Genomic DNA, 576,716 nt, shown 5'->3' with positions numbered 1-576,716 from the left:
CAATTTGTGAGGAACGGTATCAAAAGCCTTCTGGAAATCTAAGAATATGGAATAGATCTGAGATCCCTTGTCGACAGCACTCATTACTTCATGGGAATAAAGAGCTAGCTGTGTTGCACAGGAACGGTAGGTTATAAGGAAATGTATAATGTCTAGGCTACAGGGTACTATGCAGTACAATGCAGTGCACGACATCTGGCCTCTAGACAACATATCTGAAGTGGCCGCGATGGGTCTCTAAAAATGAGCGAAAACGATGCGTCAGTGACTGACGCACACGTCTCAATGAGCCATCCTGGAACCGAATGGCGTCACAGGCAGCATCAATGCGTTATTACTGTGTATGCAGTTGCAGGATGGGCTCAGCATACACCCCTCAGTTGCCCCCACAGGTAGAAATATACGAGTTAGCGCCGCACATAAATTTGGAAGTGAGTGAGCTCAAGCATCGCCATTCAGTAACCACATTAGCTTTCATACCATTTTAGCATACGTCTTCCAGCACATGGGGGTGGGGGGGGGGGGGGAAGTGGCAGGTTAGATTCCTGCCCCGGGCATGGATGTGTGTGATACGTCCTTAGGTTAGTTAGGTTTAAGTAGTTCTAAGTTCTAGGGGACTGATGACATTAGAAGTTAAGTCCCATAGTGCTCAGAGCCATTTGAACCATTTTTGAACTGGTCGCACGAAGCGTTCGCCATTAATCCCCGTCCACATTACTGCCGTCTTGAGTGTGTAGTTAAAACACTCTTACAGACTTAACACCCCCCTTACCTTAGATGTTCCCATGTGTGCTTTCAGTCATTGAAGTATACACGGCCAAAGTTCTTTTCTCTCCACCGTCAAGTCGGTGTTTCTCCCTTGGAACACATTTTTGGTTACAGCACCGTAAGACTGTTGCTCCTCATCATTTAGGGGATACTTTTCTCCAGTTTGACCCTATTTGGAAAAATCGCTCTGAATATAAAACTAGCTGACAAACCCGGGATTCCCAGCTACTCATTTGGCCAACTTTCTATTAGAAGCGAAAAGAAGAAGTAAACTATGTTTGTAGCGTAATATCGAAAAAAATTCAGTTCCATATATTCGTGAAAACATCTTCGAAATTGTAGAACAATCGTACAAAGAAATATGGATAATGTACAAATGTATAATTACTGTATCTAGATTAAGAAACGAGGCACGCGAAATACAAAAACAGTGTAAAGTTTACTTAACTCAGAATTTGATTATAAACTCTAATTCTGTGCTGGCTTGTGCCTTCGCCAGCACACCGGTCGTCACTGGGAAACATTGTACAGCAGACGCCGAACTAAGCGCACCTCTGTCAAGAGAACACCAAGACACGCCCCCAGGCTACATGCCGATAACGCCGCATTGGCAGCGTACATATAGACCGCCGCCGCATACCGTGCTGTCTCAGTCTAAGTACCTCAGTAGTCAGTACCTCAATAAGTCGCATCGGGACTCAGTTCGCATTACGTCACACTGTGCTGTAGTCTTTCTCAGTGATAGTCGTCGCCTCGCACCTTAGCTAGCTATGAGGGAACGTTAGTCATTGTATACAGCTGTGATATGGACACGGACAAGATTCAAGAATTAGTACATGTTATCTGATTGCTGTTAACCACAGAACTTCAGACTGGACATCGTTGAAGTTAAGTATTCAACTGGTTCCTGTAGTAAAATGTACTTCAATCACGTGTGCATTTTGTGTTGTAGTGAGAGGAAACCGGACACCCAACTATCATACCACACGTTCCTCATCCAGCCAGGAACGACTAAACACTACAAGAGGGCACAGCCACGACAAATCCTTGTTGCATGTCCAGAAAACTGGACGCAGCTCCTTCGCGTGTCTACAACGGGATTTTGTAAACGTGCCTACAGCAATGTCTATTCATAGCTCTATAGACGACTATTGTTTTCGACTACACTGGTTTGCACATCGCGTTTCACAGCTGTCAGAGGCGCTGCCAGGTGTCACAGATTTCCTTGACTCGACTGTAGGAGTCTCCTAGTAATAAAGAATAAATGTACTCGAACTTAATGCACGATTTGGCATTTTTTCACGCATCTCAGTGTTTATGACGTCATATCTCTTGAATTATGTGTCGAATAATATGTTTATGTAGATATATTCAATGGCATACTTGGATATTGCCTGTGAGTTTTGTTGCGAACAAAGTTTGTAGCAAAGTAGAAATGAATTTCAACGTCTTGCACAATACGGCAGTTTTTCACTCACCTTGTTGCTTGTGACGTCATATTTCCTGAACTCTATTAGGTAGGTTGTTGTTACCCCCACATCGAGTGTTGCCTGACATTAAGGAATACGTGTACCAAGTTTGGCTGAAATTAGTGCGGTGGTTTAGGAGATGTGGAACACACACACACACACACACACACACACACACACACACACACACACACACACACACCACATACATATGTATACCACTCTCCACTAGTCACTCGTTTCTGTGCCTGCTGTTACACTTAGTTCCCGTATAGTGAACAACTGTGACTGTATGAGTATGTGAAGTTATCGTCATCGCCTTTCGCCTCAATATATTTTTCAAGGGAGCAAAGTGCAAATTATTTTATAACGTTGTCGATTGTTTGTAAATGAGCTCCAGAATGAACAAATGTTCTTGGATGTTCCAGAACATGTTCGAATGCTCTAAAGCAAAACTGGGAAACGTCAAATAGCACTCTGAGGCACGCTCTGGCAACGTAGTGAGGAGATAAGAACAACTCACAGAGAACTCCTATCCGCTTAAACCGAGAAACTACTAATAGCAAGAATAGCTGTGTGAGCGAACAACATTAACAACAAAGAAATGGAGTAACTCAACAAACGAATATGATACTGGGGAATATGATACTGATGAATTATCACAAAGATAAATAAGGGAAATCATAGCTCTTACGGAAAGATACAGGTGTTCATTCTTTCCGTGCGCTGTACTAGGATGGAATAATAGAGAATTGTGAAGGTGGTTCGATGAACCCTCTGCTAGGCACTCAAATGTGATTTGCAGGGTATCCATGTAGATGTAGATGTAGATGTAGATGTAGACGCCTTTGCGACTGGAATGACATCTGATCTGATGACAAACTGCTTACTCGGAACCTATAAAACCACAAAGAAATTAGTGTCGTAACAGTGAAACAATGAATTAACCTTCACTTCCTAACAGTATTTCGAAATTCGGGTACGTCTTTAGCACGATCTTTCTAAAATGCGTTTCAGAAACATCAACGAAGCAGAAATGTCAATCTGAACAGAGAAATGCAAGTCAGTTTTCTTAGCACGAATTCCGCTCATTTGAACTACCTTACCATGAGCTTTAAATGCTACAGTTTCCGGCAAAAACAGCGGACAGTCTGACTATCAATAACGCAAAAGGACAAAAAGTCCAACGTGGCGAAGTGAATTCAAAAGAGTCGTGTTTCTCGCACGGACAGCTGTACGTAGTTTGTTAGTGTGCTGGACAACCACAAAATTTGCTCCACTTTGCACCCGAAAGCAAAAGACGACATGTAGTTCATAAGAATATACCATAGATTAATTAGATGTACACAAATGAGATGATCAACTGCACATTTTTTCCCAATTCAGAAGACAAATGGGGGTAAAAGAATAAGAGAGGCGAGTCCTTTTCAATTGGTAAATAAATAAAATAATACAAAAGCCATGCAGTGTTACAAAGTGAAGTTTTCTTCGCCTTCTTACTCCCATCATGAGTACACAAAATAGTGACTGAATGTCGTATGCAAACGTGATCAGAAGTTAAAGATGACTTTGTTCTGTAAGAAGAGTAATAGTGGAGATAATATTCTTCCGTCTGGATATTTGTAATTTTAGCAAGTGTTACGGAGCTAAAAATTGTGACGACGCCTACATCCGATTACATTCAACGAAGAGCCATAAAAATACCTTTCAACTGTTGGGCCATTACTCTGAAATAGTGGGCGCGCTGCCCGCTCGTGTGTCCCCGTTGTGTTTCCGGCATCGACTCGCTGTATCGTAGAACGACCGCCGCACATGCGGAATAACCGGCAGCGCGGAAGCAATCGGTCCGAAAATTTTTATCGCGCTGAAAAGTTTTATAACTGCATTAGGGCGCTTCGGCGTTAATGAAGAGGACGGTAGATGGGTTCGCTGCGTGCCACGGGACAATCGAATGCTAAAAGTATGTAACAGGCGGGAAATAAAAGCGGCGGCATAGGCACTTTGTCCCGCCTAGTGACACGTTTATCGGCGCGCCGCTGCACTCGACACAAATTTCGCACGTGTGTTACCAGACACTCGGCGGGCTAAATTCGCTTCGGCATTGCGCTTCGATCCCGGAGATAATAGTTCATTATGTGCCGGGAAATGGCGGGCGGGCAGATATTCCCGGCGCTGATTGGAGGGGCGATGGTGTGGCCTTTCGCTGCGCACGCGTCATTTGCTCACGAAACAGTCGACGATCATTGTGTTACTGCACTTAATCTGTACACTCTTAGACGACACGGAACGGTCTCCTAAGACATCTGTGACACTATTATGCAGTGGTCAATGCCTGTCGTGATTACTAAAACCACAAACAAGACAGTTCACTCCAGGAAGGAAGCAATTTTTCTGGCCACAGTGGCCGAGCGGTTCTAGACGCTACAGTCTGGAACCGCACGACTGCTACGGTCGCAGGTTCGAATCCTGCCTCGGGCATGGATGTGTGTGATGTCCTTAGGTTAGTTAGGTTTAAGTAGTTCTAAGTTCTAGGGGACTGATGACCTCAGCAGTTAAGTCCCATAGTGCTCAGAGCCATTTGAACCATTTGAAGCATTATTGGATTTTTAACGACCCGTCGAAATCGAGGTCATTAGAGACCGAATACTAGCTCGCCTTGTGTTAAGGGTGAGCAAGGAAATCAGCCATTTTCAAAAGAGCCATCCCGGCATTTGCCAGGCGCAGTTTAGGGAAATCACGAGAAACCTAAATATGGATGCCCGCTTTTGAACCGTCGTCCTCCAGATCGCGAGTCCAGTGTGCGAACCACTTGACTCCAAATGCACTCATCAGAACCATCTAAACGAAAACAGGAAGACAGCTATTACGAAAGCTGTTGAAATAGCGTCAGTTGCTAAGGCAAATGCCAAACTGTGAGCCATGAGAAAACAAGGGCCAGATAGCAATCGCGCACTGAGGCTTCCGTACAAACTTAGTTATGTAATTGTTTATATATACAATTAAACCTTTTCAGGACTCGAGAACCTCTACATTTTTTTTTCTTCTTATCAACACTCATAGAGGTAAGATATCGATTCCAGGCGATCTAAGATTTTCGAGCATGTCTTAATTTCAATAATATAAAAGTGACAAAGTCATGCAGGAGACATGAGACCATTATTAAAATAGTTAGTAGTTCTCCATTCATGCTGAGTGGGTCGCAATTCTATAAAAGTTGAGCATCAGGCTAAGAATGATTTAATTGTTAATGTGATATGTTCCGGAATTTATCTATCGTCAGATATCCAGGAGCGAAGGATAAATTCGGAAAGACGTCATATGAGTAGTAATGGTATTCCTTCCCCGATCTTTGATTTCTGTAATTGTGACCAAGTCATCCTGAATGCAGAACTACGCATTGTTTTAATTTCAACTTTGACGTCGGGTAACAAATGACGAAAGAAATATTTTTTCCAGCAATAGAATTACAAATTAAACTTTTTCGAGTTTTTTCCTTTACTTGTGCTGTCAAATCTTGCTTCTTGTCAAATTCCACTATTCTAGGTCAACAGAAAGTGCCCTACAGGTTTTGATGAGTGAATCTGTTAGTATTAAAATATATTACATAAATGGCCGTATGATTCGACTACATCGACTTAGAAGCTTATATTTATTACACTGTCAAGAGCCTATAGATCTTAATATGCCACACAAATTTCATCTTGGTAGGTCTAACCGTCCCTGAGATAGAGGGGTCTTAACAGACTGACGAACGGCCAGAGAGCCAGATAAGAAATGACATAACCGTTTTTTCGTGTGTTTCATTTACAGATTTACAGTTTCGGATTTTTTATTTAGTTTTACTGTGAAACCTTCCTTACTGCCAAATTTCGTGATTCTAGGCCAACAGAAAGTATCCTGTAGGTTTTATTGACTGAGGTTGAGAGCATCAGAATATGTCGCATAAATGACAGTACACTCTAGTTGCATTGACCTTGAAGCTTACATTTATTACACCATCAAGGGACCATAGGCCTTAGTACGTGACACAAATTTCAATTTGAGACGTCTACCCATATATGATGTAAGACGTCGCCGTCTCCTGACCTTCATTGCTTACATGTTCCGCCCTCACAATCATGTTCCACACATCAAGACGCTTCATTGGAACCCAAACTCGATAAGATAAAGTAAATGTTGTATGAATTCATGTAAACGATATGCATTTGACAAGTGAGCGCACCGTGGTTCAAACACTCGAGGCTGGCGTGCACACATACATTCCAGACACGACGGTCACAGAGGCTTTTAGTTCGGGAGAGATGCCGCACAACGGGACGCCGGTCCCTTCAGAGGACGACCCAGCCCATGTCGGCCGGTGACCGCCCGTAACGGACAGCGTGGGTCCGAGTGGAAAGGGGGAACAACCCCGTGTTCGGCTTAAAAGCAAATTCCGCTACATTGTGTGGGAGCGGGCAACCTACGCATTCTTTACACATAACACGCAGTTTCAGAGATTTTCACAGGGAGACAGCAAACGCCAAAGCTACAAGTTTCCGGATTGGTCGCCTTAAACGAAACGTCATTCTCCCGTTTTAGAAGAGCAATGCTGATTGGCAGACGATATCTCTGACACTTTGAGCTGAAGGAATAATGGAAGAGACCAAAAGATACACCCTTTCACGTCTGGCGTGGAGAGGGGCTGTTCCGTTGTCGCTCCTGGAGCGAGAACACGTAACGAGAGCGTGCGCGCTCGTACGTGGATTCGAAAGAGCGAGGAACAAGTCTCTCCTCAGTACTTCATTGGAAGAGCACCTCTGTCGAGGGTGAATCAAAGGGCGACTCTATATTGAGTCCTTGCGTTTAAGCGTTGTTCACTGTGTTGGCCGACACACTTATTGTGCGGTGTGAACGGACAGAGTTACAGTTAAACGCCTGCGAGCGAATGTTGAATGGCATCGCGGTGGACTGGTTATCTGACCGGTGTTCCACGCCAATAGTTAGACTAGGGGTGAATAGGAATCCTTGACTTCATCAAGGCGTAGGGAGAGTGTGATTGGTGAAGGTCAATCCAGATAGCACGAGAGTTATCTTATTTGTCAGCAGCGAGCGGCGCAGACAGCAGTCATCGCAGCTTACGGTATTGTGCGCTACAGCTATTGCGAGCCCCATATTTTCTCCACAACAGTACACTTCACTGCATTTCACACGCGACAGCCTCGACCGTACCTAGCAACATTCTAAAGGATAATTATTCAAGTTGAGTAGGCGCGCCTCTCAGCCATTCTGCCGAGGCAACAAGCATCTTAAACTTTGTACAGAAATTTCATTAGCGAATCCTATCCTTGAAAGGTAACTTCACATTCGGAAAAGAACCAGGATATAACTTTTCAATTCATAACTAAAAGTGTCATTGTGATTTCTCAGAATTTTTGCAAAGTAAATAATAACTTTCTTTAGTTCCATGTTTTTCTTACACTAACTAGCACTACTCCAGTACCCAAGTATCCCACTAGTTACGTAAGAAATTTTGTGAATTTTTGTGTCATTTCCTTTACAGCGGACGACTCCAGAAGATATTTGTTGCTGAAAGTTTTTCAGGAATTTCTCTTTAGAACGTTAGGAGCGTCTGTCTGGCTTCTGTAGTAGTGTGGGGGTGGAAATTGCATCTTGCAGGAGCCACAGGGTAAAGGGTACATCTCAGATTAATCCGTTACGCAGAAGAACAGGATAATAGATCAACCCCACACACCTCAGACTGATAAAAGGGAGTATTGGTAGATGGAAAACAGTGAGTCAAATAAGAAATGAAACAAAACTTTTTTCTTGTGTTATATAAAGTTTTACAGTTTTCGAATTTTTACCTTTGATTGTACTAAGAAACCTCCCTTTTTGCCGAATTCCATTATTCTAGGTGAACGGGAAGTAACCTATAGGTTTTGACGACTCATTTGGCCAGTATTAAAATATGTGACATAAACAGCCGTATCTTTTAATTGCTTTGACTTAGAAGCTGGAATGCCTTACGCCGCCTACGGAACATAGATCTCAGTATGTGATATGAATTTCAACTTGATAGTTTTACCCGTTTATGAGAAAAAAGGTCTTTAATAGTCGAACAGACAGAGAGACAAACAGACAGGCAGACAGACGGAAGACAACAAAGTAATCCTATTTCGGTTCTATTTCTATCGACTGAGACATGGAACCCAAAAAGGAATAAAAATTAATGAGACGTCACAAATCCGTTGTTAACAGCAGTACCATAGATGCTGACCAACTTTGTACCAAACAAGGGGTTGTGTCACAAAAGAGTTGTTGCGACAGATGTAATTATTTTCGTAGCGTTTGGTTAACTGTACGTGTCAATATAATTTTAGAATTGCCACGATGTGAAACGTCATTGATTCATTTGTTCTTGATATCAAAATAAATGTGTCACTATGCCAAAAAAGTTACATCCTAAACGTCGATACCAAAGTGATAGGAAAGTAGCTATGGGCAACCACGTGTGTCTAATATCAAAACTACCCAGCAAATATCCCAGAAGGATTTGCGAACGTTTTTCGGTGGTGAACAAATCAAATCCGAACGCCGTGATTCAGCACAAGGGACGAAGTGTTGTTTGTCAGTTTCAGAATCATTGCGAAGTGGGTACATATTTCAAATGAAACTGTTTGTATGAAGTCGTTAAAATTTGAAATGTCAATAATTGCGTTATTAAAAGACGGAGATTCGAATATAGCGTATATAGCTTTATTGTAAGAAAAAGCGATATAATTCAACTGCAGATAATTTCGGCACCTGTAAAAAGTGATCGCCCAAAAGCACTTCCTTGTATCTATGTTCTTACCACGTTTGAAGGACGGACCCTAAAATTTTTCATGAAATTTTCTTCTAAGTTGTCGGAGGTAATTTATTCAGTTACTGTAGAAACTCGTAATCAGTTTTACGTTCGTTTACTTTTCAGTAATGGTGATGATGGTATAAAAATTTTCTATTAGGGATACTGAAAATATGTTTATAGGCAAAGTAGTTCAACACTAGTAAATTGGTGGGACTACTCAAGAGAAATAAACAATACCTTCACAAAAATACAACGAAAGCTATTGAGTGTTGTCTCAGTATATCGTCTAGATATGGGATTGAAACGCTAGTACCCACAAACCAACAGCAAAGAGTAATGTGAAGCGTAATTACTCATGAACAAATGGTGAGAAAGCAATATAAACGCGTCTGTAGGTCGTTCTTAGGTGCAACCCATTTGAGCCTATCGAGTTCCATTCCAACACGGTTCCAATTAGCCCAGAAACTGCCTATAGAAACGTAGAAATAAGTGAAATCGTTTGTATGGAGTTCCTATGTGACCACATTCTGCTCGTTAGGTACGCACACTGCTGGCGGTAGCCTGAGAAAATGAACATCTGATTTCGAAAATACATTATTATACAGTCCGACAGTTGTTTGATACTTTGTTGACCCATTGTGGAATCGGAGCAGCGGCCGGTTAAACATTTACCAAGGAAAATCAACAAACAGTCGTATGTTTTGGGAGGTTAGTTTTAGACAACTAAAATTAAAATTTAAAACAGTCTTGATCGCAACATTTTTTATTTATTGGAGTGAGTGACCGGTTTCGACTCTTTCATAGAGTCATCTTCAGACTCCACAGCGGTGGATGGACGCTGCCAGACGAGTTTCGTCGACCCTCGACGCTCGTGTAACTGAAAAAAAAGATTCAAATATTTTAGACAACTAGTTTCGGAATCTCAATAATGCCATCTACAGGAACATACTGGAGCTATCAATATGTGGATTCCATGATTTTTTTTTTGTTGAGGTTTTACTTTGACGACTTGACAACAACCAAATTCAAGGAATCGATATACTGAGGGCTCCAGTACTGGCCTGAAGGTGCCGAAATTAGTTATCTAAATTATATAACTTGCCAAAACATACGGCTGTTTGGTGATTTCCCATGGTTATTGGATACGCGTAGATTAAAACTGAAGAAACTGCAAAAAGGTAGGAATTTAAGGAGATGGGACCTGGATAAACTGAAAGAACCAGAATTTGTACAGAGTTTTAGGGAGAGCATAAGGGAACAATTGACAGGAATGGGGGAAAGAAATACAGTAGAAGAAGAATGGGTAGCTTTGAGGGATGAAGTAGTGAAGGCAGCAGAGGATCAAGTAGGTAAAAAGACCAGGGCTCTTAGAAATCCTTGGGTAACAGAAGAAATATTGAATTTAATTGATGAAAGGAGAAAATATAAAAATGCAGTTAATGAAGCAGGCAAAAAGGAATACAAACGTCTCAAAAATGAAATCGACAGGAAGTGCAAAATGGCTAAGCAGGGATGGCTAGAGGACAAATGTAAGGATGTAGAGGCTTATCTCACTAGGGGTAAGATAGATACTGCCTACAGGAAAATTAAAGAGACCTTTGGAGATAAGAGAACCACTTGTATGAACATCAAGAGCTCAGATGGAAACCCAGTTCTAAGCAAAGAAGGGAAAGCAGAAAGGTGGAAGGAGTATATAGAGGGTCTATACAAGGGCGATGTACTTGAGGACAATATTATGGAAATGGAAGAGGATATAGATGAAGATGAAATGGGAGATACGATACTGCGTGAAGAGTTTGACAGAGCACTGAAAGACCTGAGTCGAAACAAGGCCCCCGGAGTAGACAACATTCCATTGGAACTACTGACGGCCTTGGGAGAGCCAGTCCTGACAAAACTCTACCATCTGGTGAGCAAGATGTATGAGACAGGCGAAATACCCTCAGACTTCAAGAAGAATATAATAATTCCAATCCCAAAGAAAGCAGGTGTTGACAGATGTGAAAATTACCGAACAATCAGTTTAATAAGCCACAGCTGCAAAATACTAACACGAATTCTTTACAGACGAATGGAAAAACTAGTAGAAGCCGACCTCGGGGAAGATCAGTTTGGATTCCGTAGAAATACTGGAACACGTGAGGCAATACTGACCTTACGACTTATCTTAGAAGAAAGATTAAGGAAAGGCAAACCTACGTTTCTAGCATTTGTAGACTTAGAGAAAGCTTTTGACAATGTTGACTGGAATACTCTCTTTCAAATTCTAAAGGTGGCAGGGGTAAAATACAGGGAGCGAAAGGCTATTTACAATTTGTACGGAAACCAGATGGCAGTTATAAGAGTCGAGGGACATGAAAGGGAAGCAGTGGTTGGGAAGGGAGTGAGACAGGGTTGTAGCCTCTCCCCGATGTTATTCAATCTGTATATTGAGCAAGCAGTAAAGGAAACAAAAGAAAAATTCGGAGTAGGTATTAAAATCCATGGAGAAGAAATAAAAACCTTGAGGTTTGCCGATGACATTGTAATTCTGTCAGAGAAAGCAAAGGACCTGGAAGAGCAGTTGAACGGAATGGACAGTGTCTTGAAAGGAGGATATAAGATGAACATCAACAAAAGCAAAACGAGGATAATGGAATGTAGTCGAATTAAGTCGGGTGATGCTGAGGGAATTAGATTAGGAAATGAGAAACTTAAAGTAGTAAAGGAGTTTTGCTATTTGGGGAGCAAAATAACTGATGATGGTCGAAGTAGAGAGGATATAAAATGTAGACTGGCAATAGCAAGGAAAGCGTTTCTGAAGAAGAGAAATTTGTTAACATCGAGTATAGATTTAAGTGTCAGGAAGTCATTTCTGAAAGTATCTGTATGGAGTGTAGCCATGTATGGAAGTGAAACATGGATGATAAATACTTTGGACAAGAAGAGAATAGAAGCTTTCGAAATGTGGTGCTACAGAAGAATGCTGAAGATTAGATGGGTAGATCACATAACTAATGAGGAAGTATTGAATAGGATTGGGGAGAAGAGAAGTTTGTGGCACAACTTGACCAGAAGAAGGGATCGGTTGGTAGGACATGTTCTGAGGCATCAAGGGATCACCAATTTAATATTGGAGGGCAGCGTGGAGGGTAAAATCGTAGGGGGAGACCAAGAGATGAATACACTAAGCAGATTCAGAAGGATGTAGGTTGCAGTAGGTACTGGGAGATGAAGAAGCTTGCACAGGATAGAGTAGCATGGAGAGCTACATCAAGCCAGTCTCAGGACTGAAGACCACAACAACAACAACAACAATTGGATACGCTCTAAAATGTATGCGTACGCTAGAGATACATTCGAAGCAATGGTTTTCGGAAGAATTGTTAGAAGAATAAGTACAGTACGTTTAGTGCTTTAGTAATCCTCTGAAGTATTAAATAAGATATAGATAAAAAGGCTTATGATACAGGAAAGAAGATGTTATCGAACTCATACTGGAAAATTTCAACTACAGTTCTTAGAAGAGTAAAAATACTTAAAACTAAGAATGATAATTCAGGCTGCGTTTATGTGGTTTTTGGATGTCAAAATAAGATGTAACGAGATAAACTTGGACATATACTAGCAGCGTTTCACCTGGAGCTTAGAAATTTTTTTTATTATTTTAATTTGGGTTTTTACTAGTCCTTCTCAATACATCTTCTTTTCTTACTCCTTCTGTCCTGTTTCTTCAAAGCCCTCCAAACTTTTTTATATTTGTAATTGTCCAAGATTCTGCACCGTAAAAAATCACAATCCACACAAACCATTCAACCAGTAGTTTATCAGCCGTGAAATTCACAAAGCTGCATACATTTCACCATAGTTGCTTTCCCATGTGTTCCTCTCGTAAGAGCACATCGAAATCATCATAGTAAGTGAACAAGTAAGGTTAACTTTACTTCAGTTTCGAGCTTCTTGTAACTTTTGCGCTCCTGCGAGGCATAAAACATCAAGGAATGCCCACTGTTCTTCAAAATCTGTCTGTGGGCGGCCTCGAGCACTCAGTGAATGAGCTGCTGCCATTTTCTCCACTTCCAATTCCGTGCATTTTATGATGCGACCAACTACACTATCTGGAAACAATTGTAACCTAGAACCTTTTTAGAATTTTTTACTTTCCTCTTTACACTCAGAAATTGTAGTTCATTTTACTGATGAGTAGTTTTTTTCTGGTGGGGATTTGCGCTTGAACGCTTTTTTTTTCTCCTCCCTACCTTGTGACATATTACGATTTGCAGAAATTGGCGTTACTATAGACGAAGTTTCAGAATCGGTGTCAGACAGCTCTGTTGGTGTATCGATCTCCTCATTCTCAGACGGTGCGTCGGTTCAAATGGCTCTGAGCACTATGCGACTTAACTTCTGAGGTCATCAGTCGCGTGGAACTTAGAACTAATTAAACCTAACTAACCTAAGGACATCACACACATCCATGCCCGAGGCAGGATTCGAACCTGCGACCATAGCGGTCACGCGGTTCCAGACTGAAGCGCCTAGAACCGCACGGCCACACCGGCTGGCTGGTGCGTCGGTATCTGAAGCCATGTCCACTACGTGAATATTGTCTTCTAGCGGTACCTCTGGCCACATCAGCACTTATTCGTCTGTTTTCTAGTTTAACAGAGCTTGTCGTGTACTCGATGTACGCATCTGATTCACTCGTTACGTAAAACCCAATAAAAATACTTATTTTGTTCATAAAACACGTAATATACACTGAAGCGCCAATGAAAGAGGTATAAGCATTCGTACTCAAATGCAGAGATATGTAAATAGGCACAATACGGCGCTGCGGTCGACAACGCCTATATAAGACAACAAGTGTCTGGCTCAGTTCTTAGATCGGTTACTGCTGCTACAAAGGCAGCTTATCAAGACCTATGCGAGTTTGAACGTGGTGTTATAGTCAGCGCACGAGCTATGGAACACAGCACTTCCGAGAAAGCGGTGAAGTGGGGATTTTACCGTGCGACCATTCACGAGTTTACCATGAATATCACGATTCCGATAAAATATCAGAACTTCTACATGGCTGCGGCCGGAAAAAGGAGGTGCTGCAAGAACGGGACGAACGACGACTGAAGAGAATCGTTCAACGTGACAGTAATGGAGCCCTTCCGCAAATTGCTGCAGATTTTAATGCTGGGCTATCCACAAGTGTCAGCGTGCGAATCATTCAACGGAAGATCATCGGTATGGGCTTTCGGAGCCGCAGGCTCACTTGTGTACCCTTGATGTATGAACAACACAAAGCTATAAAGCTCTCCTGGGCCCGTCAGTATCGACATTGGGAATTTGACTGGAAACATGTTGCTGGTCGGACGAGTCTCATTTCAAATTTTATCGAGCGGATGGACGTGTACGGGTATGGAGACAGCCTCATTAATCCATGGACCCTGCACGTCATCAGGGGAGTGTTCAAGCGGGTGGAGGCTCTGTAATGGTGTGGGGCGCTTGCAGTTGGCGTGATGTGGGATCCCTGACACGTGTACATACGACTGAGACAGGTGACACGTAAGCATTCTGTCTAATCACCTGCATTCATTCATGTCCATTGTGCCTATTGACACTCTTGAGCAATTCCGGGAGGACAGTGCGACACTCCACACGTCCAGAGCCGGCCGGAGTGGCCGAGCGGTTCTAGGCGCTACAGTCTGGAGCCGCGCGACCGCTACGGTCGCAGGTTCGAATCCTGCCTCGGGCATGGATGTGTGTGATGTCGTTAGGTTAGTTAGGTTTAAGTAGTTCTAAGTTCTGGGGGACTGATGACCTCAGAAGTTAAGTCCCATAGTGCTCAGAGCCATTTGAACCATTTTGAACACGTCCAGAATTGCTACAGAGTGGCTCCGGGAATACTCTACTGAGTTCAAACGCTTCGGCTGATCACCAAACTCCACAGACATAAACATTATTGAGTATATCTGGGATGCCTCGTACCGTGATCTTCGGTAGAGATCTTCACCCCTTGTACCCTTACGGATTTATGGTCAGCCCTGCAGGAGTCAGTTCCGTCCAGCACTACTTCATGCATTAGTCGAGTCTATACCACGTTGTGTTGCGGCACGTACGCTTGCTCGCGGGGGGGTCTGCACGATATTAGGCAGCTGTTCAACTATCTTTGGCTCTTCAGTGTACGTATAATATGTCCAGGAGAAATAATTAACCTGGTCGCAAGCTACTAGCACAAAGAAAGACGCCGAAAGAGAACCAAGGCTTTGTATCAGGCATACACAAGAAGCTGTTACATGCGGGAGAAAATCTAACAGTGCACCCTGCTTCAAACAAAGCTGCTACTAGCAGGCTTCACTTGTGATACAGAAATTGGCGCTACTATAGACGAAGTTTCAGAATCGGTGTCAGACAGCTCTGTTGGTGTACCGATCTCCTCATTCTCAGACGGTGCGTCGGTTCAAATGGCTCTGAGCACTATGCGACTTAACTTCTGAGGTCATCAGTCGCGTAGAACTTAGAACTAATTAAACCTAACCAGCCGACGAAAGGAGCGTTGACAGCAGGTGGAGACACCAAAGAGAGTGCAACACTTCATTATCATTTTAATTTATTGAGACATTTCAGGAAAATCATGAACGTTAGATTTTTTCTCAAGCACGGGCGGTCACTTCCCCATACTGATTTCTTCTGCTTACATCTGTTACGGTGTCGCGTCGAACCGCCTGGAATGTATCGCCCTCTGCTGTCTTATTTGGGCTGCAGTACTCTTGCTGGATGCGCAATGCGTCGGCAGCAGTTGTCTGTCGTCCCGGGGTTGGGAAGTCGCTGACCACGCAGTCCCCTCGCCGGCTGCGACCGACCTGGTGGCCTAATTTCGACATGGCTTTGTTCTGCTGGTTCCAGGTCTCATTTTGAATCCTTATCCCTATACAATGTGTCCTATAGGAATGCAGTTATCGCTGAAACAATCGGTTTTCGGTTGCTCCGGTGCTTTTCGTCTCCTGTTTACTTTGACTGTTAAAAGCGTTTAGAAATAATTTTCTGTTTTTTCCATTGCTGTTACTTCCAGGAATAAACACAGACTTTAAAAAATTACTGAAAAATTCCAATGAAGGTGAAGCAGTAGTGATAGCTGAAGACACGGATTTAGTGGGGAAATGGAGCTGACTGGTTGTATACTGAATGTCGAACACGTTGTGATAACAAGAGTTTATTAATTTTCAGTAGCCCAGAAACCTTTCTTTATATATTGGCTGACACCGTGCACTATAACTTATTTTGTTAAAGGCAGGTGATAGCCTCTCCCTTTATTTAAGTCCAACAATCAAAGTTAATTTTTTTTTGTTTTTAACATTCAGTTACAAGAGCTTATGCAAAGCCATAACCCAAAAAATTTAAACAACCATATTAAAACAGTTTTCTAAAAGAACCTCTTTCCTCTTCGATTACCGAAGTTAAGCGCTGTCGGCGTTGGCTAGCACTTGAATGGGTGACCATCCGGTCTGCCGAGCGCTGTTGGCAAGCGAGCTGCACTCAGCCCTTGTGAGACAGACTGAGGAGCTACTTGATTGAGAGGTAGCGGCTGCGGTCTCGGAAACTGACATATGGCCGGGAGAGCGGTGTGCTGACCACATGCTCCTCCATATCCGCAGCCTATAGGCTGAGGATGACACGGCGGCCGAACGGTCCCGTTGGGCTTCCATGGCCTGTTCTAGAGGAGCTTAAAATAACCTCTACTGAACAAAATAGCATTTCAGACCCTCAACTTGAAATTCAAAAAAGCGCAGACAAACCAGAAACAAACACAACTCAGTGTCACGAGGGCTCTTTTGACTATTAAGAATTAGGCCACAGAAGTTGTAGTGTGTCGGCTACTTTAATGAAGACAGTACTCTTACAAGAACATATTAACTATCAAATCCAGAGGAAATTTGACATTAAATTTTCACAAGTTATATCAGTCTACCCAAACCATTTAAGGGAGCGCTTGACAACAAATATTTTAACCAAAGCTCATGCAGAAAATGATCATCTTCTCAAGCTATCATTTGCAGCTAGTTAACCAATGTTTCTTTGAGTTGGTTGTTTTCGCTAATGGTTTCGGTATAGCAGCTCGTCCGTGAATGTTCGCTATATGGAGTTTTCGGCATCATATTTAAAGTACCAGGGAAGCAGGTTGCTAGCCTTACTTGCCCCGAGGTGAAAATGCGATCAGTAATGTTTCAGATTTCGAGGTAGAATGGGATAGGAATGATGATGGAAATAGGATCACATTTGAGGAAGTGGAAAAAATGGTCAATAGACTGCAGTGCAATAAAGCGGCTGGAGTGGATGAAATTAAGTGGGAACTCATCAAATACAGTGGAATGTCAGGTCTTAAATGGCTACACAGGATAGTTGAAATGGCCTGGGAGTCGGGACAGGTTCCATCAGACTGGACAAAAGCAGTAATCACACCAATCTTTAAACATGGAAACAGAAAAGATTGTAACAACTACAGAGGTATCTCTTTAATCAGCGTTGTGGGTAAAATCTTCTCAGGTATTGTTGAAAGGAAAGTGCGAGTATTAGTTGAGGACCTATTGGATGAAAATCAGTGTGGGTTTAGGCCTCTTAGAGGTTGTCAGGACCAGATCTTTAGCTTACGGCAAATAATGGAGAAGTGTTATGAGTGGAACAGGGAATTGTATCTATGCTTTATAGATCTAGAAAAGGCATATGACCGGGTTCCTAGGAGGAAGTTATTGTCTGTTCTACAAGATTATGGAATACGAGGCAAAATTTTGCAAGCAATTAAATGTCTTTACATGGATAGTCAGGCAGCAGTTAGAGTTGACTGTAAATTGAGTTCATGGTTCAGAGTAGTTTCAGGGGTAAGACAAGGCTGCAACCTGTCTCCACTGTTGATCATATTATTTATGGATCATATGTTGAAAACAATAGACTGGCTGGGTGAGATTAAGATATGTGAACACAAAGTAAGCAGTCTTGCATATGCGGATGACTTAGTTGTGATGGCAGATTCGATTGAAAGTTTGCAAAGTAATATTTCAGAGCTAGATCAAAAATGTAAGGACTATGGTATGAAGATTAGCATCTCCAAAACGAAAGTAATGTCAGTGGGAAAGAAATACACTCCTGGAAATGGAAAAAAGAACACATTGACACCGGTGTGTCAGACCCACCATACTTGCTCCGGACACTGCGAGAGGGCTGTACAAGCAATGATCACACGCACGGCACAGCGGACACACCAGGAACCGCGGTGTTGGCCGACGAATGGCGCTAGCTGCGCAGCATTTGTGCACCGCCGCCGTCAGTGTCAGCCAGTTTGCCGTGGCATACGGAGCTCCATCGCAGTCTTTAACACTGGTAGCATGCCGCGACAGCGTGGACGTGAACCGTATGTGCAGTTGACGGACTTTGAGCGAGGGCGTATAGTGGGCATGCGGGAGGCCGGGTGGACGTACCACCGAATTGCTCAACACGTGGGGCGTGAGGTATCCACAGTACATCGATGTTGTCGCCAGTGGTCGGCGGAAGGTGCACGTGCCCGTCGACCTGGGACCGGACCGCACCGACGCACGGATGCACGCCAAGACCGTAGGATCCTACGCAGCGCCGTAGGGGACCGCACCGCCACTTCCCAGCAAATTAGGGACACTGTTGCTCCTGGGGTATCGGCGAGGACCATTCGCAACCGTCTCCATGAAGCTGGGCTACAGTCCCGCACACCGTTAGGCCGTCTTCCGCTCACGCCCCAACATCGTGCAGCCCGCCTCCAGTGGTGTCGCGACAGGCGTGAATGGAGGGACGAATGGAGACGTGTCGTCTTCAGCGATGAGAGTCGCTTCTGCCTTGGTGCCAATGATGCTTGTATGCGTGTTTGGCGCCGTGCAGGTGAGCGCCACAATCAGGACTGCATACGACCGAGGCACACAGGGCCAACACCCGGCATCATGGTGTGGGGAGCGATCTCCTACACTGGCCGTACACCACTGGTGATCGTCGAGGGGACACTGAATAGTGCACGGTACATCCAAACCGTCATCGAACCCATCGTTCTACCATTCCTAGACCGGCAAGGGAACTTGCTGTTCCAACAGGACAATGCACGTCCGCATGTATCCCGTGCCACCCAACGTGCTCTAGAAGGTGTAAGTCAACTACCCTGGCCAGCAAGATCTCCGGATCTGTCCCCCATTGGGCATGTTTGGGACTGGATGAAGCGTCGTCTCACGCGGTCTGCACGTCCAGTACGAACGCTGGTCCAACTGAGGCGCCAGGTGGAAATGGCATGGCAAGCCGTTCCACAGGACTACATCCAGCATCTCTACGATCGTCTCCATGGGAGAATAGCAGCCTGCATTGCTGCGACAGGTGGATATACACTGTACTAATGCCGACATTGTGCATCCTCTGTTGCCTGTGTCTATGTGCCTGTGGTTCTGTCAGTGTGATCATGTGATGTATCTGACCCCAGGAATGTGTCAATAAAGTTTCCCCTTCCTGGGACAATGAATTCACGGTGTTCTTATTTCAATTTCCAGGAGTGTATAAACGGATTGAGTGCCAAATATGAGGAACAAAGTTAGAACAGGTGGACGGTTTCAAGTACTTATGATGCATATTCTCACAGGATGGCAACATAGTGAAAGAACTGGAAGCGAGGTGTAGCAAAGCTAATGTAGTGAGCGCTCAGCTACGATCTACTCTCTTCTGCAAGAAGGAAGTCAGTACCAAGACTAAGTTATCTGTGCACCGTTCAATCTTTCGACCAACTTTGTTGTATGGGAACGAAAGCTGGGTGGATTCAGGTTACCTTATCAACAAGGTTGAGGTTACGGATATGAAAGTAGCTAGGATGATTGCAGGTACTAGTAGATGGGAACAATGGCAGGAGGGTGTCCACAATGAGGAAATCAAAGAAAAACTGGGAATGAACTCTATAGATGTAGCAGTCAGGGCGAACAGGCTTAGATGGTGGGGTCATGTTACACGCATGGGAGAAGCAAGGTTACCCAAGAGACTCATGTATTCAGCAGTAGAGGGTAGGAGGAGTCGGGGCAGACCGAGGAGAAGGTACCTGGATTCTGTTAAGAATGATTTTGAAGTAATAGGTTTAACATCAGAAGAGGCATCAATGTTAGCACTGAATAGGGGATCATGGAGGAACTGTATAATGGGGGGCTATGCTCCAGACTGAACGCTGAAAGGCATAATCAGTCTTATATGATGATGATGATGATGATGATGGAGTTTTCGGCGGACTGTGTCGATAGATACGTGGTCTCGAAGATGGCTACTGAGCTCTGCAGTCACTTTAGCCGCTGTAGTTTTCAGTTGTCTTGACACAATTCGTGTTAGCGTACGACCATCTCTGCCATTTAGTTTTAATTTGCACCCACTGTAACGTTTACACGATGATGTCTTTTCCATGTTTTGTGTAGGCTGTTATGACTGTTGAAACACTTGCTCTTGAAACATTCAATAATATGGCTGTCTTGGTTACTGATGCTCCAGCTAATCGGGACCCCACAATCTGCCCACTTAGGAACTCTGTTAGGTCTTTCACTGCACGTCGACCTCGGCCTCTGAATGCAAATACGAAGTGTGCACTACTCGTAAACAACCTGCAGTGATACCTAGTCCTTACTGGACACGCACAGTCCAGCGCGACAGCTTCCTCACCTGCGTTTGCGAGGTGCCGAGGATAGCAGTGTATTTAACACTAAATTCTTCTAGAATCTACATATGTAAATGATGCTCTAAGCCCCCCTATTCTAACTCCGACTTTTGCTGTTGCACAAGGATTAAAAAAAATGCGCGAACTGACTCTAATCAACCCTGCCAATGGAGTAGAAGAGAGTTTGGCACCTGCAATAATTTAATTTGATAAATAAGTTAAATAAACGAAGGTTTCATTAACATAGTGAGGAATGATAGGGTTGCTCTACCGATTAACAGAATGAAAGTTCTGTCCAAAATAACAATATGATTTATTAAGACTAAACACAAAATAATAAACAAAAACACATGAAACATTTACAATACATCAAATTGGCTCAAATTGGATACTCAAACAAACGCTGTGAATGTGAAGTTGTCCGTAAACTAGATTGTGAGGATTATGACGAAGTGGTATGTGCAGCCAATTCCTTGCAACTCAAATCTTAGAGAAAAACACATAGCCAACCCAACATTAATTGCTGCTACCCAAGACAGAACAAAGTTAGAAAAAGACGAACAGGCGCGCTCTGCTGAGCTCTGATTATCACCTAGGAAAATCCCTGTCAGCCGGTGTTGCAGACATACCTTACCAATCTGTCTTCTTAACTGCAAGAACACGATTTGGCGTACCGGAGGCGATGGCTGGTTCCTTCGACGTCCTCGACCGAAAGGCGAGAGCCGACTACCCCGAGCACCCGTACAGGCCGAACACACAACATTCCCGCCCCCACGACAGTGGCCGTGGTTAAACGTTCCAATCAGCTACTCGGAAACCGGCGCAAAATTCCACTCTATTGCCAGAGCACTACCATTCCACCAATGGAGATTCTTGGCGCCAATTCCTGCGCTGATTTTGCTACGTCATGGAGCTATGCCCCTGAGGAAGCCAATCACAGTTACTATTTTGCAGAAAGCGCGGGAATTTTCCCACCACAACTGCCTGGGCACACAAGTCCTTCCCACGCCTCGCTGGTAGCCCGCCAGAAAGTGTTTTCGCTAAGTTTCTGCGAAGTAACGGAACCTCTAGCCCAGCCGCTACTTCAGACCCCTCCGGGCGTGTGTTTTGACAATGTCGTCGTCTGCAAAGCATTCACTCGACTTCCTCACACCCGTCGGCTTAAACCTTTCCAGATCAGCAGAGCCCGACTGTCACCGGACCACCCGGGTGACGAGAGACGCTGCGTGGGAAGTCCGCGTGTGAAGGAATAGCGACTTTTCACTGCATGCAATTAGAGAGGAAAATCGTAAGATAGAAAATGAGAGGGGGCTCATGCTACCTCTCACGTTGTTGACCGTCAAACACAACCTTCACGTTTCTGTCACTGTCCACATTAATTTGCCTATCCCTAGCACAATAATTCTACAGAAGATAGCTACCACAGACTAACGAAAGTCTGTACATGTTCCTTCTTTCATCCTTCACGCACGAACGCTCCTCTGCTCGCAGCAACTTCACCAAAGCCCGCTCACCCGCTAGCCGTTACACTCGCGAACTCTTCCTAGCGCGCGCAGGCACTTGACATCCTTCTCTACGAGCGCTCTCGTAGGAGATGGCGATCGATATGGGGTTGAATCTATAGCAGAAATCGGTCTCAATGTCTCCAGAAAAGACTGCGAAGGTGAAGGGGAGAGACGCGGCGACAGCGAGAGCGTAACATGATTTCAGAGCATCGTCACTTTTAAACGATGTCAAGCACTCGCAAAAATATATTATTCCAAGTATATAGGGCACCAATAAAATCATAGGCATAACAATTAAAATTACCTTCTCTTTAATAAAAATTATAAAAGTTTTCTTCTTATGTGGTGTCGCTAGTTAGTTGTCTCTCCTCCCGCTTTTAACCTTTTGACGTAAATGGAGTATTGTACTTTATTGCTAACAAACTAGGGGTGGTAACATTCTCCAGTACAACTATTATCGGAGGACGCCAGCGAGAAACTGCCGTATAGAGCTGGTGGGGTCAAGTTTGGACACGGTACGTACACGTGTACCGTGTAACAGGCTACGCCACATTGCAGCAGGTATATTATTGTCTCCGCAGTTCTTTACCGTTTCTTACGTCACATGTTTGTTGGTAGCGCTGATCGATTTTCCTAATTTCTATAATAATTCAGTACTACAAATCAATGGATAATTCACGAATATACGTTATTCGTTTTAAAAAAAAAGTTTAATTTAGATGCCAAGAATTTTAACACTATTAGCTTGGCAACCTGATGCACTGGTTCTTTTTACCCGATTATCAGTAAAAAATAGAAAACTTCTTATAACGGAGACCAAACAAATACCGAAAAATTCCGGTTATTCAGAACTAAAATAGCGGTGCCGATTTTAACCGGTCGATTTTTCCCATCACTAGTATTCTACCTACTATACCATATACACTTTAAAAGTAAAATTTCATGCTTTGTCGTCCTTCAAGCTGCTGCAAATTTAATGGTCAGCAGTGTAGAAAGTGTGACAGGTGCAGAATTAAAATTTTCATTTGTGTGGGATATTGACCGTAGTTACTTTACAGTTCCTGCAACTACAAGAAGATGATAGTTTTTTTTAATTTTTTTTTTTACTTGGCATGTTTTGCGTTATTGTGTTAAAGCACCGTCAGTGGTCTGTAATGAAAGATATTGACAATTTGATTTGGTTGATGGTAGTGACAGCGGCATTAGACTGTTTGCCGATGATGCTGTAGTCTACAGGAAAGCAGTATCACACGAAAGTTGTTATCATATCAATGAGGATTTGCAGAAAATATATACGTGGTGTAATGACTGGCAGTTATCTCTCAATATTAGTAAGTATAACCTGCTGCATATAACAAGGCGAAAATCCTCATTAATGTACGAGTACAAAATAAATGCCCAGCCTTTGGAAGCGGTAACATCCGTCAAGAATCTGGGTGTGACTATTCGAAATGATCTCAAATGGAATGATCAGATTACACAAGTAATGGGCAAGGCGAACTCTAGATTTCAGTTTATTGGTAGAATCCTGAAGCGATGCAGTCCTTCAACAAAGGAAATTGCTTACAATACGTTAGTTCCCCCAGTCTTATAGTATTGTTCGTCTGTATGAGATCCTTACCAGTTGGATCTGATTCAAGAGATTGAGAAGGTCCAGACGCGTATGATGTCCTTAGGTTAGTTAGGTTTAAGTAGTTCTAAGTCTAGGGGACTGATGACCTCAGATGTTAAATCCCGTAGTGCTTAGAGCTATTTCCAAAGATAAGGAAAATTAGAGCTCGTACTCTGGCGTTCGGACAGTCGTTTTTCCCTCGCGCGATCCGCGAGTGGAACAGAGGGGGAATATGACTTTCGTGCGGATTGTGCCCTCCGACACGTACCACTTGGTGGATAGTGGTGTAATATGTAGATGTAGATTACTTTTCAAGATCGAGAAACAGTTCGTTAACAATTAAAAAACCTCTCGATCACTATTAACGCAGTATTATTAGACAGTATATAAATACACAGCAACATAATCAAACAGAATTACACACATATAATTAACTAACATAAAAAACAGAATAGGTCAAAGACAAACTAGTGACAATGTTATGTTGGCAACACTACAAAACACAAACTACAATACACACTGAGAAGTATCAAAATAAAGTGGTGTGCGAAAAAGTGTTCTGTGTAAAACCTAACAAACGCACAGTTCTGCAGAGTAACTAATAATTAAATTACAAGTATCTACATCTACATTTATACTCCGCAAGCCACCCAACGGTGTGTGGCGGAGGGCACTTTACGTGCCACTGTCATTACCTCCCTTTCCTGTCCCAGTCGCGTATCAGTGCCTAATGAAGAAAAACACCAAAGATGTGCTAGCAGACGTCATTTTCTGATGTAGGAGAGTAACCGAGTGGAAATTACCGTAAGTAAAAAGTAACGTACTGTTAATCAACTGTTTTTTGATGTAAAAAAATCAAATTTAAAATATCTTTAATTACAGACCACTAACGATGCTTTACCTCAATAAAGAGAAATGCGTCTGGTGAAAAAAAACAACACGTGATTTCTTGTAGTTGCAAGTGACAGCGAAAATAACCTCAGCAGAATTGAAAATCTGTCATTAGATGGAAGAAAAAGCAGAAGGGACAGAAGAAGCAGAAGGTAGAAAAGAGGAAGAAAGCAATAGGATCTGGTAATTATAAAGTTCGCGCGCCTGAAGGCAGTTATCGGTGTGGTGTCTCATTTGTCCCACACAACGTCTGTGGTTGGCCATAACCGCTTCGCCTCCCGTAATTGGACTATGGAAACGGAGAAAGAAGTGAGATCAATACGTAATAGCGTTTTACGGGATATGAGGGAGGGGGGATGGGTCCTTTCAGTGGCACGAGAGACGTCCTTAAAAGTCCTGCCCGGGGCGCTGTGCGCAGTGAATCAGACTTGTCAGGGGCGCTAACAGGATTTAAAGTCAGCGGGGCGGCCAGGCCGCCCTGGCTAATTCGCGGTTGCGCGCGGACTGATTGTGTCGCATTGTCGCGTAACTGCGGCGCATTGTCACCGGCGCCGGCGCGACAATGGCGGCCACGGGATTATTGTTATTATTGACCGGCGGTCGGTTTGCCCGCCCGATTGTGGTCCCCGACGGTGGCAGCGGCGGCGTCGGCGGCTGCGGCGGACTTAATTTTCGACTCGGCTGCGCAGCTGTTGGTATTTTGGCGCGTCGGACCGTGAGCGATCCGCGCTGATGAACTGAGGCCCGGCTGTCAGCGCCAGTCAGAGATGGCGTCGTCCAGATAAGCGGGCCAGCCACGCCCGTCCCCGCTCTAAACCCTAGTCGCCTTAGCGCTTGTCGCAAACTAAAGCACACATGCACCCAGAGGTCTGCCTGGCACATCATTTGCCATTGCAAAGGAAGACTGTTCTAGTGTTTTTTAAGCATTTTGTGAGAAGGCTATAATTTTGCTCATTATAAGCACTCATCCACATACTTTGCGTGAACTACAACCACAATTTGGTATAATTTGATAGGTTGTGCATCGTTTATATGAAGATTTAATGAAGACTTACATTATCAAGTACGGCCTGTGAGTAACTGTTAAAGCTTGTTGCATGAAAGGTGACGGAGTGTCTTTATTATCAGGACGGCGTAATGAATAATGCATATACTAGTAGAGGTTGGAACGCCAGTGGAGATGAAACGGCAGGCAGAATTCAAGCTCTGGTCCTGCTCTTGGTCCTACTTAAACACAGGAAGTAGCTAGACGAACGTCGTGGCAACTGAGCTCTGGAGCACAATAGGGTGACGGCCGGCCGGCCGCTATTGTAGCAGGACCAAAAGGATAACCGGGAACTCTGCAAATCTTGGATGCAGGTGAGAGGAACGAAGAAGCGGCGCCACGGAAACCACGCAGGCTGGTTTATTTCCTAGGATTTTTACTCAGAAGCGTACCATTGTACGAGTATAGGTTTTTCCTCGTAAACTTTCCGCGCTGGACGACAAAAGACTAAAATATGGTTGGTCGGCTTTCGGAAGAATCTGTAGAGGGGGAGAATACTCCGTGATTTCGGGAATATGATTCGTTTTCGGAATTACGAGGGTGGGGAGCCGAGCCTAGCTGGGAAGCCAGCGGTGGAGAGACGAGGTCTTCTGTTTTGAGCGCCTGTGTGTGACGATTGTTCAGTATCAACTTTGTTGGTAGAGACGGACTTGCTGTCTTTGCTCTCAGTAGAGTTTATAGTTCGCACTGTACTGTTGCAAACCTATACTATTCTGCATTTCACCTCCGAGTTTGAAGTCGTCGTTGAGTACGCAACATCCAGCAATTGAGAGCACTTCCTTTGCCTATACTTACGTTGAGACGTTATCTGAACTCCGTCCTTGTGACTGGGAGTTCGCGTTTCTCGTCTGAAGAACGCAGAGAGGAGAAGACAGAATATTAGTTGCCTTCTGCGTCTTAGTGTTTGAAAGAGTTTATTTCTGTCTGGAGTTCTTCCATCGTCGCAGACGAGTACGAGAACCATCACTTTGAGCAGAGGACGCAGTACATGCCGTTATATCGCAAATTGCTTCGGCTTATCAGGGCTATAAAGCTTAGCAGCCGTGATCACGTTAGTTTATTTTCACTGTGGTTCCACACCAACGTAGATCACCTTTGAAAGTATTGTCTTCTAGTGTTTGGTACGTAGATGATGTCAGTCATTTCGCGTTAGTGATATTAGACTGTGAAGTCATAATAAGGGCAGAGTTGGGCAACTGATTAATAATTTTAGTTAGGAAATATAGACAATTGTACTTAAAGGGTTGATTTTAATCTATAATAAATATATATTGAACAACAACGTTTAACATTTATTAGTATTAGTAGCCTTCATCATTCATTTATGTTTAGATTGTAATTTATATGCTCTTTTTAGAGCATTAAGAGATCCTAAGATCTGCTTCAGGGGGTAGTCAGACAGGACCAAATCATAATTATAGCGATTATTATTTTCCGTTGCGCACATTCATTTTTACACCCGCCTGGAGTAGCATCTTGGAATTTATTTATTTATTTATTTATTTATTTATTTATTTATGCATTTATTTTTCCTGGCAAGATTAGGGCCTTCAGGTCCTCTCTTACACCTAACCAGGCATACTCGGATTCAACAAATTTCAGGTTCTACAGAACAGTAAGGACATATAACATGTTATACAGTATTAATGTTAAAGAAAAAAATAGAGATTATAAAAGTAGTACAATGATAATTATAACAATCAAAAAATAATTATAACAATCAAGAATAATAATAATAATAATAATAATAATAATAGTAATGACTATGTATATGAAAGTAAACATATTTTTCTTTTATGAATGCCAGTCCTATTGCTAGTTGGGAATTTTCTCGTTATATTCTTGCAGCTTGTGAGTTATTCTCATCAAGCAGAGACATAAGACGATAGAATGGGGTGAAAGAGATATAGAAGAGGTAGATAGGTTAGAGGAAAAGAAATAGAATGGTAAAATTCGAAGCTGTGATGGAGAGGAGAAAGAAAAAGATGAGAGGGGCACAACAATGGTGGCTATACCGTCCCTAATATGTAAGTCTTGAGTTCCCTCTTGAATGTTGAGTGGTTCTGGATGAGACGCAGATCACAGGGGAGCGCGTTCCATTGTCGTATGGCTGAGATGGAGAATGACACGGAGAAAGATTTTGTGTTATGTAAAGGTACAGCCAAGATGCTAGACGTATCCGATCTGGTATTGCGGTTGTGGTATGATGATAGGTGTTTAATGTGAGAAGATAAGTATTGGGGGCACCAGTGGCTAAGAAATCGATGAAGTAAGCACATCGTGTGGAGATCGCGTGCCTTATGTGGGCGTATCCAACCTAGCTGGGAGTATGACGGACTGATATGATCATACAACCGTATATTGCATACGTATCTAACGCAAGCATTCATCACTAGCTCGAGGCATCTCGAATTTTCACTATTTAATTGCCTGAATGTAGTGAGAGGGGACTGCGAACTCTCACAGCGTATTTACTAAGTTAGTTAAGAGTGGTCACTACTTAGAGATATTCTTTTACTGCGAAAATCTGTTGTAATTTTACAGGGAGAGAGGATAAAAGTATTTCACATCGCACTGAGGCGACAAAAGTAATGGGAAAGCGATATCCACATAAACGGATTGCTATAGTACCGCGTACTCAATGTATAAAAGGGCAGTGCATCGGCGGTGTGTCATTTATACTCGCGTGATTCAAGGGAAAAGGACTGCGACGTGATTATGTGCGCACGACGGGAATTAACACTTTGAACGCGGAATAAGTAGTTCAAGATAGACGGACGGACCATTCCGTTTCGTAAATCATTAGGAAATTCAATATTCCGAGATCCACAGCGTCAAGAGTGTGCCGAGAATTCCATATTTCATGCGCTACCTCTCACCACGGACAACGCAGTGGTCGACGGCCTATGCTTAACGACCGAGAGCAACGGTGTTTGCTTAGAGTTGCCATTGCTGCCAGACAAGCAACACTGCGTGAAATAACCGCAGAAATCAGTGTTGCGCGTACAAAGAACGTATCCGTTAGCACAGAGCGGTGAAATTTGGCGTTAATAGGCTACGGCAGCAGACGACCGACCAGAGTGTCTTTGCCAATAGCACAACATCGCCTGCATCACTTCTCCTGGGCTCGTGGACATATCGGTTGGACCCAAGACGACTGGAAAAGTGCGACCCGGTCAGATGAGTCCAGATTTGAGTCGCTAAGGGCTCATGGTATGTTTGAATGTGATACAGACCTCACGAAGTCATGGACCCAAGTTGTCAACAAGCCACAGTGTAAGCTGATAGTGGCTAATAATGGTGTGTACTGTGTTTACATGGACTAGACTGGACCCTATGTCCAACAGAACCGATCATTGATTGCCAATGGTTATGTTCGGATACTTTTGCAGCTATTCATCGACTTCATGCTCTCAAACAACGATTGTACTTTTTTGGATGAAATTGCTTCATGCCACCGGGCTCTAACTGTACGAGATTGGTTCGATGAACGTTCGGGACAATTCTAGCGAATGGTGTAGCCATCCAAATCGCCCGACATGAATCCCACAGAACATTTATCTGACATAATTGAGATGTACCGGCAACACTTTCGCAGTCGTGAACGGCTACAGACGCAGCACGGGTCAATATTACTGCGGGGGACTTCCAACGACTTGTTGAGTCCGTTCCACTTCGAGCTACTTCAGTGCGCTGGTATCCCTTGACTTTTGTCACCTCAGTGGTAGAGGGACTGTAGTACGGAACACAAGAAAAATATTTCCAATAAACATGGGCTCTAAAACGCATACCTTAAAAGAGCTATGAGAATTTGTTAATCTTCGCTACTGTGGAAGTCATCCCTTGCACTGGAAGCTACTGTACAGGATGGCGGGCATGGGCAGGCGGTGGGCGTTGTGGAATAATAGACTAATTTTTAGAGAAAGGCCATTTATTGGCTAAAGCATGTTGAACGGGGCTACATAGGCCTAGGGAGGTGAGGGTGAGCCAGAGCTTACAATTTGGCGAACATTGTTCGCGAAGCTACCGAAAGTGGTTGTCTGCCACAACTAAGTCCACAGTGCCGCAGCACCGGGAGAAGCGGGAGATGTTCAATGTTACAGGGCGCGCATCCGACTCGCGGGCCATACCTTCGCCTGCCCATGTTAGGCAAAATATTCTGTCTGACTCATGTAGCGCCCCACCGCCATACCCTCACCCGCCCATGTTAGGCAAAATATTCTGCCTGACTCATGTAGCACCATCACCGCCAGAGGGTGGTACGGGAGACCACAAGCCCCACCACACCTCCAAAGTGAATTGCAAAATTATAAAACAAATAATTTAACTTGTACGATGGCGCGCCTTGGCTGCAGGCGCTGTGGACTGGAACTGTGTGACCGCTACGATGGCACGCTCGAATTCTTCTTCGGGCATGGATGTGTTGTTGTTGTTGTCTTCAGTCCTGAGCCTGGTTTGATGCGCGGCTTCCTCCGCCCTGATTGGTCAGGACCGAGAAAACCGTGCGGGCGGCATGGAACTTTCCAGAGCGTTGCCTGCTAAGCGACGCCTGGGGCGGCGTTACCTCGTCAGCACACGAGAGAGGCGCGTGAACAAGGTGCCCTTCATCGGTGCTGACTTCCTGTTACTAAACCGTGGGACGAAAGAATTTACAGGCAGCTAACACTGCCGGCCGTGGCTTGACCGCAATGGAAAAATGAAGTTACCGGTTGGCGGCTCGTATAATAAAGTAAAATCTCTTACTGTCTGGCTCATCCTTTACACTACATTCTATTACGCACCGCGCGGGGTGGCCGCGCGGTCTCGGGCGCCTTCTCACGATCCGCGCAGCTTCCCCTGACGGAGGTTCGAGTCCTCCCTCGGGGATGGGTGTATGTGTTGCCCTCAGCGTAAGTTACTTTAAGTTACATTAAGCAGTGAGTAAGGTTAGGGACCGATGACCTCAGCAGTTCGGTCCCATAAGACCTTACCACAAATTTCCAAATTTCGCTATTACGAACAACCTACCCAATGCAGTAAAAAAGTGAGGACACATTATTCTGATTATTTTTTCACGGGTTCACAATGCAGTAAATATCTGGTAGTTGGGAAAGGTGAACTTCTTAGCTGAGATGGCTTCTGAACAAACCTTATTGTCGACTTCCGGTTTCGCTTAGCAGGGGCACCATCTTCAGGCCTGCTGTGAATACAGCCATAAAATGTTAAATTGTACAGAGACAAAATTAACTGTAATAGCAGATGCACTGTGATAACAATACCGTGAAACAACACACCTCGATCAAAGTTTACTGCATGTCTCCTATACCAGCTGCATAAGCATTCTTTCTAAAACACTGCCAGGAATGTGGGGGATCAGATGAACAATGTATCGGCAAGTCAAGGTTGAAAGCACAATAAACAGAGTGATTCGCCAAATGCAAATGCTCGTGTCACGTACCACACCTGCAGTGTACCTCACTGCAGCCAGGGTACCACTCGACTGGCAGATGGTGGACGGTGCGGGCTGGAAATCTGGCAACTGACACCGACAGGTCGCTAGTCTGTTCATGTACTACTTACTTAAAGTTATTTGTATATTTTAGTTACAGCGTGATCCCTCTTAAGCACCGGCATATCACTCCTAAACTCTATTTTAAAAATTATTGTAAAATAGTTATTAAAACAGAAGCTGAAAGTTATTACATTCATTTGCACAAGTGTGCCTGTGTAGAAGCTGCTTTACAACTTGGTGCAGTTCCCGTAAACTGATATACAATAAATTGCTGAATGACGATATTTTGTAATTTATAAATATGAGAAGGCATTACTGTAAACTTATTAAAATTATAAAAGTATACAGAAGTTAAGATGCAAGGTGGGATTGCGCTCTACCATTAAGACAGTAATCTACGCTTCGGGTGACAGCCAAAGGAATTACAACGTATGCAAACAGCAAAATAATTACAATGATAGGGAACAACACACTTCATTCACGTAGCAACAACAGCTAGACAGTGTGGCCACCCATATCAGTGTCACTAACTGTGGCTACATTGTGTTTCCGAGTTCTGCTTCTTAAAAAATATAGACTGAGCACAGGATATTAATGGATAGGCTGAAGCCAGTGGGTTAACAACACGTAACAGAAATGAGAAAAACATAAAAGCTTTAGATAGCGAACAAATTAAAATCTCGTTAAGACGCGTGACAACCCCCACAAATTGCTCGTTTTCTATGGTCTGTTAAGGTTATCTAACCGTGAGATGTATTTAACTTCATTGACAGCAATTCCTATCATCATTTGTTGGTACAAAAGAAAATGCTATGTACGAAAAATGTAGAGTGTGGAAATATGTGACACCCGGTAACAACGTACGTATGGGTACCACCGCACCTTATGAGGGCACATTATCTTGATAGGCCAACAAATGACTTGAAATCAGTAGCCGTAGGATCATGTAACTAAACTGCAAAGGTCGCAGTCTGTAGACACTGCCTGTTGATACTGCAAACCGTATATATGGTTATGTATAAATACGGTGCGTACGTAAGTTGTAACAGAACCAGTTTGTCGTTTGATAAGATCGTGAAATGCTTTTACATTGAAGTTTCAGCTTTGCGCTTACCAGAGTAATGGAAGCCTATTATTTAAAAAAAAATGGCTGTGAGCACTATGGGACTTAACATTTTTGGTCATCAGTCCCCTAGAACTTAGAACTACTTAAACCTAACTAACCTAAGGACATCACACAACACCCAGTCATCACGAGGCAGAGAAAATCCCTGACCCCGCCGGGAATGCCTATTATTCGAATTGGGAAATGGCAGACCTGAACTTCTGTAATGGTCTAGCAAACGGAAGCCTGTGTCCTTTATGCTGAAGCTATGCAAAATGCAGAGTATCAAATGCAGTTTTTCAGAGACGGTATGATTCCCAAAGACGAGTTTCCTTAAGACTTCGAACAAAAATATGCGGTACTATGAATGATCACCAGTGTGAGCATCCGCCTTAGTGATGTCTGACAAGTGCAGGTCGTATGAAATAGTAAGCAATAGGAAGACGGAATCTACTTCTACAAGTTTCATATTGAATAGTGAATTCGTAGAGAAGAACTGAAATCATCACCAAGTCTCACTGTCGTAGCTTGACTTTTCAGAGATGACACTCAAAAATTGATGACTACGTCTGACAGTTTCATGGTAACGAATAATAGCGAATATGTTACCAAGTCACATATGCCAAATCAAGGGAGGGTTCCTTCAATAACGCAGAATTTTGTTACGGTGCAAGTTTACTTTTGCTGACAACCTAGCTCCGTAGATCTTGACTTAGACGTTAAATTTCAGGTTTAACATTTCCCCTTTGCCAAGTAAATGATATTCTACACGTATCTAATCTCTCACAAGTCCCAAACAACTGGTAGCAGAGGCCTGAAGTGGTATCTTTTCTGGCGCGAAAACTAAGTAAACATCCCGGGCATGGAGCATTGCAACAGAGAAGAGGTCTAGGAGAACGCTAAACGACTGTTTCTATATCTGTCCACACGTATACTCTGCAAACCATTGTAAAATGCTTCGCAAAAGGTACTATCTACCGTCGGATTGTAATATCGCGTTAAATTTTATCTCAGTCTTTAGTTTTTTACAGGTTCAGGTAGCAGGGCATTGTTAATATAAATCAACATCAACTTCTTCATAGATACTCTACAAATCGCACTTAACTACCAGCAATAAATTAACGGTAATAAATTTGTCATAAGAAACGTAGGTAAAGAATTTACACATTAATATATCTCCCACGATGTAATCTTAAGCACTTAGAAAATGTCATATACCCTCTACAAGAAATTTTGTATAAATACTGTATCCAGATGAGGTCCCTCTAAATTACTCCTCCGTAACATATACTTCAGTGTAAATACGTTGATGTTTTGTTCCACTGTATTATCTGTATTTGCTTAACAACCTTTCTTTCCTAACGTTTATCCCGAATTGCAGGGTCCGCTGTTTCTCATGTTTTCAGAAGTAAATATTTATTTTAACTTTTGGTCGGTTGCCCTTCCAGTCACCACGTTCGTTAGGTAACCTAGAAGACGAAAGTCAATTGCGCCATCTATCTGAGAATTGTGTATACTTTAGACTGTATGTTACCATGTTGTAACTGTTTATGTATCATTTTCTGAGACGGAAATTGGGTACCAGCCCAACATTTGTCCAAACAAACATTGAAAACCACCTAAAAACCACACTCAAGCTGGCCAGCGTACCAGGCCATTGGTCCCTAATCCGTGTGTGGATTGGACCCTGATCTGGCTCGCTCACTCCCCTATCTTCTCTCCTTGTCACTTAAGCTAGTCCGCTTCGACTTAAGCTATATCAGATGAGCATCCGGTTATTAATGATTTAAAATATCAGACTACATGTCATTTGTAGAGGAAAGCAATTTTCCGGTGATTATTAAGCGTTCAGCGCTTCCAAAGTGTCCGGAAGCGGCAGATTCCACAAATTACGTAAATGAGTAGTGAAATTACCGAAGGTAATGTGCTTATATATAGAAAACACAAAATAGGAGTTATCTTTGATCTTTGTTCATACCAGGAGTCCTAAAAAGTAGGTTAACATTATTGTCGTAAGCAACGTAACTTTTTATGAACCCTACAAGGTGACGTAGACACATGACGCTTTTCTTCTACATAGTTACCAAGTCTCTGCAAACAGCGTCCGAAATGTTCTACCAATTGTTCAATTCCCCGACCATAGATATCCGATCCTCGGTCACGGAGCCATTCAGAAACGGCGTATGATCGTTCTTATCACCGAAATATCTCTTTACCCCAGATATTCGTACAGATTTCCGAAAACATGGGATTCGCATGGTACAAGAATTTCCTCCCTTCCCGATCAGTATCGGCCGAGTCCGTGCGGCCTCGGTCAAAATATTGATACCACTTCATTACACTGAACGCGACATTGCGTTTCGTTCTACACCGCTAGAATTTCACGGTGAAACTGTGTGTAATGTATACGTTTTCGCTACAAGAATCGTACTGTTCCGTGTACCTTCACTTTGATGTACGTTTCCATTTGTCGCACCGTTTCATTCCCAGGCTGCGCTACACCTGTTATCTGTACCGAGGAAGAACCAAGTCTGCAGGAAACTAGGAACGTGTATCCTCTATTGACAATTCGCCATTCTTACTACGCAATGGTGTTAGCCTGCGACGACATATGTAACTTACTTTTTGAAGGCCACTCGTACGTCACAGCCTGCGATTATCTATGTCATCAGGTGCTAGATCCTATTGAAAACTCCCGGATATGACGTAACGAAGCTGAACCTCTAGTAACACCGGTGCTGAGACGCAATAAAAGTCTCTCAACTGCCGACTGTACGAGGAGCTTTCATTACGACAATAGGAAGCTAGCAAATGGAAAATGTGCGTGACTGGAGGCTTTCACGGCTACTACTGCTTAGGAAACATTACTGGCAATTTCACGGTTGCCGCTGGCAATTTTCGGTCTACGTTGCATGTCAACGTTTCGGTAATTTTTTACGGCACTGTTTGGACTAATGAAGAAACCAGCTGAAAAGCTATAACGTCAAAGTAATTTAGTCGCTCACCCAACAATACTGCGAAGATCCCTTACTACGTCACTGTCTTCCGCAAATATTGTACTCTGTACTATGACGTAAGTGATGAAACTAAAGAATAAGTATCTGCACCTAATTCAGAATCTCAGGATTTCGTTGGCTCAATACTTCGTCGATTCCTCCGATCTGTTATATACAAAACATACTTCTATATCTATATTCTACTAGTACCTGTAAAACGTATATGACGGTAGGTAGTCAATATGTATTTGTGGTCCGCAGACCATAATACTGCATTGATTCAGTCATCTTTTCTTCATAATCTAACAATGATTACCATTGCCGATTTTCCCTCCCGTCTCACCCTCTCCATTACCAAAGTGACTATTCTTTGATGATCCGGGATACGCCTTATCAATCGATCAGTACTTTCACCCAAGTGGTGTAATAAGTTTATTTTTCCCAGACTACATTCAGTACTTCACTAGTTGTTGAAGGTACTCAACTAATCTTCCCCATTCTTCGGCAGCACCACGTTCCATATGTTTCTTTTCTCTTACTGTCTGCGTCACTTAGGTAAAAGGCTTTCAGAGACGGGTCTCTAACGCTTATGTTTACATCATTACTCAGAAAACCTTTCTTGTACTTGCTAGTCTTTATTGTATATCGATTTCATTTCTGCCGTCGTCAGTCATTTTGCTCTCAAAATAGCAAAACTTGTCAACTACTTTCAGTGTCTCATTTTCTGATCTAATTTCCTCAACATCGCCCATTTTAATTAGATTGCAAGTAATTACTTTTGTTTTATTTCGGTTGCCTCATTTCAAGACAAAATCCATTCCTTTCAGTAAATGCTCCGAGCTCTTCGCAAGCTCACAATCTCATCAAAAACCAATTTTATACTCATTCTCCTTAATCTTTAATTCTCTTCTCAGATTTCTCTTCCGTTTCCTTAACTGCTTGCTCAACGTACAGATCGGAAACAGTGGGAGACAGGCTACAATCCTGTCTCACTTCCTTATCGACTACTATGTCCATCCGAAGACCTTAAACTCTTATGTCTCCATGTAAAATCTGTAGATCGAACATTTTTACTCCCGCTACATCCAGAATTAAAGTAGTAGATAGAATTTCTCTACCTGTATTTTATTCCCACCACTTCCAGAATTTTAAGGAGAGTATGTGAAGCAATATTGTCAAAAGCTTCATCCAATTCTACAAATGCTGAGACAGCTATCTTTTCTATTCTATCTTCTAAAATAAGTCGTAGAGTCGATATTGCGTATTCCTGGAACCCAAACTGATCTTCCCGGGGATTGGCGTCTACCAGTCTTCCAATTCTTCTGTGACTCAATCGCGTCAGTATTTCGTTACCATGACTTATTAAGCTTAGGGCTCAGTAACGCTCATACGTGTCGGGACTTACCTTCTTTGGAACTGGGATTACTTCTTGTGTCTCATACATCTAGCATGCCAGGTGAAATACTTTTGTCATCCAAAGATGTTAATAATTCAGAGGGAACATAGACTACTCCATGTGTATTCTTTCAGCTTAGGTAATTCAACGGTCTGTCAAGCGTTATCAGGCTTATTCCCTACCTACTCTCCCCTTTTTTAAAATACATTTGTCGGGTGGTAGACGATAAGAAGAATCTTCGGTATACTTATGCGTGAGTTCTATTTTTGCTAACGATACTATCGTGGTCAACACGTGAAATCTATACTGTAGGTAGCAAACTGGTTCTGTACTCGGTTCTCGAACGTGGGGTCACAGTATTATGAATACAGACAAACCATCTAATTTTTGTAACAGTGACAGAAAGCAAAAATATTGTTCTGGATGTATTCAGGCGAGTAAAAAAAGGGGAAAAAAAGAATATTCCTTTCATACAGCAACGCAATACGATGTTCCAGTACAGAGTTTAGATTTAAAGTGAGAACATATTTAATACGTTGTGTATGTCACAAAAGAAATGCATTGCTTACTGCTAAACCAGTTTCAGGACAAGTCCGGGTGGCTTAAATATTTGTATACATATGCAGATGTAACTTGGACATTACTTGCACATTTCCGAGTAATATACACAACATTAATCATGTTAACATGGCCATAGAAACAAAAATTTCTTATTTTGTAAGAAGTATAGTCTTGTTTTAGTATGACAGTGAAATAAAAGAAAACTGGCTTTAGTAAAGATCGTGTAGAGCGTTTGGAATCCATATTAAAAGGTTTGTCAGATCGCATAGACAATACTAAAGTGCTGAAAATTTTTTTTAGAAAACTGATATTGTAGTCTTACAGACAGTGGGAACGATGTACTAGTGAAACTTTCTTGGGAAGATTTGGGCACCGATATTCGAGATAGACTGTGAAATAATCTTGCCTTCTTCATCGCTTGTCCCGCAAAGGAATTATGAGGATAAGGAAGGTTACTGCTTCTTCTGATGTTTACAGTGTTTTTTGCTTCACTATGCGCTAGTTAGTCACGGTATGCACAGAATACACAAACCTGCCATCTCTGTCAGCGACAACTGCTTTAAACCAGGTGGGCATCGAGAAGATCTTAGCTTGGATGACAGATAAAGATTCCACACCCCACGTCGCTTCTGCCATATGCCAAACCTCATCAATCGTCGTGGTTGACGAGTGGTGGCGTCTGCAACCTGTGACCAGACATTTTCAAACGTGGGAGTGTGGGAATTATGAAGAAGGTACCGACCACGGCAACAGCAGAACGCCCTCTGTTTCGTGGTAGTTCCGGTACGTACCCGCAACTTACGTTCTTGCGTTGTCTTCTTGGAAGGTAACGTCACGGAGACTTCAAGGATAGGGCAGACTGCAGGCAATGAGTAGCAGAGAAAATCGGGCTGTGCACACAGTGACACGGTATACTATCATTCTAGGTGCTAGGACCGTACGACGATGACAAATGCAAACTGACAATGTTCGTTGACCTTGGAACATTCACACTTGGATACATTCATCCTGACACTGTACGTGAATCGAGACACGTCTGGAAAGGAGACGTGGAGCCCCTCCAGTAGCTCGTACTGTTATTGGGAGCACTATCGTCGGTACTCCCCTTTCCACTGCCACTTCTATCTACAAACTATGTCGCCGCGCTTAGATTCCCTGATGCTCTAGATGTCGCAGCACTTTCTGTGTGAATACTTGCCTCGCTCCAAACAAGTCGTTTTCCTTTCTCGGGTTACCTGACGTGTCTGGCGTTAGTCGCATGGACCACTGAGATCGCGCTTGGCGTTGACTGCCGCCGTCCCAAGCCCATCGATTCTATACTCGCATGACAGCCATGGAATCTCGACCAAGGCGAGCAGCAATATGGCGCAATGTTGTCGATAGGCTACGATCCTGCCAATATCGAATTCCATCATGAGACATATAACGCTGTTTTTACAAACAAACAATACTGAAATACGTTTTCTGAAAGAGCAACTCTCTGTGTAATCTTTCGTTACATCAGGGTGACTCAAAAGTCCGTTAACGTTTGAAAATACAATACTTCAGGAGTAATGTACGTAGGGTGGTAAAAATTGACTCACATGCTTTGTATGACATTGGGTTTTATTTAAACCACATGAAATGCACAATGACTAACAGATGGCGCTTAATATGATACAAATCAATAATTGGCATAGCAATTAATGTTCTTTCTAACAAACCCTCAAATGTCGGACATCATTCATCGGCAACACCTGTGGTCGAGGGTGAATGTTGTGAACAAGACCCAATAGCATATCAGTACGTAAGAGGAGAAATTGCCGTCGGATGTTGTTTTTTAGCATCCCTAATGAGGCTGGTCGATTGCTGTAGACTAGGGACTTCAGGTCATCCCACAACCACTGATCACACGGATTGAGCTCTCGGGAGATGAGAGGCCAAACAAGTTGCGATTCTCACCAAACGACGTGAGCAAGAGATGTTTTGCACGTGTAGCTATATTGGTTGGAGTGCCACTCTTCATAAAAGTCGTACCTTCCAGCAGGTGTTTATCAGCCAAGATAGGGATAATCTGAATCTCTGTCTCACTACAGCTCATTTTATAACCGAGTCTCATGCGGCGTCACTGACGTGTTGCTGTCCAGCTCCATCTGTTGGTCTGTTTGTACACTTGTTTTGGCTTCAGTAGAGTCCCCTGTCACTTAAGGTATGTGTGTCAATGTTTACCTCTCTACCTACATTATTCCATGAATTAGTGATTTCCCCATATCAATTAACTTTAGGTGTTGCTCTCTCTATAGATGTAGCAGTCAGGGCGAACAGGCTTAGATGGTGGGGTCATGTTACACGCATGGGAGAAGCAAGGTTACCCAAGAGACTCATGGATTCAGCAGTAGAGGTAGGAGGAGTCGGGGCAGACCGAGGAGAAGGTACCTGGATTCGGTTAAGAATGATTTTGAAGTAATAGGTTTAACATCAGAAGAGGCACCAATGTTAGCACTGAATAGGGGATCATGGAGGAACTGTATAAGGGGGGCTATGCTCCAGACTGAACGCTGAAAGGCTTATTCAGTCTTAAATGATGATGATGATGATGATGATGTTGCTCTTACCTACACCGTCCAACTGCGTGGAAATACGGAGTATTCGCCCATCTAATCATGTGGTAAAGCACGTGCGAATCGTTTCTTGCCTGCCCCTTTCGTGGTGATACAATTTTAACTGCTTCCCTTGTATCTGACATAGTAAAAAGTGATGTGATTTAGTTATGAAAGGAAGTACAGAAGATTTCTATTTAGTTGCTTAACTTTCTTAGGGTAGGTAGTGCAACACGTGTACGACTATTCCTCCCTGGCTCAAATGCATGGTGGCCCAAAAAGCATAGGCGGTCGGAGTGGCCGAGCGACTCTAGGCGCTGCAGTCTGGAACCTCGCGACCGCTACGGTCGCAGGTTCGAATCCTGCCTCGGGCATGGATCTGTGTGATGGCCTTAGGTTGGTTAGGTTTAAGTAGTTCTAAGTTCTAGGGGACTGATGCCCACAGCAGTTAAGTCCCATAGTGCTCAGAGCCATTTGAACCCAAAAAGCATACCATTTAACTGGGATGTTTTAGTTTTTCGAATCAACCATTGTACGTAATGTTGTAGTTCCTACCACGACCGAGAAAGGTCAGAGGTAGCATTGCTCCATTTAGATCGTTTGTGCCAATTGTTATTTACCACAGTGTGCACAGTTTTGCCGATCTTCGCCCACTGCGACCCAGTGCGTAATAGTTTCTGTCTCGTGCGATTTGTTGTTGATTAAATTTTTTATTAGTGGTAAGATAATGACTTATATACATTTAGAATCACTGTAGAATCCACTGCTTTTAGATATATTCCGCAGAAGACGAATATTTCATGAATAAATCAGAGATCAAAATATGTACCACCAGGCATCAACGTCCCTTCACTATGTCAGGTACTGCGTGGAACATCGATTAGTTTTACACATTTGATGTAGTGTTTGTGCTGTCAAATTACATGAGAAGTTAAAAGAACTTCATATATATATTTCGAGACACTATTTTCAATTTTAATTTGTAACGAATAGCTGTAGGGAAGTACTGAAAGGCGAGTTAACGGCAATACTCTATTATAAACTACCTTTAGGTCAGTTTTCATCAAACGAAGATGCAGCTTGTAGTGGTGATTACGTACCAGATGTATACCAAAGCAAGGGGAGGAGAGTTGCGATAAGCTATACAAGTTACGACCGTTTTTCTGTACCGTGGGTGACAATTTCGGAAGTCCGTATCATCCAACTGGATATTGTGCTGACCAGGTACCTCTATGCTTAGGGAAAAACCACTCTTGCTTCAGAAACTACCACTACCACCAACAACCACACCACCACCACCACCACCACCCACCACCACCACCACCCACAACCACCGCCACCCATCGCCATCACCACCACCACCACCACCACCACGCTGCTTGAAGTGTTACGTGTGGTAGCTTCCTCTACTACTGCAATAATAAATCTTTTGTTCAATACTACCACATAACTTTAAGATAGGTGATACACATAACGTACCACCACTGTTTCTGAAAACCGTTAACAGACTTTAAGATGTTTTTCAAAACAGTTTTTTGAAAATAAAGTTACGTCGCAGAAATAGAGGAACCTGCCACGTATAACACCTCAAGTAACGTGGTAGTCCTGGAAGCGTGAGTAGTTCTCTCCTAAGCAGAGAGGTACTTGGTACGCAAAACATCCACTTGGATGGTAGGGACTTCCGACATTGTCACCCACCATAGACGAAAATGATTGTAACTTGTATAGCTTATCGTAACTCTTCTCACTCTACTTTGGTACGCTCTGACATGTAATCAACACTACGAGCTGCATCTTCGTATCATGAACACTGACCTGGAGGTATTTCAGAATTGCGCATTACTACTGTCTTATCTTACAGTTCTTCCCTACAGTGATAAATTATGAGTTAATTATTCTAATGTAATTGCATAACTTTCAAGTTTTTTTATAAAATTGTTCAACAAATAAAGGTATTGACCGATAAAGGTCGAAATTTGTGTAATGCCCCTGCGCCTGAAGGAGTGAACCATGATGAAGTAACGGGTCATCAGATTCATTCACAGCCGAGGGAGAGACAGTCCATTTATGGGCTGCGACATGAATACGAGTTTGGCGAGCAGCTGGGTCTGTCGCCTCGGCGGCCCCTCCGCCGGAGGAAATCTGCCGCCTTCTTCTCCTCCGGGCGCCCTCCGGCGACGCCATCATGCAAATGAGGCGCCGGCTCCCGAAGGAAGCGCCGGCCGGCCGCCACCAATCAAAGGGCCGCGAGCGCGTCGGCGGCGCTCGTCCGCGCTCGGCCAATCCCCTGGCGGCGTCGGCGTCGGCGTCGGCGTCGGCGGCGCCCCGACGCCAGCGCCGTGTTTACCGCCCCCACCCCACCCCGGCGCAGCCGCGGCGCGTAGCCATGGCAACGCCGCATCGTGTTGTCGCCATGGCGACCGTTTGATTCGATTACAGCGAGCGGGCGGGCTGCCAGCGCAGCGCGGCGCTGCGAGGCCCGGGCTCTCCAGTTTGCAGCGAAGCGCGCCGCCGCGCTAGGGACGCCGTTACGGCATTCCCTCGCCAACTGGTACGGCTGCTGCGGGACCCCTTGTTCCAGTGGCGGCTACAGCTTCAACGTTTAAGCTGCAGCTCCTGTAACCCTGCAACAGTTGTTCTTCGTTCATGCTGAACCAACAGACCTCTTTGCATAACGTTAGGCAGCCGTCTGCGTGGCCAAGAACTGGCAACCAATACGAAAATCTTTTGCTCGAGTCCCAATGAGCTCATCAAACTTCTTTTTGTGGCGGAGAGGGCCTCGTGAGGTCAGCGGAGAAGGGAAAGAGAAGAGGGAGTCTGCATGGGGGCTTAATTATAGTGCAATAATTTTAGTAGCTGTGTGTCCGGTTACGAAGTCTCGTAACCGGTTGGCCCTGACTAGTATTAGTACGCAATCTGTCTGCAAAAAAAAATAACAATAAAGAATGAAAGGAAATTTCCGTTAGCACAGTTGAATAATTAAGTCCCAAGCAACTATAAAAGCTACGAAACAACAAAGCACAAGTGTATCTGTTCTGCGTGTGGTAGTGTGATTCAACGTACATGTATCTGGCACGGTTCTTCCTCAATACGACAAAAACACTATAATTGCATATAGAAACCAAAATTACAAGTCTAATACATGAACACGAGCCAGATGCTTTGTTGACTGAACCTGTGACCAAGAGGCATTGTCATTAAGAAAATGTGAAATAAAAACTTTCTTTTTTTTACCTCCATATATATTGACGAAAAATACACTGTGATCATTGCAACATCTTCCATCTATACATTACACCAACCGAACAGCATCTACTGTCTCGCCCAACAGAACAACAAATGCACACGACATGCTCTCAACTAGTACTGCCCACGGCAACCTCTAAACTACAACTGCCCCAGTGGAGGCGGCGGAATAATAATCTTTGGCGCAATCTCTGGCGCTGTCACTCAGTGTAGCCACCTTTCAAGTATCGTTAACAAAAGATCGATCGCTTCAATATCGTTTACTAGATGACCGGTTTCAGCAATCTGAAGGTGCCATCATCGGGTTCGTGAAGGTATAACATAGCAGGTTTGAGGGAGGACTTACAAGATTTATCTATATACATTACAATTATTACAGAACCACATACCTAAAACGTGGATTAACAATTACAGAACCATATGGACATCATGGCACAACCGCTAGAATCACAGCAGATAAGCCTGCGCGGAATAGGGCAGTGATTATGCCGACCGGTGTTAGGCGAGCAGTGGTAGTTTTATCTGGCGACTTCAGTTTTATATTTTATGGAAAGAACGACCATGAGAACAGTTTTTTATTATTTTTGTATTGGTTGTGACTGATTTTTATCAGCTGGTCTGCCTCATGTGTCATGGTGTCCATATGGTTTTATAAATGTTAATCCACGTTTCAGGTATGTGGTTCTGTAATAATTTTAATGTATATAGTTAACTCACGTAAGCCCTCCCTCAAACCCGTTATGTTATACCTTCACAGATCCGATGATGGCACCTTGAGAGTGCTGAAACCGGTCACCTAGTAAACGATATTGAAGCGTTCGTGGCTTTTCAATTACTTAAAGACAGAGTGATCGCCCCACTATACACCATGTGCTCACTGCAAAAAAGATCCTTTTATCCCTCTGGGGAGAAACCGAGCATGTTCTATGATGTGTCTCTCGCGGCCGCGGCATGGATCCACACTCGGCGATACGCGACAGCGAGATAAGTTACAGCAGGTACGGCTTCGCTGGTTTACTCGGAAACTGACATTAGCGAATCCGAATTAATTTTCCGCAGTGCTGCGCTATAAAATCAGTTTCAACAAGGGTCGCCAGCCTCGTTTTGACCCTCAGGATAGATTTCTCACTACTCCAAAATCAATAGTTAGAGGCCTGTAGCTATCAAAATGCACTGACGGAAAGAAATATCGCATCACCGAAAAATAATTAATGCAGATGAATGATATTTCGGGAATGTATTTGTCTAGGTAAAATATTTAAGTAATTAGCATTGCCAGATCACAGCTGAGTGTAAGCGTGAGATAAGCCATCGAAAATGTGAAATGCTTTTACATCAAAGACAAGTGTAACTGCCAAAACGAATGCGAGCATGCAAATGTGCATACATTATACTGTACAGCTGCCGGGTGTCAGTTTGTGATATGGAGTTCCGTGCCTGTTGCACTTGGCCGGTTAATACAGAGACCGTTAATGCGGTTCGTGGATAACGCTGGATTTGTCATCCGATGGTGTCCAATATGTGCTCGACTGTAGATAGATCTCACGACAGAGCAGGCGAAGGCAATACGTCGACACTCTCTATAGCATGTTGGTATGTGGGCGAGCGTTATCGTGTTGGATAACACTCCTGGAATGCAGTTCATGAATGGCAGTGAAACAGGTCGAATCACCAGATTGACGCACTTTTTTGTAGTCAGAGTGCATGGGAAACTACGAGAGTGCTCCTGCTGTCATACGAAATCGTTCCTCCGACCATAGGTGCGGGTCCAATGCCAGTGTACTACTTACGCAGACAGGTTGGTTGTAGACCATCAACTGATATCCTAGCCAACACACGGCCGTCACTGGCATCAAGGCAGAACCGTCTTTTATCAGAAAACACAACAGACCTCTAGCCAGCTCTCCAATGAGCTCTGGCTTGACACCACTGAAGTCGCAAATGGCGGTGGTTCGGGGTCAGCAAAATGCACGCTACAGGTCGTCTGGCTCATACCTGTCCTTGAAGTAACCGATTTTTTACAGTTGGTTGTGTCAGTGTGGTACCAACTGCTACTCAGATTGCTGCTGCAGATGCAGTGCGATTCATCAGAGCCATAGGCCTCAAACGCCAAACAAGATGGTCTTCCCTACTGATAGTGCATCATGGCCGTCCGCAGCCCGGAGAGAGCGTACGTTCCCGTGATTACCGCTGCCACAAGTCATTTACAGTGGCTACATTCCTGCCAAGTCTTTCTCCATTATCGTACAAGGAACATTCAGCTTCTGGTAACCCAATTACACGACCTCGTTCAAACTCAATGAGGTGTTGATAACGGCATCTCTGTCGACTTGAAGGCATTGTTGACGAAGGTCAACTCACCACGTCCAGTCTAAAAGGTAACTAACGTATACGACCGTTACAGTGTTTATTTAGAGTAAACCTGTATTGTATTCTGATAGTGGCGCAACAAACGCCACTCTTATGCGACTGTTTACTAATGTGAATACAAATCACCTTCCAGATGTAGAAACGCGCCTATGAACTTTCGGTTATGTCGCACAACTCCTTCTTCGTGATGCGGTCTATTTTCGGTCAGTATAATTTCGGAGAAATTCTGAGATTCGGCCACTGGACTGGTAAAAGCCACAGCTAACATGTAAAACACCGTCTCCACTTGGCTCCTACCGACTTTCACGATAATCTCTACAACAACAAGAGCAGTAATACAGTTCACAGACAACCACTGAGAAGTTATGCAAAAAGACTATACTTCATGTTTCCAAAGAAAGAAATGGAATATACGGATTACAATTTGACCTGCTCAGGTGCGTTACATTTACCAAACACCACCTCCAGCTAGTCATTGCCTCCACGCTCCACAGTAAGGCCTCTCACTGAACACGTTCACCCTCGCTAAACTCAAAAGCTTACCTAGGTAAACGGGAAAAATGAGTTTACAGAATTCCACACTCGTACAAGGGAGCGCAGTTTCGAATCTAGCAGGCTCCCTGTGTTTTACAAATAGCTTTGTTGGTCAGGGGAAACCATTTCCTCCTCACTACGTCCCGGTGGCGCACGACTTATATACCGCACCAGAAATGTCAGTCGAGCTTCAAATGGCTACGCATAGTTCTTTTACATTCATTCTCTTCTGCATAGGTGCATGGTCAGTGCGGTTAACTGCCATGCGGAGAAGACGTGAAGGACTAGGACGGATTACACCCTGCATCGGTAAGTTACCTGAGGAGATGCGATTCCAAGGTCAAGAAACAATACAATGTCTGCGAGAGCGGTGTGCTGAACACATGCTCCTCCGTACCGCATCCAATACCGAGCTCGGCAGAGGACGACACGGCGGTCGGTCGGAAATGACTGGTCCGCCTGCGGTCAGAACGAGGAGCCTTATCTCTTTTCTAGTTTCCTAAAAATCAGCTTCACTAGCTGAGTGGAGGTATTTCAACGGGTCATTTCCTGCTCCCATCAATAGTGGTCTTCGGCCGAGGTGAGGCTTTTGGAAGTTTATTTCCAACAGGTGCTGGGAGGCACTTGCCATTATAAGAAAAGCACACGACATCTAATTGATATAGTCGACCCGGTCCGGTAATCCTTTAGAAAGTTTAGGGAAATGTGTACCCACCATCTCCAGGCTGGATATGAAATCTGTCCGCAGTTACTAGAAACAGGGCATTTCGTTCACAGTAACGAACAGGACGAACATCTACCACCGCCTAAGCACATTCCACCAACGTAAGCTCGTTACAGACGGAGCGTTGATGAAGGACAAGGGACAAATCGACTGTATTACTGTCCAGTAAACCACTCCGACATTGCCGCAAGAGATGTTACAGTGGAACTACACATCTTGACTATAAATTTGAAGTGCCTAGAATGGAAGGAGAATAACCGTTAAAATCTAATCCTTGATTCTTCTTCTGGCTTTACTTCTTCTATCGTATTTTTCTTAACCGACAAGGTGGGTAATTTACAACGATATTTCCTGACGTAAGCTGCTTAAAACATCAAATAAAGCTCTTGACCAAAAGAGAACATACAAAATTCATGTGTTACAGTATTAGACAATCGATTAGTTTCATTTTTATTTTTTATTGCTTCAGGTAACACATTTTCATTGCGAAACGGTAGCGAGACGAATCGTCTCCGGCGTTTGTAGACGATAACAATTTCCCGTCTATATAAAAAGCGTCGTGTTATTTGGGTAAAGATGTCGCCAATGGTCTTTCGGTACAACGTGTTAATAAAATGTACACAACGACGTCATGAATCTACATCAATGTGGACCTGACACAGATGATTTTTTTGTTGCAGGAGGAGGACTACATAATATACAACTTTACTTTCCTGCAAATGTCTGTCTGCTTGTAGACGCGTATGTTTGCTTTTTCTCATAAAAGTGTCGTAATTGTTTTGCAGCGAGAATAACTGATGCTGAATCCGATATAGCGAGCGATAAAACTCTCCCCACCCCCATTCCTCCCACACCAACCCTCCCTCTTCCTCCTTCCCTCCCCCTCCCCTCTCTCTTCCCTCCCCCGCTCTCACACTCACTCTTTGTGCGTGCGTGCGTGTGTATATGTGTGTGTGTGTGTGTGTGTGTGTGTATGTGTGTCTGTGTGTGTGTGTGTATCTCCCCAATTCTCGCCACGGAAGCTCCTCCCATGTTTGCTGTTGCTGTTAACTCACGTGATGTTTGTTCATTTATTTGGGGAAGCGGAATGTTAGCTCGCAAACGACAGCAGTTTTTGATACGCAACGAACGTCATGGCAGGTCTCTGATGATCATAAATGGCCACAGGGGACTCTTCAACTGTTTGGGGGCGCATGCGTCGTTTATCGACTGCAAGTAGTTCGACATCCTTATTATTATAATTACAAGAATTAGATGTCCTCGCCAGAAAGCACCAATTCTGCAATCATATTTTTCACCCCTGCTGAACGAAAGTCCCATTCAGATTCAGATGTCTTTTTTTCCATACAAGACCCAAGGAACTCCCCTTCAGAAACGTAGTGACGCAGTACAGAGCCAAGTTTCTTACACGAGTGTTAATGACGAGTTACAATAAAAGTAGAACGTAGACAGGGATAAAATGTACAGAGCTGTTTGTATAACGTAACTTAGGAAGGTGAGCCAGACCAGGATGGAATCCGCCCTGCGGATTAACGATCGGGCTGGGGCACCAATCAGCCTGCACGTGGATTTTAAGCGATTTCGCACTCTCGTTTAGGCAAATGCTTAGTTGAGTCCCACTTCCCCCGTCAAAAAATGCGATCACCAACAGTTAAAATACGACCACACACAGAACAACGCTTACACGAGTTGCTGACAGGGGAGCCACACGACTTCACCCCCTTGGGTTTCCTTGACGGCCGGCCGGAGTGGCCGTGCGGTTCTTATTGCTACAGTCTGGAGCCGAGCGACCGCTACGGTCGCAGGTTCGAATCCTGCCTCGGATGTGTGTGATGTCCTTAGGTTAGTTAGGTTTAAGTAGTTCTAAGTTCTAGGCGACTGATGACCTCAGAAGTTAAGTCGCATAGTGCTCAGAGCCATTTTAACCATTTTTCTTGACGACTGCGGCTACAGGAAGGACTTCCGGCAGAAAAGGTAAGCAAAACAGACGCGTCATAAGCTGAGCACAATGGAATCCGCACTTAAATTTTAGTTACACTCTAACTAAAATTAGAAGAAAGAAAAAATGTGCAGAGTTAGAGTTTGCATTGATAATCTGAATTTGTGCGACAACTGATTTGTGATAAGAGAACTTTTGAGATGTTAACACAACAATATTTTCGCTTTTTCTACATCTACACCTAAAGATACATCTACATCTATATTTCGCAAGCCACCTTGCGGAGTGTGGCGGAGGATACTTTCTGCACCTCTGTAACTTTCTCCTTTCCTGTTCCAGTCGCAAATATTCAGCGGGAAGAACGATTCTTGGTAATCCTCCTTTGGGTTCGAATCTCTCTAATTTTATTTTCATGGCATTTTTGTGAGATATGCGTAAGAGGAAGCAATACACATGTTGAGTCTTCTAGGTATGTACGCTCTCAGAAAATTATCAATAAACCTTACCGTGATACAGAACGCATCATTTGCAGTGTCTGCAACTGAAATTGGTCTGTCACCTCTGTGATGCTTTTGTGCTGATCAAATGAACCTGTAAAAAAGTGCCTCTCTTCTTTGGATCTTCTCTATTTCCTCTATCAGTCCTATCTGGTACGGATCCCATACTGAAGAGCCGTATTCAAGTATTGGTCGAATGAGTGTTTTTTAAGCTACTTCGTTAGCTGATGGACTGCAATTCCTGGGTTTTCTTCCAATAAATCTGCCCTATTCGCGTTTCATTTTATGTGGCTGTTCCATTCCAGGTTGGTCCGTACTCATACCCCTCGGTACTTTATGAAAGTAACTGCTTCCAGTGACTGTTCTACACTTATGTAAGTATGCAACGATGGGTTTTTCTATGTATTCGGGAAACTTTACATTCATTTATGTTGAGGGTCAATTGGCACTCCCTTCACCAAGCGTTGTTACACTGCAGGCCTTCCTGTATTTCTCTATGATTTTCTACCGTCGTGACCCATCTCAGTACGACAGTATCATCACCAAAATACCTAATGGAACTTCGGACGTTATCTACTGGGTCATTCATATGTATATATTGTGAAAAGTAATGGCCCTATAGCACTGCTCCGGGACACGCCCGAAGTTACTTTTGCGCCTGAAGATTTGTCCCCGATCAGAGTGACATGCTCTGTTCTGTTTGCTGGAAACTTTCCAATTCAGTCACACAGCTGGTCTCATATTCTGTACTCTCGTATTTTGTGCAGTAGTCAGCTGTGCGGAACTGTATCGAATGCCTTTCGGGAACAAAGGAACACGGCATCTACCTGTCCGCCTGTATCGACTGCTTTCTGGCTCTCGTAGGCGAACAGAGTGAGCTGATTTTCAAATGCTGGCAGTTTTCAAACCCTATGTTCACTCCTACAAAGGAGATTTTCGGCCTCTATAAATGTTACAATACGCAAGCATGAAACATGTTCCAAAATTCAACAACTGATCGACGTCAGAGATATAGGCCTATAGTTCTGTGCGTCTGTTCGACGACACTTCCTGAAGATGGTAATGACCAGTGCTTTTTCCAATCATCAGGAAGCCTGCCGCTGTGGTCGAGCGGCTCTAGGCGGTTCAGTCCGGAAGCGCGCTGCTGCTACGGTCGCAGGTTCGAATCCTGCCTCGGGCATGGATGTGTGTGATGTCCTTACGTTAGTTAGGTTTAAGTAGTTCTAAGTCTAGGGGGCTGATGACCTCAGATGTTAAGTCTCATGGTGCTGAGAGCGAGCTGAACCGTTTTGATTTGAATCATCAGGAATAGTTCGCTCATCCTCAGCTCTACGACAGACTTCTACTTGAAGAGGGGCAAGTTCCTTCGCGTACTCTCTATAGAATCGTACTGGTACCCAGTCAGCTCCAGCCTTCCTTCTGAAGAGCGATTTCAGTTGCTTTTTTATCCCATGGTCATTTGTTTTGATATCATCCATTTTGTCGTCTGAGCAACGATTCAAAAGAGGTACTACACTTCCACCTCCGTCTGAGAAATAGTTTTGGAGAAAGACATGTAGTATTTCACTCTCTTCTGTGACGTCTTCCGTTTCACTGTCGTTATGGTCACAGAGTGCCTGGACAGATAGCTTTCATCCGTTTACTAATTTAAAGGAAGATCAAAATTTCTTAGAATTTTCTGTCAAGTCGGTGGCCACAATTTTGCTAACGAATTCGTTGAAAGCTTTACACCTGGCTCTCCTTAGGCTATTTTGGCCTCATCTGACTTTTTTTCTGTTTGAAACCATGGCGGTTTTTTTCCACCCTTCACAACTTTACCTAGCACATATCTATCTAAAGAATATTGTACAACGCTGTGAAACTTTGCTCGCAGATACTCAACGTTATTAGTGCTAGAGATGAAATTTTCGTGCTGATCGCTAGGGTAACCTGAAATCCTGTCGCTCTTGTTAAGCAGGAAGCTCTTCTTGCCTTTCTTTGTATTGATATTTACTGCTGTAACGGCCTTGTGATGACTGATTCCCGGTTCTACGCTAACCGAGTCGAAAAGTTTGTTAATTAGTCTAATACGTTACCTTCGAGAGTGGGTTCTCTGATTAACTGCTGAAGGAAATTTTCGGATGAAGCGCTCACTTCATTCTCTGCTCCTACCACCCGTCCGGATCACTTCGGTCTCCCAGTCTACAGCTGGTAAGTTAAAATCTCCACCTAAAACTACAACGTTACCACTATATTTACGCGAAATATACTTCAGATTTGCCCTCGGCTGTCCCGCCACTATTGCTGATGAGGCAGGGGGTTTATAAAAGCTTCCAGAGGGAATGTTTGATCCAGCTATCGAAAATGATCTATCACTCATAGCATTAAATGAGGACTATGTACCTATCCCTCTTTCTCAGCCATTCCTTACGGTGCGAAGTAGCAGAGTAGTTAAGGTACTGGACTGACATTCAGGAGGAGAGAGGATTCAGCTGTCCAGATTTAATCCTCAGTTGCTTGCATAAACTGATGAAGGCAAAGGACGCAGTTATTCCTTTGAACAGCACATGGCCCATTTCCTTATTCATCCTTGTCTATTCCGAGCTTCAGATAGGTCTTTAACAACCAGGTAGTCGACAGCACGTTAAACTCGAAACTTCCTTTTCTACCATCTACCTTACTGCAGATAAAGTACAGCTGAAAAATGCTGTTAATAAAAAGTAGTAAATGATTTACATCAGAGTGTTAATGTATTTTTTTTCTTGGGTCGCAAACTCATTTTAATTTCGTGGGAAGAAGGAAAATCTTAACCACCAGCTAGTACCATTTAGTGAACAGTATGTGCAGCAAATTGAAAGTATTTGGACACTTCTGTAACATAAGATACAGTTCCACGTAGCTTTACTTTTATCCTGAGCTTAGACATTACAGTATCGTATTCCTTAATGCACTACTCAGAATACATGACCGCGATCCGAAAGAGACAGCTCCGAAAAGTGAAACTGAAGGACTGAAAGATTATTAAGATAGTCTCAGTGCCCATTAAGGAAGGAGATACATACAGAATTACGTGGTCAAGTCACATTAATATGATCACCTCCTAATATCGACGTCAGCGTTCAATGACTTCTCATAGACGGCCGATGGCAGCACCAGCAGTGTCGGGGGAACTGGGGAACAGCGTGGTCGATGTCGTAATGCGGAAACGGAGAGACTTATTTGACATCCAAACGGCCATAATCATTGTGATTTTGACCGGGGGTGGAAGCATTTCCGAAACGGCTCAGTTTGGAAACAAGTCCCGTGTTGCCGTGGTTAAAGTTGAAACGTCCCCTTAGAAAAATTATATATGACTGTGCTTAAACTGACACACAATATTTTTTTTTAGCGCAACGCAATCTGACTTTCAATAATCCCTACAAAAGAATGGCCCTGACTAACATTAACCTACACCTTTCACAAATCACTTACCTTACAAAAATCTTCATTACTCGAACTACTGCAATACAGCGAGCGCCACTACTGCCAGCTAAATAAAAGATTCAAACTACGGAAGGCACTAACTACTGATAGCCATAGTTAGCAAATGAAAGATTTTAATAGAGAACAAACAATGTATTTACCTTAATAGTCATAATATACATAGCAGTTCATGACATCCATTCTTACAAATGTACTGTTTCTGATGGACATACCTCCAGATTATCCATTCTCAAAAATCCGCCATCGCACTTCCCCACATCCACCACTGCTGGCGGCTCACCTCCAACTGCGCAACGCTATGCGCTGTTAACAGCCAACTGCCCAACACTATAATAGCCAACAACAATGCAAACTAGCCACAGACTGCACACAGCACAGCGCTACGTCGCGCTACCAATAAGAAAACCTAAACAGCCTACTTACATAGCCCCCATGCTCCCCACAAAAAAATTTACAAATTGTTTTGGGCACTGGCCAATACATATTTGTTAAAATTTTTTCACAATTACAATAACAAAGAAATCAAATGCACACACCTATTGATACAATGTTGGTCAAAAGCTAAAATTTTCTCACAGTCCATAAAGACAGTCCTGATCATTCATTACAGTAAAATTGCAGTTTTTTTTTTTTCAAAGTCTGAGCAGTAAAAGACAATGCACACAGAAGTAGTGGATTTCAATGCAGTCTTGTAGAAGTAGTGTACTCCTTCCAACAGAAAGACAGTGCTGACTCTTGACATGCAGACAGGTAATGGGCCACAACAGAGCAAACCCACAGCGGATTCAGTCGAAGTTTTGAAGAATATTGGTAGGTAGGTCGTCACAGAGTAGACCCACTGTAGTCCTGGTAGAGATTATGGTATTGGTGGGCCACCAGAGGTGCAGACCCACTGCAGTTCTTGTAGAAATAATGGTGTTGGTGAGTCATCAAAGGTGTAGACCCACTGTAGTCCTTGTAGAGATGGCTAGCAGCCATCCGTCGCGACTATGCAGGTGCACAATCACCATAGAAGAGTCTTGTGGACAATAAAACAAGTTCATGAACCACCACTTGTGCACTCACAATTTTTTTTTTTGAAATGTCCTTAGGACCAGCAATGCTGTTATCCAGTCCCTTGCTGAATTATTAACACACGTGCAAACACTATCAGTCCCTACTTCTCACATATTGTCAATATACTATGACCAATAGAAACGTGTGCAGTGAAATGTAACTTACAAGTTACTTAATTTGATGAACTGGTGCCAATTATAATTTTATAACATGGGAATACAATTACAGAGATACAGAAAACATCATTAAAAACATAATAATACAGATAACATTTGTAGTAATACAGGCTTTACAAAAGAATAGAAATAAACATATACATCAGTGTTACAGGAATTGTGACATAAGTAAATATATAAAATAATGAGAATAGTTTTCGAAACATTAATTTCACATATGAGCATTGAAACAGAACAGAATTAATAATGTCTATAAACATCTTTACAAAGTAAATAACATATTATTAACGCAAATTATATTTGAGGATAACAGTATTCCTCATCATAGTGAATGTAGCTTAGTACTAGAAAAATTTGACAACATAAATCTTAGTAGCTAAACACATAAAGACAGGAAAAACACAAATTCACATAGTGTAATAACACAAAAATACAAGACAGGGTTTGTTTTCAGTGTAACATTTGGTACTGCAGTCCAACCCAAAACTTCATTCCATAGATCTTTCGTCTTATTTCAATATTCGTTTCCACAAAAAAAAAAAAAAAAAAAAAAATCCTATCCAAGCATGCTTTCTTTATTTATATGTTCACATATTTCTTACCTCATTATTTATTTTCCATTATCTTACCCCATCATTTATTTCCAAGAAAATCCTACCTAAACCTGTTGTCCCTAAACCCTACTTTTTCCGTTCATATCCTCTTTCAAAATACCTTTTTTTGGCCAAACCATTTTCTTATAGCTTCTCAACGCACTTCTTTCCACTCATCACAACTCGTTCTCTTATATAGCCTACCCCATCTTAAGCTTACTTAAATCTACAGAGCTCAGATGCTAAACTAAGGGACGAGGTAATGCAGCAGCGCAAAACAATTAACACAAACAGCAGTGATCAAAATATGCAAATTGGCAAAGCAAGCTGCATAAATTAGCCAAGCAAATGCAATATTACAACTAATATAAGGCAATGTGCAGCAAACAAGAAAAATAAATCCTTAGTAAAACTGGCTTAACAGAGTAATACAAAGTCAAATTCAGTAACACTATGCCTGGCAAACAGCAGCAGCAAATGCAATAACTTATACCTAATCATGACAAAGCTCAAGCAGAAAAAATATTACGGTAAAAATGCCCATGTTTAATACCTATGTCACATCTTAACACTAGAGTGATGCATCACGATAACTTACTCTACCAAAAAAATTAACAAGTAGTTGAAAAGAAAATTATGTATGCAGTTGCTGTTATTAATTGCTTCTTACTGTTCTTTCCATTCCAAGTGCTCCTTTTTCGACGAATGTGGATCATAAAATTATTGTTTAATAGATCAGTTGGCAGAAAGTGTCCACATTAGCAAATGCATTTAATTTTATTTTATAAAAGCAATGTTGCAGCACAGCTGGATATCATATGAAATAAGCAACACTGTACAAATTAAAGCATAAAAACATCATTCAATAGTCATGTGGCATTTCATAAGTTAGTAGAAATTCTCTCAACTCTTGTAGAAAGACGCTTGTCTTAATAAGGTGTGTAGACGTAAGTATCTTTCCAAGTAATGAGCGTGTCGTATTTGCGATGCTTTCTAGAAAGGAATCTCAATAGCGAGGTTAATGGTCTCCTTTTTTTTCACCTGTCCCTCTGAAAGTCACACACTAATGGCTTTTTTTCCAGGCGACTGTCGCACAGCTGGGTGCTTACAGTGACCTACCTTCCTTACCGAAATATTTATGACACCAGTTTCCTCTACAGTGACAGTCTCATATAAGAAATTTCACAGGTCGAGAATTTGCGTTGCAAATGTGTAGAAACAAAATCCTATGAATATAACAGTGTGAAAAAAATTTTTGCCTGCATTGTCATACATTCACGCATTTACACACATTTCATAAATCTTAAAGTACGATTCTCAGCTTATTGATCATAAACATACCTCAACAGCAAAATACACATCGTCGTCCTAATAATAATATCATAACATCTCAGTCAAATCTCAGTTTGGAAACATGTCCCGTGTTGCCGTGGTTAAAGTTGAAACGTCCCCTTAGAAAAATTATATATGACTGTGCTTAAACTGATACACAATATTTTTTTGAGCGCAACGCAATCTGACTTTCAATAATCCCTACAAAAGAATGGCCCTGACTAACATTAACCTATACCTTTCACAAATCACTTACCTCACAAAAATATTCGTTACTCGAACTACTGCAATACAGCGAACGCCACTACTGCCAGCTAAATAAAAGATTCAAACTACGGAAGGCACTAACTACTGATAGCCATAGTTAGCAAATGAAAGATTTTAATAGAGAACAAACAATGTATTTACCTTAATAGTCATAATATATATATAGCAGTTCATGACATCCATTCTTACAAATGTACTGTTTCTGATGGACATACCTCCAGATTATCCATTCTCAAAAATCCGCCATCGCACTTCCCCACATCCACCACTGCTGGCGGCTCACCTCCAACTGCGCAACGCTGCGTGCTGTTAACAGCCAACTGCCCAACACTATAATAGCCAACAACAATGCAAACTAGCCACAGACTGCACACAGCACAGCCAGTGATTTTCATACAGAGCGCTAAGTGACGTTACCAATAAGAAAACCTAAACAGCCTACTTACAAAGTGTACCGTGAATGGAAAAATTCAGTCATCCAAAACTGCCGCAGAGGCAACTGCGGTGCAACAGAGGTCATTGATTACAGGGGTAAACGACAGCTGCGGAGATGCATATGGGGGAATAGACGTGAAGCTGTTGAGCAACTTACCGCCCCGGTGAACCAACAGGCTACCAACAGTGTCACCTCAACCACCGTTCAGTGAACGTTGTTGTGCATGAGCCTCACTAACCTAAGAATATCACACACATCCATGCCTGAGGCAGGATACGAGCCTGCAACCGTAGCGGTCGCGTGGCAGGGGACCAATGATGACTACTTTAATCGGTGACGGAGGCTTTGATTTGTACGACAATACCGCCAACTGGATATCCACTGCGTAGGGATAGGTGGCCTTTTCAATTGAATCAGTTTTGTGCCCTGCAGTCCGAGAATCTGTGAGACCACCTCTATCGGGCTGTTCGGGCCATGAATCCTCAACCGAGAGACCTAGTGCATCTGTCGACGGCACTCCAGTAATGAGTGTGGAGTCATGTCGATTCCAATCGACATGACTCCACACTCATTACTGTACCTTCCAGAACCTCTCTCTTCGTGCACATCTCGCAGTGGTCCTTGACGCTAAAGGTGGATATTCAGGCTTGCCACAGGTGGTCACATTAATGTGACTGGGCACGGTGGACACACCAAAGGAAGCTAGAGTTAAAGAAGGAGTACTAATATCCTACGGTCTCTCAGTCAGCATGTCCAGGATATTCGAGTGGAGCCTGTAGAGAGAAAACAGCGAAAATTTAATGTACCGAATGTAGATATTTATACTGGTGACTGAGAACAATATACTGAGCATAATTACATCTGTATTTACTTCACTTGCAGACTAACGACTACAGCTATTAGGAGTAGTATGTTTTTAGGTTGGCTAGTACCTCCAGCTAATTGTGGCAAGAGCAAGCGATTAATGATTGTTTTCTCTTGAGTGGCACCTCATGTGTGTGCCGTATGGATGCAAAACGGTTTGTCTATACTGCACGCATAGTCTCCTTCGTAGTTCAGTTATAACCATACAGAAAATATCAGGTAGTAAATTATGTGATGTGTCTGCAGAACACTGATTGATGCTGAGAAAAAATAACTCTTATGTGTGTACACGTTAAGATACCTCATTTAAAAATATCTGGTCTGTTACTCATTATACGCTGTATAAAAGTAAGTTGGAAAACCGATAGTACTTAAAGAGCTAAAATACAGTTAGTTTTTAAGTCATTAGTATTTTAACTTATTTAATGCACTCCTCTGTCTTTTACTACCCTCTGCTGATCTTATCATCTTTATGTAACTACTATACCTATAACAACGCTGTCCCAGTATCTCGACGTCTGTACCAGAATCCTCGTGCGGTCATTTTGTTAAACGCCTTGATAGCTTCAGGTTGGATGAGTCAGATATCATGGTGAGTTTTGATGTCGTTTCCTTGTTTACGAGGGTACCCCTGCGAGAGTCACTAGAATTGATTAGTCAGAAGTTTGATGAGAAGACCACTGAACTTTTTAGGCATGTCTTGACTTCCACGTATTTTCTTTTTAATGGAGAATACTACGAGCAAACGGAGGGAGTCGCCATGGGTAGCCCACTCTCACCGGTGGTAGCGAATTTGTACATGGAGAACTTCGAGGAGGAAGCCCTGTCGTCATCCGTATGGAAACCTACTTGCTTTTTCCGTTACGTGGACGACACGTTCGTCATCTGGCCACATGGTATGGATAAACTCCTTGACTTCCTTACACATCTAAACTCCATACACCCCAACATCAAATTCACTATGGAGACTGAAACGGAGGGTAAATTACCTTTCCTTGACGTTTTGGTCAAGAGAAGGGCTGACGGCACCCTACGTCATGGGGTGTATCGGAAGGCTACGCACACTGATCTGTATTTGCATGCAGACAGCTGCCACCACCCTTCACAGAGGAATGGGGTACTTAAAACTCTTGTACATAGGGCGCGCACTATCTCTGACGCAGAGAGTCTACCCCAGGAATTGGAACATCTGAGAACTGTATTTCGAAAAAATGGGTACTCAGAGTGGCAGATTCAACGTGCTCTCCGCCCAACCACTGCAGCACAACCTGTTGAGATGGATGAAGTCACGAGGCAGGAGGTAGGCACTGCATTTATTCCATACACAGGCGCACTCTCGGGGAAAATTGCCCGCATTCTGAAGAAACACCGGGTCGGAACTGTGTTTTGTCCTCCAAATAAAACTCGTGCACTAGTGGGGAGCGCCAAAGATGACCTCGGTTTGAGGAAGGCCGGCGTGTACCAGATTCCGTGTCAATGTGGCAAGTCGTATATTGGTCAGACGATGCGTACCGTCGAGGATCGATGCCGTGAACACCAGAGGCACACTCGACTGATGTATCCGAGCAAGTCGGCGGTCGCTGAACATTGTTTGTCGGAAAATCACGCCATGGAGTATGACCGCACGAGGATTCTGGTACAGACGTCGAGATACTGGGACAGCGTTGTTAGAGAGGCCATCGAAATTCGCACCAATGACGACCTCATAAACCGGGACTGTGGCTATAATCTTAGCAAGGCTTGGGAACCAGCGATCGGGTTAATCAAGAGTAAATCGAGCAGACGTATAGTTGTGACGACCACGGCGGATAGAGCCATCACACCGACGTCATCTCAGACGCCGTCGCAATCTGTTCCACCGCGCGACCGTGGCGCTGGGCGCGGACGGCGGAGGGAGCGCGCCGCGGCCGGAGGGTATTTAAATCGGCCGCCGCCGCGACCGAACCCAGTTCCCTCTGAGCAGCCATAGCGTACGGATCTCCGTGCCGGCACGTTCACAGGAGCTCAGTCCGTCAGTTCACCTGATGATGGCGACATGTTTGATCGCCGAAATATTGTGCCCGTTGGACACTATAGACCGGCAGCATACCCGTGGATATTTTGATTATCAAATACGCCGGGAGAAACTCAAGAATCACATCATACACCTTTACGGGGAGGAGATGTATCGCAGCATGAAGAAATTTGAAAAGTTGCGCCACCGTAGATGTCGTTTGCTAAGTACTCTTGCCTTTCTAAAGAGATGTCGTTCCGAGAATGTTGTTCCAAATTTTGCTAAGGTTATGCATCACATCGATTCTGCAGCAGCTAAAAGAATCAAGAAACGAGCCAGCCTCGCATTGGTACGTGAGAGAGTGCAATTCACCCGCCGGAGCCTTGAGTTTATCTCACAGGAATTACTCAAACTACATTTGCAACTGGCTAGTAAGTTCACTTCTTGTTCCTGGGATTGGATTGATGGTGTCACCTGGGTGTCAGCTGATTCCGCCCATAAGAAGGCTACAGGACGTCAAACAGCTAAGTTCTCAAATGACGATTCCTACCGGAAGATCAGCGTTGACCCTACAAAGAAGGTGGAGAACAAGACGAGGGCGCTTCTCAAAGACGCAGATTTACCGGAGGGTGACGCTAAGAAATTGTTACCCCAAGGTCCGGTACCGCCTAGACTATTTGGACGCCCGAAGGTTCACAAAGAGGGGGTACCATTACGCCCCATTGTCAGCAACATCAGGGCACCTACATATTTGTTGGCCAAATACCTGACGGGAATATTAAGTCCTTATGTGGGTAAATGCCCTCATCACATCCGTAATTCCGTGGATTTTGTTAAACGCCTTGATAGCTTCAGGTTGGATGAGTCAGATATCATGGTGAGTTTTGATGTCGTTTCCTTGTTTACGAGGGTACCCCTGCGAGAGTCACTAGAATTGATTAGTCAGAAGTTTGATGAGAAGACCACTGAACTTTTTAGGCATGTCTTGACTTCCACGTATTTTCTTTTTAATGGAGAATACTACGAGCAAACGGAGGGAGTCGCCATGGGTAGCCCACTCTCACCGGTGGTAGCGAATTTGTACATGGAGAACTTCGAGGAGGAAGCCCTGTCGTCATCCGTATGGAAACCTACTTGCTTTTTCCGTTACGTGGACGACACGTTCGTCATCTGGCCACATGGTATGGATAAACTCCTTGACTTCCTTACACATCTAAACTCCATACACCCCAACATCAAATTCACTATGGAGACTGAAACGGAGGGTAAATTACCTTTCCTTGACGTCTTGGTCAAGAGAAGGGCTGACGGCACCCTACGTCATGGGGTGTATCGGAAGGCTACGCACACTGATCTGTATTTGCATGCAGACAGCTGCCACCACCCTTCACAGAGGAATGGGGTACTTAAAACTCTAGTACATAGGGCGCGCACTATCTCTGACGCAGAGAGTCTACCCCAGGAATTGGAACATCTGAGAACTGTATTTCGAAAAAATGGGTACTCAGAGTGGCAGATTCAACGTGCTCTCCGCCCATCCACTGCAGCACAACCTGTTGAGATGGATGAAGTCACGAGGGAGGAGGTAGGCACTGCATTTATTCCATACACAGGCGCACTCTCGGGGAAAATCGCCCGCATTCTGAAGAAACACCGGGTCGGAACTGTGTTTTGTCCTCCAAATAAAACTCGTGCACTAGTGGGGAGCGCCAAAGATGACCTCGGTTTGAGGAAGGCCGGCGTGTACCAGATTCCGTGTCAATGTGGCAAGTCGTATATTGGTCAGACGATGCGTACCGTCGAGGATCGATGCCGTGAACACCAGAGGCACACTCGACTGATGTATCCGAGCAAGTCGGCGGTCGCTGAACATTGTTTGTCGGAAAATCACGCCATGGAGTATGACCGCACGAGGATTCTGGTACAGACGTCGAGATACTGGGACAGCGTTGTTAGAGAGGCCATCGAAATTCGCACCAATGACGACCTCATAAACCGGGACTGTGGCTATAATCTTAGCAAGGCTTGGGAACCAGCGATCGGGTTAATCAAGAGTAAATCGAGCAGACGTATAGTTGTGACGACCACGGCGGATAGAGCCATCACACCGACGTCATCTCAGACGCCGTCGCAATCTGTTCCACCGCGCGACCGTGGCGCTGGGCGCGGACGGCGGAGGGAGCGCGCCGCGGCCGGAGGGTATTTAAATCGGCCGCCGCCGCGACCGAACCCAGTTCCCTCTGAGCAGCCATAGCGTACGGATCTCCGTGCCGGCACGTTCACAGGAGCTCAGTCCGTCAGTTCACCTGATGATGGCTACATGTTTGATCGCCGAAATATTGTGCCCGTTGGACACTATAGACCGGCAGCATACCCGTGGATATTTCGATTATCAAATACGCCGGGAGAAACTCAAGAATCATACTATACCTATGTTCTCTATAATCACATTCGTAAATAATAGGTCTAGCTTCCGTCTGTACGACTACTATCCCGCTTTACTACATGTCATACCTATGTGCTTACTTAATCTGTTGCTTCTTGTAGTAAATGAGTTCTGTAGACCTATCTCTTCTGCTGTTCTTCTTGGTGCTTCTTCGTTCCGTATACTCAATTTCTTCATCTGCGTGTCAGGGTATCAGTGCAGATATTGTGCACATGGGTACATTAATATGTACCGTCTACCCCTATTCATTTTAACAGTCCACAAGCACGTCAGATAATTTACTAACTGACGTTTTCGGCACAGTCGTAATTGCACCACTAAACGGACCTTGTCCGTCAGTATATATTACCCGTTTTACGTCCACGCATCCACATTTTGACACCTAACCTGCTGATGGGTGAAAATAAGAATTTTAATGGCTTGCTCTTGCCACATGTACTTGGAGATACTAACCAACCTAACAACATACTACTCTTAATTACAGGTCTTGATCACTAAATGAAGTAAATAATGATGTCTTATAGTTCATTACACTGTCCTCTGTCACCAGTAAAAACATCTGCATTTGTACCCCTAACACTCTTTATTTTTCGATAGCACAACATTTTAAATGCTTTTCACTTTTCGTAGATCAAATAAGAGATATTTTATCATAACACTCGCCTGTCCCCAGTGATTAACAGTAGCAAATATATAAATGAAAGGAAGTAAACATATTCATAGCACCACGATCATGGCATACTGGGCAAAGAAGAAAGCTTTCCAGAATGGGGAAACAATTCATCCACTGTAGACTAAACTGAATTTAATTATATTTACCCTTATACTAATAACAGCAATATTATGATTGTTTATCTTTTTATTGATGCCGGCCGGGGTGGCCGAGGGTTCTAGACGCTACAGTATGGAACCGCGCGACCGCTGCGGTCGCAGGTTCGAATCCTGCCTCGGGCATGGATGTCTGTGATGTCCTTAGGTTAGTTAGGTTTAAGTAGTTCTAAGTTCTAGGGGACTGATGACATCAGAAGTTATGTCCCATAGTGCTCAGAGCCATTTGAACCATTTTTTATTGATTAACTGAGGCTGTGTAATAACTTCAGTTCCTCTTCTTTGTTTGTTGTTTCAGTCGTTTTCTAGTACTCCTTCATCTCATCCTCAATTTTTCCCCTCTTCTGTACATGTTGATAATTTTTTATTTTGAAAGTTTCCCAAATTTAGTGTTGTTATTGGAAACGTGTCTTTCTGTTATTTCCGATTCTTGATGTTGTTGCTTTCCAGTTCTTTTTCTTAGGTTCTGTTATCCATGCCACTTATGAATTTTTTTCTAGAGGAACAAGTGTTACGCTGTTGCCATTCATTCGGTAGAGGTGTCCAACGACGATTAATTTTCGTTTTGCCAGTACTTCTGATTATTATTGTTACTAATGTTCGAGAAGAAATGGTTCAAATAGTTCTGAGCACTATGGGACTTAACTGCTGAGGTCATCAGTCTCCTAGAACTTAGAACTACTTAAACCTAACTAACCTAAGGACGTCACACACATACATGCCGGAGGCGGGATTCGAACCTGCGACCGTAGCGTATTAATGTTAGAAATGAAGAAGTCATAGATTTACCGTCTGTCAACGACGGACGTCGACTGCGAGACCAGTCAAAAGATACAAATACGTAGTAATGTGTAGCGCTGCTGTAGCTTGCTATCGACAGATTGGTCAGTTTCGGCGATAATTCACAAACATCTCTTGCTGATAACTCAGAGACAGCGGACACAGAGTGCAGATGCGTGTATTCCCAGGGAGGACGCCGTCACCTCACTGAGTGACACACACGGCCTCCCCGATCACGGCCGGAGCTGTCACTGTGCCGCAGGTGCTACGTCAGCGTGCCGCCCTACCCATCTGATGGCGGCGTGTGATGTACACTACCCCGTACCAGGTCCTCCAAACGTGGCGTCTCCTGTGCATTTAGAGAAAAAAAATGCCGAAGGGGCGCATGTGTTAAAATAGCGCAAAAAATCAGCTGCGTTTCATTTTTAGTGTTAACTAAATATTTGAATGCTGCACCAGTGAAAGTCGTCTCATGGTAACCAGCCCCTCAGAATCGCTTCAAGACATAAAGCACACAACCCTTTGTAATATACACGCTTTTGTTTTATTCAATATAACATCCACAACAACATTGTATGTGGAATGTGGATGATCTTTTATCCTATTCTCGTAACACTAATAAATGTAAATGCCGTGTCGCTAGAGCCTCCCGTCGGGTAGACCGTTCGCGTGGTGCAAGTCTTTCGAGTTGACGCCACTTTGGCGACTTGCGTGTCGACGGGGATGAAATGATGATTATAAGGACAACACAACACCCATTCCCTGAGCGGAGAAAATCTCCGACCCAGCCGGGAATCGAACCAGCGCCGTTAGGTATGACATTCCGTCGCGCTGACCACTCAGCTACTAGGGGCGGACAATACTAATTAAAAGGACTTCATCGCTAATAAAATAATAAATAATTATTGTCAACGACAGAATTTAATATTTTGTAAAAATATCGTATCTCAGACAATACCCATGTAAAAAGACAATGAAAATCTCAGTCTTTTGTTATCTACGATTTTTGTAGAAAAATCCTTCTTCTTGTTCGAACTGTTGTACTGATAGGACGTGATCGACTTCTCGTAACACAGACGTCAGTATAAAACGGTATTGTGTTGCTAACCAATACTTTCTTCGGAGCTTTATTTCGTTGTGATTCTCTTCCTATATAGATGTTAAGTTTTCTGCTCAGCTACAAAACATCGCAGCTATTAGCGTTATTGAGCTACAGCGCAGTTTATCAATAAATGGTGAATATTAAGCCATTAACATTCAGAAATATTTTCAAATGTTAACACATGTAGTGAAGGTGCAAAAAGATTTAATATGTATATTATTTATTAGGACTAAAATACAACCTGAACCAGAACCGATAAGTGACTGTCTTATGTTAGCCGCCATCTTAGTGAAATATTGCAGTTTCAGTTTTAAACCGATTTTCTATCCAGATATAAATGTTGTTGGTCATAATTGAGATAATAATTGTGTATTTGTGGCCGAGGAACCACTCTGAGGCAATAAATTCCAGTTATGCTGTGAGTACATTGAACTTCTATGAATGCAAACAGCATCTTACATATAAATTCTTATCTGCTGATGTATGGAGCCTGTTTATTTCGTAATAACTTTTATGAAATATGTTGACAGGAAAATACATTAGTGTTGTGTAGGTGTGGTACTGTGTGACAAAACTGTTCATTTTGCTTAAAGAAAAATGTTCCCACCTCGAACAACGGTAGCGTGAAATTCGATAAACGATCTGCAACTAGCAAAGAGTTTTTTAAACAACAGCACTGAAATTACTAAAAATCATTACTCTTGTTTAGTTCAGATTACTTATCATACATTTAGCTAGTTTGCTGGCTATAAATGATTACTTTTGTGAATGAACTTAGTGACATTTACACTGCTTGACAGACAACATTACTATACGTTCCGAGGCGGAGATTTCCTTAACAAAATTCGATCATTAGCCGGGAAAAGCAATGATTAAATAAAACCTCATGTTACATTAATAATAAGTAACTAGTTTTATTGTAATCTTGCTGAACTTGTATAACACAACACACGCAATTACACCACATGCCACACCTTTTTACACTGTAAATAGAGGGAAAAGTACCCTTTCGCCACTTACTACAGAATCATTCAACAGCACTAACAAAGACAAGTTCCAAACACAAGTAATTTGAATCTGTGAAGTACGTAGAAAACATGTCTGCCAAATTTATTGGTTTGTCAATAAATTAAAAATGTAGCCAAAATTTCGCTACAGTTGTCCGTTACTGTGATTACTTGCAACGAATAATCAGGTACGTATTCCGTTTCAACGGTTAAGAGAAACGGAAAGAAAAGATACCACCTTGCATCGACCGACGAGTACTGACTACAATCGTGATACAAGCAATGATTAGTTGTTGTTGTGGTCTCCAGTCCGTAGATTGGTATCATGCAGCTGTCCACTCAAGTGCACACTGTGCAAGCCTTCTCATATAGGCATAACTTCTGCAACCTATGTTCACATGGATCTGTATACTGCAGCCAAGCCTTGGTCCTCTCTGCAATCAACAGTTTACCAAACACCCGCCGCCCCACCCCGACCACCACCTCCACCATTACCACCACCACCACCATCACCACTACCAAAACCCACACACACACACACACACACACACACACACACACACACACACACACACACTTTTGCACTTTACACATATTCCCTGCACAACCACACTGACAATTCCTTAATCAGGTTCTCCATCAAATGTCTTTTTCATCATTTCGAATCAGTATCTCCTCATATCTCCTCATTCATTAACCGATCGAAATGTGGATGTCGTCTCCTGCTTCTACTTAAACACAGATTAAATATCGTCATAGTAAGTCCTAGGACTAATATCGCTGCAACGAGTGCCTTGTGTGAGAGCTGTATGTCTCCGACGTTAGTCAGTTCGACCTATCGCCGTTGTAATAAACGAAGTACTTATATTTTAAAATTAAACAGCAATGCGAAATGAGAAATTAGTTTTACTTCACACCGACTTGTTCTACTAATCATATGAGTTCTCATTAACGATAATTGTATACAATTTCTCATTTTGTGTGTGAGGGAGGGGGAGGGGGGCTTTGTCAGAACTGCTACAGCTCCTCGTGGCTGAATTTCCTGGATCCAGCTGAAATTGCAAACTACAACCTTATGATACTAGAGTGTTCACGCTATGTCAGACAACGCATCAAGTTTCTTAAGACGTCAGTCTACATCTGTTTCGACAGCTGAGCACAACGGACTATGTCAGTGTTACCCAGTTTCTGCAAGAAGTTGGTATCCGGTTGTATCTTAGACACCGAGGTTCCAGCGTAAGCAGTTGTGGTATACTGACTGTGTTGAGTGTGCGCATATACAGAGCGTACCATACAATTTACCTGACATTAATGTAATATGCAATGCCTAAACTGTGTACAGGATATTGTATACAAAAACTTTAGTTACTCACTTCTCTGGCTAGACGGTTAATGCCGAAGATCAATAAATTATAGCCGGCCGGTGTGGCCGAGCGGTTCTAGGGGCTTGAGTCTGGAACCATGCGACCACTACGGTCGCAGATTAGGATCCTGCCTCGGGCATGGATGTGTGTGATGTCAGGTTAGTTAGGTTTCAGTAGTTCTAAGTTTTAGGGGACTGATGACCTCAGATGTTAAGTCCCATAGTGCTCAGAGCCATTTTTGAGCCAATAAATTATACACACGTAAAAACAGTTTTGCGCCACCACGGTTCCCACAACTCCTGAAGATAGACGTTGACCGTGGATATTGTATCACAGGCATAGTCCCTTTGACTGATCAGAGATATCACTAAACCCGCCCAGAGAAGTAAACAACCATGCATGAGCAGCGCGTATTAGACGGAGGGGGTCCGACAGCCGATCAGTTCCATTCATTCCACCAGGAAGGAGCTTCACGGCTAGTGTTGACTGTAGTTCAACCATGCCTAGACGGTCAATACCGCGGTTCGATCGCGCCCGTATTGTTAGTTTGTGCCAGGAAGGGCTCTCAACAAGGGAAGTGTCCAGGCGTATCGGAGTGAACCAAAGCGATGGAGGAGATACAGGGCGACAGGAACTGTCGATGACATGCATCGCTCATGCTGCCCAAGGGCTGCTACTGCAGTGGGTGACCGCTACCTACGGATTACGGCTCGGAAGAACCCTGACAGCCACGCCACAATGTTGAATAATGCTTTTCGTGTAGCTACAGGACGTCGTGTTACGACTCAAACTGTGACAGGCTCCATGATGCGCAACATTACTCCCGACGTCCATAGCGAGGCCCATCTCAGCGCAGTACAGGTGTGCCCAGCAACAAGCCGAATGGGCCGCTCAAGATTCTCTTCACCGATGAGTGTCGCATACGACTTCAACCAGAAAATCCTCGGAGACGTGTTTGGAGGTAAACCGGTCAGGCTGAACACCTTAAACACACTGTCCAGCGAGTGCAGCAAGGTGGAGGTTCCCCGCTGTTTTAGGGTGGCATTATGTGGGGCCGACGTACGCCGCTGATGGTCGTGGAAGGCGCCGTAACGGCTGTACGAAACGTGAATGGCATCCTGCGATCGATAGTGTGACCATATCGGCAGCGTATGGGCAAGGAATTCGTCTTCATGGTTGACAATTCGCGCCCCCATCATGCACATCTTGTGAATGACTTCCTTCAGGATGATGACATCTCTCGCCTAGAGTGGCCAGCATGTCCTCCAGACACGAACCCTATAAAACATGCCTGGGATAGATATAAAAGGGCAGTTTATGGACGACGTGACCCACCAATCACTCTGAGGGATCTACGCTGAATCGCCGTTGAGGAGTGGGACAATCTGGATCAACAGTGCCTTGATGAACTTATGGATAATGTGCCACGACGAATACAGGCATGTATCAATGCGAAAGGACGTGCTACTGGGTATTAGAATTTCCGCCGTGTACAGCAGTCTGGACCACCACCTCTGAATGTCTCGCTGTATGGTAGTACAACATGCTAAATGTGATTTTCATGAGCAATAAAAAGGACATAAATGATGTTTATGTTGATCTCTATTCCAATTTTCTGTACAGGTTCCGGAACTCTCGGAACCGATGCGATGCAAAACTTTTTTTGATGTGTATATCAAATAACCTTCCTGGATGTGGTGGACTAAAGGGTACTTCTCCCTCTATTTGCAGCGTAAGAAGGTCTTTGGGCTTAATGTCCTTAAACGCTTCTGAGGTGGTAATTTCTTAGGTTATGACGTTTATTAGAGTGCCTCGATAATTGCCGAATTTTCCTTACGTGATGCCAATGTGCAGGTCCGACAGATCTCCAAGTAGTCTACGTATCTAGACGCAGGCCGAAGAGTTCCATTGGTGTCGACGACCTTTCATGTTGTAGTTCTGATGGTTTCCGAGGTGGCTGAGACGTCGAGTTTTGGGTAAAGGTCTCGCATTCGTGCCCATCTGGGTCCGATAGTATCAGCCGTTCTGTAACAGTTGCAGTGTTACTAGTGGTTCCCAATGAGGAGCAACCATAAACGATAGGTGGTAGGATCGTTGCTTTGTAAAGTCTAAGCTTAGTGCGGATATTCACATCTGAGCTGCCCAGCAGCGGGTAGAGTTGGTGTTTAAGTCCCAGGATTTTCTCATAAATGTGATTCTTGAATAGCAGCTTGTTGTCGATAGTAGCTCCTAAGTATTTGACGCAGTCGGTCCGAGGTATTTCGACGTTTCCAATGATTAATCTGTGCCTAGTGAACATGCTGGCCTTTGTCTTTGCGGCGTTTATCTTGATGTGGTTAGTTGGCGCGCTCTGTTCCGTAAGAGTTATCTCCCTCTGGAGACGCCGGACCGCTGCATTTACTCGTCGGTTGGTTCAGAGTCACGTCGTGTCATCTGCGAACTGTCCCAAAACCACTTGAGGGAGTGCTGCACATCGCTTTTCGCTGATGTGCAATATGAACACTAACGGTGAAAGGATCGTTCCCGGGAGATTCCTGCTGATACCTCCTGTGTGCTGTATCGTTGGTCCTCGATTGCCACACAGTATCGGCGGTGTTGAAGAAAGCTATCTATTATTTTTGCACAGTAGTCTGGAACAGTCCTTAATCCGTCACGTTTGATTAGAAGTTTATTTTTTTACAGGCGGTCATATGCGTTTTTACCCACAAAATAAGCCGCGGGGTAGTTGGTGTTGTTAATGTTAAAAGTGACGTATTCAGTTAAGTTTTTTATCGCATATTGATATACAGGGTGTTACAAAAATGCACGGCCAAACTTTCAGGAAACATTCCCCACACACAAAGAAAGAAAATATGTTACGTCGACATGTGTCCGGAAACGCTTACTTTCCATGTTAGAGCTCATTTTATTACTTCTCTTCAAAGCACATTAATCATGGAATGGAAACACACAGCAACAGAACGTACCAGCGTGACTTCGAACACTTTGTTACAGGAAATGTTCAAAATGTCCTCCGTTAGCGAGGATACATGCATCCACCATCCGTCGCATGGAATCTCTGATGCGCTGATGCAGCCCTGGAGAATGGCGTATTGTATCACAGCCGTCCACAATACGAGCACGAAGAGTCTCTACATTTGGTACCGGGGTTGCATACACAAGAGCTTTCAAATGCCCCCATAAATGAAAGTCAAAAGGGTTGAGGTCAGGAGAGCGTAGAGGCCATGGAATTGGTCCGCCTCTAGCAATCCATCGGTCACCGAATCTGTTGTTGAGAAGCGTACGAACACTTCGACTGAAATGTGCAGGAGCTCCATCGTGCATGAACCACATGTTGTGTCGTACTTGTAAAGGCACATGTTCTAGCAGCACAGGTAGAGTATCCCGTATGAAATCATGATAACGTGCTCCATTGAGCGTAGGTGGAAGAACATGGGGCCCAATCAAGACATCACCAACAATGCCAGCCCAAACGTTCACAGAAAATCTGTGTTGATGACGTGATTGCACAATTGCGTACGGATTCTCGTCCGCCCACACATGTTGATTGTGAATTGAGGAAGTACAGTACATACTGACGAAACTAAAATGAGCTCTAACGTGGAAATTAAGCGTTTCCGGACACATGTCCACATAACATATTTTCTTTATTTGTGTGTGAGGAATGTTTCCTGAAAGTTTGGCCATACCTTTTTGTAACACCCTGTATAAATAGAAGTTCTCAGCTGCGTTTTCTGTCTGTATGTTCGGATTAATCTCAGGAACTACTGTAGGGACTTTGATACGTTTTTTACTGATAGGTAGACTCATTCAGGAGGAGTATTTACAAAAATTTCCAGATAATTGGCTGAAATAAAGTGAATTAAAATCCTGCGTTGCTGTGAATACAGTAACATTGGCATCTATCTGGTAATGACACAACTCCTAGGAATCATCCGCACACAGAATTGTTCCCTGGTAGAGGGTGCTTCGTATCAGGGTGTTGCTTGGTAGTGTGTGCTCCGTACTTATGATACGCTGCAGAGGGTGCTTCGTATCAGTGTTACTTGGTGGAGCGTGCTCTGTACCGACATTACGTGGTAAAAGATGTTTCGTAACAGTATTGTGTGTGAGAGGGTGTTTCATAGCAGTCTTACATCGCGGAGAGTGCTCTACACTGATGCTACATGGTGAAAGGTGCTGCGTAACGATGTTGTGTGGCACAGTGTGTTTCGCAGCAATGTTGCGTGGTACAAAGTGCTTCTCACCAATTGGCAGTGTGTGCTTCATACCAAAGTACCGTGGCACAGGGTGCTTCGTACTGATGTCATGTGGAAGAGATTGCCTCCTGACGGTGTTGCGTGGCAGGAGGTGCTTTTTACCAATGTTGCACCTCAGGGTCTGTTACATACCGATGTTGCGTGGTGAAGGACGCTTCATACCATCTTGTCAGATGGAGGGTGCTCAGTGACAATTGTGCATGGAAATGAAAATGAGCGTTTGGCGTCATCGGCCGAGAGGCTCCTTACGGGGCAGGTCCGGCCGCCTTGGTGCAGATCTTACTACATTCGACGCCACATTGGGCCGGATGAGAATGAAATGATGATGAAGACAACACAACACTTAGTCCCTGAGCGAAGAAAATCCCCGACCTAGACGGGAATCGAACCCGGGCCCCTAAGGACGGCCGTCTGTCACGTTGACCATTCAGCTATCTGACCGGACACAATTGTGCGTGGCAGAGGGTGATTCAAGCCGACGTTGCGTGGCAGGGAGTACTTGGTACTGATGTTTCACTCGGCGTCCCCAATCTGCGGCGGGCTGCGCACTTACTTGATGCCGTGTACCCAGTATGGTACTGGTTGACTAAAATAACAACCTTCTGCTGGCTTAGCCGCACGGGATCTCACATGAGACTTGATTCCTTTATATATATATATATATATATATATATATATATATATATATATATATATATATATATACTCCTGGAAATGGAAAAAAGAACACATTGACACCGGTGTGTCAGACCTACCATACTTGCTCTGGACACTGCGAGAGGGCTGTACAAGCAATGATCACACGCACGGCACAGCGGACACACCAGGAATCGCGGTGTTGGCCGTCGAATGGCGCTAGCTGCGCAGCATTTGTGCACCGCCGCCGTCAGTGTCAGCCAGTTTGCCGTGGCATACGGAGTTCCAACGCAGTCTTTAACACTGGTAGCATGCCGCGACAGCGTGGACGTGAACCGTATGTGCAGTTGACGGACTTTGAGCGAGGGCGTATAGTGGGCATGCGGGAGGCCGGGTGGACGTACCGCCGAATTGCTCAACACGTGGGGCGTGAGGTCTCCACAGTACATCGATGTTGTCGCCAGTGGTCGGCGGAAGGTGCACGTGCCCGTCGACCTGGGACCGGACCGCAGCGACGCACGGATGCACGCCAAGACCGTAGGATCCTACGCAGTGCCGTAGGGGACCGCACCGCCACTTCCCAGCAAATTAGGGACACTGTTGCTCCTGGGGTATCGGCGAGGACCATTCGCAACCGTCTCCATGAAGCTGGGCTACGGTCCCGCACACCGTTAGGCCGTCTTCCGCTCACGCCCCAACATCGTGCAGCCCGCCTCCAGTGGTGTCGCGACAGGCGTGAATGGAGGGACGAATGGAGACGTGTCGTCTTCAGCGATGAGAGTCGCTTCTGCCTTGGTGCCAATGATGGTCGTATGCGTGTTTGGCGCCGTGCAGGTGAGCGCCACAATCAGGACTGCATACGACCGAGGCACACAGGGCCAACACCCGGCTTCATGGTTTGGGGAGCGATCTCCTACACTGGCTGTACACCACTGGTGATCGTCGAGGGGACACTGAATAGTGCACGGTACATCCAAACCGTCATCGAACCCATCGTTCTACCATTCCTAGACCGGCAAGGGAACTTGCTGTTCCAACAGGACAGTGCACGTCCGCATGTATCCCGTGCCACCCAACGTGCTCTAGAAGGTGTAAGTCAACTACCCTGTCCAGCAAGATCTCCGGATCTGTCCCCCATTGAGCATGTTTTGGACTGGATGAAGCGTTGTCTCACGCGGTCTGCACGTCCAGCACGAACGCTGGTCCAACTGAGGCGCCAGGTGGAAATGGCATGGCAAGCCGTTCCACAGGACTACATCCAGCATCTCTACGATCGTCTCCATGGGAGAATAGCAGCCTGCATTGCTGCGAAAGGTGTATATACACTGTACTAGTGCCGACATTGTGCATGCTCTGTTGCTTGTGTCTATGTGCCTGTGGTTCTGTCAGTGTGATCATGTGATGTATCTGACCCCAGGAATGTGTCAATAAAGTTTCCCCTTCCTGGGACAATGAATTCACGGTGTTCTTATTTCAATTTCCAGGAGTGTATATATATATATATATGACTAGCACGATAGCACGATTCTTTCGTACGCAGCCAAGCGTCTGAAGATGAAATTTACATTACGAAACTTGGGTAATGTGTACGATTTTATCCAAATAAAGGATTTTTAAGTACAACTGGGGAGCGGACTTATTCATAATGACAAAGTTTTTTTTTTCATTCCGGGGAAAATTCAGAAAATAAATCAAAGTGTAAATTATGTCGGTTATGATACACAGTTAGAGGAATGTCCAACACAAAGTTAAAAAAATTACATAATGATATTCAGTGACCTATTTAGCTCGTAATGAATTAATAATAAATGAAAAGCACCAGTTTGCTTCTGTTCTACAATATTACTTTTATTGCTAACCGGTTTTCGGCTTACAAGGCCATCTTCAGACATTTAAATGTCTGAAGATGGCCTTGTAAGCCGAAAACCGGTTAGCAATAAAAGTAATATTGTAGAACAGAAGCAAACTGGTGCTTTTCAATGATTATTATAATGTTGTTCTACCAAGAACCGACGGAAGATTCTGTTAATATCGTAATGAATTCTTTGAACTGAACGTGTGTCTCGACAGTACCGAATACAAGCGGTAAAAAATTTGGTTGTTACGTTTCTAGCCGTAAGTGCGACAAATATAATCGCCATATGGCGCTCATGACAGTAGTGCAAACTGAAAAACACACAAGGGGATCTTGTAGCTACGACGTCCTGGAATCACGCCCTGAAATTTAGGTGGTGCATGAACGGTGCGCGCACGCTGCTCTTCCGACGCAGAGCAGTGACAGCAGCCGAATGGTGTTCGACCTACAGTGGAGGCTGTCGCCACGGGCGCCCTCAAAGGAAGGAAATCTCATATACGGCGACACCCCAGCCGACTGCCTCATTAGGGGTCGCGCTGCCTCTTACTCCGCTCCGCCCGTTATCGCGGCGCACCCTAAGCGTTTGATCTGCCCGACGTTTTCCCCCACATCCATCTATCTCGTTCTGAAATAATAATAAGACTCGTCTGATAGTACTGCGGATTAGCTAGAAAGCGCACGTTACTGCACCCTTCAATTTACGCACTAATCGGATAAAATAGTTGTTTTGCACCGATACCTTTCGAAAATGACAATGTCATTCGATTTGAATAGTTTGCAACGTACGTTCCTAACTAAATGAAAAAAACAATTGCCTGGTGACTAATTCCCCTTTTCCTGTTGTTACCAAGGTGATTTAACAGAACTGGCTAATAGGTCGAAAGTTTGTAGCTGGAGGCTCCTGAAAAGAACCATCTGAGTCCAAGTCTTGTGACAAATTCAGTTTAGTCAGGGGGTATTTGAGACTATCTGGCAACCACTGCTTCTCACCTTCAGATATATGCCTTAAAGTGACTGCTCTTTGGCCCACCAAGAGACACATGTGACTTAAATAAAACAGGAGTCCAATAGACTGGCACACAGAGCCCTTGACGGCTGTTTTGAGGGAGACAAACTTCATAACAAGCATCCATAATGGTTCAAATGGCTCTAAGCACTATGGGACTTAACACCTGAGGTCATCGCTCCCCTAGACTTAGAACTACTTAAACCTAACTAACCTAAGGACATCACACACATCCATGCCCGAGGCAGGATTCGAACCTGCGGCCGTAGCAGCAGCGCGGTTCCGGACTGAAGCGTCTAGAACCACTCGGCCACAGCGACCGACCATGCATCCACAATATCTTGGTGTCACATTAGATAGAAAACTTTCTTTTAAGGAATCTTGGCAAGAATATCTACTAAACTAAGAACGCGATATAACATTCTTCGTAAGCTCTTTGGCACTTGATGGGGATCGACACCATACTCTCTTCAAATATCAGCACTCGGACTGGTACACCCGACTTTTGAGAACTGTGCTTCTCTCTAGCTAAACAGTCCATATGTGAAAAAGATGGACATAAAACTTAACGAATCCATGAACACTGGTAGAGGGTCAACACAATATACTCTTACGTACCGTTTACCCATCTTGGGCCACATTCCACTTCCTGATACCAGACTGAAGAAAGCGCTACTGCTAGAATACCCCAAGACTGTTTATAATCCCGACCTTCCAGTACTGAACGATATACTCCCTGTGGAGAGAAAAATTTTAAGATCAAAACATCCCACCCTCATCACAGCCAGGATTATTACCGAAAACGAATTCACTGTCAACAAGGAATGAAAACGCCATTGGCAAGAAAACTGTCCTTGACAGTGCCAGAAATTACCCTAAATCCAGGAGAAACCGTCTGGATGTAATCAACCTCCGGCAATTTGATCTAACCTGAACTGCATCCGAACTCCATAAGATGGGCAAATCTTCATCATCATCTTTCGATTGTGATGTAGAACAACAGACAGTTGCTCATCTACCAAAATGTCCCGTACATGTTTCCTAGGATCCTTTCAAAGATTTTTTGACCTTGAGGAGTGGTGTGGTAAACTACACAAAAGACCTTGATATTCGTCTACAGCTGTTGTAGTTTGTGTTATATTACTCTGGTGAGCTGTTTTGAAATGCTGATATGCTGTAGTTTATAATCTTTGTATGTGTAAAGCTATACTTGTTATTCAAAAACTGTTAATGAATGCCACACGATAAATAAACTATAAATTACCAACCCAACATAACGAATTTATGTCCTTGCTGTGAAGGTGTGATTGCAGGCTCTCTAGCCATGGTAACTCAAGTGGTCCTGTAAAGCGAACTAAATGTGCCACTGTCGACGAAGGATCTGTTAACTAGCAGACATGCATTAACTCTGTCGATTACATTAATAATGGATCAAGTTTTTATAATTGTCGCCAGCCTCGCTTCAGCTCCTGGTAACTGTCTTGCACTTAAATAAAATCCAAAATCCGATCTCTAGACTGCAAATATTAGTTCACAGTCAGTATTGCTTACTCACATTGTTACCATAGACACTCAAATCCTTGTATACTATCTGTCATATCGTTATTTTTTACGTAAGTACGATGAAAAAGAGTACTGATGTGTGTCAGGGACTGTGCGGCTGATCCCGGTGGCGGTTCGAGTCCTCCCTCGGGCATGGGTGTGTGTGTGTGTATTTGTTCTTAGGATAATTTAGGTTAAGTTGTGTGTAAGCTTAGGGACTGATGACCTTAGCAGTTAAGTCCCATAAGATTTCACATACATTATGAAGTACTGATGTGTGAAACCCTGATCTAATGTAAAAGAGAGCTTGCTGTCTCAAATCAGAACACGTTAAGTAAATAAATACTACTGTTTTCTCGAGGTATTTCTGTGCAATCGATTTTAATTAGCCTTCGAATCACTTTACGACTGTAGTTCCTGAATCTCGAGTTCCATAGAAACAACCAGTTATTAAACTTAGCCCACTGACCTCGGTTACTATATTCCACATATTAGTTTCATTTTTTACTTGGTTAACGTTGCTGATTGTTGCCATAAACACTCCTTTTGCTGGAGAGTTAAATCTATATTTTCCAAATACGTTACAAGTGTTGCTGAAAGTTTCTCTACTCTCTACTTCAGCCAACTCTCAGTTGTGCTGACGGCTGCTTTCAATGGGAGATTTGATCTCTGGAACACTGCTGCGAATTCTTCAGCAGTTAACAACTTATATTTTAATATTCTCACCCATAGGGTTGCTTATACGGTCTACTGAAGCAGCTGCTTGGTATGATGCTGTTTTTCATACTGGAAGTCTCAGAGTTTCACCTAATCTAACAAATCCTCATGCGCTCTCCACACCTACTGCGGACTCGAGTGACAGTTTCAGTGTACAGTGCATACATGACGCATTCAGGGTGTCGTCAAAAGACTCTAGCGTGTAGCGTATATCGAGGAATCTACGCCTCTCGCTTAGACACTTTTCAGCTGAAGACCGTCGAGCACCGAGCAGTCCTGGGAACGATGTTGCAGATACATACATACGGAGAGACATAGCGAGTGACGCTAACTGTCTTCATCTGCGGAAGGAACTGAGAATGGTCTCAGAATTCAAACGACAGACTTCGTAGTGCCTACATGAGTGGGATCTGCAGCTAACTGCAACCTGTGATCTCAACTGTTCCCGGGATGAAGCTCTTCCACAAGAAAAATATTACTCCAGGATACTCACCGAGAGCACGATTCATTCATTCCATTCCCTTGTCATTATTTCTTGCTTCTGCCACAGCGAAGAAGAGTACATAGTATTACCGCCTACACCGAAACTCTGATGGAATAAGAAGTTTTCTGAAAGCTCGTCGTTTCGGCATGTAAGAGATACACTTTATGTGGAGGAACATCTTGTCGTTTATGGCACACACTTGTTTCGTGCCGTCCTGTGTGAAGAAAACTAAGTGATGCTTCCGTAAGTTAAGATTATAAACGGTCCAGTTACTGGCAGAACAACATTTTTTCCGATCTCTGGACCAATGAAAACATTTGTTAGCTAAAGAAATGAGATCATTTTGAGACGTGGAGACTTTCACTGGACACTGTAGTGGTAGTGACTGGGCGCCCCATGTACCTAGCCGGAAAGGAAGGCCAGTGACCAGTGTATCTGTTATGGCTATTTAGTTTATTCATGCTGTTCCCTTCGGCAGAATGGTTGCAAGGCCAAAATATTCAATTTACCACTACGGGTGTTCTCTCCACAGAGGCAGACAGATAAATCGCGAAGTTCGCTCTTTCAGAAATATTGCACCTCCTCTCCCGCCCCATTTGGTCGTGGTCTTGGATTTCTGCAACTGTTAACAACGCTTCCGTTACTGATGACAGTGGTGGGATATAAGCACAGGCGTTCGGTCAGATGTTAAAACAGGAGTCTTATGCTGCTGCAGATTGGTGTTTGCAACATTCCTGTTCTTTTTCTAGATCTTGGTAAGGATCATTTGATTGTATTTTTCTTCAGTTAGGCATTCTGTTAATTTCTCTATTTATACGTAGCTAGCGAACATCATCCGTCATACGTCATTAGCTAGTGAACATCACACGTCACCCGTCATTAGTTAGGAGCTGCATAGGTCACACGCAGGAGGGCGCCATTTAATGTCCATTATTTGGTAGGAGATGTTACAGGAACGAGTAAAAGTTTCAGTTACTCTCCCTTGATACTGTCAGATGGGAGAATGATAATCAAACCAGTTAATTAATGTCGTAAACAAAAAAGACAATGTTATAATGAATTCAAACGCTAAGGCACCAGTGAACGTACTGAAACCACATGGTACATTATACACTCTGTGCCTCTTCTTCCACAGATGGCCGGTAACCCATTCCACTACGGCATATATTATAGGTGTTGTTATCACAGCAAAATGATACAAATGTAATATGACGTGAATCACACAAAACAGATGTCGACCTTTCCGCCAGATCTGGTGGGAGAGAAGAGAACGTAGTTTCTGTAGCAGGGAAACTTTTTCTTGCCGGGCGCAAGTTCTTACCTACGTTATTATCAACCTCTCTAAAGCCGAATGTAGGAGCGCCCTGTTGTTACATATAACTTTTATTGCAACACTACGCCTACGAAATACTGAATTACAGACGTCTACCTCTTAACACGTAGCAATCCCCTTTCTCTCTGGTGACTGTGAAGAAGTAAAGCGTCGTACAATGCATGTGACACTGAAGACGTTAGTTACCAATCCTTGAGTGTACAGTCTGCACCCAGGACTCACAGAGATAGATCAGAAACGTATTTCAAGACACACAAATGGTGTATCAGGTATGCTAAACAGGCTTATGGTCAGGTAACGTGACGGACAGAAGCATACTCAAGTTAATGTCCATGAAACTATTCTGAAAGAACTCGGCAGCGGTGGGGTGGTGTATTCTTCAGTTAAAGGTGGAGAATGCCTGCTGTGTACTACGTGTATGTATATACAGAGTGGACAGAAACAGTCTGAAAACTTATACCAAAGAAAAATCTAAAACAGCCGCATATTTTCAGAAGTTATTTTCTTTAAAAGACCAGTTTCAACATCTCATTAATTCCATCTTCAGGACCAATGCACTCCATGTATAAACAGTCAGATGCACCGGTATATGCTTGCATAACTGGAGCCATCAGTATCTGGGTTCCGTGAATTCGTTTTTGGAGTGTTAGGTGAAGACTGGACAGCAACAGCCTCCATGGAAATATATTTGCGGTTGCCTACACAGCCATAACTGTACACAGTTGTGCTCCGCTTCTTCCGAAACATATCGACAGCACGAATATCTAACTTCTGGACACCAGAAATCGTAGGGGGGAAGCTCGGGACTGTATGGAGGATGTGCAAGAACTTCCCAGAGAAACGTCTGCAGCTTAGTTGAAGCAACCTTGGAAACAAGTGGAACTGCCAAGTAGGTGGCAAAATATCCACGAGGAAAGATATCCATCGCATTGTCAACATGTTTTGGAGAAATAGAGGTTATTTATCTTCCATTTTAGTATTTTTGAACTACAATTGTTAAGAACATGCTATAACGTGCAAGGATGTCCTAAGCTATGATAGTTTACTTCATCACTACAATAAAATGGTTCAATTGGCTCTGAGCACTATGGGACTTAAATTCTGAGGTCATCAGTCCCCTAGAACTTAGAACTACTTAAACCTAACTAACCCAAGGAAATCACACACATCCATGCCCGAGGCAGGATTCGAACCTGCGACCGTAGCGGTCTCGCGGTTTCAGACTGAAATGCCTAGAACCGATCGGCCACAATGGCCGGCCACCACTACAATAGAGGGATATATTTTATTCGTATGGCACTGGGTCTGCATTCAGCAACGATTTATATTTTCACATTAGGTGAGTACCCATCATTGCTGGGTATGTGTTTATTCGAATTCTATTAGTCCATTTCCTCCTTCCCGCTCTCTCCATCCATTTCATTGACCCTCCCTATCCGACTGTCTTCTCCTGCCCCAACTCCTCTCTCTATCTATCTGCTCCTCCCCACTCTCTCTGTCCACCTCCTCCTGCTCTCTTTATCTCCACTCCCCCCTCTGTTTTCTCCTACCCCTCTCTCTGTCTCGTCCTCCTCCTCTCTCTGTCCACCTACCCACTCTCTCTCTCTGTCCATTTCTCTTCCCTGTCTCCCTGTCTGTCTCTTCCTCTCACCCTCTTTCAGTTTATCTCCTCTCACTCTCTCTGTCCATCTGCTCCTTCCCCAGTTGTTAAGCTCATCCTTTCGTGCTCTCTACCTCCTCATCACACCCTCTATTTCCTTCTCAACACTCTCTTTGTCCATCTACTACTTCCCCTCTCTCTGTCCATCTACTCCTCCCCAATCTTTCTGTCCATATTCTCGTTCCCCCTCTATCCATACCCTTCTCTTCCCTCTAAGTCCATCCCCTCCAGTTCCCTCTGCCTCTTCCTCACACCCTCAATTTTCTCCTCACCCATTCTCTGTCCATCACCTCATCCCTCTCTCAGTCAACCTCCATTTCACATCTCTATCTGCCCATCTTCTGTGCCCTGTCTTTTTATCCATCTCCTCCTCTTTGTCTCTCTCAGTTCATCTCCTGCTCCTCACTTTCTCTGTCCATCTGCTCCTTCCCCCTCCTCCTCTCTCTCCGTCTCGTTCTCACCTATATCTGTGTCCATCTCCTTCTTCCCTTTCTCTGTCTGCCCAACTCTTCCTCTCCTCTCTACAAACTATCCCTCCCTGACAGAAGGTTGCTCATTCTTACCCCCACAGTTTTTCTTTCCAGATAGAAAGTAATGTATACTTTGTTTGGTTGAAATCGATCCAAGGGTTTAGGAGGAGCTTTTTACTCACAGATATTCCTGCAAATACTTGTCACATTTATTTCACATATATTTAATATGTTTCACACATATTTGAACACATATTCACCTGTTTTTTACCTATTTTGCAACACACATTCGTTTTCATGCCGCTCAATGATTGTGGTGTCATATCTCCTTAACTATGTGATGTGCAATTATATAATTTTGATGAAACGCTCAGTGATATATGTGAATTCTGTCTACAAACAGTGCCGCTAAATAGAGTTAGTAGTAAAGAAGTAATTAACTGAAACGTCATGTACGATGCTGCAGTTCTACTGCATGAACAGCGAAAATGTAGTAAGCGATGCACTTCTTCCCTTTCATTATTCTGCTGGGATTGTCAGCGAGATAAAGTTTCGTAAAGGTTTGAAATTGTGTGTAAAGTTTCCTGCTAGTTAGTAAGTGCTCTCATTCTCAAATAATGGATGAATAAACTAAGGGTATTCACGCATCATGGGCTAAACAGCTGTTTCACACCCACCCTCGCCCCTTTGATACGTGGTTCTTATCTCCACAGAGATTTTTTTCCCCAGATGATGACATGTAACTGAAATCAGTCCACTGGTTTTTGAGGAGATGTGAAACATTTACACACATGTATAATATATGTATGAGTTCCAGTAACATTGTTTTCACAGTTTTTAGGAGTTTAGTACTGAGTTTTTAAAGTATTGCGTACTTTTCAGCCTTTTCTAACATAAACAGGACACCCTTGGACATGCCCCAAAAATTTTTTGAACCACACTATTTGTTTAAATTTGATATTTTCACCTTGTTTTGTCCCACAACACTGCATTTACTACCGATATAATATTCTGGTTAGTTAGACACAGTCCTATGACTCAGCTGCGTAGAACTCCGTCTCTACTGGCCATTAAAATTGCTACTCCACGAAGATGACGTGCTACAGACGCGAAATTTAAACGACAGGAAGAAGATGCTGTGATATGCAAATGATTAGCTTTTCAGAGCATTCGCACAAGGTTGGCGCCGGTGGCGACATCTACAACGTGCTGACATGAGGGAAGTTACGAACCGATTTCTGATACACAAAAAGCGGTTGACCGGCGTCGCCTGGTGAAACGTTGTTGTGATGCCTCGTGTAAGGAGGAGAAATGCGTACCATCACGTTTCCAACTTTGATAAAGGTCGGATTGTAGCCTATCACAATTGCGGTTAATCGTATCGCGACATTGCTGCTCACGTTGGTCGAGATCCAATAACTGTTAGCAGAATATGGAATCGATGGGTTCAGGATGGTAATACGGAACGCCGTGCTGGATCCAAACGGCCTCGTATCACTAGCAGTCGAGATGACAGGCATCGTATCCACAAGGCTGTAACGGATCGTGCAGCCACGTCTCGATCCCTGAGTCAACAGATGGGGACGTTTGCAAGACAACAACCATCTGCACGAACAGGTCGACGACGTTTGCAGCAGCATGGACTATGAGCTCGGAGACTATGGCTGCGGTTACCCTTGACGCTGCATTACAGACAGGAGCGCCTGCGATGGTGTACTCAACGACGAACCTGGGTGCACGAATGGTAAAACGTCATTTTTTCGGATGAATCCAGGTTCTGTTTACAGCTTCATGATGCTTGCATCCGTGTTTGGCGACATCACGGTGAACGCACACTGGAAGCGTGTATTCGTCATCGCCATACTGGCGTATCACCCGGCGTGATGGTATGGGGTGCCATTGGTTACACGTCTCGGTCACATTGAACAGTGGACTTTACATTTCAGATGTGTTACGACCCGTGGCTCTACCCTTCATTCGATCCCTGCGAAACCCTACATTTCAGGAGGATAATGCTCGACCGCATGTTGCAGGTCCTGTACGGGCCTTCCTGGATACAGAAAATGTTCGACTGCTGCCTGGCCAGCACATTCACCAGATCTCTCACCAATTGAGAACGTCTGGTCAATGGTGGCCGAGCAACTGGCTCGTCACAATACGCGAATGACTACTCTTGATAAACTGTGGTATAGTGTTGAAGCTGCATGGGCAGCTGTACCTGTACACGCCATCCAAGCTCTGTTTGACTCAATGTCCAGGCGTATCAACGCCGTTATTAGGGCCAGAGATGATTGTTCTGGGTACTGATTTGTCAGGATCTATGGACCCAAATTGCGTGAAAATGTAATCACATGTCAGTTCTAGTATAATATATTTGTCCAATGAATACCAGTTTATCATCTGCAATTCTTCTTGGTGTAGCAATTTTAATGGCCAGTAGTGTAAATCGTTATTGTATCGACGCTAACAGTATGGATAAGTCTTAGTTTTTGATGTCTTCTCCGGTTTAAGGAGGTAAAAGATAAAATGGAACGCATGGAGACGAACAGACACGTCGTTCACCATTCGCTACAGGTGACAAATATAGGCCACCTTTAAACCAGGGTGCATCCTCCGCTGTTCGGGTTCATTCAGTGTCAAAACACGGCACTAAACAGCGGGTGCAAAAGCGAAGGAGGGAAATCCGGATTGTCAGACCCGGTTTCGCCAGGCGAACAGCCGTGGAATTCAAATTGGCGACGCGGCGCGGTGCGGCGTTACGCCGCGAGCGGGTTAGTGTGGCAGTGAGGGAAGCGCGGAGGGGTGCAGCGCCGGTGGCGACTGACGATGTTTTCGAGAAAGGCTGGCCGCTCCGCGCCCGTTAGGGCCGCACATCTCCGCGCTGATAAATTAAGTGGGTGGCGAGCGAGCGCCGGTCCGGCGGCTGCAAAGGGGTGCGGGGGTGGGCAAGTGCCGCTGATGATATTACGGCTTGCAACTATGTATGCCGATTGATTTTGCATGTTGATGGTGATTCATCATTAATTCAGTATTCAAATATGCGCAGAGGCTGGCGGGGCCGGGGACCGGCATCTACATAAAAATAGTCCCTCTGGGAGCGGCGGGGATTTTTTTTCGCCGCGCCAGGGTGTGGCGCGGTCGCGGTGCGGTATCGTGCGTGGGCGGAGGGTGGTGGTGTGGGGGAGGCGTGGTGGCAGAGGGAACGCACGTACACACACTCACACACGCACGCACACAGACACACACACACACACACACACACACACACACACACACACACAGGCCGCGACACGGCGCCCCTGTTCCGAGCCCCACCATTTGCATGTACCCACAGAATTAACTAAAGCATAGTTATTTTTCCATAGGCTGGAGTCAAGCGCGTCGAGGGTTCGCCAAAATAGGACTTTAAATGACATTTAAATGTCGTCGCGAACCGCGAGAGACCGCTGTTACCTGGCCCCTATACAGACGACCGTTATTAATACGACAAATTAACTTCTGATTCTTTTATTTTTTATTATTTTTTTTCTTTCTACCCCTGAGGTGTCCTGTACTTTGTGTATATGCGGTATAGGAGCTAGTGCGTGGATATGTGCGATGGGGCGCGTCTACGTGTGCGTTAGTAATCTGTACCTTCGGCGTATTTTTTAAACCGAGTATTACATCCTTTAATTAAATAAGTCAGGTCGATGGAGCGGCTCTTCGGATTCCGCGTATAAAACGTAAATGCTGAATAACACTTTGATTTACGCCGTTTTGATTTACCGCCGAAAATCCATTATCTGTATAACCTTTACCGCTGGTAAACGTAAAAATGTGATGTAAAGAGTTCAAAAGAGTCTACTGGCGACTATCCGTGAGCTTAAAAAATTACTGCAATTTCCGACTGAGAACACGTTACGTTGGACCTAGCCTGCCAACGCCGAGCCGGTACAATGTAGCTCTGAAATCGAAACAGCAATCGAATAAAAATGGAGAATGAGCACATAAATGTCAAGAAGTGAATATTTACCTTCTGCCTTTAGCTACTAGATGTTAGCGACTGCAGTAGGTATAGAGTACACGTACAATTATGAGCCAAAACATTATGAGGACGTTTCGAAGGAGAGACCGATTCCAGTCGCTATCTGACATACAAATAATGGTGAAAGTTGAAACTTTATGTCGGACTGGGATGCGAACTCGTGCATCCCGCTCAACGCGAGCGCTTGCCATAACCACCTCTTTTTTTTTTAATCTCATTTTGTTCGCTTTTTTTTACTGCATCTGCTCCGGGTGGGCGTCGCAAGACATCCATTTAAGTTCGTTGTTGATCGATTAACACAGTTTTTTTATTACAGAGGACAGCTAACCCTCTGACCGAACACGCTGAGCTCCCGTGCCGTCGTCTCGGCTGTCCGGACACGCTTCCAGAATTCTCGTCTTATCCACTGTTCAAAATATTCCAGATCGTTCGTAATTTCGCGACAATGATGTGCTGGAGTGAAAAGCGGTTGGCATTCCTGCACACGCCTGCATTTAGTGTGCATCTGCCAGATATTTCATTGTTGTATGTTTATTATTTATTGACTAGGACGTTGTGTCGCACAGTTTGCGGATTTCGAGATAACAGAGTTAGAGGAGCAAGGCGTCTGCATTAAATTTTGCGTGAAACTCAAGAAAGCCTTTACAGAGACACAAAACGACACAGGAAGCCTACGGTGGTGAGCGCTTAAGTCGTACTCGGTGTTACGAATGGTAAAAACAGTTTAGAAATGGCCAGACCGAAGTTAGAGATGATCCTCGTTCAGGATGCTCTTCGGCGTCTACCAACGACGCTCATGTCAGCAACGTAAAACAAAATTGTGCTGGTCAGTCGAAGACTGACTGTGCGAGAGATTGCAGAAGAATGTAACTTTTCAATTGAATCATGTCATGAAATCCTGACACAGCATCTTGGAATGCATCGTGTTGTCACAAAGTCATGAGTCAAGACCACGAAGACCTTCGCCTCGCAGTGTGTGAAGTGCTTTTGGATCGCTCAAATGAGAACGAGATGATCCTTAAGTGAATCATAGCTGGTGATGAGACTTTGGTCTACGGCTACGATGTGGAGACCAAGATTGAGTCTTCACAATGGTTTGGGAAAGATTCCCCCAGACCAAAAAATAGCTCGTCGGATCAGGTCAAATGTGATAGCCATATTGACGGTTTTATTTGAGTCTGCCTTTTTAATCGATGGTATTATCAGGACGTGTTGCGACGCCTGAAATGTGGCGAGTCAATTCTTGGCTCTTGAATTACAATAACTCACCCCCCCCTCCCCCACATTCATCCCTGTTGTGCGTGACTGTTGCACAAATAACGAAATCCCTGTGCTTCCTCATCCTCCGTTCCAAGATTGCTTCAGGAAGTGGAAACTGTGTTGGCAACGGTGTATGAACTTTGAAAGAGAGTATTTAGAAGCCGGCCGATGTGGCCGAGTGGTTCTAGGCGCTTCAGTCCGGAACCGCACTGCTGCTACGGTCGCAAGTTCGAATCCTGCCTCGGGCATGGATGTGTGTGATGTCCTTAGGTTAGTTAGGTTTAAGTAGTTCTAAGTCCAGGGGACTGATGACCTCAGATGTTAAGTCCCATAGTGCTTAGAGCCAAATGAACCATTTTTAAATTTTGGAACTCCAGAGGGGAGCACAGTTTGTTCAATATCGTGGTCAGTCACCAGCCAATAGATTTGACGCGTGCAGCAGTTGGAGTATTCAAGAACACAATTCAGAATGACAGCTTTGCTCTCTGTGGCGAGCATTAGCACCCTCTGTTTTTGGCAGCTTTCGGCAGTTCAGTATACCCGTGAGAGACTACATATTCTTTCCCCAATAACCTACAGTGATAGAAAAGTGCCCATCAAATCATTCGAATTAAAAGAAAACAAGGCTCTGCAATGGATGTATTATCCACTGAATCAAGGATCAAATGGGTCAAATGGCTCTGAGCACTTTGGGACTTAACATCTGAGGTCATCAGTCCCCTAGAACTTACAACTACTTAAACCTAACTAAACTAAGGACATCACACACATCCATGCCCGAGGCAGGATTCGAACCTGCGACGACCGTAGTGGTCGCGCGGGTCCAGACTGAAGCGCCTAGAACCGCTCGGCCAAACCGACCGGCATCAAGGATCAATCAGTTACAAAGAAAATAATGGATTGAAAACATGTACAATAGCCTTGGCGTAGTGGGGTGGATACTTGATAGAAACGGTATAAAGCTGTGTCGCTAATATGACCAGTGATTGAGGATAAAGTAAATGAGTTAAAGAAGGGTCCCATAAAAGCGTGAACAAAGTCCAGTGCTCTTGCTAAAGCACGTGATGGGGTGCAACTAGCTGGCTATGATAATTAGATCACCTAACTGAAACCCTGATGGAGGATAAATGACTTGGCAGTTACCTCATCTAAGTGGATGGAAATACGGTCCATGCTTACCAGTCTAATGCTGTATGACAGCAGAAGACGGCCACTGTAGTCGCTGAGAATCCTAAGTTCAGGCCCAGTTCTAAGTTATCTCGCTCAACTGACAAAGCGTACTACTTCAGGTCCCGTGGATAGGTGCCTTCTACGATGCCCTAGATCAAGTGTGTTCTTACTCTCCTCTACAAAACTTAGCTGGTACTGCCAGCATTGTATCCCGGTGGCCAACTGCAACAGATCTTGCGAGTTATGACCAATGACAATATAATAAATGTGTTGGATCCATAGCCGGCCGTGGTGGCCGAGCTGTTCTAGGCGCTACAATCTGGAACCGCGCGACCGCTGCGGTCGCAGGTTCGAATCCTGCCTCGTGCATGGATGTGTGTGATGTCATTAGGTTAGTTAGGTTTAAGTAGTTCTAAGTTCTAGGGGACTGATGACCTCAGAAGTTAAGTCCCATAGTGCTCAGAGCCATTTGAACCATTTTTGAACAGATCTTTGTGCAGAATTCTGAACAAACATTCCGATGGCCTCCTCCAGGCCAAAGGGCTGATTCCATACTCTTGTGTCATCTTATTCTGCTGACGTTCAGTCGGTCCTGCTGCGCTTGGTTGGCAGACCACACTTTCCCCTGCGTTACATCTACATCTACATCTACATCTGCATCTACATCTACATCCATACTCCGCAAGCCACCAGACGGTGCGTGACGGAGGTTACCCTGAGTACCTCTATCGGTTCTCCCTTCTGTTACAGTCTCTTATTGTTCGTGGAAACAAGTATTGTCGGTATGCTTCTGTGTGGGCTCTAATCTCTCTGATTTTATCCTCATGGTCTCTTTGCGAGATATACGTAGGAGGGAGCAATATACTACTTGACTCTTCGGTGAAGGTATGTTCTCGAAACTTTAACAAAAGCCCGTACCGAGCTACTGAGCGTTTCTCCTGCAGAGTCTTCCACTGGAGTTTATCTATCATCTCCGTAACGCTTTCGCGATTACTAAATGATCCTGTAACGAAGTGCGCTGCTCTCCGTTGGACCTTCTCTATCTCTTCTATCAACCCTATCTGGTACGGATCCCACACTGCTGAGTAGTATTCAAGCAGTGGGCGAACAAGCGTACTGTAACCTACTTCCTTTGTTTTCGGATTGCATTTCCTTAGGATTCTTCCAATGAATCTCAGTCTGGCATCTGCTTTACCGACGATCAACTTCATATGATCATTCCATTTTAAATCACTCCTAATGCGTACTCCCAGATAATTTATGGAATTAACTGCTTCCAGTTGCTGACCTGCTATTTTGTAGCTAAATGATAAGGGATCTATCTTTCTATGTATTCGCAGCACATTACACTTGTCTATATTGAGATTCAGTTGCCATTCCCTGCACCATGCGTCAATTCGCTGCAGATCCTCCTGGATTTCAGTACAATTTTCCATTGTTACAACTTCTCGATATACCACAGCACCTGCACGAGACTGTGACTTTCAACAGAAACATCTTCATGAACCATGTCGTTCCCCATAGCGAATCTTGCCTTTCGCCAACCAGCTAAAATCACCATACGAAAACGTAAAGAAATAGAGCTAATTAGAATTGAAATCACTGGCAGTCGTTATTATTGATTGCAGTTTTCATGCAATGTTATTAAACTGATTTGATTTGCTAGTCATATCTGCACATTGGATTACTAAACAGGTCATTGAGTAGTTGTGGAAAACACAGCCATGTACCACATGGACCGGGATGAGGGGTCACTTAAGAGGAGAAATGTATCCCATGCCAATTCAAATCCCGAAGGACCAAGCTCAGGCCATCCCGTCTTGACTGGTGAAATAATGTTTCGAAAAAATGATTCGGTGACCATGGTGTCAGTAACCTCCTACACCGTCAAAGAAAAATAAACCAATGAGTGCTCCAAGGAATCGTCCAAAGCGAAAACGGGAGCCTCCTGTCGATTGAACTAGGAATCTGATCTTTCTGACAACTGCTGTAGTGCATCTGCGTTAGCATGCTGGACGGTGTCCTGGTACCGAATGTCACAGTAGCAGTTACTGAGAATCTCTGTAATCGGTGTGCTATCCTATCCAGTAGCTTGAAAAGAGGGGTGATGAGAAAGAACTTCGCGCTGTATAAGAAACCATGAACATTTTTAATGCGCAAAATGATAGCCAGTGCCTTCTAAACCACGTGTGAATAATTATGTTGCAACTCTAAAAGCATATTCAACGCATGAGCGACAGATTGCTGGGTACCATCCGGGTTACAGTGTGAGAGGAGTACCATACTGGGATGTGTTGGCAGCCAGGATTAACGTTTTTATTTTTTTTATTTTGTCTTTTCTGACTGGTTTGACGTGGCCAACCACGACTTCCTCTCCTGTGCCAATCTTTTCATCTTAGAGTAGCATTTGCAATCTGCGTTCTCAGTTATTTGCTAGATGCATTCCAGTCTCAGTCTTACTCTAGTTTTCTCCTTCTACGACTCCCTCTAGTACCATGGGAAGTCATTCCCTGATGTCTTAACAGATATCCTATCATTCTGTCCCTTCTACTTGTCAGTGTTTTCCAAACATTTCTTTCCTCTCCGATTCTGTGCAGGACCTCCTCATTCCTTACGTTATCTGTCCACTCAATTTTCAACATTCGTCTGTAGCACTACATATCATATGCTTCGATTCTCCTCGGTTCCGGTTTTCCCACAGTCCATGTTTTCCTACCATAAAATGCTGCGCTTCAAAGGCACATTGCCTAAAGTTTCTTCCTCAGATTAAGGTCCATGTTTGATGCTGATGGTTTACGTAGTGCAAAAGAAGTGAAACAGGGAGCGGAGCACAAACTCTACTTAAGGGACTAAAACGTCCATTTACAGTCCGCAGACTCTACGAATCTGATCCCCTTTCGGCGCAGCCGACTACGAGGATGGCAAATGTGCATGCCTGGGGGATGAACTTAGCATGATAAGCAATCTTCCCCGAAAAGGACTATAGCTTCTTATGGTTCACGGGCACCGGCAGGTTGACAATGGCTTTGACGCGGTTTTCCATAGGGACGGGGTCAACTCTTATAAGCATATGAATAAAAAATGCACATTTTCGAAACAAACTCCATTTTCCCATTTTGCAAGAAAGGCTTTTCTCCAGAAGGCGTTGGAAAACTCCTTGCACATCTCATAAACGCTCCTCTGATAAGGAGCCTGTGACTCACATGTCATCGAGGTAGCTGATACAACAGAAAAGGTCCTGAATCAACTGCCCCAAATATCTACTGATAAATTCTTGGCACAGACAAAAGTCGAATGGACAAACGACAGAAATGGTAGAGCCCAATTGCGATATTGAGTACTAAGAGACTCTGAGAAGCAGCATCCAGTGGCAACTGGAAGTTCACATTACGCAGCTGGATGCATGAATAGTACCGGCCACCTGACAACTTTGCCAACATTTCTTCTGGTTGCGGAATTGGACATGAGTCCTCGATGTATAGCGCATTGAAGATTTGTTTGAAATCGGTGCAAAGGTGCACGGCGCCGTGTGGCTCTTGAACCACCACCAAATGTGTGCACTTTACGAAACAGGACTAAGCTGAGAACCTGCCAACGTTGCAACTTGGTCTTTATATTGTCGCACTTGGAAAAGAGTATAGGGTGGCAGTGGCAAAAATTAGACATTGCGGAAGGTTTAATGGAGACATGTGCATCGAAATTTTCTGCCCTATCGAAGGTTTTAAGAAACAGCTGGTCGTACAACCGTAGCAAAGAGTTAAAATCTTGAAAGCGGACCAGTTAAGGCACTAAATGTAGTTTGTCCATTATCTGGAAGACAAAAACAAAAAAAAGCATGTAAACCAAAAACGAATTGCAGCAAATCAGAATTAACCACTAGCAAAGTAAGTTGACTTTCCGCAGTCTTATAACGTGCTGAAATGGAAATTCACCCGTCAAAGAATACACTGTGTACTACACTGAAGAGCCAAAGAAACTGGTATAGGTGTGCTTATTCAAATACAGAGATAAGTGAACAGGCAGAATACGGCACTGCGGTCAGCAACGCCTGTATAAGACAACACGTGTCTGACGCAGTTGTCAGATCGCTTACTGCTGCTACAATGGCAGGTTCCCAAGTTTTGAGTTTGAACGTGGTATTATAGTCGGCGCACGAGCGATGGGACAGAGCATCTCCGACGTAGCGATGAAGAGGTGAGTTTCCCGTACGACCATTTCACGAGTGTACCGTAATATCAGGAATCAGGTAAAACATCAAATCTCCGACATCGCTGAGTCCGGAAAAACGATCAACGACGACTGAAGAGAATCCTTATACTTGACAGAAGTGCAACCCATCCGAAAATTGCAGCGGATTTCAATGCCGAGCCACCAACAAATGTCTGTGTGCGAACCGCTCAACGAAACATCATCGATATGGGCTTTCGGAGCCGAAGGCCCACTCGTGTAACCTTGACGACTGCACGACACGAAGCTTTAGTCTCGCCTGGGCCCATCAACACCGATATTGGACTGTTGATGACTGGAAACGTGTTGCCTGGTCGGTCGAGTCACGTTTCAAATTGTATCGAGAACATGAACGTGTACAGGTATGTAGATAACCTCATGAATCCATGGACCCTGCATGCCAGCAAGCGGCTGTTCAAGCTTGTAGAGGTTCGGTAATGGTGTGGGGCGTCTGCAGTTTGCAGTGATATGGGACCCCTGATACGTCTAGATTCGACCCTGACAGGTGACACATACGTAAGCATCTTGTCTGATCACCTACATCCATTCTTGTCTATTGTGCATTTCGACGTACTTAGGCTATTCCAGCAGGACAACGCGACACCTAACACTTCCAGAATTGCTACAGAGTGGCTCCAGTACACTCTTCTTAGTTTAAACACTTCCGCTGGCCATCAAATTCCCCAGTCAAGAGCATTATGGAGCGTATCTGGGATGCCTTGCAACGTGCTGTTCAGAAGAGATCTCCCCCCCCCCTCCCCCTTCCGTACTCTTACGGACTTATGTCCAGCCTTGCAAGATTCATAGTATCATTTCCCTTCAGTCCAACTTCAGGCATTCGTCGAGTCCATGCCACGTCACATGGCGGCCCTTCTGTGTGCTCGTGGTGGCCCTACTCGATATTAGGTAGGTGCACCAGTTACTTCGGCTCTTCAGTGTGTAAGACACAACATGACGAAGTAGCCGTTGCAACGCAGGGCCTCCTGTATCTAGCTGAAACTCAATCGCTCGCCCATCCACGACAAACAATAGCAGAATATCCTGGGGCGATGCTCATGGGTCGTTCGAGAAAGCCTCCGAGCGCACAGAAACAATTGGGGATTACGACAGCTGCATTTAGCTTGCCGACTGTGAAAAACCGATGCCACACATGGTCTTTATTCCACATGCCAGTTGGGGCAGAACCGCCGACTTACCCACTGAGCAGAAGTAATTGCGGAAGGAGAGGGACGCCGAGCGCCCGAAGAACGTCGTTACCAATGACCATGAACCTTTGGGTTATTTACACCCGTCGGACTCGTTTGGACAAAGGCGGGGAGAACCATGGCGTCAGTGCAGTCGAATCGTGAAAGACGTCATCACACACGGCAGCTCAGCGGTCCTCACGGTCGCTTGGCCAAGCCTACCGGGCACCGGAGCCTTTTCCCAACAACTAACGTAAACAACAACAAATACATCATAAGTGTGAAAAGCCGTTGGTTTCGAACCGGCGAGGGCGCTATTTGTGTAAATAACAGGTTCAAAAAATGGCTCTGTGCACTATGGGACTTAACATCTGAGGTCATCAGTCCCCTGGAACTTAAAACTACTTAAACCTAACTAACCTAATGACATCATACACATCCATGCCCGAGGCAGGATTCGAACCTGTGACCGTAGCAGTCGTGCTGTAAATAACAGGATTGTTAACATTGGCTAGTTGCTGTTCCTTTCTTTTCGGTAATCAACTTGAATTTTATATACGACCATGGTCTCAAAAATGTCAGTTTTCGACAATATAGTGAGAGGAAAGGTTTTGTTCCATGTTACATTAATACTGATTCACTACGTTTTGTTTGTGATAATAGAAATACAAAAATTTAGCATTATAAAATGAACAAAATCTTGACCACAGGAAACATTTATGTTTGAGGTTACCAGTCTCGGTCAGTTCCTGATCATCTTCAGACCTCATACCATGATGTTAGGTGGTGGCGGTGAACGGAGCAGCAGTTACGAACTCATCGAACGTCAACTGCGGTCGGTGGTGCTGCCCCGACTGTCATGTGGAATAAAGACGACTATCTACACTCCTGGAAATGGAAAAAAGAACACATTGACACCGGTGTGTCAGACCCACCATACTTGCTCCGGACACTGCGAGAGGGCTGTACAAGCAATGATCACACGCACGGCACAGCGGACACACCAGGAACCGCGCTGTTGGCCGTCGAATGGCGCTAGCTGCGCAGCATTTGTGCACCGCCGCCGTCAGTGTCAGCCAGTTTGCCGTGGCATACGGAGCTCCATCGCAGTCTTTAACACTGGTAGCATGCCGCGACAGCGTGGACGTGAACCGTATGTGCAGTTGACGGACTTTGAGCGAGGGCGTATAGTGGGCATGCGGGAGGCCGGGTGGAGAATAGCAGCCTGCATTGCTGCGAAAGGTGTATATACACTGTACTAGTGCCGACATTGTGCATGCTCTGTTGCCTGTGTCTATGTGCCTGTGGTTCTGTCAGTGTGATCATGTGATGTATCTGACCCCAGGAATGTGTCAATAAAGTTTCCCCTTCCTGGGACAATGAATTCACGGTGTTCTTATTTCAATTTCCAGGAGTATATATATAGACAGAATGCGTGGCACCTGTTTATGACAGTCGGTGAGAATGTGAGGATTGTGGAGTTCATAGCGGCTGCTCCGTTTACCACCACAGCCTACCATCATGGTATGATGTCAGATGATATTCAAAAATTTACCCAAACCTGTAAACGCAAAAATAAAGGTTTCTGGCTATCGATATTATTTACGTTCATTTTAAAATACTTGCTGGGACATCTAAGGTGTAGAGATCGGGAGACGGCTGTCAGGGTCTCAGGAAGTCCTTCCTGGTCCTCCCCAAAACTCGTCTCCTCACAGTGTCCAGAAGATTGTTGTAGGTGGGTGTCTCGTTCTCATGATGTATGGCCTCCTCTTGGTTGTCCCTCAACCTTGTAGGCCTGCAATTCATAAGCTGATATCTTAGCTGTAAGCGAGTTCAGCTTATGCCACTTTTTCTAATTCCTTGTTATACTGCAGATTGTTGCATTTCCAGATGCGTTCCTGTCCTGACCTGTAACGTCTTGTACAACGGCACGCTGCCAGTCGATGTGATCCGGGGTATCGATTGGTCCACATTCACGAGTGTCTGTAGTGCGCTGTCTTATTTTTAGTGAGTAGCTAGGAGTAGGTAAGACAGAACGAGTCGTCGAGTAGGATGCGGAGGCTGCGCCACCTTTCTCAGTCTCGTCAAACTCGCGGAATTACAGCAGAATGGGAGGAAGCCATTATAGTACTAACCTGGCAGTGGCGTTTTGATTTCTGATGTATGCAACTCTCAACATTAGACTTACTCTCGCTATTTTACTGATCTCTACTGGTCGTGGACCTACTGCTACAAAAAATGACAGCAACGGCAAATGTAACTGGCTGTGCAGCTTGTCCAGAGGATGTGCTAATCGCGACTGGACGGTCTAGATCACAGTCAGAAGGACAGGGAAAAGCTGCAGTAGAAATATTAAGTAAACGGGATCTAGAAAATAAATTCAAAACTCCTACTCAAGAAACGGTATTTGTACTAATGAAAGGGCAACGATCTGTGACCAGAGACTCTACAATTAAAATCCGACGAGAGAGCATTTGAAGAGTAGAAAAATACAGATAGGCTTCATATTAGACGAAATGCGAAACTTCCTACCTTGCGTTAAACATGTCAGCACCAGAGACTCAGCTATATTACAGAAAGACGTGAATATAGCCCAAAATAGATTTAGACTGCCTTTACAGCTAATCAGAGCTATCGGGAGTGCTTTCTCGATCGCATCGTGGTATAGAAAGTTGTGCCTCGCATGTATTGCCCATTCCAGATCTCGTACGGATGGAAATTTTGACTTTCGACCGTTATCTCTCAATCTAAAAACGCTGTCTGGGGTTTTCCACCCTCCATAACTTAACTCCTCATGGTTTTTGACCACCTGTAAGTAAGATATAAAGATAAAGACAGGCATTGAAAAAAAGACTAACAAATCTTTTAAATTTCCTTTACAACAAAAAAATAGTTAATAATAATCATTTTCCCTTTAGGTGCTAACAGTCTTCTAAGGACCACAAATGTAGAAGTAACAACAGTAAATATTACATCTTAATAGAAATACGAAATACAATTAACAACTACCAAATTATTTAAAAAGGCATATACAGACCCAATTAGCTAATTGGACAAACGTTTCTACTTTGTGTACTGTTCTCCGTTCTACATGCACATTTATAACCAACTTACTTGATTTACTAAAATATCATCTTTAGAAATTGCACATTTTAACAGTAAAACACACACTCGACAGACATGGGTCATGTGACGACACTTCTGACTCTCTCTTCTATCCTTCGTGGTTCCCATTTGTCTACTGAAAACCGATTAGTATTCATCCTTAGAGAATGAACTGTTAAATGCAGGAAGATGAAGAGAGGTGATGCTTTTCGTGCACGTGATTTCTTAATTTCGCCGTCTTTAGTTGACTGGAAAACTTATTGTTTAGTGGCAGTAGTTTTGAATGTACTTTCCCCATCCAAGCACGACCTCATTGTCGTAACTGCCGAAGAGACGCGAAATTTGTTATCAAGCGAAAGTAGTTGACTGTTATAATTTTTTTGTGGGAGAGGGGCGGGTATTCAAGTATTTTTTCTTTCTAATTATCACCGTAACAGTTGGATAAGTTTCCTCTCGACTCCTGTTAATACTACTGTATTGAGATCACAAGCTATGCAATCCCTACTCAACAATTATAGCCATGTACATGTGCCGTGAAATAGTAAAATTAGTAAAATCAATTGTACAATTGGATTTGATGGTAAACTAAAGGTGCCACTAAGTAAATATGCAGTAAGGCAAAAAGTAAAGACACTGGGAAATGGTATTTTCATTTCGAACTTCAGTGATATCATTGAAATGGACTACTTTTGTCGCATGAGGAGACCGGACTTTACACCACAGCGGTTCCCACTACCGGACACAGATAAAAATGTGACATTATCACCCACAAGAAATTTTCGCCTTTGATAACGGCTCTCGATACGGCCACGCACGGATGTCAGTAGAGTAGAGGGAGTCCTGTTGACATTCGTCAAAGAATGAGAGGCACTATAGACATACGTCTTTAGTCCTTGGTCTGTTACCAGCAACTACCAAGTTCTGATGCATAAATTAGCAAAAGTTCATGCTGCTAAAGATAGATGTCGACAACGTATGTGGTGGAAGACGTGTGGCCATGAGAAAACTGTTGAGGAGTTAAGGAATATTTAATGTGCTAACCAACACATGCTAACACAAGGGAAAAGAAACGAACATAAGCGATTTCTCACTCATTACTATTAAATGATACTGAAAATTGATGATAAGTTAAAACTGTGTCCAGAAGATACTTTCTTGTGGTCGAGTTTACCGCCTCAGAGGTTCAGATTACCGCTTCATATACTGATCCATTTCAGTTGCGTTGTACGAAGATGCAAGGGGGGAAGAGACGTACAAAATTATTGAAGTTGTGGGAAAGAAGGTACTGATGAACCGAATGCTTTTTCCGTACATTAACTGTTATTTGGTAATTAAAAATTAGTTCTGCTTGATAAAAAGAATCCGAACAAGGAAATGAATTTGATAGCAGCGAATGAAAGAGAAGGAAAAATAGTAGGAGAACGTGTGCAAGGTGGAAAGAGGAAGGCCTTTGGTAGAATTTTGCACAGAGTATACTTTAATCATCGCTGAGACTTGGTTTGAGAGTCATGTAGGCACGTTGTATAGGTGTAAGAAAAATGGAGACATTGATAGTTGTTAGACTGATTACATAATAGCAAGACAAAGCTTTCGAACCATATTTATGACTGTAAGACATTACCACGGACAGATGTGTATCCTGACCATAATATACTGGTAATAAACTGGAGGTTAAAACTAAAGAATTTGCAAAAAGGTAGGAAGGCATAAAGATGTAAACGGGATAAAGGAAAAAAAGAGATAGTTGAGAGATTCAGAGGGAGTATTAGGTCACGATTGACTGAAACAGCGGAAAAAATATAATATAGGGTGTCCTTGAAATGGCGAGGAAAGCAGACTCAAAAGGGAGAGGAGACAAACCCTATTACAAATCTTTGGATAACACAGGATATAATGAATTGAAGTTACTAAACGCGAAAATGTAAAAATGCAGCAAATGCAGCAGGTGAATGGGTATTCAGACGCATGAGACATGAGACTGACAAAACATTACCACGTCGAATACGGTGTGGGAAAACCGTTCGCATACAAAACACATCCACCGGGTAAGGCAAAAGTCCCGAGTTCGAGTCTCGGTACGGCAAGCAGTTTTAATCTGCCAGGGAGTTTCATATCAGCGCACACTCCGCTGCAGAGTGAAAATCTCATTCTCTAAACACATTCCAGTCGTCTCTAAATGGACAAATACAGTCCTGCATGATTTTAAGCGAATCTTCCAGCAAAATAGTGGCTAGTTGAGGTAACGGGGATGCAGGTAGATGGCGACCACGCACAATCCTCTCCAAAGTAGACCATAGAGACTTAGTAATATTGAGATCTGGTGACTGCGATGGTCATTGGGAATGCGACGGTTCATCCTCGTGCTTACGAAACCAGTACTGGACATTGCGAACTGTGTCAAAAAGGGGCTCTTGTCTTGGCATCTCAACTGAAGAACAAACATTGTACCATCGGATGGCTGGCCGGACTGGCCGAGCGGTTCTAGGCGCTACAGTCTGGAACCGCGCGACCGCTACGGTCGCAGGTTCGAATCCTGCCTCGGGCATGGATGTGTGTGATGTCCTTAGGTTAGTTAGGTTTGTTCTAAGTTTTAGGGGACTGATGACCTCAGAAGTTAAGTCTTATAGTGCTCAGAACCATTTGAACCATTTACTATCGGATGGACCAGATCATCGAAAATAATCGCATAGTCCATGGCAGTATTGCGATCTTGCAGAGGAACCCAGAGGGCATGGTATATACCACGATAAGGCTACGCAAATCATCACCAGCTCATCCTCCTCCTCCTTCCCCAGCCCCCACCCCCCGATTCACTCTAGGGACGCAAACACGGCCAGAAAATGGAAACAGTGTCAAACAACATTCATCTGACCAAGTGATATTCTTCCATTGCTCCACACCTCAAGTTTTATGGCTTTGTCACCACGTTTTACTGTTAAAGTGTTCGTATCTCTGAGGCGTGGTTTTGGAACTGCAAATCGCCCCACAATTCCCTGCTTTTGGAGCTCCCTTTCTGTTGTTTTGGTAAGCGCGACATTCAGTTCTGCTGTGACTTTTGCTGCTGTCGTCCTCGTCGCAGTTCCTATTAATAACCACCCGTCACGATCAATTAACATACACCTTCGTCCGAGTTGATGTTTTCCACTTCTCCTACACGGAGAGTAAATCTCGACACGGTACCTCTTGAAACACCGAAGACTTCGGCAACCCTTGTTTTCTAAAGCATCCAGCATAAGAGCACCATCGATTTACTGAGGTTCGCATTCACTTAACTCCGATAAAATGCACTCACAACTTCACAGAACGCTGTTATGACCTCGAAGAACACTTGCAAGTAACCGAGGACACTGTTCTTGGTCAAATACAACAGCGCAACCCGCAGTCTGGCTAATATCCGCATTTATGTTTAAGCATACATTTCTATATTTTTGTCAAACCCCTGTCGAAGCTTCTGTAACTAGCTACCACCAATAGTAAAATTTGAGATGCCTTTTCAGAAAAGAGAACTACCTGTAAATCGCAAGCTCAAATGGAAAACCAGTGCTAAGTAAAGAAGGGAGAGCTGAAAGGTGGAAGAAAGGTACTGAACTGCTATAAAAGGAAAATGGATTTGAACTCAATATTGTAGAAAAGGAAGAAGAAGGCAATATTACAGGAAAGGGAAAGGAAGCAGATGTCGATGGACTGAAAGAGACGATCTGTGAGAAGAATTTGAGAGAGCACTGAGAGAAAGATCGAATCGAAGCAAGGCTCTCAGGTAGGCGGCGTTCCCTCAGAATTCTCGAGTTCCTTAGGAGAGAGAACCGTCACAAAATCATTCCACCTGGTGCACAAGATTTATGAAACAAGTGAAATACCCTCAGAAGGGTGGAGCTGACAGATCCTCGAGTCTTGCTTTCAAAACATATATTTATTCGCAGAAAAATTACAAACTTTGTAGAAGCAGAGCTTGAGGCAGACCACTTTGGATTTCGGAGAAATGCAAGTACACACGAAGCAATACTGACCAAACGATTTATCGCAGAAGACAAGTTGAAGAAATACAGGGAGCGAATAGTTATTTACAAATTTTGCAGAAAATAGACCGCATTTACATAAGTCGAGGTATAGCAGTAGTCGACAGGGGAGTGAGACAGGGTTGTTGTTTGCCCCCTTCCTCTCCCCAGTTATTCAGGCTCGATACTGGGAAAGCAGTAAAGGAAAGAAAAGAGTAATTTGGAAAGAGAATTAACGTCGAGTAAGCCGAAATAAAAACTTTGAGCTGTGACGATGATATTTTCATTCAGTCAGAGACGTCAGGGGACTTGGAAGAGCTATAGAACATAGTGGACAACGTCTTGAAAAGAGAGTGTAAGATGAACATCTAAGGAAGCATAATTGAATTTAGTCGAATTAAATCAGGCTCTGCTGAGGGAATAAGATTAAGAAATGAGATAGTGAAAGTAATCTACATTCACATCATCCTGCGCAAGCAACCTAGTGGTGTGTGACGGAAGGTACTTTTGTATCACTAACTTAGCTCTCCAATTTTATTCCTCTCGCGGGAAGCCTCTGTATTGGCTCCAACTTTTTCCTCGTGGTCATTACGCGAGATGTATGTGTGTGTGGGGGGGGGGGGGGAGAAGTAATATGTTGTCCGACTCTTCCCGGAAAAGGTCTAATTTGCTAATTCGTCAGGAAGATAACTGATTATGATCTAATCTGGAAGGATATAGAATGCATACTGGCTATAGCGTAAAAAAAATATAAATCTGAATATTAAAAAGTCGTTCCTGAAGGTATTTGTGTGGAGTGTAGCCTTTGTATGTGGGTGAAACGTGGGCGATAAGCAGTACAGACAAGAGGGCAACTGAATCTTTTGAAATACAGTACTATGGAGCAAAGCTAAAGAATACATGGGCAGATCGAGTAAGTGATGAGGAGGTACTGAACTGAACTAAAGGAAACAGGTAATTTATGGCACAACTTGACTAAAACGAGGGTTGGATGGTAGGACACATCTGAAAGATGATGGGATCGTCACTCTGGTAATCTTAGGAAGTGGGGTAAGGGAGACTAAACTGTAGGGGTATCCCGAGGAGTGCATATTGTGAAATGGTTCAAAGGGATGTATGATGAAGTTGTTATGCGACCGAGGGAGGTGGCCCAGTGGTTAGAAAACTGGACTTGCATTCGGGAGGACGACGATTCAAACCTGCGTCCGGCTATCCTGATTTAGGTTTTCCGTGATTTTCCAAAATCGCTTCAGGTAAATTCTGGGAAAGTTCCTTTGAAAGGGCACGGCCAATTTCCTTCCCCATCCTTCGCTAATCTGATAGGACCAATGACCTCGCTGTTTGGTCCCCTCCCCAGAAATCAACCAACCAGTTATTCGAAGACGAAGGTTCAAACACATGACAGAGCAGCCTGGAGAGATGCATCAAACCAGTTGTAAGTAGACTGTTTAGGTTTTTTCGTTGGAAACGCTACGTAGCGCTCTGTATGAAAATCACTGACTGTGCTGTGTGCAGTCTGTGGCTGGTTGGCATTGTTGGAATATTCGCTATTGTAGTGTTGGGCTGTTGGATGTGAACAGCGTGTAGCGTTGTGCAGTTGGAGGTGAGCCGCCAGCAGTGGTCCATGTGGGCTAGAGAGATGCCAGAGTTTTAAGAGCGGACGATCTGGACGTGTGTCCGTCAGAAAAAAGAAATTTGTATCACTGGATGTCATGAACTGATATATATATATATATATATATATATATATATATATATATATATATATATATATATAATGACTTTTGAAGACTATTAAGGTAAATACATTATTTGTTCTCTATCAAAATCTTTCATTTGCTATGCCTATCAGTAGTTAGTGCCTTCAGAATCCTTTATTTAGCCGGCAGTATTGGCGCTCGCTGCATTGCAGTAGTTCGAGTAACGAAGGTTTTGGTGAGGTAAGTGATTAATGAAAGGTATAGGTTATTGTCAGTCAGGGCCATTCTTGTGTAGGGATTATTGAAAGTCAAATTGCGCTGCGCTAAAAATATTGTGTGTCAGTTTAGTGATGATCAGAATAAGTAAAGAGAGAAATGTCCGAGTACGTTTAGTTTTGCTCAGCTGTTTTAAAATCAAATAACGTAAGAGGTTTACCAGCACAGTAATTCATATTTTTCAAAAGGGGACGTTTCATATTTCATAATTTTTCTAAGGGGACGTCACACAGTCTTCGGACTCAAGTTCTCATCAAATACAACCACCTCACACTGAATGCCGGCCGGAGTGGCCGGGCGGTTCTAGGCGCTACAGTCTGGAACCGCACGACCGCTACGGTCGAAGGTTCGAATTCTGCCTCGGGCATGGATGTGTGTGATGTACTTAGGTTAGTTAGGTTTAAGTAGTTCTAAGTTCTAGGGGACTGATGACCACAGCAGTTAAGTCCCATAGTGCTCAGAGCCATTTTTCGAACCGCACTGAATGTAACTGGTATGAAAGCCCACATGAATGGGATAAAATTTGTGAGCACGAGCCTCTGAGCGAACTTGACACACACTGAGCACTGTAATTTAATGTGTTTCATGTTAAAAAATTTATTTTTAATTTTTAAATTATAATTATTGTTTTCCTACTACAGTTGTTATTGTTTCCTTCTTTGCCTAGCCACGAGAAAGTAGCGTAGTTTACTGAGGATAGCACAATTATGTGCAACTGGGCGGTACGTCTAAGAAGAGAACAATCCTCTCGAGAACACGAATACTAGTCTAAATGACTAATCGAATTTCAGAGCTAACGAAGACGAAATGCTGCGAGAAAGGAAACGCTGTTTATACGCAGGATATTCCATAAATCGCTTACTGTAAACATCGCGACGAATCCTTTTAAAGCAAATACGATTTATTATTTCCTTCGCAATCGTACTCATTACTGAGTTTGAGCTGTGCCTCTCCCTCGTAGATATGACATTAAACCTCCCCCCCCCCCCCCCCGTCGTCGTCCAAGTGGCATTGAACCCTGATCTTCCTACCTGTATGTTTGTACAGTGAGAATTCTGATATACAGCATATGACTGTAGTAATTATTAAGCGTAGTCGGTACTGTTGACTGGTGGAGGCGCCTGATCCTAGAGACGCAGAGTGGCGGACTCCTTGTGGGACACAATGGGGTTACGCAGGCAGCCACTGTGCGTCACTGGGGGACAGCCGTAATACGGGCCCGCTATGCGTGTCCGCGCCCTGCTGAGAGCACTGCGGCCGTATTAAGGAATTAATAAAGGGGGCGGCGGGCTGACACGCAACCCCGCTCCAGCGCCCGCACGGCAATTACTGCCCGCCGAGGAAATTGCGAGCTCCTCGCCTCTAATTAGTCTTATTGGATTTTTGCCCGCGTCGCCGATTGTTGTGCGACTCCCGAGAGGAAGGCGCCGAGCGCGCGCGTGGCGGTGAATCGGCGGCGCGGCAAATGAACAGCTGGTCCGCTCGTTCCACTGTAGACTCGCGGAGGGCTTTCCTCTCCCCCGGCACCGTCTGCTTCCTCAGTACCGGTTAGGTAATGCTCCTAGTTCTCATTGACTACTCCTTACTGACTGACCTACTTCTCTTCCACCTCTTCACCAGTAGGGCAATCATTCGTTAAGGACGTCGGCTGAACCACTTGTGATTATTGCGTAATGCATCTTTTTGTACCGATAGGGAACAAACTTTCACAATGCTAATTCCAGCCAATTTTTAGTTCTGTGACAGATTTCACTTGTACGATGTTGGCTCGTGGAACCACTTCGTATCTAATACCGAAACTCTTTTGAAAGCACACACAACAATACAAACACAAAGTCGGCTACAGACAACTTGAGCTGTCTGCCCGAGAGCAGACCCAACAAAGTACGCCATTAAAACCGATACCAGTGTTTAGCTCTGATTTCGGTATTTGTTTAGTCTCGGTTATAACAGGTGCTTTTTATTTGTTTAATAATAAGTGAGTAAAAAAAACCGAAATATCAGTTAGCCTTAACAGAGAGTTAAAATTTTTAATTTGTAAATAAACTTTTTTTTGACGAGTTACGTTTTTTCGTAAAATTTCCATTGCTTTGAAATATCGTGTTATAATAGAAAATGGGAAAAGCGGTCAGATATACACTCCTGGAAATGGAAAAAAGAACACATTGACACCGGTGTGTCAGACCCACCATACTTGCTCCGGACACTGCGAGAGGGCTGTACAAGCAATGATCACACGCACGGCACAGCGGACACACCAGAAACCGCGGTGTTGGCCGTCGAATGGCGCTAGCTGCGCAGCATTTGTGCACCGCCGCCGTCAGTGTCAGCCAGTTTGCCGTGGCATACGGAGCTCCATCGCAGTCTTTAACACTGGTAGCATGTCGCGACAGCGTGGACGTGAACCGTATGTGCAGTTGACGGACTTTGAGCGAGGGCGTATAGTGGGCATGCGGGAGGCCGGGTGGACGTACCGCCGAATTGCTCAACACGTGGGGCGTGAGGTCTCCACAGTACATCGATGTTGTCGCCAGTGGTCGGCGGAAGGTGCACGTGCCCGTCGACCTGGGACCGGACCGCAGCGACGCACGGATGCACGCCAAGACCGTAGGATCCTACGCAGTGCCATAGGGGACCGCACCGCCACTTCCCAGCAAATTAGGGACACTGTTGCTCCTGGGGTATCGGCGAGGACCATTCGCAACCGTCTCCATGAAGCTGGGCTACGGTCCCGCACACCGTTAGGCCGTCTTCCGCTCACGCCCCAACATCGTGCAGCCCGCCTCCAGTGGTGTCGCGACAGGCGTGAATGGAGGGACGAATGGAGACGTGTCGTCTTCAGCGATGAGAGTCGCTTCTGCCTCGGTGCCAATGATGGTCGTATGCGTGTTTGGCGCCGTGCAGGTGAGCGCCACAATCAGGACTGCATACGACCGAGGCACACAGGGCCAACACCCGGCATCATGGTGTGGGGAGCGATCTCCTACACTGGCCGTACACCACTGGTGATCGTCGAGGGGACACTGAATAGTGCACGGTACATCCAAACCGTCATCGAACCCATCGTTCTACCATTCCTAGACCGGCAAGGGAACTTGCTGTTCCAACAGGACAATGCACGTCCGCATGTATCCCGTGCCACCCAACGTACTCTAGAAGGAGTAAGTCAACTACCCTGGCCAGCAAGATCTCCGGATCTGTCCCCCATTGAGCATATTTGGGACTGGATGAAGCGTCGTCTCACGCGGTCTGCACGTCCAGCACGAACGCTGGTCCAACTGAGGCGCCAGGTGGAAATGGCATGGCAAGCCGTTCCACAGGACTACATCCAGCATCTCTACGATCGTCTCCATGGGAGAATAGCAGCCTGCATTGCTGCGAAAGGTGGATATACACTGTACTAGTGCCGACATTGTGCATGCTCTGTTGCCTGTGTCTATGTGCCTGTGGTTCTGTCAGTGTGATCATGTGATGTATCTGACCCCAGGAATGTGTCAATAAAGTTTCCCCGTCCTGGGACAGTGAATTCACGGTGTTCTTATTTCAATTTCCAGGAGTGTATAAGAAACTATCAGCCTCGATTGCGGTAATGAAACCAACCTTTACCTAGGATTCAGCCCAAATTATTGAGCCTTCTTCAGAAGATATACCTGAATCTATAATTTGTCTAAGTAGGTATGGTCTAGAAATAAAAATAAAACTGCCTGAATAGGCGTAGTCATATTTTTAAAATGTGACTACGCCTTTTCATGCTGTTTTAGTGTTATTTGTAGACCATGCCTACTTAGACAAATTATAGATTTAGGTATATCTTCTGAAGAATGCTCAATTTTAAATAGATCATCACGATTGCTTACTGTGCTGCAATGTTGAAAGTACAAAAAGCGATGAGTGTTATTTTAACAAAAATGCCGACAGAGACGAGCAGCAAACACATAGCATAAGAGCTGCTACAGCGTTGCTCAGACGATAATAAACGATGTGGATTGGCCTATCAGAGGAACGCAAGGAAGTGCACCGTGCAAGATCTGGACCTTCCTGGTATATTCGGTTGCTGCTCACTGTCGTCATCGATCAGTTGCACTACAGAATGGTGCCATCTCTAGTCTGTAAGTATTTTACGAAGTGTGATGTCAGTGAAGTACAATGCTCCATTTGCTTTTCAAGATTAAAAACTGGAGGAGGCGCAAGAAAACGTAAGAGTTAGCAGTCCATTCACAGTTCAAAATGGGAATAGAAAGCAGCTGATCTACTGCCTGTGTCTATATAGCATACCTTTATCTGCTTGTAGCCCTTGAAAAGAGACAAACTAACAAGATTAATTGAGTTCTTCAGCCTCAGTTTTTCATTTTTTAGCACTAATTATTCCAAATGTCCAGATCCTCGTTTGAGCAGAGTTCCCAAAATTTAGAATCAAAACGAGAATACTGCTGATTTTTCTTGTAGCTGTCAAACACTTAGTACGTTTTGAGAAAAGCAGCGAAAGGTGGATGGACTTAGGTTTCTTTTATTCGCCTGTCTAATTGAATGTTTTGAAGTTATGTAACTAAGAGAGATAAAAATTTATCAGTTTTGTTCAATTTCTAGTTTATTACAGGAAGTAATGAGAAAAAAAACCGAACATTGATTATTACGGAAACCGGTTGTTTTGATCGGTTATAACAATTCGGTTAAAGTGGCGATGAAAAAAAAAACGTTATAACAGAAAACCGGTTGGTTGTTTCAATGATAACCGCCATCCTTCTAATATGGCAGTCATCCATTAAAGATGCTAGATGTCCTGCAATATAGGAGTATGTTACGACATAAACTCAGTTACTTGAAAATGGCACAAAAGGACGAAACCTGGGTCGTAATTAAATAATCAAAAACTATTCATTAAAGACGTCGCCTAAACCATTCATGATTACTGTGTAACGCATGCTTTTGCACCGGCAGGGAGACAACTTTTATGGTAATTCGAGTCTAGTTTTCTGTGGTGAATTTTACATGTACGAAGTGTGCCATGTGAAACCTCCTTTGACAGAACCATGTTTTTAATATGGACGCTTTTTCGAAAGCACCTACGTCAGTAGAAACGTAAAGGCGGCTACAGACTACGTGATCCGTTGTCCCGACAGCGCACACGAGAAAGTCTGGTGCGGTATCCGTACCGCCAGACGTGACGCCTGGTTTGGCGTCGACTCTTTGCTTGTGGTCAAGAACATGCTTCTTGATCTATCGAAACGAAAGAAAGTCGGCATTGCTCTGTCAGCATTAGTAGATACTCCTCGCATAACACAGAACGATGAGAGCCAACGAAAACAATTTAGTTACATGCCATTACGGAGAGAACTACATTGTGACGATTTTTGCAATTATCTGACAATGGACTACAACAGTTTCATTACGCTGCTGTGTTCGGGTACTCCATTGTTTTCGTAGCAGAACAGTATAATGAGAGAACAGTTTCTAAAAAAGAAACACTTATTGCCACTTTTAGATTTTAGGGTGCTGGATGGGACTATGTAAATCTTAAATGCAGTACTTCTATCTCTCAACACTTACTTTCAGAAACAATCCCTGAAACGGGAAATACGCAAATCAGTATGCAGAGTTCTGAGGAACTGCTAATATGTCAAGAAAATATCTCCTGTGAATGTAGGTAATTTATTGAGTATTTATTTCACGTAAAAAGCCGTTTTATTGCGTACCAGTATTCTTAAATAAACTGATCGTTCTCAGTGTAAGCAATGTTTACGGATTCTTGTTCTTTTGTTTCACACTGTGCAACAGAATGGCGTACATTTGATGTAAGTGGGGAAACTAGTAAACTGCACACTCTGCTGGAACGACTTAACTGATGATGATGATGACGGCAATTGTGTGGGCACGGGACGGTATCACTTAAATTCGCTATTAACGACTGTACGGTGAGCGTTCATAATTTTCCATGAAAATATAACATCAAATATTAATCTTTCTACAACATATTGTTGAATATCATTCATTTCTCGTTATTATACGCCAACAGCCTGCGGTTGTTAGATCGGTTACTGCTGTTACACTGGCAGGTTATCAAGATTTAAGTGTGTCCGAACGTGGTGCTATAGTTTTTTTTATTTTTTTTATTGGGTACATGGGCGATGGGTCACAGCATCTCCGAGGTAGCGATGAAGTGGGGGCTTAACAGTACGACCATTTCACAAGCATGCCGTGAATATTAGGAATCCATTAAAAATCAAATTTCGGACATCGCTGCGCCCGGAAAAAGATCCTGCAAGTGCAACCCTTCCACGAATTGCTGCAGGTTTAGATGCTGGGCCATCAAGAAGTGTCAGCGGTCGAACCATTCAGCGAAAAATCGTCGTTGTGGGGTTTTGAAGGCCCATTAGTGTGCCCTAGATAACTGCACGACACAAAGTTTTACGCCTCACCTGGGACCGTCAGCACCTACATAGGACTGTTGATGATTGTAAACATGCTGCCTGGTCGGACGGGTCTCGTTTCAAACTGTATCGAGCGGATAGATGTGTACGGGTATGGCCACAATCTCATGAATCCATGGACCCTGCATGTCATCAGGGGACTGCTCAAGCTGGTGGAGGTTCTGCAATGGTGTGGGGAGTGTGCGGTCGAAGTGATATGGGACCCCTGACACGTCTCCATACGAGTGTGAACCGTGGCACGTAAGTAATCATCTTGTCTGATCAAATTCATCCATTCATTTTCAGTGTCCATAAAGTTCATCAACAGCTGTATACTTTAAGATATTTTATTTTATTCTGAAACCAAACAGTTTCGGCATTTCATTTTGTCATCTTCAGGCCCCGTACGCTTCCATCCAAATGAACGAACGTGTATAGCGCCATAAATCACTGGATACCATGAATTCCAATCGTTATAAAATTGCATCATACAAAGACAGAGTAGCGGTCACGTCTTCGTATGAAGTAATTCTGTAATGATGGGAATTCACGATGTCCAATGATTTATGGTGCTATGCCCTAGATGACTGCACAACAAAGCTTTACGCCTCACCTGGAACCGTTCAATTTGATATAAGCTTTTGGGGCCTGAAGAAGGCAAAATGAAATGCCGAAACTCGTTGCTTTCAGAATAAAGTAAACTATCTTAAAGTATAGGGCTGTTGGTGAATTTTATTGTCATTGAAAACTACTTACCAGCCGATGTCCCCTGGCCATGATGGACGAACAGAGATTGCGCCCATTCATTTCCTTTCTGCATTCCGACGGACTTAGGCAACTGCAGCACGACAATGCAACACCCCACACGCCCAGAATTGCTACAGAGTGGCTTCAGGAACAGTCTTCTGAGTTCAAACTTTTCTGCTGGCCACCAAACGCCCCAGACATGAATATTATTGGACATATCTGGGATTCCTTGCAACTTGCTGCGTAGGATTCATTGTGTCATTTCCCTTGAGCACTACTTCAGAAATTCATCGAATCCATGCCATGTCTTGCTGCGGCACTTCTGCGTGCTCGCCGGGGCCCTACACGATATTAGACAGGTGTGCAAGTTTCTTTAGTCCTTCAGTGTATTTCACAGCTTTTTATAGTTGAAAGTAATCTCTGGATCAATGTTTCCTATTTTCTTGTGATAACAGTAGCCCGCCTTTTCCTGTCTGTAATACGCCATGTTTCCTTCATCTGTGTTTGAAAGACCTGCATCCGTTTATAGTTTCTCTGCATGTGCAGTTCCTGATTTCTCTCATCCTTGTTGCGACACTACTTGCCGGAAGCACCCCTCAACCACCTGAAGTCCTTTATAGAGTTCCAAGAACTCCACAATGACTTGTCGCTTGATGGAAATGGTGGTCATTGTGAAGCACGTACGCACGATCTTCGCGCAGTGAAGTTGAAAGGACAGCTCAGGAGCGTTATCATAGAACAACGCTACAGGCTGTCTGACGCGGTCAGGTATTCGGACTGTCGGATGAAGCGGCCAACTGACGGGGAGCCGGTAAGAGATTTGTCAGCCGATGCTGCTCCACCCTGACAACTTGTCTGATATGACCAAATCCGCCCTACCGTCTGACCAATTCAAATCATCTAGAGACCGCTTAATACTGCTCTAGCCGCGCGCTGAAGCCGCGCGGACTGAGGCGCCTTGCCTCGGCTCGTGGTGTTTCCCCCGTCGGAAATTCGAGTCCTCCATCGGGCATGGTTGTGTATGATGTCCTTAGTGTAAGTTAGCTTAAGTTACGTTAAGTAGTGTGTAAGCCTAGAGAATAAATAGGAACTTACCCCAAATTTCCAAATACTGCACTCCAAAAGCTCGCGTCACGGTTGTCCACAAGACTCTCGGTGAAGTCTTCATACCTCTCTAGAAAATGACGCAGAACCGTACCTAATAAAGTCTGCATGTCCTAAGAAAATCGATATCAGTACAGTGTTCCGACTCGGGTTAACTGATCGAACAAACACGTGCGCGTAATGGAATAGACGTATCCCACATACCAAGTTTGCAGACTTAACTTCCTGGCACATTACAATTGTGAGGATGGGTCGTGAGACATGATTGGATATCTCAGACGGTAAAGCACTATCCTGCAAAAAGAAACGGTTGCTGGTTCGAGTCCTCTTTCGGAGCACAGTATTACACTCAGGAAGTTAAAATCAGTACACACTCCGCTGCAGACTGAAAAATCATTCTGTAGTCGTAATTGCAAATGTCGTGGTATGTTAGCTGGAGTTTTCATCACTGAAAAAAATATATTCTCTTGCGTCTTCGCGTTGACGATCAATGACTAAAATTAATAATAGAAAAGAATAATAAAGATAACAGTAGTTATTGGGAACGAAAAGGCCAAATTACTGCGGGACTTTCTACTTAGACAGATAGTATGTTGGAATACAATACACCACCGGATATCACAATCGCGAGGAAAAGAAAGTGAGGATAATCGAAAATGGTATTCAACGTAGTAGCAGAATCGACGACAAACAACTGGAAAATCTTTCCTGATACAAGGAACTGAAAATCTAAGTACGACGATTGTGCCGTAAAACAGTGAAACTCGTCCCAGTGGTTCTCGGCATCGTGGGAGCAGAGCCCAAAGATCTTAATGGGCAGTTTTAAACCATTCGCACTGATAAAATATCAATATCTCAACTAGAAAGAGCCATTCTAATGGAATCTGCACGAATTATCTGTCGATGCACTACGCAGTCCTAGAAGCTTGGGAAGTTACCGACTGCCGGGGGTTGTGGTTGAGCGGTTCTAGGCGCTTCAGTCCTGAACCGCGCTGCTGCTACGGTCGCAGGTTCGAATCCTGCCTCGGGCATGGATGTGTGTGATGTCCTTAGGTTAGCTTGGTTTAAGTAGTTCTAAGTCTAGGGAACTGATGACATCAGATGTTAAGTCCCACAGTGGTTAGAGCCATCTGAACCATTTTTTACTTAGCCTAATCTTAAGTACTCCTGCATGCTAGTGAAGTAGTTCGGAAAGTGAAAAGAGTTCGCCTCAGGCTTGTCATTTATATGCTTCAAATCTGGTTCATGGGTATTGAAAATGTTTGTTACAGGGTGCCGTACACTTTTTAGCAGTACATTCTGATGAGCTAGCTACATAAACATAGTTCTCTTTCTTTCTATTCGATTGGATCTTTGTGTCAGTGGCACAAACACATGGAAAACAGCAGTAATTTTCCACCTTATCATAAGAGAAAAAAGTATATTAATAAAATACTGAACTTTTAAATTCCAAAATTGAAATTACGATAATAATAATAATAAACAACCATCACTCGACATTTTTAGCAACGTTGGAGAAAAGGGTAGGGAATGCGCCAAGTCTATTACAGCAACAATTCAAGTATGTGAATATGTTTTTTGAATAACGCTACTAATCAGAAAATTTGTTCACTATTTAAATTATTTGATGAAGCAACGCATTTTGAGGTATAAACATTGTCTTCAGGCAACACTGGCAATACACAAACATTTAATAGTTTGCACACTAGTATTTAAGATGATTTCCGGGGTGTGGGCATATGGAGAAAGAAGAGGACGACCTAATATGAGGGAATATACACATCGTATTGTCGTTTGTTGTTGACGTGAAAACCCACTGAATAATCACTCATTGTGTGCGTAAGGCTGTCTTCTTGTGGTGTGTTCAGTTACCTCCATTCTTATGCCCCCTTGGATCTTGTCAACCACTGTTCACTAACTTGCAGTGGTTATTTAGAACACGACGTCACAATCGGCTCTTCTCTACAGTAGAAACAGGATGGCAGTCAAAATAAATCTGGTTTCGGTATAACTATCGGTATGTCGATCCTGGAGTTGTTAGTCAGTAGCAGTGTATTCTGCACGTCTTACTGTCGCGTCTGTGATGTTGGTACACGAAATATAATAAGAGAGACCGTGAAAATTTTATTTTAAACTTGACAGTATAAAAATTATTTTAAAGAATTACTCTTTGTGACTGTGTCCTAACAAGTAAAACATTTACAAACTAAATTGTGTCTATGTGAAATTTTGGCAGTGCAAGTAATTTTTACCGATATTTGACAGTTTAAACATTTATTTAACATTCGACACATAAATCAGTGACTGTCCTTGCAGCTCTTACTTAACTGGGAGGATTGGATACTCCTGACGAGAATCCATCAGTAATGGAATTAATTTCTTTTGGGTCACTGTCCCTGACAAAATCACTTTCACCTTGATATTATCCAGTGAGGAACATAAATATTCAGAGGTGACGACTCACTCATCCGGGCGCTAATGTATCTGTCTCCGACACGAGAGGACGATGTTAAGCCGAGCACTGTGTGTGCCAGTAGCTTGCTGAACATTGCAGCGCTTACTCTGAATTTCCTGGAAAGCTGGGACACTGCCGTGTGCTGGAGGTCGATATATTAATGAGAGCGCTCCGCGAGGACGTAAGTTCCGGTGCCGCTACTGTCCGTGCTGCACACATTCGCCACAGGTTGTGCTATACGAAACTAGCTACTGATGGGCCCCCCTGAGGGTCTGTTTTACTATTTTCCATCTCTTTCGACTGCCGGCTATTTGTTGAGCGTTGCGATCTGCCTACAGCAGGGCAAAAAACTTGAAAAATCGGAATAATGTCTAAACTGGAATACTAGCATCAGTTTCAATACAGCAATGTATGCGTAAATTAACGTCTAGGAGAGAGTAATGTGAATTTTATCCTTCATCAGTAAAAGCTAATTTTGCTTTTTTGTGAAAAAAGTACTATCGTTTAATGCTAAAAGGACAATCAAATACTAATTTCCGGTTTTTTGTTACATTAGAATAAGTTTCTATCTCATTTTGTACACCATCAGGTACTAGGTAAATGAAAATGCCTGCAATAAATTTTACAACTGATACTCCAGTGAAGAGCATGATTTAGATATTTTTTCATGGAGCTGTGAATCAGAGTAGAAAAGTAAAAGATTGAATTTCCCGTGTCGTGGCCGGAGTATGAGTCATGTACTGAGAATGAATGCATCAAGACCATAATCAGTTTGTTTGATTTTCTGAAACGTTGTCAGGGGTTATGAGCACCACACTAGATTGTGAACGTTGTAGACATGTCAATGTGGCCGCGACGATCATAGTTAAGTGTTCTTTTCCAATAACTGTTGAGGCTGGATGCGCGTTTTGAGGAGCTGTTCAGTTTATTGAACGTGAGGTGTCGGTTGTGTGTATGTTAGGTGCATGAGATTGTTGTCCTGGTTCAGGTTGGAGCGGCCAACTGGCTCAGCCCAAAGACAAAAGCCGGCCAGTGTGGCCGAGTGGTTCTAGGCGCTTCAGTCTGGAACCGCGCGACTGCTACGGTCGCAGGTTCGAATCCTGCCTCGGGCATGGATGTGTGTGATGTCCTTAGGTTAGTTAGGTTTAATTAGTTCTAAGTTCTAGGCGACTGATGACCTCAGAAGTTAAGTCGCATAGTGCTCAGAGCCATTTTGAACCAAAGACGAAAACATCAAAAGAGTAGTCCTAGCTGATAGGTGGCCCTGCAGCACAGTCTAGGACCAACAGTTACCTCAACGTACCTGCCACGATAATGCTGGGTTCCGGACACTGATACGGTCTCTGTTGACTTGGGTACCTCTCCCATCTCACCATGGTGCTGGTCCAGTTCAGACTTACAGAAAAATACACCCACGTTCAGAAGAAACAGAACACTTTGAACTATTGGTGATAGGACGTTCATATTCACAGGGCATGTACATTAGCATGTTCTGCAGAAATGATTAGCATTTCAGTCACCTCAGTTCAGCGTGGTTCCTGTTGACTTGTACGCACAGGGTCCGCCATGGGCCCTGATAACTTGTTCCATTATTGATGTCATCGACGCCTATGAGGCGTGAATGGCGTCCTGTAGTATAGTCATCCATGCTGCATTCAGCTGGTTCCAAAGTTCATTTGTGATTGTTGGCATTGGGTCACAGCACTGCACCTGTCGTTTCACTATATCCCACACATTGTTGATTGCCAACAAGTGTGGTGATCTAGTGGTCCAGGAGAAAGACCAACATACTGCGACACCAAGAAGGCAAGTGTTCGTGCAGCAACATGTGGTCGTGCATTGTCTTGCTGAAATATGGTGTCTGGGGTTTTGAGCATAAAGATGTGCCTATGGATCGCAGGCTGTCATTCACGTAGATCACAGTGGTCACAGTGCTCTGGACACGCACGAACGGGATTTGTGGTTTTACCCCCATAGTACCCCATTCCATAAGGCAGTTGCCGCAGTATGCCTTGTGCGAATGTAGCCACTATGATACCGCTCCCTCTGTCTGCCGCGAACAAAAATGTGGCCATGATTTTCAAACAAGCAGAAGCCGGATTCGTCCGAAAACACTATCTGATGCCATTCCTGTCCACAGTAAAGTACGGGGTTTGCCCAGAAGGTAATGCGCCGCATTTTTTTTCTCAACCGAAAACAATGCTACGAATACGAAACGTTACATACGTATTATTTGAAGTCTCCTGAGTGAGCGCGCCAAGTTTCCCTCACTTTCGACAGATAGCGTAGCTGCAGGACAGTTTCAAAATGGCGTCTGTAGCTGATGTACGTTACAAGCAACGTGCCGTCATTGAATTTATCACTGGGGAGAAAGAAACAGTGGCGAATATTCACAAACGCTTGTGCAACGTCTATGGAGCATCTGCTGTTGACAGAAGTACAGTTAGTCGCTGGGTACGGAGGATGAGGTCATCAGAAGGCGGTTGGGCGGAGCCCCACGATTTGCAGCGGTCGGGGAGACCATCCACGGCTCTCACACCTGACAGGTTGCAGCCGTCTTCCACTTGTTTGGGCCATTCTTGGAAGACATTTTAAGGACGATGTGGAGGTGATTCACACAGCGAAGCACTGGCTCCGCCACCAGGGCAAGGATTGGTACCGACAGGGCATACTCACCCTTGTTTCGCGCTGCAGGAAGGTCACACAATGGATGGAGATTACGTGGAAAAATTGGGTGTATAGATAAAACACCATTCTTTCGTGTGTGTAATTCTCATTATGTTCAATAAAGAATTGTTGAAGAAAGAAATGCGGTGCATTCGTTTTTGGGTAATCCTCGTAGTTAAATACACCATTTCCATCTAGCATGTTTGTGCACATTTGTCACAGGTAGGCAGAGAAGTGGACGTCGCGCAAGTAACCCATTCCGTAATAAACGGCGACGGACTGTTACATCTGATAGTGTGCGATGTGTTAGCGTGTTCTCCTGTTGCAAAAGAGCCGAGGAGGAAGTAGGTCTGTCCTTTAATGTCATTCGGATGAGGTGTCGATCTTCTCGGGACACAGTCTGGGTGGTGCCACCTGACCCATCGCGTTTTGCTCTGTGGCCTTCCGTGAACCATTCTGCACACACCCGTTGTACTGCCAAAACACTTCGTCCCTCCCGAGGAGGAGTTTCCCACTGGAAACGCGTCGACGTATGAGGTATCAGCATGATGGTGCACCTGCACATTTCGCAATTAACACTACACTGACCCTTGACAGGATGTTCGACGGGCGTTTCATAGGACGTGGAGGACGCATAAATTGGCCAGCCCGTTCTCCTGATCTTACACCTCTGGACTTCTTTCTGTGGGGTACGTTAAAGGAGAATGTGTACCATGATGTGCCTACAACCCCAGAGGATATGAAACAACGTATTGTGGCAGCCTGCGGCGACATTACACCAGATGTACTGCGGCGTGTACGAATTTAATTACGCCAGAGATTGCAATTGTGTGCAGCAAATGATGGCCACCACATTGAACATCTATTGGCCTGACATGTCGGGACACACTCTATTTCACTCCGTAATTGAAAACGGAAACCACGTGTGTACGTGTACCTCACCCCTCATGGTAATGTACATGTGCGTGAGTGAAAAAGACCAATAAAAAGGTGTTAGCATGTGGACGTAATGTGCTGTTCCAGTCTCTTCTGTACCCAAGGACCATCACCGTTCCCTTTGGATCCCTACGTAATTTTTGTGCTCTCCGATACACACGACCGAACAGCGGAGGAGTGGTACCCTAGCATCAACTTTAGGTTACAATATCTACGGATGTAATTAACATTTTACAATGCAACAAACGGCACTGATTACGTATTTGTTTATATGTTCAGATGTGCTAACAAAACTAACGGGGTTCCATTTAAAAAAACATAGGTTTGTGTTAAAAAACATACTTCCGTGCATTTTTTTATGGTTTGTAGTAACCAATTACACTAGCCCCTCTCCTCACGTTCGGTCTGTGGAATCGATTCGTCAGTATTTGATGTGGTTTACGAAATATATCCAGCGGTAATGTTAGGTGACTCACCCTGTACATACATTTGAATCTGGCTGCTCATAAACGAAAAGGCTGCTCAAGTAACTGAGAATACTCCTGGGCTTGTTAAACGACTGCGTAGACGACGGAGGCATTAAAAAGAAAACATTTAGTCAGTCTGTAGAAACGCGATGTATGTTGCACCTGTTTGGGCCCTTGCAATGAAGTGAGGACAATGTTTCAAGCGTCAACTTTAGGTCTCCGGATGTAATTAACATTTTACAATACCACAAACGGCACTGATTACGTATTTGTTTATATGTTCAGATGTGCTAACAAAACTAACGGGGTTCCAATTAAAAAAAACATAGGTTTGTGTTAAAAAACATACTTCCGTGCATTTTTGTATGGTTTGTATTAAACAATTACACTAGCCCCTCTCCTCACGTTCGGTCTGTGGAATCGGTTGGTCAGTATTTGATGTGGTTTGCGAAATATATCCAGCGGTAACGTTAGGTGACTCACCCTGTATATAGAATTCTATTATGACTGATTCTATTTCAGTATGGACATAACATACTCCCGTGAGTCAAAACATTATGGTCACCGCCCACCTCACGGTAGAATGTCTCCTGCTGGCGTTGGGGTCATGTAGATAAAGGATAGAAGCTCAACATGAGTAAGGCATCATTCTAGGAACGGTAACGGAGAAATGCATTAACATAGCCGACTTTGAAAACGGACTGTTTGATATCGTCTGGCACCTGGGAACGATAATCAGTCTTGGAAATGGCGAGGCTGATCGACTGGTCGCCTTCTTTTTCCGAGGTATCTGTGGAAAGAGCTTTAAGGACGGTAAACCACGAGTAGGCGACACGACACCTCATCGCAGAACGAGTTGACTGGAAGTTTGCTCGTCGAATGAAGTAGGATAGACAGCGATTCGAGGTATCTGACGACAGAGTACAATGCTGGTGCAGATAAGCGTTTCGGAGCACTCGCTGGAGAGCTCGTTGTTGAGCATGGAGCTCTGCAGCCCGCGACGCCAAGGTGTTCCCATGTAGAACCGACGACTCCGTCAATTACAACTGCACTGCAAACAGGATTAAAGCACTACAATAAATATGGTGATACTGGTAATTTATTATTACAACTACCTGCTAGGACCCAACGTAATCGTCGTTACAACGGACAAATAGCAACGAGAAAGTGTAAATGCCTCAATCACATGCAGACAGAGGCAATACGCAATCAGTTTAAACCACGGGCGCCTGGTTCCGGCTTCATAAGCAGCAGGATCGCCTTGTTTCTGTGGCGTACACTACTCCGGTTGATCCTTGGTTTATTTGAAAGATGAGTCGTCCCATTGTAGCAGATAGGTTGCCGCTGTATGCATTGTTAACTTAGTACTCGTACAGAAGTAATACTGTTAGCTGCATAGCTTTCGAGACTGTTACTTACAAAGAATGCACGTGTCTACTCAGAATACTCTTTCATCACCGAGAATAGGACATAAGCGTCGACATTTGAGAAATACTACCCCACCTTGTTCTTCTTGTTCCCAAACTCCTTTTGGAAACTTAGTACACCGCTCATTTTGTGTTGTATTCAACAATTTTACTTCAACAATTTTACATGCACCCAACGTAAATAGGCGGTACGAAGAGAATCCCCTACCATAGAAAGTAGTGACTTGCAAGTAGTAACTATGCTGCCTTTTCACGGCGTGAAATAAGTTTAGGCTTAGTACAGCAGAAATATAGCAACACAGATTATCAACAATTTGCGGTAATTTATTGCAAGAACTTCTACATTACGCATCTTGAGTGTGTTCAGCATGCCTGGCAATGAAGTTCAATGTTCAGTTGCAGTTACCTATCTGTGAAGACTGGTCTAGTCCTGAATCCAGTGAAAGATGACAAGCGTAGCTACTAGAATATCGAGTTCGGCTCTTCTGGTCAGCGAATGTAGATAGTTTTGGTGCTGTCTTGAAGTACAGTGTTGATACTGCCGAGCTAAGAGTTGAACACTCTGAGCGCACCCATGTGCCCGTTTACATCCGCGGTTGGCTGATAGGTGTTCACTTGGGAAGTACTTAAGTAACGCCCTCTCTGGCGTCCGCCCGGGTTCCCGGGTTCGATTCCCGGCGGGGTCAGGGATTTTCTCTGCCTCGTGATGGCTGGGTGTTGTGTGCTGTCCTTAGGTTAGTTAGGTTTAAGTAGTTCTAAGTCCTATGGGCCTGATGACCATAGATGTTAAGTCCCATAGTGCTCAGAGCCATTTGAACCATTTGATCTCTGGCGTCTGACGATAACTGTTTTTGCCTCGCCGGAGACTGGTCTTGCCGTGTGAGCCCTCTCTGTCTACAGCTGTGTCTGTGTCTTCTGTCAGACTCTACAGCTCCTGTTACTCTTTAGAAGGGGACAGACTGCCTGTCAGTCCACTGAGAATCTATATCGCCTTAAAACTCGTGACATGGCGTACGCCTACATCCCAGGCTCTCAGGGGTAGTACTACAGTTTTGAATTGTCATATCGGCTTTTTTTCTTCTTCTTCAAGAACGTCTCTGCAGTCCTGGTACACATTGAAATCCCAGTCCCCGCGCCACGATACTACAGCACGACGATCTACTACCTAAGAAACAACAGGCTGTGCAATTTTGAATTGGCTCTCGTGTACTGTAATGCAAGGATTTCAGTGCTTACTAGGAATGCAGAAGTGTATCAGACAAATAAAAATTATTTATGTAACTTGTAACATAGCTAGTACAGACGTTTCTCGATTCTGTACCATTTCAGTTATATTTTATTTCGTATACAAAGGGGGTAGTTTTGGCTGTTGGGTGGTGGCTGAAAGATCCTCATCCAGAGTTGCTGGTTCCAAGACATCCAGTGTCTTCTGTGTAGTTGCAGCAAGAAGGCTTTGCTCAAGGTGGATGGGAATTCTGAGGTGGTTCCCAGGGCGTGCTCGGCGTATTCTGATATTGCGCTTTCCACGAGTCAATTCCCGATGCGCGGCCGTTACGATGCCTGAGCCACCAAGTGACTACTTTAGTGTCTGTTCAGAATGAATGCCAACAAGAATGTCGCCTTTTTATTTCTACGAAACGTGAGAAATTTAGCTACACCGCAACAGTATCTCTATTCGGCCGACCCTGTGCATTGCCTCCTCATCTCGACACTGTGTGTCCTTCGTCGTCCTATAGAGAAAGATCATTCAAACTCAGTACCAAAACAGTAAATAGCTTATTCGTACATGTGCTTCAGTTCAGGGAAACGTTTGCAGCGTTGTCTTCTATTTTCGTGCTTCGAGCCACATTTACGTTTGCCACATTGGCTGCCACCTTGCTGCCATCCCTGCAAAGGGAAATCGGATTGAGAACGGAGAACACCGAGTTCTTATCGTTCGTTTCTTGGAGTCGTCACGTGCTGTACATCACTTTCTTCCTAGCAGCAATCCGGTACGGACTATGAGGTGTGAAGATGTAAGTGTTGCTTTCCACCGTAGTATGACACCTCAGAGTCCATACACTGAGAAGCTCGCATTTATCTGATTGTTTGTGCTTCTTGTATGCAGATTTCATTCGATTATTTCGCTTGTTAATTTGTAACTGAGAATTATGCAACTGAAGAAAGCTGATTTGTTCTTCTTTCAGTTTTCCTAACGATGTCAAAGTCCTAAATTATTAGTTGAGCTTTTCTTGTTAATTTTCTTCAAGAGTAACATTGTAGTATTATTCCGTGTGGTTTTTGAATAAAATTTTTCTTTTTATGAAATCGACCTCTACTTACGAACCTTACTTTCAATAACTTCTACCAGTATTAGGCGAACATTATTTAACATGTATAATCAAGAATACACTAAGGGGTTAACGCAATTGAAATTCCGAAATTAGCTGCAATCGGGCTTTGGAATAAATTCACTAACGACAAGCGAAATTTTTTGCCAGACTGCAGTTTGCACCTAGATTTTCCACCTTAGGTGAGCTTTCATCTTAACCACTTCGGCTGTCCGAGTGCACTTCCCCTCCTATCGAAATTCGCAACTTTTCGCACACTACACACATAACATCCCCTGACCATTACCCTCATTGCTCCCTGATTCATGCTGATCCCCGCAAGAGGACGGACGAAGAGTGAATCTGCACTGAATGATCATTAATCGCTGTTAAGGCGCATGTACTTAATATGGGTGATGTCTTTATTCTCGGACATGTCCGAAAGAAGAAACACCATTTGTTTTTGATCCCACAGCTGTTTTATATACATGACGAAATAGAAAGCCACATATAACGAAATGAATGTAATAGCAAAAAGCGAAAATTTGTGGCCGACGGGGACTCGAACCCGAATTTCCCTCTTTACGATCGGCCGGGGTGGCCGAGCGGTTCTAGGCGCTTCAGTCTGGAACCACGCAACCGCTACTGTCGCAGGTTCGAATCCTGCCTCGGGCATGGATGTGTGTTATGTCCTTAGGTTAGTTAGGTTTAAGTAGTTCTAAGTTCTAGGGGACCGATGACCTAGGAAGTTAAGTCCCATAGTGCTCATCTCGTGGTCGTGCGGTAGCGTTCTCGCTTCCCACGCCCGGGTTCGCGGGTTCGATTCCCGACGGGGTCAGGGATTTTCTCTGCCTCGTGATGGCTGGGTGTTGTGTGCTGTCCGTAGGTTGGTTAGGTTTAAGTAGTTCTAAGTTCTAGGGGACTTATGACCACAGCAGTTGAGTCCCATAGTGCTCAGAGCCATTTGAACCAGCCATAGTGCTCAGAGCCATTTGGACCAACCCTCTTTACGTCAGCGGTCGACTTAACCGCTTCGGCTATCCGACCGGAATTCCCACCTTGTCGTACACTGCATAAGTAGCGTCTCCTACCTATTACCATCATTGCTCGCGGCTTCACGCTGATTACCACAAGATGTCAGACTAAGAGTGCATCTGCACTGAATGACCATCAATTGCCATCAAGGTGCGTATATTTATATTTATGATGTCTGTTCTTTTGGACATGTTGCGAAAGAACAGACGCCATTTGTTTTTGAAGCGCAGTCGTATGTAGAAATGACGAAATTGGAATTCAGACACTAGCCGGAGTCAGGCACTGAAATGGATTCAGTGGCAGCAAAGGAAATTTGGTGCTGAACCGGAGCTCGAACTCGGATTTCCTTCCTCACGTGAGCGGTTCAAATGGCTCTGAGCACTATGGGACTTAACTTCTGAGGTCATCAGTCACCTAGAACTTAGAACTACTTAAACCTAACTAACCTAAGAACATCATACACACCCATGCCCGAGGCAGGATTCGAACCTGCGACCGTAGCGGTCGCGCGGTTCCTGACTGTAGCGCCTAGAACCGCTCGGCCACTCCGGCCGGCGATGTTTCAACTCTTCCGAATTTCGCTGTTCTGCGGTTTCCATAAATCGCTTAAGGCGAATACCGTCATGGTTCTTGCAAAAAGGATCACAGTCATTTTCTTGACAAGTTATGGTGATTATGAGCTTTGTCTGCGACTCTGCTTGCCTCTACGTCGACCGAGCGTTAAAGAGTAACCTTTCTTCTTGTTCGACTGTGTGCAGTAGGATCAGAACTGTGAAAGGCACGCGAAGGTGAAACTGCGACGTTCTCGAGGCGTCTTGCGTCTGGATGGGGTCAAGGTCGGATGCTGGGGCATCGACGACGCGACCGTGAACGGCGAGCGCGCCTCCTCCGCCTTCTCCCTGACCTAGGCCGCGGCGAGCAGTCTGTCCCCTTTAGTGGCACACATGGGCCATTACTATGCAGACAATGTTGTTGTTGCTCGAGGTGGGTCAATGTTTTCGGCGGGCGTAGTAACTCATTACAATTGCTAATGCCGCGCCTGGGCCGGGCTCGGCGCGCGCTCCGCCGGGTTGGCCGTCGCCGCCGCCGCCGCCGCCGCCGCCGTAGCAGCCGGGCCCCGGCTCGGCTCGGCGCGGCGCGGCGCGGCGTCCCGTATCTCATTCATACTTTTGCATAGTGATCAGGCTGGCTGCGCCGGCGAGGTGGGAGACGCGCCCGGCGGCCGCTGCAGTGCGCCGCGTGGCTTTAGCATGCAAAGACCGTCGTCGCCCGTGGCTCCGCCAGAACCGGCGACGCCGCCGTCCGGACCGACGCCGACGCCGCCCCCGTAGTGACGTCGCTCGCCGCCCGCCTCACGTGAGTCCTAGTCACGCCGCCCCCGTCACACGTGCGCGGCGCCGTTCATCTCTCTCTGTCTCTCTCTCTCTCTCTCTCCCTCTCTCTCTAACTCCCGCATGCGCAGTAGCTAGACTTATCAGCTTTGCTGCAAGTACATTAGCATAGTAGCGATTACGCCTTCATTCAGCATTACCGCACGCACTTGTCATATACCAATAGGCTGCTTTCTTGGCGTATCACATTATTACTTGTACCGCCACTGTCAAAGAGTAGTGCCCGGGCCGGCCTTTTGATCTTAGTGACAGTTTGCAAGATGTCTCGCAAGTGGATTAGCGACGTAATGATTACGCAGCTGTACTCCACCTACCCTCTGACAGCAACGTGTTGTTGAGTTCGAGTATCCATATAAGCCTGTACACTTTCCATGAGTAGTAGCAAATGGTTCAAATGGCTCTGAGCACTATGGGACTTAACGTCTGAGGTCATCAGTCCCCTAGAACTTAGAACTACTTAAACTTAACTAACATAAGACACCACACACATCCATGCCCGAGGCAGGATTCGAACCTGCGACCGTAGCAGCAGCGCAGATCCGGACTGAAGCGCCTAGAACCGCTCGATCACAGCGGCCGGCATGAGTAGTAACCTTGCCGGTATTTTGAACTTCGTGACGGTTTACATGATCCATTATGACTTGTACCGCCACTGTCCAAGTGTACTGCCCGGGCCGGCCTTTTGATCTTAGTGACGGTTTACAAGAAGTCTCGCAAGTGGATTAGCGACATAATGATTAGCTCTGTACTCAGCTGTACTCCACCTACCTTCAGCCACCAACGTGTTGTTCTGAGTATCCATACAGACCTGTATGTCAACTTTCAAAGAGTAGTAACCTTGGCGGTATTTTGAACTTCTCGGCTGTTTACATGATGCTTCAAACGTCACCAGTGTGCTTTAGAATATAGACCCGTTCGACACGAAACGGCTGTTAATGAATCAGTGTTGTCATTGATGCCATGACACTTCAGTTTCCAATGAGTTCCACGTTTCTCAGTAGGTCACGTGGGCGTGTCCTCAGTGTGCGTCAACCACTCCCCCTTCCGTTCCTTTAGAAAGCAAGGAAAGATGGAGCTTAATGTCAGATCGAGGTGAGCAGGAAATATTAGGCAGCACGGTCGGACTGGCATTTTAAACCCGTTCCTTCAGTATCCCTTTGATAGGAAACGAAGGGTGTCAGTAGCAAAGAGATCTGTATTTTAGTATTCAGTCATCAGCCAATTGGAAACTGATGACACTGATTACCGACAACCTTACATCTTCGGACCCTCACTTTTGCTATTTGTATTACTGAGTAGCATTTTATCAGTATCATTAACAGATGCCGAACTTGTTTTGTTTGATTCTTCCGTTAGTCACTCTTTTACTGTTTTGGGCAAATTTCAGTTAATAATTCGTAAAGTGGCGTCCTTTGTTATCACTCTGACAGCTTAAGAGATAGGAATGCGTGCCACAAAACCACAAGAAAAAAATACCATACATCTTACAGATTCTCAACTGGGAATAATGTAGAAGGTAATTTTTAGTTCACAAAAATTCTTGTCTATGATCGGAGATAATGAGAGATCTGATGAAAGTTTTCTTTCACTTTGGTGTTCCGACATTCTGCCGCAGAGCATAGAGCGGGCTATATTTAACAAGTTTATCTGCGAGGTCGTCCTTCGCTGCAAGTATAGAAACATTTGTTTTGTAAATAAAAACCGCCTTTTCTTGCTGCAGCCAGCTAGTTTTCACGGGTATTTTGCCTTTTGTAGTTACGTAATTTGTCTAAGTTATTACTATTGGCAGATAAACTAAGGTTTCTATTCAGTGCGTCACTATCACTTAAACTTGGTATCACTTACTGGCTACATATGTAGCCAAATAGGAACAAAACATAATTTCGTGCTTGAGATAGCTAATCAGATTAGTTGTAACATTAGTTGGTTGTTTTGGGGAAGGAGACCATACAGCGTGGTCATCGGTCTCATCAGATTAGGGAAGGATGGGGAAGGAAGTCGGCCGTGCCCTTTCGGAGGAACCATCCCGGCGTTTGCCTGGAGTGATTTAGGGAAATCACGGAAAACCTAAATCAGGATGGCCGGACGCGGGATTGAACCGTCGTCCTCCCGAATTGTAACTTAAGTCCAGCAATTTGCATGGACCATTGTATGTAATGCTTAACAACATATGTCCTGTGGCCTTGGTAGACGTCTCGTGGTCTGTGGACACTAGACGGGGGCGTGGTTTCTGCCGTCATATTTCCCGCCTTGCCGTGCCTCTTACGTCACGCAGATAGCTACAGGCAGCCGCTCGTGATAGGACGTCAGTGTTGAGTTCGCTACCGGTGTGGCCTAACCAGAATGGCACTTCCAGGAAAGTGTGACGTTTTTAATACTGTTATAAAACGCAATACTGTTCCCATGTTCCTTTACACATGGTAACAGCGTGGAAGCTTGCAACAAGGCGTCAAGTACTACAGTCGTTAATTAACCTTGGTTTTGTTTTGGTCATAAGCTACTACTAAATTTAAGGCAGATCAGAAAGAGAAAAAAATCATGAATCAGAAAACCGAGAAAAGCCTGAACCGTGGTGATAGGATAGGGGTTTTAAGCCGACTGTTCTCAAATGTAATAAAACTAGCTCACTCAAGGTCATCATTAGTTTACCTTTACAGCGAGATACATGTAGTCTTGGTCATAATGGTGCCGTAAATATTTCCAAATTGCTCCAATGGCACTTTTTTTAAGCATTCGATACTAGACTATTTGCATAAAAATTCGACGGAGGTACCAAAACTGTTTCTGTCTTTTGCTAAACTGCAAAGAGGGGAAAAAAATAGTTACACTCTTTTGTTTTGATGTATAAAGAATATTTTCAAATTTATCGGCAGTGCTGAAACTCCCCAGCAACTGATAGTGATAAGCAACTGAATTGTAAACAACTCAAAAGTGGCGTGTAGAACACCCTTCCTCGGTGGAACCAGTGGTGACAAGTGGCGTGGCCACGAAACACAAGCAACGACCTGCAACCGTGCTGGTCGATTACTCTTCGACGACTCATGGAGATTTAGTGGAGCAAATTCCGAGGTGGTCACATCCTTCCCTAGGGTGAACCAGATTTCGTCAATTTCAAAGGACCTCACGGCTCAGAAAAGCACTTTCTTTTCTGGTCATGAAGGATTAACAGAACGACTCTCATGGTGCTCGAGAGCGATGTTGTAAGCGAACAAACGGGTATACGTTGTCCGTAAGGAGGCCCTTTTCTCGTTCTGCACTGAGGGCAGTTGCAAGATAAATCATGGTTCCCATTGGAGTCCACATAAATTTTTGGTATTGTCCTGAATTGTGCTCCACCAGGAAGGAACGAAGAGGTTGGGATAAGTCACCGCGCGAATACTCAAATGTAGTCGCTTCGTTGATGTTCACTATTCGTTTGAATTAGGTTTTCTGTGGAGGTATGGTTCAAATGGCTCTGAGCACTGTGGGACTTAATATCTGAGAGATCATCAGTCCCCTAGAACTTAGAACTACTTAAACCTAACTAGCCTAAAGACAGCACACACAACCATGCCCGATGCAGGATTCGAACCTGCGACCGTAGCTGTCGCGCGGTTCCAGACTGAAGCGCCTAGAACCGCTCGGCCACATCAACCAGCTCTGTGGAGGTATCCTGTCCCTTTGCTGACCTCAATGCCTCCTGACGACGCACTGTATGCTGGTGCCCTTCGTGTGAATCCTGAGCATCAAATCCAGGAGACAGGGGATGTCTCTGTATTGTATGATGGTTCACAATATGTTTCCATTGTTATCCGATATCAACATACGCCTCTCCCGGCTGTTGTCAGTTTTTGTGACTGGAACCGCTACTTCTTGATCGAGTAACTCCTTAGTTAGATTCACAAGGACTGTGTACACCCTGCATGCCGCAATACTCGGCACACTCAAAAGGTCACGTATCCAAACGCTAGCCAAGCCCGGCCATCGTTTAACGTCGTTGATCTGACGGAAACCGGTGTTACCACTCCGGCAAGGCCGCTGGCACTGTAGACACTGCCTGACGGAATAAGTGATGCACCCAGAAGGGGAGGACGAACGAAATGGAACTTCACTGGTTGAGAGGGCGTGTGACACACCCACGAGCCAAAGAAACTTGTACACCTGCCTAACATCGTGTAGGGTCCCTGCGAGTACGCCGATGTGCCTAAACATGATGTGCCATGGACTCGACTAATGTCTGAAGTAGTGCTCAAGGGAATTGACACCGTAAATCCTGCAGCACTGCCCATAAATCCTACGAATACGAGGGCGTGGAGATCTCTTCTGAACAACACGTTGTAGCATCCCAGATATGCTCAACAATGTTCATCTATGGGGAGTATGGTGGCCAGCGGAAGTGTTTAAACTCAGATGAGTGTTACTGGAGCCACTCTGTAGCAATTCTGGACGTGTGGGGTGTCGCATTATCCTGCTGGAATTGCCCAAGACCGTCGGAATGCACAATGGACATAAATGGGTGCATGTGATCAGACAGGGTGCTTACGTGCGTGCCGCCGGTCGAGTCTTATCTAGACGTGTCAGGGGTCCCATATCACTCCCCACACCATTACAGAGCCGCCACCAGTTTGAACAATCCCCTGCTGTCATGCGAGGTTCATGATTTCATGAGGTTGTATCCATACCCGTACACGCCCATCCGCTGACAAGTTGAAACGAGACTCGTCCGACCAGGCAACATGTTCCCAGTCATCAACAGCCCAATGTCGGCGTTGACGGGCTCAGGCGAGGCGTAAAGCCTAGTGTCGTGCAGTCATCAAGGGTACACGCGTGGGCCGCCGAAAGCCCATATCGTTGAATGGTTCGCAAGCTGACACTTGTTGATGGTGCAGCATTGAAATCTGCAGCGATTTCCGGAGGGGTTGTACTTCTTTCAAATGTGTGTGAATTCTTAAGAGATCAAACTGCTGAGGTCATTGGTCCCTAGTCTTACTCACTACTGAAACTAATTCAGTTTAACTTAAAACGACACAAATACCCATGCCTGAGGGAGGACTCGAACCTCCGGTGGGAGGGGCCACGCAATGCGTGACATGGCGCCTCAAACAGCGTGGCCACTGACGCGGCTGCACTTCCTTCACGTTGAACGATTCTCATCAGTCGCGGTTGGTCCAGTTCTTGCAGGGTCCTTCTCCGGCCAAGCGATGTCGGAGATTTGTTTGTTTTACCGGCTTCCTAATATTCACGACACATTCGTGAAATGGTCGTAGGGTAAAATGCTCACTTTAACGCTACCTCGTAGATGCTGTGCCTCACAGCTCGTGCACCGACTATAACATCACTATCAAACTCACTTAAATCTTGACAACCTGCCATTGTAGCAGCGGTAACCGAGCTAACAACTGCGCCAGACACTTGTTGTCTTATGTAGGCGTTGCTGACCGTAGCACCGTATTCTGCCTGTTTACGTATCTCTGTACTTAAATATGCCTATACCGATTTCCTAGGCGTTTTTTTTATTTCAGTGATTACAATACTGAGTCACATTTACAAAGAACTTGGCAGTTCAGGCCCTCCCGACACTATGACTTTACACCTACTGAAGGCAGGATGCATACACTGAAGGGGGCATTCATATCCTCTCGAAGACAAGCTAAGCTGCAACTTCTACATCCTGTCCTTGATATCCTGGATAACAGCACTGAGGCGGAGCTGACTCCCAGATGGTACCAAACATGTTCTAAGCCAGCAGATCTGTTAATCGTACTGGCTACGGGAGTACCTGAACATCACGAAGACAATCCATTGAGACACTTGCCACGTGCGGAGGACTATTGTTTCATTGAAAAAGGGCAGAAAAATACCTTTGCATGAGGGGTAACACATGAGGTCGCTGGACGACCGTGGCATATCTCTGTGCTGTCAGAGTTCCCTCAACCAATATCAGCGCTGACCGGAAGTCACACACGGCTCCTGGTGCGGCAGCGCTGCTCTTCTCAAGAATGGAATCCAGGGCGCCGACGTACTGGCTGACGATGGGCATGAAGAGAAGTACCGATCTGTGTTTCATCGCGGAACACAATGCGACGCCATTCATCAGCAGTTCATGCTTCCCAATTACGGAACCATTCTGAACACAGCTGTCTGTACCGTATCGTTAACATCAGCCTATGCTTTGGTCGGTAATACACTGTTCTGGCTGCTGCTAGCCTCTGGCCAATGGTACGGGATGAGTCACAATGTTCCAAGAAGTGTATTGCTATTTAGAGAATGAGATTTTCACTCTGCAGCGGAGTGTGCGCTGATGTGAAACTTCCTGCCAGATTAAAACTGAGTACCGAACCGAGACTCGAACTAGGGACCTTCGCCTTTCACGGGCAAGTGCTCTACCATCTGAGCTACCAAAGCACGACTCACGCCCCGTCCTCGCAGCTTTACTTCTGCCAGTACCTCGTCTCCTACCTTCCAAACGTTACAGAAGCTCTCCTGCGAATCTAGCAGAACTAGCACTCCTGAAAGAAAGGATATTGCGGAGACATGGCGTAGCCACAGCCTGGGGGATGTTTTCAGAATGAGATTTTCACTCTGCGGCGGAGTTTGCGCTGATATGGAACTTCCTGGCAGATTAAAACTGTGTGCCGGACTGAGACTCGAACTCGGGACTTTTGCCTTTCGCGGGCTAGTGCTCTACCAACTGAGCTACCCAAGCACGACTCACGCCCCGTCCTCACAGCTTTACTTCTGCCAGTACCTCGTCTCCTACCTTCCAAACGTTACAGAAGCTCTCCTGCAAACCTTGCAGAACTAGCACCCCCGAAAGAAAGGCTATTGCGGATTCCTGGCGTAGCCGCAGCCTGGGGGATGTTTTCAGAATGAGATTTTTCACTCTGCAGCGGAGTTTGCGCTAATGTGAAACTGTATTGCTATTTATCCGCTAGCAGGTGCAGATGTGAAGGGATTACAGTGTACTTGGAGTACAATATGGCGACCCTTCCCTTGTGGTCGTCAGACGTAGGCCACCGGAATGTTTACGCTTAGTATGCCTGCTTTCACGTACCCGAACAGTCCAATATCCATTAACAGTCAGATTCGAACGCACCACAAATTTGCGTATTGCGCGATTGGACCAACCAGCGAAATTGAGACTCATAGTGACGCCGCTTTCAAACTCTTCTGGTCGCTGAATTGTGTACTCACAAGAGTACTATGAGGTACACGTGTAAGAAGTTAAATCGACATCGACCACGTTTTCTGGGTGCGTCACTTTTTCTCTCAGGCAGTTTAGTAGCTAGTGATCTGCTGTATGGCGGCCCTTCTGTCAGATGTGACAGTCCGAACTAGCTGAACACTACACCTGGTGCCGCTGGTACGTTATCTGTATCAACAATATTGTGCCACTGGCTTTACCAGAATCTAAGTGACCAGGGTAGTTTTCTGTTAGAATGGAGCTCAGGGTATTTAGTACGTAGGTGTTGGTGGTCCTTCGTAGATCTTCCATTTGTGACTTATCGCAGTCTGTAGGCGACCCATAGCTCACATTTTTATCTTCGTCTCGTCGCAATCTGCAATACGGAGGATCGCCTGTCCTATCAAGTTGTCATTCCGATACTACTAATTGTTTACATTTCGATCGGTAGATCTCGCTAACATCAGTTGAGGAGCTACTTGGATACCTGAACACAAGATTCTTGGTACTCTGACCACACTTAAAGGTTCCACGTGGGATAGACATATACACATGTCAAACATGATGTAGCTACATAAAGTGTCGGTGTACATGACCTTAAGAATAATCATTAAAATATTCTGTCCTTATCAGAAAATTTTAGCAATCACTAATTTTTATCAATGCCTGTAACGGACCTGAAAATGTCGACGATTCGGAGGGAGACAACAGATTGTGATCAGTACAGCTAGTGAAATGCTTCCTGTTGTCTGCGGTTAACCTGTTTGATTTCTATAAGCAATTTACTATGCAAGGAAGTCTTCATTAACTTCTAGTTGTTACCAGTTAATTGCAGCTTCAAAAAAGCACAGTGAAAACGGACTTACGGAAACGAGTACAGCATCTGTAGTAGTCGTCTTGTTTCTCTGCGAGGACTAGTTCCGTACACGTTTATCAAGCTCTCTCTACAACTTTTAGGGTCTTTGTTTCACACATGGTCGCTTTAATGGAGAAATTGAACTTCAGATTTCTCTTTCAAGGAATATAAGAAAGCAATGACATTTACTCTGTAGTGAATTTCGCGATGAATTTAAACTGTGTGTTAGACTGGAATCCGAACTCTGCACTTGCTTTTCATTCTGAAAATAACGCATAAATTATAGCGAAGCTCATATCCATGTGTCGTCTTTTTCAGAGGTGAGAGTGTATTTGTCTTAGGTAGGTGCAATGGAGAAACTTTGTCGAGTTGGGGAATTGTCAGAAAGATACAGGGCTATTCTAACCGCCGGTAAAATTTCAAATATCACATCCTTAGGTATTGTTTGCGTTGTCTATCAGCACTGCAGTTTTTTCTGGAAATCGTAGGGACTACGGACGGAAAAGGTCCTGTAGCGGCATTTTTGTGCTCCGCTCATCAATGTTATTGTAATAAAATGTTACAGTCTCTCCAAATGCAGCCAGTGTTATTGTGATAAAATGGTAACAATCTTTCCAAGTGTACCCTGTATTTACGTGGTCTCTTAAGAAAATGTGGCACGTTGCCCGAGCCGCAAAGGAAGGTCCGCCGTTTAGGACGTGTTTTGCAGTGTAAAACCGCCATCCTTCTTCGTGGGTCCCGGTAATCGTCCACATTTCCGAACCATTTGGGGCCATTACGTTGTGGTGCTAAAACGCTCGCCGAAGAAGTAAAGTGGTGGAAGAAACGGTGCCAGCTGCGCCCCAAATTACGACTGGTCCGTCCGGAGCTGGTCAAATTGCCCACCGTTCGTTCCTGTCTCCCAATTTCGTCGGATGCCGTAATGAGGGCCCGCTCGCGGGGCCCGGCTGCTACCCCTTTGCGGGACGGCCGGTTCGGTCGGTCGGCCGGCCGGCCGGTCCGGGTTCGGGGATTCCCCCCGCGGCAGCGCGCGGCCCGCCAAGGATTGAACTGTCACTGGCGCCAGTCCGTCTGCGCGCCGCCAGCGCCGCCGCACCCTGTAATTTGAGACCAACCCTCTGCCGCCGCCGCCGACGCCGCCATCCACGTAGACCGCCTTGTTGTGGTATTAAACGCCGCGTGCCCCCAGCTAAAATATTTCCCCGGCCCGACAAGGGCCCCTCGCCACGGCCAAATTGCGGTTATAAAACTGATGTCGAGGCCCGCTTAATTAAAGTGGGCGTTGCGTGCTGCTCGCGGTGGCTCGTATCACCGCAGGCGGCACCGCGACCGGGGGTGCAAGCGCGCTGAGGCGGCGGTGCTGGAGGCGGAGGCGGGGGCGGGGGCAGCGCCAGGCACGCACGGTGCGCGGCGGAGGGTGGCTGGCACGCGGAGGCGGACCGTCCGCCTCCGGCGGGACCTCTTGATGTGGCCTCGACGCCTTCCGCCTCACCCTCAGCACAACAATGGTCGCCAGCTATCTTTTGTCACTGTAGAAAGGAACAAAGGACACTTCCTATACAGGGTGTTACAAAAAGGTACGGCCAAACTTTCAGGAAATATTCCTCACACAAATAAAGGAGGAGGAGGAGATTAGTGTTTAACGTCCCGTCGACAACGAGGTCATTAGAGACGGAGCGCAAGCTCGGGTGAGGGAAGGATGGGGAAGGAAATCGGCCGTGCCCTTTCAAAGGAACCATCCCGGCATTTGCCTGAAGCGATTTAGGGAAATCACGGAAAACCTAAATCAGGATGGCCGGAGACGGGATTGAACCGTCGTCCTCCCGAATGCGAGTCCAGTGTGCTAACCACTGCGTCACCTCGCTCGGTCACAAATAAAGAAAAGATGTTATGTGGACATGTATCCGGAAACGCTTAATTTCCATGTTAGAGCTCATTTTAGTTTCTTTCATCTACGCTCAATGGAGCACGTTATCATGATTTTATACGGGATACTCTACCTGTGCTGCTAGAACATGTGCCTTTACAAGTACGACAAAACATGTGGTTCATGCGCGATGGAGCTCCTGCACATTTCAGTCGAAGTGTTCGTACGCTTCTCAACAACAGATTCGGTGACCGATGGATTGGTAGAGGCGGACCAATTCCATGGCCTCCACGATCTCCTGACCTCAACCCCCTTGACTTTCATTTATGGAGTCATTTGAAAGCTCTTGTCTACGCAACCCCGGTACCAAATGTAGAGACTCTTGGTGCTCGTATTGTGGACGGCTGTGATACAATACGCGATTCTCCAGGGCTGCATCAGCGCATCAGGGATTCCATGCGACGGAGGGTGGATGCATGTATCCTCGCTAACGGAGGACATTTTGAACATTTCCTGTAACAAAGTGTTTGAAGTCGCAAGCTCTTGTCTACGCAACCCCGGTACCAAATGTAGAGACTCTTCGTGCTCGTATTGTGGACGGCTGTGATACAATACGCCATTCTCCAGGGCTGCACCAGCGCATCAGGGATTCCATGCGACGGACGGTGTATGCATGTATCCTCGCTAACGGAGGACATTTTGAACATTTCCTGTAACAAAGTGTTCGAAGTCACGCTGGTACGTTCTGTTGCTGTGTGTTTCCATTCCATGATTAATGTGATTTGAAGAGAAGTAACAAAATGAGCTCTAACGTGGAATGTAAGCGTTTCCGGACACATGTCCACGTAACATATTTTCTTTCTTTGTGTGTGAGGAATGTTTCCTGAAAGTTTGGCCGTACCTTTTTGTAACACCCTGTATACTCAGTGTGTCTCAGTCCCGTTGGGTCTGTGGCTATGAAAAATAAAAGTCGTAGATTATGTTCACAAAATCGCTATATTTATTCGAAATAGTCTCTCCCTGAATCATTACACACCTAAAATCGTTTTAAAAGCGTTTTGAAACAGAGGGTTTACTAATTTTTTGGAACTGTATTTAGTACTGCAGTACAATTTTTCTGGCTGTCGTCAGCTGCATCGAATTTGTGTCCTTCCATCTGCAACTTCAGTTTGGGGAACAAGAAATCGGCTGGACCCAAATCCGGAGAATACGGCTGCCGATCCAACACTGATTTATTTGCTGGTCAGAAACGCACACACAGTCTTCACGTTGTCGTGGAGGAGCGATCAGGAACCTGCCTATCGGTATTCTGATGGAATTCGATGAATTCTCGCACACAAACGATGGAGAATTCAAAAAACTTGATGTTGGCTCGCTGCAACACAGCCATCTTCCGACAAGTGTCAGACACGTACTATTACATATGCTGTCATGACGCCCGCTGCAGTGAAGTTAGCACTTTGACATTCTAAATGGATATTGATGAAACATCTAGGACCATAACGCCACAACTTGCCATGAGGTAACATTGCAGTTTGGAATTTCACAGAAGCAGTCCTATCGGAACTGAGACACACTGTGTATGCCATCTCATCGGAAGTATCCGAACACCCCCGTGTAACGCGAGAATGACAACCCGACGTCATGAGAGGCGGTCCCACGAGTATAAAAAAAAGGTGCGGGCTCTTTGTGTTGCCAGTATAAAAGCAATAACATAGAAAGGGTCAGAGAGCTCAGGGAGTTCTTACGTGAACTAGTCATTGGGTGCCGGCCGCTGTGACCGAGTGGTTCTAGGAGCTTCAGTCCCGAACCGCACTGCTGCAACGGTCGCAGGTTAGAATCCTGCCTCGGGCATGTAAGTGTAAGTGTGTGATGTCCTTAGGTTAGTTACGTTTAATTAGTTCTAAGTCTAGGGGACTGATGACCTCAGATGTTAAGTCCCATAGTGCTTAGAGCCATTTGAACCATTTGACTCATTGGGTGTCGCTTCAGTAACAAATACTTTAGAGATATTTCAACACTCCTGAAGTAGTCCAAGTCGGCTGTTGGTGAGGCGACTGTGAAGTGGACACGTGAAGGAACAACCATAACTAATTTTTAGCTGTGACATAAAGTGATGTAAGATTCACTCGGTCATTTGATAACTTTGAGATTTTTATTGATAAACTGCTGTTATGGATGTTCAACAACTACACATTATTTACGCGTTTCGAGTAAACTCATTTTGTGAATGTCAAAGGAGGTAAAGGGCCTCATACAAACGGCATGGCATCATTTACCTCCTTTGATATTCTGAAGATGAGTTTACCTGATATGCGTAAATAAAGTTTCGTTGCTGAACATGTAGTCACTAAAAGTTTTTTCTCAAGCAAGCATAACAGCAGAGTTTAAACAAAAATTTCAAAGTGCAGCTAAATAAAGATCACGCACAGCTCATGTAATGACGGACAGGGATCGTTGAGTATTGCGGAAGGTGGTTGCAAAGAGATACTTGATATAAGCGAAAGGAATCACTCGCTAGCTGCGAAGTCCTATCAGCAGTCCAGTTAGCACAATGACTCTGCATAGGAAGCACTGCTCTTCATAAGTCGCACATTTCTGCGGTCAACGCTAAGTGACGCTCGGGGTGGTGTAAACAGAGACACTACTGGACAGTAGATGACTGGACACGCGTGGCAATCCGATGGAATGATTTGGGTATCGTGTACGCCCGCAGAATTTTAACTGTCAGCCTGTGTAATGCAAACAGTCAAGTATGGGGTGGAGGTGTTAAGGTACGGAGGCGTTTTTCGCGGTTACGGTGCGCTCTCCTTATTGAGCTTAAGAAATCGCCAACCACGGAAGGACATGAACACTTTTGACAGCATTGTGTACTGTGTACGGTAGAGTAACTGTTCGAAGGCGATGACTCTTTATATGTGCATCCTCTCACAAAGCAGCATTTCTCAGGCAATTGTTTGAGGAGAATAACATACCTGAAATATACTGGCTTTCCCAGAGTTCTGATAAGAACTCATTGGACTGCCTACGGGATGTGTTAGAACGTCGAATTCGCTCCAGATCCCAGTGTCCAACAACTCTATCTTCTTTGGCTTCGGATCTTGTGGAAGGATGTAATGTTGTTCTCCACAGACACTCAGACATCTCATTGAAAGTGTCTGCAGCTGAGTTCAACCCAAGGCAAGGGGTGGAGACTCCCTATAATAGCATCCACCAATAGGACCAATAAGTGTCAATTTTGTACAGATAAGGTACAGCAGACTAGGACTTACCATAGCAGAAGCGCCAATTCATGTGGAAAACTAATTTAGAATATTGATGAATCTAAGGGCAAAAACCCCATTCTGTGAAGTCTAAGTAGGGAAGAATCTATTTAGCACTGATGGCAGATAGCTCATTTTGAGGAAGAGAGGCTTAAACACAAAAGAGTTTATGCTGTGACATATTTTCCCGAGGGCCATAGATTTGTATCGTGAAATTAAGTACTGAAATCACGGAGTTTACATAGTGGAAGGCAGTTGTAAGGGCTGCAACTGGAAATACTCTTAAATTTGTTCCGTGGAAACAGTCGTAGGCTGGAAACAGGGTATACTGAAAAGTCCCCTTAGAAAAATTAATGAATTACTATGCTGATAAACCTCTTACATTATTTGATTTTGAAACAGGTGATCAAAACTGAACGTACTCAGACATTAATCTCTTTACTTATTCTGATCAACACTAAACTGACACAATATTTTTAGCGCAACGCAATGTGACTTTCAAAGATCCCTACAAAAGAATAGCCCTGACTAACAATAACCTATACCTTTCATGAATCTCTTACGTCACAAAAATCTTCATTACTCGAACTACTGCAATATCGCGAGCGCCACTACTGCCAGCTAAATAAAAGATTCTAACTACTGAAGGCACTAACTACTGACAGGCATAGTTAGCAAATGAAAGATTTTTCATAGAGGACAAACAATGTATTAATCTTAATAGTGTTATATATCAGTTCATGATATCCAGTATTACAAATTTACTCTTTCTGGCGGACACATGTCCAGATCGTCCGCTCTTATCTCTCTCCCCACATCCACCATTGCTGGCGGCTCACCTCCAACTGCGCAACGCTATGCGCTGTTCACATCCAGCTGCCCAACACTACAATAGCGAGTATTTCAACAATGCCAACCAGCCACAGGCTGCACACAGCACAGTCAGTGAGTTTCATACAGAGCGCTACGTGATGTTACCGACATGGTTCAAATGGCTCTGAGTACTATGGGACTTAACTTCTGAGGTCATCAGTCCCCTAGAACTTAGAACTACTTAAACCTAACTAACCTAAGGACATCACACACATCCATGTCCGAGTCAGGATTCGAACCTGCGACCGTAGCGGTCGCGCGGTTCCAGACTGAAGCGCTTAGAACCGCTCGGCCACTCTGGCCGGCCACACAGAAACACTTAAGTCGAAATGAGGCATCTGGAATAGACGATATTCCATCAATATTGCTGAGATCCTTGAAAGAACTAGAATTTTACAAGCAGTACTTTACATGTAAGGCCCAGATGAAATATCCGTAGACTGGAAGAACAATGTAGTTACCTCAAATATAATAACGAATGTGATGACAGATGTAATAGAGATCCTCCAGTTTAATAAGTCTTGGTTGCAAAATACTGACATCAGTTACATTATATATATACATTAAAAAAAGAAAAAACAAGTGAAACATGAAGAAGGGGAAGAGGAAACAAATTAAACTGAAATCCCTGGGCTAACAGGACAGAGCGGATGAGGTTATATTTCGGGAGAGGGGCTAAAATAAGTCACTGTCAGTTGCACTCAAGATACAACTTTATTTCTTAAAACAGACAATCACACAAGCAAGAATCAAAAACTCTCAAAGTTTTAACGAAAGATCTCCTTTGATTTAATTTAGATCGGCTGAAGACCACATCGAAAATCCAAGGCACAACGCCAAAGTAAGTAATTGATGTACAGGAGTTCTGGAGATTCCACTTCTTTAGAAAAACATTTTTTTGTCTTCAATATAAATAGGCTGAAATCCTTAGCTTAAATTTTTCCCATAGAACTCGGCTGAAGGCCTCACATTAATCAAGAACAGTGTTACGGCTTAAGACCGAGACAAAGATTTTTAAGGTTTAATCTAAATAGGCTGAAAACTCGGCTGAAGGCCGCATATTAACAAAACAATTTAACGGCTTAAGGCCTAGGAAGAAGAGCTTTCAATTTGAAAAAGCTGAAGGCCTTATCTTACAATATTTCGTGTAAAACTTGGCCGGCCGGAGTGGCCGAGCGGTTCTAGACGCTACAGTCTGGAACCGCGCGACCGCTACGGTCGCAGGTTCGAATCCTGCCTCGGGCATGGATGTGTGTGATGTCCTTAGGTTAGTTAGGTTTAAGTAGTTCTAAGTTCTAGGGGACTGATGATCTAAGAAGTTATGTCCCCTAGTGCTCAGAGCCATTTGAACCATTTTTTTGTAAAACTCGGCTGAAGGCCTCATACTAAAGAATAAGAATCTCATAACTTAAGGGCAAGACAAGTATTTTTAATTTTTAATTTAAGAGAGATTAAAACTCGGCTGAAGGCCACACGCCACGCAGAAAACAATATTAGGCTTAAGGCCTAAAGGGAAGAACTTCTAAATTTCAACTAAAATAGGCTAAAGGCCTTATTCTAAAATGCTCCACATAATACTCGGTTGAAGGCCACATACGAAACCCAATCAATCTCACGGCTTAAAGCCCAGAGAAAGAAATTTCCAATTTTTAATTTAAGCTGGAAAACTCGGCTGAAGACCACATAAAAACTAGAAAATATTTCTTATGGCTTAAGGCCTAGATAAAATTTTCAACTTTTGATTTGAAAAGGCTGAAAACTCGGTTGAAGTCCACATACCAGCTTGAAACCAATTTACAGCTTAAGGCCTAGGCACAAGGAATTTTCAATTTTAATTCTGAAAGACTGAAAACTCGGCTGAATGCCACGTACCAACTTGAAACCAGTGTATGGCTTAAGGCCTAGGCACAAGGAATTTTGAATTTTAATTTTGAAAGGCTGAAACTCGGCTGAAGGCCACATACCGAGCAAGAAACATTTTATTTTATTTTGTTTTATTTTACGGCTTAAGGCCTAAGAAGAGGTTTAATAATCCAAAACTCGGCTGAAGGCCACAGAGAGTACTTAAGACTAAAAAGGAAATCACTATGTAAAACGAAAGGAGCGGCACTCAGAAGCTTCGGCCTGCGAAGGTAACATAAGCGCACTTTTACATGAGACAGGCAGCCAGACCGACAGCCTCTTAATCAGAAGGCAACCCAACCGGCAGCCAACCGACAAACCAACCAACAAGATTAGTTCAGCTCCACTCGACCATCTAAATGACGACAAGATATCGATAGCACAATGTTCTGAATATTGGTGCCAAATCCAGTCAAGTCAGAATAAACACCCAAAACTACCAACAACCTCTCAGCTGTCAAACTACGTGCCTTGGAGGTCAGCATCAACACTACCAGGAAAATACGCTGTCGAAAACTACGTCAACGACCAGGGCAGGAAACCGAAAAGTCAACAGCCACAAGGCAGAAGATACCGCTGGTACACTTCATGAATTAAATTAAGTTCAACACCACACAGGCAGGACAGCTGCAATTCTAGCTGACTTCAATGTGCACACGTTGTTGCTCACGGGAATCTCCCAGGAAGCGACAACCAGTATCAAACGAAGAGATGTGATAGCAGTTGAGGCTTGATAGTAGGTTAAGTGAGCACTCAGCTTTAGAGTCCAGGATCGGTGAGCGACGAACTTCGTAACGCTCCCAAGAGGAGCCTCACAACTCCAACCGCACACGCACGCCGCCAGCGGCTCCGCCCTGACCACGCGCCACAGAGGCTACCTCGCTGCTCTGCCCCAACCGAACGACTGCCACACCCACACGGAAACGGTCGATGAGACGACCGACCGTACGACCAACCAACGGTCGTTCCTGCTCCAGTCTTCTTCCGTCGGACACTGCATGCGTGTCCCCAGCGATCGGCAAGTACTGTCTGGCAGCACCTCACTGGCGCTCCATCCCCGACGCTGCTCCGTGCCCGACTGCCCTCCTGGTCCGTCTCCAACTGACTTCCAGACCGACGACGACCCAGATATACTTTCGGTCACTCCAGAAATCGTACGACAGTGCACTTATCGATAAGCGCTGCCGCGCGGGATTAGCCAAGCGGTCTGAGGCGCTGCAGTCATGGACTGTGCGGCTGGTCCCGGCGGAGGTTCGAGTCCTCCCTCGGGCATGAGTGTGTGTGTTTGTTCTTAGGATAATTTAGGTTAAGTAGTGTGTAAGCTTAGGGAATGATGACCTTAGCAGTTAAGTCCCATAAGATTTCACACACATTTGAACATTTTTTTGATAAGCGTTGCTGCTGCCACTCACGGGAAAGTAAGGCAGAAGTTAGTGACTCCACTAAATGGAATAAGAAAACGAGGCGGCTGTACCGTGAAAGAAGATGACAAACAATAAATGGCATGAACACGAGCAGCTCACGGCTCAGAAACTTCAGTTGTTGAAATGGTATAGGATACTATTTCAGCGATTACAAAATCAAATAAAATTTACAAAGAACTTGGCGGTATGATCTTACATCTCAATATGACGTTGCACACCATCGGGTCTGGAGGCGTGCACTGAGGCAAGTTGGCCCACGACTGTTGTAACTGATACTGATCCTTAATGTTCTGGATAATGATATTAGGATGGAGTTGACGACTGAGCTAGTCCCACGTATCTCCTACTGGGAACTGACCTGGGGATCTTGCTAGACGTGAGAGGACCTCAGCACTACACAGACAACTTCTAGAGATATAGACCAAGTTTGGACGAGTATTTTCCTAATGTTAAGTGGCACCATGATACTTTCGCATGAAAAGGTAATGTTGTGTTGGCAGAAGAGCCAACACCGTGTTACTAATAGAGGCCGAAATGCACGCGTTTTAGCCCACGCAGGCTGGCGTGAGGAGGGAAGGACTCTACTGACGTGAGGTCTGGAACATGATAATGCATTAGAATTCAGAAAGCGGACGTCATTAGTTTGATACGTAACTTTAATCCATTAATGACGAACGTCGCTCTTGACGCTACATGAGTCACAATATTATCTGTTCAGGATACATAGTAACTGAATATGGCGCCTGGCTAGGTCGTAGCAAATGACGTAGCTGAAGGCTATGCTAAACTGTCGTCTCTGCAAATGAGAGCGTATGTAGGCAGTGAACCATCGCTAGCAAAGTCGGCTGTACAACTGCGGCGAGTGCTAGAGAGTCTCTCTAGACTAGACCTGCCGTGTGGCGGCGCTCGGTCTGCAATCACTGATAGTGGCGACACGCAGGTCCGACGTATACTGACGTACCGCGGCCGATTTAAAGGCTACCACCTAGCAAGTGTGGTGTCTGGCGGTGACACCACAGGTAACACGTTAGGAGGCGGGATTTTCGTAACGTAATGTTGTATCGTCAGAACTGCTTTAATCACTACTAGCCGTGACCTGAAGTCAAAGTCTGCAGCTCGTGGTCTGGTGGTCAGCGTTGCTGCCTCTTGATTACGGGATCGTGGGTTTGATTCCCGGGCAGGATCGGGGATTTTCTCCGCCTGGGGACTGACTGTTTGTGTTGTCCTCATCATTTCATTATCATTAGGGAAAAGTGGCGAGTTTGGACATTGAAATGATTGCGAATTTGTACAGGCGCTGATATCCATGCTGCTGAGCGCCCCGCAAACCAAACACCATCATCATTGCCATCTGAAGTGATACCTTCGGCATCCCACACCGTTACGCAAGGAATAACAACGCTTTGCCTCTCAAAAATTTTTGAAATTGAGTCATTTTCCCAGGTCGAGGCTATACTCGCCGACTATAGCCATCTGGGGCTATGCAGAACCGCAGTTAATTGCTGAACAGCATCGATCAGCAACCCAGCAGTCCCAGTAATGTCACCATCACAAACACAACCGTTTTTTCTGCGGTATTAACGGCACCCTATGCCTGGGATGATGATTCTCTAGTCTGACTGCTGCAAGTCTCCGAGTAATAGTGCGAGATGTTGAAACGCGTACGCAGCGATGGTGAGGCATTGCACAATCTCTGACAAGAGAGCATAGAGTTCAGTACAGTTGCGAGAGAGTAATAGCGCGCGAGAGTTCAGTTTGTTGCGAGATGCAGTAGTAGTTAGTAGCGAGCCGCGAGTGTATGCAGTTTGTTGCGAGTTAGCAGGGCAGTTGCATGTAAGTCGGTCGGTGGTCGTAGTACGCGAGTTAGCAGTTGTGTGTGAGGAGTCGGCGGGCGTCGACATGGCATTCTGGTCGAGATTCAGGACGAGGTATATTGTTAAATAAGGTAATGAAGCAGCTTTGCGCTCAGCTAATAATGTATTGTAATGGATCTTAAGTGTAATTAATTTGTTCAAGAATCGCCCCAATAATAATTTTGTTATTTTTAACAAACAATCCTTTTTTGAAATAACATTTCCCTTGGATTTCCTTAAATAAAAGATTTTACTTAATTTCAAAGAATTTTTACGAAGCATTTCCTCCAAGCTATGGCGAAAAATAAGAGCAGATGCAGTATTATTGAGGTAAGAATTTGAGTTTAATCAGGGCCTAAAGATCGACGTTTCGGTCTATTTGCATTTTCAGTGTCAATGAGATTTCATTTCTTATTAAATTGACTTTCATTTTGGGGAGATTACACTTAGCACGATTATAATTGTCATTTCAAATTATTGCCATTGTAAGAAAGTTTCTCTGGGAGGTTATACTATTGTCTTTCATCTCTTACATTTTTGTGGGGAGGTTACACTTGGCGACATCCGGTCCAGGATCGTATTTCGTTGAGAATCTTCTGAAAAGTAGTCAGAAATCTGCTCTTATTTGCTTTAATATAATCAGCATTTGGCGCAACGCTTTTATTAATTTTGTGACTTTCTTTCCTCTGATCATCGGCAATTCGTTGCTCTGTTGTATTTTGTTTGTTGCTTTTTTATTGTGCTTATTTATTTTGTGGATAATTTTGACTATTGTAAGAATGCCGCGAAAGACTGTGAATAGTGTATTGCGAGGTATAATGAATGAAACTACCGAATTAAACAGCTTGACCGATAGTAATTTCGATACACAGTGTAATGATGACAATTCACCGTTTACTGACAATCATCCTAATGATGAACGGACGAACTCAATTGTCTCCTCTGTTAATTTGACGCCAATTGATGACGCGGGGCACACTATTGTAATGAGCGCTGCCCAGCTTAACACACCCGGTTTGAAAAATTCAAGTAACGTACAGAGAAATTTTTCTAATGAAAATGGACAGTGTACTGAAAGTACGACTGATTTCTTTAATTCCGAAATAGTGTCTGACAGTGTAACCTCCCCACAAAAATGTAAGAGATGAAAGACAATAGTATAACCTCCCAGAGAAACTTTCTTACAATGGCAATAATTTGAAATGACAATTATAATCGTGCTAAGTGTAATCTCCCCAAAATGAAAGTCAATTTAATAAGAAATGAAATCTCATTGACACTGAAAATGCAAATAGACCGAAACGTCGATCTTTAGGCCCTGATTAAACTCAAATTCTTACCTCAATAATACTGCATCTGCTCTTATTTTTCGCCATAGCTTGGAGGAAATGCTTCGTAAAAATTCTTTGAAATTAAGTAAAATCTTTTATTTAAGGAAATCCAAGGGAAATGTTATTTCAAAAAAGGATTGTTTGTTAAAAATAACAAAATTATTATTGGAGCGATTCTTGAACAAATTAATTACACTTAAGATCCATTACAATACATTATTAGCTGAGCGCAAAGCTGCTTCATTACCTTATTTAACAATATACCTCATCCTGAATCTCGACCAGAATGCCATGTCGACGCCCGCCGACTCCTCACACACAACTGCTAACTCGCGTACTACTACCACCGACCGACTTACATGCAACTGCCCTGCTAACTCGCAACAAACTGCATACACTCGCGGCTCGCTACTAACTACTACTGCATCTCGCAACAAACTGAACTCTCGCGCGCTATTACTCTCTCGCAACTGTACTGATCTCTATGCTCTCTGGTCAGAGATTGTGCAATGTCTCACCATCGCTGCGTACGCGTTTCAATGTTACAGTGTGTTGCGTTGGAGTCGACTACTTGCTCTCGGATGACAAACTATGATGTGAAATGGATTACGATGCGCTTGGTGCATACTACCTCCCTTGTGGTGGTCAGATGTGGCCGACTGGACCCCTGGTGACGAGCATACCTGCCCTCACGTTACAATGCAATTCAACGTCAGGCGACTGTCAACTCCGCATGCTCCTCAAATTCGGATACCTTTACACGAAGAGGCGCCGGGGCTGTTCCTCAGCTTAGTAACGTAGCTTGACATGATACCAGGGTACTTTAGCTTTTTTTGTTTGACCGTGCCTTATTCTGGCATGTATTAGTTTATTTTATGCTTCTGAAGAAGACTAGATTACTCTAGCTGATACCTGGGTAAAGACCAGTAACGTTTCGCAACTGGGGCGGATTTTTGACATACCACTGTGTTGACATTAACTCACACCTCACATGAGCTTCCGAGTTCTTGCCTTTCTCTCACATTTATCGACATCATCTTGCTGTTGTGTTGTCGAGTCTGAGGGTGACGTCACAGGACGCCACGCTTTTGCACCATTATACAATGTGGGGCAGATAAAAGTGCCCGGAAAACAGACTTCCAAGGTACAAAGAAACACAGCAGAGGATAGGAACTAGAGTACTATCCTGACTACAGTACATGTTTAAAGTGACCACCATTCATCTCTTGGCACGTTTCAGAATGTTTTTTGAGTTGTTCAAAACAGATCGTATCTGACGCCATTTTCGATTTTGCGTTGCATGGCACTCTTTGGTGGCACTTTAATATGTTAAACTTATCAGAAAACAAATTACCACACCGTTTCCACGGCCGGCCGATGTGGCCGTGCGGTTCTAGGCGCTGCAGTCTGGAACCGCGAGACCGTTACGGTCGCAGGTTCGAATCCTGCCTCGGGCATGGATGTGTGTGATTTCCTTAGGTTAGTTAGGTTTAACTAGTTCTAAGTTCTATGAGACTAATGACCTCAGTAGTTGAGTCCGATAGTTCTCAGAGCCATTAGAACCATTTTTTCGTTTCCACCACTTCGTTGTCACGTAACGTTCCGCGAACGAACATCGACTCCTCCACTGTGAGTAGCATCGTCCCCTTTGCGCTGCTCCACTCACACTGAAACACCCGCACTACACTCTGAACTGGTTTGGATCACGTGGTGGGCGTACACCCGGTTTGCGTGTCACGGGGTGTGGTTATGTGCATACATACATGTTGTAACATCGTAGATTAAGGGTCGACCTGCGACAGCAATCGCACAACTTGCGTACGGGCCGCTAGGCGCCTCTGCGAGCGCTAAGAGTGCATTGCGATCGCAGGCTCGCGTGTTGCGTACGGGCCGCGAGGTGGCGCCACGAGCGCAACCGTATATAAGTGCCGACGGATTTCGGCCAGGCTCATTTGTTGGCATCTCATTTTTGCCTATTCTCTTATTTGCTTAGTTGCTTAGCTCTTATTCGTTTATGGCTCATGTTATTGTGCTCTCTATCAGCCACTCTGATTCTTTTGATTTACTCCCAATTGAGAAGTGGTCGTTTTGGCATTTAACTTTTGCATATTTCTCATTTTGCTAATAATATGCTCCTTAGCTTTTTACAGTTGAATTGATTAACATAGTCTCATGTACTGTTTGTTCATTTCAGCCAGTTCATATTTTGATGTTCTTTAAATACTGTAATAATTATCGGAATCTTTTCTTCCCTTAAACTTGTGTAAAGTATTCTCGTTGTAGGATTTGTTCTGTGACACAGGTGTAAGGTTTTGAATATAAATTATATACGGAACTGTGCTTTAAAAGGAATTTATTATTTCAGTTTGTACTACATCAGACGACAATTTTGTGATATGAGGGAGAAATTTGAGGGGCGAACCCATGGAAATAGTCTTAAGTTATCTTCTTTAAAAATAAAAATATGTGTGACACTGAAAGACGTGGCACTGTAGGCACCGAAAATTTATATATATGAAACATATACGTCACAATGTCCAGTTGTATCCACTCATTTGGGACACTTTTATTTGCCTCACCTCGTAGAAAAGGCTGTAGCCTCCTTCAAGCCAAATTTCTCACATTTGCGTCGTAATGGGGGTGGTTGGAGGGGGGGGGGGAGGGAGGGAGGAAGGAGGAGAGGAGAATGACGGGATTTCAAAAACGTAACCCGTTATTTCGTTTGGGCGAAGAAGATTTCCGATTACGAGCGACATTTATGTGATGACTGATCGGAAATTTATGACGTAACGGTTGGAAACTGCTGGCTGGTGGAGGCCTCTGCAGCTATCGCTGTGTAACTGCATACACAGCAACGAAACAAGTGGACCTGTACGTTTTTGGGTCATCCGAATCGGTGTCTGTAGAGTTCTTCATTGTCACTACGGTAGCTGCTCTCCACAACGCAGCCACTGTATTCTGGAGAACCAGACACTGCTGTGAGTGCCTCCCCCTCGCTAGAGAGCCAAGTCGGCGCGTCCGCACAGATCGGCGCGCAGAATCTTCGTGACGGCGCGCCGCCGTCGCGGGCCCGGCGCTCTTTTGTGCAGGTCGCGGCTCGGCGTGCGTGGCGACGCGTGTATTCGCCACGCAACGCCCCGGAGAGCCGGCGCGTTAGTCTCGGTCGTGTGGACCCGCGGTCGCACGCGCTGCGCAGGCGCATGCGCGGCGAGGCTGGGCCGGCCATTCATCACGGGGCCGGACTGGGGCCGGGGGTTCCCCGGAGCCGCGAAAGGAAATTAATTTAATGCGGGGCCGTGGCGGCGCTCGTGACGCCCGCGGGCCACGGCCACAACCGCTCCGCCGCCACACCTGCCCACAGCCGGACGCCAGTCCCGCCGACCATACCTTACCTTGCCTTACCTCGTGCCCCAACACGCACGCTTCCCATCGGCCAAAAACTACTTCCATTGTGCGACGAGGAACTGTATCTCCAAAGATCTGTGGTAGTTGCTATAACTACCGCTAACAACATTAGACTATGGTCTTATGTGAATCGACTGACCTCTCTTGCTAAAACGCAATTAACGTTACTCCTGTTCGAAAGAACTACAAAGGCCCAATATTTACGGTAAGTCACTTTGTCCTGTTTACGTCACACTCCCCTAATATTTCTAATATCATGTGTGTCCAGTAAAAATTGGCACCCTCCCCAGGATCAGCTGCTGAGCGAGGGTAGTCACACAATATTAATCATTAGCTCGAAAAAATAGTTTCTTAATAAATATCTTGTCTCTTTTCCGATACATGTCTGCTGTCCTGGTACCAGTACTGCTGCGGGACGTTAGGCCCAGTCACAGATCAGACAGAGATACTGATGACTGGAGTTTAAAATACTGCCTGCGAGTTTAGCCAGGAGTTAGACAAAAGTATCTGCAGTGACAAAGAGCAGCTCAAGTAAAGGACATTTGGTTCAAATGGCTCTGAGCACTATGGGATTTAACATCTACGGTCATCAGTGCCCTAGAGCTTAGAACCACTTAAACCTAACTAACCTAAGGACAGCACACAACACCCAGTGATCACGAGGCAGAGCAAATCCCTGACCCGGCCGGGAATCGAACCCGGGAAACCATGCGTGGGAAGCGAGAGCGCTACCGAACATCCACGAGCTGCGGACAAGTAAAGGACATTCTTCGGTTTACTGTACACAAGGGTGTTGTGTCGTTCCGGTGGTTTTTGGAAATGTGTTCGAAAATGGCTGTTGCACTACGAGCAAACAAAGAACCTGTCAGCCAGTCAGGTCTACTTTTTTTCAATTAAGTTGTTGCCAGCTCAGATTAGTCAAGAGCTCTCAAGTCTGAGAGCGGCCGTCAGAATGGAAGGCAGCACCTGGAGTGGACGCTAGTACTCCCCTCCCCCCTCCCCCTCCCTCTCCACCACCACCTCCATCACTACCACCACCATCACAACCAGAGACGTCATTCTCTTCCTCAGGAACACGACTGTTCTGTCTAATAGCCGCTCAGCATAGGAGGCTGTGGTCCACTATCTATAAAGCATAACTTTCCAGCACTGCGCCTGAAGATGACGTGAAGGAAACTCGTTGATACGTTGCTCCTACACTGAATTGTCACTCGGTTGATATCACGAAAAGTTTCCATCACAGAAATCTGTCAAGAATGTCAGCATTTTTGTATACTGCAGATTGGTTGAAAATGTACCAAAATTCGTGATGAATAAATTAATTTATAGTGGGCGCAACCTCAACGTGCTGAGGACACTATCTATACCATGCTTGCCATTTGTTCTTTCTCAGCCTTCGTACTTCATGGTCTTCCCAGCCTCCCCCGACCTTTCCTCCAACCAACCCCCCCCCCCCCCTTGTCATGGATATTTTGACAGTCCAGAACTTCCTTTAAGACTGTCACTTATCACTTATCCTCTAGGCCATCACCTTCTTCTCCTTTTTTGCACTGGCATCTAACTCCATATCCTTCTTATTCATTTATTATCATTCATGCTATGGTGACCTCATGCTTTCAGTAGCTTTCATTACGTCCTGTCCTACTTCCGTAGTTTTTCTAACTTCTTCAATTCTTTCTACTCTTTTTTTCTGTTTTATCTTTCTAGTTACTTTGTAATCTTATGAATCCAAGGGATTGATTTTAACTGCCGCATAATATGTTTCCACTATCCAGTTTTATTTCTAATGCCTCCTACACTCCTTCTGTTTGCTGCTGTAGTTACACTCGTAGATGTTTGAACGAAGAGCAACATTTAATACTAAAATTACCAGTACCTAAACGATTCATTACATCAAATCCCATTTAGATTTTCTTTTTTTGTACTGAAACGGTGTTTCGGTTTTTATTTATACATTTTCACGCAATCAGCGATTACGTAATGTTAGGGGAAATTTACGTTAGGATAGCACTCAATGCGAGATTTCATTTGTCGTGGTGCGCCCCAATGGTAGCCAGGCCGTTCACTCTGTGTGCAATGGCTTGACTGAATTATGATTGATTCAAATTGAGACACAGCGCTCCACATTTCTCTCTTACATCTGAGTGATGCATGCAACAAAAACTTTGAGACCCACAGCTGCCATGCGGTAACGAATTTCGCTCAGTGTGCAGTTTCCCTGACAATTGCCTTTAGCGGTTACCTATTCCGTGCTGGAGAGGAATATGGAATTACCTATAGTGACAATTAACTTCGTGTTCAATTGACTAACCGTTTATTACAAAAATCCATCATAATTTGCTTCACTTATTGAATATCAGTTAGCTACTACAGTCTCTTATGCACTGCACAAGGGGACATGTTTTGCATGTGAGTAATCAGCGTGGGATAGTCTCATGACACTCTGGGGAGTTGATTTGATTTGCGATAGGAAAATGAACGTCGAGAAAGGGAACATCGACACAACAAAAGGGATCGGCATAAACGGAAGCTAAGAGGGCAAATTGTCTCATCATTAAGTCCGACTGTCTACAATGCAACCGTGAATTAACTATGTGGCGTAGAGGAATTCGGCATTCTTCAAACTGACAACCCAAAGCATACTTTATCATCGCGGATTACTGCCGATATAACAATATCCCTTGACCACATGGCGATCGACTGAATCTTACAGCACGTGCAGAATCACTGGACTTCTATTCCAGAAATATTAAAGAGCGAGTGCTTTGAGAAATCAAAGAAAAGAGTGTGTACCAGACGCTCCACTGGCTTCTTTATGTGACTACATGTGTTGTACGTGGCTAACACGAGACCCACATGCTCGATCGACAACTTCGCACAAAATGATTGTACTAGAGGGTATCTGTAAATGTTTACCCTGGTAACAAAACAATGTATTTCTTTACTGCATACAATAAATGAAACATGTGATATACCACATATATCTCTATTTCTTAAGTTTCGAACCTTTTATACAGGTGAAACACTTCAACACTTAACTCAATTCAACATGTGCACACCTGCTTACACCCAAAATACACTCCTGGAAATTGAAATAAGAACACCGTGAATTCATTGTCCCAGGAAGGGGAAACTTTATTGACACATTCCAGGGGTCAGATACATCACATGATCACACTGACAGAACCACAGGCACATAGACACAGGCAACAGAGCATGCACAATGTCGGCACTAGTACAGTGTATATCCACCTTTCGCAGCAATGCAGGCTGCTATTCTCCCATGGAGACGATCGTAGAGATGCTGGATGTAGTCCTGTGGAACGGCTTGCCATGCCATTTCCACCTGGCGCCTCAGTTGGACCAGCGTTCGTGCTGGACGTGCAGACCGCGTGAGACGACGCTTCATCCAGTCCCAAACATGCTCAATGGGGGACAGATCCGGAGATCTTGCTGGCCAGGGTAGTTGACTTACACCTTCTAGAGCACGTTGGGTGGCACGGGATACATGCGGACGTGCATTGTCCTGTTGGAACAGCAAGTTCCCTTGCCGGTCTAGGAATGGTAGAACGATGGGTTCGATGACGGTTTGGATGTACCGTGCACTATTCAGTGTCCCCTCCACGATTACCAGTGGTGTACGGCCAGTGTAGGAGATCGCTCCCCACACCATGATGCCGGGTGTTGGCCCTGTGTGCCTCGGTCGTATGCAGTCCTGATTGTGGCGCTCACCTGCACGGCGCCAAATACGCATACGACCATCATTGGCACCAAGGCAGAAGCGACTCTCATCGCTGAAGACGACACGTCTCCATTCGTCCCTCCATTCACGCCTGTCGCGACACCACTGGAGGCGGGCTGCACGATGTTGGGGCGTGAGCGGAAGACGGCCTAACGGTGTGCGGGACCGTAGCCCAGCTTCATGGAGACGGTTGCGAATGGTCCTCGCCGATACCCCAGGAGCAACAGTGTCCCTAATTTGCTGGGAAGTGGCGGTGCGGTCCCCTACGGCACTGCGTAGGATCCTACGGTCTTGGCGTGCATCCGTGCGTCGCTGCGGTCCGGTCCCAGGTCGACGGGCACGTGCACCTTCCGCCGACCACTGGCGACAACATCGATGTATTGTGGAGACCTCACGCCCCACGTGTTGAGCAATTCGGCGGTACGTCCACCCGGCCTCCCGCATGCCCACTATACGCCCTCGCTCAAAGTCCGTCAACTGCACATACGGTTCAAGTCCACTCTGTCGCGGCATGCTACCAGTGTTAAAGACTGCGATGGAGCTCCGTATGCCACGTCAAACTGGCTGACACTGACGGCGGCGGTGCACAAATGCTGCGCAGCTAGCGCCATTCGACGACCAACACCGCGGTTCCTGGTGTGTCCGCTGTGCCGTGCGTGTGATCATTGCTTGTACAGCCCTCTCGCAGTGTCCGGAGCAAGTATGGTGGGCCTGACACACCGGTGTCAATGTGTTCTTTTTTCCATTTCCAGGAGTGTATCAAGCCGGTGTTCAGTCTCCTGCCACACATTTTGCAACATGCGTGGTGTGATTTTGCCAATGGCGACTCTGATGCGTTCTTGTAATATCAAAATATCGGGAACTGCTGTTTCGTACACAGTATCTTTAAAATGCCCCCAAAGAAAGAAATCTAAGCTGGTAATGTCACGTGATCGAGGGTGCCATAAAACTAGACTGTCTCCCGCAATCCACTTGTTGGGTAAGGTTTCATTAAGAAAATAGTGGACTTCTAGCATCCAATGTGGGGAGCACCATCTTGCTGAAAGACGATAGTATCTTCCGTATCCTTTAGCTGGAGACTAGCATTATCACCAACATGTCTGGGTAAGCATATCCACTTACATTGCTTTCAAGGAAGAAAAATTGGCTAATCGCTCGATCACACATTATCCCACACCACACATTAACCTTTGGACTGTCCAGAAAGTTTTCTCGTACTGCATAAGAATTTTCTGATCCCCAGATCCGGACATTATGGCGGTTAACTGAACCACAAACATGACTTGTAGCCTCATCTGAAAAACTAAACGCTTCAAGAAATCATTGTCTTCATCCAAACGGTTCAGCATGTCCATTGCAAATTTTTCACGTTTTGGGCGATCGTCTTATTGAAGTGCCCGAAAGATTAGGACCCTGTACGCATACAATTTAAGACGTTTGCGAACAACTTTATGTACTGTACTCTTTGGCACTTGAAGCTTCCGCGAAGGTACAGTAGGTTAATCGATTTTTGTAGAGACCTCGTGAACGCGGCTTAAATTGCCTGCACAGTCTCCTCCGGAGCAGATGGGTCTGCTGCTGCTTGTCCGTTTCTAAATCGGCTCCTTTGCGAAAAAAGTTTGCATCCGTGTTCTGATTAACTTGACATTAGGTGGTTTCTTTCCATAACTACACAAACATCGCTGTGCAGTAATCGGTGATATGGTCTGCTAGCTACACAACACCCTGGGGGGAGCCATTTTCATGATACAGCTCACACGGCGCTCATTGTAACGAAAGTGTTGAATGACACACAGCTGTACAGAAACTTCATGGGTTCCCTGGTAGATCTGTACAAAGAAAAAAAACACATGTTACTAACAGAAATATATAATTAATGTTTAACCTTGAAATCACTTAAATATTTATGGACAGCTTGTACATTACTGATAAGCAGCACGAATATAGCGACCCATTCCATACACCTCCCGGCGCTGATGTCAACAAGTTTGAAGGCAACATAACTTATAAATAACATTCCGAACGTCCACTTAGAATCACGTTATAGCAGAACCGTCTGTGTCCATCGAAGCATGGATCAGCAGTATCTTGCTCCCGTACTTAACATCCCCCGGTGGACGCTGAGCCCAGAGCAAAACTCTTATAGTGGGCCCGGTCCAGCGTCCCATTAAGCCAATCAGAGTGGCTACAAAAAGCAGGGAATTCTAACAGCGTCAGACTTGAGGACAGAGGACTTTCTAATATAGTCTGAAAGCTTCTTCACGCGATCTTCCCCGCCAAATCGAAAGACTAGGTTTTGAAAACGCTGCAAAGTGCATTGCCGCCTTTGTGGCTCTCTCCTGCCGGTCAAGTTTGAGGAACGCCAACGAATTTGTCTTGTCCTCTGTATGGAGGAAAAGAAGGTGGGAATCGCCTCAAGTTCACCAAAGGACGCAATGCTACTGTTTTCATGGCAAGAATTAGAATGTGAAACGGAATGAAGCTGCTGATCTCAGTTGTCACATGAGGAATTGAAATAAGATAAATTGGTTATTAGATATCGTTCTGCATGCGTCGACATGTGTCAGTAGAACGTGGATTTTGTACAGATTAAATAGAAAATGAAATTATGAAAGATGCACTGTAGTAATATGTAGTATCACCAGTATGATATGTACAAACTAATAACATCCACATTATCCCACAAGTAACATCTACCTTTCAGTATTTCCCAATTGTTATATTCTACAGGCAGTTTTCACAGCATGTACCTAGTCATAAATATTTTCGGCTGGTACCACTTGGTCATCATCAAATACGAGTGAGTATTACTCTGCGTAATAAGACTTGCAGGGCAAGACGATTTCATCTGTTTAATTCTCCAAGAGATACTTATTTCTTATGCGACGTTGTCAGTTTGGATCGTACAAAAGAGCAATATTAAAAAGTTTAGGTTACACTGCTTAGGAGTCATTAGGCCATTTCAGGAGAGGATTACGACTTCTCTGCTCTTGTAGCAACAACAAGCCTCGACAGTTGGTTGCAACAAAGTGACAGTACACGTGATGGCTGTAGCTGAAAATGTACATCAGGTACACCTCCCAATGTTTGTTTATTTTTATTTTTTTTCCTTTATTGTATTTCAGTGGCCCGTCTGGGGTGGTCTGGCAGCAGCATATGCGCTGCTCTTGAGCCGAAAGACATGAATTATACAAAGGAAGATATTTGAAAGAACAGAAAAATGTGGTGTACATATACATAAAAATTGGGGACAGTACGAAAGAGAACAGACAGAAAGGAGGCGACTGTAAAATGCAGATGAAAACAGTAAGAAATTAGCACACACAAACAAAACCAAACACTGGATCATAAAAGTATCGACGGACGGCGTAGCTCATAACAACCACTGACAATAACACTATGCACAAGTCCAGCACACAATTAAAATCTCAGCTTTGACGCACGGGAGAACAGCACCAAACACAACTCTGACACAGTACACTGATGACGATGGGATAACAGAGAGGATCTGCTAGAGGCATACAGACAGGGGAGGAGGGGAGGGAGGGGAGGAGAGGGGGGAGGAGGGAAGAAGGGTAGGAGAGGGGGAGAAGAGAAGAAGGAAGGGAGGGAAGGAGAGGGGGAGACCGGCTGGGGAGGGGAAGGACATGGGAGGGAAGCAGTCGAGGAGGGGGTGCAGGGACTCAGGGAGGGAAGGAGAAAACTCCACTCTGGGAGAAGGAGAGGAAAAAGGGGGCCCTTGGGAGGGGGGAAACAAGGCCAGGTTACAGATGGAAGGTTGCGTAGATGTCACAACAAAGTTCAACATCTGGGAGGGGGCTGGAAATTGCCTTGATGAAGGAGATGGAATGTGTGGAGGTGGAGAGAGGGAGGGATACAGCGATAGATGAGCGGCAACAGGTGGGGGGGGGGGGGTTGAGAGGAAGAAGGAAACCAGGAGGTGGTGGGATCAAGCATGCAGACACTGTAAAGGATGCAGAGATGTTGGAGGAAAAGGAAAGGTAGGGGAAGGAGATGAGGTCATACACAAGCTGTGTGGGGGAAGGAAGACACATATGGAAGGCAAGGCGGAGCACTTAGTGTTTGAGGATTTGGAGGGTCTTGTAAAAGCGGGTGGGGACAGAGATAGAGGCAATGATGTCATAACAGAGGATAGGACAGATAGGTGTGGAGAATGGTAGAAGGATCCATTCGCCTAGTCCGGCCAGACAGGATTTTCAGGAGGTGTAGGCGGGATGGGCTTTCTGCTGGCTGGTCAGGAGGCGAGGGGTCCAGGTGAGGTGATGATTGAGAGTGAGGCCAAGGTATCTCAGGGTGGGGGTGAGTTGGATGGGGCAACCGTAAATCATGAAGTAGAAATCATGGAGACGGAAGGAGTGGGTGGTGTGGCCTATGATGATTGCCTGGGTTTTGGAGGGGTTGAGACAAAGGAACCACTAGTTACACCAAGTGATGAACTGGTCAGGGTGGGTTTGGAGGGTCCGCTGGGACCATTGAAGGGTAGGATAGAGAGCCAGAAGGCGGTGTCATCAGAATATTGGAGAAGGTGGACAGGTCGAGATGGCTTGGGCATATCGGCAGAATAAAGGAGATAGAGCAGAGGGGAGAGGAGGGGGCCCTGGGGGACGCCAGCAGTGGGATAAAAGATACGGGAGTTGGTGTAGTGGATTGTCTCATAGGAAGTACGGCGTGAGAGGAAGTAAGCGACCAGATGGACAGAACTGATAGGAAGGGTGTAGGTTTGGAGTTTAAAGAGGAGACTGGGAGGGTCGGAAGCCACACTGGGTAAGTGGGAGGAGGTGGTGTTGATTCATGTGCTGATGGATACCATGGGAGAGAATGGATTCGAAGACCTTACTAAAGACGGACTTGAGGCAGGTGAGACGATAGGAAGAGGCGACGGAAGGGGGTTTGTAGGATTTGAGGGATAAGAGAACGCGGGAGGTCTTCCACAGGTCGGGGGAGGATCCAGTACAGAGGATGACGTTATAGCGATTGGTAAGGACAGTCAGGAAGGAGAAGGGGCTTTCTCTAATGTGGCGGTACGTGACACAGACATGACCAGGGGCTGTGTTGCGTTTAGACTGGAGGATAAGTTTAATGTCTTGTGCTATGATTGGAGAGTTGATGTCAGAGGGGGGCATCTGCCCCAGGTACTGGAGATTAGGAGCAAGTGGAGAGACGGAGGTATCGGATGTTTGTTGAACTCACTTCGCGTCTTGTAAATGTGTGAACGTCCGATTCACTCGGTCGCGGCTTCGAATATGATGTTTAGCTGATGGCTTAAGATTATAGGAAAATGAGGAGCTACAGGGTGACACAAAGTCCTTCAACATTTCAAAATGCAAAAATTCACGGAGCAATGGAGAGAGCGAGGTAAAACTTGACACGCGTGCCTGAAGTGATGTGGGGTTTCTGCGAGACCAAAAATGAGTGCAAAAAGCGGCCAACAGATGGCACTAGACAGCATCAAGTCAGTGACGCCGCGTGGGAATCGTGTGTGAAATGTAGGTGTGACGTGCGCCAGGTACACCGGTATGGCTGACAAACACTTGCTGGAAAGTACGACTTTAGTGCTGGGTGCCGCTCCACCTGATATTACTACATTTGTGAACGAGCTCTTGCGCACATCATTTGGTGAGGATCGCATGCTGAGCTTCCGAAATGCTTGGCCTCACAAGTCCCAAGACCTCGGTGCGTATTATTGGTTTTGGGGTTAATTGATGTTGCAAGTCTACCAAAATCGTCCGATCTCATTAGGGATGCTAACAGACAATGCTTGGCCTCACAGGTCCCAAGACCTCGGTGCGTATTATTGGTTTTGGGGTTAATTGAAGTTGCAAGTCTACCAAAATCGTCCGATCTCATTAGGGATGCTAACAGACAACATTCGATGGTAGTTTCTCACGATATCTGTTGATATGCTGTACAGTACTGTTCACAACATTGACGCTCCACTACAGGTATTGTTGATGAATGACGGCAGACATGTCGACTCTTATAAAGAACGTCGTCTTTGCTATACTTAAATTGTTATGATAATTATTGCTTTTTTGCCATACGCAGCGCCATCTGCTGGTCATTTTGTGCACTTTATTTCGGTTTCAATAAATCCCCATATCATTTCAGGCATGTGCGTCAATTTTTAACTCTCTACCTATGTTATTCGGTGACGTATTGACTTCTCAACTGTTGACGAGCTTTTGGGTCACTCTATACTTTGCAGTAAATAGCCCCTCCGTATCATTTTATGGATGTTTTATTTTTATTCCATGGTGTAAGTCCTGCCATAGCACAGTTACCACACGAAGTGATTACACCAAAAAATTATTACACAATCTGTCGCTGGTACAATTTGCTAACACACAGACCCAGTACTGCCCAACAACGCTCTCTCATAAATATTCTGAGCGATGAATCAAGTTATGCACATCACAACTCATTCATTTAACAACACTTTACAGTCGGGGCTACGGTCTCCGGCCATCACAAATACGTCCGTTTAGTATGGCTGCTGCCATCCGACTTCAGTGAAGCAGTATTTTTTTTAAAAAAAACGTGGCTGTAACCATTACATACGTGACCATTCAGTTTGGTTGTCAACACTCGACTCTAATAACGCACGTTGGTGATGCAATTAACACTCTGAATAAAATAGTTTACACATTTAAAACGAATTCTTTACAACAGCCAAAGGGACAGGACTGCTCACTGCGACCGTCGCCATTTGACTAATACCAGCAACGGCACCGGAGTGTCTGCCTCAGACCTAACTGCCAATTAGAAGCCAGGAAAGTTCTACGTACCTTATAAGAGTTTGCTTCCCTCAGCAAATACGCAGTAGGAATGGGAAAAATCGTCCAGTTAAAACCGATACTGTTATTTTAGTTCTGAGTAACCTGTATTTTACGGTATTTGTTTGGTCTCGGTTATAATTTTTTTTAAATTTTTTGCTAATAACCGGTCAGAAAAACCGGCATATCAATTTCCCATAACAGCATTGGCAAAAGTTTTAGTTTTTAAACGAAACTTCTTTAAAAACGAGTAATGATTATTCATAGAATTTCCATTGCTTTGAAATATGAAATTATTACAGAAATTGTGAAAAGCGATCGGCACTATTGTAATAACAAACACCTATAGTTAAAGGCTAAGCACAAACACATGACATAAGAATCGGTGCGTCACTGCAGTGAGAATAATGTACCTATTGCCGTGTATGGCATCCTATGAGACCAGTGATTCCCAACCTGGGGATAATTACCCCTGAAGGACAAAATAAAGCTTTCTGGGGGGTAAAAGCTAAACGATTCATTTCTGTTTCAGTCACCAAACTAAATTAATTTCAGTAGATCATTACTGTCATCACAATTTTTAAGACCCCAATATTGATTATATAAGTTATCAATAATTACTCTTTCTCAATTAGTAACATTAAAGTGCTTGTGGTTACAGGTTCCTGACATAGTCCACCCACTGCACACAAATGTTGTGATTTGTCCTGTACATCGCTGACGATAAAAGTGAGAAATGTGCATAGCAAATGCTAAATATCTCAAGAAAATATTTTCTCCAAGTTGTAAATAGTTCCTGCATTAGTCCAGAAATTGCTTCATTACTTGCGTCGAAACAGGTAAATGAATTAATTGACAGCACGACACAGCAGTAACTACATAGGGCTACTACAGAGATGTACACAGTGTTATTATATTATTATTATTACTATTAATGGCTGTGGTCAGACACAAAGCATCAACAGCCCGAAGCCTTCCAGTTTCTACCAGTTCAAAAGTAAGGAGTGCAGCAATCAACTGATTTACAAACAGTAAGTGTAGTGCACATATTTTGGAAAATTTGGAAATTTGTGGTAAGATTTTATGGGACAAAACTGCTGAGGTCATCGGTCCCTGAGCTTACACACTACTTAACCCGACTTAAACTAGCTTACTCTAAAAACAACACACACACACCCATGCCCGAGGGAGGACTCGAACTTCCGACGGGGAGAGCCGCACGAACCGTGACAAGACGCCCTAGACCGCATGGAGCACAGATTTTAAGTTGCAGCGTGCAGGTCAAGCAAGTGCTGCAATGGAGCAATGGAGAGGAGTAATGCAGGGGAAGTATGTTTTGTAACAAATGTCTAACCTCATTGTGGATAGTTAGCATTCTTATCTGAGAAACAGTTGTGGATAGCACTTCTAATGCACGCTGAAAATTTCTTTGTCATTCATTCTAACACACACACACACACACACACACACACACACACACACACACACAAACTAAAATATCATTCATTTTTTTTTAATTTTAAAAATAAAAGTGTTCCAAAAAAAGTGTTTCATTCAGCAGTTTAGATAGATGCTTAAGTTGGTCATAATGTGGGAGAGATGGGGGAGGGGTACTAGATACTGTCTAATTGCTCTCATGTGTAATGGTTTACGAAAGGTTGGGGACCGTTGTGTTAGACGGTACGCATGAACGTGCAGTATGGAAGACTTGTTCCCACCTGATCAAGGAAGATAGCGCAGTGGTTACCACACGCCGCTTGCATTCGGGTGGACGACGATTCAAATCCAGTTCCGGCCATAGTGATTTAGGTTTTCCGTGCTTGCCCTAAATCGCACCATGGGAACTCCGAGATGGTCCCTTCGAAGAAGCACGGCCGATTTCCTTACCCACCCTTGAAATATTCAGAGGTTGTCCTCCGTCTCTAATGAACTCAATGTCGACGGGACGTTGAACTTTAATCTTCCTTCATTTCTTTCGCCCCTACCTGGTTTGTGCGGTAGTTTCTCGCAGTCGTCTTCGGACATTAGTTACACTGCTCAACGGTACCATCCTTAATTTGGGAATATTTTACGCGGTGCGGTAACAGTGAAGTGCAATGCTCCATTTGCTTTGAAATATTAAAAAGTGGAGGTGGAGGAACAAACGTCCGACGTCATATAAGAAGAAAACACCCACAATGTTCGTTGGAAAAATAATGTAAATTTAATTGATTTAGCTGTAATTTTGTTGGTATAATCACTGAACCCTTAATTTTGTGGTTGCTTCAGGGAGCAAAATTAATACCATCCAGAAGTGGCAAAAGGCATTACCGTGTGGCCTTTCGCTTTTTCTGTCGGCGCGCCCGTCTTCCTTCAACTTCGCAGTCTTTGTTGGAGACAATGATAACGTGTTCCGCTGCAGCCTCATCCACAAGTCGACCGAGATATCCTACTCCTTCACCTTCATTAGAATTTTTGAATCTTTGTTCGATTTCCACGTTTGTTGCTTGAAGTAAAAACAGTGGAAACGGAAAATCGGTTATTTCAGGAACCGGCTAATTTGAGCGCTTTTAGGAGGCAGGTCAAGCTGGAGACGGAAACAGTCAGTGGAACAGGCAACCGGTTGTTTCAGCGGTAACCGCCATTCCTAATATCCAGCCTCCAAATGGATTTTGACGCCGTAACTTGCCAATACGACGACTTAACTCCGTAAAGAGCTCTCGAACAGTAGAGCGTGCTGCATGTAGTACAATATTACGATTAGAGGGAAACTCATTTTTGTCTTAAATGTTATTAAGCTATACGTTTGTCATTGTGGGCGCGGATGTGTGTGTGACAGGTGTTGTACGCGTAGCAGGTGGGAGAGCTCCCTCCCAATCAGCGCGGCGCGGCTCGGGGCTGCCCTGGGCCGTGTGAGGGGCTGGCGGGCGGCGCGAGGCAGCGGCGTGACGGAGCACCCACGCTCCTCCCTGACGTTTTAATTCTCCGGCGCGCTCGGCGATGGCTTAATTTACTGCGGCGACCGTTTAACGATATGCTTTCACTTAGCCGGCGAGCAATCGTAAATAAGCATCCGCCCCCGCGCCGCCCGGCGCAGTATGAGTAATGCGAGGTGGCTGACCGCCGCGAGGATCTAGCGCCGGCACAACTCTGGCCGAGCTGAGTCTGGCGCGGGGCCACTCGGGTACCGGCAGCCTGCCCTGCTGGCATTGCGTTGCACAGGAGCAGCAGGAACCCTAGCATCCCGCCGAAATTCTGATCATCAAACACATGTTGAACGATTTTACCCAAACTCCTTCACCCAAACATACAGTACGTTCCAGTAAGTGACTGCCCGTGAGTATGAGAAATACAAGTCCATCCGTATGGGAACTTATTTTCAGTACAGAAATAAGCCGTTACCACAGATGAAGAGTATATTGAGTACACAGTGGATATTGGGTGTGTCTAACGAGAGCCTAACATACCATCTTCTTCTTCCTCAGCCAATCCAGAATTAAGTCTTACGCCGCGTTCCGGCCTCGCTATCTCTTCCTCAGCTTTCTCACACTACTGCCAACAGGACTGTATTCAATCGCTCGTCAAGAAGTCTCATGTGACGCAATACGTGTTCAACCCAATAATGCTTTTATTCAATTACTTTTTCATTTCATGCATCTACCCCCAGTTCTTTCCCTACTTCTTCATTTCCTATTATGTCTTCTCTTGTGCTGCCTTTCACTGATATAGGGAAGTTCACTTCTTATGTTTCCGATTGTCTTAGGATCTTTTGATCTTAGTGTAGAATTTACTGCGCCTTATAGCACTGTGGGTAGTGACATGAGTTTATGAAACTTCATTTGGGTTTCTCTTCTTGTTTTACCATTTAATGTACTACTAATCGTACCACATGTACACCGTCCGCTCACATCAATGTGAACACCCATCAGATGCCTGAATGACGACCTTTTGCAGCACGGGCGTGCAGGAAGAGCATCAACAAGGTTCTGGAGTCTACTGACGGGGACGTGGGGCCATACTGGCTGTAGTGCCGTGCTCAGTTGTGCTACCTTTCTCGATTGAGACACCATGAAAGGGGATCCCACTTATACGCGATTGGGTTTTAATCCACGGGGTTTGATAGCCAGGGGAGTACAGTAAACTTACGCTGCGGCTCTTAGTACCACGCTTGTACCTTGTACATCGCAAGTTGTGTGACACGTTGCACCGCCCTGATGGTGGATGCTATTGTGCCGAAAAAAATAAAATGCCAGGGGGATTGGACGTGGTCTCCAAGGATAGATGCATATTTGTATTGACCCATTGTGATTTCCAGAATAACGAGATCACCAACAGAATCCCACGAAAACATTTTCCAGACCATAAGCGTCCCTCTTACACCCTGGATTTTCTCCGACTATTGTTGCAGCGTCGTACACATCAACGGCCATCTGTTCGATGAAGCGTTGGTTTATCTGGGCAGTCAGTTGCTCAACAGTGGCACTTGTATTAGCCCGTATACATCTCTGGAACCGTCTTTCACCATTGTCGTCTCTGGCCCGTTGTGCTCGACAGTTGTCTCGGCGCCGGATGTGGCGAGCGAAATTTTGCCATCCACATATGAACCACAGCGGCACGTGAAAACTTTACAGACTTAGCAGTTTCGGAAATGCTTCCACCTTTGGCCCGGAAGCCAATGATCATGAGTTTAGGGACATCAGACAAATCTCTCTGTTCGCACATTACGACAATGACTGCACTGTTTTCCGCATCCCCCTGACGCTTTACGTACACTCCGTTGGCATATATGACCCTGCAACAATCGTCGGGAAAGTCCACTGTGAGTGGTTACTGTACGTCGAACATAGGATATGGTCACATTAATGTGACTGGATCGTATACTTTGATTGGTGTTAATTGTATTATTTATGTCTTTCTGTTCTTCAAAAATTAAGTCACTTCCTGGATATCGTTACGCCGTGTCGAACGACACGGTTATTTCTCCGGTGTGTGACAGTAGCGCCTCCAAACGGCTGCCGCGGTGCGCGAGTACCGTGGCTTAGCCCAGGAGGAGCAGACGGCGGCGGTGCCAGCTGCTGAAGTGACACCAAGCAGCGAGTCTTGAGCAAGTACGAGAGGCCTCAAGAACTGGCGAGATGATGGGCAGCGCGGATGGGGCTGCCGCGAGGGCAACAATCTGGGGCAGCGGTTTCTGTCTTTACCTGGCCGGCCACACAGTAGTTCCACAGGAGGCGAAGGAACGGCTTCTCCTCGTCATTAGGGAGTGCTTTCGCTACTGTTAGTGGTAGCCTGGTGGCTTTGTAATGGAAACTGTGTATCGTGCTTTGAGTGTACTTACTTGTAAAACAACTTCCTGAACAGAAGTCTGGGAGTGCTGACAAACGGAGTGGTTTTGTTTCTGGCACTGCGTATTAACAGTGCAGGCATAATTGCGTCAGCACACGCCGTGGGCGCGAGAAAGCAAATTGAAAGGAAGCCGAATGTCTTTCGCCACAAACGTCAGTCGGTCGTTACTCAGTGGTCTCAAGAGCTGACTGTATATTAAATTCTTGTGATTGAACCGACGGTTCAGTTACGTATGTCACGTTTTGTTTTGTTATTGCTTTATGTGAATAAATTCTCATAGACTTATTTTATAAGAAGTTGTTCAGACGTAAACGAGGGTATCTTGGAAGTGTTGTTGGCTCTTGGTGGCTGTTGGTGTCTTAGTTATGTAGGTGTTGGCAGCAATAGCAGAGCAAGGTGTAGTTAGACGCTATATTATTGATGGCGGCTCATTGTATACCCAGACTGAATATATCTATTACTGCGGATTCCTCTTTTCCACAATGCATGCTGAACTGTGTTCTCCGAAATGCTTGTGATTCACCGATACTATACTCTGTCGTCATACATGCAAAGAGCGCAAGCCTCCGACTTCTACATTTTGTGACGAGGCGTGTACGTTTAACACCTTGCACCTCTTTGTTGCTACCTCGCCCATCAACCACTTGTCGTAGGTGCCCAAGGCTGTAGCACGCAAAGAGACGACCAGTTTTGCCGATACCGAGATTCCTCTTCCTAGGCACTGGGCCGTAACAATCTATATTTCGTCAAAGTCGCTTAAGTCAGAGAGCTTAGCCATTTGTGGCCCATGTTGCTTCTAGAGTAGTTCCCCCTCCCCATTTGCCTCTGCTCCGCTCTTATACTTCTGTCCGAAAAGCCACCCGGCAACATTCAGTTGTAATGCAGCGCCTCAGGTGTACGAGGGTTATTCGGAAAGTAGGGTCCAATGCAAAGCACAGCGAAAATTCGATGAATCTTTACACAGCTGTATTGGGCAGTGTCTCCAGTATGCCCATCGATCGCGTAACATGGCTCTTTTCAGTTCTGAGCGCACAGTGAGCACGTAAGGACGCCTAGAAAATACTGTTACGCAATCCACATAACGTAGCTGTCATGCATTTCCTTGTTCATGACAGTTCTCGGACGCACACTGCAGGATCCATGAGGACCCTCCAGCGTTTTCGATGGTAAATGTTTGATCACCCACATACAGCCCCGGATTCGATTCGCGGCCGGGTTGGGGATTTTCTCTGCCCGTGGACTGGGTGTTCCTGTTGCCCTCACCATTTCATCATCATCATTCGTGACAGTGGCTAGATTGGACTGTTTAAAAATTGGACTGTGTAAAAAATAGGACTTTGTACGGTCGCTGATGACCGCACAGTTGAGCGCCCCACAAAGCAAACATCATCCTCATCATCAGCATACAGCCCGTACGTGATGCCCTCTGATGTTCATCTCCGCTCACATTAACCGTTGGCTATGAAGACAACTTTTAGGCACAGACAACGAACTGCAGGCCAGCGTAGAGAATTGGTGGAAAGTACAGGCTGTTACCTTTAGTAACGAAGATATTGGAATGTCTATGTCTGGGCGGAAACTGTTTTTAAATATCACTGTGATTTCCATTTCACGACTGTCTGGACCTTACTTGTAGTTGAGAAGTGTCGCATAGAAGGAGTACTTCTTACAGTAGCATATTTATTTTGTTAAGGAAGTAAGTTACAGATATGTAAAGAAGCAGGTGACTTTTCCCAATAAAACATTTTTGACTTTCACTGTAGTTTCCATTTCGCTACGGATCCGACCTTACATTCAGAATAATCCTCATTATGCAAGTGTCTCATAGAAGGGCCACCTCTTGTAATATCATATTCATTTGTTGGGGATTTAAGTTGTAACTTTAATAAGAGAGAGAGAGAGTGTAATTACATTAATGAACCCTTCTACCACTATGAAAAGGAGTAATATTGGACCAGGTTAACTTTAAGGCACTAATCAATGTGGAGGTTCGAGAGGGTCCTTGGAATGGAGAAGGCCACAGGGTGCGCAAGGATACATTCGTGGGAGTTACTTGGTTGTTAGGACCAGCCAGCCAACAGGTGTGGTGAGTTTAGTCTATGTTGACCGTCTGCTCGTTTCTTGTCGAGACCGAGTTTTTAAATAGGACATAGAAGGTTCTCTGAGCCTCGCTTTTGACAGTGTCCTGTAGCAGTCAACACGCAGCGTTCGAATAGTTACAGTCCATCACAGAGGATGTTGCGGTAGGCGCCATGTTGGCGGAAGTTCGGCTCTAAGCCTTGACTCACTTAAAGGAGCAGCGATAATCGAGTTTGACGTTTGCTGTTCTCGAGACGTAAGTGATATGCGCGATCGGAAGAGAACCGTCGGCCGCTGTCTGCGTAACGGGACGAGGTGCAGGGTACTACAGACTATGTGATCCGCCATCATGCTCCTCTATTGCTTCTCATTGCTATTAATTCTCTCTCTCGCTCTTCTCAACCCTACAGTGGCTGCCTTGATATCGCTTCGTAATTTTTATTTTTAACAGGTGCTAGATAACAGGTAAAACCTGATATTGGATACTAGTGCACACTTTACTCCGGATCTCGGTGCTTAATATTCGTATTCCTGTTTATTTACGTATCTTAAATCTTATTCTTTTTTCTTGTGTCTTTGACCTGCATCGGCTTGGGGCTACAATGGGTATTAACGGACCTGGACTGTTTAATGGGTTTCCGGATGCCCTTTGTGTCGCCACCCCGTTAGCCCCCGGGACGGAATGTGTGTACCCCAGGAGTCCACGTGAGCGAAAGTTTTCTAAACGTTAGCGAATCGTGTAACTAAGGTGGTACGTGGGTACCAGCGCGGTATTCACCCAGTACAATGTGGAAGAACGCCTAAAAATCACATCCATGCTGACCGTCACACCGTCCTTCGTCATCAATCTGCCAGGCGGAATCGCTCTAGGGAATGTGCAACACCCCGTCTCGGAAGCGGTGCTTGAACACACACGACAACCTTTTTTAATTAGGAAAACTACAAGAAAAGTTCTAAATGCTCCCACCACTTCTGTTCTTAAAAAAAAAGAAGAGAAAAAGTGAAAAAACGGCAACTCTTCAGGCTTTGGCACCTACCTATGCGTACCCCAAAATAACTAACCTATCGCTAAAGTGGAGGGCGAAGGAAAGGAAGCAATAGGGGGAGAGGGAGAGAACACACAGGGGAGCGATGAAGATAAAGGAGTTGTGTAGGGGTGATTCTTTTTAAGTAATTTATGTTTCTTGTTTTTTTTTTCTTTTATGTACCAGTATTCCAGAAGTTTCTCGACCTACGATTGGTGAAACATCCAAACGTGTCGTCTCGAAATTTTTATGGAGAGTCCTTTTGTAGTTCTTTCGGAGCATTATGACGAAAAAATAAGCGTCAGCATCTCATAGGTTAGACATTCCAGCTGGAAGGCGGGACAAGAAAGGCGCTGCATAGAAAATTTAAAAAGAACTGCTTGTATCTGAGGTTGTGAACAAGTACATGGTGTCGATCATTAAGGGACGTCCAATAACCCAATTCCAAATTTTTGCGTGGACAAACAGGGACCATATGGCTGCATATCCAAATCACATCCTTAGTTTTCGTTGCAGGGTAATGAATCACGTCCGGAAAAAAAGCGTTTGGAAAGCGATCTGAGCAGGCGGCTGTCGGGTAAGGAAAGCCAAGACACACTGCGCGATCCCCCAGACGTCAGATGACGGACCACATGAGAATCGGTGGCTGTCTGTGTCGTCCACACCACAGTGAACACAAAGGAGTACGTCAGCAAGGTAGGCGTGGTTCAAACGAGATTGGTTGACCTGTTTGCCAATGACGGAGATACAGGCGGATTGGAAGCTGGTGGCGAGAAAGCTTGCATGTATCACTTTCCACAAACGACACACTATAATCTGGGAAAACTTGCATTCGATGGGATTCGGGGACCGCTGCAATTGTGATGCATCGTGTACAGTCTTCTTTCGGAATATTCTTGATAAGTTGTAAGGTGTGGAGGATATAACTTCATTTCAGAAAGTAGTGTCGAAAGTGATAAAACGGAAGAGGAATTTGTGACTGTGGCTGACATGGAGACTAGCGTATATTCACGTAAAAGCAGTCCATTGATGCCTTTTGGGCAATGGTTCTGCACTTTCAGTTGGGAGCTAACAAAGAGGGCCGTAACTCATTCTGGCTCATGGAATAGTTCAGACCCACCATGCTCCCGTGGGAGGGCAAGGGAGGCATATTGAACTTCGAGTAACATCCCAGTACAAAGGATCCCATCGCCATCAACATACGATGGTCGAGAGTAATCGGGACCGCGAACACTTGCACCACATGACGAATGCGAAAGCTTGCACGCTTTACAATGTCGAGGAATCTAAGCTGATGATCAATGAGGCAACCCCTGATCGTTTAGAGGACATGTCTGCTGTTTGTTACCGCTAAACGACGAAGATCATTTGTAGAATCGATGCCCAAGCAGCGGACAGTGGTGACCACACTTAGAGGAACGACACATCTCTCAGGTAGGCCCTCACCAATGAGAGAACCTGCTTTGGAAACATTGAGAGAACTGCCAGAGGCTTCACCATATTTCGCCACGCATGTCACAGCCGCGCTGCCACCATCTTTACTATGTAGGCAGAGAACAAGATCGTCAGCATAGGCCATACAACAGAAGCAGTGTCTATGCAATGAAAGGCCCACCAGTGTTGGAGAAGTACCTGCAGTAGGGGTTCTAACGCCATAGAACACAGTATTGTGGAAACTTGGCAACCCTGACGGAATGTTATGTTACAAGAGGTGTGGTGAGGCGTCCGTTACACACGTAGAGTATTCTCTAAACCGCTCATTACCAGTGTTACTATATGAACAGGGAAACACACGTGCTGGAGGACCATCTGCAAAAATGTGTGATCGACATGGTCGAAAGTCTGACTGAAGTCAAGCAGTGCTAATACATCAGATAGATGTAGCGACTTGACGAGGGCGATCAAATGGCCATGTGGTTGGTTGAATCAGGGAAGGGCACCAAACACTAACGTCATTGGTCACATTGGATTAGGGAACGAAGTCGGCCATCCCAGCATTTGCCTGAAGCGATTTAGGGAAATCACAGAAAACCTAAATCAGGATTGCAGAGGCAGGTTTGAACCATCGTCCTTCCGAATGCCAGTGTGCTAACTACTGCGACACCTCTTTGATAGGGCCATATTAATATTGTTGACACCACCCTGGGAAGTTGCATCAAGGGACATAACGTACCATGCTGCCTTCTTCAGTCATGATGCCAACAAATAGGTGAAAATTTTCAAGTCACTGTGATCACCCATTCGGTGTAGGGACCAGTATAATGACCCCATCTAGGAAGATGGCTGGGATCATTGTTGGCTGTTGGGGACATCAGTTCACACCAGATTTAAGTCCAAGTAGGTACCAACAGATAACTAAAACACTACTATAATTGAAGGGGAAAGCCATCAGGAGCAGGGGACTTACTGGCGGCTCCTGCTTTGATGGCTTCTACGACTGCAAATGGTTCAAATGGCTCTGAGCACTATGGGACTTAACATCTGTGGTCATCAGTCCCCTAGAACTTAGAACTACTTAAACCTAACTAACCTAAGGACATCACACTCATCCATGCCCGAGGCAGGATTCGAACCTGCGACCGTAGCAGTCACGCGGTTCCGGACTGAGCGCCTAGAACCGCTAGACAACCGCGGCCGGCTTCTACGACTGCATCAGTGGCCACGTCATTCTGAAATTCTTGATCCACGTCCTCTGGTACAGTGTTTATGATAAGTACTGCAACCTCCTCAATTAAGGTTGGATGATGCGAGATGGCAGTGCACAGCTGGGTGAAATGGGAATGGAAAGTGTGACCAATAGCACATGGTGTAGTATACTATAGTCCTGCGTCAGTGAGGCTGTGCATGAGAGTTCGACTACAATGCCAGAGTTCTGTGAGTGGGTGGTACATTGACAGTATTTCATGAGGCTTATAATTATGGGTGCAGGAACTAACAAGTGTCCCTTCCAAGCATCATCGTATGAGTGAAGTGATGAGCGCTTTAACATTATGCACTATCACTTTGCGAATGGAAGAGATTGCCATCGAAGTGCAGTCACGTAGGATCATGTAATAAAAGTCCATAGTGCTCGCATGCTGAGCCTTGATGTTCCTGCCATATGCCGTCAGCGCCCTGTGTTGAGCAGGTTTCGCGCAGGATATCCACCTGGGTAAGGTAGATATTTAGGTTGGGTGACACCGACGACAGAGGGTCCATTCATCGTCAACGATCTGTTGGCAGTCAGGGGTAGTCAGCTGGGCAATGATTAATTTCCACAGGCCATGATTGCGCTACACCAGTTGTTGGGCGAGGGCGACACCGCAGATGTAGGCCTCATGGTTGGAGAAATCTATAGGCGAAACTTCAGCCTATCGAGTGTTGCCAGCAAGGCAACGTGTGAGGTAGATATGGTCCAGGTGACGGGACGGTGCGCTGTATAATATGTGAAATCCGTGCCATGAACTGTCATCCATATGTCAATGAGCTGAAGTCGGTCGGTGATGACACAGAAGGCCGCACATGAGCAATGTCATGGGAGTTGATCAGTAGGCCCTTAGGTGGAGATGAAGTCTCCACCGAGGACTGGATCATCCAGGGGACCCTCAAAAAGTGGCATTGCTTCGTCACCAAAGGTGTGTCATTCACGACGTCAGCTGGAGCCATACGCATCATATAAAATTAGGATAAGGACGGTGAACAATGTGGGGTCCATACCCCTAACATAAGGAAGGTACACTACATCTTCAGTGGGGAGCACTGTGCATAGGAGGATGGCCACACCTCTATCAGTGTCAGAGATATGGGAGATGCGGGCTGTGTAGCTAATGATAATGTAAAAAGCAGCGAAGCCAATTCTTGGAGGGGGGGGGGGGGGGAATGCCGATACAGCAATGTAAATGACTTCTCTTATCTTTGAGTGCTTATGTGAAGCACAAAAGGTGGCCAGATTCATTGTGGCAACACAATAATGTTGTGGACGTGTCCGCCTATTGGCACAGAGGGTCGCAGAGATGACTAGCGGTCGTGTAATTTACGACTCAGCCACTTTGAGCACTGCTACTGGGTGGAAGCTGGGACGGGCACCATCGTAGATCATTCCCCAATGGGTGGCCAGCATCTTGATCTGCTCCGTCGTCGACATCGTCAGCCCAGGAGATCAAAACTAGTGGCTGGCGACTGCCGCGCCCTTTGAGGGCCAGTAGTGGTGACGCTGCCATGGTGTGACCTGGGGGACCTTACTCCATGGGATCCGTCGCTGCGGGTGAGATCACAAAAAGTGGAAAGGACAAAACCCAGATGGGACATCGGTCACTCCTCTCATTGCAGAGCTCAAAGGAAGATCACTAAATGGTATATGGTGCAATACCCATGACGCAATATAAAGAAGTGTGTCATCAGAGGGCGTTCGACTCCTCTTCTCCCGTGGTTGGGGTGGCCACTGCTTTCAGAGGCGCTGTTCTGAGTCGGAATTGGGTCGTTCGTCGTTCGACGTCGTGCCTGTCTGAAGGAGAGCAGAGGTAGGCAACATACTTGGTACGATGCCCATCGTCGCAGAAAAGCCGTTTATCAAGCTCTGGAGAGTTGTGGGTGTCGTTGTTGTCAGAGGAGGTGGTGTCAGTGAGGTCTCGCTACTCCGTCTTTCCTGAGGGGGAATGCTGGTAGGAGGAGAGGCGCATCCTGAAGTGGCGCGTCTTGGTTGTTCACGACTGAGGCGTAGGCGTCTGGTAAAGAAGTGACCGTCGCTGTGGGGGCTGTGTCATCAGTCGGTGTCTGGAGAGAACGGCGACGAAGACAATCGGATCCAGCACGGCCCTGTTGTCTACATCCTGCAGATGTTCGTGACTGCCCATCATAGCCGATGATGGCTCACACACCATCTATCAGTAGATGGGATGTTATGGGTTTATATAGTTCGACCTTAATCTCTCGGACACTTCTATCGGACACCATTTAACACGTGGTATGTCGTGAACGTCTGTCATTTTCCCGCGATGTGGCCCACAACGTTGCCGAGGAATCGGAAGGATTTAACAATCAAGTCTTGTGGCACCTCGAAAGGGAGCACAAATACCCCAATTGCTTGAAGACCGAAACCAGCACGATCTATGGTCACCTCCCCAACATGTCCGTCAGAATATTTAAATTTCAGCCTGTGTGCGAGCAGTCGGACTACGGCAGCGCATACGTCCTCCATTGTCATTTTAATGTAAACGATGCTGCCGGTGAGAGAGAAGTGGTACCCCCTAAGAGCATTTTTGAGCAATGCCTATTCTCGTACATTCAACAAATTATGTAGAACCGTATATCCCGAAAAGACCGTGGACTGGCTCTAGCCTGCTAACATGCACTGCCACTGATGCACTTTACCGTCTTGTAAAGTCATCAGATGACCAAAACGAATTGCAAAATGATGTAGATAAGATATCCGTATGGTTCAAAAAGTGGCAATCGATCCTGAATAAAGAAAAGTGTGACGTTATTCACCTGAGTACTAAAAGAAATCCGCTAAATTTCGATTACCCGATAAGTCACACAAATCTTAACGCTACAAATTCAACTAAATACTTAGGGATTACAATTAGAAATAACCTAAATTGGAACTATCACATACATAATGTTGTGGGTAGTGCAAACCAATGACTGCGATTCATTGGCAGAACGCTCATAAGGTGCCACAGGGCTACTAGAGACTGCTTACACCACGCTTGTCCGTAGTATTCTGGAGTGCTGCTGTGCGGTGTGGGACCGCATCAGGTGGGACTGACGGATAATACCGAAAATGTTCAAAGAAGGGCAGCTCGTTTTTTATTATCGCGAAATAGGAGAGATAGTGCCACAGACATGATAATTGAATTGTGGTGGCAATCATTAAAACAAACAAGTATTTCGCTGCGACGAGATCTTATCATGAAATTTCAATCACCAGTTTTCTCCTCCGATTGCGAAAACATTCTGTTGGCAACCACCTACACAGGGAGGAATGATCATCAAGATAAAATAAGAGAAATCAGGGCCCGCACAGAAAAATTTAAGTGCTCGTTTTTCCTGTACGGCGTTCGAGAGTGGAACGGTTGAGAGACAGCTTGAAAGTGGTTGATTGAACCCTCTGCCAGGCACTTCATTGTGAATAGCAGAGTTATCACGTAGGTATATATGTAGATGAAGATGTCCTGCCTGTCAGACAAGTAGAGCATTTTCTGCAAACACAATGAAGTGCACGTCACCTCTAGCAGCTTTGTCCTATGAGATACTTCCTCGCCATGTAGATATTTCCTCTCCAAGAACTAACGCACTACAAATTCAAAACAAATAATTACAGATATACTACTTTGATAAAAAGAAAGAAATAAAATTCTAGTGCTTGCGTTGCCAGAGGACTATTAATATCAGTGCACGACTGTTTCCTGACCTCTGACTTTGTCCTTAGACTGTAATACATTACAACTCAGCGGCAGTGGGCCAGAATTTGTAATTGATGTATTATTCGCCCTGCTGGAAAATGTCTGGTTGAAGATCAGAAAAAAAAGAACGCTGCATCATCACGAAGGACACCAAATAGACACTATAGCTGACAATGAGTGAGGGCAGTAGCCTGTCCCGATATTATTGGGTTTGTATATTTAGGAAATTAAGAATAAATTTGGAAAGTGAATTAATGTTCAGGGATAAGAAATAACAACTCTGAAGTTTACCTAAGACTGTGTAATTGCGTCAGAGGAGTGAAAAGTCTCGGAATATCATTTGATCGGAATGGATGTTATCTTAAAAAGAGGTAATAAGAAGAACATCAGCGTAAGTAAAACAATTGTAATGGAATGCAACCGAATTGTATTGGACGATTCTGGGAGAGTGAGATAGTGAAATTGAGACACGAAACGCAGCAGATGTGTTTTACAGTTTGGGAAGTGAAATAAGCGATGATGCCAAAACTAGAGAGGCTGTGAAACACAGGGTAACAACAGGAGAAAAAAACGTTTCACCAAAAGGTAAAATTGTCAACTTCACAAATAATTTAAAATGTTAAGGTTTTTAAAATGTGTAGACGTGTGTAGAAGTTAAACGTGGACGATTAACAGTTCAGACAAGAAGAGAACAGAAGCTTATTAAGTCCGATAGAGCGGATAGCTATTGAAGAGGCACTGAATAATATTTCTGAAAAAAGATAATTATGGAACACCTCGAATAAAAGAAGGGATTGATTGATGAGACATATTGAGGCACGAAGGGATCGGAAGGGACTGTGAGGAGGTTAAAATTATATTTGGGGCTAAGGCTTGAATAGAACAAGTCGGTTGAAATATATTTAGGTGGCAGTATTTACACAGGTATGAAGAGATTGCACGGGATACACTTGCGTGAAGAAGTGGTTTGTCTATTGATTGAAGACGACAATAAAAACAACAACAGTAAATGATTTCTGAGAAGGGGGAAAGCGGGTATTCACATACTGTCGCTCTGGAAGTTTCAGTACTAAGACTGTTATATATCTACATCTACTATTCCGCAAGCCGCCGTATGGTGTATTGTGGAGGGTACCCTGTACCACAGCTGGTTATTTCTTTCCGTGTTACATTCAGGAATAGAGCGGGAGACAAACGAGTGCCTATATGCCCTAATCTCTCCGATCTTATCTTCGTGGTACTTAGGCGAAAGGTACGTTGGCGACGGTAGAATCGTTCTGCAGTCAGACTCAAATGCTGGTTTTTTAAGTTTTCGCAACAGGGCTCCTCGAAACAAACGCCGCCTAACCCACAGCGACCCCTATTTGGGTTCCCAAAGCGTCTCCGTAGTACCTGTGTGTCGTTCAAACCTACCGGTCCGCCTCTGAACTGCTTCCACGACTTCCTTAAATCCGACACGGTGCAGATCCCAAACCCTCAAATATTATTTAATCTTGGGTCGCTCTAGAGTCCTTCACGGATGAACGACACTTTCATAAAATACTTACAATAAACCCAAGTCGACCATTCGTCTTCCCTATCACAACCCGTACATGTTCTTTTCATTTCTTAATGCTTTGCCTCGATATTTAATCGACGTGACTGTCTCAAGTAGCATACTAGTAATGCTGTATTTGAGAACTGTCGGTTTGTTTTTCCTATTCATCTACATTAGATTACATTTCTCTATAGTTAGAACTACCTGCCATTCGTCAGACCAACTAGAAATTATCTGATCACCTTGTATCCCCATACAGTCAGTCAACGACGACACCTTAACGTGCGCCACAGCGTTATCTGCAAACAGTCGCAGCCTACTGCTTATCCTGCCCGCTAGATCATTTACGTATACAGAAAGTAACAGCTGTCCTATAGCACTTCCATAGGGGCGCTCCTGACGATACGCTTGTCTTTGACGGACACTCGCCGTCGAGGACAACATACTGAGCTCTGAAACTTCCTGGCAGATTAAAACTGTGTGTCGGACCGAGACTCGAACTCGGGACCTTTGCCTTTCGCGGGCAAGTGCTCTATCATCTGAGCTACCCAAGCACGACTCACGCCCCGTTCTCACAGCTTTACTTATGCCAGTACCTCGTCTCCTACCTTCCAGACTTTACAGAAGCTCTCCGGCGAACCTTGCAGAAGTAGCACTCCTGCCCGCGGAAGGCATAGGTCCCGAGTTCGAGTCACGGTCCGGCATACAGTTTTAATCTGCCAGGAAGTTTCATATCAGCGCACACTCCGCTGCAGAGTGAAAATCTCGTTCTGCATACTGGGCTCTGTTACTTAAGAAGTCTTCGAGCCACTCCCATATCTGGAAACCTGTTCCGTATGCTTGTACCTTCGTTAACACTCGGCAGTGTGGCATTGTGTCCAGTGCTTTACGGAACTCTAGGAATGTGGGATCCGCCTGTTGCCCTTTATCCATGGCTTGCAGGATATAATTGAAAAAACGTCAAGCATCGCTGGAGCGATGCTTTCTAAACCTGTGATTGCTGGTGGACCAAATCTTTTCCCGCTCAAAGTAATTTATTATATTAGAACTGAAAATATATTCAAGGATTCTTCATTAAACCAATGTTAAGGATACTGGTCTGTAATTTGGGGGGGGGGGAGGGGGCGTTGTTTTATCCTTCATATATATATAGGAGTTACGTGTGCTTTCATCCAATCGTTTGGGACTTCGCACTGAGCAACAGATTCGTGATAAGTGCATGGTAAGTAAGGGAGCACTCTTTGTAAAACCGAACTGGGATTCCATCAAGACTTCGCGACTTATTTGCTATATACTCTTTCAGTTGTTTCTCTACGCCAAGGATGTTCATTGGTATATCCTCCAAATGGGAGTCTGTATGATGGTCAAACGACGACTGTTAGGATGGTTGGTTGGTTTTGGGGAAGGAGACCAGACAGCGTGGTCATCGGTCTCATCGGATTAGGGAAGGATTGGGAAGGAAGTCGGCCGTGCCCTTTCAGAGGAACCATCCCGGCAGACGACTGTTAGTGAGACCTTGAACCAAGGAAGGCAGGACTGGGTTACCGTTGTGGACGGGGCAGTAATCAATTGCTGTTGGTTAGTTTATTTTTCAGTCACGTAAACTTTATTTGGAAACAACAAATAATAAAAGGTGACAATATATTAAGAAGTGTTCCATGGCTGAAGGCCTTAATGACAACAAATTCAAAACTATTTCTCAGCTGAAAGCCCCAATAACGATAATTTAAAACAGTTTCACGGCTGAAGACCTGCCTAGCAATCCTCTAAGAACAAGTTAAACTCTTCAAACTTGAAATTACAGTTATCAAATTTTTTTAAAATCTTCAAATGTGACCAAACCAAGGAGTGGGGGGAGGGAGGGGAGGGGGCGCAGACGTTGCTCCAAGGATCGACCTGGGAAAGTCCCTCAAACTTCGCAAGCGATGAGACAGGCAGCCAAGAGTTGCATTCAGTTCACGAGATGGTAATTCAAGCTAGTGGCACTTTAAACGCATGACCAACAATCATTTGCCGAATCTACCAAACGTCTGATGACCAATGCAACGATGGAATAACACACCCAAGCCGGAACCGGCAATCAGCACTACGTCTTCAGGCTCCAGAGTTTAGAGCATCCGGAAGCAGAAAGGAATCACTACTACCAGAGTAGGGAAAAAAGCACACCACCCGGCCCACTAATCAAGGAAGATGTCGAACTACACGCCTTACCGGACAGCAGTGGCAAGGCGAGGAAAAGTACACTGCCGTAACATACACTAAGCTCCAGGGGAGGTAACTGGGGCGTTAGCGGCCACTAGGCAGGAAAAATGTCACTGGTTGAACTTCACAAATATAGTATGCAGAATGCTATAATTAGTAATAAGAAGTGGAGGAAGGCTAATTAGTTTCGCCTTCCCCAAACGTTCCACTCACTGCTCTTCGTCCCAGCGACACTGCGAGCAGCAACACGCAAGCAAATGGCGAGATCTCACAATGATGGAGGTTTCACTAATTGAATTAAGGTCCACCAAGCTGAAAAATCCTGGTTCTGGTTGACAACGAGCTTGTACCCCTCGCGACTACAGCCCTTCCATCCGGCAGTGCATGTGTGCCACCAGTGGTCCCAGCATGTTCTCACACTGAGCGGACTTGGCTGTTCGTCTGTCCCCAACCGAACTGCCGACTCACACCACCCGGAAACACGACAACGTCGCCCCAAAGATAGTACCACCGTTACTAGATATCGATAACCGCCGTTGATGCCACTAGCGGACAGACCACGCTTGCAAACAGAGTGGCGCCAATGAGCACAAGAAGAAGACGACAGCCGGCCGGTGTGGCCGTGAGGCTCTAGGCGCTTCAGTCTGGAACCGCGTGACCGCTACTACATCTACATCTACATCTACATTTATACTCCGCAAGCCACCCAACGGTGTGTTGGGGAGGGCACTTTACGTGCCACTGTCATTATCTCCCTTTCCTGTTCCAGTCGCGTATGGTTCGCGGGAAGAACGACTGTCTGAAAGCCTCTGTGCGCGCTCTAATCTCTCTAATTTTACATTCGTGATCTCCTCGGGAGGTATAAGTAGGGGGAAGCAATATATTCGATACCTCATCCAGAAACGCACCCTCTCGAAACCTGGCGAGCAAGCTACACCGCGATGCAGAGCGCCTCTCTTGCAGAGTCTGCCACTTGAGTTTGTTAAACATCTCCGTAACGCTATCACGGTTACCAAATAACCCTGTGACGAAACGCGCCGCTCTCCTTTGGATCTTCTCTATCTCCTCCGTCAACCCGATCTGGTACGGATCCCACACTGATGAGCAATACTCAAGTATAGGTCGAACGAGTGTTTTGTAAGCCACCTCCTTTGTTGATGGACTACATTTTCTAAGGACTCTCCCAATGAATCTCAACCTGGTACCCGCCTTACCAACAATTAATTTTATATGATCATTCCACTTCAAATCGTTCCGCACGCATACTCCCAGATATTTTACAGAAGTAACTGCTACCAGTGTTTGTTCCGCTATCATATAATCATACAATAAAGGATCCTTCTTTCTACGTATTCGCAATACATTACATTTGTCTATGTTAAGGGTCAGTTGCCACTCCCTGCACCAAGTGCCTATCCGCTGCAGATCTTCCTGCATTTCGCTACAATTTTCTAATGCTGCAACTTCTCTGTATACTACAGCATCATCCGCGAAAAGCCGCATGGAACTTCCGACACTATCTACTAGGTCATTTATATATATTGTGAAAAGCAATGGTCCCATAACACTCCCCTGTGGCACGCCAGAGGTTACTTTAATGTCTGTAGACGTCTCTCCGTTGATAACAACATGCTGTGTTCTGTTTGCTAAAAACTCTTCAATCCCGCCACACAGCTGGTCTGATATTCCGTAGGCTCTTACTTTGTTTATCAGGCGACAGTGCGGAACTGTATCGAACGCCTTCCGGAAGTCAAGAAAAATAGCATCTACCTGGGAGCCTGTATCTAATATTTTCTGGGTCTCATGAACAAATAAAGCGAGTTGGGTTTCACACGATCGCTGTTTCCGGAATCCATGTTGATTCCTACATAGTAGATTCTGAGTTTCCAAAAACGACATGATACTCGAGCAAAACACATGTTCTAAAATTCTACAACAGATCGACGTCAGAGATATAGGTCTATAGTTTTGCGCATCTGCTCGACGACCCTTCTTGAAGACTGGGACTACCTGTGCTCTTTTCCAATCATTTGGAACCTTCTGTTCCTCTAGAGACTTGCGGTACACGGCTGTTAGAAGGGGGGCAAGTTCTTTCGCGTACTCTGTGTAGACTCGAATTGGTATCCCGTCAGGTCCAGTGGACTTTCCTCTGTTGAGTGATTCCAGTTGCTTTTCTATTCCTTGGACACTTATTTCGATGTCAGCCATTTTTTCGTTGGTGCGAGGATTTAGAGAAGGAACTGCAGTGCGGTCTTCCTCTGTGAAACAGCTTTGGAAAAAGGTGTTTAGTATTTCAGCTTTACGCTTGTCATCCTCTGTTTCAATGCCATCATCATCCCGGAGTGTCTGGACATGATGTTTCGAGCCACTTACTGATTTAACGTAAGACCAGAACTTCCTAGGATTTTCTGTCAAGTCGGTACCTAGTATTTTACTTTCGAATTCACTGAACGCTTCACGCATAGCCCTCCTTACGCTAACTTTGACATCGTTTAGCTTCTGTTTGTCTGAGAGGTTTTGGCTGCGTTTAAACTTGGAGTGAAGCTCTCTTTGCTTTCGCAGTAGTTTCCTAACTTTGTTGTTGTACCACGGTGGGTTTTTCCCGTCCCTCACAGTTTTACTCGGCACGTACCTGTCTAAAACGCATTTTACGATTGCCTTGAACTTTTTCCATAAACACTCAACATTGTCAATGTCGGAACAGAAATTTTCGTTTTGATCTGTTAGGTAGTCTGAAATCTGCCTTCTATTACTCTTGCTAAACAGATAAACCTTCCTCCCTTTTTTTATATTCCTATTAACTTCCATATTCAGGGATGCTGCAACCGGCTGTCGCAGGTTCGAATCCTGCCTCGGGCATGGATGTGTGTGATGTCCTTAGGTTAGTTAGGTTTAAGTAGTTCTGAGTTCTATGGGACTGATGACCACAGGCGTTAAGTCCCATAGTGCTCAGAGTCATTTGAACCATTTGGAGAAGACGACAACCGTAACTATACCAACTAAACTATGCCAACGTAGCAACGTCACCACCGCGAGCCGCAGCACGGATCAGTTAGAGAGAGGGTTGCCTTAGCACGCTCTTGTCTTTCGAAGTAAGGTAGCAATAAATTCTGTATCGTCATGCAGTGTGGTAATCACTACGCCAGTAGCAGGAGAGACGGAGTTGCGTTCGCCCTGTACCTTCAGCGTTCTGAACGGCGAGGAACACAATTGAGGCTGTTTTTTCGAGTGTTGGCAGCGCGTGGCCCGGCCGGCAGGTAGTGGAGAAGAGTTGAGGCTGCGCCGCGCGGCTAGCGGCTGTCATTGATCTGTCGGCTGGCGGCCGCTTAATGTATGCGCGCACAGGCCGGCGGCGCTCTCCTCTCGCGCGATCCTTGAGCCGCCTCCGCCGCCCCCGCATTTGCATGTATCGACCCGGGGGGAGCGCGGCGCGGCATCAAGTCCACAGCACAGATACCGGCCCGGCGCGGCCCGACAGCGAAAACCGGCAACCCGACTGCCTGCGCGCCGGAAACGCCGGCCGTCCCGCGGTGGCGCGTGTGACTCGGCCGCCATTAATACCAGCCACCACACAGTGCTGCCAACTCTCCGGCTGTGCCACAGGGCATTTGCTCCACGATACTACAAACAACTGTCTACCTCCAGCTGACAATCGTCATTTATTTTTAGTGCCATTTTTTTATACATGATGTGTTTCAACTTCTCTGGATCATGTTGACATCTATGTAATTTTGTCATCAACCGGTCGTGTTTGTGGGTCAGAACCCTCTAATATGACGTTTTAAATATTAGTGCAGTTGCTGTTCTCCCACAACTAAAACGTCAGCGGTAGATAGCCGAAAAGTGCGAAAATTGTCGCACAATTAGCTTAATAGCTTATGCATCTAATTTGCTGACATGAATAATTTACAGAAGTGTGGAAAAGACGACGATCAATTTGCCATTAGCAAAAGTAAAGGCACTAAAGAGCCAGGTATGTCACTACAGTTGATAAAGGAAACAAAACTGAAGAAAAATCAAGACACCTGGAAAAAGCTTTCGATAGTGTCAAGTAGTGTAAGACGTTGGATATTTGAGAAAAATAGGGTAAGGTTTATGGAAAGACTGGTAATACACAATACGTAAAGAACCAACAGGGAGGTTCAAATGGTTCAAATGGCTCTGAGCACTATGGGACTTATCATCTGAGGTCATCAGTCCCCTAGACTTAGAACTACTTAAACCTAACTAACCTAAGAACATCACACACGTCCATGCCCGAGGCAGGATTCGAACCTGCGACCGTAGCAACAACGCGGTTCCGGACTGAAGCACCTAGAACCGCTCGGCCACAGTGGCCGGCCAACAAGAAGGAATTGGACTGGAAGACTAAGAACGAAATGCTCGGATTAAAAAGGATATAAGACAGGGATGTCTTTCTCCCCTGTTATCCAATGTATACAACTAAGAAACAATGACAGACATACAAGGGAAGTTCAGCAGTGGAGTTAATACTCGAGATAAAAGTATATCAGTGACAAGATACGCTGATGACATTGCTATCCTTAGTGAAAGTGAAGAAGAATTACAGGATCTGCTGAATGGAATAAACAGTCTAATGAGTACAGGATATGACGGAGGGTAGACGTAGCAGAAATGAGAATAGCGAGAAACTTAACATCAGAACTGAGGACTAGCAAGTAGACGAAGTTAAGGAATTCTGTTGCCTAGGGCATGATGGACGGAGCAAGGCCTAGGGCATGATAGACGGAGCAAGGAGGCCATAAATATCTGATTATATACGTTTGGAGTGCAGCATTGTATTGTAGTGAAACATGGACTATGGGAAAACTGGAAAAGATGAGAATCCAAGCATTTGAGATATGATGCTACAGAAGAATGTTGAAATTTGGGTGGACTGATAACGTAAGGAACGAAGAGGTTCTCCGCGGAATCGTCGAAAAAAATATACTGAAAACATTGTCAAGAAAAAGCTAACGCATGCTAGGATTTCGGTCAAGACGTCAGAGAATAACTTGCATGGTACTGGAGGGTGCTGTACAGAGCAAAAACTGTAGAGGAAGACAGAGATTGGAACACATCCAGGAAATAACTGAGGACGCGGCTTGGAAGTGCTGCTTTGAGATGAAAAGGTTGAACAGGAGAGGAATTCGTGCCGGCACACATCATCGAAGCTGTCAGAAAAAAAGAGTGTGAAAACTAAAAAATAACTATTTTAAAACTCCCGAAGACATTCAAACAAGTTGTAGAATATCGCAAGCTTGTCAGATCATTTGGCGGTTTGCCTCTTTGTTTGAACCTGTCCATATAGCGTGCCGGCCGTTGTGGCCGAGTGGTTCTAGGCGCTTCAGTCTGGAACCGCACGACCGCTACGGTCGCAGGTTCGAATCCTGCCTCGGGCATTGATGTGTGTGACTTCCTTAGGTTAGTTAGGTTTAAGTAGTTCTAAATTCTAGGGGACTGATGACCTAGATGTCAAGTCCCATACTGCTCAGAGCCATTTGAACCATTTGAACCATATAGCCGGCCGCGGTGGCCGTGCGGTTCTAGGCACTCAGTTCGGAACTGCGTGACAGCTACGGTCGCAGGTTCGAATCCTGCCTCGGGCATGGATGTGTGTGATGTCCTTAGGTCAGTTAGGTTTAAGTAGTTATAAGTTCTAGGAGACTGATGACCAGAGACGTTAAGTCCCATAGTGCTCAGAGCCATTTGAACCATTTTGAACTATATAGCGTAACGCGCCGCGAACTATGTTGTGAGGCTGGTAGGTAGACCAAACTTGGGCCGAATCCTGTGCTGGTACACGAATTGTCCTATGTATAATTTTTAGGCAGTTTGCGACGCTCTTATAGGCAAGTGCTGAGCAGGTCCTCAGGTTCCACCTCAAAGATTACGATGTGCAACCACCACAAAAATTATAACACAGAGAAGTAAGAGACTTTTTAACCCCGTAGGGCGTGTGCGCTGGAATGAAATATCCTGACAGATTAAAAGTGTCTGCCAGACCAATACTCGAACCTGGGACCTTTTCCTTCCGCGGGAATGTTCTCTACCGAACCACCCAAGCAAGACTCACGAGTCACGATCCGGCTCCACAGCCAGTACCTTATTTCCTATCCTAAAACAGAAGTTCTCTTGCGTATAGCATACGTGAAAGAAAGTTTTAGTCTGCCAGGAAGTTTTATATCTGCGCACACACGGCTGCACAATGAGAAAATAATTTTTGAAAGAGCCTCCATTCTGTGACCAATCCTCCGCAAATCCTTTCTTCCTGGAGTGATAGTCCCGCCGCGAGAATTACTGTGAAGTCTGGAAGGTAGAAGATGAGGCACTGGCAATAATAAAGCTGTGAGGACTGGTAGTGCTTGTACTTGGCTAGCTCAGTTGTTAAAGCACTTTCCCGCGGAGGCAAAAGTCCTCGGTTCGAGTTGCCATCTCGTACACAGTTTCAGTATGCCAAAATGTTTAATACAGAAATATGTTTGCACGATTCACCGACAAATGGAGCAAGCGACTGCCAAATTCTGAAACAGTAGGTACCACACTACACGTGATAAACGATTGGTGAAAGAAAAAGAGGGAAGTATTTTTTTACTTGATGTGTTAGTCAGATAAAATTTGCGTTTGACGCGTTTGAGAGGAATTTAGAATGAGGCCCGATATGACAAACAGTGTTGATCGCTAACGTTTGAGCTTTTCAAACAGAAGAGAGACTTCCGAGATGGCAGACCTAACGCATGCTGACGTTTTGCAGCTCATTTTGAGCAAAAAATAATGTGTGTTGCAATTCTTTCGTGAGTTTCCGTAATTGTAGAAACTAAGATGAAAAGATAATGCGGGGAAACTTAACAGATCACAATTATGAAATTGATGGTGTAACGATCATTCCATGCCAGTATAACATACGTATACGTAAAGAAAAAAATTAACGTTTTACGCTCGGCATTAAAGCAGGAGTCAAACAAATTACGAAGTCAAGGCCTTCTGATTCTGCCCCATACGATTGGTGTGTGGCCGTGCAGTGACACTTGTGACACAAATTTTTAATTTTCTATAACTGCTCCAGATGACACATACATCAAAACTATACAGGGCGAACCGGAACTCCAGCGACTAATTTTCAGAGGTTGTTCAGGGATACCTTGCAAGATTTTTGGTATAGGGGCCCCTACGTTTCTGGCGGTCCGTGACATAATTACTTTATTTAGTTTGTTTTTTGCCCGAATGAGCTTCGTACTTGTATTGGACTGAAAATAGTGCATAGCATTGTTTATATCGGTATGCGCTGTTGTCTTGTTTCTATTGCTCACGGTATCTGCTGTTTACAACAGTAGTGCCTCCCTTACCTCGTTGCCCTTATGCTCGCATTGAGTACTGCTCGTTTCTGTGTAGGGTTTTCCTTTTCGGCAGATCTAGTTGTGCGTTAACGGTGACACACAGCGGTGCTACGTATAGATCGACTGATGAAAAACTGGGCGGTATGCACGTCGTTTAAGGGTTCACAAAATGCACTGGAAGAGCGAGACAATGACGCTGTGTTCAGCTTTTTCCATATCGATGGTAGCAACGCCGCAGTACTTTTGCACCTATCCGAAGGTTGTTGCATTATTCTGTGTAATGTATTCCACGTTTTGGCTGTCGCATATTTCTGGCGTCTTCACTGTTTTGAAGGTATTTTCGCAGAAACAATGGTGGTTGCGGTAACAAACCGATTACATCATAATCCAATTATTATTCTCTAACGAGTCGCTGGAAACCGTGGGTCCTTCACACCAAAATACTCCCAAGGTATTCCTGCCCGAGCGAGATGGTGCAACGGTTAGGTTAGCACACTTGACTCGCATTCGGGACGTCGACGGGTCAAACCCATGTGCGGCCAACCTGATTTAGGTTTTCCATGATTTCCCTAAATCACTGCGGGCAAATGCCGGGATGGTTCCTCAGAAAGGGCACGGCCGATTTCCTTCGCCATCCTTCCCTAATCAGATGGGACCGATGACCTCGCTGTTTGCTACCCTCTCCCACATCGCACCAAGCTATCCCTGAACAACTTCTGAAAGTCTGTCGCTGGAGTTGTGGTTCACTCTCTAGATACTCGTTCAGCAGCCGGAATAGATTTTCGCATAGCTTTGTCTTCCTTTTCAGTTCCAAGGCGAAGTAATTCTAATAAGTTTGACTGACAATTCAGATCAAGTTCATGGGTTCTAATCATCATTTTGATTTGCTGCTCCTTGTGTTGGCCGTGTTTGCAATTAAAATTGTTGGATGTATGGTCCGCCAGTTATGCAAAACACCGATTTTTCTCAATACTCAAACATGTTTCGGCACCACTGTGCCACCATCAGTGGGTTTCCGTTTTTATTTATTCTGTAATGTGAAATTTTTTGTTAAATTATTATAAAATTACGTCGATGTTTAGTTAAAACAATAGATCGTTTCTTTTTTGTAAATATCTTCCACGTAATTTATAATCATTTAACAAAAATTTTCACATGACAGAATAAATAAAAACGAAAACCCACTGATGATAGCACAGTGGTGCGGAAACATGTTTGGGTACTGAGAAAAATCGATGTTTTTCCTTACATTGTTGGCGGACCTCACATCCAACAATTTCAGGGGTTCTGTGAGTAGTATATCCTGTAGCCGGTTTCCCTGCGTGTATTTATCTCTATCTTCCAACCATTTCCTGGACCAGTGCATTGTTTTCCGTTTTGTATTAAACAGAGAGTAGAAAATGCTTTTTCTGCGCTGGTATCCATTCCCACTAGCGTCAAAATACTTCGAGGAGCGATAAATAAACAACGCGAGAACGGCCCCAGAAGCGAGGATTTCACGAACTTGTATCTGCGCACTTGTTTGACGAATCCGTGGAAAGCAGTCAGTGAATTTGACAAACGGATTCGACCGATTACAGGGCAATGAGTTTGCTCGTAATTAATAGTGGAAGTATTGGGTAATACATGTCAGATTTAATAAGTCGATAGCTTCTTTTTCCAAGATTTCTTTTTCTTTGGAGGCATTGACTGAAGCAATAAACTCCAAAAAAAAGAAAAAAACAAAAAAAAACAGTTTTTGGTGACTCTTTCTAATTAATTTTCCGGTTTTCACTCTAGAGCAAGACCTGCTGCAGTCATGCTTTCTGCCTGATAAAAAATATTTCTTCAGGCATCCTAATAATCGTGCAGCGTTGCAGCGAATGGAGAAGAGGATAAACTAAATTCTATAGCGCCGAAAAGGCGTGTAGGTTCTTTCATATAGTGATAGTTTTCAGTTTCCTAAGTTGAACAATCACTACACAGAAGATATTGTGGAAATTCAGAAAGGCACTACTGCGATTGTCACAGGTCGATATCGATCATACGAAAGTATGTACCAGATGCTCTGAGAACTTGAAGTAAAGATATTTTGTCAATATATGGTATGTAGAATGTGCCGTAGCTGCAGGCTAGTGAAACTTGTTAAATAGCTACCCGGCATTAAAGTGATGAAATATTGAAATCACTTATTATTACTTACCATCATCAGTTGTGAACAAATCGTTCATCAGATGGCTTAAGAATCTTAACGAGACGAATCACATGATCAACTGATTTTTTGTGGCACAGCTCTCTACACTGAAAAACATTTGAAACTACAAAGATTGGTACTGAATATTGAGATACACTCTATGTAAAAGCAACAACCAAAATGCATGGTCCTCTTACTTCGAGCGAAATCTACAGTTTTTCATAGAAAATTTAACTTTTCGATCAGGTACTAATAATAATTGGCTGGTTTTCATCTCAAATTGTGGATTCATCAACACAGTCGTAGAATTCTCAAATCCAAATATAGACTCAGGTACCATTTGTACATAGAGATCGAACACCATGTTCTCACACTCTCGTGACGTATTTGAACATGAACTGATGACACACAGAGACGCTACACTTCTAGGGTATTGTATTGCGTTGTATGTTGACCAGGGGCCTAGAAACGATGGAGAGGCTCCGTCCCTGTCGGAGCCGCAGTGGTCCACAACCCCCCGACGACTACCGCAGTCCACTTCATCCCTACGCGGCCCCACACCGAACCACTCTTTCAGGGCTACTGTGCGGTTCGGGCATCGGTGGACCCCCGACAGGGAGCGTCTCACACCAGACGAGTGTAACCGCTATGTTTGCGTGGTAGAGTAATGGTGGTGTACGCGTATGTGGAGAACTTGTTTGCGCAGCAATCGCCGACATGGTGTAGCTGAGGCGGAATAAGGGGAACCAGCCCGCATTCGCCTAGGCAGATAGAAAACAGCCTAAAAACCATCCACAGACAAGCCGGCTCACCAGACCTCGCCACAAGTCCGCCGGGCGGATTCGTGCTGGGGACGAGGCGCTCCTTCCCAATCCGGAAAGCCGTGCGTTAGACCGCACGGCTAACCAGGCGGCGTACTGCTCGTGTACTCGTATATTAAAATGTTACGTCAGCTGTCAGATACAAACTGACAGAGATGAAAGTAGAATCGATACGTTGTTCACTCTTCAACTGATAGTCGAATTTTATCACCTCGAGTGTAGAACATCGAAAGAATGCAAATGTAAGAAAGACATAGTAGCAAGAATTTGTAAGGAGAAGGTCTTTCTAAAGTACAAACTACCACTAACTAACAAATGTATAACTCTTGGGATCAAAAAATTATTTGTATAAAGGTGTGTTTGGAGCACAGATCTGGATGGATATGATATATAAATAATGAAGAAGACAACACTATTTGACAATGGTATAAATAATACACATGAGCCACATAACCCTCATGAGGGGTGTTGACCTATCAAGACAAGTATATTCTAATGGGTGTAATTAATTATATATATATATATATATATATATATATTGGTGCATTTCAAGGACAGACTCAACACACAGGAAAGTCAAAACAACCTTTGGTGACATTAAAAGCAACGGTGGTAACATTAAGAGTGCAACGGGAATTCCACTGTTAAATGAAGAGGAGAGAGCAGACAGGTGGAAAGAATACATTGAAAGCCTCTATGAGGGTGAAGATTTGTCTGATGAGATAGAAGAAGAAACAGGAGTCGATTTAGAAGAGATAGGGGATCCAGTATTAGAATCGGAATTTAAAAGAGCTTTGGAGGACTTACGGTCAAATAAGGCAGAAGGGATAGATAACATTGCATCAGAATTTCTAAAATCATTGGGGGAAGTGGCAACAAAACGACTATTCACGTTGGTATGTAGAATATATGAGTCTGGCGATATACCATCCGACTTTCGGAAAAGCATCGTCCACACAATTCCGAAGACGGCAAGAGCTGACAAGTGCGAGAATTATCGCACAATCAGCTTAACAGCTCATGCATCGAAGCTGCTTACAAGAATAATATACAGAAGAATGGAAAAGAAAATTGAGAATGCGCTAGGTGACGATCAGTTTGGCTTTAGGAAAAGTAAAGGGACGAGAGAGGCAATTCTGACGTTACGGCTAATAATGGAAGCAAGGCTAAAGAAAAATCAAGACACCTTCATAGGATTTGTCGACCTGGAAAAAGCGTTCGACAATATAAAATGTTGCAAGCTGTTCGAGATTCTGAAAAAAGTAGGGATAAGCTATAGGGAGAGACGGGTCATATACAATATGTACAACAACCAAGAGGGAATAATAAGAGTGGACGATCAAGAACGAAGTGCTCGTATTAAGAAGGGTGTAAGACAAGGCTGTAGCCTTTCGCCCCTGCTCTTCAATCTGTACATCGAGGAAGCAATGATGGAAATAAAAAAAAGGTCAGGAGTGGAATTAAAATACAAGGTGAAAGGATATCAATGATACGATTCGCTGATGACATTCCTATCCTGAGTGAAAGTGAAGAAGAATTAAATGATCTGCTGAACGGAATGAACAGTCTAGTGAGTACACAGTATTGTTTGAGAGTAAATCGGAGAAAGACGAAGGTAATGAGAAGTAGTAGAAATGAGAACAGCGAGAAACTTAACATCAGGATTGATGGTCACGAAGTCAATGAAGTTAAGGAATTCTGCTACCTAGGCAGTAAAATAACCAATGACGGACGGAGCACGGAGGACATCAAAAGCAGACTCGCTATGGCAAAAAAGGCATTTCTGGCCAAGAGAAGTCTACTAATATCAAATACCGGCCTTAATTTGAGGAAGAAATTTCTGAGGATGTACGTCTGGAATACAGCATTGTATGATAGTGAAACATGGACTGTGGGAAAACCGGAACAGAAGAGAATCGAAGCATTTGAGATGTGGTGCTGTAAACGAATGTTGAAAATTAGGTGGACTGATAAGATAAGGAATGAGGAGGTTCTACGCAGAGTCGGAGAGGAAAGGAATATGTGGAAAACACTGATAAGGAGAAGGGACAGGATGATAGGACATCTGTTAAGACATGAGGGAATGACTTCCATGGTACTAGAGGGAGCTGTAGAGGGCAAAAACTGTAGAGGAAGACAGAGATTGGAATACGTCAGGCAAATAATTGAGGACGTAGGTTGCAAGTCCTACTCTGAGATGAAGAGGTTATCACAGGAAAGGAATTCATTGCGGGCCGCATCAAACCAGTTAATAGAGTGATGACCACAAAAAAAAAAAACAAAAAAAAATTCATGGCACTTTTTTCTGTCTCTTTCTTTTCTCTTCCCAGACACCTCTCATAAATTCACTGTGTTTCTTCTTCCTCTCTTCTGTCCACTTCTTTCCTGATTTCTTCTCTTTTGGTGTTTCTTCGAATTTCTGTTTGTTGATTTTTTCTCTGTATTTTCCTCTGTTTGATATTTCTTCTGTGGAGATGTTTAGATTTTTGAGGTCTTCCATGGTTTCCTTTACCCAGTTAGGTTTCACCTTATTCGTCACCACTATGTTAAAAATTTTCTTGGTCAGCCTATTTTCATTCATCCTATGAATGTGCCCATAGAATTTTGCCCTTCTCTTTCTGATATTGTCTGTAATTGTCTTTGCCTGTTTGTACAATTCCTTTGTTGGTCTCTTTATCCAGATCCCCTGTATCTGAACTGGCCCATGGATCTTTCTCATAATTTTCCTCTCTTGCTTTTCCATTTCCTTGATTGTTTTTCTTCCTCTGATTACTGTTGTTTCTGAGGCATACAAGGCCTCGGATAAGACTACTGTTTTGTAATGTCTTAATTAGGCATTGTCGGAAATATTTATTTTATCGTAATGGTTCCATGTAAGTCTGTATGCTTTTTGTAGTTTTGTAACCCTTTCTTCATTGGCTGTTGAATTCAGTCCCGTTTTCTGTATAATCTCTCCCAGGTATTTGAAACTTTCTACTTGTGTTATCTTTCCGTATTTTGTTATCAATGGGCTTCTGTCTGTAGATTTTGTGTCTACGTACTGGGTTTTTTCATATGATATTTGTAGTCCTGTTCTGGCTGCGATTTCATGCAATATCTCTAGGGCTTCTCTGGCTTCTTTTCTGTCATTTGTAATGATGGCTATATCGTCGGCAAAGGCCAGACATTTTATGTTGACGGTTCTGTTTTTCTCTCTCCCCATTTTTACCCCATTGACTCCTTTGTCCCACGTCCTGATTATTTTTTCTAAAACAGCGTTAAATAAAATGGGTGACAGGCCATCTCCCTGTCTCACTCCTGTCTTGATTTCGAAAGATTCTGAGATCTCGCCCATGAACTTCACTTTCGACTTTGTATTTGTTAATGTTTCCTGAATTTGTTTTCTGGTCTTATTGTCTACCTTCATTTCTTCTAGTGTATTAAAAAGTGATTCTCTGTCTATGGAATCATAGGCCTTCTTGAAATCAACAAATGTTACTGTGGTGTTTCTGGACGTTCTCGTTGTTAAAAATGTTCTCAGACACCAGATCTGCTCACTGCACGATCTTCCCTTCCTGAACCCTCCTTGGTATTCTCCGATCTGTGGATCTATCTTAGGTTCTAGGCGATTTAACACAGGTTTTGACAGAATTTTGTATGCCACCGGCAGTAACGAAATTCCTCTATAGTTATTAGGGTTTGTTTTGTCTCCTTTCTTGTGGAGGGGGTGTATTAAGGCTGACTTCCATTCTTCTGGTATCTTTTCTGTTCCCCAGAAGTTTTTGATTATACTATGAATTTTGGGTGTAATGTTTTCATGGTCTAATTTCCAGATTTCTGCAATCAGTCCATCTTCACCTGGTGCTCTGTTATTTTTCAATGATTTTATTATTTTCACGATTTCTTGGGTTGGGGGTTCGGAGTCCCGGTTGGGTTCTGGTTTTGTAAACTGTAATCTCTGTTTTGGTTGATCATAGTTAAGTAACGTGTCAAAGTATCTGGCTAATATTTCACAGTTTTTCTTCGGATTTGTCTCCAGTGTTCCATCTTGTCTTTTGAAGCATAAGCTTGGTGGCTGATATCCTGTCATATTTTCTCGGAATACTCTGTAAAAATTTCGTGTGTTGTTTCTGGTGAAGTCTTCTTCTATCTCCTTCAACCTGCTGTTTTGGTAACCTCTTTTTTCTCTTCGGATTATTTTTGAAGTGTTTTTCTGTATCCTGTTGAAGTCCTCCCATTTTTCTTGTGTTTTCTACATCTACATCTACATTTATACTCCGCAAGCCACCCAACGGTGTGTGGCGGAGGGCACTTTACGTGCCACTGTCATTATCTCCCTTTCCTGTTCCAGTCGCGTATGGTTCGCGGGAAGAACGACTGTCTGAAAGCCTCTGTGCGCGCTCTAATCTCTCTAATTTTACATTCGTGATCTCCTCGGGAGGTATAAGTAGGGGGAAGCAATATATTCGATACCTCATCCAGAAACGCACCCTCTCGAAACCTGGCGAGCAAGCTACACCGCGATGCAGAGCGCCTCTCTTGCAGAGTCTGCCACTTGAGTTTGTTAAACATCTCCGTAACGCTATCACGGTTACCAAATAACCCTGTGACGAAACGCGCCGCTCTTCTTTGGATCTTCTCTATCTCCTCCGTCAACCCGATCTGGTACGGATCCCACACTGATGAGCAATACTCAAGTATAGGTCGAACGAGTGTTTTGTAAGCCACCTCCTTTGTTGATGGACTACATTTTCTAAGGACTCTCCCAATGAATCTCAACCTGGTACCCGCCTTACCAACAATTAATTTTATATGATCATTCCACTTCAAATCGTTCCGCACGCATACTCCCAGATATTTTACAGAAGTAACTGCTACCAGTGTTTGTTCCGCTATCATATAATCATACAATAAAGGATCCTTCTTTCTATGTATTCGCAATACATTACATTTGTCTATGTTAAGGGTCAGTTGCCACTCCCTGCACCAAGTGCCTATCCGCTGCAGATCTTCCTGCATTTCGCTACAATTTTCTAATGCTGCAACTTCTCTGTATACTACAGCATCATCCGCGAAAAGCCGCATGGAACTTCCGACACTATCTACTAGGTCATTTATATATATTGTGAAAAGCAATGGTCCCATAACACTCCCCTGTGGCACGCCAGAGGTTACTTTAACGTCTGTAGATGTCTCTCCATTGAGAACAACATGCTGTGTTCTGTTTGCTAAAAACTCTTCAATCCAGCCACACAGCTGGTCTGATATTCCGTAGGCTCTTACTTTGTTTATCAGACGACAGTGCGGAACTGTATCGAACGCCTTCCGGAAGTCAAGGAAAATGGCATCTACCTGGGAGCCTGTATCTAATATTTTCTGGGTTTCATGAACAAATAATGCGAGTTGGGTTTCACACGATCGCTGTTTCCGGAATCCATGTTGATTCCTACATAGTAGATTCTGAGTTTCCAAAAACGACATGATACTCGAGCAAAAGACATGTTCTAAAATTCTACAACAGATCGACGTCAGAGAGATAGGTCTATAGTTTTGCGCATCTGCTCGACGACCCTTCTTGAAGACTGGGACTACCTGTGCTCTTTTCCAATCATTTGGAACCTTCTGTTCCTCTAGAGACTTGCGGTACACGGCTGTTAGAAGGGGGGCAAGTTCTTTCGCGTACTCTGTGTAGAATCGAATTGGTATCCCGTCAGGTCCAGTGGACTTTCCTCTGTTGAGTGATTCCAGTCGCTTTTCTATTCCTTGGACACTTATTTCAATGTCAGCCATTTTTTCGTTGGTGCGAGGATTTAGAGAAGGAACTGCAGTGCGGTCTTCCTCTGTGAAACAGCTTTGGAAAAAGGTGTTTAGTATTTCAGCTTTACGCTTGTCATCCTCTGTTTCAATGCCATCATCATCCCAGAGTGTCTGGACATGATGTTTCGAGCCACTTACTGATTTAACGTAAGACCAGAACTTCCTAGGATTTTCTGTCAAGTCGGTACCTAGTATTTTACTTTCGAATTCACTGAACGCTTCACGCATAGCCCTCCTTACGCTAACTTTGACATCGTTTAGCTTCTGTTTGTCTGAGAGGTTTTGGCTGCGTTTAAACTTGGAGTGAAGCTCTCTTTGCTTTCGCAGTAGTTTCCTAACTTTGTTGTTGTACCACGGTGGGTTTTTCCCGTCCCTCACAGTTTTGCTCGGCACGTACCTGTCTAAAACGCATTTAACGGTTGCCTTGAACTTTTTCCATAAACACTCAACATTGTCAGTGTCGGAACAGAAATTTTCGTTTTGATCTGTTAGGTAGTCTGAAATCTGCCTTCTATTACTCTTGCTAAACAGATAAACCTTCCTCCCTTTTTTTATATTCCTATTAACTTCCATATTCAGGGATGCTGCAACGGCCAGTTTTATGACTGTTAAATTTTTTCCAGGCTTGTATTCTGTCTTCTATGGCCCTGTCGCATGTCATGTCCCACCATCGGTGTTTCCTTTTTCTCGGTGGCTGCCCCAATTTTATCAGTTCTTTTATTTTTTCTGACAGTTCTGTCCAGTTGTTGCTATTGATTTTCGCAATTTCTTCTATTATTTCTTTCTTGTTTATTTGTAGGTACTCTGGATCTGTTCTGAAAGGTCTGTTGGTTCTCTTGATTTGTCTATTGGGTATAAATTTTACTTTAATTTGGAGAAGATGATGATCAGATTCGAAAACTCCTTTCCTTGTTCTTACGTTCATTATTTCTCTGGTGTTTTTTGTGGATATTGCTACGTGGTCTAGCTAAAATTCTCCTAGAGCATGGTTGAGGGATTTCCAAGTTACAAGTTTTCTGTGTGGTTTCTGGAATTGCGTTGACATGATTTGCAGATCAAAATTTCTGCAGAAGTTTGTCAAGTTTTCTCCACTTTTGTTTGTTCTCATGTGGGCCGTGTGTTTCCCTGTCGTGTCTCGGAATTTACTTTCCTTGCCTAACTATGTCTCCTAGTAACACTTTTATGTGATTCTTGGGGATTTTGCTGGTAGTTTCTTCTAGATCTTCCCAGAATTCCTCTATCATCTCAGGATTCTTCTTGTTATAATTGTTTGTGGGGACATGTCCATTGATTAATGTATAGGCTTTGTTTCCAGATCTTATCGTGAGTGTCGACATTTTTTCTGATTTTGAGGTGAAATCTATTACGGAGTCCAGTATCGATTTATGTACTACAAAACCAGTTCCGAAGAGTTTGAGATTTCTTCCTGGGCTGGTTATGGCTGGTTTCCCCTTATATATTCTGTACTTTTCAGAATCAAAGTGGTTCTCATCTGCAAATCGTGTTTCCTGTATTGCCATAACTTTGATGTTGTATTTATCCATGGCGTTTGTTAATTGTTTCAGTTTACCTGGCCTCAGTAGTGTGTTGGTGTTGAGTGTTCCCATGTAAAATACTTTCTTCATCTTGAGGGTTTTTGAGAGGTTCCGATTCTTCCTCTTCATGACATGGCTGATCCCCTGGAATCCAATGATAAGGTCTATTATCCAGTCTTACTGACTGGGGCCCAGGGTAGTGGATTCTTTCCCGTTGTTCTGTCGTGATTATTGGTTTGTGTTGAGGTATTGGTGGTGAAATCACGAAGGATCTCACATAATTTCGGCTGGAGTTTTCAGTTCCAGAAGATTAACTTACAGCCGAGCTCACAGAGCCAACAGACGCTGACCAGAGTACCGGTGGCTGCCACGCAGACGTGTCTGGATTTTGGGGCTTCGCATGTAACCCTATGCAGGGGCCCTCACAGGGTGCTACCATCTGGAGCCAGATGGACCCAGTTTTTTTTTTACGAGGTGTCACTCCTCCCCCTCCTTCTTCCTCATCACTTGCGAGATGAGGCCCCGGGCTTGGGACCGGCAGTGGCGGAGTTATATATATATATATATATATATATATATATATATATATATATATATATATATATATGTGTGTGTGTGTGTGTGTGTGTGTGTGTGTGTGTGTGTGTGTGTGATTTTGTGAAGAGAGTGATACTAGCATTTGCAGTGTAGAGGTTGATCAGGAAATATGTTCTAATTACGTTCTTGTGTTTTTCTTACGTTGCTTAAGGTAAAAGAATTTCTTACGTTTCTTATGTTGCTTAAGGTAAAAGAATTTCTAAAGTAATGTATATGACAAACAAATTACCTTAAAATGGCAAATCTGACCTATGGTGCACAAATTCGAACTTATTTGCGATAGAGTTTATTATTTAATAGAATGAAGGACAACTTGATCGTAATCTCCGGGCGAAAAATGATGCTGTTACGGAACTACGTTAAAAACAGACATTTCTACTGCTGCACCGTATGTCTCTGTGTAGGCATAATGGTGATAAGACATAAGAGGGAGTGTAAGATTCATTGTTCCACGCATGAAGCGAATCACTTCCTGGACACAGGAAGGCGCAGTGCACTCGTCTTTACCTGTAGTTTTGACAATCGGTATATCTTTCGAGGTACGCCGGGAAATTATCTGCAATTTAGGTGTTGACTAATTACTCTTCTCTGTTGGAAAGTAGAAAATGTTGGCTTCCAAACTTATTTCGTTATACTGATAATCGGAATCAGGATATTACCGTGTTTCTCGGAGATTCGGTCGGAAAGGCAAAACATTTTAGTATCTGGTGAGAAATCACAAACGGAGTCACACAGGGTTCCATTTTGTGTCCACTTCTATTCCTAATATATGTCAATGAACTTCTATTTTACATTCTACAAGCAAAATTCCTTCTTTTTGTAGACGGTTCTAGCGTTATAATAAATCCCATTAGACAGAATGGTTGGTAAATGATATTTTCCAAAAAATTATTAAGTGGTTCTCTGAAAAAGGGACTGCCTCTAAGTTTTGAAACAAAAAAAGCACTATATTCAATTCTGTACAACAAATAGAGTCATATGAACAAATGATGTCGCACATAAGCAGGCGTCAGTAAATAGGCTAGAACGCTCCAAACTTTTGAGGGTAAGCCTACATATTGATGAAACCTTGAACTGAAAGAAGAATATTACTGAGCTTCTGAAACAATTAAGTTCTCTTCGTAAAACTGCCACGCTTGAAAAAAAAAAGCGTATCAACTTTCTGACGCATTTTGAATATTTCCACTCAATAATGTTTTATTGAATAATTTTCTGGGGTAACTCACTACTTAGAATGGAAGTGCTGATTGCACAAAAGCTAGCAGTAAGAATAATATGTGGTGTTCACCAATGGACTTCATGTAGGTACCTCATCGGAGCTAGACGTTTTAATCGCGCCATTACAATGAACATGTTCGCTAATGAAATTTTCCACAAATAGTTCACCACAGTTTGAGTAGAACAGTGCTGTAAATACCAGCATAAGTGGAGGAGAAAGTGACGTTTATTAACCTTTATTTAAGCTGTCAGTGGCTCGCAAAGGAGTTCAATATACAGCAACGAAAATTTTTGATCTTTTGCCCAGTAACATAAAATGTCTGCCAGAGAGCCAAGATGGTTTTATATCTAATTTAAAAACATGTATACTGGACAACTTCTGTTCCACTGACGAATTTCTACTTTAAAAATACTGGTGAAAACAATAAAAAAGTAAGAAAATTAAAAGGTTAAGTGTAGTTGGATGATTAGGACCAAAGGTAATAACGTGTTCATTAATGTTACCACTATTCGAATATACATGTACTCTAAACTACTTCGTTCCTCTTCATGTCAATAAAGAAATCGTTCAAATGATCTATAGAACATGTAACTAACTAACTAAATTGTTTTCTTACTTTTTAGTCGTCCATCTATATGTTGTGATTTTTCTTGTTAACTACTTAGTACAATCCTCAAAATAGAAAAGTACAAGTAGTAAATTCTGTTTCCAACAAGTATTTACACGTCTTATTGCGCGAGAGAAAAGAGAGAGAGAGAGAGAGAGAGAGAGAGAGAGAGAGAGAGAGAGACAGAGACAGAGAGAGAGAGAGAGAGACAGTAGACCGGCTCCGGTGTCGCTGGCAGGTATTTATGTGCGGCTGCGATAGCTACCGGTAAGCCGCGAGATTTTCGCCCCCGCCGGCATATGGGGTGGAAGACGGATAGCGCGCTGGCCGCAGCGGCTCATGTCGCCTGGTCGCCTCTGGTCGAGGCCGTGGTCGTGGTCGTGGTCGCCGCAGCGGCCGCCCCGCGCAGCGGGACGGCTCAGCCGTCCTTCTTTATGTCCGCCGCCGCCGCCCCCTTCCTGTACAGCGGCGGGGCGCGATTTACACGGCGCTAAATTATTTCCGAATGGACCCTCGCCGTCGGAGAAATACGGACAGAGCGGTGCGGAGCGGCCGCTCTTCCGGATTGGTTCCTGACCGCGCGGGGCTTCGCAAAGTGCCACAGCCGCTAAACGCTGCCAGCGCCGGCAACAAGTCCCGTGCGGATCACAGCAGGCGCCTCAGCGATCACTGAGAGGTGTACAGGGAATGGGAACGTACACCTGCACATCCATATAATGGATAACAGAGAGAACTTCAACTCACAAAAAGGTGCAGTACGGACAGCTCTTCCCGTGTCCGTGAAACAAAACTCAAACTGCACTTGTACACGGCTCTGTCACATTAAAGTGACCACCGCCTATATTCCCGGCATGGTAGCTCAGCGTGTTCGGTCAAAGGGTTCGCTGCCCTCTGTAATAAAAAAAAACTCAGTTAATCGATCTACAACGGACTTAAACGGGTGTCTTACGACGTCCACCCCGAGCAGATGCAACGAACGAAAGCGAACAAAATGAGATTTTTTTTTAAAAAAAGCTCCATGTCACTGTGGAATAATCGCTCACAGACGAGAGGTACCAGCACTAACAGTGGAGGATGTATAAATGCAGTCGTTGTTGTAAATCCAAAACGAAGCGATTTATCTGACGTCCGAAAGGGCATGATCATCGGCTTTTGGACCAAAGGTGGACACAGTTCCGTAGCGAGTGTGACTGTAAGCTGTTCGAATGCTGTATTGGTATAAAAAAAATACCGTGAACGACAAAATGGCACTATCCAAAACCGGCGCCGAAGCAACTGTGGTTCACCGCCGGCCGTAGATGAAAGAGGTGAATGACGACCGCGGAGATTCATACGAGCGGAAATACGTGCAATTGTTGAGCCACATCACCCAGATGAACCAAAAGGCTACCAACAGTGTCTTTTCAGTGACCGTTCAGTGTATGGACCTCCACAACAGGCATCTCTTTCATGCCCCCGTGCTGACCACTGTTCGTCATTCTGGAAGGATGGAATTTGCACACCAATATGGCTGCTGGACGGACACTGAGTCGCGACATGTGGGCTTTAAAAAAAAATGGTTCAAATGGCTCTGAGCACTATGGGACTTCACTTCTGAGGTCAGGTTCAAATGGCTCTGAGCACAATGGGACTTAACTTCTGAGGTCATCAGTCCCTTACAACTTAGAACTATTTAAACCTAACTAACCTTAGGACATCACAAACATCCATGCCCGAGGCAGGATTCGAACCAGCGACCGTAGTGGTGCGCGGTTCCAGACTGTAGCGCCTAGAACCGCTCGGCCACCCCGGCCGGCTGTGGGCTTTTCAAATGAACAACGTTTTATGCTCGATCGGACAGATGGCCGCTAGGTTATCCGGTCCTGGAACAGTTGTCAGAAGGATCCAGGACGGAGGACGGTGTGTTGTTGTGGTCTTCAGTCCAGAGACTGGTTTGATGCAGCTCTCCATGCTACTCTATCCTGTGCAAGCTTCTTCATCTCCCAGTACCTACCGCAACCTACATCCTTCTGAAGCTGCTTAGTTTACTCATCTCTTGGTCTCCCTCTACGATTTTTACCCTCCACGCTGCCCCCCCCCCCCCTCCTCCACAGTACCAAATTTGTGATCCCTTGATGCCTCAGAACATGTCCTACCAACTGATCCCTTCTTTCAGTCAAACTGTGAAGCAAATTTCTCTTCTCCCCAATTCTGTTCAATACCTCCTCATTAGTTATGTGATCTACCCATATAATCTTCAGCATTCTTCTGTAGCACCACATTTCGAAAGCGTTTATTCTCTTCTTATCCAAACTATTTATCACCATGTTTCACTTCCATACATGGCTACACTCCATACAATTCCTCACACTTACATCTATACTCGATATTATCAAATTTCTCTTCTTCAGAAACGCTTTCCATGCCAATGCCAATCTACATTTTATATCCTCTCTATTTCGACCATATCAGTTATTTCGCTCCCCAAATAGCAAAACTCATTTACTACTTTAAGTGTCTCATTTCCTAAAGGGCGTGTTATGGTCTGGGAGCCTGGGAATGTTTTCGTGGCATACCCTTAGTGATCTTGTTATTTTTGAAGGCGCAATGGATCAACACAAGTGTACATCTATCCTTGGGAACAATGTTCTCTACTAAACGCAGGTTTTGTTTTTCCTCTGCATGACAGCGTCTGTCAGCAGAACAATTCAACGTGTCACACAACTCATGGTGTTCGAAGAGCACCAGGGTGGCTTACAGCACTCCCCTGTCCATTAAACTCCCCGCATTTTTACCCAATCGAGAATCTTTGGGAGCACAGCCATAGGGCTGTTCGCATCATCGATTCTCTACCGAGAATCCTAGGGCAGCTGGCCACGGCATTGGAGTCGACATGCCTCCATATCCCTGTCAGTGCCTTCCAGAACCTCAGTGACTCTCATCCCGCGCATCCGCGCTTTTGACGGGTGGTCACATTATTGTGACTAGGCCCTGTGTACACCGTCGAAGAATAAACGAAAAACCTCAAAACAACGGTTTCTACCAGGAAGTGAAACTGTAGTAAAATCCCGAAGAAAATTAAAAGTATTTCAAGAAAACTTACTTATAAAGGCAGTTAAAGAGTACAAGTTATGGAATATTTTTTAAATGTGTTGGTTACCCGCAGTCATTTTGTAGGTACCTCTTCAGTTAGTTACACATTTCAATTTGAAGTTCGTAGTATAGAGTGTGCTCGAAAGCCTTTGCGTCTAAAGTCTAGGCATGATAGATCACGTCATGTGCAATACTTTTGCTTGAGATAATACGTTCGCTGACAGTTGATGACGACTCTAGAGATGCTTCTGCTGAATTTCCTCCGGGACGAAATTTCAATGAAGTAGCACGCTCTGCTAACCAGGTGTGCTGCATCCGTTTACTGCCTATTACAGTAAATTGACGGAGTGACTTTCAACAAGAAAATCTTAAGAATGAGTGTCTCTAAGCAAAGAAAGTTATTTTAGAAGAAGTTCACGAACTTGTCTCATACGAGGAGCAGGTGACTGGAGTAAAAGCAACACACATTGCCTATATCTACCACAAACTTCCTGCGCAGTACCGCGTCTGAGTGGCTTAAACAGTAACAAAAGACATCTAGTCACCAGGTCAATTACTTAGGCACGATCGTCATAAACAATCGCAATAACAGGGAAGCAAACTGTTAACGCTGAAACGGCCCGCAAGTGAACTCCACGATTAGACTGGGTTGCTGTCGGTGCGGCGTCTTCTTAAGCCGGCTCGATGGTGTTGTTACTCGAGCGTGCAGCAGAGGGTGTATTAACGAGCCGGCTGTGGGTTCGCAGGGCAGCCACATGTGTTTGCTGCCAATCTCTGGACGTATAATGCCTGCCACACTACACATACAACACAAGAAAAAAAATGACCTTCATTAATGATAATTAAAGATGTGAGTGGCTCAGGAAGGACCTCAGCATGAATCAATAAACATTTTTAATCATTTGTCCTATAGCATAAAGTGTCTAATGGGTACCTAAGCGAGATATTAATTAAAATAATTCCTTCTAGATAACTCTGCATTCCACAGACGAATTTTTATTTGAAAACTGCTAGCCTAAAAAAAATTCTACGTTGAAGCGTATTTGCAAAAGTATGCTAAAGTATGGCCAACATGTTGCAATCCACTGAAACTAATCACGTATACATATCCTTTAAATTGACACTTCCCGCACGGATTCCGTGAAGAAATCGTTCAAATGACACGTGGAACATGTAACTAACGGACTATTAGGATTTATGTTAATTTGTAACAGAAACAGATATGGGTTAAAAGTATTCGATAAAAGAAGTAAAGAAGAGTCCGCAAACGACTCATTTGCGTTAGTTTGGTTGTCGTTTGTAGTCACCAGTGACTTCAGTATGAAATACTGTCCTAGAGAAAACAAATGCGTTTAAAATGTAAACTTTTTCAGTACGTTACCATCTAAAGGGACGATTCTTAATGTTTATAGATTAACGGCCTGATTTTCGAGAACCTATATCCACATTTTCAAGACTTTAGTAGATATCATACTTACACTGAGATGACCAAAGTCATCTCAGACACCTCCCAATATAATGTCGAACCCTCTTTTACCCGACGCAGGGCAGCAACCCTACGTGGTATGGACTTTACGAGCCGTTGTAAAGACACTGACCCACGCTGCCTTTATAGCCGTCCGTAACTACGAAAGAGTTGCTTGTACAGGATTTTGCACACGAACTGATCTCTCGATTACGTCTCGTATATGTTGGAGGAGTTTCATGTCAGGCGATCTGGGTGGCCAAGTCATTCCCTCGAATTGTCCAGAATGTTCTTCAAACAAATTACAAACAACTGTGACCCAGTGACATGGCGCATTGTCATCCATAAAAATTCCATCGTTGTTTGGGAACATGAAGTCCATGAATGACTACAAATGGTTCAAAAATGGCTGAAATGGCTCTACGCACTATGGGACTTAACATCTGTCATCCGTCCCCTAGACTTAGAACTACGTAAGCCTAACTAACCTAAGGACATCATACACATCCGTGCCCGAGGCAGGATTTGAACCTGCGACCGTAGCAGCCGCGTGGTTCCGGACTGAAGCGCCTAGAGCCGCTCGGCCACAGCGTCCGGCTGAAAATGGTCTCCAAGTATCGACAAATAACCATTTCCAGTCAAAGATCGTTTCAGCTGGAGCAGAGGATCCAGTCCATTCCATGTAAACACAGCCCACACTTTTGTGGAGACACAACTAACCTGCGCAGTGCCTTGTTGACGAAGTGGGTCAATGGCTTCGTGGGGTCTACACCACACTCGAACTCTACCATCATTTCTTACCAACTGAAATCGGTATTGATGTGACAAGGCTACGGTTTTTCCAGTCGTCTAGGGTCTAACTGATACTATTGCGAGCCGTGGAAAGGCGCGGCAGGCGATGTCGTGCTGTTATCATAAGCACTCTGGTCGGTCGTCGGCTGTCATGGACCATTAACGCCAAATTTCATCGTGCTGTCCTAATGGATAAGTTCATCGTACGTCCCACATTTGTTTCTGCAGTTATTTCACGCAGAGTTATTTGTTTGTTTGCACTGACAACTCTATGCAGACGCCGCTCTCTCAGTCGTTAATTGAAGGCCGTCGGTCTCTATGTTGTCCGTGGTGAGAGGTAATCTGAAATTTGGTATTCTCGGCGTAGTCTTGACACATTTGATTCCCTAAAGATATCCGAAAAGGAATGTCCTTTGCGTCTAGCACCAAACTACCGTTGAAAATGTGTTATTTCCCGTCGTGCAGCTATAATCACGTCGGAAACCGTTACACGTGAATCACCTGACTACAACTGACAGTTTCGTTAATACGTTGGCCGTCTGTATCTTTTGTACGCGATACTACCCTCATATGTATATGTGCATATCGGTGTCAGTGTATATATCAGTTTTCACCTTGTTGTCTGTCCAAGACGCGTAGATTCAGTTGTTATCTTGTTTTGAGGCTGTTTCTGTTAGTACGACTATTATGTACAATAAATGAGGAACTTTGTACTCTTCCGTGTGCTTATTTATCCCTCCAGAACGATAGAAATGAGAATCAAAATGCCAAAGTAAGAATAAGATTTCTTTATAAGAATAAGAATTTCAATATAAAAATCTCTTGTTCCAGCACACTAACTTTTATATGAGTATCACAAGTGGCATATATATTTTTTTTCTCTGTACGTGTCACTTACAGCCCACTTCGATCGTCGCCAGCTTCTTTTAGCCAGTAAGGTGTAATGTCAGCATCAGGCCGTCAAGTGAATTATACGTCATACTGCAGACCAATACTTTTCGGAATAATCCGTCCAAGAACGTATCTCAGATAGACTGATAGCACATATTAAAATGATAACTGGCTCGTGGTTTTGATTGCACAGTACGAGGTGCATTCAAGTTCTAAGGCCTCCGATTTTTTTTCACCGGACTGGAAAGAGATAGAAACATGCGCATTGTTTTAAAATGAGGCCGCGTTCATTGTCAGTACGTCCCAGAGATGGCAGCACCGTATGACAGATGGAATTTTACCGCCAGCGGCGAGAATGAGAACTGTTTTAAATACTTAAAATGGCGACGTTTTCCTTACTTGAACAGCGTGCAATCATTCGTTTTCTGAATTTACGTAGTGTGAAACCAATTGAAATTCATCGACAGTTGAAGGAGACATGTGGTGATGGAGTTATGGATGTGTCGAAAGTCCGTTCGTGGGTGCGACAGTTTAATGAACGCAGAACATCGTGTGACAACAAACCGAAACAACCCCGGGCTCACACAAGCAGGTCTGACGACATGATCGAGAAAGTGGAGAGAATTGTTTTTGGGGATCGCCGAATGACTGTTGAATAGATCGCCTCCAGAGTTGGCATTTCTGTGGGTTCTGTGCACACAATCCTGCATGACGACCTGAAAATGCGTAAAGTGTCATCCAGGTGGGTGCCACGAATGCTGACGGACGACCACATGGCTGCCCGTGTGGCATGTTGCCGAGCAATGTTGACGCGCAACGACAGCATGAATGGGACTTTCTTTTCGTCGGTTGTGACAATGGATGAGACGTGGATGCCATTTTTCAATCCAGAAACAAAGCGCCAGTCAGCTCAATGGAAGCACACAGATTCACCGCCACCAAAAAAGTTTCGGGTAACCGCCAGTGCTGAAAAAATGATGGTGTCCATGTTCTGGGACAGCGAGGGCGTAATCCTTACCCATTGCGTTCCAAAGGGCACTACGGTAGCAGGTGCATCCCACGAAAATGTTTTGAAGGACAAATTCCTTCCTGCACTGCAACAAAAACGTCCGGGAAGGGCTGCGCGTATGCTGTTTCACCAAGAGAACGCACCCGCACCACGAGCTAACGTTACGCAACAGTTTCTTCGTGGTAACAACTTTGAAGTGATTCCTCATGCTCCCTACTCACCTGACCTGGCTCCTAGTGACTTATGGCTTTTTCTAACAAGGATGATTTCCCTAAATCGCTTCAGGCAAATGCGGGGATGGTTCCTTTGAAAGGGCGCGGCCGATTTCCTTCCCCATCCTTCCCTCACCCGAGCTTGCGCTCCGTCTCTAATGACCTCGTTGTCGACGGGACGTTAAACACTAATCTCCTCCTCCTCCTCCTCTAACAAGGAAAGACACTCTCCGTGGCAGCACATTCACCAGCCGTGCTGCTATTGCCTCAGCGATTTTCCAGTGGTCAAAACAGACTCCTAAAGAAGCCTTCGCCGCTGCCATGGAATCATGGCGTCAGCGTTGTGAAAAATGTGTACGTCTGCAGGGCGATTACGTCGAGAAGTAACGCCAGTTTCATCGATTTCGGGCGAGTAGTTAATTAGAAAAGAAATCGGAGGCCTTAGAACTTGAATGCACCTCGTATATCGTGTACAGTGTGATCAGGGGAAGAGGAGGGAGGTTTAGTATAACTGGTACAATAGTATAGTGTGTAAAGAAACTAAAGGTGCCCCAAATCGAAGGTTAGTCTGAGCACCTCAGTATCATAGGCCTACAACACGTGGTATTTGTTGGTTGGTTGATCTGGGGGAGGGGCCAAACAGCAAGATTATGGGTCACATCGGGTTAGGGAAGAATGGGGAAGAAAGTCAGCCGTACCCAATCAAAGGAATAATCCAGCCATTTCACTCAAGAGATTTAGGAAAATCAGAGAAAAATAAATCAATATGGTCTGTCACGGGTTTCAACAGTCGTCTTCCCGAATGTGAGTGCAGTATGCTAACCACTGCGCCACGTCTCTCGGTCGACATGGTATTATTGGAAGGCTTACGCCGTTACTCTATTCGGCCTTAGAACCGACTTAACCACCGAGTGATAAGGAGACTTACAATATAAAGTGGACTACGAAGCACGGTGAAACAGGAATCTTTAATTTTTTTTGGTCACATGGAATGGAGCAGCGGTATGTGGTTCAGGCAGCCGATCTGTGAGGACTGCAGTTACTTGGCCGACACGGCTGCCTAACCAGCGCCTGTTACAGGGAGCTCCAGCAATGCTCCGATTAAGATTATACAGGCATGTGCAGCACGGCCGGTTTTTTCCACAAAAGATGTTCTCTTCGGCTTCTTTCTTTAGCTGTAGTTTATCGAAAACCAAAATTTGCAACTAGTAATGAAGCTGAAATGTTTACCGGATAAATCTTACGAAACGTTTAAAATTTCTATGTTTCGTTTTCATATAGAGAAATGACCCTTTATCTGAGCGGAAACTAACAGGAGAAAGGAAGGACGGGGAATATGAGTCGATCATATAACACAGAGCTGAAGTCAATCTTTAAGCGTTCACTAAATTTTTATAAAAATAGAGTAGCACTGGAAACAGAACTTTCGTGTGAAACGAATATCAGTTTTGCCAGTGCTTTAATGGCTTTGTCTCATTTTAAAAGAAATATTTATAATATAGGTAATAGCTACTCCAAAGCCAGCCATTTCTATTACTACAATAGTTTTTAGTAAACTCTATAAGGGAGAAACATTTCTATTTTTTTGTTTATAGCTGAAATTAGTTTCAGAACACAATTCTGAATATTACTATTCTTTCTAAGAACTAAAGTCGTAAGTGAAACGTTCGTGTTAATGTGTTTATTTGTTCTGTTAACGGTATTGTGTTTACTTACTCTTTTAACAGTAAACGTGTTCGTAATAACTTCAACTGAAAGTAATAAAGAAAATCAGAAGAAACCAATTTCGAAAGGAAAAATTGCATTTAATGTTTAAAAGAAAAACAAGCCTTCATTTTAAAAACTTTGAAAACGTAATAATTTGATTTTAAATAAAATCAGACAGAAAAATATTGAAATTTTCACGCTAATTTGTAGACATCTGTTTGGATGTACACCGCAGAGAAATATAATAAAACACTGTCACCTCTTTCGTACACTTACATAAAATTTCATTTTAATAGGGAAAATAGGACTAAAATCGATAGCAAGTTTTGATCCACAAAGACGTAAGCGCAAACATGTGAAATTGATAACAGTTTGTTAAAAAGACGAAGGTGGCGCAGTGGTTTCGAATCGGGCCAAAGCGAGACGCAGATACACAAAATATGACCTTTTACCCTAGAAAACAAACTCTGACAAAGAACCCATAAAATAATGTACTGATGGTAGCGTATCCCTTAATAACTTTCATTGTAAGGTAAGTGTCTGCCGCAACACATTACTGCGTCACACATATTAACACCGTAAGTTTTCTCCATATGACGTTGTATTATGAGGGGCTACGTAGGATGAAGTACAAGGGTAAATCCTATGAGGTTTGCTTACCTCGCATCTTCTATGGGCGTTCCGATGTCCCATTGGTTATCTTATCCATTGGTTACAGATTCCTAGCTGAAGACTAAATTGGTACCTAAGATGATAATAACGGTTGCTAGTTTATCTTGTATGATGAACTCAAGAATGCGACGTCTATTGATAGCTTAGGGAACCGCATCAAAATGAAATATTAGTTATAGTCTTTTCACTTAATATGTATTTAACTGTTACTACAAAATCATCCGAGGTACTTTTTAACACTTAACTGTTCTTAATAACACGTAAATTGTAACTATTATTTACTGCTGCCGACCGAATCAAACTGCCCACAACGACATACTACTTCTTACTGCGTAGCCTCACTCAGACAGCCTATAACGGACTTATTTGCTAGAGTAAACTGTAGTTTCGTCATCGTTCGGCTGTTACCACCGATATTCGTCAGATTACTCTTATTCACCGTTCTTTGCATGATTATTTTATCAAAATTATTACGTAGGTGCAATACCAGCATCACAACAGCTTCCAGTACGGACAGCTTATGATTTCTATGCGTTTATTATTATTTATTAAGTGTTAACTTTATCTAACTTGCCAATGTTCATGCCGTTTTTTAGTATACCTTTGGGGCCACAGGGTTTCTCCTATGTTTCTGACCTTGGCATGCAGAATTCGATGTGTAATCTACGATGTGCCAAGTACGTCTTGCACAGATTATCGTCGCACGTTAGAAGTCGGTAAACCATCATGTGCTACCACGGTCACTACACCACACCCGTCTGAGCAGAGTGTTCAGACATCGTGTCTGCATTTACTCATAATGTCGCGTCCGTTTGCAGCATTAGGGAGTCATACACGCGATACCTTCAAATTTGACAATCCTTCCGAGGATACACAGTGTCCCAGGACGAATGGTCAATATTCAGAGACATGACAGGGACCCTCATTTGAACCAAAAAACTACATATGGTCTTATGCTCTATTCCGAATATTTTCTCGGATATAACACTCTTAATGTACACCTGTTTGTTGGCTGTTGCCACGCACGTGTGCATATTACCCACCAAATCTGTTTGAAGTTTTATTTTTGCCCGTCTTACCTCGTTGATATTAGCCTCTTTGTCCGCGATGTCTTTCTGCCATACGAATATTACTGGACACACAACTGAACCCTGTGGGACTCTCTTTACGATTTCTCTCCAATCACTAGTATTTTCTACCTTTCATCGTTGATGAAGACTCAGCCGAGTCAACGCGTCGTTCTGCGGCGACTTTCGACAAGTTTCCTACTCGTCATCTTCAGGCGAAGTGTCGTGTCATGTTCACTTCGTACCTTTATAGACGCTGGACTGCAGTCTCCTCTGCCTCGTCTGCAACGGCTAGGCCAATAGCGCGCCTCTGGAAGGACTGTCACCGACGGTGGTGGGGGGAAGTCGTGAATGGTCGTGGGTAGGACTCCCGACGCTTTGGAGGGTCCTGGCGTCGCGTCCCGGTGCTCGCCATCTATTTCATCCACTGCCTTCGCCATATTCACGTAAGAGCGCTCTTGACGTGTTGTTGCTAGCGCTACATCACATGCAGAGCTCAACTGGAAACCGTTACCCCAGTTGACAAGACCATCATGGACCCGTATCTCCACTGCCCCTTTGACAATCGAGTCCCAGAACCCGTTAATTAGGCACAACACGTCTGTTCAAAATCGATGACCCTGATTGAGAGTGTGTTCAGCCACTGCAGATTTTTCCGTTTGGCCGAGACGAGTGCTGAGTGGCGCTGCGAAATACATCGTTGCGTCTATCCGATATACTGCTTGCCACCTTCGCAACTGACGCTATGTACTTCAGGTGTCCGTAGTCCTAGTTTGTCTTTCACTGATGGAAGCATAATTTTGTTTTTAGCCCATAAGCAAAAAATTGTTTTAATGCTCTCCTTTTCGAATATCCTTGGTAACCTTGGCCGTGGGTGGCCCAATATACGGAAGGAACACCAGACGCTTTACGTCTTCTTCCGGATGGTCTGCTTGGCTGACCATCTGTGTCTCCGAGTAGCCGTTATTGTGAAATATTTCACTTAGTGGGTGGACGGTCCTTGTCGTGTGTGCATCGTGTTCTGCACACAAGGGTGGTGAGCACCAATTTGCAAAGAGCTTGATAGTGGTGGCTATTGGCGTTCAGGTACAGGTCCGTGTATTTCTTTTTCCTATCGACAGAATGTCCTAGCATGCAATCGGTTTCTTTCTTATAAGGATATCAAGGAAAGGCAGGTTTCTACCTACATGGTGAATCTTAAATTCTCGTGTATGTATCTTCGCCTAAAGATGACGAGTATGAAACTTGTCGAAAAGTCACCACAGAGCAACATCTTCACACTGCTGATAGCCCGTGAAGATTTTGTAAGTAGGCTGTTTATGTTTTCTTATCGGCAACGTTACGTAGCGCTCGGTATGAAAATCACTGGCTGTGCTGTGTGCAGTCTGTGGCTAGTTAGCAAAAAATGGCTCTGAGCACTATGGGACTCAACATCTGTGGTCATAAGTCCCCTAGAACTTAGAACTACTTAAACCTAACTAACCTAAGGATATCACACACATCCATGCCCGAGGCAGAATTCGAACCTGCGACCGTAGCGGTCACGCGGTTCCAGACTGAAGCGCCTAGAACCGCACGGCCACACCGGCCGGCAGGCTAGTTAGCATTGTTGTCTGCTATTGTAGTGTTGGGCAGCGGCAGCTGGATGTGAACACCGCGTAGCGTTGCGCAGTTGGAGGTGAGCCGCCAGCAGTGGTGGATGTGGGGAGAGAAATGGCGGAGATATTAAATTTGTAAGACTGGATGGCATATATATTATGATTATTAAGGTAAATACATTGTTTTTTCTCTATTAAAATCTTTCATTTGCTAACTATGCCTATCAGTAGTTAGTGCCTTCAGTAGTTTGAATCTTTTATTTAGCTGGCAGTAGTGGCGCTCGCTGTATTGCAGTAGTTCGAGTAACGAAGATATTTGGTGAGGTAAGTGATTTGTGAAAGGTACAGGTTAATGTTAGTCAGGGCCATTCCTTTGTAGGGATTTCTGAAAGTCAGATTGCGTTGCGCTAAAAAAAATATTGTGTGTCAGTTTAAGCACAGTCCTGTATAAATGTTCAATGGCGACCTTTCAATTTCATCATCGAAATTCACGGAGAAGGCCTGGATTCCCTTTCCAACATCGTTTTAATTATTCAGCTCATTCTGTTTGTTAAGTATTATTTAAATCAATTGTTTGGCCGGCCGTGTGGCCGAGCGATTCTAGGCGCTTCAATCCGGAACCACGCTGCTGCTGCAGTCGCAGGTTCGAATCCTGCTTCGGGCATGGTTGTGTGTAATGTCCTTAGGTTAGTTAGGTATAAGTAGTTCTAAGTCTACGGGGACTGATGACCTCAGATGTTAAGTCCCACAGTGCTTAGAGCCATTTGAACCAGTTATGTGTAAAGCCGTCAGATCCATAAGTAACAATGTACAGGTACATGAAATGTGTTCTGTCTCGGATACCATTCGAAATAGTTCACATATCCATATGAAGTTTTTTGCTTCAAATGAGCGTTCCTGTGATATCACTAAATATTGACCATTCCTCGTGGGACACCTAGTATTTCGGTCAGTCAGTTCATTTCACGATAAATGCAAAGGGCTGCCGAAACCACAACTGCTGCTATATCATTCAATTAAGCCGGAAGCCGCGCGGTGATGTGTGAAAAATCTCGCTCGTCTCCGGCGAGCGAGCAGTCTCGTTAACGACCACGACGACAGCGGCCGCCGGCTGCCGGGGCGACGCCGTCACGCGGCTCGCACATCGATCACGAGGCGAGGGGAAAGACAGCACGGAGCCAGGCAGGGCCCATAATCTCCGCGCCGCCCCCGCCGCGCACCCCGCCTCCGCTGTGTTAATCCCGCGACGATCCCGCAGGGAGGCGGGCCAACCCTTCCCGGCCTCCATCGCTCAGCGCCGCTGTTATCACCTGTTAGGCGCTCCGCCGGGGACGATTTGCCGCCGACGGCCGCCCACTAATCAAATAATGCTCTCACCTGTCTGGCTGGCCACCTCACGCGCCGAGTACAGGACTCTCTAATGAGGCGTGTGGGGCTGCGAGCAGCTGCGACGCGACACCGCTTTCCGCAGTCACTGGCCCTCTTGAGCTGCTACTAGTGACGATTCGAGGGCACCCTTTTAAGTTTTTGTGCTGCCACTCCTATTTAAAAGCACACACACACGGTGACAATTACTGTGCTATACGAAACAAAAACGCAAATTAATATCAAACTACGGCGTGCACACACTTTACTCAACATGTCAACGTCACTACAGACATTCGGGTTTAGGTTATGACGTTAGATATGCCTGCCACCATTGGAAATGATGTGGCACAGACGAATAGCGAAATTCTGCGTGACCTGCTGAAGTGTCGGAACATCGGAGCTGTAGATGACATTCTAAATGGCCATTTTCAGCTCAACAATGGTTTTGGGGCTACTGCTGGACACCTGTCTTTAGTATAGCCCCACAAAAAGGAGTCGGATGTGCTCAGATCCGGAATATATGGTGGCCGATCGAGGCCCATGCAAGTGGCCTCTGGGTACCCCAGAGCCAGAATGCAGTCCCCAAATTGCTCTACCAAGACTTCAGCCACTCTCGTGCTTCGATGGGGTCGACCTCCGTCTTGCATGAACCACATCTTGTCGAAATCAGGGTGACTTTGGATAAGGTGGCTGAAATCATTTTCCAAAACCTTCACATACCGTTAGGTAGTCACTGTGCCATCAAGGAATATTTCACCGATTATTCCGTGACTGGACATGGCGCACCACACAGCCAGCCATTGAGATGAAGAGACTTCTCGATTACGAAATGCGTATTCCCAAATGTGAGAATTTTGCTTATTGACGAACCCATCCAAATGAAAGTGGACTTCGTCGCTAAACCAAACCACACAGTGCATACTAGTTCCCATTATGCCCCTCAGTTTGAACGTCCTAACGCAAACCTTCCAAATGTTATGACGATTTTATTTCATGTAGTTTGTTCCTCAAAGCTACGAACAAAATTTATGCTCTGAAATACACGCTCACAAAGAACCTCGTGAGTGCTCAGTCGTAAAAGGTCAGTGATGTTTACGGTATTCGACGCCCCATGTACTGTGTACCATGCAACTGATATGTTGGCTGTTAATGGCAACAGTGGGTGGGACTGGAGGTATCCAATGGTGAGCACAGCATGAAACTACGAAGCGTAGTTGAATTGTTACATCGACGAGTAATCTACAACCGTGCTACAGAGCTAGTGGTGGTGATGCAAAGCAAACATCGCATTATATCTATAGCAACATATGTCGAAGTTGACACGCTCACAAATAACCTCGTGAGTGCTCAGTCGTAAGAGGTCAGTGATGTTTACGGTATTGGACGCCCCATGTACTGTGTACTATGCAACTGATATGTTGGCTGTTAATGGCAACAGTGGGTGGGACTGGAGGTATCCAATGGTGAGCACAGCATGAAACTACGAAGCGTAGTTGAATTGTTACATCGACGAGTAATCTACAACCGTGCTACAGAGCTAGTGGTGGTGATGCAAAGCAAACATCGCATTATATCTATAGCAACATATGTCGAAGTTGACACGCTCACAAATAACCTCGTGAGTGCTCAGTCGTAAGAGGTCAGTGATGTTTACGGTATTGGACGCCCCATGTACTGTGTACTATGCAACTGATATGTTGGCTGTTAATGGCAACAATGGGTGGGACTGGAGGTATCCAATGGTGAGCACAGCATGAAACTACGAAGCGTAGTTGAATTGTTACATCGACGAGTAATCTACAACCGTGCTACAGAGCTAGTGGTGGTGATGCAAAGCAAACATCGCATTATATCTATAGCAACATATGTCGAAGTTGACACGCTCACAAATAACCTCGTGAGTGCTCAGTCGTAAGAGGTCAGTGATGTTTACGGTATTGGACGCCCCATGTACTGTGTACTATGCAACTGATATGTTGGCTGTTAATGACAACAGTGGGTGGGACTGGAGGTATCCAATGGTGAGCACAGCATGAAACTACGAAGCGTAGTTGAATTGTTACATCGACGAGTAATCTACAACCGTGCTACAGAGCTAGTGGTGGTGATGCAAAGCAAACATCGCATTATATCTATAGCAACATATGTCGAAGTTGACACGCTCACAAATAACCTCGTGAGTGCTCAGTCGTAAGAGGTCAGTGATGTTTACGGTATTGGACGCCCCATGTACTGTGTACTATGCAACTGATATGTTGGCTGTTAATGACAACAGTGGGTGGGACTGGAGGTATCCAATGGTGAGCACAGCATGAAACTACGAAGCGTAGTTGAATTGTTACATCGACGAGTAATCTACAACCGTGCTACAGAGCTAGTGGTGGTGATGCAAAGCAAACATCGCATTATATCTATAGCAACATATGTCGAAGTTGACGTTTCGTCAGCAAGGAACGCAAGGAATTTCGCAGAGGGAGAAAGAAGTGGCACATGAAATATTAGTTGAATATGTGGTGTATATGCTCGATTGTGCGGAAAATGCACATGAGGAATAAAATGACGACGATACGTGCTTAACAAGTGAAAGTGGCACTGAAACAGGTGTCGAGATATGCAGTTCACCATCCTTATCGGACAGGGCGCCACAAATCTTGTCTCCAGTGGAACGTAGTAAAGGACTGCCGTCTCCGGAGCGGCTACTAAACTTAAGTACGTATATGAAAGACCATCGGCATCATATAAAAAAAACTATGAACAGACTTCGAATAAGTCCACAGTGAATAAGAAAAACTACGGATGTTCAAGAGAGGACCAGACGCAGTTGTTACAAAAGCTGGTGTTTGGCGTTTCAAGAGTACTTGACAAATGTACAGAATGGGCATGATAGTGACCTACTACATTATGCACATGAAATTCACACGACATAGATTACAGTGATTTCAAGGGAAGCAGTGGGTGGGTGCATAACTTCAAATTGTGCTACAGAATTGGAAGACGTTTGATAACGAAATTTCAAACCGTGCGTCAACTTGTAAAGATGCACAGCAAAGTGCGAAATCGGCCCGAAAATATGTAGATGAGATAAACTTACTCCATCGATAAGCAAGGAATCTGTTGCCAATTCCGACCAATAGGGATTTGAAGTGGAAATGCACATGAAAGGAACCCTGAAAATTAGGAGTACCTAGAGAGTGGTATCAAGGCCAACTGACATCAATGTCTTAATGCATTGCTCTACAATTACGCTGACTGTTAATCTGTATGGTAAATCTGCTAGAAAGTTATTTATTGTGCTTCCTCCTACAATTCTTTCTCGTGTGTGTGATATTGAGGGAGCAGTAAGGAATGCTTACGTCGCAGCAAGCAAGAGTGGGAAAACGGGCATAAGAGAACTACAACTGTGATATGAGCACTGCTATTGGCCATTTGATGCTCAAAATCATCTACTTTTGCTTGGTTCCTGGTCTGCGTATAAAAATAATGCTCCTTTAGAGCAACCTATCGCTCCTAAAAAGTGTGCGACATTGCAAACCCATACCACCAGGAACCGCTGAATAATTGCAGCGTCTGGGTGTTAGTTTATGCCGTGCCTATAAAACATATTTTCGGACTATGTGCAGCTACGCCTTAAAGGCTAGCCAGTTTCACAATTAGCACCACGACTCACTGTTTAGCATTCTATTGCATGCCACCACATTCCATCGGTTCTGATCATGCCGTTACACCAATATGATCATATATGCATTTTTTAAGAGTGCATGCTTAGATGAAGGATCTACACTGTAACTTCCTAGGAGTTCGCCTTCGCTCTTGACGGTGTAAACCTTTGTGATCACTGTCGCGCGCCGTTTTTCATTCAGTATTAATTGTATGTTTTGAACATTTCTTGAATGTCTATTATGTCCATTTTGTGAAGCGTAATGCATACATCCCATAGAAGGTTGATCTCCACACCTCCTGGACCTTCATTTTCTGTCACCCTCCTGATACACATGGCGAGTCATGAGGAGCTAATATTTTTCCTGTCATAATTGTTAACACAACACCTTCAAATGAGCCTTACTAAAGACTGAACTTCCGACCTCGTAGTCAAAAAATTCCTTGACAGACAGTGAATATTATCCAGTTGTAAAGCGAACTGGCTTTTAACCTGCAGTTGTAGATGGCGAGCTATACAAAGCGCAACGAACAGTGGGGGAATCTATCCAGAAGTAACACAATTGTATACTGAACATACTACACAAAGCAGTCCTACGTTATAGCCTTGCCGCAGTGATAACATCGGTTCCCGTTGTATCACTAAAGTTAGGCGCTGTCAGACTTTGCTACCACTTGTACGAGGTGCATTGAAGTTCTAAGGCCTCCGATTTTTTTTCTAATTAACTACTCACCCGAAATCGATGAAACTGGCATTACTTCTCGACGTAATCGCCCTGCAGACGTACACATTTTTCACAACGCTGACGTCATGATTCCATGGCTTCTTTAGGAGTCTGTTTTGACCACTGGAAAGTCGCTGAGGCAATAGCAGCACGGCTGGTGAATGTGCTGCCACGGAGAGTGTCTTTCATGGTTGGAAAAAGCCAAAAGTCACTAGGAGCCAGGTCAGGTGAGTAGGGAGCATGAGGAATCACTTCAAAGTTGTTACCACGAAGAAACTGTTGCGTAACTTTAGCTCGATGTGCGGGTGCGTTGTCTTGGTGAAACAGCATACGCGCAGCCCTTCCCGGACGTTTTTGTTGCAGTGCAGGAAGGAATTTGTCCTTCAAAACATTTTCGTAGGATGCACCTGCTACCGTAGTGCTCTTTGGAACGCAATGGGTAAGGATTACGCCCTCGCTGTCCCAGAACATGGACACCATCATTTTTTCAGCACTGGCGGTTACCCGAAATTTTTTTGGTGGCGGTGAATCTGTGTGCTTCCATTGGGCTGACTGGCGCTTTGTTTCTGGATTGAAAAATGGCATCCACGTCTCATCCATTGTCACAATCGACGAAAAGGAAGTCCCATTCATGCTGTCGTTGCGCGTCAACAATACTTGGCAACATGCCACACGGGCAGCCATGTGGTCGTCCGTCAGCATTCGTGGCACCCACCTGGATGACACTTTTCGCATTTTCAGGTCGTCATGCAGGATTGTGTGCACAGAACCCACAGAAATGCCAACTCTGGAGGCGATCTGTTCAACAGTCATTCGGCGATCCCCCAAAACAATTCTCTCCACTTTCTCGATCATGTCGTCAGACCAGCTCGTGCGAGCCCGAGGTTGTTTCGGTTTGTTGTCACACGATGTTCTGCCTTCATTAAACTGTCGCACACACGAACGCACTTTCGATACATCCATAACTCCATCACCACATGTCTCCTTCAACTGTCGATGAATTTCAATTGATTTCACACCACGCAAATTCAGAAAACGAATGATTGCACGTTGTTCAAGTAAGGAAAACGTCGCCATTTTAAGTATTTAAAACAGTTCTCATTCTCGCCGCTGGCGGTAAAATTCCATCTGCCGTACGATGCTGCCATCTCTGGGACGTATTGGCAATGGGTCATTCTCTGCCCGTGGGCAGAGAATGACACGGCGGTCGGCGGTACCTTTGGGCCTTCAAGGCGTGCTCGGACGGAGTTTATTTTATAGAAAAACCGACTGTCGTGAGCCTCACTAGTCATAACACGTATCAGAATATACCTAAGAAACAATGGTGCTTAAGCTCAATTGTTTGCAGAGGGCATGCTGGTGCTTTATCTGCCAGCGTAACTCGCATATGCAAGATGTGTTGTAGTCACACTTTATAGAAAACAATGAACTGCAACTCCGTTAACGCGGTCAGTGCCACACTTACTTCAAGTTCTGCAAAGCATGCGTAGAATACGGTGTACATCGTTCACCGTAATTTCTTAATAATTTGAAACTGGCAGCAGAAACAATTAAGGTAAATGCTCTCTTTGCTGACGACAAATTCCACTCTATATTGATTGGTCAAGTACTAATCGCAAAATCGATCTCTTCAGAATAGGGAAATGAAAACAAGAACTTTTTGATGATTTCGGAAACATTAGAGAAGAAAAGAGTACATTATTTCCAAAATACAGAGTTAGCCTACCGTAGCATACGTAACGTTAGTGCTCAATACATATGGTTCAAATGGTTTCAACGCTTAAAACCATGAAACAGAAGAAAACCTACATATCTCGAAAAATATTAGATGAAGGTCTTCGGGGTGGACGTGATGAGTTTAAATGCCCAAGTACTCGGATGGATTAGTAAAAAACCGATTCTGTTCAGTGCATCAAAGACCACCCTCTTCATAGAGCCTCAACATTAACATCTCTGCATGCGAAACACGCTCTAAATTCCAGGAATATTCCATGAGAATCACCGCTTCAAGCCTTGCAATACGAATCAAGAAAATAGGTCCATATTAAACCCACTATATCAGCGAATGACCAGCAGGTCTTGACTGCAAACGTAGTCAGCTTCTAGACGACCGTGTAGTAGCTTACCATACCGCATCGACCCACTGACCGTCCAATTCCAGCAGACCGACCCGACTAGGCAAGGACTTTATTCACCAAAAAAACTTTTCCAAACAGCCGTATATTTTCAGAAGTTATTTTATTTAGACAACCAGTTTTGGCATCTCATTAATGCCATTTTCGGGGCCCTATGACGTCCATCTATACAGAATCAGTTGGATTGATACATGCGTAACTCGAGCCATCGGTGCGTGGAATCCGTGAATTCTAAAACGAAAGTACAAACACTCAGGTGTTGGCTTGTTACTTTAGGATTTACTGTTTGTGCTTTCGTTTTAGAATCCTCGAAATCCAGATACGCATGTATCGATCTATCTGATTCCACTTACATGGTGTGCATAGGGACATGAAGATGGCATTAATGAGATGCCGAAATTTATTGTCTAAATAATATAACATCTGATAATATATGGCTGTTTGGCGACTTTTCTTTTGTAAATATCTGACTACATCTACATCCACACTCCACAAGCCACCTGACGGTGTGTGGCGGAGGGTATCTTGAGTACCTCTATCGGTTCTCTCTTCTATTCCAGTCTCGTATTGTTGGTGGAAAGAAGGATTGTCGGTATGCCTCTGTGTCGGCTCTAATCTCTCTGATTTTATCCTCATGGTCTCTTCGCGAGATATACGTAGGAGGGAGCAATATACTGCTTGACTCCTCGGTGAAGGTATGTTCTCGAAACTTCAACGAATGCCCGTACCGAGCTACTGAGCGTCTCTCCTGCAGAGTCCTCCACTGGCGTTTATCTATCATCTCCGTAACACTTCGCATTCACTAAATGATCCTATAACGAAGCGCGCTGCTCTCCGTTGGATCTTCTCTATGTCTTGTATCAACCCTATCTGGTACGGATCCCACACTGCTGAGCAGTATTCAAGCAGTGGGCGAACAAGCGTCCTGTAACCTACTTCCTTTGTTTTCGGATTGCATTTCCTTAGGATTCTTCCAATGAATGTCAGTCTGGCATCTGCTTTACCAACGATCAACTTTATATGATCATTCCATTTTAAATCACTCCTAATGCGTACTCCCAGATAATTTATGGAATTAACTGCTTCCAGTTGCTGACCTGCTATATTGTAGCTAAATGACAAGTCATCTTTCTTTCTGTGTATTCGCAGCACATTACACTTGTCTACATTGAGATTCAATTGCCATTCCCTGCACCATGCGTCAATTCACTGCAGATCCTCCTGCATTTCAGTACAATTTTCCATTGTTCCAACCTCTCGATATACCACAGCATCATCCGCAAAAAGCCTCAGTGAACTAACGATGTCATCCACATGGTCATTTATGTATATTGTGAATAGCAACGGTCCTACGACACTGCCCTGCGGCACACCTGAAATCACTCTTACTTCGGAAGACTTCTCTCCATTGAGAATGACATGCTGCGCTCTATTATCTAGGAACTCTTCAATCCAATCACACAATTGATCTGATAGTCCATTTGCTCTTACTTTACTCATTAAACGACTGTGGGGAACTGTATCGAACGCCTTGCGGAAGTCGAGAAACACGGCATCTACCTGGGAACCCGTGTCTATGGCCCTCTGAGTCTCGTGGACGAATAGCGCGAGCTGGGTTTCATACGATCGTCTTTTTCGAAACCGATCCTGATTCCTACAGAGTAGATTTCTAGTCTCCAAAATTCTACAACTGATCGACGTTAGAGATATAGGTCTATAGTTTTGCACATCTGTTCGACGTCCCTTCTTGAAAACGGGGATGACCTGTGCCCTTTTCCAATCGTTTGGGACGCTACGCTCTTCTAGACACCTACGGTACACCGCTGCAAGAAGGGGGGCAAGTTCCTTCGCGTACTCTGTGTAAAATCGAACTGGTATCCCATCAGGTCCAGCGGCCTTTCCTGTTTTGAGCGATTTTAATTGTTTCTCTATCCCTCTGTCGTCTATTTCGATATCTACCATTTTGTCATCTGTGCGACAATCTAGAGAAGGAACTACAGTGCAGTCTTCCTCTGTGGAACAACTTTGGAAAAAGACATTTAGCATTTCGGCCTTTAGTCTGTCATCCTCTGTTTCAGTACCATTTTGGTCACAGAGTGTCTGGACATTTTGTTTTGATCCACCTACCGCTTTGACATAAGACCAAAATTTCTTAGGATTTTCTGCCAAGTCAGTACATAGAACTTTACTTTCGAATTCATTGAACGCCTCTCGCATAGCCCTCCTCACACTACATTTCCCTTCGCGAAATTTTTGTTTGTCTGCAAGGCTTTGGCTATGTTTATGTTTGCTGTGAAGTTCCCTTTGCTTCCGCAGCAGTTTTCTAACTCGGTTGTTGTACCACGGTGGCTCTTTTCCATCTCTTACGATCTTGCTTGGCACATACTCATCTAACGCATATTGTACGATGGTTTTGAACTTTGTCCACTGATCCTCAACACTATCCGTACGTGAGACAAAACTTTTGTGCTGAGCCGGCAGATACTCTGAAATCTGCTTTTTGTCACTTTTGCTAAACAGAAAAATCTTCCTACCTTTTTTAATATTTCTATTTATGGCTGAAATCATCGATGCAGTAACCGCTTTATGATCGCTGATTCCCTGTTCTACGTTAACTAGCCGCTTTCCCGTATCCACGATGAACCAACAGAGACTAGAAATTGGTTTGTGTCTCTCGGACACGCCATCCACCGTTCGCCACGAGGTGTGCTCCAATCTCAATTGCCTACGGAACCGGAAACCCAAAGAGTACCGTGGTGCCACTTTCCAGAGCGTGCCCATGACATTAACACCTGTCGGAATCGATAGCTCGGTACAGTATGTATCATTGCCGTGAACCTGCGAAGTATCATCATGCGAAATAATTACAAATCTTACAACCAGCTTTCATGGGTATAATTAAACCTTCATCTCTACCCTCGGCACAGCGCTGAAGCCTTTCTCACTGAGCTTGCACCTGCGAGCCTGTGTCGGACGATGGCGCCTTCGGAACACTTGCTCGCATTACCGCGTCTGCTACTAGGCCCTGCGGTCGGCCGCAACCGGAGCCTCTCCCCCCGCCCCCGCCTCCACCGCCTTGGCAGCAGGCGCTCGGCCGGTCGGCGATGTTTGTGTGTTGTGACGTCAGCGCACAAGACATCGATCCGAGGCGCCGGGCCGGCGCAGCGTCGTCTTCAGGGTGGCTTGCGCCGCCTGTTCCCGTCCTGCCCGCGCCCAACTACCCCGCCTAGCAAGTGTCGGCGCCAGAGTTCCCACAGACGGTGGCAAAATGAGGCGTGTAAGACCAAATACATGTCGCTTACCAGGTCGATGCTCTTGTCTCTGACAACATACCGTCACCAGTCTCGTAGCTATCCTCATGACACACGATTATCATCACATGCTCAACGTAGAAAAAGACATTGTTCGCCCCTAGGAGACATGGCGCCAATACCGTATAACACAGCTTCTGCTCGTGATAATAGCCACAATTCTGCTAAGAAGAGAATTTGCAAGTTCCTTCAGGTATGTCACATCCTGGTGAAGCCACCTTTTGGCTTCAGGTTCTGTGCTTCACCCGCTGTTCTCAATTTGTACGATGAACATGCTCCGACGAAAACTGTGAGAGTCAGGACAAAACCTGCACCATGGCTGACCGATCCACTCAAACGCCTTATGAGGACGGGAGATCCAGCACACAGGAAATATAAACGGTACCGACCTCCGAGTATCATCTCACCTTCAAGCGACTACGCATCCGAGTTAGACAGTATGTGATCAATGCAACACTCAGGTACACATACTCATCAACGAAGGACATTCATAGACCCTCCGTTGGGTTGGGTTGTTCGGGCGAAGAGACCAAACAGCCAGGTCATCGGTCTCATCTGATTAGGGAAGGATGGGGAAGGAAGTCAGCCGTGCCCTTTCAAAGGAACCATCCAGGCATTTGCTAGAAGCGATTTAGGGAAATCGCGGAAAACCTAAATCAGGATGGGCGGACGTGGAATTGAACCGTCGCCCTCCCGAATGCGAGTCCAGTGTAGACCCTCGTCTTGTGGAAAAAGTTAGCGGGAGCTTGCAACAGGTAAAACTGAATCTGCGGCTGAGCGTCTAACTCCTGTTGAGGATCTAAATGAGTATTTCGCCTCGCCTATGTCTCTATTTGACCAAAGCACAATAACGCAAATCGTCGATTCCTTTGAAATATCTGTGGTCGGAACAAACGAAAATTTTTTTCTGCTGCCGGTAAGGCTTAAGTAAACCTTAACACAGTCAGCAAGTCAACTGCACGAATTCCTTCGGCAGATACGGCCCAAGACAATATTATAATGCAAATGATCAAGTTCCTCGTCGATCACTTACTGATCATAATAACGGATATTTTTAGCCATCTCTGACCTACAGCATCATCCCAATTGCCTGGAAAAACCCAAACCTCTACCCTCTGCCTAAAAACCTTCTGACTACAGATCCATTTCCATTCTACCAGCATTATATAAAGCTTTAGAATACATAGCTACGATCAGCTTATCACTCATTTAACATCGTATGTATAGCAGTCCGGTTTCCGAATTATGGTATTATCAAAGTGACTGCCGAATTAAAACGAGCATTGCACATATAAGAGGAGACTATTATACGCTTCTTTGATTCCAGCAAAGCTTTCGACACTGTAGATTTTCATGTTGTTGTTGCTAAACTCAGATGTCAAAACTTTTCTTAAAGTGCTGTATAATGATTCTACTCAACCTTACATACTGCAGATAGTATGTAATGATCGGAGCAAAGAGATCACAATGGAAGAATGTAGCATCAGGTGTCCCACAAGGATCCGTTTTGGGCCAATTACTTACCTCATTGTATCTCAATGATATGTCGGCTATCTATCATGGGAAATGTCATTTATAGATTGACAATCATCAATTATATCTATGTGCAAGCCCATCAAGTCTGCACACAGCCATCCAGAAAGTAAATGTTGACTTTCTTGTTTCATCAGAGTGGGCATAGAACATAGGTCTGAATCTTAACCCGTCTTAAACGGAAGCAATCTTAGTCATTCACAAGAGATTTATTACTCCTCAGTTCATGAATAGGGGCGGAAGAGGTTCTCTAGATTAGACGGAACACGCAACTGCAGTCTGTAAGGAGGTGTCAGCATCACTTCGTCACTACAGAAATATAAAAGGAATCTCCGCTCGAGCTTAAAAAGAAACTTGTAGATTCTCCAATATTCCCTATCGTTAATTACTGGGATCCTATTGTCCAATGACTTTCCTATGAGAGTTCACGTCGTCTGGAACTGGCGATTAATGTTTCTGTGCGATACATTTGTGATGTACGCTATTTCGATCTTATCATTCTTTCCTATGGGTTTATCATACCATGTGTTTGCTGTATCGTCTTCTCAAACATTGCACTCCTTCCTCTTTATCCCCAACCTTTACACTACTGTCTGAACAAGACAGCAGAAATATTCGCTTTCAACAAAGTAGAATTCTCTCTGAATCACTGCACAACACTGCCATGTTCTCTAAGTAATTTTCTGCATCAGAAAACCGATTTGGAAGTCTTCCTTAAAAAATTAGAGAAATTAAAATCCTTTCAAACTTCAAAAGAGAGCTAATGGCCCACCTTCTATAACAGTAGCTATATCTTTTTGCAGCTCACTCTCGTCAACCCTCCCTCTTCTACCACTTTTCCCACCCCTTGCGTACAGCATTCACTACCGAAATCCTCTTCTTTCCTGGTAGACAATGTCACTTTGTTTTAATCCGCTCCTCTTTCATTAACCATTCCACTTCTGCTAATACGAAACGAGGCTTCAAAAGTCGTAAAATAGTCAGCATTATTCTTAATACCTCCATTATTTTATTATTGTATTTAGTATTACTGTTATTGTTATTATTGCAAATTATAACTTTCATTAATAATTAAAATTATTTTTATTATTGAGTTCGTTACTTGCAAGTAATTAGTACATTTCTTAATTCCTCCATTATTATTATTGCCAATTATAATTTTCATTAATGAAGCAAATTATTATCATTACTATGTAATATTTTTGCTTATGTTGTTCCTGGCCAAATGTAAGAGAGGGCCTTAATGCACTAAAGTAACGAGGCTAAATAGCATTAAAAAAAAAGTAATACGTAAATAAACAAAGTAGCCCAAGCATCTTTCATAGGGCTATGGTCGGGTAATTTAGTAAGCGAGGAGAAATGCAATAGGCTGCCTGACTGTTCATCACTGTGAACGGGGCTTTTGTCGTCTTGGAAGGCTGGAGAGTCAGAGCATGAAGATGTAGAAGAGAGGGCCTCACTTGAATGCTAAGAACGTTGAAATACAGGGCGGTTCTGTGATGATGTTATAAACTTTCAGGAATGGTGAAGAAGGATAATTGTATCAAAATCAGGTAAGATAAAAATACCTGCGGAAAAGTAAAATAAAAGCGTCAGTGTGGCCCATCATTTCTCCAGAGGTTTAGTACAATCTTACTAGGGTGAAAAATGGAATGGCAGACTTGATAAAGGCGCAACAAACATCACACACAAGTGACGAAATAAATCAAGTTACATGAAACGAACTGATGGATTCGTTTTAATGTTCAGATTAATATGAATGAATGGGCCCAAATCACTACTAATAACAGCTCTCCGCCTTCCCCACCCCGTCCTACAGTGTGTCACAGGACGAACTCCAGCCTCAACTGCACCCTCCACACACTTCAGATTATATGACTCACTGCGCCATCGGTGCTCTCCAACATCTTGCATAAATTCGAAAAATACGTAAAACTGCTACTCGCCAGACTGTACTACACGCCTCCAGTTGCTACACTGAAGACGTACAGCTTTATTTGCCGCTTGAGCAATGGCTTTTTGAGAGGTATCCGACTGCAAATCTCCACTGCTTGCAGTTCACTTCAAAGTGCTCGAAAACAGGTTGAGATGGACCTGCATTGTCTGGCATCGTCAATTCCTATCAAGTGTGAAACCTATTCTGACTGGACATAGCCTGACATTAGCCTCGATCTCCAGTACGATGTTTCACTTCCACTTTTCTCACGTCTCATTACGTAGTGGCTAGTGTTACACCATTCCACGTATAAGTAGACACATTGGACAATTCGCAATGCGGCCGGCAGGACGGATTTAAACCACGCTCCTCCATTGAGTGAGTACGCTGAGTTGACCACTGTGCTGCCTTGTTTGGCTGTTTCCCGGAGAATGACTGTGATAATTGACGAAGTCACAACTCATGCTGTCAGGTTTATTAATCAGTGGTTCAAACGAGGCTCTAGGAGACTAGGAAACAATTACATCACGTCTTTCTGCTCCTTCTTGCACACTACTTCTTGCTAGTGTCCGCCCCCCGGTAGCTGAACGGTAAAAAAAAAAAAAAAACTGTCAATCCAAAGGGCCCGGGTTCGATTCCCGGCTGGGTCGGAGATTTTCTCCGCTCGGGGCTTGGGTGTTGTGTTGTCCTAATCATCATAATTTCATCCCCATCGACGCGCAAGTCGCCGAAGTGGCGTCAAATCGGAAGACTTGCACCAGGCCCTCGTCTCACGACATTTCATTTTCACTTCTTGCTAGTGGTTTACCAGGAACTTACAACAGTGTATTAGGTGGAACTACAGTTACAGGTTCACCCATTCCTGTGGCCCCTTTTAGAGATCTGCCAGCTACCTTGTAAAGATTCCTCTTGATGACGCAGAGGCCATCTGCTTCGCTTTTCTGTTGCTTGTCTGGTTGGGTCAAGTGGTGTTTCCATATGTGAATCAAGTTCCACTCTATCTCAATTAGCTTTACCTCAGCTATTATTCAGCGTAATAGGACAAAATATTAATCACCCCTTCTCTGCAGCTTCTCTCTTGGGGCCAGTTGGAGTTCCCTTATGTGAATCAAGAGCTGCTCTATCTTAGTTAGCCTTATCTCAACTTCATAACAAAATTTTAGATACCCCTTTCAGTATTGCATACCTGGTCCGGCCAGATGGTGTTCCCGTACGTAAATCGAGTGCTGTTCTATTGCTCTATCTTAATTAGTCCTATCTCAACTTGTTTTCAACATCATTGAATAAAATATTAGTCATACCCTGAAAGTAGGTGGAGTTGTCATTATGGAGCGCTTGGTTCAAATGGCTCTGAGCGCTATGGGACTTAACATCTGAGGTCATCAGCCCCCTAGACTTAGAACTACTTAAACCTAACTACCCTAAGGACATCACACACATCCACGCCCGAGACAGGATTCGAACCTGCGACCGTAGCAGCAGCGCGGTTCCGGACTGAAGCGCCTAGAACCGATCGGCCACAACGGCCGGCATATGGAGCAATATAGAAACAAAGTACCATGCTGTTATGTGATTCTGCATCGCTGACACAAGACATGGAAATGAAGTATTCTATACTTGTGAGTCGGCTGAACGGAACGGGCCCAGTAAGATTGGTCGACGAGGCGAAAATGTGAAATGACAATGTCCCAGAATGTCAGGAAGGAGTTATCGCGCTTGGAAGTGTCCGTGACCACATTACCAATGAAGTTGCTCGTTTTATTGACGTATCCACAAGAACTGTCCAGCGTGCCTACAAGGAATGGTTTACTACTAGCAGCCATGTAAGACGGCATGAGAACACTGGTCGTAATAAAATCCATTCTGGCAGACCCAGGGACGAGTCTCAGGCCTTGTCATTCAAAATCTGTTTCATCCCTGACGAGAAATGCTAGTGTCACTGACGGCAGGTACTTTTCAGTGGCTTTCAGACAAAGCATTACGAATGAAACACCATTTCAAGGGCGTTTGAAATCGGATATCTCGAAAATGACAGGTTGTAACTTTCCTAAATAAAAATAAATAATAAGTAGAGTTTAAAAGTGTGACCTATAAATGTACTAGTCTGAACTGGTTTCTATCTTACAATTAGCGCACGCGCGCGCGCGTATGTGTGTGTGTGGTGGTGGTGGTTAGTGTTTAACGTCCCGTCGACAACGAGGTCATTAGAGACGGAGCGCAAGCTCGGGTTAGGGAAGGATTGGGAAGGAAATCGGCCGTGCCCTTTCAAAGGAACCATCCCGGCATTTGCCTGAAACGATTTAGGGAAATCACGGAAAACCTAAATCAGGATGACTGGAGACGGGATTGAACCGTCGTCCTCCCGAACGCGAGTCCAGTGTGCTAACCACTGCGCCACCTCGCTCGGTGATGTGTGTGTGTGTGTGTGTGTGTGTGTGTGTGTGTGCGTTTGTGTATGTCTATGTTGTAATTCTAATCAACGCAAGTGATACACTATGTGATCAAAAGTATCCGGACACCTCCAAAGCCGGCCGATGAGGCCGAGCGGTTCTAGGCGCTTCAGTCGGAACCACACGACTGCTATGGTCGCAGGTTCGAATCCTGCCTCGGGCATAGATGTGTGTGATCTCATTAGGTTAGTTAGGTTTAAGTAGTTATAAGTCTAGGGGACTGATGACCTCAGATGTCAAGTCCCATATTGCCTAGATCCATTTGAACGCCCCCAAAAACATACGTTTTTCATATTAGGTGCATTGTCCTGCCACTTACTGCCACGTACTCTATATCACCGGAAGTCACGGACCTCGAACGTGGTCAGGTTCTTGGGTGTCACTTGTGTCATAAACCTGTATGCGAGATTTACGCACTCCTAAACATCCCTAGGTCCACTGTTCCCGATGTGATTGTGAAGTGGAGACGTGAAGGGAGACGCACAGTTCAAAAGCGTTCAGGTCGACCTCCTCTGTACACTGACAGAGATCACTGACAGTTGAAGAGTGTCGTAATATGTAATAGGGAGACATCTATACAGATCATCACACAGGAATTCCCAACTGCATCAGGATCCACAGCAAGTACTATGACAGTTAGGCGGGAGGTGAGAAAACTTGGATTTTATGGTCGAGCGGCTGCTAATGAGCCACACATCACGCCGGTAAATGCCAAACGACGCCTTGCTTGGTGTATAGCGAGCGTAAATATTGGACGTCGCCAAAACTATCTATAATTGTATAACTGTATTTGAATTAGCATTTATCAAATTAATTAGAAAACGTAACACTTTATGTTAAATAAACTGTCCTGTGAATGTGCTGTATAGTGCACTGGAAAGTGCTAAAATAAGTGACGTCACAATACATGACTTGCAATTGTAACACACAAAAATAACACAATATAAATGCGTCATGAAATTACAAAATGAATTTTGAAAGACTAAATAACTAAAAATGTTTTCGAAAAACTGCTAGACAATACGCACGCAAATGTAACACTACTGTAAGAATAAATCTGTCAGCATAAAAATGAAATCTAAACTGATCTTTACCAAAACTGAAACTGGTAACAATATTGAAATTCAATGCATGACTGTGAACGATTTAACTGTGTGCTGACTGTAATTTTAAACTGGCCCTAACAAATTTATGTGGCTCACCTGTGGCGATGGAATCTGCTCGAAATGATGAACATAAAAATACAGTGCATCAGCAAACCAGCTAAAAGGAAAGAAAGCGCCACGCAGTGCAATGCAAGAACTGCTGCTATTCTAAGCATTTCAGGTTTTGACATTAGCCGCTGTGTTCCGATCAGTGCAATGCGGTGACACACATAATCAGAAAATAAAATTCATGGCTTACGGTGGTAGTTTTTACACTTACTGGATAGTGTAAAAGAGTCCAGCATTCAAAAATTAAATTGAAACTCTGATAGTTTAACAATTTCAATCAGTTGTAGAAAACTTACTTCTTATTACAAATATGATTCCACCACGAAATTAATTACTGAAATGGTCAAGGAGTGGTAAATCTGTAACTTCTGAGTGCAAGCCAGCTGAACAGATAACTTCACTAATTCACGTCTGAACAGTTAAACTAGCTAACCTGAACAAGTAAGGAAAAATTTCACTGAGGCTTCAATTTTCCAAACACATCCTCAGCTATTCGCAGGCAAGCAATGCAGCAACAACATTATCTGCATATTTTCACACTTGTCTCATTATTCTTTACAAACTCAAAATGCTTGCACTCGGAACATCTGTGGCTAAAATATCGACTATTGAAGACTGCTCTTTGAAAAACGTCCAGAGTGCAAATATGAAGTGTAACACATCGAATGAAAATAGGACTCACATCACTCATCGGTCATCATTCTTCCCATGCTCCACCCGGGAGAGCAACAGGGTGGAGGGGGATCAGTTAGTGGTGCCAGAAGTACCCTTCGTCACACACCATTAGGTGGCTTTCGCAGTATGATGTAGATGTAGAAGCTAGGTAGCTGACTGGAAGTATCTAATGTGGTCCGATGAGTATTTTTGAAGAGTGTGCTGCGGATGCTCCAGCGTTTCAAGACGTTAAAAGCCATGTTCACAGAGCCACAATGACACGCAAACTATAATCTTATCGCACGTCGTCTACCCCGCTGAATCGCCCGACCTTAACCCTAGAGAAACTCTGTTTGGAACAGCGGATGAAACTTAGCTATCAACATTTCGGCACTTAGGCATCTCAGCGGGATCTAATCAGCAGCGAGTGCCGTCAACTGGATATGCATGAAGCTGCTTGTGGAATATCTTTCCCGTTGAATTCAGGTCACTATCAATGCTGCAATTTGTTTTCCTTTAATTGACGTCTATGGTCACAAACTTTTTGTTAACAGATTACAGGTTTCGGTCTATGATGTCCATCATCAGATCTGTTTTATAAAAACAAAGTCCTTATATGCTGCAGCCATAGTGACTTTGTTTTTATAAAACAGATCTGATGATGGTCATTATAGACCGAAACCGGTAATCAGCTAACAAAACGTTTGTGACCATAGACGTAAATTAAAGGAAACTTATCGTACCGGGTGATCAATAAGTCAGTAAAAACTTGAAAACTGAATAAATCACGGAATAATGTAGATAGAGAGGTACAAATTGACACACATGCTTGGAATGACATGGGGTTTTATTAGAACAAAAAAGTTATACCAAAGCTAAAAAAATGTCCGACAGATGGCGCTTCATCTGATCAGAATAGCAATAATTAGCATAACAAAGTAAGACAAAGCAAAGATGATGTTCTTTACAGGAAATGCTCAATATGTCCTCCGTCATTCCTCAACAATAGCTGTAGTCGAGGAATAATGTTGTGAACAGCACTGTGAAGCACGTCCGGAGTTATGGTGAGGCATTGGCGTCGGATGTTGTCTTTCAGCTGATATCGGTCGCTCACGATACACTTGCGACTTCAGGTAACCCCGAAGTCAATAATCGTACGGACTGAGGTCTGAGGACCTGGGAGGCCAAGCATGACGAAAGTGGCGGCTGAGTACACGATCATCACCAAACGACGCGCGCAAGAGTTCTTTCATGCGTCTAGCAATATGGGGTGTTCTTTTTTTTGTTCTAATAAAACCCCATGTCATTCCAAGAATTTGTGTCAATTTTTACCTCTGTATGTACATTATTCCGTGGTTTATTAAGTTTTCAAATTTATACTGACTTTTTGATCACCCGGTATATACGGGTCACTATTTTATTCGCGACAATGTCGTAGCTTGTGAATGCTACAGTTCGTGTTGTACGGTATTTGGGTAATGTGTGGCATTCATGACTAGATTTTTTTTTTGACAGCGACGTTAGTTGCACTATTGGAAAAAAAGCTTCAGAACTATTAATGTAAAGCGGCTGACTACAAACTGCGCTTCATCGCCGGCTGTTACCTACAAGAACGATATAGGAACAGTCGAGTTGGCAGTTTTCCTCTCTTTGCGAGTTCAGGGCACGGTGTCGAGGTGGTACAAGTTGCTTATTACGCAACACTGCCTTTGTCCTAGAGGTTTACGACACCGCCGCTGGAGTAGTCATACGGCGAGACTGCTAAGGGAGGACCGCCAGCCGTGTGAAAAGCACAGCGACGCGGAGACATCCCTCCAGCCCTAATTAGCCACTAGTAGGATGTCCGTCAGCGCGAGATGACGTGGGGCGACGCGACTCAATGACGTTATTGCGGACTCCCTCCGCCGCACCGCGCAATAAAGTGCGACCGCGCCGACAGAGATATATTGGAATGCCGGCTTCATTACTGCCTGGACTCGGGGGCAGATTTCCGCCTCCCTCCCTCTGTCCCTTCACCAAGTCAGCGGACACAGCTGTATTCAGCTGCCTTATGACAAGCAATCCGCGGCACTGCATGGAGATGCTGCGGTGGGTCTCAGTGTTTCCTTTACGTAGCTCCTACCTGTTGCGGACGTGCTGGTACTCAGGGATTTTCAGCTCTGTAACTCATCAATTAAATTCAATATTTCTTCTGTTACCCAAGGGTTTCTACTAGCCCTCGTCTTTTTACTTATTTAATTCTCTGCTGCCTTCACTATTTCACCCCTCAAAGCTACCCATTCTTCTTCTACTGTATTTTTCCCCCATTCCTGTCAATTGTTTCCTTATGCTCTCCCTGAAACGCTGTACAACCTCTGCAGTAAATGAAGCAGGCAAAAAAATACAAACATCTCCAAAATGATATCGACAGAAAGTGCAAAATGACTATGCAGGGATGGATAGAACACAAATGTAAGGATGTAGAGGCTTATCGCACTAAGGGTAAGATAGATACTGCCTACAGGACGATTAAAGAGACCTTTGGAGAAATCAGAACCACTTGCATGAATATCAAGAGCTTTGATGGAAACCCAGTTCTAAGCAAAGAAGTGAAAGCAGGAAGGTGGAAGGTGTATATAGAGGGTCTATACAAGGGCGATGTACTTGAGGACAATATTATGGAAATGTAAGAGGATGTAGATGAAGATGAAATGGGAGATATGATACTGCGTGGAGAGTTTGACAGAGCACTGAAAGACCTGAGTCGAAACAAGGCCCCGGGAGTAGACAACATTCCCTTAGAGCTACTGACAACCTTGGAAGATCCAGTGCTGACAAAACTCTACCATCTGGTGAGCAAGATGTTTGAGACAGGCAAAATACCACCAGACTTAATGAAGAATATACTAATTCCAATAAAAAAGAAAGCAGGTGTTGACAGATGTGAAAATTACCGAACTATCAGTTTAATAAGTCACAGCTGCAAAATACTAACGCGAATTCAATACAGACGAATGGAAAAACTGATAGAAGCCGAACTCGGAGAAGATCAGTTTGGTTTCCGTGAAATGTTGCAACACGTGAGGCAATACTGACCCTACGACTTATCTTAGAAGAAAGATTAAGGAAAGGCAAACCTACGTTTCTAGCATTTGTAGACTTAGAGAAAGCTTTTGGCAATGTTGATTGGAATACTCTCTTTCAAATACTGAAGGTGGCAGGGGTAAAATACAGGGAGTGTAAGGCTATTTACAATTTGGACAGAAACCAGATGGCAGTTATAAGAGTCGAGGGGTATGAAAGGGAAGCAGTGGTTGGGAAGGGAGTGAGACAGGGTTGCAGCCTATCCCCTATGTTATTCAATCTGTATATTGAGCAAACAGTAAAGGAAACAAAAGAAAATTTCGGAGTATGTATTAAAATCCATGGAGAAGAAATAAAAACTTTAAGGTTCGCGGATGACATTGTAATTCTGTCAGAGACAGCAAAGGACTTGGAAGAGCAGTTGAATGGAATGGGCAGTGTCGTGACAGGAGGGTATAAGATGAACATCAACAAAAGCAAAACGAGGATAATGGAATGTAGTCAAGTTAACTCGGCTGATGCTGAGGGAATTAGATTAGGAAATGAGACACTTAAAGTAGTAAAGGAGTTTTGTTATTTTGGGAGCAAAATAACTGATGATGGTCGAAGTAGAGAGAATATAAAATGTAGACTGGCAATGGCAAGGAAAGCGTTTCTGATGAAGAAAAATTTGTTAACATCGAGTATAGATTTAAATGTCAGGAAGTCGTTTCTGAAAGTATTTGTATGGAAGTGAAACGTGGACGATAAATATTTTAGACAAGAAGAGAATAGAAGCTTTCGAAATGTGGTTCTACAGAAGAATGCTGAAGATTAGATGGTTAGATCACATAACTAATTAGGAGGTATTGAAAAGAATTGGGGAGAAGAGGAGTTTGTGGCACAACTTGACTAGAAGAAGGGATCGGTTGGTAGGACATGTTATGAGACATCGAGGGATTACCAATTTAGTATTGGAGGGCAGCGTGGAGGGTAAAAATCGTAGAGGGAGACCAAGAGGTGAATACACTAAGCAGATTCAGAAGGATGTATGTTGCAGTAGGTGCTGGGAGATGAAGAAGCTTGCACAGGATAGAGTTGCATGAAGAGCTGCATCAAACCAGTCTCAGGACTGAAGACCACAACAACAACTCAGTTGAGTAACAGACGAGAAGCAACCAATTTTAGAATAGGCTACGTGTTATTGGGCCTTCCTATCGAAGAAAAATTGGAAGACCGTGAGAATGATAGAAAAATACATAGATTGCTCTCCCTCACTAAAATTAATTATTGTTTAAAGCCTCGGGCTTCGTAATTTGATGCTTCCTCTCAGTAGACGCTGCCTGACTAAGTTTGCTTTTACTGAGTTCGTATTTTCGCTTTTTTGCCTCTCAAAATTTAAGTGAAATCTTGAGCTTTCGACGAACTCCACCGCTGTTTTTGTCTGTAGCAACTGACTGTCGTGGTTTCCTGTTTTGGTGCCGATTAATCGCCCATGGACTTCTTGTGATTAGTCGGCGTACGTCATCATTATGTCATGCTGCCAGAGATTATGTCCACGTCTGTACTGTTGGTGACAGCGCTCTCGTAGAAATGTAAAGTACTCAGCGTGGAAGAAGATCCCTCGATGGGGAGAAGACACAGAGTAATGGGACAGGGGTCATTTCGCTGATTCCACAAGGTGCTTTCAATAAGTAATACAACACATTTTTTCCTTGCCAATTTTCGTTGCAAAAACGTGGAATTTATTGTGGGGCACTGTGGAATATTTCCGCTTCAGCCCCAGATGTTTCATGAATTTACGAGTGACGGCGCTATATGTAGTCTTAAAAATGACATCTGTAACGGAGGAGCGTTCCAAGTAGAGAGCTGTCTTTGAGTTTCTTTTGGCGGAAAACCAGAGCATCGCAGATATTCATAGTCGCTTGCAGAATGTCTACGGAGGCTTGGCAGTGAACAAAAGCACGATGAGTCGCTGGACGAGGCGTTTGTAATCATCGCAGACTGGTTGGGCATCTCCCGTGTGCCGGCCGGCCGCAAACAGCTGTGATTCCTGCAGTGTTGGAACTTGTTAGTCGCCACCAAAATGCTTGTGAACTTCTCCTTCTCCATGACAACGCGACGCCTCATACAAGTCTGCAGACGCAAGAGAAGCTCATAAACTTCATTAGACTGTTCTTCCTCATCCACCCTACAGTCCAGATCTCGCACCTTGCTACTTCCATCTGTTTGGGCCAATGAAGAATGCACTCCGTGGGAAGTAGAACGTGGATGATGAAGAGGTTATTGGTGTTGCAAGAGCTTTGGGTTGGGTTGTCTGGGGGAGAAGAGCAGACAGCAAGGTCATCGGCCTCATTGGATTAGGGAAGTACGGGGAAGGAAGTTGGCCGTGCCCTTTCAAAGGAACCATTCCGGCATTTGCCTGGAGAAATTTAGGGAAGTCATGGAAAATCTAAATCAGGATGGCCGGACGCGAGATTGAACCGTCGTCCTCCCGAATGGGTGTGCAGTGTGCTGGCCACTGCGCCACATCGCTGGGTGCAAAACCTTTGCTGCCCCTTCGACCTGTAGAGTGGTATCGTGCGGGCATACAGGCCCGGCCAGTGAGGTGGGGTAAGGCCGCCGCATTGAACGGAGATTATGTAGGAAAAAAAAATTGCAGCCAAAAGGCTGAGCAATAAGGTGTATTGTAATCCTGAATAAAAGTAACCTGCTTTCAGAAGAAAAAGGTATTGCATTACCTATTTAACGTCCCTCGTAACAAGAAAGCAAGAGACTATATTTTACTTTGTTAACTATTACGACTGTTCAAGCATTTCTGCGCAGAGACATATCTAAACTACATGAAAACTGGTATGTTTAACGGGTTGCTCATCAATCTCATGCAATTGTTTGTCATTTCTGACGAATATTCTCATCCTTCTTCTACCAGCGTAACGTAAGAAGCATAATATGAGACCAGTCAGTAATTGAATTGACGAATTCTAATTGAAAGAGTTGTTTCAAATGTGCTCTAACTTGATACATTTTTTCTCATCTCTATATTTTTTGCGCTAAATACATGGTACGTGGAGTGTTTATCTGTTTGCGTGTTGTACAGTTCACCCCCATACACTGAATATCAGTCTAGAGAATACACCAAGTGTCAGTCTGCGTAGCAATATATTCTCAATTAGGCCCATATAACTAGTTATTAAAATTTCAAGCCTAAAAAATTCTGGCTGAAAGGATATAAATCCTTTTCAGATATGAAATGAGCGCAAGCATTTCTATTGCATCGTCTTACTAACCAACATCAATAACAATACTACGCCTTCAAAGTCAAAATTTAATAAATTACACAAACCAAAAGGGATGCAATGGCAAGTTCAGTTATTTCTTCTGTATTATTTTAAAATATTGTAGAGTTCAGAAAAATGTTCTGTATACCAATTTAGGCACCAGCGTCAGTATCTTTGCTTTTGTTGTTGGAGTTGCTGGAAGCTCTAGAAATTACAGTCTACATCGAAACAAACGATTGGCCGCTACTTTTCGTTTGTCCGTCGAGCAGCGATTATTCTGTGGGCAAGAGTTTTGATATACATTTTCCTCGAGACTTAGTAACAGCTTCTCCTGCACCAATTTTTTAGTACCAGAATAAACGCTCGGCTTTTCTCACGCCACTCAGTGTCTGTTGACACTACTTCAGCTTCGTCTTTCTGAATCACACGAATGTGGATCATTTATTTCCTAGAATTCAGTAATTTCTTATCCACACCAGCGACGCCACGCACACTCACAGTTCAGTCACAATGATGCAACTGATATTAAGGAAAATCATAGAATTCTGGCGAGAAAGTTGGTAAACTACCACTATAAGTTCATCGTAAAGAGGCATGGAAACATAATTTACAAAACAACCCAGGGAGAAAGGAAAGGAAGTTTTGCAGACAAAATATGGATTGTACCTGTTAAATTACGAGATATTTACTTTTTTCAGCTGTGGAAAACAGTACAGTTTTCGTTGTTTATGTGAGACCATGGCTTCTATCACGAAACTCTCCACCAAATTTCTCAGTATGTGTAGTAAGGCACTAACCGTTCAGGGGAATAATAATGTTAAGTTTCATAAGAAATCGTGGGGAAAATCAGTCTCGTGGCTCTCTACGAGGACGACTGGGAGTTAAACGGCCGATGCCAAAACTAAAATTTGCTCGGCTGCCTGCTCGAAATGTAATGGATTTCTTATAATCTCTTTATACTGCAGCTGAAGAGCACTTTTTCTCAAAGGAAGATGAAGATGACTGGTCTATGTTACTTAATGTATTAAACTTTGGCTGGTAGAGCATGCAGATGGCTACAAATCATATCGTCCTTTACAACATTACAAATGTAGCAAACTCTTTCCAACTCTAAGCCAGTCACAGTTCAGTGTTGTGTCTCCTGGGACGGTTTTAGGGTGCATGCTGCCTACTAGAGATAAAAATGTTTACTCGTTTTAAACTCTTCAGCAAGTCCTGTGACGTCGTCTCCGAAGTCACCGTCTCCGTGTGCCCGTAAACTCGACTAGTGAATCTCCGCCGCTGCCCACTTGTCACCTGAGTCTGTTCTCAGGTACGTGGATACGACCCGGACAGGAAGGAGAGCGGCTACACGAATTCGCAAGTAGAGCCGCGCACTCGCGAACTTCCCGCTGCATATACAACCGCTTTGAGAGTGATTTCAACTATTAAACTCTAAATTACTATTCATTTATTTCACACAATCATGATTTCTGCTTTACAGCTATTCTGAAACGCAAGTTGAAATGTCACAAAATGTCTAACCTGCCAAAACAACGTAAGAAAATTGTACAGGGTGTTCCGAAATTCCCGTTACAAACTTCTAAGACTTGTAGAAGGGAGTGAGTAACGATATTTTGAATAGATACCCGTGTCCACGAACGAACCGCTTCTGTGCTGTAGTCGGGTATGCAACAGGGTAGTGACGCTGGAGAGTGTTTATATCAGATCGGGTGTTGTCATTTGACGTCTGTCCTACACCTCTGACCTGGTTCGAGCCTCATTCACGTCTGTGTGAGTGCTAACGCAACATCGTTGAGTACACGTTTGCGGAATACACAGACACGTTCCTTATCTGTGGTGAAGTTCACAGTTACGGATGAGCTGCTAGTCATCTTCATCAAGATTGTTATCCGCAAAATCCGACTCCATCGCATACTCTTCTCTCCACAGTTATGCAACGGCTTTGAGAAAGTGGCTCTTTCGCCGTCACCAGGCATGACCGTGGTGTTCCAAAGAGACGCTGCGCACCTGTATTGGAAGAAGCCGTGCTGGCCGCGTTTCCTTTTTGTTTCTTCAGTTATTAATGAGTGGAATTGCAAAACAAATGATGTAGTGGGCCACACCTAATAAATTACTGCTAAAAGTGGTCGCGTTGCCAACATGTTTTCAAATGGTTGTAGCACGGAAATGGTACGTTTCCGGACGTGGGTTACAGTCCAAAATATTATCTACCCACTCCCATCTACAAGTCCTAGAAGTTTCTGACGGTAATTTCTCAACACCCTGTAAACCAATATAATGATCTATTGGTTAGCAGTGAATATTGTACTGTTTATACGAGAAGTAATAAAGTAATGAGGTTGATGTGAAAAAAAAATGTTGCTCACCATTTTAGTCAAGTTTAGTGTTGTCTCCTTCAAAGTAGTTCCCTTCTGATTGCACACACTTTTTCCAGCGCTTCTGTCATTGATGGTAACATTTCTGGAACCCATCTTCCGTAATATCCTCCAAGACCCTCGTCACAGCTTTTTGGACATCTTGTGTTGTTTGAAAATGGTGTCCCTTGACCGCCGTTTTGACTCCTGGAAATAGAAAAAAGTCGCACGGAGCGATATCTGGTGAATGAGGTGGCTGTGGTAGTACTGAAATTTGTTTTGAGGTTAAAAATTGCTGTACTCACAGAGCAGTATGGGATGACGCATTATCGTGATGCAGAATCCAGTTATCAGCAATGTTGGTACGGACACGAATCGTTTCTCGCTTGATGTTCAGTTCTTCTGCAATCATTTTCACGGATAATCTTCGATCAGATTGTATGAGTTCACGCACTCTGGCCAAGTTGACATCGGTCCGTGAGGTTTATGGTCGTCCACTGCAGTCTTCATCTTCAACATTCGTTCTTCCTTCACTAAACATTTTATGCCATCGAAAAACTTGAGCTCTTGATATAACCTCCTCTCCAAAAGCCTTCTGAAGCTTACCGTAAGCTGTCGTCGCGTTTTCACCCAATTTAATGCAGAAACAAATGGCATACCGTTGAGCAAAATTATGTGGTTCCATTTCCGTGACGAGTGACACAAACACGTATTAACTTATTACAGCACAATTCACGACTGAGTAGTTGCATCGATGTGCCGCTTGGACTAGAAGCAGCTTATAGACCAAGGTCAAAGATATTGTGCCTACACTAGCGTGCAGGGTTGCCACATCTTGCATAGAAAATCAGTCTCATTACTTTATTGTCGCACCTCGTATATACATATATACAGGTAAAATACTTTTGGAGAATGCAGTAAACGGATTTTAATATTTAATACCTATTCAGAGAATCTCTAACAATTACGATGGTGTATACACACTTTCGAGGCGTTACCGAGCCTGTAACGACAGTACCAAGGGACCGATGACCGTTGCAGTCTGGTCCCTTTAATCCCATAAACCAACCAACCAACAGTACCAAAAAGCATGACCTGAGGATGAAGTGCTATCTATAAATGGTGATTAATTATTAAAATAAATTACGGTATTGAATGACAAAAAAAAACTCGCTGTTAGCCCATAAACGCAAATTGCCTTGATAAAATGAATATAGAAATCGGGCGATTTTTTGCCCCAGGGATCTGACAGTGACGTTGCTCTGTGCACAGTATCAGGGTGGAGATCGAATAAACAAGGATACAGCCATTTTCTTTGCAGGGGACAAAATTCGTATGTTTTTCGACTGAAGCGCTGTATACAGCGTGAAACTTATTCCAGATATAACTCGTCCTCTAAAGGGACCCAATGTACAATTGTGTACTTTACAACAATTAATTTTCGTCTTAATCCTCCATAGTCTCACCAAACACAGCTTCGTTAAAGACCACATGATACCGACGATCGGTCATTTCGCCTTGTCTGCGCTACTTTACAGCAGCAAGATCGTGTACTCGCCTTCCGTACTAACAGTAAGTCACGACCAGCTTTACACTCTTGCATGTCGACGAGTATAAAGCGGTCGCAGCTCCATAGTTCGCAGATTTATCGTATTCGTGGAACTACAGCGGGAACGAAGAAAGACCGTTAGCATTGACGTAACAGGGGGACGGGGGCTAGATTTGCTCTCACTCAGTTTCTGATCTCTAGCGCCTACTTGCGTAGATGCTTGTGGAGAAGGGTTTGCCGGCGTCCTGTCGATGAAATCTCAGCTGAATGTATAATATGAATACGATGAGCATTAACGCAGTGTGTCGTTTTATGTATCACGTTAAGGTGCTTTCAAACAGGGTGTACTGTAGTCCATTGTAGTTACAGCATTACTGCACCGTGGCTGCAACATTTCCGTATGGTCCATCAATAGTGCTGATGGAACGCGCTGTTGCTGGTAGCTATCACGGCGTGGTCTTAGTGTTAACAGAGCTGTCGGCTCACTTTCAGCGATGTCTCTCCTTTGTCACGCCTAAAGCGACACGATACCGAGTAACGAGATTGGAGCGGTGAAACAACACGATTTCGCTTTAGTTTGAAAGATTTCACGTGTCCGTAGGGCTACTCCATTTGTTTGACGTCTAAAGAAATGGAGGATTGAACAAACGGGACAAAACAGAAACTTCATAAAAGCTGTGCTTCTACGACCAGAGATATGGTAAGTAGAAACTACCAACAACATTGTGAAGGAAGCCATTGGAAATTTGGTAGACCTAAGGGTCCATTTAAGAACACTTTCCACTTTTTGTTTATAACTGAGATTCGCTGTGGAATCAACTGCTCTTTAGCACCGCTACGAACTGAAAGACTGTAAGGCAAAACGATTTCTACCATACGTGAGTGACTGTGTTGTTATGAAGTACGATGTAATGTTCCTGTGGACATGCATGCATGTACGTAGTGTTTTGGAGAGCAGGCTGTGACACGTGAACGACGACATGTGAAAGAATAGGTCTGACCGTAAGTCTTGCACGGACAGCCAAAGCAGTAAAGGAATCCGCTCGCGAGAAGCGGGAAATACGGTTTCGAGTCCCGGTCCGGCATAAATCTTTATTTCCGTAATTATATTAAACAGGTGATGGTTGTCTCTGTTCGCAACTGCGGATATATTTCATATACAGGGTGTCCCAGCTATCTTGTCCACCCAAAATGTTTCTTAACATCACTGGGTAAAATGGCCCTTTGTAGAAACTTCCACTGTGATACCAGCACTACATACTAAACATAGCGTTCACATCTCATGCTCAAAGTGATGCCCATTGGCTTGCAGACATAGGGTCACTCTGCGGATGAAGGATGCCCTACTTCGTGCTACTGTTTCCTCTTTGATGGCTGTACAAGCATCAGTAATGCGTTGCTTCATGTCCTCTGGTGTTGTTGGTTCATGTTGGTAAACAGCATCCTTCACTGCTACCCTAAGAAAATAATCCAGCGGTGTAAGGTCCGGAGATCGGGCAGGCCACCTAACTGGGCCACCTCGTCCAATCCAGGGAACTTGCGGTTCAGAAGTCGTCGTGCTCGTAAGGTTTTATGTGCAGGGCATCCGTCATGCTGATACCACACGACCATTCTCCGGTTCAGAGGTACGGTGTCCAAGAGAACAGGAAGATTGTGTGGTATAAATCTGGAGTATTGTCTGCCATTTTGGATGCCATTTATAAGGAAAGGTCCGATAATGGTATCTCCAATAATCCCACACCAAACATTAACTTTCCATGGACGTTCATGCTCTACCTGACGGAGCCATTTTGGATTGTCTGCGGATCAATAATGCATATTCCTCATATTGATAATTCCTTTGTTGGAGAATGATGCTTCGTCGGTAGAGAGAACATCTGCAAAAAAATTTGGATTAGTCAGAAGTGTTTGCTGAGCCCACCGACAAAATGTTACCCTATTGCGGAAGTCATTTCCATGAAGATCCTGGTGTAAATGAACATGGTAAGGATGAAATTTATGACGTTTAAGAATACGCTGTGCACATGATTTCGACACACCAACCTCACGTTCAATTTGACGTGTGCTGATTTGAGGATTCACAGCTATGTTAGCGAGCACAGCAACTTCAGCTCGTTCATCTGTGCGTGTTCTAGGACGATGTCGAGGTCTTGGATTTAAGCTTCCCGTTTCACGTAGACGAGATGTAAGACGACCAAATATCCGGCGCGAAGGCGATGGCTTGTCAGGGAATCGTCTTCTGTACAGTCGTTCTGCCTGAACAGCATTTCGTCCACCTACAACAGCGTACAGTACAGGTATGCAGAGTAGGGTAGAAAACAGACATATTAACTTAATAATCATAATGTTCGCTAACAGTACTATCAACAAACAAGCAATCTCATAATGTATTTCCCGACAACGTACATTCTCCACAGATCAGCAGTATTTCTACCATATCTTCATGTGTGTACATTATACTGTACAGTATAAGTTCCACAACACAACGTTTATTCACAATGTGTACTGCACGCCAAAGCAACAACAAATGGGATGCTCGGAGGGTGGTGGAGTACAGGAGTTTGCATGGGTCGCAAATCATAAACAAAGCGAAGTGGTAACTGTGGCAGTAGTGGGAACTACGTTGGACACTTGACTAGGTAGAGCCAGGACCTGCGCGACAGGCACAATGGGTCATATAACGCATTAGATAAATCTTATTTTGGGGGTGCAGGATAAATAAGACAACCTGTCGAGTGTACACCGATCGGTACTGGTTCATATTGTGTACGTAGATACGTAAAACGTGCAAGAGGGAAACCATTATGTGCTTATGAGAGTTGATGGCAGCAGACTGTATTATTCGTTTCGGACCTCTTGATAAGTAAGGAGGTGTGATTACACATGTCAATCACATTGCGATTACGGGCAGCATGGGGTTCACGCCTGAGCCTCAGGACGTGCGCTAGCAGCGCATGTCGGGTGTTTCAAACGACAACTTCGCGTCTCAATATCTCGGGATGTAATGGGAATATTGCGATGCAATCAACGCCATTGTGTATGTGCTTTGTCATGCTATGGATTGCTGAAGAAAACATTTGGGAGGTCCATTTAAAAAAAACATAAGTTTGTGTTAAAAAACACATATGCTTTCGTTTTAGAATGTTTCCAAATATGTACATTCATGGGCCCCAGCCCTACATTGATACCGGTGACAGTCGTTTTCCAATATCTGTTATTGTTCCAGAGATATTTTGGGTGGACAAGATAGCTGGGGCACCCTGTACACTACTGGCCATTAAAATGGCTACACAAAGATGAAATGCAGATGATAAACGGGTATTCATTGGACAAAAGCATGTGATTAGATTTTCACCCAATTTGGGTGCATAGATCCTGAGAAATCAGTACCCACAACAACCACCTCTGGCCGTAATAACGGCCTTGTACGCCTGGGTATTGAGTCAAACAGAGCTTGGATGGCGTGTACAGGCACAGCTGCCCATGCAGCTTCAACACGTTGGCACAGTTCATTAAGAGTAGTGACTGGCATATTGTGACGAGCCAGTTGCTCGGCCACCATTGACCAGACGTTTTCAGTTGGTTAGAGATCTGGATAATGTGCTGGCCAGGGTAGCAGTCGAGCATTTTCTGTATCCAGAAAGCCCCGTAGAGGACCTGCAACATGCGGTCGTGCATTATCCTGCTGAAATGTAGGGTTTCGCAGGGATCGAATGAAAGGTAGAGCCACGGGTCATAACACATCTGAAAAGTAACGTTCACTGTTCAAAGTGCCGTCAATGCGACGAAGAGTTGACCGAGACGTGCAACCAATGGCACCCCAGACAATCACGCCGGGTGATACGCCAGTATGGCGATCGATTCCAATGTGCGTTCACCACGATGTCGCCAAACACGGATGCGACCATCATGATGCTGTAAACAGAACCTCGATTGATCCGAAAAAATAACGTTTTGCCATGTGTGCACCCATGTTCGTCGTTGAGTACACCATCGCAGGCGCTCCTGTCTGTGATGCAGCGTCAAGGGTAGCCGCAGCCGTGGTCTCCGTGCTGATAGTCCATGCTGCTGCAAACATCGTCGAATGTTCGTGCAGATGGTTATTGTCTTGCAAACGTCCCCATCTGTTGACTCAGGGATCGAGACGTGGCTGCACGATCCGTTAAATCCATGCGGATAAGATACCTGTCATCTCGACTGCTAGTGATACGAGGCCGTTGGGATCCAGCACGGCATTTCGTATTACCCTCCTGAACCCACCGATCCCATATTCTGCTGACAGTCATTGGATCTCGAACAATGCGAGCAGCAATGTCGCGATACGATAAACTGCAATCGCGATAGGCTACAATCCGACCTTTATCAAAGTCGGAAACGAGATGGTACGCATTTCTCTCCTTACACGAGGTATCACAACAACGTTTCACCAGGAAAAGCCGGTCAACTGCTGTTTGTGTATGAGAAATCGGTTGGAAACTTTCCTCATGTCAGCGCGTTGTAGGTGTCGCCACCGGCACCAACCTTGTGTGAATGCTCCGAAAAGCTAATCATTTGCATATCAGAGCATCTTCTTCCTGTCAGCTAAATTTCTCGTCTGTAGCACGTCAGCTTCGTGTTGTAGCAATTTTAATGGCCAGTAGTGTACTAAATGATTTCTGCTAGTGAAACGTTTATATTCACTTCACGGAAGGGATACAAAGAAATGATTAGGCGCGCATCACACAGATGGCAGAACTGTCACTATGTAATCATAAGTTTGTGAGGTTGAAAAATATATGAAATAAAGACAGTATATCATTTATTCCCGTTTATCCTCTCCTTGGGCGATAGTCTGTTTTATTTTGGGCCGTCCAGTGTAAAGTGATCCATTACGTCCAGATGAGGGATCTTACTATTAGTGATGCAACTGTGCAACACTGGTCTTTTAATTTCGCAGCTGCCGGCCGGAGTGGCCAAGCGGTTCTAGGCGCTACAGTCTGGAACCGCGCGACCGCTACGGTCGCAGGTTCGAATCCTGCCTAGGGCATGGATGTGTGTGATGTCCTTAGGTTGGTTAGGTTTAAGTAGTTCTAAGTTATAGGGGACTGATGACCTCAGAAGTTAAGTCCCATAGTGCTCAGAGCAATTTGAACCATTTTGAACCAATTTCGCAGCTGTGGCTTAGGTATCAGTAGACTAATTTTGCAAACTCATTGTTCCTTCCTGTGGAAATGGAAATGAGCGTTTGGCGTCATTGGCCGGGAGGCCCCTCGCGGGGCAGGTCCGGCCGCCTTGGCGCAGGTCTTATTACATTCGGCGCCACATTGGGCGACCTGCACGCCGGATGGGGATGAAATGATGATGAACACAACACAACACCCAGTCCCTGAGCGGAGAAAATCTCCGACCCAGCCGGGAATCGAACCCGGGCCCAGAGGACGGCAATCCGTCACGCTGACCACTCAGCTACTGGGGCGGACTTCCTTCCTGTATATTCTGCTTTTCGTTTCTACACTTACACGTGAACCTACACTTTTCAGTTTGCACTTTTTCGTAATATGTTTTTCGAAGTTGGTGTTATTATATGACACTGACAAAAGATTTTTGTTTTAGACGGTCGATGTATCATCAGAGATGTAATTAAATTTTTTGGGACTTCATTGTCTTTGATGATTGCAATTCAGACATGCTGTTGCTCATTGGTCTTCATTAGTCTCATGTGCGAAGTAACGAGTTTAATTTGTGATCAGTTAAGACGTAGTCTAAAATTTACAGAAACCTTGCACATATGTTCATCTACCTTTTTTTAATGCATACTCTACTTACACATAGTTAGGACTTGTCAGTACTGTATAGCTAGTGATAAAGTAGCAGTTTTCACATACGTTTGTTGTGTCTGTTGTCCCATTCTTTCCTCTCCTGCTATTTCTTTCCCCTTCTACGTCCTGCCTTTTTATTTTCCTTCACAACGAGCAACTGTAGCAATAGGTAAAGCTATTTGTTTCCTTCCGTTCATTACCAGAACAACTCATTAGTCTACTTTCCATTCCTTCTGCTTTCTTCATTACCAGAATATCTCGTTACTTTACTTTCCCTTCGTTCTGCTTTCTTCGGTTCAAGTTTCACTTCTTCATGCATTGTTCCTCTTCATTTACCTTTCGAACACTACATTCTCTCCTGTCATCTATGTCATACATCTTTTCGTTTTCATTTATCTTTTTTATTCTTCTCCAGACTACCTGTCACTTTATTGCATCCTATGCTTTGTAGTACGTTACTGGAATTACTTCATTGTTTAAATACCTTGTGTGGTCTATCAAAATATTCAAAAGTCCTCTGTGTATCCTCCGCAGCCAGTAGATGTTCCCGGCAGGGGTGTATCCGTGAGAAGCCTTTTAGAGTTTTAAGCCTGTCTGCAGAGTTCCGTTTGCGAGGGAGCTCGATCCCTCTGCTAGATCCGGCAGTGAAATATGTTAACACGGAGCTGCGGAGAGGACGGAAGAAGCATAACGCACAGAGGGAGTGCCTTCAAAGAGATCCTGCGGGCGGACGGGAAGCAGCCCTCTCCCTGCTTTGTGTACCACTGCTGGTTCCAGAGCGCAGCTCGCGCCGAGATCAATGGATTGTGGCCCGTGGAGGAGCGCCAGTGTATTCTCTCCCGCACTGTCCCTGCAGCCACAAAGGGGTTCTTCGGTACCATCACGAACTACGCTACAAATAAGTGAGATCTGTGCTCACACAGCACATTTGTCTTGCCGTAGAGAAAAGGTTAGTATTTTATCAAGTACACTACTGGCCATTAAATTGCTACACCAAGAAGTAATGCAGATGATAAACGGGTATTTATTGGACAAATATATTATACTAGAACTGACATGTGATTACATTTTCACACAAATTCGGTGCATAGATCCTGAGAAATAAGTACGCAGAACAAACACCTCTGGCCGTAATAACGGCCTTGTTACGCCTGGGAATTGAGTCATACTGAGCTTGGATGGCGTGTACAGGTACAGCTGCCCATGCAGCTTCAACACAATACCAATGATCGTCAAGAGTTGTGACTGGCGTATTGTGACGAGCCAGTTGCTCGGCCACCATTGACCAGACGTTTTTAGTTGGTGAGAGATCTCGAGAATGTGCTGGCCAGGGCAGCATCCGAACATTTTCTGTATCCAGAAAGGCCCGTACAGGACCTGCAACATGCGGTCGTGCATTATCCTGCTGAAATGTAGGGTTTCGCAGGGATCGAATGAATGGTGGAGCCACGGGTCGTAACAGTAACGTCCACTGTTCAAAGTTCCGTCAATGCCAACAAGAGGTCACCGAAACGTGTAACCAATGGCCCCCATACCATCACGCCGAGTGATGTGCCAGGATGGCGATGACGAATACACGCTTCCAATGAGCGTTCACCGCGATGTCGCAATACACGGGTGCAACCATCATGATACTGTGAATAGAACCCGGATTCATCCGAAAAAATGATGTTTTGCCATGTGTGCACCCAGGTTGGTCGTTGAGTACACCATCGCAGGCGCTCCTGTCTGTGATGAAGCGTCAAGGGTAACTGCAGCCATGGTCTCCGAGCTGATAGTCCATGCTGCTTCAAACGTCGTCGAACTGTTCGTGCAGATGGTTGTTGTCTTGCAAACGTCCCCATCTGTTGACTCAAGGATCGAGACGTGGCTGCACGATCCGTTACAGCCGTGCGGATAAGATGCCTGTCATCTCAACTGCTAGTGATACGAGGCCGTTGGGATCCAGCACGGCGTTCCATATTGCCCTCCTGAACCCACCGATTCCATATTCTGCTAACAGTCATTGGATCTCGACCAACGCGAGCACCAATGTCGCGATACGATAAACCACAATCGCGATAGGCGAAACGTGATGGTACGCATTTCTCCTCCTTACACGAGGTATCACAACAGCGTTTCACCAGGCAACGCCGGTCAACTGCTGTTTGTGTATGAGAAATCGGTTGGAAACGTTCCTCATGTCAGCACGTTCTGTGAATGCTCTGAAAAGCTAATCATTTGCATATCACAGATTCTTCTTCCTGTCGGTTAAATTTCGCGTCTGTAGCACGTCATCTTCGTGGTGTAGCAATATTAATGGGCAGTAGTGTAATACGCTTTCAGCAGTCAGACAAACGCTAAACGTCAGATGTTGACATAGGTGCTCACGGTGTGTTGTGATTATCACGTATCGCTATGTGATGTTGTTTCAGTTGACTGTTTTGAACATTTGTACATGACTGTGCTTAAACTGACACACAATATTTTTTAGCGCAACGCAATCTGACTTTCAAAAATCCCTACAAAAGGAATGGCCCTGACTAACATTAACCTGTACCTTTCACAAATCACTTACCTCACAAAAATCTTCGTTACTCAAGCTACTGCAATACAGCGAGCGCCACTACTGCCAGCTAAATAAAAGATTCAAACTACTGAAGGCACTAACTACTGATAGGCATAGTTAGCAAATGAAAGACTTTAATAGAGAACAAACAATGTATTTACCTCAATAGTGTTCAAAAGTCATAATGTATGTAGCAGTTCATGATATCCAGTATTGCAAATTTCAAAACTCCGCCATCTCTCTCCTCACATCCACCACTGCTGGCGGCTCACATCCAACTGCGCAACGCTACGCGCTGTTCACATCCAGCTGCCGCTGCCCAACACTACAATGGCAGACAACAATGCAAACTAGCTACAGACTGCACACAGCACAGCCAGTGATTTTCATACCGAGCGCTACGTAACGTTGCCGATAAGAAAACATAAACAGCCTACTTACACAGTTTCTGCCCCTGTTTCGTGGTTATTTTTTTGAGAGTTTTTGCTTTGGAGTGAACATTTGATTTTTCCTCGCTGAGAAGATGCTCTCTTGGTGTGGTCTCCAGTTTCTTTCTGTCGGCAGAAGGCTATTAGTGAGTCTCATTAGTAAGGCAAGCGTCCCCAGGGCGTTGAGCAGTTTTGCAGATATGGTTCCAAGGACTACTCTTCGGTTTTGTTGACCGAAAACCAGCACCAGCCTTCGTTGAGGGTGTAGGCTGGATTTCCACCACTGCCACCCTCAGAGAATAACTAAGCACGAAATTTTTGCCATTCAAAGGGCAAGACGTTGTGGCACCAGCCGAACATCGTGAGAAAGTCGCTCGCTTTAGTTCCAAAATTGTCGTGTATTCAATCGAACGACTCACGTCATCATGCTCGGTAGGTAGAGGCCGTCCGATTGGTGGTGCACTGCTATATACCTATACCGACCTTATGTTTGCTAAGTTTATTCTGCATGCATAGAATGGGAAGTTTCAGCTGAGTTCCCCTACATTTTGTTCATGACAGCACCCCTGAGTAGTCCCCTCCATATGGAGATCTTTTTCGGAAGATGAGCACTGCGTGCAGGGAAGGAAGTTTCTGGACTTTTCGTCTCTTGACCAACGTCTGGTGCTGACTGTCAGATCTAACATTCTGCGTGGTGTCTGTTTGTTCTATATCGTGTCTCCCTACCACTTTCGCGCAACGACGCTCTGAGCGTGTTTTTTAGGGAATTGACTAGTTTGAACCTGGGACCTGTTGCTGGTAAGGAGACGCCAGACCACACATGACATGTAGTGTTCAGAAGAGTTCAGTGAGACTAGCGATGGTATAACCAAATACTTAATGATTTCAGCGTCAGCTCCATTGCACTCCCTGTAAAAGAATCTTAATACTAACTAAATTTAGTGGTAGGGGTTCAAGGCATTCCTATTTTTAGTTAGCTGGTAAAATAACGTCGAAAAAGCAGTTAAGTTTACCATTGGAAATTTTATTCTACTCACAAAACATTGTTTATAAATTGCACTATTGATAAAAGGAAATGTTTTAATACACGATGGTAAAAACCAACTGTGTTCAACAAAAATGTGAACGAATATTCCCTGAATGGGTTTCCAAGTTCTACAATGGATCGAAGGATGACCTATGCCATAACACATCTATAATCTAGGTTCAAATTAAATTTCACAAAAGAGAAAACTATCAAAATGGTCTACAGTGACCCTCAATTATCTTTAATTACTCATCTAAGTTGTCGTATATTACAGTGGCTGATGTGGCTTCTCAATAACTATATAACAGAAAAATCATCGCGTTTCAGATTTTTACTTCAAGTGGCAAATGTGAATACCATGAGCTTTAATTGACGATCGACACTAGTATTACGCAAAAAGGGGGTGTAGCAGATGAGACTTCTGCAGTTCTGAGTGAAGCTTTATGCGCTGTTATGCGGCATCGCGTGCGTTCATTAGCTTGTCGGTGTTCGTCAGGGGGCGGCGGGCAGCACAGCTCCACTCACCTCGCTGTCTCAGAAGCAGGTCTCTCCTAACTTCTCCTTACTACAATTTACCGAAATTGGTTTATGAAAACTACTTGCTGTGTTTTCATCTGACCAGTCAGGGTCTCAATGTTAACCTTAAGCTCCGCCTACCAAAATTCTGTCCATCCAGTGACAAACGTTATACTTTTCGTGGTGGGCCAATGTTCAATGTTTTTAAGGTTTGCAACGTAACAGAGACGCGAAAAAGTCTCACGCTAAACCTTGCAGCTGGTGTGGCCCTTTTAGTGTTATCGTAAGATCTATACTGTTCTTATGGAGGGCTCTATCTTTTAACATGTGCTGGGGGGTGGTCCTGACGTAACAGAGACGCGAAAAAGTCTCACGCTAAAACTTGCGGCTGTGGTGGCCCTTTAGTGTTATCGTAAGATCTATACTGTTCTTCTGGAGGTCTCTATCTTTTAACATGGTCCTAGCGGTTAGCTGGAGACGTGGGTGTCCGTCCCTTATCGTAGGGCCTTCTAGCTTAACACGGTTCTGCTCTCGTCTTCTGTTCTCGTTTCTCCCCTCGGAACTGCGTCAGTCTTACGGTGGGAAGGTATGACATGCATTTAGGCATTCTTGTGTTAGTCTGTGGTATTCCATTTGCTCACTTGTTACTCGTATTACTTTGGTTAATTTAATGTCACGATTTATTCGGAGCTATGTAACATACTACTGGATTTGCTTATCATGTCAGGGTTTTCATGGAAGGTGTTGGATTTGCCTGACACCTTACATATCACCACCCTTCGAACTTAATTTTTGTACTGAAGTTAGGCTATGATTGAATCGTTGTCTAATATTTCGAAACGTGTTTGTTGCTGTGCAGGCTGTCTGATTTCACGTATGTTACTTTCCGCCTGTGATTGGAATCGCAAATGCGTAATATCTTCGTTAATTGCTTGTTTTTCCGGTGCTGTTACAGATATGGATGTGGTTGCAGAGTCTGTGCTTGTTCGATCCTGTTCACTACGCTCTTCAATGGTTTGCAACAACTCTGTTCGCAATTTCTGTAATTGTCGCTTCGTTTGCGCTTCTATTTTGACTATGCGGTTATCATATATCTTCAGCGCTGCTTTTGTGATACGTTTGTGTAACACACTGTTTTCGACAACTTCACGCACTGTACCTGATGCTTGTCTAGTAATTTCCTTTATCTGTTTCTCTAGTTTCTTGACTTCTCCCTGGGTGTTGTTACGTAATGTTTTGATCTCGTCCTGAATGTCATTACGCAATGTTTGTACGTCCGCTTGTACCTAGTCAATGTCTGTTCTCAATCGATTGTGACCTGTTATTAAGTTTCCTATCACTTCTCGAGATTCTTTTGCCTCGTCTTCAATATGACTTAGGTGTAACTGAATTTTTTTGTTTTGTTCTTTAATCGCATGCATTTGTCTCGTGGTTTCTGCATTCTGAATTTGAATTTGGTTCGCTATGTATTTATTCTGCCTTGTCATGGTTACCGTAATTTGTTGTAATAATTCTGCCAGATTGGTGGGTCCTATTGCGTTTTCTTCCGACGTCCTACGCTCTGTGTTTTCGCCCAAGTGTTGGTTCGCAACCGATTGCATTGAACTGTGCTGTGACACGTTTCTGCTCGCATTCCTTGTACTCTGTGGTGAGGGAGCTCTGATTTCTTGTACTATAGGTTCTACGTATTCAAGACGCAAGTTGGAATCCTCATCGACTGTCTCTCTACCTTCCTGCTCCTCTGTCGTATGCTGACTTGACGTACATTATCTTCGTTATGGTGCGTTATATGTCCTATTTCTCGCGATACTGCATCGTCTGTTGTACTGTCCTCTATTCTCTGTCCATTTTCATGCTGGGTCTCTACCTCAATTCGGTCAAGGTCTCGATCTGCCATTGCTAATGTTTCCGAATCCATTATTTTCTGTTTTAAAAGGAATTCACGCGCCCTACTTCGAGTCAACACGCGCTCATACGATCTCACGCGTTTCATAAACTTTTTGTTCACATGACTTGACACTTATTATACCCAAGACTGACAATCCATTCACTTACTTGTTGGGTCAGAACCAACTTGTCAACGATGTATCCGCCACCTGTATGCTTGCATTGAGGAGAAAACTTAATTCTAACCGTTTTTAAAATTCATAACTTAATTATGCTATTGTCTCTGCTAGAATGTCTCACTTTCTATTGAATACTTTCTTACTATCTATCGCTGCAGCTACTGTTTTCAACTATTTATGCCTTTCAAAAAAATTTTTTATTCCGAAAATTTTTAACAGGATATTTTTCTGACCTAGTTAGGCATTTGGTCGACCTTCAATCAAGGTATTTTACCATCCTGGCAGGGTCGCCATTTTCTAACATTCTGCATGGTGTCTGTTTGTTCTATATCGTGTCTCCCTACCACTTTCGCGCAACGACGCTCTGAGCGTGTTTTTTAGGGAATTGACTAGTTTGAACCTGGGACCTGTTGCTGGTAAGGAGACGCCAGACCACACATGACATGTAGAGTTCAGAAGAGTTCAGTGAGACTAGCGATGATATAACCAAATAATGATTTCAGCGTCAGCTCCATAGCACACCCAGTAAAAGAATCTTAATACTAACTAAATTTAGTGGAAGGGGTTCAAGGCTTTCCTATTTTTAGTTAGCTGGTAAAATAACGTCGAAAAAGCAGTTAAGTTTACCACTGGAAATTTTATTCTACTCACAAAACATTGTTTATAAATTGCACTATTGATAAAAGGAAATGTTTTAATACACGATGGTAAAAACCAACTGTGTTCAACAAATATGTGAACGAATACTCCCTGAATGGGTTCAAGTTCTACAATGGATCGAAGGATGACCTATGTCATATCACATCTATAATCTAGGTTTAAATTAAGTTTCACAAAAGAGAAAACTATCAAAATGGTCTACAGTGACCCTCAATTATCTTTAATTACTCATCTAAGTTGTCGTATATTACAGTGGCTGATGTGGCTTCTCAATAACAATATAACAGAAAAATCATCGCGTTTCAGATTTTTACTTCAAGTGGCAAATGTGAACACCATGAGCTTTAATTGACGATCTACACTAGTATTACGCAAAAAGGGGGTGTAACAGGTGAGACTTCTGCAGTTCTGAGTGAAGCTTTATGCGCTGTTATGCGGCATCGCGTGCGTTCATTAGCTTGTCGGTGTTCGTCAGGGGGCGGCAGGTAGCACAGCTCCGCTCACCTCGACGCCTCAGAAGCAAGTCTCTCCTAACTTCTCCTTACTACAGTTTACCAAAGTTGGTTCAAGAAAACTATCCTGCTGTGTTTTCATCTGACCAATCAGGGTCTCAATGTTAACCTTAAGCTCCAACTACAAAAATTGTGTCTATCCAATGAAAAACGTTATACTTTTCGTGGTGGGGCAATGTTTTTGAGGTTTGCAACGTAACAGAGACGCTAAAAAGTCTCACGCTAAAACTTGCAGCTGGTGTTGTCCTTTTAGTGTTATCATAAGATCTACACTGTACCTCTGGAGGGCTCTATCTTTTAACACGGGCTGGGGGTGGTCCTAGCGGTTAGCTGGAGACTTGGGGGTCCGTCCCTTATCGTAGGGCCTTCTAGCTTAACACGGTTCTACTCTCGTCTTCTGTTCTCGTTTCTCCCCTCGGAACTGCGTTGTCTCACGGTGGGAAGGTATGACATGCATTTAGGCATTCTTGGGTTAGTCTGTGGTATTCCATTTGCTCACTCGTTACTCGTATTACTTTGGTTAATTTAATGTCACGATTTATTCGGAGCTATGTGACATACTACTGGATTTGTTTATCATGTCAGGGTTTTCATGGAAGGTGTTGGATTTGCCTGACACTTTACACAGATCCCAGCGGATTTTTCGGGATCTACGTGTTGTAGCTGCGGTAGCGCGATTCGTAGTTTAAGCGGCTCGCAACTTGTTCCGCTGTGCAACTTGTGTTGCCTATTTGATTACAGTGTTTGCTCTCTTTTGTCTCGTTTACATTACGAATTGTTCAGACAAGGATATCTTGCTGCATTATCTCCATACAATTTGGTAACATCCTCCCGGTGTTTGCGTCATTTTGTGTAATTTCTATTAAGATCTCAGTGAACATTGTTCTGTGTCAAGTTTACGTTGATTGTATTCATCACAGAGAGCAGAAAACAAAGGTCTGTTATACTCAGACGACCTTTTGCATACCTAAGTTGTTTTCGCTGTGACGGTTTTCCCATTATGTACAGTGGCGAAGCACAACCAGCTGTTGTTTGACGTTAGAGAGAGACACCACAGAGTTTCAACGGTATAGAAAATCAACTACAGTTACACGATATCGGAAAGGCAACCAGACTGGATGAGATAGCTATCACATTCTATGGAGATTATGCGAAAGAATTTCCTCTCTTTCCACCAGCAGATTGTTTTAAGTCTGTAAGACAACGAAGGGTGCAAAGCGATTGGAAAGAAAGGACAAGTCATTCCCGTTTCCGAGAAGGATCAACGAACAGATGAACAAAACTGTAGGCCTATACCACTGCAGTCGTAGAATTACAGAACACGTTCTACACTCACGCCCCATGACGGTTACGAAGAACGAAAGTCTCCTCTATAAAATCCAACATGGATTCCATAAAAACAGATATTGGCAAGCACAGATAGCTCTGTACGTCCACAAATAGCAGAATACCGTAGGTGAAAGAGCACGGGTTGGTACCGTCTACTTTGGCTTCCGGGAGACATTAGTAAATTTTCATGCTGTTCTTTAGTGAACAAAATAAGATATTATCGAGTATCGTACCAGATTTTCAACTGGACAGAACTCAATAAACAAATCTTAAAGGGGTGAAATCGAAAGATGTAAAAGTAATTTATGGAGTACTACAAGATGCGTTACAGCGACACTGTTGATGCAGCGAACATTTCAAATCTAGCGGATAATGTCGGAGGCTCTATAAGGCTTTTCTCAGAAGGTCCTTTTGTAGGTTACAACGCCAGAAGACGGTAACGATATGCAGCAAGAGCTGCGGGGGATCGACGAGTGGTGCATGCACTAGCAGATGATCTTAATTGTCAATAAATGTAACATATTGCACATAAACATGCGAAGAGATCCATTACTGTTCCATGATGTTATTGGTGAAAACTTAGCAGAAACAAAAACAACCGTAAAGTACCTAGGAGCAATCGTCCGGAGCTACTTGAGGTTTGAATGACTACGTAAACGTAATCGTAGGAGACGCAGTTGCGAGGCAGAGATTCATCAGAAGAAGTAAATATAATTCATCCACGAAAGAAATGGCTTACAAAACACTTGTCCAGCGATTCTTGAATATTGTTCATCAATTCGGGAGCGTTATCAAATAGAATAAGCAGAATACACAGATAAGATCTAATGATGAGCGGAGTGTATCGTCAGGTGATCGTTTATTATGTGCGAGAGTGTTACAGATATGCTCAACAAACTCCAACGGCAGGCTTTCGTGGCCACTTGTTGACAAACTGCCTATTGGTTTCTTCGGCCGACGTTATTCTAATGATTTTTCTGACGTTTCGCCAGCATGAGTGGCTGGCATTGTCAAAGCTTCAGCCTCCATTGCCGGTGGTGAACTGGAGCCGAGCTCGCGGCCATAGACTATATGTACCTGGCGCGCCAACGTCCGAGGGCTTCTCCGCGGTCATTTCCGGTGCGGTTCTCCTCTTGCTACCTGCGACGGTCGTTCGCTGCAGTACGGGAAGCCAGGATCCGTTTACCTTAAGTCTTTCCTCTTTCTTGTTGAAACTATTCGCGTGCTTTTGTATTTCTACAGCTTCTCTGAACAAGCGCGTGTGATAGTGCTGCTCTACAGCCAGAACTTCCGTCTCGGCGAATTTTATTACGTGATCGGTCTGACTCAGTGCGTGCTCTGCCACGGCCGATTTATCCACCTACCCCAACCTGCATTGTCGCTTATGTTCTTTGATCCTGATGTTGATTCATCGTCCAGTCCTTCCGACATAAACTTTTCCGCATGTGCATGGTATGCGGTATATTCCCGACATTGCAAGTGGGTCTCTTTTCTCCTTCGCCGATCAAAGACACTCTTTGATGGGTACTCCACAAATTATTTTAGAAGTGTAACAGAGCCAAACACTCGGCGAAGTAAGGAACCAGAAAAAGAAATGTCGGGTACGGCCTTTCTGCCATACATTCCCAGAGTGACGGACAGAATCGGCCGTATATTGCGCAAACATGGCGTAAAGACGATTTTCAAGGCGACAAGGAAGATCAAAGAGTGCCTTAGATCGGCAAAGGAGAAAAGGGAGCCACTTGCAATGTCGGGAATATATCGTATACCATGCACATGCGGAAAAGTTTATGTCGGAAGGACTGGACGATCAATCAACACCAGGATCAAAGAACATAAGTGACATTGCAGGTTGGGGTAGGTGGATAAATCGGCCGTGGCAGAGCACGCACTGAGTCAGACCGATCACGTAATAAAATTCGCCGAGACGGAAGTTCTGGCTGTAGAGCAGCACTATCACACGCGCTTGTTCAGAGAAGCTGTAGAAATACAAAAGCACGCGAATAGTTTCAACAAGAAAGAGGAAAGACTTAAGGTAAACGGATCCTGGCTTCCCGTACTGCAGCGAACGACCGTCGCAGGTAGCAAGAGGAGAACCGCACCGGAAATGACCGCGGAGAAGCCCTCGGACGTTGGCGCGCCAGGTACATATAGTCTGCGGCCGCGAGCTCGGCTCCAGTTCACCACCGGCAATGGAGGCTGAAGCTTTGACAATGCCAGCCACTCATGCTGGCGAAACGTCAGAAAAATCATTAGAATAACGTCGGCCGAAGTAACCGAGTCAGAAGCCAATAGGCAGTTTGTCCAACGGCAGACACTACAAGAGAGGCTCTGTTAGAACGGAGCGCCTTTCAGGTCGAGAGAAGGATTGCAAAGACTGGAAGAACATGGTCGGAAGAGACCGTATATAGTAGTACTGGAGACTCGAAACTCGGGGCAAAGAGGACAAGATGAAGTTCTAGCGCGATTAGGTGGTCATTTCACTGGTAACAAAGAGATACCAGAAGGGTAATGTTAAGCATATAGTCGACAACGAGGAGATAGAAACGAAACTCTGCTTTAGTTCGACAATGACGGGAGGTATACATGTTACTAACTTATCGGAGGAGCTGTCCCAGTTCTCGTCTGAAGTGATTTACGAAAGCTGCAAGAAACATAAATCAGGTTATAGACTCCTTCTCCTTCCGAGCATCAGTTCTCGAAAAAAAGAAAAAAGAGCACCACTCCAGCTGTTAAATTCCATCGAGTTCCAGTGCTACATTACCAAATAAGACCTACATCATTTTCTATTAGCTACTATTTGATGTCTCTTGGTTTCTCTTGTTGCCACCGATGCTCTGTAGTCTTCACGTTGGGTAACAGTTATCTATTTACCGAAGATTATGTCTCTGCTTGTAAGACTGATCAAGCGTTCCAATTTCTACCTGTGGGCACTACAGTAAATATAGTAACCTACACTATGTGATCAAAAGTATCCGGACACCGCGCTGAAAAAAGTTCGTGGCGCTCTCCATCGGCAATGCCGGAATTCAGTATGGTGTTGGCCCATGCTTAGCCATGATGACAGCTTCCACTCTGGCAGTCATACTTTCAGTCATGTGCTGGAAGCATTCTTGGGGAATGGCAGCACATTCTTCACTGAGTGCTGCATTGAGGAGAGGTATCGATGTCGGTCGGTGAGGACTGGCACGAAGTCGGCGTTCCAAAACATCCCAAAGGTGTTCTGTAGGATTCAGGTCAGGACTCTGTGCAGGCCAGTCCATTACAGGGATGTTATTGTCGTATAACCACTCCGCCACAGGTCGTGCATTATGAACAGGTACTCAGTCTTGTTGAAAGATGCTATCGCTATCTCCGAAACAGTGGGAAGCAAGAAGGTGTTAAAAACATCAATGTAGGCCTGTGTTGTGATAGTGTCACGCAAAACAAAAACGGGTGCAAGTCCCCTCCCCAAAAAAACACGACCACACCATAACACCAACGCCTCCGAATTTTACTGTTGGTACTACACAGGCTGGCTTTCGCCATACGCACAACCTGCCATCGTATCGCCACACTGCGTACCGTGATTCGTCACTCTACACAACGTTTTTCCACTGTCCAATCACCCAAACGGGGCGCTGTTAGGCATTTACCGGCCTGATGTGTGGCTTATAAGCAGCCGGTCGATCATGAAATCCCAGTTTTCTCACCTCCTGCCAAACTGTCATAGTACTTGCTGTGGATCCTCAAGCAGTTTGGAATTCCTGTGTGATGGTCTAGTTAGATGTCTGCCTATTTCATATTACGACCCTCTTCAACTGACGGCGATCTCTGTCAGTCAACAGACGAGGCCGACCTGTACGCTTTTGTGCTGTACGTGTCTCTTCAAGTTTCCACTGCACTATCACATCGGAAACAGTGGACCTAGTTATATTTAGGAGTGTTGAAACCCCACGTACAGATGTATGACGCAAGTGACACCCAATCACCTGACCACTTTCGAAGTCCGTGAGTTTCGCGGAGCGCCCCATTCTGCTCTCTCACTATGTCTAATAACTACTGAGGTCGCTGATATGGAGTACCTGGCAGTAGGCGCCAGCACAATGCACCTATTATGAAAAACATATGTTTTTGGGGGGTGTCCGGATACTTTCGATCACATAGAGTATGTTGTCTGGGAAGATCTGGAGTCTTGCTGGCCGTTGCAGTACCTCAGCATCACGTAGGAAGTTTATAGAGACACGTGCCATTTGTAGAAGAACGTTTTCCTGTTGAATAGAGGTGCCACGATACTGTTGCATGAGCGGTGACACACGATGACGCAGAGTGTACGTGTCGTATCGTGACACTATAGAGTTTCATCAATCACGACCGGACATGAAGACGTACCCCGTGCCTCACCACACCATGATACCAGGAGGAACATCACTACCCCTTTCAGTGGAAGAATGGAATCTCTCTCCAGATAGCCCAGTGATGGACATCTGGGACACTGCAAAACCGCGACGCGACGCGACGCGACGCCAGTCATCAGTAGTCCAAGCTTCCCGTCCACAGCACCCCTTCCAACACAGCCTCTAGTGCTGCCGTGTTAATGACAACCTACACATATCCTTTCCCAGTCTACTTGCTGCTAATCTCCGACCAAGGGTGCAGGGTGACGCAGTATATTTCCGGGGGTCCATTTCGTGTTCTCGGATGGCAAGTGCAGATCTGATGAGGTTACTATGTGCTTTGTGCACAATACGTGGTCTCTCACTGGTGGTGGTCAGACGTGGTCGCCCGTATTCTAGACGGGTATGCTTGTGTCTTCACGTTCTCATGCAGTCCTATATCGGGGGAATGTCATATCTGAATGCCTCACAAATGTGGATGGATACTGCACGATTCGATTAGGAAGGCAAATGGAGACCCAAAATGGGGTCCCTTTAAACTCTCTCAGGTGCCGATAATGCTCGAGTAAGCGGCATCTTCAACTCTTTCACAGCGACCACTGTTCGCTCCCCTTACACGGTGTATCCCATTTGTCTTGCTCACCCAAAAATAAATTCTTTTTCTTGATGCGTTAAGTGAAAAATTGTTTCAATCAATTTTTTAACATCGCTGGGTAATTCTTGGTGTAGGAATACGTTTTATGTATCCCCCCACAGATGGAGGAGATACGGGGTAGAGGTTAAATTTTTGAAGTGAAATCATGTACATTTTATAAATGAATACAGTCAGCTTCTCCAAGTGCTATTCAGAAATGTATCGCACTGTACCGTTTTATCTACGAAACTAGTAACTATGGGTGTGGTAAATAATACATAATTTCTCTAATTTAAAAATCACTTCAGTGTATTTCATTAGCTAAATCATTTAACCTCTTCAAGGTGCATTTGAACATGTTACTAATGATCTACAAACATTGAAAGCAACAGTGCTGCACTGTACAGTAACTGGATCTTGTTACTGTACAGTACCGTGTTATACTACTTAAGACAATGCAGAAGTAATATTGCTCGTTGTACTAACCTATACTGTCATGCTTCCAATGCATGAAAAAAGAGCGTTCACATCACATGCTGATAATGGTGACCAGTGGCATTTATACATACGATTACTCTGTGGATGGAGGACGCCCTACATCGTGCTACTACTTCCTCTGTGATGACTGTACAAGCATCAATAATGGGTTGCTTCGCGTTTTCTAGAGTTTATGGAACATTTTGGTAGACAGCATACTTACTGCTCCCCTTAGAAAAAAATTCAGCGTTGTAAAGCCCGGAGATCGAGCAGGCCAACTAACTGACGCACCATATGCAATTCATCAACCAGGGTATTTACGGTCCAGATCTCGTTGGATTTGTGAGGTTTAACGTGCAGGGCATCAATCATGCTGATACCACATGACGATCTTCTGATTCAGAAGTACAATGTCCAAGAGAACAGGAAGAGTGTGTCTTAAAATCGGACATATTGTCTGCTCTTTTGGTTGTCATGTACAACGAAAGATCCAACATTGGATATTCCTATAATTCCACATCAAACGTTAACGTCCCATGGACGTTGGTGCTCTAGCTACTGTTGATGGACGATGTGGCGAAACCGTTTTATAGTATTTCGTGACTTTTAATTATAAATGATATTTCAGGTAGATCAAGTTACCTATTGTCAGCGTAACAATTCGTTTGATCTCAAAAATTATTATTACGGCTAATATTTGTCACACTGCTAAAGAAATCTCCACTTCACGTTGTGTAGAAATGTTGTCTGCGAAGTTGTGTGAGTGGCACTAAATAGCATAGAATTTATCAGATTTTACACAACTGTTACGTAAGATAGAAGCACTTTTCTCTAGCAAAGGAAACATTTAGCCACAAAATACTGCCCGCACACAACACTGACGTATGTCTCCTATTGAAGTATTTCATGTAAATCGTCCCAAATAATTAGGCTTCATACATCAGCAAATAAGAAATTGATATTACGTAACGTGCTGTGAGCACTGTATTTAAGGATTCAATCTGTGTTGAATTCTGTTTTTTAAAGTAGATTTTGGACCACCAGTACACATTTACTTCCATTCATTTATATCTAACAACATTTATGTTTGTTAAAATTCTCGATTCAAAACTGTAGCGGAGATATTTTTGCTAAGATGGCCGCAGACAGACGATAGTCAATTTGTCAATTTTTATTCTCCATTCCTTTTATATCAAGGTAATATATTTAGATAAAACTCTTTAAGCCTTTTGTCTTTATTCTTTGGCATTTAAAATCATTTTCAATGATAAATACCGTCACATTTTTTATACCAGCTACAAGTAAACTCCGCTGTAAGTTACTAGCGCTAACGGCTGCGCTCCTAATTGCGGAGCTGAAAATTGACACTTAAAAACATTAATTAGATTTAAGAAATAAATACAAATCCACGTCTAGACAATAACGACTCTATTCTTCAAATAATAATTAACAATATATAATTACAGGTTTTCTCTTTACAGACCTCACACGTCTCACGTCCAAACAGTTCATCCGTTAATACAGGAAGAACAACTGAACTACAATTATCACAGATAACAAAAAGAAATTATTATTGTCGTTGTCCATGAGTGTAGTTCTCTGATAATAATTTTAATTCTTACAGAAATTAAATTATTACAGAAATAATGAAATAATTATCATCATTTTTACGCGATACAGTCCTTTTATTCGTAGTATCGATAATATTTGTTGAAGTTTGTTCACTTAGTCCATTTTAGCATCTCGTGGCTAGAACATAGTGACGTGGATATTACAACAAATAATGCATATTCCTCATACTGTCAATTTCTTTGTTGAAGAATGACGCCTCGTCAGTAAAAAGAACATCTGAAAAGAAATTAGTATTAGTCAGAAGTTGTTTCTGAGCTCACTGACTAAATTGAACCCTATTGTTGAAGTGATTTCCATGAAGTTGGTGTAAATGAACATGGTAAGGATGGGATTTATGACGTTGCAGAATGCGATGTGCACTCGCTTCCGAGACACCCAAGTTCAAGTTGAATTCGTCGTCTGCTGACTTGTGGATTCACAACCACGACAGCTAGCACAGTGACCTCAGCAGCTTCGCCTATTCGTGTTCTGCGACGATTTCTAGGTCTTGCATTTAAACTTCTCGTTTACGTAGACGAGAAATGTGACGACCAAACACCCAGCGAGAAGACGAAGGCTTGTCAGGGAACGTTCTGCTGTACAGTAGTTGTGCTTGAACAGAATTTCGCCCGCCTACAGTAAATTACAGTACTAGTGTGTACAGTAGAGCACGAGCTAGACATAATAATATAAGAATCTTAAGGTTCTCTTACGTTACTGAACATAAAAATGAAAGTTGCTAGATTATTGCAAACCTACTTTCTCCGTAGACCAGCAACATTCTAACTTGTGGTCATGCGTGTGCATTGTACACCTTTGCACAACAAAAATTGTATTCACAGTGTGTACTACGGTCATGCAGTTATGAAGTTTCTCTGATGCCCGACTACAGTGGTATGCAGAGTACAGTACAAATGCGGTGCGCTTGGTGGGGTTCGGGGGGGGGGGGGGGGGAAAGGGGTGGGAGAGGATTATGTGTGTTTACATGAGTCGGAAATCACCAACAAAACCCATGCCTCTATTACAGCACATAATGTTTAAAGTCAAGACAGCAAACACCTTGGTTTCTTCACAACCTGTGTACTCTTTACTGTTTCCACATTTACGTTTTATTGACAAAAAGGTACACTGTGATACATTTACGAATAGCTCTTGGAGTAGGTGGGTGTATTCTAGGATAAGATGTACATGGTTCCATTTAAAAAAATTAACCTCTATCCCGTATCTCCTGCATTTGTGGGGATGCATTAACCGTACACCCTGAGCAAGAACTACCAATGATGTTAAAAAAAAAAAAACTTTGGTTGAAACAGTTTTTCGTTTAACGCATCAGAATAAACTTATTTTGGGTGAGCAAGATGAATGGGACATCCTGTACATTGTATGGGGCGCAATGAACTCCGGTGATCATTCTACCTGTTACAGAGAATTTCTCTAACCATTTACATACCCGCCGATGGGGTGTACATTTACGAAGTTACAGTGACGTCCGACAAAGTCTTCTGAATGTTTCACATTTTTTAAAGCAGTTTAGTGTTTATCTGTTTTGTAGCTCTTATTTATTGTAAATGCTCAAACATTTTTGTTTGCGTTAAGGAAGCAAAGTGGTCTATACCAAAACGTAGTCGTCGGCATTCTACGTTCATGGATTAGGCATATGCCTGTTTCGTCTTCACAAAGTTCATGTGCACCATTTTCTTGGTCGCACTGTATCCCTCCTTCCTTTCAGGTCGTATCTCAGGATCTTCTCGTAATTTCCTTTGACTTTTCATTGATTTCACACGTTGTTCCTCCCTCTCTTTTTATAAAGTTATTTCCTCTTTGATAGCACGTGCATTCACTTAATTTCGAACACCTTTATTCTTTGTTAAACCTCTTCTTGTGCAGCCCTCTACTCTCCTCAAGAATCTTGCCACTGCTGCTTGTATTTTACTGTCACATTTCTTTTTAGATATCCAATATCACGAGAAAATCTAAATCAGAGAATTATTACAACTACTCTACTACGCGAAAATCGTTCGTGTTTGTATACTACCGTAAGTCAAAAAGCCCAAGAGACATTTTGTTTTTGCCAGTAAATTCTCCGTATATCCGGTTTTAGGTTCTCAGAGGAAAAACCGACATACTCTCGCTGCGCCTTCTTTCTTGTTTATTTACCATGCAACAGCAATTAGCAAACACGTAGGAATGTTCTCGCGTTACATGTGAGGCATTCAGGGAATCTTTGCGTGCCACTCTTTCGCGGCAAACTGCTGTTACAATTCTTTTACATTCCGCACTGCATTCCACTACAGCAGACACTGTCCTCTCAACACTAAAACCTTCGTTTTTCACTTCTTTCTGTTTCATTCTTTACATGATACAAAAGGTAGAGACTTCCTCTCCTGTCAGCTTGAGGTGTGGTAGAGCCTTGTATAATTTGAAGTTCTAGGGGAAAGAAGCATCCAACGGATGTTTGAAAATACAGTATCATGTGGCTTTTGGACAGCGGACACCACATACGCAAACTGTTTCGGAACAAGAATGGAACAGTCTGTGCGCGAGTAAGACATCTTTTTGAGTGACAGGAACGAAACTGAGATCCGCTGTTGGTTTGCTGTCGGTTCTGACGAAAACAACCCTATCACTGAACTGTTCACATTAACTCACACTCTGTCCGACCTTCCTATTCATAACGAACCCTACTACAGTTATACTATTTTCTGCTGCTCTTGATATTACCCTATACTCATCTGACCACAAGTCCTTGTCTTCTTTCCGTTTCACTTCACTGACTCCAGCTACGTCTAGACTGAGTCTTGGCATTTACCTTTACAGATTTTGTGGTTTCCTTCTCATGTTCAAAATTCTGACATTCGACGCCCCGGCTCGTAGAACGTTATTCTTTCGTTGGATATTCTTTTTCATGGTCACCTCCCCCTTGGCAGTCCTCTGCCGGTGATCGAAGTGGGGGACTATTCCGGAATCCTTTACCAAAAGAGAGATCATCATGTCAGTTTTTCAGTTACAGGCCATATATCCTGTGGAAACACACTTTGTGTTTTTAATGTAGTGGTTTCCATTCCCTTCTGCATCCTCATGCCGTTGATAATTGCTGATTCTTCCGTCTTTAGGGGCAGTTACCCATCAGAAAGGCAACAGAGAGCCCAGAAACTCTGTCCGCTCCTCCGCCCTCTTTGACAAGGCTGTTGAAGGAATGGAGATGACTTCTTATGCCGGAAATTTTCGTTTGCAATTGCTGAGGATTTTTGCTCAAAATTCAAGCAGTGGCGGGGCTCTAACGCGAGACCGATGACGTTTTGATTACCAATAAAAAACGCTACCCCTACTACAAGGACTACGTCCAATCCTAAATGCAGTTTGTTTCTTCCTCAGCACGATAACTCGATAACTTCTGCAAGCAGGACAATGCAGCTCGTCACTCAGCTTCTAGTGCACGTGTATGGTTCTCTGAGCGCCAGGATGGATGCCACAGGGGAGTTTTATGAGACCATTGCATTTCACAATATCTATAAATGACCTAGTAGATAGTGTCGGAAGTTCCATGCGGCTTTTCGCGGATGATGCTGTAGTATACAGTTGGTGCAGGGAGTGGTAACTGACCCTTAACATAGACAAATGTGATGTATTGCAAATACATAGAAAGAAGGATCCTTATCGTATGATTATATGATAGCGGAATAAACACTGGTAGCAGTTACTTCTGTAAAATATTTCGGAGTATGCGTGCGGAACGATTTGAAGTGGAATGAGCATATAAAATTAATTGTTGGTGAGGCGGGTGCCAGGTTGAGATTCATTGGGAGAGTGCTTAGAAAATGTAGTCCATCAACAAAGGAGGTGGCTTACAAAACACTTGTTCGACCTGTAATTGAGTATTGCTCATGAGTGTGGGATCCGTACCAGGTCGGGTTGGCAGAAGATCCAAAGAAGAGCGGCGCGTTTCGTCACAGGGTTATTTGGTAAGCATGATAGCGTTACGGAGATGTTTAGCAAACTCAAGTGGCAGACTCTGCAAGAGAGGCGCTCTGCATCGCGGTGTAGTTTTCTGTCCAGGTTTCGAGAGAGTGCGTTTCTCGATGAGGTATCGAATATATTGCTTCCCCCTAATTATACCTCCCGAGGAGATCACGAATGTAAAATTAGTGAGATTCGAGCGCGCACGGAGGCTTTCCGGCAGTCGTTCTTCCCGCGAATCATACGCGACTGGAACAGGAAAGGGAGGTAATGATTTACTGTGACACGTAAAGTGCCCTCCGCCACACACCGTTGGGTGACTTGCGGAGTATAAATGTAGATGTAGATGTAGATTAATCCCCCAAGATTATTAGCAATAAACGTTCCCAAGATGGCAGGCCAAGTAGAGCCGCTGAAGACTTGGGAGGCAGCTGAGACGCCGCCCCTAACTCCGGCGGATCTGGCTGGCTTCCGCTTCAGCAGTGGGGCGAGCAGACGGAGACGGCGGCGAGACGCGCAGACGCCGGGCGATTGGCGGAGGGCTGAGTGGCGGTGTCAGTGATGGAGCGCCGCCGCCCTGCTCCTGAGATATTAATTAGGTCCTCAGGGGGTGATTTAGCGCGCCGCCGCCGCCGACTTGCCACTAACTCAGCGCCACATGTCGCTAATTGCTCGCCGCACTGCGCCGTCGGACGGACGCTGATGCACTGCCCCGCAGTCAATAGCCCCGCGGGCTTCTTCGTCAGCTTGCTAGGACGCAGGTCCCGCAGGAGAGGCCAGTCCTCCTGCCGACCTCCTGCTTGCCCTTCCACCTTGCGTGCTGGTGCTGCAACCAACGGCACTGTTCAACTAGTGAGTACACGGTTCATGCGATGAGCCCCCTGTCATATTTCTATCTTACTCTGAGTAATTCGATATCCTCTCCCATTGCACGCGGACTTCCCACGCAGCGTCTCTCGTCACCCGAGTGGCCCGGTGACAGGCTGGTACTGCTGAGCTTGAAAGGGTTAAGCCGACGGGTGTGAGGGAGTCGAGTGGATGCTTTCCAGATGCCGACATTGTCATAAGAGTGGGAGTGACACGACCAGAGGGGCCAGAAGAGGCGGCTGGGCTAGAGATTCCGTTACTCGCAGAAACTCAGTGAAAACACTTTCTGCCCTAGCGAGCAACCAAGAGAGGCCTGGCCACCTAGTTATAAGTGAATGTTGTTTTTAGTCTTTTTTTTAAAAAAATCTCACAGGATAGATAAGGATGGTTCTCGGGTAAGTGGATCAATCTTTATTGTCTATAATATAACATACAGTCACCAGTAATCTTTATTTTACAGTTTCCATTGCCAATTTTAGCCCATATAAACAGATACTCGTCTGCATTTAATTTCTTCTTTCTTCTAGTACTCAACACAAATGGCATTGATGGAACAAGAGTACCATATGGAACTTTAGCTAAGAGTCCTGTTGTCTCAGCTATACTCCATGTCTTCCAACATAAAATGTTAGCATCTGGAAATGCCTCAAGGCCACCATAGTCACAATGATTGCCCCACACTACAGCAAGTGTGAGCCATGTACTACCTCCAAACAGAGCTTGTACATCACATGTGAAGTTCAGGCAGAGGCCTCGAAAAACATTCGGACCTACAATCAGTTGCTACCAGTGATGCGTGGGAATGACTTGTGTTCCCAGGCAGTCTTGGCGGGCAAATTCCCGTGTTTTCAGCAAAATCATAGCTGTGATTGGCTTGCTCAAGGCATAGCTCCGTGACGTAGCAAAATCGACGCAGAAATTGGCGCCAAGAATCTCCACTGGTGGAATGGTAGTGCCTCTGCAATAGAGTGGAATTTTCCGCCGGTTTTCGAGTTACTGATTGGCACGTTTAACCACGGCCACTGTTGTGGGGGCGGGAATGTTCTGTGTTCGGTTTGTACGGGTGCTCTTGAGAGAGTCGCCTCTCGCCTTTCGGTCGGAGTAGGTTACAAGACTGAGCTCTCGCTGCTCTGGACAGCCTGCCTTCCGTTGGCTGTCTAATATGCTTTCATTTAATTGTAACTGTTTGAAGAGGTTGCTGAAGTTTCGACTTCAACGTAACTTTCCGAGTACAGTTGGCAATTGAGCGTTCTGCGTACAAGCGGCGTATGTCATCCGTCTTGAGCAGTTTTGGCTAAAGTTGACTGTATCGGTGTGACTTCCCTTGTTAAAATCAATCACTGTACCGTCAGTGATTGTGTGGCGAGCCTTTTTCGTCTCCCTCAGAGGCGAATTTGTGTTGCTAGGAAGTCTTTAGCCTGGAACAACCAGACCAGGATAATTTGTTTCGGGCTATACAAGCGACATTATCACCAGGACGGGACGTCGAAGCAACCAGCCGTCGCTTCCGGTACGCGAGATCGTGTCCTTGCAGTTAAGAAGGCAGCTTGGTAATGTATGTCCGCAGCATCGGCGGATTACGGAATTTGCTCTATGATAATACGAGCTCACCAGAGCGGGCATGTTCCCGTCTGTTCTTACGTGTTTCTGTCTTGGATGTTCGTTGTCTGAGTTCTCACTACAGTAGCAGCAATTAATGTTGGGTTGGCTGGGTGTTTCTCTTAAGATTCTCTCTAATTCAAGGAATTGGCTCCACATACCATTTCGTCATAAATGTCAAAATTTAGTTTATGGACAATTTCACGTTCAGAGCATTTATTTGAGTATCCAATTTTATCCAATTTGACGTATTGTAAATGTTTCATGTGTTTTGTTTATGATTTTGAGTTTAGTCATAATAAATCAAATTGTTATTTTGGATAGAACTTTCATTCTGTCAGTCGGTAGAGGAACCCTTTCATTTCTCACTACGTTAATGAAACTTTCCTTTATTTAATTAATTTCTATCAAATTAAATTTTTGCAGGTGCCAAACTCTTTTCTACTCCACTTGCAGGGTCGATTACAGTCAGTTCGCGTTTCTTCTTAATCCATGTGCAACAGCAAAAGTCGGAGTTAGAATAGGGGGGGGGGGGGTCTTAGAGCATCATTTACATATGAAGATTCTAGAAGAATTTTGTGTTAAATACACTGCTTGCCCCGGCTCCTCGCAAGTTTTATGATTTCTGTGCGTTTGCCAAAAGGTTTGTTAGCCCACGCGGAAGTACTGCCCCGTCCAACGGAATGGGGTGTGTGCTGACAGATACGTCAGCTAAACATTCGAGGGCTGTTCAGAATATTCCGGAACTTTGTCCACAAAATTTTTCTTTCCTTACCTTTTACTTGCTGTGCGTGGCCTCCTTCGAAATACTCTCTTCCTCAATTGATACACCGCCCCCAACGCCGTTTCCACTCCTGGAAGCAGTCTTGATACGACTCTTGCTGGATCGCACGAGGGGTCATCTGGGAATTTTCTTTTACCTCCTCTATCGCTGCCAATCTTCGTCTTTCAATAGGGTTTTCAACTTTGAAGACAAAGAAAAGTCCGCAGGTGCCAGGTCCGGAGAGTAAGGAGGAGGAGGCACCACAGTGATTTCGTTTTTTGTCATTGGTCATGCACCAACACGGATCAATTTTCGAGTGCGTTATCGTGATGAAAAAGGCATGAACTGTCTCGCCATATATCAGGCCGTTTCCTTCTCACATTTTCTCGTAGTCGTCGCAGGAAGCCCGATAGTACCATCGATCAATAATTTGGCCCTGACGAATCAATCCTTCAAAATCTATCAGCATGGTTTTTACATTTGACCTGACGTGACGAGTTTTTTTGGTCTTGGAGATCCTTTCCTGACCCACTGTGAAGACTGAACCTTAGTCTCAAGGTGATGACCTAAGAACAACGTCTCCTCACCAATTACGGTTCTCTAAAGGAACATCTTGTTCTCATTTGCACTATCCAAAAGCTCTTCACTGATTGCGAGGAAAAGGTCTCTCTGGTCTTGACCCTCATGAGCCGTGGGACGAACTTGGAAGCGAGACGGTGCATTCCAAGATGCTACACGACTGGCCATTAAAACTGCTACACCGTGAAGATGACGTGCTACAGACGCGAAATTTAACCGACAGGATGAAGATGCTGTGATATTCAAATTATTACCTTTTCATAGCATTCCCACAAGGTTGCCGCCGGTGGCGACACCTACAACGTGCTGACATGAGGAAAGTTTCCAACCGATTTCTCATACACAAACACCAGCTGACCGGCGTTGCCTGGTGAAACGTTGTTGTGATGCCTCGTGTAATTAGGAGAAATGCGTACCATCACGTTTCCGACTTTGATAAAGGTCGGATTGTAGCCTATCGCGATTGCGGTTCATCGTATCGCGACATTGCTGCTCGCGTTGGTCGAGATCCAATGACTGTTAGCAGAATATGGAATCGGTGTGTTCAGCAGGGTAATACCGTACGCCGTGCTGGATCCCAACGGCCTCGTATCACTAGCAGTTGCATGGCTGTAACGGATCGTGCAGCCACATCTCGATCCCTCTGTCGACGGTTGCAGCAGCATGAACTATCTGCTCGGAGACCATGGCTGCGGTTACCCTTGACGCTGCATCACAGACAGGAGCGCCTGCGATGGTGTACTCAACGACGAACCTGGGTGCACGAATGGCAAAACGCCATTTTTTCGGATGAATCCAGATTCTATTTACAGCATCATGATGGTCGCATCCGTGTTTGGCGACATCGCGGTGAACGCACATTGGAAACGTGTATTCGTCATCGCCATACTGGCGGAACACCCGGCTTGATGGTATGGGGGGCCATTGGTTACTCATCTCGGTCTCCTCTTGTTCGCATTGACGGCACTTTGAACGTGGACGTTACATATCAGATGTCTTACGACCCATAACTTTACCCTTTATTCGATCCCTGCGAAACCCTACATTTCAGCAGGATAATGCAAGACCGCATGTTGCAGATACTGTACGGTCCTTTCTGGATACAGAAAATATTCGACTGCTGCCCTGGCCAGCACATTCTCCAGATCTCTCCCTAATTGAAAATGTCTGGTCAATGGTGGCCGAGCTACTGGCTCGTCACAATACGCCATGAACTGTGGTATCGTGTTGAGGCAGCATGGGCAGCTGTATCTGTACACGCCATCTAAGGTCTGTTTGACTCCATGCCCAGGCGTGTGAAGGCCGTTATTACGGCCAGAGGTGTTTGTTCTGGGTATTGATTTCTCAGGATCTATGCACCCAATAACGTGAAAATGTAATCACATGTCAGTTCTAGTATAATTTTTTTTTCCAATGAATACCCGTTTATTATCTGCGTTTCTTCTTGGCGTAGGAATTTTAATGGCAAGTAGTGTGCGTCAGGATTTCATGACTTGATCCAACTGAAATGTTACATTAAATGTATTCGCAATTGCGAATGTGGACAACCATCAGCTATAGAATAGAATGTTGACAATGAAAATTTGTGCCGGACAGGGACTCGAAACCAGATCTCCCCCTTGTCCCGAGGAGTCGCCTTACAATTTTCCTATCCTAGCACAACTCAGTGCCAGACCAAAACTGCACTCGTACAAGCATTAGCCTAATGCCATGGCGACCGCTACTGATAAGCAGGAAATCCGGATTCGAGTCCTGATGCAGCACAAATTTTCGTTGTTGCCATCACATTATACTGTTGATGTTTCCTTTAATTTACGTCTATGGTCACAAACTTTTTGTTAACAGATCACCGGTTTCGGTCTATTACGACCATCATCACATCTGCAGCATCAAGTCTGTGACCATAGACGTAAATTAAAGGGAACTTATTGTATATGAGGGTCACTGTTTTATCCGCGACAGTGTCGCAGCTTGTGATACTATTGATGGTTGTCCAATTCGCAACTGCGAATACATTTAACGTATTTAATTGAAAGGGTACAGTACCGGCCGACATTGAAAATAGGTACGACATTCTTCGTTATTCTTGCCAGAAGAACATATTTTTTGTAATAATAACTCAATTTCACTTAATTCACTGAAGCCGGATACCAGTGTAGGAAATAATGACAATTTATTTATTTAATTGATCGCATGTGCACTCCCACAAAATAAATCCGTACATCCAATTTGGTGAGATCTGTGAAATGAATGAATGTATGGTCGTCTGCTAACCGCAGGTAGTGAATGTGCAATATATGATCATCTTTGAGACGGTCCTTTGGTCACCTTTGGTGGAACCAAAGAGATGAAATTTACCTGAGCTTTAATCGCCTGAAATATGGCTGACCAATGGGTAGCATGGTCATCCCCCACCTCGACAGAGGTGCGAGATGACCTGAAGAACGGCCATGTTTCATCATTCTGGCGCTAGATCTTGTGTTGGTAAGACCTGTCTTAGGTGTGCTCCGTAAAGACAAAACAGTGGAGAGAATGGTATGCATGTGGAATAGTTAGGAATAATAATTTCTCTATTTCAGGAACTTTTGTGGGGAGAATTAAATGTCAGGCAGGTAATATTAAGAGGTTCGTAGTAATCTTCGGAAGTGACAAACGGTCACAATGAAACCACCTGTAGCAATAAGTTGAAATACTTCCGAGTGCTTAAGTTAAGCTGAATTACTAGCGTGTGTACTACAAGTTGGAGATATTTAAGAAATGATGTGTGCAGGACTTGAAATTAGAGACGAGTACTTCAACGTGGTGAGTACTGTGTGAGTCTCAATCTGTGTATGATAAAGGATAAAGAGAAGTACTCGTCCATGGTATCAGTTGAGGACTCGCGTGTGTGATGAAGATATTCTTAATATTACTTTGCGTGTTATGTTTCCGTGTGACGCTTGATTCAAACTATAATACTCTGAGAGAGAAGCAAGGTGAGTCAGCCGTCTATCCAGCAACGCCACTGGGCTTGCATTGCACAGGAAGACGTGCATATATCCTCCAGAGTTCATAGTAGGAAAGAAAAGTTACGAAGTGTGGCAGTGTCGTGTGAAACTGGGATAAATACTAATTGAAGGGGGAAAGCTGAAAGTGATATGATTATAACGTTGTGACTATTCTTTGTATTGTATGTTGCCAGTGTGATGTATTTCATGAAATTTAAGTATGTGTGGTTGGCATGGGAGAGTAACAAGATAGTTTCAGAGGCAGTGGGCTATGCATGATGTTCCTTTTTGTACCGCCCGGTCTGGAGGAAATTTTCGTGATGATGGGTGTGAGACCCGAAGTGTGAGATATAGCAAAAGATCCACCATCCTATCCAGAAAGTGCACTGTAGCGTTAAATAATTACGAGACCATAAGATAGAGAATCACCAATATAAAGCCATGCCCACTGGGCGCAATTTCTCATGTGTTGTTGTTGTAGGTTATAGAATTCGTGTGTTTAGGTTACAGAATTTATCGGAATAAATAAGATAGTGAAAAGAAAAAGATTGGTGGCTTTTTCCTTCGAATAGTATGTTGTCACGATACCCAGACTTTATAATGTGTGCGCCATTCATATTCAGTGCGATGGCCACGTGTTGATCAAAGCCGTTAAATAAGAAAGAAAATGTGGTATTGCCAGTGCGTAGTGAACAGTCAGAGTTGTGTAAATCACTAATAGTCAGATGTGCGTTTCCGTTTCCGTTGCGTAATATTCAAACAGGAGAATAACTTGTAACTTAATTGTGAGTACTAGAGCTCATGTTACTCGATAAATAAGAATGAGTCCACTCGCTTGGCAGACCACTCATCTTGCTGGCCTGACTGCTTGATGCCACAGTATGAGCAAGGCATGTGGGTGCCTCTCATAATAACTCCTGTGCTCGCTGCAGTGCCCGTTCCTTTGGGTATGCATGCATGTCCAAAGGAACTTTGCATCGCAGTTCAAAGTAACTCAGACACTGCACTGTCGTATGTCGAACGAATGACGGCCTCCCAAAAAATTGGCCTCCAGTAGGTACGGTAGACTTCCAAAGTGCACTAACCTGTGATTCAGCTAAATCGACAGACATGTGTCTTTTTGATCCAAAAAGCATATTGTTTCAAAGTAAGCCGAGAATTTTCGACACTGCGCAAGTCTCGTCTCTTGCAAACTCTGAGAAACGTCAAATAAGAGCTAAAGAGACAGGGGACCAGAACTTCGCCTTGCGCCGGAGCCAGTGGGGGGCGTTATGAATGGCGGAGGCGGCCTGCGGCGACTGCAGGAAGCGGCGACGCAGCGCTGGAATCCTGTCTGCTGGAGGCGGCGGCAGCGGCGGCGGCGTACCGGGGGCGGAAAAAGTCGCCCCAGACGCCGGCCGTGAGTCACCGCGGCCGCTTTTTGCGCCTCCCGGCGACCAGCGGCTCAGCAGCCGCGAGTCTGCCGCTTGTCGGACAAGCCGTGGCGTGGCCGCTCTGCCTCCCTGCTGGCTGGCCGCGGCGGTTGGCTGAGTGTCCACAACGAGGGTCACAGACTGAGGTGGCTCCAGCCACTGCAGCCTGATGCAAAGCGGAGGGCGGGATCTGGCGGAAAGACGTTAATTGTGATTCTTTCCTCCGTCTTACGTGATGAATTTATCCTATTACCTCTTGCTCTAGAGTACCTCCGTAGCCAAACGATTAGCGTCGGTGCCTTCGGTGCCTGAAAGACCGCCGCGCGGGGTAGCCGTGCGGTCTCAGTCACCATGCCACGGTTCATGCGGCTTCCCCCGTCGGAGGTTCTAGTCCTCCCTCGGGCATGGGTGTGTGTGTTGTCCTTAGCGTAAGCTAGTTTTAGATTAAGCAGTATGTAAGTGTAGGTACCGATGACGTCAGCAGCTACCGATTCTCGGTAGCTCGTCAGAGTTTGTGTGATGGAGGGACGTCTGGTAAAGGCCCAATTTTGCCTAGTGAGGCAAGATGTGGAGGTGCTTGAATAAAGAAGTAGCGGTGCTACCAAGATTCATCTACCGGCAGTAACGGCTGCCGGGATTGACGAGCTGCGGTTCACATGTCCCACGAAGTTTGAAGTGGGACACACTTGCAGATAGACGACACGCTAAACGGAAGGGGCTGCTCACTAAATTCCGAAATCCAGTCTTCGCCGAGGATGTAGAGCATATATTACCGCCAACTTTCGAATCGTGCAATGATCACCATTCAAAGATAAGGAAAATTAGAGCTCGAACTGAGGCGTTCAGACAGTCGTTTTTCCCTCGTGCAATCCGCGAGTGGAACAGTCGGCGGGAGATATTACTTTGGCGCGAATTGTGCTCTCCGCCACACGCCGCTTGGTGGCTAGCGGAATATATAGGTAGATGTAGATCACAGGTCGCTCCTGGTACAGCACTGTAGGCAGCAGAGGGCCAAATACAACAGGCCTTAGGCCTGTTCATTGAGCGGTATTTTCATTTTTTACATTTTACATGTTGCTCCTACCCAGACCACATCTCACAGAGATTTGTGTACTAGTGCCTTTCATTACCGTTACTTGCATCCTAAGAAAAGTTCCGAGGAAATTACCTGACACATTCTTGCCTTGACTGAAATGTCACGCTACGATTAGCGAAAACATTGTGATCAAATTTTTATTAGGGTGTTGATCCACCGCTGAAATGGAAATCATCACCGATTATGCATAACGTCGGCAAGACAAGTGCTTGGTAGTTTTTTGTGGGAATGCGACACCGGATGTCTATGCACAGTTCACGTAATTCCTGAAAACTACGGCCAGCTGTTGGTGGAGCTGAAGCTCAGTGATGTCCCAGATATATCCCAGTGTTCACATCAAACGAGACCATTGCAGCACGATTCTGGTCTTGTGACATGGAAATTTATCCTGCTGTAGGGTTCCACAGTTGTCAAAAGAGACATCAAAGCTCGCAAAAATGTTCACGTAGTCCACAGGTGTCATGGTCTCCTCGATTACAGCTCGCATGGCCGCCCAGTTGAATGTTCGCCGTAGCACATCCTTTGCCCTGCTAGCATGTGACCGTGGCGCAGTGGACGTTTCGAGCAGCCGTTCGCTACGATGTCAGCGTTTTTGGACGCTACCATTGACCTTGTGTGATAACAAACGTGATCCATCAGACCAAGTTACACAATTTTGTTGAAATGATAACTAAATCAAGACCCTACGCTGCCGACAAGCGTTGATATACATCAACGGGGACAGTTGAAAATGTGTGCCCCGACCGGGACTCGAACCTCTCCTGCTTACATGGCAGATGCTCTACCCATCTGAGCCACCGAGGGCACAGAGGATAATGCGACTGCAGGGATTTATCCCTAGCACGCTCCCCGTGAGACCCATATTCCCAGCTTAATGTCCACAGACTACATTCGTAGTGACCCTGCCCATTACACTCATTACTCGCGGCAGACAATCTTACCGAGTCCCGTAAGAGTTCGGGCAATACGTTTGCATCTGTACAGAAGAAGGAGGCCAATGGCCGATTTGCCTTAACTATATGAAGATGGAATCTGTTCTTTTCTTGGTCTATAGTCCAAATGTCCCAATTCGATGGCCTCGTGGCCATTGCAGTCGTGAGTGACGATGCCGCTGGGTCAACGGGAGAACACATAAAAGTCGTCTGTTCATCATTGTTCATCAATCTGCGCTGAAAGGTATGCCTGCAACAGCTTTGCACTCTGCCGTCAGACCTGCCACAGGTCACCACCTCACTACCTCGCCGTGAATGCCTCCATAGTCTGTGAAGCGGCGTGGAAATCCGCACCACATCACCTTCTCGTAGTTTCACCGTCCTTTAACCATTTTCCATATACAGCAGCAAGAGAGCATCTTACCAGGCGGCAGGCCATACCCGCCTTCTCTATGTTAAAGTCGTCTATGTCAGTCGATTTCCCCTATTTGCGACCCTTATCATTGCTGGAATGATTCAAAGTTCGTCTCTGATTTGCGTGTAAGCTTGCCTTACCGCATCACTTGCCTGCTTCACTCTCATGATGGGCAGTGGTCAAAATGTTTTCTCTTGCCATTGTATATTCGCTACTGTACTAATGATGACTGTGTCTTTTATGTTCTACGTCTGTGACTGGATCTTTTGTTTTGTAAGTCTGATGATTCAAAATTACAGGCTTTTTCACTGTAGTGTCGTTATATCACTCTTTAACGAGCTATCGGTGACCACAGGTCCCTAATACCAAAACACTGAGGAATATATATAAAATTACTCCAAGTAGCACAGCGGGGTCTGATTGAGGTCTGCCCCACCACAATCTCGGTTCATTTTACACTTTTGGACAGATGTCCCAGCAGGATGGAAGTGAAGCAAACGGTATCCCAGTTGGGAATATTCAGGGAGGGATTCCCATTTCCAGCATTCGCTTTATAACCACGAGAAATCGTGCAAAACACTTGGTCGGAAACACGTCATTGGGGCTATTTTAGTTCGTTTCTGCGACAATATTATCAACTCACTCACACAAAAATTAAGTTTAAGTGTTGCACGATTGCTTCATGGAAGGATGGGAAATGCCTTCGGCAGTAATGGTGTGGTTCCGCGTGACTTCAGTATCGAGAAGATGTAGCAGCGGGTATGGAAATAGTTCGTTTGAGCTAAGATTAATTTGCAAAAGTTGAATGGCAACGTAATGAATTATGAGTACGATAGATACATAGATACACAGGGACTCAATGTTACTACTTCCTACAATCATGAAACTCGTATTTGCTTTCCTTGTAATCACAAGAGTGAAAATACAGACTGCTATTGAAATAACTTCTAACTTGCCGTCAGTTTCCAATATTAACGTATACTCAACAATAAAAATAATTTTCAATGTAGTTAACACCTTTTGTGCTTCACAATCGACGTTTTAATGTCATATTCATGTAGATACGAAGTCATAACAAAAAGTCGTAATTTCAGTTACTTGAAATGTGCATAATTATGCACAAGCTTAAGATTAATCGACAGATATTAAATAAAATGCCACGATGACACCGGAATGAATTGGATACTCTTTTTCTTAATGTTGGAAATCCTGGTAATAGTGTACATATCAAGTTTTCCTAAGCAAAGACCGTAAAAGCAAGGTTTTGCTTGTATGTTCCCGACTTCAACGTGAATTCTTGTTGCATTTGACAAGATATTTATTTTGTGTAGCTGTAAATACATTTTGTAAAATCTGAGGTACGAAAAGGACTTTAGTCTAGCACTGTGTCGAAACTGAATGTCTTGGTATTGCTTAGTCTATTGCTAAAAGCTTTAGCCATTAATTTGGTTTTTATTCGTGGAGTTTTGTTTCCTGTTATTAAAAGTTCATTCTCTAGTTTCTTAATTTTATCCTCGATGTGTGCTTTGATCCACCTTTTTCTACTTCGCTGCCAATAAAGGTAATGTGCTAAGCTCCCGCTTAGAAACTTCGCAAACATTCCTTCTACAATTTCTTTCTGACATCTGTTGGGTACAAGATGAAACATTAGCATCAATGGTTTTTATAAGATGTAATGTAGGCACTGCAATCGACTTTAAGGTCTTTTGTGTAAGTTTCAGTAATTGACCCTGGAGATCTTGTAAATAATTTTCCTGATTGAGACATATCTTAGGGATTAGCTTAGCACAAGCTGTTTCGCTCACTTAGACTGTGTGGCCTGCACATTTTGCTTTTGTTTTTATTTAACCAGATTTTTATGTTCTTCACGAATTAAAACTCCTTCTAAAGTTTTCGGGCTAATTAAAGCCTAGAGGTTGAAACATCCCCTTAGAAAAATTTATGAGTTACTGTGCTGGTAAACCACTTACGTTATTTTATTTTCAAACAGCTGAGCAAAACCGGACGTGCTCAGACATTTCTCTCTTTACTTATTCTGATCAACACTAAACTGACACACAATATTTTTAGCGCAACACAATCTGACTTGCAATAATCGCTACATAATAATGACCCTGACTAACAATAACCTATACCTTTCATGAATCACTTACCTCACAAAAATCTTCGTTACTGAAACTACTGCAATGCAGCGAGCGCCAATACTGCCAGCTTAATAAAAGGTTCTAACTACTGAAGGCACTAACTACTGATAGACATAGTTAGCAGATGAAAGATTTTGATGGAGAACAAACAATATATTTACCTTAATAGTGTTCAAAAGTCGTAATATATATATATATATATATATATATATATCAGTTCATGGCATCCAGTCTTACAAATTTACTTTTTCTGACGGACGCACGTCCAGATCGTCCGCTCTCAAAACTCTGGCATCTCTCTCCCCACATCCACGATGATGATGATGTTTGGTTTGTGGGGCGCTCAACTGCGTGGTTATCAGCGCCCGTACAATTATCCAATCTTTGCTCAGTCCAATTTCGCCACTTTCCCGGATGATGATGAAATGAGGAGGACAACACAAACACCCAGTCATCTCGAGGCAGGTGAAAATCCCTGACCCCGCCGGGAATCGAACCCGGGACCCCGTGCTCGGGAAGCGAGAACGCTACCGCGAGACCACGAGCGGCGGACCCCACATCCACCACTACTGGCGGCTCACCTCCAGCTGCTCAACGCTACGCGCTGTTCACATCCAACTGCCCAACACTACAATATCAAATATTCCAACAATGCAAACTAGCTACAGATTGCACACAGCACAGTCAGTGATTTTCATACAGAGCGCTACGTGGCGTTACCAACATAAAAACCTAAACAGCCTAATTACATGGTAGACAGTGCTATTACTTTAATTTCACTATTGTGTTCACATACAGTGACCGCACACTTCACCATTATTAATGTGAGAGAAAACGAACGAACTGAATAAATCAGAAAAACAAAAAGCAACAACATAAAACTTACTCCCTTCAACAAGTAAGAGCGCGTGTGCTGTGATCCGAGCTTCTCGACAGTGACGTAATGCGCAGAATGGAGGAAAAGTCTCTGATCTGCGCAAGCACATTGAAATACCCACACGCACCACCTCTAGTGAGTAAGTGAGGCAGCTGTCAAAATTCGACGTTTCGTCTCCGACTGCGGGAGACATCTTCGGAGATAAAAAGGTAACCACTATGAGATTTTCACTCTGCTACGGAGTGTGCGCTGATATGAAACTTCCTGGCAGATTAAAACTGTGTGCCGGACCGAGATTCGAACTCGGGACCTTTGCCTTTCGCGGGCAAGTGCTCTACCAACTAAGCTACCCAAGCACGACTCAAGCCTCGTCCTCACAACATTACTTCTGCCAGTGTCTCCTACCTTCCAAACTTTACAGAAGCTCTCCTGCGAACCTAGCAGAACTAGCACTCCTGAAAGAAAGGATATTGCGGAGACATGGCTTGGCCACAGCCTAGGGGGATGTTTCCAGAATGAAATTTTCACTCTGCAGCGGAGTGTGCGCTGATATGAAACTTCCTGGCAGATTAAAACTGTGTGCCGGACCGAGACTCGAACTCGGGACCTTCGCCTTTCGCGGGCAAGTGCTCTACCATCTGAGCTACCCAAGCACGACTCACGCCCCGTCCGCACAGCTTCACTTCTGCCACTACCTCGCCTCCTACCTTCCAAAATTAACAGATGCACTCCTGCGTACCTAGCAGAACTAGCACTCCTGAAAGAAAGGACATTGCGGAGACACGGCTTAGCCACAGCATGGGGGATGTTTCCAGAATGAGATTTTCACTCTGCAGCGGAGTGTGCGCTGATATGAAACTTCCTGGCAGATTAAAACTGTGTGCCGGACTGAGACTCGAATCGGGACCTTTGCCGTATGTTAAGTTTGGAAGGTAGGAGACGATGTACTGGCAGAAGAAAAGCTGTGAGGACGGGGCGGGATTCGTGCTTGGGTAGCTCAGTTTGTAGAGCACTTTCCCGCGAAAGGCAAAGGTCCCGAGTTCGATTCTCGGTCCGGAACACAGTTTTATTCTGCCAGGAAATTTCAGGTAACCACTAAATTTATCGAGTACTAGTTTTGTGTGTGGACCACAAATACTGGTTTTGTATACGGATCACGGCTTCTCGGCTCGCATTTAAAATCTGAGGACGTCAGAATTTCTTCGCTGGAATTCGGGTTCACCGTGTATTGAAAACAGCGTGTGCCGCCACCCGACCAGTCAGTCCCTGCACCGCAGAACGGCTGTCCAGCAGACGACCGGCGACCGCCGCCGACCCCGTCCGCCGTCCAGCAGCGGTCACGTCCCGGCCGTACGTCAGCGGCTGTCGGCGGCGTCCGCAGTCTGCGGGCTGGCTCCTCATATAAGGACATCCCCCGCGGCTCGCGCAAAAAGACCGGCCGCGTCCTCGCGACCCCCGCCCCTCCCGGGCACCGAGCCGCTCTCGCCTACTTCTCCAGACGAGCACTTAATTGCGCTCGAGGACGACACTATTCTGTTACAAGCAGTCACGCCGCCAGCCAGAAGTACTGTTCCGGCTTCAGGAAAAGGATATCCGAAGCAAATCCCATTTATTCTTTAGTGCCTGAGCCTCTAGCAAGGGAGTACGATAAGGTTATTTCACAAAAGCATTTCTGGGTAAGCTGGAACCTTGTGGGATCAGAGAAGAATGTCAGCCACGGATAGCTTCATATCCGAAAAATAGGAAGTAGAACGTTGTCCTCTACCAGCAACGCTTTCGAAGGAAATTTGATTCGGGTTTGGATTGCATTAAGACAATAAGAGGGGGGAACCACAGGGTTCAATTTTGGGTCCACAGTTTTTCTTGTATGGCAACCACCTGCAACTAAACATGCTGGACGATTAATTTTTTTTCTCTTTGCAGATGATATCAGAGTACCATGAAAAAGTGGAACGTAATGTAATAGCAAGTAATATTTGCAGGTTGCTGTTAGAGGACAACTGAAGGATGTGCAGATGAGGTCTAGCAAGATCCAGGATGGTGAGCTGAAATCGGTCTGCAAATTTAAATACCTGGGGCCGTACATACAGAGGGACGGAGGACTGGAAAGCGAGATACAACACCGAATAAATTGCGGTTGGACCAACTGGAGGAAAAAGAGTGGAGTGTTGTGTGACAAGAACGTGAACATTGGGTTGAAATGGAAAGTTTACAAGTCGGTGGTAAGGTCTCCTATGATATATTGGGCAGAGACATGGCCAGTCACAGTAGCCCAGGAACGCCGCCAGCCAGAAGTACTGTTCCGGCTTCAAGAAAAGAGTATCCGAAGCAAATCCCATGTATTGTTTGCGCATGAGCCACTAGCAAGAGAGTACGATAACTCTATTTCAGAAAAGCATTTCTGGGTAACCTGGAAGCTTATGGGATCAGAGAATAATGTCAGCCATGTATGGCTTCATATCCGTAAAATTGGAAGTGGAACGTTGTCCTCTAGCAGCAATGCTCTCGAAAGAAATTTGATTCTGATTTGGATTGCATTAAGAGCGGGGTACCACAGGGTTCTGTTTTGGGTCTGCTGTTTTTCTTGTATGACAACCACCTGCAACTAAACATGCTGGACGATTAATTTTTTTTTCTCTTTGCAGATGATATCAGAGTACCAGTGAAAAAGTGGAACGTAATGTAAAAGTAAGTAATATTTGCAGGTTGCTGTTAGAGGACAACTGAAGGATGTGCAGTTGAGCTCTTGCAAGATCCAGGATGATGAGCTGAAATCTGTCTGTAAATTTAAATACCTGGGGTCGTACATACAGAGGTACGGAGGACTGGAAAGCGAGAGACAACACCGAATAAATTGCGGTTGGAACAACTGCAGGAAAATGAGTAGAGTGTTCTGTGACAAGAAGGTGAGCATTGGGTTGAAAAGGAAAGTGTACAAGTCGGTGGTAAGGCCTGCTATGATATACGGGGCAGAGACATGGCCAGTCACAGTAGCCCAGGAAAGAAGAGGGAAGTGGCGGAAATGAGGATGCTGAGGTGGATGTGTGGGGTAACAAGAAAGGACAGGATTAGAAATGAATTTGTTAGTGGAGCTGTGAAAGTTGGACCCATGGGGAAAAAGATGCAAGAGAACAGACTAAGGTGGTATGGACACTTACAGAGAAATGGGGAAGAGTATATCGGAAACAGATTTGAAGATATAAAGATTAAAAGAGCGAGAAGGAGAGAAAGACCGAAGATTAGGTGGAAGGATAAGATACCCGGGGACCTAAGGGAGAAAGGATGGAAGAGGGAAGAGGCAATGGATAGAGTACTATGGAGGAAAAGGATCCAGAAGAGCAACGATGACCCTACGTGACGTGGGACAAGGCGACGATAAAGAAGAAGAAGAAGAAGAAGAAGAAGCTGTTAGAGGACAACTTCACGTAATGCACTGTTTCTGAGACGGTACTATAGGTGAAATTTTACAGTCTCAACAATCAAACAAGGAAGTCGGGTTTAATGAAGTACATAGGACTGAGGTAAGATGAAAAGCTTTCTTAGAAGTATCACCTTAAATATCTTCTGAAAGAAACTAAACGCTGCTACCTTCACTGTAACAATCATCTCCACAGCCTCTGACAATGAAACGCCAAGGCTACTTTGCTTTCTTTCGCTCTATTACTCGCTATGGTATATTTTGGTGTAGCTCTGTGCATTCATGAAGAATATTCTTAGCCTAGGAAACAGAAGCCAGTTCGTGAATTTCGTGAGGGGACTTGTTCAAAGTTCTAACTCTCCTGTCTGTACATTTAAAGAACCATGGGATTTGTTGTTGACACTAGTGAAATGCGAGACATGTTCATTAAACACTAGACGCAAAAACAATTAGTTCGTGTATAATACTTGCTTAAAACAATGTATAGCGAGCTGTTCACAGTTCAGTAGGTTCCATTTTTAGTAGGCTTCCAGCAGAAATGTATAACGCTGAGCGAAAAACTCTAAATCTTCAAATTTAAGTTGAAAGGTTTGATTTCCTCGGTGTAATTGAGAACTTTTCTCTGTAGTGCGTTACTTACTCGTATGCTCACTCAGTAATTTGACTTTCGTTTTATTAAGTCATTACTTTCTCTGCTTATAAATTTTACGATCAGCATTCTGCACTCTGTATAGCGCTAACCGTTCCACTGCCTTGCATGCACCAGATAGTTAACTAAAATGAAGAATAGTGAAGTACCGCAAGGGAGCGTTATTGGGATGTTACTGTACACAATATATACAAATGATCCCGAGGATAATGTCGGACCTCAAGGGGCTCTTCTCAGACGATGCTGTTGTCTGTACAAAGTTTCCAATACCAGACGACTGTAGCAATTTGCTGGAAGGCCTGCGTACATGGTAAAAATGAACACCATAATCTTTATGTGCGAGCTCTGATTTATCTTATTTTATGACGATTATCATTTTCCCCTGTGCTGGTGGCAATTAATGAAATGTTTTGTCGTTGGGGCGAGCACTTGATAATCCTAATTGCGTGAAAGATCTCACCGGAACGAAGAACGTCATCGTTTCAATGAGTGCCACCTCAATTCGCTTTTCATAACCGTGTCCTAGGTGCGTTCCATCGGGTTTAGGTTAGTCGTGTTCGGTGGCTACGGCAATAACTTGAATTCTCTATTATGCTCCTCAAACAACTGTAGCACAATTATGGCCATTTAACATGTATAGTCATATTGCTGAGCGATTCCATCACTTTCGGATGGAACTCAGATGTTTCGCAATAATGTTCACGTTCCACTATTTCGTGATACTGCAAAAACGATCTGCACTTCTTTGAAAATTTTCGGTGTCCATCGTCAATCCTATTTATTAAGGATGTCATGTCGTAGAGCAGTACTGGAGAAGATGGCCGGCCGCGGTGACCGTGCGGTTCTAGGCGCTGCAGTCCGGAACCGCAGGACTGCTACGGTCGCAGGTTCGAATCCTGCCTCGGGCATGGATGTGTGTGATGTCCTTAGGTTAGTTAGGTTTAACTATTTCTAAGTTCTAGGGGACTGATGACCTTAGATGTTAAGTCCCATAGTGCTCAGAACCATTTGAACCATTTTGGAGAAGAGGACGGACAAGCGTAGTGTAGACAATCTTTTTAGCAGATTTGTTGTAGCTTCTTTCTGCCAATGGAACATACTATTTGGTTCGCCTTCCCTGCACTGTTTTCTACGTCATGGTTCCAATTTAATTTGTTCGTTATTTTAAAGCCTTGTTACTTAGCTGAATCGAAAACCTTTCCTTTTCTTTGAGTCATCAGTCTTCTGGCGGGTTTAATGCGGCCTGTCACGAATTCCTTTCGTGTGCCAACTCCGTCATCTAAGAGTAGCACTTCCACTTACGTCCTGAATTATTTATCGGACATATTGTCTGCCTTCTTCTGCAGTTTTTACCCTCTACAGCTCCCTCTATTACCATGGTATTTATTCCCTCGTGTCTTAATTCTTTTTCTATCATCATGTCCCCTCTTTTCCATATTTTCCTTTTTTGCAGATTCTGAGGAGCATCTCTCATTCCATGCCTTGTCAGTCCACCTAATTCTTCTGTAGCACCATATCCCAAATGCTTCGATTCTTTGCTGAACACTGCAGCCCACGATTTACTGCCATACAGTGGTTTCCTCAAAATGTAGACTCTCAGAAATTTCTTCCTCGTATTACGAAATTAAACTGCGTTTTTTTTATTACTCACGTGAAGGACCTCACACTCTTTAACGTTCAGGATCAGCTGCCAGTTTTTGCACCATGCATAAATTGTCTAGATCATGTTGCAATAGCCGGCCGGGGTGACCGAGCGGTTCTAGGCGCTACAGTCTGGAAGCGCGCTGCAGCTACGGTCGCAGGTTCGAATCCTGCCTCGGGCATGGATGTGTGTGATTTCCTTAGGTTAGTTAGGTTTAAGTCGTTCTAGGGGACTGATGACCTCAGAAGTTAAGTCCCATAGTGCTCAGAGCCATTTGAATCATGTTGCAATACGTTTTGATCATCTGATGACTCTACTAGAGATTAGAGGACAGTCATCTGCCAAACTTATGTGAGAGCTGCTCGTATGGTCTCATAAATCTTTTACATATACTGAAGAGCCAAAGAAACTGGTACACGAGCCTAATATCGAATAGGGCCTAAGCGAGCTCGCAGAAGTGCCGCAACACGAAGTGGCATGGACTCGACTAATGTCTGAAGTGGTGCTGGAGGGAACTGACCCCATGAATCGTACAGGACTGTCCATAATTCCGTAAAAGTACGAGGGGTTGAGGACCTCTCCCGAACAGCACGTTGCAAGGCATCCCAGATAAACTCAATAATTTTCATGTCTGGGGACTCTGGTGGCCAGCGGAAATGTTTAAACCAAGAAGAGTGTTCATGGAACCACTCTGTAGCAATTCTGGTCGTGTGGGGTGTCGCATTGTCCTTCTGGAATTGTCCAAGTCCGTCGGAATGCACAATGGACATGAAGGGATGCAGTTGATAAGACAGGATGCTTACGTACAAGTCACCTGCCAGAGACGTATCTAGATATATCAGGAGGCCCGTATCACTCCTACTGCAAACGCCCCACACCATTACAGTGTCACCACCAGCTTGAACAGCCCCTGCTGATATGCATGGTCCATGGATTTAAGACGTTGTCTCCATACGTGTACACGTCCATCCGCTCGATACAGTTTGAGACTCGTCCGACCAGGCAACATGCTTTCAGTCATCAACATTGTCGGTAATGACGGGCCCAGGCGAGGTGTAAACCTTTGTGTCGTGCAGCCATCAAGGGTACATGAGTGGACCTTCGGTTCCGAAAGCCCATATCGATGCTGTTTCATTGAATGATTCGCACGCTGAGACTTGTTGATGGCCCAGAACTGAAATCTGCATCAATTTTGGGAAGGGTTGCACTTCGGTCACGTCGAACGATTCTTTTCAGTCGTCTTTGGTCCCGTTTTTGTGGGATCTTTTTTCGGCCGCAGTGATGGGCGAGATTTGATGTTTTGCCGTATTCTTGGTATTCACGGTACACTCGTGAAATGGTCGTACAGGAAAATCCCCACTTCATCGCTACCTCGGCGACGCTGTGTCGCATCGCTCGTGCGCCAACTATAGTACCACGTTCAAACTCACCTAAATATTAATAACCTGCAACTGCAGCAGCAGTAACCGATATAACAATCTTATATAGGCGTTGCCGACCGCAGCGCCGTATTATGCCTGTTTACATGTCTCTGTATTTGAATACGCATGCCTCCGTCAGTTCCTTTGGATCTTCGGTGTACATTAAGAGCAGCAGAGATCCAGTAATAATTGTTTAGGGAACCACAGATAGAGGTTCGGTTTCATGGGATGACTGCTTGTCAATGACTAGGTACTGTAAACTTTCTGAGAGAAAATCAAGAATCCAGTCGCACAGTTGAGACGATACTACACAGGCATGCAATTTGATCAGAGAGGACATGTGAGCGACGGAATCAAAACTTTTTTCAGAAAATCTAGAAATATCATGTCAGCTTGGGATCCACTGAACCAGTGAAGCCCTGTGCTACTTCAGAGAGCAGCTAACAGCGTGTCAACGCCTGCCCGGTTCCCATAGCTGCGACTCGCCCGCGCCGGGAGCCAGTTGCCCGGAAAGGAGAGGGAAAGGCAGGCGACATTTCGCTCTGCTGCACTGGCCAGGAGGCAGCTGGCTGCAGGTTTAATTACCGCCGGCCCGTCCCGGGGGACCTGTTGACTGACTCAGAGGCGCGGTCCCGGGGAACGCCCCCTTTTTATAAACGCCGCGCGGCCGCTCCCTCGCCTTGGCCCCGGGCGGTGCGGCGGGCCCACAATGACGCCTGATTGATGACTTAACGAGTCGGACACGACGACATTTAGCGGCCCGAGAGGCGCCCGGGGCTGCCCGGCGAGGCGCGGCGCAGCTGCCCGCGGCCACCACCGCCCTCCGGTGGAGGAAGGGTGCGGAACCCTACGTCACTCATGTGGCGCCCCCAACTAGGCGTGAAATATTTACTCCACATTGGCGGCTACGCATACGGGAAGGCCAGACGAAGAAAAAAGTGAAAACGTAACAAATGCGATCTCTGTCGTTGCGAGTTTCTACGCTAGTATTCAAATCATACGGGCGAAAGTACTTTTCAGGTGATGTGTCACTGACAAGAAAGATAGCTCCAGAAAACTTGGACCGTACACAGAAATAATGCTACAGTATACACTCCTGGGAATTGAAATAAGAACACCGTGAATTCATTGTCCCAGGAAGGGGAAACTTTATTGACACATTCCTGGGGTCAGATACATCACATGATCACACTGACAGAACCACAGGCACATAGACACAGGCAACAGAGCATGCACAATGTCGGCACTAGTACAGTGTATATCCACCTTTCGCAGCAATGCAGGCTGCTATTCTCCCATGGAGACGATCGTACAGATGCTGGATGTAGTCCTGTGGAACGGCTTGCCATGCCATTTCCACCTGGCGCCTCAGTTGGACCAGCGTTCGTGCTGGACGTGCAGACCGCGTGAGACGACGCTTCATCCAGTCCCAAACATGCTCAATGGGGGACAGATCCGGAGATCTTGCTGGCCAGGGTAGTTGACTTACACCTTCTAGAGCACGTTGGGTGGCACGGGATACATGCGGACGTGCATTGTCCTGTTGGAACAGCAAGTTCCCTTGCCGGTCTAGGAATGGTAGAACGATGGGTTCGATGACGGTTTGGATGTACCGTGCACTATTCAGTGTCCCCTCGACGATCACCAGTGGTGTACGGCCAGTGTAGGAGATCGCTCCCCACACCATGATGCCGGGTGTTGGCCCTGTGTGCCTCGGTCGTATGCAGTCCTGATTGTGGCGCTCACCTGCACGGCGCCAAACACGCATACGACCATCATTGGCACCAAGGCAGAAGCGACTCTCATCGCTGAAGACGAAACTTCTCCATCCGTCCCTCCATTCACGCCTGTCGCGACACCACTGGAGGCGGTCTGCACGATGTTGGGGCGTGAGCGGAAGACGGCCTAACGGTGTGCGGGACCGTAGCCCAGCTTCATGGAGACGGTTGCGAATGGTCCTCGCCGATACCCCAGGAGCAACAGTGTCCCTAATTTGCTGGGAAGTGGCGGTGCGGTCCCCTACGGCACTGCGTACGATCCTACGGTCTTGGCGTGCATCCGTGCGTCGCTGCGGTCCGGTCCCAGGTCGACGGGCACGTGCACCTTCCGCCGACCACTGGCGACAACATCGATGTACTGTGGAGACCTCACGCCCCACGTGTTGAGCAATTCGGCGGTACGTCCACCCGGCCTCCCGCATGCCCACTATACGCCCTCGCTCAAAGTCCGTCAACTGCACATACGGTTCACGTCCACGCTGTCGCGGCTTGCTACCAGTGTTAAAGACTGCGATGGAGCTCCGTATGCCACGGCAAACTGGCTGACACTGACGGCGGCGGTGCACAAATGCTGCGCAGCTAGCGCCATTCGACGGCCAACACCGCGGTTCCTGGTGTGTCCGCTGTGCCGTGCGTGTGATCATTGCTTGTACAGCCCTCTCGCAGTGTCCGGAGCAAGTATGGTGGGTCTGACACACCGGTGTCAATGTGTTCTTTTTTCCATTTCCAGGAGTGTAGTACAGACGGTAGCCGAAATAATACACAAAGAAACGAACAGAAATGCTTCTTTTGTTCACAGACAATAATTGCACAAAAGTTAACGTGTTTCATGATGGCACGCTGGGGATTACAGTTATCCGGACATGGTCTTTAACAGGATATACGATCACCACGGACAGCAGTGTATGCGCTGCAACATCCTCTCACGCTGGACAGAAGGTTGGTAAGGATTTTGTCCTAGCTGTGTCCGCCGGAACGTTGTTGGCTCCGTATTATGTCCCTTATCCTTTTATTTGCCTAATGACGGTAGGTCGATGTTTCCTTATAATTTTTATCTTAATGCCTAGCCGGCCGCTGTGGCCCAGTGGTTCTGGGCGCTTCAGTGCAGAGCCGCGCTGCTGCTACGGTCGCAGGTTCGAATCCTGCCTCGGACATGGATGTGTGTGATGTCCTTAGATTAGTTAGGTTTAAGTAGTTCTAAGTCTAGGGGACTAATGACCTCAGATGTCAAGTCCCGTAGTGCTTAGAGCCATTTGAACCATTTGAAACATCTTAATGGCTTAAAGGACGAGTGTCGCCACACCGTTTTACTTCTTACGTTAATCTGAATTTGCCCTATAATTGGGAAACGCACCATTTCTAAAAAACAAATAATACATTTAGCAACCAGAACTGTCTCATTTGAATAAATTCATAACCGGTTGCTGTACAAAGCGCCTAGCGTGAAATGGAACCAATTTTGGTAAGGAGTTCTTCTGACAGTGTGTTCCATTGCTCAACAAGAGCGGGTGACAGCTGTTGAATGATCGTTGGTTCATACTGACGTGTTACAATACGTCTGCCGTCCGGAATGGCCGAGCGGTTCTAGGCGCTACAGTCCGGAACCGCGAGACCGCTACGATCGCAGGTTCGAATCCTGCCTCGGGCATGGATGTGAGTGATGTCCTTAGGTTAGTAAGGTTAAGTAGCTCTAAGTTCTAGGGGACTGATGACCTCAGAAGTTAAGTCCCATAGTTCTCACCGCCATTTGAACCATTTTTTGAACAATACGTCTCCCCAAAGCACGCCACCCATGCTCGAAGGGGACTTAGGTCGAGGGACTGAGCAGGCCAGTCCAATAACAAAATATCCTCCCGTTTCAAGAGCTCCCACATCTGTGGTCTTCGATGCTGTCGCGCATTGTCATCCACACAGATGAAGTCAGGCCCAAATGCACCGCTGAAAAGACGCACATAGGGAAGTACTGCAATGTCGCAATAACTTCGACCGGTGGCTGTGCCATGTCCAAGGATCTGAAGGCCAGCACGGTCGTGTGACATTATGCCTCCACACATCGTAACACCTGGACCATCAAAGCGACTATCTTAGCAACGTTCTTGGATGCATTAAGAGTCCCGCCTCACTATATGAGCGTACTTCCAGAACGGTCGAACGTGATAGATTTGGTGGTCCAGCTCTTATGGTGTTGGAAGACGTGATGTTGCATCGGAATACTGACCTCCAATTCTCAGCATGGCACAATCATCGGTCAACGTTACTAGCCACACAGCACTCCTTCGCCATGTACGTCTTTTCAGTTGTTCATTCGGGTGTGGCATCATGTATATGGATGATAATGCGCAAGTGGAGGAGCTGTTGGAATTGGAACGAGAGGGCATTCGGTAGGTGGACTGGCATGTCCGTTCCTCCGACTTCAGTCTCCGCACGTATGGCGCGAGTTGGAGAAACATGTTTCAACATGTCCACGTGTACCAACGACCACCCACCAGCGAACAAGGAATAGAGCGTCCAAATGTAAAAACTACATATCAGCCTTGACGTCAGCATCCGAGCACTTTGCAACGCATGCACAGTCGCCCATGGTGATACCACACTATGTTAAGCACCATTTCCCGCGTTCTGTAATGTTAATGGAACCGCCAGGACTCGTGATGACTTCAGTGTAATTATTACACTATTGGCCATTAAAACTGCTACACCACGTAGATGACGTGCCACAGACGCGAAATTGCACCGACGGGAAGAAGATGCTGTGATATGCAAATGATTAGCTTTTCAGAGCATACACACAAGACTGGCGTCGGCGGCAACACCTACAACGTGCTGATGGTTCAAGTGGTTCAAATGGCTCTGAGCACTATGGGAATTCACTTCTGAGGACATCGATAGTCCCCTAGAACGTAGAACTACTTAAACCTAACTAACCTAAGGACATCACACACATCCATGCCCGAGGCAGGATTCGAACCTGCGACCGTAGCGGTCGCACGGTTCTAGACTCTAGCGCCTAGAACCGCTCGGCCACCCTAGCCGGCTACAACGTGCTGACATGAGGAAAGTTTCCAATCGATTTCTCATACACAAACAGCAGTTGACCGCCGTTGACTGGTGAAACGTTGTTGTGATACCCGTGTAAGGAGGAGAAATGCGTACCATCACGTTTCAGACTTTGATAAAGGCCGGATTGTAGCCTATCGCGATTGCGGTTTCTCGTATTGCGACATTGCTGCTCGCGTTGGTCGAGATCCAATGACTGTTACCAGAATATGGAATCGGTGGGTTCAGGAGGGTAATACGGAACGCCGTGCTGTATCCCAACTGCCTCGTATCACTAGCAGTCGAGATAACAGACATGTTATCCGCAAGGCTGTAACGGATCGTACAGCCACGTCTGGATCCCTGAGTCGACAGATGGGGACGTTTGCAAGACAACAACCATCTGCACCATGGCTGCGGTTACCCTTGACGCTGCATCACAGCCAGGAGCGCCTGCGGTGATATACCCAACGATGAACCTGGGTGCACGAATGGCAAAACGTCATTTTTTTTGGATGAATCAAGGTTCTGTTTACAGCATCATGATGGTCGCATCCGTGTTTGGTAACATCACGGTGAACGCACATTGGAAGCGTGTATTAGTCATCGCCATTCTGGCGTATCATCCTGCGTGATGTTATGGGGTGCCATTGGTTACACGTCTCGGTCACCTCTTGTTCGCATTGATGGCACTTTGAACAGTTTACATTACTTTTCAGATGTGTTACGACCCTACATTTCAGCAGAATAATGGACGACCGCATGTTGCAGCTCCTGTACGGGCCTTTCTGGATACAGAAAATGTTGCACTGCTGCCCTGGCCAGCACATTCTCCAGATCTCTCACCAAGTGAAAACGTCTGGTCAATGGTGGCCGAGCAACTGGCTCGTCACAATACGCCAGTCACTACTCTTGATTAACTGTGGGATTGTGTTGAAGCTGCATGGGCAGCTGTACCTGTACACGCCATCCAAGCTCTGTTTGACTATCTGCCCAGGCCGTTATTACGGCGAGAGGTGGTTGTTCTGGGTACTGATTTCTCAGGATCTATGTACCCAAATTGCGTGAAAATGTAATCACATGTCAGTTCTAGTATAATACATTTGTCCAGTGAGTACCCGTTTATCATCTGCATTTCTTCTTTGTGTAGCAATTTTAATGGCCAGTAGTGTATCTATGAATGAAGGTGTCTTCTCTGTTCGTCACATTGCGTATCTCTTTCAGTCATAGTCATCTTGGGGTTGAAGCTTTAACAATACGTATGTTTTTGGATAGTGTCCGCCTTTGGAAAAGCACAGTTTTGTTTTTTAACCCAAATATGTTTCACTGCAGTTGCAGCATCTGCAGTGGGCTTTAATTTTTCATCTTTTTACCACATGGTGTGGTTTTTCTGAGGTGTTGTGCTTCTACAGTGAATGTTTTGTTCCACAGTTTATCATCTGCAACCACTTACACGTTTTCTTTTTCCTCATCTTCATCACTGTCAAACACTATATATTGAGTTGCCACTGTCACTGTCACTGTAACTTTCAGTTATCTTTTATACTAATCTGTATGGTCCATGTTTCCTACACATATTACTTTGGGGTGACACATCATACGACAGTTACTTACTACCTTAACTTTTGCACTCCAGTAAAAAGGATATTGTCTTCAACATCTACATACTCTAATGAGCCCAAACATTGAGCCTCTGCTTAATATCCTGGTGATACGCCTCTGGAACGAAATACAGCAGTGATTCTGGGTGCCAAGGATTTTAATAATCGTTGACAGGTTTCCTGAGGTACCTGACACGAGATGTCTAAGCGAAGTTATGTTATGTCTATAAATTATTGCTTTGTGGTGTTTGGGCACGATACTGGTACCCGACAGAAACACAAGTGTGCCCATCAGATAAAGGTGGGTCGAATTTGGCGGCGAAGACAGCAGTGTCATTTCACTATCAGGTTACTGAAACCACTGGAGCACAAGTTTGGCCTTGTGACACGAACAGATATCTTGCTGGAAGATTCCATGGTCTTCACGGAATACATCAAGTATGAAGAGAAATTGGAGATCCGCGGTAATGTTCACGCAGTCCACAGCTCTCATGGTGCCATCAACTCAAATCACTTATGAAAGGCAAGTCTTCCGGTCCAGATGGTACACCAATCAGGTTCCTTTCAGAGTATGCAGACATAATAGCGCCTTCTTAGCAATTATATACAACCGCTTACTTGACGAAAGGTCTGTTCCTAAAGGCTGGAAAGTAGCACAGATCACAACAATATTCAAAAAAGGAAATAGGTGTAACCCATTGAATTACAGACCCATATCACTGAGCTCAATTTCCAGTAGGATTTTGGAGCATACACTGTACTCAAACATTATGAACCACCTTGAAGAAAATGACTTACTGATACACAACCAACACGAATTCAGAAAATATCGTTCTTGTGCAACACAGCTAGCTCTTTATTCCCATGAAGTAATGAGTGCTGTCGACAAGGGATCTCATATCGATTCCATATTCCTAGATTTCCAGAAGGCTTTTGATTCCGTTCCTCACAAGTGACTATTAATGAAATTGGGTGCATATGGAGTATCGTCTCAGCTGTCTGACTGGATTCGTGGTTTCCTCTCAGAGAGGTTACAGTTCGTAGTGACAGATGGTAAATCATTGAGTAGAACAGAAGTGATATCTGGCGTCCCGCAAGGTAGTGTCATAGGCCCTCTGCTGTTCCTGAATTACATAAATGATCTAGGGGATAATTTGAGCAGCCCCCTTAGATTTTTTGCATATGACGCTGTAATCTACCGTCTAGTAAAATCATCAGACGATCAGCTCCTATTATAAAATGATCTAGAGAATTTATGTATGGTGCGAAAAATGACAATTGACAGTAAAAAAAGAAAAGTGCGAGATCATCCACATGGGTACTAAAAGAAATCCTATAAATTTAGGGTATACGATAAATCACACAACTCTGTGGATTGTCAATTCTACTAAATGCCTAGGAATTACAACTACGAGCAACTTAAATTAGAAATACCACATAGATAATATTGTGGGGAAGGTGAAACAAAGACTGCACTTTGTTGCCAGAACACTTGGAAGATGCGACAAACCCTGTAAAGAGACAGCCCACATTACTCTTGTCCGTCCTCTGCTGGAATATTGTTGCGCGGTGTGGTATCCTTACCAGGTAGGATTGACGGAGGACGTCGAAAAAGTGCAAAGAAGGGCAGCTTGTTTCATGTTATCGCGGAATAGGGGTGCGAGTGTCACTGATTGATACGCGAGTTGGGGTGGCAGTCACTGAAACAAAGGCGGTTTTTTCTGCGGTGAGATCTATTTACGAAGTTTCAGTCACCAACTTTCTCTTCCGAATGCGAAAATATTTTGTTGACACCCATCTACGTAGGGAGAAATGATCGTCATAATAAAATAAGAGAAATCAGAGTTCGAACGGAAAGATTTAGGTGTTCCTTTTTCCCACGCGCCATTCGGGAGTGGAATGGTAGAGAAGTAGTATGAAAATGGTTCGATGAACCCTCTGCTTGGCACTTAAGTGTGAATTGCAGAGTAACCATGTAGATGTAGATCGATTACTACCACAGGTTCCATGAAAGCCCAGATGAGTGTCTCCCAAAACATAATACTGCTCCCACAGGCCTGCGATTGTGGCGTAGTGCTAGTTTCGCGAAACTGTTCGTTGGACGTCGGCGTATCCGAACGCGGCCATATACTTGGTGTAGCAAGTTCGATTCGCGGTCCAAACTTGATGATTCCACGTCCACTGCAATTGTAACTGTACATGTCACTGGGTGAACAATAGAACACGTAGGGAGGGTCTGCTGCGGAGGAAGATGTTCGTCAGTGTGAGCTAAACGGTGTACCCTGAAATCCTATTGCCTACACCAGCTTTTATTCTGTTTGCAATACGCCACTGTTAGTCGCTTATCCTGCTCGACAGAGCGGTTAAAGCTTCAACCTCCACTTTCTCTGATCATCAGTTGCCGTCCAACAACTTGTCGCCAGTCGTGGTTTCAGTTTCATTAAGTAGCTTCGAGAGATGCTCACGACTGCAGCACGGAAACAGGCGAGTACCTTCGCCGAGATGTTCTTTTACAGGTGCCAGGCCATAGTATTTGCCTTTTATCAAAGTCACATCAAGTGAATTTCTCAATATGAGGCTGGTATGAGAGCTAGAAGCTTTTCTATTCGTCTCTGCTCCTCTTATATACACTCATGTTCAGAAACAACAGAACGCCTTGAACGACTAGAGACACGAAGTTCTTATTCTTAGTACATGTAGATCAGTATGTTCTGCAGGAATGATCAGCATTTCAATCACCTCGCCGGCCACTGTGGCCGAGCGGTTCTAGGCGCTTCAGTTTGGAACCGCGCGACTGCTACCATCGCAGGTTCGAATCTTGCCTCAGGTATGGATGTGTGTGATGTCCCTAGGTTAGTTAGGTTTACGTAGTTCTAAGTTCCAGGGGACTGATGACCTCAGTTGTTATGTCGCATACTGCTCCGAGCCATTTTTTTTTCAGTCACCTCGGTTCAGCATGTCTCCTGTTGCCTAGTAGGCACAGGGTCCGCCATGGGCCCTAATAACTTGTTCCACGCGTGATGGCGTCAACGCCTAAAAGGCGTGAATGGCGTCCTGTGGTATAGCCATACAGGCTGCATTCACCTGGTTCCAGAGATGAATTGTGGTGGTTGGCATTGGCCGTCGTTTCGCAATATCCCACATATATTCGATTGACGACAAATTCTGGTCATCTGGTGGGCCAATGCAAAACGCTGACATCCTGTGACACCAAGAAGGCACTGTCACGCTGAAAAATGGCGTTTGGGACGTTGTGCAGAAAGCGTATGGCTACGGCTCGCAGGACGTCAGTCACGTAGGTCACGTTGGGCACAGTGCCCTGGACACGCACCAACTGTGATTTCTGTTATACCCAATACCTGACCACACCAAAAGGCCTGTATATCCTGTACGAATGCAGTCACTGTGATGCCTCTCCACCTGTTTGCGATCAACCAAAATGTGGCCATAATTTTCAAAGAATCAGAACCTCGATTCGTCCGAAAACAGCATATGATGCCATTCCTGTCCCCTCGTTGCACACACCATCGCCGTCTAGTATGTTTCTGCACAGTCATCAAAGGTAGGCGGAAAAGTGGAACACGCGCTCGTAACACACGGCGTCATAAACGGCGATGGACTTTCAGCCGTGTACCGCAAGTCTCTAGAGGAACGGAAGGTTCCAAATGATTGTAAAAGAGCACAGGTAGTCCCAGTCTTCAAGAAGGGTCGTCGAGCAGATGCGCAAAACTATAGACCTATATCTCTGACGTCGATCTGTTGTAGAATTTTAGAACATTTTTTTTGCTCGAGTATCATGTCATTTTTGGAAACTCAGAATCTACTATGTAGGAATCAACATGGATTCCGGAAACAGCGATCGTGTGAGACCCAACTCGCTTTATTCGTTCATGAGACCCAGAAAATATTAGATACAGGCTCCCAGGTAGATGCTATTTTTCTTGACTTCCGGAAGGCGTTCGATACAGTTCCGCACTGTCGCCTGATAAGCAAAGTAAGAGCCTACGGAATATCAGACCAGCTGTGTGGCTGGATTGAAGAGTTTTTAACAAACAGAATACAGCATGTTGTTATCAACGGAGAGACGTCTACAGACGTTAAAGTAACCTCTGGCGTGCCACAGGGGAGTGTTATGGGACCATTGCTTTTCACAATATATATAAATGACCTAGTAGATAGTGTCGGAAGTTCCATGCGGCTTTTCGCGGATGATGCTGTAGTATACAGAGAAGTTGCAGCATTAGAAAATTGTAGCGAAATGCAGGAAGATCTGCAGCGGATAGGCACTTGGTGCAGGGAGTGGCAACTGACCCTTAACATAGACAAATGTAATGTATTGCGAATACATAGAAAGAAGGATCCTTTATTGTATGATTATATGATAGCGGAATAAACACTGGTAGCAGTTACTTCTGTAAAATATCTGGGAGTATGCGTGCGGAACGATTTGAAGTGGAATGATCATATAAAATTAATTGTTGGTAAGGCGGGTACCAGGTTGAGATTCATTGGGAGAGTCCTTACAAAATGTAGTCCATCAACAAAGGAGGTGGCTTACAAAACACTCGTTCGACCTATACTTGAGTATTGCTCATCAGTGTGGGATCCGTACCAGATCGGGTTGACGGAGGAGATAGAGAAGATTCAAAGAAGAGCGGCTCGTTTCGTCACAGGGTTATTTGGTAACCGTGATAGCGTTACGGAGACGTTTAACAAACTCAAGTGGCAGACTGTGCAAGAGAGGCGCTCTGCATCGCAGTGTAGCTTGCTCGCCAGGTTTCGAGAGGGTGCGTTTCTGGATGAGGTATCGAATATATTGCTTCCCCCTACTTATACCTCCCGAGGAGATCACGAATGTAAAATTAGAGAGATTAGAGCGCGCACAGAGGCTTTCAGACAGTCGCTCTTCCCGCGAACCATACGCGACTGGAACAGGAAAGGGAGGTAATGACAGTGGCACGTAAAGTGCCCTCCGCCACACACCGTTAGGTGGCTTGCTGAGTATAAATGTAGATGTAGATCACTGATAATGTACGACGCGTTACACTGTTCCACTGTTGGCCAGAGCCGAGGAGGACGCAGATCCGTCCTGCAGTGCCATTCGGATGAGGTGACAATCTTCTCGGTGGGGTGGTCTGGGAGGCGCGACCTGAACCATTTCGTTGTGTTCTACGGCCTTCCGCGAATAATTCTGCATATCCCCTTTGCACTGCCGGTCACTTCGTCCCACACGAGTAAGAATTTTCTTTCATTTTCTCTCATGCCAATAATGAGCCCTCTTTCAAATGCACTGATTCGACGGTACGGTTCGCGCATACGTCTGCAAGGCATCCTGCACGTCTGCTCAAGTCACACTGACCCGTTAACTTCGGTTATGCATCGTCACAAAGACGCGTTCAGTCTCTAGTGGGTGGTCAAAATGTTTTGGCTCATCAGTGTAAAAATTATGGCGTATGGCGGAGGGTTCTTCTTATAGCATTATCTTTTCCTCTATTCCCTTTCTACTCCCAAACGCTGTGTGTGGGAGCTCCGGATAAGATCTAGCTTCTCTGATTTTTGCCATCCGATCATTTCGTAGAATGTATGTAGGACGAAGCGAAGTGTTGTCCGAGTCTTCTTTGAATGTAAGGTCTTGGAATGTCAGCAGTAACCTCTCAATGATGCACAACACCTTTACTGTACGGCTGTCATTGGAAAATGTTGAGCACCTCCATAACCCTCTCGGAGTGTCCAAACGATGCCGTAACGGAACGGCCGGTTTTCGTTGGATGGTGTCTACCTCTACAGTGAATCAAACTTGGTTGAGGTTGTTTTGGGGGAGGAGACCAGACAGCGAGGTCATCGGTCTCTTCGGATTAGGGAAGAATGGGGAAGGATGTCGGCCGTGCCCTTTCAAAGGAACCATCCCGGCATTTGCCTGGAGTGATTTAGGGAAATCACGGAAAACCTAAATCAGGATGGCCGGACAAGGGATTGAACCGTCGTCCTCCCAAATGTGAGTCCAGTGTGCTAACCACTGCGCTACCTCGCTCGGTGAATCCAACTTGGTAAGAGTACCAGACTGATAAGGAATATTTAAGATTCGTTCGAAAGAGTATTTTGAAAGGTAATTCTTTCGTGGGTGCATTATATTTCCTCAAAGTACTCCCAAAAAATCTCAGTCTCACATCACCTTTCCTATAATTTGTTTATGTGGTCATCTCTCTTTAGGCCGCTCCGGATGGTTGCTCCTTGGTATTTTCCGGTAATTTCAGTTTCCAGTGATATATCACCAATAACATAACTGAACAGTACTAATTCTGTTTTCTCATGGTATTTCCTCGGGCCTTTAGTGAAGTGAGAAGTCCGTCATGATGCAACATTTGGGCAGGTTCCTATTAACTCTACAATCTACCGTATGATGAATGATGGAGGACAAATATGTACCAGTGTAACTGACAAGCCTGTACTAATATTGTGTTGGAAAAAGATATACTCAGCGCAGCTGGGATAACTGAGATATCTCCCTTGCCTAACGAAACGGTGCACAAAAGCGGGTCATGCTAATCGAGCAAGTTGCGTGACCGATGTAGCGAGAACCGCTGCCCAAACACCGCGGGGGTTACTGCACGTTGGCGTCAAGACGGAACGATCACAGTGCGGGTGGCCTGCATACGTCACGTAAAGCCATGGTTTTGTTATGACTCGAGTGTAAGAAAACAGTGCTGCAGCAAAATAAGCACGAGCCAGGCGCATGGTAAATATTCCTAATATTCCTCGTTTTCGGCTAGAGGAAGCACAGTCTGCCAGCATCCACCTACGAGGAGGGACCTATGATGAACCACAGATTTCGTGTCCACTGGTCTACGAGTTCCGTATGTCTGCACATTTTCTCCTGTGGGTTTAGACGTTATCCGCAGTCTACGAGTTCCGAGTGTCTACGCGTTTTCTCCTATAGACTTAGACGCTGTTAGCCATGGTGCTGTGCTCACGTAGAGTCCAACTTTGTGAACCTGGCCCTCTACGACCGTGGGCTTCTTGGGTGACATCGTCTAGCCACTCGCTGCCAGCCCTGTTCACGTATGCAGATTGCACTGTTGCGGGCTGCTTCTTCTCTGAGCAATCTACTTCGAGATCATACTCGCCCTGCCCACTTAGTTCCGCGACTGACAGCAGCCACTTAGCACTGCGGATGGTGCAGCTTGCCTGTTCTGCGAGTTGTTGACAATGCCGTCGCACGCGAGTACCCAGCCTTCCAGTGTCCATCGAAGTAAAATCAAAATATGACACAGTTCACTCCCATTATAACCCTACTAGGCCCGTCAACGATGCTGTACACGAACAATACAAGTGCACTCTGGCGGCCTTTGTGCCTGCCACAGGGAATAGCAGTTCTTATCATTTACATACCAACTGTCTGGGTCGTCCGCTACTCTACTGGAAACCCCTGCTGTTTTGTCAGACCGAGGACCTCTGCGGAGTCATTACACGCAATAGTATTCTAGTTAATGCTTAGAATAAAAGTCGCTGGCGTGTCTTCCACGGCAACTAGTGGATACATAACCCGGAGAGGAATCCGCTGAACCCGACAGCGGACTCAAGGCTGCCGATGACACGCTGCTGGGTGGTTTGCCGCCCTCTGGCGAGGCTGGCATGCTCCGTGGATATTCCTACTTGGAGATTGTTGTGGCCAGCGTTTGTTTGACTCACATACCGTCTCAGCGAGCAATCAGTTCCTCACAGATCACTATCTGCGTTTTCCCATCAGGTCGATGGGGATGTCAGATGATGTGATGTCATGCTGAACGCTGTATCTGGTTCTCCAGTACTGTCGGTCGTGAAACTCGTACGATGCTGCAGTATTAGGGCAGATTCCGTCCTGGGTCGGAGCTGTGTTGGTAGACCATTGAACCCCCATCAGTGATGGCTGCCATGATGACTTCTGCGCTTGATCCTGTACTTTATTATCCATAGATTAGGGTCGCTGATTTTCTCTTAAGACAGCAAGCATAAGACTAACGCTAGAACAATCTCACACACAAGATTTTACCATACCATAACCATATAATCGAGTGCGAACTACACGAATGTCGTAGATCCTATTGCTCGAATGCTGACTCAGCATATAGGATTGTCAAAACAATCTTCGGTGAAATTAAAAGCAGAGATGGTAACATTAAGAGTGCAACAAGAATTCTACTGTTAAAGGCCGGTCGCTGTGGCCGAGCACTTCTAGGTGCTTCAGTCAGGAACAGCGCTGCTGCTACGGTCACAGGTTCGAATCCTGCTTCGGGCATGGATGTGTGTGATGTCCTTAGATTAGTTAGGATTAGGTAGTTCTAAGTATAGGTGACTGATGACCTCAGATGTTAAGTCAAATAGTGTTTAGAGCCAGTTTAATAATTTTGAACCACTGTTAAACGCAGAGGAGAGAGTGGATCGGTGGAAAGAGTACACTGAACGCCTCTATGAGGCGGAAGATTTGTGTGATGTGGTAGACGAATAAATAGTGTTCGATTTAGGACAGATAGGGTATCCAGTATTAGAATCAGAATTTAAGAGAGCTTTGGAGGACTTAAGATCAAATAACGTAGAAGAGAGAGACAACATTACATCAGAATTTCTAAAATTATTGGGGAAGTGACAACAAAACGACTATTCACGTTGGTGGAGAGAATGAATGAGTCTGGCGACATACTATCCGACTTTTGGAAAAATATCATCCACACGATTTCGAAGACTGCAAGGGCTGACAAGTGCGAGAATTATGGCACAATCAGCTTAATGGCTCATGCATCAAAGTGCTGACAAGGGTAATACACAGAATAATGGAAAACATACTAGGATGTGTTAGATGACGATCAGTTTGGCTTTAGGAGAGGTAAAGGCACCAGAGAGGCAAGTGTGATGTTGCGGTTAACAATGGAAGCGGGACTAAAGAAAAATCAAGTCGCGTTCATAGGATTTGTCGACCTCGAAAAAGCGTTTGGCAGTGTAAAATCGTGCAAGATTTTCAAAATTCTGAGAAGAATAGGTGACAGGTATAGGGAGAGACGCCTAATATACAAGGATATAGTCTTTCGCCGCTATGTTCAATCTGAACATCGAAGAACCAATGATGGAAATAAAAGGAAGATTTAGGAGTGGAATTAAAATTCAAGGTGAAAGGATATCAATGATACAATTTGCTGATGACATTGCTACCCTGAATGAAAGTGAAGAAGAATTACATGATCTGCTGAACGGAATGAGGAGTCTAATGAATACAGAGTATGGACTGAGATTAAATCGAAGAAAGACGAAGGTGATGAGAAGTAGCAGAAATGAGAACAGCGAGAAACTTAACATCAGGACTGATGGTCACAAAGTAGATGAAGTTAAGGAATACTACCACCTAGGCAGCAAAATAACCAATGATAGACGGAGCGAGGATGACATCCAAAGCAGACTAGTATTGGCTAAAAGGTCTTCCCTGCTAAGAAAAGTCTACTAGCATCAAACATAGACCTTAATTTGAGGAAGAAATTTCTAAGATTGAACGTTTGGAGCACGACATTGCATGGTAGTGAAACATGGATTGTGGAAAAACAAAAACAGAAGAGTGTTGAAGCATTTGAGAAGTGGTGCTAGAGACGAATGTTGCAAATTAGGTGAACTGGTAATGTAAGAAATGAGGAGGTCCTGTGCAGAAATGGAGAGGATAGGAATAGATGAAGAACACTGACAGGACAAGGAGAAGGGACAGAATGATAGGACATCTGTTAAGGCATTAGGGAATAACTTCCATGGCACTAGAGGGAGTTGTAGAGGGCAAAAACTCTAGAGGAAGACAGAGATTAGAATACATCAAAACAAAGAAAAGAAAAGAAGGCTAATGGGTGTGGAGGGGCCTCACTCTAAGACATCATTCGTAGTGACCTGCATCGCTTCTGTTCTTCACGAGTCATCAGCTGCCTTCAGTTCTGCTACTTCTCCTTAACGAATTTGTTACAGTATCTTTACTGCCTAGTCAGCCCCTATTAGACTATCTTGCGTCCTACTTAGTCTCTCTTAGTGAACGTTACGATGGTGGTCCGGCTTGCACTACTGCAACGATTTTCTGCTGAGCTCGCTCACAGTCTCGCTGAAGAGTGTTGAGGTTGCTGTCTTCCTGATGGACCAGGTAAGACGTCGTGGTCTCCTGACCTTCATTGCTTACGTATTCCGCCCTCACAATCATATTCCACACATCAAGACGCTTCATTCGAACCCAAACTCGATAAGATAAAGTCAGTGTTGTATGAATTCATGTAAACGAAATGCAAATAACTAATAAGTTGCAAGTGCGCACCGTGGTTGAAATACTCGAGGCTGGCGTACACACATACATTCGAGACTCGAGTGTCACAGGAGCTTTAAGTTCCAGAGAGGCAACCACACGCCAGGAGGCCAGTCCCAACCCATCTACGTCGGCCAGTGGCCGCCTGTGGAGCGGACAGCGTTCACCCAAGGGCAAGGAGGAATGACCCCGTGATCAGCTTAAAAGCAAATTCCGCTAAATTGTGTAGGAGCGGCCAGCCTACACATTCTTTACACATAGCACGCAGTTTCAGAGATTTTCACAGGGAGACAGCAAACGCCAAACGCCGATACTACAGATTTCCGGATTGGTCGCCTTAAACGAAACGTCATTCTCCCGTTTTAGAAGAGCAATGCTGATTGGCAGACAATATTTCTGACGCCTTGAGCTGAAGGAGTAATGGAAGAGACAGAAAGATATACCCCTTCATGTCTGGCGTGGAAAGGCGCCGTTCCGTTGTCGCTCTTGGAGTGAGGAACAAGTCTCTCCTCAGTACTTCACTGGGAGCGCACCTCTGTCGAGAAGAAATCGAAGTGCGACTCTCTATATGGAGTCCTTGCGATTAAGCGTTGTTCACTGTGTTGGCCGACACACTTATTGTGCGGTGTGAACGAACAGAGTTATAGTTAAATGCCTGCGATCGAATTTTTGAGTGGCACCACGGTGGACTGGTTATCTGACCAGTGTACCATGCCAATAGTTAGACTAGGGGCGAATTGGAATCCTTGATGCCATCAAGGCGTAGGGAGAGTTTGATTGGCGAAGGTCAATCCAGATAGAATGAGAGTTATCTTATTTGTCAACAGCGAGCGGCACAGACAGCAGTCATCGCAGCTTACGGTATTGTGCGCTACAGCTATTGCGAGCCAAAAATTTCCTCCACAACAGTACACTTCACTGCATTTCACACGCAACAGCCTCAACCGTACCTAGCAACATTCTAAAGGATAATTATTCGAGTAGGTGCCCCTCTCAGTCATTCTGTCAAGTCAATAACAATGTTAAACTTTGTATAGAAATTTCATTAGCGAATCCTATCCTTGAGAGGTAACTTCACATTCCAAAAAGAACCAGGATGTAACTTGTTCAATTCATAACTAAAAGTGCCATTGTGAATTCTCAGAATTTTTGCAAAATAAATAATAATTTTCGTTAGTTTCATGTTTTTCTTACACTAACTAGCGCTACTCCAGTACCCAAGTATCCCACTAGTCACGTAAGAAATTTTGTGAATTTTTGCGTCATTTCCTTACAGCGAACGGCTCCAGAAGATATTTATTGCTGAAAGTTTTTCAGGCATTTCTCTTTAGAACGTTAGGCGCGTCTGTCTGACTTCTGTAGTAGTGTAGGGGGTGGAAATTACATCTTTCAGGAGCCACAGGGTAAAGGGTACATCTCAGATTAATCCGTTATGCAGAATAACAGAATAGCAGATCAACCCCACACTCAGAACCAAAGGTGTTGAAATGTTTACGCTTCCAGGCTGGTACCTCTTGATACTTCCGCGTCATAGGGTATCTCCGGCTGTCCGTACTTTGAAAAATTTACTCTTCCATTTCCTCAGTAATTTGTCGCACAACGCCTCCAATAGAATATACATGTTTCAAGTTGCACTGACATCCGCGCATGTCTTCTGTGTGCTTCACTGTCCCAACAGCCGTCAATTTGATTGCTTTATTAGGCAGCCAGTTTCGAGTTTCAATCACGTCATTTGCAGGCCTGTCACATGAATGACACCAATTAGAACTCGTGGATGTTATAGCGGTCCCAGTGAAATGATACGAAAAGACTTAAAAAACGGTATTTATAAAGAAGAGACATTTAAAACTCGAATAATATAGATTTTTTATCATGTACACGTATTATAATAATTTCTCTGTGTAAGTTTCGAGTACAAAGAAATATAACAAAATGATCTAAAGAGACGACAAGATACGCTCTTTTGTTAATTTTTTAGTCGTCTTCACTTCTTCTCTTGCCTTGATTGGGTGTAGACGGACATCTTGCATGTGCTGACAAATGTAAGCATATTTTTACTAATTAAGCAGATAATATATTCATTTAATATTATTGTGCACTTTTAATTTGTAAGAGGTGATCCCGATTTCATGTCCACCTTCCTTGAATTAACCTGCATTCACCGAGTGAGATGGCGCAGTGGTTAGCACACTGGACTCGCATTCGGGAGGACGGCGGTTCAATCCCGCGTCCGGCCATCCTGATTTAGGTTTTCCGTGATTTCCCTAAATCGCTCCAGGCAAATGCCGGGATGGTTCCTTTGAAAGGGCACGGCTGACTTCCTTCCCCGTCCTTCCCTAATCCGATGAGACGGATGACCTCGCTGTTTGGTCTCTTTCCCCAAACAATCCAATCCTAACCTGCATCCAAGTAATTTACAGTTCAACAATCGCAGCGGCCGATGCAGCCAACGACACCATTACGTGGCGATATTAACTTACAAGAAATTATCGGAAGTGAAAAACTCGCCCGCTATTAATATAAAATTCATTTTTGTCCATAGCCGCATGAAGTCGCAGAAAATACGTAGCTTTAAGATTCTTATTTTCAGTACCATAGCCGAGAGCCAGAGCCAGGATTCCGACTACGAGGCAATGGTTAACGGAGGTAAGGAAAAATACTCTCGCGCGTGTGTGGGCCGCAATTGTAATTAATAACTAAAGACTTTTTGATTTAAAGTGAGCTGACTAGCCGAGGAAATTACTATGAAAAGCTTATTCCTTTGTTCAACTTATACGCTTATGTTTTAAGATTCAGTGAGTCTAACGTTCATTAACGTAACAAATAATTTATACTGAAGATTAATATTGTTAAAAAAAGGGAGAACTTCACAAAAGCGTTTAATTGTAAATCAAAATAAAATGAAATATCATTTTTATTAAGGCCCACCACGTAAGTAGGCAACAATCAACATAATAATAATATATTAAATTACGACGGCCGACGGATGTGAGAATGTGTAGACTAGGCACCAATAACGTATCTGGTTCCGTAGATATCCGAACCTCATGAGCATGTGTGTTCTTCACATGCGTGACAGCAACTGAGGACAATTCACATGTGTGAAGAGCACAGCACAGCTCACGAAGTTGGGATATCTACGTGCGACTGGCCTGAAGATGACGCGATTGGAAATCGAAACTGGTTGTCTCATTAAGCAAAGTAACGGCTGTTGGTACAGTATTATTACATTTCATCGACCAGCCGCTGTCCCACGCTCCTGAACCGAATATGGAGCTACATTTAGGCCCTTGGTGAGTGTTCTCGCGGTCGTGGTGACCGGCCACGGTTCCCTCGGCGCTGCTCGTCAGCCGGGGCGCCGGCGCGCGCTCCGACAGCTGTGAAAAATCCAATCTGCTGCGTGGCTGTCTGCCGGCTCCGGGACGCATAATTCCGGCGCGCGGGACCCCACCCGCTGCCGCTGCGCGTCTTGTTTACAGCCGGCACGCCTAATTCCTCCGCCGCAAAGTGGGCGTCTGAGGCCGGTATTCAGCGGCCCGTCATGTGAGGAGCGAGCAGCGGCGCAGGAGCAGGGACCGAATTTCCAAAACGCCAGTTGTCTGCTTGTAAAAGCTCGCCTCTGGTGGAGTTTGCTCCAAATAAAACTGACACCTACCTCACAGCTATATGTAATGACTGTGACACAGTCATCGGCTTCCTCGCACTGGAGGTAGGTGAAATATAATTGGCCCAGAAAATACTTCATTGACTGTAAGGTAGGCAACCCAACATACATCATTGGCCTTGGCCGCCAGAGATGTAAGTTGGGTTGCCTACCTCAAAGTACCGGGTGACCAAAAAGTCAGTATAAATTTGAAAACTGAACAAATCACGGAATAATGTAGATAGAGAGGTACAAATTGACACACATGCTTGGTACGACGTGGGGTTTCATTAGAACCAAAAAATTTACAAACGTTCAAGACATGTCCTACAGATGGCGCTTCATCTCATCAGAATAGCAATAATTAGCATAACAAAGTAAGACAAAGCAAAGATGAGGTTCTTTACAGGAAATGCTCAATATGTCCACCATCATTCCTCAACAATAGCTTTAGTCGAGGAATAATGTTATGAACAGCACTGTACGGAATGTCCAGAGTTATGGTGAGGCATTGGCGTCGGATGTTGTCTTTCAGCATCCCTAGAAATCAAACTTCCTGGCAGATTAAAACTGTGTGCCGGACCGAGACTCGAACTCAGGACCTTTGCCTTTCGCGGGCAAGTGCTCTACCAAAGCCCACGAAAGGCGAAGGTCCTGTGTTCGAATCTCGGTCCGGCACACAGTTTTAATCTGCCAGGAAGCTTCATATCAGCGCACACTCCGCTGCAGAGTGATAATCTCATTCTGGATCCCTAGAGATGTCGATCACGATACACTAGCGACTTCAGGTAACCCCAAAGCCAATAATAGCACGGACTGAGGTCTGGGGACCTGGGAGGCCAAGCATGACGAAAGTGGCGGCTGAGCACACTATCATCACCAAACGACGCGCGCAAGACATCTTTCACGCGTCTAGCAAAATGGGATGGAGCGCTATCCTGCATAAACATCGTACGTTCCAGCAGGTGTTTATCAGCCAGGCTGGGGATGATGCCATTCTGTAACATATCGGCGTACCTCTCACCCGTCACGGTAGCAGTTTTGCTGTCCAGCGCCATCTGTCGGACATTTTGTGAACTTTTTTTTTTTATTCTGACAAAACCCCATGTCATTCCAAGCACGTGTGTCAATTTTTACCTCTCTATCTACATTATTCCGTGGTTTATTAAGTTTCCAAATTAATACCGACTTTTTGATCACCCTGTACATGAAAAATTTCTGAGCCAGTTTTTTTCACGTACCCTACCGATACACCTTCTCTCGCTCAATCGCTCTGACTGTGATCGTGCTCCTCTACGGTGTAAAAACACATGATTAATGAATATCATATATCAATCTACGCTGTGTTAACAGATGACATATCACTGATCCCATTTGTTCTGAGAATGCAGTATACGTGAGGTGCCTAGTTCCTTTCACTGCCTTGGGTGAAATGCAAGGGTATCAAGTTTCACCAACCTGGGGTCCTCTGAAGACGAACCCCGTGCAGAAAAAACAGCACGTAGGTAGTTAGACGGTTGCCTTGAGGCTGCAACGAATTGTTAGCAAGAAACTGATTCTATGTAAATAATTGGTTTGTTCACTAATTAGGTACGCCACTCGTATTTATTTTAGTAAAATATGTGACAATGCAACTTACCGTTCTGATCCACTGTCTATTCACCAATTCAAACGTTGTTAATAAGTATGCAAGCTTTCTATCTCAACGTAATTGCTGATTACTGTTTACTGCTTCTGAACCCGATCTAGACTTAACATTTCTATGTACAACTGAAATATGGCCGACCATACCAGACAACTCGACTGTAACGCATAAGTCCCTGTTCCGATCTGATAAGGCAGCGTAAATCACTTTTCTTCGGCTCAAAGTTCAGGTGGACCCTGAAGATACCCGAAGAGCTTCGTCTACCTCTTCTTAAAACTTTCTTTTTAGTTTGCTTATTATTATGACTTTCGAAATAAACCGTTTAAATATAAACTATTTAAATATAACTATATTTGAATGTCAAGGAAATTTAATGTAAAATTAATTAATAGCAATGTGACAAAGTTTTCGCTTTGGAGCACAGCCTCCTAACAAAGCAGCCAGTCACAGTGATAGACTAAAAGTCTGGCGATGTTTCTCACTGGAAGGGAATGATTTGCTGCTGGAACCTCGTACCACTTATTAATTGATACGTATAATACTGCACTCTCTAATGCTCTGAGAATCTTGAAGCTAAACCCTGAAATATCAAACAAGATAGAAATTTAGGAGATGTGGTAATATTAAAACAGTATATAAATACGAATCTTAGAAAGAGTGGAAAATAAATATTGACTTTACACTTTAATTAATGAAATAAGAAAGTTACTTAATCAATTAACGTGATAACTCTGAAATGAGTGGCAAAATGATTTAATTGTCCAGCTCTTTGGGGTTACAATTGCTCGCGATTCTATAAAGAATAAAACTTCCACGTATGAACTATCAGTTTTTCATGCATCTCGATGTTTATGAATCGTATCTTCTGAAATATGTCTCGTACTGGCCATTAAAATTGATCCACCACGAAGATGTGCTACAGAGGCGATATTTAACCGACAGGAAGAAGATGCTGTGATATGCAAATGATTAGCTTTTCAGACCATTCACACAAGGTAGGTAGCGACACCTACAACGTGCTGACATGAGGAAAGTTTCCAACCGATTTCTCGTACACAAACAGCAGTTGACCGGCGTTGCCTCGTGAAACGTTGTTGTGATGTCTCGTGTAAGGAGGAGAAATGCGTACCATCACGTTTCCGACTTTGATAAATGTCGGATTGTAGCCTATCGCGATTGTGGTTTATCGTATCGCGACGTTGCTGCTCGCGTTGGTCGAGATCCTATGACTGTTAACAGAATATGGAATCGGTGGGCTCAGAAGGGTAATACGGAACGCCGTGCTGAATCCCAACGGCCTCGTGTTACTAGCAGTCGAGATGACAGGCATCTTATCCGCGTGGCTGTAACGGATGGGGCAGCCACGTCTCGATCCCTGAGTCAACAGATGGGGACGTTTGCAAGACAACAACCATCTGCACGAACAGTTCGATGACGGTTGCAGCAGCATAGACTATCAGCTCGGAGACCATGCCTGCGATGGTGTACTCAACGACGAACCTGGGTGCACGAATGGCAAAACGTCATTTTTTCGGATGAATCGAGGTTGTGTTTACAGCATCATGATGGTCGCATCCGTGTTTGGCGACATCGCGGTGAACGCACATTGGAAGCGTGTATTCATCATCGCTATACTGGCGTATTACCCGGCGTGATGGTATGGGGTGCCATCGGTTACACGGGTTACACGTCTCGGTCGCCTCTTGTTCACACTGACGGCACTCTGAACAGTGAACGATACATTTCAGATGTGTTACGACCCGTGGCTCTACCCTTCAATCGATCCCTGCGAAACCCTACATTTCAGCAGGATAATGCACGACCGCATGTTGCAGGTCCTGTACGGGCCTTTCTGGATACAGAAAATGTTCCACAGCTGCCCTGGTCAGCACATTCTCCAGATCTGTCACCAACTGAAAATGTTTGGCCAATGGTGGCCGAGCAACTGGCTCGTCACAATACGCCAGTCACTGCTCTTGATGAACTGCGGTATCGTGTTGAAGCTGCATGGGCAGCTGTACGTGTACACGCACCATCCAAGCTCTGTTTGCCTCAATGCCCAGGCGTATCAAGGCCGTTATTACGGCCAGAGGTAGTTGTTCTGGGTACTGATTTCTCAGGATCTATGCACCCAAATTGCGTGAAAATGTAGTCACATGTCAGTTGTAGTATAATATATTTGTCCAGTGAGTACCCGTTTATCATCTGCATTTCTTCTTGGTGTAGCAATTTTAATGGCCAGTCGTGTAATTTTGCCGGTAGATTCACTAGTATGTGTGCATACTGTCGGCAAAATGTGTGCCGCGCCGAGATGGTAGTAAAAAAACAAACAGTGTCCGAACAGACCTTGAATGCCCAACGGTACCGACCGGCCACCTTGTCATCCTCAGTAGTTAGGCGTCACCGGACGCTCATACGGAGGGGCGTGTCGTCAGCACACTGCTCTTCCGGCCATTTTCTGCTTTCTAATCGGTGCCTCGACTTCTCTGTCAAGTAGCTCCGCACTTGGCCTCTCAAATGCTGAGTGCAGCTCGCTTGACAACAGCGCTCGACAGACCCGGATGGTGACCCATCCAAGTACTACCCAAGCCCGACGGCGCGTAACTTTGGTGATCTGCCGATCTGACGGGAAGCGGTGTTACCATTGCGGGAAGGCCGTTGGCTAGTAGTAATGAATTAAAACGTCATGCCTACTGATAAAGATTTACTGCATGCAAAACGATAACATAATAATCGAAGGACTTCTTTCCGAAGGTGTTGCGCAAGTGAAAGTAATTCATCCGCAACTAATGCGATGAAACTACTTGCGATTAAAATACTTGAGTATTGCGCATCAGTGTGGGATCCGTACCAGGTCGGGTTGACGGAGGAGATAGAGAAGATCCAAAGAAGAGCGGTTCTAAAACTAAACTCTGCGCGAGTAGGTCAGGAAAGCCCAACGGTACCGACCGGCCGTCGTGTCACCCTCAGCCCACAGGCGTCGCTGGATGCGGATACCGAGGGGCGTGTGGCCATCACACCGCTCTCCCAGCCGTATGTCAGTTTCCGAGACCGGAGTCGCTACTTCTCACTCGAGTAGCTCCTCAGTTTGCCTCGCAAGGGCTGAGTGCACCTCGTTCACCAAATGCGATGGGTAGACCGGATGGTCCCCCACCCAAGTAACAGCTCAGCCCGACAGCGCTTAATTTCGATGATCTGACGGGAACTAGTGTTACCACTGCGGCAAGGCCGTTGGATTTCCAAAGGTTCAGCAGGATAAAATTATATGATTTGTAGTCCTGCAAAACTTCCGTCCAATTTATTCTTCAAAGTGCAGACCACCTTACGTTACTCAAGGCCGCTTCAGTGAGTAACCAAGAACCAGAATACAACTAACAGACTTTTGCAGTATTTTCAACTTAAAAGCATCTCAAACAACTCATCCTCTCTTCTCTCCAACTGGAATTCCTTTTTTATGTATCGTCGTTAACATTTTTCCAAGGAAGGCCCCTGCTTGAAGGATTCTGTGGTACGACGTACGGCATAGGGTGTCTGTGTGCCGACATCAGAACATATGTCGATGCATCCACAATAGCATACGAAGTCCAATGAATACCTCAAATAGTAATTACGAAATACAAGCAGAAATTCAATCTAGTACACGTTACATATACAAATCAGCAATTACCAAAATCGAAACCGTATTTAATGGTAATTCGTATTACCTCAAAGTTGCAAATTAGGACATTTGCTCAGTCATAGTTTATTTGAAATCAAAGAAGATACTTTGGTAGTGTTACCAAACTAAAACCCCGAAATTTCAGTACCTTCGCACAGTATTGTACAAACGACTCTCTGAAGTTGAATGATAATCTCTGAGGTGCTTTCGAGCTTACGTATGGAACCTCTGACGAAACGCACTGTTCTTTGTTGTTGCTATGTATTTCCTTTATCACTCCTGTCTGGTAAGGGTCCCAGACCAAAGAACGATATTCAAGTATCGGTCGAACAAACGTGTTCTTTAAGCTACATCCTTAGAGGGTGGATTCTAATTTTTCCAGTGGCTTTCAGTTTGGCATATACTACTTACACTACGTACAGTTTTGTGTTGTTGTATCTCTTCCAAGTGGCCCGCAGGAATACCGCTAGATGTTTAATGCATCTGACTGATCCTAATGATTCTTCGCAATCGTATATTCTAGCATTAATGTATCTTTCTGCCTATCAATGGGCAATACCTTAAAATCATATTCAACTGCTATATAGGTGGGTGCAAGACTGCTAGAAGCAGTGTCAATGTGTAACCAACTATCATCAACCCTTCATTCGGGGCGTTCATTAAGTAATGCAACGTACTTTTTTTCTCGTCCAATTTCGTTGGAGACATCGTGAAATATTCCCACTTCAATGCCTGTAGTTTCATGAAGTTCCGATATGTGGTGGCTGTGTACATAGCCTTCAAAATGTCTGTAGCGTAGGCGTGTTCCTAGCGGAGAGCTGTCACTGGGTTTCTCTTTTTGGCGGAAAAACAGAGCATCGCAGATATTAACGAGCGCTTGCAAGAATGTCTACGGAGACCAGGCAGTGGACAAAAGCACAGTGAGTGGCTGATCGAGGCGTATTTCATCATGGCAACAAGGCTGAGCAAATCTGTTAGATGTCCCACATGCCGGCAGGCCTTACAGAGCTGTTACTACTGCAATGTTGTAACATGTGGACACTCTCATTCGACGTGATGGGCGGATCACAATCAAACCAATCAAACACCTCGCTGCTCAATTGGACATCTTTGTTGGTATTGCTGACATATTCGTCCGCTATTTGGAATACTGAAAGGTCTGTACCCGGTGGGTTACAAAAGACCATAAAGGGCAACGAATGACAATATTTGTGAAATTGCTTGCGCGTTACGAAGCTGATCGTAACAACGTTCGAAACATCGTCACAGGCGATGAAATATGGGTTCACCACTTCGAAACGGAACAAAACTGCAATCCATGGAGTGGGACCACATCGTCTCTCCTCCGAAGAAAAAATTCAAAGCCCCATCGTTAGCTGATAAGTCATAGCGACGGCCTTCTGGATCTCTGAAGGGGATATTCTGTTACCTGTACTCCAGCGTGGTGCAACGATCAACTGTGAAGAGTGCGGTGCACCCTTAGGAAACTGAATAAGCGACTGCGGTATGTTCGTCGCCACAAAATTGCAAACGAATTCTCCTTCTACATGGCAACGCAAGAGGCTTCACACCAGTCAAGTGGTTCTAATGGCTCTGAGCACTATGTGACTTCACATCTGAGGTAATGAGTCCCCTAGAACTTAGAACTACTTAAACCTAACTAATATAAGGACATCACACACGTCCATGCCCGAGGCAGGATTCTAACCTGCGACCGTAGCAGTTGCGCAGTTCCGGACTAAAGCGCCTAGAACCGCTCGGCCATAGCGGCCGGCTCACACAAGTCTGTGTACTCGATAGGAGCTCACAAAATTTCGCTGGACTGTTCTTCTTCGTCCACCCAAAATCCCGGATCTCCCACCTTCCGACTGCCATTTGTCTGACTCAATGAAGGATGCACACCACGGTAAGCAGTACGTTCATAATGCGGAGATTATAGATGCAGAAAGACATTTGTTCCCACGTCGTCAGGTAGTGTAGTACCATGCAGATATAAGGGCTCTACTAGTAAGGCGATATAAGGCCGTCGCACTGAAGAGAGATTACGTTGAAAAATAAGGTTACGTAGCCAAAAGAGTGGGGAATAATACGGTGTATTGGAATTCTGAATAAAACCAACCTGCTTTCAGAAAGAAATGTGTTCCATTATTTGCACTTCGTATATCAACTAGATGGTAAGGTTAGTCAAAGAAGTTAAAGGCAGGCACGTGCTTTGATCATCGGTAGCCAGTTGTATTATGCGGTGATCCTGAGCAACATCTGACTATAATTTCCCATCGACTACTACTTGCAAACGGTCTACTTCCTTGACCGGACTTTCACAATGTTTGAACTTGGTAAGTATCTTAGACAAAGTAATGTTTTTTCAATAAAATTCTTCTAGGTTTGAGGCAGCATTGTCATCTGTAAAATTCCGACATTTCGGCGACTATTGGAAGGCGCCTTCTTCAGGGTGCGTTGCTAACTGAGGAACACATCCTGAGGAAGGCGCCTTGCAGTAGTCGCCGAAACGTCGGAATTTTACAGTTGACAATGCGGCCTCAAGCCCAGAAGAATTTTATTGGCTGTGACAACAGCTGCGGAAGCCTATGTTCGCATTTAATGTTTTTTTTATGCCTAATGTCTACCCTAGATTCGTGGCGGTCGTTCATACTATGTTAATAATGGCGTATTGAATTTGCACTTGAATAGTTCGAACGCAGATCAGGCTTGAGGCTGCCAAGGTCCGTCTCTCGGTGCTGAATGGAAGGAGCTGCTTTGATCGCCAAACGCATTGTAGTCTGTGCACCTTTTTATACCGCAGTACAGAGGATTACCCTTGCAGCGTAGTTAATGATAACTTAAAACGCTCTTCTCGCCACTAGACTACTGCTGCCTTTTTCGACTACAAAACACCGTCGTATACTCATTCGACGTTGTTTTAATTATGTGTATTAATTTGACTCAATAAACGTTCCCTCTGAACGACTATGATATGTCAGCCATGGTGGGTGAAATGACTGCCAGATACCAGTCCCATACATCCATATATAGGGTGAGTCACCTGACGTTACCGCTGGATAAATTTCGTAAAACACATCAAATACTGACGAACCGATTCCACAGACCGAACGTGAGGAGAGGGGCTAGTGTAATTGTTTAATACAAACCATATAAAAATGCACGGAAGTATGTTTTTTAACACAAACCAACGTTTTTTTTTAAATGGAACCACGTTAGTTTCGTTAGCACATCTGAACACATAAACAAATACGTAATCAGTGCCGTTTGCTGCATTGTAAAATGTTAATTACATCCGGAGATATTGTAACCTAAAGTTGACGCTTGAAACCTCCGACGTTCAGTTGCGTCTTGTAACAAACACGGGTCACGGTCGGCGAGCAGCATCTGCAGGGACATGTTTACGATGACGACCGTGTTTACGAGTGAGGCTGTAGTGCACTGTTGTGGTTTGGTCTACCTGTCACAGTGTCCGCATGTAGCGCTTGCTGCTGTTGTTATTCGGCATTCGTCTCCGCATGCAGACCAACTGTAGTACACCGTGTTACCAGACGTCTGTGATAGTGTAGTGTTGTAGGAACTGTGACCATGGTGTATTCGAATGAAAAGGCGGAGATGATTCTCATCTATGGCGAGTGTCGACTAAATGCAGCTGAAGCCTGCAGGGTGTATGCAGAACGGTACCCGGACAGAGATCATCCAACGTGCCACACATTGCAAAACATCTACCGCCAACTGTATGCAACAGGTATGGTCGTAGCACGCAAACGGGTCCGTAACAGGCCCATCACAGGAGAAGCAGGTGCAGTTGGTGTGTTAGCTGCTGTTGCCATGAACCCACACATGAGTACACGGGACATTGCGAGAGCCGGTGGACTGAGTCAAAGCAGTGTCATGCGCATACTGCATCGTCACCGCTTTCACCCGTTTCATGTGTCGCTACATCAGCAATTACATAGTGATAACTTTAATAATCGAGTGCAATTCTGTCAATGGGCATTAACAGAGAATAGGTTGCAGTTCTTCCTGTTTACCGATGAAGCGGGTTTTACAAACTACGGGGCAGTGAATCTACGGAACATGCATTACTGGTCCGTGGACAATCCTCGCTGGCTCAGCCAGGTAGAGCGACAGCGACCGTGGACTGTAAATGTATGGTGCGGAATCATTGGCGACCACCTCATTGGTCCTCACTTCATTGCAGGGGCCCAAACAGCTGCAACATACATCGCGTTTCTACAGAATGATCTGCCAACGTTGCTCGAAAATGTCCCACTGGAAACGCGTCGACGTATGTGGTATCAGCATGATGGTGCACCTGCACATTCCGCAATTAACACTAGAATGACCCTTGACAGGATGTTCGACGGGCGTTTCATAGGACGTGGAGGACGCATAAATTGGCCAGCCCGTTCTCCTGATCTTAAACCTCTGGACTTCTTTCTGTGGGGTACGTTAAAGGAGAGTGTGTACCGTGATGTGCCTACAACCCCAGAGGATATGAAACAACGTATTGTGTCAGCCTGCGGCGACATTACACCAGATGTACTGCGGCGTGTACGACATTAATTACGCCAGAGATTGCAATTGTGTGCAGCAAATGATGACCACCATATTGAACATCTATTGGCCTGACATGTCGGGACACACTCTATTCCACTCCGTAATTGAAAACGGAAACCACGTGTGTACGTGTACCTAACCCCTCACGGTAATGTACATGTGCGTCACTGAAAAAGACTAATAAAAAGGTGTTAGTATGTGGACGTAATGTGCTGTTCCAGTCTCTTCTGTACCTAAGGTCCATCACCGATCCCTTTGGATCCCTACGTAATTCGGTGCTCTCCGATACACACGATCGAACAGCGGAGGAGTGGTACTCAAGCGTCAACTTCAGGTTACAATATCTGCGGATGTAATTAACATTTTACAATGCAACAAACGGCACTTATTACGTATTTGTTTATATGTTCCGATGTTCTAAAAAAAACTAACGGGGTTCCATTTAAAAAAAACGTAGGTTTGTGTTAAAAAACATACTTCCGTGCATTTTTTAAAGGTTTGTATGAACCAATTACACTAGCCCCTCTCCTCACGTTCGGTCTGTGGAATCGATTCGTCAGTATTTGATGTGGTTTACGAAATATATCCAGCGGTAATGTAAGGTGACTCACCCTGTATATACCTCGCAAGCCATTGTAGGGTGTGCGGCGCAGGATATCTTGTACCTTTTGTGTTCCACGCATATATGGAGCGAGTGTAAGGCAACTGCCTATACGGCTCCATATGAGCCCTACTTTCTCTTCCTGGGCCTTACACGAAACGTACGTAGCGGCAGTCAGATTCAAATGCCGATTCTCTAAATACTGTTCCGCGAATACAACGTCGTCTCCCCTCCAAGGATTTCCACTTGGGTTCACAAAGCATCACCGTAAAACCAGCATGTTGATCCAACCTACCGATAACTAGCCTATCACCGCCCCTCTGAACTGTTTCGACGTCTTCCTTCCTGGTGGGGAGCCCAGGCACTTGAGCAACACCCAAGAATGGGTCGCACTTTTATTCTGTATGTGGTCTCCTCTGCGGAAGAACCACACTTTCCTTAAACTCTCCCAGTAAATCGAAATCGACAAATCGCCTTCCCTACTACAAGCGTTACATGCTCCGTCCCTTTCCAACGTTATGCCAAAATATGTCGAGATTGTACTTTACTGGCCATTAAAACTGCTACACCACGATGACGTGCTACAGACGCGAAATTTAACCGACAGAAAGAAGATGCTGTGATACGCAAATGATTAGCTTTTCAGAGCATTCTCACAAGGTTGGCGCCGGTGGCGACACCTACAACGTGCTGACATGAGGAAAGTTTCTAACCGATTTCTCATACACAAACAGCAGTTGAGCGGCGTTTCCTAGTGAAACGTTGTCATGCCTCGTGTAAGGAGGAGAAATGCTTACCATCACGTTTCCGACTTTGATAAAGGTCGGATTGTAGCCTATCGCGATTGCGATTTATCGTATCGCGACATTGCTGCTCGCGTTGGTCGAGATCCAATGATTGTTAGCAGAATATGGAATCGGTGGGTTAAGAAGGGTAATACGGAACGCCGTGCTGTATCCCAACGGACTCGTATCACTAGCAGTCGAGATGACAGGCATCTTATCCGCATGGCTGTAACGGATCGTGCAGCCACGTCTCGATCCCTGAGTCAACAAATGGGGACGTTTGCAAGACAACAACCATCTGCACGAACAGTTCGACGACGTTTGCAGCAGCATGGACTATCAGCTCGGAGGGCATGGCTGCGGTTACCCTTGACGCTGCGTCACAGACAGGAGCGCCTGCGATGGTGTACTCAACAACGAACGTGGGTGCACGAATGGCAAAACGTAATTTTTTCGGATGAATCGAGGTTCTGTTTACAGCATCATGATGGTCGCATCCGTGTTTGGCGACATCGCGGTGAACGTACATTGGAAGCGTGTATTCGTCATCGCCATACTGGCGTATCGCCCGGTGTGACGGTACAGGGTGCCATTGGTTACACGTCTCGGTCACCTCTTGTTCGGATTGACGGCACTTTGAATAGTGGACGTTAGATCTCAGATGTGTTACGACCCGTGGCTCTACCCTTCATTCGATCCCTGCGAAACCATACATTTCAGCAGGATAATGCACGTCCTGTACATGCCTTTCTGGATACAGAAAATGTTCGACTGCTGCCCTGGCCAGCACATTCTCCAGATCTCTCACCAATTGAAAACGTCTGAGAGGTGGTGGTTCTGGGTACTGATTTCTCAGTATCTATGCACCCAAATTGCGTGAAAATGAGTATCGGTTCTAGTATAATATATCTGTACAATGAATACCCGTTTATTGTCTGCATTTCTTCTTGGTGTAGCAATTTTAACCGCCAGTAGTGTACCAAGAAGTACACCACTATTGTTTCATTCGAATATCTTGTGACTGCTTTTTTACTCATCCGCGTGAACTTACGTTCTTCTGCATTTAAGGTTAGCTACCACTGATCACACCAACACCGCAGGTTGTTGCAAACCTTGTCCGTCACATCATTTACGTACGTAGAGGATAAGAGCGGTCCCCTCATATTCCCTTCTGCATCTCGTGGCGATATCCTTGTCACTGATGAACTACTTCCATCGATGTCAACGTACCGGGTTTTTTTGCTTAAGAAATCTTCGAACCACTCACGTACCTGGGAACCTATTCCGTATGCTCGTACCTTCGTTAACAGTCCGCAGTGCTCCAAAGCTACATGTTGTGCTGTCTTAAGGGAGCCGGCAGCGCTTTGTCCCGTGAGCTTATGATGGAATGTTGCCGTCTGGAAGACGGACAACGAGAGTCGCGCCGGCTTCTCACGCACATGTCAGGTTAATACCGGCCGCGGACGAGACGGCGGAGGGCAGGAAGGGAGTCCGGCCAGTGGCGGCACGGCGGCTGTGTATCACGGCGCCTGCAGCCGTTGTTGGCGCCGGCGGCGACCCAGGCCCGGCCGCTGCGCGCCAAGGAATCAATACGGAGACGCACGCCGCCCGAATTCCTGAGCAGCCGCTGCTCCAGGCGGACGCCTCGCCTGCCGGAGCCGCCTGGAAAACACCGCTCCTGGACAAACAGCGAGCTCGTACTCGCCTCCGACGCTGCAATTAACCTCAGACACGGTCCTACTCTGCTGGTCTTTAAAGATCGGGATGGCCGGCAACTTACGAAATTGTACTTACTGTGCGTACCACAGTGCAGCTGGAGGACGTTCGACTGAGTTTGCAGATTATTTGCGGTTATGCGACATGCGAAATTTAGTGAACGCAGCTTCTGCCTGTGCCAGAAACAGCGGCCCTAACCAACACCGACTCAAAGGAAGGCCTCGGCGCTTGTTCGTGACGTCACGTCAGCTAGGCACGGCGAACGCCAGGTCTGTTGCAGGCATACTCATAATGGTGGTGTCTCACTCTCTGACACAGGAAATTCTGAAACTATTGGCGGTAGTTGACCAACACACATTGTTCTGAGAGATTTCTGCAATCAATTAATTGTGCAATTCAATACACTGCTTAACAAATAGTGTACTCCTGAACTTAAATTTCCACCTGTTTTAAGGACTGACATACAAAAACAACTTCATGGTCCAGCAGCAACAGAATTCGTGCTTCTTTACATTATTTGTAAATCTGAGGAAGTTACGTTTGTACTAGGTTGCTTTTACAAGAAACTGTGAACATATTGGTGCTCTTCTTTAGGTATCTTGGTCGACTATGGGATGAGGAGCACTGAATGTTAATGAAATAACTTGCGATTCTACACGTTGGGAGAGGGCGTGGGGGACAGAAGAAGAGGCAAAAGAGAGATACTTGTTTCATCAAATAAAATTTTTTTATCTTGTTAAGTATCTCCTTTCAGTTGCAAGAGGGGAATATTTATCTTTTCTAATGTAAATGTTTAAAAAAGTTTAAGCTCAGCAGTATTTTCGATGTATGAAGCTATTTTGTTTCCTGTTTAGAATCCCTTTCCCTGAAAACGACTGTAATCAAATGACTGGCAACAGTTGGACATTTACACATGTAAATTAGTTCACATTTCCAGTTACGATGTCAAACGAAAATAAATAAATAAATACAAGAAACGAGTTAATTTTAAGGGGGTTGGGGTAAGTTTCGATAGCAAAATGGATCAAGTAAATATAGTTACTTGAATGTAAAATTTCCGAAGCTTCCAATGGGGCAAAGCATCTTCTCATATTGATCAACGTTTGTTTCAACAGGATTCAGTAATACAGAACTATGGTCTTCATTTGTAGCTTTGCGATGGTAAAAAAGTCTTTCATCTAAATAAAACTACAGAATCCAAAACAATACCACACATTTTGTCCAAAAATAAGAGATTTATAGTGATCAGCACGCCCAGGCGTTTCTGCCTGCAACAGACCTGGCGTTCTCCCTGCCTAGCTGACGTGACGTCACCAACAAGCGCCTAGGCCTTCCTTTGAGTCGGTGTTTCCCTAACTCGGCTGGACGCTGATCGGACTGAGTTGAGGTCACAGATAAGCGTCGTCAGTCTACGCAGATCCCACTTTATGCCAAATTTCATCAGTTTATGAGGCTGGCGAGTGGTGGAATGCCCGTTTCTCAGTGAGCGATGGCCAGATACACTGTCCAATCACCACCCGTCAGAAGCCTTTTGCAGTGCAGACGGCTGCGAGACGTGCAGGAAGAGAATCAGCGAGCTTTTGGTAGGTACCGACAGATACGTCGAGCCATTCCGACTCCAGTGTCGTGGACAACTGCGCCAGGTTTCTCCATCTACATCTACATCTACGTGACTACTCTGCAATTCACATTTAAGTGCTTGGCAGAGGGTTCATCGAACCACAATCATACTATCTCTCTACCATTCCACTCCCGAACAGCGCGCGGGGAAAACGAACACCTAAACCATTCCGTTCGGACTCTGATTTCTTTTATTTTATTTTGATGATCATTCCTACCTATGTAAGTTGGGCTCAAAAAAATATTTTCGCATTCGGAAGAGAAAGTTGGTGACTGAAATTTCGTAAATAGATCTCGCCGCGACGAAAAACGTCTTTGCTGTAATGACTTCCATCCCAATTCACGTATCATATCTGCCACACTCTCTCCCCTATTACGTGATAATACAAAACGAACTGCTCTTTTTTGCACCCTTTCGGTGTCCTCCGTCAATCCCACCGCGCAGCAATATTCTAACAGAGGACGAACGAGTGTAGTGTAAGCTGTCTCTTTAGTGGACTTGTTGCATCTTCTAAGTGTCCTGCCAATGAAACGCAACCTTTGGCTCGCCTTTCCCACAATATTATCTATGTGGTCTTTCCAACTGAAGTTGAATTGACAGCCTTGAGAATTGTATTGTTTATCAAGTAATCGAATTCCAACGGATTTCTTTTGGAACTCATGTGGATCACCTCACACTTTTCGTTATTTAGCGTCAACTGCCGCCTGCCACACCAAACAGCAATCTTTTCTAAATCGCTTTGCAACTGATACTGGTCCTCGGATGACCTTACTAGACGGTAAATTACAGCATCATCTGCGAACAACCTAAGAGAACTGCTCAGATTGTCAAGATCAGGAACAGCAGAGGTCCCAAGACGCTTCCCTGGGGAACACCTGATATCACTTCAGTTTTACTCGATGATTTGCCGTCTATTACTACGAACTGCGACCTTCCTGACAGGAAATCACGAATTCAGTTGCACAACTGAGACGATACCCCATAGGCCTGCAGCTTGATTAGAAGTCGCTTGTGAGGAACGGTGTCAAAAGCTTTCCGGAAATCTAGAAATACGGAATCAACTTGAGATCCCCTGTCGGTAGCGGCCATTACTTTGTGTTTCCTGAAACCATGCTGATTACGTATCAATAGATCGTTCCCTTCGAGGTGATTCATAATGTTTGAATACAGTATATGCTCCAAGACCCTACTGCAAACCGACGTTAATGATATAGGTCTGTAGTTAGATGGATTACTCTTACTACCCTTCTTAAACACTGGTGCGACCTGCGCAATTGGTAGGTACAGATCTATCGGTGAGCGAGCGGTTTATATGATTGCTAAGTAGGGAGCTATTGTATCAGCGTAATCTCAAAGGAACCTAATCGGTATACAATCTGGACCTGAAGACTTGCCAGTATCAAGAAACTCATGCTAGCAGCTGTTCGTGTTTCAAATTCTGGAATATTCCATTCGTGCGAGCAGCGCTGTCGCTGTCGAGGTAATGCCACAGACCGCGATTGGGTTTAAATTCGGGGAGACCACTGGTCAGGAAAGTACGGTGAACTAATCCTGGTTCTCTTCGAACCACGCACTTACACTAGGAGCTGTGTGACACTTTGTGTTGTCCTTCTGGTAGATGTCATCGCGCAGAGGAAAAACAAACTGCATGTAGGGGGGAAGATGATCCCCAAGGGTAGGAGCATTCTTGTGTTGATCCACTGTGGCGTTTAAAATGACGAGATCTCTGAGGCAATGCCCTCTGACCTGGTCCCTTGTGATTTACATTAAGACATCGGGCCACATCAGTCTGCGACTGTCCTGCTTCCATTCTTCCCATGGCCCTCTGTGCAATATTGCACCGACTTTGACTGTGTACACAGCGATTGTGGATGTGGGTATTTCAGACGATTCACGCTGTGTACGCCAACAGCCATCTGTTAAATTGAGCATAAAACGTGATTCACCTGAAAAGACCACCTGTCACCAATCAGTGGACATCAAATGGTTCAAATGGCTCTGAGCACTATGGGACTTAACAGCTGTGGTCATCAGTCCCCCAGAACTTAGAACTACTTAAACCTAACTAACCTAAGGACATCACACACATCCATGCCCGAGGCAGGATTCAAACCTGCGACCGTAGCAGTCGCGCGGTTCCGGACTGCGCGCCTAGAACCGTCAGTGGACATCGAGTTTCGGTACTAGCGTGACAATTCCAGCCTTCATCCCCGATGAACAGCAGTGAGCATGGATGGCTGAACCAGACGCCTGTTGCGGAGGTCCACAGGGAGCAACGTTTCGCTGAACGGTCGTTGAGTGGACACCGTTTGTAGCTCCTCGGTTCATCTGGGTGGTCACTTACTCAACAGCTGCACGCCTATTCGCTCGTACATTTCTCTGGAGCCGTCATTTTAGTCTCCTCATTTATGTTCTGTGGTACATAACAGTTGCCTGGCGCTGGCTTTGGATAGCGCCATTTTGGCAGTCATGGTATACTTGAATCACGGCGGCACTCGATGAGTTTACGAACGTAGCCGTTACGGAAATGCTTCTACGCTTGGTCTGAAAGCCAGTCATTATGCCCTTTAGACCGCCAGATAAATCGCTTCTTTTCCGCATTACGAAAACGACTGCACAGTTTTTTGCGTCCAACCCGACGCGCTTTATATACCACTGCTAATTCTGCCACCGGTCGTCTCTGATTTGTTATCACACATTGACGTCGAGCATAGGCGGTACTCACATTAATGTGACTGGGCTCTGTATCTCCAACGGGTGAGAGATCTTGAGAACCTGCTGCCTAGAGCAACAATAATACTGTACATCAGAATTTTTGACATTGTGCAGCCCTGTCAGCAACTCTGATAATTAAACATGTAACACGTCAGCCTCAGTTGCAAATAGGAACCAAACTTTACCCAGGTTTCAGTCAAAATGATTTGGTCTTCTTCAGAAGCGAGTGACACTATTGCATGCCAAAGTTACTACTGTGCTACAGTTTTATACCTGACATGGCCAAACTTTGGCATGCAGCAGTTTAGTGTCACTCGCTTCTGAAGAAGGCCAAATTATTTTGGCTGAAACCTGGGTAAAGTTTGGGCTGACTAAGGCTGACGTGTTGCATGTTCAATAATACTGTCATTAGCGAGATGGGTCAGGGCAGTACGGTAAATATGCGGTGTTGCGTTACGTAGCGGATCGATAACGCCACTGAGATCTCGAAGATAGGGCGCTACAACTGGCCTTAACACTTTGGAAATTTAATGCTTACAGTCCAATTTACCGTCCATGAGAACAAGAAGAAATCCTGTTTATTACTCAGTGGCAACCCGTACTAACACACCAGGTGCTGGCCTCAAAACGTCAGAAGCGTAATGCATGAGGCATGAATTACCAGTTACAAAAACCAGAGGAGAGCCGTTGATAGCCCAGTGACAATCCCACACCATCGCATCAGATGGTCGGCTCATAAGGCGATGACTAGTATAAACTGGCAACGATCATTCTCCTCGGAACCTCCATACAAGGATGCATCCATCATGATGCTGTAAGCACATCTGAACCAGAACTAAAAGACAACGTGGTGCTACTTCTCTATCAAGTGTTGTCATTGGACACACCACTATCATCGCACATCCTTGCCCTGCAACTTCAAGTGAAGAGGTAACAGTGGTCACTTGCCGTGCGGTCGAGCCGCGCGGTCTAGGCGTCCTGTCACGGTCCGGCCCCCTCCCTCCCCCCCCCCGCCTCCCGTTGGAGGTTCGAGTCCTCCCCCGCGCATGGGTGTGTGTGTAGTCCTTAGAGTAAGTTAGTCAAGTTACATTAAGTTGTGTGTAAGCTTAGGGACCGATGACGTCAGCAGCTTGGTCCCATAGGAACTTCCCACCTCCATCACCACCTCAGCAGGTGGAATACTTTTGTATTGGTACTTTCTACAAGGAATCTCAATAATTCTGAGAGGATTTGGATTACCCCAGGTGTCCCGTTTCAACTATCAAATTTTTCGCACAGTGATATATCTTCCATGTCTGTTTAATTTATTTCCTCTTCGCCTTTTATAATATTGTCTTCAAGCTCATTTTCCTTGCATAGCTGTTTTATATATTCCTTCCACCTTTCAGCCTTCTGTTCTATGCTTAATACTGGCTTGTTGTACTATTCATACAGTTGCTACTCATTCTTCCAAAGTTTCCTTAATTATATTACAAAAAGCATCTATCTTTATCATAGCCATGCATGCGCTATTGTCTTGCGTATATCCTGTAGCCATTCCTGCCTAGTCACCTCGCATTTCGAGTTAATCTCATTTTCATACATATGTATTTCCTTTCGCCTGCTTCACTTGCTGCATTTTTGTATTTACCCCTGTCGTCACTTAAATTCAATACCAATTGTGTTATTCGAGGATTTCTACCAACCATTTTTTTTGTCTAATTGTTCCTGTGCTGTCTTCATTATTTCATCACCTTCCGGTGTCTCCTGGTCTTTTCCACGTATAGAGCCTTCTTTCATGAATTTTTAAGCGAAGTGTTAGCTGTGATTAAGCTATGCTCGGTGAAAAATTCCTTTCTCCTGGATCACGCTCGCTTACTAATCTTTCTTCTCCTCCGTTTCTTATTAATGAATGCCAGTTTCCCATCACAACTATTTTTTATGCTCCCTCAAATTATTTGTAAGGGGCGATCAAAACTGTTCCATTTGAGGGCTTTGCTGCAGAGTATATGCAACGTATCGCGATTCCGATGCAGGTATATACACACCGGCACGTAACCCAGCGAACAGTGTTGCATTCGTGTCTTGCCGACGTGCCTGCGGAATCTGCGACAATGTGAACTATGGCAACATCCATCCAAACAGGACCAACGTGCTGTTACTCTTTTCTTGGCTGCCGAAGGACAAACACCGGCTGACATCCATCGGAGAACGGATAATACGTGTGGGGCAGCATGTCCGTCGAATACCAGCGTTGTGAAATGGTGTGCCAAGATCCGTGCTGGACGCAAATCGATACAAGACGCCCCCATATACCAAATGTCCCAAAGGAAAAGTTACATCAGTTCAACTGGGAGACGCTTGAACATCCGCCCTATAGTTCTGAACTTCCCCCAAGCGATTATCACAGCTCCCAACCCTTAAAAAGCCATTCAAGGGTTAACGATTCCTATCTGACGAAGATGTCCAGCAGGCAGTTACGGAATTCTTCACGCACTAGGACACGCTGTTTTAGATAACGGATATCTTCAATCTGGTGCGTTGGCGGGGTGATTGCCTCAACGCTCAAGGCCATTTTGTCTGAGTGGATGACCAGTTGTGGATTGTACAGCCTTGGAAAGGAAACTTTTTGATCACCCCTTACGTTTCTTTTACCTCATCACACCTTCTTTCCATCTCCTCATCATATGCAGAACTAGTAGGCACGTAAAGTTTTCCTCCAGTAGTGGATGTTGGCCTCGTGTCTGCCTTGGCTTCGGTTAAGAGTTCGCTACAATGTTAATGGGAGCTTACCCTCATTATTCCTTTATTCTTTTTTTAGTAGCAACCACTTTGCCCCTGATTTTGTAACCTTGTTCTCGTTTGACCAAAGGCCCTGTTCACTACGTACCTTTTGTGCCCAACTTCGACCTATCCATTTAACTTTAAATATCCTCCAACCTACACACCCTGGGCGGGCCGCTGTGGCCGAGCGGTTCTAAGCGCTTCAGTCCGGAACCGCGCGGCTGCTACGGTCGCAGGTTCAAATCCTGCCTCGGGCATGGATATGCGTGATGTCCTTAGGTTAGTTAGTTTTAAGTAGTTCTAAGTCTAGGGGACTGATGACCTCAGATGTAGGTCCCGTAGTGCTTAGAGCCTTTTGAACCATTTGAACCTACGTATCAAGTTAAGGGATCTAACATTCCATCCTCCGACCCGTAGAACGCGACTTTTGCTTTCCGTGATGTCTGTATCCTACTGAGATATTCCAGCTCGGAGATCCGAAAAGGAGACTATTTTACCTCTGGAACACTTACTCAATATGATGGTATCAACATTAAGCCACACAGCACAGCTGGAAATATAACGGCTATAGTTTATCTTTGATTACATAACAAGATAATGATGGCTAATGTTGTCCAGACCCCTCAGTCTTTCAGACTTTTTCCCTGAAACTATTGGGAAGGCTGCTTCCCCTCTACAGAAGCCATATATTATTTCGGCATCTCCATAAGTACCCTTCCATTGTGGTTGCACCTGCAGTGTGGCTACCTGTATATTTTAGGTATGTTAACCTCCCCTTCTCTGCAGTGTCCATGATATTCCCCACATGAGTGCTAAAACACTGTTGTTTGACGAACATTTAAAATCCCACTTTCGCTCTTTCTCGATCAGCATAGGCATTCGAGTCCGCCTGCCGCTCTGGCCGAGCGGTTCTAGGCGCTTCATTCCGCAACCGCGCTGCTGCTACGGTCGCAGGTGATGTCCTTAAGTTAGACAAGTTTAAGTAGTTCCAAATCTAGGGGACTGAGGGCCTCAGATGTTAAGTCCCACAGAGCTTAGAGCCATTTTAACCATTTAAGTCTGAGACGTAGGCTTAGATTTCATAACGGTTCAGTCCATTAATTACTCTTTTTAGATCCGTATAATAACTTACTGAGAACTTAGATTTCTGAAAGCGTTCTGATTCCGAAGATAGCTTAATATATGTAATAAATTCGATGTACATAAAAACGTAAACGTGCTGCGCCACATCAGTTGTTTATGAAGCCCTCAGAATCTGAATAACAAAGGTCAAAGCTATGAATCTTGAGTTATAACTTTGCAAGCTATATATTGTAAGAAAACACAGCTGTAAGCACGACGATGCTAAACACCAAATGCTGCTGTGCAGTTGCAGCCGCACAGAATATACTAATGACCTCGCCCAGCTTGGTAGTAAACAGATAAAGTCCCTCAGCCATTAAGCGCGCAGTAAACATGGCATTCGTCGACGCACCCTTTTCGGCGTCGCTGTTCTGTCGATGGCAGCCTGCTTCCGAGTCATTCTTCTCCCCCTCCGTTATCACCTTCACCGAGTGAGTCGCAAGTCATGTGCCATCTATTTATCTCCTCCCTATTCGGTTCCCCACGAGCCGTTCCTCTTAGCGATTCCTCAGCCCCAGGGCATTTTCTCCGCCCCTCGACTGAAGTCACGTCTGTATCGCCCGTCTTTCGCGTTCCTGTTATTCCGAATGGAACAAACAGCATTCTTTTCGTTTTTCCCTGACATCTTCGCAGAAAAGTGCGTACGGAAGTAGTTTTGTTGTCAAAGTGGTGCATGGTTCCTTCGAAATACACGGCAGAAAGTATCATGTACTTGAAAGGCAAAACTAACATCTCACCTTTGTTACTTCTTTGATTATATACACACTGTTCCGCATATTCAGTTCTATTCTGAGATGACAAGAAAGAAAGGGACAGAAGGGATTTTCAGTCTGCAGCGGAGTGGGTGCTGATATGAAGCTTCCTGGCTGAGTTAAACTGTGTGCCGGATCGAGATTCGAACTCGGAACCTTTGCTTTTGGCGGGAAAGTGCATCTGATGGCGAAAGATAAAGGTTTCGAGTTCGGGTCTCGATCTGGCATACAGTATTAATTTGTTATGAACTTTGAAAGAAGGAGTAAGTCGCAAATTCTCCGACCTTTCACATAATCTGTGTAGGATGTGTGTGTAATATACAGTAAGTTTCAAAAAGATACATCTCATTTCACAAGACTATATTTTCTACATAAAAAAGACAGAAACTTGGGGTAAGTCTTAACTTATGAAATGAAATCGGAAGTTTAATTTCCCGCCAGTTATAAGCATTTAGTTCACGTGGTTGGCACAAGGAACCCATCTGGAGCAGGTACCTTTCGGGCAGAGCTATTTCCTTCTGCAGGTATTCTATTGACTGATCGTCTTAGGCAACCACAGCTTCTTCTCTATATGTCACATTTCTTGCCACCGTACGTGAGACCATCTTTATCAGTATATTTGAAATTTTGAGTCCCGCCAGGCAGAGGCTTGTTATTCGCAGCAATGTTAAACAAGGACGTGTAAGGATTTCTTTTTTTTTTCTTCTTTATGTGGCCTTCTTCTGCTTCTAGAGAGATTGGAATACCACAGACCAGCCGCGGTTCTGAACGACATATCTCAACATTACAAGTTAAGGAGGAGTGTGTCTTCATCTTGTGGTTGTGTTATCTTAAAAGACTCTGATTCCCAGTGTTTTACGTTGCTGTGAGAGCTCTAAAAGCACGTCCTGTATTCTGATTCCATTCATACCTATCTTCGGCTATACTGTGGGACGCTGCCTTTTAGGCAGGTCATGTTTCGGAAGTGCATTCCTTCGACTGATTTTTCACTCGAAAATGGAGGAAGTTGGAGTACTGATACCAAGACTGCGAAAGATTTTGGTAAGCATCTATTGCATACTGCCAACTGGCTGCTTGTGAGCTAAGCAAAATAATGATGAATGAGAATTGTGTCGTTCGGACATCAAAGAAGTGAGAAGGTACTTGTGCGACTCGTGTGTTGCTGGATTCCATGTGTAACGAACTGTTATGGATGCTAAAAACCTTACAGTTCTTACAGCACAACTTGGGAAAGGTGAGATATGAGGTGTCATCAATTCCTCGTAGAGAAGGAACTGAATTGTCAGTTCTAGAAGCTACGTGTGCACATTTCATCGTCACGTAACTGCGCGTTGCGTGCTTGTAAGAACGCTAGTTGAAACGTTTTCCCCACCCCTTCTTCGGTAAATGAAGTACATGATGATTTCATAATATATCTCGTTTGCTTAGCGTGAAACGTGTTGGAGGGATGGAATTAATAGAAACACAGTGCTTAAACTTACGTTATCTGGTGACGTCACCTGTTCAACATTTGTCTTCCGCTTTTGGGGTACTTTGCAGTTCCGTGTATATGTTATTAATTTAATTGCCGTAGCGTCATCTACATCGCTTCTAGGGATTTTAAACGTTAATAAGAATCACCCGGTTTATCGACAACCTTCGAGAAGTTGTACATGATGTACTGGGGAATGAAAAGAGAATAGGAAACCACATGGATGAAGCAAAACATTGTGGTCACCTGTTTGATGGCTTGCTGATCCACTTTTGGAAGACAACGCAGTAGCGATTCTGCTTGGCAGTCCTATGGCACGGGCAGTTATCCCTGCGGTAGATGCCACCAGTTTTCGTGGGAGGCAGCAAGTTGAGTGGATGTAGGTTGTCCTCAGTAATGTTCACCTGCAGGAAATTCCTGCGATTACTACCACAGGTCTCATGGTATCAAAGATCACAACTTCCCATGGCTCCCACTGGTCTGCGTCCACGGAACGGCATTGCCCTCCACGATGACGTCGATGCCCCGAAACACTTGTGTCTGCAGCAGTATTGTTTTCTGTCGCTAGATTTGCCTATCCTGTGTTGCAGAACGGGCAAGTTACCGACCTCCAGGTGCTGTGACGAGGCCCGGATGTAAAACACTTGTCGCTTACTCGTGGATTCACCAAACGACAAACGCTTTCCGTAGACGCTCACAACAACAGCAAACCATTGGTCGTCCACCTTTGTCATTTCCGAGACGCTCGTTCAGAGGTGACGGGCGACAATAATCTGCCCTTTGTCAGTGCCACTTATAGCAGTGGATTTCTACATTTGCGGCATCGTCGCTAGACCCTTACCCAATCACGTGCCGGCAGCGCCAAAAGCAATGTTCAGTCATGCATTCGGGTTTAAAATTCTGTCGTAGTAGCGTGCTTTAGCGTGCGGATTCCTTAATCTGAAGAAATCTGTGGACTGAGCTCTGCTTTGTACTGTTCAGGCACAAATGAGCCCCTCATATACCTTCATCTCTGTGTCCTGTCACACAACGGATGGCCGGCCGGAGTGGCCGAGCGGTTAAAGGCGCTACAGTTTGGAACCGCACGACCGCTACGGTCGCAGGTTCGAATCCTGCCTCGGGGATGTGTGTGATGTCCATTGGTTAGTTAGGTTTAAGTAGTTCTAAGTTCTAGGGGACTTATGACCACAGCAGTTGAGTCCCATAGTGCTCAGAGCCATTTTTGAACACAACGGATGCATCCAATACTCTGCACACAGCATATGCAACAACATCAGCAGGAACTGTTTTAAAAACATTACCGCCACCAAATTCCCAACTCGGAATAAACAAAGTTAATGCTGGATGTTACAGTGATCATACCCCATTAAAATACGTTATTCCTTTACTTTTCCGCCTGCCTATGAATATCTTACAACAATTGTTTGCATTAAAAAAAAACGGTTAGATCACGAACAGGGAAGATTTCATCTACGTTTACATCATACTCCGCAAGCCACCTAATAGCGTGTGGCGGAGGGCACTTTCGATACCACTACAGCCGGCCGAAGTGGCCGAGCGGTTCTAGGCGCTACAGTCTGGAATCACGCGACCGCTACGGTCGCAGGTTCGAATCCTGCCTCGGGAATGGATGTGTGTGATGTCCTTAGGTTAGTTAGGTTTAAGTAGTTCTGAGTTCTACGGGACTGATGACGTCAGAAGTTAAGTCCCATAGTGCTCAGAGCCATTTGAACCATTTGATACCACTACCTAATCCCTCCAACCCTGTTCCATCCGCGAATAGTGCGCGGGAAGAATGCCACTGTATTGGCTCTAATTTCTCGAATTTCCTCCTCGTGGTCGCGACTCTCGATGTATGTGGGGGAAGTAGTATGTTGTCCGACTAATCACGCACGGCACCTCATCAGAGGGCAACGTGGATGTCTGCTGTATTTTCTGATGAAAGCTGTGTCTGCCTAGGTGCCAGTGATGGTCGTGTATTTTTTAGGAGGCCAGCTGAGGCGTGCAGCCATCCTGTCTGCGTATGACACACTGGACCTGGAGTTATGATCTGGGGCGCGATTTCATATGACAGCTGGAGCACTGTCGTGGTTTTCCCACGCACCTTAACTGCAAATTTGTACGTCAGTCTGCTGATACGACCTGTTGTGCTTCCGTTCACGTACTGCATTCCAGTGGGTGTTTTCGAACAGGATAAGAGTTGCCAACATACTTCTGCCGTAGCCCAACATGCTCTACAGTGTGTCGACATGTTGGTCTGCTCGATCACCACATCTGTCTCCAATCGAGCACATAAGGGATATCGTCGAACGACAACTCCAACATCATCTAAACAGAGAATTAACTGTCCCTGTATTACATTCAACAGTTTGGCGTTTACACCGGTTATTCATGTACCACTATTTCACATTTGCAATGGCTTATTTCGCACTTGCATTAACCTGTGACCTTGCAATGTAAATCACTTAAGTATGTTACATAGATAAACGTATTCCCAAAATCTCGTTACTCTGCACTAATTATTTTTTAGTGTTTCTATTTCCGTCAGTGTAGGAGCGCTGAAATTGATAACACGATTTATATTACAAGCAGCTCGCAACTTTCTTCTTCTGCCACGCAACTTAGGCTGGGTGCTTGATTATGATCGTTGGTCTCTTTCGTCTTGTTAACATCAAGAACTGCCAGATGGGGAAATCTTGTTGCGTTCTGTCCATACAATCTCCCATGTCATTTGGTACCTTCCCCCACCCCCTCCACCCACACAATTACCAGTATTTTGTGTTTTTTCTATTTCTATTTTAGAAAACGTTTCGTTCGGTCTATTTTACGTGAATTGTGGGAACCATAAGGAGCAAATAAAAATCTGTCAGACATGACTTAGACTTCAAGAACCCATAAAGCCCTACAACATTTCCGTGGTTAGGCGACCAATGAATAATAAATAGATAGTGTTGTGTATCTAAGTTGTTGTTCTCACTCGGACAATATTTTTGTTGTGCACAGTGGCCAAACAAAACCAACAGTCACTCATAGTTAAAGAGAGACCCCATTGCATTTTACTTGAAAAAGAAGTATTTATGAACATTAAATATGAATGTAAGCAGGAAGTGTTTTCTGAAGGTATTCGTATGGAATGTAGGTTTGTTCGGAAATGGAACGTGGACGATAAACGGTACAAACAAGTTGCGAATATAAGCTTTTGAAATGCGCCGCTGAAGAAGAATACTGAAGATTGGTGGGGTAGGTTGGAAAATTAATACAGAAGGGCTCAATCACATTACAGAAAAAGAAACGCGTAACTCAGCCTGACTAAGGGAAGTGTTCGGACGATAGGGCACACCCTGAGGCATCAGTGAATCGCAGTTTGGTAATGTAGTAAGCGTTGGGGGTAAAACGTGTCGAGACAGACCAAATTTGGATTCAAAAGCCAGTGGCTTGCGGTATTTATGCAGAGATGAAGAGGCTTGCACAAGCTAGACTAGCGTGGAGAGTTGTATCACACCAGTCTTTGGGTCTTCTCACGGAAGTGCACAACAACAACAACAACAGTAAATGAGGAGTTACGACTGTTCACCCAGCAACATCATTTAAGAACTACTTACAGTGAAACAAATTGCCTACGAAACATTTTATGATTTTTATTCATTACGCTAAAATATCTTGTATATTATTACTTACTCGCAGAGTTGTAACGAGCAACTGTCTCTGAATTTGCAAGGACAGGAAGGTGAAAGAATGAGATTGGGGTGAGTTTCAAGCTCTTAGTTCAATGTTTGTGCTGGAATGATGAGATTATAAATTAATGATGAGTTTAAAACAGTGTTACAAGGATTTTCATTCTGTAGATTCTCAGAACGTAGAGTAGTGCTGGAACTTATTTCCTTGTCGAGCTCATAACCGCCATTTCACATTTTGACTTAAACGAAAAACATCAATGACTAGATGGTTACCCCAGTTAAATAATCTTGAATGGTCTTATTTATCTCATTATTTGTGTCACTATTATTATTTTATTCAAAATGCAAATTGTTATGATTGTGATTGTAATGTAATTTTTTCTGTTTGTTGTTCCCGGTCAGATGTGAGAGACAGCCTTAAGTCCCTACTCTGGTCAGGCTACATAAGCAATAAATAAACAGCATAAATAAATATTGTGAAACTTCTGAGGGCATAGGTTTTGAGAGGAGTCAGGCGACTAATTACTTCCATCCATACAGATTGCACGAAATGACAGTTCCGGTTAAATGAGACAAATTAACTCTTACCTAGTCAATACATCGTTTATGAAGGACGGCATTGTGACGCAGTAAACTGTTTTATTAGTAACTCCTATGGAAGCTTATCCGTAATAGTTTTTCCCAAGCACGATTTATGAGTAGAACAGGAGACAGGGGAAATGATAGCTTTAGTGTAGTAGCCCTCTGCCACACACAGTGACGCAGCTTGCAAAGTACCGTGGAGATCAAGAAGAATTTTATTGAAACTGACTCTGCCCACGAAAGCATACTAGCATAGAGCTCTGTTATATGAGCCCTACTGCACCAGCCTTCGCATTGAAGCTGTCTGCTGCTTTCCACCTGCAATCGCTTCAGCGATACATACTGACTGGCAGAGTAACTTTTTAAAAGTGAAATGGTGGCAGGCTCAAAGGACGTGAAATAATGTACTTACCGCTTCAAATGCAGTTTCGAAGTCAACATCGAATTCTCTCTTCCCGGTGCCGGAAACAAGCGAGAAACTAGCAATTCTAAGGAGGCAGGTTCCTATTCACACGTAGAAAATCAAAATTGAGACTGTATGCATATTCTGTTTATTATATACAGTGCTGACCGTTACATACAGAAAATTACTTACAACATCTTGCATTTGAAGACTTCCATATTTTCAGTTGAATCAGTTATCTTGCTAGCATTGCTCATGTATTCTACCAAACGAATGCTGGCCATAACGTATCTCTAAGCACTCTACTCAACATGAACTGTCCCAAAGAAGAACACGTACAGAGACACGCTTTGTAAAGATAACACCAACACAAAGAAAATGAATTTAGTACTAAGTTATTTAGTGAAATTGACCTGCAAAATACATTCATTGATATTACAACTGGTGTCACTTTTTGAAAAACTACTTTTTAATTTATTAGTAAAATTCATGTACGTACATAATAAGCTGTTAGAGTTCAGTTACTTTTTATCAAACTCTTTTTCATTTAAATAATTTATTTTCTTTTAAAAGGATTTATCGTTTATTTTTGTTTTTACAGATTTCGATTTGAAGACTGTAGCATTTATAAATACATTCTTGCACTTCAGTGGAAGACTTAATTAAATATTTGATGTTACAGTACGTGTTATCCACGGCCACTGAATAACAGATAACGGATATAATAAAACTGCACAAGTTTCACTTCCACCGATATAAATCTCCGGTATAGTTGGTCAGAATATCGACACTCATCAGGAACGATACTCCAAATCTCGATCTCCTTCAGTCAATTATTCTATAGCATTCATGTACAGGGTGGTTCAGAGAAATTGGATATTAAAAAAAATTAAATATTATTATGAAAAAATATTTTTAGGGATCTTTATTTCTCATTTAATATAAAAAGATGCAATTTATGAATTCATGAAGTAAATTTATTTATTGAAGACTACATCTTGCAGATACGATCCATTTTTGAAAAACCCTTTCCTGCAGGTTTTTAGATAGAGTGTGCGTGGTTAGGAGTAACATCTCAACAGGAATTTGTACAATTGCTTCTCGAATTTTAGCTTTCAATTCTTCTATGGTAGCGGGTTCACCAAGACGATCAAAAAAGAAGAAAACGCACGCTTGGAGGGTTCAGGGAACTTGGGAGGTCATGGAATGTCACCATTTCTCGAAATTATACGAATTCCTAACAACTGGCGTACAGCAGACATCGAGATTCGTGCCGTGTGTGACATTGATCCGTCTTGCGGAAACCAGCGTTTGTCAGTAAATTGTGGTAATGTCTGTAGGTTTACGCAACAAAGGTATCGACCGTGGCGAGATAGAGAGTCGATGTGAGTCTAGCAGCAAGGCCATTCTCGTCCACAAAAGAAAATATAACGGCCTCTTATGCCACATGACGACACATCACACAAAACGGTAACTTTATTGCTGTGCAGCGTACTTTGTTGTGCCAGAGTACGATTTTCTTGTATCCAATAACTAAATTTTTGTTTATTAACAAATTCATTAAGATGGAAATCTCCTTCGAGCGACATCCACAGATTGTTAAAAAAATCTCAGTGTCGTTGCACTGGGTGATCGCCGGGTTTCATTTCGTGGACGACCTGCTACTTGAATGGATGGTAATGTAAGTCATGTATGAATATTGTCCGAACAATTGAAGTATGCAATTGTTAAAGTAATTCATGACAGCCGACTGAACAAGGGGCTTCCTATGACAGCTGCTCGAACACCTTCGATATTGTCTTGTTTAAGAACTGTTCAAATACTACGAGCAGTTCACGGCACGATCTGTAGGTTTCCGTCATTGCTGAACCTGTTTTAAAATTACGTATGCACGTGTTAATTGCATGTACTGACTGAACGTGATTGTGGCATTTGACATTGAAATGCCGGCAAAATTCTCGACGTTAGGCCTCCACACTGTGGTTGATTTTGTAAAAAAAATCAGTGGCTCAATCATGTTGAACACCGCTTTAAGTATGCTGTTAACTAAATGGTAAGATTGGAAGAGCTGGTTTCAGTACGTTATTCAGCATTAATATCACCTAGGGCTATCAATACAAATTTCAAAATTTTCCTTTTCTCTGAATCGCCCTATGCTTTACAACGAGGAACTGAGAAATACACTGAGATGAAAGCAGCCATGGGATACCTCGTAATATCGTGTCGGACTTCCTGTCACCCCAAGTAGTGCAGTAACTCGATGTTGCATGGACTCAAAAATTTGTTAGAAGTACACGGCACCAATGTGAGCCATACTGCCTCCATAGCCGTCCATAATTGCGAAAGTTTTGCCGGTCCAGGATTTTGTGCACGAACTGACCTCTCGATTATCTCTCATACGCGTTCCATGGGATTCATGTCATCATGGTGGCAAATCATTCGCTCGAACTGTCCATAAAGTTCTTCAAACCAATGACAAACAGATGTCTCATCCATAAAAATTCCATATCCTTTTGGGAACGTGAAGTCCGTGAATGGCTTCAAATGATCTCCATGTAGCCGAACACAAACATTTCCAGCCAACGATTGGTTCAGTTATACAGAAGACCCTACCTATTTCCGTACTCGATACTTTCATCGTACGCCACACATTGATTTCTGCTGTTATTTCCCCCAGTATTACTTGTCTGTTAGCACTGACAACTCTAAGCAAACGACGCTGCTGTCGGTCGTTAAGTGAAGTCTTTGACCATTTCGTTGCCGTGGTGTGAGATAATGCCTAAAATTTGTTATCCTCGGCACACTCTTGACACCGTGGATCGCAGAATATTCAGTTCCTTTGAAACGTCTCTGTGGAGTCGCTTCATAGACGCTTGTCTCACTGGATTCTGTGCATCCTATTCTGTCCATGGCCTGATTGCGGTTTAATCTATTAACTCTCCCAGAATGACTGAGCAATCAAAATAAGGCTTAATAATTGATATTATGTTTGATTTTTTTGTGTTCCACAGGAAATCATGACCTGTATTTATTACGTTTTTCCTTTCACCCTACCCTATGTGTGCGTAAATGTGACTGAATGAGTGTTTTTACGTGTGGTTTCGGGTTTCATTTGTGGGGGACGCTGAGTTGGTTGTCGTCTGCTAGAAGCAGGTGATGTTTGCTTCTCGTTTGGAGGGTAGCGCAGGATGACCGACATAGGATCCCCGTACTTGGACAGAGAGGTTTGTCTGTCAGGTTGGTGGCGGAAACCTACCCCTCTGGTAGCTTCCGTTGCACCGGTAGTTAGGTGAAGGTCGGTGGAGAAAGGACTCCCTGCAGCTAGCGGTTGCTGAGCACAGTTCGTAGCTCCTAGAGAGGGTTTCTGCCTTGCCGAGTTAATTTTATTTCGTGACGGCAAAATCATTCTGCTATTGCACTAGTAAAATTTCTTACATTTGTGCCTGGTTTAATGTCTAATTTCTGAACAGTTAACTCGTAATCAAGTTTACCACGTGCTGAAGTTCGGCCATTCGTAAGCGGCAGGCGCTGATTCCATGTCGTATATCTACTATACAAACCTTGCGAATCGGATAAACCTCTATCCAAGCTAGTGCATGAGCATAATGGAGATAGGTTTCTCTCTGAACTGTTTCTGTCGTGGGTGTGTAGATGGAATGATTGAATTATTGTGTTCCACATCCCTTTTGTGTGTTTTTCCTTTTTTAATTGCGCTATTCTACCATTTTTTGTCGAATTGTTTAGTTAAATTTTTCATTCAGGCACCAGTCATGTGTATTCATAGGATGTGCATCAAACTCAGTAATGAAATAAATGTGCTACGTAAAAGATAAACTTTGCGTCTTTTACCTTTCTCATTGATGCCAGTTTTCAAATTAATTTTCTATTCCCTGATTTTTTTTAAAGTTAATCTGCTTGCTTGTGATGAACAAAAATGGGAGGAAAAATCAATTTAATTAAAAAAGCTCATTGTTATACGACATATAATGCTGTTCATCTTGTTAGTGTCTTTAATAAAAATTGCAGTCTTATAGTTAAATTCTTAATTTAATTGAATTAATAATTTCCAGTTCGGCCTTTTCTTAAATGTTAGGAAGGGCCTGTGCTGGTGGCGACTCTGTAATTTTTAAATTTATAATTGTCCTTGTGAGGTGACTTAATCAGAAATTGTACAAAAGGGTTACATCTCCATTACTCTTGGTACGTAACGTATGTCCAGCCTTGGCTAGGATACGTTTAGAGTTCTACATACATGCTTTACACCCTAAATATTTCTAAAGTATAATGTCGCATGAGTCTAGCTCCTACTACGAGCCCAAGTTCAAAGTTTGTTAATTCCCGCAGTTCGCCCCTAATCACGTCGGTAACGTTGTTACATTAATCATCTGACTAAAAATGACATATTCTCCGACTGTCATTTTATACCTTGCGTGCGCAATAATATTGCTATCTGTAAAAGCCCATATTGCTATTTCATGACTTTTGACACTTCAGTGCAGCAGGAGGGCTTCCTTCAGAAGAGGTGTCCACTGTCTGCACCTCTTCACTGCATACGCAGATGACCGAAACAGTGGCTACACATTTACCTGAGCTTGTGGCCTCTACTGGTGTGCTCTAGTAACTGGCGAAGGACTGACCCATTGGCGTTCAGGATAGGCGCGGCAAGTTTGTCGTGAAACGTCTCATATAAAACGTGCGACTGGAGCGACTGCGGGGTAATATTCCGGAGCTGTGCGTGGGAGGGGCAGGCGGGGCCGTGGGGCGCGCACGTGACGCCAGAGTGGAGCGGCCACTTTGGCGTCGCCGGGTGTGCCGGCCATAGCAGCCGTTAGCACCTCGCACTGCCCTCCGCTGCCAGCCGCCATAATAATTAGCTGCAGCCCGCACTATGGCGGGGCGTGGCCCACGACGAGAGGCCTCGCCGGGCAGATAAGGTCTGGCCGCCGCTGCCAGCGATCCTGGCCTCCAGCATCGTTCTCCATTGCAGTGCACTTGCATGCCTCGTCTGGTACGACAGAGCGGCCAGTAGCTAGAACTAGGCTGATGACCGCTCGGCGTATAAGTTGATAGCACCAACGATAAAAACAACATTAAACAAGATCTGAAAGTGCTGTGCAAGACCTTCCGAGCCGACAGATACGACTGTGAAACATTAAAAAGAGCTACTACACTACTGGCCATTAAAATTGCTACACCACGAAGATGACGTGCTACAGACGTGAAATTTAACCGACAGGAAGACGATGCTGTGGTATGCAAATGATTAACTTTTCAGAGCATTCACACAAGGTTGGCGCCGGTGGTGACACCTACAACGAGCTTACATGAGGAAAGTTTCCAACCGATTTCTCATACACAAACAGCTGTTGACCGGCGTTGCCTGGTGAAACATCGTTGTGATGCCTCGCGTAAGGAGGAGAAATGCGTACCATCACGTTTCCGACTTTGATAAAGGTCGGATTGTAGCCTATCGCGATTACGGTTTATCGTATCGCGACATTGTTGCTCGCGTTGGTCGAGATCCAATTACTGTTAGCAGAATATGGAATCGGTGGCTTCAGGAGGGTAATACGGAACGCCGTGCTGGATCCCAACGGCCTCGAATCACTAGCAGTCGAGATGACAGGCATCTTATCCGCATGGCTGTAACGGATCGTGATGCCACGTCTTGATCCCTGAGTCAACAGATGGGGACGTTTGCAAGACAACAATCATCTGCACGAACAGTTCGACGACGTTTGCGGCAGCATGGACTATCAGCTCGGAGACCATGGCTGCGGTTACCCTTGACGCTGCTTCACAGACAGGAGCGCCTGCGATGGTGTACTCAGCGACGAACCTGGGTGCACGAATTGCAAAACGTCATTTTTTCGGATGAATCCAGATTCTGTTTACAGCATCATGATGGTCGCATCTGTGTTTGGCGACATCGCGGTGAACGCACATTGGAAGCGTGTATTCGTCATCGCCATACTGGCGTATCACCCGGCGTGATGGTATGGGGTGCCATTGGTTACACGTCTCGGTCACCTCTTGTTCGCATTGACGGCACTTTGAACAGTGGACGTTACGTCTCAGATGTGTTACGACCCGTGGCTCTACCCTTCATTCGATCCCTGTGAAATCCTACATTTCAGCATGTTGCAGTTCCTGTACGGGCCTTTCTGGATACAGAAAATGTTCCACAGGTGCCCTGGTCAGCACATTCTCCAGATCTCTCACCAATTGAAAACGTCTGGTCAATGGTGGCCGAGCAACTGGCTTGTCACAATATGCCAGTCACTACTCTTGATGAACTGTGGTATTGCGTTGAAGCTGAATGGGCAGCTGTACCTGTACACGCCATCCAAGCTCTGTTTGACTTAATGCCCAAGTATCAAGGAGTATCAAGGCCGTCATTACGGCCAGAGGTGGTTGTTCTGGGTACTGATTTCTCAGGATCTATGCACCCAAATTGCGTGAAAATGTAATCACATGTCAGTTCAATGTGTCAGTATAATATATTTGTCCAATGAATACCCGGTTATCACCTGCATTTCTTCTTGGTGTAGCAATTTTAATGGCCAGTAGTGTAAGTTCACTGCGAAGCCAGATAAGGAAAATGAAGTAAAACAACAGCTCCTGGTGGTGCGCTAACCGTACGTCAAGTGTGTCACTGATCCAGTAGGCCAGGTGCTTTACAGTGGAGGCATCAAACCAGTTTTCCGGAGTGGCCGCAGGACATACGATTTGGTAGGGTCCGCTAAGGACGGCGGTGAAGTTCATGAACCGTGCAGATGTATACGAGATACAGTGTGAGAGCGGTGGCGCCTACATTGGGAAAATCGGAAGATCTCTTAGCACCCGCGTTGCAGCACGTTAATGCTATGCTCGGTTGGGGCAACACAACAGATCGGTGCTAGTAGAATATCGCCGCATGCGTAGGCTGTCAAGTTTCAAGGAGTACGAATATTTGCAAGGCGGCCGCAGATATCCACACGAAAAATAACAGACACATTTGATATCGTGAAGCAGCCTGACGACATCAATAGGGAAGCCGGTTCCCGGCGCCACTTTACGGCAGGCCGCGTGTAACTGCAGGAGAGGAGCTTCGCCGGACTTCACACGACCGGCCTGGCAAAGAGTGTTACACATGTGATGACGTCTTTAAGCTGCTGACAGCAGGAAGCCGGCCGATGTGGCCGAGCGATTCTAGGCGCTTCAGTCTGGAACCGCGCAACCGCTACGGTAACAGGTTCGAATCCTGCCTCGGTCATGAATGTGTGTGATGTCCTTAGGTTAGTTAGGTTTAAGTAGTTCTAAGTTCTAGTGAACTGATGACATCAGATGTTAAGTCCCATAGTGCTCAGAGCCATTTGAACTATTTGGCAGCAGGAAAACTTGGGCCACAGGGGTTTGTCGCCAATTCTTAACTGACCCTCGGTAGCCAGCAGCCCACGCAACCAATAAATATTCGGCTCCATATCTTTTCCTTTTCTCCTTATACCCACCAAAGTTATTTCGGCTCCATAAAACTTTACAAAAATGACGTCGGTTGCCCCTGACACCGTCAAGGGAACGCTATATTGATGCAACCACACCCCAGCTAATGCGTCTTTGCCAGGAGGAAAACCGTCGCAACTCGGCCGGAACGCCGTTACATTTTTTACATATTTTAAGTATTTATTACTTATTATAATTAAATATTTTGATGTATTTCGTAACATGACGCTGCAAGATACCATGTACGCTTTTAATGTGATGATGACAATTTTTTCACTTTCATATTTAATGCACTTCAGCGGCGTAAATACTGGCATGAAAAGCCAAATGCAAGTTGATGAAAGGTAGTCCATTCCTTCTGCCCCATTCCATCCACAGCTCAACAAACGTCGTCTGCACATCGTCTCTCATAGCTCGTTTTTGTCAGATGTATGGCGATTTGCCTTCGAGTTTTGCTTATTAAGATATGTCGACATTTATGTTATACTCGATCGTCTTTCAAATTATCGTGACCATAGCCTTCTTCTATTCCTCGCATACTGTAGAAGTCTTATAACACCTAAGGATATCGCGACGGTTGTGCGTACGTCGCATTAGGTCGAGATCAGCTCCAACGTCTTGCGCACCAGACAGTTTCGATATTTATACTTCAAACGACGTTCTTATCAGCAAAACTGTGTTGGTAATAAAAGAGAAAAGTCTTGAGAGTGTCATAGAAAACTAAAGGGCTTGATTTTTAAGATTTTTGGCACAATCAGTAGATATCAACAAAGTTTGATTTGCTCCGTATGTGTTTATAGCTTTCTTTATTCCTTAAAACCAAGTATTTTGTTGCGAATAAGTATGCCATTTGTTCAGTTAAAAAATATCATCCTAAGTCTAGTTACTCGTGTAGATCGTCGAAGTGCTTCTTTATTGGTTTTATTAGCTTGTTACAAAATTTACTTTCGATACCTATCTCTCACAGACGTAGGACGTTTGTCAAGTTACCCATTATGGGCACAGCGTTCCTAAGAGTTCTTATGCAGCTGCAACGTCAGTACTCTCGAATTTCAAGGCCTTAGGCACAGTACTGATCCATTCAAGTACTTTATATTGGACAAGAAAGCTGGAGGATTCAATCGTGTTTTTAGGACGTATTGCTAAATCCAGTTCGTTATATTTCTTACTTGTAAGAATTATGTTTCTCAGATCCTTAAGAAAGTCAATGAATCTGTAAGTATATAGAAGGTGTTGCGTCTCTAAGCTCAAGGACTTCCGATTAGTGTCATTAGCGCTACCTTGGAAGTACTGACTAAACAAGATTTTTAGTTCTATGTGGCCAAAAAGTTTGCAGATGTTCTCAACTAATTAGAAATACTGGACTGTTTTTCGGTTAGCCCCTACAGCGTCTTTAAGGATTAAGTTTAAATTGTAGCTTGATGGTGTTGTTCACACCACTACATACGCCACTCATGATGAACGCTCCGTCATAGCCTTGACCGCAACATTTAATTGTGTCGACGCACTGCCATACTATGGATTCCATTAATTGGTTTTTCAGACCTAATGTGGACTGATCGTTGAGCTGGGTAAACGAAATAAACGATTCGCGTATATTTACCTCTGATGGATTTCCAGAGTCGTCTTTTATTGTTTTCACATAGCTTTTTTGCTAAGTTTTCCACTTTTCCTTTCCATTTTAAGTACTCCATTCTTTCCCTCATGCACCATGAGCTCCTTGCTCTCGCAGGTCCCTGAGCATTGTCCCCCTTACCCAGCCTAGCTACGCTTTCATGTTATCGTAGAATTGTCACCTTAGTTATGCGGGGTTATTTTCCGCATGACCTCTAAGAGTAAGCGACATATCGCAACGTGAAGCAGCAACAATACAGGAGTCCGTGCAGCAGCCCACACCGTTGCTTAGCAACAGTTTGCGACGAGATGATTGGTGAGAAACACACACTTGCCTTTCTCCAGCCATAAGAAAACTCTGGAATGCAGCAACAGCGCAGAGCAAGGATCCCATTTGGAAGGTAAGCCGTTAAAAAGCGTCTGATATCTGCCGATCTGTAAAACCTAAAACACAAGCGTTACATGGAGTGCGTTATTTCGGTGGACGAACGACATACATTCTGACAGGCGTATATGTTTAAGGTGATTTGCTTTTGCAGACCAGTCAAACAGGCTCTTTATTACGGCTTGTCTGGAGCAGAAACCAATTTTTTATAAATATTGTACCTACAGGAAAATTGGAAAACAAAGGGATTTTCATCTGCAACCAAGTTTCGGTGTCTACTGCACTTACGCATTCGATTGTATAGATAATGTCGACAAATCGAGCGAATTACCATGATGTCTTGAAGCACACATTTTCCAGTTTTGTAAGAATCGAGTATATCATAATGGTGTCTTGAAACGTAGGATTTTCAAGCACATATCAGAACAAATAATACAGTTTTGTAAGAATTTCTAACATATTTGTTGCTTATTGTTTGTTTTTGTCAGAAAACTGATTTATATTTTAAACCAGATAGGTCTTAAATACTTTAGCTATTAACAGAATGAAATGCGATTTGAAATTGTTTATTCAGCTTACAAATAGTTAAATTTATCGCCTTTTTTCGACGCAGTTCGTATTGTCAGTCCCAGTTCAGTCCGCCGATATTTTCTTGGCTTCTCGTATCTCCTGTAAAAAGTAAAATCGTATCGTATGGTTGGCTGGCAGACCTGAAGGGCACGTTCAGCCGCCTGATTGGAAAAATTTTGCCTATCCTTCGCGCAATGGCACTATTCGCTGGAGAAATGTGAAAAGGGTGTGTTAACTGTATATGGTACGTTTAGATGATTCTGATATATGTGGGCGTGTGTGCTCGCGTATGTGTGTGTGCGCGCTTGCTTGTATGCGAGCTCGTGTGTTTGTGTGTGTGTGTGTGTGTGTGTGTGTGTGTGTGTGTGTGTGTGTGTGTGTAGTGTGATGTGTGTGCTTTGGATGATGATGATGATGAGAAAATGGACAGGGTGAAAGTCGTAGACTGCTCCTCTCGATTAGCGCTAAGGAAACAGCCGAGCGACGGCCGTTGTGACCGAGCGGTTCCAGGCGCTTCAGTCTGGAACCGCGCTGCTGTTACGGTCGCACGTTCGAATCCTGCCTCGAGCAAGGATGTGTGTGTTGGCCTTGGGTTAGGGAGGTTTAAGTAGTTCTAAGTCTAGGGGACTGATGACCTCAGATATTAAGTCCCATAGTGCTCAGAGCCATTTGAACCATTTGAAACCGCCAAGCCTAACGTCCTCATCTCCCGGGCGGATCACCATTGTCACACGCTCCCACTTCATGAGACACGTTGGAGAGGTTTGTAATTTAATCCAAGACTTTGGCGTTAAGTCTGGTGGTCAGGAACTTTCCACCACTACATTTCCTCCCCTTTCCTGGAAAGGTAAAGGGAAAGCTGCGTGGCGTATCCAGGCGGCTTCCCATCCAAGTACCGGACACGGCGGACGTCGCTTAGCGCCGGTGACATGGCGGAAACACGTATTTCTTTTCTTCTGTTTTTTCCATTTTGTTCGTCATTGTTCTCGGCATTTGGTCTGGTGGACGTTACATGACACCTCTTCATGTTCATCGTTAAACCCTTCACACAGTGTTCTTTTTATTACAGAGAGAATCCAGCTCTCTGACTGAAAACGCTGAGCTAACGTGCCGGCATGTATTCAAGGAGGCAACGCCGTTGGCCATCTCTCCAGTACTAGATTGGTCAACTTACTCGTAGCTGTAACTTTGGCGATTAAGCGATGCTGCGCACAGTAAGAGTGAGATTCTGGGCGTCATATCTTTATGCTCTATTTCATTTTAATGGTAAACAATTAACAGCCGTATTTAATATTTATATATGACCTCTTATGTCGTTGTTTACCACCTAGTGTGACTCATCAAGTAGTCCCGTTGACGATTATTTCATTAAGGGCACGACACACGAGCGATATGTCTCTGGCAATGCTGGCAGCGATATTGTTATGTTTACAGACTTTACATTATTAATTCAACGTTTTATATTTACGTACTAGAAATATTTAGACACTGTGACAAAATCAATGAATAATGAATGAGTTAACAATAATGAAACATACAAATTACTAATTCATGAAAAATAATGTTTTCGATTTCACTTACGAGAAGTCTTTCAATTTTTATTTAAATGAAACTCGTCCATTGGTAGTATTCGTACCTGGAACTGCGTTGTGGATGGGTGTAGAACAATTTCTAATTCGGCGGACTATTGTACCTATCCTCCTAGGTCTTGATGTGCTATGTTGTTGTGCCTTGATGTTGATAGGATCTCGTGCGTTAGGTGTTGTTAAACCATTTGTTGGCTGCCGTAGTTGCTGACATTCGTCACAGTTTTATTAAGGGTGTGTCTAATGCTATGATCAGGAAGTACATAAAGATTTCATATTTTCTTTCTTCTTGTTGGTCCCGTAGATAAGTTGGAAATAGTAATTTTTCGCTGTTTCACAGGTGGAAGATGGTGTGTACTTTGCGGGTGACGATCCGCTCACTGTCATAGACACCGCCACACAAGAGCGATTTACCGAGCAATTTCAACCAGTACTTCCAACGCCACACTGTCGGTAAGTTCTGTCATGTTCAGTAGTAGTAGCACTTGATCTATGTCAACTAACACTAGGAAACCCGGAATCAGCTGACTGATAAATCTGACTGATTTTTGCAGTTCTCCTCTCTATTTTAATTTTTTCTTTTCCTTTATCTCTTCCTTCCTTCGGGATCCAGGGGGCTCCTTATTCTCGGGGATCCCAGAGCACTGCCCTTGTTCGCCACGCCTACCTGCGCCCCTGACACACTTAACAAATACATATTTGTGAGCGCAATTTCCTTCTGCCAACTTCGAATCTCTGTTATTTACCATCTTTGGTAACCGTCATCAGTTGATCTGGAGTTATTCAGTTCGAGGCGAATGAAATAAACACTTAATACTTCATGATGGGTCGGATGATGGTTGGTTGGTTGGTTTGGGGAAGGAGACCAGACAGCGTGGTCATCGGTCTCATCGGATTATGGAAGGATTGGGAAGGAATTCGGCCGTGCCTTTTCAGAGGAACCATCCCGGCAGTTGCCTGGAGTGATTTAGGGAAATCACGGAAAACCTAAATCAGGATGGCCGAACGCGGGATTGAACCGTCGTCCTCCCGAATGCGAGTCCAGTGTCTAACCACTGCGCCACCCCGCTCGGTGATGGGTCGGATGAAGGCAGCCAAATACGAGGCCCACAAGAAAGTTGTCACTGCGTCTTCTGAACGCTGGCTGACACTATGATATTTCGCTATACGTTTAGTGCCCAAAGCTCATGGAAGAGTACCAGTTAAGGTGTTCCATCATCGGCTGCTGAAACATCTACGATTCATTTTGCTCAGTACAATTAAGGTAAAAATAGGTCCCAGACGTCCCACAGTCTAATTGCCGACGCTCTGGCACAAAGTAGTTTGTCTAACGCCCTGTAAGGCTCTGCGCAGTGACGTGACATCCGTTCGTCAAACACTTGTAATTTACACGTGTGGAAAAATTGAGCCTATGATATTGGCCCAAGACACTGTTGAGTTCTGAAAACAGAACTATTGTGTAATCTCCTAAGTGCTGTGCTCTATCCGTCTGAAAACGACTGTTCAGATTTCGTGTCTACACGCCTACCTAGCCATAACACATTTTTTTATTTCTTTTCATTTCCTTACTTTGATAGCGCATGAGGGAAGACATAAGGCTTGTCATTTACCTTCTACAAACATCAAAAAAGTTTTGGATCATCTAGGTTCCGACAGCTCCCGAACCTGTACCGAAAATTGGAATAGAGATCAACATATAAACATCAGTTTCGCCCTTTTTATTGCTCATTAAAACCACACATTGCATGTTGTACCACCACACAGCGAGACCTTCAGAGATGGAAGTCCAGATTTCTGTACACACTGGTACCTCTAACACCCTGTAGCAGGTCCTCTTGCATTGATGCATGCCTCTATTAATCGTGGCATACAATCCACAAGTTCATCAAGGCGCTGTTGGTCCAGATTGTCCCACTCCTCAACGGCGATTCAGCGTAGATCGATCAGAGTGTTTGGTGGGTCACGTTGTCCATAAACAGCCCATTTCAATCTATCCCAGGCATGTTCGATAGGGTTCATGTCTGGTGAACATGATGGCCACTCAAGTCGAGCGATGTCGTTATCCTGAAGCAAGTCATTCACAAGATATACACAGTGGACGTGCGAATTGTCGACCATGAGACGAATGCCTCGCCCATACGCAGCCGATATGGTTGCACTATTGGTCGCAGGGTCCCATTCACGTATCGCACAACCGTTACGGCGCCTTCCACGACCATCAGCGGCATACGTCGGCCCCACATAATACCACCCCAAAACGGCAGGGAACCTCCATCTTGCTGCACTCGCTGGACAGCTTGTCTAAGGCGTTCAGATTGAACGAGTTGCCTCCAAACACGTCTCCGAGGATTCTCTGGTTGAAGTCATATGCGACACTCATCGGTGAAGAGAACGTGATGCCAATCCTGAGCGGTCCATTCGGCTTCTTGTTGGGCCCATCTGTACGGCACTGCACGGTGCCGTGGTTGCAAAAATGGACCTCGCCACGGACGTCAGGAGTGAAGTTGCGCGTCATGCGGCCTACTCCGCACAATCTGAGTCGCAACACGAGGTCCTGTGGCTGCACGAAAAGCATTGGTCAACATAGTGGCGTTGCTGTCAGGGTTCCTCCGAGCCATAATCCGTAGGTAGCGGTCATCCACTGCAGTAGTAGCCCTTGGGCGACCTGAGCGAGGAATGTTATCGACAGTTCCTGTTTCTCTGTATCTCCTCCATGTCCGAACAATATCGCTTTGGTTCACTCCGAGACGCCTGGACACTTACCTTGTTGAGAGCCCTTTCTGGCACAAAGTAACAATGCGGACGCGATCGAACCGTGGTATTGACCGTCTAGGCATGGTTGAACTACAGACAACATGAGCCATGTTCCTCCATCCTAATGAAATGACTGGAACTGGTCAGCTGTCGGAACCCCTCCGTCTAACAGGCACTGCTCATACATGGATGTTTAAATCTTTCTGCGACTTTAGTAACATCTCTGAACAGTCAAAAGGGACTGGGTCTGTGATACAATATCCACAGTCAACGTCTACCTTCAGGAGTTCTGGGAAACGGGGTAATGCAAAACTTTTTTTCGATGTTTGTACAAAACCTATAGAAGACGATTTGCAGTGATCAACATGAAAACATTGTAATATTTTTGGATGAAGTTAATGATTTACTACCAACGATCTATATTCTTAAAATAAATAATTAAAGAATTACATAAATACAGTAGTCACAATAAATGATGCATATTGCATTATTGTCAATATTCGACGTAATAGGAAACAAAACTGATTTTGTTCTGTCGGCTGCAGTCATTAGAAAACAAAAATGAAGAAGATAAAAACAATTAAGCCTCCAAAAATCGAAAACCAAACCCTGCAAACGATTCCACTGCAAACGCTACACTTTTTCTCACTGCAACCAATTACCATCTATGCTGCGTCCCAATGATGTAATGTATAGAAAGGCAGTCTTACAACACTTTGAGTGTAAGTTATATAAATTGGGAAGAAAATACTAAACTCTAAATATATCTGCCACTAAAACAAAAGTTATGGCACACTACGGAAAACTCCCAGTTCGACCAAAAATAAGGTACGTGAGCAAGTAACCAATTTTAGTTACTTCGGAAGCGTTGTAATTCTGGACATAGGCAAAGACGTGTAAAAAAATACTGACTAATTTCAGCGTATATGTGGACCTACAAGCAAATTAAAAATGATCATATCAAGGAAGAATTGGGAATTTATAACTTAAAACGGTTCAAATGCCTCTGACTGAACATGGAAGGTCATCAGTCCCCTAGAACTTAGAACTACTTAAGCCTAACTAATCTAAGGACATCACACACATCCATGACCGAGGCAGGATTCGAACCCGCGACTGTAGCAGTCGCGTGGTTCCGGACTGAAGCGCCTAGAACCGCTCGGCCACCGCAGCCGGCATTTATAATTTAAAAGAGGAGACTGAAGAATACAGAAAATAATGGGGAAAACGCCAGAAACGGATGAATGAAGACAGTATTCCATTCGCCGTAAAGAAGTATTAGCCCTCAGAAAGAAGCAGGACAGGCGAAAAAGAGGTCGAGTTATTCATGTTCAGTCAGAACAGGCCTGTTGCCTAAGTGTTCAAGCGCAGAAGGAACGCAAAAAACAGGATATTGTTGTTGAACTGAAAAATCCATTTCCTATTATGAAACAAATCACGTCTTCATGGTCGTTGTGCATCTGCTCTTCGGAAAGGAAAACAGAAAAATGAAATCCTTCTTTCTTGAAAACAACAACAACTTACAAAGACTCCTCTACAACGGTGAGATACTTTTGTCTGCAAAATGCAATATGCTATTTCGAAATTAAATACTGTATTTTATGAATTGTACGACGCAGCCTAATTTTTAAGGATTTTCTTTTAAATAAAATTTTTACCGTTTTCAGATTACAAAGCCAGAAAAACAATTCCTAGTTTTTAAAACCGAACTGACCTTTAAACTCCCGAAAAATTGTTATCTGAACTTTCTTCTCTTCTTCCTCTTTGTCGTCATCGTTGTCCTCTCTACATTTAAGATGGTCTTCACTGCCATCGAGAGCGTTACCAATGCCACACTTCTTGAAAGATTTAACGATAATGTCTTACTCACTCTAGATCAGCACAGTTTTATCCACTGACACAGCTGTTTGATTGTAGGCCGCTTTAAAGATCCCTTTGGCATGTATTCATTTTGGTTTCATCTTTCAACCATTTGTTCCATTTCTCTCGTAAATAGTTTATTTATCGAGACATCAAGAGGTTGCAATTGTTAAGTAAGTCCTCCCGGAATAACAGTAATCTCTCTGTATTTCCCTGTCTCAATGATTACTAAATTGATGTAGGACAAGAAGAGAACTCATCTTTAATAAAACACCTTTCATTCTCTCCCACAACTGGTTAATCCATAATTTCGTACGAGCCTCGTGCGTCCAGCCCATGTCATGTACGTGAACAATAACACTTGACGGTATTTCAGAAGGTTGCGGCATTATTTTGCGCTTGAAAATGATAACTAGATTAAATTTAGTACCGTCAGCACATCATGAAAGGACAACATAGTAGTGCATTTTTTCATGTCCACTTTTTTTTTATAGTTACAGTTTTAGAACCTTTCATGGAACAGTCTGTTACTCGACACATTAAATGTCAAATGAGTTTCGTCAAATTTCGCTGTTTAGCTTAGTTCCATACTGGTTTTCTTTCGACGTTGAAAAATAAAGCTCTGTAAAGATAATATATTCTCTTCATACTCTTGTGGCATTTTATGAGGTATTTTTATTTTTGTTCACGTGCTAAACATTTCTGTTGGCGGAGGGCCGAAATGTCCCTCAGCTACTCTGTTTCCATGTTCTTCTGCATATGTAATTACTTTCAGTTTGTAGTTCGCATCATATGAAGACCATTTATTTTTTCCCTTACGAAACTAGCTACTAACAAAATTTTGTACTGCTACCAATGACACAAATCACTTTCAATTCAAGTTCACTGGCACCGTAGACTGCAATGACGCATCGTAGGCTTGACGGTGTTCTGGGCTTGTGTTGGCGGAGCGGGAGGGAGACAGTGTTAGCAAGTTTGGGAATCGCCGCAACTCCTGTTCGTCGCATCGGTGCAGTGCTGCTGTCAGATGAATCCATTGTTGTTAGATAGAGATAGGTTTCCCGCGGGATCAAATATATGGACGATTGTTAGACTGGTGGGAATTTAAAACCAAACATTGAAAATGTTTATATTAATTCCGAATATAATTCGAGCCTGAATGTTCGAGACAATTTTTCGAAGAAAAAAGTGCGTCTTAATAGTCTGTAAAATACTACTGTCTCTTCCGAAACGACAGAGAATTTCTGTTGGAGAGCAGTAAGATCGTGTTCATTGTAAGCATTATTTTTCTGTCTGGTTTTTCTGCCTGCTGACATATCTTGCTAGGTTTTTCGCATGTATTACTCTATCTTTTACTTGTAGTTTATTCGTCATACGATTACTTCAGCTTGTGATGTGATTTATACACGATTATCACGTATCTGAGGCATATTTACTATGAGTATTCTGAGAATATTCCCTAAATCCTTCGTGTGATTTGTACTCTCTGCTATCTTCCAAAGTTCATCTATTCTATAGTACAATATAAAGATAAGTCCTTGCTTAAAGCTGATACCAAAAAGCTCGAAAAGTACTTGACTTGTTTACCTAATATTTTTACACGATATTCTAATGACTGTCGGAAGGACATAGGCTATATATTTTAATATATACACTATATAAATCTAGTTTCCATGTATAAAATGGAAACGTTGTTACCAAACGTCTCGAAAAGTTCTCCACGACCTTACTTCACATTTTCACACGACACTCTTAAGAACATTTGTCTGTACGTTGGCTACGTATTTATCCATATATTTAATAAATTAACCTTAATTTAATACATAAACGATAAACGCTGTCAGCAAATATTTAGAAATATCCTTGAAAGATTGACTCTAGGTTTCTACAGTATACATCAATATTCAAACGGACATGGGTAAACAAATGTTTTTAAACGAAAATTTACAGGTTTCCTGTTTAGAGAGGAAATGCAGTGCTGTGCTCTGATAACGAGCAGTTTCCTTATTTTCTCGCGCTCAGTTTCAACTGCGGAAGCAGGGAATATAAGCTATTAGAAAAAATTATTACTACCACAGATATTCTTTCCCCATAAGTATCGTTTCAAAGGAAAATTGTCTACACGAGAATGTGCTGTTTTGTTTCCTTCCTTCCTTTCCGCCGTACAGGAAATGGGAGTGTTGTGGTATGGGGTATTGATTGATATACCTCTGCAGAATGTGAATCTTCCGAAATTTTGTAATCCTATCCATTCACTGATTAAAACTGTGCGAAATACTTTCACTGAAGCTACTATCCTCACAGATGCAGGAGCTGTAGAGGTTCCTTAGATACTTAAATGAAATGGTTCAAGTAGCTCTAAGCACTATAGGACTTAACATCTCAGGTCATCAGTCCCCTAGACTTAGAACTACTTAACCTGTCTAACCTAAGGACATCACACACACATGCCCGAGGCAGGATTCGAACCTGCGACCGTAGAAGCAGCGTGGTTCCGGACTGAAGCGCCTAGAACCGTTTGACCACAGCCGCCAGCTTCTTAGATACTTGATATACCAATAATTCCAGCCGATTTACTCATTAATTTCAAGCGGATTCAACTCCAAGTCAAGATTTCGTTTGCAACAAACAAGACTCAAGATCACTGAGAGGGGCATGAGGTTATAGCTTTGGCGGAGCGAGGGGTGCGGAGGAGACGGGCAGGAGGAGGGTGAGGTGACGCAAACAGAGAAAGGGGGCAGGAGGAGAATATGGACAAAGAGAGGGAGAACGTGGGGATGGACAATGAAAATAGGGGCGAAAGGTGTTTGGGATGTATAGCCAATTACTTTATATATTTATCAATTGCGAAACATTGCCGGGACTGCTGGTGCAGAATATAAGCAGAGTTTGATATTCGCTTGTGTATTAACTATTATATGCGTTGTTGTGTGTCCAATCATCCATATGCAAGTGTTGGTTTTTGCTAGTGGAAAACGGAGTTTATCTGGTCAAGCAGTTCTCGAGGAGTTGCACGCTGAGGCAACGAAAGTCATGGAATACCTCCTAATATTGTGTATGACCCCCTTTTCCGCAGCATTGTGCTGCAGCTCGACTTGGAGTTAAAAGTCGTTGGTAGTCCTCTGCAAAGAAATGTTGAGCCTTTCTGCCTCTATAGCTGCCCATAATTGCGAAATTGTTGCCATTGCAGGATTTTGTGCACAAACTGATGTCTCGATTATGCCCGAGAAATGTTAGATGGGATTCATGTCGGGCGATCTGGGTGGCTGGATCATTCACTCATTATCCACAATGTTTTACGGGCGGGAAGGAGCGCCGGTCCCCGGCACGAATCCGCCCGGCGGATTTGTGTCGAGGTCCGGTGAGCCGCTCAGTCTGTGGATGGTTTTTAGGCGGTTTTCCATCTGCCTCGGCAAATGCGAGCTGGATCCCCTTATACCGCCTCAGCTACACTATGTTCGCGATTGCTGCTCAGACAAGTTCTCCACGTATGCGTACACCACCATTACTCTACCACGCAAACATAGGGGTTACAGTCGTCTGGTGCGAGACGTTCCCTGGGGGGTCCACCGGGGGCCGAACCGCACAATAACCCTGGGTTCGGTGTGGGGCGGCGGAGGGGTGAAGTGGACTGCGGTAGTCGTCATGGGGTTGCTGACCACTGCGGCTGCGGCGGGGACGGAGCCTCTCCGTCGTTTCTAGGTCCCCGGTTAACATAACATAACATAACATCCACAATGTTCTTCAAACCAATAGCGAACAAATCAGGCTGGTGAGATGGCGCGCTGTCGCGCATAAAAATTCCAACGTTGTTTGGGAACATGAACTCCATAAATGACGGCAAATCGTTTCTGGATAGCCGAAGATAACCAATTCCAGGTAATGATGGGTTGAGTTGGGCCAGAGAACACAGTCCGTTTCAAGCAAATACAGCTCACACCATTATGGAGCCACCACCAGCTCGCACAGCGCCTTGTTGAGGTGAGGTCTGCGTCACACTCGAAACCTACCATCAGCTATTACCAAATGAAATCGGATCTCATCTGAGTAGGCCACGGTTTTCCAGTCGTATAGGGTCCAGCCGATACGGTCAAGAGCCCAGGACAGGCACTGCAGGCGATGTCGTGCTGTTAGAAAAGGCACTCGCATCAGTCTCCTGCTGCCATAGTCCATTATGGCCAAATTTCGCAGCACTGTACTAACGGATACGTTCGTCGCATGCCCTACTTCGGTTTCTTCTGTTGTTCATGCATTACTGCTTGTCTGTTACGACTGACAACTCTAAGCAAACGCCGCTGCCCTCAGTTGTGAAATGAGGCCGTTGGCTACTGCGTTGTCCGTGATGAGAAATGGCTCTGAGCACTATGGGACTTAATTTCTAAGGTCATCAGTCCCCTAGAACTTAGAACTACTTAAACCAAAGTAACGTAAGGACATCACACACATCCATGCCCAAGGCAGGATTCGAACCTGCGACCGTAGCGGTCGCGTGGCTCCAGACTGAAGCACCTAGAACCGCTGGGCCACAACGGTTGGTGCATTCGCCAGCCCATGACTTTTGTCACCTCATTATATTTCTGTTTATTATTAGTACAAGAAGTCTAAGGCTTTCGTGTGAGATACGTCGATAACTCCATCGCACTGATATACGGTTATCTGTGTATCAGTGGGTTAACGTTAGTCACCTCAGCTACGGGGGCGGGACCACATTACAGTGTACGAGTGTGAGCTTATGGTGTCATCGCTATAACATTACCTCGTCAAAAGAATGAGTCAACACGACCGGATCAGTACAAACAGTCAGTACAAACCAACGTGCGGCGTCTCGACGGAGCGGGACCTGGGACAGGGAGGCCGCTCGTGACCGTCGCCGGCGGCCCGTGTTGTCTTTTGGGATGCCGTGACTGGGGTTGTTTCCTGGCCGGCGGCTATCGGCTTTAAGGAGCGGGCCGTCCCTCATTCGCAGCCGGCCGCTGTATGCAGATGGCTATCGACCGCGCGCCACGCTACACCACCTCGCCCTGTACTTTGCGCTATCGGCGAGCGCCACTTGCAGCGGCCGGGCCCTTATCGCCCTTCACTCGGCCCCGCACTGCTTCCTGCGGAAAGGCGTCGCTAGGCGAGTCTCTCACCTAGGACTGCCCAACATGTCACTCCGAGGCAGTGTTCGGAGGAGATTTTGTCCGATTAGAGCTAAGGTCGAGACTTCACGTACTGTTGAATATGTCTCGATAGACAGCCGTCCCTTGCGACAAGATCTAGCTGGCGGCGAGGGGGTCGTCTGAAAGGTGTCCTTCGCTTTGCAACCTATGACGCCAACGTGGTGTTTCAGTACGTAAAGGATTAAAATTTTTTTCTCGGCCAGTTTCAGTTGAAAAAATGCCTAATTTGTTGTGGGAGATCGTGGAATATTCCCGCTTCAGCCCCCGTAGCTTCACGAAATTCCGATATACGGCGGTGCAATAGGTAGCCTACAAAACGGCGTATGTAGCGGAGGTAGGTTCCAAGCAGAGAGCTGTAATTTAGTTCCTTCTGTCGGGAAACCAAAGCATCGCAAATGTACATAAACGCTTGTAGAATGTCTACGGAGGCCTCTTAGTGAAAAAAAGCACGGTGAGTCGTTGGGCAAGGCTCTGTCACTATCGCAAAAAGGTCACACACAAACCTGTCCGGTCTCGTAATCACCAGCCGACCGCACACATGTTTTCTGAAAAAAAATATGTTGCAATACTTACTGAACGACCCTCGTAATTTAGTTGTGGGTTTCCCGACGGTCAAAAGGGGGGGGGGGGAGACAATAGTGGTGCAGGCTCTGCCAATTGTTTTGTAATAAGAACAACCCTTCACATTTTATCCAGGCTTAGGAATATCTATGCATGTAGTAAACAGGTGCGTTTCATGTTTTTTACACTTTACTTTCAGGTTTTTAATTTTTAATCTTTTTCTCCTTCTACAACATTACTGCAGGAGATGATTTAATTTCTTTTCTTTGTTTATGAATTCTGATGATATCTGAAACGTACTGCTCGTCTTCTCTGCACGCCACCTAATGAAACATGGTCTGACGATGATCTAGATATGATCGAAACAACTGATACGTGATTTTTAGGTTTTAGTAAGAATTTACGTTGAAGACTGATTATTGTTTCAGATTATGAATTTTAATTTCACACTCAGTTTTTTTTTTTTTTTTTTTTTTTTTTTTTTTTTTTTTTTTTTTTTACTAAAGCAGGAGATTTTAAACGTCTTACATCTCTCGAGTCGTTATATAAAGATCGTTCACAAAAGAACTACCCAGTTTCAATGGTACGGTATAGCAATTTAATTTAGACCGTTTACAACAAATATTACATCAAATTAAAGGTAAAATAAACTAGTTCCTCTTGTGAATGTTCAATATATGCACTTGTGCACATCCAACCTTAAGTCCAGTTCTTGCCACACTTTGGTTAACGAGTCCAGAGTAATGGAAGAAATTGGCTCTTCAGTCCTGTGTCTCAACTCTAGAAAATCATTAGGTATTTGTGAAACGTAGACAGCGGAACGTAAACATGATGTTTTATAAAGCCCCGAAGGAAAAGAACACTTGGCGTGAGGTCAGACGAACATGGAGGCCAGTAGAACAGAGCTCTGTCGTAGTGACCAATATGACCAAGCTAATGGTCAAGGACTTGGACGTTCAACGGACCTCGCAGTAAGACATGACAACGGCAAGGAGCTCCATCTTGTTGCCGAGTTTTCAGGTTCAGCTGGTAATTAGAGAAATAGCCATTCTTGAAAAATATATGGATAAGCCACCGCTATTACGGTAGCTTCAGAGAAAAAAAAATGGTCGTTGCACTTGACGTCGGAACACAGCGTAGAAGACGATTAATTCTGGGAAATCTCTGTGATGTTGTACAGTTTTATGAGGATGTTCTGACCTCCAGATACAAACATTATGCTTCGCTATCTCCTCACATAGATGAAAAGGTGCCTCGTTATTGAACACCACCGAATATTGAAAGTCATCTTCCAACTGCAACAATTTCACTTGGAAAATTCTAGCACCATAGTCATGTGGCTTTAAAGCAGGTACTAACTGTAGCCGGGATGGACGCATGAGTCAACGTTTCTTTAAAACCTTCCACACTGTCGTCTTCGGCAACTGAAGTTAAACATTTGCTTTCCGAATCGTCTTCTTGGATTTCGAAGATAAGATGCTCTAACCCAGTCAAAGCCGTCTCCAGACGCTTCTCGTCGTCCCGTGCTTTCCGCTTTAGCCACACATCCGGTCGTTTCGAATTGACTATGCCATCGGTGGACGTTTTCGTCATATGGGGTGTCAGAATTAAACTTTAAACGAAACGTTCGTTGAACTGAAACTATAGATTCACTCTTCGCAAACTGCAGAACATAAAATGCTTTAGTCCAGCGCTCGGCTTCTGGAGGAAAATTTTGCACGCATAAATTATGTGCTCAGATTATTTTAAAAATATTTTTCTTTAAATAACAGATCAATTGGGGATCCCCCCTTATAATTTTTCTAGTAGTGTACTATTAACTCCTGAATAATTATAATTCTTAATGGTTAGTTGTAGGCGGATTAAACACACAGTTGCTATGCTGTGCAGCGCAAAAGAGTGCACTGAAGAGCGAAGGCGGATAGGAGCAAGCTGGCCGGCCGGCGTCGCGTGCTATGTCGACCCACACAAAAGCTCTGCACACACGAATGCAACACAAGAATTTCATTTAATAAACAAAGAGATTATTTAAATCGATTTCAGACTCTGGTAACCTCTGAAACCTTTGTTAAATCCGAGAAGACATTCATTTAAACACCATATTACCAGGTGTGTTAAAGTGTGAAGCCGGAATTACCCTACTGATGGTGCTAGTCGTCAGTGAATGGTCCATGAGACCACGTATGCAGCGCCATCTGCTTCCTCTAATGGCGACGACGAGTTCAAAATGGTTCAAATGACTCTAAGCACTGTGGGACTTAACTTCTGAGGTCATCAGTCCCCTAGAACTTAGAACTACTTAAACCTAACCAACCTAAGGACAACACACAAATCCATGCCCGAGGCAGGATTCGAACCTGCGACCGTAGCGGTGGCTCGGTTCCAGACTGAAGCGCCTAGAACCACTCGGCCACTCTGGCCGGCCCGACGACGAGGGTTAACAGACAGAACCCAAGGTCTATACGTTGGTATCTGTTTCAAACCAGTAAACATGTCGAGTTTTGTGCCTACGTGCTACGATTTGCAGACAGTATTGGTTTTCTGTTATCATTTGAAGAAAACTGCTGCAGAATCGCATCGAATGCTTGTCGGAGCTTTAGGCGAACGTGCTCTTGCGAAAACACAGTTTTTCGAGTGGTTGAAAAAATTCAAAACTGGCGATTTTCACGTGAGAAACGACGAGCGCGGGAAGCACCGAAAAAAATCGAAGACACCGAATTGCAGACCTTAATAGATGAAGATGATACTCAGACTCAACAGGAGTTCGCGGAGCAATTGAATGTGAAGCAGAAAACCGTTTCTTTTCTCTTGAAAGCTATGGAAAAGGTGCAGAAATTCGGAAAGTGCATTCCGCATTAACTGAATGAAAGACCGCAAGCAAATCGAAAGACCACTTGTGAAATGCTGCTCGCCAGATACAAAAGAAAGTCTTTTCTCCATCGAATAGTGACAGGTGGTGAAAGATGGACATATTTTAAGAATCCTAAGCGTCCTAAATCATGGGTGAATCCAGGCAAACCATCGACACCCACTGCAAGACCAAATCGCTTTGGAAAGAGGACAATGTTCCGTTTTTGGTGGGTTCAGAAGGGTGTCATCTATTGTGAACTGCTAAAACCTGGTAAAACCATTAACAGTGATCGCCACCAACAGCAAATGATCGATTTAAATCGATCATTACGTGAAAAACGACCGGAATGTGGGAAAAGGCATAATAAGTCACATTTCTCCATGATAACGCCCTATCAAACACAACAAAACGGGTCAGGGAAACGATCGAGGCTTTCAGCTGGGAAATATTAGGGCATGCGTCCTATTCTCCAGACTTAGCTGCGTACGATTATCATCTATTTTTGCATCACTGGGACATTCTCTCGCTGAACAACGCTTCAACTCTTACGGAAATGGTTCGTTGGCTGCTTTGCTTCGAAAGAAGAACTGATTTTTTTGCATGGCATTCATAGCCTGCCGGAGAGGTGGGAGAAATGTATAAATAGCAACGGAGGTTATTTTGAATAAAATATTGTTTATCGGTTTCAAAAAACAGACTTGCAATTATTACAACCCAATTCCGGTTTCATTCTTCTACACCTGGTATGTGCTCGTAACTTGAACGGTAGCTGAAAGGTACTTTATGAAACTTCAGACGTGTTCACTCGGCGGCGGCGATCTTTGACAACGAAGCACCCCCTTTGCAGTGGTGCTCCTTTGGCGTGCGGCTCCTCTGGTGTGCGGCAACACACAGTTTGACAAGGAAACAGCTCCACTTCGGTGCATCGGCACATGCTGTTTGTCTGGCGCCTGTATTTTTATAAAGAAGGAATCTAAATTAAGTACACAAATTTTATCGCCACTTCGTGAGTAGTTGTTGCGATCTCGCACGGAGTGTTTTGTTATTATCGAGGCTTATAATATATCTTTTTCATCGATATACATCCTTAAAAGCGTAAAGTTGACAGCGAAAATATGAAGCTTCTTACTGAGTGGACTGATCACTGTTGTTTTATGCTACCTGATAGGCCTGGAGCTTTTCCACTTAGCCACTTATGCAACAGAGCTTTCGCTCTTCTTAAAAGTGCCTATTTGAAGCGACACTACGAAACGACTCATCGGCAGCTCCATAAAAATTTTCCTCTGAGTAGTGAAGCTCGCCAAGAAAAACTCCAGGCATATCTAGCTTCTTACAAAAAAAGCACGGCCTTCCTAGTTCGCTCTATGAGCGAGCAAGAAAAATCTGCAGAAACGGCGGCGCGTTTGTGTTGGCCGTTTAATAAAAACACCAAAAACTATTTTCGGACTCTGGGATGGTAAAAGTTGCATGTTGGAAATGGCCGTCGCTCTTTTTGAAGAGAAGAATTATATTGCTGCCGCAAGTGTGTCTTCTTATCATCGCAAACGGGATATCTTTCAAAAAGACATTGAAAATAAAGAATTTTTTCTCCTTTCAGCAATATTTTAATATGAAAATAATTCCGAAACAGACGTTTCAATATTCTCAAATTTTATGTCAGATATTAAGAAGGAATCTGCAGCAAGCTTCCTAGGCTTTTCAGAGACAGAGAAGCCGTCGCTGTTCTTAAAATCGCCTTTTGAACTTTCTCTAGCGGCAGAATGGACGGATGTGGCTGCGAAGATGTTCTGCCTTTCCGAGCCTTTACTCCTAATTGAGATGACACGCTTGCATCAAGACATTTCCTTGTAAACATACATAACTTCATCCGATGAAGAATTTTTCGGTAAACATGTCCCAGAGAAATATGAAAATGGCAAACAATTAGCCATATACCTGGCTACTACGTATGGCTCCACATTTATTTGTGAAATTTAATTTTCCAAAATGAATTTTTTGAAGAACAAGTATCGCTCGATATTAACGGCCTTGACCTTGAACACACTGTTCACATAAGGTGCTCTTAAGAAACTGGCTCAAGACCGTAAATGCAATTTCTTTTTAAAAAAGATTCTGCCTATCTGTTGTATTTCATACTTCGTGAATGAAAATGAATATACGTCTTTTTCAGGATTTTAAAGTTCAAGTATGTCTATCTATTGTATTTCACATTAGTTTGAGAGAGAAAATTAAAATAAAAAGTTCGTAAGGCATATGAGCTTTTTTTCTGGATTTTTGAATAAAAATATGCCTACCAACTGCATTTACTTTTTTTGCGAGTGAAAATTAAAGTGAAAGAATAGTAAGGAATGTGAGTTTATTTTCTGAACCTCGATAAAAATTTTCAAAAGTATCCGGACCCCATCTAAAATTACTTGCCGACCCCTGCCTTAGGGTGAGAAGTCGTACGTAGCCTATGTGGCGCTGCAAGCAGGAAACCAACAAAGCAGTACTCGTGCATGCACTTATCTATAACTGTTTTGAATTACTCTTTTGTTGTGACCTTCAACAAACATTGTAAAACGCTTACACTTTACATTGTTAGCATTGATGACTAGGACTTTTTTAATGGACACTCTCTATTCTTATAACGTCTTTTAACCTTTTGTCAAAATCTATGTACCTTTTTCTTCTTTTTTGAAAAGGTAGACCAATGGAATTTTTCTTTCCAATGTAGCATTTCATGTTTCCTCCTTGGCTAATGTATTAGAAAGTACACGTCCGGATGTTTTTGATTTATCAGGGAGTTCAGTTTCCTGTGCCACCCTACGGTAGCATTCTTGGTTCCGTGAATCCTTCCACATTTCAATTGGTACACTAGGATTTTCCATTCGTTTTTGATCATATAGTATCCGAACTTCATGATCATTTCTCCACAAGGCGTTTCCTCCATTAGTACCACACAAGTTTTATCAACACTGTTTGGTGAAAGCTGTGCCATTGCAGCACAAATGCAGCAAAATTATCGGTCTTTTTCTGTGTCCCTCTATTCCGGAGTTAATCCTAGGAGAGTCTAGCTGCTAGATTTGTTACCGGTGGGTTCAAAAAACAGGATGTTTCGGGAATTCGAAAGGGAATCCCTGGAGGGAAGGCGACGTTCCTTTCGAGAAACGCTGTTGAGAAAATTAGAGAACCAGCATTTTAAATGACTGCCGAACTGCCGCGCGGGATTAGCCGAGCGGTCTCAGGTGCTGCAGTCATGGACTGTGCGGCTGGTCCCGGCGGAGCTTCGGGTCTTCCCTCGGGCATGGGTGTGTGAGTTTGTCCTTAGGATAATTTAGGTTAAGTAGTGTGTAAGCTTAGGGACTGATGACCTTAGCAGTTAAGTCCCATAAGATTTCACACGCATTTGAACTTTGACTTCCGAACTATTCTACTGCCGCCAACATACATTGCGTGTAAGGACCAAGAATATACGAGAAATTAGGACTCATAAGGAAAAGAACAGAAAAGGAAATGACTAGTAATGGTGTAGGGTAAACTCCGCCACGCACCGTACGGTGGCTTCCGGAGCGTTTCTGTATATGTAGATGTATATGTACGTCGGTTGAAGTGAAAATTGCAACCGGACAGGCACGTTTCGGGGAACACCGTTTTCATAGCTTTAATTGTAGTCATGTCAAGGTCTAGCATGGCAGTTTTTGGAGACCACCCAGGCATACAGAAGAAGTATTTCATTTTTAATTTGACTTTAGTCTGGGAGCAAGTCAAATGAAACAGTTAACACCTCTTGTTTCTTCTTGATGCTTCCGATGATGTCAACGTGTATGGCGCACAGTCGTTTGAATTGTTTCGAAAAACTGTCAAATGTCCGTCCATAAAAACAGTTACATTTTGACACAGGTTTTCCTCCGTTTCTTTACGATCGAACTTCAAGATTCATTTGCCAGAAACAAAACCAGCGTCAGTTTTTTAAAACTATTACCTTCAGTTGATTTCAGAATGTCTTCACTCACTTTAAGTTCCGAACGAGTGCCAGGGTTATAAAACATCCCAATAGCGTCTCTGTTTGCCTTAAACAATTCACATTTGCGATGAAATCTAATCCTTTATCTTCCAAATTCTGAAATTTATTAAGATTTGGGAAACAGGCATCGTCTTTTCTTCATGGACACTTTGCTGCAGTTACGCACATTAGCTTCGTCACGTGGGCAGGAATGATGCTGTTCAACTATGATGTTTCCAACTGCAATATTTAAACGATCTTGGCACTTACTCCTTTCTGAATTCACGCACAAACAGTTTCTAAAATCTAAAATAATAATGACTGAGTGTTCTAAAATAGTCGGACGGAATTTCACATAATTGAGAGGCTGCTTAACAGTCCGATAAATTAATGGGCTCGACCGGGATTCGCTCTCTTGATCTTTTGGTTTCTAGGCACGTTCTTTTCACCGGAGGTGCAATTTTTTGTGGTGCAATCTTTATTGTGACAATCTTGTACTGTTTGACGTAGTTTCCTTTTATTTTTCTCGGAAGTGTTAAATTCCCTGCGTACAGTACTCGGAAATACCACAATGTAGGCGTTCTCCACCAATAATGACATTAGTATTGCCAATATGCTCTATAAAACATTTCTATAAATTTCATGACAGCTCCCACATACGTACTAGCAAAGGAAATGCAATCACAGGTCACCCAGTAGTATAAACTTGAAAATCATGGGAGGATATGAAATACCACTAAACTAATAGAACGCATAAGAGGTATATATGTCTCCCAAGCACAGTAACACTGCTTTCCTTTGATGTAGAAAGAGTCTGAAGTTGCAGCGCCGTTAATGAACCCATTAAACTAACTGAAGAAAACCTGAAAACACACAACAAACAGCCTGATGAACGTGTATATGAAACGATAAAATTTTTACAGTTAATAGCACAACAAAACTATTTTGAAATCACATGTTTCAGGAACACTCGCCAGCAACATATAGAAAAACTAATATTCGATGATGTAATAAGCTACAGCATCATTTACGGGTGCAGGTACGTGGACGACGTAACATGCGTGGTAGATGAACCACAAAACAAAATACATTTACACAAAATCATAAATACTATACACAAGGGCATAAAGGTTACGACAGAAGAAGAACGAGAAAACACATTGAACTTTCCAGAGACAACTTTTAGAAGAGACAATCACAGCCACACCTTTGGCATTTACAGAAAATCCACAACAGACACATTAACAAATACAACCTCAAACCACCTACAGAGTCACAAACAAGCTGCAGTCAAGTACGCAATAAAAAGACTCTATAAGATTCTACTGAACACTTCTGATTAGCAGAAAGAGCTAGCCACTAAAAAAACAGATAGCATTAATAATTGATACAAAACCGCACTACTAGATAAACTTAACAGAAAAATTAAAGACACAAATGACGAAACACAACAAAGGACTCAATACGTAAAAGCAGCGCAAACATAAGAAATGGCATATAGTGACTTACCATAATAAATTCCAACACGTAATAGACAAAATATTACAAAAGCGGGGTATAAACGTTGCTAGCAAAACAAATAACTCAATACAAGAACACATCCCTAAACTAAAACCAAAACCAGACAGATACCAACAATGTAGTATCTACCAGCTCAATTGCAGCAACAGTGAGAAAACCTACATTGAGATAACTGGCAGAACATTTGACACAAGAAATAAAGCACACTGAGGGCATGGAAATACAGTACAAAGCATTCACCTTCTACAGACCACCCTAAACAGGAATACCGTAGGCCAGGCACTATAGAAAAAGACATGAAAATCATAAAACTCAATAAAGACAGATACCTCCCCTTTTTACAGGAAATCTACCGCATACACAAGGCGTTTACATACAAGAAACCGTTACTCAGTTAACAAATAAGTACTGAAAACAAGATACTTGCACTTTCCCGTCCTTATCTCTCACTCTGTCTTCCTACTTCATTTCATCTATTGCTTCTAAGCCTTTTCTTCCGACTCACAATCCATCACACTACTTTGTAGTTACTGTTAACTCATCTTTGTGTTACCTCCACCCCCACCCCACATACTCACAATTTAAATTTTCTACTCCACCAGTACTCCATTTTTCTTACACATTAAATAAATACATAGAAGCGCAGTTAAATGGAATAATACACAAGTGAGAAAGAACTGGAAAGAATAACAGTCTTAGATCAAAGATAAATTAACTGCTAGCACTACACAAAACAAACGATACATACTTAGCCAGAAGGATACAAAAATACAGTAGTAACGCTGCATTGTGTTAATATATAAAAAAGCATAGTCTTGCAAAGCACTGTGGAATTAAGACAGAATCAACGGCACAAAACGACGAAATAAACATTAAACTTGCAAGCAGATGGCGTTTCCTGATGTGAACGAAAAACCGTGCATGAAATACCGTAAGTAAAAATCAACATCTTCTGTAACGAACTGTTTTTCGATCCGGAAAACAGATCAAATTGTTAATCCGTTTCATTACAGACAACTCAAGACGTTTTCTTTCACTAGAACGAAACGCTTTTCGTGACAAAAATAGGCATTTGCTTGTAGTTGCTAAAATGCAATTAAAACATCCTCGAAAAAAATTGTAAATCAAGTTGAACAATATGGCTACACAAATGAAAATTTCGTTATTTAATTAATGCGTATTTAACAACGTAATTAACCACCACAGCAGTTACCAGTTGGATCTAAAAACACTCATGTTTTACGGAAATGCTTCGGGAACTCAAATGGAAAGGCGAAATTCTTTTCGAGGAACACAGCTGAGAAAATTTAGAGAATCGGCGTTTGAAGCTGACTGCAGAACGATTCTACTGCTACCAACATGCGTTTTGCGTAAGGACCACGAAGATAGGATACGAGATATTCGGACTCGTGTGGAAGCTAGTCGTTTTTCCCATCCTCTCTTTGGCAGTGGCTTTCGGAGTACGTACGTACATGCAGGTGTAACAGTTTAATTTTCAGTGTCTGGGCAGATATTATTGTCTACGACCTGCTACGACCATTCGTTTATGTTCACACGTCTGTGGAATTTATACAGAACACTCCATCTTTTCTTCTGGAGAAAGTACCTTTAGCAATACCACGGTTAATGTGGCTGATGCCTGATGGGGTACCAGCCTACCCCTATATCATTGTTCATTAACACTTCAATGACATCTTCCCCGGTTATCGGCAGAACGAAGACACCCTTTTGCCTGGCCCAGTAATCAGTACAATGTAATGTGTAATGCAATACATCATTACTAACAGTTGTTCTGAGCATTTTTTCACTCACTTCAATGAAGTTTTCTTACTTCTGATTCCGATCTGTACCGGCATCGTATGGGCTCTTACAGTAATATAGCCAGCGTGGACATACCTTTGCTGGATAATTTAAATCATTAAAAATTTCTCGAAAACTAGCTTCTCACCGACATAGCCGAGCGCACATTACATCATCAGCAGTAGAATCTATTTATACACAAGATTCAGTTTAGTCCTTATTCTGACTTGATTCTGCAAAGAACTGAAATGTGTATTAACTTACAAGTATTCGAGTGATCTTCGAGTATTAGTATTGCTTGAGTTGCCTTTGTAATGTAGTCATAACCAGAAGTAGAGTAGTAACAGTACTTAGACAGCATCCAGCGACTACTTAGTCTCCTGCTATACTCTCTGTCTTACAGATTTACATTGATTATAGATGGGCAGGAACTGCACCTGTTGTGTAGAGATGCAGGTGATTGACCACTTTCCAGAAACGTCTGGAATCTGTGGTGGTAACGGTAGACAGGTTTCAGGCTGTCGTCCTGGGCTGCTGTGGCGTTGCGACATCTGAGGCGATTGCCTTGGCACCATCGTTCGACTATCTTACTTGAATTGGCTGGCATTCTGAGCTCCGCACCAAAAGATATTGATAGATGAAATGGAGAAGATCCAGGGATAAGAAATGCGTTGCGTCACAGTTTCATTAAGAAAGGGTGAAAGTGTCACGGAGATGCACAGTCTACTGCAGGGTCAGGTGGTGCAAGAGGGGTGTTCGGTCTCGCGGTACGTTTTGTTGTAAAAATTCCGAGATATACGTTACCAGAAGAGACAACCAGTATATTGCTTCCTCCTATGTATACATAATGTTTAGAAAGAAGTTTTCCACATTCTGAGAGGTGCTAGTATGGACCAATATACGAAAACAATGGCCAGTAAGCATGGACTCGACAATGCATATGTTAAGAGCTATGGCCACTTGTTCGCCTTTGCTGCTGTGCGACTTACCTCTTCTATTGCAAGCTCCTTGCTATTACGAACGACTTATAGAATGCAGTAAACAAATGATGACAAAATGGTTGAAATGGCTCTGAGCACTATGGGACTTAACATCTGAGATCATCAGTCCCCTAGAACTTAGAACTACTTAAACCTAACTAACCTAAGGACGTCACACACATCCATGCCCGAGGCAGGATTCGAACCTGCGGCGGTAGCGGTCGCGCGGTTCCAGACTGAAGCACCTAGAACCGCTCCGCCAAATGACGACACATTCCTATGTCATTTTTCATAGATACTGTACGCATAAAACATCTGTTTGTGGTGTTATTGTAGAAGTCAGAGTTCTGGGTAAGTACAGCGCACACATTAGTTCTAATGGAGCCATGTTGTTCAAAACAGCTCTGAGCACTATGGGACTTAACTGCTGAGGTCATCAGTCCCCTAGAACTTAGAACTGGAAGTAGTTTCTTGTTTGCCGATACGGAAATCACGATTGGTCGGCTTCCTCGATACTGCCCCACAAGCGTTAGCTAGTACAATTACTGAGGCCACTGTTGCGTAAAAAAATAGCTTGAATCTGAAACGAGAGTGACGCAGGGTACTCAAACTACTTGAAGGAACGTCAAGGCTTACTTTACTGTGGTGTTGTTAAGATGAAACAACTCACACTCACATCAAGGTGCGACATCAGGTAGAGAGAGAATCTGAATAGGTTGTTGTGAATTATCGACATATGCCAATTATACTGGAAACAAGCTAGGCACCACTAGGAACTTTATTTAATAATATCTTTAGGTTACTGTTATTCTTTGATAAATTATCTTCAGCACTTTGTCAATACACTGAACACTTATAATCTTTTGTTTCACATATGTAACTTAAAAAAAGCTTAAAACCAAAATAGTGTACGACGGTGAATCAAGCTTTACAGTAATAACAGATGTTTACTGTGTGCTGTATCGATAAACAAAAACAGAAAATATGACCTCATCAGTTTACTGCATTCTGTAAGTGGATCGTAATAATAAAGAGCTTACAGTGAAGTTCTCATAGCCCGTTTGCTATACATTTTACAGCCCATTTTTACTGTGTTTTGTTATACACAGGACCACCTCTGAAAATATGGAATACTTTTTTTACTCACAGCATATCGTGGCAAAATAGTGAAGACAGAATTAGGAGGTTTAAATTTACACGGAAGTCTTTCTCGCCATGCGCTATTCGCTACTGGAATAGGAAAGGTAGGAAGTGTCAGCAGTGGACAAGGTACGCTCCGTCGCATAAGGTGGCTTGCGGAGTACAGATGTTGATGTTCATATGGACAAGGAAGGAATGTTGATATGAATGATACCAAAATTAAATTACGAGGTGCATTCAGTAAGTAATGCAACACACATTTATTTATGAAAGCACGTTGGCTTTACCCGGCATTACAATAACCATATTATTCATCACACTTTTGGTTGCAAAATCCTATTTTTCAACATAACGACTGAAAAATGCAAGGTCCTTGCGGCCGACGTCGGAGCCAATGCCTTGCTACGTCAATAACCTCCACATCATTCACGTACTCCTTCCCGTCGAGTTCATTCTTCATTAGGCCAAATAGATGGAAGTCGGAAGGTGCGTGATCCGGGTTGTAGGGTGGATGAGGGAGAATAGTCCAGTGAAGTTGTGTGGGCTACTCTCGAGGGCGCAGACTTGTGTACATTCGCACTCCATGGATTGCCGTTTCTGTAGCTCCGAAGTGATGAAGTGAAGAACCCATGTTTCATCGCCTGTGACGATTTAAAAAAAAAAAAAAAAAAAAGAAAAAGGAGCCGCGCTGGTAGCCGAGCGGTCTAAAGCTCCATGTCACGGTCCGCGCGACTCCTCCCGTCGAAGGTTCGAGTCCACCCTCGGGCATGGGTGTGTGTGTTGTCCTTAGTGTAAGTTAGTTTAAGTTAAATTAAGTAGTGCGTAAGCTTAGGGACCGATGACCTCAGCAGTTTGGTCCCATAAGACCTTACGACAAATTCTAAATTTCAACAAAAAATTGTCACAATCAGCCTCGTAACTCGCAAGCAATTCCGCGGAGATGGTCCTTCGTTGTTCTTAATGTTCTTCTGTTAGGCGGCTAGGGCCCCAGCGGGAAAACACCACTGAGTACACGAACTGTAGCCCGGCCTCTTAGCATCGCGGTCTAATGCGCTGCTTTCCCCGGCACGAATCCGCCCGGCGAATTAGCGTCGAGGTCCGGTATGACGGCCAGCCTGTGGATAGCTTTTAAGGCCATTTTCCATCTACCTCGGCGAATGCGGGCTGGTTCCCCTTATTCTGCCTCAGCTACACTGTGTCGGCGATTCCTGCGCAAACGCCGTTTCTATGTACGCGTACACCATAATTACTCTACCACGCAAACATTACGGGTTATACTCGTCTGGTATGCACATGAACGTCAATACGGGAAAATGTCGCACAAAAACTTCACTCTCGAATTTCTATGGAAAAAATACATGTTATTGGCATCTATTAAACGTAGACAAACTCGTCTCGTTCTCTAAAACACCTACGTCCAGTTAGCTACATGATCCTGATGTGATGTACTGCTGTACATCACCGATAGCGAACAAGTAACTCAACAGGGAAAAAAGAAATAAAAACAAAATGAACCGAACAGTAATTAATGCAATCTTGAGTTGTTTCCAATGATTAATTTGATTGTGAAGAGAAGTACAGAATGAGATCTAACTTGGAAAGCGTTTCCGTATTCATGTCGATATAACACATTTCACTCTTCTATGTGCAAGGAATGTTCCCTGAAACTTCAGCCATATCTTTTGTTACAAGTCCGCAGCTTGTGGTCTAGCGATAGTGTTCTCGCTTCCCGAACACGAGGTCCCAGTTTCCATTCCCGGCGGGGTCAGAAATTTTCACCTTCCTCGAGATGACTGGGTGTTATTCTGTCGTCTTCGTCATCATCATTCATCTGCTTGCGGTAGGAGGAAGGCAGGACCTTCCATAGTACGGCGATGCAGGGTCTCCCGCATCGTTACCATACGCTCTGTCAAGAAGTATGGGACTTCATCAACGTCATTCCTTACAAACTGTATATCGCGCGAAAACCCTGAACGTAAAATTAGTAAAATTAGAGAGACTGGTGATAACAGGAAGACTTACAGGCCATCGCTCTTCCCGCGGATCATTCGCGATTGTCCGTTTGTAAGTCCATCTTTATACAGCCGTCTAAGTTTATAACTGTTATTTTATTTATGCAACCACTTTCAAAAAAATGGGCCAGCATTCAGTGACTGGTATTCGTAGACTTCTGACACAGCGATCCCTTCGCTGAACACTTGCCGACAAGTCGGCAGGTCGGAATGTCATTGAATGCTCGACCAGAGGTGGAAATTTTCTTACACGACAGTCGGGGCCCCTGAAGATGGCGTAAACCAGCGCCGAAATTAGTTGCTCAAATAAAATAACAACTGGAAAATTAGACGGCTGAGAGGTGTTTTGATTCGACATTCTCGTTCGCGATTGAGTGATGGTAGGAAAGCGACAGTGGTATTCAGAGTTACCTCCACCAGAGACCAAGAGGTGGCTTGCAGAGCATTGTAGTAAATGTAGACTTGGACAAGGAAGGAATGTTGATCCGAATGATATTAAATTATTTGTCTAGCCACGACTATGTAGTTGCGCAGGTGGAGCAACAAGTACTGTTCCGCGCGTCCGGCCTCGGACGGCAGCGGGTGGCGCCGGCGTCCCACCCCCGCGCTTTGTGGCGGCGCGCCCTGCCCTGGCCACGATGCCCTCCCACTTCCTCTCGCTCCCCATTGTCTTGAGCTGGCCCGTGTTCGGCCCTTTGTCCCCGATAATCTGTATGCATTTCATTACGGGGCGGCGGCGGTGGCGGCGTCGGCGACCCCTGCCTCTGCCTCCACTCGACTTCACTTCCTCCCGCCGCCGCCGCCGCCGCCGCCGCCACCCCCACTGTGCGCTGCTCGGTATGTTAGTTATTCCGAGGCGCGCTGCCGCCGTGACTAACGCGGACGGGCCGACAAAACACGCGTCACCGGCCTCATTGTGAGACAGCCCGGGCCGCGCGGCCCACGTGCGTAACGGCGCGTCGCAGCGCCCACCGGGACACAAACACCGCGCGTCGGAAAACACGCCGAGGCGCCGGACGGCTGCGTTCCGGCGGCCCGGTCGTCGCCCCGGGATTTTTCCAGGCGCCGTCTCGGAGATTAGAGTGCTCTGCCTTTTCGGGAGCGGTACTGTAGCGCGGTCGTGTCAACGAACTGGACACGTGTCGCTTCCATACGGAAGTCCGCAGCCTCAGACGCCAAACAGAATGCCTTAGCAAACTACGTGTTCTACATCTACATCTACATCCATACTCAGCAAGCCACCTGTCGGTGTGTGGCGGAGGGCACTTTGAGTACCTCTATCAGTTCTCCCTTCTATTCCAGTCTCGTATTGTTCGTGGAAAGAAAGATCGTCGGTATGCCTCTGTGTGTGCTCTAATCTCTCTGATTTTATCCTCATGGTCTCTTCGCGAGATGTACATAAGAGGGAGCAATATACTGTTTGACTCCTCGGTGAAGGTATGTTCTCGAAACTTCAACAAAAGCCCGTACCGAGTTACTGAGCGTCTCTCCTGCAGAGTCTTCCACTGGAGTTTATCTATCATCTCCTTAACGCTTTCGTGATTACTAAATGATCCTGTAACGAAGCGCGCTGCTCTCCGTTGCATCTTCTCTATCTCTTCTATCAACCCTATCTGGTACGGATCCCACACCGGTGAGCAGTATTCAAGCAGTGGGCGAACAAGTGTACTGTAACCTACTCGCCGGCCGCGGTGGCCGTGCGATTCTAGGCTCTCCAGTCCGGAGCCGCGCTGTTTCTACGGCCCCAGGTTCGAATCCTGCCTCGGGCATGGGTGTATGTGATGTCCTTAGGTTAGTTAGGTTTAAGTAGTTCTAAGTTCTAGGGGACTGATGACCACAGCAGTTGAGTCCCATAGTGCTCAGAGCCATTTGAACTATTTGTAACCTACTTCCTTTGTTTTCGGATTACATTTACTTAGGATTCTTCCAATGAATCTGTCTGGCATCTGCTTTACCGACGATCAACTTTATATGATCATTCCGTATTAAATCACTCCTAATGCCTACTCCCAGGTAATTTATGGAATTAACTGCTTCCAGTTGCTGACCTGCTATATTGTAGCTAAATGATAGAGGATCGTTCTTTCTATGTATTCGCTGCACATTACACTTGTCTACATTGAGATTCAGTTGCAATTCCCTGCACTATGCGTCAATTAGTTGCAGATCCTCCTGCATTTCAGTACAATTTTTCATTGTTACAACCTCTCGGTATACCACAGCATCATCCGCAAAAAGCCTCAGTGAACTTCCGATGTTATCCACAAGGTCATTTATGTATACTGTGAATAGCAACGGTCCTACGGCACTCCCCTACGTGTCCACAGCTCGTGGTCGTGCGGTAGCGTTCTCGCTTCCCCCACCCGGGTTCCCGGGTTCGATTCCCGGCGGGGTCAGGGATTTTCTCTGCCTCGTGATGACTGGGTGGTGTGTGATGTCCTTAGGTTAGTTAGGTTTAAGTAGTTCTAAGTTCTAGGGGACTGATGACCATAGATGTTCAGTCCCATAGTGCTCAGAGCCATTTGAACCATTTGAACTCGCCTGCGGCACACCTGAAATCACTCTTCCCTCGGAAGACTTCTCTCCATTGAGAATTACATGCTGCGTTCTAGGAATCCTGCATACTCGGTTTGCTAGACAAACAATCAAACAACTCGTGATGGTAAGTTTCATTACAACAACACAAGTATAAATACTTAACTTAGATAGATGTGTCACAAGCAAAGGACGATATGCAAAATAATCAGTCTTCTTCAGAATAGACAACCACAAGTCTGTGCTACATAGAGGTTTGCTAATGATGAGGTTACGATGCGTCGGCTAACGAAGTAGCTAACGTTGAAGCTGCTATCGAAGTGGGCTGCCAACACTCGGGCGCGACGCTTATGTCCACTTCACCTAGGGGTCACTGCTGTTGCGTTGTCGTCCTGGAGGGAGGTCGGTCGGTCAGAGTCCGATTGGCTGACCTCTTCTCACGGCCTCCTCTTCTCTGTCGTTCCCGACTGGCGTGCCGGGGCTGGCTTACTCCGTAACACTACGTTCCCTATGCAGGAGGACCTGCAGCGAATTGGCGCATGGTGCAGGGAATGGCAATTGAATCTCAATGTAGACAAGTGTAATGTGCTGCGAATACATAGAAAGAAAGATCCTTTATCATTTAGCTACAATATAGCAGGTCAGCAACTGGAAGCAGTTAATTCCATAAATTATCTGGGAGTAGGCATTAGGAGTGATTTAAAATGGAATCATCATATAAAGTTGATCGTCGGTAAAGCGGATGCCAGATTGAGATTCATTGAAAGAATCCTAAGAAAATGCAATCCGAAAACAAAGGAAGTAGGGTACAGTACACTTGTTCGCCCACAGCTTGAATACTGCTCAGCAGTGTGGGATCCGTGCCAGATAGGGTTGATAGAAGAGCTAGAGAAGATCCAACAGAGAGCAGCGCGCTTCGTTACAGGATCATTTAGTAATCGCGAAAGCGTTACGGAGATGATAAAATGAAGTCCAGTGGAAGACTCTACAGGAGAGACGCTCAGTAGCTTGTTACGGGCTTTTGTTGAAGTTTCGAGAACATACCTTCACTGAGGTAGTCAAGCAGTATATTGCTCCCTCCTACGTACATCTCGCGAAGAGACCTGCAGATGTAGATAGATTATCAAGGATACAGGAACTGGCAAACTACCTTTGGGGAACACTGTGACCGTCGGGTAGCGAAAATGTTTCGTTGTATTCTCATCCTACAGTCACATAAATATACTGTTACAGAATAAAATTCAGGCATCAGATGCAAATATATTTTTATTATGCTTTACCGGTTTCGACAGATCAATTTTTCATTTTTAGAAGCCCACAAAATTAGGAACATTAAAAATCTTTAGACGTTGGTTATGCGATTATGTAAAGTATAACAAGTATATTACAGGAAAAGGAGAATGTTGGAAGTGACGTCACCCGATTTCCCAAGAGCATCGGTCAAAATAAGGGAACGCGTGTCACTGATTATCCGTAGATACTCGACAGTTTCTGAGAAAACGACGGTCAAATGTTTTCGAGGTATTTCGCTTTACCGATTTCGAGTAATTAATTCGTCATTTCTGAATCCTACAAAATTGGGGATATATAAATCTTTAGACGTTGGCTATTCATTTATGTAAAATATTAGAAGTATAATGGCCGAGCGGTTCTAGGCGCTACAGTCTTGAACCGCGCGACCGCTGCGGTCGCAGGTTCGAATTCCTGCCTCGGGCATGGATGTGTTTGATGTCCTTAGGCTAGTAAGGTTTAAGTAGTTCTAAGTTCTAGGGGACTGATGACCTCAGAAGAAAAGTCCCATAGTGCTCAGAGCCATTTGAACCATTTTTTAAGAGGTATATTACATAAACTTACTCAGCACTGGTTTAGCAGATGTCACTAACTTCTTTGTAGTACCATATGTCCGGGTTTTTATGTAGGACAGACAGGGAGGGCTTCCGTGAGCACCTGCTAAACAAAGATGGTGAGAAAAGACAACTTTTGCAGAACATCTCAAAATCGAGACACACTCTTCCTCCTCCATCCTTGCTTAGCATGGAAATTTTGTATACAATTGACAAGGGCTACAAAATGAACGTTTTAAAAGAATTTGAAATATATAAACATTACCATCTAAAATCAAAACGTTTCTTGAACTATAAACTTGCATTGAAAAAGAGACACTATTTTGATTACGTGGCATCTCCTATAAAACGTGAAAACTGGCCCACTCCTTTTATCTATTAAAACTACGAAGTTGTTTTCAAATGTATTATCTATAACTTTTTTGTTTATCTTAGATATACATTTTATATGCTTTTGTATATATTCCTGCTGCTGGAAAAACAGCTTATCATGTATATACGTAGATGTGATGCAGCTATTGCAGTTGTCAATCCGTGTTTAAAATAACCACATTTAGTATGTACGTTTTCTGACATATCAGGCATTATGCTTCTATGAAGAAGATTTTGATGTCTGTTAAAACAATACTAACAAGGGGGAAAAGCCAAATACCATCGCCCGATTTCCCAGAAACTTCGCCAAGTGAAAGAGTCAAAATAAGCGAACACGTGCAACATTACAACTAGGTTTCACAATAAGTGTCACACATTTATTACAGATTACATGTGAGCATGGTATGTTGAGGGGTTATAATATTTTTTAAATTGTCAAATTCTGATATTTCATTCTCATCTCAGTTCTTATATGTTATTCACATCTCTGTCCTTCAGCAAGATTGGGTCCATTCCCTTGGATGATACCGATCATAGACACATTCGAAACACAGATATTCCACATTTCTTCGTATGATTCTCAGTCGGGAAACAAACGTCATTCACGCAGGGGAAGATTTCGCAGGTTGGAAATAATTTAGAGGCAATCCATGCATACATAACATATTCCTTTTCCGTAATGTAGTGCTTGCAGGTGATTAGGAGTCAAAATAAACTACAAGAATTTCACTGAAAACAATTTCAAAGAATTTCCTCATACTTTTAATTCGTTCATGTGACATGCAATTTGTAGACTAATAAGGACAAAGTTATATCAATATACATTTGAAAACATTCGTGTAGTAATTTTCTACAGACACGGATGTATGAACGAAAAACAAAAATAAAAGTAATAATCGGATTTCCAGCACGGGGCGCAAAATTAAGAAGGTCTGACGTTAATCACTGTGCCAGGATTTCGTCTGAGGTTATCTTGTGCCAAAATGCACGTAAAGTACTTGAAAATAACTCGGAAACTTTGACCGTAGTTTTTCAGAAACGGATAAGCCGAGACACATGTTCGCTTATTTTGACCCCTCTTCCACTGAGCGAAGTTTCTAGGAAATCGAGTAATGGCACTTGCCTCCTTCTCATCGTGAGTATTGTTCTAGCAGATGTCCAAACCTTCTTCATAGAAGCATAGTGACATGAAATGTCCAAAAACCTGCATACTGAAAGTTGGTATTGTAAACATAGACCGACAATTTACAGTAACTGACATACATCTATGTACATGTCAAGCTGATGTGCCAGCAGCAATTAACATACATAAAAATACATAAAAAGTAGGTCTAAGGTATATAAAGAAGTTATAGACAATACAGTTCAGATCAACTTCGAATTGCAATGTACGAAAGGAATGGGCTACTTTTCACATTTTATAAGAGATGTTGATTTAATGCATGTTGATCATTCAGAAAATCTTTTGAATTTAGCTGGGAATGATCATATATTTCAAATTCTTTTGAAAGGTTCATTTTGTAGCCCTTGTCAACTGTATACGAAATTTCCGAGGTAAGGAAGAATGGAGGAGAAAGAGTGTGTTTCTCGATTTTGAGATGTTCTGCAAAAGTTGACTTATGCGAATTCTCACCGTCTTGAGGAGCAAGTGCTCACGAAAGTGTGTGTTAAATGCCCTCCCTGTCTGTAATATATGAAAACCCGGACATACAGTACTATCAGGAAGTTACTGATGTCTGCTAAACCAATACTAAGTAAGTTTCTGTAATTAACTTCTTATACTTTACATAAATGCATAGCCAGGATCTAAAGATTTATATATTCCTAATTTTGTAGACTTCTGAAGATGTCAAACTAATTTCTCGAAACCGGTCAAGTGAAATATAATTACATACACAACTGACGACTGAATTTTATTCTGAGATATATACTACAGTTGCTGAAAATTACAGCTATGAATAAAATAGCAAATACACTATCTGATCAAAAGTATCCGGACATCACTACGTAATCGAATGTGACCACTAGATGCCATGAGAGGCGAATCCGCCAATATGAAAGGAGTTGTGTTACCAGTATAGAAGCAGTAACAGCGGAAATGGCCGGTCAGGAAAGCTCATTGACTTCGAACGTGGTAAAATTATTCGACTTCACCTGAGTAACAAATCCATTAGGAACATTTCACCCCTTCTAAAACTGCCAAATATTTGATCTGGTGAATATTCGCAACGAAGCAACGTATTTATAGAATAAAAATCCGCTTCAGTAGCTGGTAATTTTCTTAATTTATTCTACGACCGGTTTCGAAGCTTAAAGCTTCATCTTCAGGTGTTACCGAATAATTATGAAAACAGTAATGTGAGGCGGTCGTGCCACTCAGTCATTGAGAATCACACCCACGTTAGAAAAACGCATGGGAGCCTAGGACCACTAAGTAACTACAGTGTCCGCCTGGAGAAGTGGAAAGTGCCGACGACCCAGAAGCAAGCTGGCTTAGCTGTTTCCGAGCATTTGGGAGTTTTCCTTCGTGGTGTATCTTTTATTTTGTCTTAGAGCGTATAATGCAAATGACAATAGTGACATGCGCATATCAATATGTAATTCATGGATCCACTCGTCAGTGTGAATAAATCTTCAAAAGGACCGTTGTAGGCACGTGCTGAACATGTTGATAAGCATGAGCTGCTGTTTGTTGTTTGGCAAATTTCCTCCACTTTCGGAAGGTGTCAGCACATCTTCCATGACCCGTTCGGATTCAGAGTACTCTAAAGTATCCGAGGCTGGTCAAATCCATTTGTTTTTTCCTAGATGCAGGGAAATTTCAGGAAATGTGGAGGGCAGTTTCCTTGCTAGCAGCGTTTACGTTCCTCGATGGCACTGAATTCACCTTCAGCAAGAATCGTGGCTGTGGTAAGAATGGTATGCCTTGGTCTCAATGTTATTGCTCCACAGAGAATACATCATTGACTATTAGAAATTTAGGGTTATCGACAATCTTCCGATATTCACATAGTAGCGCACTGTTCTATCGGATGTCAGGAGCTGGATTGTGACTCAAGATAGACACGCGAGATGCACCTTAAAAAAAGGGTCCTGTCCAAAATGATCCCAAGGTATGTAAGTTGATACGTTAAGTTCGTAGTTTCTGCTTTTTCTTGTTGGAATTTCGGTTGCTATGGGTTCATTTATCAGCTGTCATTTTTTATTTATAGTTCTGTGTTGCTATTTGAGTTTAAATGTTGTAATCTTGTCATTTTGAAGGTGTTTGTTGTTGTCCTCAGTCCTGAGACTGGTTTGATACAACTCTCCATGCTACTCTATCTTGTGCAAGCTTCTTCATCTCCCAGTACTTACTGCAACCTACATCCTTCTGAATCAGCTTAGTGTATTCATCTCTTGGTCTCCCTCTACGATTTTTACCCTCCATGCTGCCCTCCAATGCTAAATTTGTGATCCCTTGATGCCTCAGAACATGTCCTACCAACCGGTCTCTTCTTCTTCTCAAGTTGTGCCACAAACTCCTCTTCTCTCCAATTCAATTCAATACCTCCTCATTAGTTATGTGATCTACCCATCTAATCTTCAGCATTCTTCTGTAGCACCACATTTCAAAAGCTTCTATTCTCTTCTTGTCCAAACTATTTATCGTCCATGTTTCACTTCCATACATGGCTACACTCCATACAAATACTTTCAGAAACGACTTCCTGACACTTAAATCTATACTCGATGTTAACAAATTTCTCTTCTTCACAAACGCTTTCCTTGCCATTGCCAGTCTACATTTTATATCCTCTCTACTTCGACCATCATCAGTTATTTTGGTCCCCAAATGGCAAAACTCCTTTACTACTTTAAGTGTGTGATTTCCTAATCTAACCCCCTCAGCATCACCCGACTTAATTCGAATACATTCCATTATCCTCGTTTTGCTTTTGTTGATGTTCATCTTATATCCTCCTTTCAAGAGACTGTCCATTCCGTTCAACTGCTCTTCCAAGTCCTTTGCTGTCTCTGACAGAATTACAATGTCATCAGCTAACCTCAACATTTTTATTTCTGCTCCATGGACTTTAATACCTACACCAAATTTTTCTTGTGTTTCCTTTACTTCTCGCTCAATATACAGATTGAATAACATCGGGGACAGGCTACAACCCTGTCTCACTCCCTTCCCAACCGCTGCTTCCCTTTCATGCCCCTCGACTCTTAAAAACTGCCATCTGGTTTCTGTACAAATTGTAAATAGCCTTTCGCTCCCTGTATTTTACCCCTGCCACCTTCAGAATTTGAAAGAGAGTATTCCAGTCAACATTGTCAAAAGCTTGCTCTAAGTCCACAAATGCTAGAAATGTAGGTTTGCCTTTCCTTAATCTATTTTATAAGATACGTCGAAGGGTCAGTATTGCCTCACGTGTTCCAACATTTCTGCGGAATCCAAACTGATCTTCGCCGAGGAGGGCTTCTACCACTTTTTCCATTCGTCTGTAAAGAATTCGCGTTAGTATTTTGCAGCTGTGGCTTATTAAACTGACAGTTCGGTAATTTTCGCATCTGTCAACACCTGCTTTCTTTGGGATTGGAATTATTATGTTCTTCTTGAAGTCTGAGGGTATTTCGCCTGTCTCATACATCTTGCTCACTAGATGGTAGAGTTTTGTCAGGACTGGCTCTCCCAAGGCCGTCAGTAGTTCCAATGGAACGTTGTCTACTCCCGGGGCCTTGTTTCGACTCAGGTCTTTCAGTGCTCTGTCAAACTCTTCACGCAGTATTGTATCTCCCATTTCATCTTCATATACATCCTCTTTCATAATATTGTCCTCAAGTACATCGCCATTGTATAGACCCTCTATATACTCCTTCCACCTTTCTGCTTTCCCTTCTTTGCTTAGAACTGGGTTTCCATCTGAGCCCTTGATATTCATACAAGTGGCTCTCTTTTCTCCAAAGGTCTCTTTAATTTTCCTGTAGGCAGTATCTATCTTACCCCTAGATAGATAAACCTCTACATCCTTAGATTTGTTCTCTAGCCATCCCTGCTTAACCATTTTGCACTTCCTGTCGATTTTTGAGACGTTTGTATTCCCTTTTGCCTGCTTCATTTACTGCGTTTTTATATTTTCTCCTTTCATCAATTAAATTCAATATTTCTTCTGTAACCCAAGGATTTCTACTAGCCCTCGTATTTTTACCTACTTGATCCTCTGCTGCCTTCACTACTTCATTCCTCAGAGCTACCCAATCTTTTTCTACTGTATTTCTTTCCCCCATTCCTGTCAATTGTTCCCTTATGCTCTCACTGAAACTCTGTACAACCTCTGGTTTAGCCAGTTTATCCAGGTCCCATCTCCTTAAATTCCCACCTTTTTGCAGTTTCTTCAGTTTTGATCTACAGTACATAACCAATAGATTGTGGTCAGAGTCCACATCTGCCCCTGGAAATATCTTACAATTTAAAACCTGGTTCCCAAATCTCTGTCTTACCATTACATAATCTATCCGATTCCTTCTAGTATCTCCAGGATTCTTCCATGTATACAACTTTCTTTTATGATTCTTGAACCAAGTGTTAGCTATGATTAAGTTATGCTCTGTGCAAAATTCTACCAGACGGCTTCCTCTTTCATTTCTGTCCCCCAGTCCATATTCACCTACTATGTTGGCTTCTCTCCCTTTTCCTACTATCGAACTCCAGTCACCCATGACTATTAAATTTTCGTCTCCCTTCACTACCTGAATAATTTCTTTTATCTCGTCATACATTTCATCAATTTCTTCATCATCTGAAGAGCTAGTTGGCATATAAACTTGTACTACTGTAGTAGGCATGGGCTTCGTGTCTATCTTGGCCACAATAACGCGTTCACTATGCTGTTTGTAGTAGGTTACCCGCACTCCTATTTTTTTATTCATTATTAAACCTACTCCTGGTGTACCCCTATTTGATTTTGTGTTTATAACCCTGAATTCCCCTGACCAAAAGTCTTGTTCCTCCTGCTACCGAACTTAACTAATTCCCACTATATCTAACTTCAACCTATCCATTTCCCTTTTTAAATTTTCTAACCTACCTGCCCGTTTAAGGGATCTGACATTCCACTCTCCGATCCGTAGAACGCCAGTTTTCTTTCTCCTGATATCGAGGTCCTCTTGAGTAGTCCCCGCCCGGAGATCCGAATGGGGGAAGGTAGTAAATGGATCTGTGGAAGCTAGAAAACGAAGAGCCAAATGGAGAAAGCAGAACATTTCCGACATATTCTTCATTTCGAGTTCAGTAGAGGAGTGACAGCAGCGGAAGCAGCCAGAAACATTTGCGCTCTGTGTGTGGATAATGCCACTGGGCAGAGCACGGGTGAAAATTGTTTCTCTCGTTTTAAGCAGGATCGTTATGACATTAATGACCTCCATATTCAGGAAGACCATCGGGGATTCGTGAAGATCGCTCTAACGGATTACTCCACAATGATTCACGGCAGTGCACTCGAAAACCGGTAAATGTGATGAACTGTGAGCATTCCATCATCGTGAGGTATTTCATGCAATGCGGAACGTTCAAAAATGGGTGCCGCATGCTGTAAGCAAAAATCAGAGAAATCAGCTGGTGCAGATATGTTACTCTCTGCTTGCTCGTCATTAATTGGCTTGTGAACAAGTCGAACCATTCCTGTCCTTCCCGTACAAAGACCTGCTCGCATCCGCATAAGATAATGAAATATATCTGGTGGAACAGCGTCCGTGTGGTGTACGACAAATTGCTTCCCGGAAGTGTAACTATCACTGCTGAAAACTGCTGTCAACAAAAATGGTTCAAATGGCTCTGAGCACTATAGGACTTAACTCCTGAGGTTATCAGTCCCCTACAACGTAGAACTACTTAAACCTAACTAACCTAAGGACATCCCACACACCCATACCCGAGGCAGGATTGAAACCTGCGACCGTAACAGCCACGTGGTTCAGGACTGAAGCGCCTAGATCGATAGTAGGCGCTGGATCAAGCACACATATCAGGACAGAGGCCAAAGACAGACTCACAAGCAACACGCTGCCAACGCCCTCTCGACCGCAAGTACTTAGACTGCCGCCACGGATTGGAGGGTTCAGTCTCAGCCACTAGATCAATTTCGGTCTCATTATCTGTCACTAGCGCAGTGTGTGTCACTATCTCAGTCACTGAGTCACTAACTTTTATTCCATTTGGCGTTTGTATGTTCACATCACCTGCTACGAGAATGTATAGCGACCAGAATTCCCAGTAGCGACGTCCAGAGTAAAATTAACCCTGCAGCCACGGAAAAATATAGGTCCATTTAAAATAACTGCTTGGGCTGTTCCATATCTTCCAGGTTTATTCTCGAGGCTAACAATATGTTTATACACAGGTATGCGGTGGCGGCGTTGACGATAAATACGTCGACGAGGCATAGTGCTTAAATGCTGTTGCAGATACAGCTCACAGCGAGGCTAACAATATGTTTATACACAGGTATGCGGTGGCGGCGTTAACGATAAACACGTCGACGAGGCATAGTGCTTAAATGCTGTTGCAGATACAGCTCACAGCGGAATGGTTCTCCTGGCATGCACTGCCCGCTTATATAGAAGACGAGTGACCTTAACCATAGCGATACTTAAGTTTGTAATAACTAGAATAGCGATACTGTCTGCAAGAGGACACTACAGTGGCGACGAGAACACCACAAGTTGTCCAATTACAAATCAGCATAGTAGTTACAGCTCAATTTGTAGATCACACAACTACTTTCACAGGTAGCTTTGCCTTTGATGGAATAGGAGATGCCTGTGACTGGATTGCAGTAGGCGGTTGTGGGATAGATCCTTCATTTATACCTATTGCACTTGGATTCATGTCATGGCGAAGTTTGCCTCCCTCAAAGTAGACATCAAGGGCTGTCATCACGGATAAAAAGACGTGATAATGTTTGGCGCTGGGAAACTCAGGAGCTGGTTCGCAGGCGGCGAGGGTGCGGTCATGCGGCACTTCCCCAGAGCGTGATCGTTGGCGCGGGGCGCACTTGATGTCTGCGTCAGCCGGGCACCTCCGTACAATGCGGCCGCGGGGGTTCTTTGTGCGCGCCGCGGGCCGCGACAAATTGGCCCGTGTAGCCGCGCTGGCGCCCCGGGGGGCCACAGCTGCCACGCTACTGCCCGGGCCCGCGACTACTGTGCACTCTACTGTACTGTGGGCAACCCGGCGCCACGCGTGGGACTCTCCGCTACCAGCACTGCACCCACCGCCACCGCCAAGCTCTGTGGTCGCTACAAGGGCTACTTATACAGTTTTACCGTCACGTCAGAAAATTAACGATTCCAACATGTCTGCAGTCCTGGCAGACACTCATATCTCCACTGCAATGTCCAAAATAAAATGATGCAGCCCATTGATAAACTGATAAGGTACAGTACTGGGCAGCTAAAGAGCTCATCTGGTACACGGGAGCGGATCCAACTGTGGGACGGGGAGGGGCGAGGGGACTCCATAGGAGTCATCCCCACTCAACCAATAAATAAATAAATAAATAAATAAGTAAATAAAATAAAATAAAAAATAAAAAAGTAAAAAAATCATTTGGAGAAGTGTTCCTATTTTTAAGCACTGCCGGAAAAAAATTCGTACACCTGGATAAACAACGTCGATTTTTATTCGATGACAGCATATACCACTTGGAGGAACAGCAGATGTATTAATAATGGTTTCAGCGTCGTTCACCAATAGCTAGATTAGTGGCACAAGTACCAGAGAGCTATCTATGTCTACTTTGTAACAGGGAATGCTCACATTCAGAAGGATCAGTGTAGTGAAGCATGCAGGTTACCATGACACAGTGATGCACTCCTGCTTGCTATGGAGCAAGTTTGAAAGAGATCAGATTTTGGCCTCCCGAGAGGCGGGATAGTCTTTCCGGAGATTTGCCAGACGAGCTGGATGGTGATGATGTTTGGTTTGTGGGGCGCTCAACTGCGAGGTCAGCAGCACCCGTATCAAGTCCCAGTCCTTACACAGACCAATCTAGCCACTTTCACGAATGATGATGAAATGATGAGGACGAAACAAATACCCAGTACCCGGGATGAGAAAATCCCCAACCCTGCCGGGAATCGAACCCGAGACCTCGTGATCCAGAAGCAGAAATGCTAGCCACCAGACCACGAGCTATGGTCCACGCAAGTTGGACGAGCTGCGTCAGTTGTGCAACGATGCTGGGATGGGTAGCCACGTGGAAGTGTTCACACATGTAGACGAGATTCGGGACGTCTACGCAGCACAGACTCGCCAAGATCGTCGTAATGTTCAAACGGTTCAAATGGCTCTGATCACTATGGGACTTAACATCTGAGGTCATTAGTCCCCTAGAACTTAGCACTAGTTAAATCGAACTAACCTAAGGACATCACACAGATCCATGCCCGAGGCAGGATTCGAACCTGCGAACGCAGCGGTCACACGGATCCAAACTGAAGCGCCTAGAATCGCCACAGCGGCCGGCCGTCGTACTGTAACGGCAGCAAAGGTAAGTCGTAAAATACCACAGCACAGATAAGAGGGCTTTTGATCCCAGACGTGTCAATATAAACTGTTGCGAATTAGTTATTACCAGCGGGACTACAGGCACGCGCACCTCTAGGTCGTGTTCCAGTCACGCCTCAGCGTCGGCGGGCACGGATTGACTGAGGCCGTCAGAGGATCACTTTAAAGATGGAATGGCATGGCGTGGTCTTCAGCGATGAAAGCAATTTTTGCCTGCACGGGAATGATGGTCGTTTGCAGATACGACGTAGACCTGGTGAGCGCTGTCTGGTGAAGCGCATTCGTCCAAGACACTCTGGGCACACCCCAGGCCTTATGGTCTGGCGTACGCTAAGCTATATATCTCGTTTACCATTGCAGACGAGGCGCGCGGGATGAGCCAAGCGGTCTTGGCACTGCAGACATGGACTGTGCGGCTGGTCCCGGCGTAGGTTCGAGTCCTCCCTCGGGCATGTGTGTGTGTGTGTGTGTGTGTGTGTGTGTTTGTCCTTAGGATAATTTAGGTTACGTCGTGTGTAAGCTTAGGGACTGATGACCTTGGGAGTTAAGTCCTATAAGATTTCACACACATTTGAACATTTATTTTTTTATTTTTGCAAACTAGTCCCTGGTAACTGCAGAATGTTGGAACACCCGCTCTGTTTCCGTTCTTGCAATAGGATGGAGATGTGTTGTTCCAAAAGGATGATATTGGTCTACACACTGCCCCTGAAACTCAACGTACTCTGCAAAACGTGCTGAAACTTCCGTGGCCATCTCTATCTTCGGTCTTGTCTCCATTCAATCACGTGTGGCGCATATGATGGGACCAGATATGACTCGTGCGACTAATCAGTCAGCAACTCTTACAGAACTAGATGAACAGGTCGAGCAGGTGTAGCACAACATTCAACAAGTTCAACAAACACCTCCATCGGTTGAACATAAGCGCCGTCTATGTGTTTACGGAGGAGGAGAATATCCAAATATACATCCCTACAATGTCCTCGGAACATGTGTCAAATAAACGTACTTGTAAGTAATCTTTGGTTTCTTTGTCATCAGTTCCCAAGCAGTCTCTAAACCATGTTAGCAACCAACGATGTAGCAACCTATAAACTACTGTACGACCTTGACAACTGTGCCAACATTCCGATATAGCTTACTGTGCTACAGATCTAATATCCTTGATAGTTAGAAATCCAGGGGAAGACCAAAGCACAATTAACTGACTAGACTGCCAAGTGCCACTCAGCAGGATGTTACTACTGACTCATCATTGCCTAGCCTAAACCACGAAAGATATAGACATCAAATTTGCAGAAGCTGTTTATTTCATACTGTAGGCGTCGTTTGGAAAGGGATTTTTTGGTATTCCGGCCCTAAGAGGGTGAAATAGGGAAGGAAAGGTTTTTTGAAAACCCATCACTGTTAAGGCAATTTTGAAGCTAGACATACGAAAATTTGTATCTGATTTGTCGGTCAGAAATAAAGACATATGTGTTTCATCATTTTTATAAATTTATCGTCTATGGATGTGAAATAGTGGGTGAAGAATTTTTTTAATGAATTATTATTAAAGAATTAAGAATATATTTTTAATGCTACATCTACGAACACTGGTATTTGACTTCCCGGTTGGAAATAAAAAAATACTTGTTTCACTGTTCTTGGTGAAACCTTCCCGTCTCCTCCTATATCTCTTTTGTTACGCAACCTTCCATGAAAACTTCCCTTGAAATTACTTCTGTTTCTCAATCTTCGCATACAAATTTAAATGCTGCTTATTAAAAGTGATTTTCTGATTATTTCGACAAAACATGGAATGTGTCGTTGTCGTGGCCTGCAATGACTCAAAACTGTCCCTTACCTTTTTTACTGTTACTGGATCGCCATCTGACTACTCCATCGAACTGCGACATGAATATACTTACTCTGTTTTACTATACTCTATTAGTTGCTTGTGGGCTGTCATAATAAGTGGCTGTATTTATTACCAAAGCTGACGTTATTCTTTAATAGCAAAGCTGACGTTATTCTTTAATTAATGTGACTGAAGTTACGTAATTCATAGTCAAACTTTTTCTTGACAACAATAAAATTTTGCAAAGTTTTACGTTGATGGTTTTTGGGATGGATTATAATCAGTAATGAAATATTTCTGGCATAAATTAATGATATTCTGAATGAAATGATTTTACAAACGTTCAAATGGGACTTACTTTCTACAATAATCTTACAACTAGCATTGAGCAAACATACCTTCAGTAGTCTTGAATTTCTCAAAAAAATAGTTCAATAATATTAGTTCCTCTTATGACAATAGTTAGCTGATGTCTCTGTACATCCGTTTATAATCTCTTGTAAATCATAGCTGGTGGCTGGCAGGCACACCCCTCCTCTCAACCTCTCGCTTGAGACCTGCTACCGACCCGCTTCACATCTCGCTTACTACTGACTTCCTACGAACGCTAAAGTGCGGTCTCTCCAGCCAACAATGCTTTCTGGTGCAGACAATCCCTGCTACCATTACAAAATGTACCAATGCGCGGTCTTTCCCGCTCTTTTCTTAAAATGTATCCATACGCGGACTCTCCCGCCCTTTTTAAAATTATATCAATATGCGGTCTCTCCTGCCAACAATACTTTGGTGCATACATTCCCTGTTACCACAATTATTTCCAACATGACAAATATTAATTATTCCTACTTAATACTATTAATAAAATATAAACATCTTTCATAAATTGTGGTCTGGCAATAGACAGTCAAAACATACACGTCTTACATAGGAAATTCAGCTTCTAAGGGGGTGAAATATGAGATGAAATTTCTTATGGAAATATTTCGTTATGCAAGCATTTTTAAGCTACATCTATGAAAATTTTTATTTGGTTCCTCTGATAGAAATAAAAAATACATGTTTTACTTTGTTTTGGAAATTCAGTCCCTAATGTGGTGAAATAGGGGATGAACATTGTAAAGAAAATATGTCGATGTATTAGAAAATAAGTTGAAGTTAATTCTATGAAAACTGATACTTCACTTCTTGGTTAGGTATAAACAAATATTGTGCTTAGGGATTACTTTTGCATGCAAATGTCAGCACTGTAAGGCAGAAGGCATGATTAGAAAAAAAAAAAAGAAACTTAGACTCCAGCTACCAGAAGCACTTATTGAGTAGAAGTACATTCGGAAAAGACCATGTCCGTTGTCTTAATTAGTGTGAAAACTTTAGAAGGGTTGCAGTTTGTGAACAACACAAAATTTCGATTAAACGGAAACAAAAAATATTTGTGCAGACCACACAGCCGTCGCTAAGCTAGTCTATACATGGGACTGTAATACTCGAATCTGGTTTTTGTATACTGTCCTCATGTTCCATCTAGATTGTACTTGTAGAATTGCACAGATATTCAATTCTCTATCTGCAGCTTTTCAGACAGTTATTACAGACCATACAAAAGATTGGTTCAAATGGCTCTGAGCACTATGGGACTTAACTGCTAAGGTCATCAGTCCCCTAGAACTTAGAACTACTTAAACCTAACTAACCTAAGGACATCACACACATCCATGCCCGAGGCAGGATTCGAACCTGCGACCGTAGCGGGCCGCGCGGTTCCAGACTGTAGCGCCTTTAACCGCTTGGCCACCACGGCCGGCACCATACAAAAGACCATTTTATTGTTATTTAAGATAAGTAGTCATTAACGTATATTGAATCGGGAATATCCCAAATGTGTACCAACGGCGATATATCATTTCTTATTTTGTTACCGGTTTTTTATACCATAGTACCTCTGTGTATCCTTTGTTCCATTTCGGTCTTGTTTACTCGTTTCAGTATAATGTGCATGTAAAATTTGTATTACCAAGAAATCTGCGTTTTGTTATGCCAATGTTACTTTGCATCATGGTGAGCCTTAAACTTATGTATGCTTTGAATTCTGAAAACCAACTGTTGTATAACATTTGCAGTGTTGATATGTGATATGGCTGTATGGGCACATACCGAAAGTCGATAAATTATATATATATATATATATATATATATATATATATATATATATATATATATATATATATATATATATATATATATATATATATATATATATGGACTTATAATTTGGTCACACATATAAGAGTGAACACAGAAGAAAGAACTTCACTTCAGTTTTTGTGGAATGGTTCTGGGTGGTGACAGTAGCCTATCCTGAAGTAAAGTATATTATATATTACATATATATGTATGTATATTATATAGATTGGTGTCTTATATATATTATATTGGTGTCTGGGAGGCCACAGTGGTTCGCCCTGAAGTAAAGTATATAATATATACGATTATATATTATATAATATTATAATTATATATTATATTATATTATGTATAAGAATGTATGTATTCTCATATATAATACACTTCAGGGCGAGCCACTTTGCCCACCCAGACACCATTCCACAAAAAGTGAAGTAAAGTTTTTCTTCCGTTTTCACTCTTATATGTGTGACCAAATATTTAATACCGACCACAAGAAAGGATTTGAAGAATTTAAATAATTTTTGCCTCAAAGCAGTCTCCTGTACTTGGAGACAAGATTTGGCAGCGTGACAGTTCAGGATCCACGATGCGCAGCATTTAGGCTGTCTGAGAGGAACGATCTTAACCACAGTTTTAATAAGGAGATCATAGTGGCTGGAAAAAGGTGTATTGCTGGCTTCCGGGAAAGGTTTCCAGTTATTAAGACGGTGGTGAAGTGCCCAAGACATGCAGTGTGGGCCCAAGAGTCGAGTGCGGGCCGTGGTGGGGACGAAAATAACTATTTGCTCGAAGACTGTGAATCATATTTTTTTAATCACTTTACTTTTCCCAGTAGCAACAATGAATTTTTTTGAAAAAATAAATATTAATTATATTATGTAGTCAGTGTTTTACTCTCCCAGTGTAATTTGCACTGTAAACAAGTTCGTGTTTTTCTCAATACACTTCATCGAATTTAAAACTGGTTTTCTCATTTTTCTTAGCCGTCTTTAGCTATACGACAATTATGCGCTATCCTTCCGATCATAACATCTATTCAGGCATTTTTCAGATTATTATTTGGATGCTTTCCTTTTGTCCTACAAGAATGCAAAATCATAAACAAGGACTGTCTGTGCAAGTAGTGATTCTCGAGTTCCTAGATCGACAGCAAATTAGTAAAAAGTCGCCATGCGTTAGAGTTGCCGCTATTCCCGTCCTCCCCATATCAGTTTCCAAAAACCACAGCTACGCTAAAACACAGGTTTTTCGCGTTCAGTCGTCAGAAAACGCCTTGAGGAAGGCCATTTGCAACAGTGGGCGAAACGTCGGAAAATTTTTACATCGTGACGATGCTGAGCCGTGGCGCGGCTTGGCCAGTGTTCTCGCACTTACAATGGCATCGCTGCCATCGATTAGCAGGGTCACCATCTTTGCCTTCCGCGATTTAGGCCCGTGGTCGGGTGGTTAAGGGAGAGAGGAAAGGGAATGCGGAGTGGATATTCGCAGGGTCGGAGGTGGCTTGTTAGCGTTTACCGTGAGGCCTGTGGTACGACGCCTGTACGCTATGGGCAGGGTCAGCGAGAGATTCCGGCAGTGACTTGATGGGACCTCGGGTTTGGTATCGCGATGGTGCACTCTTGTGTTTTGGGGCTTTTCTTCTGCGAGGGCATGTACAGGTTCTAGTTACTGGCTATTGAAATTGAGATTTGTCTATGGCGTGACGGAGGAAATGTGTGATGCTCGCCGCTGTTGCATGTGAAAACGCTTCGTCTGCCTTGTGTCTGTGCAGGAAATTATGTGAAGTAAATAGCTGATGCCACGGCGACGTCTTGCTCTCACGCGTTGCTCAATATATTTCTGAATTACTGAATGGTGAAGATATTCCACGTGTAAAGCAAATGAAGCCATTTGCGCCATACGAAGGTACTGTTTTATTCTGTTTAAATCTGTGTCAGTTATATGTGCATTTATATTCCCTTCTTTAGTTGCAGAAGTTATAGAAGTGTGTAAACAGAGAGCTATGTGGAAAGGGATGTAAAGTTGTAACCCTTCCAATAAGTGAATACACTCGAACTCTGTATTATTAAAGGTGAATTTCCACACTAGCACTTACCTTGGATAATAAGTGTTATTCGGAGGTTGTCATGGTATTGTAGGTTACTATTATACACAAAATTGTTTATTCTGATTATACTAAATTGGATATGTAAGGCCGGTTGTGTGCCTCTGTAAATTACTATTGTCTCCTCTGTGTGGCAGCCTAGCACTGTCAGTGCCTTCAATCATTATTCCTGTCATATTTCGAGTTTTATATTCGCGGGTTTGCTTAAGCTTACACTGTTAAGCTGAGTTGTAAGACCTATAAACAGGCAAGTCAAACTGAGTATTCTATGAGTTCAAGACGATATTCTATTACATAGTGCCTTAGTTTATTACAGATTAGAAGTATTTTACGTGTTATTAATATTCTGCTGTTTTCTTTGTCTAAAGAGGAGCTAGTTTTGTGAAGTAGACATTTATATTTTATTAGTGTGTTACGCGTTGTGCCTTTTCATGTTAATTATTTTTAAGAAGCTACAAATGACTCTGTGTATGTTGTAGGTAGCTGAAACTGACATGTACACGGGGGTCGTGTTGTCCTGACGGGGTTGATAGTGGCCCTTTTTACTACGGCACATCCGGCTATCCTCCTTCAGTACATTTGTCTCGCTTATATAGTTACTATGTTTGTCGAGTGGAATTAGGGCTTACTGTAATCACCTTATATGTTGAAGTTAAGTATCTCCATTGCCAGGGCGCAAATCTTCTTGGATACAGGCGTATTCTCATCTGTAAAGATTGATATTTGTTCCCGTAACATGTACGATTATTCATCTTGTTATATTTAATGTCAGTAAAATGTAAGTGTTATTCCCTCTTGTGGAAATAAATTTAAGTGATTTTTCCTTTTTTAAGTAGCTTTTAGATTCGTACATTTTGCCTCCATGTTTGGTGTTTTTATGGCTTCCACGTTAATTATTACAATAAAGGTAAATTTGGCAACGGAGGGTTTCGCGTATTTATTAGTTGCTAAGTGGATCCTAAGCTAAGTGCAGGAGCTCTACCAATTTGGTCACATACCCTGAAGAATTTTACTGATGGTAACAGTAACGCACTTTGATGGCCTTGCTACCTACCACAGAGAACTGCAATTCTAATCATTTACCTACCTGCCGATGGTGTGTATAATGAAACGTCCCCTTTGAACAATTATACACGTGACTGTGCTTAATTGGCACACAATATTTTTAGCGCAACGCAATCTGACTTTCAAAAATCTCTACAAAAGAATGGCCCTGACTAACATTAACCTACACCTTTCACAAATCACTTACCTCACCAAAAATCTTCGTTACACGAACTACTGCAATACAGCGAGCGCCACTACTGCCAGCTAAATAAAAGATTCAAACTACTGAAGGGAATAACTACTGATAGGGATAGTTAGAAAATGAAAGATTTTAATAGAGAACAAACAATGTATTTACCTTAATAGTCATAATATATATGCCATCCAGTCTTACAAATTTCAAAACTCCGCCATTTCTCTCCCCACATCCACCACTGCTGGCGGCTCACCTCCAACTGCGCAACGCTACGCGCTGTTCACATCCAGCTGCCGCTGCCCAACACTACAATGGCAGACAACAATGCTAACTAGCCACAGACTGCACACAGCACAGCCAGTGATTTTCATACAGAGCGCTACGTAACGTTGCCAATAAGAAAATATAAACAGCCTACTTGCATGGAAATCCACTACTTCCGTGTGCATTGTCTTTTACTGCTCAGACTTTGAGAAAAGAAACGGCAGTTTTACTGTGATAAATGATCAGGACTGTCTTTATGGACTGTGAGAAAATTTTAGCTTTTGACCAATATTGTATCAATAAGTGTGTGCATTTGATTTCTTTGTTATTGTAATTACTATTATGAAAAATTTTAACAAATATGTATTGCCCAGTGCCCAAAACAATTTGTAAAATTTTTTTGTGGGGAGCATGGGGGCTATGTAAGTAGGCTGTTTGTATCTTCTTATTGGCAATGTTACGTAGCGCTCTGGATGAAAATCACTGGCTGTGCTGTGTGCAGTCTGTGGCTAGTTAGCATTGTTGTCTACCATTGTAGTGTTGGGCAGCTGGATGTTAACAGCGCGTAGCGTTGGGGAGTTGAAGGTGAGCCGCCAGCAGTGGAGGATGTGGGGAGAGAGATGGCGGAGTTTTGAAAGTTTATAAAAATGGATGTCATGAACTGCTGTATATATTATGACTTTTGATGACTATTAAGGTAAATACATTGTTTGTTCTCTACTAAAATCTTTCATTTGCTAACTATGCCTAGTAGTAGTTAGTGCCTTCCGTAGTTTGAATCTGTTATTTAGCTGGCAGTAGTGGCGCTCGCTGTATTGCTGTAGCTTGAGTAACGAAGATTTTTGTGAGGTAAGTGATTTGTGAAAGGTATAGGTTAATGTTAGTCAGGGCCATTCTTTTGTAGGGATTTTTGAAAGTCAGATTGCGTTGCGCTAAAAATATTGTGTGTCAGTTTAAGCACAGTCATGTATAATTTGTTCTAAGGGGACGTTTCAATAAATACGAAATACTGTTGAGATACGACCATGACTTCTGGGTGCCTCACTTTATAGTGAGGCAGTGTATTTTCGAAGTTGGAGCCTAATGATTATTCATCCATCCATCAAGCAGCAGGTAAGCCAGGATGAATGTTATCTCGTCGACGAGGACAGCCTCGCTCCGCAGTGATGGTGGCGGGCGCATTGGGTAGGCAGTGGCGGAGTTGCCGGCTAGTGAAGCGCCCCGGCTGGCCCCAGCCGGCCCTTGACTGTAGCGGCCGCTGGCTGCTGCCTGCTGCGTCAAGTGGCGGCTCCCAGGGGGCCCGGCTGCGCGGGGCGCGGCGCGGCGCGGCGCACTTTGAGGCGAGGTGTCGGGCTGGAAAGCGCCCGCAGCGGGGCGCCCGCCACGCCTCGGGCAGATAGCATCGCAGCCGCGGGCGACACATCTGCCGCGCCACGCCCCGCTTCGCAGCCCGTGTCCCGGTGTCGGGTTGCGGCCGCTAAGTGCACCGCCACCAGCACAGACGACGCCGTCCCCCGGGCGCCGGCGTCGCGACGCTGGGGTGCGGCGCCCCGACCTCCGGCCTGTGTAGAGGACCACGGCCCGACCGGTCATCTGGCGTCCGCCCGTCCCTTGTACGCACCAACTTTTCAGTTTCTTCCTTTCTTCACTCTCTGAAGCCTGTGATGGGCAATCAAGGTTCCAATGGCTCTGAGCACCATGGGAATTAACATCTGTGGACATAGGTCCCCTAGAACTTAGAACTACTTAAACCTAACTAACCTAAGGACATCATACACATCCATGCCCGAGGCAGGATTCGAACCTGCGACCGTAGCGGTCACGCGGTTCCAGGCTGTAGCGCCTAGAACCGCTCGGCCACTCCGGCCGGCGGGCAATCAAGGAGAGAGAGAGAGAGAGAGATTGTTTAGACTACAGTACGGCAGCATTTACTTTGCTGTCAAGAGGATTATTAAAAAGTTCAACAGGAAAATATACAGAGTCTTGAAAGTCTCTTCGGGTTTGCTGCCGGATCCTAAAATCAACTTGACTCGATATTTCGGCGATCCGACTGTTCGCCATCTTCAGGAAATGCTGCTTCTGCTGATGAGTCCCGCTGAGAACTGACGCAAGATTGCAATTCGACGTCCTATATAGGCCACCGTTCAGTAAACGGCGCATGCGCCGCCCATCACGGTTTCTGCCTTACAAAACAAGGAGGTGGCGCCGCCCTTAGTGAAACGCTGCTGTCAGCGATATATCGCAATCCATGCCGCACCGAAGAACGTTCAGTTTTGTTGCGAGGTAATACGCGATTCCACGTTTTGCTAAGAGGAAACCCATTGTCTCTGTTGATTAAATTATCAGCCAACCTAATTTCAATCGCCTCTTTATAGACACTATTCCAAAAACCGGAAATATTGGCAATCACAACAGTTTCCTCAAATTTCATTTTGTGTCCCTCATTTAGGCAGTGTTCTGCTACGGCCGATTTTTCCGGTTGTTGTAGCCTCGTGTGACGGCGATGTTCCACACACCTGTCATGCACTGTGCGAATAGAGCGGCCAACGTAAGCTTTCCCACATTGACACGGGATTTTGTACATTCCGGGTTTCCTAAGTCCCAAATCATCCTTCACAGAGCCGAGAAGAGCCCTAATCTAATCGAATTGCAATCTTGCGTCAGTTCTCAGCGGGACTCATCAGCAGAAGCAGCATTTCCTGAAGATGGCGAACAGTTGGATCGCCGTAATATCGAGTCAAGTTGATTTTAGGATCCGGCAGCAAACCCGAAGAGACTTTTAAGACTTATTACGCCGGGAACGCCTACGTAATCACAAATATACAGAGTGTTTCTCTATTTCTATACTGTCGGAAAAAAATTAGTACATCTGAAATGGCGACTTCGATGTAGATCCGATGACGTTATGTGTCACCTGGGGGATAGTAGATTTACTGATGATGATTTCAACGTAGCCCGACAATAGATAGCCAGCAGAGGCCCATCTCTGTGTATCCTGTAATAGCCAGAAGGCTTAGTGTGGGGCAAGCGTGTGAAGCAAGCTGGCAAACTTGCCACAGGGGTGCACTCGTGCTTCCTACAGCCAATGGAGCCGGTTTAAGAGGGATCAGATTGTCGCATTCCGAGTGGCGGGATAGCCCTTTCGGAGAACTGTATAATTTTACTTAATATTGTGTTTATACTGGTTGCTGGTGAGGAGGAAATTTAGTTATTAGTATTTTATTAATGATCTCATTCATAAGCAGCCATATCACAGTCATCACAGTCGCTCAAGAAAGTTACAATTAAGCTTTACTTGTTTAATCAGAATCGGACGATGACTCTCCTTGTCCCCAGTCTCGATGATTCGTAGCGATCTGCAAACCTGTGTAAATAAAATGTCTTGGTTTTCTTGCGTTGCGTAGTCAGTCGGGAAATCTCAGATCAAGCGGAGAGTTTGCTTAAATAGAGTTTAATTATCCGGATCTTGGATCTAATAATTGCAGGTTCGTTTCCAATTCATCGGAAGTTCCCTTCTGATTACCAACGAAACGACACCTCCGCGCAAATTTCCAATTAGAAAATACATATGTAATTAAATTATTTATGTAAATGCTCAGTATATATTCTCCTGATTAGCATAGAATATATTTCCAATCTCTTTCTTCCAGTAATCTCAATAGCAAAATTACCTTTATTCAATGCGGCTATTCGGCACGGAGAAGATCCTAGAAGTCTTCTCAACACACACCACAGAGAATATTACAAAGAGTAATTATGCGCTCATGGAATAGTAATAGTACTGTATTACTTTTCGCATAGATTCTGCGAGTATATAGATGGTCAAGTAGGAAACGTAATTCACTCATAGAATTGTGCAGGGATAATTAGTAGAATATGAAGAGATATTACAACTGACAGAGCTGGAAGTGCTGCATCAGTTGTGCCACAGTGGTATCAGTGATCACGTGAACATTCTCTCACCTGCAGATGAGGTTGTGGCCGCCCACGCACCGCAAACGAAAGCCAAGATGGTCTTATTGTAAGGGCAGCAGTGGCAGTCCAACAGCTACCACATCATGGATAAGAGGAGCTGCAAGTTCAGACGTGCTAACACAAACTGTTGCGAAACAGTTATTAGAAGTGGGACTACTGGCACGCACATCTCTAACCTGTTTTCCACTCAAGTCACAGCATCGACGTGCCGCCAGAGGACCATGTGGAAGATGGAATGGCATGCTGTGGTCTTTAGCGGTGAAAACAGATTATGTGTGCACAAAAGTGATGGTTGGTTGCATGTACGACGTAGACCTACTGAGTGCGTCTCGTAGGGCGCATTCGTCCTATACGCACTCGCCTCATCCCAGTCCTTGTGATCTAGAGTGCGATAAGATACACCTTTCGTTCACCTTTGGTGTTTCTGGAGGGGACGGTAACCAGCCCTCGGTACCTACAAAATGTTGTTATACCCGTTCTTTTGCTCTTCTTGTGACAGGAAGGTGATGTGTTGTTCCAACAGGATAATGCTCGCCCACAAACTGCCCTTCTAGCGCAACGTGCTCTGCAAGACTTGTAGTAACTTCCCTCTCCAGCACGATCTCCAAACCTGTCTCCAATCCAACATGTATGAATTACGATGGGACGAGTTTGACTCGTGCTGCTCTTCAACTAATAACTTTTATAGAACTTCGTAAAAAGGTCGAGCAGGCGGGGCATAACGTAATCCAAGACAGTTTTAGCCTTCTATACGGTCAACTGGATGCCATAGTCAGCGGCTTCATTACTTCACGTGGAGGCTACGCCACGTAAATAATATGGATGTTTCAGAGTGCGTCGATACCTGCCACATCAGAACCGCTTATGCTATTGATCTGAAAGAGTAATCATTTCATATAGTCCACATGCACTCTTGAAACAATAAATCTTGAGTGAATTGGAAACCTCTAAAAGTGTTCACTAAGTTTCGTCTAGGCATAGCCGTCCGCAAGGAGGGACAAGAGAGCGCACTTCCTTCCCTTCTGGAAACAGAGTACAGCCTTTTCATTCATTACAGTTTTATGTCTAATTACTAGAAATCATTGTCCACGATATCACTGAATTGCAAATTGAGCAATTCCGACTGCGACAAGGTTTAGAGCTTGAACAAAAACATGGAAACACCAAAAACGCAACACATTATCATGTTTAATATGCTGCAGATAACCCGTTTCCATTCAAAACAGCTTCCGGTCTTCTCGGAATGGATAAATAAGGGTCATGTTTGCTTTTCAAGGGGATATTACGATAGCATTCTTCCAGCAAAACAGTGGCAAGTTCAAGAAGTGACGATGGAGGTGGGTAGGTGGGTAGCGAACACACACACTTCTCCACGAAGTAGACCATAAAAGCTCAATAATACTGAGATGTAATGACTGTATTGGTCAGGGGAGATGCGACAATTCAGCCTCGTGCTCCCAGAACCAGTCCTGGGTAGCGCGAGCTGTGCGAACAGGGGCCCAGCCGTGTAGGAACACAGTACCATGAATCTAGAATAAAACTACCATGGGACAGATCTGATGAGCCAAAATGGTCACATGATCCTAGACAGTAACGCGGCCTAGCAGGATAACCGTGGAGCCCACAGAAAAGAAAAATATAGCTGCCCAAAACATCACCGAACCCCCACCACGCGTGACCGCAATGACGTGCTTCGCCGCCCTGTCGGCTTTGTGGAGTTTTCTAGGTACCACAGATACCGTGCCACTTCCGACCAACAAGTTTTGCACCGTACCATTGCCAGTCAGTACGTCCCACTGCACCAGTTATTAGGGTTTCTTACCGTTTCGTTCACTTAATGAATACGGGAAGAATGATAGTTTAAACCTGTCTGTGTTTGCTGTAATTAATCTGTTCTTGTCCTCATGAACCCTGGAAGAGCGACATTTAGGGCGTTGTAATATATTCCTAGAATCATCATTTAAAGCCGACTTTTGAAAATTTGTTATTAAACTTTCTCGGGTGAGTTTCCACCTATCTTCAACAGTCTCCCAGTTCAGGTCTTTCAACCCTCTGTGACACTCTCCCGCAGGTCAAACACACCTGTGACCTTTCGTGCTGCCTTTCTCTGCATATGTTCAATATCACCTGGAAGTCCTATTTGGTACTGATCCCCAGACTTGAGCGATATTCTAGAATGTGTCACACGAGTGAATGGTAAGCAATCTCCCTTGTGGACCGATTGCATTGCCTAATATACAACCAATAAACCGAACTCTGCTACGTGCTTTACACACGACTGAACCTGTGTATTTGTCCTATTTGATGTCCCTATTAGGTGTTACACACATGTATTTGTGTGAGTTCAGCGATTCCATCAGTGACTCACTGATATTATATACATAGGATATAGGTCTTTTCGTTTTGTTAAGTGCACAGTTTTACATTTCTGAACATTTAAAGCAACTGTCCAATCTTTACAGCACTTTGAAATCTTTTCAAGCTCTGAAGCTCTGATTGAATTTGTGTGCAGCTTCGTTGAGAGTGTACTTCACTGTGGATAACTGCATCATCTGCGAAAAGTCTGAATAACATTGGCCCCAAGGTCATTAACATGCAATATGATCCAAGATAACTTGCTGCGTATTCCCTACCAAGAAATCCTCCTCAATTCAGTCACAAATTTCGTCTTATGCTCCATACGGTAGAACTTTCAATATTAAATGTAGGTGTGATACTGAGTCCAATACTTTTCGGAAATGGTGTAATGCCGCATCTACCGGACTGCTCAGATCTGTGGATTTCAAGATGCCGTGTCGGAAAAGTGCGAGCTGATTTCACATGATTACGTTGTCGAAATCCAAGCTCTCTGGCATGGAGGAGGTCGTTCAATTCGAAATATCTCATTATGTTTGTGCTCAGACTATATTCTAAGATTCTACAACAAATCGATGTTTAGAATTTTCGACGAAAGTTTTGTGGGTGATTTGTGCTATACTACTTGTAGACAGATGCGACCTATGCTTTCCTACAGCTACTGGACGGTATCAATCTGCGATAGAATATAGCTAAAAGAAAGACTAATTCAGCCGAAAATTGGGTATAGAATGTGATATGGATTCCATCGGGCTTTGTAGCGATGCGACCTATGCTTTCCTACAGCTACTGGACGGTATCAATCTGCGATAGATTATAACTAAAAGAAAGACTCATTCAGCCGAAAATTGGCTATAGATTGTGATATGGATTCCATCGGGCCTTGTATCTTTGTTCATTTCTAACGGTTTCAGCTATTTCCGAATTCGACTGACACTAATGTCTACAAGATGTTTGGAAATTCCCGTTACAATCTTACAGAGCTTATAGAGGAGAGGGAGAACAATACATTTTGTATAGGAATCCGTGTCTGGAAACGTATAGTTTCCTCCGATCTACAACGGTTTCAATTCAAATGTTTAACGCACCCACTTCTGCTTGAGGGATTGAATTAAGCGGATGCAGTACAATTAGCAGGTAACAATTCGAAAGGAAACATAACGAAACATCCATTCACCACTAAACCCCATTTGTTTGTACTGACACGTAAACATTAGGTTCTGTACGGACAATATTTCGAGATCTTTTTTTGGTTTGGAATAATGTGAAGATGTAATGTTTAAGCGTTAATACAAACAAATGTGCTTAAGTGATAAATAGATGTATCATTATGTTTCCTTTCGAATTGTAACCTAGTAATTGTACTGCGTCTCGCCTAATGCAATTCGTGAAGGAGAAGTGGTTGAGATAAACATCTGAAACCGTCGTAGAAGGGAAACGGATCGTTTCTGGACATGGGTTCCTATTCAAAATATTAAGTACTGACTCGCCTCTACAAGTCGTAGAAGCGAGTAACGGGAATTTTCGAACACCCTGTATTTATCTCATCTTTTTAGTGGTACAAAAGTTAAATTGAGGCAATGCTCCTAGGTTCCTTTGTGAAGGGACATTTGAAAACAGAATTTAGCATTTCGGCTTTTACTTTGCTCCTGTCAGTTTCAGTTCGTGTCTTTTCCGTGAGTGACTGGTCACTAACTGTAGTGCCGCTAACAGCCTTTGCATACACCCAGAATTCCTCTGGGTTTTGTGAAAAGTCTGTCGACAATGTTCTGTTACGGTATTCACTGAAGGTTCCATGCCTGGTTTGCTTGACCGACAAACCCGTTTCTTTCAGCATCTCTCTAGCTATAGCCCTAAGCTTTTTGTTATACCCGTTATGCAGTGTAGTCTCAGTTTCTTGACAGTGACTGTTTACCATGGAGGATGTCTTCCACCTTGAACTGGTCTCCTGGGTACGTGTCTATCCGGTGCATGGACAACTATTCTTTTTTAAACTTGATCCATAGTTCCACTACATGTTCCCGTCTGGTGATAAAGGTTCAAGTTTCTCACTGAGATACGACATTATTGCTTCTTCATCTAGTTTTCTGAGCGTATACTTCTGACTACTTGATTTAGTTACCCTTTGAACTTTGGTATCCATTACTGCTGATAATTGCTCTTGGACACTGATACCAGTTTCGATGTGGACTTCCTTAAAGACATCAGGTCTATTTGTTGCCTGCTTCAGTACTGTACTCTGTGACCAATGGTAACTATTGCTACAGTGAAAGAGAAGTCGTGTCTTCTCAAGGTTGGTGATCGCTACTGCGTGCACTGGCTGTGCGTGAATTCTAAACGGAGTCAATGCCGAAACCGTTTAAAATTACAAATTCCAAGCTACAGAATCAAGTCTGAATAGCAATATTCTTGCCCGAATGAGATTTTCACTCTGCAGCGGAGTGTTGGCTGATATGAAACTTCCTGGCAGATTAAACTGTGTGCCGGACCGATTCTCGAACTCGGGACCTTTGCCTTTTGCGGGCAAGTGCTCTATCAACTGAGCAACCCAAGCACGACTCACAGCTTTACTTCCGCCAGTAAAGTCTGGAAGGTAGGAGGCGTGGTACTGGCGGAAGTAAAGCTGTGAGGACCAGGCGTGAGTCATGCGTGGATAGCTAAGTTGGTAGAGCACTTGCCCGCGAAAGGCAACGGTCCCGAGTTCGAGTCTTGCTCCGGCACACATTTTTAATCTGCCAGGAAGTTTAATATTCTTGCCCACCTGACGAAACTGATGAGCAGATTAAAAAAGGAGTGCCTAACTGAAGGAATAGAGTCCGCGAAGAAAAGAGAATGTCTCTTTTCCAGATTTGTAAAGAAAATTTCGATATTTAAGAGATTAATGTTTAGATTTCGTGACAAATATGTCAAACTATGATGGCAAAGAGTTCGCGAAGAAAAGAGAATGCCCGTTTTCCCGATTTTTAAAGAAAATTTCGAGATTTAAGAGATTAAGATTTAGATGTCGTGGCAAATATGTCAAATTATGACACATTCAAGACCGGATGGGGAAAGGGGGGAGGTGGCTACTGATGGACCAAGTTTGGCAAAGTTTCCCATTTCGGACCGGGGGTTACTTCGACCTTTCCTGGGCTCCAGTTTCACCAGCCTCAAATTTCACTGGGTGCAGTGTGCGGGGCACCAAAATTCTGTCCTTTTGTCTCCAAGGTGTTTGCAGAGCAGTCCTCACAGTGAGCTGAGACCGTTTCCCGGCAGGTGAAATGCAGGGTCGTATCCAGGAAGCTGGGCCGGCCGGATGGGGGCGCTTTTCCGACCGCAGCGAGCGCTGCGGTACGGCACCGAACGGTACAGTTAGCGTATTTGCAATTCATCGGCCGGCGGCGGCTACGTGCAGCACGCGACGCAACTGTGTCGCTCGTGAAATGTCTTCGACACGAAGGCCGCATCTGCATATAACTGCGCCCGGCAGGGGCCCGCTGACGAGTAATTGCCAGGTCGATCTCGAGATTGGCGGATGAAGAAAGCCTCGCGTCATGGGAGAGGAGCACGCTCGCTACGAACACAGACTACCCATGCCCCCGTAATGTGCACCGTGATGACAAAGGGTGCTCAACGAAATTACTGTACTGCAGATACCACTGTGTTCATCTGCCGGATACTGTACTATAGAATCACCAGACGATTTCGTGAAAACAGGAAACAGTTTCACGTAGAAAATAAACTTACAAACAGCATGGTTCTACACTGAGGTAACGAAGTTCACGGGATTGCGACCCATATACAGATGAGGGTAATATCGCGTACATAAGCTGTAAACGGGCAGTGCATTGGCGTAGCTGTTCGTCCCCGGTAGCTGAGTGGTCAGCGCGACAGAATGTCAATCCTAAGGGCCCGGGTTCGATTCCCGGCTGGGTCGGAGTTTTCTCCGCTGGTGTTGTGTTGTCCTAATCTGCATCATTTCATCTCCATCGACGCGCAAGTCGCCGAAGTGGCGTCAAATCGAAAGACTTGCACCAGGCGAACGGTCTCCCCGACGGGAGGCCCTCGTCACACGACATTTATTTATTGGCGTAGCTGTCATTTGTACTCAAATGATTCACGTGAAAAGGTTTCCGATGTCATTATGGTCGCACTGTGGGGATTATCAGACTCTAAACGCGGAATGGTAGTTGCAGCTGGACGTGTGGGACATTCCAGTTCGGAAATCGTTAGTGAATTCAAAATTACGAGATGCACAGTGTTAAGAGGGTGCCGACAGTACCAGTTTTAGGCGGTACCTGTTTCCACGGAGGACGCAATGGATGGCGGCCTTAACGACGGAGAGCATTGTTGTTTCCATGGAGTTCCCAATGCTAACAGACATGCAGCACTGCATCAGTTAACGCAAAACTGAATCCGTGAGGCCAGTGCGATAATGGCGTATGGCAGCAGGGGACTGTCATGAGTGCATTTGCTAACAGCACGATATCGTCTGTGAGCTCCTCTTCTGGGCTCTTGATCGCATCGGATGGACCCTAGACTACTGGAAAACCGTGGGCTTGTGAGATGATTATCGATTTCAGTGGATAAGAGCTGACAGTATGGTTCGAGTGTGGTGCAGACCACACGAAGCCATTGACCCAGGTTGTCGACAAGGCACTGTACAAGCTGGTGGTGGCTCCATAAATGTATGGGATGTATTTACACGGAATGGACTGTGTGCTATGGTCGATCTGAACCGAACATGTACTGGATATGGTTATGTTCGGCTCCTTGGAGATCATTTGCAACCTTTCAGGGTCTTCAGATTCCCAAATAACGACGTCATGTCACCAGGTCACAGTTCTTCGCATCTAATTTGAAGCGCATTCTGGACAGTTCGAGCACATGATTTGGCCATCCAGATCGCCCGCCATGAATCCCATTGAAAATTTATGGGACATTTCGTGTACAAAATCCTACATCGGGAACACTTCCCTAATTGTGGACGGCTCTAGAGGGAGCATGGCTTAATGTTTCTGCAGGGGACTTCCAACGACTTGTCGAGTCATCCAGCGTCCAGTTACTGTACGACACCGCGAAAAAATAGGTTCGAGACGATATTAGGAGGTATCCCATGACTTTTGTCACCTCTGTGTAGTACTTAGAAGACACGTACAATTTCTCACCAAAAGTATTAGCACGTTATCTAGTTTACATTCATATAGAGTGTGTCCCCCTTTGCCTTTATGACGGCTTGAACCTGAGAGAGGACGTGTCAGTCTCTCACTTATTTCCATATTCAAGTCTGCTCATTAATGTTGTTATTACACTATAGACATCATTTTTGTGAGACGACAGGAAGTTATCAACATGAACAGGCACTGATGGGAGCAGGTACTTCGTTAATACATGCGGTACCTTGTGGTGTCTCTCCTTCGAATTGTGTTTTCTAGAGTTGAGAACAAGCAGGCAGTTTGGTTATATTACAGTAAGTCTTGCACTGGACACTTGGGGCTCGGAAGCCACGTGCAGATATTAGGGAGAGGAACATCTCAATGCACTTACCAGGGACAGATATCTGTTTCCAAGAATTTCTCACACCGGTGTACAGAAAATGCTTTCGGTCGAAGAGGAGAAATAACTGCTTACCTGGGTCTACCTGTTAGGTACCTCTGGCATGGCAGGGACATAGATGCAGGAGAGAAGTAGGTCGTCCAGTGAAGGCGTTTTGATAAGTTGTAAATGGCCTTGTGTAAAGGGATGGGGGCCATAAAAATTCGCGGGATTCCGCGTTCACCATAGACCGGACGCTATCAAGGAATTCATCAGATGGTGTTGTCCCTTTATCTACCGAAATCTTTGTGAAACTTCAGATCTTTGGAAGAATTTTTCGAATGGAGCGCAACATTTATAGCGGCTCTGAAATGGTCGATGTTGGTGTGCAAAAGCACTCGTCTTAACGTAGCTAAGGCCCCTGATCAGACACGCTGTAATGTTCAGCCCATCCAGGTTATAATCTCTGTGCTAAATGTGTTGTTCACTTTAGGCCTAGATGGAAATTCGAAGCATGCTGCCTGAAGTGGATGTTAGTTAAAAATATTCAGAAGCGTAACGTTTTCTCCTCCATGTGTGGGGATTTACGAGTCAGGCATTGGACGCTTCTCCATCAGCGGAAAGAATATTAAGAATTAACTTTGGTTAGGATTGGCCAGAGGGGGGACATGGAGCTTGTGGAGTCTTTTGATTGGTATGAAACCCTTGTGGGTCCAGTTTGCACGAGTGCTTTTTTCGAGTTTATCAAGGTTTGATGGAAAGAGAGCACTGGAGAAAAGTGTTCTACTGATTCAGGCTCCGGTCTGGAGAAGAGATTCTGGTCTTGACTATTGTCGTGAGTGGGTTGCTCATTGGACACTCGTCCTGAATGTGACTTTGCATTGGCATTGGTCTTTACTGGGGAGCCTGTGGTGAAGTCTTAGCTGTACCGATAGTTTAGACCTCAGTTATCTCGTAGAATTCACTGTGCTGACAGTCTTAATCGTACCACGTCTGCTGCCTTGACGTTTGATCTTCTTCTGCACACTGCCATATAAACGATTGAAATTGGTCAATGCTGCAACCGGCAAACGGAAGTGTCACACTCTGGAATTTTCAGAGGTTTCAGGGCTCCATCAGAGTAATAGCGATCTGTCTAACAGATTGCCATCTCGCTACTTTGCATATTTCGTGACCGTGATAGGACATTACAGGCAGCGCTCATAATTACTCTGTTGACACTTTCACCACGCCCATCACCTTAGACAGCACTTACGCATCAAAGAAGGGGTACAGTATTGATGCTCTTGGCTGTTAGGGCAGATAGAATCCTAGTCTTGCCAGTTGTTCTCAGCTGCACCAACGTAGTATAGCTCCTGTGTAGAATAAATCCATCAAAGTCTATTCAGCGCTACATAATTTCAGATTGCGTTATCAGCCAGAGTAACGAGACTAAACGGTAAACCTTAGCCTTTGCGAACCAGTCACCACTCAGTGGACCGATGATAATTTGTTTGCATCTATTTATGTTGCCAACAGTTCATCATTTATTGGTCATCTTGATTAACTTTTCTTGTTTGTCCTATTTTATGATCAATAAGCTTTTGTCATAATTTTTATAAAAGACTCAACCTGAGTTGATAAAGTAATCTAAAAAATGGTTCAAATGGCTCTTAGCACTATGGGACTCAACATCTATGGTCATAAGTCCCCTAGAACTTAGAACTACTTAAACCTAACTAACCTAAGGACAGCACACAACACTCAGCCATCACGAGGCAGAGAAAATCCCTGACCCCGCCGGGAATCGAACCCGGGAACCCGGGCGTGGGAAGCGAGAACGCTACCGCACGACCACGAGATGCGGGCGATAAAGTAATCACCCATGAATATTTGACTACAACAATGACAAGGCCACCATTGCAGCATTCAAATTTTATGTAAATTTCCGATAAAATTGACGATTTCCAATGCAGGCTAGGAACAACAACCACTATCAAAGGGCGTACTCAATTTAGCAGATGCTTGGCCATGTAGTCAATTTGAAGTCTTACAAGTTAAACTGATAGCTGTCAGGACGTAAACTTATAGTCGCCTGTAGCCTTTCGAAACAAACGCAAGAGCAGTGTTGTCTTGCAAGCTGTGATGAGGACAGTTTCATTGAGGCGCCAGAATTTCAGCCTGTCCATTATGGGTGAAGGAACTGCATTTACATTGGAGGTTCTATTGAGTATAAATATGCAACCAGATTTTTGGTACATTTTATTCTGCACCGTTAACTAGTTTTCGAGCCACTGCAGTCGCCACCAAGATAGTAAACTACAAAATGAAATACTCTCACCAGATATTCCATTGGACAGTGGCATCAAAAGTCCAGCATATACAAGCTCACGTGCTCTTGCTATTGCATCTGTGTAGGAAAAACAGATGGAAATTTTGCAATCCGCTGCAACGCCCATTTGGATGCCCTCCGACTCCAAAACATGAACACATTGTTCATCATGAACACTCTGTTGGTGATATTAATGACAACCTTCCTGTGTTACACACTGCTGACGAAGGTTTGCAGATGGACCTTCTTGAAGTATTATAGAATTAATTTCATAAGTTCAGACCACTTCATAAAATCCTTAATGAGCAAACCATAAAACGAAAAAATACAGGACTCTTTTTTCCGATATTTCCAAGACGTTCTGCTATCATAACACCAAAACGGACAGACACCTATTCAGGCGTGGAAAATTGCCTAAAAACTACATCCAGTCTCGCCGGCACACCGATCTTCATTGTTAACCCGCCGGGTGGGTACAATCTGAGGACGGCGCACCTTCCTGAATCGCTGAAGCTGCGTGCTAACGCTCATGGTTCTCCTGGAAGGTCCCACAGTTATGCACTATTTATTTTTTAGTTGAATCAGTACTAAATCCATAAACACGTAAGGCACTTGGCATGCATTTATATAGATGACGTCAATGAATGATACGTGTAAGTATCAATACAAACTAATACCATGTGTTGTTATATACTATTACAACAAAAATAGAATATATAACGGCGTTGTCTCTCATGACCAGCTTGTTGTTATTTGTTGCTTTTGTCAAAACACCACATCCACAAGGGTCTCAGAAAATGAAGTTAAATCACCAAACTTATAAATACTATATATCGAAGAAACGAATGTACCAATGCTTGAAGTAATACAGCTATGAGTTAACAGTTAACTAAACCTCTTTGCAGAGGTCTCAGAAGATCCAAGCCGGCTTGGAAAAATGCACCTTGCGAGTAGGAGAGAAGTACATCTTTCCAAAAATGGAAAGACGAAAAGAGAGTCTTACAAAACGGATGTAAGTTAGCGTTGTTCTGAATTCGGCGGACAAAGAACAAATCAAAGTTCTAGATTGTCTCCAGAGCTGTTGATTGGTTTTATTATGTACTTATATGGAAATCAACCACACTACTTCTATAAGCATATGACGGCCTGTCTCGTCATTCTTCCTATTTGGGAGCATCTGCTCTATAAAAATTAATAGCTCAGTATCAAGTACAGAGTGATAATTGTTGAACTATATGAAATAAAATCGCCATAACTTCTGAACAGTTTGCGTTTGGACTTTCAAACTGCACGGTTGGTCTGGGGGCATGATGGGAATTAGAATGCGCACGCACAGGTGCCTTGTTCTTGTCAGCCATTTTTACGTGAAAATGTCACTCTTCCCATACAGAATTCAAACCTATCAGCCATTAATCCCCAGAGCCATGGAACAGCGGTGGAGTTTCGCCAACGCTATTGTTCACAGAATTGGCGAACAGGAGTTTGATGTGAATATGGTTTGGTTTAGCGACGAAGTTCAGTTTCATTTGGATGGGTTCGTCAATAAGCAATTTTAGCTCATTTGGGTCACTGAGAATCCGCATTTCGAGATCGATAAGTCTCTTCACCCTCAACAGGTGACTGTGTGGTGTGCAATGTTCAGTCGCCGAAAAATCGTTTCGATATTCCTTGAAGGCATGATGACTACCGAACGGTACGTGAAGGTTTTAGAAGATGATTTCATCCCTATTATCCAGAGTGACACTGACTTCGACAAGATTTGGTTCATGCAAGACAGAGCTCAACCCTGTCGGAGCAGGAGAGTATTTGATGGCCGAGGAGCACTTTGGGTACCGACAGGATCTTGGGTACCCAGAGGCCACTGGCAAGGGCCTCGATTGGCCGCCATATTCTCCGAATCTGAACACATGAGACTCCTTTTTGTGGGGCTATAATAAAGACAATTCCCTTCCGTCGTTATTGGTCCCGTTCTTGTTGGATCTGTTTTGCGGGCGCAGCGATGTCGGAGATTTGATGTTCTACCGGATTCCTGATATTCACGATACACTCGTGAAATGGTCGTACGGGAGAATCCCCACATCATCGCTGACTCGGATATGCTTTGTCCCATCTCTCGTGCACCGACATAACACCACGTTCAAACTCACTTAAATCTTTATAATCTACCACTGCAGCAGCAGTAACCGTTCTAACAATTGTGCCAGACACTTTTTGTCTTATAAAGGCGTTGCCGACCGCAGTACCGTATTTTGCTTGTTTACATGGCTCTGTATTTGAATACGTATGCCTGTACCAGTTTCTGTGGCGTTTCAGTGTACATATTAAGTTTTCAACGAAATGTCACAATTCAAACTGAACTGCCTGACTACTTCTCTACAGAATTTGACCCGAAAAACTGCACTCAAAACTATGCAAAAACTGCAAAGTCACAACTGTGTGTGGACTCTGCCACGGCGCTATTAATAACTTTTTTACCAGTTCAAGTTCTTATACATCCACACTGAGACAATTACCTACATTTATTATAACTGAAAAGCGACAATTTGTATAAATTTTGATACATCGTATCAAAGGAGTGAATTAGGAGAAGCCGTCCAATGAAAGCAGAGCACCTACCACAACGGTACCATGGAGTGGCACCATTCACAAGAACGCACCATACACATTTATCCCACTGTAGACGGGACTATCAATTCCTTTTTCGCACAACGGACTCGGTCGCTGACGGGTCCACAACCGTAGACACTTTTGACGTCTTCGTATGCCTGAAACCGACATCCTGGCTTGTATTTCTACGGCGGAGGACAGTGGGATGTTTCCGTAGACAACCAAAACTGTTCACGTAAGGTACAGATTTCTTCAAGTCGCCAAGATGTGCAATTGAAGAAAAGGTCATGATGAGCTTTTCTTCGATTGCAGAGGCTCTCTGCTATACGATTTCCTCGTGCGTGGAATCACAATCAATGCGCAGTGCTATAAAGACACTTTGAAGAAACTGCGACGACCTATAAAGTCAAAATGCCCAGAAATTCTGTCAGATGGAATCGTCCTACTGCACGATAACGCTTGTCCCAACACTGCCAATCGGACGAAGTTTACGATTCAGCAGTTTGATTTGGGTAACACTAAAACGTCCCCCGCACACGATTTGGTTGGAAAACACGCCACACACCTTCTGTACAGCCGGGATCTTTCACCGTGTGATTTTCACATCTTTTGCATCGTTTTTAGAAGTACAAGGAAATGCAAGAGTGGGCGAGTTGTTGGTCCGTCAGCGACTGACTGCGTCGTATGAAATTCAAACAGATCGTCTCGCCTGCAGTTGGATAAATGTCTTAACGCGTGTAGTGGTTACTTCTGAATGGAACCATTTCACATTCCCACTGCGGCGGTTGTTCGGTTTTCATATGACTGCCCCTTATAGTTTCTTTTAACAACTGGAATATACGAACTTTTAGATTCCAGTAACCGATGATACGATCTTTCTAGAATGCTCTAAAGAATGGAAATCTGTACAAGAAAAAAGAATTAAAAACGGAAAATCATGTCTTCACAAATCTAAAGCAGATATGAAATTCACATACACAGGCGTAAAAAAATCGGAACACAGAGAAGGAGTGGTGCGACACAAACGAAAATTGGTAGGAGCTTTTCTAAATCTGAAAGATTATGCGAGGTGCCGGAGCTAGCAGTGTATTTAACCCTAAATTCTTCTAGAATCTACATATGTAAATGATGCTCTAAGCCCCCCCCCCCTATTCTAACTCCGACTTTTGCTGTTGCACATGGATTAAAAAGAAACACGAACTGACTGTAATCGACCCTGCAAGTGGAGTAGAAAAGAGTTTGGCACCTGCAATAATTTCATTTGATAAATAAGTTAAATAAAGGAAAGTTTCATTAACGTAGTGAGAAATGATAGGGTTGCTCTACGGTTAACAGAATGAAAGTTCTGTCCAAAATAACTATATGATTTATTATAACTCAAAAAATAAACAAAAACACATGAAACATTTACAATACATCAAATTGGTTCAAATTCGATACTCAAATAAATGCTGTGAAGGTGAAGTTGTCCCTAAACTAGATTGTGACATTTATGACGAAGTGGTATTTGGAGCCAATTCCTTGCAACTCCAGTCTCATGAGAGACACACGGCCAACCCAGCATTAATTGCTGCTATATTAGTGAGAACTCAGACAATGAACACCCAAGGCATATCAAAGTTAGAAAAGACAAACAGGCGCGCTCTGCTGAGCTCGGATTATCACCTAGCAAAATTGCCTGCTTTGCTTGTGCTGCGGACGTACATTACCAATCTGTCTTCTTAACTGCACGGACACGATCTGGCATGCCGGAGGCGATGGCTGGTTGCTTCGACGTCCCGTCGTGGTGATGATAATGTCGCGAGTATAGCCCGAAACAAATTATCCTGGCGTGGTTGTTCCAGACTAAACACTTCCTAGCAATACAAATGCGCCTCTGAGGGAGATGAAGAAGGCTCGCCACACAATCACTGACGGTACAGTGATTGATATTAACAAGCGAAGTCACCCAGTAACTCCGATACAGTCAACTTTAGCCAAAACTGCTCAAGACAGACAACATAGGCCTCTTGTACGCAGAACGCTCAATTGCCAACTGTACTCGGAAAGTTACGTTGAAGTCGCAACTTCAGCAACTTCGTCAAACAGTTACAATTAAATAAAAGTATATTAGACAGCCAACGGAAGGCAGGCTGACCAGAGCAGCGAGAACTCAGTCATGTAACCTACTCCGACCGAAAGGCGAGAGCCGACTCTCCACAAGAGCACCCGTACAAACTGAACACAGAACATTCCCGCTCCCACGACAGTGGCCGTGGTTAGCCATTCCAATCAGCAACTCGAAAACCGGCGGAAAATTCCACTCTATTGCCGCAGCACTACCATTCCACCAATGGAGATTCTTGGCGCTAATTTCTGCGCCGATTTTGCTACGTCACGGAGCTATGCCCTGAGCAAGCCAATCACAGTTACGATTTTGCAGAAAGCGCGGGAATTTGCCCGCCAAAACTACCTGGGTACACAAGTCATTCCCACACCTCGCTGGTAGCCCGCCAGAAAGTGTTTTCGCTAAGTTTCTGCGAAGTAACGGAACCTCTAGCCCAGCCGCTACTTCAGGCCCCTGCGAGCGTGTCTCCGCCGCTATTCTACAATGTCGGCGTCTGGAAAGCATTCACTCGACTCCCTCACACCTGTCAGCTTAACCCTTTCAAGATCTTTGAACGAGATCGTTTACTAGGGCTTCGAGAAGTTGGATGTTTCTTCTTCGATACTGCAGAAACACTTGGCAAGAATGTAGCCACTGTACATGACTGCTGGGAGTGGTGTTCACAAGAACGTACGGTCACAAGAGGACCGGACTCTGGAGGTCATGTGGCACTACCGAAAGGGAGGACCACCGTGTTCGGTGTGGGCTTCTGGAGTATCGTACTGCATCTGCAGTTGCAGTTTGAGCAGCAGTTTGCATCATACTGACACAATGAACTTCTGATATGAAACTTCCTGCCAGATTAAAACTGTGTGCCGGACCGAGACTCAAACTCGGGACGTTTGCCTTTCACGGGCAAGTGCTCTACCATCTGAGCTACCCTAGCACGACTCACAACCCGTCCTCACAGCTTCAAATTCTGCCAGTACCTCGTCTCCTACATTCTAAACTTCACAGAAGCTCCTCTGCGAACCTTGCCGAACAAGTACTCCTGGAAAAAAAAGGATATTGCGGGGCTTAGCGACAGCCTGGGGGATGTTTCCAGAATGAGATTTTCACTCGACAGGAGAGTGTGCGCTGATATGAAACTTCCTGGTAATGCACGCGAGAGGCAAAGGTCCCGAGTTCCAGTCTCGACCCAGCACAGAGTTTTAATCTGCCAGGAAGTTTCATATCAGCTCACACTCCACTGCAAAGTGAAAATCTCATTCTACAACGAACTTCTGAAAATCCGTTAGTTCAAGAACAACTCCGAGCCACACGCCCTGTGATGTGCATTCCATTCCCCAAGCCACAGCCATTTGAGACTTCAGTGGTGTCAAGCGAGGGCTTATTGAGGGGCAGGGCGGAGGTCTGTTGCGTTTTCTGATGAAAGCTGGTTCAACTTCGATACCAGTGGCCGCGTGTTGGTTAGAAGGAGGCAAGCTGAGGGCCTGAAACCAACCTGGGTGAGTGCTACACACGTTGGATCTACACCTGAAGTTATGGCCTCGGGTGTGATTTCTTACGGCAGCAGGAGCATTCCCATGGTTATCTCGCACACCCAAACTGCTAATTTGTACATCAATCGCGTCAGTTTGGTGTTTGGACCTGTTGTGCCTCCGTTCATGAACAGCGTTCTAGGAGGTGTTTTCCAACGAAATAACGCTCGTCCACTTACCGCTGTTGTAATCCTACAGGTTCTACAGAGTGTCGACGTGCTACACTGTCCTGCTGGACCACCAGATCTGTCTCCAATCGACCTCATATGGGACATCATCGGACGACAACTTCAGCGTCATTCATAACCAGCCTTAACCGTGCCTATATAGACAGACCAAGAGCGACAGACCTGGAACTCTATGCCACAAACTGACATCTGGCAACTGTACAACATAATTTATGCAATTTGCATGTTTTCATTCAACATTCTGTCGGTTACATAGCTTATTAATGTAACAGCACCTCACATTTGCAGTGGCTTGTCTTGCGCTTGCATTAGCTTGTGATCTTGCATTGTCAATCACTTAAGCACGTTACCTAGGCAAATGTATTCCCGAAATTTCTTTACTCTACATTAATTGCACTTCTGGCCATTACAATTGCTACACCACGAAGCTGACGTGCTACAGACACGAAATTTAACCGACAGGAAGAAGATGCTATGATATGCAAATCATTAGCTTTTCAGACCATTCACACAAGGTCGGCGCCGGTGCCGACACCTACAACGTGCTGACATGAGGAAAGTTTCCAACCGATTTCTCATACACAAACAGCAGTTGACCGGCGTTGCCTGGTGAAACGTTGTTGTGATGCCTCGTGTAAGGAGGAGAAATGCGTACCATCACGTTCCCGACTTTGATAAAAGTCGGATTGTAGCCTATCGCGATTGCTGTTCATCGTATCGCGACATTGCTGCTCCCGTTGGTCGAGATCCAATGACTGTTAGCAAAATATGGAATCGGTGGGTTCAGGAGGGTAATACGGAACGCCCTGCTGGATCCCGACGGCCTCGTATCACTAGCAGTCGAGATGACAGGCATCTTATCCGCATGGCTGTAACGGATCGTGCAGCCACGTCTCGATCCCTGAGTCAACAGATGGGGACGTTTTCAAGACAACAACCATCTCCACGGACAGTTGGACGACGTTGTTTGCAGCAGCATGGACTATCAGCTCGGAGACCATGACTGCGGTTACGCTTGACGCTGCATCACAGACAGGAGTGCCTGCGATGGTGTACTCAACGACGAACCAGGGTGCACGAATGGCAAAACGTCATTTTTTCGGATGAATCCAGGTTCCGTTTACAGCATCATGATGGTCGCATCCGTGTTTGGCGACATCGTGGCGAACACACATTGGAGGCGTGTATTCGTCATCGCCATACTGGCGTATCACCCGGCGTGATGGTATGGGGCGCCATTGGCTACACGTCTCCGTCACCTCTTGTTCGCATTGACGGCACTTTCCACAGTGGACGTTACATTTCAGATCTGTTACGACCCGTGCCTCTACCCTTCATTCGATCCCACTGAAAACCCACGTTTCAGCAGGATAATGCACGACCGCATGTAGCAGGTCCTGTACGGGCCTTTATGGATATAGAAAATGTTCGACTGCTGCCGTGGCCAGCACATTATCCAGTTCTCTCACCAACTGAAAACGTCTGTTCAATGGTGGTCGAGCAACTGGCTCGTCACAATACGCCAGTCTCTACTCTGGATGAACTGTGGTATCGTGTTGAAGCTGCATGGGCAGCTGTACCTGTGCACGCCATCCCAGCTCTGTTCGACTCAATAACCAGGCGTATCAAGGCCGTTATTACGGCCAGAGGTGGTTGTTCTGGGTACTGATTCTCAGGATCTATGCACCCAAATTGCGTGAAAATGTAATCACTGAATTCTAGTATAATATACTTGTCGAATGAATACCCGTTTATCATCTGCATTTCTTCTTGATGTAGCAGTTTTAATGGCCTGTAGTGCATCGTTTGGTGTTGTGATTTTTTTTTTCTCTGTCAGAGTACAAGCGGGAATAGAAATGGACTAATCAGAAGTTATTTAAAGTGTACGTGATAAATACGCGAATGTTGGATCAATTTAGTCATTAGTTGTGGCATCGGTCATTTCGGTATGTGTTTTCCGATTCCGCCACGTTACAGTGATTTTCGTGTCACTACCGTCCCGGATGCGAACCCGACATTTGCTATTCCAGTACTCCACTCAACACCTCGCGGGCAGAGGCCGCGATAATTATGACGGCCACGTGCCCTCGTCTGGACACGGTTGACGTGATTTAGTCCGCGCTGCCGCGAGGACTCGGTTAGCCAGCCAGCAGGCGTATGGCCGGTTGGCGCTGTACGGCAAACCTATGTGACTCGCAAGTCGAGCGCGCGCAGGCAGATGAGGTACGCGTGTGGTCCCCGTCTGAATTCTCCGGCGCAAAAATGCAGTACTTTGCGATTCCGGCCGGCGTACAGCAGGGAGGATGTGCAGGCACGCATGTCGGGCCTCTTAAATCTGACCGCGTCTCTGCGTGCCTGCGGTCAGTAGCTCCGAAGTGAGCCCGGAGCTGGACTGCCAAGTCGCAAGATTTGTGCAGGTGTGGGGTAGCTGCGGTATTCGCGGAACGTGGTAACGGTACGGTACACAGCCTGTGCTCCTCTGTGTGTCTTCTGTAAAGTCTCTCGTCTCTTCCTGTTTCAGTCGAACACACAGCAACATCGACATAATAGAACCCATTCCCAAATGTAGTAAATCGTTACTCAGCACATCACCAGTCGACTCTGTGAATGTACACAGGGCAGGAGAATAGGGCGCACTCATAGCAGGTGAGTTGCACCATTGTAACTTGTAACACCCCATCGGTCACTTATCTGGTTTTGGCGTGTGTTCACCCCAGCTAATTGACTAACAAATCAACAGAGAGTGCAAAACTCTCACAATATCAGATAACGCAAAGAAAGTAATAAGGCCCTGTGACTCCTGATTGAACTGCGGTGGCAGTGTTGACATTAATTGATTCAGAATTGATCACTTTTAATTAAAATGGGGTGCATATTGATGTTATATTCAGCTATTGAACACCAGATGCAAATTTTGAACATAAAATTAACTAAGGAAGTGACTTGGGATTTCAACTACTTGATTGAAAACAGATGCAGTCGATTAGCACAGATTTATTTTAACTCCCGACCTTCAATCATTAGATTACATGACTCTCCTATCAGGCAGTGATAATAAATTGCGTTTACACGGAGTAAAGCGTGATAAAATTAATTTCTATCGACTGACCCAGGAGTAATGCGAAGTGCGAGAAGAATTCCCCAATACACGGCCCCTGAAACCCTCGTGGAAACTTTGCCGACATGATCCAACAAATTAATGAGTGACTAATTCAAGCTGGAGCGGATGCAATATCTCCGAATTCAGCGTGGCGGGGCGTCATCGTTGTGATGACGTCAGCTGGCTTCGTGGTGCTGCAAGACTGTGCTCGTCTATTCACTCCTAGCTATCTTGCTCAGTACATAGCTGAACCACAACTTTCTGTCTCCAAGCTCAATGGTTCCATTTGCTAAGTCCTAAACTGCAGAGATGCTCATTCTTTCTCAGGCAAGCTGAGTAAAGAATGGCATATCCGCACTCTAAGCAAGCTGGTAACGAAAGACCACTATGGAGACTTCTCCCAGTCCACTCATCGCCTCGGTTTCCCCGCCAGCAAAATCACTTACGGCAATTGCAGCGCAAGTCGCGTTAATTATGCATCGCTTCCCAGTGCCGTCCAATGCCTGCTCTGGGAAGTGAACAAATTCCCACAAAATTTCCCTTCCTCTCAACTTCTGCTATTTGGCTTCTCCCTGGCCACCCATCAAGGTTAGTGTCTGCACAAACACCAAGTTTTCTGGAATTCTGACTCCCAGGAGAGTACTTCAAATTCCTTGGTCCTACATACCCATCGGAGGCCGGCGTATTTCACGCTGTCGCTCTTCACCTGATTTACTTCAGACTCTGTGGACCGTGAATTCAGCATGAAGTTGCTATAGTCACGAACACGCATATTTTGGCCTCTGTTGACCACTCCACCATAGCTTTGCACGTCTTTCTCGCATGTTTCACTGAAAACGGGATGACGGACATTTATCAACAGGCGTACAAGTTCTCCGTCTGCTTCCCGGTACACCAGCATGGGGTCAACCACCCACTCACTGTCACTCATCTTAAGGCAGCTGGAGGCCACGCCCCGTTACCACTTTCTCAGAGTTTGAGCCGCCCTAAGCTGCCTATTGTCGCTTCCCTTCGCCGCTCCCCTGCCGGCAACGGTCAACTCTGCATACTTCCCTGGGATAAACTAGCCTCCAGTAAATCGAAGCATTTCCACAAAATTTTCATGTCATGTGAATTACTTTAAAACCATCACCCAACATTAATTATTCCAATACGTCCATACTATATCCTCTGCAAGATGCATTGTGCCTTGTCAGTCATTTTTGTGCAGCCCTACTGTTCGCTCATCATGAGTTAGGTGATCTTTAATGACTTCATGTAAGGGGCGTAGTTCTTGCCATCTTACAAACTCTTTCTTACCCTTCGTGTGTTGATAAGTGGGGCGTGTCAGAAGCCCATCTGCAAACTCTGAAGGGTGACTGGTGACGACTGAGATTTGCAACCCCGCTGAGAAGCATTCTGGAAACAGAATCGCGTAAATGAGTCACAGAAATATATGAAAGTGGAAGCTGTAAGCTCATACCTAGTTACCAGACCTGGCATACAACCAACGAAATACCAACAAATCCCACTGACCTGATACTGTAACACTTGGGTTAACACAAAAGTCTAGATCGCAATAATATTTTATTAATGAGCGGTTTCGACTTCATGCAGAAGTCAGGTCGTGTTGGTGCATGAGTATCCGAGGAACCGCAAGTAGCAGCCAGATGGTGTTCATCTTCTGAAGATGACATCTACATGATGTCGAAACAGGTCGTTAATAAAATATTATTCCGACCTAGATTGTAGTTCTGACTAGATCGCTGTTACTCCTCTGTACCATGTTATCCTAGTTTGTTATACAGTAACACCCCTCGACCAATACCCAGAGCTAGCAATTTCCTTTATTTTTAAGTCTGTAAGTAAGCTGTCTGGTCAAAATATCCGGATTTTATTTTGTTTTATTTTGGCTCATCAGTCTTCTGACTGGTTTGATGCGGCCAGCCACGAATTCCTCTCCTGTGCCAACCTCTTCATCTCAGAGTAGCACTTGCAACCTACGTCCTCAATTAACTGCTGGATGTATTCCAATCTCTGTCTTCCTCTACAGTTTTTGCCCTCAACAGCTCCCTCTAGTACCGTGGAAGTCATTCCCTCATGTCTTAAGCAGATGTTCTATCATCCTTCCCTTCTCCTTATCTGTGTTTTCTACATATTCCTTTCCTCTCCGATTCTGCGTAGAATCTCTTCATTCCTTACCTTACCAATCCACCTAATTTTCGACATTCGTCTGTAGCACCGCATCTCAAACGCTTCGATTATCTTCTGTTCCCCTTTTACCACAGTCCATGTTTGACTACCATACAATGCTGTACTCCAGATGTACGTTCTCAGAAATTTTTTCCTCAAATTAAGGTCTATATTTGAGAATAGTAGACTTCTCTTGGGCAGGAATGCCCTTTTTGCCAGTGCTATCCTGCTTTTCATGGCCTCATTGCTCCGTCCGTCATTGGTTATTTTACTACCTAGGTTGAAAGGTCTCTGTTGGATTCCTTTCATGTTAATTTCTTAAATCTGTTGTCATTTGCAGCATAAATTCCTCTTCTAAATTTACTGTGGTGTTTCTGACTCTATCTGGGAGGAGACTGAGCAGTGGAACGTGTTACTTTTATACATAAAGAAGAACGATCTGTCACACTACTACACTTTGAAACACAGTTTTTATCTAATTCATGTCACACAGTCTCATACGGAACCTACATCCCCTTTCTTTTATACACTGTATATGACAAGATACTGTCATCCCCCTTCCCTTCTGTGTGAAAGGATGAATGAGCAAATGCATTTCTAGTTGCATGCTTGATGGTAGCAGAGAAGCCTGTCTGCTAGAGAACAGTAGGACCAACGTCAGAACAGGTAGCTACGCTTTCTAAAAGCAAAGAGGCATCTATTCTTGGTATAGTCCTGTCCATCCCTTGTGATGTTAGTATAGGAAGCTGCCTCTCTGGTCACTTCCGTTTGTATCTGTGAGGTACCCTCAGTAGGGGCCCAGGCCAGTCTGCCCGCGGCAAGCATCTGAAGTGGTAAGATCTGTGGCTAAGCGCATCTCTGCTAAGTCTGTAGGACAACAGATTTCTTTAGTTCAGCCTAACTGAAAATTTAATCACCTTTGTTTCAGGTTTAGATCTAAAATATCTTAAGTTATCTTAAATTGCAATGCAGTGTAATTCGAGTGTGAAGTTCAGAATATCTTCCAGTAGTTGCTTTGGCACTACTTCATGAGCAATTTGGAACCACTTGTTGATGATCCGTAACTCTAACTAAGATCATCAATCTTAAATGCGAATGTGGATGAGTTTATAGCGTCATGCCTTGACAATGTTTTTCAATATAGCAACTTTTCTTTATGTTCAACCCACATGGAGTGTACTTTGTGAAACCAGTACCACGTGCTTATATAATTGTTTGATGTATTAGGTTAATAGTTCAGCGATAGTAACCAGTTCGAAGTTTTTCTTTTGTAAATTGCGTTTCGATGTAATTTGTTTTAATTACCAAAATTATTGTGGAGTTACACTCTCTGTGTAAACCAAGTTGACCACGTGAAGCATGTGGTGTAAACATCAAAGTAGCCCTAAGCTATTCCTTTCGAGAAGATTTCACAGACAATTAGTATGAATTTAGTATACCAGTGTGTGGTAATTTCATTACGGACAGGATTGCGCTATGACCGTAACTTCTTTGGGTGAAAATTGAATCGGTTGTTTGTGGTTAATTTCCTCTTGCATACGTTTCAATGTTCTTCATGTGTTTGGCTGAAATTTTAACGAATGCTGAAATTTTAACGAAACAATGATCAATGTTAAAATAAATGTCCAAATATAAAGTGATTTATTTCTTTTTATTTAAATTCTCTTTATATATATATACATATATATATATATATATATATATATATATATCTTTTTATTTAAATTCTCTTTATATATATATATATATATATATATAACCGGTTTTCGTAAGATGACTATTAAAAGATTATAATTAATGTTAGTCTGGTTGGGAATTTGGTAAGCTACACTGGATACCTAGTGAAACAGTTGCTCTGTAATGCAAGGTTTACTTCCCCAGATAGCTCACGGCTTTTAACCCGCTTTTATTGTCTTGAATATCAGCGCCGCTTTCAGAACAACTTAATGCATCAACATTATAAGGTAGCTAAATTCCTTAACTTCATCTTCTTCATGACCGTCAATCCTGATGTTAAGTTTCACGCTGTTCTCATTTCTGATACTTCTCATTACTTAAGTCTTTCTTCAATTTACTCTCAATTCATATTCTGTATTGATTAGATTGTTCATTCCGTTGAGCAGATCATGTAATTCTTCTTCACTTTCACTCAGGGTAGCAATGTCATCAGCGATTCGTATCATTGATATTGTTTCAACATAAATTTTAATTCTACTGCTGAACCTTTCTTTCATCTCCATCATAGCTTTTCCGATGCACATATTGAACAGTAGGGGCGAAAGACTACATCCCTGTTTTACAACCTTTATTGGTCGTCCACTCTTATTATTCCCTCTTGGCTGTTGTATATATTGTTCAATACGCATCTCTCCATATAGCTTACCTCTTTTTTTCTCAGAAATTGGAAAGTCTTGCACCATTTTATTACTGGAGATTAATATTCGGTGTGTCCACTCTTCCCCTTAAGACGTTTTCAGGTCTGCTAGCCACTGCCTGTGCAGGAATGGCACCCCAATCTTCCAGAAGAGCCGAAACCACAGAAGATAGCGAACTTGTACCATGCAGCCCGAAGAGGAGTGAACTTTTCAACTCATACCAAAGGTGTTCCATTGTGTTCAGGTCAAGACTGTGGCCAGGCCAGTTCAATTCGGGAAGGTTACTGTCCACATACCATTATATCATAAATGGAGCCTTAAATACGAACATCGTTTCCCAACTGTTCCTGTACTACACACAATACTATAAACTGTGTTCATACCCTTCCGCACCCTTGTAGCACCACCTCCTCTGTACATTCTTGTGGGCACTACACATGATAGGAGGTAACTGTCTCAAGGCATTCGCCAAATCGAAATATTTCCATCAGTTCCACAGGAACTCACTCGTTGTTAGTCATCCACTATCCAGTGGCGTCGTTCTAAGCACCGCTTAGCCCTGATTGCAGTAAAATGTGGCGTATGAGGAACTGCTCGAGCATTGAACGTCTTCTGTTTAGCTCGCTACGCACAGTTACTGCGCTAGCTGGACTGTTGGTCTCTTTCTTTCTTTCTTTTGCTGGTGCCTTGTCCCGCAGTTTCGGCACGATTAGAAAGCCCTCCCCCCCCCCCCCCCCCCCGCCGCGGTACGGAATGAGTGCGCACCAGCTGTGTGCGTCGAGTGTAATCCATGGATCCATGGAATAGAGCGAACGAGTTCAGATGTCTGCGAGTCGTGTAACTGAGGCGGAACGTGGGGACCAGCCCGATATTCACCTAAGCGAGATCTCGAAAACCGCCTAAAAACCACATCCAGGCTGGCCGACAAACCAGCCGACGTCGGTAATCAGCCGGTCGGATTCGATCCGGGGCCGGCGAGCCTACCCGAGTCCAGGAAGCAGCGCATTAGCGTTCTCGGCTAACCTGGTGGGTGCTAGCTGGACTGTTGGTAGAACTTCGAAATTCACGAGTGATTCTTCCCGATGATTTCAAGCAACTTTTTACAACCACCCTCCGACATGGTCGACGGTTCCCGTCCGTCAGTACATGATGTCTGCCACGTCTTGGTTTAGCTATGATTCTCCTTTTGCGTTTCCATTTCGCATCACATCGCCAACGGTCGACTTCGACAGCTTTAGGAGAGTGAAGTCCGTGATGGATTTGTTACTTAGGTGACATCCAATGACTATACCACCTCCGAAATCATTGAGCTTTCCTGACAGATCAATTCTGCAATTACAGAACCCTGTTCACAACACAATTCTGTTCGCCTCCCTCTATTCCGGCGGGTCGTCTATGGTGCCATTTAGTGGTTAACTGGGCATTAATAGAGGTGTCGGTGATACTTTTGTTCAGGTAGAGTAGTCGACGATTCTGCTGTGAACATCTTTGCTTATTAGATCACCTAATTTTCATCACCCTTCTAGAACACTAAATCGTAAACTCTTCAAAGTTTTTTTCTTCCACAGTTAATGTCTCACTTCTGTAGAATGCTCTAGTTCAGAGATACATACCCAGAAATGTCTTTCACAGATCAGGGCTTGTATTTGATGCTTACCTCATTTGTTTATCATTTGCTTCTTTCTTAGCAGATGTGATCTGTTCAGCCACGTTGGCTGCAGACCGGAAGCTGACATATGATTGAAGGAATGGTCCTGTAGTGTACTTCCTATTCTTGGTGTCGAATTAGCACAATATTTCGACCACCAACCCTGTCACCATTACCAGATGTTTTGCTTCCCCTGGTGTGTCAGTTAATAAGTGTTCTGCTGGTTCTAGGTGTCCATCAGGCACAGCATTTCGGCGAGCATCCGTGTTGCTACCAACTGAAGAGAGTAAATGTCAAACATTTTAAGTGCCAAATCACACATTTGTCAAGAGAATCAAAAGACCATTTTGTACTTTTTGTACATAACTTATTTGCACAAAATAACTCAACTGTCGTCCTGAGTCCAGACAATTATGCTGTTCTCCCCATCACCGCAAAAATGATCAGATATATGAGAAAGTGAATAGTTTACTAAGAAAGTTCTAGGTACCGTACAAGTAAATGATTGGTTCTAAGTACCATTACGGAAATTTGTGTTTCATGTGCCATGAATGTTGAGGTTCTATGTTTTTTTTTTTGTGATAATGCAAGTACAGAAATATAGCTGTAGTGTTTTAACTAGTGGAACTGTAGTCGTTGAAAAACATTTCGCATACCCTTTAAGTTTCTTACAAGAGATTAACAATTTAAATTCAAGAAGAAATTGACTTAAAAAGTGTCGACTTCTTCCTCTTACACAATCCTATTAATGGGCTCATGTGTAGCAAAGTTTACTGTAGAGCTCCCTGTGCTATTGTGGGACAAATGACAAGTCGTCAACAGGTCTTTTTGTTTTGCAAGTGATAAACAGCATTGATCTTTCAGGCGATCTACGACATGGTCTAGATCAGCCGTAGTCTGTACTCTTTTGAATGCAATGGCTTTTTTGGACCCTTATTTTTCAGAGAGTGAATTTTTAATAGCTGTTAGGTAGGAGACACTTCGATCATACAGTATTTGGAGATCTTACACTCCTACATTGACAACACTGTATCAGCAGCATAATTAAAATAAAAGAATTGAGTGATATGCATTGGAATTACGTCGAACAGCTTCACAAGTTTAGCGGACTGAACAGTTTTGTGTAAATCTCGTGGAACAAATGCCTTTCCTACCTTTCTTCGTTTCTCTTTAATCGCTTAATCTCGGTCGCAGCTCGGAAACTTGTGCCCAGACACCAGAAACTTCAGTCTAATCTCTTCAAGTCATCTCAGGCTTCCCAAAAACATCATTAAAAATCACAACTGTGCATTAAATAAATGAAAGAGACCTTGACACACGGCACTATGAACTCCATATGGAAGCACTGTTTAGCACAACGATCATGCGCCTTATAGTAACGAATATCAAACATATTCTCGATGACTTAGCACATGGAACAAGTTGAGAGACATCCAGCAGATTACCGTCAACGCGACAGCACTGAAAACCTGTTTTGTGAAAAAAGACACTTAGAACATGCAAAATTTCCATTCTTCAACTGAATGATGACAGTTGGATTTCTCGCCGAAACACTGTGCCCGATGGACACCGAGAACTGGCAGAATACCCATGGGATTTGACGTCATTAACATTTAACTGTGTGTAAATGAAACTGCAGGCCGAAATTCTCTAGAGGTACAGGTGGAATACGTGTACAAGTACGTGTGAAATACGTGAAGTATATGTGAAATGTATGTGACGTGCGTATGCGGGGAAAGCCACGGCTAAAAAGCTCACCCTAAACCCCTGGATTAATTTCAACAAAACTTGCAGCATCTGGGAAGAAATACCATGGGAATGAGAACCAGCTGCCTCCTTTTGGGGTGGGGATGGGAAGGTGGAGAGCGGAGGAGGAGGAAGAGATGGACAGACAGAGAGGGGGCTGGAGGAACTTGACACAGATACGACGAGGAGGAGACGGAAAGTGAGAGGAGTGAGGGAAATGGACAGAAAGGGAAGAAGAGGAGATGAATAGAGAAAGGAAAGAGGAGGAGTTAATGCAGAGAGAAGGAACATATCGACAGAGAGGCGGTGGAAGATATGGGCAGAGAGAGGGAGAGGAGGAAATGGAGAGAGGAAGGTAAGAGAAGGAGTTGGACAGAGAGAGGGGAGTGGAGGAGGTGGACAGAGAAAGATAAAAGGAAGAAATGAATAGAGAGAAGATGAGAAGGAGACGTGAAAGGGGCCTAGTGGAGATGGAGAGAGAGATTGAGAAGTGTAGATGCTTGGGTGTGTTGCGGGGATGATAGAGAGAGGAGGACGGACGGAGAGAGGGGTAATGGGGAGATGGACAGAGGGGGAAGGAGCAAATGGACAGAGGGAGGGAGGAGCAGATGAAGAGACAGAGGGGGAAAGAGCAAGTGGACAGAAGAAGGGAGGAGCAGGTGGACAGAGAGAGGGGAAACGAGCAAGTGGACAGAGAAAGGGGATGGAGTAGGTGAACAGAGAGAAAATGAAGGAGGAGATGGGCTAATAGAAGATTGGAATAGATGCATCCCAGGGCAGTGTTGGGTACTCAGCTAGAACGTGAATAAGTAAGTCACGCAGTGGTCATTTCTGTCATATAAAATCCTGTAACCCGTACGTGGATGACGGACATTTGTTATGACAAAAAATTGGTGGAACATCCTGGAAGATTGGTCGTGCGGTTCTAGGCGCTCCAGTCCGGAGCCGCGCTGCTGCTACGGTCGCAGGTTCGAATCCTGCTTCGGGCATGGATGTGTGTGATGTCCCTAGGTTAGTTAAGTTTAATTAGTTCTAAGTTCTAGGGGACTGATTACCACAGCAGTTGAGTCCCATAGTGCTCAGAGCCATTTGAACCATTTGAACCATCCTGGAAGATTAAAACTGTGTGCCGGACCGAGACTCGAACTCGGAACCTTTGCCTTTCGCGGGAAAGTGCTCTATCAACTGAGTTACCCAAGCACGACTCACGCCCCGTCCTCACAGCCTTACTTCTGCCAGTACCTCGTCTCCTACCTTCCAAACGTTACAGAAGCTCTCCTGCGAACCTTGCAGAACTAGCACTCCTGAAAGAAAGGCTATTGCGGAGACATGGCTTAGCCACAGCGTGGGGGATGTTTCCAGAATGAGGTTTTCACTCTGCAGCGCACACTCCGCTGCAGAGTGAAAATCTCATTCTAAAAAATTGTTGTCAAATTGTTCAAATGTGTGTGAAATCTTATGGGCTTAACTGCTAAGGTTATCAGTCGCTAAGCTTACACACTACTTAACCTAAATTATCCTAAAGACAAACACACACACCCATGCCCGAGGGAGGACTTGAACCTCCGCCGGGATCAGCCGCACAGTCCATGACTGCAGCGCCTTAGACCGCTCGGCTAATCCCACGCGGCACAAAAAATTGTTGAATTCTTTTTCGGTGCGTGTGTCAAAAATATGTAGCTGTACCGGAATAAATGGAAATTAGACGCATTCCCTTCCTTTTATTAAATCGTACATGGTAATCCCCTTTCCTACATTAAATGACAAAATTTATTTTGCGTAGAACCGTATCTGTTATTCTTGTACGACAGCCTACGAAACTGCGCAAATGAAAATCACGTATCCAGAATGAGATTTTTCACTCTGCAGCGGAGTGTGCGCTGATATGAAAATTCCTGGCAGATTAAAACTGTGTGCCGGACCGAGACTCGAACTCGGGACCTTTGCCTTTCGCGGGCAAGTGCTATACGTACTTGAGCAAGAGGGAGCGATCTGGTTACTGTATTGTCCAATCTGTACCATACGCAAAAGGCAACATGTCTAGAGCTCGCACAGTTTCTTGTAAGCTAAAGCTGATGACTTGAGGAATGTTGCAACGTCACTTTAGGCGGTTCCTGTTAACTTACGGAGTTTACTGTGCCGTGTTTCGATTTATTCGACTAGTTGTTGTTTTCTCGCTAACCAAGGGTGAGGCACTCCCGTGTAAATTTGAGGAGGGCGGTCCGAGAACAGGACAGAGAGGGCTGATGGCTTGACTCACTCGCCTATCGTCGGCATCCAGTCCCTACGGCAGAGCAGCTGGGCCGGAAGCGGAATTTGAGTGACGCAGGCGTGCCAGCGACGTAAACGGAGGCGGCACGGCCTGCGGCGATCGACGCGGCCGTCAGATTTGGACAGCGCACGCCTCGGCGTCAGCGCCGGTCCCGGGGCAGCGCGAGGGCGATGGCAATGGCGAGGGCGGCGCCATGAATATTCATGGCGGGGGAGGTGTGGGGGAGGCACGAGGTGGCGGGGTTGGGGGCGGCGGTCACTCCCTGCACAATGCAACCGCCGCTGCCAGCTCATTGTCCGAGCGCGCCGGCGCGCCGCACCGTAGCGCGCGGGCCGCGCCGACCGCCTGTCATATTAGCGCTGGTTTTCAACCGGCACTTTTAAACGACCGGTATAATCCGTGATGGCGCTGTAAACAACGGCCGCGCACTGCCTTCAAAGGCCATCAACAAACACGGAGGCGAGCCGAGTCGCCGCTGATACACGGCCGATAGCCGCGTAAATCGCCCCGCGGCCAGCCCCGGACCGACCCTGCTCCGAACACAGTCCGGACACCGCCGGAACGTAATTTGGCGTCGCTTCAAATGCCACTGTGCCGCCAGGGTGAAAGGACTCGAGTCTGGTATTGCATTTAGCTCGTTTGCCGTGTTTACTCTCCAACCGATTGGTTGCTAGCGTCTTGTATCCAGGTCCCTGTGCTCATTTCCGCAACTGGTTTGGACACTTATGCAACACGGAAAAAATGCAAAAGTAGATTTTATTGGCAAGTGAGAGGACAGGTAGTTCATAGCTGTAGGGGTATATGGTAACAAATTCATGCCAAATGAGATACAAATGTCCCTGTAAAGGGAGACGAAAGATGATGATGATGATGATGATGATGTTTGGTTTGTGGGGCGCTCAACGGCGTGGTTATCAGCGCCCGTACAATTTCCCAACCTTTGCTCAGTCCAATTTCGCCACTTTCCTGGATGATGATGAAATGATGAGGACAACACAAACACCCAGTCATCTCGAGGCAGGTGAAAATCCCTGACCCCGCCGGGAATCGAACCCGGGACCCCGTGCTCGGGAAGCGAGAACGCTACCGCGAGACCACGAGCGGCGGACTGGAGACGAAAGAGTCGCCCCCTCCCCCTATGGCACAAACGCAGGTGGGTATTCTCGCATGCAAAAGATCATAAAGGCACCGAATTGCGTCCTGTGACAGAGTTTTCCATTTGTGGCTATTCGGCAGTGGTTTCTGCAGGCCCTGGACAACGAGTGTCTTCCCGCTTCATCAAGTTCAAATGGTGCAAATGGCTCTGAGCACTATGCGACTTAACTTCTGATGTCATCAGTAGCCTAGAACTTAGAACTAATTAAACCTAACTAACCTAAGGACATCACACACATCCATGCCCGAGGCAGGATTCGAACCTGCGACCGTAGCGGTCGCGCGGTTCCAGACTGAAGCGCCTAGAACCTCTCAGCCACACCGACCGGCGCTTCATCAAGTCCCATACGTTGAACAGTTGGCGAGACATCTGGCGATCTTGTTGGCCAGGGCAGCTGTTGTACACCACGAAGAATGCGCTGCGTCTCAGCATGTGGACGAGCAATGTCCGCCTGAAAAACCATGTCACCTTCCTGTCCGAGAAATGGCAGTAGCACAGGGCTAACAACCTGTGTAGTGTATCAGGCACTGGTTACTTTATCCTGCAGAAACACCAAGTGTGAGTACGAGCTCTAACTGATAATCCCCCACACCACGAAGCCCGGGATGGTACGTGCGTGGAGTAAGCGAATGCGTGCTGGAATAGGCACGTCATACGGTCTGCGCCATACACGTGCGCGTTCATTACTCTCATACAGACAGAACCCACTGTTCTACTGAGACAGCAATAATCAGCTTCACTGATCACATAATTGGGTCTTTAAATAGTAAAATGTTACCAATAGGAATTTTCTGTGACTTGTCCAAAGCATTTGATTGTGTGAACCTTAACATTATGTTACAGAAATTACAATTCTATGGTATAAATGGAATAGTATATGAGTGGTTTAAGTCATACCTACAGAATAGGAAGCAAAGATGTTTCCTTATATGGGTTAAGTGATTTTAATCAGTTTGCCACTTCATCTAACTGGGGTGAAATTACATTAGGTGCTCCACAGGTTTCAATCAAGGGTCCCCTTCTGTTCTTGATATATGTGAATGACCTCTCTTCCAATCTGAAACAGGAAACTGAACTGACCCTGTTTGCTGATGATACAAGCATCATCATTAATCCAGTAAAAGAAACTCCAATCGAAAATGATACAAATAAGGTCTTTCGAAAAGTCATTAATTGGCTTTCTGAAAATGGGCTTGCTCTAGACTTTGAAGCTACACAGTACATCCAATTTTCTGCTGCAAAAAGTACAGTTCCTTCAATAAATATAACACATCAACAGAAGTCAGTAGACGGGGTAGAGCATACTAAGGTTTTGGGTGTACATATAGATGAGAATCTTAATTGGAAAATTCATATTTTGGAACTTCTAAAGCGACTAGGTTCAGCAAGTTTTGCAATCAGAGTACTTGCCGATTTTGGGGATATAGAAATTAGTAAGCTAACATACTTTGCATACTTTCACTCTCTGCTGTCATACAGAATAATATTTTGGCGTAACTGAACATTTAGACAAAAAGAACTCACTGCTCAAAAGACAGTGGTTAAAATAATGTGTGCGGTTCATAGTCGCTCATCTTGTAGGCATCTTTTTAAAAGATTGGGAATTCTTACATCAGCCTCACAATACATTTACTCACTAATGAAATTTATTCTCAACAACATGGACCAGTTTAAAAACAACAGTGACATTCACGATTATAATACCAGAAAAAAGAGGCACTAGCCTTTACTCAACCTATCCTTGGCACAGAAAGGGGTAAAATATGCAGCTATAAAAAATTCGACAAAATGCCAGACAAAATAAAATGTCTGACAGACAGCAGTAACAGCTTCAAAATTAAGTAGAAATCATATCTCCTTGACAACCCCTTCTATACCATAGATGAATTCTTGAATAGGAATAAATAAATCTGTAAATATAGTATATGAATTTTGTGGCATTTAACGGAACGGGGTAAATAATAGAAAAATTAATCTTTAACTCTGTATTGTAATATACACTCCTGGAAATGGAAAAAAGAACACATTGACACCGGTGTGTCAGACCCACCATACTTGCTCCGGACACTGCGAGAGGGCTGTACAAGCAATGATCACACGCACGGCACAGCGGACACACCAGGAACCGCGGTGTTGGCCGTCGAATGGCGCTAGCTGCGCAGCATTTGTGCACCGCCGCCGTCAGTGTCAGCCAGTTTGCCGTGGCATACGGAGCTCCATCGCAGTCTTTAACAATGGTAGCATGCCGCGACAGCGTGGGCGTGAACCGTATGTGCAGTTGACGGACTTTGAGCGAGGGCGTATAGTGGGCATGCGGGAGGCCGGGTGGACGTACCGCCGAATTGCTCAACACGTGGGGCGTGAGGTCTCCACAGTACATCGATGTTGTCGCCAGTGGTCGGCGGAAGGTGCACGTGCCCGTCGGCCTGGGACCGGACCGCAGCGACGCACGGATGCACGCCAAGACCGTAGGATCCTACGCAGTGCCGTAGGGGACCGCACCGCCACCTCCCAGCAAATTAGGGACACTGTTTCTCCTGGGGTATCGGCGAGGACCATTCGCAACCGTCTCCATGAAGCTGGGCTACGGTCCCGCACACCGTTAGGCCGTCTTCCGCTCACGCCCCAACATCGTGCAGCCCGCCTCCAGTGGTGTCGCGACAGGCGTGAATGGAGGGACGAATGGAGACGTGTCGTCTTCAGCGATGAGAGTCGCTTCTGCCTTGGTGCCAATGATGGTCGTATGTGTGTTTGGCGCCGTGCAGGTGAGCGCCACAATCAGGACTGCATACGACCGAGGCACACAGGGCCAACACCCGGCATCATGGTGTGGGGAGCGATCTCCTACACTGGCCGTACACCACTGGTGATCGTCGAGGGGACACTGAATAGTGCACGGTACATCCAAACCGTCATCGAACCCATCGTTCTACCATTCCTAGACCGGCAAGGGAACTTTCTGTTCCAACAGGACAATGCACGTCCGCATGTATCCCGTGCCACCCAACGTGCTCTAGAAGGTGTAAGTCAACTACCCTGGCCAGCAAGATCTCCGGATCTGTCCCCCATTGAGCATGTTTGGGACTGGATGAAGCGTCGTCTCACGCGGTCTGCACGTCCAGCACGAACGCTGGTCCAACTGAGGCGCCAGGTGGAAATGGCATGGCAAGCCGTTCCACAGGACTACATCCAGCATCTCTACGATCGTCTCCATGGGAGAATAGCAGCCTGCATTGCTGCGAAAGGTGGATATACACTGTACTAGTGCCGACATTGTGCATGCTTTGTTGCCTGTGTCTATGTGCCTGTGGTTCTGTCAGTGTGATCATGTGATGTATCTGACCCCAGGAATGTGTCAATAAAGTTTCCCCTTCCTGGGACAATGAATTCACGGTGTTCTTATTTCAATTTCCAGGAGTGTATATATATTAAAAAATCTTGTTTCGTATGTGCATTTCTTGAGCACTTGACACGTTCCACACCAGAACGGCTACCGTACCGTGCGATTGATCAGTGGAACACGCAACCAACTAACTAACTACTCTCGACACTGGAGACAACAGAGCGCCATTCCCCTCTCTAGTCGCCTCTCTCAGGATACGAGAGTAGCCGTGTCTGGTAGTGTCGTGGTGTCAGTGATAGGCTGGCCAGAGACATACGTGGTGTTAATCCTGCTACAAACAGGAGTTTCTCAATGGTCCTTGATAACACTGCAGGTGCTACATATGGCAGTATTTCGTCCCCTGACGACGGCCGGTTGGCAACAGCTGCTAGCAGAATGCGTCGATTTTGACGTTCGTCTGCATTACGTGGACATACAGAAACCGTTCCACAGGTGTGGGAATGCTTCACTGTACGCTGTTGAAAGCAGCGACACATAGTGGCGACTTATGCACTGTGCCCCACATGTGCAGCAATCCGTCGATATATCGTGGCAGCTTCCCGCTGAAGCTCTTTGAAAGGGGTACATACTTTGTAACAATAATGTACCTATAATAATTTTTTTTATGTATTTAGATAAATGTTTCTTTCTGAATTTATGTGAAATAATGTAAATATTTTTTTAGATTTTTTCTTTTCGTGTCATGTTAAAGAAACTGTACACAACTTTTGAAATGAATGTCATTACTTACGTTAGATTTTAAGCAATTTGATAACCAAAGGAAAATGTATTTAATGTTAAATACTATTGTATAATGTGAAAATTGTAATTTAAACACTTGGTCCATACGTAGTTAATGCATTAGGATATGTGTAGTAGAAAACCTGTGGTGAATACCCTACCTGTAGGGGTGCGGGAAAAGGTGGATGCAGGCGAGCGCGGGAAAACGCACACTGGCGCGGTTCGGCACAACGGGCTCAGTGACACAGTCGGAATTCAGCATCGGTCAGAGGAACATGTACTGTACCGAGGAGGCTATCTAGGAAAAGTGGATTCCATTGAGCCTCGGATGGGCCGATTCCGACGACTACTTGGCATAGCTATATTCTCAGGCACAAAACTGGAAAGATTACGACGCCAAGAAGAATGAAAGTGCCGATAATGTGAGAGCCTTAGCCGTGCTTGTATGTGTGCTATGCTGCCCGCTATCTCGCTGCCCGCCACCCGCCGCAACTACGTGCACAGGTCAAAAAATTTATTTCTTCTTTAGAAGTGTATCTGTGTGGACCAGTGTTGAAACTGTCTTGACTGTTCAATAATAACGTGACTTTTACCAGAATTGCTTTAGCCGTCACTTATCCTTATCATTGACCTAGACAGGGTCCTTACCACATATTGTGCAACCCGAGTATCCTGAATTGAAAGTTTACTGTTAGTACTAAATTATCTGCAGACCAATTTAAGCTATAAAGCAGTTTGAGAGTTAGGAGTGCCAATGTAAATGTTAGTAAAGAACAACAGTGTGATTAAATTGAAAGATAAAATCTGAATTGAGCTAGCAATGTTAGTTAATTGATTTGTGACTGAAATAATGATAACTAAGTAATTCAAAAAAGTAAGAAAAGAAAAGTAGTTTTTCACAGATTGATAACTTTGAGTGTTAATTTACTTTCAGGACTTACTAGTTTTCAGTATAACAACCATAACAGTTTCAGGGCCCCCCCCCCCTTCTCTTGTCTATTCTTGCACATTTTGAAGTGTACTGATCAGAATTGAATAGTAAAATTAATTTCTATGTTAAACCTAAGTGTATTAGTGTTTTTTCCAATTTTAATAGTGACATTGTATGTTTGTTTTCAAAATTGCTGATTCTAGGGTAATCTATGCCCGATTTCAGTCTGATCAATATACAAAGTGCAGCTCGTAGTAATCATTGCTGTGTGGTGGTGTGTAATTTTAGCTCATCCAAATTAGTACAAAAGAAGAAAACCTTAGTTCAGTAGATTCTTTCTGGTTCTAAATTTTGCTATAAAACGCAACATTGCTACGTGTCATTATGCTTGTACATGCTACCACTTGTACAGGGAAAAACTCACTCAGTGCCTAATTAGGCTGGCGACCGTATTATTAATCATTGGTAGTATCTGCTGTGTGTACTTCTTGTCCATGCGAACGCGTAATTGTACTTTACATTTACTTGACGCATCACTGTAGTTACTGACTGAATAAGTCCGAATTGCTTACATTAGGTACACGCGGTCAACTTATGTACTAAATCCTTGTTTACAAGGTGAAGCCCGTGAACTTATTACAGTACAGGCTTTATTGAGCTAACGCACGTCCGGCAGGGCGGTAGTGTTACAACTTGTCGTCGGAGCAGGACTGTACAGTAGAATGAATGTTGAAAACACTGTTCACCTCTAAACTTGCCACGGTTACTGCCTGCAGACAGGCCTCCTGAACGTCATCTGCCCGCCGGTGAACATGACAAACGAACCACTAATGCTTCGGCCATCAGTATCCACATATTACGCCATGATGCGACAGACCGTCTTTCATTTTTTACGGCAGTACACTCAGTGAAAGGCAGACAGCGCCTGCTACAATGTCGTTTATCCTCCCTTCGTACTCCAGGTAAGAAGTGTACTTCTGACTCTTAGCGGCCACCTGCATAGCGCAATGGTTACGGTACCGGACTGTCGTTGATGATGTTCGGGATTCGAATCCTACACCGTTCATTCTGTTTAACGTTTTTAGTGGCTTCCTTGAGCCACTGCGACCTGTGTAGGGTATGCGACAGAGCCTGCTACTCTTTTAGCTTCAGTGTCCCGCTCTCTTCGTAGAGAGCCAGCAAGCAGTAGATATCCGACTGATGCCGTGTTCTTTGATCCCAGAAGGCGTTCGTTAAGGTTTCACACTGCTGTCTAATGAACAAAATACGAGCATATGAAGTATCAAAAGAGTTGTGTGATTGTATTAATGTGTTTCTAGCAAACAGAACACAGCAGTCATTCTCAACGGACGAAAATCTTTAGACGTAAAAAAATTGTGGTTTAATTTATTAACTCTCCCAGAAAGACTGAGCAATCAAACTAAAGCTCATTAAATGATATCATGTTTCATTTTTTTATGTTTTCGCTTCACCCTACCTTATGTGTGCGTGAATGTGACAATGAGTGTTTTTACGTGTGGTTTCGGTTTCTTTTGTGGGGGACGCGATGTTTGCTTCTCGTTTGGAGGGCAGCACAGGATAACCAACTTAGGATACCATTACCTGGACAGAGAGGTTTACCCATTTTACTCTGAGGTTGGTTTGTTTGTCAGGTTGGTGGCGGAAGCCTACCCCTCTGGTGGCTTGCGTTGCTCCGGTAGTTAGGCGAAGCTCGTTGGAGAAAGGACACTCTGCAGCTAGCGGTTGGTGAGTGCAGTTCTTAGCTTCCGGAGAAGGTTTCTGCTGATAGGTAGTAGGTCGAATGAGAACTTCCGTATGTTAAACTCATGGAATATTTAAGTACTCTAGCTTAACTGAAGCGTGTGTAGTTGTGTATTTACGGAATGTGGCATAATTATTTTGTTAAAAAAATGATCGGCGATGATGGTGGTTGAAATTAAAACTGCGGAAGTTGCTTTGTTCCTTTCGGACGTCATGGTGTTGAATTTCTAGCAGCGAATATGTTTAGGAAAAGCTAGTCAGCATAACTTCGGGTGAACGTGAGAATTATAGCGTTTACGAGCGAGTGTGCTTTTTATTGTTCTTACTTTTCATGAAAGATGCTATTGTCTCTTTGTCTTCGTCTTGTACCTCGTGTTTGGTAACCGATGATCCTTCTGGTCTACTACTGCACTGCAATAGGTTTCCATATTACCAGTTTAATTGTTTCGTGTGTTATAATTTCAGTAAAATATCACTTTTTCGTGAGCGGTAGCGGAAATGTTTGTAATGGTTTTTTTCTAAACGGACCACGTCTAAGTTGAAACGGTTGGGGGGGTTTCTGCCTTGGCGACTTAATTTTATTTCGTGGTGGCAAAATCATTCTGGTATTACACCATTAACATTTCATATATTTGTGCTTGGTTTAATGTCTAATTTCTGAACAGTTAACTCGTAATCACGTTTACCACATGCTGAAGTTCGGCCGTTCGTAAGCGGTAGGCGCGGTTTCCATGTCGTATATCTACTCTACAGAACCTTGCGAATCGGATAAACCTCTTTCCAAGCTAGTGCATGAGCATAATGGAGATAGGTACCTCTCTGAACTATTTCTGTAGTGGGTATGTAGATGGAATGATAGAAGTATTGTGCTCCACTTCCCCTTTGTGTGTTTTTTCAATTTTAATTAAACTATTCTACCATTATTTGGCGAATTATTGAGTTAATTTTTTTTATTCAGGCACCAGTCATGTGTATCCATAGGATGTGCATCAAATTCAGTCATTAAATAAATGTGCTACGTAAAAGATATATTCTGTGTCCTTTATCTTTCTCACTGATGCCACTTTTCAAATTGATATTCTATTCCCTGATTTTTTAAACGTTAATCTGCTTGCTTGTGATGAACAAAAATGGGAGAAAAAAATCAAAGTGAACGGGTGTACTGTCTCAAAATTAATGAATTCAGAATCAATTAAACAAGCTCATTGTGTACTACAAACAATGCTATTCAGCTTGTTAGTTTCTTTGAAAAATTTGCACTCTTATAATTAAATTCTTAATTTAATTAAACTGATAATTTCAAGTTCGGTCTTTTCTCAATTGTTAAGAAGGGCTTGGGCTGGTGGCGACCCTGTAATTTTTAAATTTATAACTGTCCTTGTGAGGTGGCTTAACCAGAAATTGCGCACAAGGGTTTCATCTCCATTATTCTTGGTACGTAACGTATGTTGAGCCTTGACTAGGATCCGTTTACAGTCCTACATACATACTTTACACATTACATCAGTATTTACTTAATTTGCAGACTATGAATTATAGCTGTTTGGAGTAGTATGTTTCTAGGTTGGTTAGTACCTCCAAGTACCTGTCCCATGAATGCTTATTTTCCTCTGGACAAGATTTCAGGTGTTGAAGTGTTGATGTGTGGACACAAAAAGGTTAGCCCCTACTGACAGGCATAGTCCAGTTCCTGGTGCAGCTACGACCGTGCGGAAAACAACACGTAGTAAAGTATATGACGTGTTTGTGAGAAGACTGGTCGATGACGAGAAAAAAATTATCAACATGGTAATGTATGTACATATTGAGTTACCACATATTAAAATATCTGCGCTTATCCCCTTTACACCCTGTATGTGTAAATGATCTAGTGGATGACAGAAGTTCTATGAGACTTTCCGCATATGATGCTGTTGTATACAGCCAAGCAATCACTGGAAGCTGATACATCCATAACAAATCTAGTAGTATGTGCATGGAGCACTTTTAAAACAGAACGGTGACATAAAAGTGACCACAGCTAAGGCACATGCCAGACTGAGATCGTTGGAAGAATCCGGAGGGAGTATAGTCCACTCACAAAGAAGGTAGCTTACAAAAGCATCCTCCGACCTATACCGGAATGTTGCTCGTCAGTCTGGGATACGTACCGGATAAGATTGATAGATGAAGTAGAGAAAGTCCAAACAAGAGCAGCGAATGTCCTTACAAGTTCATTTAGTAAGCATGAAAGTGTCAAAGAGACGCTCAGGCAGGCGCTAAAAGAGAGCAGTAGAGCGTCAATGTGTGATATACTGGTGATTTTCTGAGAGCGTGTGTTCTGAAAGAGTCAACCATTATACTGATTTCGCCTACGTATATTTCACGAGAAGATCGTGAACATAAAATCACAGAGATTCGAGTTCAAGCGAAGATTTATCAAACAATGCTCCTTCCCGCGAACTATTTGGGAATGGACCAAGAGAATGGAGAAGTGACAAACCATAAGATGGCTTGCGAAATGTAAATAAACAGAGTGTTTCCGTAAGAGGGTTGGAAAATGTAAAAGCACATAGAGATTCCTCCACTGAACGACTTGAGGCAGGGAAACTTTTTGGAAAAGATTTTTGTCTCCAATAACGCATCGTTAAGTGTATCCGGCAAACTCAATCGTAGTAACGTTCGTATGTGGGGTTTAGAGCAATTTCATGTTAGACATGAAACGGAAAGAAACAGTCCCAAGGCCAATGGCTGGTACGAAATGATGCACAGTTTCATCACTGGTCTATTCATTTTCATAGAATTTGCCGTCAACGGTGGTGCTTACCTGGACATGTTACAAGACGTTGCTGTGTCATAACTGGAACACAGGAACGTGCAACCCCATCATTGATCACTAAATTTCCCTCAATTCCTAGATGAGAAGTTTGCGAAGAAGTGGTCTGGACGAGATGGTCCAGTCTAATGGCCGTCACGATCCTCTGACCTCATACTACTACACTTCTTCCTGTGGGGTTTTGTAAAGGATCCGATGTAGGGGAGACCGTGACAGGTTGGCCATATTTTTCTTTATTTTTCTTATATTAATTTTTTCAGATATTAAAATTTATGAAATTATTGTTACATTTTAGAACAGTCTTATTGAATCTGGATGGCAGTTATTAAACTTGAAAATATGAGTTAAAAAATTAAAAAAGAACATTAATTACGGGACATATGACAAGTAGGTCAAACTGCCCCTGCCTCGGGGAAAGTTGGCTCAGAGGCTGTGGCACCTTGACCCATGTAATATTTTGATAAATTAAAGAAGTATCAGTTTAGAAAATGAAAATAAAACTAATAGTTATCAAGAAACATACTTTAACGTACATAAAAGCAAGTTAAATATTGAGTTAAGTGCTTCACATTTTGTTATGACAACGGGAAAGTTTAAACTTATTAGGATTTATAGTGTCGTAATACAAACCAGTCATATTTAATCACTGTCCAGATCAAAAGGATCGTAGTTGTAACACTCATACAAAAGTCCGCAGATATCATTTCTAACGCATATATGATAAGACCAATGCTTTCAGTTCAGTGCACTGAATCCACAGTGATCCATGTTGACACCTTAGGCACAGTCAATCTTCATTTTCCTAAGAGTCATAGTCATCATCATCATCATCATCGTCATCTCGCCATGGTTTCTTCTTGCATTTTAGGCCCACTGCAGTTGATTTAATTAATTTCATTCCACCACTGCTCGCACTTTTTTTTGAAAAACGGCTTCTTTAGCCTGTGATTGAATTTTTCCTTCCTAGGCTTTCGCCTCCTTTTCTTTTGCGCCTTTGTGTTCTTCCTCGAAAGCTTTTTTTACTGAAGTTTCTCTCACTATGGTAGAAACTCTTTTGCTTTTCCCTGCTGCCATACCTTTTCTGGGCTCTGCTTTTTCAAAAGGTCTGATCTCTTTGGGAGTAGGAAATGGTCTTACGCTTTCCGGTTCCTGTAAAATTTCCTCTGATGGTAACTCTTCTTTGGGTGTTGAAGGAATAGCCACAACATGCGGAGAGATGGTGGGCATAGCGCTTTACCTCAGCTCGAGTTGATGGACTGCTTTCAGTATTTGCGTCCGGTCTATCCGATGTGTACGAAGGCATAAAATTACTGTCAGTAAAAATATTTTTGTTAAAGGTATTAATCCCATTGACCTTGAATCCACTGGTCATGGTATTGGGAGATGCAGCATTTGGAAGTGCTATTCGAACTATAGACGGGATGCCGTAAATAGTCATAGGTCGTTTTTTATTGGTAACCCATGCTTCACTTCAAATGCAAAGTTCACGAACTTTTCAAACGGTCCATAAACACTTCTGTCTAAAGGCTGTAGCTTATAGCTACAATGTGCCGGAAAAGATACAAAGGCGATGCTATCATTTTTACCATAATCAAGAACTTTAGAGTCCAAATGTGAACTGTGGTTATCAGTGAAAACCAAGCAAGGACGTTCTTTCGAGCAGTGAGCGTGTAGGACAAAACGTTTCATATATTTTGCAAAGTTTGTCTCCGTCATCCATCTCGAAAGATGAGCTGCTCCATCACACCTAGTCGGGCCGTCACGGATAAAATGAGGCTTGAAGTTGACCCTTGGGGGGATGAAGAATGGAGGCGCACTATTACCAAACGCATTAACTGCAAAATCGATCGCAACAAGTAACCTTCTCTCAGCCGATATCACTCGTCCTCTTTGGCGACTACACCTTCAGGACGCTGGACAGTAATTACTCCAGTTCCAGGTGTCTGCAGGGGTCACTTTTAATCTTTTTAAAAATATGTCGAGATTATTAAAAGTGAGTTCTACATTATGCTTGGTGAAACTGGTGCACCGGCCCAAACTAGTTGTTTGAGGAGTCGGAATGGAGAGTTGAGGATGCCTCTTCAAGAATCCTGTGAGCCAATTGCTTCCTGCCATTTCGGTCTCGGTCCATGTTTGGGGTATTTTATTGTTACATGCAACAGCATATCTATACGCAAACCACTTGACTTCTTCCGGGGAAGACTGTAATATACGTCACTAGCCTTCAAGAGGAATTAAATATCTGAAAATGAACAGTGTGTGTGAGTGTGTGAGTGAGAGAGAGAAAGAAAGAAAGAGAAAGAGAGGGACACGAATCAGTACAGTGCACAATACAACATAGAGATAGGCACAATGACAATGGCAGGGATAGAGAAAAAGCATTAGAAATTGAGAAATATCTTTGCCAATAAAATAATTTTAGCTAACAACATTTCATACCTGAAATATGTTGTAGTAGCCGAATTTATCCCGAGGCTTCTTTTCGGCTCAAAAAATGGCTCTGAGCACTATGGGACTCAACTGCTGTGGTCATAAGTCCCCTAGAACTTAGAACTACTTAAACCTAGCTACTTAAACCTAACCTAAGGACAGCACACAACACCCAGCCATCACGAGGCAGAGAAAATCCCTGACCCCGCTGGGAATCGAACCCGGGAACCCGGGCGTGGGAAGCGAGAACGCTACCGCACGACCACGAGATGCGGGCTTCTTTTCGGCATTAAGTATTTGTACGACTCCTCCAGGCTGAGGGATTTGGCCCAATGGCATGGGTAGAGGTTCAGTTTCAGTTTCCTGAGTTTTAACTGACTGTGTAAGCTGACATAAGATCTGTTTGTCCTTAACACAGTGTATCCCCAAAGGTTTTCTTGGAATCCCAAATTCCTCGCTAACAATCCTCACAGATCTATCCTTTACTTTTACTTCTAAAACTGCTTTTAGCGACGTACCTTCGGAAATCATTTTTCTTCCACTTTTTCTTTAACACTTTTGGACCATTTTTTATGTTCCTACAAATAAAAGAAAGGTTTAAACCAAGGCCGTAGCTCATATTTTATAAAAACGAGGAAATGAACCAGATTCTGACTACTGACATCTTTATTTAAGATTATAACAAAATTTACAGGTTGGTGTTCTCTTTTAAAACGCTTCTTATCTCGTGAATATGACGATCTTTTCACCTCTGAAACTTACCAAGATATGTTAGCTTCGAAAGCTATGTTAATAATTTAATGTACTTGACGATTTATAAATATTATTTTGATTAAAAATAACAAACCTTTCATCGAGTTTTAAAAAGGGGCAAATTGGCTCGGATGGCCCTCGTGCCCCGTCGTCTCTGGGCCAACCCGCCCCACTGCCATGTTCACAACAAAGTCTATTCGTTACAAAACCGACAGAAGGAATTTAGATTGTATGTCACATTGAAACAATACTTAAACTGCGACCTTCAATTATGCTACTCACTAAAGTACGCAAAAGTTAAATAACACTCATTTAACCGACGAGTAGAATTTTCCTGAAACGCGCACAAAAACAGTTAATCGCTTCAACTTGCCCAGAAGGTAGGGGGACAGTGCTACCAACTTGCTGATTGATTCCTAGCACGATATAGCATCAATTGCATGAACTAACTCGACTGGGCGAACCTACCCCTATAGCCAACTTGCCCCCGTCTCCCCTACTGAACCAAGGTTAGAGACTTGAAGGCACGCATTCGCAATGCATTTGAACATGCCACCGTGGTACCTGTCATCTGTAACAGGGTGATTCGTCTTCAAAAATTTCCGCCGTGGTATTGGCCGCACGACGGGAATTAATTGAGTTTGAGTGTGGGATGGTAGTCGCAACAAAACGCATGGGACATTCCTTTTCGGAAATTCGATGTTCAGAGATGCACAGAGTCAAGATCTTCCGAGAATACCAAATTTCAGGCATTACATCTCACCACGGACAACGCAGTGGCGACGGCCTGCACTTAGGGACCGAGAGCAGCGGCGTTTGCGAAGAATTGTCACTGCTAATAGACAAGCAACACGGCGTGAAACTCCGAAGAAACCAATGTGGCACGTTTGACGAACGTATGCCTTGGGACAGTGCGGTGAAATGCGGCGTTAATGGGCTATGGCAGCAGACGACCGACGCAAGTCCTTTGCCAAGACCGTAACATCGCCTGCAGCGGATCTCTTCGGCTCGTGACCTTAGACCACTGTAATAAAGTGGCCTCGTCAGATGAGTCCAGATTTCAGTTGGTAAGAGCTGATAGTAGCGTTCGAGTGTGCCGCAGACCCCATGAAGCCATGGCCTCAAGTTGTCAATAAGGCACAGAGCAAGTTGGTTGGGTTCCATAACGGGGTGGGCTGTGTTTACATGGAATGGAACAGAAATGTTTGTGTTCGGCTACTTGGAGGCCATTTGCAGCCATTCATGGACTTCTCGTTCCCAAACAACGATGGGATTCTTTCAAATGACAGTGCGCCATGTCACTGGACGATGATTATTCCCTATATGTTTGAAGAACGTTCTGGACAATCCGAGTGAATGATTTGGCCACCCACGTCGACCGACTTGTATCCAATCGAAAATTTATGGGACATAATCGAGAGGTCTGTTCGTGCACAAAAGCCTGCGCCGGCAACACTTCCGCATTGATGGATTACTGTAGAGGAGGCTTGGCTGAGTATATATTGTGGGGCTGTTCTCTCTCGGCTCGATGATGATGGGTGTCCCAGTCGAGATGACGTGGAACGGCGTCCGTCGATTACGACAATGTCTTGAATCATCATTCCATTACCCAAGCCGAGGCCAGGCTATGAATTTTGCGAGGATATTAAGCTGTTAGTTATTATTCCGTCGTCAAGGCGTCGCTACGGCGCGCATTCAACAACTGCACGACGTAACTCCAGAGATAACATACCCTTGAGCAATGTTCAGAATGCGTCGTAACTTTGGTGTAAAGGTATTGCTGCCAGCCAGAGTGGCCGTGCGGTTCTAGGCGCTAAAGTCTGGAACCGAGCGACCGCTACGGTCGCAGGTTCGAATCCTGCCTCGGGCATGGATGTGTGTGATGTCCTTAGGTTAGTTAGGTTTAATTATTTCTAAGTTCTAGGCGACTGATGACCTCAGAAGTTAAGTCGCATACTGCTCAGAGCCAAGCCAAGGTATTGGTGTTCACATTTAAATTATCACTAATTTACTTAGCACCTTTATGTTATTCGAAGACTCAGTCAATTCCACAAAAACTCTTTAAATGTCTATTAAATGATGTAGGTGACACGAAAAATTAAAGCTGACGTAAGGTTTATTGTCTTTCGTAATTATTGGCTGTCCCTACGCTGAGCACACACACCGCTATGTCATCTGACCTTGACGTTAACTTCTGACAACACAGCGAAATCGTGACCATTAAGTACCACGAAGTCTAAGTCCCATCACAAATCAGTAATCACACGATTCACTTTTCTGTCACATACATCAAAATCCCGTTATTTGTCTAACAGTGAAGATTATCCTACTTTAGAACGACTTCTGACTAATATTTCAAGTCTATATCGTAAAACTTTAAACTTCAAATCAGTTTTAAAACAATCTAGCAGCGCTAAACATGCGTACTACTGTTGCCGAATACAAGATACAAGCGAAGTTAACATTTCCATTGCCGAGTCACATTGTAGTCACAGCGAACTAGCAGTTCGATGTGGCTACAACCCTATTCTAGGATAAATGTTATCTTCGATTTATGGCCTGGGGTTCAACCTTCGTAAATAATAATTTTTGAAATCCTTCTTTCAAGTTTCTGTTTTGTATCACATGGTATTCTTTCATTCAGTCCTTTGTTTTATGATAATCATTATTATTTATATAACATCCCTGTTAATCAAACTGACAAAGGTGTCAATTTTGTTGTCAGTAGCTAGCGTGACTGTCAGGATGACTAATTTTGCTATTTCCTGTGCAACAAAAAGGGTGGTTATTATGGGTTCTATATCTGGGGTGTTACAATGTGCAGGGGACTATGAACGACTTATTGAGTCCATGCCATGTCGAGCTCCTACTCTATGCTGGGCAAAAGAAGTCCCGACACGATATTACGATGCATGGTATGAAATTTTGGAAATTTGTGGTAACGTGTAATGGGACCAAACTGCTGAGGTCATCGGTCCCTAAGCTCACGCACTACTTAATGTAACTTTAACTTGAACAACACACACACCCATGCTCGATGGAGGACTCGAACCTCAGACGGGGAAGCCGCACGACCCGTCCAAGGCGCCTCAGACCGCGCCACTACCCCGCGGGGCGTATCGTATGAGTTTTGCCACTCCAGTATATATTGGATTTGTTTTTTGATTTTATCCATACTGGATGAGAGGTCGTGGTTGTGAATGTCAATGTTAAAAAATATATCGGCTCAACCACTTGTTTATAGTGTAAAACACCAAGATTGACGCGTTTCGGAAGTAAAGCTTCCATCATCAGAATAATAAAAAGTGAAAGAACCTGTTAAAACTTGCTAAAATGAAACATGCACCAGGCACAATAAAATTAATAATAAAACTTAACACATCGTGGCTACTTCCCTTGTTTCAGCCGTGTCTTCCAAGGTGCATTTCCACATAGTCGTCAAAATATAAAAAAAACTCTACAATGGTGTCGCGTATGGTGTTCAACAACTAACCACATGGCTCTCTCCTCTATCGTTGTAAACCGCCCGTGCGTCTTCATTGATACCACACACCACGTAGCCAAACACGACACTGAAACGCGAGTGAGCTCACGCGCAAGTAAACAAGGAAGTCACAGAGATGTCTATACAAACAGGTAACGTATACATGTTCCAAGGACCTCATAAAATGATTTTATCCTACCAATTGCTAAAAATGTAGTTACTAAAAGAAACCAGTGAAATGTTTGATAAAGTTATTTGTATTACCAGTTAGCTGTTCATTCAGTGTGTTCTGATTATCCACGCTATGTATCATAATTTCCAGCTGTTCTAGTAGATCCAGCTTTTTGCCTTTGTCCTGTCTATGTAAAATAACGAGATCCTGATCTATTCCCAACATGGGGTGTCCCGTTTCCCAAATATGCGTGGCTACAGCTGACTTTTCGAAATTATTAAGCCGGAAAGCATCGCTATGTTCTTTGTGACGTAAAGGACCTACCAGTTTGGCCTACATAGCTTGCCTTGCACGTGTTACACTGAATTTTATAGACCCCAGATCTTTCATATTGATTGCTTTCCTGCTGCAAATTAATGGTTCAAATGGCTCTGAGCGCTATGGGACTCAACAGCTGAGGTCATCAGTCCCCTAGAACTTAGAACTACTTAAACCCAACTAACCTACGGACATCACACACATCCATGCCCGAGGCAGGATTCGAACCTGCGACCGTAGCGGTCGCGCGGTTCCGGACTGTAGCGCCTAGAACCGCTCTGCCACACTGACCGGCCGCTGCAAAATTATTTCTTAGTTTAAACCGCAGCGTGTTTTTGGTCTGAAAAGCGGTATCAACTTTAAAAAGTTTGAAAATGTTAGCCACTTTTTGCGAAATGTCACCATAGGAGATACCATTTTAGAGATTTTTTTTGACGACTATGTGGAAATGCACCTTGGCAGCCGCGGCTGTAACAAGGGAAGTAGCCACGATGTTTTAATTTTATTATTAATTTTATTGTGCCTGGTGCATGTTCCATTTTAGCGAGTTTTAAGAGGTTCTTTTACTTTTTATTATTCTGATACTGCAAGCTTGACTTAGTGTTTTACACTATAGACAAGTTGTTGAGCCGATATACAGGGTGTTACAAAAAGGTACGGCCAAACTTTCAGGAAACATTCCTCACATACAAAGAAAGAAAATATGTTATGTGGACATATGTCCGGAAACGCTTACTTTCCATGTTAGAGCTCATTTTATTACTTCTCTTCAAATCAAATTAATCATGGAATGGAAACACACAGCAACAGAACGTACCAGCCTGACTTCAAACACTTTGTTACAGGAAATGTTCAAAATGTCCTCCTTTAGCGAGGATACATGCATCCACCCTCCGTCGCATGGAATCCCTGATGCGCTGATGCAGCCCTGGAGAATGGCGTATTGTATCACAGCCGTCCACAATACGAGCACGAAGAGTCTCTACATTTGGTACCGGGGTTGCGTAGGCAAGAGCTTTCAAATGCCCCATAAATGAAAGTCAAGAGGGTTGAGGTCAGGAGAGCGTGGAGGCCATGGAATTGGTCCGCCTCTATCAATCCATCGGTCACCCGAATCTGTTGTTGAGAAGCGTACGAACACTTCGACTGAAACGTGCAGGAGCTCCATCGTGCATGAACCACATGTTGTGTCGTACTTGTAAAGGCACATGTTCTAGCAGCACATTGAGCGTAGGTGGAAGTACATGGGGCCTAATCAAGACATCACCAACAATGCCTGCCCAAACGTTCACAGAAAATCTGTGTGGATGACGTGATTGCACAATTGCGTGCGGATTCTCGTCAGCCCACACATGTTGATTGTGAAAATTTACAATTTGATCACGTTGGAATGACGAAACTAAAATGAGCTCTAACATGCAAATTATGCGTTTCCGGACGCATGTCCTCATAACACCTTTTCTTTATTTGTGTGTGAGGAATGTTTCCTGAAAGTTTGGCCGTACCTTTTTGTAACACCCTGTATTTTTTAACATATCGGATTTGTGTTTTGTATTTAAAATTATAAATGTATGTAAATAAGATATTTCGATTTTAAGTGTTCATTTGAATCCCTTTCTTGTCAAACACAGGATTGGTGAAACAAGTAGGGGAATAAAAGCAAATAGTATACTAGTGTCACAATAAATTATTAGAGTACATCTTTTGTGATATCTTACAGCCACTTTGATCTTTTATTTGCGAGGCATCTGGTGGTGGAAACTCGGAGGTGGATTTTCTCGCTGCTTACTTGTTGCCGAAACGAAGTGCCACCGGCGTGATGGTGCGTTTCACGTGGCGGTACCCGCATCGGGTGAGCTGTCACAGAACTGCACACAGCACAGCGCGGCACACGTACTCGGCTGGGCAAACGCCCATACGACGGGCATTATTGGTCGGCTGTGCGGCCGCTGTGTGCCGTATCGGTCGTATATGGCGGCGCGGCTCTGCGGGCTCGCAGTGCGCGTAAACACAAAATCGTGGCCGGCAGCGGCGGCCGGCACATCACAGGCTGGGGACTAATAATCAATAGGCAATCTCGTTACAATAGCAAGGTAATAATCATGCAAATTGAACTAGTGAGGCAGCGCGGGCAACGCGCCCGGCGGCCCCGCCGGTGTGTTATGGCAGGTGGGGGGAGGGCGGTGAGGTGGGGGCGGCGCCGCCCACCGCCGCCGCCCACCGCCGCCCACCGTTCTTTGATCGCAGCGCCCCCGCCGGCCAACACCATTACCGCCGCAGATTCCTTGCTCCGCGGCCGCAATCTGGCGGACACAAAGGAGGCTACTGCGCTATCGCCGCATCGTGAACCAATTCGTGGCGCTCGCCGCGGCGGATTTTCAGTGGCGCTGCGTTAAAAGAAACAGACACCGGAACCCTTTCATCGGAACGGCAGCGCTCTAACTAAATGTTGTCTTTTAACTGGCTGAAATGATGTTTGAATAATTTTTTGCAAAAAAGAGATGTACTTTTAAGATACTGTCAGTCCTTTCATTTCGGTTATATTTATCCGCAAAAAACATTATTAGCTTTGCCGCTCACACGTGTACGAGAGCTAGTTATAATGTTTTACTCATCACCTTGAAAAAGTGAAGTATCGTACTTTTTTTTGTATTTGCAGGTGCATGTCTTCCATGGTGATGTTTCATTGATATTCCCGCGCCACAATACCGTAGCGCGTTGCTAGAGTGACCCAAACGAAATTATACGTTGCCTCTCCACTTTACGAACGGGCTGCTCCATTTTGATTTGGATCTCTAGTGGCATGCAACGGAACTGTGGCGCATGGATTTCAGTACACACGTGCTCTGCAGTCTTATATGAGGGCTAACAAGAGAATAAAAGATGTTTTGAGACAAAAAGTTAACGATGTGGAAAAAGCAATTTTTATTATGTACAATTTAAAGGTGTATCGCTATTTTCCTGCGTAATCGCTACACAAATTGAAGCACATGTCACACTGTGGCGCAAGTGTTGTGTAGCGAACTACATATTCAATGCTGGGAAGAGGTGGTAGTTGCCCAGTGCTGTGCAGTGAATGATCAAACGCCTCCCATCCAAAACCCCATAGCAGATATCGGGTACGTTCAGCCGAGCGTGGGCGAGCGTTGTCGTGAAGAAACAAAACTTTTGCGATAAGGTTTCCGCGACGGTTGTTTGTATCGCCCGCCTTACCTTTGTGAGTGTCTGAGAATACCTCACTGAGTAGTCCATCAACAAAGGAGGTGGCTTACAAATCACTCGTTCGACCTATACTTGAGTATTGCTCATCAGTGTGGGATCCATACCAGGTCGGGTTGACACAGGAGATAGAGAAGATCCAAATAAGAGCGGCGCGTTTCGTCACAGGGTTATTTGGTAAGCGTGATAGCGTTATGGAGATGTTTAGCAAACTCAAGTGGCAGACTCTGCAAGAGAGGCGCTCTGCATCGCGGTGTAGCTTGCTGTCCAGGTTCCGAGCGGGTGCGTTTCTGGATGAGGTATCGAATATATTGCTTCCCCCTCCCCGGAGGAGATCACGAATGTAAAATTAGAGAGATTCGAGCGCGCACGGAGGCTTTCCGGCAGTCGTTCTTCCCGCGAACCATACGCTACTGGAACAGGAAAGGGAGGTAATGACAGTGGCACGTAAAGTGCCCTCCGCCACACATCGTTGGGTGACTTGCGGAGTATAAATGTAGATGTAGATGTAGAGTGAACTGCAGCGCGACGTTCAAAGAAGTCAACGGGAACCACTTCCTTAGACTCTCGAAACACAGTAGATATTATCTTTCTTGCTGACAGCGTTTGCAAGCACATCCTTGGGAGAATTAGCATATCCACATTCAACCGCCTTTTTGTTTCACAATTGACACGCTTCATCCACTCCTCGTCCCCAGTTACGATACGATCGATAACTTTGTTACCATCTTTCTCGTAATCTTCGAGGAAGGTCAGCGCGGCAGCCAGTCTCTGGTTTTTGTGGTCATTCGTTAGGAGTTTGAGAACCCACTTAGCACAAAATTACAAAAATTATGGTGACCGAGCTCCTCCACTACAATTTCTGTGAAATTTTTGGGAAATGTTGCGAAAGCTCCATAATCCTGAAACGACTACTTTCACGAATTTTGTCGTTGATTTTCAGCACCAGCTCCTCAGTCAAAAGGCTAGGCCTACATTTACAGTCCTCATCGTGTACACTAGTACGGCCATTTTTAAAATCGATGCAGCACTGCCTCACTCGGCTTTCACTCACTATTTCTTTTTTGTAAACACAAACATCGCTATAATTTCAACTGATTTGCAGTTTTTTTGCCATCAACAACCTAACCACAGAAAGCACCTCATAAGTGGCAGGATTTGCTATTGCAGCACACATTTCAACACGTCACAAAAAAACAAAGTATCGGGGACAAAGACCACACGCTACCACCCCTGTAGGCGTAGTGAGAGTAGGGACGTTGTGGCACCAATATGAGGGCGCGAGCACAGGCCACAATCGTGATAGACCAAAACGTCTGTTACTTTCTGGAAAGCCCTCCCACCTGCAAATGAACCAAAGAAATAATTACGTTACCTTATTTTTTCGAAGTGTTGATTAAAACTTTATAACTACCTGTCGTATATGCCTCTTTCAGCCACAGTTTTTCAGCAGTTTATGACAATGGAAGAAATACTTCAGGAGAAGACTTCTTTGTCAGTCTTTAAAACTACAGCTGTAAAATTTTCTCAGTGAAAGTCTTACGAATAAAAACCCTATTCAGTGTACGATGATACGGAAAAAAATATGTTTGACTGTGTAGCAGTGAATGCCCAATGCGGCAGTGCATTCGAGTTGCAGGGGTAGGACAAAAGTATAGAAACCCAGGGAGAAATGAATGCTTGATCATAATTGCAGATGTTCACAAGCCTGAACGTTGCGCTGTTGTATTATATCACGAATGGCGGCTGTGCAATACATTACAGGTGTTTCTCATCGTCAGAACAGTGTTCTGTGTGGTTATGAGTGCATTATGTCGGCACTAAGTGAGTTCAAACGTGCGCAAATTCTTGGCGCTCGTATGGTGAGTGCTTCGTAACCGAAGAGGTCGAAGTGTTTGGTGTGTCAAGAGCCACCACGGCAAAGAATTGCACCGCGTTCAGGAAAAGCGGAAAAATATCATTCGGTGATTCGAGACGTGGACGAAAGTTGAGGGATCCTGATGAACGGTCATTGAAGAGGGTTGTAAAAAAAAGAAAAAGAAAGAAAGGAGTTGCATTAGTCATTGCAGAACTGAATGTCGCACTCGCGAACTGTGTCAGCAACAAAACAAGACGAAGGGAATTCCAGAAGCGGGCAATAAGCAGACAATTGAATGGCGAACTGGAATTCCAATAACACACATCAGTGGCGCAAATGTGCGTAACTGGAAAACATGATGCCGAGCCGTAAGACCTTCACTGGGTAGCAATGGAAGTAATTCATTTTGTCACATAAGTCTTCTTACACACTCTTTCCAACTTCTGTCGAAGTGTACGTCCCAAGAGTGAAAGGTCGCGGGGTTTCGAACATCGTTTAGGCAGCCATACTGTGGTTATTCCACGTGGTTATTCTGCAAGGTCGTATTAAAACCAAGGATTCTATCATTAGTTTGGCTGATCAGGTCCATCCTATGCTGCAGTGTTTGTTTCTCAAAACTGACACTGTGTTCCAAGACGATAGGGCTCCCGTTCACATAGATCGCATCATCCAGGACTGGTTTTCTGACCGAGAAGTTGAATTGTAGCGTCCCCCCTGGTTACCACAGGCACCTCGGGGAACTCAATATTATTGAGCCATCGGAGAGGAAGGTGTGTGATCGCTATCCACCTCCATCAACGTAACCTGAATTTGTCATTATTTTGCTGAAAAATGGTACAAGACTCTCTTGAAAATCAAACAGGACCAAAGGCGACTAGAAGCTGTCTTGAATACGAACGCTTTTCATTCAACGTACACTCCTGGAAATTGAAATAAGAACACCGTGAATTCATTGTCCCAGGAAGGGGAAACTTTATTGACACATTCCTGGGGTCAGATACATCACATGATCACACTGACAGAACCACAGTCACATAGACACAGGCAACAGAGCATGCACAATGTCGGCACTAGTACAGTGTATATCCACCTTTCGCAGCAATGCAGGCTGCTATTCTCCCATGGAGACGATCGTAGAGATGCTGGATGTAGTCCTGTGGAACGGCTTGCCATGCCATTTCCACCTGGCGCCTCAGTTGGACCAGCGTTCGTGCTGGACGTGCAGACCGCGTGAGACGACGCTTCATCCAGTCCCAAACATGCTCAATGGGGGACAGATCCGGAGATCTTGCTGGCCAGGGTAGTTGACTTACACCTTCTAGAGCACGTTGGGTGGCACGGGATACATGCGGACGTGCATTGTCCTGTTGGAACAGCAAGTTCCCTTGCCGGTCTAGGAATGGTAGAACGATGGGTTCGATGACGGTTTGGATGTACCGTGCACTATTCAGTGTCCCCTCGACGATCACCAGTGGTGTACGGACAGTGTAAGAGATCGCTCCCCACACCATGATGCCGGATGTTGGCCCTGTGTGCCTCGGTCGTATGCAGTCCTGATTGTGGCGCTCACCTGCACGGCGCCAAACACGCATACGACCATCATTGGCACCAAGCCAGAAGCGACTCTCATCGCTGAAGACGACACGTCTCCATTCGTCCCTCCATTCACGCCTGTCGCGACACCACTGGAGGCGGGCTGCACGATGTTGGGGCGTGAGCGGAAGACGGCCTAACGGTGTGCGGGACCGTAGCCCAGCTTCATGGAGACGGTTGCGAATGGTCCTCGCCGATACCCCAGGAGCAACAGTGTCCCTAATTTGCTGGGAAGTGGCGGTGCGGTCCCCTACGGCACTGCGTAGGATCCTACGGTCTTGGCGTGCATCTGTGCGTCGCTGCGGTCCGGTCCCAGGTCGACGGGCACGTGCACCTTCCGCTGACCACTGGCGACAACATCGATGTACTGTGGAGACCTCACGCCCCACGTGTTGAGCAATTCGGCGGTACGTCCACCCGGCCTCCCGCATGCCCACTATACGCCCTCGCTCAAAGTCCGTCAACTGCACATACGGTTCACGTCCACGCTGTCGCGGCATGCTACCAGTGTTAAAGACTGCAATGGAGCTCCGTATGCCACGGCAAACTGGCTGACACTGACGGCGGCGGTGCACAAATGCTGCGCAGCTAGCGCCATTCGACGGCCAACACCGCGGTTCCTGGTGTGTCCGCTGTGCCGTGCGTGTGATCATTGCTTGTACAGCCCTCTCGCAGTGTCCGGAGCAAGTATGGTGGGTCTGACACACCGGTGTCAATGTGTTCTTTTTTCCATTTCCAGGAGTGTATTAGGCATGGTAACGTGTTTTTGGCGATTCCATATTTACGCCCAATCTTTGTGTACGCAACGACTTCTATACATAAGAACAATAACAGCAAATAATACGTGTACAGTAGTTTCTTACGTGTCGTGGCATCATTAGTCTATGATCATGTGCATGCCGCAGATATTATGAGCCGTAAGTCATAAAATTGCAGTTACCACACCAAAAAATCGTGCTATGCCCATGTAACGTGATTATCGCGTTACTCCTTCTCTACACGTTTTCTCTTTAAGGTGACAGACGTTTCTCAATGCTTGATAACTTGTCTGAGACCTTGGTTGTAGAAGTCTACATTTTGGGTAGTGAGGCACCATTACTCCTCAGAAATCAACCCCGTTTTCGTTCTGGAAACGACTCCCACATCTTGGTTACTTCATCCGAGGAAAAAGGAACAGGTCGCTGGATGCCATGCAGGTGAATGCGATGTGTGTCGTAAAATCTGATATGCAAAAGTAACAGCATGTGCTACTGTGCCCTGCGTAGAATGTGCTCAGTCGTTGTCATGGAGGATAGACACACCCTTGATTTGCTTCCCCCGACGCTCGTCCGTATATTTCGATAGTATGCACCCGTGGTGGTCTGCCAGTTACAAGCATAATCTGTTAGCACCACACGGTGGCAGTCCCCAAAACCACTGAGTATCACATTCCTTGGCTCCTTTATCTCGCGGTCATAATGTTGCATCTAACGTCCGTTCATTACGCGGCAATATACGTCATCTACAGTGTCTTTCTAAAGCAAAGGTCGATGCAATGTCATATGCTTTTTATTTGGGTCATGTGTCATCTGGTTTCACACGGTCCGCCACGAGTTTCCCTCCTGTTAAAACCTCTTCATCTCAAGAATGAATTAGCGAATTGCAATAATGATTGAGCATCAGCCGTAGAATATTTCAGAACAAATAAAAATTTGGGCCGGAACTGGACTCAAAATTGGATTTTTTCGCGTTGTCACGACTGTTCGCCTTAAGCACTTCGGCTGGACGGAAATATGGTGGCAGCATACGGAATGTACAGACACCAGGACTAATGGAAGTGTGGGCAGCCCTGGAAGCGAAGTTGTGAAGGCGTCCCTTTGGAAAATCCGGTTTCGTGTCGCAGTCCAGCACAGATTTTCATTTGTTGTGAAACATTCTACAGCTAATGCAGAAACGTAATAAACACTTGCGCGTTCATTCTTGGTTGAATGCGGCGTTGATTCTCAACATTGTGACTGTTCGTTCGGATACGCTTGCGTGTCCGAAGGAACATTGCTTCGAATCATATAGTATAACATGGGCACTCCTCTACAGCTGCTCTTCACCTCAGAGTAGCACTTGCAACCAACATCGTCTATCATTTTTGGATATCTTTCCCTGCAGTTTCTACCCTACCGTCGAAGTTGTTCCCTGATTGATTGACACACATCCTCTCACCCTCTCCCTAGTTGTCAATAATATGGAACGACATTACGTTTTACTGTGCAGCATTGAATGCACAGTAACGCAGTGCATTTGTGCGATATACACTGAAGAACCAAAGAAACTGTGCACTTGCCTAATACCGTGTAGGGCCCCAGAGACCTAGCAGAAGTTGCACAACACGACGTGGCATGGACTCGACTAATGTCTGAAGTAGTGTGGAGGGAAGTGACACCAAGAATCCAGCACGGCTGTCCATAAATCCGCAAGAGTACGAGAAGGTGGAGGTCTCTTTGAACAGCATGTTGCCCAGAAATGCCTTATAACGTTCAGTTTTATACAGAAGAGTATTCCTGGAGCCACTCTGTCGCAATTCTTGACGTGAGGGGTGTCGCATTGTCCGTCTGATTGCACAATGGACGCGAATGGATGTAGGTGATCAGGCAGGATCCTTACGTACATATCACCTGTCCAAATCGTATCTAGACGTATCAGGAGTCCCATATAACCCACACCATTACAGACCTCCACCTGTCTACCGAGCGAGGTGGCGCAGTGGTTAGACACTGGACTCGCATTCGGGAGGACGACGGTTCAATCCCGCGTCCGGCCATCCTGATTTAGGTTTTCCGTGATTTCCCTAAATCACTCCAGGCAAATTCCGGGATGGTTCCTCTGAAAGGGCGCGGCCGACTTCCATCCCCATCCTTCCTTAATCCGATGAGACCGATGACCACGCTGTCTGGTCTCCTTCCCCAAACAACCAACCAACCAACCTCCACCTGTCTGAACAGACCCTTACTGACATGCAGGTTCCGTAGATTCATGAGTTTGTCTCCATATCTGTACATGTCTATCCGCTAGATGCAATTTGAAACGACACTCATCCGACCAGCGAACCTATTTCCAGTCATCAGAATTCCAATGCCGGTGTTGACGGGGCCAGGCGATGTGTAATGTGTCGTGCAATGATCAAGGGTACACGAGTGGGCCTTCGGCTCCGAAAGCTCATATCGATGATGTTACGTTGAATAGTTCGCGCGCTGACACTTGTTGACAGCCCAGCACTGAAATTGGCAGCAATTTGGGGAAGGACTCCACTTCCGTTGCGTTGAACGATTCTCTTGTCGTCGTTGGTCTCGTTCTTCGAGGATTTTTTCCGGCCGCAGCGATGTCGGATATTAGATGTTTTACCGGATACCTGATATTCACGGTACGCTCGTGAAATTGTCGTACGGGAAAATCCCCACCATCGCTATCTCAGAGGTGCTGCGTCCCATCGCTCGTGGGCCGATTATAACACCACGTTCAAACTCACTTAAATCTTGATAACTTGCCATTCCAGCAGCAGTAATCGATCTGACAGCTACGCCGGAGACTTGTTGGCTTATATAGGCGTTGCCCCCCGCAGCGCCATGTTCTGCCTGTTTACATATGTCTGTATTTGAATACCCATGCCTATACCAGTTTATTTGGCGCTACAGTATAGAACGGCTTCCTTAATGAAGAAACCTAACAAAAAATGAAATATGTATAAAACATATTTTACCGTTTTTTCGGTGTGGTTCACGATTTTCGATGTACAGACAGCTATGACCGTAGAAAGGTGTCAGATGCTGCATTCTGATGGAAGCAGAATGTGAACGTAGAAGGTCACGGTCCACTTTCGGCACTAGGTACAGTTATAAGAAAAAATAAATGGTTTAACTTTCTTGCAAGGCAGTCTTAAAATATATCCACAACACAATGTTTATCCAGGAAAATATGATGAAATATCGTTGATATCACTGATGCTTTTCAGATGTGGATATTTTGCAAATACTTCAGAGACGCACAAGACGGGCTCTTTTGTCGCATAGGGCACATGTGAACATGCTTTCCGTAAGAGAATGACGCATACTTCGTCTACATCAACACCGACAAAGCATATGGCGTACTATGGCAGTAATGGCTAGGATATCCCGGTGGACAGGTTCAACTGTCTGGAAGGGAAGGTGTGTCCTCCCTTTGCGGACATTGGCCTTTTTTCTCGTAGTGTGTGAGAGTAGTGTCTTACTTGTATCTGTTAGGTGTATAGTGTTGTAGTCATGAGTGTGTTGCATGACGCTGAGAGAAGGAGAGGTTGACACACAGTGTCGGCAAATAGTCTTCTCCTATCCAATAGCACCAAGACAGCCGCCCATTTTAACGTCCCATCTGATGGATGGATCATCATCAACAGTGTCACATGCCCTCACTTCAAGAGACGCTGCTGGCTGGTTTGGAATTTAATCCAGGACATTAGTGATAACTCTGGTAACCAGAAACCTTGCGCCACTCTCTCTCCTCCTACTTATTGCCAAATACTGGCGGTGGGGGATGGAGGCGAGATGAGAAAATTATAGTTTAACGTCCCGTTGGCCAACGACCTTGCCGCAGTGGTAACACCGTTTCCCGTCAGATCACCGAAGTTAAGCGCTGTCGGACTGGGCTAGCACTTGGGGGACTATTCGGTTTGCCGAGCTCTGTTGGCAAGCGGGGAGCACTCAGCCCTTGTGGGACCAACTGAGGAGGTACTTGATTGAGATTGAGATTGAGAAGTAGCGGCTCCGGTCTCGGAAACTGATATACGGCCGGGAGAGCGGTGTGCTGACCACATGGCCCTCCATATCCTCATCCAATGACGCCTGTGGGCTGAGGATGGCACGGCGGCCGGTCAGTACCTTTGGACCTTCATGGCCTGTGCGGGAGGAGAACGTCCCGTTGGTGACAAGGTCATTGGAGACCTTCGTAGAACAAAGGATTCAATTCAGCGTTTGCCATACTCTATTTTTGGGAAGCAGTGGGAAATATAAACCTCAATTACAGGACTGGAATTGAATGCTATTCTTCCCATAGCTGGTCCACTCCTGTTACCATTATACTATCGCGCCCTAGGGGTATGAAACCTAAATTTGCGTCACGGAAGGAACGTACATGACTTTCGAGCGGACCCATGTGATCGGCATATAACGCTGAAAGTCAACTTTAGTCAAAGAGTTATCGTGCGCATGCCAGCTGTCTTTACTCTCAAGTTTTGATAATGATTTCCTTTTCTCGTACCCTAAATGTCAGCATTTCTGTTTACTAAGTGTCACGTGTATTTAATACGGGGTTATTACAAATGATTGAAGCGATTTCACAGCTCTACAATAACTTTATTATTTGAGATATTTTCACAATGCTTTGCACACACATACAAAAACACAAAAAGTTTTTTTAGGCATTCACAAATGTTCGATATGTGCCCCTTTAGTGATTCGGCAGACATCAAGCCGATAATCAAGTTCCTCCCACACTCGGCGCAGCATGTCCCCATCAATGAGTTCGAAAGCATCGTTGAGGCGAGCTCGCAGTTCTGGCACGTTTCTTGGTAGAGGAGGTTTAAACACTGAATCTTTCACATAACCCCACAGAAAGAAATCGCATGGGGTTAAGTCGGGAGAGCGTGGAGGCCATGACATGAATTGCTGATCATGATCTCCACCACGACCGATCCATCGGTTTTCCAATCTCCTGTTTAAGAAATGCCGAACATCATGATGGAAGTGCGGTGGAGCACCATCCTGTTGAAAGATGAAGTCGGCGCTGTCGGTCTCCAGTTGGGGCATGAGCCAATTTTCCAGCATGTCCAGATACACGTGTCCTGTAACTTTTTTTTTTTGCAGAAGAAAAAGGGGCCGTAAACCTTAAACCGTGAGATTGCACAAAACACGTTAACTTTTGGTGAATTGCGAATTTGCTGCACGAATACGTGAGGATTCTCTACCGCCCAGATTCGCACATTGTGTCTGTTCACTTCACCATTGAGAAAAAATGTTGCTTCATCACTGAAAACAAGTTTCGCACTGAACGCATCCTCTTCCATGAGCTGTTGCAACTGCGCCGAAAATTCAAAGCGTTTGACTTTGTCATCGGGTGTCAGGGCTTGTAGCAACTGTAAACGGTAAGGCTTCTCCTTTAGCCTTTTCCGTAAGATTTTCCAAACCGTCGGCTGTGGTACGTTTAGCTCCCTGCTTGCTTTACTCGTCGACTTCCGCGGGCTACGCGTGAAACTTGCCCGCACGCGATCAACCGTTTCTTCGCTCACTGCAGGCCGACCCGTTGATTTCCCCTTACAGAGGCATCCAGAAGCTTTAAACTGCGCATACCATCGCCAAATGGAGTTAGCAGTTGGTGGATCTTTGTTGAACTTCGTCCTGAAGTGTCGTTGCACTGTTATGACTGACTGATGTGAGTGCATTTCAAGCACGACATACGCTTTCTCGGCTCCTGTCGCCATTTTGTCTCACTGCGCTCTCGAGCGCTCTGGCGGCAGAAACCTGAAGTGCGGCTTCAGCCGAACAAAACTTTATGAGTTTTTCTACGTATCTGTAGTGTGTCGTGACCATATGTCAATGAATGGAGCTACAGTGAATTTATAAAATCGCTTCTATCATTTGTAATAGCCCTGTATGTGGTAGACGATACTGAAGAGTGCTTAACTCACATACAGCTTTCCTTTCTTTCAGTTTCTCCTAAAGCATAAAGCTTAATCAGCAGTACCCGTACAGCAGGATTCTATTATCAATATATTCGTACCAGTTTCTTATGATCACGCCTACAAATTCAGTTAGATGTGCGCAAACATGGTTGCGTTTCCAGAATGAGACGAGGTACTGGCAGAAGTAAAGCTGTGAGCACCGGGCGTGAGTTGTGCTTCGGTAGCTCAGTTGGTAGAGCACTTGCCCGCGAAAGGCAAAGGTCCCGAGTTCGAGTCTCGGTCGGGCACACAGTTTTAATCTGCCAGGAAGTTTCACGGTTGCGTTTTCTTAAAATCCTATACGTATATTGGTGAAACACGCGTTAATTAGCATTTGATTCTGTAAATTGCCAAAAAGCGCACGAAAATTACTGCGACACTGAAATAGAGTAATTTCTGATGTATCTCCAGTATACAAAGAAAACAAAACATGAGTTGCTGATTCTGTCCTGATCTGGTAAACCATCGAAACTGAGGGCATTTGACTGACGAACTGTGCGTCATTGTGAGGAATATCGCTGAAATACGGTAATGGCAAATGCCATTTTGAAGAACTACCGCAGCATTAGCGAGAAGTCTTTCAAGAGAACATAGAACATACGCTGTTCCTAGGAACAAGGGGCCTGCTGTCTTCACTACCGACTATCCCAACTCAAAACTCGACTGTTACACTGTAAATATGATAAATTACGTTCAAGAACAAATACTTTTCATTGATCAACTATGTGCCAATAGGTTTTGTGCGTACTTCCCTTTGCACTTCTGTTTTATAGTGGGAAGCTACAAGTATTATACAACGTTACAACGAGAATGACAAACAAAACAACACGAGAGGTTCATAGTGCACTTTTGTAATTAAATGTAATACGCCAAAATAATGTGGGTACAGTTTTAAATCAGTAATTTGTTCCTAACAAATGTGGTATACTTGAGATACGATAAATCTCCTATATCACTTATTTTTATTTAGATCTTGCCTTTATCATATTAGCAAATATTAAGAGTAAAAATTAACTTGTAATTTACCGTAATTCAATACTTTTCAATTCATATTTACATGTCCGCTATGTTACAGATGAGGGTGACAACAAAGAAACAGCTGACGAGCGTAGAACAGATGAAGTAGCTGACACACTGTCTGGAATTGGAAGAAGGTACATAATTCCAGTTAAGGCCTATACATGCATCTAAAGCTCGTAATCAGGGGTAGTGCACATTTTTTAATTATCTTTTCCTTACTAAATTATTCCCTTCCAAGGTTCAGAATACTTACGGTTTATCTTAGAAGCAAAGGTGAAAATTCCTGGTGATCACATAAATGGTCATCTGAACTACTGTTACAAATTGTGTCCGAGATATTTAAATGTTTACCATTATGAAGTAATTTTATTTTGTTATTTTTGTGTGTGTTAATTTTATCAGTTCATCACATTCCACATTTACAACAATCTAGGCTATTTTATTACAACAAATCACCGTAACACATTTTCAAACATTGGCAGTGCATTTACAGAAGCCAACAATAAATTTACAACTATCTTTAATACGTTTGTAGCAGATCATAATTAGGCTTGCCAGCTGTCTTGATTTTGTTATGCTCGTCCCAACTTTTCTATAATTATCCAGTGTACCTACGTGAATATGACGGGACACCGTGAAGTCCTTACTTCCCTGGTTTACTTTTACAGTTTCTCTTTTTCTATATCATACTGCATAATTTACACCTGTGAAAAGTGAACTTCTTTTGAAACTAAACTGCGGAATGAGCTGCTTAGAGTTATATCAGCATGTTCCACATGAAAAGAAACTTCTATCTTTCGCTCCAGACAACAAATACGTCTGCAAGTTCCAGTCCTGGTCCTTTGATTTTCACCAACGTATAAGATAAACACCCTTAACTTTTAAATATTTATAGTTTTAGGTATCGTATTTGTAGTTTAGTTGTTGCATGAGGATAAAAACTGACGTAAGTTAGTACAAGTTGCACTTATGAGTCTCGATTTTTTTGACTTGCCAGAGGTGGCAACGCAAATTATAATTACAAAAGTTCAGCTATATTTTCCGTTGCTTGTAACAAATTTACAATACTTCATATTCATCTTTTAGCAACTCACAATATAATTTCCCTAAAGTCAGTCTCCAGTTCAAGTGCACTTTCGCACTCTCGGGGTAATACGCTGCGTTGCTTGTCTTAATACATCTCTGCGATCTCTATGAGACAGCAGAGTATGTAATGTAACCAAGCCAGTTATCTGTTTCAGACTTCATACAGTTCCAAGGTGAAAAATCTAATAATAATGTTGGTATAACCAAGAAAATGGTGGAGCTTTTTTGTCATTCTTACGCTTGCAAGTGTGGTCATATCAGTAAACAGTTCAAAAAACAGCGTCTTTGGTATTTAACTGGTGTCACTGTATTGGAAGCAGTGTTGCTCCATTGCTGTGGGTGAAATGGGCACATGCTGTCTCTATGTGTTGCTCTGTCTATGAGACATCTAGAAGTGCGGGACTACACTGAACTATCTCAATAACGTTTTACAGGAGTTGCTGCATATATCGTTTAAATTTTCGTTCACATGAAATATGTGTACTAACCAACATATCACTTTCACACAGTGTCCTAGACGCCCTGGGAAAAAGAGCTGACGATTGACCATCCTCAGTTCGAAGGGGGTAACAGAAACGTTGAACATAGTTGCATCACTTAAGAGTCAAAAGATTACCGCCATCGCAGAAGCAGCGAGAGTACACAGTATCTGGTCATTATGCATGAGTATAAAGGGTGAGATTTTGACTCATACAGTGAAACATTTATTTGAAGCTTCCAATCAATTGGAACTTCTACCACCCGTTCAAATTCCACATTGATCCCTGCTTTTTCTGCTCATTGTTTAACAGGCCTAAGAAGTACTTTCAAGGTATGTCCTACTAAGTGGAAAGACTGAAGGACCCGTGTTAAAGCTAGAGCATGTAACTTTATCACTCGTTTATACAGTGTTACAGGTACTCTACTGTTAGTGAAAATTGCAACGTAAGAAGGAATGGTCTGAATTACTACAAAATCGGACGATTTCTTGACGCCTGAGGGTATATTCTATCAACCGGCAACCAGCTCTTTTATTCAAATTGTGCCATAAATTTCTTTTTTTCCCATTTCGATTCGGTACCACATCACACGTTACTCGATCTACTGATCGATTGTTCAGCATTATTTTGTAGCAACACGTTTAAAAGCATCAGCTCTTTTCTTATAAAAGCTGTTTATTATACACAAGGCTGCACTCCAGACAAACACCTTCGGGAAAGACTTCCTAACTCTTATGTTTTTAGTCAATGTTAACAAGTTGCTTTTTTTCAGAAATTCTTTTCTTATTGTTGACAGTCTGCATTTTACGCTCCTCACCAGTTATTTTGATGCCCAAAATGCACACGTCTACTACTTTTAGTTTCTCATTTCCTATCTGATTTCCTAAGCATTAACTGATTTAATTCTACTGCATTGCATTACCTTTTTTTCTATTTTTTTATGCTCATCGTATAATCTTATTTCAGTATACTATTCATTTCACTCAACTAGTTCCTTCGAATAGTTGTCCGTTTCTGGCACAGTTACAATTTCCTCAGCAAACCTCAAAGATTTTATATCTTCTCCTAGAAAAGACTTCATGATCAAGATTTCCTAATTTTATTTAATCCTTACTAGATTCCGTGATATCTGCGGCCGTTACTGAGTGTTGATGAATGACACAATCAGACAGAAATTCTCTTAAAAAACTTTGTTTAAATGTTATAATTAAATTAAAAAACTTTCCTAATTTTCCTCTTCTTCAAGTTCATCTAATCACTGGCAGCGGAAAGAGGTTTGTGATGCAGATAAAAAAAGGACAGATTTTGAAAAGAGTGAGCAACGATTATTCTAGGTAGTTTTCACTCTTTTTGAGCTCCGTCCTCCCACTGGTTTGATGCGGTCCGCCACGAATTCCACCGTTGTGTCAACGACTTCATGTCAGAGTAGCACTTTCACCCCACGTCCTCAATTATTTGTTGGATGCATTACGATCTCTGTCCTTCCCTACAGCTTTTACCCTCTACAGCTCCCGCCACTACCGTGGGAGTTATTCCCTGACATTTTAACTCCTGTCCTGTGGTACTGTGTCTTCCTCTTCTCAGTGTTCAACGTAGATACCTTTCTTCGCTGATTTTGCGGAGAATATATCGCATTTATTACTGCAAGCGGATTTTACGTGAACTGGCAAGATGCTTGTGGGAGTGTTTGGATTTCTAGCTGAAGATTCGTCACATAGTGTAATGAACGGTAATATTAATAGTGGCTCCTTCCGGCTGCAACTGCCCATTGCAAACTACGAGGCCATTCGGGAAGTAAGGTCCGATCGGGCACGAAATGAAAACCAACGAGGAAATCCGATGAAGTTTTGTACAGATGTGTTGGTCAGTGTCTCTAATATGCTCGTCGAGCGCGTCACGTAGCTCTTTCAGTTCTAAGTGCACAGTGAGTACGTAGGAATGTATTGAAAATATTGTCTCTCGCCTAGTGTGAAGTCTTGGGGAGAGGTTTCGTCTGATTTCATGCAACTCGCATAACGCAACTGTCATGCGGTCCTTTCTTCATGACAATTCTCGGCAGCACTGTGCAAGGTTAATGAAGATGCTCCTGCAGCGTTTTCGATGGTAAGAGATAGCCCACAATATTGCCCGTAAATGGCTCCCCCTGAGTTTCATCTCCGCTCACATGAGCCGCCGACTATGAAGACCAGACCAGGGCAGAGAATTGGTGGAAAGCACAGGCGGCTGTTTCCTGTGCCGGGGGTATTGTAAATTTGGTACAACTCCATGACAAACATCTAACTCCGAGCGACGACTATGTAGAGAAGTAGCTGGAAGGTGTAGCTAACTTTGGAAAATAAAACTTTTTTTTATTTTCGCAGTGTTTCCCATTTCGGAACCGATAATGCCTTACTCTCCGAATGGCTCTCGAACCTCATACCACAGATTACCGCAAGTTATCAAGACCAGGAGCGGAGTGGGCATTTAAAACGGCCGTATTTTATAATATTTTTCAGTGACCAGTGAGTCATGTTCGAAAGTGAGATTCATTTTTCGCACTACATGCTCCTGTGCACGGTTACGCTATCACCGACAAAAGTCGCTCGGTGTGGCCGAGCGGTTCTAGGCGCTTCAGTGTCGAACCGCGCGACCGCTACGGTCACAGGTTCGAATCCTGCCTCGCCCATGGATGTGTGTGATGTCCTTAGGTTAGTTAGGTTTAAGTAGTTCTAAGTTCTAGGGAACTGATGACCTCAGATGTTAAGTCCCATAGTGCTCAGAGCCATTTGAACCATCTGAATAGACAAATTTCAGAAGCAAGACGAATTACTAATATTTCGCTGCATATGTTACACCCTGACTGATCTGATGAAGTCCGCCACGAGTTCTTCTCTTGTGACAGCATCTTCATATCAGAAAAGCACATGCACCCGACGTCCTCAGTGATTTGTTGGATGTATTCCAGTCTCTGTGTGGCTCTACAGTTTTTACCCTCTACAGCTCTCTCTTATACCATGGAAGTTACTCCCAAATAATGATTAACAAGTGTCGTATCATCATGTCCCTTCCTCTTGTCAATGTCTTCTGTATATTCCTTTGTTCGCTTATTCTGCGAAGAACCTACCATATTGATTAGTGCGGAAGCAGCGGGATTTTACGTGAACCAATAAAATTGTGGTGGAAGGATTGCTGAGTAAAGATTTGTCAGATCGTATAACGTACGGCTTTTTTAAAAGCAATGGAAATGGGACACCACAGCCGTCTATTCAAAGTATTCATTACTCAGACGACTAGTTTCAGTGGCAGATTTGTGTCAACTTCTGGTCTCAGTATTAACCGAAGTACTTCCAGTCACTGACTCATGTGTCATAGGACTCATACGATAACTACGTGCCGTGGACCGCTATTCATCAGAAGTTTATATTCCGATCGTTCAAAATACACACTCCTGATGAGTAGCAGTACACGGCACCTTGTTCTATGGGCCGTAAGGTATATGAGCCAACGATTTGCAAGTACTTATTTGGTTAATAGTAGGACCTGTCGATGAAGCAAATGTAGCGCTGAAACTAGTCGTCTGAAAATGCCCTGAAAATATGGCTGCGGTCTCCCGTTTCCATCACTTGTACTGTCAGCCGCTGTCCCACGTTCACAAGAAAGATGAACTTTTTAATATTGGCTACTTCTGGCTGCAGCTGCCCAGTGGAAACTACGGCCAGGAGCAAATAGCGGACCCTGCAACCGGCAAGTGTAGCGTGCGCTGCGGCCGCGGGCGCTCCCTCCGGGTGGATTAGGCGGGCTGGAGATTGGAGGCGTCGGCAGGCGTCGCGACGCCCTCCCCCCTGCACCCGCCCCCCCTCCCAGCTCTTTTTAAGGGCCCCGCTGGGGCGTCGCGCCGCCGCCATCCATCTGGATTTGGCGCGCGCTGTCCCCCGCTGTCGCCACGGATCGCCCCTAATCAAACAACTAATGATATTTTCGCTGACGCCTGCCCGCGCCCCCGCTGCACTGGCCTGTGCGTGCGAGCGCCCCTCCGCCGACACGCGTGCGTGCGAGTGCGTGCGGTGTGCGTAGCGTACGTACGCACTCCCAGAGTGCTGGTCAGCCCCTACGGCAGGTTGCAGCTGCGCCTGCGGCCCACAACGCAAACTGAGCACCATGCGACGTACGGTGTACTTGAAGACTGCCACCGCCCTGTGAACGACACCACTGCCTAAGTTTCACTAGCCAGCAAAATCAGTACAAAAGTCATACTAATCTGGCTCGAAAGCCATCGCGCTAACTAACAGCCTGAGTAACGGGCTAAGCAATCGCAAACGGAAGGGAAGATCAGTTTGAACGTGCCGTCGAGAAGTAAGGGATTTGAGATGTACTACCAGCTCGAACTGGTTAAGGGTGGGGGAGGAAATAGACCATGCTTTGAAAGGAATGATGCCGCTATTTCTCTTAAAGGACTTGGAGAAATCAAAGCAGACAGTAAATCCGGATCGCCTTAGAGGGATAAGAACTGTCGTCCTCCCTAGTGCGAATCCAGTACCTTATCACTGCGCCACCGCGCTCAGTGAACCATTGTGATAACAATAACGCTGACGTTCTGGCTCAACAACTCGCATGTTCAGGGTCATTAAGATGATGATGATGATGTTTGGTTTTGTGGGGCGCTCAACTGCGTGGTTATCAGCGCCCGTACAATTACCCAATCTTTGCTCAGTCCAATTTCGCCACTTTCCTGGATGATGATGAAATGATGAGGACAACACAAACACCCAGTCATCTCGAGGCAGGTGAAAATCCCTGACCCCGCCGGGAATCGAACCCGGGACCCCGTGCTCGGGAAGCGAGAACGCTACCGCGAGACCACGAGCGGCGGACAGGGGTCATTAAGCCATCCAAGGTACGGGAAATAGGTTTAGTGACTACGACACTGTACCCTATTCTTCGCCCGCATCTCGTGGTCGTGCGGTAGCATTCTCGCTTCCCACGCCCGGGTTCCCGGGTTCGATTCCCGGCGGGGTCAGCGATTTTCTCTGCCTCGTGATGGCTGGGTGTTGTGTGCTGTCCTAAGGTTAGTTAGGTTTAAGTAGTTCTAAGTTCTAGGGGACTTATGACCACAGCAGTTGAATCCCATAGTGCTCAGAACCATTTGAACCCTATTCTTCGGCAAAATTTTTTCATACGGAAACTGAGTTTTAGCGATAAGGTATGAGGCACTCACTCCGTCTTCAGGCCACGAGTGGCCTACCGGGACCGTCCGACCGCCGTGTCATCCTCGGTGGAGGATGCGGATAGGAGGGGCGTGGGGTCAGCACACCGCTCTCCCGGTCGTAAGACGGTATTCTCGACCGAAGCCGCTACAATTGGGTCGAGTAGCTCCTCAATTGGCATCATGAGGCTGAGTGCATCCCGAAAAATGGCAACAGCGCAAGGCGCCAGGACAGTCACCCATCCAAGTGACGATCGCGCCCGACAGCGCTTAACTTCGGTGATCTCACGGGATCCGGTGTATCCACTGCGGCAAGGCCTTTGATAAAGTATGAGGGGTGTTCAGTAACTAATGAAACACATTCTTTCTGAAAGCACGCTGGTTTTATTCGAGATTACAATACAGCATATTATTTCCCACTTATATCACTATAAAGCTCTGTTTCCAGCAAAACGTTCTTTCAAAGCGACGGCCTTATGTCACCTTGCTTGGAGGGCTTAAATGCATGAATGATACCACTCTACTGGTCGACGTGAGAGCCAACATCTTGCTGAATCAGTAACCTTCCCATTATTCACGTCCTGTTCCCCACGGAGTGCATTCTTCATTTTACCAGACAGATGGAATTCGCAAGTTGCGAGATGCGGGCTATAGTACGGAATAGGAAGAACAATCCAAAGAAGATTTGTGAACTCCTCTCAAGAGCGCAGACCTATGTGAGGCCTTGTGTTCACATGGAGAACGAGAAGTTCGTCCTCATTTTTGTGCTCACGAACACGATGAAGTCGTTTCTCAGTTTCCTCAGTGTATCAGAGTACACTTCCGAGTTTATGTTTGGACCATGAAGGAGGACTTCAAACAGAATAAACCCTGTATCGTCCCAGAGGGCCACCGCCATGACATTCCAGGCTAAGGGTGCGAATTTGGACTTTGTCTTCAGAGGAGGGTTGGCGTGGCGCCGTTCCATGGACTGCCGCTTTGTTCCGTGTTCTAAGTGATGAGCCCATGTTTCGTCAACAGTGATGATGTTCGACGAAAAATTGTCACAGTCAGCCTAGTAACGTGCAACTTGTTTAGCACAGATGGTCCTTCTTTGCTCTCTATGGTCTTATGTTAGGCAGCGAGGAACCCAGCGAGCTCGCACGTTTGTTTACCCCAACTAGTGGATGAGTGTCTCTGCACTACCAACAGAGAAGTCCTGTTGACCAACGAGGTATTTGATTGCGATCCGTCGATGGCCTCGAATGAGAATGTCCACACTTTCCAACTCTGCAGGAGTCACAGCTGTGTGTGGCCATCCGGCACGCGGGAGATCGGATAGGTTTGCGCGACCTTGTTGCGATGATGATAAACTCCAACGATTCACCGAGCTTTTTCTCACTGCCAGGACTCTGCAAACGCCTATGAATATCTGTAATGATTTGGTTTCCCGCCTGAAGGAACTCACTGACAGCTACCTGCTTGGAACGCACCTCCATTACAGACGCGATTTTGATGGCTGCGTATAGCGCCGCCACCTATTGCATTTCATGAAACTAAAGGTGGTCAAGCGGAATTATTCATGTCGTCCCCCAACAAATTCCTCAAATTTTCTACCAAAATCCAGCAGAACCCCCCCCCCCCCAACAAACACACTCATACACATCTTAGATGGTTCAAATCGCTCTAAGTACTATGGGACAGCGGAGGTCATCAGTCCCCTAGACTTAGAACTACTTAAACCTAACTAACGTAAGGCCATCACACACCTCCATGCCAGAGACAGGAATCGAACCTGCGACCGTAGCAGCAGCGCGGTTCCAGACTGAAGCGCCTAGAACCGCTCGGCCACAGTGGCCGGCCACATCCTAGACAGTTGTCTCAACTTCCACAGGGTGAGGGAGTGGGGGCACAAAGTCGCCGATGTGTGAAACCCGACACGACATGTGTAACATGACACTGGATGTGATAAGACGGCTATCTCGGCTTGAATATTCACTGCTAACCTCAAACCCGTGGAGAACGATTCTTGCGTTGTGGCACAGACAGTCATCCTTCTGGAAATGCTATCGCCCAGGGAAAGACATCAAATATCGAGGGAAGAAATTGGTCCATGACAGAAGGTTACGTGCTCCACAGCTGTTTGTGATGCCCCTCCGATTATTACTACAGATCCCATGGTATGTCCATCATAGCTTAATACTATCCCCCTTGGCCTGCATGCCGTGCTCACTCCAACAGTAACTGTCGATGTAGTCGGATCGACTTGGAAACACGTAGGAACTGTCTACTGCAGAGTTCGATGTTCAACAATACGAGCTGAACGTTGTGCTAGGAACACTTTTTGCCCTCTGTCGCCAGATTTGCTACAGATAGCCGCCTATCCTACTTTACAAAACTGGTAAGCCTCTGACCTCAACGTTCTGTGACGACGCATGGACATCGGACACCTTGTCACCTACTGATTGCTTCACCTACATGCTAATGACAGGAATATGCATACAGCGACCGGCTACGCCGTCCGCGAAATCCCATATCAAGAAGCGCAGCAATAACAATACACCGTTAGTCAAAGTCACTTATTTCAGTGAATTTCTTCATTTTCGCCCCGTACCGTCGTTAGAATGATTCCACATTCATCTCTGTTCCACTTATACATTCAGGTAACAAAAGTCATGTCCTCCTTTTGCCCAGCGTAGTGCAGCAACTCGATGTGGCATGGTTGGTTGGTTTGTGGGATTGAAGGGACCAGACTGCTACGGTCATCGGTCCCTGGTGTGGTATGAACTCGTTGAAAGTCCTCTGTAGAAATATTGAGCCATGTTGCCTCTATATCCGTCCATAATTGCGCAACGATTTTGTACAAGGACTGCCCTTTCCATTATGTTCCACGAATCTTTGATGGGATTCAAGTTGGGTGAACTGAGTGGCCTGATCATTCGCTCGAACTGTCCAGAATGCTCTAGAAGCCAATGCCGAACAAATTCTGACTCAATAACATGGGACATTGTTATCAACAAAAGGTCCATCGTTGTTCGCGAACATGAAGTCCATGAATAGCCGCAGATAGTCTCCAAGAAGCCACACATAACCATTTCCAGTCAATGGTCGGTTCAGTTGGACCAGACGATACAGTCCATCTCATGTAAAAACAGCCCACACCATTGTGGAGCCACCGTCAGCTCCCACAGCGCCTCGTTGACAACTTGGGTTCACGGCTTCGTGGGGTTTGCACCACACTCGAACCCTATCATTAGCTATTACAAGCTGAAATGGGGACTCATCCGACCAGGCCACTGTATTCCTGGCGTCTAGGGTCCAATCGACATGGTCACGAGCTCGAGAGTGGAGCTGCGGGCGATGTCGTGCTGCTGGCAAAGGCACTCTCGTCCGTCGTCTGCTGTCATTGCCCACTAACGCCAAATCTCGCCCCACTGTGCTAACAGATACGTTCGTCGTATTGACTTCTGCGTTTATTTCACGCAGTGTTGCTCGTCTGTCAACACTGACAACTCTACGCAAATGCCGCTGCTCTCGGTCCTTAAAGTGAATGCCGTTGGCAACCTGTCAGTGATAAGAGATAATGCCTGAAATTTAGTTCAAAATGGCTCTGAGTACTATGGGACATAACATCTATGGTCATCAGTCCCCTAGAACTTAGAACTACTGAAACCTAACTAACCTAAGGACATCACACAACGCCCAGTCATCACGAGGCAGAGAAAATCCCTGACCCCGCCGGGAATCGAACCCGGGAACTCGGGCGTGGGAAGCGAGAACGCTACCGCGCGACCACGAGCTGCGGACCTGAAATTTAGTGTTCTCGGCACACTCTTGACACTGTGGATCAAGGATACAGAATTCCCTAAAGATTTCCGAAATGAAATGTTCCATGCGTCTGCCTCCAACCGCCATTCCGCGTTCAAAGTCTGTTAATTCCCGTCGTGTGGCCATAGTCACGTCGGAATGCTTTTCACATGAATAACCTGAGTACAAATGACAGCTCCACCCATGACCTGCTCTGTTATACCTTGCGTACGCGATATTACCGCTGTCTGTATATGTGCACAGCGCTGACCCCTGTCTTTTATATCCTCAGTGCGTACTTAACGTGTTGCTTCACGTGTCCACAGCTCCATCAGACGGCTTTCAGTCGCGTGGTGGGTAGTGGTCACAATATTTTGGCTCATAGGTGTATATGACGCGCCACTACACCAAACATCATTAATTCTGATTACATATTTTCCAGTCGCTATCTTCACATACAATTTTTGCCGTTCACACCTCTTTCTAACTCAGTACTTGTTATTTCCCGATGTTTTAACTATCATCCCGTTTTTTTTACTTACCTTTTTTCGAAGGTTCACATCCACACAGTGCTGTACACCAGAGAAACATAATCTGGACGTTCTTCCTCAAATTAAGGCCGATGTTCGACAATGCTTCTTTTAGAGAGAATTGATCGCTTAGCGTGAGATAGTCTGCCTCTCAGCTCCTCCTTGCGCCCTCCGTTATGCTTTATTTTATTTACAAGGTAGTCACAGTCGCTTAACTTTTCCACTTAGTGAGCTCAATGCTGACGTTAAATTTAGAGGTAAATTCATTTCTCCTATGTCTGATTACCTTCGTCTTTCTGTGGCTTACTCTTGCCCATTTTCTGTGCGCACTGGACTGTTCATTCCATTTAACAGCTTCTGCAATTCGTCCTTACTTTCACTGAGAATAGTGATATTGATGACTTGTCACTGACATCATTTCGCTCTGAAATTTAATCCCATTCCTCAACTATTATATTACTTCCGTCATTGCTTCCTCGATGTACAGATTGAATAGTAGAGGAGGCAATCGTATCGTTGCCCTACCCTATTTAATCCAAGTTATTATCTCTTGATATTTCTTTCTTACTACACATTTCTCGTCTTTATCCTCTCGTCTTATATCTAGTTTCCATAGAATTTCAAATATTTTATGTCATGTTTCGTTGTTTAACGGCTTTGATAGGTCGACAGACTTTATGAATGTGTCTTAATTCTCCTCATGTCTTGCCACGATAATCATGCGGGACGGTGTACCAGCCCCTCTTGTCTCATTACCGTTCCTAAAGCCATCTAAAAAACGTTCAGCTTTGCGTTCCATTACTTCGTATATTGTCCTTGTCAGCAATCTGGATGCATGAGCCATTAAGTTCACTGTAAATTCTGCCATTTAACTGTCTTTTTACTGTCTATGGAAATATGTGGATGACATTCATCCGAAAATCCAGTGGTAAGCTGTTAGTCTCATGGATTTTACGCAGTAACTAATAATTGTTTCGTTGCCTCTTTTGCGTCCGGTGGCCGAGCGGTTCTAGGCGCTACAGTGTGGAACCGCGCGACCGCTACGGTCGCAGGTTCGAATCCTGCCTCGGGCATGGATGTGTGTGATGTCCTTAGGTTGGTTAAGTTTAAGTAGTTCGGAGTTCTAGGGGGCTGATGACCTCAGCATTTAAGTCCCATAGTGCTCAGAGCCATTTGAACCGTTGCCTCTTTTCCCAGTGATTTTAGAAATGTTACCTAACCTTTCTGTTTCGCATGATCGCAAGTTTTACAGATGTCTTTCAAACTTTGGCATTAATACTACATTCCCTATGTTCTCCAAATAGACACACATTTTATAATCAGTCAAATTATTGTACATTTCCTATCCTTAGTACAACCACTCCATTGTACTCCATACACCTATCCGCACTCTGCTTTACGCTTAATACTGGAATTATGACGAACGATCGATAAGTAATGCAACACATTTTTTTCTCGGCCAGTTTCAGCTGAAAAAATGCGGAATTTGTTGTGCGATTCGTGGAATATTCCTGCTGCAGCCCCTATAGTTTCATGAAGTTCCGATAGATGGCGGCTCTATACTTAGCATTCAATATTGTGTCTGTAACGGTGGTGCTTTACTAGCAGAGATCTGTCAATGAGTTTCTTATGGTGAAAACCAGACCATCGCTGATATTCGTAGGTCTCTACGGAGATCGGGCAGCGAGCAAGGTGAGAAGTTGGGCGAGGCGTCTGTCATCATGGCAACAAGGTCGCACAGACCCGTCAGATCACACACGTGACGTCCGGCCGCACACAGCTGTGACTCGTGCACTGTGGGATCGTGCGAACACTCTCAGTCGAGGTGATCGACGGATCACAATCAAACATCTCATTGTTCAACTGGACATCGTATCTGTTGGGAGTGCAGACACACACCTCCAGCAGTTAGGGTACTGAAAGGTATGAGCCAACTGGGTTTCTCACCGCCTGACAAAAGACCATAAAGAACAACGACTTCGGTCCAATGAAGGATGCACACCGCGGGAAGTAGTACGTTGATGATGGTGAGAATGAAGTGAAATGATCGTATGTCATTGTAGGCCGGGAGGCCCCGTTCAGGGGAGTTCGGCCGCCGTATTGCAAGCCCTTTTTAGTTGACGCCACTTCGGCGACTTGCGAGTCATGATGATGAAAATGATGATGGTGAAGAGCACACAACACCCAGTCCCCTGCCGGGGATCGAACCCGGGCCCCCTGCGTGATAGGCGCTACTCTACGGAGGCGGACATGAGAATACTGAAGCAGCAAGACGTTGACCAGTGCAGTGGTACCGTGCGAGCACTCAGACCCTCCCAGTAAGGTGGCATAAGGCCGTCGCATTGAACGGACATTATGTTGAAAAACGGGGCTTTGTAGATAAAATGGTGGGGAATAATATTCCTAACTCTCCCCGAACAGGCCATGAAGGCCCAACGGTACTGAACGGCAGCCTTGTCATACTCAGCTCATAGGCGTCACTGGATACGCACATGGAGGGGCATGTGGTCAGCATAGTTTCCAAGTCCGGAGCCGTTACGTCTCAGTCAAGTAGCTCCTAAGTTTGCCTCACAAGGGCTAAGTGCACCCCGCTTGCCAACAGCGTTCGGTTGACCGGATGGTCACCCATCCAAGTGCTAGCCCAGCCCGGCAGCGCTTAACTTCTGTGATCTGATAGGAACCGGTGTTAGCACCGCGGTGAATAATATGGTGCGAATCCTAGACAGCGCCAACCTTTTTCAAGAAAAATGTGATGCATTACTTACTGAGTAACCGTCGTAATTTTTCGCTTTTTATGATGACGCTTTTGGTTTTAAACTTTTCGGAACTTATTTTGAAAGTTCTCATACGGTGAATAGGCCTATGTCCTTCCGACTGCTATTTCTTTGTTCTACTCTGTCCTGTATAAGCCTCTTTATCTCCGAGTGACTACAGCAACCCACATTCTTCTGAATCTGTTAACTCTATTCAGCTCTTGGCATTCCTCTGCGATATTTACCTCCACACTTCCCTCCAGTAGTAAACTGGTGACCCCTTGATGTCTCAGAATGTGTCCTACCTTCTACTTCTCAGGTTTTGCCACAAATTTCTTTGCTTCCCAGTTCAATTCAGTACCTCTCCGTTAGTTACCTGATGTTCCCCATCCAATCTTCAGCATTCTTTGGTAGTACCACATTTCAAAAGCTTCTATTCTCTTCTTGTCTAAACTGTTTATCGTCCATGTTTCACTTTCATACATGGCTACACACCGTACTAATATTTTCAGAAAAGAGTCCGTGACTCTTAAATCTATGCTAGAAGTTAAGAAACTCTTCTCTAGAATCGCTTTTCTTCCCATTGCCAGTCTACATTTCATATCCTCTCTACTTTCTGTATCATCAGTTATTTTGTTGCCCAAATAGCAAAACTCATCTACTATTTTAAGTGTCTCATTTCTCAATCTAATTCCCTCACCATCACCTGAATTAATTTGACTACATTCTATTATTCTCCTTTTCCTTTCGTTGATGTTCATTTTATACAGCCTTTCAAAACGCAGCCCATTCCCTTTAGCTGTTCTTCCAAGTCCTTTGCAGACAGAATTACAATGTCATCGGCAAAATTCAAAGTTTTTATTTCCTCTCCCTGGCCTTTAATTACTTCCCCAAATTCTTCTTTCGTCTCTTTTACTGCTTGCTCATGTACAGATTGAATAATATCGGGGATAGGCAACAAACCTGTTTCGCTCTCGTCTCAGCTAATGCTTTCCTTTCATGCCCATCGACTCCTATAAATGCCGTCTAGTTTCTGTACAAGTTGTAAATAGTCTTTCTCTACGTGAGTTTTACCCCTACTAGCCTCTGAATTTCAAAGAGAGTATTGCAGTAAACATTGACAAAACTGCTCTCGAAGTTTACAAATGCTATAAACGTAGGTTTGCCTTTCCTTAACCTACCTTCTATGAGACGTCGTAGGGTCAGTATTACCTTGCGTGTTCCTACTTTCCTCCGGAAACCAAACAGATCTTCCGCATGGTCGGCTTCTACCAGTTTTTCGATTCTCCTGTAAGGAATTCGTGTTTGTATTTCGCTATAGTGACTTATTGAACTGATAGTTCAGTAATGCTCATACTTGTCTGCTCCTGCTTTCTTTGGACCTGGAACTGTTATATTCTTCTTGACGTCAGATGGTATTTACCCAGTCTCATACACTTGGCTCACCAAATGGGAGAGTTTTGTCATGGGTGGCTCTCCCAAGGTTATCTAGGTCGCGGTAACTATGCAGAGACGAAGAGGCTTGTACATGATAGATTAACGTAAAGAGTAGCATTAAACTAGCTTTCAGACTGAAAACAACAACAATAATAACAATTACAGCAGCGAAGGTGGAAAATCTGAAAAGGGAAATTCAAATACCAGAAATGTTAGATATCAGTGAAGTGAGATGGGAAGAATACAGTGATTTGTGGTCAGGTGAATACAGGGTTATGCATCGAATGCCTGGTGTATGATCTTTCTCACATGTCCGAAAGAGCAGACACCACGCATTCATACAATTGACTCGCCGCGATGGTCACTGAATGCAACACCTTTATTACGGATGCACAATTATGTTCGATCTTCTACGAGAGTCTCAAATTAGCGAGCAAGGAGTGCATGGACCGAGACTGCGGATAAGCGGCACTAGGGGGAAACGTGGGTCGGCCGAGGGGCCTACCGTGCTAGTCCGCCCCAGAGCGATAAACGCTCTGTCCAGGTTGCGCCGTGGTTAACGCAACTGCCTAGTACGCTAGAGATTCCGGATTGGAAACCCGGTCTGGCACACATTTTCACTTCTAGCCGTCGATTCCGCAAAAAGTCCCGATGCAGGTCACACGAGTAGTTCCTTCTCTTTCCTTTCCTTTCTGCTCCTCCAACTTCAATTTACGTAAGGGTGTGACCGAGACATGGGTAATATACAATATGGACAAGAACCGAAAGTGAATAATAAGAGAGGACGACCAACAACGAAATGCTCGGATTAAAAAGGGTGTAAGACAGCGATGTAGTCTTTCGCCACTACATCATAGAAGCAATGACGGAAATAAAATAAAGTTTCAGGAGCGTAATTAAAATTGAAGGTGAAAGGGTGTCAATAATACGATTCGCTGATGACATTGCTATCCTGAGTGAAAGTGAAGAATAATTGCACGTTCTTCTGAATGGAATGGACAATCTAATAAGTGCAGAAAATGGATTGAGAGTAAATCGACAGAAGAGGAAAGCAATGAGAAGTAGCAAAAATGAGAACAGCGAGAAACTTAACATTAGGATTGATGGTCACGAAATACACTCCTGGAAATGGAAAAAAGAACATATTGACACCGGTGTGTCAGACCCACCATACTTGCTCCGGACACTGCGAGAGGGCTGTACAAGCAATGATCACACGCACGGCACAGCGGACACACCAGGAATCGCGGTGTTGGCCGTCGAATGGCGCTAGCTGCGCAGCATTTGTGCACCGCCGCCGTCAGTGTCAGCCAGTTTGCCGTGGCATACGGAGCTCCATCGCAGTCTTTAACACTGGTAGCATGCTGCGACAGCGTGGACGTGAACCGTATGTGCAGTTGACGGACTTTGAGCGAGGGCGTATAGTGGGCATGCGGGAGGCCGGGTGGACGTACCGCCGAATTGCTCAACACGTGGGGCGTGAGGTCTCCACAGTACATCGATGTTGTCGCCAGTGGTCGGCGGAAGGTGCACGTGCCCGTCGACCTGGGACCGGACCGCAGCGACGCACAGATGCACGCCAAGACCGTAGGATCCTACGCAGTGCCGTAGGGGACCGCACCGCCACTTCCCAGCAAATTAGGGACACTGTTCCTCTGGGGTATCGGCGAGGACCATTCGCAACCGTCTCCATGAAGCTGGGCTACGGTCCCGCACACCGTTAGGCCGTCTTCCGCTCACTCCCCAACATCGTGCAGCCCGCCTCCAGTGGTGTCGCGACAGGCGTGAATGGAGGGACGAATGGAGACGTGTCGTCTTCAGCGATGAGAGTCGCTTCTGCCTTGGTGCCAATGATGGTCGTATGCGTGTTTGGCGCCGTGCAGGTGAGCGCCACAATCAGGACTGCATACGACCGAGGCACACAGGGCCAACACCCGGCATCATGGTGTGGGGAGCGATCTCCTACACTGGCCGTACACCACTGGTGATCGTCGAGGGGACACTGAATAGTGCACGGTACATCCAAACCGTCATCGAACCCATCGTTCTACCATTCCTAGACCGGCAAGGGAACTTGCTGTTCCAACAGGACAATGCACGTCCGCATGTATCCCGTGCCACCCAACGTGCTCTAGAAGGTGTAAGTCAACTACCCTGGCCAGCAAGATCTCCGGATCTGTCCCCCATTGAGCATGTTTGGGACTGGATGAAGCGTCGTCTCACGCGGTCTGCACGTCCAGCACGAACGCTGGTCCAACTGAGGCGCCAGGTGGAAATGGCATGGCAAGCCGTTCCACAGGACTACACCCAGCATCTCTACGATCGTCTCCATCGGAGAATAGCAGCCTGCATTGCTGCGAAAGGTGGATATACACTGTACTAGTGCCGACATTGTGCATGCTCTGTTGCCTGTGTCTATGTGCCTGTGGTTCTGTCAGTGTGATCATGTGATGTATCTGACCCCAGGAATGTGTCAAAAAAGTTTCCCCTTCCTGGGACAATGAATTCACGGTGTTCTTATTTCAATTTCCAGGAGAGTAGATGAAGTTAAGGCATTCTGCTGCCTAGGGAGCAAACTAATCAATGACGGAAGGAGCAAAGAGGACATCAAAAGCAGACTAGCACTGGCAAAAAGGGCATTCCTGACCAAGACAAGTCTACTAGTATCAAACACAGGCCTTGATTTGAAGAAAACTTAATTTCTCAGTAGAAACGGTTGGAGCTCAGCATTGTTTGGTAGTGAAACATGGACTGGGGGAAAATCGGAAGCAGAAGAGAATCGAAGCATTTGAGATGTGGTGCTACAGACGAATGTTGAAAATTAGATGGGCTGATAAGGTAATAAATGAGGAGGTTCTGCGCAGAATCGAAGATGAAAGGAGTATGTGGAAAACCCTGACAAGGAGAAGGGACGGGATGACAGGACATCTCTTAAGACATGAGGGAGTGACTTCCATGGTACTAGAGGGAGCTGTAGAGGGCAAAAAATGTAGAGGAAGGCAGCGATTGGAATCCATGGATCAGATAATTGAGGAAGCAGGTTGCAAGTGCTACTCTGAGAGGAAGAGGTCGGCACAGGAGAGAAATTCGTGGCGGTCCACATCAGACCAGTCAGAAGACTGATTACTCGAAAAAACAAAAAGTGAGGGAAATGGGTGCGTTATTCCGGTTTGCTTCAATTGTATGGCAGAGGTCATCGATCATAGTGGCTGGCGGGTAGTGTCAAGCCATGACCCGACGTTTTCAGTAGGTGAGAGAAAGTGCTACCAGAGTAACATTCGAACATCCTCTGCACTGATGTAGGTCAGGACAGCTCTGGTAACGTGTGATCTACCGGTAACGTGCTGGAGGTCTCGAAGACAAGGCACAGCCATTGGTCATAACGTGTCAGAAACATAACGAATGCTTCCGAGAATGCCAGGTATGTGAACTGAAGGTTATGGGGTCGTGTACTCAATGACGGCTCATACCACTATGCCAGTTGCTGCGCCGAAGCGATGGTGGCGAATGCTCTCTGGCAATATTCGTTCTCCTCAGACTCTGTAAACATACATACATCCATCGTGATTTAGTACGTAGAACTGGGACTCGTCTAAAATGAGGATGTGGCGACAGTGAAGTGTGTAGTATTGTAACCGGGCACACGACTGACCTGTATCTGTTGCCACGTCAAGGGATACCGCAACATGGGTCAATGCACTTTCAGTACGTGGAGCTTCAGACATCGTCTCACTCTCCACGTGGACAGTTGTCTTGGTGCAAAAAAGCCCATTTTCGCACACAAGGCACGTGAAATGGCTGCATGATCCTTTACGGTAGAATATGACTACCCTCTCGGGCGCTAGTCGCAGGGCTCGGAAATACGGTATAGTGTTGACTATGGATATCCTGAACCCTTAGAATTAATACACGCATGACAGTCGTGGGATCGCCATTAATGCGAGCAGCAACAGTACTATGCCGCGCGGAGTGGCCGCGCGGTTAGAGGTGCTATGTCACTAATCGTGCGGCTCTTCCCGCCGGAGGCTCGAGTCCTCCTTCGGGCATGGGTGTGAGATCTGTCCTTAGTGTTAAGTTAGTTTAAATAGTGCGTAAGTCTAGGGACCGATGAACTCAGCACTTTGGTCCCTTAGGAATTCATACACATTTGAACAGCAAGAGTACTATGGAAGACACGCTGTCTTGTTAAGCGACCATGCTCATTGCCGACTTCCGACGAGCGTTGGATGACATTTCTCCTTCTTACACGAACCATTACACCATTTTTTTTAATAGCAAGTAGCAATCAGTTCCGATATACCCACTAGGGTAGCCGAAAGCGCTAACGCGCAGATTCCTGGACTCGGGTAGGCGCGCCGGCCCCGGATCGAATCCGCCCGGCGAATTAACGACGAGGGCCGGTGTGCCGGCCTTCCTGGATGTGGTCTTTTGGCGGTTTTCCACATCCCGCTAGGTTAATACCGGGCTGGTCCCCACGTTCCGCCTCAGTTACACGCGTCGCAGACATTTGAAAACACGTTCGCACTATTTCACGATTTACACTAGATGCAGACAGCTGGGGCACACTGATTCCATCCCGGGGGGTACGGGGTGGCAACAGGAAGGGCATCCGGCCATCCCTAAAACTAACCTTGCCACATCCGTTGTAACCACGCCGACCCTGCGATCGCTGCGGGACTATGGCGTAAGCGAAAGAAAGAAAGAAAGAATCAGTTCCAATATCTGACCTAAACACCCGCTCCTTAATCTTTCTTTATATGCCGAGTTTAGTTGGCGTTACTGCTACCTACTTGGTGTGGTTGCACTGACGTGTTACTCATTTTTGTGTCGAAGCGTTTTGCGCACTTCATGCCAATTTGAAATTTGTTGCGTGACGCCCTTATCGTGTTCCTCTTCTAAATACTCTCGTATTTCCATTACGCTGGGCAAAACGTAAGCTGTCAAACTTAAGCGAATGAGATCACGGGGTGGTTGACGCATGTCGGCTATAATCCGGTGTCAAGCACGCTTCCCGACAGCCGCAGGCGGCTCTTAGGAAAATGCTGCATAAACGGGAATAGGCCGCGGCTGTGATGGGAGGGGCGTGGGGGTGGTTGCTCTCCTCTCCCTCTCCAGCAGGCACGCGCGCTGACACACGCACTCTGCGTGTTGACTCTCCAAGCGCGGGCGCAGCGGACGCCGCGTGGCGCGCTGGGCCACCTGCTGCCGCCAGCGCTTCGCCAAGACGCTGACGTGGCGCCTCGCTCATCACAACCTGCTACCCCACGACGCAAACCGCCAGCGAGAAGAGCACTCGCCAGAAATCACGCAGTTAGCGGTCTTATTGTTTACGGATGTTCACGTAACTCGCTAGCAGAAAGCTAAGCGTGTTGTGCCTCTCTCTCTCTCTCTCTCTCTCTCTCTCTCTCTCTCTCTCTCTGTGTGTGTGTGTGTGTGTGTGTGTGTGTGTGTGTTGGGGCGTTACATGAAACCCCTAGTTCTCGCTAACAAAAGATCGCTCAACCCCCGAATCTCAAAATTTATTTCAGACAACCAATCAGGTAACCTTCCACTGGGAAAGTGGGTGCACTCAGCGAATGTTACGTGATTTATAAATTGTCCGCAGCTCGTGGTCGTGCGGTAGCGTTCTCGCTTCCCGCGCCCGGGTTCCCGGGTTCGATTCCCGGCGGGGTCAGGGATTTTCTCTGCGTCGCGATGACTGGGTGTTGTGTGATGTCCTTAGGTTAGTTAGGTTTAAGTAGTTCTAAGTTCTAGGGGACTGATGATCATAGATGTTAAGTCCCATAGTGCTCAGAGCCCTTTAAACCATTTGATTTATAAATTATCGAGCTCAGCGATCAGTCGTCCTTTTTTTTGTAGGTTTTATTACGGAAATCAAGATTTCGGCTAGTGCCTAGCCATTATCAATGCAACATTTTCTAATCTCGACGCATGTTAGTTCCCTGTCGTTCGGGCGTCAGTCACAGTTCTTTGAATACCACTGAGCAGTAGTCAAATCCAGCCGGCCGGAGTGGCCGAGCGGTTCTAGGCGCTACAGTCTGGAACCGCGCGACCGCTACGGTCGCAGGTTCGACTCCTGCCTTGTGCATGGATGTGTGTGATGTCCTTAGGTTAGTTAGGTTTAAGTAGTTCTAAGTTCTAGGGGACTGATGACCTTAAAAGTTAAGTCCCATAGTGCTCAGAGCCATTCGAACCATTTAGTATTCAAATCCAGATTTAGGCTAGTGCCTGGCTATTATCAATGCAACATTTTATAATCTCGATGCATGTTAGTTCCCTGTTGTTCGGGTGTCAGTCACAGTTCTTTGAATACTGATCAGTAGTATTCAAAGAACTGTGACTGACGCCCGAACAACAGGGAACTAACATGCGTCGAGATTATAAAATGCTGCATTGGTAACGGCTAGGCATTAGCCGAAATCTAGATTTGCGTAATAAAACCTACAAAGAAAAGAACGACTGATCGCTTCGCTCTTTAATTTATAAACCAATACATTGCTGTACGAGGTAATTACAAGGTTTTAATTATCACGTCGAAAAAATAAATGTAGCTATTTAATTTTTTGTTTGTTTCCACATACATGTCGAGATGCCTGGTACACAACGAAATCACGGTGTCACAGTTCCACAGCAAGTCGCTGGAAGAGCCGGAACGAAATGGTACCGACCATTCCTAAAGCGAAGCACCGTGAGACAGGTTGTATTGTGTCCTGCGTTTGAAGAGGATCAGTGCCGCTAGTATCCATTTTGGGTTGGTGGAAGTGTACGACAACAACGCGTTATCATATGACACGGCAGGTACGTAATGCAGAGGCTACCAGTTTGATCGAACATCTCTGAATAACGGCGAACGGATAATAAGACGGTATCACTGTGAAAAACCGGAAATAGCAAGAGAAATAAAATAATTTTATTATCAGGCGCTGTCGGTTTTAAAGCACTTTACAACTGCGTCTTCGGGCGCAAATTTGTATATATGTGGAAAAGCAATTATATAGGAAAATAAATAATCCCAAATCTAAGACGAGAAGTTAAGGAAGAATGTTCTCACTGGAGTCAAGTCATGATGTACGAACACAAACACAAAACTCCATCGGTGTCGCTTCCATGTCCGTGCAGGTGTTCCATTGTGCATGTGCACGTTGCTCGCTAGCCGGGTACCGTGTTTCTCACTAGTGCCTTGGCATTCTGGTGTTCACTTTCCACACCGGTGCCTGCCTCTGTTTTTGCTAAGTTTCCACCCTTTCCATGTTTGCCGCCTATTATCCTGTTTGTCAGTACGATTTTGTTTACTTACTGTCGCTCGTACACCACACGTTATTATTTTCTCTTACCGTCTGTGTAATTTTCATCTAATTTTCATTCTGAGTGAAAATTAGTTTAGTTGCTAGCTAAACCTTCAGGCCTTAGATCAAGACTGCTTGGTGAAGTATATTTTTTTTTTTAATTTTATATTTTAATGGGAACCCTTACGCTGCAGTCCATCTTCCTTGAGATACTGCTATCATGGCGGCAAAAATTTTAAACTGGTCGACTGTCACCTCGATATCGTGTGACAGTGGGTGTTCCCTTCTACATTTTGATGTTGGGAGAGAGCCTCTTACATCTCCTACTTATCCTTTGTGACATTACGTAAAATTCATCTTCTTCGTGTTTTACTCTTCCTCATAGGCTTCACGGGAACGTTCTCCAACGTTACCTATTAATTTTAGGGTCTTTCCCTTTTTTCCGGATAATATGCTGCATGGGACTCACTATGAGCGCTGGGTCTTTTCGTATTATGTTATGTATATTATGATTTGACTCCAGGAGTACATTTTCCAGCACGTTATCTTAGGCTTGGGATTATTTATTTTTCTGCATGATTGCTTACCACTTAGATACACCTGAAGATGCAGCTGTAAGTGTAGTGAAACCGGTAGTGCCTAAGAATAAATGGTTTTATTTCTCAACATGATATACTTTGGCTTCGGTTGCTGAGACTATAAAGTTTTTTGCGCAACAAGAGAAGCACGGCGCCAGCGTATTACAAAATGGTTCAAATGACTCTGAGCACTATGGGACTTAACATCTGAGGTCATCAGTCCCCTAGAACTTAGAACTACTTAAACCTAACTAACCTAAAGACATCACACACATCCATGCCCAAGGCAGGATTCGAACCTGCGACCGTAGCGGTCACGCGGTTCCAGACTGAAGCGCCTAGAACCGCTCGGCCACACTGGCCGGCAGCGTATTACAATCGAGACTATAGTGTAAAAAGTGAAAATTAGTTGTAGATCAGTTTTCAACAATTTTTCTTATGGTTTGAATGTGACAAAGGTGACAGACCAGTTGGTTCTGAGATAGTTCGAGCCCATTCAAAAAGTCTACTGAATCGATTCACCAATTGAAATGATGCGGCTGTGTCAGATGACGATGTTCAGACGATTTCCTTAGCCGGCTCAACACCATAAACGACTGCAGGCTGCGTCGTTATGACCCTGGGACTAAACAGCAAAGTAAGCAGTGAAAACACGTCGATCGTCCAACGCGTAAGAAATCGAAGACCCAGTCACCACCGGGCAATGTGAAGCGGAGTGTTATCTAGGATTGCCACTGATAAAACATTATGCTCCGGACAGAACTATCTCAAGAGCATACCACTGCAATCCCATGGCGATGTTACGGGATACTTTCAAGAATAATGACTGCATGAAAGTGCTCAGTGGGGTGTTCCAGTTCCACGACAACGCCTCACTCCATTCTACACAGGACACAACCAAACCTATTGGTTTCTTTGGGCTATCAAATATTACCTCACTCAGCGTATTCTCCTGACTTGGCACCCAGAGAATTCTTCCTCTTTCCTCGTTTGACGAAAAAATAACATCTCTGGCATTTCTAGTATCACGACAATGCCATTTTTGAGACGGAATCTTTACTTAACAGCCGAAATGCAGGCTTCTACAATAAAGGCCTTCCCCAAGGCATCCGTTGTTATAAAAACGTGTCTCATTGAACAGCAGATATATAGGTATGGTCCAACTGTCGCCAAGTTTCATTTTCGTAGCTCGATTTAGTTGAGTTTATGACAACTTTATTACCGCCCCTCGCATAGCGCGGGCGGTACTACGTTTTGAATCTTGCCCGAATCCTGGAATCCTGTTCTGCTGGGCGATCGCAGTTTCTTACTGATTCTGCCCCTCCTACCTCTCCCAAAATACACTTCACGTGACCTCCACTTTCAACTTCTCTCAGATATCTAGCAATTCAATATAACAATAACGTGTATAAAATGTTTTAATATATAATTTGCTTCCATCAGCGCTTACTACGTCGTTTTGACACAACTTTAAAGAAATCCAGTCGCCTTTTTCCCGACGAAAGAATGTAGTTTATTTTCAGTTTCATACTAAATTATCTTATTTCGCGTATTCACCGTTCGTGTCACGACTGTAGCCGCACGGGGTTGGCGTGCGGTCTGAGGCGGAATCTTGTCACGATTCGCGCGGCTACCCGCGTCCGAGGTTCGAGTCCTCCCTGGGGCGTGAGTGTGTGTGTTGTCCTTAGTGTAAGTTAAAGTTAGATTAAGTAATGTGTAAGCATAGGGATCGATGACCTAACAGTTTGGACCCATAAGATCTTACCACAAATATCCAATATTTCACGACTGTAAGCAGAAACATAATGCAATCTTTTCAGTGAAACAGTTTGTAATATTTTCTATTTTGACCCTGAATCTTTTAACAAGAAATGTCTGAGTAGGATGTATGACATAAATCTGCAGGATAACAATATTTACCCCTAAAGGTAACGTAAAGTTAAAATCTCTACTCATTTCAGCGCAACAACCTGTGTGGAATGAAACGAAGGATAATTGCTCTTAGATGAATATGTAAACTGCGTTGTAACTAAAACACTCCGAAGATATCTGTTGAGTAGTAGGAAAGGCCCATTAAAAAGGTTTGTACACCTAAGGTGCTAGGGACTAGGTTATAACATATTTACGAAATTTGTTACTGTTGCCTGTATAGATGCGAACTTATAAAGATCTTCAAACCTCAGATCCACTCAAAACTGTTTTGAGCTAGTAACAGAACGGTCTAAACCACTCTCAAAGTCGAAGAATTTAAAACTGTATAAAAACAATTTCCTTTGATGGAAGTGATAAACTTTTCTAGTTGCTCATAAGATCAAACATTTCTCAATTAGACGAAAATGAATTTGTTCCTATCAGCAAGGTCCGCAAACGGGCATTTCATTGAGAACAGACAGAGATTCGAAAGTTTACTCGGTAACAAATTCACGGATTCAAGTACTCGTGATGTTTTGTTGCGGATTGATAAATATGTGAACATTCCAAGTATTATGTCTATACCCTTAAATTTTTTTCTCGATTGTCTGTATGAAGTGTACATTGTTTCCGCGAAATAAAGCTTATTAGATTCGAGTTGGGATCTGTACGGCAAAATTAACGGTTCTTAGTCTGATGCAAAACGAGGGATTTTTCGAAAATAATTTCTAGTTTTCACTGTGACATCTCCAACTGATCGTTTGAATTATATTACAACAATGAATATCTTCCAGGAGACGCCGATTCTGAATTGTGAAATTGCATCATACTAATTCTATTATGTGACAATTTCAACACATTCTGCCGCGCGGAGTAGACGTGCGGTCTTGGGCGTCTCGCCACGGTTCTCGCGGCTCCCCCCTTCGGAGGTTCTAGTCCTTCCTTTGGCATGGGTGTGTGCTGTCGTTAGCGTAAGTTAGCTTAAGTAGAGCGTAAGCCTACGGACCGATGACCTCAGCAGTTTGGTCCCATAAGACCTTGCCACAAATTTCCAATTTTTCAACAGATTCTCTTTTATTCCGTTTCCAGTTTTACAACAATGTAGGAAACAGCCCAATATTTACAATCCGTTTTGAACTACCCATTTTGTGATGCAAAAGTCCGGTATGGGCCAGCTCTGTCACTAAAGCAGATATAAGATTCTAATGCTATATTCCAAATGGACTGTTAGACAATGATAGTAAATAAACTTGTATAGTTTCTCAAGGTACTAAATCGATTATTAAAATACTACGTTTCAGCAAATCGTCATACTTTAGTGATGTGAAAATTAAATAAAGGCCAATGATGGAGAGTATGTGTTATACACTTCGACACAGGTGTAATGAGCAAAAGGGAAATTTTAGTACCGAGCGAGGTGGCGCAGTGGTTAGCACACTGGACTCGCATTCGGGAGGACGACGGTTCAATCCCGTCTCCGGCCATCCTGATTTAGGTTTTCCGTGATTTCCCTAAATCGCTTCAGGCAAATGCCGGGATGGTTCCTGTGAAAGGGCACGACCGATTTCCTTCCCCATCCTTTCCTCACCCGAGCTTGCGCTCCGTCTCTAATGACCTCGTTGTCGAGGGGACGTTAAACACTAATCTCCCAGATACGTAGGGGAAATTTTAGTTTTCCAGTTTACCTAATTTTTCACCGTATTTACGAAATTTATATTTGAGGTACCTTTCCAGTAGAGTTCTAAACAACATACTCTCATCTGACCTAAAGCGGCAGATGGGAGGTCAGCAGGCGCTGCACACGCGACCGCATCTCGTTGGAAGGCCGACCACACCCGTGGGCACCCTAGTGGTTTTGGCTGTCATTGCGGTTGCGGTTATGGTTGCATGAGTGAGGGAGAGAGGGGGTGGAGGTATTCGGTGGAGGCTCTGCACGCTGACCGCAGAAAATTATGTATACAGTGGCTGTACGTTTTTGGTGGCGACATCAGTGGTAAAAATCGCGATGCGTACAGTACGACAGCCCAGCAAATAATTTACAGGCGCTCCTGCCCTTCACCACCGAGCATGTCTGGATACTGTAACATATTGCGTTAACAGACGCATTAGAAAAAGGAGACGGAGACAATTATTTTCGAATATAATAGCTCGCTTAAAATTACAGACAATTAAGAGCTGTGCTTCTCTACAACCGTCCAAGATATTATTTTGTTTCTGAAAACAAAAACAACAAAAAACAAAAGAACTCGTAAAGTGGCAGTCTGCTGGACACAAAAATAGTGACACTCATAAATTCCAGATCAGGATGAGCAGACAGAGATTCGAACCCTGCTTCTTCCGAGGCCGAGTCCAGTGACTTATTCACTGTGCAATACATTAGAATTGTAATGCAGATTACGCTTCGTCAATACTGTATTTGCACACTTCCCATAAAATCCTGGGCTGATATACAGGGTGTCACTTCAGGAAACATTCCTCACACACAAATAAAGAAAAGATGTTATGTGGACATGTGTCCGGAAACGCTTAATTTCCATGTTAGAGCTCATTTTAGTTTCGTCAGTATGTACTGTACTTCCTCGATTCACCGCCAGTTGGCCCAATTATAGGAAGGTAATGTTGACTTCGGTGCTTGTGTTGACATGCGACTCATTGCTCTACAGTACTAGCATCAAGCGCATTAGTACGTAGCATCAACAGGTTAGTGTTCATCACGAACATGGTTTTGCAGTCAGTGCAATGTTTACAAATGCGGAGTTGGCAGATCCCCATTTGATGTATGGATTAGCACGGGGCAATAGCCGTGGCGCGGTACGTTTGTATCGAGACAGATTTCCAGAACAAAGGTGTCCCGACAGGAAGACGTTCGAAGCTATTGATCGGCGTCTTAGGGAGCACGGAACATTCCAGCCTATGACTCGCGACTGGGGAAGACCTAGAACGACGAGGACACCTGCAATGAACGAGGCAATTCTTCGTGCAGTTGACGATAACCCTAATGTCAGCGTCAGAGAAGTTGCTGCTGCACAAGGTAACTCTGACCACGTCACTATATGGAGAGTGCTACGGGAGAACCAGTTGTTTCCGTACCATGTACAGCGTGTGCAGGCACTATCAGCAGCTGATTGGCCTCCACGGGTACACTTCTGCGAATGGTTCATCCAACATTATGTCAATCCTCATTTCAGTTGGCTTCATTCCAACGTGATCAAATTGTAAATTTTCACAATCAACATGTGTGGGCTGACGAGAATCCGCACGAAATTGTGCAATCACGTCATCAACACAGATTTTCTGTGATCGTTTGGGCAGGCATTGATGGTGATGTCTTGATTAGGCCCCAAGTTCTTTCACCTACGCTCAACGGAGCACGTTATCATGATTTTATACGGGATACTCTACCTGTGCTGCTAGAACATGTGCCTTTACAAGTACGACACAACATGTGGTTCATGCACGATGGAGCTCCTGCACATTTCAGTCGAAGTGTTCGTACGCTTCTCAACAACAGATTCGGTGACCGATGGATTGGTAGAGGCGGACCAATTCCATGGCCTCCACACTCTCCTGACCACAACCCTCTTGACTTTCATTTATGGCGGCATTTGAAAGCTCTTGTGTACGCAACCCCGATACCAAATGTAGAGACTCTTCGTGCTCGTATTGTGGATGGCTGTGATACAATACGCCATTCTCCAGGGCTGCATCAGCGCATCAGGGATTCCATGAGACGGAGGGTGGATGCATGTATCCTCGCTAACGGAGGACATTTTGAACATTTCTTGTAACAAAGTGTTTGAAGTCACGCTGGCACGTTCTGTTGCTTTGTGTTTCCATTCTATGATTAATGTGATTTGAAGAAAAGTAATGAAATGAGCTCTTACATGGAAAGTAAGCGTTTCCGGACACATCTCCACATAACATATTTTCTTTCTTTGTGTGTGAGGAATGTCTCCTGAAAGTTTGGCACACCCTGTATATATACACTGAAGGATAAAAATGGCAACATCAGAAAGTAATTAATGTAGAGTAATGAAACTTCGGATATGTATGTGCCTAGGTAACATATATCAGTGATAAACATTACAAGATCACTAATAATGTAAGCGTCAGATAAGGCATTGCAAATGTGAAATGCTAGTACATTAATAACGGGACTAGCCGCCAGACTGTTGAATCCAAGCATGCAAACATGGATGCATTGTTTTTTACAGGTGCCGGGTGTCAGTCTGTGGCAGGGAGTTGCATGTCTGTTGCACGTGGTCAGTCAAAACAGGTACGGCTAACTTTTTATGTGAATGACGGTGGAGTTGTCGTCCGATGATGTCCCATATGCATTCGATTGGAGACAGATTTGGTGATCGAGCAGCCAAGGTGACTAGTCGACACTCTGCAGAGCATGTTAGATTACAACAGCGGTACGTGGGCGATCGTTACCCTGTCGAAAAACATCCCCTTTAATGCTGTTCGTGAATGAGAGACAACAGGTCGAATCACCAGATTGACGTCCAAATTTGCAGCTAAAATGGTTGCTGCAGATACAGTGGGATGCTCCAGAGCCTTACGACAAACACGATAGTCCTCCCTCTCGGTAGTGCCACGTGGCCGTCTGAAGCCCGGTCTTCTTGCGACCGTACATTTCGTGACCAACGCTGCCAGCAATCATGTATGGTGGATACATTCCTATGAAGTCTTTCTGCAACATCGCAGAATGTACATCCAGCTACGCGTAGCTCTATTACAAGACCTCATTCAAACTCAGTGAGGTGTTGGTAATGGCGTCTTTGCCGCCTTAAAGGCATTCCTGACTAACATCAACGCACCACGGCCAATCTCAAAGGTAACTAACGCTCACGACCATTACAGTGTCTATTTAAAGCAAATCTGATTTGCATCCTCATAGTGGCGCTAGCGAAATTTGAACGGACATCATCTTTCAAATGTAGAAACAAGCCTCTCAACTTTAGTTTATGTCACACAACAGCTTGGTTGGCTCCTTCCTACCCGCATTCGATGCAAGCTTCGACGGTAAGTGAATTTCTCATCGACCGAATTCCGTAGTTGGTGGTCATTGCGGCGCGCTTAGATAGGAGTCTAAAATCATTCTGATGATAGGATATATAGGACGTCTGATGCTTAGGACGAGTCATAGTCGTCATCGGGCTGTAAATACGGGGTGCTAATTTTAAAAACCAAAAAGGGAAGAACTTTATTTTCCCGTTATTTGAGTTTCGTGTTAAATAATGAAATAACAGTAATTACACTAAAATCCGTGCGTTTTTCTTATAAACTATGAAATAGTCTCCTCTCAGCACCATGCAGCTTTTGCATGAACAGCAGAGATGTTAACGATTATAAATATTAGAGACGGACGTCCTTCTGTCCGTTCTAGCGCGTTTGGTAGCCTTCCATCTGCTTCTTACACTTAAGTTCCCTTTCTGTACTGACTTCTTTTTCGGTACCTCCCCGTAGTTTATGAAGTAGCTGAAAATTTTAGACTTTTCCTTAACAAGCATAAGAACAGCGAGAAATCCATAACCACAGCTGGGATAGGTAATCATTGCTGTCTAAGTTATAACAAAGCTTTCCAATCTGCAAAATGTTAAACTAGTATGTGCAAATCTTATATGTTTCCGTATTAGATTTCGTGCATGCGTATCCGTGTGTGTGTGTGTGTGTGTGTGTGTGTGTGTGTGTGTGTGTGTGCGCGCGCGCACGGCAAAAGCGTAATTGTGGATTATTTGCAGACTCTATATCTGGAAAAATATCACTGACTGACTTCCCCACAAACAGAACGGCTCTGAAAGTAAAAGCTTTTTCATAGTGGAAATCTAGCAAATAGAGGAACACAATTCGATTGCCACAGAGTATTCTAGTAATGACACGTTGATCGCGTAGAAAAAGTGTAAAAAACATGACCCTGAAACTGGGCGAAATTTCTCCATTCTCTACACTGCTCTCACAAACACAATCGCTACGGATCGGTTCCGCAGTACAAAAACAAGAAAATAACTTCCGCCTTTGTCTCTGTTCGTGATTTACACACTCTGAAGAACGTAATGAGGTTCATTCAACGTTGATACTTGTGCAGTATAAATAGACACAGCATATTTCCCACTTAAATAATCATACTCTATAAGATTTGTTTACCAGCTTCATTGCCTAAAAGAAATTGCGAGACGTACGGTTCAACGGTACCACTCATGAGTGAATGCCATAGAAAGGTCTTTTAGGCTAAAATTTGTATTATTATTCAATTGCTACCCTTTCCTACGAACAACAAACTTCATAGAACCGTTCTGTACGGTTTTCCTTAGTCAAGGACAACAGCATTTTCTTTTCCTACATTTTACAGCGTCTTCTAGTGTCCGAGCAGGAAGTGACCCCTCAGCACACTGTTCGAAGCCGTCTTTCCACTTTAGACGCATAACAGCGGATCACGCGTACAGAGCTCCGAAAATCACCAGTCTAGGTCCCTTGCATGACATGGTACACTTCAGCTGCAGTTTTCCCTAAGATGTCGTAAACTTTTATCACCGCCCACTGCTCCACACTGCAAAGTCCTACATGCTCCACTCACACAAGCGTCCCTCTACGGCTGCAGCTCACGAAATGCAGTATTTCCATACCTCATACGACAGATGCCCACGTGTGGCGACAGTCACTCTATCAGCGAACGCAATATCCAAATTTCGCGAAATTATTCCGAGTACCCGGATAAACTTACGACCGTCGATTCACGCAGTCGTTATTGCAAAAGATGTCACCAAAGGCAATCGCTTCGTTAGCGGCACGGTGCCTGGGCTCGGCGCTGCACAGTTGTGTACAATTTGTGTAACAGCATGGGAGCGTAAACAATAATTGACGCTCACATTAGTTTTTTATGTATAATGCAACATGGGACATTCATATTTAGAACCTAGTCCATGGGTGAAACTGTTATGATAGCCTGTACATGGGCAGGGAGTGGAACGAAGGTCGTTGGATTCGGCTTACGACAATAATCTACAGGACGTCGAGCGGTCAGGACTTTTGAGTTGGCATCCAGGGCTGCCATTAAATGACAGAATAGAAGATTAGGTACAGTAAAGAGAATATATTTCAAAATACGGCATACAATGGGTGCGCCTAAAGAGGAAGTTACTACGTTGAGGCCAGTCTAGGAGCACGAACAACTAAACAGAATGGGTAACGGAAGGGAAAGCCGGTTCATGTTAATTTATATTGGTGGCCGCCATTGGACGCAGAGCCAGATGCTCTGTCTCCCAAGAAAGACGTCTGTCCTACACGAGGTCTGGATCACAAGAGAGAAAAGCAACCGTGTTCTGAACACACGTGACCTATTGGCTAAAGCCGAGGAAGTGAATACACTAGCAGTTTCAGCAGATGGCTCAAACCGTCTCTTGTCGGCAGCTTTAACTGGACAAAAATGCCTCGGTTCTGAAAGCAATCAACTTTTGACTCGCAGGACATCCGATGTTCGCCCTCGGAGAAAACTTGTAAGGATTTGACTGGGCCTTTGAAATAAATTTTTTAAACCAATTCCCTATAATATTCACACCCTGTACAAACCACACTTGACAAACAAGTAGCTACTCCAATAGACATCACGCTGATACAGTGTAAGACAGTCGGTAGCCGTGATAATCGATTCGGTTCTGAGAGGAAGAAAGTCTGCACGATTCTTCAGGTACTCCATGTCCAGCTGAACTCGCTTACTGTCGGCCGCGGTGGCCGTGCGGTTCTGGCGCTGCAGTCCGGAACCGCGAGGCTGCTACGGTCGCAGGTTCGAATCCTGCCTCGAGCAGGGGTGTGTGTGATGTCCTTAGGTTAGTTAGGTTTAAGTAGTTCTACGTTCTAGGGGACTTATGACCTAAGATGTTGAGTCCCATAGTGCTCAGAGCCATTTGAACCATTTTTTTTTTTTTTAATTCGCTTACTGGTGATTAGACTGCGCATAGCTTCCAAATTGAGCGGATGCCTACAGCTGTAGTTCAACCAGTGTTCCAGATAGCATGGGGATAAAGTCGATTTAATTATCAAGCCAATCAAGATTCGACAGAGTGCGATAAGGTAACAAGAGTTCGTCGAACCAGCAACACATGGGTGCGGCCATGCATTCTGTTACCGTGGAAGACGAAAGTGTCCACGGGATACTTATGATGAACATGTAGAAGAAAAAATCACATTTGGTCACTGAGGCTAAAACAATGAACATCGTGGCTCGTGTTGATAACAACCTGAATAAGTATGCGAAAATCACAGTACGAAACATACCTCCAGAAAATCACAGAACCACTTCTGGCCTAAACTACTCCCTCCACACACTGCTGGTTAAGGGCCGCACTGTGCCGTAGGTGCACGTGACACCGTGCATAATTTGGGAAAAAAAGGTAACGTAGTTATGAAGATGTAGAAGAAAGTATAGCACCTGGTAACCGAAAACGATGAAATAAACATCCTGATTCACTTTCTGGAACACCTCGATGAGTGGGTGTAAGGTATGGTACGAATAACACGCCAAAGATACAGTATCGTAGAAGCACCCCCGACCTCAGTGTACGAACCTAGAATTAAACATATCGGGGGCGCGAGCGAAGCACACGATGCTTTGCATCTTTTGCAAATAGGCAAAATGGCGTCTCGAAGAAACACTCTACACGCCTGAATAATTGGGCGCCTGGTACACGCGGCCCTCGGGGACCGCAGCACAGCTACGATACCTGAAGATGGGCTTATAAGAGTCCGAAACCGGTCGTGTGAAAATAAAGAAATTTACAACTGGAGCGGTATTATCAACCTCTGCTGGGGTGAAAGAAATGGAAAAGAAACGGAATGGGAGAGAGTTAGGAAGACATTAATAACTTCCAGTCGTACAGGGCAATGCGGGAATGCATCAGCGAGAGTTGAAAATTTGGGCTTGACCGGGACTCTGGCCCAGACGCTCCACTCACCTAGAGCGATTGCGTTAGTCGCGTCGGTCATCCGGACACGCTTTCCGTCAGACCAAATTCCCAGCTTCCTATTCGTTCCCCGCCGCCCATTAACCCTCTCCTTGCACAATTATGATCCCTGTAGGAGTTCGGACGTTGATTGCGCAACGGCACTGAAAGTTCTTCATCGAACAACCATCTCACCCATAAAATTATATATATGATTGATGTCTGTCGGACATGTCCTACAGTACAGACTCACTCGTATCTATATCTCTACACACCTTCTAATAGTTGCTGTCCAGTTTCTGTGCTGTTCGGCTTAGTGAAGAAGATTACTGTATCTCCCGCTGTGAGGCATAAACTTTTATGACGTTATTGACTCCAAATGTCCATTGCTTACTGCTTCCGACTCAATGTTTGCTTCGAAACGGGTTGAGATGGACCTTCTAATCCCCATCACTCTCGCACTATTAAATTATTTTCAAAAATTAAAATGTTTTTTCCAAATTCCACATGTACCGCGATTATGTTGGAATCAATTTTTTACAGCTTCAGTAAGTCTGAAGACGATGAGAGAGGAGTTCGTAGATTATTTGCAGTAAAACTGTTGAACATGATTTTAAGTTAACTTCTTTCTCGCCAGTAATTTTATCTTTGAACTCTTCCACTGCTTCGTGTTCGCTTGAAAACAGCAGTATGGGACTGTGGATCCGCCTTCACGGTGTTCATTGTTGCTTCAAATGGTTCAAATGGCTCTGAGCACTATGGGACTTAACATCTGAGGTCATCAGTTCCCTAGAACTTAAAACTACTTAAACCTAACTAACCTAAGGACATCACACACATCCATGCCCGAGGCAGGATTCGAACCTGCGACCGTAGCCGTTGCGTGGTTCCACATTGTTGCTTCTTCAAGCATGTTATTCTCCTACATGGTTGCAAAAGGATTCCGGGTTTTTTATCTGATTCATTACACTCAATAACAAGATGTTGCAGATATCTGACGTCACTCATAATCTCATTTATTGCACAATAATTGATACACAGGATATCCTTATCTGAGAGCCATGATAATTACTTTACAGAGATCCGTTTCAGTTGTACTAACATTTACTTAAACCACGCCCGGTTTCGAGATTTTAAAATCCCGTCTTCAGGTTTATGAAATTATAGTATTTGGAAATATGTAACATGCGGTCAAATGTTATGCATTGCCAAATATTATAATTTGAAACATCTGAAGATGGGATTTTAAAATCTCGAAACCGGTCGGGTTTAAATAAATATTAGTACAACTGATGTGGAACTCTCTAAATTAATTATCGTTTATTGCATATGCGGAATTAATTTCAGTTGAGTATAACTGTTACAACGATAACACATCATTCAGTGTTAATAGCAAGCACCACATTCAACTCGCAACTCCTTGTTAACTCGCTAAGAAAAACAAATATATTACAAATCAAAGTACCTCTTTAACACGAAAAAATACTTGTGTATTAACTATCTTTTTCAAGGCTGTTTTAAGAGTTCATAATTAATAATTCGAATGGCAATAGCTTCAAATGTAATTACATTTTTTAAACACTTCGAAAATATGAGACTAATTATGATTTCTGAAATATAATAAAGCTTATATTTATGAAATGTATTCGCAACTGTTGAATCTTTCTGATATAACTGCATTAGATATGAAATTTTATTTGCAACTGCGGAATCTTACCGAATCGTGACACATGAAAACTTTGAAAACTTCTGTCGGATTGGGGCATGAACCCTGATCTCTCGTTTGATGCATGTTGTGGCCTCAAAAACTTGGGCCACCCGAGCACGCCTACAGGACAGGCGCGAACTTCCATGTCATACCGTCACGTGTCACCAACAGGTAATTCATACCGAATGCAGCTAATGTCCGTAAGATTCAAGAATTGCGAATAAATTTCATAGATATACTGAAAATGCAAGATCGTCATCAGCTTCTGTTCCTTCAGAAATTGTTAAAAATAAATAAATCTTTCATTAAATTCATGTTTTATGGTATTATCTAATTATTAGTATACGACACTGTTCTTGTTATGTCATCAGAACTGCATCAGCTGCAGAATTAGTATTTGTACTTTACTGGACTATATTATACATTTATTGTATATATTGGATACTCCAGTATGTAACAAAAGAAGGTCCACTGACCAGTTGCATTACAGCCTGAATTCGCTAATAGCAGCAGTTTTTGTGGGTTTGAAACCGGATGTTATTGACAAGATCTGACAGTCACCTCGGTTCTCTGTCGGTTAAGCCCTTTTTACAATCACTTCTTGCACATCATGGTACATTCCACACCGACACATCAACAAATCGGTCAGTTACATTCACGTAGTCATCTGCTCTTCTTTCATGCCTCCATCTTACTGCTCGGATTACATACGATCGACTGGCACGTACACAACACTCCAGTTTCCTGACTTGCGTCACTGGCGGAGAGTAACATGACCTCTAACAGTTCTACGCCCTCTAAGCCACTCCCAAGTGACCAGGTTGCACTTTTAAGTGAGTGTCTCGTGTTCTGTTCGGTTTGTTAAACTCAAAGTTCAGTGAATGATATTTTATCTGACAATAAAAGAATTATAAAAAGTACGTCTCGTAAACAATGATTCCGATTTTATAATGTGGTGAGCTGTCAGTAGCAAGAAATTATCGGGAAAGTTAATGCTGATCTAATTTCCAGTGCTATACGTGTTGACGGCAGAAAGAGCTGTACGTGGGTTCATTCATTTGCACCTGCATCATCTAGGTGTAAATCCACGCTTCATTCATTAGAGATGCAACGCGGCGCAATACGAATGAAGAAAAAAGAATGCGAATCCCACAGGGAAATCACGCACGAACGTGCGTAGCGCAATAACGTGCCAACAAACAGTGTTGCGCTCTTACAGAATGGGTATTTGCCTCGCACAAGAGCTCTCTTTTTCGATTGCTCTTGCCGCTCGGTCATTTTCAGTGTTTCTTGTGTGTGTCCGAGAATTCAAAAAATATGGAGATCGATTCTCTCGTTTTAACTGACGTTTCTTAACGATATTAACCGTCTTGGATTTTGTATCAGTGTTTTTGTTTGGTATAGTAAATACAGATTCTCATTCATTAATAATTAGAGTACAACAACATTCGAAAAGAATTGCGGTATCTATCAGCTAATTGAAAGTGCACACTGCACAAAGTGAGGTTCACTAGGTTTACTAACATTCTAAGCTCAAGTTTGATTATGAAATTTGCCGTGGTTTGGATAACGTGATTTGATCTATGAATAGTGTACATTCCTCCGGGACACGGGCAAGCTGATTCTTTTTAGTGCTATGCATTCTCAAACTGTGATCACAGGCGAAAAGTTCCGCAACCATTTACTGCTGTCTCACATATGGGGAATACGTGAGTCATATAGTTGAGCGTCTATTGACATTTTAAATATGTCAGTTGTTCTTCGTCTACAATATGTTGAAAACAACGTCGCTTATTTTGTTTTTACAAAACGTAAGTCTTTGTAATTCATTGTACACACGGATCTATTAAAAGCTCAAGTGGACATCTGCAATATATTACAATTGTTTCAAAAACTCGATAACATTACTTTGTACAAATTGTAGTAAGCAAATGTGATATTCTGGAATATATTTAAAGCCAATAACGTTATTACCTGCAGAGGTATTGAAATAACTATGTTTTGTAACATTCGAAACATGCACTTTTCCAGCGATAACGAAGAGAAGGGTATAGTCGTGGTGCTTGTTTTACTTTGCAGCGAGCCTACAAGTTTTATCATTCACCACCGATTCATCTGACATCGGTAGCATCTAGCTTCCATAATTATATTTCACCTATGTACTATTTTAATCACCGTTGTTTCCACTTTTACACTGAATGGTAACAGACGGCGATTAATCGCTACGATATTAGTACATTCATACTTTCTTTAGACGTTTATCAGGGCTAATATGATGTGGTTCGCTGTTGCTTACAGTACACAGAACGATAAATATCTTCGTGTTATGCAACATTTATCTTGTAGGGTCTGCCACTGGTTTTGGATGAGCATCTCCGTGACACGCATTCGTTTTCGAAAAGAAATAGTGATGAAATGCGTTGCTCTTCTTCGTATCTTCTCATCCTCCGCTATTACATACGGTTTGATTTCTGAACAGGTTGAAGATATTTCGCTGTCTGTGTATTATCCTTTCATGTCCAGTAGCATGATTTTCAAGATCACACAGTCCTCCAACAGTGGAGTCAAATAGCGCCTTTGGGGAAGGACGAAGCGGAAGTCGGTTGTCAGAATGGTGTTCTAGTCCCAGCTGCGAAGAACTTTTCCGGGTTGTATGACTGTGGTCCATGAAATTCTTCAGTCCCTGACGTTCCGTCCAAGGCTACGTTGGACATCTTCGCAGGTGCACCTGGTTGTGCTGAGTCTTGCCGACTGACGAGACGGACTTGACGTAGTGAAATTTTCGGAAACTGGAGTTTTATGTACTATGACGAACTATTATCCACAGCTACACTCCTGGAAATGGAAAAAAGAACACATTGACACCGGTGTGTCAGACCCACCATACTTGCTCCGGACACTGCGAGAGGGCTGTACAAGCAATGATCACACGCACGGCACAGCGGACACACCAGGAACCGCGGTGTTGGTCGTCGAATGGCGCTAGCTGCGCAGCATTTGTGCACCGCCGCCGTCAGTGTCAGCCAGTTTGCCGTGGCATACGGAGCTCCATCGCAGTCTTTAACACTGGTAGCATGCCGCGACAGCGTGGACGTGAACCGTATGTGCAGTTGACGGACTTTGAGCGAGGGCGTATAGTGGGCATGCGGGAGGCCGGGTGGACGTACCGCCGAATTGCTCAACACGTGGGGCGTGAGGTCTCCACAGTACATCGATGTTGTCGCCAGTGGTCAGCGGAAGGTGCACGTGCCCGTCGACCTGGGACCGGACCGCAGCGACGCACGGATGCACGCCAAGACCGTAGGATCCTACGCAGTGCCGCAGGGGGCCGCACCGCCACTTCCCAGCAAATTAGGGACACTGTTGCTCTTGGGGTATCGGCGAGGACCATTCGCAACCGTCTCCATGAAGCTGGGCTACGGTCCCGCACACCGTTAGGCCGTCTTCCGCTCACGCCCCAACATCGTGCAGCCCGCCTCCAGTGGTGTCGCGACAGGCGTGAATGGAGGGACGAATGGAGCGTGTCGTCTTCAGCGATGAGAGTCGCTTCTGCCTTGGTGCCAATGATGGCCGTATGCGTGTTTGGCGCCGTGCAGGTGAGCGCCACAATCAGGACTGCATACGACCGAGGCACACAGGGCCAACACCCGGCATCATGGTGTGGGGAGCGATCTCCTACACTGGCCGTACACCACTGGTGATCGTCGAGGGGACACTGAATAGTGCACGGTACATCCAAACCGTCTTCGAACCCATCGTTCTACCATTCCTAGACCGGCAAGGGAACTTGCTGTTCCAACAGGACAATGCACGTCCGCATGTATCCCGTGCCACCCAACGTGCTCTAGAAGGTGTAAGTCAACTACCCTGGCCAGCAAGATCTCCGCATCTGTCCCCCATTGAGCATGTTTGGGACTGGATGAAGCGTCGTCTCACGCGGTCTGCACGTCCAGCACGAACGCTGGTCCAACTGAGGCGCCAGGTGGAAATGGCATGGCAAGCCGTTCCACAGGACTACATCCAGCATCTCTACGATCGTCTCCATGGGAGAATAGCAGCCTGCATTGCTGCGAAAGGTGGATATACACTGTACTAGTGCCGACATTGTGCATGCTCTGTTGCCTGTGTCTATGTGCCTGTGGTTCTGTGAGTGTGATCATGTGATGTATCTGACCCCAGGAATGTGTCAATAAAGTTTCCCCTTCCTGGGACAATGAATTCACGGTGTTCTTATTTCAATTTCCAGGAGTGTATATAGAGAAGCCATCGAAATATATAAACATGGGGATACTGTTAACAGAAAAGAAGAAGCCATGAAACTCAGTGATATATGGACTGTGGCTCCTCAGAATCGATGAGAAGTTTTTTTTATCTTTGACATTGTATAATAGATAGTTAAAAAGTTTTATCTTTGACAATGTTTATCTCTGATATCACGTGAAAGCCAGACCACGCCCACTTTCCACGGTATTTAGGCCGCTCTTCGACGTCCGACTCGTCAGTCGGTAAGACTCAGCACAACGAGGAGCACCTCCGAAGAAGTCCGACGTAGCCTTGGACGAAACGTCAGCGATTGAAGAGTTCCATGGACCACGGCCATACAACGCGGAAAAATTCTCAGCATCTGAAACATCTGGTCGTGAAAGCCTTCCTTGTATGGTGTTCTAGTCCGCCTGCGTAGCTGGGTGGAAACGTGCTCGCCTCCCATGCAAGCGGGTCCGTGTTCGATTCCCGGCTGTATTGGAGATTCAAATGGCTCTGAGCACTATGGGGCTTAACATCTGTGGTCATCAGTCCCCTAGAACTTAGAACTACTTAAACCTGACCAACCTAAGACATCACACACATCCATGCCCGAGGCAGGATTCGAATCTGCGACCGTAGCGGTCGCGCAGTTCCAGACTGTAGCGCCTAGAACCGCTCGGCGACATCAGCCGGCTGGGTTGGAGACTTTCTCCTCTCTGGTTACTGGGTGTTGTGTTGTACTCATCATCATTTCATCTTCATCACCGGCGCGCAAGTCGACTGAAATAAGACTTACACTTGACTGCCGAACTTCACCGGATGGGGCCTCCCTGCCAACGATGCCATACGCTCATTTCCACGGTGTTCTACATGATATAGGATAACGAAGGTAAGGAATTCAGTTTAGGTCCACGCGTACGCTATGTACAGTGACTTTCATTCACACTTACCAGAGTCAGAGATGGAGATGCCTATGCTTCCAGTTGTGTATCTGTACTCAGCGCGGGTGTCTTCCCTTCCTGATGCGACGCACCTGCGTGAAGACACAATCGGCGTCACCTCACCTCAGCAAGACGTGGCACAGAGGGTGCCCCGCGGGCCGTCCTGGGTTCACATTCCTGCGGGGCGGCTCCGCATGCATTATGCATGGCCTGCGCAGGAGACGCGGCACGTCAACACAATCGGCTGGTGCGCTCATTAAAACGCGGCCACAATGTGTCGTTGCGAGGCGTAATGCCCGGCCGCGCACGCCCTGCGTCGCATCCGGCATAGACTCTCTCTCTCTCTCTCTCTCTCTCTCTCTCTCTCTCTCTCTCTCTCTCACACACACACACACACACACACACACACACACACATTCACGCACGCACGCACACACACACACACACACACACACACTCATATACACACACACACACACACGCAACGCACGAACGGAAAGAGGGTGACGGAATGGGGTGGGGAGAGAAGACCACACGCATATGCACGTGCGGCTCCTTGCAGAGGCTGTACGATGTGTGATGTCATGTATTGGCATCATTCAAATAGAAAGGAGCCGAAGGCTGTGAAAGGGCAACCTCTCAAGGAATCGTAACGCCATTGCCTACAGATGAAGGTGTGGTACCTATAGAAGAGCACTGGGGTCCCAAACTGGCCTCTAGAGGGAACCAGGCGCACACCCACGTGACGACCAGGCGAGCACCCGTCCGTCGTGTTGAGAACAGAGAAATGGATGCTTCAGACGACGAGCAAAGAGCTGTAATGTGTTTCCTAGCATTGGATGTAGTGTGGAGAACAGAGGACAGAGAAATGAGAACAGAGAAATGGATGCTTCAAACGACGAGCAAAGAAGTGTAATGTGTTTTCTAGCAGCGGATATAGTGTGGAGAAGGAAGATGCTATGAAACGTCCCCTTAGAACAATTTATACACGACTGTGCTTAAACTGACACACAATATTTTTTAGCGCAACGCAATCTGACTTTCAGAAATCCCTACAAAGGAATGGCCCTGACTAACATTAACCTGTACCTTTCACAAATCACTTACCTCACCAAAAATCTTCGTTACTCGAACTACTGCAATACAGCGAGCGCCACTACTGCCAGCTAAATAAAAGATTCAAACTACGGAAGTCACTAACTACTGATAGGGATAGTTAGCAAATGAAAGATTTTAATAGAGAACAAACAATGTATTTACCTTAATAGTCATAATCTATATAGCAGTTCATAATATCCAGCATAACAAATTTCAAAACTCCGCCATCTCTCTCCCCACATCCACCACTGCTGGCGGCTCACCTCCAACTGCGCAACGCTACGCGCTGTTCACATCCAGCTGCCGCTGCCCAACACTACAATGGCAGACAACAATGCAAACTAGCCACAGACTGCACACAGCACAGCCAGTGATTTTCATACAGAGCGCTACGTAACGTTGCCAATAAGAAAACATAAACAGCCTACTTACAATGCATCAAATAATGCACAAGCGTGCCGAGATTACTGCACGCCCTTCGCAAGGAATGAAAAAAGCAAGTTTAAGTTCTAACGTCCAGTCCTCATGGGGGTCACTAGAGGTAGAGCACAAGCCAGGAATGTTTAAAGCATGGGAAGGAAACGGCCGTGCCCTTTCAAAGGAACCATCACGGCATTTACCTCGAGCGACCTAGGGAAATCACGAAAACCTAAATGTGGATGGTCGGACGCTGGTTTGAGCCGCCATCGTACCGAATGCGAGTCCAGTGTAGTAACCACTGCACCACCTCGCTAGCTGCCGTTTGAAGGATCAAGGTGTGGCCCAAACGATTCAAGGAAGGACGGGTCTCGTTAATAGATGTTGCACGATCTGGCACGCCACACCGCATTTTCGATGCCACTGTGCAGCGGGCGGATGGCCTCATTCATTGAAGACTGGCGAGTTACGGTCACACCCGTGACCCCAGATGTCGGAATTGCAAAGACATGCACTGCTCTTCGTACACATGTCTTCGGCGAATTTCAGTTCCCCGCACTCCTTCCGCTGTAAGGAAACGCACTACAAGCCTTTGTTCATCTTTTGATGCCTCAAATTCTCTGTTTACGGCTCTATTGTGTGAAGTGGATAGTCTACTAGTGCACGTGACTGCCTTGTCGTTGCACGGGTGTTCGCCCACGTCCTTCTGGCGGAGAGTTTGCCTTCTCAGCTCTACTATAGAGACCGCTGCCTCTTCCGTAGGTAGTGGCAGCATTTTACGATCTCTTTAGAGGTTTCCGTTTTACAGCCTCCAGTTCGTTTCTTCTGAACGATCTTAGTCCTTAGTTCAATTATCGCTCCTCATAAATCGAGCTGCGGCCATCAGTCTTAGTGATCGTGTTAGCACTCCACTACACATTCACCCTTCAATGCGATACATATTTCCCAATGATGGAGTGCCAGGCGGAGACTTTGTTTGACGAATAGCGCCTTTCTTAGAATCATATACAACCGTTCACTTGACGAATGGTCTGTTCCTAAAGGCTGGAAAGTAGCACAGGTCACACCAATATTCAAGAAAGGAAATAGGAATAACCCACTGAATTACAGACCCATATCACTGGCCTCAATTTGCCGTAGGATTTTGGAGCATATACTGTACTCGAACATTATGAATCGCCTTGAAGAAGATGACTGATTGATACATAACCAACACGGATTCAAAAATATCGTTCTTGTTCAACACAGTATAATGGTCGCCCAGTCGTTGATATTCCTATATTCACCCTATATCACTCCAATATACGAAGCTTGTTAGCACTTGATGTAGAGAATTGGGTTGCCGCCATTAAATTGTATTGTAGTAGTTGCTGCTGCTGCTGGCTGGTTCACTCCTGCATCTTGATGTTAATGTTGGCTCTGTATGTATTCGTGTAGGGGTAAAAAGATGAGGTCCAGTGTTGTTGGTGTGCTTCTTGATAAATAATGAACGACAGCATAAGTGAACTTCAACTATTTATTGGAAAGGTAGCCATCTTAACTCCGCTGACCAACCAAAGACGTTGTCACAGTACAGAGTAACACTTATTTTACAACATCTTTGCATTGTTTTTCCACATAAGACATTAACATACACACTTTACAAAAGTTCTATCAAGACTGAGCTGACGAGGCTTCTTGCTGCTTGTATTTATAACCTCGTCAAAGAACTACCGGGGCGAACTCAGCCTCGTAATTCCAACTGAGGAGCTACTCGACCGAATAGTAGCGGCTCCGGTCAAAGAAAACCATCGTAACGACCGTGAGAGCGGTGTGCTGACCACACGCCCCTTCTATCCGCATCCTCAGTGAGGATGACACGGCGGTCAGATGGTCCCAATGGGCCACTTGTGGCCTTATGACGGAGTGCTTGGGCAAAGAACTACTAAGAAGAGACGTGGTTTATAAGTCAGGCATCCATCTGCTATCGTAATTTGTGCAAAAAAGTTATTAATATACATCGAGTGACATAATTTAACAGGCCATTAAAATGACAGGCAGATTTGTCAACTTGTCACAACAATACTTTGTTGCAAAAAGGTCGTTTTTCAAAGATACATCTATTGAATTCTCTCACTTGCATACGTAAGTAAATAACGTGAATTATTAAAAATTGCCGGCCGTTGTAGCCGAGCGGTTCTAGGCGCTTCAGTCTGGAACCGCGCGACCGCTACGGTCGCAGGTTCAAATCCTGATTCGGGCATAGATGTGCGTCATGTCCTTAGGTTAGTTAGGTTTAAGTAGTTCAAAATGGTTCAAATGGCTCTGAGCACTATGGGACTTAACATCTATGGTCATCAGTCCCCTAGAACTTAGAACTATTTAAACCTAACTAACCTAAGGCCATCACACAATACCCAGTCATCACGAGCAGAGAAAATCCCTGACCCCACCGGGAATCGAACCCGGGAACCCGTGCGCGGGAAGCGAGAACGCTACCGCACGACCACGAGCTGCGGACAGATGTTAAGTCCCATAGTGCTCAGAGCCATTTGGCCATTTTATTAAAAATTACAGTGGTTCTCGTTTAAAGTAGATGTGTTACATGAATAGTGAGTTAAAACAGCCCTAGTGAATAAATAAGGTTCACTGGGTAATTTTTATTTAAGGACATCCAAAATACGTAAGTTGACCAATATTATTCGTATTTCATATAATTAATTTCAGTTAAATATAGTGTTTTTACATAATGACATCTGCTGTATCAATGTTCAAGTGATGTTAACTTTTGTATGGGTCAGTTATTAATTGTATTTTAATGAGTTGACTGTTTATGTAGACATGTTATGCAAACACTGCTAACATAAAAAATTACTTTTCTATTATCATAATTGCTAGTTAAACTGTTTGAATTAGGAGGGTATCGCATACTTCTTTATAATAAAGCCTTTAATATGTTCCGTTACAACCGCTAGCTCTTTATTCCCATGAAGTAATGAGTGCTGTCAACAAGGGAACTCAGATAGATTCCATATTCCTAGATTTACAGATGTCTTTTGATACCGTTCCTCACAAGCGACTATTAATCAAATTGCGTGCATATGGAGTATCGTCTCAGTTGTGTGAATGGATTAGTGATTTAATCTCAGCGAGGTCACAGTTCCTAGTGATAGATGGTAAATCATCGAGTAGAACAGAAGTGATATCTGGCGTTCCGCAAGGTAGTGTCATATGCCCTCTGATGTTCCTGATTTACATAAATGATCTAGGTGATAATCTGAGCAGCGCCTTAGATTTTTTCCAGATGACGCTGTAATTTACCGTCTAGTAAAATTATCAGACGATCAATTCCAGTTACAAAATGATCTAGAGAGTACTTCTGTATGGTACGAAAAGTAGCAATTGGCAACAAACTAAGAAAAGTGCGATGTCATCCACTTGGGTACTAAAAGAAATCCGATAAATTTTGGGTATATGATAAATCGCAGTAATCTAAGGGCTATCTGTTCGACTAAATACCTAGGAATTACAATTACGAGCAACTTAAATTGGAATGACCACATAGATAAGTTTGTGGGGAAGGCGAAACAAAGACTACGCTTTGTTGGCAGAACACTTAGAAGATGCGAAAAACCCACTAAAGAGACCCCCTACATTACACTTGTCCGTCCTCTGCTGGAATATTGCTGCGCGGTGTGGGATCCTTACCAGGTAGGATTGACGGAGGACATCGAAAAAGTGCAAAGAAGGGCAGCTCGTTTCGCGTTATCGCGCAATAGGGGTAAGAGTGCCACTGATATGATACGTGAGTTGGGGTGGCAGTCATTGAAACAGAAGAGGTTTTATTTGCGGCGAGATCTATTTACGAAATTTCAATCACCAACTTTGTCTCCCGAATGCGAAAATATTTTGTTGGCACCCACATACGTAGGGAAAAATGATCATCATGATAAAATAAGAGAAATCAGAGCTCGAACGGAAAGATTTAGGTGTACCTTTTTCCCACGCGCCATTCGAGAGTGGAATGGTAGAGAAGTAGTATGAAAATGGTTAGATGAACCCTCTACCAGGAACTTAAGTGTGAATTACAGAGTAACCATGGAGATGCAGATGTAGATTTTGAATTTTGGTCGTTCCTGTAACATTCTAGCTAGAAAATCGTCGTTGTCATTCTGCAAATGTCTATCATGCAATGATTTCTTCATACGGCGAAAATGAAAGATGTAACTGGATGCCATGGCAGGGGAGTACTGGGTCGTTGCAAAATATTATAGCCCAAAAAATCAGCATGTGCAGAATGAGCCGGGACGTTGTCTTGAAGCAAAAACACTCACTTGGTCAGCTCCTCGCAATGCTTCGTCTTGACTTCCTCCCCTAATCACATCAGTAGTGTTCTTCTGTGACGGTTTTCCCCTTATAAGAACTTTTTATGCGTTGGTTAATCCGCACGTTTCCAATGCTTACTTTATCCATTTGTCTCAGGATCACAGTGATGCACTCAACAGTTGCCCATGGGAATAGAAGTGATTAGGTGGCCAAGGAAGTGACCTGGATTGGCCCGAAACAGCAGGTATATTTTCTCTGCTGTCTCGGTTCGTTTCTATTCGTTTATTTGGTTATTTTAAACAGTGTAGCAATCGCAGAAAACGCAGGGCAGCGGATTTTGTCAAGTTGAAGCTCTCGTGGAAGATGTTCAAAACTGGTCCTTGAATGATTTTCACTTTTCCAATATCAGCTCGAATGGTTCGTGCGGCAGGCTGTTCCGATTGCCGGTTCTTCGCAGAGAGGCGGTCTGCCACTTCGTTTTACGTCACCCGCACTTCTCTGACCATACTGTTAAAGATTGGGCCACCTAACGATTGTGTCAGAAGATGGTGGCATACTCTTTCACTGGCTCAAAATTAGTTGCTACAGCATTGCTCCCTTATAAATGCAGAACACTAATTACACACTACTGCACTTTGTCAATTAAGCATGTTATTTTCTTTTGCTTCCCTAGAGATGTGCTTCTAACTCCCTGTTCCTGTAATTTTACATTGTTATTAATTTTCATAGGCATAGTACTTAAATTACAAAGCACGTTGAAACACAACGTGTACACACAAATAACACTTCCATATTTCGGATGACATAGAGAGGGCCGCTTAAAGAAATTCAATGAATTAAAAAAATACACAAAGAAATATCCCGTCTTACGATCTTCGTTCGATTATGGGTTTCTGATAAGAGTAAACGTTCTTAAAGCAACATTTTTCTAAGTTGTTGTACCAGAAAATACTTTTATTTGCAAATAAATTAAGTTAATTTACAGATAATTAAGTCTGGGGTTCGTAAAAAAATTAACAACGTGAACTAACATAAAACGTTTAATAGAACGGAATGTATTTTCTGAATAACAAAACTATTTCATGCAGTTTCAATTTAACCAACTTATACAGAGCATTTCGTCCTTACGGAATATATTTGATACTTAAACCAGCGCAGTAACAGGTTCATCGTATTAACTGTGCCCACTTACTACGAAAGTAAATGTACTCGTGTTATGAATATCGCCCGTCACTTTTTATACTCACAGAAATTGCTTCTGACTCCAAATGTTTCATATTATATCAACATATTCAAGTTACTTCATTACAAAAGAAAGTTATGGCATTAGTTTATCTACACATCAACCAAATGAGGAAGAGACTTTTCTGTCAACAGCTCCTGCATACATTCGTCATAGACAAAATCTTATAACAATAAACACGTAGGCAAAACACTATTTTTTTCACTCGGATTTGTCATGATTAAAAATGCACTGAATAGTGTGCCTATTATTAATACGTATGTAGCAATCACCTTCTTCATTCCTCTTTGTCACATCCATCGTTCGAAGTAGTTTTCTGACCTACGGTGTTTAAAAAATTACAAAACATATAGCGGCAGTTAATTTGCGCTTCCTTATCATCTACCTAGCTTTAAGAAAAATACGTTTTACCATTTTTTAAGATTTTTGCGGTACATACAGCGACGGCAAACGGAAATAGTTACCAAAGTTATAATCTTCCACAAAGTAAACAAAAATTGTCACCTAACAATAGTTGTTCGTAGGCGTTGTGATTCATGCGCGAGAAAGAAACGAATACACAAAGCGATAAATCAAACAATCGTTGCAGACAAAAGTAATATCACTCATAGAAGAGATCAAAACCATAAAGGAAAGAGATATACTAAAGATCTATTATCTACTCATATTTTATCTGCTCTATGCTGTCCCAATCTCTAGAAAAATTGTTATACTCCAAATGGAAGAGAACATACAGCGAATGCCAGTGACACCAACAAAGAAAAAACCATTTGTAATGCCACAATGTGGTATATGTGACAGATCATCAGAAGAGGGGTGGTAGATGCTAGGACTATCAGGACGTATCTCGCGAAAAAATCCAAGCGGATTGCATCCGAACGCTGACAGTGATGCTGTCGTGAAATGTGGTACTACAAAACCAGAAACGTGGTCTAAATCTACATCTACATCTACATCGATACTCCGCAAGCCACCACACGGTGTGTGGCGGAGGGTACCTTGAGTACCTCTATCGGTTCTCCCTTCTATTCCAGTCTCGTATTGTTCGTGGAAAGAAGGATTGTCGGTATGCTTCTGTGTGGGCTCTAATCTCTGTGATTTTATCCTCATGGTCTCTTCACGAGATATACGTAGGAGGGAGCAATATACTGCTTGACTCTTCGGTGAAGGTATGTTCTCGAAATTTTAACAAAAGCCCGTACCGAGCTACTGAGCGTCTCTCGTGCAGAGTCTTCCACTGGAGTTTATCTATCATCTCCGTAACGCTTTCGCGATTACTAAATGATCCTGTAACGCAGCGCGCTGCTCTCCGTTGGATCTTCTCTATCTCTTCTATCAACCCTATCTGCTACGGATCCCACACTGCTGAGCAGTATTCAAGCAGTGGACGAACAATCGTACTGCAACCTACTTCCTTTGTTTTCGGATTGCATTTCCTTAGGATTCTTCCAATGAATCTCAGTCTGGCATCTGCTTTACCAACAATCAACTTTATATGATCATTCCATTTTAAATCACTCCTAATGCGTACTCCCGTGGTGCTGGTTTGATGTTCACTACAAAGTAGTCAACGAATATACGAAATTAAAAATAGCTATGGAGATCTGAGTTTCAACGTGACTTCAGAAGCGGCACTGATCTTCTGAAGATCCCACCGCTTATTTCAACTATATGGTTTAGAATAAGGTAGTTACCTTATGAGAGGAAAAAGTTTTGCATCATAAATTGTAGCGGACGCCAAGCATCAAACAATGATGTGTGTTTGACATCAACCACACCTCACGGTCTGTTGCTGCCCAGGCAGCTAGCACACATGACACCACTGCTCACCGTACTTGAGTAAGACGACTAGGTACTCTTCGATATATGTTCCGTACAGGAAACGTCAACACAGTTGGACGACGAAGCAGTATTTAATCTAGTGCAAAGAACAGAATTTTACTGTTAGTTACCTTAATCAATAGTTTTATATTGAATGAGCTAGCATGCAGCCTTTCTGTACTGTTTCATTTCTGTCCAATTTCCATCAGTCCTTTGCACAAGTTCTATAGTAAAAGTCTTAATCAAAGTCATTTTTATATTAACAATGGTAAGAGTGGAAATAAACGAGTTTGAGTGAAACACGTTTGAAAAAATAAGATCTTCAGTAAATAGACTATAATAGATATACAAAAAAACGAGCCATCACGAAGGAACTGTCCGAACGAGGCGGAAATCCGTAGATGTGATGTACATATATGCACAAAGAATGATTTCAGTATCAGAAAAACTGGATGGTTTATTCAAGAGATAGAGCTTCACAAATTGAGCAGGTCACTAATTCGTTGGTCTGTCTCCTATGCAAGTAGTTATTCTGCTTGGCACTGACTTATAGAGTTGTGGTACTTCTGAAGGATATTGTGCCATGTTCTGTCCAATTTTCAAGTGAGATAGTCAAATTCCCGAGCTGACTGGAGGGCCCTGCCCGTAAAGCTCCAAACATTCTCATTTGAGAAGAGATCCGGCGACCTCTCTGGCCAACGTACTGTTTGGCAGTCATGAAGACAAGCAGTAGAAAGTCTTGCCGTGTGCTGACGGGCTATCCTACTGAAAGGTAAACCCCGGATGGTTTGCCATGGAGGGCAGCAAAACGAGGCGTATGACATCATCGACGTACTGCTCTGCTGTAAGGGTGTCGTGGATGACAAGTGGTCCTACTATCAAAAGAAATGACACCATCACACCCGGTTGTCGGGCTGCATTGCGGTCGACAGTCATATCTTCCGCATGGAATCTCATTGACGGGAATAGAATCGTCTTCAGTGATCCAGCTTGGAAATGAACCCCAATGACCAGCGACGACGTGTACGGGCACGCCCTGAACAGCGGCAACATACCAAGCTAACTGTCGCCCGTCATACATCCCGACAACCGGGAGTAATGGTCGGAGGTGCCATTTGCCTTTGGTTGTCACATGTAGCATCCTTCCAGCACAGAAGTACGTCTACGAGATTCTACGCCCCGTTTTGTTGCCCTTAATGGCAAGCCACCTTGGACAGTAAGATCGCCGGATCTCTACCCAACTGAAAACGTTAGAAGCACTGTGGGGAGCGCCCTCCTACCAGATCAGGTTGTTTGCAGATCTGACGCGCCAGTTGGACAGAATTTGTTACGATATCCCTGAGGAGGACATCCAGCAAATCTATCAGCCAATTCCAAGCACAATAACTGCTTGCATAAGAGCCAGAGGCGGACCTATGCGTTATTGACTTGCCCAATTTGCGAAGCTCGTTCTCTTGAATAACTCATCCAATTTTTTATTTGCCTCTACATGTACGTCACATCTACCGATTTCTGTCCCATTCGGATAATTCCTTCCTGGTGCATCTTTCTTCGTCTTAGAGTGTATTTGTAAACTATTTAACCACAGCTCTTCACAGATTCAGCAACAAGAGGAACATTTGGAAGACAAGAGACAGAACGACAGCATGCGTGTGTGTTAACACCTCATTGAATAGCTTCCATGGTACTTTAGGGAGCAGTAGGGAGTAAAAACTAGAGGGGAAGACAGAGACTGCAATATCTCCAACATACAACTGAGTATTTTGGGTGCAAGTACTACTTGAGATGTAGAGTTTGGCACGGAAGGGAGAAACTAGCCACATCAACCCCCCCCCCCCTCCCCAGAAGACTATGATCCAAAACAAAATAATCCATCTCGTAGTCCCGCACAACTAACAACTACAGGGTCTATTTGCGTGTCTTCGATGGAAGACATTGAAAGCAATATTTTTTTCAGAATGTATGGAAGTTCGGCTAAAAATTAGATTAGATCTTCTTTTCTTAAATTACTCTTGTGCGACGCCGAGGTTGATCTGTTAAGAATGTCGTGGCTGCTACTTTCGCCGATCTATCCAAGATTCTACATATACTGTGATCATAAAAGGCACACCTTCAGTGAGAAATTAAAAAAACAGTTACGAATATGTTCAATGAAGAAACAAATGTAGAAAAACTCGTTCATTATTGCTGCATTTAACCCATTTTTCCATTAACAAAGAAACCGGAAGCGAAAATTGTATCTTTTCCACTCTCAGTGCTTCGGAAGATTTTCTTTTTTGCCGTATTGTGGGGCAAAATTTTTTTAGGGTGTTGTTAAAGGTTGCAGGCTGAGAGTGTCGTATTTGTTAACTTGGCGGTGTAACAGAAACATGAATTACTGACTGAAATGAAGCATCAACAAAATTCCGAATCCTGCAAACAACGGGTTCAGACTCCAAAACAACTTTTGTGAATTACGTTTTTTGTGTTTCGTCCAAACAGATTAGTATATAAAGAGGAAACGGTATGTTTCACAACTTCAAGGCCACATTACTATTGCACAGTCGTAGTTCCCTATACGTGATAATCTCTCTACTTCTAAAATACCCTAACCATCTCCCCTCCGTATGTAAGTAACAGAAGTCCTAACAAAAGCTATAATATGAAAGTACGCGAACCAAACTAAATAAAGTGCCTCGCAAGGACAGCTGACTGCGGCCATTAATAAACAAGAGGTAGAGTGAGCAGTTTTATATGTAAATCAGTTCCTTGACTTAATAACCAAAGATTCTTTACGCCAGCTTTCGGGAGGGAATTCAGTGTCATATCCACATAACGGTGAGGTAGGTACAGGACGATTTCTGACTTTAATCTGTTATACATGCGACATGTGCGTATAAATGTGGTAATATATGTACAAAAATCATCTGAGTATAGCACAAAGACAGATCACTCTAGTGGGAGCGAAGCACTTATTATTATTATTGTCAGGTATTTCTATACCATTTTTGTTTATTCGGACGTAGCGATAATTTAATTAGTACCAATTTCATATGACTCAGCGGCTGTCGTATATCTTTTAATTGGACGATACTTTGGCGTCTACCTCATTTACTCCAGTATTCATAACGAGGAAAGGGAACCTACAGTTAAACTAGAATCCTAACCACGTTGCCGTCCTTGCAAATCTTCACACCATTGAGAGGACACGGCGTGGCTAAAGGCAGATTGATATATTTCGTGGTCCATCCAGGTTTTGATGCCACGTCCTTTCTTTTTCCCGATATATGCTTTATCGTTAGATCACCAGCCCGACATTTCCTTTTTGAATTACACTGCCGTACATACTCATATTATCCGCACGGGCTTTGATTCCGTGTCAGCAGGACGGCGCCTGAGGAAGCGCAGTTATGCAATCCGCTTCACGTTGTAATACTGCCTGTCGGCATTCTTGCCGTTCACAAAACACTTCGATCAGCTTTAATATTCGCAGGCTATGACAACCACATACCTCCTGCTCACATTAAATTTATCAATTGACAAATACATTCATCACATACAGCGCAGAACTAATATATCTACGTCTACATAGATACTACGCAAGCCACCGCACGGTGCGTGGTGGATGATGTCCTGTACCTATGCTGGTCATTTCCTTTCGTGTTTCACGCGCAAGTAGAGCGAGGGGAAAACGACTGTCTATATGCCTCAGTATGGGCTCTAATTTCCCGTATCTTATCTTCGTCATACTTAGGCGCTGTTTATGTTAGCGGCAGTAGAAACATTCGGCAGTCAGTTTCAAATGGTGGTTCTCTAAACATTATCAGAAGTCTTCTTCGAAAAGAACGTTGCCTTCCCTGCAGGGATTCCATTTGAGTTCAGTAAGCATCTCTGTAACACTTACCTGTTGTTCGAACCTACCGGTAACAAGTCTGGCAGCCCGCCTTCGAAATGATCCGATCTGGTACGGACCCCGAATACTCCAGCAGTATTTAAGAATAGGTCGCACAATTAGAAAGAAAAGGCGTTGGACTGTGAGTGCACATGTTCTCAAAATTTTTTGAACAACTTACTACCATCAAATAGCTGTTTGTCGTCAAAAAAGGAAATCGTATCTCAAATGGAATATCAGTACTATGATAAAGAGGCAGCGGTTTTGAGCGAAGCGCCGGAGATGGCCCAGAATACAGCTGAAGAAGAAAACAGTACTTCTTCGACACGTCATATGTTACAATTTACTACAGGCTTGTACCTGGGGAGGAGGTGTTCTATATGTCATCCTCTCTGATAGAAACAGTCTTTGCGGTGAGCTATGACTTGAGAACCTAAATAAGTAAATGAGTCAGCTTGTTCTTGTAGCTCTTTTCTTTAAAACATGCCATCACTCTTGTTCTATGTTTATTTATTTTCATATTCTATTCTTCTCTCGTCATCTTTAACTGTTTGCTAAAGAGACACTTACGACTGCCGGAGAAGATCCAGAGACAATTATAGTAAAACGAGAATGGATATGTTAAAAAATCCCAGTGACATAGCTGTCCTAGCTCAAATTTAAGACTAAAGAGGCATCATTCAGCGTCATTCATAAGTACCTATGGGAATTTAGAAGCCGACTGTGTGCGAAAAATGACGCTCGTCAGTAGATAGAGCATCTTAATTGGTTCCGATTCATGATACTCCTCATAATAAATGCACTAGCGGCTGTCGTGTCAGAACACGTAGAAAAATTATCTGCTGAATACCGTCACACTAAATCAGTCAACGCCTAAAGATAGCAACCCAGTGAACTGCTTTACAAAGTGGTCTACTGCTGTGACGCCTTTCCAGGTAATTTGTGTGAGTGACTTCAATGAACTGCAGCCAATTGAACATTAATTACTCTGGAAACTGTAATTTCACAGTTGTAGACAATATGACGCAGCCGTGGATGTCGTACTTAAACCGAATGGGTGTCCTCTAAGAATCACAACCGGAGCTAGTTCCAGAGGGTTGCAGCTTCACATACAGCGTCCATATTGAGCACCTATAGTTTGTGTTAAAAAGGTGCAGAGATGCTCTACCCAATGATATACATCTATTTTCTGTACTTCTTTTAGTTTTGCAGAAGTCGCCAGCTGAACAGAAATGAAAAAAAAGAAAAAAAACGAAAGAAAATAATAATTTCAGTCGGTTGTTGGAAAACATTTGACTCATTCATTTTTACTTTTATGCATCGACTGAATTATTCATTGATTGTTTTGGTTCAAACCAGTCTATGGGAGCAACAAAAGGAAAATAAACGATTCAGTTGGTTGCAGTTTCACGTACACATAAGATTACTATTCATTTAATTCTTTCTTTTGAAACGAGTCTCTGTGGGCAACCGAATGAAAAGAGTCAGCGCAGATTGGCGCATTCATTTCTCAGCAAAAACATTAGATCGTTTCGCCATTGTTAAATCCTTATTGTTGACTGCATTTTATTACCTTCTGTCGTCATTGTTATTGCCTTTCTGATATTTGCTTTTGACTGAGTGCCGATCAGTTGCTTTTAGTTCAGTTTTTTGTCTACATCTACATATATACTCCGCTAGCCACCACGCGGTGTATGGCGGAGGGCACAATTCTCGTCAAAGTCATGTTTTCCCCCCTCTTTTCCACTCGAGGATCGCGGGAGGGGAAAACGTCTGTCTGAACGCCTCAGTAAGAGCTCTAACTTCCCTTATCTTTGAATGGTGATCATTGCGCGCTTTGAACGTTGGTGGTAATAATATATGCTCTACATCCTCGGTGAAGATCGGATTTCGAAATTTAGTGAGCAGCCCCTTCCGTTTAGCGCGCCGTCTATCTGCAAGTTTCTCCACTTCAAACTTCCTATGAGATTTGTAAGGCTGTCGCGATGGCTAAATGCACCAGTCACGAATCTTTCCGCTATTCTTTGGATCTTCTCAATCTCTTGAATCAGACCCAACTGGTAAGGGTCCCATACAGACGAACAACACTCTAAGACTGGACGAACTAACTTATTGTATGCTATTTCCTTTTTTGAAGGAATGCAACGCTTCAGGATTCTACCAATAAACCGCAATCTAGCGTTTGCCTTACCAGTTACTTGTGTAATCTGATCATTCCATTTGAGATCATTTCGTATAGTCACACCCAGATACTTGACGGATGTTACCGTTTCCAAAGACTGGGCATTTATTTTTTACTCGTCCATTAGTGGGGATTTTCGCCTTGTTATACTCAGTGGGTTACACTTACTAATATTGAGAGATAACTGCCAGTTATTACACCACGCATTTATTTGATTTGTTCACAACTTTCGTGTAGTACTACTTTCCTGAAGACTACAGCATCAACGGTAAACAATCTAATGCCACTGTCAATACCGTGTTTATGGACAGTGAACTTTGTGTTCGAATCAGAATAGCAAAATACTCCTGTGCGTGGGAAAGAAGGAAATCATAGGACTGGGTGCTTCATATTAAAGAATCATATTAGGTACTAAAATTGAAAAAATTAACGAATGACGGCAGGTATTTCTTGCAAGCGTTAGTATATGCTTAAAATTTGGGCACCAAAACGTTACAATAAGTGTATCTTGTATGGTTTCTGTTCACGTCATCTAAGCATTTACGGAAAAAGAGCTGTCGGGAGAAAATTATGGGGAAGAGGATGAAAGAGAGTGAAAGAAAGAAAGAGAGAGAGCGCTTTAAAAAATTTAAATAAAAACATTATTGTTCGTTTCTTTAAACATAAATTTGTAATGTTCCACCAGTTACTAACATTTTAAAAGCAACCACAAATCCATTTTTAATGCCAGGGGCATGAAAAATTCGTGTTTGAGTAAAAAAGTACACCAAATTTAAAAAAAAGTGCATTATTCCTTTTTTGAGATCCATTTGACAGCGAAATGGAAAACACTCTGAAAATTAAAAATATTTCTACAGACAACCTTGAAAATGGGCCATCCACAGCTATGACTGTTCACCTTGGGTATTAATAACTGCTTCAGCTGTATTTCGTCCTTAATTACTTGATCACAACCGGTTTTTTCTTGCCGTCAGTTTGACAGAGCACGTGGCCGCTCCCGCTGCATGCGGCTCCGTATAGACCGGAGAAGCGATCACTATGGTACGAGTTGTTTTGGATCCATCCACTATATTAGAATCTGGTAATTTTTAATGACATACCGTCTTCTAGCGGTGTTTTGTTTTGATAACGAATGTTGGCTAAAAAGATTCCGACCTTTCACGCTCTAATGTTTTAATCATATGTTCACCTGAAGATGTGGCTTTTAGTGCCACGAAACTAGTTGTGATCCAGTAACAAAGGACAAAAAATCACTGAAGCGGTTATTAACACCCAAGACAAAAATGTTTCATTTGCAACTGTTAGCTACACCTTCCAACTACTTCTCTACACAGTCGCCGCTCCAACTTAGACGTTTGCCGCAGCATTGAACTAACTTTCCAATACCATCATCATAGACGGTAGCTGCCTGTGGTTTCCGACACTTCTCTAGACTGGTCTACAGTTCGTTGTCTGTGCCACTATATTGTCTTCATGGCCAGCGGTTCATGTTAGCAGAGATGAAAATCAGCGGGAGCTAGGTCCGGGCTGTATGGTGCATGATCAAACACTTCTCATCAAATACACTGCAAGAGCGTCTTAATTGCCCCTCCAAAGTGCGGCCGAAATTGTCAAGAGAAAAGAAATGCATGACAGTTACGTTATGTAGGCTTCATAAAATCAGGCGAAATCTCTCAGCAGATACTCATACTTCGCGGGAGATACTATTTTCTAGGCTTCTTTGAGCGCTCATTGCGCGCTCAGAAGTGAAAAAAGTGACGTGACGCCATTGACGGGCATATTATAGACACTGCCTAACACATGTGTGCAAAGCTTCAAAGGATTTTCACCGTGGTCTCCATTTCGCGGCTAATCTGACCTTAATAAACAAACAGTCCTCGTACTTCATTTTTAGAAATACACTATTTGATCACGTTTTTTCGAAGACGGTACGCCATTTGTCTTTCAAAAGCTGACTACCATAGCCATGGTTCATGTATAACCGAAAAGGCAGAAAGAGTGTGTATGTGAAGTCACTCACATCTAGAGACCGAGAGAAAACATTCATATATCTTGTAGGGAGCACATTATGCTCATTTGGCAGCGATCTAGATGCTTGTAAAACAATAAACTGATTGCCAAGATCGTAGGAATTTTTTTTATTCCATGATTACCGGGTTCGGCGAAACTAAAGCCGCCATCGCCTGATCTTAGGACACACACAGGCTACAACATCAAGGCAAACAATGGTGATATTAATAGTTGCCTATAACACGCAGGCCTTACAAAATTGGCCGTCTATGTGTTACTTACGACACTTTTGTAAGGCCTGCTTGTTATAGGCAACTATTAATATCACCATTGTTTGCCTTGATGTTGTAACCTGTATGTACCCCAAGATCCGATCATGGTGGGTTTTGTGGCCGAGCGGTTCTAGGCGCTTCAGTCTGGAACCGCGTGACTGCTACGGTCGCAGGTTCGAATCGTGCCTCGGGCATGGATGTGTGTGATGTCCTTAGGTTAGTTAGGTTTAAGTAGTTCTAAGTTCTAGGGGACTGACGACCTCAGATGTTAAGTCCCATAGTGCTCAGAGCGATTTGAACCATTTGAAACATGGCGGGTTTAGTTTCGCCGGAACCGATAATCATGGAATAAAAAGAATTACCGTGATCTTGGCTACCAGTTTATTGTTCTACATTCATATATCTGCCGTTCATTGTCAGAGACTTGTGTGAATCCGTTGTCTGTCATTAAGTGAAACGAATTCAACCCATAGAATGAGTGAAAATATCCATACAGCCAACATGGCCGCATAAACTACGAGGGCTAGTTTTCTTTATCCTCCTATTAGCCGCAAAATAGAAACCATTGTGAAACTCAAAAATGATTTATTTGCAACATATAGCTACACCTTCCAGATCCTTCTTTACATAGTCGCCGCTCCGACTTAGACTCTGTCGTATCATGGTACCAACTCTAAAATACCTACATAACAGGCGGAAACCATCTGCGACTTCCACCAATTCCCTGTTCTAGTCTGCAGCTCCATGTCTTGGAATACTGGTTTCATAGACAGCGGTTCATGTGAGCACGTCCCCTCGAAGGCAGCGTCTTCAGTGTAGCTGCAGTATGCGGGCGAGAATTGTCATGAAGAAGGAAATGCGTGACAGTTACGTTAGGAGGGCTGCATGAAATTAGGGAAACCCCGCCGGCCGCGGTTCTAGGCGCTTCAGCCCGGAAACGCGCTGCTGCTACGGTCGCAGGTTCGAATCCTGCCTCGGGCATGGATGTGTGTGACGTACTTAGGTTAGTTATGTTTAAATAGTTCTAAGTCTAGGGGACTGATGACCTCAGATGTTAAGTTCAAATGTTCAAATATGTGAAATCTTATGGGACTTAACTGCTAAAGTCACCAGTCCCTAAGCTTACGCACTACTTAACCTAAAATATCCTAAGGACAAACACACACACCCACGCGTGAGGGAGGACTCGAACCTCCGCCGCGACCAGCCGCACAGTCCATAACTGCAGCGCTCGGCTAATCTCGCGCGGCTCAGATGTTAAGTCCCTAGTGCTAAGAGCCAGAGGGAAACCCCTCAGTAGGTGCATCACCGTGTTCTTCATGGATCTTTACATGCTCATTGTGGGCTGAGAACTGAAAAGTGCTACGTGACGTGATGGACAGGCATACCAGAAATACTGCACAACACACCTGTGCCAAGCCTGATAGGCTTTCGTTGTGGTTTTAATTTCGCATCCAATCGGGGGCTAAAAATTGGTCCTGTTAGATTCACTCCGTTGTGCCATTTTACAGAAAAAAACCTACTGAGTTACAAAACAAGTGACAGGTCAATCGTTTATTAAAACCAGTCAGCTGTCCCATGAGAACTTATAAGATCTTTGAGGTATTTATGAGTAACCGTGTATACTGGGATATTTGTCACTGGCAGTGGTTTTGTACTTGGGACAAAGGGTCAGACCAGTCGCGAGAAGGATATGCGGATTTTTCTGCGAATATAGGCCGCTGACCCCACACGCGCGCCACCCGGTCGGCAGTGGCGACCCCCTGGTACCTGCTGGCAGTCCGCGCGGCCGCTAAGCGGGACGAGGCGTGGTCGCGTCGCAGCCCCAAGCACCGCAGGCGCCTTCCAACTGGCTCCGCTCTCGACTCACTTCGCTAATTGAGTTTCCCCGAGTTTTAACCAGCTCGGGCGCCGCGCTCTCGGCCGAATGAACCCCGGCCCGGCGCGGCTGCAGTCTCTTTGCTGCAATTAGACACGCGCCCTGCGCCCTCGCCTGGTCCCTAGCCAACCCTTCCCTTCCCTTCACTTCACTTGGCAGACTGCGCCTCTCTGGACCCAATCTCCGACTGTCTTGTTGCCCCGTCCTATAGCTCTCTGTCTCTTTGTCTCTCTATCTGTGTGCGTCTCAGTCTCTCTTTTAACTACTTCTGCATTACACACTGTGCACTGGAATGAAACTTGAACCTTGACAAAAAAAAAAAAAAAAAAAAAAATAGGCTACCTGCCTTGATAGCACTGCTTAATGGGACTTCCAGTTATGAAATGTATTCGCAGTTGTGAATATGGCCAACCATCAGCTGTATAACATAATGACGACAGAGAAAATTTGTGCCGGATCGGGACTAGAACCTGGATTTCTAGGTTACAGGGAGCGGTCCTCTTACCATTAGGCTGTCCGAGCACGCTCCACAGCCAGATCCATACTTTCATGTGTCCGTAGGAACACTGCACCGTACTTGTAGACAATACAACAACATAGGTACTGCAGTATCTTATATATCCGTCGCCACTGGGCAAGCGATTTTCGATTAAAATGTCTCCCCTGGATGTACGGCTGCATGTTGTAGACACATGACTGACGAATAATGGAGCCTTGGGTCTGGCCGTGGAGATGAAGGAGAACGTTTAGAATTTTGTCATTGGCTAACTAGAAATCGCCGTGTAATGCCATTAACACTGTTTACTTATGAAGCTACTTTCACTCGACGCGCTCTCAATAACATACGAAACTCACTTCGATGGACCGACGAAAAGCCTTATTCCTTTGTGAAGACATATTTTTAAGAACCATTCTCTGTAAATGTACGGTGTCGTAAGATAGACAATCAATTGACATGGGCTGTTGTGTTAGTGGATCACCTTACAGTGCCCCGATATCTAAGACTTTCTTGAAAGCTAGCTTCCAGTGTTATTGGAAGAGGTTCCTTTCGCTACAAGGACGGGTATTTCAATCCCGCATGATGGGACCCAAGAACATTCTACGCTTCAGGCGACACATCATCTAAATCTAATATTCCACGGAAGACGGATCGGTAGAAATAATTTCATTCGTTGGCCACCTTCCCCTCTCCCCCAACCCTACCATTCTGCCTTATCCCGTTACATTTTTTCCTATGGGGACGGTTGAATGGCGAGCTCTACAGTAAGTGCGAGAGACGGATTGATCTTTCAAATTATGAATAGGTCTGCCCCCATAGAAGAATCGCATGACAATTGCAGATGATGGTTCAAATGGCTCTGAGCGCTATGGGACTTAACATCTGAGGCCATCAGTCCCCTAAAACTTAGAACACTTAAACCTAAGTAACCTAAGGACATCACACACATCCATGCCCGAGGCAGGAGTCGGACCTGCGACTGTAGCAGTCGCGCGTTTACGGACTGAAGCACCTAGAACCGCTCGGCCAGAACGGCCGGCTTGACTGCAGATGAGCTTCACATAGTGTTTCCAAAACTCAAAAGTACATTGAAGTCGGAGCTGGAATTTATGTAGGGACTGATGACCTTAGCAGTTAAGTCACATAAGATTTCACACACATTTTTTGGAATTTATGAAAATCAACTTTCAAATTGACCATTAGCTTTTTATTAGCCTTCTGTAAGTACGTGTTTGCGCTACTTTCCAACAGATGAATTTGTTGGACGAATAAGAAATTAGGCTCATGTTTTTAGGATGTTGATTTCGAATTAATTTTCACTGTCATCTTCCTTGACATATACTATTCCTCCTGTCACAGTCAATGTGACTGTCCTTCATAACGCTGTTAGTTTTATTTGTTTTCTTTTTTTAATAAAAATACACCTTAACGTGAAGTTTGTGCTGGAGTTTTCTGTTACTATTTGTTTTGGTTAATTTCTAACAGATGCAGTATTTTGACGAATAAAAATTGGGCTCGTGTTATTTAGGATGTTTCTTTCGAATTACTTTGCACTATCGTCTCTGTCAGTATATGCTATTCCTCCAGACACAGTCAACGCCGTTGTCCGTCATAACGCTGTTATCTTTATTTGTTTTAAAAAATACACTTAACATGTTTCGGCCACAGACATCATTAGAACCACATTTAAAAGAAACTCGTATCTCGTCACTTACACGTACTCTTGTACTATGAGTAGTTACTGTGTTTCGTCAGTTACACTTATATTTGTACAGTGGATAGTCATTAGTCATGGTACAAGTGGAGGCGTAACAGACGAGATAAAATGTGTCGAATTTTTGGTATGTGATTAACATGAGACTTTTGCCCGAAAAGCGTTAAGATGTATTTTTTTTTAATAAAGATAATAGTGATCGGGACTGACAATTACATCTAATAGTGATATTATTTCTGAGATACATTACGGCATGCTAACCTTGAGGAAACCTTGGTCAAGATGGAGAAATGGCACTTTCTGCTCAAAAGTATCCGGACGCCCCTACGAAGACAGAACCGACTATTAGATATCACGACATGCGGACCCGTCAGTATAAAAGGAGGCGAGGAGCATTCCTTTGTCAGTAGAGAAAAAGTATCAGCAGACTGGGTCGGTCAAGAGAGCTCAGTGACTTCGAACGCCGAACACTCATCGGACGTCACCTGAATAACAACTCCACCATGGACATTTCGAAACCATCTAAAGATGCGCTTGTACCCATGTGCAGCCTCTGATACACGCCACAAAAATATATAGCAAACTTTCTCACACATGTCCCTAAAATTTAGTCTAGGTCAAGACAGGTGGGGTACAATAATACAATTTTCGGGGAAGGGAAGGGGGCGCAGGGAAGGGGGGCGGTAGGAGTTGAGGAGGGTGGATAGGAGGCTGATAACCTTGCATGTTTAGTCTCTTTAAACCCATAAGTACCAGCATCAGCCCATCTAAAACTGTTCGGTTCGGCTGTTGATTATGTGAATATGAACTAGGACACCCACAGGCAAACCGATACCAGGCATATCTTGTCTACTGACGGACAAGAACCATCGAGCAGTACGGAGGGTTGTTGTATATAATCGTATGAAATTAGGGAAAGGAATCACTCGTGACTTCCGAAGTGCCACCATCAGTGCATCCAGCACAATGGCTGTGCGTAAGATGACATGGAGTGCAGTGGTTGAGCAGCTATTCATAAGCCGCACATTTTTGTAGACTCATGCTCATAAATTATGGATAAATGCAGAATGTGGTGCCACACAACGTGGCACTACACAGAACTGGCGCTTATAGCATAGGCACATATGGAGCACACACGATACAGATCTGTACGTACACGGTATTGGTGATAAGTTGAGAAAACCGTCCCGAAACACATGTGCTACAAAATGCAGCGATATGTCGACCGACAGCATCCCAGACGTGCTCGATGCGGTTTAGGTCTGCAGAACAGGCAGGCCATTCCATTCGCCTGACATCTTCTGTTTCAAGGCACTCCTCCACGATGGCAGCTCGGTGGAGCCGTGCGTTATCATCCATCAGGAGGAAGGTGGGAGCCACTGCACCCCTGAAAAGGTGGACATACCGATGCTAAATGACGTCTTGCTACACCTGACCTGTTACAGTTCCTCTGTCAAAGACATGCAGGGGTGTACGTGCACTAGTCATAATCCCACCCCACACCATCAAACCACGACCTCCATACAGATCCCTTTCAAGGCCATTAAGGGGTTGGTAGCTGGTTCCTGGTTCACGCCAGATGAAAACCCGGCGTGAATCACTGTTCATACTATACCTGGACTCGTCCGTTAACATAACCTGGGACCACTGTTCCACTGACCATGTCCTGTGTACTTGACACCAGGCATTACGGGCTCTCCTATGACCAGGGCTCAGTGGAATGCACCTTGCAGGTCTCCGGGCGAATAAACCAGTCTGTTCAGTCGTCTGTAGACTTTGTGTTTGGAGACAACTTTTCTAGTTGCTGCGGTAAGGTCCCGAGCAAGGCTACCTGCAGTACTCCGTGGCCGTCTGCGGACACTGAACAGCCTGCAGTCGCTCTAGTATTCTATCCCTCGTAACGTCATCAATATGTGTTTTTCGAGCCATTTTCAACACTCAGTCAACATAAGCACGTCTGAAAACGTCTGCACACTTACTCGCTGCACCGTACTCTGACATACACTGTAAGAGGTCCGAGCAGATGTAATTTCGATGTATTGCTCATGCGCTGCCTGCGATATGCAAAGTATAAACGAATTGCTGACCAGATAGCAGTGTTGACTAAGTAGGAACTGTGTAGCTGTAGCAGTAAGTTGTTGCTAGTGGCTAGTCTGCAGTCTGCTCTGGTCTGGTATAGTGTATCGTGTTGGCTGGGCGGTCGCGGTGCAGCGATGCCGGAGCCTGAGTATTATTGTATAAGGTAAAAATCAACTCGCGCATATCTAGTAATGTTATCTGAACTCCCATGTAAATGTTTTAAAAATGTCCTAATAATAATCTTTCTCATATAAAGTAATTTTTAACAAGCATTCATTTCAATTTAAAAAATTTACTAATTTCTCCAATCCATGATCATTCCGATTGTTGTAAAAGAAAAATCAGTTGCTTCCTTTCATAAATGACAAATCTATCGGCCAGCATTGCACAGGGCTGTGCTAAAAAAAAAAAAATATTGTAAGAGCAGATATATATGCGTTATCCGGCGACTTCATTGAGGTAAGAATATTTCTCTTTTTATTCAGAATGATCTTTCAGGGCCATGACGCAGCACAGCTGACGTCCACAATTTACCAGGTTAAATTCACAGTCAATTATTGAAAAGTTATAAGTGAGCGACAATTTAATTGAGAGGTTTAAGGAATTTTTCTGTTTTGAGGTTACACTAAAATGGTAACGAAATTTTGTGGGGAGGTAAAAATGGCAAAGAATTTTGTAGGGAGGTTACAAATGTGAAGGAAAGAATTTTGTGGGGAGGTTACACTTGGCGACAACCGGTCAGGATCGTATTTTCTTTGTGAATTTCTGAAAAGTAGTCATATATCTGCTCTTACAATAAATTTTTTTTTAGCACAGCCCTGTGCAATGCTGGCCGATAGATTTGTCATTTATGAAAGGAAGCAACTGATTTTTCTTTTGCAACAATCGGAATGATCATGGATTGGAGAAATTAGTAAATTTTTTAAATTGAAATGAATGCTTGTTAAAAATTACTTTATATGAGAAAGATTATTATTAGGACATTTTTAAAACATTTACATGGGAGTTCAGATAACATTACTAGATATGCGCGAGGCTGCTTTTTACCTTATACAATAATACTCAGGCTCCGGCATTGCTGCACCGCGACCGGCCCAGCCAACACGATACACTATACCAGACCAGAGCAGACTGCAGACTAGCCACTAGCAACAACTTACTGCTACAGCTACACAGTTCCTACTCAGTCAACACTGCTCTCTGGTCAGCGATTCTTTTATACCTTGCATATCGCAGGCAGCGCATGACCAATACATCGAAATTACATCTGCTCGGACCTCTTACACCACCAACACACCTCTGCGTATGTGGACTGCTGCCAGCACCATCGTGCGACGACCGCAGGTCAAATGCACCGCATGGTCATACCCCGAGGTGATTTAAACCCGCAAACCGCCCACCAGAGCGTTGTTTCACCATGTATCAGCATTATCCTTCATTTATGAGCATGAGTGTAGTCAGTGCCAAGTGAATTTGGAGGTGGTGTAAAGAGTGACACCACTGCACAGTGAATCACAGGAAACGGGTAATCTGGAGTGATGAGTCAAGTTATATTCTGTGACAATCCAATGAAAGTGTTTGTATTTGATAAATGATGGAGAACGCTACCTTCTATCTCGTGTAGTACAAACAGTGAAGTACAAATGAGGAGGTGTTATAGTATGGGTGTTGGAGTTTGTCCCCTTATTTCTCCTAAGAAAACGGTAAGTGCGGAATGATGCTCAGAGTATAGAGTAAAGTACGGTACAGGAACAGTTGTAAGACGATGACTGTATCTACAACGTCAATGCACCCTGTCATAAACAACGAAAGCCAGGTAAAGGTTTGTAGATTACAACAGTTCTGAAATGGACTAGTTAGCTTAGAGGTCCGACCTAAGCCAAAAGGAAAGCCTTTGGGATGAGCTAGAACAGTGGTCGTCAAGCAGTGGACGTGGGTCACACCTCGCCTGAATCAAGTATTTGTGCAGCCCTCGGTTCCCAGCCGTATACTATAACAACATGTATATAGCAACAAACAGACGAATACAAAAACGTCATCCAACGTTAACGGCACGTTAAGAGTGTAGCTTTCTTGCTAAGTAATAACCAAAAATGGTTACAGAGATACTTACTTTACACATCTGTTTAATTTTAGTTGATGTTGGTCAGTTCACTAGAAAGGTAAGTAAAGCTGCCCGCTTACCTCAGGTATAGACCGCTAAGTAGCGCGGTGACTTCGGGTTAGAGGATGTGAGGCAGGAAACGTTTTATCATTTGTCTTCCAGTACGCCAGTACGGAAAAGTCCACAGGAGTGCGCGTCTCGCGTCGAACAGTTGCTATGGCATAAATTTAGGCACGGAAGTAACATGGATACGTAAATGCGCATTATAGAGACATTCATCTACAAATACGTTAAGTATCTGTAGCAAAGAACATGCAATTAAATTAGGGCTGTTGTGATACAACACAATGACTAGACAGAAAATGACATTCAAAACACTTAGTAAATATTTGTGATCGCGTCTCATATCGCATAAATTATTTAATACATTTATTTTCATTAATCAGTTACACATACAGACAACACAACAACACATTGTCAGGCAGTTACAGTGTCCCATCTTTGGGCTCGCTGAATGTAGGAGTAACCTGAGATGGAGGAGTCCACACGAAGTGTTCCAAATGGCATTGACTTTTAACGACTAATACGTGGAGGCTGCGGCCAACTTATCACGCCCTTAGTATAGTTAAGCACTTCGAGCCTCATAACATGCTAACTATTTATGTAGGTTACCAAATCATAATAAGATAGACACATACGTGGCCCGAGGTGCAACCTCATAATATCGCTATCGATCCTTGAGCAAAAACGATTGACGACGGTTGAAGTAGAACGTCGACCTCTATCCAGACTCCAGTACGTTCTGTGGTGTCGACCCTTGCGAGAATGGTCTGCCATTTCTCCACAGGTATTCAGACACCTCACTGAAAGTGTTCCCAGCAGAGCTCAAGGCGTCATAACGGCAAAGTGTTGAAACATCGCACACCAGTATCGACTAATAGGGGTAGGAGTACTTTTGTCGCATAGCGTAGATGGAGGGGAATTTCAATTCCAGGATTCGCCTGATAAACAAATTATGCCTTCCAAAATCAATGGTGTGAACGGGGAATCTGAGACTACTTCAGATTGTTTCTGACAGTTAAGACCAGCGCCGAAGCCAAAAGTGAAAATACGTAATAAAATGGAACACCTACAGCCGTCCTTTCGATGTTATTTATTATATGGCCACCAGTTCCGGTGATTCCGCACACCACCTTGAGGCCTCAACTTACACCGAGGGGGTTAACTTCTACTGTCTACACCATTCCATGTGCCCGACGTCTATGAACTGGTTACCGCAGACTGTTCACATCGATATTGTGTCTCCAACCATCAACAACCAACTTGGAAATTTATCGTTGGAGACAAAACGTCGTTGTTTCAATCTACGGAAACCAGTTCACAGATTGAGATTTTCACTCTGCAGCGGAGTGTGCGCAGATATGTAACTTCCTGGCAGATTATAACTGTGTGCCGGACGGAGACTCGAAATCATGACCTTTGCCTTTCCGGGCAAGTGCTCTACCAACTGAGCTACCCAAGCACGACTCACGACCCGTCCTCACAGCTCCAGTTCCGCCAGGAAACGAGGTACTGGCGGAATTGCAGCTGTGAGGACGGGTCGTGAGTCGTGCTTGGGTAGCTCAGTTGGTAGAGCACTTGCTCGCGAAAGGCAAAGATCCCGGGTTCGAGTCTCAGTCCAGCACACAGTTTTAATCTGCCAGGAAGTTTCAGTTGACGGATGTCGGCCACTGATGGAATCGTGTATACAACTAGGATTAACCCCCTCTACGTCACTTAAGGTCTGATGAGGACGTACTGAACCACCGATACTAGCCGGCCGTTGTGGCCGAGCGGTTCTAGGCGCTACAGTCGGGAACCGCGCGACCGCTACGGTCGCAGGTTCGAATGCTGCCTCGGGCATGGATGTGTGTGACGTCCTTATGTTAGTTAGGTTTAAGTAGTTCTAAGTTCTAGGGGACTGATGACCACAGCAGTTAAGTCCCATAGTGCTCAGAGCTATTTGAACCACCGATACTGGTAGCCATATAGTAAATAACATGTCAAGGATGACTTATTACATAAGTGAACAACCGAAGTCCCTCAAACATTCTGCCACAACGATGAACATATGAAAATTTAAAATGGTGTGTATGTGTTTGTGTGTGAGTGAAGTAGACAGTTCGAGATCCAGCTCATTAAAGAGTTGCGGTTCTATTGAGACAATTAACAGACAAGCTAATAATGGGGCAAATGAGTGATCCCAAATGGGAATAAATGGGAGAGGCTTAACCCTTGCAAACACGGGAAATCTACGTATAACCCTGTTCAGAACCAAATTAATATTTTATTGGTACGTCGTCCTTAGATAAGAACGTCGTCCTAGACAAAAATTAAATTGTTATGTACGTGTAAAGTGTGTGTGTGTTTCTAGATGCGCTGTGTGTTTGTGTGTGTGTGTGGCCGGATGCTGTGTGACGGTTAGGGCCGTGTAGTGGCAGTGAGGGCCGGCCGCCGCTCCGCGCTTGCCCGCCGCACGTATCGACCGTGGCGACGCCAAAGCCGACGCCGACGCCGGCGGTCATGGCGGACGCTGTGCACCCGAGGGTAAGCGGGGCAGCCAGCCGGTGCCGTGCTGTGCTGGCCTCCACGTGGTGTTCTCTGCAGATGGCGCTCGCAGTCGCACACTTCGGGATGTTACCAAGCCACTATCCATCGCCGCGTATCTCTCAGTTACAAATACACTGACGAAAAAAAAAAAAGTCGTAGCACCATGAAGGAGTTGTGACACATAAATGAAAGTTGGTAGGTGTGGTTCCACATCTGAAAAATGGTGCTATTCAAATTTCTCGCCAGTCGCAAAAGAATGGTGCTAGTATCGTCACTACGAGAATGAAAATGAGGTTTGATTTAAAAACACGTTGCTACGGTCGTGATTGTTAATTACCTCTGAGATTGGGCGTGTGGAGTTGATGTTAATCAAGAATGCCTGTAAGCCATCAAATACGCCACTATCAACATGTCAGTGAGTTTGAAAGAGGTCGTGTAATAGGGTTACAAGAAGCTGGGTGTTCCTTCTGCTGCACTGCAGAAAGACTTGGCAGGGATGTAGCCACTGTACATGATTGCTGGCAGCGGTGGTCACAGGAATGTACGGCGGCAAGAAGACTGGGCTCCGGACGGTCACGTAGCTCTATCGAGAAGAAAGTCCATCGTGTGACAGAACGCAGCATGTCATACTCAATGGAGAGAAGTCTTCCGAAATAAGAGTGACTTCAGGTGTGCTGCAGGGGAGTGTCGTAGGACCATTGCTATTCACGATATACATAAATGACCTTGTGGATAACATCGGAAGTTCACTGAGGCTTTTTGCCGATGATGCTGTAGTATATCGAAAGGTTGTATCAATGGAAAATTGTACTGAAATGCAGGAGGATCTGCAACGAATTGACGCATGGTGCAGGGAATGGCAATCGAAATTCAATGTAGACAAGTGTAATGTGCTGCGAATACATAGAAAGAAAGATGCTTTACCATTTAGTTACAATGCAGCAGGTCAGCAACTGGAAGCAGTTAATTCCATAAATTATCTGGGAGTGATTTAAAATGGAATGATCATATAAAGTTGATCGTCGGTAAAGCAGATGCCAGATTGAGATTCATTGGAAGAATCCTAAGAAAATGCAATCCTAAAACAAAGGAAGTAGGTTACAGTACGCTTGTTCGCCCACTGTTTGAATATTGCTCACCAGTGTGGGATCCGTACCAGACAGGGTTGATAGAAGAGATAGAGAACATCCAACGGAGAGCAGCGCGGTTCGTTACAGGATCATTTAGTAATCGCGAAAGCGTTACGGAGATGATAGATAAGTTCCAGTGGAGACTCTGCAGGAGAGACGCTCAGTAGCTCGGTAGGGGCTTTTGTTGAAGTTTCGAGAACATACCTTCACCGAGGAGTCAAGCAGTATATTGCTCCCTCCTAAGTATATCTCGCGAAGAGACCATGAGGATAAAATCAGAGAGATTAGAGCCCACACAGAGGCATACCGACTATCTTTCTTTCCACGAACAATACGAGACTGGAATAAAAGGGAGAACCGATAGAGGTACTCGAAGCACCCTCCGCCACAAACTGTCTGGTGGCTTGCGGAGTAGATGTAGAGGTGTTCCGCGTGTGGCACTGCCGCATCGTACGGCATCTACAGCAGCAATCTGAGCAGCAGTTGACACCACAGATAGACAACGTACTGTTACTGATCGGCTACTTCAAGGATAGCTCCGAGCCAGGCAACCTCTAGCAGCCATTCCATTGATCCAAAACTATCACCGTTTGCGACCACAGTGATGTCAAGTGAGGGCTCCTTGGATAACTGAGTGGAAGTCTGTTGTGTTTTCTGATGAAAGATGGTTCTGCCTCGGTGCCAGTGATGGCCGTTTGTTGGACAGAAGGAGGCCACTTCAGGGCCTGCAGCCAAACAGTCTGTGTGCTAGACACAGTGGACATACAACTGGTGATATGGTCTGGGGTGCGAATTCGTAGGACAACAGGAGCACTCCCGTGGTTATCCCACCTACTGTGACTGCAAAGTCATACCTAAATCTCGTCAGTCTGGTGATTTGACCTGTTGTGCTGCGATCAATAAATAGCGTTCCAGATGATGCTTTCCGTAAGAATAACGCTGTCCCTTATACCGCTGTCGTAATCCACCTTGCTCTGTACATTGGCTAGATGTTGTCTTGGCCTGCTCGATCTGTCTCCAATCGATCATATGTGGGAATCATCGGACGTTATTTCCAGCGTCATCCTCAACCTGCATTCACCTTCCTTGTTCCGATCGGCCAACTGCAACAGGCATGAACTCCATCCCAAAAACTAACTTCCGGCACGTGTACGACACAGTGCATGCACATTTTCATGCTTGCATTCATCGTTCTGGCGGTTGTTACACAGTTGTAAATGCACCTGCATATCACATTTACGATGGCTTGTCACCCGCTTACATTAACCTATGATCTTGCAATGTTAACCACTTAACTATGTTACCTAGACAAGTGTATTCCCGAAATTTCATTACTCGATATTCGTTCTTTTTCGGTTTTGTGATTTTTTCCTTTAGTGTATTTTTAAAAAGGTCTGATCTTCCCCTACTTCGTGTCGTCAAGGCTGACTGTGTGTAAGGCCCTAGTTGTATTCACGTTCACCGCTTCTGTCATTACTGTCACAGAAATGTCTAAATCTCCGTGACTCCTCTCATCCTCGGAAATTCCATCCCACGGACTTGGAGCGTTCTTTTTGTCAGTTTGTCGGAGTTTCACACGAAGTACACTGGTGGCCGTGGCCTAAAACCACATACTCGTGGCTGTGTACGACGTGCCAAATAAATTACATGATGTTCTGCTCTGCGGATTTTATTGGAAACGACTATTCGCGGACGCGAATTAGGAAAATTTAGAAATTTGTGGCAAGGTATTATGGGACCAAACTGCTGAGGTCATCGGTCCCTACGCTTACACACTACTTAATCTAACTTATCCTAAGGACGACACACACAGCCATGCCCGAGGGAGGAGTCGAACCTCCGACGGGGGAATCCGCGCGGACCGTGACACAACGCCCCACACCGCGCCGCTACCCCGGGCGGCTCTGGACGCGGATTAGTTCTCTGCACTGTTGCTCGAGTAAAATCAGTGTAAATAAGAGTCGCCAGCATCGTTTTGACCCGCGAGATAGGGTTAAACTTTTCACCTGCCCACAGCCCACAATAAAAAGCCCTGTAGTAATCGATTCACTTTCAGAAAGGTTCCGATATCCGACTACATGACTGAAATACGCTGCGTTGACAAAGATCGTGGGTTACCTCCTAATATACCTCCTTTTACCCGCCATAGTTCAACAACACGACGTGGTGTGGGCTTAGCAATTGGGCATTATAACTACGCCGTCACAGTATATACACTCCTGGAAATTGAAATAAGAACACCGTGAATTCATTGTCCCAGGAAGGGGAAACTTTATTGACACGTTCCTGGGGTCAGATACATCACATGATCACACTGACAGAACCACAGGCACATAGATACAGGCAACAGAGCATGCACAATGTCGGCACTAGTACAGTGTATATCCACCTTTCGCAGCAATGCAGGCTGCTATTCTCCCATGGAGACGATCGTAGAGATGCTGGATGTAGTCCTGTGGAACGGCTTGCCATGCCATTTCCACCTGGCGCCTCAGTTGGACCAGCGTTCGTGCTGGACGTGCAGACCGCGTGAGACGACGCTTCATCCAGTCCCAAACATGCTCAATGGGGGACAGATCCGGAGATCTTGCTGGCCAGGGTAGTTGACTTACACCTTCTAGAGCACGTTGGGTGGCACGGGATACATGCGGACGTGCATTGTCCTGTTGGAACAGCAAGTTCCCTTGCCGGTCTAGGAATGGTAGAACGATGGGTTCGATGACGGTTTGGATGTACCGTGCACTATTCAGTGTCCCCTCGACGATCACCAGTGGTGTACGGCCAGTGTAGGAGATCGCTCCCCACACCATGATGCCCGGTGTTGGCCCTGTGTGCCTCGGTCGTATGCAGTCCTGATTGTGGCGCTCACCTGCACGGCGCCAAACACGCATACGACCATCATTGGCACCAAGGCAGAAGCGACTCTCATCGCTGAAGACGACACGTCTCCATTCGTCCCTCCATTCACGCCTGTCGCGACACCGCTGGAGGCGGGCTGCACGATGTTGGGGCGTGAGCGGAAGACGGCCTAACGGTGTGCGGGACCGTAGCCCAGCTTCATGGAGACGGTTGCGAATGGTCTTCGCCGATACCCCAGGAGCAACAGTGTCCCTAATTTGCTGGGAAGTGGCGGTGCGGTCCCCTACGGCACTGCGTAGGATCCTACGGTCTTGGCGTGCATCCGTGCGTCGCTGCGGTCCGGTCCCAGGTCGACGGGCACGTGCACCTTCCGCCGACCACTGGCGACAACATCGATGTACTGTGGAGACCTCACGCCCCACGTGTTGAGCAATTCGGCGGTACGTCCACCCGGCCTCCCACATGCCCACTATATGCCCTCGCTCAAAGTCCGTCAACTGCACATACGGTTCACGTCCACGCTGTCGCGGCATGCTACCAGTGTTAAAGACTGCGATGGAGCTCCGTATGCCACGGCAAACTGGGTGACACTGACGGCGGCGGTGCACAAATGCTGCGCAGCTAGCGCCATTCGACGGCCAACACCGCGGTTCCTGGTGTGTCCGCTGTGCCGTGCGTGTGATCATTGCTTGTACAGCCCTCTCGCAGTGTCCGGAGCAAGTATGGTGGGTCTGACACACCGGTGTCAATGTGTTCTTTTTTCCATTTCCAGGAGTGTATATTCGCTGATGAAATTAATCATAAGTAATCCATCACAGTTTGAGGAGAACAGTGATGAACAAACCCACAACATTAGAGGGGAAAATGACCTTTATTACCCACTATTAAAGCTGTCAACGGCTCAGAAAGAAGTTCAATATGCAGCAGCAAACAATTGTGACCATTTTTTAATAACATAAAATCTCTGACAGGTCACCAAGCAATTTTCAAATCTAATTTGAATTATTTTTCCTGGACATTTCCTTCTATTCCATGGATGAGCTTCTACTTAAAAACTAATAGCCAATAAAAAAATTAAGTGATGCTGCAAGATTACGACTAAAAATAATGTAATCATTAATGTTCCTACTAATTACGTGTACATATATTAATCTGACTCATTCCACATCATTTTGATGACAGAATCAGTAACTGATCAATGGAACATGTAATTGACTAACTAACTACCGGTTTTTCAGACAGTCAGTAGTATAATGCATTTGTTTACTTGTTTCCTATTTAACCTGATTTCATTAGGATCATCAAGCCCTTTCTTACAACGGGCCAGGGTTGCATACATAAAACACCTCTTTTACATAATAGTTACGTAAGAGACAGCAATTATAATATGATAAATAGTATTAACAAGATTTCAGTGTTGAAGTGGCAATGTGAGTAAATAGTACTGAATGCAAACTAATAAATTAGTTAATACTGAGAGTACTTGTACTATTGCAGCTGTGCCACTAATAGTGATAATAATAATAATAATAGTGGCACATATAAAAATAATTTATGGATGTACAAAATACATGTTTTCTGATATAGCGAATTTTGAGGAAAGGAAATTTAAGGCGACTGCAACAGCTAAGAATACAGGGAAATGAGAAAGATCTGGTTGGAAGGAAGGATGTATGAGGGTAATGAGTGCGTACGGGGCCTACGGTAATCATTACCGTTGCTTTAGAACCACTTGTTCAGTCCTCGAGTTTAAAAGAACGGAGCAAGTGCTGGAGCGTTAGTCAGCTCCTCTCACTCTGAAGATGGCTGGACGGTATTCAGCGGAAACATTAGAAGAAGAAGCTGAATTTATGCGGCTGCACCCCCGAAATTTCATGGAACAGTCTTTGCGCAACGAAAACATGATGATGTCATTAACTATTTCTTGAAGTTGGAAATGCTATTCAGTTCTCAAATATACTGCGGGAGGTTATTCCAGAGACGGGTTCCCGCTAGTGAGAAGGACTTCGAGAAGGTGCTGAATGATGGAGTGGGACAGAAGAGATTTTACTGTGATGGGAACGGGTGTCACTGCCGTCTTGTTCAGACAAGAGCGTTAAATTCGAGGAGAGATATGAGGCACAGTGTACGTTGATATGGCAGTAGAGAAAGCAGAGCATATGAAAGTCCTTGCGCTTGTCTGCACATAGCCAGCAGAGCTGTACTATGATGAATATGATCAAACAGTCTAACATCACAGATGTAACGATCGCTACACTTTCGTAAGCTGTTCCAGGCGCCGTGAGCATCCCTGAGAAAGGCCTCTGCAGCATAACATCGCTGCAATCAATAACTGGAAGCGTAAGTGTTAGCACAAGTTCCTTTTTCAGGTCAAGAGGGAAGACGTCTTAATATTTTAGTAGGTCATGGAGAGATGCTGATACCTCCATGCTCATTGCATTTACATGCTCAGTCCAATTTAGATTTTCATCTAAATTTTCTTCCCTTTCATCTCTTTGCTGAAGGAGAGAAGTTGATATTTATCCCACTTACCCTTAAAGATGGTATGGATTCCCGACAGTTCTGACTAGTGGGCCTAAAATGGCCAGCCAGTAAGGCTTGGGTTTCGGGTGGGTTGGAATTTAACCCAAATTATGTGTCCATTTTGGTAGTGCACACAGATCGGTTTTCGCATTCTCTATAGCAGTCTTCAGGTTTATTGGGTTGGCTACAACTAGATGTCATCAGCCTACATACGGTATTTACAGTAGGACAAAACTGATGACACTTCAATGACATACAATGAAAAGAAGGTAGAAGCTAACACCGGACTCTGGGGGACTCATTATGATGGGACATTCCCAGCTTCTGCTTACAGCGCTTCTTTAAGATGCTACCATCTGGCAGGAATTCTAGTGCTTGCTCTGTAACGCTCGGGAACATCGGTCAAAATTGGGAACATCATTCAACTTGGGGTCGAACTCATACGCTCCGCTCCCTATCAATTTGTGTGGATTAGAGAAACATCAGTCCAATACCCCTATACTGATAAAAATCTCTTTCCTTGCCGCACACTGCGGTCACGGAAACTAAAAAACGGGCACGAACTAGATATGATATGTTACAAGTGCCTCCAACTGTCTGTCAGAAGCCTCGAATTTCTGTAGTGGCCGTTTAGCAGATTTTGAATCTGGACCTCTCTTCATGACATTGTTTCTCCTCTTGGTACATCTATATCAAGTGTGTCAAAATCACAATGTCTGCCGCAGTCAAGAAGGTGTCGTTGCTGAGCCTTTTATGTAGCAGGATTTTCTGCGATCGCGCATCGAACGTCCTGTCGACATTGAGGTCATTAGAGACGGAACACAAGCTCCGACTGTACCATCCTGGCATTTGCCTGGAATGCTTTAGAAAATCACGGGAAACCTAAATCTGGTTGACCGGATGAGGGTTTGAAGTCCCGTCTTCCCGAATCCGAACAGAGTCGGAGTCGCCGGAATGGCACCCGCCATAGTGTATCTTTGTAGCGACAGGTGATTGCAAACTTAATGTACTGTGGTATTACTGATGACATGTAGGCGTGATCTTGCTATCATTTATTTTTGTTCAAATCATTGCCCACCTGGAGAACCGTAGTCACCCTAAACTGCTTTTTTATAGGAATTTGTAACCATTCCATGTAACTCACGACGTTACACTATACAATGATGAGTTCCTGGAAGCAATGTCCTTCAACTGTTTCAAGAGTTCATCTGTTTCGGTCAGGAACTGGACATGCTACGCTGAGTGCGAGGATAGCTCCTGAAATCTTGTGGTTATATAATGAACAATACTTTTTGTCTACCGTAAGTACTTGCACTCCAAAAGAGTATACGAAGCAATATGTCTCAACACAGCGATTACAACTCTCAGGAGATAAAGTGTACTTCTAGGAGATGGAAAATCAAATTCAAATGTTCAAATGTGTGTGAAATCTTATGGGACTTAACTGCTAAGGTCATCAGTCCCTAAGCTTACACACTACTTAATCTAAATTATCCTAAGGTCAAACACACACACCCATGCCCGAGGGAGGACTCGAACCTCCGCCGGGACCAGCCGCAAAGCCCATGACTGCAGCGCCCAAGACCGCTCGGCTAATCCCGCGCGGCTGATGGAAAATCACATAGGTTTCTTGACGCGGTAATAATGACACAAAGCATAAGAAAGGAACCGTTGAGAGAACGTGTTTATTATGTCATTGATACATCATAAATCAAGAAAAAATAAAAAAACAGATAAGGATCCTCCCCTTCTCATGTCTGTGTCGCCACTGCCTCACCAGGAAAGCTTCTCGGACCATGGATTACTATGTCATTTTCCACCGTCTGGGTGTACTCTATCTGTCACAGAAGTCTGTGCATTAGCTGAAGAGCGTAAGAAGAGAATAAGTAAATTAGCGAAAACCGTCACTGTCACAATTCTATTCTATCTATTTTATGGTTTGTGAAGGTGGTCTTGGCGAGGTCAGAAACGTAACAAATACAGCTACAAAGAAAACTCAATAGCAATAGCGACACAATGTTGTAGCTTAATTCAGTGGTGATAACAAGCGTATGCTCTCTAGTCTTGAAAATATGTGAACTCGAAATACGAAAATACAGGGGGGCCGGATTCGGTTAATTGACAGAATTATTGGGAAATGCAATCAGTGTGCTTTGCTTGCAAATGACTAATGAGACACATCCTATAATATTACTCAAGTGAATGGGACACGTACCAGCAGTGGCCGATGAGATACTGAAAGTTTAAAGACAAGGACAGTACGAATGGCCATAGGTTTGCCTGAGTCATGGGAGAGTGTCACGGAGGTACAGAAAGAACTGAACTGACAAACTCTAGACGACAGGTGCCATCTACCTCACGAAAGCCTTCTTTAAGTAATGAATCTAGCAATATACTTCAACCTCTCATAGCGCTCGTGAAGATAATAGCAGTGTAATTACAGCGCACCACATGCATTTAATCAATGTTATTCCCGTGCTGCATACCTGAATGGAAAGAGAAGAACTTCCAATAACAGCTAAAATGGGAAGGACTCTGTCCTGTGAACTTCACAGTGATTTACTGAGTATGGATATAGATCGTGTGAAACCCAGCTCACTCTTTTCGCCCACGACACTCGGCTAACAGTAGATACCGGCATCCAGGTTCATGTGTACGTTGACTTCGTGAAGGCGTCCAATACTGTTCCGCACTGCCGCCTAGTGAACAAAATTTGACTGTACGGAATATCAGACCAGCTGTGTGACTCGACTGATGAATTTCCAGCAAGCAGAACACAGCATGACATTCACAACAAACAGAAATCTTCAGACCTTAAAGTAACGTTTACTTTTTGCGATATACAATGTGTAACGGGTATAAGTGCACGTATTTCTGTTGGTTACTGACGACAGTGTACTGAACAATATTGCAAAAGTATTTACGTCATTTGCAGACAAATAATTACATCTATTAGAAGTAGTATGCTTTTAGTTTGAGTAGTATCTCCAAGTACGTGCGGCAAGTTAGGTGCTGAAGTGTGACGTGTGAACGCAAGGCTATTATTACTCTATACCGACAACAGCAATCCACATACTGGTGTTGTTACGGCTGTGCAGAAAACATCAGGCGGTAAATTACATTATGCGTTTGTGGGAAGGCTGTTCGATGCACATAAAAACAACCATTACACTGATGTGTTTAACTGTTAATGTACCTCTAGCAAAATATCTGCATTCCAAGCGTTACACGCTGTAGATAAATGATCTAGTCGACAACGTCATCAGTTCGATGAGACTTTTCATGTTCGATTCGGTTGCATACAGACAAGTCACAACGCTAGAAGAATGTATCGAAATGGGGAGGTTCAACACAGGAATTAGCAATTGACCCTCAACTTGTACGGAGCGACTTAAAGTGGAACGACACATAAAAATAACTATAGGAAAGGTGGATGCCATACTGAAATTCATTAGAAGAACCCTTAGCAAATGTAGTCCACCAAGAGAGGAGGTAGCTTGCAAAACCCTCGTTCGACCGGTACTTGAATATTGCTCATCAGCATGGGATTTGTACCACATAGGATTGATGAAGAAGATACAAAATAGAGCAGCACATTTCGTTGGAGGCTCATCTAGCAAAGCACCCAAAGACCAGACACCACATAAAGTGCGACGACCAAAAGACCTATTCCTTTGGTGCAGCTGCACACCAAGCCCAGTCCTTTGGGAATTCGAAATGACGGGTGAGGGTTTCATGGGTAGGTAGCACTGCGCTAATAGTGTGCAACATGCTGGGAATTTGGGTGGAATGGGAAGAGTGCTTGGATGGCCAAGGTGGTTAAGATGAGCACTCGCATTAACCAGTATATATGAAGTCGAGTCACAGTCCAGCACGAATTTTCACCTTTGGCCATCTGTTCATTTCAGCGCCCAAAAGCGGCTCTGATAATCTTTGAATCTCTTCGTTGTTCCAGTCCAATGACGGCGAAATGGCATTGCGCATATCCGGAGTGAGTTAAAACTTTCATTGGCCTGCGTCATGAGCTGCAAACTCTAGGGCGTTCCGAGCGTCGGAGGAAATGATTCGAAAATGTGTCCCGAGCGGAGTACAAAGCGAGCATTTCTGTCTCTCCCTCTCTCTATCTCTATCTCTATCTCTCTCTCTGACTCTCTCTTCTACGCCTTTCTGCCGCGGGCCGGATCCAGCCCACTAAACTGCATGTTGCCCACCCGAGAGTCGCGGGTTGCCTAACCTCAGTGTAGATGTTGAAAAGAGCAGGGGCCAATTTGCAGCGGATTACCAAGGTGTAACCAGGCTGGCCACCTTTACGAGAGAGCGGCCGCAGCTGTCTCGAGCAGCTTCCCGCGTTACCGCGGTGGCGGCACTGCGCGGTGGTCGCGAGGCAGACACGGGGCCAGCGGGCTCCGGGCTGCGCGGCAGCCCGCGGCTCGCGACTCGCCCGGCCTTACAATAGCGGAGCGGGCTCCGGCGCGGAGCGCCTTGTTTTTTGGTAGTCGGCCGCCGTCGCGTCCCGTGCCGTCCTATTGAATCGTGCCCCGCCGCAGCCACAGCCACGGCCAGCGGCCGTATGGGCGCCGCCGCCAGGCCTCTGATTTACTGCCGTCGGCCTTCTGGTCGGCTCGGCTCGGCTCGGCGTAGCGCGGGTTCGCGGCCGCCACAGTTTGCCGCCAGTTCGCGACCAAAAAGGGGAAAAAAATTAGTGAAAAAAGGGGCGCAGACGTAGGCGGCGGAGGAGGAGGAGGCTGAGGAAAAAAATAGCTGGCGACTGCGGACGACAAAAGAGCGGCAGTCGGCGTGTGGTCATGTTTTATGTATGTGCGGGCGCGGCGCGCAGCGGCCGGCGAACAGAAGTAGACGCGCGCGCGCGCGCGCTTCCACGGCTGTGCTCGGTCACGGCGACGGCCGGCATCCTGCGCTGCGGTGCTAACGGGGAAGCCACTTGCTCGCCCTGTAGCTGAAAGGAACTCTGTGCTAATCCTGGTTAGAGGTACAGCTGGGATATGTCAGATTACCCGAGATCTTCCGTCTGTGATTTGCGACATCACGAAACAGACGTCGGGTAGTTTTGGGTATTCTGCTTATGTAGTTAGATCAGACAAATCGAATGTATGCAATGGGATTTATGAGTGGCGCCGCTGCTGCCTTCGATAACACACAGCCTGAGAAAATTAGTGTAGCACCCAGAAGGCATGGTCGGACTTCAATGTAATTTCGCACTCATACACTCCATCGGAAGCTATGTAAATGATTCGAGCTGTCGTTCTCTGTAACATCTAGAATCTCCGCTAGAGTGTCTCACTGTTATTCTTGTTTAGTGTAGTTACCAGGAAAGGTAGGGTATAGAAGGGCCGTGAAAAGCATCAGCTGTGTGCTCACTGCGAAGGACATGGAGGTAACCCGTATTCATACGAGACAGCCGTATCAGTACCTCGCAGACTTTGAAAGATGCATCATTGTGTATCTCCATTTAGCTGGCTGGGCCAATCGACAAATATCTACGTTTGTGGGCTATTCAAATTTGAAAATGATCCCTTATTGGACTACGTGGGAACGAGAGGGCAGGCATACTAGTATTAGAAATTCCGATCGAAGTCGTACGACCATCACAAGAGAGGATGCAGGTAAGGCGAACCAAGCACATCATAACCGCTTCACATCTGCGCTTTCCATCCGAGGCCAAGTGGGGGAGACTCAAGCAGTATCGGCCGGCTTAAGGCTTTTGACTATACTGTGTATACTGTGTAAAGTGGTGGTTAATCGGGATGTTAGTATACCATTTTCTTATCTAAAAACGTTGTTCTGTGAATTACACACTGTAATGATTTTTATTTTATTTATGTATACAGTACTTAATTACATAGAAAGCAAAAGCGCTTCGAGTACAAGGCTTCTACAAAGTGTCTTCCTCTATGGTCCATTATCTTTTCTTTGATAATCTCGGTTGTTAATGTACACGGCAGTGATAGTTATTGAATAGTACAAGAACACATAAATATGGGAACTTATTGGTACTGTTTCAGCTCACTTTACCGATGTTAAGCTCACTATTTTACAGAGATTGCAGAGGCTTGTAGATGCTGGCTTTCTAAGAGAGAGATATATCTCGACATGAAATAATACTAAAATTGCCTTCCACCAACGCTATTGTGTTTGTCGAACTGGTAAGGCAGCTTCAGATGTTCAACTGAAGCAAATACAAGTTGCAAAAATTCCTTTTTTTGAGGGGGACGAACTTATTATCTAAATGTTTCATGTAATAGACTAGTTGCATTTTGCATTTCTTCATCATAAGCTATCTTGAATATGCCCGTCTGAGGAGTTAATACTGCGGAATTACCCAGCATATCTGCTCTTATCCTGACTCTAAGTGTGCTTGGAGGTACAGAAAACGCTTCTGCTGCCTCCCTTACAGCCATTTTGTTAGACATAAACTTGCTCACAGAGATTTTCATGCACTCTTTTTCGCATATTCCGCTTATTTTTCTCTCACTTTCCACCATGTCAGTCTGACCGGAAGTATGAAGAAGAAAATATAATTTAGAAACTGAAATTACTTCTTGCTCGTACTGAAAGACAATCCCATGGCGGGTACTGTACGAGACACACGGCGTTGGATCTATTCATGTTGTACGTTCTTTTACAGAAATTATCATGGAATGTTTGTTAGACGTCATTACGTACATAACCGAAATATACCAAAGAAATTAATCACTTGCCTTAAAAAGGGATACCACATGCTTCAAATTATCTTCTGTGCGCTAAGAGCTACAGCAATCACCGTCAGGCACTCAGAGCAGACAAAACAGCGAACAGAGGAAGAATAAGTCCGACTGTAGTGCACGTGAGCGCACAATCTTGCTGCTGCTTACTGTAGATTTCTGTTGTTAGGAGGCAGAATGGGAAATCACAGTAGTGGCCGGTACTGCGCGAATTTTCCTTAATAGACTCCCTTAATCTTTGTGTGTCATCCCGTACCACTGGTCGGAGACTAGAAGCAACCGCAATACAGAATTAGCGTCCCGCGCCTAGTCTGCTGTTAACACCATAAACAAACGGCTACGTTTGGAATGGTGCCATAACCCAGAAAACGCACTGCTGATGAGTGAAGTTGAATTGCGTGCTGTGATGGATCGCGCGGTTCTGCACTACCGCGGACGGCCATCCCCAGCGAGTATAGCGACGGCCTGGGAGAAGGTCCCATTCTTATAATGTTTCATAAAGGCACAACGGTGTCACTGCTGGTGTCATGGTGTGACGAACCAACGAGTATGACTTCATGTCACGGGTGGCAGTGGTTGGGAGAACTCTGACAGCACAATATTACGTCACGGATATCGTGCATACTTTTGTGTTACCTCTCATCACATACCTCTTCAACAGCGAAATTTCATCCTTATAGGTAGCCCAGTATTTTAGTCAGGAAGTGTATATGACCGCCTGCGATGTTCACAAACGTCCTAACGACCTCAGGGTTCCAAATAGATCTACTTTAGCTTCAAAGATTACTACAGGTATCAAGCAGTTCAATGGCTTGACGCACGGCATAAGGTGATCAAGAAAATTAGGCTGTCCTCTGGGGTCAGTATGCGGACCTGCGTCGTAACGGTGTAACCCTCTTGTAATTATTAGATGGTGTGAATACAGGTAGCGCAACAGTTGCCTACTGTAATGACGTTCACATTGGTGTCTGTTGACTCGCGAATGAAAGGTGAGGAGATATAGTGATGGCCTCACACCAGTGGTGTGCGGGCAAGGAATTAAAATAGCTGCAAATTAAGTGTAGCGTCTCTGTAATAAAAATGTATACTGTGTGCTTGCATCTAGGATAGCATAATGAGGAGAAAAGATATTCACGACACTTGCATCCACAGATATGGAGGAGACAATAAAAATAATGCAAATGATTGATAGTGGAGATAGCAAAATGCAGTTGCCTGCTAGGTGCGTATATCGTAACGCCGTCTTTAGTGCAGAGACGAATGTATGGGTACATCGGTTGCGACTGAAAAACAAATGTACCGTAGCGAGGCGAGTGCTACGAAATGTAATGGCTCTGAGTACTATGGGATTTAACATCAATGGTCATCAGTCCCCTAGAACTTAGAACTACTTAATCCTAACGAACCTAAGGACAGCACACAACACCCAGTCATCACGAGGCAGAGAAAATCCCTGACCCCGCCGGGAATCGAACCCGGGGACCCGGGCGCGGGAAGCGAGAACGCTACCGCACGACCACGAGCTGCGGTCACGAAATGTAATCCCAAGACAATGGATGTCCCATGCTGGCTACGGTGAGGAAACGTAAACAGAGTCTGTTAAATTACGGGTTCCGGTATGACGACGAACGCCAGCCTAAAACTCTGAAAGATAGATCCGCGGTAGCGTGATTGAGAGGAAGTTTCTCAACAGCTAGAAGAGTTCGTGGCATATTCGATGATAACAGGGGAAACCTACAGTTGAAATATTTTAATTGAAGACACGGCATAGTACACCTTGCTGGTGGTGATGGTCCCTACTGTCAATATTTATTTAAATCTGGAGATGTCCTTCAGAAATTTGTGGCCATACGGAGGTCAGACTCCGGAGTACGTAATATTTGTTTTTCTGACATAATTTTTACTGCCCAGACACTTTTTACTAATATTTATAAGCACGACGCGTTTCGGCATCATGCTGCCGTTATGAGCTGCATTGTATTTGCATATAGATTACACTGAAGTCTGGAGAGGATTATTTGCTGGGTGTGGCAGTGGGGTTATTTACCGAAATTTGGCCATCTAGGCAAACATTCATTTATTCAAGTCTATACCTTAAATGAATGCTGTGTTTAAATCATTTCACTTGTAAGGTGCCAGGATTTGGGCACTTACACGCTATCTTTTCAACATTAGTATTAATAATAAAGGGACTGGCAAGGGCATCAGGTCATGGCTTTATTGACTTATGAGGAATATGAGGCACTCTCGAGTAGTATTCCCTGCATGTCTGCATGATTGAGTTACTAACTTAAAGCGTCGGTTAAAAGTGTCGAAGTTAAGAATTGTAGAATATAATGGCTGCAGCTGGCCGTAGCTCGCCGGACCTCCGTGGACGGCAGGTAGCGGTCACCGGAAACGCGGGAAAATTCGACGCGTTTGGGGGTAGCCCGGTCTCCGGAGCCACTTGTGCTGAGCAACACGTGGAAAAGACGGGAATTTTGTTTGCCTAGGGGTGATATGACCGACACGACCATTGGGTAGAATCTCAAAAATTTGAATTGGAAAGATTTCGGCGATGTTACAGCGTTCGACATTTGCAGGGATTGAGCATTCTTCCACCGCGTTTTCGTACGCTTGGAAGACGGGAGAATCGTGGAAAAACAGGTTTTTTCATTCAGCCATTGAGTGGCACAGACTTGGGAGACGGCGTTTTGGCCATCGTCTTCGAAGGGAGCGGAATTCGACTTGGTCGTTGGCGAGTTAAGACGCATCCCGCAAGATCTAAGACGCGAATTGTTCCTCTGTGCAGAACAGTGCAGACAGAGATTTTTCTTGTATTCGAGTTACAGGTTTTGGCAAAAGAAGGTTGGCATCAGATTTCTAACTTGCAAGATTTGCGCTGTCCTGTGGGGTGGAAGTTTGAGAAGCAACTTTCAATTGAGATTACCTCAGACTGGGAGTGCTGTGATTCGGAGACGGCATAGCCATCCGAATTATCGGTATATTCACCATAGGGCCAGTTTCAGTGATTGCCTTCACTATAGGTGTAGGATTGGGCATTTTTTTAGGTCTACACGACGAGGTTCAGCGCGGGAGATACGGTCTGTATCGCAGCATTGCACCAACGCGCGTTCCATGCAGAGCTCTGCGCTTAGAGCTCTTTGTATGCTCAGAAGCGAGATTTTCACCAACGCTTATCCACTTCCAACAACTTATCTAGTAATCTTAATCTTGTAGTTATCCTTACGAGGTGCCGAGTATTCATCAACGTAGCTGCCGGTAATTGGGGCGCGAAATTGCAAATTAGTTAATGTGCCATTCTCATGAGTGTGTGGGTGGTCAAAAAAATTCACATTTTTGTTATTTTTATCAATTATGGAAAATATCAAAATTAAATGCCAGTATTACAATCGAATTATCGACTTCTTTGTAGCTATCATTTAACCTGTCCCAGTAAGCTTTACATGTACCCTACTTACTGCACAGCTTGTCCAGACTGGAAGGAAAGAAGGTTTGCAATGTTCTATATCAGCGACGGACAAATAAGCTAACACAGTAATCTCTTCACATACCTTGTTGCTAGAAGTTTATTTACCTTGCACACAGGGCGCAATAATAAGACACCATCACTTAACACTTTCACATTCACATGTTTACGGTCCAAGGAAACTTATCAGCAAAGGTAAACTTACTTCTATTGTTAAAATACTAAAAACAATGAAAATACAATATTTTTATGTATGTGCATTATTAAGCTCAATGATCTCACTTTAAACATTATAATTATTTGGCATTTGTCGTTTATTCACTAATATCAAGATATTTTTATTTCAGTTAATTTTTTATATTATCAAAACAAGCATTCCACATTCGGAAATATTGTGAAAAAGTTTGCATTGTTACATTCTATTTATCATTTAGCAACCTATTACCATATACAATATGTTTTCATCAGTTGAGACAAGCGCATACAGTGATTCAAACATAGTGCACCGTAACTTCTTTGCTTGACCTATTTCAGGAAATATATATTTGTTTATATTTAAATTTGCTAAAATGTAATCGGTAGTTTTGTTTAATATTACAAATTTAGTCTCAAGTATTTTGTACTAGAATTAGTGTAACCCTAAACCCACGGATACACGAAGAATCTAGTAGCGTCGACATACGTAACATATGGAGGACACTGACTAGATTAGATTTTAGTGCACTTACTTACTATACGAGTAACGATAAGGATTTGCAACATTCAGGCTATTTCCGAGACAACTATAAAATCTTGAACGTACTTAGGATAGAAATAAAATATTGGTACATACGTAGAATTTATATTTTTTGTGAATTTATATAAATTTCATTTTATTTGTACATTAAGTCATGTTCAACATTTTATTTTGTTAGAAGAAATTTAATGAACCAGAACACGAAATAATGTTGCGCCACTTGTCTACCTAACAACCTGAAATAGTAATTCAAGAAGGCAGGTCTTTTGATGAAATAGCAATAAATATATAGACAAATGAAGCTATAACTTACTGGGTATGCACTAGATTATAAATGAATAGGTTAGTTATTCGATTTCTGATAGGATCTAAGCTACTCCCTCCAATTTAACTTTTCATTCACCTGCAACAGTGCATTATGTTTATATGGATGCTTCGAATAACATTTCAGTAATATCAATAAATGCGAGCTACTCGTGGAGTACGACTTATATTACTGCTGTAGTATTAAAGGTGCTTAGGCCGCTATTGGCAAAGGCGAGCTAGGTGATGTAATGATCGAATCAAATAGCGACAAAAAGCACAAACAGTTCTCGTAAGATAAATGTTAAATTCTTACCACATTAGCAGTGATGTGTTTCACAGAACTTAGGTAACAAGAACTAAGAACGAAAGGAAAAAAAGAAAAATATTTACACGGAGTGTGCGCCAATTTTTCCCAAGCGGAGTGACAAAATGGTGTGGGAAACGCTGATTTTGTCGGGATATCAATTAACGAAAGCACAGCTGCAGATGACTTAACGAAAGCACAGCTGCAGATGACTTGGGTATAAAAGACGAAATGTGTCTTGAACCTAAATTAATGTTTAAAAAATCGTTTGAAGTTATAAAACAAATATTTATTACTTGCTGCAGTTAATGGAACACTGACAAACGTGTCATTGTTAATCACTAGAGACTGAATATTACGTTGATTTCCTCAGAGAATAGCGGAGAAAGGTAAACTCATATAGGAGCCCCTGACAGAAATACAAAAATGCTGGATGTTACCCACGGCTGCGATGGCCTCCCATATCAGTAAAATGAAATGAGATGCCTATATAGCTTTACCGCTCGGGACACCCCGTTAGGACTTTCGAGTGCTTGGTGCAGTCATTTCATGCGACTTCGGTGATTTGCGGGTCGATGACGGTAAAATTGTGTTGAGGCCAACACACATATCCAGGCGCGAGAGAAAAGTCAACCCGGGCAGGAATCGAACCCGGGACCCCAAGGACGACGGTCAAAAACTGTATTCACAATGCCACAAAAAGGTAACCCACAGTAGTACGCCTCTTAGAAGTTATGCATAAGTGACGCGTGATGCTTACCGGCTTAAGTGAAACGGTTTTGTGACTGTTATTAGTACGGAAGTAAAGATTATACAAGTAGAGGATTGTATGATCATTGTAGTCACTACGCTGAATAGTATTATATAGAACATTTCAAATGATAAAATAAATTTCACAAATATAATAAAGTTAAAAAGTCAAAGACTACATAGCTCTTTCGAAGAGTAGTTATTGTTCCATATATCGCATTACTTTCTTCAAATGAATAAATGCGTTGTACTAGATTCTTTCCAAAGTATCCTGTGATCTTCATCGGTTTTCAAGCTATCTTCATACCTAATTTTGTTAAAATCGGTTAAGTGGTGACAGAGCTACTTTCGCATTTAAATTGCTACTATGGATTACATCTAATAAGGTGCTCATGGGATCAACTCTGTTGTGATGTCTCAGAAATATTAATAGCATAGCAGTTATGGTACAGTTACTCGTTCTGCTTTATTATCTGTGGATCAGACACTGCTGAGGCCTGTCAACTGTAACACTGACAACGAAATGGGATTCAAATGAATTCGATTACGCTTTTGTTAATATGACGAAATTTTGCTAGTGGGAGTAAGATCTTGGCCTGAAACCATACCACGGCATTGCTGGCTTTTCCACGAAGATACAATCGAAATGTTTAGGCGAGTCCAGGCCCTTCAAACAATCGCCTGCGGGACATTACTGTGCCTTTAGTCCTCCCTTTAGGGCCCTTATCTCTGGGCTTGCGGGCAATTCTCTCGTCTTACGCTCTGAGATATGGCTACCGTCTCCCCGTACGAATCTGTATTGCGGTGCAACCGCCTCCAGCAGCTTGGGCAACTGCGTGCTCTAGCGTAAGTCGTCCTTGGGCTTTGATCAGGACGTACCCATATACGTGTTATCCGTACTCTTATATTTTAATCGTTACTTATCGAATACGCATTAGAAATATATAATTACCGCAGAGCCTGAAAAAGCTGGAAAAACACTGCTGCGATGTGTTTATGGCTAACATCGAATTCGGCAAAGTGCCAGACAAAGACATATTGAACGGATAGAAACCTCACTGATTCCTGACGCCACCTGAAATGCTTAAGGTACAACTTGTTTCTATTTTTCTTAGACTATATGCTAGAGACGAAATACGGAGCCGTAAAAGTTAGTATATTTTACTGCCTCTTGGCAGATATCGTGTTTACTACGAATTCAACATTATGTGAGCTGGACAAAGTCTGTCGAAAGGCACAAGAAACATAACTGCGATCATCGTGACTCGTGACGACAGCCAACTGTTTGTTCAAAAAACATGCCACTAACCCCCACTAAATGCTTCGGGCTAAATGTTAGAAACCATAGTAGTATTGTTCTTACTGCATTCATAGTATTTTCAACAACTCCGCAGTAAAAATACAAACACGTAAAGGTATTTCAGCTATAAGATCCAGAGAATTTTTTTTTTCAAAGACATTTAACCGTGGTGACAGATGAACGTTACACTTCGTTACTGAGTTAACACGGAGAAACGCTTTTAATACATCACGATAAATAACTACTTTCCTCCGCAAGTGAACGTGGTGTGGAAAATAGTGAAACTAGTGTCACGCTATTAACGGATCGTGGCAGATGTTAACTACGTATCATTCATTGTAGATATGGAAGTTGCAAATTCGAATGATAGGCAATGTGTGTGCGTGTGTGTGTGTGTGTGTGGGTGTGGGTGTGGGTGGGTGGGTGGGTGGGTGAGGGAGAGAGAGGGAGGGAGAGAAAGGGAGAGAGAGAGGGGAGGAAGGAGGGCGAGAGACGGAGGGTGGGAGGGAGGGAGAGAGAGAGAGAGAGAGAGAGAGAGAGAGAGTGAGAGAGAGAGATAATCCTTTGGATTATTCTGCCTGTATAATTAATGTCTGTCGTTCACGAAACCTGCTTCTGTCACTGAATTGGAGACAGCCTTCGATCCGATTTGTCGTCACTTACAACAAACTTTGGGCGCTATAACGCAACTGATTTCTCAGTAGTTTTGTTCCTTGATGTGCGTAGCAGAGGGCGGTGGGGGGGGGGGGGTCGTTGTAAGATTCTCGTACATTTCTGTGGCAACGCTGTGGAATCACTTTTAAAAGTCAGCTACGATGGCAATGCCGCGCAGAAGTAGTTCACTGGTCTACACCAAAGAATTTAATTTCAGAAGATAACCAAGCAGCTGCTGAATCTTTCCTTCAACAGATAGTAGACGACAAGTAGGTAACGAATTTACTTCGTATCTATAACACAATTTTATGGGAATTTGTTGCACTCACCAATTGAGCATATGTTCGCGATCAGAATGGCTGCTAAATCATCTCGGAATGTGAATAAAATTCGATAAATAAAAACGTCCATTCCTTCAGAATATCACCATTCGCTTACTAGGATTTATGTAAATGTTGAATTGCCAACATTAACTATGTTTCGTTGTTATTTAACTACTTGTCGAAAGTACTTGTTAGCTAGCATTTGGCTAGTGTGCAGTGACCAAAACCATGTCAAAGATAAAGCACTTGAAACTGCCTTACACCAGAACGCTCAATTATACATGATTAGTATAACTTCAACTTAATCTGTTCGTCATAAAACCTGTGTGTCTCGCTTTGTTTATCGGTCAGTGAACAGTTAGTAAGTTATTTTATTTGTTCTCAGGTAACTTACATGCATTTTACACTTCATTTTCATAGGAGAAAGCAGCAGTATCGAAATTAATTGACTCATACACAAATAACAATTACACAAATATAACAACAACAATACACATTTTACATGTCATATTCCTAAGAGCTAACAATAACAAAATTAATTAACTCATAAGTGATGCCAAATTATTACAAATACTTTTGTTGACGAAATGATTTATATGTTGTGTACGATACTTACATATTAACACCTTCATAAATGGCCTCTGATAATGATGGTATATTACTTATTGCTTCATTGATCACTACTCACACTTCACACACACACACACACACACACACACACACACGCACACACACATTCACGCACATGCACTCGACACCACTCTACTCACACAAACGACACTGCACACGCTACACACAATCATTCGGCTAAAGTCAAGAGTATTGCAATATTTCTGCATTCGTCCATTGAGAAATGATGTTACACTTACTATCATCTTGGTCAAACAAGACAGATAAACTGCCAACTTGTTTTAAGCAAGGTGAACGAGGAGGCCGAATAGTTAGTCCTTCTCTAGTTACTGATTTGTTACAAAAGTTCACAAATTTTCAGCGTGCAGCTGAAATATGCTAGGCGCTCTAGCCATAACTGAATATCCCATAACTCGGGAACTAATCATTTTGGACATCATTCATAAACAAAATGCTAAATTCAGAAATAAGTTGTCAAAGTACCTTAAACGAAAAATCTACAACCAGTATTCACTTAGGGAAAAATGATTACTAAATACACAAACAATCCAATTATTAAGTGCTGCCCAATGATCATTGGAAAGGTATATTTTAGGCACAAAAGTAAAAGACATAAAAACTAACAAATGGATCGGGAAACAAATAGGATTTAATGACGTATTAGTGACTTATGACAACAATACAGCTAGATGAAATAATGGGAGAGATTCCTAAGAGGACTGTGTTGGTTTCCTCAAGATAGGAAAAGACCTAGAGGACAGTCACGTGGAAGCCGGATGGACCCCCTAAAGAAAGAAGCAGTACAAACTTGGGTGATAAAACCGGAATACTGTAATGTGTGAAAAAGTCTAGAAGAAGACATTCTCGCACAGTAGACGATAATTGTCTGATGATAGTACTGATGACGAAGGAATACTATGACGGTATTGTTGACGTGCACTTTTCTTCTAATTTTTACATGTCAAATGTTATTTATAGTTACTACACGCTATACTCGATTGCATTCGAAAGTGGTAGAGAGATAAACGGTGGGAAGATAGCGAAAGTGTTCCATACACTTGTATGCGCAAGCCTGGTTCCGCAATCGCAGATATTAAAATTTTGTAAGAAAAAACACTAATCCGTTCAGTACGCGGTAGCTCTGGTGGTATGCTTACGCCAGGCTCGAATTTCGGTCTTGTAAAGTAGAACCACCATAAACTGAGGAACTATATCATAACCATATTTGATTACAGCTTAGCAGATGCTTTTCGTGATGCGTTCGGTAAATTACGGTTTCTGTCGTAATTACTGAAACCGATTTTGTGACTTTTTCAGCGCCATATTTTCGCAAATTCAGGATGTCAAATTAAATCATTACGTGTTGTAGTCGTCATACACTGCATACTGTCAAATGTTTATAATGTAGTTCATTTGTAAAATATGCGTTAGTTCACTATAACATAAAATTCTCTTAATGTGCTGCGCTTTTCAATGTAAGAAGAATTACGTTGTGTGCTTATAAATATATTTAAGGAAAATATTGAGAGATTCTCTGGTTTTATATTGCACAATTTTTATGTCTTCCGTGAAACTTAAACAGCAGTCAGACATTGGGCAAAGGATCAAAAAGATTGATTGTCTTAGAAAAGTCTTCGTATCACTTCATGTAGTTTTCGGTTATTGCGTAACTGACACCTGTTAGTGCTAGCTGAACAGGAATTACTCATAGGCAAGGCTGCTGCTGATACGACAGAAGTGGAATGTATATCTGATTGTTTTGTGATGCTGTAAGAGGAATATGTCTCTGTATGCGCCTTTAGAGAAATCAGAAGCATATCTGTCCTCTGCAGGACACACTATATTGCAACCATTGCAGTGGTACTTTACTCCGAATGGTCAATAAAAATGTCTTAAGGCAATAATAATTATTTACATTGAACACTTGTAAACATTACCAATATCCTTTAACTTTCGACAGCAAAATAACTGTAATTGGGTGTATCTACAGATATATATGCTGGTATCCACCTCTATGTGTGGTTTTGCCAGGAAAGTAATTATTACCATGGATGTCTGCGAACATATCCACAAATATCTGAATTAGTACAGGTCTCTAGCGATAGGACGATATCTTCAGTAAAGAGGTTAAATATTTAAACATCTTGTCTTGGCAGGTATCAGCATATGGTGTAGGAAATGCATAGCAGAAATGCTGAATTCAATGTAATTTAGTTGCCAACTGGTTTTGGTCCAGAAACAAGTCCACGGTAGTAAAATACACAATTATAAAGAAATGATACATTTTTATAAATCCAAGGTACAAAATTTATGTCCAATAGAACAATCCGGCACGCAATAACTGTGAAATGAGGACGCTAATCACTACAAATACATTTTGTAGTGATTAGCACCCGCATTTCACACAGTTATCGTGTTCAGAATTGTTCTGTTTGATTTAAATTATGTACCTTGCATTTGGAAAACTTTTCATATGTGATGTTTGTTGGTTTTATAACTACATATTTGACTACCGTGAACACGGTCCTGAAATGATCTGGTCGGTAAATAAGTCATCGTTTGCGTTATGCTTTCGATACAGTGGTTAAGTGTGTCTGACAGTAGAAGCACCGGAACCGCCGCCACTGAAATATCTATGTTTGTTAGTAAGTACACAAACACCTGCTGAAGAAAGATGCCACCTGAAGAAGTTGACTGCCATGTTACTATGCTATACATATTACTGAAGGAGAGTACCTTTTGCGTTGCCGTTTACGAACCCTGGAGAGGCCTAAAACGGTATCACGACGTGCTAATCCTGAAGCGGATAGGTTACCGTCGGACCTGTGTGCGTGCGACAGCTGACTGTTTTGCGGCGTCGCGTCTGTATCGGGCGCACATGCTCCGTGCGGGGGCGCGGCGCCCCTCGCCTCATGAATGTTTCATGCGGAGGCGGCGGGGGCGGAGGCGGTTGTGCGTGGAGCGTGAGTCAGCCGGAGGCCCGGCGTATCACTGCAAGGCGCGGGGCTCGAACCGATCGCGAGACTCCGCTCCCCTAGAGAGTAGGCCGGCCCGCAGCGCGCGAGTCACCCAGAGCGGTTCAGTGTGGCTGACCACCGTGTAACACCCCGATAATCGTTTGTGTTGGAAAACCATGCGCTTAGTAATGCTCTGTTCCAGTCTGCAAGATACGTTATTACGTTTTTGGTGACGACAACCTTGTAACGTTTCAGTTATTATACTGTCCAGTACCTCTAAATGCGGGTATGTATCCCTTTCGCGCGTTAAATGCCTTTTTACGGAAGGGTTCACTGATCGAGAGCGTAGATAGGCCGCTGAGATAGAGAAGAATGAAGAGAGTTGTAAGTGTTAAAATATCAGTGCATGGTAATACCCGCTTTGGAGATACCTACATGCAGTGCTCTCCAATTAAAATTTAAACTAAACTCAACAACTTCAAGCATAAAGTCCTCTGCGTGTTATCAGCTGCAACTGAAGCGTTATTAATCAGACAAAGAAACACAAGCAATTGCAGAATTCTCGTACTTACACCAATGGAATCGTTCTGATGGTAAATCATTCACAACTTCAGTACGTGTGTATATTCTTCCTAGCTACTGAATTTCCATATCATCAACATATTGCAACTGACAGCACTTTGCGTGTAGGAACGTCCTATCCCATCAATGTAAAAGTTTCTAAATTCGTCTACGAGTAACTTTATCTCTGGAACTATTGCAGCTAGAACTTCAAAATTATTACATCAGTTTTAAATTTACGCGTTGTTGTTGGTGTAACATTTATATATTTTTTCATTCAATCCATTTTCAATAGGAAGAGTTTCATATAACACTCCCTGATTCAGAGAATAACCGCTTACTGCCATTTTACTACTTCAGTGGCTACTTTTAATTACTAATCATTTACGGAAATTTGAATGTAATTGATTGTGTCGGTTGTGAGGTAAGGGTTCATGCAAGGGTTCATGCAAATAAGTGAAATGCTAGAAAATACGATTAAAGTAATTTATTATGAATATTCACAAATAGCTGACATTTTGTAATCGCAAGTGTCCTAAAGAGTAATGATGGCAATCTTCTGCTCCATGTTCTTCATCCAGAACAATTCTAATTCTTACATCCTTGGTATTGAATCCAGAAATATACTGAGCGTGGATACTCGCATTCCCTCGGAAGCTGAAAATCTTTGATGGTATTACCTTAGGAAAATTTTTACCTACCCAGATGAGCACCATTAAATGACTTAACAGCATAACTGAATTCCATTACAAAGATTTTATCCTAACAAACACACTCTTATAGATATGAGGCCGTATGAGGTTGTTTTAACAATTCATTTTGATTCTCGATACAACTATGAGGATAATTTTTGAGGCTTTTTCAGTGTACCAGGCCTATATATATTGGCTTAATTGCTTCCGTAACAGCCACTGGGATAAAATATTTATGTTGATAAGGAAATACCGTGCGCCCTCGTGGTCTCGCGGTAGCGTTCTCGCTTCCCGAGCACGGGGTCCCGGGTTCGATTCTCGGCGGGGTCAGGGATTTTTCCTGCCTCGAGATGACTGGGTGTTGTGTCGTCTTCATCATCATCATTCATCCCCATTACGGTCGGAGGAAGGCAACGGCAAACCACCTCCATTACGACCTTGCCTAGTAAGGCGGTGCGGGTCTCCCGCATCGTTTCCCTACGCTCTGTAAAGAAGCATGGGACTTCATTTCCATTTTTAAGGAAATACCGCAGCTTTACCTTTTCTGCGTTTGTACTATAACCGAGGAGTAACTGCATAAGCGAAGTGAAGAACGCTATCACCAGTAGATGATCGATATAAATATGTTGCCCATACAGCTTGCCGCGTTTATTGTGCTATATCTTGGTACTGCTATTCGTTTACAATTTTACCTGATAAGCGACCTCCAATGTCTCTGCTATACGATAAAATTTTATCTTTCATATTCTGCTACAGATTCGTTACGTAAGTACATAGTCTTCTGAACTGAAATCACGCTTTGGTGCTAAACAGTGATAACAACGGAAAGATGAAACATTCTCCTACAAAATGGTGATATCTACAATCTTCAATAACTCATGTTTTTGATAATACGAAGCTTTGAATACGAACACATCGTAAGTTCGATAAATTTAGTGAGCGCGTATACAACTCTGAGAAGAATATTTCTAAGTAGAATTTATTCACAACTTTTGAACCATTTCAAGCAGAGAATCTTAAATTGTTTTAAAAGCCTAAAAATAAAATATGATCTATTACTCTTATGTGGCGTTCCGACTTCCGGACAACTGTCAGTGATATGGGCCACACCCAGAAAAGATGTGTCATAGATATAGTACAATGGCCAAATCAATTGTGGTTTTAGGTGGTTTTAAACATTCATCTAATCAGTTTGTCACATATCATTTTCGTCTCAAGTAATTAACGTACAAACGATTGAAACGCAAATACAAACAAAGAGAAGATTACACAAAATTTGGTGTATCAAACTAGTCCCTATCTCCTAGGCCAAATGACGACTGCAGTTATGGTGAGAGAATCAAGCTAAGGATTTGCAATAAAAAGATGTAGGTGGGCCATTGAACGTAATTCCTATTGGCCCCACTTTATACGACAGCTACGAATGTTGTAACTATGTCTAAACGCTAAATTCTAGCAAATGAGAAGGGGCTTAGGAAAACCATGAAAAACTAGGAAAAAGCGTGTACGTGCCACTGTTTAAGTGAACACCTTTTGTGGGGACATGTAAACAGTCAAAAGGCTTGAAAGAATGACGGGGACTGTCAGGAGAGCGCTTGGCGGTCTTTACACTGTCACACCGAGACCGCTCATTTTGCTTTTCAATTTCAGCTCGTTTCTCTGATACTTTTGCGAAAAGTTTCAACGCCAACGCTATCAACCGTTACATCACTGCAGTCGTTTCCTTAAGAATTTCTGAATGTCTGAAAGGTATATCACTCCTTCAATATCTCGATGCCGTCACTGCACTCGTAATGTTTACATTGAAACTAACGCCTGTCACATATAATGAAATTATACCAAGGTTAACTCTAAGCTAAACAATAAAACCAATTACACATACATTGTAACACTGAATGTGTCACCTTTTGTCTTTCATTTGATGTATCTAGTCACTTTGGCCTGATGGTTCTGCACGGTGTGGAACTTTTCGAAGAATTCACTCACATATAGTCCTGGTTTAGTGGAATATGTGTTGCAATGGTAAATAGTTTCCCTTCTACCACCTTTTATCTTCCTGTTACTGCAAACGACACTATCCTTACTGTTACTATTTTCATTGGAGTAAACTAAATGTGGCTGCTTTGGTAGTCTCTCCTCGTCATCGAAAGTAGGAAAAGTAGGTGCTCTTCCCTTCGTTCCGTTTGTGTTCTGTACTTTTCCAAACAAAGATTTCAGAAATGCCAGACTTCATCTCTTGTGGCTGAAATTGGGTTTCTGACTGGAAGAATCATCCAGATTGTACAGAATGAAGCTATTGACTAAGGTCATTGTTCTTTTTAGTGTTATCTTCGTTTAGATCACTCGTATGACTCACAATTTCACCCATTGTCTCCAATATTATCACTTAAATTCGCCATTTTTGTTGTTATGATTCCTAACATCACCTTCATAGGGAACTAGAAACGTGGAAACAAGGCAACAGTGGTAGGCTTTTCTCGTAGAAATATCGTTTGGAGAGAGTTGTAGAACAGTAAAGTACAACAAATATGGCAGTGAGAGCCCTGACATACGAGTTACAGTGAACTGAAATTTGTGCTGGGCAGCGCCCGACGTGTGAGACTGTTGCGATATTTACGCGGTCAGGGCTGCCCCACTAGTCGAGCGCTAAGGGTTATGTGCAACAAAATTACTTTTCCCTCTGCGAACTATCATGTGATAGATATCTCGTTTCCGTATCTTCGACAGATCACATATTAAAATGTCTGCAAACTCTTAGGGGATCAAGCTCAGCGACTAAAGCCTTAGCCAATAATTATAAGTCCTTCGTTATGACATGACGATCAAATGATTATCCGAGGACGAAATTTGTGCATAATTCGCTTACACCTCTGTACGTCGGTAGATGTACGACCACACATTACTAGAGAGTGGTACGTGTTGTACTACTGCAGCGGTATCTTGTATAACAGGACCTGGGGACGATGGCAGCGCGTTATTGTTTTTGAAGCAGGCTGTGCGGTGGCCATTGGGGCGAGCTCCTCGCCCCCTTCCCTTTCGCTGCCCTACCATTCCGCCGCCCCTGCACACGCACCGCCCCCGCGGCTCACCACACACTGTCAACACGCCGCTCACTGCGCGGGGGCGGACAACCCTAACGGGCTGCGAAACGCACCGCGCACGCCTCTTCACTGCAGGCTGCCACTCGACCAGCCGAACCTACTGAGCCGTCTCAGCACTGCTTCGTTTTGATATATTGGTATTGAATATAATTGCATTAAATCAGGTTATTCTGAGTGTAGAATTATAAAACGATCGTAGACTACCATAGACTATCACAAGAAAGCGTAGACTACAGTAGTTTGCGTAGTTGCTTTGGCTTAGTGTGGCACACGCGTTTCCTTTATGTTACGTGTTTTGGTTGCCCATCTGGCGTTACCACTTAACCATCGCTTTCTTTTCGTATGTGACAAGTGTCTTAAGGGATTCCCCTAAGAACTGACGGTGAACCGTCTAGAAGCTGAGTGAGGATATACAGGGTGAAAAGTATTTAAACCGACAAACTCTGGGAGGTTGTGGGGGACATCAAAACAAATATTTTTCCCTAATGTCTTTTTTTCCTATGAGGAAAATTTAAACCGCTAGAGGAAGATTTCTCTGGTGGCTAATTAACTAAACCAACAAAAACTTTTCCATTTCTTTATGACCAAGAGGCAACACATTAACACAACCCAATTTCAGCTACATTTCAAAAATGCCTCCATTGACACGTAAACAAAGGTTAAACCGTCGGATCATGTTCTGTCTAACACGGGCAAAAACCCCAGGAGTATCCTGAATTGTTCCTGCTGCTGCTACTATCCCGGCAACCAGATCCTCTTCTGATGTAACTGGAGTTGCATAAACAATGTTGTGCATCTCTCCCCACACAAAAAAGTCCAGAGGGGAAATATCTGCGGATCGAGCAGGCCATGGTACAGGACCACCTCTGCCAGTCCACGTTTCTGGGAACCGTCGGTCCAGGAATCGACGCACACGACGACTGAAATGTGCCGGCGCCCCGTCATGTTGGAACCACATGCGTTGTCTTGTAGGGAGAGGGACGTCTTTCAGCGATTCTGACAATGCTCTGGCGAGAAAATTGTAATAGTGCCTGTAGTTTAATGGCCTAGGTAGCAGATACGGACCAATTAAACAGTCCTCAACAACACCGACCCGCAAATTAACGAAGAACTGCACTAGATGAGCGCTAGTAACTGTGGCATGTGGGTTATCCTCACTCCAAACATACGAACTGTGCATGTTGAAGACTCCATCATTCCCGGTAAATAACATCGGTAAATAACACAGAGGACGGAAATGTAGGATGCATTTCACACTGTTCCAGGTACAACCGCGAAGACTGTACACTGGGTGGATAATCAACTGGTTCCAGGTTGTGGACACGCTGTAAGTGAAATGGACGTAATAATTGCTCTCGAAAGACTGTTGTTACATTCGTCTGATTCGTCCCCATGTTACGTGCAATTGCACGAGTGCTGATTGAAGGATCCCGCTCCACATGGTGCAAGACAGCTTCCTCAAATTGCAGCGTTCTTACCGTGCGACGGCGTCCCTGTCCAGGTAATCTACTAAATGACCCGATCACACGCAGATGTTTTTACACAGCAGCAAATGTCGTATTATGCGGGATACGGTGATTAGGATATTGTTGTTGATAAACCCAATGTGCAGCTCATCCCTTGTGGTGCGCTACGTAGTATGCACCAACCATATCAGTGTACTCAACTCCAGGTGTATCGCTCCGTTAGTAAACACAGACAATGCACTACTACACTGGTGGACAGCAGTTGCCTACAACTGAAGAGCGTAATATGGCCTCCACCGGTTTAAATAATCCTCATAGGAAAAAATGACATTAGGGAAAAATATTTGTTTTGATGTCACCTACAGCCTCCCAGAGTTTGTCGGTTTAAATACTTTTAACCCTCTATAAATGGTCCGGTAACCTAAGGAATATTTTTGTTCTACATGGTTATCCGCGGGACTATTACTTAAGAGCAAATTGTATTTATAGCTAAATTGTGACTGTCAATATCTAATTCAGCTTTTGTTAGAACATTGTTGATATGCAACGTGAAACAGAGGATGTTGTAGTAAAAATAAGGAAAACAATATAGCTGTATCGTATAGAACTAGAAAACGCAATCTTATCAACAAAAAGGTAAATTTACAAAACACTGCAAAGGAAAAACACGTCAAACATCGCTTCAGTACTTCGTCGAACGAATATAAAACAAGTTTCTATTATTTATAAACAACTTTCGTATTTAGCAATCATAACAGGAAACTCTTGCCTTTGATCATGATGAACAGCCTTCTACTGAGTTCAAAATAACAATAATTAAATATATAATTCTTTAAGTTTCTGCATGTAAACTCTACTTGTAACAAAAGAAAATGCTTTGGTTACGTATAACATTAGAAATTCCTCAGTCAGCTGACTTTTATTAATTATAAAATGCAGTTTATGTTCTGTAGGGATATAAAATACACAGTGGCCTAACTCTAGTAAATATACGGCTCTAATTATGTGTAAAACAAACAACCAAACAAAAGAAAAAAAGGAAGATAATTCGTCGGCTGCCACTTTCACTCTTACACATTCATTTATGTTCCTTTCAGTAATAGCGCTGCCAATATTACCGATAATCATACAATTCACGACGCCATTTCGGTAGTGCACCGAAACTACTGAACATTAGTTTTAGTAGAACGCAACTCTAGTTTTGTGAATTGTATTTGGAAATGAGACACTAAAAATAGTAGATGAGTTTTGCTATCGAACAGTAAAATAACTGATGCAGGCCGAAAGAAAAAGGATACAAAATTGGACTGGCAGTGGCACGATAAGAGTTTCTGAAGAAGAAGAACTTGTTAACACACAACATAAATTTACTTGTTAGGCATTGGTCTGGAGTGTAGTCTTGTATGGAAGTGAAACGTGATCGGTAAACAGTTCAGACAAGAAGAGAAATAAAGTTTTTGAGATGTGGTGCTACAGGAAAGTGTTGGAAATTAGATGGCAAGATCATGTAACTATTGAGGAGGTACTGAATAGAATTGGGGAGAAAAGAAAATTGTGGCACAGCTTTATAAGAAGGGATCGGTTGATGCGACACATTCTGGGATATCAAGGGATTAGAAATGTAGTATTCGAGGAAAGTGGGGGAAGAAAGACTGTAGAGGGAGACCAAGAGATGAATACAGTAAGCAGGTTCAAGAAGACGTAGGTTACATTAGTGAATCAGAGATAAACTGGTTTGCACAGGACACAGTAGTTTGGAGAGCTGCATCAAACTAATATGTGGACTGAAGACCACAACTACTACAACAGATCTACCCACACACAGCTGTTGCTGCTTACTCTGGACAGATTCTATGAGAATCTGTCAAAATTCTTAGTTTGCTGCTACTCAGAAATCTAGATTTTTAAAATCAAATAAAGTGACGGAAAAATACAAAATCTTAGAAGTGGATGTGATATTCAAACACAGTCATAGTTAGCAACATCACACAAAACTGCATTTGATAAAGGTAAGAGGTAAGTAAACCCCAACGTTTTGGGCTCTTAGTGAATGTAAAAGACATTCCTTTGACATATCTTCAAAGATAACAGCCAATAAGTGTGTAAGAGATTACAAACATGAAGTAGAGGCTAAAAAGAGCCCTGTGGAACATTTACGTCAGACACCAATTTCTATCCCATAAAAATGTTTTCACACGTAAGATCTCACAAAAAACCTTATCATGCATATCCATATTTGTGAACCATACAGTTATATACATACATTAATCTACCGATAAAACTGTGGAACAAAAAATGATGAAGCAAACCTAGGTAATTACAATAGAGAATCATGCTACATAATAAACAACACACAAACAGAATGTCAAGAAAACACCAGTAGGTCATACAACAACATTATAATACCCTGTAGTCAAACCACTATGTAATAGTGGAACTCATATCCAGAAACAGAACGTCACAAATAATAGTGCGAGCTAGTTCAACAAGTTAAAATGGCTCGAAATAGTGTTGAACAGCAAAACACAATATAAAAAAGATCAAAAGAGTGTTGCAAGTACTTACTGTAGAAGGGGATCAACATTTTCGAACCTACTCTAAGTACTAACTGAGATAAAATGCGAACTATTTACGACCTTCTCAGATAGAACATATTTAATCGTTTCTACCATGAAAGTCAATTAAAAATAAAAACTTTTAAAAAACAGAGTTACTATCAGTATGTTATGAGGACTTACTAATTCAACTATCAAAATCATAACAACGTTATAACTCAAAACTTATTCAAAATGGCCTTATTTGATTAATTAACAGATTCTTAATAATTCTCACTTACCTATTTCTCTTCGTTTTGAGAGACCTGTTCTTCAGAAGAATATTCCTGCGGCTTGAGACAGTACTAACTTGAGCAATACAGTGAATAAATCGCCTGGTATTACGGCATCTATTAGCTTGGCGTAATGCGTTTTGCTTCCACAAACAACTAAAGAAAGTATAATGATTACTTCAAAATTTTCAAGAGAAGCTTGTGATGCGCAACATTAAATCCAATTTCTTAGGACTGAAACTTTTGTGTTTTGCTGCACACTTCCCATATGACGAAAACACTTACCATAGAAAACACGTAAATGTATATTTAACTGAAGTGTTCTAACGAAACATTTGTATAATATTATAAGCGCTAAGTTGCCAGAAATTACTTTTTAGTTCTGTTGTATTTCTATGTTCTGAAGTTTACTAACTATAACTAAGTTCATTTTCTCTTGAGCGTTTAATACAGCTAACGACTTACATTTATGAGCCAAAACATTATGACCAACTGCTTAAAAGCTTGTTTTTCCGTGTTCTGTTCAAATGGTTCAAATGGCTCTGAGCATTATGGGACTTAACTGCTGAGGTCATCAGTCCCCTAGAACTTAGAAATACTTAAACCTAACTAACCCAACGACATCACACACATCCATGCCCGCGGCAGGATTCAAACCTGCAACCGTAGCGGTCGCGCAGTTCCAGGCTGAAGCGCCTAGAACCGCTCGGCCATAACGGCCGGCTCCGGCTTTGGAACGAAATACATTACTGATTCTGCGTATCAGGGATGCGACACTTTTTGCTAGGTTTGTATAGGTATACGGCATTGGACGTCTCCGCACAGGTCATGTTATTCACGTAAATAACGGTTGGCTGATTTTCGCACTTGGTGATGTCGCCAGATAGCGACCCAGATACGTTCCATAGCATTACATCAGGCGAATTTGGTCGCCGAGACATCTACGTGTATTCACATAAAGCTCCTCAACCACTGGCTCTGAGACGGACCATTACACTGCTGAAAGATGACATCGCTGTCGGGGAAGTCATCAAGCATGAAGAGAAGCAGGTGGTTCTCAGCTGTCAGCGTGTCTTCGATTACTAGCACAGGTCCCATGCAAGCGCAGGAGACTGTCTCCCACGGCATAATACTCCTCTCACCAACCTGCGTCTGTCGCGCTGGACGTCTCGAGCCTCCGTTCACCTCGATGACGACGTGTGTGGAGACGACCGTCAACCCAGTGTAGCAAACATGTGATTTACCCAGAGAGCCGACATTTTACTTTGATCGATGGTCGAATCCCGATGGTCCTGTGCCCACTGCAGTCGTAATTGACGATGTCGTTGGGTCAACATGTGAACGGGTAGGGGTGGTCTGCTGCGGAACTCTGTATTCAACGACGTATGATGAACGGTGCACCAGCATTGTGCTCTCTCGGCAGAGATGCCACAGATTACCATTTATCATACATTAACAGAGCGGACAAGCCTCCGAATCCCACGTTCTGTGAAGAGTCTTGGACGTCCGACCATTTAGTGCCCAATAGTAGTTTCACTAGCATTCTACCTCTTTCCGCACTACGTGAACATTAGACCAGTTTTGACATTTTCGAGGTACTCGTTCACAGGCTTCGCGTATTAACAATCAGCCCTTTGCCAAGGTGGCTTATCTCAATGCATTTCCTCATTTGCAGCACTTGTGTTCGCTAGGTGATCCCCCGTCCATATCTGCTCCGCTTACATTCTTTTGTTACCGCGTCACGTGCCCGCAACGCCATAAGGCGGCGTCCAGTGTCGCGCTGGGCAGTGGTCATAATGTTTTGGATCATCAGCGTAGTATAGCGAAGATATTTCTACCAAAAAAACATCTGCTGCAAAACCTAATCATTTTTTATGAAATTTCCTGTACTACTCGTTTTTAACTTGTGGACTATTTTCTGTTGTAGGTGAAAACTCTCTTCAACGCACCTTGATCATGGTTTATCAGCTGTGGAGAACCAAGTATGTTACCGGGCACTGTTTCTGCGTAGCTTCCGTGCTGGAGGACAGTGAAGGAAGAGTGTTAATCGTAGACAGCAAGCAATCTACTGCAACTTCTCAATTCTCGTCAGATTTGAAATTATTGTTTGCCTTCTATACTGACAACCTGTTTACAAAGCCTCCGGCTTGAGTAAAATAAATGCTGATACACTAGTCGTGTTTGTTACGTTCGCTTTCCAGTTTCTCTTCCTCTACACCTCCTTTCCCGCTTTTTCCTTGCATCATTTAGCAGCTCCGCACGAGTATGAAACAGTTCTCCGATGTTAGAGGTAGGTAAGAACAAAGTTGTGTCGAAATGAATAAGTTTATTTTGTCAGCGGTACTTCTCCGGCAAGGGGAAAGAAGAAGCATGGAGTCGAGAAAGAAGACTCGAGCTGAGAAACGCAAAAAAGATTACATGAAAATTTCAGATTGCTAGTGAGATGGGAGATATATGAAGTAATCTATGGCTACTTCATTCTACTGGTACCTTAGCAGCTGATCATCTATTCACGTTCAATGCTTACTTCTTGACCTACCAGTCCGTATATTATGACCAGCCATGTTAAATATGAAGGGCTTATTTCAATAGTGGTGCAAGTCCATTTTTGTTCATTTTGAGATACAGAGTCCTAAAGTTAAATGAGCGCTGAAAAATCTGCAGTTGAGATACCAGAAATATTCAAGCACATGGCTTCTTGCTAGAGATGAACCTTTCATTCTGTTTGTTTCGACCATTAATTTCAGAAGCATTATAGACCAAAAATTGGAGGTAATGGACTTGTACCACTATTGAAATAAGCCCGTTATATGTTCGTATAGCTTCGTAACTGCGACGTTAAAGTGTATCTAAGCGGATTTTCTGTTGAAAGTATGGGCAACTGCCTCTGTTACTGTATCGAAGCTCCCCACTTAGTGAAAACTAAACCTGAAAGGAACAAATTCAATATTTTTTCAGTGTCAAGGTCTAGTCAAGTTGCATTCATTAGTGACTTGTCACTTATCTACCACTGAAGGCAGGCTGTATGTATTGTATGTTGTAAGAGCTCTTTTAATACTGACGACGTAGAAGTTACTGCCTTTATAGCATGCAGTGGTAGCCATGCAGTGTCGATTTTGTCGATACGTGTTGTATTGACCCTTTTCAGGTTGCAACAAAGAGGCGGCCTCGGACGGCTGTGGTTAGCCACTAGAGTAAGGTAGCTGAAATTGTGAAGATGGTCGCTTTTTACTAAAGGGGCTCAAAGTCTTCTTATCATCAGCAATAATTTAAGAGGGTTTCTTAAATACATTCATGTTAGGCATCTTGTCGACAGCACATTCAAATGGCTTTGAACTCCTTAAAAACTGCACATATAACAGATGGTTATCAACCATTCTTGTTACCGAGCGAGGTGGCGCAGTTGTTAGCACACTGGACTCGCATTCGGAAAGGACGACGGTTCAATGGGGCGTCCGGCTATCCTGATTTAGGTTTTCGTGATTACCCTATGTAAACATATAACACGTCAGCCTCAGTTGCAATTAGAAACAAATCTTTACCTAAGTATCAGCCAAAATAATTAGGCCTTCTTCAGAAGCTATTGACACTAAACTGTTGCTTGCCAAAGTTTGACCATGCCAAGTATAAAATCAAGTATAAAACTATAGCACCGTATTGACCAGTCATAAATCTACATTACGTAGCTGATGAGAAACAGCAGACCCCACTGCGCGGACGAGGTCTAAATAATCCAAATATCTATTGGGAGATTCATTTTCCAACGTAAAGCTTATTTTCTCGTGGAGTTTATTAAAAGTTGTGAAAATTTGACTTATATCATCTTGACAACCGCTAATTATGAAGAGTAAGTCGTCTACATATCTTGCATAAAAGATAATTTTGCTAGCTAAATCTGCATTATTTTGAAAGAAAAGGCGTTCCATAGAAATTACAAAGATTTCAGATAATATACCTGCCAGACCGGATTAATAACCCCACAGTCGGATCTCTGGGTGGGAGCAACTTTGATGTCCAAAACACCGAGAGGTGCTGACAAGAAGATACAGACTCTTCAAGTCTTTACGTATAACTGTCGCTCACTAATAGGCAACGACAGACTAGAAAAGATCGATTCACGATATTAAAAACTACCATCCTATCAGCTTGCTCTCAATTTTGTACAAAATTTTCACAAAGATCTTGTTAAACCGAATTAGTTCCACCCTAGACTCAGCCCAACCTATAGAACAAACAGGTTTCCGAAGGAATTTTAGCACTATTGACCACATTCGTACCGTTAGTGAATTGATAAGCAGAGCGAATGAATACCAACTGCCTCTCTGCATTGCCTTTGTAGACTTTCAAAAGGCATTTGACTCCGTTAGCCATGTAGCTGTCCTCCAGGCTTTGAGTGAGCAAGGAGTGTGAGCAGCATACACTGAAGTGCTCAGGAAAATCTACGAGAATTCTTCAGCTTATGTTAACATCGACGAATCAACTCAAGAATTCCGCATAATGAGGGGTGTCAAGCAAGGCGATCCCATCTCCCCAAAACTGTTCTCTGCTGTATTGGAAATGGCTATGTCAAAGATGAGCTGGGAAGGTAAGGGAATTAGAATTAATGGAAGAAGGCTTACCAACTTGTAATTTGCTGATGATATTGCCTTACTGGCCAAAGACTTCTCTGAGCTCCAAAATTTAGTTACAGATCTTGCATCGGAATGTCAGCTGGTTGGCTTGAACATGAACCTTTCCAAAACAAAAGTAATGTCCAACAAATGGATCCCAGCTGGAGATGTGAAAGTCAAGGACAGTCTATTAGAAGAGGTCAGTGAATATGTCTACCTTGGCCAGATTATAAATATGAAGGGAGACATAAGGCCAGAAATCTATCGACGCATCAAGCTCGGCTGGCAAGCATTTGGGAAGAATTCAACAGTATTCAGATCAAAAATGCCAGTAAATCTCAAGAAAGCAGTGTTTGATCAATGCATTCGTCCTGCGATGACGTGTGGCTGCGAGACATGGACACTGAACTCATTCACAAAAGGGAAACTTAGGACAGCATAGAGAGCCATGGAGAGATCAATGCTTGGCTATACAAGAAAGGACAGGAAAAGGGCAGATGACATCCGGTGTGTGACGAAGTTTAATGACATCTTAGAGACAGTAGGTTCCTTGAAATGGCTGTGGGCTGGCCTCGTCGCAAGAAGAAATGACAACAGATGGACGAAGCTAGTACTGGAGTGGAGTCCGAGAGAGCACCGGAGGCCTAGAGGAAGACCACCAGACAGATAGGACAAAGACATCAAGAAGATCGCTGGTAACACCTGACAGAGAACTGCCCAAGACCGTCCCACTTGGAGAAGGCTGCTGAAAGCCTACCTGAATCCACGACTCGAAGAGGCCACATCATTTAATGATTGAATTGGGTACTGATGATGATGATGTTGATGATGATGACCTGCCAGAGGGTTGCCCATTGCTAGACCAGATGGTTGAGAATACATTCTTCCATTATTAAAGTTATACTTCAGGATAATGAGTAAGAGAGTCATTAATTCATCTATTTCAGTGTCGGATAATTTTTTTGTGGAAACGCAAGTTAGCTTCTAAAATGTCTAAAGTTTGGTTTACTGGCGCGTTAGTGTATAGACTTGTGATGTCAAAGTAAACGAGTTTAGAAACATCAGAACAGATTAAAGTTTTCAATCTGCTAGTTAGTAGTTTCTGCCATGAAGAAATGCCAAAGCACTACGTCTTTATAATGGGACTATAGGAAACAGATATGAATAATGAAAATCAGTAGTAATAACTTATAATACTTCGATTCTGGTAGTATTCTCTTATAGAAGAAAATATAATGAAACAGTATCAGAAGATGCAAATCGTTCTCAGCTACTATTCAAGAGAGTACGGATGCAAGGGGGAGTCAAATCGAAACGAGAAAGATGAAAAGAGCTCAAAAGTAAACACCATAACTGTTATTAAGATAAATGTATTAACGTCTATGGAGATTACTGTTGAAATAATAGTTTACTTACTTTTTTATCTGTCTTGTTTTCATTTGACTGCCCTCATAGATAAATCATGGAAAAGTTGTTTTGCTTGCTGTCACAACAAAATCCTAGCTATGACAAATGTGGGCAACATGGCGTAACGATGAGGTAAGTAATGACAGAGGTGCGTATGGCACAATGCCGAACACATGACGCCCGCAATATGTGCTACATACTATCGAACACTACAAGGGTATCTTCAGTGTTATTCAGCATAAAATATTTTTGTTGAACGGTATTGATTTTCTGCCAAAGTTTATTAGTCCTGCGGTTTCGGCTATATTCATTGAATGAAGTTTTATGCAACCTCTTCCACCACCTGCTGCTCAGATGATCGTATTCGTTGCTAGAGATGAGCTTTGCTAGCTTCTGTACCTACTTATCGATTGCTACCAGCTACGGTCACATGTTCGAATCCTGTCTCGGCATGGACGTGTGTGAAGTCCTTAGGTTAGTTAGGTTTAAGTAGTTCTACGTTCTAGGGGACTGATGACCTCAGATGTTAAGTCCCATTGTGCTCAGAGTCATTTGAACCATTTGATTGGCACCAACACAGTTTATCCGTTGCACTGTCTCTAAGATGGTTACAAAGAACTCTGTGAGTTCTGGGTTATCAAGCGAATGAGATCCAAGCCGGCCTCGTGACGAACACTGAGTGGCGTTCTTGAACTGACGCAGTGGTTTTGACGAGTTTTGGGCGAGGTCTTGTTTTGGAAGTCTGATAGCGGGGTTCGGTTTTTGGGGCACGATTGTGTGGTAAGGGGCAGTCTGGCTGTGTGCAGCCGGAGCACATTCGTAATAAGAGTTTATTTATCATTCGCGAAGATCCTGTGGTTCCTTGCAGTTATTTTCTTGGTTCACAACGCGAAGCTTAAAATAAAGAAATTCAGTCTAACTTTTACGACTTTAATGCGTGTCTTCCATGTGTAGATACTGTCTTGGTGCCTTTGTGAAGAGAGTAGGCTTCGTTGCGTGGTACAGAATCAGTTTGCTAATAATTCATCCGAATGGTAAAACATTTACATCGCTCAAAATCCTTAGAAATGAGCTTTATTCTGTGCTTTCTGGTGCATATATGAGGGCCGTTTCAGAAGTTCTGCAAACTGTAAGATATTATTGAAGAAAATAATTTATTTTCCAAAGTACCTGACAGGGCACCAATATAATTGTTATTCTTGCTTATGACAACTTTCCAAAGTTTTGGCAGCTCCAGTATTTCGGATAGGGAACCTTCATTGTTGACTTGTCTGATAACTCGTGTCATCTCACTGAAGGCTTCATCAGTTGCATTAAAACATTATCCATGGAATCGTTCCTTAAATTTTGGAATCCAACCAAAATCTGGTGGGCTCTTATCAGGACTGTGGGGTGTTTGTGAGGAAATATTTCCCATCCATATTTATCTAGGGTTTGCCTCACTGATAGAGCCATATGCGGTCTTGCATTATCTTGCAAAAGGAGGACACCCGCTGCAAGCATGTCAGGCCTTCTTTGATGAATTTTAGAGCACAAGACATTTTGCAGGCACAGTTTGTAGTATGTGCCTGTTAAAGACGTCCCATCGTGCACTCTGTTTGTAGATGGACTCCATTCATACCATACGCAAAGATCATGATCAGTTTCATCTTTGATTGTTGGCTGTGGAATTTTTTTGGGCTTGGAGAGTCGTAACTTTTCAGTTTCGATGACTGAGACTTCAGTTGTGGCTCAGAATCTCTTATCCAAACCTCATCCAGTGCTACAATACTTTTCAGAAGCTGTTCTCCTTCCTTTCAATAACTTTGAACCAATTTTTCTTTAATTATTTTGTGTCCTGCTTTCTGCTCTTCATTCAGATCATTCGGAACCCATTTTGCAGCAAGGTTTCTCATCTTTAACTTTCCAGTCGTGATTCTGTAAACAGAAGTGACATACTAGCTCCGTGTTCCATTTCTTCACATGTTTTTGGTGTAGCCTCTTTCAGAATGTGATTAACATTGACTTGAGAGGTGTAGTCTGTTGCAGTTGACGGCCTTCCACTTCTAGGGTTCACCTCAGCGCTTACCCGACCTTCACAGAAACGAACGGACCACCATGATACTGTGCTACGATCCACTACAGTATTTCCATACACCTCTCTCAAACCCCTGTAAATCTCCGTTCGGTTCTCTCCACCTAGGGATTCGATTTTGAAGTAAAAAATCTGTTCTCCACGTGAAATCGGACCTGACTCGGTTTCGGATTCCATTTTAAAATTGAATTACTCACAACACAGCCACGCGAACCAGCAAACATGTACAACGACCATCACGCCCGAAGTCTCGCTCATAACTAACCTGAACGTCATCACGATCACTCCACCGTAACGGTCGCGCATGCGCAGAGCGCAGGACCTGTGCTATGACTCTCAATTATTTTCCTCGACGTCATTTTCTTACATGTTCAAACTCTGTGTACCACGTATTCCGGAGCACTAATGATGGATGTTCTATTGTGACTTAACTGTTTCCTGGAGGTAGCTACATGGCTTTATATTCAAATACTTTTTGAATCAATTAATTTCCTTGTCTCTGCTTAAGGTTTTCAACCAATTTTCTCTTAGCAGTTAGCCCAATATCACTCCCTGCAGGGTATACTATTTACCATCAGCAAGGATAGTAATTTTATAGAATTCTTCCTACGATCAACTTCTGAACTAGAACCTCTCACCACGAACAATATGCTTCACTTTTCTATGGATGATTTTTCAGCAGAAAAAGTAGGTGACGCAGTTTGATGAAGCTGGAAGAGTCGCAATTCTTCGTTTTATGAAGTGTGATTATTTTATGTATTTGTGAGTTGTAACACGTAAGAGTCAACATGCGTACTGATCGCCGCAGAGCAATTGCTTCCACATTTCTCACGCAAGATGAGATGTCCGTTACGATTAATCCGGTTCTTGCAAACCAATTTTCTTTTGTAATGAGCGTTGCAAATCCTTGTACAAAGTAAGCCATTCTGTCTGGATAATATTCTACAAATTTTGCAGTCGGACAGCGTTACTAATTCAGTTCATGAGTCTGAACATTGTACCGTATAAAGTGGGGTGAATAGAAACAAAGGGGTGAACAGGAACGAAACTTCCAAAAAAGTTCTATGCTATCGTGTCCGAAGAAAAATGGAAATATCATTCAAAGGTTTGCTTGTCTAGGTTGTCGGTGAACCAACGTAACACGAAAAATTTGAATTGCAAACGTGACGACACTGGCAGTTGACGTTTTGTTCACTTTATAACAAATATCGAATGTGTTGCTGAATTTCCCTATTTCGAGAGTTTTTTGTAAGTACCAATCAAAAACTGTCTTGTTTTAATTTAAGTATGTGGTAAGAAATTTGCAATCCCGTTTCGGCAGACAAAAGTTCAATTTTTAAATCATAATTTAATCTTACTTGTGTTACGGCTAACTGAAAATGAATGGTTGTCTTTTCGGAAATTCTGGGGTGACTAGAAACAATAATCGCCATTGCTTCTGCGGAGGAAGATAAGATGAGGGATTTGATGCATATGGCACACCTACCACTCTCCTCATCGCAGCAGATTATGCTGTGTCTAACGTTTATGTAAAATGTAAGATGTCATTTAGACTGCAAGCATGTGAAATTTTTTATTTAAAAGGTAATGGTTATGCTAATATTTTGGGAAAAAATGAAGGCTGGTTAAACACGTCTATTTTAACAGGTAAAGAATCATTTCTCAGCCAAGGAGATACTGTTCGAATGTTCTCAGTTGCTACTGGGGGGTACCTAGAACTTGCAGATTTAGACACGTGATAATTTTTAAAGATAATTTCAGTTTCATAATGTTTTAACGAACAAACCATGTTCATCTGTTAGATGTAACGGCATCGTAATTAGTCATAGAACACTGTTTATTTGAACACCAGATACAAAAATTAGAACTCATTCAATATTCTTAATTTTGCATTAAACAAAGCTATTTTGAATCAAATAAATTTTGTTTCTTATTCTCCTAGAACCAAAACAGATTTTTGGCTTGTTCCTGTTCACCCAAACGCCCAATAAATACAAACAATAAAACGATTGTTGTTGTTGTTGTGGTCTTCAGTCCTGAGACTGGTTCGATGCAACTCTCCATGCCACTCTATCCTGTGCAAGCTGTTTCATCTCCCAGTACGTACTGCAGCCTACATCCTTCTGAATCTGCTTAGTGTATTCATCTCTTGGTCTACCTCTACGATTTTTACCCTCCACGATGCCCTCCAATACTAAATTGGTGATGCCTTGATGCCTTATTACATGTCCTACCAATCGAACCCTTCTTCCAGTCAAGTTGTGCCACAAACTCCTCTTCTCCCCAGTTCTATTCCATACCTCCTCATCAGTTATGTGATCTACCCATCTAATCTTCAGCATTCTTCTGTAGCGCCACAGTAAAACGATTAACGCTGTTGTTTCTATTCACAGCTCTCTGTGTGGTGAACAAAAGCATGAAGTTTTGTATTTTTTTGTATTATAAAAATTCATGGGCGAGGTTCCAAAATCTGTTATAAGTTTAAAATTAGACACAAGCTGAAAACTGTTGATTCCTGCCTTGACGACAAATATGTGGGTTCTAGGAAGCCTGCCTTCTCGGATAGCTAGAAAACATTCAAACAAATCGTATTTATGAGTTTTATTACGAAATTAACAATGACAGTACTTAGATTTGACAATAACACAGAAGTGCCGCAAGCAAAGGGCGAGTTGAAAATAAAAAATTTCTTCAGTGTATACAATTCCTAGGTCGCTGGTCTTGAAGTGCCTTATCTTGATGCTGCTGTAGAAGTGGGCCACAACCAGTCTGGAGCGGAGCTTATGTTCTCTTCACATAGAGGCCGCTGCTGCCGCTTTGTCTTCCTAGAGAGGCGTCGGTCAGCGCGCAATTGACTGACGTCTTCTTCACAGCCCCTCTCTACCCTCTCATTTCCGACCGGCGTTCCGGCGCTTGACTTTACGCCGCAACGAAAACTGATCCTATTCATTCAATTTTAAGGTGTATGAGAGACCATTGAGATTAAGATATGTGAAAATAAAATAAGCAGTCTCGATATACGGATGACTTAGTTGTGATGGCAGATTCGATTGAAAGTTTGCAAAGTAATATTTCAGAGCTAGATCAGAAATGTAAGGACTATGGTATGAAGATTAGCATCTCCAAAACGAAAGTAATGTCAGTGGGAAAGAGATCTAAACGGATTGAGTGCCAAATAGGAGGAACAAAGTTAGAACAACAGGTGGATGGTTTCAAGTACTTAGGATGCATATTCTCACAGGATGGCAACATAGTGAAAGAACTGGAAGCGAGGTGTAGCAAAGCTAATGCAGTGAGCGCTCAGCTACGATCTACTCTCTTCTGCAAGAAGGAAGTCAGTACCAAGACCAAGTTATCTGTGCACCGTTCAATCTTTCGACCAACTTTGTTGTATGGGAGCGAAAGCTGGGTGGATTCAGGTTACCTTATCAATAAGGTTGGGGTTACGGATATGAAAGTAGCTAGGATGATTGCAGGTACTAGTAGATGGGAACAATGGCAGGAGGGTGTCCGCAATGAGGAAACCAAAGAAACACCGGGAATGAACTCTATAGATGTAGCAGTCAGGGCGAACAGGCTTAGATGGTGGGGTCATGTTACACGCATGGGAGAAGCAAGGTTACCCAAGAGACTCATGGGTTCAGCAGTAGAGGGTAGGAGGAGTCGGGGTACACCAAAGAGAAAGTACCTGGATTCGGTTAAGAATGATTTTGAAGTAATAGGCTTAACATCAAAAGAGGCACTAGTGTTAGCACTGAATAGGGGATGATGGAGGAATTTTATAAGGGGGACTATGCTCCAGACTGAACGCTGAAAGTCATAATCAGTCTTAAATGATGATGATGATGAGAGACCATTTTGATTTCAGGGCATATTTCGGAGTAACTTTTATACATAATCCAACTTCAAACCTAGTAGGAAGTGTTGGCAAATAACTTATCAGGTGACGAATGTTGACTCACGTCAAGGAATTTGATGCAATTTGGCGACCATGACAGAATAAATATAGCACCACACAAAACGAGAGTGCCCTTCTTTGAATCGACGGAACGGTTCATAATTTATGTGAAGTATCTCTACCAGCTATCTTCCAGTCAGATAAGACAGCAGCTTTCGCCACTGCGGACAAAAGCGGCAGACACTCCCTGTGCAGCAGCCTCGCTGACCCACCAGCGTAACGCCAGTGGGCGGCGCGGTTCTGCATCCCGGCTCCTTAACGTCCGGACGCGCGCAGATATACGACTCTGTGTGTGCAAAGGGCACTCGCGGCTCCGCTATATCCGCGATCGCGCAAATTCTGCACCGAGAAAGGCCAGCACGTGAGTAGGGGGGAAAAAAGCAAAGTGAATGCATACGGGAGTTGCAGTGCTGTATATCACACGATAAGGCGTTGCCAGGCAGCCCTGGCGGCATAGCCGCCGCCCAGATAAGGGACCGCCGGCATAAACTGCGAGGGCCGTCACTCGCTCTCGGGAGCACAGCAGCAGCAGCAACGGCAGCAGCCGCAATCCCAGCTGCGAAGATAGCCCCCGATTTCCGGCCAACTCATCCGCGACCGTAAACAACTAGGTGAAACCGCACTCAAGTATGCGCTACTGACATACCCTGTTTGTATCAGGCTATAGGAACAGAATTTTCTTCCATCTCTAGATTTTTAGTCCTCTTAAATATAGAGACGCAGATATTCGGAGTAAAACTGATTTTACAAACGAAAGCCTGCGTCCATGTGGAAATCTTCAAGCATATTTGCAGATGTCTGCAGTTATAATTATGTTGTGGTTAAAAGTTAAATGATAGTGTCAATACTGCCATATTTTGTGTTGTAGCATTGTAAGGTATCGAGATGCGTGGGGTAGCCGCGTGGTACATGGTGCCTTGCCATGGTTCGCGTTGCTTTCCCTTGCGGGCTTTCCAAATAATAATTACGCACCCTCCGACTCAGAGTTGCGATATTAAAAAGTTTTGGCTGGTTTCGTTGTCAAGGGGCTGGAATACGTAGTTGCCGCATTACAAGCCATGTATGCTGCTGAATCTACAGTATACGATATGAATAGACACGTGAATCGAATGGTCGAAAGTTCCTATCACTCGGAAATTGCGAATTTTGAACGTAATATAGACATTTATAAATGAAAGATTGCAATTAAATTAAGTCGGCAGGTTCTATCTTAACGACTTAAAATGATGAGTACAATAGTAAAAGTATACACTCCTGGAAATGGAAAAAAGAACACATTGACACCGGTGTGTCAGACCCACCATACTTGCTCCGGACACTGCGAGAGGGCTGTACAAGCAATGATCACACGCACGGCACAGCGCACACACCAGGAACCGCGGTGTTGGCCGTCGAATGGCGCTAGCTGCGCAGCATTTGTGCACCGCCGCCGTCAGAGTCAGCCAGTTTGCCGTGGCATACGGAGCTCCATCGCAGTCTTTAACACTGGTAGCATGCCGCGACAGCGTGGACGTGAACCGTATGTGCAGTTGACGGATTTTGAGCGAGGGCGCATAGTGGGCATGCGGGAGGCCGGGTGGACGTACCGCCGAATTGCTCAACACGTGGGGCGTGAGGTCTCCACAGAACATCGATGTTGTCGCCAGTGGTCGGCGGAAGGTGCACGTGCCCGTCGACCTGGGACCGGACCGCAGCGACGCACGGATGCACGCCAAGACCGTAGGATCCTACGCAGTGCCGTAGGGGACCGCACCGCCACTTCCCAGCAAATTAGGGACACTGTTGCTCCTGGGGTATCGGCGAGGACCATTCGCAACCGTCTCCATGAAGCTAGGCTACGGTCCCGCACACCGTTAGGCCGTCTTCCGCAACGCCCCAACATCGTGCAGCCCGCCTCCAGTGGTGTCGCGACAGGCGTGAATGGAGGGACGAATGGAGACGTGTCGTCTTCAGCGATGAGAGTCGCTTCCGCCTTGGTGCCAATGATGGTCGTATGCGTGTTTGGCGCCGTGCAGGTGAGCGCCACAATCAGGACTGCATACGACCGAGGCACACAGGGCCAACACCCGGCATCATGGTGTGGGGAGCGATCTCCTACACTGGCCGTACACACTGGTGATCGTCGAGGGGACACTGAATAGTGCACGGTACATCCAAACCGTCATCGAACCCATCGTTCTACCATTCCTAGACCGGCAAGGGAACTTGCTGTTCCAACAGGACAATGCACGTCCGCATGTATCCCGTGCCACCCAACGTGCTCTAGAAGGTGTAAGTCAACTACCCTGGCTAGCAAGATCTCCGGATCTGTCCCCCATTGAGCATGTTTGGGACTGGATGAAGCGTTGTCTCACGCGGTCTGCACGTCCAGCACGAACGCTGGTCCAACTGAGGCGCCAGGTGGAAATGGCATGGCAAGCCGTTCCACAGGACTACATCCAGCATCTCTACGATCGTCTCCACGGGAGAATAGCAGCCTACATTGCTGCGAAAGGTGGATATACACTGTACTAGTGCCGACATTGTGCATGCTCTGTTGCCTGTGTCTATGTGCCTGTGGTTCTGTCAGTGTGATCATGTGATGTATCTGACCCCAGGAATGTGTCAATAAAGTTTCCCCTTCCTGGGACAATGAATTCACGGTGTTCTTATTTCAATTTCCAGGAGTGTATTTCTGCAAACACTTATTGGTGTCGATGGTCCAGCAATTAAATAAAATATAAGTTAAATAACAGCGAAACAATAGATTCCTACTGCACGTAATTAGCTATGAACTACAACATATTTCGCGAGATATTCACTTCCAAACGCACACTACGTCTTCACTGTAGAAGCCACGGAAATCACACAACAGCACAGATCGGCACTCCGAAATATTTCTATATTCCGCGACCACGCGCAAACTGGTCCACTGTCCAAGTCTCTTTCCCGCCGACTGTGCGACCGTCGCGCTGTACTGTCCGCATCCAGCTCTCACTCCCATGTCCTATGCCTCACTCCGGAACTACCTCGTGTCCTCTCCATTCACGAGCGCTGTGATTGGCTAGAGCGCCCGCGCCATGTCTTCATGCCTATGCACAGTCACAAACATAACGAAACATATTCAAAATACCGAGTTTACACTTAAATAACGTGAAATTAAATAAATTTTCCTGCAGCTGGACCATAAACACGCTCTAACACACATTATAAAATTCATAAACAAGTAAATAAACGTATATTAAAAGAAAAGAAGCAAAAGGTAGGCCGGGAGCCTAATGTCTCTGCGCTTTCTAACACACAGTAAATATTTAATCAATTTCTTCATGAATAGTATATCTTGCAGATAAACAAAGACACACACACACACACACACACACACACACACACACACATATATATATATATATATATATATATATATATAAGCATGTTGCTGCTACCGTTTCTTTTCGTGTAACTGTGGAGTACTTATGGCCTGACGCGATTAGCAGTAATCGGGTATTTTGATCTCCAATAACTCGTGTACTATTATTCATACCAATTCAGGTTGACACTAATAGCTTTCTAATGACACGTAGATAGACGAAATCGGATGAACCGTTTAGATTTTGGAAATTTGTTGCTGGGTTGTATAATTTATTGTCAGATACTAAACTTTAACCTAATAAAGATATTGAAAATCTGATTACACCATCAGAATCGTCGTGCAAATAATAGTGATGTACATGTTTCTTTTTGAGGTTTTATGATTCATCTGGCTATTATTAATTTCTATACGAGCTGAGAATTGTCTGCCATGATGGTTTTAGAAAGTTCGCCATCTTTGGCGCTCTCGGCGTACAAGTCTCTTTCATTGACGCAAAGCACCGTCCTCGTCACAGCGGAATTCCCAACCTCGCGGCTGCACCATGCGCTGGAGCTACCCCTCTCGTGCGGCTAACGGTCGAAACCACGTTTGCTACCGGGCCCCGGCTGGACGAGCGGCCGCCCCAACTCGCAACATATAACATTTCCAGGGCGCCACAACTCGCCCGTTACCTCACACCCCGTCGGAGGTTCGAGTCCTCCCTCGACCATGGGTGTGTGTGTGTCGTCCTTAGGGTAGTTCAAGTTAGATTCAGTAGTGTGTAAGCCTAGGGCCGGATGACCTCATCAGTTTGGTCCCAGAGAAACTTACCACAAATTTCCAAATTTTCCAAGATATCGACATAACAAGAAATCAACACTGATACTATAAACAAACGAACTCACGTGTTTATAACAGTTTCATACATCTGCTTAATCCATACGTTTCATAAAAATGTGCGTATGTAGGCCTATGTATAAATATTACAGACCTCCTCCTAAATATATGCGTCGGCTTGAACCAAATTTGATAGAAATATCACTTATTGTCTGGTAAGAAGCGCTGTGGGAGTGAGACCAACCTGCCTATCAAAGGGGCGGGGTGAGAGTGGAAAAGAAGTGTAGCCCACGACGTGCATGTACCTAGATGTTATTTATTCGGTATCTGAGAATGACAGCACTTAGTGACTTGCAACAAACTTGGCACATAATTTCAAATAGTCTTGGCACATAATTTCAAGTAGTTACGAAAGTTTTTCTCCCTTACACCATCACAAAATTTTGAAAGAATGAAGGTTAGCATCTAGTACATTTCCTGTATTTATGCAGTAAAACTTCATCATCCGACATGATGTTTTAATTTATTACTTCTCTGGTACTAAGTCGTTTCGCGACTCATTTTTCGTACAGTACTCACATATACAACTGAATGTACCTGCAGCATTATAAATATTTACGACACATAGTGTAGGAGATAACACTTCATAGACGTCGAGCTGCGTTGGAAACGACAATGCAGAACGAAATTTTCTAAGTATCCTGTTGAAATACGAGTACAAGTATATGTGAAGAAGTGTGACATGTCCGTAGGCGTGTGAAGCCGTGGATTAAAAGCTGCTTCTAAATCCGTGGATAGACTTCAACCAAATTTGGTACAAATGTTACTTACTACCCGGAAAGAAATACTGTGGAGGTAACTAGCACCAGCCTCCTATTCGGGGGGGGGGGGGGGACGTTATGGACAGAGGAGGAAGCGATGGAGAGACAGAGAGGGGGAAGGTGCAAATGGACACAGATACGGGGAAAGGAGGAAATGGACAGAGAGAGGGGGAGGAGAGATTGACAGAGAGAAGGTAGGAAGAGATAGGCTGAGATAGGGGGGAAAAGGACATG

General features: G+C 44.2%; 1 long non-coding RNA gene across 1 annotated transcript; it reads left to right on the top strand.

Annotated features, from left to right (window-relative positions):
- Positions 1-122,606: 122,606 nt before the first annotated feature.
- On the top strand, positions 122,607-561,612 carry LOC126100747 (uncharacterized). The gene is made up of 4 exons (XR_007522204.1): positions 122,607-122,735; positions 344,722-344,834; positions 457,246-457,324; positions 561,375-561,612. It is a non-coding gene; the product is annotated as an uncharacterized LOC126100747 (long non-coding RNA).
- The last annotated feature ends 15,104 nt before the right edge of the window (positions 561,613-576,716 follow it).

The sequence above is a fragment of the Schistocerca cancellata genome, chromosome 9 (assembly GCF_023864275.1).
Source record: "Schistocerca cancellata isolate TAMUIC-IGC-003103 chromosome 9, iqSchCanc2.1, whole genome shotgun sequence".
In the NCBI taxonomy this organism is placed as follows: domain Eukaryota; kingdom Metazoa; phylum Arthropoda; class Insecta; order Orthoptera; family Acrididae; genus Schistocerca; species Schistocerca cancellata.
The sequence above is the reverse complement of the archived record's forward strand: the minus strand, read 5'-3'. Positions and strand labels throughout refer to the sequence as shown.